Below are 576716 nucleotides of genomic sequence, written 5' to 3'. Positions count from 1 at the left end.
ACACATAGTGGAAGAGAGTGGTTGAGGAGCATGACTTCAACAAGGCTGAATGTTATTAACAACAACTAGAAGTAAATAGTTTATTTTCTTATTCTGTCTCCTATTTGTAGGCGATACACCAGCGCTACACAGGGACAGATTTGGATAGGAGGAAGGGATATTTAGAAATTCAACTCTATCCCTTTCTGTCCTCTCTCACAGCCTTGTTGTTTCTGTGAGTGGCTAAATCCACAGCAGTCTTTTGTTGTCTCCCTTCAAAACTAATTCTGCCCTCAACCACAGTAGTTTTATCCATAAAGCAGGCGGCTTGCCTGTTTTTGGAGATTAGACGTGCTTTGGTTTTAACCAAATCAGAATCACAGTTGGCATTTGCCCTACATTTTGTGGTATCATGTTCATAGAGTAAGGGCACTTCCCTGTTAACTCACCCTTTCGGCCCCCCATTGTTCGTAAATTATCGCTTCAAAAGCCCTCATGGTGCCAGTCCTGGCACCTTTGGCGCCAGGCTCATACACCATGAAAAACAATGTGCTTGGGAACTACTTTATTGTATTGTCTGCCAACATGGAGGCATCCACATAGCTTGGTTCATTAGAACCAAGCTATGCGGTCTAGTGTTTTGGGTGTGGTAGCCTAGGGACTACTTTACCTGGACTATTTTATTGGGGCTATTTAAACCAAACCCGAGCAAGACAACACGCTTCGAGTTACTTTGCACCTTGCAATGTGACCCTCACCACGTCCAGCTATTCCCTCGAACCTCAGAGAAGCAGAACCTGTAAGGAGACAAAAGGAACATCATTAGCAGCAGCATCTTACCTGCAGTCTTCATCTTTAAACACTCGCACCTACTGAGAACAGCTTCCTCAAATCTGCACACCTCCCGGACAGAAAGACCAGAAAGAGGAAGATAGAGGCAACATTAAAGAAAGCAGTAGAGACATTTACAAATTAGCAACTGCTCAAAAGGCTTACCTGGGTGGTCGCCTCTCGGCTGGCACCACTCCAGACATTCCACTCGTGCTGAAGAACACTGCGACCTACAAGGAAGGAAAACACAGGTTAGCAAAGGCAAGACTTTGCAGCGCTGCGCACAGCGCTTACTTACCGCATCATAGCGCTCTTAATGCACCATCATTTACCAGCGGGGCTCAACCAAGCCAGCTCGCCGCGCTGAAGCTCTGCATACCTAAGGGAGAAAAAAGAGACATTTTAAACAAAGAAAGGCATGCAGGATACCAACAAAACTAAAGAACAGCAATAAGACCTACCTGAACAATATCAAACGGGCCGACATCAGTGAAGTAACTGGACCGCACTCGCTCATGAAAGACAACGCGCCACTGCAAAGAAGGCGGGATGGAGAGCACGCCTAATTCTATCACAAGGTGAGGAGATGGCGCCAGAGGGACTGAAATCATACGGGGGTGGAGGGAGGATACTTACCCCAGTCGGTCAGTCTTGAACACAGTCCTCCTGTATTTTCAGGCAGAACCTTCCCCGCAGACCACATCAGGGAAAAGCTGAGAAGCATACCAGCGAGTAACATGGCTGGGTGGCGTCCCTCTGGATACCAGGTGAGCGTAACAGAAGGAGAGTGTGGAGTCCAAGATGACCCCGAGGTTTTTAGCCTCACAGGTGGGAGCAGGAAGAGGGCCAAGAGAGGCCGACCAGAGAGTGACAGGAAAAGAGGGAGCAGGTGTGCCGATGAGGGGAATCTCGGTCTTACTGGCATTAAGGCAGAGATCATTGGCGGCACACCACTCCTGGATAGCAGACAGACAGTCAGAGATGAGAGAAGAAGAGGTGGTGGAAGGGAGCCTGAAAATGAGTTGATTGTCATGCGCATAGCACTGAAAGTTGGGGCAGAGAGCGGCGATGCGGTGGGCAAGAAGTGCCAGGTATTGGTTGCACAGCCAGGGAGAGAGGTTAGACCCCTGGGGAAGACCACAGGTAGAGATAGAGGAGAGAAAGGACCTACGTTGGACCTGCGAGGGTCGATCAGAGAGGAAAGAAGTCAGCCAAGCCAGGGTCGATCTGTGATATCCAGGTTATTGCACAGACGGTTGAGCAAGATGGCATGGTTAACCATGTGAAAGGCACAGGGGGTGTTGAATGAATCAAGATTGGATGTTCAGGAGAGCACTTTCTGTGCTTCTGGCAGCTCTGAAGCCAGGCTGATGGTCATGGAGACAACCAACAGATACAGTGTGAAGATTAAGCTGGGAGATGGCCAGCTTTTCCAGGAGTTTGCCCAGGAAAAGAGTGATGGAGATTGGGCAATAGTTAGCCAGGCAGGAAAGGTCGGCGTCTGGTCATGTTCCCGTAAGGAGTCAATTCTGGGATGCATGTTGTCACTGTTTGATGCAACTATCTCCCCACTGCTCCCTACTCCACAGCCCAGGGCTCTTTCTATGCAGAGCTGGCTTCCGCTGTATATGGGAATTTGGGGGGCACGGGCAGTCATCACTTAGGGCCTCCCCGTTGCCCCTCTTCCTTATGTCTATTCCCAAATCTCTCGTTTGTTCGGGAGTCAGTAATGGTGGGAGCGAGTTTTCTACATGGCCGGTGTCGCAATGTTTTTGCTTTTCCCCATTTTTCCTTTTGTCCTGGGGTATATGATCCCCCGGGTTTCTTGTGTTTTGTGTTTCGTGTCCTTCTTTGGAAATACTCATTCCTGAGGTGTCTAGGTCGGCTTCCACGTCCTGCCCACTGATCTCAAAAGTAGTTATTGGCGTTGTATGGCTCACCTGTTGTGTCATGTGTACATGGGATTTGGTGGTCACTATACACGCAGATCTTTTCAGGGGTACCCATTTCAATTTGGTTTGTAGCGGGTCCTTAGGGAGATGGAGCACTCGCTTCTCCAGAGGTGCTATCTTTTTCACAGTTTTTCCCGGAGTTCGGTCTCAGTACTGTAGGACCGTGCTCCCCTGTGTTGATCTTCCCTTCTGCGATTTGCAGTGACTCTGGGCAGTCAGTGCCAGAGTGATCTCCGACTCCATTTCTCCTCCGTCAGAGGAAGCGCTCGGGCCCTGCCCACCTCTCTCCGCAGGTGCCCAAGGGGTCAGTTCAGCCACAATCACCACATCTGTCAACTCTGCTGACGCCTTCGGCAGACGTGTCTCAGGAGGCGCCAGACCGCCGTTTGCGGTAAGTTCATTTACCATTTAAAAAAAAAAAATGTTTTAATCTTCACTCTGAAGCCCCTTTAAGGTCGCTTCAGTGTCAGTGTAGATCAGCGTATCAGTCTGTAGCAGTCTATGGCAGTCTATGGGCACTGTATTACGGTAGGCTGGAGCACTGAATAGTGCTGAGTGAGGCTGTTTCCAAGCGACCCAAGTGACCCACAAGCTGCAATGTCAGCCCCACTCTATTGTTACACTCTGGGGCCGCCTGTGATTTCTTGTAGCCACTCCCCCGCTACTCCCTGCACCACCTAGGGCTGGGGGTGGTGCTATGAACTCATAAACGCTGAGCCGGGGCTGGGCACGGGGGGCAGACACACTCTGGCAAGGTTTCGGTGAGACAGAAATAGAGCAGAAAAGGCTTTGATCACCTCCGCTACATCCTCTAGAGGTGGTTTCTGAAAGCCACTGTAAGGGCCACTGAACGCCACTCTAAGAGATGCCAGGCTACTCCCCCCGAGGAGGTTTGGGTCTCACCTCACCTCGCCTCACCTCACCTCGCCTCACCTCTCACCTCTCACCTCTCACAGCACCACTGCTGTCCGGGCTGCTACCGTGCCTCCAGGTGAAATTCAGGAAATTCGGGTTAAGTTTGGAGATGGCACCCGCGATTCCACCAGCAGTTCACCTCTGTTCGCCTCACCTCGGCGCTCGGTCCTCCTCGCCGCCTTTCCCGTCTCCCATCTCCTCCCCCTCAGGGAGTTAGAGGAAAGGACCAAACAGAGCGTAACAGGACTTCAAATAGTATACATTTGGTTCCCTGAAGCTGATATGTGCAGCTGGTCAGGAAAACGGTGTAATGCCATGTGTTAGTCACAATGTCACTGGGAAATCTCCCACAAATATATACACCATAAATGAGATGTAAAATATCAGTTCACTAATCAATAGAGCCCACTTGTCGCTCTGCTTTAAAATGCAAACATAGATATTGAATATCTGGCTAAAAACACAACTGGAGTTGGGTGGTATTTTTAAGATATCTTGAGCAAAGCTGAGAAGAGTGAAGCAAAGGATCTTCGGGCTGAATTGTAAGCAGATAAGATTTTGAGTCACTAACAGTTCAGGTCCAGCATTAAGATGCTCCCTCACAGAAAGTGTTGTGCTTCTGAAGCCTCCGACAGATTAATTAGCAGTCCTTTGCATGGATGTAGTCTCAGAATTGTGTGCTTGAGGCTTTGTCCCTCAGTAAATGCTTAAAACACTTAATTGCATAGACGATTTGTCTTTAAAGGATGTGGATTTTAAATAGCGATGGATATAATTATTTTCTTGGTAGGGTAGACAAGAAAGACTTTGTACTTTAATATCAGACACATTGAGTGCAAACAGGTATTTCTTAGTGCTAGGTGTTTCATGTATGGACACACACTATGTTAATTAGCAGAAAATGCAATTACCGTTTTAATAGCTAATACTGCGTAAAGTTGTTTCCTTGTTTATTTTTCTACAAAATAGAATGTTCACACTGGTTTACTCAACTGTACGTGTGCTAGAACGTGTACATTGATAATTCTGCAATATTTTCTTTCTCATTTGCGATGTAAAACATATCCTACATCTCACCAGATGTCATAATCGTTCCTTTAGGTTATCATTTCAACATTCTACTACATTATGTCAGGTCATAGGTAATGCGAGTGAAAAGTTTTTACTTTCTTTTTGGTTACAGTTTGTAGTCTGTTGGATGAGAACATACATAAATACATAAATCTTCTCTAAAAAAATACCCATAGGTTTAAAATAGGTATAAATATTTTTATTATTTTAGTTTCTATGAGTAGCACCAGCATAAAGAAAGTAAAACACTCCCCTTTCAGTTTGTTGGTGGATCAGTTGTAGACACACATAGAATAGTGAGCATAGGGAAGTACTAGTGTACACTCATTGTTCTTTTTTTAGATTACTCCATTTTGAAAATATCCAGGAAAAGTAAGTTCTTTCTCTGAAGAAAACTGTTAATTTGTTTTTAAATTTAGTGGCACATATATATTGCAATGCATTATATAAACATTATGCTTTTGTATGCTTCTCTGGAATTTAGTAGTATGCAACTGTAGAAAAAGAAAAGTCTGACAAATTGATAATGAAATTGATAACAAAAACTAATACAAGTGCCTGGGTTTTACCTTTGTAGAGTTGGGGAAAAGAAACATAAATGTTTTTGTTTTATCATTAATATGATGGGCCGGAACTAAAAAGCAAATACTTTTTTCACTTTCTAGGATTAGATTTTCTATTCTATTAACCAGGTTCCCTTTAGATTTGTATACTAGCTTGACATGAATATTATCTTAATCATACACAAACAAGAACATATCACATGCCCTGAATAAGGTAAGGCAATTACTTTTTTATTGAAACTATGACCAAAGCTTGATTTGTGTGCATGCACATTTCCAGTTTTTGTTTTTAAAATTAAAATATTCTCAAAATAGGAGTTGAAGAATTGTAAACATCAGTATCTCCAAACAACCTACTCTGTAGCTTATTAATATCATGAACGATTAATAGGAACAATCATTAAACATATCTTACAAGATATAGAGTAGTACTCCAGATGATAAGTTATACACCTTAACAAAAATCTTTATATTCAGCAAGAACACAGTTAAGATGAACGAGTTCAAGGAAACAAAACCCTCAAAATAGAGGGAAGCAACTTCAACAGATGCAAAAGTAAGGTTGTAGTTTAATGCAACAAGTCACCTGAAATCTGGCAGCAGTGAAAGCTACATCACCTTCATTCTGAGTCCTTCCCATTTTACACTCTAGGAACACAATGATGATATGATAGATTACTTCATATATGATATCAGTTATGACAGAATCAATAATATCACTGATAGAGTGGATCAACTTTGACAGTGGGACAGATGTGATATTTAAAAAATAGTGTTACTGCACCTAGAAATAGTTAAGTGCAATGTTTGTTTCAACTTCACAGCTAAAAATACTGTCACTTTTCAAGCTTGATGTTCTAATAGGCATGTGCCACACATTATTGAATGAGTATTTACAATCAAAATGTATTTTACTATGTTGAGAGGTAGTGTCTAAGAATGCAGTGACTTGTTAAAAGGTTCCCATTATAACCTTCAGAGCAAGGTGAAGAACTTTATGTACATTTTGGGTGGTGTAACTATGACCTTTCAGCAGTACAGAGAAGGATAGACACATACATGATTAAATATAAAAGAATGCATTTATTTTTAATATCAGAAGGAACTGTTAGTTCAACCAAGGAGAAACTAGGCTCAACCATGTGAAAAGTTAATGCCTATGTTAGGTTACCTGAAAAAAAAAGAATCTCAAGGAAATACCGTTAAAGTGACATGTTTTGAGGACACAGGCTGCTAATACAAGGGAACATAATGTGCACTAGAGCCTAAAGTTGTCTTTCTGCTGCGTAGGAAACTGTTGAAGGACTGGAGCATGTACTACTTCCTAAAGGGTATTCCAGAAAACACACTCAGGCTCAGTGTCTGACCGCTCTCTGCAGCCTGTGCAGGAAGACAAGTAGTTTGAAAGTGAAATAGCAACTTTTAGTGCCTATAGTGATTTGTGCACAGAGCTCTCAAGTTGTCCCTTTGTATGTTCTGACAGTGGAGCTTAGCTTGCCAAGCCCCTCTATTGAACACCTAGATGTGCTACAGACATTCTTTGGTTTGCGAGATGCAAGCTATTCACTTACACCCAGAAATGCTTACATTTGGCACCTTGCATTCTTCTTCCTGAGGAGGGTGGTCTTGTCTGACTCAGTGAGAGTGTGAGCATTCCAAATCTTCTTTGGGACACAGAGCTACTTATCTCTTTTCCCACAACAGATTCCTGTCCAGGCTGCTACTCTCCTCTCAATCTCACGATCTTGCTTCTTTGACTCACAGTCAACATAATCCTTACTGGTGCCCGCCCAGAATCTGTTTGCACTCAAACACCCAAGTGCTGTGGGGGAGAGCCTGCTTGCTATGGAGACAATACCATTTGCACACCAGCCTTCAGTGACTTATCCCTTCTCTGGCTTCACCAGCCTTCTGGGATGCCCCACTTCTATGGTTTCACCCCCTAGTATCGATTTACTGTTCTTTGGGATTTACCATCAATGTAGTGCTCAGATGTAGTAAAGTAAAAGTACAGTGCATCATCTCACTGTTTAATTTTAGTCTTTTAGCATGCTGTTGCTCAATAATATGGGCTGCTCTAAAAGTGCTTGTTTTTGGCCTATTGTTACTCCCACTGGATCATTTGCATTGCATCAGAGGTTGACTTGGGCTGGTTGCTTGATAATTAATTTAATTTAAATTTATTTTTATTCATTGGTCTCTTCCTTATGTGAAGGGTGCTTGCTCTTGTCTTTCTCATGTGCTTATACATGCACAATCTGCTTCTTCAAGCACAAATTAAATTGCAGACTGAATTCATCGTTTAGATCTTGATTTATGTTTCTTAACTGAAACCTGGTTTACACTTGATACAACCATTTACTTTCATGAATGATTGCCTGATGGATATACGATATTACATAATGACAGATTAAATAAAAAAAAAGGTGGTGGGTGTGATGTATTAAATTTGTTTTCTTTTTACTTTTCGTTTTAATTATGTGGCTTTTTCAGTTTCTTTTTTTTATCTCTTTATTTAAATTTTTTTGAAAGGTAACACCAAACAGATAAACAACACACAAGTAACATATGCAATTCAGCAGAATAAAACCATCTTTATAAGTAAATAACAATCAGAATAAAAAGCAATAGCACATTTGAAGCAAAAAATGAATCCAAATCACTAACATCTAACAATGGCTTTCCAAATAACTGAGGAAAAAAACAAAAAGAAACCCACATGGGACGTGACCAGACACATATACACAATACAAACAACCACCCTACCAGATGACATCAAGCAAATTCTCATACACTCTGTCTAATCTTCAGTCATAAAATTCATTAAAGGGTCCCCACTGTTCCACATAGACATCCTCTCTATGCTGCTTTTTCTATTTCTATAAGTTTGTGACCGTTTGTTTTTTTATTGTCCACCTATGTATTGTTACCTATTCCTAGAACAATTGTCCAACCTTTTAACTCTCGTCTATACTGATTTCAAACGTAATGGCAAGATACCTAATACAGCAACTTAGTCTAGGTTTCTGCAACATTTTGGTATCTATTATCTACTATTGCTTTCACTCAGCTAGTACATATTACTACTTAGGTTAAAGGTAATATTTGACATTGTATTCATTACAAGTTGCTGTTAATTCCAGTTGGATTTGAACAATCACTTCCTTTTACTTTCATTGTTTGTTCTGCAGTTAGAGGTGGGAGGAGAAACCATTTCTCAATATCCAATCTCATTGTTAGAAGATAGGTTTCTTCCAGGTGCTACCTCACTGTCTGATGCATCCGATGTTAATCTTGGGTTTACTAATTAACAATTTTTGGTTTCTTCCCTAAGTGATCAATGTTATCATTTAGTTTAAAAAATATGAAGAGGACTCCAGCTGTTGCTTGGTATTCTCACAATTTGTGTCTACATAAACTTCTGCAGATTCAAAAATAATTGGAGGCGTCATCGCAGAGACTCCACTTTTGTTAATATAAATCTTGCTGACCATCAATATAAGGATTTAGAAGCTAAATCTATGTATTATGCATAAACAATTCCCACTGCCACTGTCTAGGCAAAAGCTGTTTGCGAAGTTATATGTCACTGTGTTCACCCATCTCCCCATATTTCTAATATTTCTTTTGCAGAAAAATGCAGTGCCAGTGGTTCATATTTTAGTGACAAGAAGAAGACTGCTGGAATAGGCTGATGCTTACACTTTGATGCAGCTTGATGGCAACGTAATAGCACTGATGCGTTCTTCCCTCTAACCTTCAACACAACGCCCGATGTGCGTGACAGCTCCTCTTGTAACCCGCTCAGTCAAGACGTCCTTGTCTTCCTTGCCTCCTGAGGATATGAGGTTTAAAGGAAGGCATTTGGAGGTTTTTGGAGACCTCATGGAGTTCCTGTCGGTCTGTTAAGTAGCGCAAGAGGGGCAAGATACAGTAAGGTGCTGTAAGGAGGAACAAGGAGGAATGAGATGATGATCAATTGCACTTTACACATTGCTTGCACTTCAAACGTTTTACTGGCATCTTTGGCACTTTTGGCAGTCTGGACTAATTCATTTATTAATTATTTAAATTTCTTTAATTTTCTCAAATCTTTTTTAGATGTCTATCCTTTTAAAGTGGTTTCTCAGTTGATGTGTACTGTCCTTTCTTCTTCCCCTTGTCACATTGTTGCACTTTCGTCTTAGTGCTTTGTCCTTCTTTGTTGTCTCAGAGGGATTGAGGTCCAGCCTCAAGTTTCAGGTCCCGGTCTCAGGGAGTCAGCTGTTAGGTATCACTTTAGGGCTCCTTAGGGCTCTTGTACTGATGCCCACTACTGATGTTGATATTGTTGATAATGTTCATTGACAGGGACATAAACAGAGACGCAGACCTCATATAGACCTATATATTAAAGGTGCTACTGATATTCAGATACTTTATTTGCCCGGCCCTTGTGTATATAAATTGCATCTGAACACTATTTATTATTATTGACCACCTAGCTTTACTGTTTATTAAATCACTTTCAATAAAATAGTTGTGTCCGGGAACTATGCAGAGGAAAATCACATCACAGACCCCTGCATCTCCCTCACTCAAAAGACAAAAGACTGGAGCAAAAAACCTCCACCATTCGATCAAAACCAAAACCAAGGTATTCTGTGAACTTGGGGTGACCACAAGGCCCATGGCACTAACAGGATAGAAGGGGTACTTACCCCCAAGATGTTTAGATCAGGTCTATACCCTGTAATTGCAGGGAATGCACTTGGGGATCCTCCTGAGAGATCACATATCATCAGACACCTGTGGGAGAGCAATGTTCTGAAGCCCTGAATGCGGATGGCAGAAATGCACAGGGCAATGCAGACTCCACTAATTATAAAGGAGCAGGGGTTATGTCTGCCTATATCCTGAACCGTGGTAAATTCAGTAGTGTGGGGATTTATTTATTTATTGTATTCTTTGATTGTTAGGCGCCCATACAACAAGTAAAACTGTTTCATACCATTGAGTACATTGAAAATCTTGGTAAATTGCCATTGGAAGTCCATCAGAAGGCTCCAGACTGCAGCTGAAACATATCCACATCATCAAGCCAATCGGCACTGGTTGCCCCGACCTTTTGCAACCTGACAACATTCAAAGTTTGTTTCCCTTCAGTGGTGATCTAACTAATCAAAGAATGGGCCAAAAGCAGTCCAATCAAAGCATCTTGACATCATTGTCCCTCGTGGGTCATAAAATATGAACTGAAGAATGAAAGATCATGGACTGCAAAATTATGATTGCCTTGTCCAACAGATGTTCTCCCCTTAACTATGTGAAATGAAGCAACATATAAGTCACTCCATCAAAACCCACCATTGATACTAGTCTGGTTTTATCTCCAATCAAACAACTTGGCCTATTGTAATAAATGCCTGCCCTTGATTGATTCAGCTGCTTTAAATGCTGTCAACTCATCAACCCCTGTTATTCAAACTCCCATTGGTTCTTCAGGAACTTGTACCTCAATTTATGTAAACCAAGCAGCAGACCTAGGCCTGATCGATCTATCCTGGGAGAGTTGGAATCTTTGTGCACAACAGCTAACATTCATGCGTGCCATCATCAACTTGTTAAATCAATCATTGGATGTTTTCCATGGAGATATTAGCACCTCAGGAAAGAGCTGACAGACCTCAGAAAGAATGTGTGCTACAGTAGGAGTCCATCATTGTGGCTATGACTACAACAGGAAATACAGCATGGAGTCGGAGTACCTATGGTGTAAAGCCTGCAACAACTCAACCAATCACAGGGTGCTAGAGGAGCTGACAAAAATCCTGCAAAGACTAAGAGAGGACTCTCTATCAATCAAGCTAGGGAGCGACCCCAGTTCCAGTGGTGGCAGTTACCGCAATCAGCCTAATAACAGGACTGTGCCAATTGTGTTCTTTGACAAGGTTCCACCTTTAGATTGAGATGATACTAATAGATTGCTGATACCACCGACAATTTTATGGGAGTCCAAGGAAACACTAATTAATAAATTAACGCATTGGTTCTGGAAGAAGAGGGGTTGTAATCGATTAAACCTGCATACATTGTTGGCATTGTTAGAGTGGGGGGAAGGAACGGGTAATGCATCTGATGGTCTGGGATTAGACTGACCAGTGTGGGACCAGTAGAAGGCCTCTTTCAGATCAAACAGAGATGTCTTTCATTATCCGCCCTCGACATCAGTATCACATCTTCTCCTCCAGAGGCGGTTGAGCCATGCCCTTTATGCTCTGGATCTAACAATACCAACCTGCAAGGTAGATGGGGTTTTCAGCCCACTCTATGTATCTGGATACCTTCCTTTGTCCCAAAACACTTTTGACAAGCAAAATGCGAGTCGTGGCCCAAGTGCCACCACAATCTGAGTTTGAAGCCATTGATTGACCGTTGCCTTCTTGCTCCACCATATGTTTGGTTTTGCAAGATGTTGTTTTGCAGGCCCAAAGCCAATGATAACTTCCTCTAATGTGCTTATCATCAATTGGAACGTTGCTGGCCTGAAGATCAAATTTGGGGACACAAATGGCACTCCTATTCTAGCCAAGGAGATTCTATAGACCTCCAAGAAACTTGGGCCATCAAGCCCTACCGTACGGAAGATTACCTTACATTTTGTTTTCCTGCTGTACCAATACAAATGGGCAGACCTAGGAGCGGATTGCTTGTTTGGGTGTCCAGTTAGCTAAAGAAAGATGTTGCACAATATATATTCCTGGTACCTTCCCATTCTGTTACTAACTATGAAGGGTCTGGGAGGCCCTTCATCAGTAATATCGTTTGTGAATATATATAACTCTCTCTACTAGTCTGTTGTCCTAGTCTGCAGCTCACCTCAATTGTGAATGCCATTTGCCCCATGTCTTTATTTACAATGAGGGAGGGCACCTTGTTTCTGGGAACTTAAACAGTGTAATGTCAGTGACCCCGAGGGGGCTGGACCCAACCCGGGAAAAATGGATCGCATAACTAAACTTAGCTGTGACAGACGTGCAATGGGCTGCAATGTGTAAAAGTACTACAGAGGTGTCCATGAACATGCTTGCTACACCAGACGCCCCTTAAACTTAAAAGAAGATACCCAGATTGTAATAGGCAATGCCTTAGGTGTGGGATGCCAAATGCAGGTACTCAACATATGTTATCGAACTGCCCAGTTTGGTACAATATTGGGAGTCAATTTACAATGCACTACCTCGTATTACTGGTAGGCCGATACATGCATCTCCAATGTCTGCTATGTTTGGACTAGGGCAGGATATACCAGAAAAATGCTGAGAGCCTTGCTAAATATTGGTTGTTTGGTAGCAAAAAGATGTATATTGAAGAAATGGCATTTAGTGAGTGACTCAAAGAGTTAACATGGATCAGTGATTGTGAAGAACTGTATATATTGAAATTGCAGTACGTGTCCAGACCAGAAGATACCTGGGGTGAATTTAGAGCTCACCTGTCTAAAGAGTAACATTGTAAAATGTATTGCTGCTTTAGACCAGAAAACGGGATGGCAAAATGCTGATTGTGCACTCTGTAAATTTACTTACCAGTTGGCTGTATGTTATACTGCTATGTCATGCTGAACTTAACTAAAAGGTTTTTAAAAACATCCTTGAATTCATTGCAAATATCATCTTAGACTAGTACAGGTTCTCAGGTGTTTTCCAGGTCTCATATGATATTTAAATATCTTTGGTGTTTTACAGCTGAGAAAGGATTCTTCTTTTTCAGCCACATACAATTTACCCCACATGCAATCTAAGTACTTTCATTTATTTGATTTATGTATTGTGCATTATTTCTTAGGTGCTTATACAACAAGTGAATTGTGTTTCAAAGTGAAGTTACTTCCCTTCTGGGTCCAGCTTACTTCTACACATCTTTTGTAAGTGACCACGTTTATTGCATCTACCACACGTTGCGTTGTTAGCTGTGTGATCACTCCCTCCACATGCAAAACACACGCCCATGTTCCTAACCCACTGGGGTCTGCCATTCACACCAGCAGAAGGTCCTTCTGCTCTACTCCACTGGGTTCTGTTGTTAACATTTCCCTGAGAACTCTCTGTTCTATTCAATTGATTGCCTTCGAAATTTAGAGTTTTTGTTACTAACACCATTGACTTGCTTCTTAGAAGCGTTTGCAGTGTATGGGAATATGCCGCATATTGTTCTGACATCTTTGCCATTGCTGTAGTTTGTTTAAAGGTAAGTTCTTTAATCACTAACAATGTTTCTTGTAATCTCTTGTCAGTTGAGCATCTTACTATCTGATCATGCATTGAGCTATCTGCAAGGGATCCAAAATCACAATTATTTGCTAAACCACGTGCAGATGCTATCTATACATTTACTTTCCCATTAACTTCTTGGGCTCTAGAGAAGAACAAGTGGTGTTTCCATTGCTACATTCATGTTAGGACCACAATGCTCTGTGAAAGTAGGTTATGTTGCCTGGTATATGCCATGGGCATCTCCTGCTTTCTCCCCAAATGGTACCATTGGGAAGGTTTCAACAATTCTCTGCCCTTCAACTGCTAAGATGTTCAACACAATCACGTGTTTCCTTTCTGGGTCAGAATTCTTCCCTCAATTGAAATGAGATAAGTGTCCAATATTTTCTTCCAGTGTATTTTATTTTTTATTTATTTATTTTTTGATTTATATAACGCAAAACCACTGACCCTAAGGCTTAATGGTGCTGACATACTCAGAAACAAATGGCTTAAAAAAGCCACAAGAGAGAAGTGATGAAGGAGGAAGGCTAGTGGTAAGGGCCATAACATTGTTTAATTAAACAAGTAAGTCTTCAGGCCTTTTCTAAAAACTCTGTTAGAGTTTTCATCTCTCAACTTGATGGGGAGATTATTCCAGGCAATAGGTGAACCAATGCAGTCCCTGGTTTTGCTTGTGGTAGGCTGGAAAGCAGGTGGAGGTTGGCTGGTGGCTTCCATGTTGAACAATTCAACAAACAAATACAAAATACTAATACAATAAATTCAAGTAAAAAGACAAATGAACAAGCTAAAGTAATGAGTTAAAATAATGACTCACTGCTGTGTAGCAGGTGGTTTTTCAGCACGGTTCTCCTCGTTTTCTTTTTTTTTATTATTGGGGGCCAATGCTAATGTCTTTTTTCGGCTATCATAGCTGCAGGACAGTTGACAACCCTTGCAATCTTGCATGTCTCCAAAACACTGTTCTGTTCAGCGGCTTCGAGTCTTCAAAGGATCTACGTGATCCGACCGCAGCTGATTTCCCCACAGCCGAAATGTTCGCATGTGAAATGTATGAACCACAAAAGGTTTGTACATTTCCCATGCGAACACACGTTCAAAACCCCTACACACCCACAGCGACAACCCACCCACGACACCCCCCACACCATCAACACACCCCCACCCACACCCCCAACATAAACAAACCCTACTTACCTTTTCTTCAGGCTGTGTCCCTACGGTGCCAGTTCCCTTTCACTTCCGTGATCGGGATCCGGCGCCGCAGGGTACTTTGCTTTTTCTTTTTTTTTCTTTTTTCGGGAGCTGCAGGGGTTTCCCCCGCATACCCTGCTCACTATACTCTAAAGTGTAGTGAGCGGGGTGTTGCGGGGGACACCCCTGCAGCCCCCGTTTTTTTTTCCGGATGTGCTGCAGCGGTGTCCCGCGCAACACCCCGCTCACTATACCACACAGTATAGTGAGCGGGTTGTTATGGGGGACATCCCCGGAGCCCCCGCAGTCTTTCTTTTAATACTTACCTACAATGCTACCACCAACGGTTCAGACTTTTGGTGTTCGAACCTTGGGTGGTAGCATTTGTTGGACTTTTTGTACGGTCAGACCTTTTGTTTTCGGACCGATCGTACAATGAATTCATGTGATAGTTCAACAAGCCGGTAATTCCAGCACCAGCCAACATTAATAGAATTCCCCTTTCTGCCTCACACTTTATTGTGTTAATTGAGATATCCTGTGTGACCAGCTGAGGGCGCGGTTGCTCTTCCAAGGCTCCAATAGGCGTCTTGTGGGCGCATGCCGCTTTTGGCACAGGTCGCTTTTGGAGCAGGTCGTTTTTATGGGAGGGCAAAAGGGGCACGTGCCCTGGGCACCCACCCTGGAGGATGCCCCCTCATGGTTGCCCGATTGAAATCAGTCAGTGCCCGTTTGTTTTACAAAACTAAAATAACCCATATCATGTATGGTGCGCTGCTGAGGTGCCAAACGTACAGCCAGGCCGTTGCTGACCAGTACATTTGGTCAATCAATTAATCCTAGTACAGTTTGTCCAGCCATTATAGCACAACTCCTGTAGTATTCTCACCCTTCTGTGGGTTATATATAGATAATGTACCATACCGAAAGTTGAAATGCATATTGATATATTTCAGTTCCATGATTGCTCAGAAGATAGCTCAATTTGTTAGGTACTGGTTACAGAGATTTGTGTTCATATTCCAAATCATAGTACTACATTCCAGCAGGGCCGACTCAGCCTTTCCTATGTCTGAGGTTGATAAACGTGCATGTATGTATACTTTTGTGATAGTAACACTTAACGTGTGCTACACAGCAATCTAATTGCGCCAGTTAGCACCAGCTTTCAAAAGTGACATATCATCCATCTGGTGCAGGTCTAGAGCTTTGTTCCTCCAAATGAGATTTGTTAAAATCGCACTTCCCAATGAGGAAGTAGGGCAAGGTGATTAGGTTGTCAAATTTGAGACACTGGAAAAGTGTTGAGGCTCATATCCCAGCTTTTCCAGAGGAAGATACATTGATCCTGGACAAATCATCTTATGCCACTGTATTGTAATGTGCTGTCTCCTGTGAAAAGGGTTGCCTTCTCACTTACGGGTTGTGTTGTTTAGCCTAGTGATTCTTTTCATGTAGGTCATTTGAGTACAAGGGGTTCTAGACAGAAGCAAGCCAACCGAATTTCACAGACCTCTGGCAAACATATTTTCTAGTCTGCTCATTTGGCAAAACACAGTGGCCCTCATTACGACCCTGGCGGATTTCGCGGTGCTAAATGCACCGCGAAGCACGGCGGAAAGCCGTCGATAGCGCCATGGGGGTTGGCGGATTTACCACCCCATGCCGACCTTGGCGGAGCGGTAAATCCCCAATCCCCATTTTACCCTTCCCCATTCCCATTCTTTCCCCATAGGGTATAATGGGAGTGGGGAAGGAGTTAATTACGCCGCCGTAAAGTACGGCGGCGTAATTAACAACGAGGTCCCTTAGCGCCATGGTTTTCTCCGCCCGGTAAAACCAGGCGGAGAAAACCTCCATGGCGCTAAGGGAACTCGTAGTACGGCGGACGGGTCCGCCGCGATTACCGCTGGCGGAAACCCACTCCGCCAGGGTCCTAATGAGGGCCAGTCTGCTTTATTATACAATTTGAAAGGTACTTCTGCACATACTAAATAACAGTCTTCAATTCTGTCTTTCGGGTGCATGTAAAGCTTTAATATACAATTGAAAATCCAAGAAAATCCCAGATGAAGCCGTTAAAGCTCACATCAATTAATTGTGGTGCTAATATACTTGCCTTTGTGATAGTGAAATTGAAGCTAGAATCATTGTTCTTTCGCATAAAATACTTCATATTGAGTTATTATGTGAATTGCATACTTTCCAAGTCAGTTCTTTATACAATAAGGCATTATTTTAGTTAATGAAAGTGAAATACTCACCAATAGTTGCACCTTGCTCTATGATAAGAACTGGGAAACAATGTGCTCAAGTACAGAAATTGCACATTCAGTTCAAATCTCAGCTTCACCTCCTAACCAACATGTGTGATCCTGGGCAACTCATTTAAACTTGTTTTGCCTAACATGTCCACATTTCCAGTCTGTAAACTGTTGACATTTCTCAGGGCTCGATTCTGTTCAAGGCGCACTGAGCGTGGTAAACACCATGCTTTGTTGTGCCTTTTCATGATGCCCAGGTACTGTCCTCATTCTCAGAGGGTCCTAGGCGTCAGCACCTTGGACGATACTGCTGTGTCACAAACTATCTGTATTTCGCCTGTTCTTTTAATTAATGGGCAGATTGCACGTTTTCCACAGCAGTTTCGTATAATTGCACAACATTTACAATTTAACAAAAGCGCTGCCCAAAACACCCCTTTTTGCATTCTGTTTATTTTTAAGTTTTCCATAACACTGTGGAACAAGCCTCACCAACCCATCCCTCCAACACCCCACAAATCAATAATACAGTCTTTATAAGAACGGTGCAGAGTTATTTTCAGTTATGTGGAAAATATCTACTTAAGCCAGCACAATTAGGATCAGGTGTTGTTGAGAAGCACTTAATCTGTTGGTTTTCCCCCATGCAAAGGCACATATCTAGTTAGATGTGTAAGGTAGGTTGTGAATGGGAGGGGGGTGGTTGACCTTGCCTCTGTTCTCTGGTCACACTCCTGCACAATAGTGAAAGTGCAATAAGCACACCACCACCAAAGGAGGTAGGGTGTGTGCCTGACACTTTTACACTGTCACTAATGTGGAGCAGTAACACCATAATCCGCATGCAAACAACCTGTTTACGGAACTGGTGATTGCAAGGGTGGTTTCCAGGCAATGCTGGCAACAGGCACAAAGGTTCCTGAACTGGTGCATTGTGTGCTCCATCAGAGAAATCCGAGACCCTCAGAATAGGTGTTAATTATCCAACATGTCGGTGAAACATAATCCGACATTTTCGGCAATATACACCTAGCCGAGAATCGGGCATTCCGTCTCTAAGAGCCATTTTGTTCTAAGGGTATGATCTTCAAAAGAAGTCTCACTCATGTGTTGAATTGCATATAATAATCGTGACGATTGATTTATTGCACACCACAAAGTCATTTGTTCTTTGCAGACTAATAGCAAAACTTCTTGAAAATCATAGCTTTTAATTTATGTCCACAATCTATGCAACCTGTCTACATGGCTGGGCACATTTACTTTTAATGATACTGCCAACCTGAGGCATCTCTCTCTGCTGGGGTATGTGTGCCTTTTTGGCCCTGCATTTGAACTACACCTTCCTCGTGGCTGCAATTTCTAAAAAGTGTTCCTGTACCTATGCTTGAACACAACTAATCTTGTCCTGGACTGAAAATGTTGCCCTTCAAATGCTGCTTGTTTATTGTTCCGAATCCAGCTAGTCTGAAGAGGGTAAGGAAGTCTGGTAGGGAGCCCCATGCATATTTTCATTGCTGCAGGACAAAATATCAAGCTGGGGGTTTTGATCACGATGTGGGGGCGGCGACTAGGGATTTTGTATCCTGTAATTTCTTTGGTTCAGAGGGGGGGCCCAAAGGAGTCTGTGCCTCGGGCCCCAAGATTGCTTAAGGTGGCCCTCAGCAGGTGCCCTATAGGTGCGCCCTGCTGTCCTCGGACAGTAGGGTGCAGGAACATGCATGCCAACATATTTATGTATTCTAATATATTATCACCCAAAGCACGGGAAAATGCAGTGCTTTGGTTGACAGTATATTTAAGCAAACAGTAGCAACTATGTACATGGAGCTGCGCTGTGAGCACACATTCCATGCAGAAATAGCTTTCTGTGTCCTGCAAACAATACCATGCGGGAGACAGAAACCTATTTATGCACGGAGCGTGCACACACAGGACCTCACAGATCCATTACGTGCCCCTGTTTCCCACCAAGCTGAAAGTGAGGCACAAGGGCAAGTTTTTATTCTTCAATGCACTGGAAGACGCTATGGACTGGATGCAACAACTTGGATTGTATATTAGGAAGCAGGAAGAATCAGAGGGAAGCAACGCAGGAGAGAACTGGAGACAAGAGTGGAGGAACAGACCGTTTGGTAGGGATTGGCTGAGAAAGGGGGAAGAGCACAGAGATGGTAGAGGGGCTACATACTGGATTGAGTGGCTGGGACCCTGAAGAACTGGGCGAGGGAATAGACAGTCACGATTGACAGTAGAAAAGAGATTCTGAGAATGCCCACAGGGGGAGGGGAATACGCCCTGGTGCAGCCCCCGGCACCAACTTATATCTGATATATGAATGCCAGCTGACAAAGCATCCATTAAATGAAGCACAATGTGGATGCAGTACCTATTTAAATCTGGGTCTCCCTTTAGCCCAATGGCAGTCCTAGGCTTGTGGATGTGCCACGCCTCACATCTACATCATGTTATGTTATGTTATGTTATTTTGCACTTATATAGCGCCTTATATACCATTGGTATGGTCTGAAGGCGCTGGTAGGTTGAACGCCCTTGGGAACCGAAGTTCTAGTCAGTAGAGGGAGGAGAGAGGGTCCAATAGGTGCGAGTGCGCATCTGGTATGTGTGCAGCTGGTGCGAAATTACCTGTGGAAGCTGCTTCATAGCGGTAGGTGTGGTGGCTGAGAGGTCAGGAGTATATGTTCGAATCTGGCAGGAATTATCCAGACCGAGAGTGGCAGCGTAAGGCCTGAGGAGAACGCCTGGCTGGGGGTGCGAGACCAGCAGTGATTACATAGAGTGATGTGGAGTGAGCGGCGTCAGATGTTGATATGAGAACATTTATACCGAATGGTGTCATAGTATCTCTGTGTTCTAGTTGGGTGGTGGTGTAAGGAGAGAGTAAGCGTGGGGTGTGATATGAGGTATGATCTTTTAAAGGATCCATGCATTCTAGGTATAATATGGACTTCATGCAGTTAAGCGATTCGTCCGTTCTGCACATTCGTCGGCCCTCCACCCGTCTTCTCGCAACACACGTCCTCTCGCTACACATGTCGTTTCGCCACACACGTCCTCACGCCACACACGTCCTCTCACCACAACACGTCCTCTCGCCACAACACGTCCTTTTGCCACCACATGTCCTTTTGCCACCCACGTCCTCTCGCCACCCACGTCCTCTCGCCACCCACGTCCTCTCGCCACCCCCGTCCTCTCGCCACACATGTCTTCTCGCTACACACGTCCTCTTGTCACAACGCGTCCTCTCGCCACAACACGTCCTCTCGCCACACACGTCTTCTCTCCACACACGTCTTCTCTCCACACACGTCTTCTCTCCACACACGTCTTCTCTCCACACATGTCTTCACTCACTACACCCGGCCGCCCTCCACACCAGGCCGCCCTCCACACCTGGCCGCCCTCCACACCCGGCCGCCCTCCACACCCGGCCGCCCTCCACACCCGGCCGCTCTCCACATCCGGCCGCCCTCCACACTCATGGGCCCTCAACACTCATGGGCCCTCAACACTCATGGGCCCTCAACACTCATGGGCCCTCAACACTCGTCCGCCCTCAACACTCGTCCGCCCTCAACACTCGTCCGCCCTCAGCACTCGTCCGCTCTCAACACTCATCCGCTCTCAACACTCATCCGCTCTCAACACTCATCCGCTCTCGACACTCATCCGCCCTCGACACTCATCCGCCCTCGACACTCATCCGCCCTCGACATTATACTTCTTGGTTGGATGGTGTCTGGGGTAACAGGACTCTGTATACTGTACCTGACATGCAAGGGGGAGATTCTTAGCCGAGGGCCTATTTGGCGGCTTTTACAATTGAGAACTGTGTTATTTTTTTTAAGGTTTTAACGATTGGGGTGTATTTGGTTGGGTGGTTTTTAAGGGGGGAGATGGTAAGATGTTGGCGTCTTGTAGGCAGTATAATTTACTATTTTCGAAAGACTTAGCAGAATAGGGACTGTTTGATGGGTCGAAATGGATAAAGGGAAGGGTAAACTGTAGGCCCATTGGGATGGAAGAGGGACTGGGGAAAGTACTCTGCAATGACAGGGAATCTTAGATGTATAACATGTAATGTGCGTGGTATGATTGCTTGTGTTGAAAGATGCAGGGTACAGGACTATCTGAGATGATTGAAGATTGACATAGCCTTTATGCAGGAGATGCACCTAACACCCGGATAAACTGCAGCACTGTTAAAGAAATGGGGGGAAAGGGATTTGGGTCTTCCAATTCGGCTTACACAAGAGGTCTACTGGTCTGGATAGCAAGCACTGTTCCGTTCTCTGTGAAGGTAATAAAGATGGATGCAGAGGGATGGTAGGTGAGGTTGGTGAGGAAGGATAGCTCTGGGGCAATGTATTTGTCTTGGAAGCAAGACAACGCAGCGCAACGGGTTCGAATTCCGACCCCGTGCTTAGAAACCATTCGCTGGTATTAAGCACGTTATAAAAGAACAATTATAATTATAGTTATAAAGGGCCCTCTCCTAGACATTGCTACGCAATTATAATTATAATTATGGTATATTTTCATGGTGGGATCCATGGAGCGTAGAAATATGATGTTAACTCGTACGCACCCAATGTAGACACTGGAGACATCTTTGCCATGCTGTTGGGTAAGGGTGGAGACGGTGAACGGGCATTTGGATATGGGGCGCTACTCTAATGGTACATTAGACCCAGAATTAGATAGCTTGGTTGCAACCATGGCTAGATACCAAGTGCCAAGGGCACTCAGAGAAAGTCTGAACACTGTGGGGTTGATTGACATATGGAGAGCGTAGCATCCAGAGGAAAGACACTACCCCTACTATTTAAACCCTCATGATGGATATACAGAATCTGTCACTTTTTCACTAATAAGGAACACTTACACATGTGTGGGGACATTTCCTCTCTGGGGAGAACACTATCGGACCATGCGCTGTCTTGCAGTCTTTACAGATACAGAGCGAACCGCCTATGTTGCTGTTATGGAGATTGTGGGCAGAAGGACTATGAGGTGGAGCATACAAGGACATGTTGGACTTATAAATGGATAAATACTTTGTGACTTATGAGGGAACGACAGGTTGCAAAGGTTGGAATGGGAGGCATTTAAAGTGATGATACAGTGGGTGTGCTTAACAACTACATGTAGAGTGAGAGCTGATTTGAAGGCAACGCTTGAAAACACTGAAAAGGCCATACGTGAGATGGAATGTCGAGAGGGAGGCCATGTATGAAGGAGAAGGCACTTCGAGCCGCATTACAACGTGGCCGATGTGTAATTAATGTGCCGTATTACTGTATACCGGCATGTTTCTGCACCAGCAAATTACAAGTTTCCTTGTGCAGTGGAAATTCTGCCACCCTACTGGCAAAAAAGCTGGTATTACTGGCACTGACATTATCAGTGCCAGTTAATACCAGCAAATGCCCCATGGAGTCCTACAGGACATTGTTACTGGCACTCATAATCTGGCAGTAATTCCACAGGACTGAGTACTGATAACAGTATTACCATTTGCTGGTGTTCTTGCAGAATTACCACCAGGATACCGTCGAAATGAGGCCCTCAGAGCCTACAGGATGAAATGCGTGGAAGAAGGAGTAGCTTTCGGGAATCATAATTATGGAATATATGTAAGTAACCTACAAAGGGAGGCTGATAAATCGCAGAGCCTCCTGGCGTGGATTCTTAGGAATAAACGCCAGCAGATGCTGATCACCTCGATATGTGATCGGAGTGGGGGCTTATACAGAGAGGATTCTCTCAGCAGTAGGAAAGAGGTGGTGGTGATGCTTCGCCTGATAGATTTGCACTATCTTAGCCCGGCTGAAGCAGAGGAGCTGGATGAGCCTATTACGCTCAGAGGCATAGACAGGTTAGCGCCTGAGTGGGCTAGGCCCACCCAAAATCTGCAAATGCCCATTCAGCAGACCTGTGTGGGCATTTACAGAAGTTAATATCACTGCGGTGGGCCTAACTACATTGGCTTTAAACACCACTTGTTAAACAATGCTGGCTACGCCTCTGAATATGCTACTAGAGGTGGCAGAGCTCATACAGAGCCTCCTCCTGGGGAAGACCCCAGGTCCAAATGGTCTACCTTTCGAATGTTCTAAGTCTTTTGGGGGGCACTTGGTGGAGAGTTAATGGAGGTCTTCCAACACATGTATGAAACTGGTCTTCCACCACAATCAAGGCAGGAGGCATTGAAAGTCCCTGTCCATAAAAACGATAAAGACCCTTGAGATATGGGCTTTTACCTTTAGGGGTCAAGTTCTAAAAATAGAAGTGGGGGGACTCATCAACAAACGCAATGGGATGTCTCGTCACCAGAAATTAGCATATCAAGGTGAAATATGCACATTTAATTATATTGGCTTTGCATAACCACCCAAATTGCACAACAAATGGCATTTGATTTCATAAAATCACCACACACACACACACAATCAAGAGAGGATATTGTCTTCTAATAGTGTTTTTGAAAATGTTAAAAGGTGTGCATGTTTTCAACTTCGAAGAACCAATACAAATGTTTTCCCGAATATGGAGAACCGAAACGAGATATTTCACCTTTAGTTGTTTGCTATTTTTGATCAGGTCATATAGTGCAGTGGTGAAGTGTCTGGCCTGCAAACCTGGTGACTGCGGTTCGATGAGCTTTATTTCATAAATTCAAAGAAGACTTTCAGTGTTCCTCATTTTAGATTGGGGGGACTGAGTCCACCCTCTGAAAAAAGTGGGTGGAATTTGTCCACCCGCGTGTACCCTCGATTTGAGCCCTGCATACCGTCCTCTCTCAATGCTGAACACAGATGGGAAGATCCTGAGCGCCTTGATAATGGTAAGGCCACAAAGGGTGGTGACAAGTCTGGTTCATTCGGATCAGGCAGGTTGTATGACTGGTAGGAACACTTCGAATAATTTGAGACGCTTACACCATGTGATTACAAATACATGAGACAACCCTCTCCCCTATGCGGTTGTGTTGCTGGATGCCGAACAGGTGTTCAACTCCGTAAACTGGGAGTGGATTTGGGCTGTATCAAACAGGTTCCATTTGGAACCCTCTAGACTATGATGGATAACAATGCTTTATAACTCAGTCATGGCAAGAGTGAAGATGGTGAGGATGGTCTCAGATAGTTGGAAAGTGGGGAAAAGAAAAGGCAGTGGTGCCCACTCTCACCCCTCCTATTTGCATTGGATTCAGAGCCATTGGCTTGCATGCTTTGACAGGACATTGCGGAAGCAGGGCTATCAGTGGACGGAGCTGCCCACTCTTCTTCTGGTGTGGGAGGGAGACATGTTTACATTTCGGGGGTCAGAATATGGAGGGATTTTAAGGACACTCATTACCAAAACACCTTGAGGGCTGTTGAGGGGATAAACAAATAGACAGATTTCTGGAACAGACTACCTAACTCATAGGTATGGTAGCATTGATAAAAATGTGGTGCTCCCACGACTACTGATTTATTTTGCCAATGTACTGTTTGACGTACCGAAGAACACCTTCGCTCAATGGGACAACATATTTAGAGATGTATTCTGGGTGCAAGGCTGGTGGAGGGTGCCCCTCAGCACCCTTCGGAAATCTCAGCAGAGGGCAGGACTTTAGTTGCCAAACTTGGAGGCACATTACTCAGCGAATCAGTAGCAATATGTAACTCAGTGGCCTGCAGACGAAGAGACCTATGAATGGAGACTGTTGGCTGGTTCAGTGAGACCATACAACCTGAACAAATTATATGGAGGTATGGTATATAAGAAGGAGAGCCATCTTTGATACAATAGGGTAGACATATATGGCAAAGGGTTTGTAAATGGACATGGAGTGTGAACCTTCATTCTTCACATATTCCACTGAGTATGAACACTGATCAGTTGTGCAAAATGGGAAGAAACCATCTCAACAAACGGGGAATGGTAGGTCTGGCCACATGGGAAGACATGCTTGAAGGCAGGATATCTTTGGGAATAAAAAGGGGGCATTTTATGTTTTAGGCAGGAATGACAAGTAGCACACCTAAGATATGGCTGGGACTACCAGATGAGCCATAATCATGCCCACTACTGGGAGGCATGTATGTATGCCCTAGGAGATGATGGCCAAATGATATCCATAACGCATAAGATTTTAATGGAGACCAGAGAAAGAAATTGACGACGCCCAATTCATGGATATGATTTGGCAATGGCAAGGGCTTAGGGACTTTTGGAAGGGAGTGCTGGCCGGATAACGTAAAAGCAGGGCAACATGGATATTATGTTTATTGGGGCAGTTTCCCAGGAGGAAATCAATGAAGTCACTTAACAAAATGGTAGACCTGGCCTTAGTCCTAGTAAAGAAGAGAATAGCTATGACATGTTACAGCTCAAAGGGACCTAGGATAATAGATTGGTTCAGGGATATGATCAAGTAGACGAAGGCCGAACTCACAACTCTGATAAGGATAGAACGGATGTATGTAGAAGTATCACTAGCAAACAGAACAAAGTGGGGGGTCACTCCTGGGTGGTTTGCTCTACTCCTCGGAGGACAGACACCCTTGAAGAGATAATAGGGGTTGAACTTCAAACTAGAATTTATTTGTGAGGAAAGGCCAAAACCAGAGCAAACTGCGGCCCACCGCCGCTTCTTGTGTTAACCTGATCATCCCTAACATCAACTGTATGTCTCCAAGTGTTAAGCCTTGCTATGGTAGCCTGAATATGCCACATTTGCAATTCCAAAACCCATCCCTCACCTTTGCCACTCACACATTGTTGCCCATTATGCTAGCGCCACAACTGCATTGTTCTGAGCTTCCCCGCTCGATGTGCTCGAATACCGATCTGAGCCCTAGCCAACCCTGGATGCCTGCCGCCTCTACTCTAGGACCTTCCTCCCAACAGCCACTGCCCTTCTGCACGATCATCCCACCCAGACTCAGCTATTTAGTTATCTATAACCCAACCAGAGCGACTGCTAACATAGACACTATGTCTCCCCTCTTGCTTCCTCCCTTGCCCGCTCGCTCCTCTATGTTACTGATGATACCAGCGGTGCACCTTCACAGGGTTGATGTCCCCCGGGTTCCCAATAAGACCACCAGCAACCCTGCTTCTGAAATCCTGAGCCCCAGGCACAATTACCTGACAACCCGTACCCCGGACAACCATCCTGTCTCCCCCCACCTGAGACCTATTAAATCAAGCACACTACCATCCATGATAGGAGCTCCATGCTCGTTCACCTTCAATCTTTTATAAGCCCAGCTCCTCCTCGTCTCAATAAGCGTCTGCACCATCCACTTACCTTAATGAACAAGCCCTTGCGACACTCACACCCGATGGCAGCCCATCCCACTATGGAACCCTCCACTCAAGGCACCCCCTCTGCAACCATAGCCAAGCTACCCCACTGTCTTCAAACAAACTGCTGCCACAACACGCAGCCCCCGAAGCTCCCTTCCACAACCAACACACCCAGCACAAGACACATTACTCAGCCAACCAACCCACACGCCCCCCTCAGACCTCACCTGCACACGCCCACATCCATCATCAGGAGAAACAGAACACTGTGCTGCCAATCCACCTATGCCTCCACTATAGCCACCTTAGCATTGAAAAACTCTAGGTTAGGACAAGGATCTGCCCCCTTCAGACTTAAGCAGCCATAGGTTACCCCAAGACTTTCAAATGCCCTACCTCTCTGCCTCCTACACATCAGGACTACAGGCAACATTTTCTCCTCAATACTGCTACCACACCCAAGCACACCCTGAACACGTCCTCGTTCACAGCTACAGATGCCACCCAATGCAGCCAAGGAGGCGTCATTCACCCTAAATCATGTAAATCTCCCTTACGTGGGGCCCTTATTCATGCTACATCTATCCCTGTCCATGCCCTACGTATATCTGACATCAAAACAAAACTTAATCTTATTTTCCTAGCAAGCACAGAAACCTGGTCACATGCTGCATCAGGCCCAGCCCTTACCCTAGCCATCACTCCAGGATATACTATACTCAGGAATGTCAGGCAAGATACCAGGGGAGGAGGAACAGCAATAATTTGCACAGCATCCTTAGCATTTAGGCAACTTGACAGCACCATTATTGATAACTGTAACCTACTCTCCATCAAACTGCCTTACTCACCTGCTGAATCTCTGTCCCTCCACATTGTGTATCACCCGCTGGGACCCCTGGGCACTTTTGAAGAATACCTCATAAGTTCCCTTGGGAACAACATAAAACCCACCTCCAGGTCCATTATCCTAGGGGACATCAACTTAGGCCTTCAAGACCCTTCAGACCAGAATGCAGGCTCATGGCAAATTCTCTTACTGCACTAGGCTTCACCCATTGCATCAGTGCCCATACTCATATACAAGGTTGCACACTGGAGTGGATAGCGGACCTTAATTGCCAAGTGGACATCAGCGCCATCTCCCCATGCCCATGATCTGACCACAATACTGTGACATTCACCATCCCCCCCACTTTCAACCACTTTACATGCCCACCCACCCCTTCCTGCTACCTGGGCACGTAGATCCTGCAAACTCACAAAAGAGAACATTGCACCACCACTCTATCCACTCACACAGCTCACTGCCCCACTGCAGGAACACCTGCACCACCACTCCAGTGGTTCCTGTGCACTGGCTGACGGATACCTAAAGACCCTGACAACTTCGGTTGACACAGTGGCCCCACTCGAACTGTGTAAACCCAATCCCTCTGGCCACATTAATCTGTGGTACACTACTGACCTGCAAGAACTCAGAACTAAAAAACGCCTAGCCAATGCTAATGCAAAGGTCAAACACTAAAGAGCTCTTCACCACACTCAAGGGGCTAGAAGCAGCAGCCACCCCACCACCTACTCTCACCAAAGACAAAGAATGGTGTTTGAATATCCAAAAGGCCATGCTGAACAAAATTATTTCCTTACAAAAGAAAATCGCTGACAAACAAGTTCTAATTAAACACCCAGATAGGCCCACCCTCCTCCCCACGTACACATACCTTCCAGAGTTTTGCTTTCGGATTGTCTCTGAAACAGAGGTCGCAGACATCGTCAAGAGCTTAAAACCAGCTAGGTGCAAAGGTGATATCTGCCCAGGCAGCATTATCAAGGATTGCGCTGAACCACTCATCCCTTCCCTCACATGCTTCATCAATGCCTCCTTTTCCACCAGCACAGTCCCATGAAGGAAGCCTGGGTCCTCCCTCTCATTAAAAACCGCACACTGGACCCCTCAGCACCTAACAACTACTGCCCCATCACAACAGTACCCTTCCTCCTAAAAATCCTTGACAGGGCGGACTACATCCAAATTCAGCTCCTCCTCGAGGACAATCACATCCTAGGTATGCCCCAATCAGGATTCTGACCAGGCCATGGAACACAATCAGCCCTTCTAGACCTTAAAAATCGACTCAAAACCTTCAGAGTTCAAGGAGAGGCAGCCCTTCTCCTGCCTCTGGGCCTCTCAGCCGCATTTGATCTGGTCGATGAAATATGTAGATAGAGGCTGACGCTCGATATTGAGGTTGACTAGGATTTATATTGATAACATATATATAATAATGGAAGGTGAGAATGAGATTATGGGAGCCCCACCGGACTCGGATCAATCAACAGTTTTCCTTCAATCTCACCTCACATTTCTGTTCACGTAACAGGCACTCATGAGCACACGAGCCACAGGGTTCCAACTTGAAAGATGATGACATAAGCAAGGCTGGAATGCTACAGTCGACGATCAAATACTATGCCATCATTTAATGTCTGCCGCCCACTTCTCTCAAGAGGCCACTATGTGGGTAGCCTCCTTTCTCACAGACAGGACATGCAGAGTCTTCTACGAAACAACTTGTGCCCCACCTACCCCCATTTTATGTGGAGTGCCCCAAGGCTCCTGTGTCTCCCGAACTCTCTACAATACAGTCACTATTCCCCTCTCTGACCTCCTGGACTCCATCAGCATCTCATACACCAATTATGTCGATGATGCCCAAGTTCTCCTACCCCTCTCCAGCAAACACTCTGTAGACCCTATCGCATTAAATACTTTCCAACCTACCGTCCAAGCCTGGATGGCTACCAATGTTCTCTGTCTAAATGATGAGAACACAGAGTTTCTGATGGTAAGGCCACCAGCTGTAAATCAAGAAACTGAAGCACTTTTATTCCACCTTCATCATTGACGGTCTCCAGATCCCAGTATCCACCACGATAAAGACCCTGGGTGTCTACTTCGATGCAGCACTCTCCATAACTCGCCAGGTGAATCTTATAGCCTCCTCCACAGCTTACACCACTAAGCTAATGAATGCCGCCAGGCCCTTCCTATCCCCGAAAAACAACACTCCCCATTGCCAGAGCTCTTGTCAGGTTCAAGCTCGCTTACTGCAATGCAATATTTGCAGGAAGCTCGGCACACAACATATGCAAAATGCAGGTGATCCTAAACAATGCCATCCGTGCTGCACTCAACATCCCAAAACAGGATCATATCTCAAAAGCCAGGCGTGATGCCCACTTATTGCCAGTCCATGAAAGAATCACCTTCAAAACATTATCCATCACTCACAAATGCCTCTCCAACTCTGCGCCTCCATATCGCACAGAGAGAGTCAGTAAAGCCCACACCTCTAGGCCTGTAAGACGGGCCTACACTCACCGTCTCACCCTACCAAGATTCCACCGAATGCAAGAGGGTGGCTCAAGCTTCCCAAAGGTGGCAGCCAGGCAATGGAACACGCTACCTCCTTGCTTAAGAGCTGAACTGTCCTACTGGCCATTCTGAAAAACCCTAAAAACTTGGCTGTTCAACTAATTGAACATCTGGATATCTTGACTTTTATTTTCATGTAATTGGTTTGTAACATTGCCTCGATGCCAGAGCATTTTTTGCGCGCTTTTTAAATGTAAAAAATGAATAAATACATAAATAAAATGATAGAAGTCAAGCTGTAATTGCTCACATCAATTCAATAAGGTTATTATGAGCTCTGGTACTGAAGGCTGAAGAATGATGAAACGGGAACAGTAAAGTTGCTTTACCTCTGTGTGCTGCCTGCAGAATATTACCCACATTCAGAGAAGAGCTACCTCAGTACTATGGCCTGGCCTGAATCTTGATTGCATTTTGTCTAGAATGTTGAATATGTCAACACGGTTGTGCAACTGCTGGGCAGTGAAGGGTTCCAAGGTTTTAGAATCTAGCGGTAAGGTGTCTATAGGTCTACAGTTGATATGCATCTGTAGGGTTAAGGCTGGTTTCTTGATGAGGAGGCAGAACATGGTGTGCTGTTAGCAAGAAAACAAGGACCCTCCTGAAAGCAAAAGTTGAAGATATTTAGAAGTAAAGGACCAAACATTCCTGTCGGGTCTCTGACTACTGCGGATGGAATAGGGCCTAGCAGGGAGGTTGAGGGTTTTCATTTGGCAATAACACAGGATGCCCTGTCCATGTTTAGAAACTGTAATGTGAATCTGGGAGCGCTAGCTAGTAATGTATCAACGATTTTAGGAAAGCAAGCCTGTCTCTCTGTTAGAGTGAGAACAGCCCTCATGTTGAGGATGTTATACAAACATTTGTAGAACTTTTAATGAAGAGGTCCTGCGAAAATATGGAAGCATTGCTAGATAAATGGGGCGAGGTACGTTTCTTGGTTTTTAAGATTGTGCTTGGCATTGATTTAGTTACTAAAGAGTAATATTTTTAGAGAAACATATATTTGTGACATGGTCTGAGGTTAGTTCTGTATGCAATTTTGTTTCTGGAGCTTTTGTTTTGATTTTGTGGTTTGTTTCTTTGTCTGTGAACGAGGGAGAGTTGGAGTGTTTCCTTTTTCAGTTATGATTTGGGAGTCTATCATACATGGCGGCCATGTTTGCATTGTATGCATTGCCCGGTGAGTCTCATGAGACCAGTTGGTCGTGATGGGGGTGCAGGTGCAAGGAGATAATGCTGTTCCTTGTGATCCTGTAAGTAAACACAACACGGGGCACCCAGAGAAGCAGGGGATGGTGGGTCAGTAGTATTTGATGAGAATGTCAAAACAAAACAATAGATGATCCTTCCACAGAAGTGGGAAAGTGCAAAGGTCGGTGGGAAGCAGATCTATGATCAAGACTTTGTTGATTGTAGTACTCGTCAGTAGTTCTGCACATCTGTTCTCTGTCTCTACTGCCAATGGGAGACATTTTATTGAAATGTACCCACCCCATCTATTGTTCAAACTGGTAAAAGATGTTTAATCTTCATATTCCTACTTGATAGTCTAAAATGTTAGATGTAGGGCAAAATTACTTATCTCTGTTTACACATTCATAAGTTATCTTAACAGCTGGGAAATTAAGTAACTGAACACGTGCACATGGTGCAAAACAACTTCAATCTCAACCAGGCCTATGATGTGTGACCCAGTGGGGTCAGTTTCTGATTGTCCCTCTATGCAACCTATGGCTCTCGAGATCCTTTAGTCTCCGACTCCCATGATCACATTGACTAGGCTGCCTAGGCATTATATAAATTATAGTTTCTAACATTTGGAGAAACAATGGTTGAAGTCTCCTGCTTTATATCTTACTGGACAAGTACTTTAAATAAGGCCACAGAGTATGGCTTAATCTGTGCTGTTCACAGCTCTGAGTCATGATATGTAATAATGGTCCATCAGCCAATCAGAAACTTATTGACAGGGTCTGCTGCTGTTGCCTGGTCACTACAGAGGACTCATTATGCTGTCACAGCATACTGCCTATATATCACCATTACATAGCTAGTACATTAGTACAGATGCTGAGAGACAGGCAGCAGAGGAGGTGCAGTGTGAGTCTGGGAGCCCTCTAAAAGGAAGACTTCCGGAGCCGGAGCTGGATTCTGAAGCGGTCGATGTACAGCTATGCGATATGCGTCCAGACTACTTGGGTACAGAGAAGGAGTTGAGGTAATCTGAATCTGGGACAGAACAATATTCCAATTCAGATATCGGCTGAGAGGGGCTTCGCAAACCAAATCATGAGCCTTCCCTTTGATAATCTTGTGACAGCACTGACTGCATTAATTGAGTCAATCAATAACTCACTGGACCTGTTACAACAGCCGAATGAAGTGATGCGGCTTTGTTCCCATTTGTCTGATAGCGTACAGAATTCTGGATGTGTGAAAGGTCCATGTTTGCATGGATGTAGCGTGGTCACTCAAACTGAGAATCCTACCACCAGAAATAGAGCCACACAAACAAGCTGCCATGAGATGGAACAGAATCAAATGGGTATCAGACCAGAAGAGACGGATGATCTCTCCGAGGATCCACGCTTTATACAATCTTTTGAGCGTTCTCAGAAAGTCTTGGAGGCCAACAATGTTCCTACTTCTGTGACAGCGTTTTGCGTGGAAGAGGTTCCCTCTAAACCCCTTCCGCCTTCACGTGCAGCGGCGTGCTTGGACACTGACCTTCCCACTACAAAATCAGGAGAAAAAAGTGAAACAAAATACCCTGACTTCAAGGAGATGTTAAAGAGATTTCTGCACCCACTCTGCACACTTTTTAAGAAAAACACCAAAATAGAAACACGGCTGAAATGCACATCAAAAGAAAGTGGTGACAGCAATAAACCTATTGAAAAATTGGAAAAAGATGGCACTGAATATAGCAAACAAGGGAACAGTAGAGATTGCGCTCAAAGTGAGGAAGAAAATGAGATCAGGTCAGAAACCAAGCCGGCGCAGAGCAGAGAAAAAGAAAATGTGGAAAAGGCAAGAGAGATTGGCAAGTCCCGTGTCATAAAGGAAAGACATGAAGGGTTAAAGCAAGACAATACACAGATTAAGTCTGACAAATATTGGGCTGACCAATTGAAAGATGAATACATTTTGGATGATCATGTTCTGTACTTTTGCAACATGGCTGGCAATTCATTCCCTTACGTATTTTTAAACAGACAAACAATCTTGAGCTATCTGCGGTGTATCCACGGCCTGACAGGGATGCCTTCCGAAGATATCGAACGGGTGCAATTTGTTGATCATCCTTATAGAGAAACTGAACTGGCCAAAGTCCTGTTTGTATCACGATTCACAAGGCGTTTTGTGTATGCACACGCTGACCTATTTAGGAGCAAAGGGATTGATGTGTTTGCATCTCTACCTACAAAAGAATTCCCCAATAAGGACAATCTGGATAACGGATTGAGTGACACCAGTGTAGAGGAAGATGGCACTGAGTCAGATGAGCCAGGATTGGCAGAGGTGGGCGGGGGGATTGTGGCTTTGGATGCTAATTAGACACTTGTCGACATGACACACACACAGACATTTTGGATGGTGTCATGATCCTCTGCCTCGCATGGAAAAATGTAGGATGGGAGGGTTTGTGAGGGGACATAAACTGTCTGGAATCTATGAATTCTTTTCATGTATTGTGTTTCTAGGAAAAATTAGCAATGGCACTGTTAGTATTTAATGTGTTCATTACCTGTGATAAAAAAGCTACCCTAATGAAGAGTGGTAGGACCTCCTGGGTCTTGCTCTGTGTATACAAATGTAATTATAATGTAGGCCCGTTATATATTATTTAATAAACCAGGCTGATTTTCAGACCTTTATGTTGAATTACATAATGCTGTTCTTGAAAAAAGTAAATGCATAACTGGATTTGAATAAAAATCATTCCAAGGCCTTTAATGTGAGATACTTTGGAGAACTAATGATGTATTTGGATCTGGGGGGATAGATAGCTCAGGTGCACCACACTTGTCTTGGTTCAAAACCCAGTCTTACGCATATAGGCTGGACTCTGGCATGAAATGCATTCCAAAAAAAAACTATTTCATAATTTTTTTTAATGCAATATTTGCTAGTTACCAAACAATTATTATTACAGATTTGAATGTAAATATCACAGCAACCAGCACAGGTAATGCTAGTGTATCAAGAAAATCTAGTGTATGGGGTAATTTGGGGAAACATTTGCCTATTTAGTCTTCAATGTCAATGTTGCATATGATTACCTGGCTAAATGTATTTATTTATTTATTTTTTCGCATTTGTATAGCGCACTTGCAGCCCATGGACATCGAGGCGCTGTTACAAGTAAGTGTTGGATTCTTAATTCAGCAGATATGCATGAGACCAGAGGTCTTATGGATACACAATTACAGGCATAGTTGCAGGTGAGGCATGATATTCGTAATACAGTAACAGAATGCAGTCAGGTACATTTCATACAAAGAGCTTGGTTTTAACAGCTTTGCGGAAGGCTTGGTGGGATTCAATCATTCTGATGTGAGGTGGCAGTGCGTTCCAGTGGGTGGCGGCCCGAGTGGGAAAGCTGGCACCACCGGCGCGCACCTTGCGTGATTTGGGCGTGACAATCGTGTTGGAATAGCACATTCTTAATGGTCTGGTGGCAGAGTGCTTGGTGATTCTTTGGGTCAAGTAGGGTGGAGCAAGTTAATGGAGGCATTTGTGGGTGAGGGCGAGTGTTTTGAAAACAATCCTCTCTTTCACCGGAAGCCAGTGTGCATTACTTTAAAATAATACATTACAATATTCGATTAGTTTGTCCTGCATTACGAAGCTTTGTCATGGCTAAAATAAGTTTCTAGTTTGTATGGAGGCAAAAGGGGTTAAAACCCTCTGGTGTATTTCGTGTGATATGCAAATCAATGTAACACTGGCATAGACAAATATATCTCATTGTTATAGTATGCCTTCTATTTAGGATTGTTCGACCCACAACTCTGGGTTCTGACAGATCTGGATTGCCTGGAGCACAGGGTCACTGCCCCAAATAAAGCAGGGGCAAATGTCAATTTATCCAACCAATTTAAATGGTATCCAGTGATAATGTCCCCTGGGAAAAGGTCATTTCCCCAAACTTGCACTCCCAGGAAAATCAAGCAGTTTCCCCAAATATTCTAGGACTGGAGTTAGAATAGAACATTTTACATGTCCCAGAATATGTGGGGGAAGGCTTTTAGGGGTGTAGAGAAAAAAGTCACCTACATGGGAACTTTTTCACAGGGGACATTATCACATGGAACGAGGTGTCTCAGGTTTGCAGACTAACACATTTGTCTTGTGCGGGAACATATCTGGTGCCCCGATTACTCACACAAAACCCTTTAACCAGTCTGACGTGTAAAGGGATATCAAGAGTACAGTGAACGGTATCAGGTAATATTTTCGTCAGGAAAAATATCGCCGAACATATGGTCGTCGGGAACGGCCATAGGCGATATTTTTGCTGGCGAAAATATTAGGTGCGGCGGTTGTGGGGGTGTTATTTTTGCCGCATAAATATGGAGATATTTTTGCATCGCAATATTTTTGCAGCAAAAATATCACATGGAACCCAGTGAATGTGCTCTTGATCCCAGTGGGGCATAAGCCAATGTTAAAAGGTCAATTGCAGTGAGAAAAGAAAAAAAAGGGAACGAGATGGAAAGCACGAGGATAGAGGAGTCCTCTTTCCATGTTTAATAGATGAAGAAAGTGCTGTGCTAGAGAAACACTCATCCCAGCTGGGCTTAAGGGATGGCGTAGAATGCGTAATGGGGTCGAAACGAGGGAACATAGGGGGAGGGATGCCCCGTCCTACGTTCTCATTCTGGTAGTTGATTGAGTAGTCCCCTGCAGGGGAACTAGGTGTGGAGTCGGATGTTTCAAGCAAAATAGGGCTGGGGGAGTGCTGGGGAGATATGACAGGAGTGGTTGTTGGGTCTGAGAATGTCACAAATAGCCTATGAATAACTTTTGACTGCTATTATTTCCTGCATTGCAATGATCCAGATTAGATAATAATGGGTCAGCACTTCTTAGTAGAGAATACATTGCATAACCTTTATGATATAAGTGAATATCCTTCATTCACTGAAGAGGTCATTTGCACTTGATGTGTATAAAGCAGCTTCAATTAATGAAAATTGCTAAATGGAAATGACGCAATGTTTTGTTACAGTGAATGAGATCAACACATTTTCTAAAGCAACGCATATCAAGAGGAGCCCGCTTGGAAAATCTGAGGATGTTGGTATGTGCTTCACTGCCTTTCATACATAAAAATAATAGCGAATTTTGAAAACTTGCAATAAGAAAGTACAAGTCAATACATGTTGAAGGTGAGAGTATAACCTCAGTATCAGAGCGAGTGACATTTCTGGAGGCTCATTATGGCCTTAATGTATCCAGTGCAAGTTCAATCGAAAGCAAAGATAGGTCTCAATGAGTGTCAGTGACATTGTTTAGAATTGTCCAGAGAGTGCATTTTTTATATTCCATCTGGGGGAGTGTCTGCCCTATTCTCAGGCCATCAGCCATTTGAGTAGTATGAATGAATGGCGGTGACCCAAAGCATAATGTTTTCATTGTCTAAGAACTGACCATGTAAGGCACCAGAATCATGTCTGATGCCCTTGTTACTGTATATTATATGTTAGGGTGAACTCAAATCATGCACTCTGTACAGCGATCCCTTCCCCTTCTCACTCCTACCACGATAGTCAAGGAAAACCTTGCATGGTGAAAAGCCCCGTCATATTCCCATGACCCCAAGGCCCTGCATATCACAGGCACGGTACAAAGACCAAGTCTGCTCTATGGTGTTGTTTTTATTCCCAGACATCTTTCAGTTTAATGAAAGATAATAGGTCAATCAGTGTTTGATGAAGAATCGTACAGATTCTACAGAACATTTGTCTAGGCTGTGCTCTTCTGTTGCGGTCCTAAAGGCTATTAAATAAGATTCTTTAACAAACTGACGAACAGTCCCAAAACACAAATGTCCTCCTTGGAATGGTCAGGATAGCTTATCTTCCCTATTCTGCTAGAATCTGACAATAAACAGATATCTCTCTTTAGTGTAAGCCTCTGCAGCCACAATGTTGTGGTTCATCAAAACTAATTAACACCCTCAATGTCCCCTTCATGAAGTTTGTAAGGCTGTAGAGTACGCCCCTGACACTCAAGAGTCTTCTAGGTACTCTCTGTGGGTTTCCTTCTGATTGCCATTACTTGAAACTGGGATTTGGCCTCCACAGGTCCTCCCCTGTATCACCTTGCACTCTTGGGGTCCTGATTTCATCCATCTCAGCAACCTCTTGGCCCCTGTTGTCCTGCTCCTTCTTGACTCAAAGCCATGTGCATGTTCCTCCTCCTAGCATGGATTGAAACCCTTCTTGATTGGTCTATCACCCCTTCCTCACAACATGGGCTAAACAGGTCCTCTTGTTTCTTCCTGCTCTTGGTAGCTACCGTAATGCGGACCTCACCTAGCAACTCTGAATGACTACCACCAACCAACTCTGAATATCTTTCACCTGCTCCCCCATGATGACTTCCACCCACAACCTCCTGATGACTTGGACCTACCATTTTCTGATAACTCTTCGCTCCCGCTTGTCTACAGACTAATTCAGTCTTCTTTGTCTCTATATAATCTCCCTGCTCAGCCTCCTTCCTGAATCGCCAACCTGCTCCAAACTCTTGCTGCATCCTGTTCCCCAAACACATGTACTTTCCCTTCCTGTTGAGGCCCCTAGTATACTCCACCACTGACGCGTGTCTGAGTGTAAGTGTCTGTACCTTTGTGATATTATTAGGATTGGCGTTTGATTAAATATTGTGGTATTAGTTTCCTCCCTTAGCTGCAATATAAGGCTTACCACAATATCCAGGCTAAGGTTGTACTGTGGATTTAAAAGGATGGTCCACCAACTTGAATACCTTTTTTTCTGTCAGTCTAAATGCACGCCAGCATCCACTGAGCCCAACAGAGCTGGGACTGCAGAGGGACCCATACCAAGTGTTAAAGGTTTATCTGAGTTATCAACATTTCAGAGACTTTGGGGCATTATATTTCATTGAGTCCGAGGACCGTGTGTAGTTCTCTTCACCAAGTTTCGGGCCCTTGGCCATGTCACAAAGGGCTAATAGTGTAATTGGCCAATATGTGACTCTCCCCTGCCCAGTGACGGATGCTAAGTGAGGGTGAACAGAATATCCACTGCATGCCACCCCTGGGGCAATCATCAATTAGTTCAGGGAGGTTCCTGGCCTCCTTGGTGACCCCACTAGATGTCCACACAGCAAGGCAGCAGACTTCCCCACAGCCTGCACCATTCCCTTCCCACAAAATGCCTCGAAAAAAGAGAATTACAAACAGTATGCTGATACAGGATCACACACTTGCTTTATTTAATCAAAGGTGTAAGCTCATAATATATTCCAATTCATGCATCCAGTATTAAATGACACACATTATGTATTCTTTGCTGATCTAGTCCTTTTGATGAATACTTTCAAAGGTGGTTGCGGGCCCCGGGACATATGAGTCTCAACAAACGTGGACTTTCAGCCGGTGCTTCAGCAGTGGGTCACTGGCGTGTGCATTCTCTTCCGAAACATTATGTTGAATTGCAAAATATCTCTTGTCCGTGAACATCATGTTCTCAAAGTCCTCACCAGTCTCAATCCACACATAGGCACACACACACGACCCACAAGTATTTTACATTTGGGAAGAATACTTCTCTCCAAATGATGGGGATGGCCATGGGTACTCAAACGGCTCCACAGTATGCAGACCTTTGAGATATACTGGTGCTACTGATTTGGACTGCGGGGAAACCACAGAAGATTTAATGAATTTCACTCAACCATCATCCCCAAACCCTCCTACTCTCGTGAAAAAAGTAACTGTCCCTGACAGCACCATAACAATACAAGATGGCCAACTAAAGACCACAGTATATTGCAAACCAACTGACTCTGCCAGCTACTTAAAAAGTGACAGCTCCCACCCAGTGCACACACACCATGGCATAATATTCAGCCAAGCATTACGATGCAATCGAATATGCTCAGACACAAGGAACCGGGGTAAAAACATGCAAACTTTGAGATCAAATGTCACAACCATGGCTACAACCACAGAATAGTGGGCGGACAGATTCTCAGGGCAACGCATATCTCTCGGAGCACCCTCTTTGAATACAGAGCAAAGACACGCAAACCTGGGTTCCACTGGTAGTCACTCAGGTTCCAGAGTTGGAAGCCCTGTGCAAAATTGCTAAGGATCTCCAACTATCCAACCCATGAACGTGTGAGAGAAGTGTTCCCTGAGATGCCCCTCCTTGCTTTCAGACAACCAGCCAATCTGAAGGGAATAATGGTCAGAAGCAAACTACATACAACTAGCAAAGATTATGGAACCATGCTTGGCAGAAACCAAAAAAATGCCTAACCTGCCCACATATCAACATTTCAGACGCCATTAAAATACCCCACATGGTGCAAGACTACAAAATCATGGGGATTTTAACATGTGCATCTAGTTATATTGTTTACTTGATTAAGTGCATGAAACTTCCCAGGAACAGCTACTATTTTGGGACAACCAGCCAACCTCTACAAAAATGCATGAACCTCCATAATCAGAGTTTCAAGCAATGCACAAATAAAAGTGCAGTTGGTGAGCATTTTTCAAAAGCTAATCGTACTGTTGATGATCTCAAAATTGCTGTACTCTGGGGTAATTACAGGACTGATAACCTCAGAAAGACCTAGGAATTCAAATGCATGCACAATTTCAATACACTAGCAGGGGACTTGAACAGACATTGCGGTTTCATGAGTCACTATCCCACTATCAACAAACTAACAGACTTTCACTTTTTCCACCCATAGAGATACAGGATAATGAGGAAGGGGTGGGGATTGACTAGACACAGGGACCCTGACAAGTCTCTGGGAAGCTTTCAGCTGGGGAATTTTGAGGGCAGAGGGCGCTGGGTTGAAGGTAGTCCGTCAACAATTCATTGCCATAGAGAGGCTGCTGGGGCTGGTACAGTGTCAGTTGATGAATGGCTTTCAAAAAAATGATGAAAGCGTCAGGTCAGAAAGATGATTAAAGGTCTGTACTGTTTGTCTTCTGAGGCTTGTGGATCTGCTTAGAATCACATTCCTTGTGAGTCGTTCATAGTCTGTGTGTCCACACAGTAATGTTGAGTGAATGTGTGAACAGAGCTTCATGTTGCTGCCCTACAGATTGCTTCTAAGGGCACATTTGCCATGAGGGCTAATGTGGCACTGGACTACTTTTTCTTGTGTATCATGACAAAATGCTCTGACACTGATAAAGCTTGCAGCTCACTTACCCTTCTAACAGAGGTGATAGCTATAAGAAAAGAGGCTTTGTGAGACCTTTGAGGCTTGATTTGCGCATTTTTTCAAAGGGGGACCCATCAATTTACTTAAGACAATGTTTGAATCACACCCTGGAGGTGGATTTGCAATGGAGGTAAGCATTCTTTTAACCCCTTCCAGAAAGGCTTTCACGACCGGAATCGTCCGCCATGAAACCTTGATCTGTGATGTCATATATGCAGGGACAGCAGCTAAATTGACTTTTTTAGGGAATTGAACACTTGGCCCGAGTCCAACAGGTGCAGTCGATAGTGCACTATGTTAGAAGGTGAACAGTCAATGGGATTAACATTAGAGTTTCTATACCATATAACAAATATTTTCCAATTGTTAAAGTAGCAGTTTCTAGTGTTAGGCTTACATACTTCTTTTAATATGTCCATGCACCTGTCAGGTAAGTTAAGATGTCAGAACTCTCACTTTAGATGCCAAACTGCTAAATTGGTTGTCTGCGGGTGTGGATGAAGGGTTCACCCTTGGTTCTGAGACAACATGTCAACAGGGCTGGTCAGTCTCATTGGTGAGCAAACGGACATGAGTAGGTGGGAGTACCATGTCTGACGTGCCCATACTGGAGCAATCAGGATCATTGTTAAGTTTTCCAGGTGCATCCTGTGGATTACTCTGTTGAGGAGAGGAGTCAGAGTAAAAGCACACACAAAAATCTCTGCCCCGCTGATCCACTGTGCGTTCCCCTTGGATTTCCTGTGGGGGCACCTGGAGGCGCAGGCGTGGCATTTTGTGTTTTCTCTTGTGGCAGAGATCTCAAGATGCTCCTCTGGAGGCTCCATCACCAGATCTTCTGTGCTATCGACAGATTTAGGGAATGTGCCCCTGCTTGTTGATGTAAATTATGGCGGTTGTGCAGTCTGTGCGAACAAGTACAGTCTTGCTTGCAAAGCCTGCAAAGCCTGCACAGCAAAGGGTGTGGGGTTGTTGTGAGCCAAATGCAGGACTCCTGGAGGCAGCTACGGGGCTTTGTCTTTCATTTTGCCACACCCCAACATATAAATAATTCACCCAACACCCTTGCTGGCAAAGCCTGTGCAGCATAGGGTGTGCAGCTGTTGTGACCCGCTGGCAGGACTCCTGAAGGCAGCTACAGGGCTTTGTGTTTCATTCTGACACGTCCCCAACACATACATAATTTGCCCAAAACCCTTGACGGCGAATCCTGTGCAGCTGCTGTGAGCCGTAGGCTGTTTGGAGTCCGGAGACTGCGTTGGGATCCATGCCATCGAAGGTCTATGGCAGTTTAGCAAGTAAGCCCCCACCTCCTGTTTCTTTGTTTCTTCTGTATCTGTCAGTTCGGAGCTGCGACAAATTACATCCTGCTTCTTCCCAAACTGTGATTTCCTTTTCTTATTGGCCTGCGCAGCTTTCCCATCTACCGATTAGCAGCAGACAAACATTTTTATACCTGCGTGGGTCTCTTTGAGGTTTTCGAGGATCCTGAGGTTCAACATTGTAAAGGACTTTGCAGTTTCCTTACATCTGCGAGCTAAAGCCAGAGGCACTCTGTGCTGGAGTAAGGGTGGAAGTCCAACAGAAATTGCATGGATGAACTAACAGACTGTAGTGTTGCACCACGGGTGGTGGGAGGACAGACTTTGGCGGCACATTAAGCTGTCGCGACGTGCCACACACTGAGCAACTTTACTTAGGATCTTCACTGTACATTGCACAACTGGTTACCCTTCTTACCCCGGAGTTGCTGGTCAGTGCTGACTGTTTGACGACTTGGAAAAAACTTGAAGCTACTCATTCATATGGTCGTTTTATATTTAGTTCTATTAAGGAAGGTACCTTTATTTATTACTAAGACATTATTGCATTGGATGGTTTTACGTTTTTTAAAGTGATCATTATATTATTTTTGTGAACCCCATCTGTGGAACCTGGTGGGTCTGAGAAGGACCCGATAGGACTGGCAGGTTTTTTTCTACTGATTGCACTTGAAGCACTTACTAAGGGACTATTCAACCACATGTTGCGAGTACAGTAGGCAGATTCTGCACACAGCAGACATAGCACTAAGCACCAATAACTTTATTTTAGAACTTACTTTATTTCTTGCACTGTCAATAGAGAAACACCTTGTAAGTGTTGGGTGATTATTCCCAATTTTGGAAGCATTAATCTGTGTGTTAAGGACTTAACAATTAAGCAGTGGTCACTGTATAGTGTCTATCTTCATTATAATATACCGCTGTACATTGTTGGTAATTAGGCAGAGGGCCACGAAATAATTTGAAAAATGACTATTTTATTTATTTAGTTCATTTATTTTAATTCTTATAACGCGCCGCAAGCCCGTGGGCCTCAGGGCACACAAAAGACAAGGACAAGACAAGACAACAAAGAAGCCAGAAGGAGCTGAGAGGGGGTCATAAAAGATGACTCCATGTTAAAAGGTGAGTTTTTATGGCTTTTTTTAAAAGGAGGTAGTTTGGGATCTGTCGTAGCCCAGCCGGGAGGGCGTTCCAGAGTAGAGGACCCTGAACGTCAAGAGTGGTGCCACCAAATTTAGCATTATGGTTAAAAGGAAGGCAGGGGCACTTGTAACAAGGCATACCTTTCCCATGGTGCCAATCTCAAATAGATAGGACTCTCTAATATAGGTTCTTCTCAAAAGGATATGGGGAGTGGGGCTATTAAAGAGGGGAATAGGAAAAAGAGGTGTTTACACTCTGGTGTAAAGAGGACAAACAGAAAACCTATTGAAAAAATAAAGGATACCACAATAGTCTTTGGTTGCCAAACTGACCAACCCCTCAATATCCAAGAGGTACAGCATCGAGAAGTATGTTCAGTGAGTGCCCTTCAGTAACCATGACCAATGTCCCACGTTTGCTTAACAATTCATATGATAATGATGCCCTAATAAATAAATGTTCACAGTGGCCTAGATATACAAGGGATGCCTCTCGATAATTAGGGAAGACATTACTACATGTATCAAGGCCCGACTCCAAATTCTTAATTGGACCATATTCGGGTGTTTCTGAGATCCTGGGATTTGGTGGACAGGCTTTTGGGCATTGATTTTAGGACTTATCCTCCCAAGAATCTTAAAAGAAAGTTCTGTAATCAGCAAGGAATCGGTTGAGATTATATCGCCCCTTAGGCCCAACATCACTAAAAGCGGGAAATGAAGGTGTCTGGGGGACAGAGAGTAGGGCTTTTGAAACATCTGGCACAGGAGGGGGTATGGTCAGGTGCCCAGCGACCTTGAAGGGGTTGATTGACTGGACCTTGAAAATGAAATTCCCCACTAGCCAAATAATATAAGCTTTTATAATGGAACATTGCAGGGTTGAAAAGGGTTATAGATGACCCAGAATGGAATTCTTTTATCAGAGGCTACCAGGTAATAATACTTCAGGAGATGTGGGCCATAGCAAAGACCCACTTGCAGGGCTATCAACTATTCGATTTCCTGGCGGTTAAGGCCCCTAGAGGTAGGCCACGTGGGGACCTCTACGTATGGATTGCTCTTAATTTAGGGTGTGAAGTGGCAGAACATCAGACAAATATACCTGACCTCCAGTATTTGTCTATCCTTTCAAGCAAAGGAGAGGCTTTCTCCCTCTACAATCTCTACAATAGGTCTGTTGGAAGTGGTGGGCTGTGGACTGTGGATAAATTACACACATTGATACATACTCAGGATACAAAAAAACTCACCAAACTATACTCTAGTTGCGGGTGATGTCAACCTCCAGTTCGAGCCAATATCAGAACTGGAAGGTTTATGTGAAGAGCAATATCTGGTCTGGGATATACCCTCCCTGACCGCCCGGTCGCCCAAAGGAGTCCATCGCCAGGCAATTGACATGGACCGCACATTTTATAATTTAAATCTAAGAGCCTGCAATGGTCGCTTAAAAGATAGGCGGGGGCCGAGGTTCACCTTTAATGGTTCTTGCAGGTCATCTAATATTGATCATATATTGGGTCATTTTGAGATTGTGGTGAGGTCAGAAAGGGATCATAATCCACTAACCCTCACAGTTTTAGGGTTCTTGGTATCTGAAATTGGGGATCTGACTAAGCCGAACCTACAGATAATCTTGATTTCTGGTCATGCACATTAGACTTTTAAGTGGGCCAAAATAATGGAAAATACAGCAAAATTTGCTATCTATGGTGCCATCCAATAGAATCTATGTGTTATCTGTGGAGAGGGGATGCCCGCCTCAGATATCGTGCCTGAATTTGAAAGTTTGAACCTGAACTTGGTCCCATTAATTTCAACTGATATGGGTAAAATATAGAAAAGGTCTTTGCAAAAAGGCTGCTGGTATGATTGTGCCGGTAGAGAAGCCAAACGGAAAATAGAGGCGTGTGCGAGATATCACTGTAGGATGGATAAAGTAATCCTGAGAAAAGGGAGGGCAGACTATACAAAGCTTACAGTAATTTAAAATAGAGAATATGCTCTAAACCAGTGGCTAACTCTCTCTAAAGCTTTGGAGGATAGGGATACTGTATTATTCTGGCAATTGATGGCAATGATGGCAGATCCTGAATTGAATGTTGATCAGACATTATATAGTGAATCTTGGTGGGCCAATTTTTCTGAATTATATAATGGAATTGAACAGGATATAACAATTGTTACCAAGGTTTTGCGAGCACAGGGCAGTAGGAATTTAATCTTTACTATGAACGAGGTGGAGATAGCAACATGGTCACAAAAAAGTGGGAAGACAGCTGGGACAGATCTGGTCCCTGACGATTTATATAAGGATGAAGAAGGTGTGTGGGTCCCTGTGCTATGCACAATTTTCAATGCTATAGCTATAGCACAGTGAGAGATAATGCCAAAAGATTGGCAAAGAGCCGTAATCACCCCGATAAACAAAAAAGGTGGAAGGGACCTACCAGCTAACTACCACCCTATATCATTACTGGACAGCACTTGCAAGGTCTTTGGGAAAGTTGTTCTAAACCGCCTCCAAAACTGGGTTGACTCTAACACTATTATTAGTGATCTCCATGCTGGCTTCGGGAAGAATAGGGGGATAGTTGACCAATGTTTTATGCTTTTCCTATTGGTTCAGAAATACATAGCATTAAAGAAAGTGAAGTTGTATGCAGTCTTTCTGGACCGTAGGACGGCTTTTGATGGGAGTATCGAGAGACATTTTAAGCATCTTTTATTGTCATGTGAAGGGGTGTGTGGACAGTCCAAGGATGGGAGGTAGTAAATACCCAGCCATATTCTAAGCAGATGATGCAGTGATCCTGGATAGTTCACCACAAGGCCTGACGGCCTCCCTGAGTGTCTTCCTGAATAAATGTAAAGATCTGAGGTTAAAACTAAATACAGAGAAGACAAAGGTGATGGTCATTAGGCCACGTTATGCTGTTCACTCCCCCAACAAATCATAGCCAATGACATGACTCTAGAGCAAGTGACATTTCTTTATTATTTGGGCGTTAGATGGGGGATGGTCTGCCCAAATCAGAAAGGCGAGCCTTACATTGGGGAAATATAGTGGAGCTACTAAGTCCTTTTTTTCCAGGCATAGCAGCAGTGCTGTCTCCCCAGCATTAGACCTACACAGAAAACAGGCTCTCCCAGCATCAATTTACGGTGTGGAAATCTGGGGTTGTGACAGTACCGGTGCCTTTAATATTTTGGAAAACAAGTTCCTAAAAATACTCCCACACTGTTCCCCTAGTATTTTAGTCCATCTTGAACTTGGTATGCTCCCTCTTTGTAAGTTAGTGGCTATGAAACCAGTTTATGTTTGGAACAGATTATGGTGCACAGAGGGCCTGGAAGCATATTGTGGGGCTCTGTCACACCTCCTGAACCTGGCGGGCAGTAGAAGTCTTGGATATGATATGGCATTTATAACGTGCCTATACACAAGTGTTTAACGGCGCGACGAGGCAAGGGAGGGGGAACAGAAGGAAGACAGCGATCTTACTAGGCCAGGTGACATTGAGATCGTGCAAGTTCAAGGGAGGGGGAAGGGCAAAACTGCAGGGGGAAGAGGGGGCACTGCAGTACATAGGATAAACAGTAAAATAAAAAAAAACAATAAATAAAAAGTGCAGCCAGCTGGTGGCAAGTGCAAGGGTAAGTGCAGACATCAGGTGTCAAGTGCTGGTAGGGGGCTGCAGAGATACAGAAACAGTCCCTGAGTGCAATGGTTGCCAGGGGGGGCAGTGCAGGTGTGCAACTGGTGGGTAGAGGACCTAGGCCTGAGATCAGAGGCTAGCTAGGTAACCCGTTCAGTTTCAGTTTCAGCCAGGAGATCAGCAGGGGAGAGGAGGAGAGAAAGCAGAAGCAAAGGGGAAGGTCTTGAGGTGCTTCTGGAACCGGAGATGGTTCTCCTTAAGTTTCGGAGAGGCAGGGAGGCTGTTCCAGGGGGATACCCCAGCAGAAGAAAGAGATCTACTACCAACTTGTTGCTTGTAGAAGTGACTGGCCCTGAGGGAGTTGGAGGCTGATGAGCGAAGAGCTCGAGAAGGAAGATATTTAGGAAGAGAGCGATGAAGATATTGAGGCCCCAAGCCGCAGAAGGCCTTATGGACAATGCAGAGGGTTTTGAACTTAATCCTTGTTGCCACTGGGAGCCAGTGCACAGATTTCAGTCCTGGAGAAAAACGATCCCTGGGCTTGAGGCCAAGGAAAAGTCTCTCAGTCCTGTTTTGGATGATTTGCAGAGGGCGGAGAATAGTGGCAGGCAGATTTAGAAAGAGGCTGTTTCAGTAGTCCAGCCTAGAGAGAAACAGAGCTCTGGAGACAGTGAACTTCTGGGGTAAGGAGAGGAAAGGAAGAATACCTCTGAGGAGGTGCAGCTGGTAGTGTGTCTTAGAGACCTCAGATTTGTGAGGAGAGAAGAGAGTGTGGAGTCGAAGATGACCCTGAGGTTTTTAGCCTCACAGGTGGGAGCAGGAAGAGGGCCAAGAGAGGCCGACCACAGAGTGACAGTAAAGGAGGGAGCAGGTGTGCCGATGAGGGAAATCTGAGTCTTACTGGCATTAATACAAAAATCATTGGTGGCACACCACTCCTGGATAGCAGACAGACAGTCAGAGATGAGAGAAGGAGAAGAGGTGGTGGAAGGGAGCCTGAAAATGAGTTGAGGGTCATCCGCATAGCATTGAAAGTTGGGGCAGAGAGCGCTGATGCAGTGGGCAAAAAGTGCCAGGTATTGGTTGCACAGCCAGGGAGAAAGGCTAGACCCCTGGGGAAGACCACAGGTAGAAATAGAGGTGAGAAAGGACCTAAGTTGGACCTGCGAGGGTCGATCAGAGAGGAAAGAAGTCAGCCAAGACAGAGCCTGATTGGTGATACCCAGGTTATCAAAGAGACGGTTGAGCAGGATGGCATGGTTAACCATGTCAAAGGCAGAAGAGAGATCTGGTAGGATGAGGACACAGGAGGTGTTGGAATCAAGGTTGGCAAGCAGGTCTTCATGGATGTTCAGGAGAGCAGTTTCCGTGCTTCTGGCTGCTCTGAAGCCAGACTGATGGTCATGGAGACAACCAACAGATACAGTGTGAAGATTAAGCTGGGAGATGGCCAGCTTTTCCAGGGGTTTGCCCATGAGAGGAGTGATGGAGATTGGGCGATAGTTAGCCGGGCAGGAAAGGTCGGCAGAGGCTTTCTTAAGAAGAAGGTTCACAAGTGAGTGCTTCAGGGGGGAAGGGAAAACATCAGTGGTGAAGGAGTGGTTGCAGATGTCAGCCAGAGCAGGAGCTAGGGTGTCAATATGGTCTTTGATGGTTTTGGAGGAACAGGGGTGAACCTGTTTTGACGAGACTTTCATAGATCGGACTTGTCTGGGCAGAACAGGGGAAAGCCAGAGAAGGATGGAGGAGAGGTGGCTGAAGAAGGGCCAGAGGAAGAGCAGGGAGTAGAGGAAGGAGGGGGAGAGGAAGAGAGAGAGGACAGGGTGTTCTGAGTTTGAGAGAAGAAATGAGAAGCCATGGCCGTGCAGAAGGCCTGGGAGGGGACAGGAGATGTAGAGACTGCAGCAGGATTGGCCAGCGCCTTGCAGATTTTAAAGAGTTCTGCTGAGCTGTTAGATGATTTGAATGTGGGCTCTCTTCTTGGTGAGGACCGAGAGCTGGTTTTGCCTTTGGAGCAGGCGGCAGGCCAGTTTGTCAGAGGATGTACTGGAAGCACGCCATTTCCTCTCAGCCACCCTGCACTTGCATTTAAGGGTGACGAGGTCTGAGTCATACCAAGAGTTGCACTTGTCTTTGGGCTTCAAGCGGATCCTCATGACAGGGGCAAGAACATCGAGAGTATCAGATATAGCTGAGAGTGTGCCCTGCAGAGTGAGTTTGGCCAGAGGGGAGAATAGAGAGTGAGAGAGAATCACAGAGGTCATGAAAGAGTCCAGAGCAAGGACAGGAAACATACAGGTGGATGATAAAGTCTCCAAGATGGAGGAGTTGAGTGGTCGAGACCAAGAGGGGAGAGAGAGAGAGAGAGAGAGAGCCTGCAGACGAGGCATTCAAAAGATGAGTAGGCCTGCATAGGAATGACAGAGGCAGGAATCCACTCGGGGAAGGTCAGGGCTACAGCCCCTCCGTTGTGGTTGGATTTGGGCATGGAGAGGATCTAGTAGCCATCAGGGAGGAGAGTGTCAAATCTCATGATAGAGCTGGCCGTGAACCATGTCTCAGTGAGACCGAGGACATTGAGTCTCATTGGAAGAACACATTATTTGCTCTTGGTGCAGGTGGATATTGGGAGAATCCATCTCACTTGGATTGCCAGGCTCTTCTTGAGATAAAAAAAAAAGGTCGGCATACCTTCAAATGAATTGCTGGCAGGGAAGGCATCCAGGTTGAAACTAGGCCTCTGTCATGAAATGAGATTTGCCTTTGCAAAATAACTGTTATGACTATAAACAAAACTTTACTGAATCTCATTCAGAGAGAGCCCGTGTGAGGATTACATAGAAACAAAAAGGTCTCTCACCTGGGAAATGGAACAAGGGATGATGAGGTTCGATGACAAATAGAATTCCCCCCGAGAAACTCCCAGTGGACCGGCACAAAGGCCAGGGCAGAGGAAGGTTCCCAGGGAAACCCTCTTGGGGAATAAAACCCTGTGGAGCTGCTAGAGAACGTAGACTCCTTGAGAAGTCCCGTGGAGTAGGTGAAGCTATCCCGGGAGTTTCGGAGATGACTGGTCGTGTCTTTAGAAGATCGGGGCCAGAGCAACAATGCCAGGCCGGCTGATGAAAGATAGAGAGACAGAATGATTAGTCTTAAAGTTGCCTAGACATTAGATAGATTACCCCTGAAGCAGGAATCTTACCAAAGGATCCGTTGGTAACACGGCCTTGAAATGTGAATAGTAGATGACCAGGGATGGAACAAGAGACTGGGCACGCTAGACAAAGCAGAGCAAGGCACAAGGATGGTAAATACACAAACGAAAGGAAAACTCGGAGCCACCTGTAATCAAGGATAAGACCTGAAGGCAATCTTACCGAGAATGACCAGAAACCCTCTCCATATTTAGAGGTAACAGATGTCCAGAAGGAATGAAGTCAAAAGGTGGTGGATCTGAGTTATAAACAAAAACTAAACTAAGAATCCACAGGTGAAGAGACCAAAACCCCTCTTAATGCTCCAAACTAAACAAGTGCCTACCACTAGGGAACCAAGCCGGTAGGAGACGGTGGCAGGAAACAACTTCTTCAACGATTAGTAGCTGAGAACTCACGAGACTGAAAGGCACCGAGACGTCCTAAACCACAAACACACATCAAAAACAAAGGTCTGTAAAGATCAAAAAGGAGCACAGTCGTAATTATTAGAAGCTAACAAAGGCAAGGCTGAAGAGAGGGAGTAAGAGATTCCCTAACACGAACTCACGTAGCGTTCGCCAGCTCCTTGGAGAGTAGCAACGCGTCCTCGTTCGGGATGAGCAGGTTGATAAGCCGTCGGCATTCCGTCCCGGAGACATCGCAAAGCATGATGGGGCGCAACGACTAGACCGCTACACACACTGTAGCGGTCCGCGAGGTCCGCCATGTTGGAATCAGGCATGTCCGTGCAACCCGCCATGTCGAAGTCAGGCATCGCACTGTGGGCAACGCGATTAGCCGTGACAATAACCCGATAATATAGAAACACCTTTTGAAATGTCATTGTTTGTTCACCTTAGGGTGGGGACTTTGCCTGTGGGTTCCTTTATCAGATCATGGAGCTCCAGAGGGATGGGTAACTATTCCTTGTGTACGGCTGAAAGCCAAACAGTGATTCTTTTCCTCCTGATATGTCCTGCGACTACCAAATTGAGAAGATCTTATTTGAGACCAATTATCTGGACTGCCGGGGTGCGTGCCGAACGAGAGGTAATGAATTTTCTTATTTATTCATTGGCACCGAATGTCGTTTTTGCAACCTCACGCTATTTACACAGAGCATGGATGGTAAGAAATAGAGCTATAGAGTCAGTCTGCCCCTAAAGGTCCAGAAAATGGTGTTATAGAATAACATGTTCTGTGGTTCTCCAGCTTGTCACTTTCCTATGAAATATTGGTAACCTCTGTTTCTTTTGTCATAGTGCGAAACTGCGTGATATCTCTCTTCTCACAATTGTAGGGATTTAGCACATCTCTGATGCCGTTTTATATTGACTTTTTATCCATTGCTGATGAATGTTATATTTATTATGTCATTTTTCTTTTTTTTTTTAGGAAATGTTGGGTGCACATTTTATATTTAGGCACAATGCTCAACTTTTTCTTCTTATCCGAATGTGGTATTCTTGCTGGAATTTGTAATACATTGTTTTCTTTTTCTTTCCATTTTTTTGTCGCATACCGAATAAAAGGTGTTTGAATGACCTTGCTAAGTGATGCTGGAAAGCGTGTAGAGCTTTGTACACTGCAAGCAACTCCAGGACATTAATATGTTTCTTTGTCAGCAGCTGTGTCCACATGCCGTGTATTGTCTGGTGGAGGAAGTGAGCTAACCAAGCTGAGAGCGATCCTTGTGCTTGAGACCATTGTTTCAATAGCCAGTCTTGTATTGGACACATGTGGAACAATGAAAATGCATGATGCCATCATACCAAGAAGACACATCACCTTCCTGACTGTTATCTGGAGACTGGCTGTTTAACAAGGGATTTGATACAACATGTTTTCCGCAATCTCGTTGGAGGTAAGGAGTCTTCTGTTCAAATTATTGTTTGACCTGGTTGGGGAATAAGCTTGACCTTTTCTTGTTAATGGAAAGTCCTAGTTGAAACAGAAGGTTTGTTGTCTACTTTATGTGCTGCCAACACATTAGTGGTGTGTCTCCTGTTATTTATTTAGTCAAGGAGCTCTTTTTCGGAAAGGGAAGTTATCCACAACTCTTTGAGGGAGGAAGGGACCACCCCTTCCGTGAAAGAGAGATTGACCATCCTGGTGATCCATGGATTTAGGAAAGACATGGATTCCTTGAGGATACTGGCTGGACAAATATCACCCCTGCATGGAGTGGGTTTAAGATTATTCACTATCCTGAGAGTTTCTGACTCTGAGCACTGTTTAAGATTGAACTCAAATCTCTGTGAGCCAATAAAAGGGGTATCTGATGCAGCACTGTTTTGTAGGGGGAGACAGTTGGATAGTGTTTTTGTGACCAATAATTTTGTTGAATCAATTGACACCAAGAAGAGTCTTGTTTGACGGCATGGGTAATGGTACTTTTCCCTTCCACTTCTTTCAGCACTTTGAATAGTTCACGGGATCTTTATCTGGTCTAACAGATTTTTGTATTGAAATATTTGGATTTCTCTTCAGCAATCACTTCTTTATAGTTGTTACCTGCAACTTCTATATTTGGAAAGGGCTTCAGGGGTTTAATTTGTGCATCATTCTCTTTCATGTGATCTTTTTTCTAGTCTGGATATAAGCATTGTTTCGTTGAACCAGGCATTTTTCTTCAATGTCTCGGTTTTAATGATTGCAGATAAATGAGCAACCAAGGTAGTAACATTCCCGAACGAGTCAGGAAGAGGTCTTTTTGGTTTAATCAGTTCTATAAATTTAGATGCTGAGACATCCCTAAAATTCAAGGATTTATTGGCGATCTCAGTCAATTTATCTAGATGGATAGGTGCCTCAGGGAGGCAAATTGTGAAACAGACCAACAGATGATCAGACCATGAACACAATGAACAGACCAGATTGAGAACCCCCAGCAGATGCGTGATGACTGTGAGAAAACAGAAGGTGTCTCACCCGCTAGTTCCCGGGGATCTCTCATCCAGGTGGCCAGGACATGGCCATCGCTTTTGGTTCCAGTTCCTTGGGGTGGACCAGAACGCGAGGATCACCTGAATGGGGGGCCCTCAGGGAGTGAGGCACCAGATGGTGAGACGCAGTATGCCCTTCCCGGTAATCCTTTTTTCCCATCCTACCAGGTAGGATAATTAGGAACTAAACCCTCCACCCCCATTCCGACACCGTCACTTTCTCATGGACAGCTCACTGTGAGAGAAAACAGACTAACCCCCGAGCCATATACCTGACATGTTCCAACACAAGGGTCAAAAAGAGTCAGGAATTACTGATAATTGCACACACCTGACTTCCATCACACTTCCCCACACGGATAAAAGGCGGAGCATGAAAGCAAACATTGAGCAAGGTAAAACACACTAGGAAGCAGCAGTCCCGAGGTGGCAGTTTAATACAATGAGAAATACGGTGAGACCATAGAGGGTTGCAAGGAAGGAAGTGCCCTTGACCTTCTCTGAGGAAAACCGCTACTTTCACGAGCCCTCGAGAATAAGAAACATAAGACCCACAATTAAAGCTGAAGAAAGGTGCATTGTGTGTCAGAGGTACCCGGGGTTCTCCCACGTCAATAGCCAAAGCGAGGAGGAGCGATTGCTACAGTGGTACTGTGCTTGGCTCCTAAAACAGAACAGAGCTAGTAAAGTCAGCACACCCGGTGAGTCGGGGAGACTGATAGCAGACTGGTTTGTGTTAGAACCCAGGTTGCAAGCAGCAACATTGTATAAAGCAAAATGAAGAAACCGTGTGTGAAGTGTATGTGGTGAGCAAAGCAGATATAATTGGACATCCAAGGAATGACTGAACCTTTGAAGCCAGGATAGATACCATTAACAGAGTGGTCCGGCACCACGTAGGTGGTCATTCGAAGGTCTCTGTTAGGTATCCAACTGAGAGGTGACAAATGTGAAATGTGAATCGAAGTGGTCCTGCAGCGGGTCAAGCTAAATCCTGTGCACATTCAAAAGTCCTCGATAGCTAATACCAACTACAATTAGTCAGAGCCCGGCAGAGGGAGACTGGTGGTATAAGAGGAAGGATATGAGCCCAGCTGAGGGGGATCTGGGATGAACCGTGAGTCACCCGAGAAAGCATATTCTCTGAATTTTGGAGCAGGGCATCTGAGCCTGGCTGAGGGTCATTCAGGGTGAAGAGGGGATCACCTAACTTGAGTGCTTGTAAAAGGAAAGGAACTTTGCGTTTGTTTTTGTACATCAGTCCCTCTGCATCAAGAGACTTTGATAACTTAAGAGACTTGGGCACAGAAGGCCCTGATGCTGGTAATGGAACAATGTCCTTGTGCAGAAGAACATCAAGAGTGTGCTATGCTCGAGTGAACCGCCTTGTCCCAGTTGAAAACGGGCAGAAGGGAGGCCAACGGCCTGAACATCCTGACATAACATTTTGTGAACTTGTCTTTCTTTTTCACGATTGGTACCCTACACTATTTGTATTTAGCTATAAGGATTGGCAATAGTTTTTTTTTTTTAGTATAGGCACTTTTTATTTTGACGAGACTCCACTAGGGCTGCATTATTGCATTATTATTATTTGATGGTTGTGGCTTGCTCCCATTTGTAGATTTAGGACTAGCTAGGCATTCATCACACCCTTGTTAAAGTTCAATAAGCATCCCTTGAACTACTGTCACTTGTGTCTGTCTTACTATTCATGCCATGCCTTCCTTACATGAACCAGTCAATAATATGGCCTTCCTTATGTGCAGGTTCATTAATCCACTGGATATAATCAATGGTATCCAGTGCTGTAAGAAAAGATTTTGCGGGTTTGTGTTGTTCGTCCTCTGCCCAGTAGTTGAAATCGCAGAGGGTGACAATGGTGGATTTAGGTTTCGTACCACTATTGATGAGAGCCAGAAACTGCTCCATACCTAGAGACTTGTCCTTTGAGAGTGTATACATGATCAAGATAGCAACAGAAGTGTTGGAGCTAGTTTATATTTTAGCAAGCAGACTCTCGTAACCTTCTATACCAGGTTGTGCAACTATATGGCAGTCAAGAGGTTTCCTGGTGAGAAGTGCATCTCCACCCCCCATCCCGTTTGATCCAAGCGATCAGTCTGTTGGATGTTGAACGTCTGTGGGGCGGAGGTGGATGCTGCCATATTGGCCATATCATTCAACCAGGTCTCCGTGATACCCATTACATCAAAATCAGAACTGTTGATGTAGTCCTCTACCTCCACCCCGTGTTTGACAAGGGAACGGGTGTTTAGAACAGCTATTTCTAGATAGGGCGTGGTAGGGCAAATGGGGGACACAGGGAAAGCTGATTCTCAACGTGATTAGATGATATCTGCAATTTATCAGGCATTGCTGAGGATGGCTGCAAAGGCAAACATATGGTGGGATAGCAGGCATCAGCATTACACAGAGGCTGAGGAACAGCGTGTGTGAAGTTATCCTCACAGAGGTTGTTTTTATCTGTAGTGCTTTGCGACAGGCAGGGTATTGCCAAAAGAGTTGACTCAGGGACTATGCCTACTACAGGTTGTGTCCTGCCAGAGGCGGTCTCGTTGGTTTCATCATTTAGCCCAGCACTAAGTACCCAGGTAGTCATTTCTAAGATACCGTACCATAATGCTTTGTTTCTTGTAGTGAAAGCAGTCAGCGTTATGGTGGTTGTAGGGGCGAGAAGCACAAATTGAGTCAAGCAGGTCATTGAGGTGAGCCATGGTGGACAGTGGTAGTGTTGACGCAGAAAAAAGCAAACACAAATTCAGCAATAGGATCAAGCGAGCAATGAGATGCCATCTTTGATACAATTGGGTAGACTTATATGGCAAAGGGTGTGTAAATGGACAGGGAGTGTGAACCTTTATTCTTCACATATTCCGCTGAGTATGAACTCTTATCAGTTGAGCAAAATGGGAAGAAACCGTCTCAACGAATGGGGAATGCTGGGTCTGGTCACATGGCGAGACACATGGGGAGACATGCTTGAGGGCAGGATATCTTTTGGAATTTATATTTTAAGCAGGAATAACAAGCAGCGCACCTAAGATATGGCCGGAACTACCGGATGAGCCATAATCCTGCCCACTACTGTGAGGCATGTATGTATGCCCTAGGAGATGATGGCCGGACGATATCCACAACTTATTCGATTTTAAAGGAAAACAGACAAAGAAAGGGGAAGGAGGTGAAAATATAGGAGAAGTGATAGAACTCTGGGAAGCTTGTCTTAAGAGGAGCAATGGCAAAAGGTCTGTAAATATATTAAAGGTCCGATTCACAGAAGCAGTTTGTAATGGCGCAATCCCTTAGGAAAACGCTCTGTGAACCAGGCCCTAAGTCGGGTCACAAAATGCCCAACTAAGGCTAGTAAAATTCAATATCCTACAAAGGGCATATCTGATGCTGAGATGCATCCATAAGATGAATCCACTAAGAAGTGCCCAATGTCCTCACTGTGGGATTAACAATGCCCAATTATGATAGTTTATTTATATAACGCCTATACACAATGTGTTTCAATGCGCTTCAAGGCAAGGAAGGGAACAAGGGAACATACAAAGGCATTCTTACAGGCCATGAACAGTAAGGATGTGAAATTAACTATCATACTCGGCCAGACGACATATCAGATAGTGCAAGAGCTAAGACATAGATAAGGAAGGGAGGGGAAGAGTGGGAAGGAAATGCAAATAGACAGGTGACTACCGTACTAGGCCTGACAACATTTCTCATAGAGCCGGAGGAAAACAAAAGGTGAGGGAGAGGGTTGCAGAAAGGGAGGGGAGGAACAAAACAAGCGACTATCGTACTAGTCATGACATTCTAGACAGTACTGGAGGGGGGCGGCCAATTGGGAGGGAGGAGGAGACAGACAAAGTTGCTATCATACTAGGTCCAGGGACAATTCTGATAGAGTAAGGGCATAGAAGAAAGTAAGGGGACTAGGGGAGGAGATAGGAAAAGGGAAAAAGGGAGAGGAGGAGAGAACAGAAAGTAAGCAGTCAGACTTATCTCAAGAGTAACGTGAGCAATATCAGAAGTTACACAAAGGACAGCAATTGCTATGGTTGAAACAAACACTGGCTCAAGGTTTCTGAGTAAAAGAATATACATTTATATACACATTAATTTGTCAAACAGTTCACTAAGTAAAGCAGCAGAAAAATCACAATCTTAATATACTACACAACACGCAATCAATTCTGGACAAGTTAAGCTCAAAATGAAGTGTGAGCAAAATGGCACTCAAGCAATTTACAAAGGGAGGGAAAGACAAGGTTATACAAAATCAAACAGCACCAACAAGTAAGTAGGCAGGGCAATCTAGAAAAAGCTTACTACAATGAGGATTCAAATCAATAGGCCTGGGCCAATGTTAATGGTTCAGTGTCTTTGCATAGGAGCACACAGTTCGGAGTAGTTCGCAGTTAAGTCTTTGCCAAGAGTTTGAAACGAAGTTGGTCGAAGGAAAAGTTATTTAAAAGAGTAGAGAAGGACAAGCCCTCGGATTGGTGAAAGATTTCAAACACTGTCACCGCGGTCTGAGTCAACGAACAACCAGGTTTGAACAGTACCTTACAAGAAGAAGAATGCTGTAGCTGAGGCAGAAGTTCCTGGCAGATCCTGCAGGTTCACGGTTCCTGAAGCGACTGTTGGACTGACACGTAGGAGGAAGACTGGACGGTCCTGCACTGTCCGTGGAAGATACCAGCAGCAGAGCAAAGCAACAAATAAAAGGTGCGCTTCTTAATACCCAAACGGGGTCCGGTCCTCCTGGCTATCTGGTTCACTACAGTGATGCACAGCAAATTCGACCAGGGGAGGGAGGCCTTGCTTGGTGTTTGGCGAACTAGTTGGCCCCACCAGCTCAAGGGAAGAAGGTTCCTTGCAGATCTTCTCTGTCGTCAAAGTGTAGGAGATTCGGACCCGCAGCAGCGCTTCACCGGGAGGTTCAGTAGTTGCAGCAGTCCTCTTCCTTCAGCTTCTCTTCAGTTCTCTTGATCCAGTGGCGACTCTGCCTTCCAAGTCCCAGGGACCTGCTTTTTATGCAGTTTTTCCCCCATTCACACAGCCTGGCTGTCAATCACACAGCAGGGTGGCTGTCCTGGCAGGACAGTCACCTAGCCAATCAAACAAGAGTGCGACTTGGGTCTCCAAGGAGACCCTGTGCAGGGGTCCCTCCCTCACACCCTGTCTACCTAGACACTCAGGTGCCTAAGGAGGGCTTCTGTGCAGAGGCCCGCCAAAGGACAGCGAACACAGGAACCAAACCTGGTTTGGCACACAAAGAAAAACACGAGAAAGACCTTTACAAAAAGAAATGGCAAATAAACCCAGCCAGAACTAAATAAAAGTAAATGGGGTCCAGCAGATTAAATTCGAGGCTACTAACATAGCCTAAAACAGCACCACCGCGATTTTCATAGACCACAGTAGGAAAAATATGGTAGATACCACTGCAACCAGCCAAATCTTCAAGAAAGGGGCACAAAAAAATGTTCCATGGGAGACAGACAAAAAGGTATAATTATTAACCCTTTCCAGTACTCTATGGAAGATAGTTTGTACTGGTCTGTGAATTTAAAAAGACTAATAAAGTCAATGGCAACTTTACATGTTCTGGGAGACAGTAGTCAGTCCCAGAAAATGGAGTTTAAAATGGGAAGTCTGAAAAAGACAACCCTGTGTCACTGCACTAAAGGTGCTGTGTGACACACAGTAAAAAGATGATGCCTATGGAGTAGGTGAGGCTCCATAGTCTATGAACACACAGCAAAACACATGTAAGAGTGGGAAAAAAGGCTCACACTCTTACTAGGTGAAAAAAAAATCCTAGAAATCCAGCAAAGCTGCTGAGGGACTCAGTAGGTAAGGGAAATTAGCCATTCTGGAGAATTCTCCCTAACAATTACCTGACAACCTCTACCTCGGACACCCAGCCTGTCTTCACCCACCTGAGACCCACTAAATCAAGCAACTACCCTCCATGATAGGAGCTCCATGCTCCTTCACCTTCATTCCTTGTATAAGCCCAGCTCCTCCTCGTCTCAATAAGCGACTGCACCATCTACTTACCTTAATGAACAAGCCCTTCCCCCACTCACACATGATGCCAGCCTATCCCACTATGGCACCCTCCACTCAAGGCACACCTCTCTGCAACCATAGCCAAGTTACCCCACTGTCTTCAAACAAACTGCTGCCACACCATGTGCCCCGAAGCTCCCTTTCACAACCAACACACCTAGCACAAGACACATTACACGGCCAACTAACCCGCACTCCCCCCCCATTAAACTTACCAAAAACAACACACAGGATGCAGCCTCAGACCTCAAATGCACACGCCCACATCCATCATCAGGAGAAACAGAACACTGCTCTGCCAATTCACCTATTCCTCCACTATACCCACCTCAGAGTTGAGAAACTCTAGGTTAGGACAAAGACCTGCCCCCTTCAGACTTAAGCAGCCCATAGGTTACCCCAAGCCGTTCAAATGCCCTACTTCTCTGCCTCTTACACATCAGGACTACAGACAACACTCTCTCCTCAATACTGCTACCATACCGATGCACACCCTGCCCACTTCCTCATTCACAACTACAGATGCCACCAAGGACAGCCAAGGAGTCATCACTCCACCTAAAGCATGTAGATCTCCCTTACGCTGGGCCCTAATTAATGCTAGATGCACCCCAGCCCTAGATATATCTGTCCTCATCACAAATCTCAATCTTGACTTCCTAGTTAGCACAGAAACCCGGTTACATGCTGCCTCAGGCCCAGCCCTTACCCTAGCTATCCATCCATGATATACTATACTCAGGAATGAAAGGCAAGAGACCAGGGGAGGAGGAGCAGCACTAATTTACAAAGCGTCCTTAGCATTTAGGCAACTTGACAGCACCATTATTGACAACTGTAACCTACTCTCCATCAAACTGCCTTACTCACCTACTGAATCTGTGTCCCTACACATTGTATTTCGCCCGCCGGGCCCCTTTGGAACTTTTGAAGAATGCCTCATACATTCCCTTGGGAACAACATAAAACCCACCTCTAGATCCATTATCCTAGGGGACTTCAACTTGGGCCTTAATGACCCTTCGAACCAGAATGCAACCTTCATGGCGAATTCTCTTACTGCACTAGGCTTCACCCATTGCATCAGTGCCCCAACCCATATAAAAGGTTGCACGCTGGACTGGATAGCGGACCTTAATTGCCAAGTGGACATCAGTGCCATCTCCCCATGCCCATGGTCTGACCACCATACTGTGACCTTCACCATCCCCCTACTTTCAGCCACTTTACACGCCCACCCACCCCTTCCTGCTTCCTGGGCACGTAGATCCTGCAAACTCACAAAAGAGAACATTGCACCACTTCTCTATCCACTCACACAGCTCATTGCCCTACTGCAGGAACACCTGCACCACCTCTCCAGTGATCCCTGTGCACTGTGAACGCTGGCATTCCCCACAATTATAATAAAATAACCAAATAAAAAACACTAGAGGACACACTCCAGTAGGGGATGAGACCAGCACCAAGTTCAGGTGAGGTAAAAGAAAAGTCTTTATATAAAGTGATATGGGGCACGCAGAGGACTCTGCTTACTCCGAGAGTGCTCCGCCCAACATCAAAAAATACATTACATTACAAAAACACGTCTTCTATGACTTGTGCTATAGGGGATACATAGAATTGTGGTCATTGGACGAAGGGGACAGGACAGTATCCAAGCTTTAGGGTTGGTGCTCCCGGTTTGGCTGGTGTTGAACTAGTTACTTTGTGGAGCATGCGTGTCAGCTGGGCTGATCTGGAAGGGGTGCAGGGTCAGGAGATGTCCAAGTTGCGATGATGTAGATTATCTGACATTTGCCATTATGACCACACATACCTTGAACATTATTTATACGTTTTGACATGTAAGAATTATATTACAAGACGTTTGACCTGGAGGATAAAAGTGAGAATACATGGGTCCAGGTGCCTAATCTATTCACAATATTTAATTGACACGTTCATCAAATATTCCCTTAGATCTCATGAGAGAATGGTTTATTGTTTGTTAGTATGAAAAGAATATATTGCCACACATGGGATTAGTACTAGGGGGTGAACTGGGGTGGCACACAGGCGACGGGCATGCAACTGTTACATCAAAAGTCTTTGGGGTGAGGGGGCTTGCAGTCTATATTTCTTTGAACAGGGTCTGTGGGTGCAAGGCAGGGTTGTGGAGATTTTTTTTTTTTCAGGACCAGCCTGCGGCCCGGTCATTCACAGGGCAGTGATGTAAAAGGGAAGGTAAGAGATATGGTGTTTAGTTTGATACTTCTCACGCCCAGGCTTCTGTGAGAACAGGACAGCCGCGGAGAAGGCAGAGTCGAGGAGGAGGGGGGTTGGCTTGCTGACTGTGTGCGAACACTGAAGGGGAGAGATGCAGGCTGGCTTCTAACGTTTTAAATGTGGCCTAATATAAAATGGAGTTAGTAACTAAACAAAATGGAGTCTTGTGGCCTACAGGACATACACAGTTATGTGTCATTCAATGGGTACCGCACACATTGGCCAGAGGTGCGTTGTCCGGCGGAATGAGCATATCAAGTGTGTTCACATGGGAATGAAGGGGGGAACGTGCACTCACTCAGCTTGATAATATCACTACACCTGATATTATCAAGCTGAGTGAGTGCACGTTCCAGCCTGCCTGTGATGTCACCTTTGGAATGTTGAGGGGCAATCTGATGCTGGGGATTTGAAGGGTGAAAGTTGGGGCCAGCTTGCCACCGGGGCTGGTGGATGTTTCTTATTTTCTTGCACTTGACTTATTAATAATCTTGTTCTTAATGAATAAAGTACTTGAGAACACTACAGTCAGCCTCTGATCAACCCTTATACATAGACCCTTCCTCCCTTACACTCCGCCCTTTCGTTACAACTGGCTGACCTATACCTAAAGGCCATGACAACTGCGGTTGACACAGTGGCCCCACTCACACTGCGTTAGCCCAATCCCTCCGGCCATATTAATTTGCGATACACTAATGACCTGCAAGAAGTAAAAATGCATGGCCAAGGCCAATTGGAAAAAATCCCTACTGACCTCAAAAGAAAAATATTTAAAACTATCTCCCAGCAATACAAACAATTGATCATTCTCACTAAATCAACCACTTGATATTATATGATATGATATGTTATTTGTAACGTGCCTATACACAAGTGTTACAACCTTAGAATTGCTATTGCAAAGTCAAACACTAAAGAGCTCTTCACCATACTCAGGGAGCTAGAAGCAGCATCCATCCTGCCACCTACTCTCACCAAAGACGAAGCATGCAGAACAAAATGATTTCCTTACAAAGAAAATGGCTGACAAACAAGTTCTACTTAAAAACCCACCTATGCCCACCCTCTTCCCCACTTGCACATCCCTTACACTGTTTTTCTTCCAGACTGTCTCTGAAACAGAGGTCGCAGACATCCTCAAGAGCTTAAAACCATCTACATGGAAAGGTGATATCTGCCCAGCTAGCATTATCAAGGATTGCGCTGAACCGCTCATCTCTTTCCTCACTTGCTTTATCAATGCCTCCTTTTCCAGAAAGCCTGTGTCTTCCCCCTCATTTAAAAAACCCACACTGGACCCCTTAGCCCCTAACAACTATTGCCCCATCACAACAGTACCATTCCTCATAAAAATCCTTGACAGGGCAGCCTACATCCAAATTCAGCACTTCCTCGAGGACAACCACATCCTAGGTATGCCCCAATTAGAATTCTGACCAGGCCATGGAGCAGAATCAGCCTGTTGTGATGTAAGTCTTGTATTGTCACTGGCCAGATGTGCATGCTATTGGAATGTTTATGTATGCATGATAGGCGGCTCAGGAGGATGTTGAGTGGGTCTGTGAGTGAGTGTTCCATGAATGTCAGTTGGGGGCATGAGCTGGGTGTGTAAGGATGGCCGGTGGGTTTCTGTCCCTGTAATTTCCTGTCAATGTACCTGTGATGTCCACTGTGATTACCAGTAATGGTACTGAACATATTAAGAGAAACTGGATCCTGTATAGAAGTAAATATGTATAATAAAGCCTACCTGGACAAAACTATATGACTCCACAGCTGGTCTGTGTATGTGACGTTCAGAGCCCAACATCTATACATAACATAGCCTTTCTAGACCTTAAAAATCAACTCGACACCTTCAGAGATCAGGGAAAGGCAGCCCTTCTCCTGCTTCTGGACCTCTCAGCCACATTTGATCTGGTCGACCATTAAATACTATGCCATCATTGAATGTCTGCTGCCCACTTCTCTCAAGAGACCACTATGTGGGTAGCCTCCTTTCTAACAGACAGGACATGCAGAATCTTCTATGAAACAACTTGTGCCCCACCAACCCCCATCTTATGTAGAGTGCCCCAAAGCTCCTGTGTCTCCCCTACTCGCTACAATATATTCACTAAACCCCTCTTTGACCTCCTGAACTCCATCGACATCTCATACACCAATTATGCCGATGACACCCAAATTCTCCTACCCCTCTCCGGTAAACACTCTGTAGACTCTATCACAAAAAATACTATCTAACCTACCATCCAAGGCTGGATGGCCACCAATGGTCTCTGTCTAAAGGATGAGAAGACAGAGCTTCTGATGTTAGGGCCCCCAGCTGTAATCAGGAAACTGAACCACTCTTATTCCACCTTCATCATTGACGACCTCCAGATCCCAGTATCTGCCGCGGTAAAGACCTTCTGCATCTACCTCGATGCAACACTCTCCATGACTCACCAGGTGAATGCTATAGCCTCCTCCAAAGCTTATACCACTAAGCTAATCAATGCCGCCAGGCCCTTCCTATCCCCGAAAAATGCCCTCACCATTGCCAGAGCTCTCAATGGGTCCAAGCTCCATAACTGCAATGCGCTATTTGCAGGAACTTAGGCACACCCCATATGCAAATTGCAGGTGATCCAAAACAATGCCATCCGTGCTACACTCAACATCCCAAAACAGGATAATTTCTCAAAAGCCAAATGTGATGCCCACTGGTTGCCAGTGCATGAAAGAATCATCTTCAAAACATTATCCATCACTCACAAATGCCTCTCCAACTCTGTGCCTCTGTGGGAAGTTCACAAAAGCCCAGACCTCTGAGCCAGTAAGAGGGGTCAACACTCACCAAATCACTCTACCAAGGTTCCACTGAATGCAAGGGGGCGGCTCGAACTTCCCAAAAGTGGCAGCCAGATAATGGAACACGCTACCACCTTGCTTAAGAGCTGAACTATCCTACTGGGCATTCAGAAAAGCCCTAACAACGTGACTGTTCAACTAATTGAGCATCTGTATATCTTGATGTTTATGTGTATGTAACTGGTTTGTAACATCGCCTCAACGACAGAGCGTTTTTTGCATGCTTTTGAAATGTAAAAAATAAATAAATACATAAATAAAACCATAGAATCCGAGCTGTAATTACTCACATCAATTCAATAAGGTTATTATGAGCTCTGGTACTGAAGGCTGAAGAGCGATGAAGCGGGAACAGTAAAGTTGCTTTACCGCTGTGTGCTGTCTGCAGAATATCACCCACATTCAGAGAAGAGCTACCTTAGTACCGTGGCTTGGCCTGAATCTTGATTGAATTTTGTCTAGAATTGCGAATTTGACAACACGTTTGTGCAACTGCTGGCAAGTGAAGGAATCTGAGGTTTGGGAATCTTGCAGTAGGGTATATATAGGTCTACAGTTGATATGCACCAGTGGGGTTAAGGGTGGTTTCTTGATGAGGGGCACAATATGGTGTTCTTTTAGCAAGAAAACAAGGACCCTACTCTTTAGAAGTAAAGGACCAAACAGTCCTGTCGGGTCTCTGACTACTGCAGATGGAATAGGGCCTCCCGTTGAGATTGAGGGTTTTAATTTGGCAATAACACAGGATACCATGTCCACGTTAAAAAACTTTAACGTGAATCTGGGATCGCTAGCTAGTGATGCATCAATGATTTTAGGTAAGCAAGCCTGTCTCTCTGCTATCCTCATGTTAAGGATGTTATCCAAATCAATTTTAGAACTTTTAGTGAAGAGGTCCTGCGAAAATATGGAAGCTTTGCTGGATAAATGGAGCAAGGTACGTTTCTTGGTTTTTAAAAGGTTTTTATGATTGTGCTTGGCATTGATTCTGTTACTAAAGAGTTATTTTTTTTGAGGTACGTATAATTTGTGACATCGTCAGAGGCTAGTTCTGTGTGAAGCTGTCTAGGCTGACATTATTTTTATGCAATCTTGTTTCTTGAGCTCTTGTTTTGATTTTGCGTTTTGTTTCTTTGTGAACGAGGGAGAGTTGGAGTGTTTCTTTTTTCAGGTATGATTTGGGAGTCTATCATACATGGCTGCCATGTTTGCATTGTATGCATTGCCCGGTGAGTCTCATGAGACCACTGTTGGCTGTGATGGGGGTGCAAGTGCAAGGAGATAATGCTGTTCCTTTTGATCCTGTAAGTGAACAGAACACAGGGCACTCAGAGATGCAGGGATAGTGTGTCAGTTGTATTTGGTGAGAATCTCAAAAGATGATGCTACCACAGAAGTGGGAAAGTGCAAAGGTCGGTGGGAAGCAGATCTATGATCAAGACACATTCTAACGTATGGACTTTGATGATTCTAGCACCCGTCAGTAGTTCTGCACATCTGTACTCTGTCTCTACTGCTAATGGAAGACATTTTATTAAAATGTACCTCCTCTCTCCCCATGAATTGTTCAAACTGGTAAAAGATTTGTAATCTTCACATTCCTACTTGATAGTCTAAAATGTGAGACTTAGGGCAAAATGTTATCTTAACAGCTGGGAAATTAAGTAACTGAACATGTGCACATGTTCAATCTCAACCGGGCCTTCGATGTGTGATCCGGTGGGGTCCGTTTCTGATGGTCCCTCTGTATCAGGGGTCTGCAACCTATGGCTCTCGAGATCCTTTAGACTCTGACTCCATAATCCTACACCATTGACTGGCCTGGCTAGGAATTATATACATTTTAGTTCATAACATCTGGAGAAACAATGGTTGAAGTCTCCTGCTTTATATCTTACTGGACAAGTACTTTAAATAAGGCCACCGAATAGGCCTTAATCTGTGCTGTTCACAGCTCTGAGTCATGATATGTAATAATGGTCCATCAGCCAATCAGAAACTGACTGTCAGGTTCTGCTGCTGTTGCCTGGTCACTTCAGAGGACTTATTATGATGTCACGCCATACTGCCTATATATCACCATTACGTAGCTAGTACATTAGTACAGATGCTGAGAGACAGGCAGCAGAGGAGGTGCAGTGTGAGTCTGGGAGCCCTTTACAAGGAATATTCCGGAGCCGCAGCTGGATTCTGAAGCGGCCTATGTACAGCTATGCGATTTGCATCTAGACTACTTGGGTGCAGCGATTGAGTTGAGGTAACCTGAATCTGGGACAGAACAATAGTCCAATTCAGAAATCGGCTGAGAGGGGCTTTTCCTATCACAAACAAAATCATGAGCCTTCCCTTTGATAATCTTGTGACAGCACTGACCGCATTAATTGAGTCAATCAATAACTCACTGGACCTGTTAAAACAGCAGAATGAAGAGTTGCAGCTTCTTCCCCATTTGTCTGATAGCGTAGAGAATTCTGGGTGTGTGAAATGTCAATTTTTGCATGGATGTAGCGTGGTCACTCAAACTGAGAAACCTACTAGCAGAAATAGAGCCACACAAACAAACTCCCATGAGATGGAACAGAATAATATGGTTATGAGACCAGAAGAGACGGACGATCTCTCCGAGGATCCACGCTTTATAGGATCTTTGCAGCGTTCTCATAAAGTCTTGGAGGCCAACAATGTTCCTACTTCTGTGACAGCGTTTTGCGTGGAAGAGGTTCCCTCTAAATCCCTTCTGCCTTCATGTGCAACAGCGTGCCTGGACACTGACCCTCCCACCACAAAATCAGGAGAAAAAAGAGAAACAAAATACCATGACTTCAAGGAGATGTTAAAAAGATTTGTGCGCCCACTCTGCACACTTTTTAAGAAAAACACCAAAATAGAAACACGGCTGAAATGCACATCAACAGAAAGTGGTGACAGCAATAAACCTATTGAAAAATTGGAAAAAGATGGCACTGAATATAGCAAACAAGGGAACAGTAGAGATTGCACTCAAAGTGAGAAGAAAATGAGATCAGGTCAGAAACCAAGCCGACAGAACAGTGAAAAAGAAAATGTGGAAAAGGGAAGAGAGATTGGCAAGTCCCATGTTATAAAGGGAAGACATGAAGGGTTAAAGCAAGACAATACGCAGATTAAGTCTGACGAATATTGGGCTGACCAATTGAAAGATGAATACATTTTGGATGATCATGTTCTGTACTTTTGCAACATGGCTGGCCAGGGCGGCGTCAATTCATTCCCTTACGTATTTTTAAACGGACAAACAATCTTGAGTTATCTGCGGTGTATCCACGGTCTGACAGGGATGCCTTCCGAAGATATTGAACGGGTGCAATTTGTTCATCATCCTTATAGAGAAACTGAACTGGCCAAAGTCCTGTTTGTGTCACGATTCACAAGGCGTTTTGTGTATGCACACGGTGACCTATTTAGGAGCAAAGGGATCGATGTGTTTGCATCTCTACTTACGAAAGAATTCCCCAATAAGGACAATCTGGATAATGGATTGAGTGACACCAGTGTAGAGGAAGATGGCACTGAGTCAGAGGAGCCAGGATTGGCAGAGGTGGGCGGGGGGATTGTGGCTTTGGATGCTAATTAGAATCTTGTGGACATGACACTCACACACAGAAATTTTGGATGGTGTCATGATCCTCTACCTCGCATGAAAATTGTAGGATGGGAGGGTTTGTGAGGGGACATAAACTGTCTGGAATCTTTGAATTCTTTTCAGGTATTGTGTTTCTAGGAAACATGAGCAATGGCGCTGTTAGTATTCAATTTGTTCATTACCTGTGATAAAAAGCTACCCTAACGAAGAGTGGTAGGACCTCTGGGGTCTTGCTCTGTATATACAAATGTAATTATAATGTAGGCCCGTTATATATTATTTAATGAACCAGGCTGATTTTCAGACCTTTATGTTGAATTACATAATGCTGTTCTTGAAAAAAGTAAATGCATAACTGGATTTGAATAAAAATCATTCCAAGGCCTTTAATGTGAGATACTTTGGAGAACTAATGATGTATTTGGACATGGGGGGATAGCTCAGTTGCACCACACTTGTCTTGGTTCAAAACCCGGTCTTACACGTATAGGCTGGACTCTGGCATGAAGTGCATTCCAAAAAAAGCTATTTCATAATTTGTTTTAAAGCAATATTTGCTAGTTGCCCAACAATTATTATGATAGATTTTAATGTAAATATCACAGCAACCAGCACAGGTAATGCTAGTGTATCAAGAAAATCTAGTGTATGGGGTAGTTTGGGGAAGCATTTGCTTATTTAGTCTTCAATGCCAATGTTGCCTATGATTACCTGGATAAATGTGCATTCCTTTAAAATAATACATCACAATATTTGATTAGTTTGTCCTGCATTACGAAGCTTTGTCATGGCTAAAAGAAGTTTTTAGTTTGTATGGATGCAAAAGGGGTTAAAACCCTCTGGTGTACTTCGTGTGATTGGAAAATCAATGTAACACTGGCATAGACAAATATATCACATTGTTATAGTATGCCTTCTATTTAGGATTGTTCAAATCACAACTCTGGGTTCTGACAGATCTGGTTTGCCTGGAGAACAGGGTCATGGCCCCAAATAAAGCAGGGGCAAATGGAAAGTTATCCAGCCAATTTAAATGGTATCTAGTGATAATGTCCCCTGGGAAAAGGTCACCAGTGGGTGACATTTCCCCAAACTTGCACTCCCACGAAAATCAAGCAGTTCCCCCAAATATTCTAGGACTGGAGTTATAATAGAACATTTTACATGTTCCAGAATATGTGGGGGAAGGCTTTTAGGGGTGCAGAGAAAAAAGTCGCCTACATGGGAACTTTTTCACAGGGGACATTATCACATGGAACCAGGTGTCTCAGGTTTGCAGACTAACACATTTGTCTTGTGCGGGAACATATCTGGTGCCCCGATCGCTCACACCAAACCCTTCAACTAGTCCGAAGTGTAAAGGGATGTCAGAGTACAGGGGAAGGCCCCTTATGTTCAATACAGGAAAAGTGCTCATGATACCAGTGGGGCATAAGCCAATGTTAAAAGGTCAATTGCAGGGAGAAAAAAGAAAAAAGGGAACGAGATGGAAAGCACGAGGGTAGAGGAGTCCTCTTACGATGTTCAATAGAGGAAGAAGCTGCTGTGCTAGAGAAACACTCATAACAGCGGGGCTAAAGGGATGGCGGAGAATGCGCAGTGGGGTCAAAACGAGGGAACATAGGGGGAGGGATGCCCCGTCCTACGTTCTCATTCTGGTAGTTGATTGAGTAGTCCCCTGCAGGGGGACTAGGTGTGGGGTCGGATGTTTCAAGCAAAATAGGGCTGGGGGAGTGCTGGGGAGATATGACAGGAGTGGTTGTTGGGTCTGAGAATGTCATAAATAGCCTATGAATAACTATTGACTGCTATTATTTCCTGCATTGCAATGATCCGGATTAGATTATAATGGGTCAGCACTTCTTAGTAGTGTATACAGTGCATAACCTTTATGATGTAAGTGAATATTCCTCATTCACTGAAGAGCTTATTTGCACTCGATGTGTATAAAGCAGCTTCAATTAATGATAATTGCTAAATGGAAATTACGCAATGTTGTGTTACAGTGAATGAAATCAAAACGTTCTCTAAAGCAACGCATATCAAGAATAGACCGCTTGGAAAATATGAGGATGTTGATATGTGCTTCACTGCCTTTCATACATAAAAACAATAGTGAATTTTGGAAACTTGTAATCAGGGAGTACAAGACAATACATGTTGAAGGTGAGAGTTTAACCTCAGTATCAGAGCGAGTGACATTTCTGCTTGCTCATTATGGCCATAATGTATCCAGTGCAAGTTCAATCGAAAGGAAAGGTAGGCCTTAATAAGTGTCAGTGACATTGTTTAGAATTGTCCAGAGAGTGCATTTTGTATATTCCATCTGGGGGAGTGTCTGCCCTATTCTCAGGCCATCAGCCATTTAAGTAGTATGAATGAATAGCGGTGACCCAGAGCATAATGTTTTCATTGTCTAAGAACGGACCATGTAAGGCACCAGAATTATGTTGTCTGATGTCCTTGTTACTATATATTATATGTTAGGGTGACCTCAACTCATGCACTCTGTACAGCTATCCCTTCCCTTTCTCACTCCTACCACGATGGTCAAGGAAAAGCTTGCATGGTAAAAAGCCCTGTCATATTCCCATGATCCCCCTGGCCCCGCATATCAAAGGCACGGTACAAAGACCAAGCCTGCTCTATGGTTTTGTTTTTATTCCCAGACATCTTTCAGTTTAACGAAAGATAATAGGTCAATCAGTGCTTGATGAAGAATCTTAACCAAAATGTCCCGACAGAACATTTGCCTAGGCTGTGCTCTCCTGTTGCTGTCCTAAAGGCTATTAAATAAGATTCTTCAACAAACCGACGAACAGTCCCAAAACACAAATGTCCTCCTTGGAATGGTCAGGATAACTTATCTTCCCTATTCTGCTCGAATCTGACAATAAACAGATATCTCTCTTTAGTGTAAGCCTCTGCAGCCACGATGTTGTGGTTCATCAAAACTAATTAACACCCTCAATGTCCCCTTCATGAAGTTTGTAAGGCTGTAGAGTACGCCCCTGACACCCTAGAGTCTTGTCGGTACTCTCTGCGGGTTTCCTTCTGATTGCCTTTACTTGAAACTGGGATTTGTCCACCACAGGTCCTCCCCTGTATCACCTTCCACTCTTGGGGTCCATATTTCATCCATCTCGGCAACCTCTTGGCCCCTGTTGTCCTGCTCCTTCTTGACTCAAAGCCATGTGCATGTTCCTCCTCCTAGCATGGATTGAAACCCTTCTTGATTGGTCTATCACCCCTTCCTCACAACATGGGCTAAACAGGTCCTCTTGTTTCTTCCTGCTCTTGCTACCGTTATGCGGACCTCACCTAGCACCTCTGAATGACTACCACCAACCAACTCTGAATATCTTCCACCTACTACGCCATGATGACTTCCACCCACAACCTCCTGATGACTTGAACCTACCATTTTCTGATAACGCTCCCTCTTGTCTAAAGACTAATTCAGTCTTCTTTGTCTCTATCTAATCTCCCAGCTCAGCCTCCTTCCTGAATCGCTAACCTGCTCCAAACTCTTGCTGCATCCTGTTCCCCAAACACATGCACCTTCCCTTCCTGTTGAGGCCCCTTGTATACTCCACCACTGACGCGTGTCTGAGTGTAAGTGACTGTATCTTTGTGATATTATTAGGATTGGTGTTTGATTAAATATTGTGGTATTAGTTTCCTCCCTTAGCTGTCATATAAGGCTTAGCACAATATCCTGGCTAAGGTTGTACTGTGGATTTTAAAGGAGGGTCCACCAACTTGAATACCTTTTTTCTGTCAGTCGGAATGCACGCCAGCATCCACTGAGCCCAACAGAGCTGGGACTGCAGAGGGACCCGTAAGAAGTGTTAAAGGTTTATCTGAGTTATCAACATTTCAGAGAAGATGGGTCATTACATTTCGTACGTTCCATTATATTTGGAACGTGACATGAGGAAGATGTTCCTCTGGAGGTGTCATAAAGCACCAAAGTATTGACTGAAAAGGATACGGTACTCAAAAGGATACAGATGGTAGGGTCTTCCGGATCCCTGTTCACACGATTTGATAGTTGTGAAGTCAATTTTAGACCTTCCAAATGATACGACTCTCTGACTGATGAAACAGGCAGAGAGATGGATCACTGGAAAGGGCGTGGGTAAAGTACAGGAAGTCAGCCTAGAACAAAATAAAGTATCATAAGAAACTGCCCCAAATCGACTCTTTATGATAGAACAGTATTTGGCATTAACTCACACACTGACCTTATGACTAGTGTAGAAGAATCCAGCAGAAGTCTCTTGAGTAAAATCCGGAATTAGAACAAATGACAAGGAAGGGAAGATTAGTAAGGGAGACTTATCCCGAACGGCACAAGGCTCACGCTAGATACCGGGTTGCTGCACCACAGGATAGCGTCCAAAGTACAGTTCACTGTCACCTTCCAACAGTCCTTGAAAAACTCCTTCCCACGTAGAGAAAAGTATAGAAATGAATAAATCCACCTGTTAATATCACAGATGCAGGAGTCGGAAATAGCGCCCTTTTGTGGAATAAACAAAGTACACGCGGTACTGAACAGCCGCAAAGAAAATAGAGTGCGCGTGTGGAATTACACGCGAACAGGATTCACGCAGTCCAGGCCAGCCGCGCTTGAAGACAACTTGTGCGTGTGGAATTACACGCAAACAGGATTCACGCAGTCCAGGCCAACCGCGCTTGAAGACAGCGTGCGCTTGAGGAATTGCACGCGAACAGGAGTCACGCAGTCCAGGCCAGCCGCGCTTGAAGACAACGTGTGCGTGTGGAATTACACGTGAACAGGATTCATGCAGTCCAGGCCAGCCGCGCTTGAAGACAGCGTGCGCTTGAGGAATTGCACGCAAACAGGATTCACGCAGTCCAGGCCAGCCGCGCTTGAAGACAGCGTGCGCTTGAGGAATTGCACGCGAACAGGATTCACGCAGTCCAGGCCAGCCGCGCTTGAAGACAGCGTGTGCGTGTGGAATTACACGCGAACAGGATTCACGCAGTCCAGGCCAGCCGCGCTTGAAGACAACGTGTGCGTGTGGAATTACACGCGAACAGGATTCACGCAGTCCAGGCCAGCCGCGCTTGAGGACAGCGTGCGCGTGTGGATTTGCACGCGAACAGGATACACGCAGCCAAGGTCTGCCACGCTTGAAGACAACGTGCGCTTGTGGATTTGCACGCTGACAGGATACACGCAGCCCAGGACAGCCGCGTTTGAAGACAACGTGCGCGTGTGGAATTACACGCGAACAACCAGCTCCAGGAATCAGCGTGTGGCGGAAAACACACTATAGAAGGCCCAAGAAGCAGCTGAGGAAAAATGCAAGGAACGCAGATCCAGAGGTTCAGCTGCACAACGCCAAATGATTCGATCAGAAGCAGCGAGTGAAGTTTCCATGCTACTTATATACGTAATGCCGTAGCTCATGTGACGAAGTAGAATTCACGTGAATTTAGCAACGTGAAAAGTGCAGACGTCGCTTTCCCGGCAATGAATCGAACAACCGCCATTTGGAATAGAACGGTCTAGCTGTTCTATGAGCGTAAGAGGTAGAACCACGTCCAGCATGCATGACAGTGCCATCCCCCAAAGGGGCAACCTCTCCCCTTTTCGAGTGAAAATGCTTCAATAAAGCAGGAGCATGTATATTAGAAAGAGGTTCCCAGGACCTATCTTCGGGACCGTAGCCCTTCCAATCCACCAGATAATACGGCCTACCAGAACGTAGCCTCATATCCAATATGTCCTGTACCTCGTACTCATCTGAACCTCTCACAGAAATAGCAACAGGCCGTACAGGCAATCTGGTAACTTCAGAACACGGCTTAATGAGTGACACGTGGAATACGGGATGCACTCGCCATCGTTGTGGCAAAGCCAGACGGACAGCAGCCGGATTAATTACTTGGAGTAGTGCATACGGCCCAATGTATTTAGGCAACAATTTCTTTTTTCCTGGTATCCTCAGGTTCTTAGTGGATAACCATACTTTCATACCAGCCTTGTAGATAGGTGCAGGTACTCTATGAGCATCGGCATAGAGCTTGTCGTGTCTTTTAGCATGTTCCAATTGTTGCTTCACTTTCCTTTGTAGATTCTTAAGATCACGAACAGTATGGCCTGCGGCAGGAGTATCCAAAGACAAACTGGAATCGAAGGTATTGATCGGGGGTGTTGTCCATAGAGAGCATAGAAAGGTGAAGTGCCTATGGCACTATGATAGGAGTTGTTGTAGGCAAATTCTGCTGCCGGCAGGACCTTGAGCCAGTCTGATTGAAACTGCAGACACAAACACCGCAGATACTGTTCCATAGTGCTATTGACTCTTTCGGTCTGTCCATCAGTTTGAGGGTGATAAGCACTGGACATTCTGCCATCAATCAGTAATGCTGTAGTTAGTGCTCTCCAAAAGCGTGACGCAAATTGTGAGCCCCTGTCCGTAATGATTACTGACGGTAGACCAAAGAAACGGAATACATGTCGAATGAACAGGTCAGCCAAAACAGCAGCTGTTGGTAAACCAATACAGGGAATATAAAGAGCCAATTCAGTGAAGTAATCCACTACAACCCATATGGTATCGTATTCCTGGTTTTGTGGGAGTTCCACCACAAAATCCATAGATATCATGTCCCATGGTTTGTTAGGGACAGGTAGGGACTGGAGTAAGCCCACTGGTTTACCAGGAGTGTTTTTGCATTGGATGCATACAGAACATGTTGATACATGATTTATGACATCTTTTGTCATGGATGGCCACCAACACCATCTTTTAAGCAGCTCTAGTGTTTTCTTCTGTCCAGGATGGGCTGCGATCAAGGAATCATGATTCCACTTGAGGGCCTTATTCCGCGTTGAAAACGTTGGTAAATAGAGCACTCCTTGTGTGAAAGGCAAACCGTTATGTACGTCCAGCTTCATATCCTGGATCACTTGGGGATGATTTTTCACCCACTCCTGTACTTCGCTTTTTAAAGATGGTTGAACAGAACAACTACATATTACATGGTCTGCCAACAACTGATTGCGCACCTGTGTTTCATCCTTTGCCTCCTCACCAATGCAAGACAAAGCGTCTGACTTAACGTTTTCTCTGGCAGGACGATATGTGACCTGGAAATCGTATTGAGCAAAAAAGACATGCCATCTGGCCTGTCGAGCCGTAAGACATTTCATAGATTTGAATGCTTGAAGATTTCTATGGTCTGAGTACACCAACACTTGATATTTGGCCCCAAGAAGTTGATGTCGCCATTCTCGGAAAGCATCCTTGATTGCCAGTAATTCCCGCTCAGTGACGGTGTAATTACGTTCATATGGGGTAAGCTTGCGAGAGAAGAAAGCCACTGGGTGCTCCTCCTTGGTTTCTGTGCAAACTTGTGAGAGCACCGCTCCAGTAGCGACACTGGATGCATCCGCTTCAACGATAAACTGGCGATCTGGATCTGGATGCTGAAGCACGGGTGCGGTGGTAAATGCTTCCTTTAACATCTCGAATGATGCCTGGGCATTCTGGTTCCAACAGAAAGGAACTTTGGAACTAGTTAAAGCCGTCAAAGGAGCCACTGTTTTGGAGAAGGAACGAATAAACCTGCGGTAAAAATTCGCAAAAGCCTAGGAAAGACTGTAATGACTTGACATTGTGCGGAACAGGCCAATTCAATATGGCCTTCACTTTGGAACGGCTCATTCGAGCACCTAGATTGGTAATGTCGTAACCCAGGAATTCCACTTCCTGTGAATGAAAGACACATTTCTCGGCTTTCACAAAAAGAAGGTTCTCCCTGAGTCTTTGTAGGACTGTAGAAACGTGTTTGACGTGTTCTGAAAAAGATGATGAATAAATCAGAATATCATCCAAATAAATCACCATGAATTGGTCCATTATATCCCTGAAAATATCGTTCATGAAGAACTGAAAAGTAGCGGGAGCGTTGCACAGACCAAAAGGCATCACCAAATATTCGTAAAGGCCATACCGCGTCTTGAAAGCGGTCTTCCATTCATCGCCCTCCCGAATGCGGACTAAATTGTATGCTCCTCGCAAGTCCAATTTAGTGAAGTACCTGGAAGTACCTAATTGATCCAATAGAACGTTTATCAGCGGTAAAGGATACTGATTTTTTATGGTGATGTCGTTAAGTGCCCTGTAATCAATGCAAGGCCTTAGATCTCCCTCTTTCTTCGGAACGAAGAATAGAGGAGACGCAGCAGGCGATTGCGATGGCCGTATGAATCCCATCGCTAGAGCTTTATCGATGTATTCTTTCAACACAACGTCTTCTTTTGGAGTCAATGAATATACACGACCTGTAGGAATTTTAGCTCCAGGAATCAGTTCAATCGGACAGTCATACTGTCGATGTGGAGGCAGTTGTTCTGCCTGGCCTTTATCAAAAACATCAGCGTACTCAGTGTATTCGCGTGGTATGGTTGTATCGCTTTGATGTACCACACTAATAGTTGAAGCTCCCCCCATAGAGGCCAATATATGTGAATTGTTTGACACCTCCTGACTGGTAAAGCAATGTTCATTGCAATAAATTGAAGGATACTGGAGCAATCCCGAAACCCAGTCAATAGCGGGATTATGAAGGGTCAACCAGGCAAGACCAAGTATTATTGTGTACTGCGGAGCAGCTATGACATCGAAGATGATTACTTCCGAATGACTATTAGATAATGTCATCTAAACAGGTACCGTCTCCTGGGTTACCATACCAGAAGTCAAAACAGATCCGTCCACTGTATTAACCGTTTCAGGTTTGTTCTTGTTTACAAGGGGTAAGGAACAATTCCTGGCATATGTGATGTCTATGTAATTGTTAGTGGCTCCGGAATCAATCATGGCCTTGGAAACCAATTCTTGGTCATCACAACGTAACGTCACCTCGACAGCTATAGGTGCGTGATTAGGAATGGTACTGGAGTCCGATAAAACACTCGACACAGGGACTCCTGCTACTGTCGAGTTTTGGCGTTTCCCGAACGCTTGACTGGTTTTTTAGGACATGTCGCTAATAAATGCTCAGATGAACTGCAATACATACATAAATTGTTCTTTCTTCGGTTCTCTCTTTCTGCATTGGACAACCGGCCTCTCACAGCGCCGATCTGCATTGGTTCGGGGTCGTTCGAGGGAACTGCTGGTGCCTCCGAACGAACCAATGCTGGTAAGAATGGTTTTTTCTCACCTTTCCGAGCATTTCTTCGGGCATCGATTTGTAGAACCAAATCGAGCAACTCTGTGAATCCCGTAGGAACCACCAGAACCATGGATAAGGCATCTTTCAGTTCTTCTGAATGACCCTTGTAGAAAACAGCCGTTTTCTTGCCTTCAGGCCATTGGGTTTCGGCTGTTAGTTGATTGAATCGGGCAATGTAAGGCAAAAGATGTTGACTGCCTTGTTGTAGATTAAGCAACTCCAGATCCATAGCTTGAGTAGCATAACGCATGTCAAAGACTTTACTCATAGCAGCCAAAAGATCATCACAGTCGTATAACAAAGGGCTATTTGATTCCAACAAAGGGTTAGCCCAAGCAGCAGCTGTACCCCCTAAATGGGAAAGCACAAATGCTGCTTTTGTGGTTAGGTCAGGGAACGATGTAGGACGGCAAAGAAAATGGAGTCGGCATTGATTAACGAAGGTTCTATAGGTTTTGGGGTCACCTGTGAACCGTTCCGGAGGAGCCAAGGGAAACTGAGTGGGCATAACCACGTTAATAGTTTCCTGTGGGGGTGTCATAGTCCCAGATCCAGATGCAGTAGCCATCGGAATCTGTGCTCCCTGAGGACTAGCGTGCATGGCGTCTTGCATAACGTCCATACGGTGCCGTAACATGTCCTGTGCCGTAACCATTTCATTTCTCAAATCGCTGATCAACTGAGTCAAAACAGTTAAAGGATCCGTACCCTCCATGGCTTCTGATTCTGTCATAAAGCACCAAAGTATTGACTGAAAAGGATACGGTACTCAAAAGGATACAGATGGTAGGGTCTTCCGGATCCCTGTTCACACGATTTGATAGTTGTGAAGTCAATTTTAGACCTTCCAAATGATACGACTCTCTGACTGATGAAACAGGCAGAGAGATGGATCACTGGAAAGGGCGTGGGTAAAGTACAGGAAGTCAGCCTAGAACAAAATAAAGTATCAAAAGAAACTGCCCCAAATCGACTCTCTATGATAGAACAGTATTTGGCATTAACTCACACACTGACCTTATGACTAGTGTAGAAGAATCCAGCAGAAGTCTCTTGAGTAAAATCCGGAATTAGAACAAACGACAAGGAAGGGAAGATTAGTAAGGGAGACTTATCCCGAACGGCACGAGGCTCACGCTAGATACCGGGTTGCTGCACCACAGGATAGCGTCCAAAGTACAGTTCACTGTCACCTTCCAACAGTCCTTGAAAAGCTCCTTCCCACGTAGAGAAAAGTATAGAAATGAATAAATCCACCTGTTAATATCACAGATGCAGGAGTCGGAAATAGCGCCCTTTTGTGGAATAAACAAAGTACACGCGGTACTGAACAGCCGCGAAGAAAATAGAGTGCGCGTGTGGAATTACACGCGAACAGGATTCACGCAGTCCAGGCCAGCCGCGCTTGAAGACAACTTGTGCGTGTGGAATTACACGCGAACAGGATTCACGCAGTCCCGGCCAGCCGCGCTTGAAGACAGCGTGCGCTTGAGGAATTGCACGCGAACAGGATTCACGCAGTCCAGGCCAGCCGCGCTTGAAGACAACGTGTGCGTGTGGAATTACACGCGAACAGGATTCACGCAGTCCAGGCCAGCCGCGCTTGAAGACAGCGTGCGCTTGAAGAATTGCACGCGAACAGGATTCACGCAGTCCAGGCCAGCAGCGCTTGAAGACAGCGTGCGCTTGAGGAATTGCACGCGAACAGAATTCATGCAGTCCAGACCAGCCGCGCTTGAAGACAACGTGTGCGTGTGGAATTACACGCGAACAGGATTCACGCAGTCCAGGCAAGCCGCGCTTGAGGACAGCGTGCGCATGTGGATTTGCACGCGAACAGGATACACGCAGTCCAGGCCAGCCGCGCTTGAGGACAGCGTGCGCGTGTGGATTTGCACGCGAACAGGATTCACGCAGCCCAGGTCAGCCACACTTGAAGACAACGTGCGCTTGTGGATTTGCACGCTGACAGGATACACGCAGCCCAGGACAGCCGCGTTTGAAGACAACGTGCGCGTGTGGAATTACACGCGAACAACCAGCTCCAGGAATCAGCGTGTGGCGGAAAACACACTATAGAAGGCCCAAGAAGCAGCTGAGGAAAAATGCAAGGAACGCAGATCCAGAGGTTCAGCTGCACAACGCCAAATGATTCGATCAGAAGCAGCGAGTGAAGTTTCCACGCTACTTATATACGTAATGCCGTAGCTCACGTGACGAAGTAGAATTCACATGAATTTAGCGACGTGAAAAGTGCAGACGTCGCTTTCCCGGCAATGAATCGAACAACCGCCATTTGGAATAGAACGGTCTAGCTGTTCTATGAGCGTAAGAGGTAGAACCACGTCCAGCATGCATGACAGGAGGCTCCATCTCGATATCTTCTGTGCTATCGACCGATTTAGGGAAAGTGTGCCTGCTTGTTGATGTAAAACATGGCGTTTATGCGGTCTGTGCGAACAAGTGCAGTCTTGCCTGCAAAGCCTGCACAGCAAAGGGTGTGGGGCTGTTGTGACCCAAATGCAGGACTCCTGGAGGCAGCTACGGGGCTTTGTCTTTCATTTTGCCACACCCCAACATATAAATAATTCACCCAATATCCTTGCTGGCAAAGCCTGTGCAGCTAAGGGTGTGCAGCTTTTGTGACCCGCTGGCAGGACTCCTGAAGGCAGCTACAGGGCTTTGTGTTTCATTCTGACATGTCCCCAACATATAAATAATTCGCCCAACACCCTTGCCGGCGAATCCTGTGCAGCTGCTGTGAGCTGTAGGCTGTTTGGAGTCCGGAGACTGCGTTGGGATCCATGGCATCGAAGGTCTATGGCAGTTTAGCAAGTAAGCCCCCACCTCCTGTTTCTTTGTATCTTCTGTATCTGTCAGTTTGGAGCTGCGACAAATTACATCCTGCTTCTTCCCAAACTGTGATTTCCTATTCTTATTGGCCTGCGCAGCTTGCCCATCTACCGATTAGCAGCAGACACACATTTTTATACCTGCGTGGGTCGCTTTGAGGTTTTCAAGGATCCTGATGTTCACCATTGTAAAAGACTTTGCAGTTTCCCTACATCTGCAAGCTAAAGCCAGAGGCACTCTGTGCTGGAGTAAGGGTGGAAGTCCAACGGAATTTGCATGGATGAACTAACAGACTGTAGTGTTGCACCACGGGTGGTGTGAGGACAGACTTTGGCGGCACATTAAGCTGTCGCGGCGTGCCTCACACTGAGCAACTTTACTTAGGATCTTCATTGTACATTGCACAAATGGTTACCCTTCTTACCCCGGAGTTGCTGGTCAGTGCTGACTGTTTGACGACTTGGAAAAAACTTGAAGCTACTCATTCATATGGTCGTTTTATATTTAGTTCTATTAAGGAAGGTACCTTAATTTATTACTAAGACATTATTGCATTGGATGGTTTTAAGTTTTTTAAAGTGAACATTATATTATTTTTGTGAACCTCATCTGTGGAACCTGGAGGGTCTGAGAAGGACCCGATAGGACTGGCAGTTTTTTTGTACTGATTGCACTAGAAGCACTTACTAAGGGACTACTCAACCACATGTTGCCGAGTACATTAGGCAGATTCTGCACACAGCAGACATAGCACATAGCACTAAGCACCAATAACTTTATTTTAGAACTTTCTTTTTTTCTTACACTGTCAATAGCAAAACACCTTGTAAGTGTTGGGTGATTATTCCCAATTTTCGAAGCATTAATCTGTGTGTTAAGGATTTACCAAATTAAGCAGTGATCACTGTATAGTGTCTTTGTTCATTATAATATACCGCTGTACATTGCTGGTAATTAGGCAGAGGGGCACCACATCATTTAAAAACTGACTATGGCTAAAAGGAAGGCAGGGGCACTTGTAACAAGGCAGACCGTTCCTATGGTGCCAATCTCAAATAGATAGGACTCTCTCATATGGGTTCTGCTCAAAAGGATATGGGGAGTGGGGCTATTAAATAGGGGAATAGGAAAAAGAGATGTGTACACTCTGGTGTGAAGAGGACAAACAGAAAACCTATTAAAAAAATAAAGGATACCAAAAGAGTCTTTGGTTGCCAAACTGACCAACCCCTCAATATCCAAGAGATACAGCATCGAGAAGTCTGTTAATTGAGTGCAAAGGTGGAAGTTATCCTTTCTGAAATTGAAGACTTATACCCGGGAAACTGGAGAACCGACTAAATGAGTACGCTGATGAAATAAGGTTATTTAAGGAAAAGGAGGTAATAAGTGACCAATAACTGACCATCATAAACTGAAGCAGAGAAAAATAATGGTCAATAGTGCCCAAGTTCATTGTAATATGGTGGAACCATGAAAGGCTCCATTAAGGTTGGGACCAAGTGGTGAGGAGAATTCCGTAACAAGACCACCTAAGTGTCTCAATATGCCAGAGTGTCAGCCTCTAACCAGGTCCGTTATGCCATTAACGGGCTCAAACCTAATGCCTTTGAGAATTATTACACCTGGCAATCCGAATTTGGGCCCCATAAGCGGGATCACGCCCCTTAGAGCAGACGAGGATGTCCTTCAGTAACCATGACCAATGTGCTACATTTGCTTAACAATTCATATGATGATGCACTAATAAATAAATGTTCACATTGGCTTAGATATACAAGGTATGCCTCTCGATAATTAGGGAAGACTGCAAATTCTTAATCGGACCATATTCAGGTGTTTCTGAGATCCTGGGATTTGGTGGACTGGCTTTTGGGCATTGATCTTAAGACTTATCCTCCCAAGAATCTTAAAAGAAAGTTCTGTAATCAGCAAGGAATCGGTTGAGACTATCTCGCCCCTTAGGCCCAACATCAGTAAAAGCGGGAAATGAAGGTGTTTGGGGGACAGAGAGTAGGGCTTTTGAAACATCTGGCACAGGGAAGGTGTACGGTCAGGTGCCCAGCGACCTTGAAGAGGTCGATTAACTGGACCTTGAAAATGAAAGTCCCCACTAGCCAGAGTGATATAAGCTTTTATCATGGAACATTGCTGGGTTGCAAAGGGTTATAGATGACCCAGAATGGAATTCTTTTATCAGTGGCTACCAGGTAATAATGCTTCATGAGATGTGGGCCATAGCAAGACCCACTTGCAGGGTTATCAACTATTCAATATCCTGACGGTTAAGGGCCCTAGAGGTAGTCCAAGTGGGGACCTATACGTATGGATTGCTCTTAATTTAGGGTGGGAAGTGGCAGAACATCAGATAAATATACCTGACCTCCTGTATTTGTCTATCCTTTCAAGCAAAGGAGAGGCTTTCACCCTCTACAATCTCTACAATAGATCTGTTGGCAGTGGTGGGCTGCGGACATTGGAAAAATTACAGGAATTGATACATACCCAGGATTAAAAAAAAACTCAACAAACAAACTATACTCTAGTTGGGGGTGATGTCAACCTCCAGTTCAAGCCAATATCAGGACTGGAAGGTTTATGGGAAGAGCAAGATCTGGTCTGGGATATACCCTCCCTGATAGGCCCGGTCGCCCAAAAGAGTCCAGCGCCAGGCAATTGACATGGCGCGCACATTTTATAATTTAAATCTAAGAGCCTGCAATGGTCACTTAAAAGATCGGCGGGGGCCGAGGTTCACCTTTAATAGTTCTTGTGGTGCATCTCATATTGATTATATATTGATTAGGTTAAAGATTGGGCAAGAGTGGGTCCTTTTGAGGTTGTGGTGAGGTCAGAAAGGGATCATATTAATCCACTAACCCTCACAGTTTTAGGGTTCTCGGTATCTGGAATGGGGGGTCTGACTAAGCCGAACCTACAGATAATCTTGATTTCGGGTCATGCACATAAGACTTTTAAGTGGGCCAAAATAATTAAAAATACAGCAAAATCTGCTATCTATGGCGCCATCCAAAAGAATCTAAGTGTTATCTGTGGAGAGCGGATGCCCGCCTCAGATATCGTGCCAGAATTTGAAAGTTTGAACCCAAACTTGGTCCCATTTATTTCAACTGATATGGATAAAATAAAGAAAAGGTCTTTGCAAAAAGGCTGCTGGTATGATGGTGCCGGTAGAGAAGCCAAACGGAAAATAGAGGCGTGTGCGAGATATCACTCTAGGATGGATAAAGTAATTCTGAGAAAAGTGAGGGCAGACTATAAAAAGCTCACAGTAAATTTAAAATAGAGATTATGCTCTAAACCAGTGGTCAACTCTCTCTAAAGCTTTGGAGGATAGGGATACTGTATTATTCTGGCAATTGATGGCAATGATGGCAGATCCTGAATTGAATGGTGATCAGACATTACATAGCAGTATCCCAAGTGAATCTTGTTGGGCCAATTTTTCTGAATTATATAATTTGATTGAACAGGATATATCAATTGTTACCAAGGTTTTGCCAGCTCAGGTCAGGAGGAATGTAATCTTTACTATGAAAGATCTGTAGATAGCAAAATGACAAAAAAGTGGGAAGGCAGCTGGGCCAGATCTGGTCCCTGTCGATTTATATAAGGATGAAGAGGGTGTGTGGGTTCCCGTGCTATGCACAATTTTCAATGCTATAGCACAGTCAGGGATAATGCCAAAAGCTTGGTAAAGAGCCGTAATCACCCCGATATACAAACAAGGTGTAAGGGACCTACCAGCTAACTACCATCCCATATCATTACTGGACAGCACTGGCAAGGTATTTTGGAAAGTTGTTCTAAAGAGCCTCCAAAACTGGGTTGACTCTAACACTATTATTAGTGATATCCATGCTGGCTTCAGGAAGAATAGGGGGATAGTTGACCAATGTTTTATGCTTTTCCTATTGGTTCAGAAATACATAGCATTAAAAAAAAGTGAAGTTGTATGCAGTCTTTCTGGACCTTAGGATGACTTTTGATGGAGCATCGAGAGACATTTTAAGCATCTTTTATTGTCATGGAATGCTCCCCCGGAGCTGGTCTGGATTATACAACTGCTCTATTCCAAGAATCAGGCAGCGATTCGGTTTGAGTTAGGAGGAGAAACAACACTACCATTTAAAGTCAATATTGGCATGAGGCAGGGCTGTGTGTTGGCCCACCTGTTATTCAGCATATGTTCAGGAGGTCATTGATGGATTAGTGAAGGGGTGTATGGACAGTCCAAGGATGGGAGGTAGTAAATACCCAGTCCTATTCTACGCAGATGATGCAGTGATCCTGGATACTTCACCACAAGGCCTGGCGGCCTCCCTGAGTGTCTTCCTGAATAAATGTAAAGATCTGAGGTTAAAACTAAATACGGAGAAGACAAAGGTGATGGTCATTAGGCCACGTTATGCCATTCACTCCCCCAACAAATCATAGCCAATGACATGACTCTAGAGCAAGTGAAATGTTTGTATTATTTGGGCGTTTGATTCCAGGAGAATGGGGGATGGTCTGCCCAAATCAGAAAGGCGAGCCTTACATTGGGGAAATATAGTGGAGCTACTAAGTCCTTTTTTCCAAGCATGGCAGTGGTGCTATCTCCCCAGCATTAGACCTATACAGAGAACAGGCTTTCCCAGCATCAATTCACAGTGTGGAAATCTGGGGTTGTGACAGTACTGGTGCCTTTGATATTTTGGAAAACAAGTAAGTTGGTGGCTATGAAACCAGTCTATGTTTGGAACAGATTATGGTGCACAGATGGACTGGAAGCATATTGTGGGGCTCACCCTGGAGGGCAGTAGAAGTCTAGAATATGATATGGCATTTAAAATGTGCCTATACACAAGTGTTTCAAGGCGCGACGAGGCAAGGGAGGGGGAACAGAGGGAAGACACAGACAGCAATCTTACTAGGCCATGTGACATTGAGATCGCGCAAGTTCAGGGGAGCGGGAAGGGGAAAAGTGCAGGGGGAAGAGGGGGCAGGGCAGTACATAGGATAAACAGTAAAATAAATAGACAATAAATAAAAAGTGCAGCCATCTGGTGGCAAGTGCAAGGGTAAGTGCGGACATCAGGTGCCAAGTGCTGGTAGGGGGGTGTAGAGATACAGAAACAGTCCCTGAGTGCAATGGTTGGCAGGGGGCAGTGCAGGTGTGCGACTGGTGGGGAGGGGACCTAGGCCTGAGATCAGAGGGTAGCCAGGTAACCAGTGCAATTTCAGTTTCAGCCAGGAGATCAGCAGGGGAGAGCAGGAGAGAAAGCAGAAGCAAAGAGGAAGGTCTTGAGGTGCTTCCGGAACCGGAGATGGTTCTCCTCAAGTTTCAGAGTGGCAGGGAGGCTGTTCCAGTGGGATGCCCCAGCAGAAGAAAGAGATCTACCACCAACTTGTTGCTTGTAGAAGTGACTGACCCTGAGAGAGATGAAGGTATTGAGGCCCCGGGCTGCAGAAGGCCTTATGGATAATGCAGAGTGTTTTGAACTTAATCCTTTTTGCCACTGGGAGCCAGTGCAGAGATATCAGTCCTGGAGAGATACGATCCCTGGGCTTGAGGTCAAGGACAAGTCTCACAGTCCTGTTTTGGATGAGTTGCAGAGGGCGGAGAGTAGAGGCAGGCAGATTTAGAAAGAGGCTGTTGCAGTAGTCCAGCCTGGAGAGAACCAGAGCTCTGGAGACAGTGAACTTCTGGGGTAAGGAGAGGAAAGGAAGAATAACTCTGAGGAGGTGCAGCTGGTAGTGTGTCTTAGAGACGCCAGAATTGTAAGGAGAGGAGGTGTCACGACCCTCGCCCAAAACCCCCTCTGGCAAACCCATTGGCCAGGTGGAGTCAGGACTCAGGCCTCTAGAGCCTGGCATCCTCTTCAAAAGAGCAACTGAGACTCTGATTTGGTTAAAACCAAAGCACGTCTGATCTCCAAAAACAGGCAAGCCGTCTGCTTTATGGATAAAACTAATGTGGTTGCGGGCAGAATTAGTTTTGAAGGGAGACAGCAAAAGACTGCTGTGGATTTAGCCACTCGCAGAAACAACAAGGCTGTGAGAGAGGACAGAAAGGGATAGAGTTTTCGGCTCCGGGCTGTTCTGTCATCTCGCTCCCCGCATTGCTTTACAATTGTTTTATAATTCTGAGACTAAAAAGACCAGGACATAGAGATAGGGCGCTTACTAACCCCAGCTCACTTTTGCCAGTTCAGGACTCCACCTCTGACCACCAAGGACACAAATTACCGTAGGAATCTTTTCCACATGAGCCCAGATGAAAACACTGTGTCAAGTCAACTGTAACAATCAGGTTAGTGACCCTTAATGGTCGCCAACGCGATATGATGTATATATATATATGTTGTATATACAAGGGCTCTGTTGAATAACACACTGCTAATGGCATGCATAGACTACAAAATAACACCTGCAGGTGAAAATATGCAAAGCGGGGATCCCCTTTGGGAAAATAGTAAATGGAACATAGACTAACACCAGATTGCGAATTATGATAAAAGGCAAGAATCAATAATATCTTGTGTTGTGTATTTATAGTTTGAATAGTACTAATAGAACTGCTCATTCAAAAGCCATGATTGGCAGTTATTAACCAAACGGTGATGTGTACATATTGTTGTTTTTGTTACACAGGGTCACCCGTCTGTCCCAGCCAAAAGACACACTAAGGAGGTGGTAAAGTAACTCTCCCACCTTCATTCTTTGCTTGAAATCCAACTATTGGTATGTACTAATTAGACCTACCTCCTAGTTGAAAACCATAAGACTGTCCTGAAGAAAGCGACCACATCACACACGCTGTCGCTGAAACCGGTAGACAGTAATTGCTACAGTCTATAGATACGAATGCAATTTTCTATATATGAGCAATTTTTTACCTCACTCCATTATATGCAGTAAGAATAACATCTAGGGAAACTCATATTGAAGTGAGGATCATCTTTATGTTGGTTTAAAAACACAATTTGTGAGTTTTTATACGTTGTGTTTGTATTTGTGTTTCTTCTTTTTAAACTTCGATGTGTGTGGTTGTTACACAATCCCGGGGTCATTAAAGATTTTATAACCCAGTGGATGTGTACACACCCAACCACTACACTACCGAGTGTAAACCTGGCTATTTGTCTCTTCCAATACAGACACATAGTGGAAGAGAGTGGTTGAGGAGCATGACTTCAACAAGGCTGAATGTTATTAATAACAACTAGAAGTAAATAGTTTATTTTCTTATTCTGTCTCCTATTTGTAGGCGATACACCAGCGCTACACAGGGACAGATTTGGGTAGGAGGAAGGGATATTTAGAAATTCAACTCTATCCCTTTCTGTCCTCTCTCACAGCCTTGTTGTTTCTGCGAGTGGCTAAATCCACAGCAGTCTTTTGTTGTCTCCCTTCAAAACTAATTCTGCCCTCAACCACAGTAGTTTTATCCATAAAGCAGGCGGCTTGCCTGTTTTTGGAGATCAGACGTGCTTTGGTTTTAACCAAATCAGAATCACAGTTGGCATTTGCCCTACATTTTGTGGTATTGTCGAAATCGAAATAATATTATACCTCCTATCGCATTGTTTGAATGTATGTTGGCCTACGCCAAGTAATCTAAAAACATTGTGTAAATAGATTACGCGGCAAGGTCTTGACCTTAATGTATTGTGTAAATCGCCATCTTGGATTTAGCCGCCATTTTAGGTTCTCTTGTAGTGTGGAAGTCACCCTGAACATCAAAATGGAGGCCGAATGACATTTCGAGTGGGATTCTGGCCGTTGTGACCTCCGCACACATGAATAAGTAATATGCCTGCAGGCCACTTTTTGGGGTCGCGAACTGAGACCTTGTCCTATCCCTGACCTATGTGTAAATGAACAACTGTATCAGCGAAACTGATCGAAATGCATACATTATGGGATTGACCTGGCAACGAACTCTAGGCCTGGTTCTAAGAATGGTTAACCCGCGAGGGGGTTGGCCAGAGCTGGATAAAAAGTATAAAAACCTGAGTATCCCAATGTACGGTCTCTCACACTAACACGGCAAACTACCGTTGATAGTTCGTTCTGTTACTCTGAGGGCCGAATAGCTATCCGTTTGTCAATTGACTTTTGGTAATTGTTGTATCTTTTGAATAAAGCGCTTTGTATGTTCTTTGTAACCTGTGTTGGTGTGTTTCCTTTGGGCTTCCCGGCCTCATATCAATTTTTCTGTTTCCACAGTTGGCGCCCGAATAGGGACCCCCAAGATTGATGCCGGATCATTGAAGGTTGACGCAGACTATCGAACCGGGATCGGACGGTGTGATTCTGCGGGCCCGACCGATCGAGACGCGATACCTCGGCAGCGCTGCACGATCCGATCCTTGGACGATAGTCGTGTGGTCTGACACGGCATCTTGACGAGGGTCCAATTTTGAGGCGGGCAGATTTGCCGAAACCACCAAACACAAGGTAAAATACGTTAGGTAAGTTCTTTGGTAAACCGTGCGGTCCTCCTTAGGTTTGGTCAGGTGTAGTCGTGACCCGGCTCTTAATTTAACCCTGACAATTTGAATTTGGCGTATTGTATCTGCAGACACAATTATTGAACCAGGTAACACCAATTTTTTGTGAAATGCCTGGGAAATTGTCTAGCTGCTTTAGGGCTCTGTTCCGCAGCAATCGACAATCCTTGGAATTTAGCCGCCCGGCACCACAGGAGGGGTCGCCGGCGTGTACTATGTACTGTAAGTATGGCATTGGAAGTATAGTATTTAATGATATTTGGCACAGACAGACCAGACATGCCTCCGAATTTCAGTGGCCAATCAACGGTAGTTTTGAGATCCCCCGTATTGAATACTTAGAATCGATCTTGTTAAAGAAAAAGGCTAGACCAGCAGCCTTTGACGTGTTACAGAATTGGAAGAAAGAAGCATGACAGCAGCTTAAAAGTAGGGATAAACATGCACGTCGCCATAAAACAAACGCTGAAAAAGCATTATTATATGATAAAGAAAAGCGGTCAGAATCAGTTAAAAATATGGGTAGAGCCTTTTCACTCGGGATCCAGAAAATTTACCCCTCTAAAGACTTTCATGTTTCTGAGGAATTTATTGAGAAGTTATTAAATGAACGCAGGCCCGATGCTTCAGCGCCACCTCCGTATGCTCCTATTTTGGGCGCTCTGCCTATTCCTGTTGTCGCGCCTGTTGTTACTCCTGTTCCCCCTATACAACCTATTGTTCCTAGTCCTTTGGTTGTTGTTCCTCCGCCTATCGCACCGCCCCTTCCCTCTGCACCGATAGTTGCACCTTTGTTAAATTTACCTATACCTCCGCTCCCGAGTGGCCCCGTATTGACCGAAGTCGATCCAGGTGCAGGATCAAAGATTGTGACTCGTAGTACTGTTTCTGCAGATAAGAAACAGGAATTGTTTGCATGGGCTAAGCATTGCATGGAGAAAGGTGATCAAGTTAATGTTTTTTCCACATTATCTAATTTGAATAGTTTTCCTGAGAAAAATGTTTTTATCGAAGGACTGGGGACTCATTTGTGTGTGATGTGGGGTAGATTACAAAATTCGGATCTTCCACAAGGGGTGAGAGATCTGAATGCTTTGGCACTTTCGAGGGACACGGAGCAGAAAGTATATGGGCATGTTGAAAAATTGTTTGAGTTTAGGAAAGACTTTGAAAAGTCGCGAGATGAGGACGACGAAGATGATAGAATATATGTACAGACACGGTTCCTTCCGTGCCGTAGATCGGCACCTGAGGAAGTATGAATTTGTACCAAAGATGCGGTTCGATGGATCTCGGATTCATCGATACCGCCAGACGAAGTGTATGACACGTATAGTCAGTATACAGTAGAAATGCAAAGAAAGGTAATTCAGGTGATGGTACAGCACCTGCAAGAGGAATGTGTAAGGAAGAGGGTTAGTTGCCCCATAGAATTATTGGGGATTTGTAGAAGGGCTTTTTCGCCCGACACTTCTACAGCTGCCTTAGCGCTCGACCTAGCTCTATTGCTTAGTAAGCGGCCGGAGGTACCTATATCTCAGTTGCCTATGAGAGAGGTTCCTCCGACCTTTGTCCCAAAAGTTGAGATCCCCGCCAACGCTGGGACTGGTGCCCCCGCTGTGGATATCCCTGCACATTATGTATCGCAATTTGTTCACGTCCCGTTTTCACGACAGGAAGTGAACACAATAAAACAATCAGTTCCCGATATTGGGAAAAACCCGACGGGGTTTTACAAAGAAATAGAGTCCGTTTTACAGTCCTCTGTGTTCACCTTGAGTGACATTGACTTGTTATTCCCTGTACTCCTACCCGTAGATGTATGGAAACAGGTTCGGACAATAGACAATGTGCCGGGGTTGGGAGATACGTGGGCTAATATGATTAGAATTGATGGAGAAAGGCCAGCTGGTGAGAAACCACCACAGGTAATACTTACTTTGCCTGATAGAATTGTTGCAAAACTAAAAACTATAATTCCAGAGAAGAGGATTATTTGGGACAAGCTTACGGCCTGTGTCCAAGGAAAAACTGAAGGCGCCACCGAATTTTTTAATAGATTCGAGCAGGTATTTTCTGACATCAGTGGACAGGATTTAGGTACAGAGTCGGGGAAGAGGTTGTTCGTGGACAAATTTGTACGTGGATTGTTACCTGACATCCAGTCACAAATTATGTCCTCTGAGAGCGCTTGGCAGGCAAAATCTCAATCTGAGGTTTTGCACATGGCTCAGTATTATGAGAACCGTGTTAATAATGAGAAGGAAAAAATTGAAAAAGAGAAAGGGAGATTTGAAAACCAAAGTATTATTACAACAAATTGTTAGAAACCCCAGAGGAGGTACGACACAGACTAGAGGTCAGTACGTCCCAAAAGGAAATAGTCCTTTGAGTCCTGTGAATATTAATCAATGTGCTTATTGCCGCCAGGAAGGTCATTGGCGAGCACAGTGCCCTGTCCTTCGCCAGAGGTCAAACAGTGCGTTTGGGGGTATGGGTAGACAACCTAGGGGCCACCCTGGAGCAGGGGGCCCTGACAGAGGTCAGCTTTTACAAGATTCTCAGCAACCTTTTTCACGGGAAAATCAGACCTCGAGTATGGACTCGAGAAACATATTTGATCACCCTTCTGCTGCCTACCTTTCTGAAGAGCTTCCTTTTGACGAGGCTCTGTTTCATTAGGATTGCCCGAAGCAGGGTTTGGAACCTTCACCTATTCCCGTTAATCAGAAAGGCCCACCAGAATAGGAAACACCAGTTTTTGATTGACACTGGAGCACAGAAGTGCTCCATTGATCATTCTCGGGTTCCAAACATCCCACTGTCAGGGCAAACAAATGTTTCCGTAGGGTTTTCTGGTATACCAACTGTCTGTCCGGTTTCTGCGCCGGTATCCGTTTCTTTGGGTCCCTTTACGGACCATTGACCTTTTCTTCTCACTTCGAACTGTGGAGAGAATTTGCTGGGGTTGAATTTGTTAAAGAAATTGAACGCAGTAATTCATTGTTCTTCGGATGGAGTACGGCTAACGGTTTCACCACAGCAACTCCCTAATTCTCAGTTCTTGATTCGACCTTTACCTCCCGAGTTCAGCATTGTCCCGGAATGTTTGTGGGCGGTGGACGACAATGATGTCGGAGTGTTACAGATTGAGCCCGTTAAAATAGTCCTGAAACATGGGGTGAAACTGCCACGCATTCCGCAGTATAAAATATCAGTCAAAGGCGAACGTGCTTTGAAATGCATTGTCTCCGATTTTGTACATCGTGGGGTGATCGAGGAGATTACAGGTAGTTTGTGTAACAGTCCGATCTTGCCTGTATATAAGAAAGGCTACAATGCAATTCCATACCGGTTCATAATTGATCTTCGTGCTATTAACCGAGTGGTCGCCCCACAATTTCCAATTGTGCCTGATGTGACGACGATATTAACAATGATCCCTGCTACGGCTACGCACTTCAGCGTTGTGGATTTAAAAAACGCTTTCTTTAGTATCCCTATACATAAAGAAAGCAGATATCTGTTCGCGTCCACCTTGGGGGGGACGCTCATTTACATTTACAAGGGCACCTCAAGGGTATACTGAAAGTCCCAGTATTTATAGTAGAGCTTTGAAAGAGCAGCTTGACACCCTTGATTGCCACCTACTTGCACGCTGCTTCAATATGTTGACGATTTGCTTTTGGCTGCAGACTCTGAGAGTGCCTATAAAGAAGGCCCTGTACTGTTGCTTGTTCATCTAGCTAAAAATGGTCACAAAGCTTCACTTAAAAAATTTCAATATTGTTGTCAGGAGGTTGCCTATCTAGGCTACCTCCTGTCAAAGGAGGGGAGAAGATTGACACCTGAAAGAATAAAACACATTTCTGTCTGTTCCAAATACACAGAAGGAAGTCAGAGCCCTGATAGGTATGGCTTCTTACTGTAGGTTGTGGATCCCGAATTTCTCACTAGTGATAAAACCGATGTTGGCTTTGACGAAGAAGGGCATTTCTCTGCCACTGCCATGGGATTCGGAACATCAACGATCATTTGAGCTTCTCAAAACCGCGCTATGTTCGGCACCGGTTCTGGGTACTCCAAATTATGACAAGGCTTTTGTGTTGTTTGTGCATGAATGTGATGGATGTGCTTTGGCTGTGTTAACACAGGAACACGGAGGGAAGAATAGGCCTTGCGGCTACTACTCCTCCGCCCTTGATCCTGTCGCATGCGCTTTGCCAAGATGTTTGCGCGCTGTCGCTGCTGCTGCCGCGTCTGTAAAACAGAGTGAGGGAATGGTCCTAGGCCATGATTTGATTTTGATGGTACCTCACTCTGTTGATATTCTTTTGAACAAAACCCAAACGCAACACCTCACCTCTGCGTGGTTAACAAGGTATGAACTAATTTTGTTTGCCCCTCATATCCAAATTAAGAGGTGTTGTGTTCTTAATCCGGCTGAACTCTTACCTTTCCCGCAAAACACTGTTTGCGGTGGCGAAGAATTACACGACTGCCTGTATACCACTGAACAAGAAACGAAGGACAGGATAGATCTCATAGATACTCCTTTGGATAATGCAGAAGGGGAGCTGTTTTGCGATGGCTCCTGCTTCAAACTTTCGGATGGTACATCTACAGCTGCTTATGCAGTTACTACATTGAGTAAAGTTGTCGAAACTAAGAGAATTTCGCATAACTCTGCGCAGGCCGCAGAGATTATAGCGTTGACCCGAGCTTGTGAACTTCCCCAAGGGCATAGAGTAAATATATATACTGATAGTCAGTACGCATTTGGGGTGGCTCACAACTTTGGAAAGCTTTGGTCAGAAAGAGGGTTCCTGACCTCACATGGGACCAAGATCCAGCATGGCCCCTTGATAGTGCAATTACTTTCGGCACTCTCACTCCCTAAACAGTTAGCGATCATGAAATGTGCAGCACATCGCAAGGTCGTAGATGATGTGGGCAAAGGGAACGCTTTTGCAGACTTGATAGCCAGACAAACGGCCACAGACCTTAGCACAGACATGTATGCCTCGAGGGAAATGAGAGATGCTTGCATAATGGATGAAGGTATTGGGTCTGTGCGAGATATTCAAACTGATGCCACAATGGAAGAATCTAAAAAGTGGGCTGAAGGAATGGGGAAACTGGATGACGAAGGGTGTTGGGTGGATACATCCGAAGGGAAATGGTTGCTTCCTGATTCTTATGTATTGGCAATGGTTACGATGGCACACGGTCCTACGCATGTGTGTGCCCAGCAGATCACGAAAATGTTAGAACAGGTTTGGGTAAATGACAAGATTCTGGAAACTGCAAAGAGGCACGTCCAGAACTGTATGATCTGCCTACAGCACAATGTGGGTAAGGGGAGAGTGACTCCAAGGGGAAGCTTTGGGCCCCCTTCTGTCCCCTTTGAGGTTATTCACTTTGATTTTTTTGAAATGGAGCGATGTAATAATCTAAAATATGTTCTTGTAATTATTTGTGCCTTCAGTAAATGGGTCGCGGCCTTCCCCGTCAAAGATGCTACCGCCGTGACCACTGCAAAGATTATGGTAAAATAATTCTTTCCTCGATTTGGGCTCCCGAGGATAATCTGGTCGGATAATGGTCCTCACTTTATCGCAGCAGTAATTTTGCAAATATGTGCAGCCCTATGTATTGAGAAACGATTTAATTCAGCTAGACATCCTCAAAGCGCTGGGTTGGTGGAAAGACACAACGATATTTTAAAGAATAAACTTGCAAAAACATGTGCTGATACCAAACTAAAATGGCCAGATGCTTTGCCTATTGTGTTATTAGCTATGCGTACCACACCTCAGACTAGAACTGGGCTTTCTCCATTTGAAGTAGTGATGGGGAGACCTGCTAACATTTGGGATCTCCCGAAACCTAAAGCCCTGAGAGAGGTGGAAAATGTATTGCTTGTAGACTACTGTAACCAGTTAACTAAAAACCTGTATTTCATTTATCACCAGATTTACTCAGCTTTACCTGTACGGTTCACGGGCCCAGGACACGACATACAGCCCGGAAGTTGGGTCTTAGTAAAGGCCTACGAGAGGTCTTCCTGTCTCGCGCCTCGCTGGCGGGGACCCCATCAGGTGTTGTTGGTCACCAGGACAGCAGTGCGGGTGGCTGGAAAGAAGAACTGGATTCACGCGACGCACGTCAAGAAACTTCCTCACCCGACGCCACATGCTACAGAAGAGGCAGAACCCCTCGCTGACGCTACAGTCTCTGATCTTGGAGTAGCAAACAGCGCTGTGAGTGCATCGGAGAAGTTCTCTGAGCCTAAGGAGCTTGGGGAACAGTCCATTTCGTCTCCGCACTCTCTTGAAAAATCACTTCCGGAAAACACTGTTTCGAGCTCTGCGACTTCCGTCGCCACCGACACGTCGCTTCCCTCAGGAAGTGACGATACTTTGCTTCCGGACCAGACAATTTTGGGTACCATCAGGTACAACCTTCGACCAAGGAAATAGAACTACGGCACGAGCTTCGTGCATCTGGAAAAAGGAAGTGATTGGAAAATTGTCTTGTTATAAGAAAGCTTTGTTGACCAAAAAAGGGATTCTGCTGGCTAGGGTTGGGAAGGACTAAGAAATCACGTGACCGTAGTGTCACCAGCAACGAACATTGGGGCCGTCGATTGAGAAACTACGATGCCTGCCACCTTCACCGCTGCTCCCCGCACTGGACTTGTAAATAAGGGGGTGACCAAATCGAACAATGAACAATGTGCCTGGGCCCCGAAAACGTACTGTTGTGTTTTGATAATGATTATTGTTATTTTTGCAACTGCTGCTGTAGGACTTTGGTATTTTGAAGAAATCTATCCTTTGAAACCTTTATTACCGACCGAGATCGTACCAACTGTTTTGACTCCTTCTGTACACCTTCACACTCTGTCCCCTAGAGACTCCCAACATAGACAAAAGTATCATAATAACACTCTGATGATAGTAATGAATGCTACTCATGCCATTTTTAATAAGAGTAATTGTTGGATTTGTACTCATTTACCGCAACATGGGAACAAGGGACTGGGATGGTATATACATCCTCTACCCTTAACGACTGCTTGCTATGCCTCTCTTAGAGCACTATTCTTTGGCCGAAGGAATGATAGCATCTCAGGGAACTTTGCTGGAACTAATTTAAATGATTTCGAGAAACGTGAATTGACTCCCCTGGGATGCTCGCTTTTCGCAAATAGAAGTAAACCTAACGTCGCTTCTATTAGGCCGTCTGACAAACTATCTCTTCCTTTTCAAACTCTGATTTCCTTTAAAATGGCTCCGATAGGCAATAAGGACGCTGTACCTCCTTCTTATTCTATAAATCATAGTCCTGACTTGGTTCCCTTCTGTGTACAGAGAAATGGCACTAGGCCAATGGGAGATTTTGAAGCTTGTAAAAACATTGTAAATTTGACTGGGGAAAACAGGCCTCTGTATGTAGGGGGGCCTGTTTATTTTGTTTGTGGTAGTTTAGCATTTCCCTGGTTGCCCAAGGATTGGCAGGGAACCTGTTATTTAGGGATATTGTTACCCGGGGTATTTGTAGCAAGTACATTAGAGATTTCTAAGGCTCGCCCGCGGCGAGACGACAACGGAGATACCCTTGGGCAAGTATTGGGGGACATAGCGAAATCAGTTGTGCCCTTTTGGGGACAAATAGCAAACTCAGAGAACATTAGGGGATTAGCAAGGGTACTGGAGAGAATGATCAACCGGACCACGGACATACTCTACAAAATGACCTTAGAGCAAAAAGCAATAAGATTGGTAGCACTTCAAAATCGGATGGCATTAGATGTCATTTTGGCAGCACGAGGTGGATTATGCAAATTTATGTGGTCCGCTTGTTGTGTTTTCGTACCAGACTCCTCACCAACATTTTTTAAAGCATTTCAGAACTTGCATACTCTCAGTTCTGATGTACATATCCCTGTAGGAGACTGGAACCTTAGTACTTGGTTCTGGGATTCTTTGCGATCTTGGGGATGGAAGGTGCTTTCCGTTATTCTGGTTATTTTAGGGATTCTGTTATTCCTTTGTTGCTGTTTTCAATGCCTCCCAAGTATCTGTGGAATGATAGGGGGGTTTGTGCTCAAGCAGTGAGCGCAATAGGGCATAAAATATATACCCCAGATACAGCATCTAAAGAATTCATGTTACAAGAGGTTTTTATGAACAACCTTATGGCTATAGACATAACAGACAATGATGCGGAATCTATGGATGATAACACATGGAGTTATTTTCAAAAGTATTAGGAATGATGTTTAGCACTTGGCATAGGCCAAAAGGAGGGTCTGTCGAAATGGAAATAATACTATACCTCCTATCGCATTGTTTGAATGTATGTTGGCCTACACCAAGTAGTCTAAAAACATTGTGTAAATAGATTCCGCGGCAAGGTCTTGACCTTAATGTATTGTGTAAATCGCCATCTTGGATTTAGCCGCCATTTTAGGTTCTCTTGTAGTGTGGAAGTCACCCTGAACATCAAAATGGAGGCCGAATGACATTTCGAGTGGGATTCTGGCCGTTGTGACCTCCACACACATGAATAAGTAATATGCCTGCAGGCCACTTGTTGGGGTCGCGAACTGAGACCTTGTCCTATCCCTGACCTATGTGTAAATGAACAACTGTATCAGCGAAACTGATCGAAATGCATACATTATGGGATTGACCTTGCAACGAACTCTAGGCCTGGTTCTAAGAATGGTTAACCCGCGAGGGGGTTGGCCAGAGCTGGATAAAAAGTATAAAAACCTGAGTATGCCAATGTACGGTCTCTCACACTAACACGGCGAACTACCGTTGATAGTTCGTTCTGTTACTCTGAGGGCCGAATAGCTATCCGTGTGTCAATTGACTTTTGGTAATTGTTGTATCTTTTGAATAAAGCGCTTTGTATGTTCTTTGTAACCTGTGTTGGTGTGTTTCCTTTGGGCTTCCCGGCCTCATATCAATTTTTCTGTTTCCACAGTATCATGTTCATAGAGTAAAGACACTTCCCTGTTAACTCACCCTTTCGGCCCTCCCATTGGTTGTAAATTATCCTCTTCAAAAGCCCTCATGGTGCCAGTCCTGGCACCTTTGGTGCCAGGCTCATACACCATGAAAAACAATGTGCTTGGGAACTACTTTATTGTATTGTCAGCCAACATGGAGGCATCCACAAAGCTTGGTTCCTAAGAACCAAGATATGCGGTCTAGTGTTTTGGGTGTGGTAGCCTAGGGACTACTTTACCTGGACTATTTTGTTGGGGCTATTTAAACCACACCCGAGCAAGACAACACGCTTCGTGTTACTTTGCAGCTTGCAACGTGACGTTCACCGTGTCCAGCTATTGCCTCGAACCTCGGAGAAGCAGAACCTGCAAGGAGACAAAAGGAACAACATTAGCAGCAGCATCTTACCTGCAGTCTTCATCTTTAAACACTCGCACCTACTGAGAACAGCTTCCTCGAATCTGCACGCCTCTCGGACAGAACGACCAGAAAGAGGAAGATAGAGGCAACATTAAAGAAAGCAGTAGAGACATTTACAAATTACGAACTGCTCAAAAGGCTTACCTGGCTGGTTGCCTCTCGGCTGGCACCACTCCGGACATTCCACTCGCGCTGAAGAACACCGCGACCTACAAGGAAGGAAAAACAGGTCAGCAAAGGCAAGACTTTGCAGCGCTGCGCATAGCGCTTACTTACCGCATCATAGTGCTCTTAATGCGCCATAATTTACCAGCGGGGCCCAACCAAGCCAGTTCGCCGCGCTGAAGCTCCGCATACCTAAGGGCGAAAAAAGAGACATTTTAAGCAAAGAAAGGCATGCAGGATAGCAACAAAACTAAAGAACAGCAATAAGACCTACCTGAACAATATCAAACGGGCCGGCGTAGGTGAAGTAACTGAACCGCACTCGCCCATGAAAAACAACGCGCCCCTGCAAAGAAGGCAGGACAGAGAGCGCGCCTAATTCTACCACAAGGTGAGGAGAGGGCGCCAGAGGGACTGAAATCATACGGGGTGGAGGGAGGATACTTACCCCAGTCGGTAAGCCTGTATTTTCAGGCAGAACCTTCCCCGCAGACCACATCAGGGCAAAGCTGAGAAGCATACTAGCGAGTAACCCGGCTGGGTGGCGTCCCTGTGGATACCAGGTGAGTGTAACAGAACACAAAGCCTACCATAACAAATTCACCTGGGCTCCATGGAGACATCAGAAATGGACCAATTGGCCCAATTACTAGGAGAGCTTCGTGCTGAGGTTCATTCTGCCCAAAAAGAGACTAATGTCCTCCGGAGAGACCTAATAGTGACCAAAGAACGCACTGAAGAGATTAGCAGGCAATACTTGCAATCACAGGCAGGACTAACGCCTCTACCTGGAAGCAATCCAACGATGCAAAACCCCGCCATACCACCTACTCCGGTACAGATCAAGTTACCTGGAACAGTGCCACTGGCACCACCAAAAAGGTTCTCAGGCGACCCACGGAAGTATGCAGCATTCATCAATCAGTGCCGCCTTCATTTTCTTTGTAGGCCTGGAGCATTTCCAAACGACCAAGCTCGGGTAGCTTTTGTTTTATCATACCTGAGTGGAAGTGCAGCAGATTGGTCCGTGCCGTTGGTAACCCATGACGATCCTCTATTACATGACTTTGGGGGGTTCCAGAGAGAAATGGAAACACTTTTTGCTCGCCATACCCAGGAACAAGCAGTAGATAATGAACTCATGTCCCTCCGACAGGGAAATCAGGACTTGTTAACGTTCATTGCTACCTTCAACAGACTGGTTGCCGAAGCTAGGTGGCCAGAAAACAAAAGAACCACGTTATTCCATCAAGGCTTACGAGGCAAATTAAAGGATGTCTTAGCCCAGGTGGTTGATCCACCCAGAGACTGTGCAGAATTCATAAATCTGGTCGTGCAGCTAGACCACCGGTTGCAGGACCGAAAGGTAGACCGGTCTAAGACGGACCCTCTGACCGTGTATTTTCGACCAAGGGAAAACACACCCCGTGTACCTGAAAATGCTGTAGAACACATGCAGATTGGAGGGATACGGCCTCCTTTAACAAAACAAGAGCGGGACAAAAGAAGACAACAGCAGCTTTGTTTGTATTGTGGGAAACCAGGACATTTCTGCACCACGAACAAAGGAATTGGAAAGACCTACTATGGATAGCCGAATATGCATATAACAATTCTTTGCATTCAAGCACGGGACAAACGCCCTCCTATACCCTTTATGGCAGACATCCACGTACCTCTGAACTAGACCTTCAAGCCAGCTTGGAAATGCCAGCGGTAAAGACTCTACACACAACCATTACTCAGGCTTTCAAAAGGGCAAAGGAACACCTTATTCATGCCAAAGAAAAACAAAAGCGATTCGCCGACCAACACCGGAAAAAGGCCCCTGATTATCAATTAGGAGACAAAGTTTGGATAGCCGCTAAATTCTTACCCATCAAGGGAACCCGGACCTTTCATCCCAGATTCTTAGGACCCTATACCATTAAGGAAATTATCAACCCAGCCGCCGTGAAACTGGATTTACCACCTAATCTACACATCCACCCGGTATTCCATGTGTCCATCCTGAAACCAATGCAACCCGGCACACGGATTGGGACACCACCTAAGCCGATACATGTTGACGGAGAACCAGAATTCGAAGTCAAAGATATCTTGGATTCTAAATACTCTAGGACCAATCTATATTATCTTGTCGATTAGAAAGGATTTGGACCACAAGATAGATCCTGGGAGCCCAGTGTGAATATCCACGCACCAAGTCTAATCAGGAAATTCCATCGGAACTTCCCAACCAAACCTGGGCCAGACAGAAGGAAAACCATGGGAGGGGCCTTAGGGGGGAGTGCTGTCACAACCTCGCCCAAAACCCCCTCTGGCAAACCCATTGGCCAGGTGGAGTCAGGACTCAGGCCTCTAGAGCCTGGCATCCTATTCAAAAGCTCTCATGGTGCCAGTCCTGGCGCCTTTGGCACCAGGCTCATACACAATGAAAAACAATGTGCTTGGGAACTACTTTATTCTATTGTCAGCCAACATGGAGGCTTCCACATAGCTTGGTTCCTAAGAACCAAGCTATGCAGTCTAGTGTTTTGGGTGTGGTAGCCTAGGGACTACTTTACCTGGACTATTTTGTTGGGGCTATTTAAACCACACCCGAGCAAGACACCACGCTTCGAGTTACTTTGCAGCTTGCAACGTGACCCTCACCGTGTCCAGCTATTCCCTCGAACCTCGGAGAAGCAAAACCTGTAAGGAGACAAAAGGAACATCATTAGCAGCAGCATCTTACCTGCAGTCTTCATCTTTAAACACTCGCACCTACTGAGAACAGCTTCCTCAAATCTGCACGCCTCCCGGACTGAACGACCAGAAAGAGGAAGATAGAGGCAACATTAAAGAAAGCAGTAGAGACATTTACAAATTAGGAACTGCTCAAAAGGCTTACCTGGTTGGTCGCCTCTCGGCTGGCACCACTTCGGAAATTCAACTCGTGCTGAAGAACACCGCGAACTACAAGGAAGGAAAACACAGGTTAGCAAAGGCAAGACTTTGCAGCGCTGCGCATAGCGCTTACTTACCGCATCATAGCGCTCTTAATGCACCATCATATACCAGCAGGGCTCAACCAAGCCAGTTCGCCGCGCTGAAGCTCTGCATACCTAAGGGAGAAAAAATAGACATTTGAAACAAAGAAAGGCATGCAGGATAGCAACAAAACTAAAGAACAGCAATAAGACCTACTTGAACAATATCAAACGGGCCGACGTCACTGAAGTAACTGGACCGCACTCGCCCATGAAAGACAACACGCCCCTGCAAAGAAGGCAGGACGGAGAGCACGCATAATTCTACCACAAGGTGAGGACAGGGCGCCAGAGGGACTGAAATCATACGGGGGTGGAGGGAGGATACTTATCCCAGTCGGTCAGTTTTGAACACAGTCCTCATGTATTTTCAGGCAGAACCTTCCCCGCAGACCACATCAGGGCAAAGCTGAGAAGCATACCAGCAAGTAACCCAGCTGGGTGGCGTCCCTGTGGATACCAGGTGAGCGTAACAGAAGGAGAGTGTGTAGTCCAAGATGACCCTGAGGTTTTTAGCCTCACAGGTGGGAGCAGGAAGAGGGCCAAGAGAGGCCGACCAGAGAGTGACAGGAAAAGAGGGAGCAGGTGTGCCGATGAGGGGAATCTCAGTCTTACTGCAATAAGGCAGAGATCATTGGCGGCACACCACTCCTGGATAGCAGACAGACAGTCAGAGATGAGAGAAGGAGAAGAGGTGGTGGAAGGGAGCCTGAAAATGAGTTGAGTCCTCATCTGCATAGCACTGAAAGTTAGTGCAGAGAGCGGCGATGCGGTGGACAAGAAGTGCCAGGTATTGGTTGCACAGCCTAGGAGAGAGGTTAGACCCCTGGGGAAGACCACAGGTAGAGATAGAGGAGAGAAAGGACCTACGTTGGACCTGCGAGGGTCGATCAGAGAGGAAAGAAGTCAGCCAAGCCAGGGCCTGATCTGTGATACCCAGGTTATTACACAGACGGTTGAGAAAATGAGGACACAGGGGGTGTTGGAATCAAGATTGGATGTTCAGGAGAGCAGTTTCTGTGCTTCTGCCAGCTCTGAAGCCAGACTGATGGTCATGGAAACAACCAACAGATACAGTGTGAAGATTAAGCTGGGAGATGGCCAGCTTTTCCAGGAGTTTGCCCAGGAAAAGAGTGATGGAGATTGGGCGATAGCTCGCCGGGCAGGAAAGGTCGGAGTCTGGTCATGTTCCCGAAAGTAGTCAATTCTGGGATGCGTGTTGTCACTGTTGATGCAACTATCTCCCCCACTGCTCCCTACTCCACAGCCCAGGGCTCTCTCTATGCAGAGCTGGCTCCTGCTGTATAGGAGAATTTGGGGGGCCTGGGCAGTCACCACTTAGGGCCTCCCCGTTGCCCCTGTTCCTTATGTCTATTCCCAAATCTCTCGTTTGTTCGGGAGTCAGTAATGGTGGGAGCGAGTTTTCTACATGGCTGGTGTCGCAATGTTTTTTTCTTTTCCCCATTTTTCCTTTTGTCCTGGGGTATATGATCCCCCGGGTTTCTTGTGTTTTGTGTTTCGTGTCCTGCCCACCTCTCTCCGCAGGTGCCCGAGGGGTTGGTCCAGCCACAATCACCACATCTGTCAGCTCTGCTGACACCCTCGGCAGACGTGTCTCAGAAGGCGCCGGACCGCTGTTTGCGGTAAGTTCATTTACCATTTTAAAAAAAATGTTTTAATCTTCACTCTGAAGCCCCTTTAAGGTCGCTTCAGTGTCAGTGTAGATCAGTGTATCAGTCTGTAGCAGTCTATGGAAGTCCATGGGCACTGTATTAGGGCAGGCTGGAGCACTGAATAGTGCTGAGTGAGGCTGTTTCCAAGCGACCCAAGTGACCCACGAGCCGCAACGTCAGCCCCGCTCTATTGTTACACTCTGCGGCCGCCTGTGATTTCTTGTAGCCACTCCCCCGCCGCTCCCTGCACCACCTAGGGATGGGGCTGGTGCTATGAGCTCATAAACGCTGAGCCGGGGCTGGGCAGGCGGGCACAGACACACTCTGGCAAGGATTCAGTGTGGACAGACAGGAACAGAGCGGAAAAGACTTTGATCACCTCCGCTACATCCTCTACCCTAGCAGAGGTTCAGAGGTGGTTTCTGAGAGCCACTCTAAGGCCCACTGTAAGGGAACACCACTCTAAGAGATGCCAGGCTACTCCCCCCGAGGAGGTTTGGGTCTCACCTCACCTCGCCTCACCTCACCTCCCCTCGCCTCACCTCTCACCTCTCACAGCACCACTGCTGTCAGGGCTGCTACAGTGCCTCCAGGTGAAATTCAGGAAATTCGGGTAAAGTTCAGAGATGGCACCCACGATTCCACCAGCAGTTCACCTCTTTTCGCCTCACCTCGGCGCTCGGTCCTCCTCACCTCCTCTCCCGTCTCCTTCGCCTCAGGGAGTTAGAGGAAAGGACCAAACGGAGCGTAACAGGACGTCAAATAGTACATTTGGTTCCCTGAGGCTGATATGTGCAGCTGGTCAGGAAAACGGTGTAATGCCATGTGTTAGTCACAATGTCACTGGGAAATCACCCACAAATATATACACCATAAATGAGATGTAAAATATCAGTTCACTAATCAATAGAGCCCACTTGTCGCTCTGCTTTAAAATGCAAACATAGATATTCAATATCTGGCTAAAAACACAACTGGAGTTGGGTGATATTTTTAAGATATCTTGAGCAAAGCTGAAAAGAGTGAAGCAAAGGATCTTCGGGCTGAATTGTAAGCAGATAAGATTTTGAGTCACTAACAGTTCAGGTCCAGTATAAAGATGCTCCCTCGCAGAAAGTGTTGTGCTTCTGAAGCCTCAGACAGATTAATTGGCAGTCCTTTGCATGGATGTAGTCTCAGAATTGTGTGCTTGAGGCTTGGTCCCTCAGTAAGTGCTTAAAACACTTAATTGCATAGACGATTTGTCTTTAAAGGATGTGGATTTTGAATAGCGATGGATATAATTATTTTCTTGGTAGGCTAGACAAGAAAGACTTAGAATTTAATATCAGACAAATTGAGTGCAAACAGGTATTTCATAGTGCGTAGGTGTTCCATGTATGGACACACACACTATGTTAATTAGCAGAAAATGTAATTACCGTTTTGATAGCTAATACTGCGTAAAGTTGTTTTCTTGTTTATTTATTTAGAATGCTCACAATGGTTTACTCAACTGTACGTGTGCTAAAACGTGTACATTGATAATTCTGCAATATTTTCTTTCTCATTTGTGATGTAAAACATATCCTACAACATATCCTACATCTCACCAGATGTCATAATCGTTCCTTTAGGTTATAATTTCAACATTCTACTACATTATGTCAGGTCATAGGTAATGCCAGTGAAAAGTTTTTACTTTCTTTTTGGTTACAGTTTGTAGTCTGTTGGATGAGAACATACATAAATACATACATCTTCTCTAAAAAAATACCCATAGGTTTAAAATAGGTATAAATATTTTTATTATTTTAGTTTCTATGAGTAGCACCAGCATAAAGAAAGTAAAACACCTCCCTTTCAGTTTGTTGGTGGATCAGTTGTAGACACACATTCGTTTAGAATAGTGAGCATAGGGAAGTACTAGTGTACACTCATTGTTCTTTTTTTTAGATTGCTCCATTTTGAAAATATCCAGGAAAAGTAAGTTCTTTCTGTGAAGAAAACTGTTAATTTGTTTTTTAAAATTTAGTGGCACATATATATTGCAATGCATTATATAAACATTATGCTTTTGCATGCTACTCTGGAATTTAGTAGTATGCAACTGTAGAAAAGTCTGACAAATTAATAATGAAATTGATAACAGAAACTAATACAAGTGCCTGGGTTTTACCTTTGTAGAGTTGGGTAAAAGAAATATAAATGTTTTTGTTTTAGCATTAATATGATGGGCCGGAACTAAAAAGCAAATACTTTTTTCACTTTCTAGAATTAGATTTTCTATTCTAAAAAATTATGTTATTAACCAGGTTCCCTTTAGATTTCTATACTAGCTTCACATGAATATTATCTTAATCATACACAAACAAGAACATATAACATGTCCTGAATAAAGTAAGGCAATTACTTTTTTTATTGAAACTATGACGAAAGCTTGATTTGTGTGAATGCACATTTCCAGTTTTTGTTTTGAAAATTAAAATATTCTCAAAATAGGATTTGAAGAATTGTAAACATCAGTATCTCCAAACAACCTACTCTCTAGCTTATTAATATCATGAAAGATTAATAGGAACAATCATTAAACATATCTTACAATATATAGAGTAGTACTCCAGATGATAAATTATACAGCTTAACAAAAATCTTTATATTCAGCAAGAACACAGTTAAGATGAACCCGTTGAAGGCAACAAAACCCTCAAAACAGATGCAATGTAAGGTTGAAGTTTAATGCAACGAGACACCTGAAATCTGGCAGCAGGGAAAGCTACATCACCTTCATTCTGAGTCCTTCCCATTTTACACTCTAGGAACACAATGATGATACGACAGATGACTTCATATATGATATCAGTTATGACAGAATCATTAATATCACTGATAGAGTGGATCAACTTTGACAATGGGACAGATGTGATATTTAAAAAATAGTGTTACTGCACCTAAAAATAGTTAAGTGCAATGTTTGTTTCAACTTCACAGCTAGAAATACTGTCACTTTTCAAGCATGATGTTCTAATAGGCATGTGCCACACATTATTGAATGAGTATTTACAATCAAAATGTATTTTAGTATGTTTGTTTGTTTGTTTTTATTATTTATAATGCGCAAGCGTACCCAGAGGTATCAGGGCGCAGCATTTACAGGAATTTTCGAAACTTAGTTGCAATCATCATAACATATACATAAGGACAATAAAGTAAACTAGTGTTATATACAAAGAGATGAGGTAGACAGGCATTATATACATGTAAACAGGTAGGCACACGTGGTTACAGTGTGTGCGGGTAGCGCAGCATTTAGTTGTCCTAGTGGGCCTCTGTTTGCAGCCATGAAACTACCTTGGAGCGGAAGTTCTAGTAGGGCAGGTCCATTCTGAGATTTGGAGGCAAGGAGTTCCACAGCTTGGCTGCTTTTACCGGGAAGCTGTTTCCTCCTATGGTGGCGCGTTTGTAGTTGGGACAGATAGGCAGTCTTTATATGCAGTTCTTACGGGTCGTAAAGAGGAGTGTCTGTGAAATCTATTGACCAGGTAGATTGGGGCAGCATTATTGAGAGCTTTGTGGGTCAGTGATGCCGTTTTTAAGAGTATTTTATCATTAGTGGAGAATCAGTTGTTCTGTTGGCTGAATCCTGTTATGTGTTCTCTTCTAGAGATGCCCAGAGATGCTCTGAGAGCGTTGTTCTGGAGGGTTTGTATCTTGCTGGTGGTGGCCTTGGACGATCCCAAGTAGAGGGCGTTGCAATAGTCGAGGCGGGACAGTATGAGGGCTCTGGCAAGTGTAAGGCAGCTAGTGTCCGAAATAAATGGTTTGGCTGCGCGGATTAATTTGCATGGGTATGCCGTAGAAGATGCTAGGGAGCTCACTTGTCTTTTGAAGGAAAAAATAGAATCCAAGTAGAATCCCAATGATTTGACCTCTTGTCCGACTGTGATGTTATTCCCATCAATCATGAAGGAATTGTAGGCCCGGGCTCAGTTTCTTTAGGCTGGAGGTGGTACCTAGGATGATGATCTCTTTTTTATCATCATTCAGGCATAGTCCATGGGCCTCATTACAACCCAGGCGGTAAGTTCCCTACTTTACCACCATGGTGTAAACTCTGTTTACACCATGGTGGATGGCAGATTTACCGCCCCATTCCAAGGTGAGTGGGGCGGTAAATCCCCATTCCCCATTTACCCTTCCCCATTCCCATTTTTGCCCCATAGGGCATAATGGGAGTGGGGAAGGCGCTAATTACGGCACCGTAAATTACGGTGCCGTAATTAGCACCAAGCCGGGTTAGCGCCTTGCATTTTAACGCCTGCTAAAAGCAGGCGTTAAAATGGTAATCAGGCGTTAAGGGTTAATGGCGCCGACGGCGCCGTTAAACCCTTAACCCCTGGGTTGTAATGAGGCCCCATGAGTGGCCATCCATGCCTGGATGATGATGTATACCCTATTTATCAAGGCCAAATCCTTTCCATAATCTCCAGAAAGCGGAAGGAGGATCTGGGTATCATCTGCATAGTTAGTGTAGGTGATACCGAGATGATCCAAATCATCGAAAAGGGGCTTGGTAAATATATTATACAGAGTAGGGGAGACGCAGGAGCCCTGTGGTACACCACAGGTGATGGGTACAGGGTCTGCTGCAGCAGTGGGAGAGAAGACCCTCATGCATGGTTCTGCCATTAAGGAATGATGTGATTCAGGTGATGGCCTCAGTAGAGAAGTGCGCTGAAGAGTGGAGGTGTGAGCATGGGACAGAATGATCGACCAGGTCGAAAGCTGCAGATAAGTTGAGGAGGAGGAGTAGGGCAGCTTGTCCATTGTCTCTGAGCGTGTCGATCTGAGCTTTTAAGTCAATGAGTGCGGTTTCAGTCCCGTGTTGAGGGCGGAACCCTGATTGTCTGGATCCTAATAGGTGGTGATCTTCCAGGTTCTTCTGTATTTGTACATATGCGACCTTGTCCAGAATTTTCAGTAAGAAGGGGACGGTTGTTATGGGTTGGTAGTTAGTGGGTGTGGCTGGGTCAAGTGTAGGTTTTTTTAGTAATGGCCGTACCCAAGATTGTTTTAAATTGGTGGGAATGGAGCCGGTGGCGAAGGAGGTGTTGATCAGTTTCGTAATGAAAGGGGAGAGTTCGCAGGCAGAGTCTTTGATAAGCTGTGCTGGGCACAGATCTCCCTGGCAGTTGGATGGTTTCAAGGATAAGATGATTTTTTCAACTTCAAGTGTATTGACTTTTGGAGAACTTGAAGAGGGTGATATCTGTGGGCGTGAGTTCGTCTGGGTTTTTTGGTGGGAGAGTGACATTAAGGGAAGATTTTTTGCTGGTGATTTTGCTTTGTAGGGTCGCAATCTTATTCGCTAGGGCGCTCTGAATTTCTGAACACCAGTTTTTATCTTTGGTACAGGTGTCAGGGGGTAGTATGGGGGTTTCTATTTCTTTAAGGATAGAGAAGAGTTCTTTCATGTTGGATTTTGCTTGTGATATGCGAGAGTCAAAGGAGGTTCGTTTAGCCAAATTAATTTCTTTTTTGTAAAGTGCGGCTAGTTTGGAAAGTTTGAGTTTGTTTGCGGCTGAAGGGGATTTTTTCCAGGTGGTCTCGCAGTTTCTTTTCTGCTGCCTAAGGTTTTTGAGGAATGGTGTGTACCATTTGTTGAGGTGTGTTTTTGGTTTGCTTGGTCTGAGTTTGAGGGGGGCGATGAGGCCCAGCGAGGTGGCCATAATCTTGTTGTATTCTTCGACCAAGGTGTCCGGGTCAAGGTTGTCAGAAAGTGTATTGAGTGTGGGAAGTAGGTTCGGGATGAGTCTTTCTACTGTCATATTCTTCTTGTTTCTAGTGAGAGCTGGTGAGGCCCTAATGGTAGGCGGAGGGGGGGTTCTGTCAGTAGAAAGCATGAACGATACTAGATGGTGGTTGGTCCAGGCTAAGGGTAAAATATTTGTGATATTCGCTTGGCAGTTATAATCGGCTACCCAGTCAAGTGTTCCACCTTTTGAGTGAGTGGGTGCTATGCATCTTTGCGTGAAACCTAGTTCAGTAAGAGTGTTTGATATAGTAGTGGCGATGTGGTCTGCAAATTAAAGTCTCCGAGGGTGAGAACTTGAGTGGAGCTTTTAAGATTGCTGGATAGAATAGAGTTAAGGTCTTCATCAAAGGTGCCAATGGGGCCTGGCGGACGGTAGATCAGGTAGATATTGAGAGTTTGGGTATTGGTAAATGGAACTTTGATTGATAGTGTTTCGCAGGAGAGGATATTGGAAGGAGTTGCTGGTCTCATGGTAAGGCTGCACTTATGGATAATGGCGACACCCCCTCCTCTGGAGTTGGGGCGATCTTGTCTCAGGATAGAGTAGTTATCTGGGACTGCCAGCATGAGCATGGGGCCTGCTGCTGGGTGGAGCCAGGTCTCAGTAATAGCGAGGAAGTCAAGGTCTTCTATAAGGATTAGGTCTGCTATTTCTGTGGCATGAGCTACTAACAATCTAGCGTTGATCAGGGCTCCCTTGATTTTCGGGCTATCTGTGTTTTTAGGAGTAGTAGTATGACGCTTGCCCTGTGTTGATTCAGGAGTGCTGTAAATGAAGGAGTTGTGAGGTGGTGTAGAGTTGCGGTTTTGGGGTGAATTGGGGGTTTTTGTTGAAGGGTTGGGTCTAGGCGGCGGCGCTCTAGGGTTCCGTATAGTGGGCAGTGAGCGGGCAAGGGGCTCATAAATTTTGGCTAGTCTAGCTCTGAGTCCTAGGTTCCTGTCTGTAGTGACACAAGGGAGACTAATGGGTGGCAGTGGTTGAAGGATGTTTGTGTCTAAGTTTGGTTCATGGTTGTTAAGTCCAGTTAGGGATGGCGTGTTAGGTAAAAATGGAGCCATCTTGAGCTGTGCTGCAGTGTTTAAGAGGATCAAGAAGCATGCAAGCAGGTTGGTGGTGGATGGGCACATATTAGGTAGAGATGGCGAAAGTGTTGGGAGGCCGGATATTGGGCTTGGTTGGCACCAGTTAGACAGTGTGCTTTGGTATAATGGGCCTGTGTTGCGTAACACCTAGTTAGGGGTAAGGCAAAATGGCTAAAGTACATATAGCAGCAGCTAGATCCAAGTATAGCAATTAGGCTAAAATGCATTGAATAACAACCAGATTATACCTATCCATCTAAATACAAGTGGGTAAAGTGGCTAAAGTACATGTAGCAACAGCTAGATTCAAGTATAGCAATTAGGCTAAAATGCATTGAATAGCAACCAGATTATACATATACATCTAAGTACAAGTGGGCAAAGTGGCTAAAGTACATGTTGCAGCAGCTAGATCAAGTATAGCAATTAGGCTAAAATGCATTGAATAACAACCAGATTATACTTATACCTCTAAATACAAGTGGGTAAAGTGGCTAAAGTGCGTGTAGCATCAACTAGATTCAAGTATAGCAATTAGGCTAAAATGCATTGAGTAGCAACCAGATTATACCTATACATCTGAGTACAAGTGGGCAAAGTGGCTAAAGTACATGTAGCGGCAGCTAGATTCAAGTATAGCAATTAGGCTAAAATGCATTGAATAGCAACCAAAGTATACCTATACATCTAAGTACAAGTGGGAAAAGTGGCTATGTTGAGAGGTAGTGTCTAAGAATGCAGTGACTTGTTAAAAGGTTCCCATTATAACCTTCAGAGCAAGGTGAAGAATTTTATGTACATTTTGGGTGGTGTACCTATGACCTTTCAGCAGTACAGAGAAGGATAGACACATACATGATTAAACATAAAAGAATGCATTTATTTTTAATATCACAAGAAACTGTTAGTTCAACCAAGGAGAAACTAGGCTCAACCATGTGAAAAGTTAATGCCTATGTTAGGTTACCTGAAAAAAAAATAATCTCAAGGAAATACCGTTACAGTGACATGTTTAGAGGACAAAGGCTGCTAATACAAGGGAAGATAATGGGCACTAGAGCCTAAAGTTGTATTTCTGCTGCGTAGGAAACTGTTGAAGAACTGGAGCATGTACTACTTCCTAAAGGGTATTCCAGAAAACACACTCAGGCTCAGTGTCTGACCGCTCAGCCCCCATCTCTGCAGCCTGTGCAGGAAGACAAGTAGTTTGAAAGTGAAAAAGCAACTTTTAGTGCCTATAGTGATTTGTGCACAGAGCTCTCAAGTTGTCCCTTTGTATGTTCTGTCAGTGGAGCTTAGCTTGCCAAGCCCCTCTATTGAACACCTAGATGTGCTACAGACATTCTTTGGTTTAAGAGATGCAAGCTATTCACTTACACCCAGAAATGCTTACATTTGGCACCTTGCTTTCTTCTTTCTGAGGAGGGTGGTCTTGTCTGACTCAGTGAGAGTGTGAGCATTCCAAATCTTCTTTGGGACACAGAGCTACTTATCTCTTTTCCCACAACAGATTCCTGTCCAGGCTGCTACTCTCCTCTCAATCTTGCTTCTTTGACTCCCAGTCAACATAATCCTTACTGGTGCCCCACCAGAATCTGTTTGCACTCAAACACCCGAGTGCTGTGGGGGAGAGCCTGCTTGCTATGGAGACAATACCATTTGCACACCAGCCTTCAGTGACTTATCCCTTCTCTGGCTTCACCAGCCTTCTGGGATGCCCCACTTCTATGGTTTCTAACCCTAGTGTCGATTTACTGTTCTTTGGGATTTACCATCAATGTAGTGCTCAGATGTAGTAAAGTAAAAGTACAGTGCATCATCTCACTGTTTAATTTTAGTCTTTTAGCATGCTGTTGCTCAATAATATGGGCTGCTCTAAAAGTGCTTGTTTTAGGCCTATTGTTTCTCCCACTAGATCATTTGCATTGCATCAGAGGTTGACGCGGGTTGGTTGCTTGATAATGAATTTAATTTAAATGTATTTTTATTCATTGGTCTCTTCCATATGTGAAGGGTGCTTGCTCTTGTCTTTCTCCTGTGCTTATACATGCACAATCTGCTTCTTCAAGCACAAATTAAATTGCAGACTGAATTCATCGTTTAGATCTTGATTTATGTTTCTTAACTGAAACCTGGTTTACACTTGATACAACCATTTATTTGCAGGAATGATTGCCCGATGGATATACGATATTACATAATGACAGATTAAATAAAATGAAGGTGGTGGATTTGATGTATTAAATCAGTTTTCTTCTTACTTTTCCTTTAAACTATGTGGCTTTTTCTGTTTCTTTTTTTTATCTCTTTATTTAAATTTTTTTGAAAGGTAACACCAAACAAATAAACAACACACAAGTAACATATGCAATTCAGCAGAATTAAAGCATCTTTATAAGTAAATAACAATCAGAATAAAAAGCAATAGCACGTTTGAAGCAAAAAATGAATCCAAATCACTAACATCTAACAATGGCTTCCCAAATAACAGAGGAAAAAAAACAAAAAAAAACACACATGGGACGTGACCAGACACATATACACAATACAAACAACCACCCTACCAGACGACATCAAGCAAATTGTCATACACTCTGTCTAATCTTCAGTCATAAAATTCATTAAAGGGTCTGCACTGTTCCACATAGACATCCTCTCTATGCTGTTTTTTCTATTTCTATAAGTTTGTGACCGTTTGTTTTTTTATTGTCCACCTATGTGTTGTTACCTATTCCTAGAACAATTGTCCAACCTTTCCACTCTCGTCTATACTGATTTCAAAAGTAATGGCAAGATACCTAATACAGCAACTTACTCTAGGTTTCTGCAACATTTTGGTATCTATTATCTACTATTGCTTTCACTCAGCTAGTACATATTACTACTTAGGTTAAAGGTAATATTTGACATTGTATTCATTACAAGTTGCTGTTAATTCCAGTTGGATTTGAACAATCACTTCCTTTTACTTTCATTGTTTGTTCTGCAGTAAGAGGTGGGAGGAGAAACCATTTCTCAATATCCAATCTCATTGTTAGAAGATAGGTTTCTTCCAGGTGCTACCTCACTGGCTGATGCATCCGATGCTAATCTTGGGTTTGCTAATTAACAATTTTCGGTTTCTTCCCTAAGTGATCAATTTTATCATTTAGTTTAAAAAATATGAAGATGACTCCAGCTGTTGCTTGGTATTCTCACAATTTGTGTCTACATAAACTTCGTGAGATTCGAAAATAATTGGAGGCGTCATCCCAGAGACTCCACTTTTGTTAATATAAATCTTGCTGACCATCAATATAAGGATTTAGAAGCTAAATCTATGTATTATGCATAAACAATTACCACTGCCACTGTCTAGGCAAAAGCTGTTTTCAAAGTTATATGTCACTGTGTTCACCCATCTCCCTATATTTCTAATATTTCTTTTGCAGAAAAATGCAGTGCCAGTGGTTCATATTTTAGTGACAAGAAGGAGACTGTTGGAAAAGGCTGATGCTTACACTTTGATGCAGCTTGATGGTAACGTAATAGCACTGATGCGTTCTTCCCTCTAACCTTCAACACAACGCCTGATGTGCGTGACAGCTCCCCTTGTAACACGGCCAGTCAAGACGTCCTTGTCTTCCTTGCCTCCTGAGGATATGAGGTTTAAAGGAAGGCGTTTGGAGGTTTTTGGAGACCTCATTGAGTTCCTGTCGGTCTGTTAAGTAGCGCAAGAGGGGCAAGATACAGTAAGGTGCTGTAAGGAGGAACAAGGAGGAATGAGATGATGATCAATTGCACTTTACACATTGCTTGCACTTCAAACGTTTTACTGGCATCTTTGGCACTTTTGGCAGTCTGGACTAATTCATTTATTAATTATTTAAATTTCTTTAATTTTCTTAAATCTTTTTTAGATGTCTATCTTTTTAAAGTGGTTTCTCAGTTGATGTGTACTGTCGTTTCTTCTTCCCCTTTTCACATTGTTGCACTTTCGTCTTAGTGTTTTGTCCTTCTTTGTTGTCTCAGAGGGATTGAGGTCCAGCCTCAAGTTTCAGGTCCCGGTCTCAGGGGGTCAGCTGTTAGGTATCACTTAAGGGCTCCTTAGGGCTCTTGTACTGATGTCCACTACTGATGTTGATATTGTTGATAATGTTCATTGACAGGGACATAAACAGGGACGCAGACCTCATAAAGACCTATATATTAAAGGTGCTACTGATATTCAGATACTTTATTTGCCCGGCCCTTGTGTATATAAATTGCATCTGAACACTATTGATTATTATTGACCACCTAGCTATACTGTTTATTAAATCACTTTCAATAAAATAGTTGTGTCCGGGAACTATGCAGAGGAAAATCACATCACAGACCCCTGCATCTCCCGTGGTAAATTCAGTAGTGTGGGGATTTATTTATTTATTGTATTCTTTGATTGTTAGGCGCCCATACAACAAGTAAAACTGTTTCATACCATTGAGTATATTGAAAATCTTGGTAAATTGCCATTGGAAGTCCCTCAGAAGGCTCCAGACTGCAGCTGAAACATATCCACATCATCAAGCCAATCGGCACTGGTTGCCCTGACCTTTTGCAACCTGACAACGTTCAAAGTTTTTTTTCCCTTCAGTGGTGATCTAACTAATCAAAGAATGGGCCAAAAGCAGTCCAATCAAAGCATCTCGACATCTTTGTCCCTCGGGGGTCATAAAATATGAACTGAAGAAAGAAAGATCATGGACTGCAAAATTATGACAGATGTTCTCCCCTTAACTATGTGAAATGAAGCAACATATAAGTCACTCCATCAAAACCCACCATTGATACTAGTCTGGTTTTATCTCCAATCAAACAACTTGGCCTATTGTAAAAAGGGCCTGCCCTTGATTGATTCAGCTGCTTTAAATGCTGTCAACTCATCAACCCCTGTTATTCAAACTCCCATTGGTTCTTCAGGAACTTGTACCTCAATTTATGTAAACCAAGCGGCAGACCTAGACCTGAATGATCTATCCTGGGAGAGTTGGAATCTTTGTGCACAACAGCTAACATTCATGCGTGCCATCATCAACTTGTTAAATCAATCATTGGATGTTTTCCATGGAGATATTAGCACCTCAGGAAAGAGCTGACAGACCTCAGAAAGAATTGGTGCTACAGTAGGAGTCCATCATTGTGGCTATGACTACAACAGGAAATACAGCATGGAGTCGGAGTACCCATGGTGTAAAGCCTGCAACAACTCAACCAATCACAGGGTGCTAGAGGAGCTGACAAAAATCCTGCAAACACTAAGAGAGGACTCTCTATCAATCAAGCTAGGGAGCGACCCCAGTTCCAGTGGTGGCAGTTACCGCAATCAGCCTAATAACAGGACTGTGCCAATTGTGTTCTTTGACAAGGTTCCACCTTTAGATTGAGATGATACTAATAGATTGCTGATACCACCCACAATTTTATGGGAGTCCAAGGAAACACTAATTAATAAAGTAACGCATTGGTTCTGGAAGAAGAGGGGTTGTAATCGATTAAACCTGCATACATTGTTGGCATTGTTAGAGTGGGGCGAAGGAACGGATAATGCATCTGATTATCTGGGATTAGACTGACCAGTGTGGGACCAGTAGAAGGCCTCTTTCAGATTAAACAGAGATGTCTTTCATTATCCGCCCTCGACATCAGTATCACATCCTCTCCTCCAGAGGAGGTTGAGCCATGCCCTTAATGCTCTGGCTCTAACAATACCAACCTGCAAGGTAGGTGGGGTTTTCAGCCCACTCTATGTATCTGGATACCTTCCTTTGTCCCAAAACACTTTCGACAAGCAAAATGCGAGTCGTGGCCCAAGTGCCACCACAATCTGAGTTTGAAGTCATTGATTGACCATTGCCTTCCTGCTCCACCATATGTTTGGTTTTGCAAGATGTTGTTTTGCAGGCCCAAAGCCAATGATGACTTCCTCTAATGTGCTTATCATCAATTGGAACGTTGCTGGCCTGAAGATCAAATTTGGGGACACAAATGGCACTCCTATTCTGGCCAAGGAGATTCTATAGACCTCCAAGAAACTTGGGCCATCAAGCCCTACCATACGGAAGATTACCTTACATTTTGTTTTCCTGCTGTACCAATACAAATGGGCAGACCTAGGAGCGGATTGCTTGTTTGGGTGTCCAGTTAGCTAAAGAAAGATATTGCACAATATATATTCCTGGTACCTTCCCATTCTGTTACTAACTATGAAGGGTCTGGGAGGCCCTTCATCAGTAATATCGTTTGTGAATATATATAACTCTCTCTACTAGTCTGTTGTCCTAGTCTGCAACTCACCTCAATTGTGAATGCCATTAGCCCCATGTCTTTATTTACAATGAGGGAGGGCACCTTGTTTCTAGGGACTTAAACAGTGTAATGTCAGTGACCCCGAGGGGGCTGGACCCAACCCGGGAAAAATGGATCGCATAACTAAACTTAGCTGTGACAGACGTGCAATGGGCTGCAAAGTGTAAAAGTACTACAGATGTGTCCATGAACATGCTTGCTACACCATACGCCCCTTAAACTTAAAAGAAGATACCCAGATTGTAACGGGCAATGCCTTAGGTGTGGGATGCCAAACGCAGGTACTCAACATATGTTATCGAACTGCCCAGTTTGGTACAATATTGGGAGTCAATTTACAATGCACTACCTAGTATTACTGGTAGGCCGATACATGAATCTCCAATGTCTGCTATGTTTGGACTAGGGCAGGATATACCAGAAAAATGCTGAGAGCCTTGCTAAATATTTGCTGTTTGGTAGCAAAAAGATGTATATTGAAGAAATGGCATTTAGTGAGTGACTCAAAGAGTTAACATGGATCAGTGATTGTGAAGAACTGTATATATTGAATTTGCAGTACGTGGCCAGACCAGAAGATACCTGGGGTGAATTTAGAGCTCACCTGTCTAAAGAGTAACATTGTAAAATGTATTGCTGCTTTAGACCAGAAAACGGGATGGCAAAATGCTGATTGTGCACTCTGTAAATTTACTTACCAGTTGGCTGTATGTTATACTGCTATGTCATGCTGAACTTAACTAAAAAAAATTAAAAAACATGCTTGAATTCATTGCAAATATCATGTTAGACTAGTACAGGTTCTCAGGTGTTTTCCAGGTCTCATATGATCTTTAAATCTTTTTTGTGTTTTACAGCTGAGAAAGGATTCTTCTTTTTCAGCCACATACAATTTACCCCGCATGCAATCTAAGTACTTTCATTTATTTGATGTATTTATTGTGCATTTCTTAGGCGCTTATACAACAAGTGAATTGTGTTTCAAAGTGAAGTTACTTCCCTTCTGGGTCCGGCTTACTTCTACATATTTTTCGTAAGTGACCACGTTTATTGCATTTACCACACGTTGCGTTGTTAGCTGTTTGATCACGCCCTTCACATGCAAAACACACGTCCATGTTCCTAACCCACTGGGGTCTGGCATTCACTCCAGCAGAAGGTCCTTCTGCTCTACTCCACTGGGTTCTGTTGTTAACATTTCCCTGAGAACTCTCTATTCTATTCAATTGATTGCCTTCGAAATGTTGAGCTTTTGTTACTAAGACTATTGACTTGCCTTTTAGAAGATTGTTCTGACATCTTTGCCATTGCTGTAGTTTGTTCAAAGGTAAGTTCTTTCATCACTAACAGTCTTTTTTGTAATCTCTTGTCAGTTGTGCATCTTACTATCTGATCACGCATTGATCTATCTGCAAGGGATCCAAAATCACAATTATTTGCTAAACCACGTGCAGATGCTACATATACATTTACTTTCCCATTAACTTCTTGGGCTCTAGAGAAGAACAAATGGCGTTTCCATTACTACATTTATGTTAGGACCACAATGTTCTGTGAAAGTAGGTTCTGTTGCCTGGTATATGCCACGGGCATCTCCTGCTTTCTCCCAAAGTGGTACCATTGGGAAGGTTTCAACAATTCTCTGCCCTTCAACTCCTAAGATGTTCAACACAATCACGTGTTTCCTTTCTGGGTCAGAATTCTTCCCTCAATTGAAATGAGTTAAGTGTCCAATATTTTCTTCCAGTGTATTTTATTTTTTATTTATTTATTTTTTGATTTATATAACGCAAAACCACTGACCCTAAGGCTTAATGGTGCTGACATACTCAGAAACAAATGGCTTAAAAAAGCCACAAGAGAGAAGTGATGAAGGAGGAAGGCTGGCGGTAAGGGCCATAACAATGTTTAATTAAACAAGTAAGTCTTCAGGCCTTTTCTAAAAACTCTGTTAGAGTTTTCATCTCTCATCTTGATGGGGAGATTATTCCAGGCAATAGGTGTACAAATAAAATCCCTGGTTTTGCTTGTGGTGGGCTGGAAAGCAGGTGGAGGTTGGCTGGTGGCTTCCATGTTGAATAATTCAATAAACAAATACAAAATACTAATACAATAATTTCAAGTAAAAAGACAAATGAACAAGCTAAAGTAATGAGTTAAAATAATGACTCGCTGCTGTGTAGCAGGGGGTTTTTCAGCACGGTTCTCCTCGTTTTCTTTTTTTTATTATTGGGGGCCAATGCTAATGTCTTTTCTCGGCTATCATAGCTGCAGGACAGTTGACAGCCCTTGCAATCTTGCATGTCTCAAAAACACTGTTCTGTTCAGCGGCTTCGAGTCTTCAAAGGATCTACGTGATCCGACCGCAGCTGATTTTCCCGCAGCCAAAATGTTTGCATGTGAAATGTACAAACCACAAAAGGTTTGTACATTTCCCATGCGAACACACGTTCAAAACCCCTACAAACCCACAGCGATAACCCACCCACGACACCCCCCACACCCACACCCTTAACACACTCCCACCCACACCCCCAACATAAACAAACCCTACTTACCTTTTCTTCAGGCTGTGTCCCTACGGTGCCAGTTCCCTTTCACTTCCGTGATCGGGAACCGGCGCCGCAGGGTACTTTTCTTTTTCTTTTGTTTTCTTTTTTCGGGAGCTGCAGGGTTTTCCCCTCGCATACCCCGCTCATTATACTCTAAAGTGTAGTGAGTGGGGTGTTGCGGGGGACACCCCTGCAGCCCCCGTTTTTTTTTCGGATGTGCTGCAGTGGTGTCCCCCGCAACACCCCGCTCACTATACCACACAATATAGTGAGCGGGTTGTTATGGGGGACATCCCCGGAGCCCCCGCTGTCTTTTTTTAATACTTACCTACAATGCTACGACCTGCGGTTCGGACTTTTGGTGTTCGAACCTTGGGTGGTAGCATTTTTTGGACTTTTTGTACGGTCAGACCTTTTGTTTTCGGAACGATCATACAATTCATTCATGTGATAGTTCAACAAGCCGGTAATTCCAGCACCAGCCAACATTAATAGAATTCCCCTTTCTGCCTCAAACTTTAGCTTTTCGGGAGGAAGATACATTCATTCTGGACAAATCATCTTATGCCACTGTATTGTGCTGTGCTGTCTCCTGTGAAAAGGGTTGCCTTCTCACTTACGGGTTGCGTTGTTTAGCCTAGTGATTCTTTTCATGTAGGTCATTTGAGTGCAAGGGGTTCTAGACAGAAGCAAGCCAACCAAATTTCACAGACCTCTGGCAAACATATTTTCTAGTCTGCTCATTTGGCAAAGCACAGTCTGCTTTATTATACAATTTAAAAGGTACTTCTGCACATACTAAATAACAGTCTTCAATTCTGTCTTTCGGGTGCATGTAAAGCTTTAAAATACAATTGAAAATCCCAGAAAATCCCAGATGAAGCCGTTAAAGCTCACATCAATTAATTGTGGTGCTATTATACTTGCCTTTGTGATAGTGAAATTGAAGCTAGACTCATTGTTCTTTCGCATAAAATACTTCATATTGAGTTATTATGTGAATTGCATACTTTCCAAGTCAGTTCTTTATACAATAAGGCATTATTTTAGTTCATGAAGGTGAAACACTCGCCAGTAGTTGCACCTTGCTCTATGATAAGAACTGGGAAACAATGTGCTCAAGTACAGAAATTGCACATTCAGTTCAAATCTCAGCTTCACCTACTAACCAACATGTGTGATCCTGGGCAACTCATTTAAACTTGTTTTGCCTAACATGTCCAGATTTCCAGTTTGTAAACTGTTGACATTTCTCAGGGCTCGATTCTGTTCAAGGCGCACTGAGCGTGGTAAACACCATGCTTTGTTGTGCCTTTTCATGATGCCCAGGTACTGTCCTCATTCTCAGAGGGTCCTAGGCGTCAACGCCTTGGACGATACTGCTGTGTCACAAACAATCTGTATTTCGCCTATTTTTTAATTAAATGGGCAGATTGCACGTTTTCCACAGCAGTTTCGTATAATTGCACAACATTTGCAATTTAACAAAAGCGCTGCCCAAAACACCCCTTTTTTCATTCTGTTTATTTTTAAGTTTTCCATAGCACTGTGGAACAAGCCTCACCAACCCATCCCTCCAACACCCCACAAAACAATAATACAGTCTTTATAAGAACGGTGCAGAGTTATTTTCAGTTATGTGGAAAATATCTACTTAAACCAGCACAATTAGGATCAGGTGTTGTTGAGAAGCACTTAATCTGTTGGTTTTCCCCCATGCAAAGGCACATATCTAGTTAGATGTGTAAGGTAGGTTGTGAATGGGAGGGGGGTGGTTGACCTTGCCTCTGTTCTCTGGTCACACTCCTGCACAATAGTGAAAGTGCAATAAGCACACCACCACCAAAGGAGGTAGGGTGTGTGCCTGACACTTTTACACTGTCACTAATGTGGAGCAGTAACACCATAATCCGCATGCAAACAACCTGTTTACGGAACTGGTGATTGCAAGGGTGGTTTCCAGGCAATGCTGGCAACAGGCACAAAGGTTCCTGAACTGGTGCATTGTGTGCTCCATCAGAGAAATCCGAGACCCTCAGAATAGGTGTTAATTATCCAACATGTCGGTGAAACATAATCCGACATTTTCGGCAATATACACCTAGCCGAGAATCGGGCATTCCGTCTCTAAGAGCCATTTTGTTCTAAGGGTATGATCTTCAAAAGAAGTCTCACTCATGTGTTGAATTGCATATAATAATCGTGACGATTGATTTATTGCACACCACAAAGTCATTTGTTCTTTGCAGACTAATAGCAAAATTTCTTGAAAATCATAGCTTTTAATTTATGTCCACAATCTATGCAACCTGTCTACATGGCTGGGCACATTTACTTTTAATAATACTGCCAACCTGAGGCATCTCTCTCTGCTGGGGTATGTGTGCCTTTTTGGCCCTGCATTTGAACTACACCTTCCTCGTGGCTGCTATTTCTAAAAAGTGTTCCTGTACCTATGATTGAACACAACTAATCTTGTCCTGGACTGAAAATGTTGCCCTTCAAATGCTGCTTGTTTATTGTTCCGAATCCAGCTAGTCTGAAGAGGGTAAGGAAGACTGGTAGGGAGCCCCATGCATATTTTCATTGCTGCAGGACAAAATATCAAGCTGGGGGTTTTGATCACGATGTGGGGGCGGCGACTAGGGATTTTGTATCCTGTAATTTCTTTGGTTCAGAGGGGGGGCCCAAAGGAGTCTGTGCCTCGGGCCTCAAGATTGCTTAAGGTGGCCCTCAGCAGGTGCCCTATAGGTGCGCCCTGCTGTCCTCGGACAGTAGGGTGCAGGAACATGCATGCCAACATATTTATGTATTCTAATATATTATCACCCAAAGCACGGGAAAATGCAGTGCTTTGGTTGACAGTATATTTAAGCAAACAGTAGCAACTATGTACATGGAGCTGCGCTGTGAGCACACATTCCATGCAGAAATAGCTTTCTGTGTCCTGCAAACAATACCATGCGGGAGACAGAAACCTATTTATGCACGGAGCGTGCACACACAGGACCTCACAGATCCATTACGTGCCCCTGTTTCCCACCAAGCTGAAAGTGAGGCACAAGGGCAAGTTTTTATTCTTCAATGCACTGGAAGACGCTATGGACTGGATGCAACAACTTGGATTGTATATTAGGAAGCAGGAAGACTCAGAGGGAAGCAACGCAGGAGAGAACTGGAGACAAGAGTGGAGGAACAGACCGTTTGGTAGGGATTGGCTGAGAAAGGGGGAAGAGCACAGAGATGGTAGAGGGGCTACATACTGGATTGAGTGGCTGGGACCCTGAAGAACTGGGCGAGGGAATAGACAGTCACGATTGACAGCAGAAAAGAGATTCTGAGAATGCCCACAGGGGGAGGGGAATACGCCCTGGTGCAGCCCCCGGCACCAACTTATATCTGATATATGAATGCCAGCTGACAAAGCATCCATTAAATGAAGCACAATGTGGATGCAGTACCTATTTAAATCTGGGTCTCCCTTTAGCCCAATGGCAGTCCTAGGCTTGTGGATGTGCCACGCCTCACATCTACATTATGTTATGTTATGTTATGTTATTTTGCACTTATATAGCGCCTTATATACCATTGGTATGGTCTGAAGGCGCTGGTAGGTTGAACGCCCTTGGGAACCGAAGTTCTAGTCAGTAGAGGGAGGAGAGAGGGTCCAATAGGTGCGAGTGCGCATCTGGTATGTGTGCAGCTGGTGCGAAATTACCTGTGGAAGCTGCTTCATAGCGGTAGGTGTGGTGGCTGAGAGGTCAGGAGTATGTGTTCGAATCTGGCAGGAATTATCCAGACCGAGAGTGGCAGCGTAAGGCCTGAGGAGAACGCCTGGCTGGGGGTGCGAGACCAGCAGTGATTACATAGAGTGATGTGGAGTGAGCGGCGTCAGATGTTGATATGAGAACAGTTATACCGAATGGTGTCATATTATCTCTGTGTTCTAGTTGGGTGGTGGTGTAAGGAGAGAGTAAGCGTGGGGTGTGATATGAGGTATGATCTTTTAAAGGATCCATGCATTCTAGGTATAATATGGACTTCATGCAGTTAAGCGATTCGTCCGTTCTGCACATTCGTCGGCCCTCCACCCGTCTTCTCGCAACACACGTCCTCTCGCTAAACATGTCGTTTCGCCACACACGTCCTCACGCCACACACGTCCTCTCGCCACAACACGTCCTCTCGCCACAACACGTCCTTTTGCCACCACATGTCCTTTTGCCACCCACTTCCTCTCGCCACCCACGTCCTCTCACCACCCACGTCCTCTCGCCACCCCCGTCCTCTCGCCACACATGTCTTCTCGCTACACACGTCCTCTTGTCACAACGCGTCCTCTCGCCACAACACGTCCTCTCGTCACACACGTCTTCTCTCCACACACGTCTTCTCTCCACACACGTCTTCTCTCCACACACGTCTTCTCTCCACACATGTCTTCACTCACTACACCCGGCCGCCCTCCACACCAGGCCGCCCTCCACACCTGGCCGCCCTCCACACCCGGCCGCCCTCCACACCCGGCCGCCCTCCACACCCGGCCGCTCTCCACATCCGGCCGCCCTCCACACTCATGGGCCCTCAACACTCATGGGCCCTCAACACTCATGGGCCCTCAACACTCATGGGCCCTCAACACTCGTCCGCCCTCAACACTCGTCCGCCCTCAACACTCGTCCGCCCTCAGCACTCGTCCGCTCTCAACACTCATCCGCTCTCAACACTCATCCGCTCTCAACACTCATCCGCTCTCAACACTCATCCGCTCTCGACACTCATCCGCCCTCGACACTCATCCGCCCTCGACACTCATCCGCCCTCGACATTATACTTCTTGGTTGGATGGTGTCTGGGGTAACAGGACTCTGTATACTGTACCTGACATGCAAGGGGGAGATTCTTAGCCGAGGGCCTATTTGGCGGCTTTTACAATTGAGAACTATGTTATTTTTTTTAAGGTTTTAACGATTGGGGTGTATTTGGTTGGGTGGTTTTTAAGGGGGGAGATGGTAAGATGTTGGCGTCTTGTAGGCAGTATAATTTACTGTTTTCAAAAGACTTGGCAGAATAGGGACTGTTTGATGGGTCGAAATGGATAAAGGGAAGGGTAAACTGTAGGCCCATTGGGATGGAAGAGGGACTGGGGAAAGTACTCTGCAATGACAGGGAATCTTAGATGTATAACATGTAATGTGCGTGGTATGATTGCTTGTGTTGAAAGATGCAGGGTACAGGACTATCTGAGATGATTGAAGATTGACATAGCCTTTATGCAGGAGATGCACCTAACACCCGGATAAACTGCAGCACTGTTAAAGAAATGGGGGGAAAGGGATTTGGGTCTTCCAATTCGGCTTACACAAGAGGTCTACTGGTCTGGATAGCAAGCACTGTTCCGTTCTCTGTGAAGGTAATAAAGATGGATGCAGAGGGATGGTAGGTGAGGTTGGTGAGGAAGGATAGCTCTGGGGCAATGTATTTGTCTTGGAAGCAAGACAACGCAGCGCAACGGGTTCGAATTCCGACCCCGTGCTTAGAAACCATTCGCTGGTATTAAGCACGTTATAAAAGAACAATTATAATTATAGTTATAAAGGGCCCTCTCCTAGACATTGCTACGCAATTATAATTATAATTATGGTATATTTTCATGGTGGGATCCATGGAGCGTAGAAATATGATGTTAACTCGTACGCACCCAATGTAGACACTGGAGACATCTTTGCCATGCTGTTGGGTAAGGGTGGAGACGGTGAACGGGCATTTGGATATGGGGCGCTACTCTAATGGTACATTAGACCCAGAATTAGATAGCTTGGTTGCAACCATGGCTAGATACCAAGTGCCAAGGGCACTCAGAGAAAGTCTGAACACTGTGGGGTTGATTGACATATGGAGAGCGTAGCATCCAGAGGAAAGACACTACCCCTACTATTTAAACCCTCATGATGGATATACAGAATCTGTCACTTTTTCACTAATAAGGAACACTTACACATGTGTGGGGACATTTCCTCTCTGGGGAGAACACTATCGGACCATGCGCTGTCTTGCAGTCTTTACAGATACAGAGCGAACCGCCTATGTTGCTGTTATGGAGATTGTGGGCAGAAGGACTATGAGGTGGAGCATACAAGGACATGTTGGACTTATAAATGGATAAATACTTTGTGACTTATGAGGGAACGACAGGTTGCAAAGGTTGGAATGGGAGGCATTTAAAGTGATGATACAGTGGGTGTGCTTAACAACTACATGTAGAGTGAGAGCTGATTTGAAGGCAACGCTTGAAAACACTGAAAAGGCCATACGTGAGATGGAATGTCGAGAGGGAGGCCCTGTATGAAGGAGAAGGCACTTCGAGCCGCATTACAACGTGGCCGATGTGTAATTAATGTGCCGTATTACTGTATACCGGCATGTTTCTGCACTAGCAAATTACAAGTTTCCTTGTGCAGTGGAAATTCTGCCACCCTACTGGCAAAAAAGCTGGTATTACTGGCACTGACATTATCAGTGCCAGTTAATACCAGCAAATGCCCCATGGAGTCCTACAGGACATTGTTACTGGCACTCATAATCTGGCAGTAATTCCACAGGACTGAGTACTGATAACAGTATTACCATTTGCTGGTGTTCTTGCAGAATTACCGCCAGGATACCGTCGAAATGAGGCCCTCAGAGCCTACAGGATGAAATGCGTGGAAGAAGGAGTAGCTTTCGGGAATCATAATTATGGAATATATGTAAGTAACCTACAAAGGGAGGCTGATAAATCGCAGAGCCTCCTGGCGTGGATTCTTAGGAATAAACGCCAGCAGATGCTGATCACCTCGATATGTGATCGGAGTGGGGGCTTATACAGAGAGGATTCTCTCAGCAGTAGGAAAGAGGTGGTGGTGATGCTTCGCCTGATAGATTTGCACTATCTTAGCCCGGCTGAAGCAGAGGAGCTGGATGAGCCTATTACGCTCAGAGGCGTAGACAGGTTAGCGCCTGAGTGGGCTAGGCCCACCCAAAATCTGCAAATGCCCATTCAGCAGACCTGTGTGGGCATTTACAGAAGTTAATATCACTGCGGTGGGCCTAACTACATTGGCTTTAAACACCACTTGTTAAACAATGCTGGCTACGCCTCTGAATATGCTACTAGAGGTGGCAGAGCTCATACAGAGCCTCCTCCTGGGGAAGACCCCAGGTCCAAATGGTCTACCTTTCGAATGTTCTAAGTCTTTTGGGGGGCACTTGGTGGAGAGTTAATGGAGGTCTTCCAACACATGTATGAAACTGGTCTTCCACCACAATCAAGGCAGGAGGCATTGAAAGTCCCTGTCCATAAAAACGATAAAGACCCTTGAGATATGGGCTTTTACCTTTAGGGGTCAAGTTCTAAAAATAGAAGTGGGGGGACTCATCAACAAACGCAATGGGATGTCTCGTCACCAGAAATTAGCATATCAAGGTGAAATATGCACATTTAATTATATTGGCTTTGCATAACCACCCAAATTGCACAACAAATGGCATTTGATTTCATAAAATCACCACACACACACACACAATCAAGAGAGGATATTGTCTTCTAATAGTGTTTTTGAAAATGTTAAAAGGTGTGCATGTTTTCAAATTCGAAGAACCAATACAAATGTTTTCCCGAATATGGAGAACCGAAACGAGATATTTCACCTTTAGTTGTTTGCTATTTTTGATCAGGTCATATAGTGCAGTGGTGAAGTGTCTGGCCTGCAAACCTGGTGACTGCGGTTCGATGAGCTTTATTTCATAAATTCAAAGAAGACTTTCAGTGTTCCTCATTTTAGATTGGGGGGACTGAGTCCACCCTCTGAAAAAAGTGGGTGGAATTTGTCCACCCGCGTGTACCCTCGATTTGAGCCCTGCATACCGTCCTCTCTCAATGCTGAACACAGATGGGAAGATCCTGAGCGCCTTGATAATGGTAAGGCCACAAAGGGTGGTGACAAGTCTGGTTCATTCGGATCAGGCAGGTTGTATGACTGGTAGGAACACTTCGAATAATTTGAGACGCTTACACCATGTGATTACAAATACATGAGACAACCCTCTCCCCTATGCGGTTGTGTTGCTGGATGCCGAACAGGTGTTCAACTCCGTAAACTGGGAGTGGATTTGGGCTGTATCAAACAGGTTCCATTTGGAACCCTCTAGACTATGAAGGATAACAATGCTTTATAACTCAGTCATGGCAAGAGTGAAGATGGTGAGGATGGTCTCAGATAGTTGGAAAGTGGGGAAAAGAAAAGGCAGTGGTGCCCACTCTCACCCCTCCTATTTGCATTGGATTCAGAGCCATTGGCTTGCATGCTTTGACAGGACATTGCGGAAGCAGGGCTATCAGTGGACGGAGCTGCCCACTCTTCTTCTGGTGTGGGAGGGAGACATGTTTACATATCGGGGGTCAGAATATGGAGGGATTTTAAGGACACTCATTACCAAAACACCTTGAGGGCTGTTGAGGGGATAAACAAATAGACAGATTTCTGGAACAGACTACCTAACTCATAGGTATGGTAGCATTGATAAAAATGTGGTGCTCCCACGACTACTGATTTATTTTGCTAATGTACTGTTTGACGTACCGAAGAACACCTTCGCTCAATGGGACAACATATTTAGAGATGTATTCTGGGTGCAAGGCTGGTGGAGGGTGCCCCTCAGCACCCTTCGGAAATCTCAGCAGAGGGCAGGACTTTAGTTGCCAAACTTGGAGGCACATTACTCAGCGAATCAGTAGCAATATGTAACTCAGTGGCCTGCAGACGAAGAGACCTATGAATGGAGACTGTTGGCTGGTTCAGTGAGACCATACAACCTGAACAAATTATATGGAGGTATGGTATATAAGAAGGAGAGCCATCTTTGATACAATAGGGTAGACATATATGGCAAAGGGTTTGTAAATGGACATGGAGTGTGAACCTTCATTCTTCACATATTCCACTGAGTATGAACACTGATCAGTTGTGCAAAATGGGAAGAAACCATCTCAACAAACGGGGAATGGTAGGTCTGGCCACATGGGAAGACATGCTTGAAGGCAGGATATCTTTGGGAATAAAAAGGGGGCATTTTATGTTTTAGGCAGGAATGACAAGTAGCACACCTAAGATATGGCTGGGACTACCAGATGAGCCATAATCATGCCCACTACTGGGAGGCATGTATGTATGCCCTAGGAGATGATGGCCAAATGATATCCATAACGCATAAGATTTTAATGGAGACCAGAGAAAGAAATTGACGACGCCCAATTCATGGATATGATTTGGCAATGGCAAGGGCTTAGGGACTTTTGGAAGGGAGTGCTGGCCGGATAACGTAAAAGCAGGGCAACATGGATATTATGTTTATTGGGGCAGTTTCCCAGGAGGAAATCAATGAAGTCACTTAACAAAATGGTAGACCTGGCCTTAGTCCTAGCAAAGAAGAGAATAGCTATGACATGTTACAGCTCAAAGGGACCTAGGATAATAGATTGGTTCAGGGATATGATCAAGTAGACGAAGGCCGAACTCACAACTCTGATAAGGATAGAACGGATGTATGTAGAAGTATCAACAGCAAACAGAACAAAGTGGGGGGTCACTCCTGGGTGGTTTGCTCTACTCCTCGGAGGACAGACACCCTTGAAGAGATAATAGGGGTTGAACTTCAAACTAGAATTTATTTGTGAGGAAAGGCCAAAACCAGAGCAAACTGCGGCCCACCGCCGCTTCTTGTGTTAACCTGATCATCCCTAACATCAACTGTATGTCTCCAAGTGTTAAGCCTTGCTATGGTAGCCTGAATATGCCACATTTGCAATTCCAAAACCCATCCCTCACCTTTGCCACTCACACATTGTTGCCCATTATGCTAGCGCCACAACTGCATTGTTCTGAGCTTCCCCGCTCGATGTGCTCGAATACCGATCTGAGCACTAGCCAACCCTGGATGCCTGCCGCCTCTACTCTAGGACCTTCCTCCCAACAGCCACTGCCCTTCTGCACGATCATCCCACCCAGACTCAGCTATTTAGTTATCTATAACCCAACCAGAGCGACTGCTAACATAGACACTATGTCTCCCCTCTTGCTTCCTCCCTTGCCCGCTCGCTCCTCTATGTTACTGATGATACCAGCGGTGCACCTTCACAGGGTTGATGTCCCCCGGGTTCCCAATAAGACCACCAGCAACCCTGCTTCTGAAATCCTGAGCCCCAGGCACAATTACCTGACAACCCGTACCCCGGACAACCATCCTGTCTCCCCCCACCTGAGACCTATTAAATCAAGCACACTACCATCCATGATAGGAGCTCCATGCTCGTTCACCTTCAATCTTTTATAAGCCCAGCTCCTCCTCGTCTCAATAAGCGTCTGCACCATCCACTTACCTTAATGAACAAGCCCTTGCGACACTCACACCCGATGGCAGCCCATCCCACTATGGAACCCTCCACTCAAGGCACCCCCTCTGCAACCATAGCCAAGCTACCCCACTGTCTTCAAACAAACTGCTGCCACAACACGCAGCCCCCGAAGCTCCCTTCCACAACCAACACACCCAGCACAAGACACATTACTCAGCCAACCAACCCACACGCCCCCCTCAGACCTCACCTGCACACGCCCACATCCATCATCAGGAGAAACAGAACACTGTGCTGCCAATCCACCTATGCCTCCACTATAGCCACCTTAGCATTGAAAAACTCTAGGTTAGGACAAGGATCTGCCCCCTTCAGACTTAAGCAGCCATAGGTTACCCCAAGACTTTCAAATGCCCTACCTCTCTGCCTCCTACACATCAGGACTACAGGCAACATTTTCTCCTCAATACTGCTACCACACCCAAGCACACCCTGAACACGTCCTCGTTCACAGCTACAGATGCCACCCAATGCAGCCAAGGAGGCGTCATTCACCCTAAATCATGTAAATCTCCCTTACGTGGGGCCCTTATTCATGCTACATCTATCCCTGTCCATGCCCTACGTATATCTGACATCAAAACAAAACTTAATCTTATTTTCCTAGCAAGCACAGAAACCTGGTCACATGCTGCATCAGGCCCAGCCCTTACCCTAGCCATCACTCCAGGATATACTATACTCAGGAATGTCAGGCAAGATACCAGGGGAGGAGGAACAGCAATAATTTGCACAGCATCCTTAGCATTTAGGCAACTTGACAGCACCATTATTGATAACTGTAACCTACTCTCCATCAAACTGCCTTACTCACCTACTGAATCTCTGTCCCTCCACATTGTGTATCACCCGCTGGGACCCCTGGGCACTTTTGAAGAATACCTCATAAGTTCCCTTGGGAACAACATAAAACCCACCTCCAGGTCCATTATCCTAGGGGACATCAACTTAGGCCTTCAAGACCCTTCAGACCAGAATGCAGGCTCATGGCAAATTCTCTTACTGCACTAGGCTTCACCCATTGCATCAGTGCCCATACTCATATACAAGGTTGCACACTGGAGTGGATAGCGGACCTTAATTGCCAAGTGGACATCAGCGCCATCTCCCCATGCCCATGATCTGACCACAATACTGTGACATTCACCATCCCCCCCACTTTCAACCACTTTACATGCCCACCCACCCCTTCCTGCTACCTGGGCACGTAGATCCTGCAAACTCACAAAAGAGAACATTGCACCACCACTCTATCCACTCACACAGCTCACTGCCCCACTGCAGGAACACCTGCACCACCACTCCAGTGGTTCCTGTGCACTGGCTGACGGATACCTAAAGACCCTGACAACTTCGGTTGACACAGTGGCCCCACTCGAACTGTGTAAACCCAATCCCTCTGGCCACATTAATTTGTGGTACACTACTGACCTGCAAGAACTCAGAACTAAAAAACGCCTAGCCAATGCTAATGCAAAGGTCAAACACTAAAGAGCTCTTCACCACACTCAAGGGGCTAGAAGCAGCAGCCACCCCACCACCTACTCTCACCAAAGACAAAGAATGGTGTTTGAATATCCAAAAGGCCATGCTGAACAAAATTATTTCCTTACAAAAGAAAATCGCTGACAAACAAGTTCTAATTAAACACCCAGATAGGCCCACCCTCCTCCCCACGTACACATACCTTCCAGAGTTTTGCTTTCGGATTGTCTCTGAAACAGAGGTCGCAGACATCGTCAAGAGCTTAAAACCAGCTAGGTGCAAAGGTGATATCTGCCCAGGCAGCATTATCAAGGATTGCGCTGAACCACTCATCCCTTTCCTCACATGCTTCATCAATGCCTCCTTTTCCACCAGCACAGTCCCATGAAGGAAGCCTGGATCCTCCCTCTCATTAAAAACCGCACACTGGACCCCTCAGCACCTAACAACTACTGCCCCATCACAACAGTACCCTTCCTCCTAAAAATCCTTGACAGGGCGGACTACATCCAAATTCAGCTCCTCCTCGAGGACAATCACATCCTAGGTATGCCCCAATCAGGATTCTGACCAGGCCATGGAACACAATCAGCCCTTCTAGACCTTAAAAATCGACTCAAAACCTTCAGAGTTCAAGGAGAGGCAGCCCTTCTCCTGCCTCTGGGCCTCTCAGCCGCATTTGATCTGGTCGATGAAATATGTAGATAGAGGCTGACGCTCGATATTGAGGTTGACTAGGATTTATATTGATAACATATATATAATAATGGAAGGTGAGAATGAGATTATGGGAGCCCCACCGGACTCGGATCAGTCAACAGTTTTCCTTCAATCTCACCTCACATTTCTGTTCACGTAACAGGCACTCATGAGCACACGAGCCACAGGGTTCCAACTTGAAAGATGATGACATAAGCAAGGCTGGAATGCTACAGTCGACGATCAAATACTATGCCATCATTTAATGTCTGCCGCCCACTTCTCTCAAGAGGCCACTATGTGGGTAGCCTCCTTTCTCACAGACAGGACATGCAGAGTCTTCTACGAAACAACTTGTGCCCCACCTACCCCCATTTTATGTGGAGTGCCCCAAGGCTCCTGTGTCTCCCGAACTCTCTACAATACAGTCACTATTCCCCTCTCTGACCTCCTGGACTCCATCAGCATCTCATACACCAATTATGTCGATGATGCCCAAGTTCTCCTACCCCTCTCCAGCAAACACTCTGTAGACCCTATCGCATTAAATACTTTCCAACCTACCGTCCAAGCCTGGATGGCTACCAATGTTCTCTGTCTAAATGATGAGAACACAGAGTTTCTGATGGTAAGGCCACCAGCTGTAAATCAAGAAACTGAAGCACTCTTATTCCACCTTCATCATTGACGGTCTCCAGATCCCAGTATCCACCACGATAAAGACCCTGGGTGTCTACTTCGATGCAGCACTCTCCATAACTCGCCAGGTGAATCTTATAGCCTCCTCCACAGCTTACACCACTAAGCTAATGAATGCCGGCAGGCCCTTCCTATCCCCGAAAAACAACACTCCCCATTGCCAGAGCTCTTGTCAGGTTCAAGCTCGCTTACTGCAATGCAATATTTGCAGGAACCTCGGCACACAACATATGCAAAATGCAGGTGATCCTAAACAATGCCATCCGTGCTGCACTCAACATCCCAAAACAGGATCATATCTCAAAAGCCAGGCGTGATGCCCACTTATTGCCAGTCCATGAAAGAATCACCTTCAAAACATTATCCATCACTCACAAATGCCTCTCCAACTCTGCTCCTCCATATCGCACAGAGAGAGTCAGTAAAGCCCACACCTCTAGGCCTGTAAGACGGGCCTACACTCACCGTCTCACCCTACCAAGATTCCACCGAATGCAAGAGGGCGGCTCAAGCTTCCCAAAGGTGGCAGCCAGGCAATGGAACACGCTACCTCCTTGCTTAAGAGCTGAACTGTCCTACTGGCCATTCTGAAAAACCCTAAAAACTTGGCTGTTCAACTAATTGAACATCTGGATATCTTGACTTTTATTTTCATGTAATTGGTTTGTAACATTGCCTCGATGCCAGAGCATTTTTTGCGCGCTTTTTAAATGTAAAAAATGAATAAATACATAAATAAAATGATAGAAGTCAAGCTGTAATTGCTCACATCAATTCAATAAGGTTATTATGAGCTCTGGTACTGAAGGCTGAAGAATGATGAAACGGGAACAGTAAAGTTGCTTTACCTCTGTGTGCTGCCTGCAGAATATTACCCACATTCAGAGAAGAGCTACCTCAGTACTATGGCCTGGCCTGAATCTTGATTGCATTTTGTCTAGAATGTTGAATATGTCAACACGGTTGTGCAACTGCTGAGCAGTGAAGGGTTCCAAGGTTTTAGAATCTAGCGGTAAGGTGTCTATAGGTCTACAGTTGATATGCATCTGTAGGGTTAAGGCTGGTTTCTTGATGAGGAGGCAGAACATGGTGTGCTGTTAGCAAGAAAACAAGGACCCTCCTGAAAGCAAAAGTTGAAGATATTTAGAAGTAAAGGACCAAACATTCCTGTCGGGTCTCTGACTACTGCGGATGGAATAGGGCCTAGCAGGGAGGTTGAGGGTTTTCATTTGGCAATAACACAGGATGCCCTGTCCATGTTTAGAAACTGTAATGTGAATCTGGGAGCGCTAGCTAGTAATGTATCAACGATTTTAGGAAAGCAAGCCTGTCTCTCTGTTAGAGTGAGAACAGCCCTCATGTTGAGGATGTTATACAAACATTTGTAGAACTTTTAATGAAGAGGTCCTGCGAAAATATGGAAGCATTGCTAGATAAATGGGGCGAGGTACGTTTCTTGGTTTTTAAGATTGTGCTTGGCATTGATTTAGTTACTAAAGAGTAATATTTTTAGAGAAACATATATTTGTGACATGGTCTGAGGCTAGTTCTGTATGCAATTTTGTTTCTGGAGCTTTTGTTTTGATTTTGTGGTTTGTTTCTTTGTCTGTGAACGAGGGACAGTTGGAGTGTTTCCTTTTTCAGTTATGATTTGGGAGTCTATCATACATGGCGGCCATGTTTGCATTGTATGCATTGCCCGGTGAGTCTCATGAGACCAGTTGGTCGTGATGGGGGTGCAGGTGCAAGGAGATAATGCTGTTCCTTGTGATCCTGTAAGTAAACACAACACGGGGCACCCAGAGAAGCAGGGGATGGTGGGTCAGTAGTATTTGATGAGAATGTCAAAACAAAACAATAGATGATCCTTCCACAGAAGTGGGAAAGTGCAAAGGTCGGTGGGAAGCAGTTCTATGATCAAGACTTTGTTGATTGTAGTACTCGTCAGTAGTTCTGCACATCTGTTCTCTGTCTCTACTGCCAATGGGAGACATTTTATTGAAATGTACCCACCCCATCTATTGTTCAAACTGGTAAAAGATGTTTAATCTTCATATTCCTACTTGATAGTCTAAAATGTTAGATGTAGGGCAAAATTACTTATCTCTGTTTACACATTCATAAGTTATCTTAACAGCTGGGAAATTAAGTAACTGAACACGTGCACATGGTGCAAAACAACTTCAATCTCAACCAGGCCTATGATGTGTGACCCAGTGGGGTCAGTTTCTGATTGTCCCTCTATGCAACCTATGGCTCTCGAGATCCTTTAGTCTCCGACTCCCATGATCACATTGACTAGGCTGCCTAGGCATTATATAAATTATAGTTTCTAACATTTGGAGAAACAATGGTTGAAGTCTCCTGCTTTATATCTTACTGGACAAGTACTTTAAATAAGGCCACAGAGTATGGCTTAATCTGTGCTGTTCACAGCTCTGAGTCATGATATGTAATAATGGTCCATCAGCCAATCAGAAACTTATTGACAGGGTCTGCTGCTGTTGCCTGGTCACTACAGAGGACTCATTATGCTGTCACAGCATACTGCCTATATATCACCATTACATAGCTAGTACATTAGTACAGATGCTGAGAGACAGGCAGCAGAGGAGGTGCAGTGTGAGTCTGGGAGCCCTCTAAAAGGAAGACTTCCGGAGCCGGAGCTGGATTCTGAAGCGGTCGATGTACAGCTATGCGATATGCGTCCAGACTACTTGGGTACAGAGAAGGAGTTGAGGTAATCTGAATCTGGGACAGAACAATATTCCAATTCAGATATCGGCTGAGAGGGGCTTCGCAAACCAAATCATGAGCCTTCCCTTTGATAATCTTGTGACAGCACTGACTGCATTAATTGAGTCAATCAATAACTCACTGGACCTGTTACAACAGCCGAATAAAGTGATGCGGCTTTGTTCCCATTTGTCTGATAGCGTACAGAATTCTGGATGTGTGAAAGGTCCATGTTTGCATGGATGTAGCGTGGTCACTCAAACTGAGAATCCTACCACCAGAAATAGAGCCACACAAACAAGCTGCCATGAGATGGAACAGAATCAAATGGGTATCAGACCAGAAGAGACGGATGATCTCTCCGAGGATCCACGCTTTATACAATCTTTTGAGCGTTCTCAGAAAGTCTTGGAGGCCAACAATGTTCCTACTTCTGTGACAGCGTTTTGCGTGGAAGAGGTTCCCTCTAAACCCCTTCCGCCTTCACGTGCAGCAGCGTGCTTGGACACTGACCTTCCCACTACAAAATCAGGAGAAAAAAGTGAAACAAAATACCATGACTTCAAGGAGATGTTAAAGAGATTTCTGCACCCACTCTGCACACTTTTTAAGAAAAACACCAAAATAGAAACACGGCTGAAATGCACATCAAAAGAAAGTGGTGACAGCAATAAACCTATTGAAAAATTGGAAAAAGATGGCACTGAATATAGCAAACAAGGGAACAGTAGAGATTGCGCTCAAAGTGAGGAAGAAAATGAGATCAGGTCAGAAACCAAGCCGGCGCAGAGCAGAGAAAAAGAAAATGTGGAAAAGGCAAGAGAGATTGGCAAGTCCCGTGTCATAAAGGAAAGACATGAAGGGTTAAAGCAAGACAATACACAGATTAAGTCTGACAAATATTGGGCTGACCAATTGAAAGATGAATACATTTTGGATGATCATGTTCTGTACTTTTGCAACATGGCTGGCAATTCATTCCCTTACGTATTTTTAAACAGACAAACAATCTTGAGCTATCTGCGGTGTATCCACGGCCTGACAGGGATGCCTTCCGAAGATATCGAACGGGTGCAATTTGTTGATCATCCTTATAGAGAAACTGAACTGGCCAAAGTCCTGTTTGTATCACGATTCACAAGGCGTTTTGTGTATGCACACGCTGACCTATTTAGGAGCAAAGGGATCGATGTGTTTGCATCTCTACCTACAAAAGAATTCCCCAATAAGGACAATCTGGATAACGGATTGAGTGACACCAGTGTAGAGGAAGATGGCACTGAGTCAGGTGAGCCAGGATTGGCAGAGGTGGGCGGGGGGATTGTGGCTTTGGATGCTAATTAGACACTTGTCGACATGACACACACACAGACATTTTGGATGGTGTCATGATCCTCTGCCTCGCATGGAAAAATGTAGGATGGGAGGGTTTGTGAGGGGACATAAACTGTCTGGAATCTATGAATTCTTTTCATGTATTGTGTTTCTAGGAAAAATTAGCAATGGCACTGATAGTATTTAATGTGTTCATTACCTGTGATAAAAAAAAGCTACCCTAATGAAGAGTGGTAGGACCTCCTGGGTCTTGCTCTGTGTATACAAATGTAATTATAATGTAGGCCCGTTATATATTATTTAATAAACCAGGCTGATTTTCAGACCTTTATGTTGAATTATATAATGCTGTTCTTGAAAAAAGTAAATGCATAACTGGATTTGAATAAAAATCATTCCAAGGCCTTTAATGTGAGATACTTTGGAGAACTAATGATGTATTTGGATCTGGGGGGATAGATAGCTCAGGTGCACCACACTTGTCTTGGTTCAAAACCCAGTCTTACGCATATAGGCTGGACTCTGGCATGAAATGCATTCCAAAAAAAAACTATTTCATAATTTTTTTTAATGCAATATTTGCTAGTTACCAAACAATTATTATTACAGATTTGAATGTAAATATCACAGCAACCAGCACAGGTAATGCTAGTGTATCAAGAAAATCTAGTGTATGGGGTAATTTGGGGAAACATTTGCCTATTTAGTCTTCAATGTCAATGTTGCATATGATTACCTGGCTAAATGTATTTATTTATTTATTTTTTCGCATTTGTATAGCGCACTTGCAGCCCATGGACATCGAGGCGCTGTTACAAGTAAGTGTTGGATTCTTAATTCAGCAGATATGCATGAGACCAGAGGTTTTATGGATACACAATTACAGGCATAGTTGCAGGTGAGGCATGATATTCGTAATACAGTAACAGAATGCAGTCAGGTACATTTCATACAAAGAGCTTGGTTTTAACAGCTTTGCGGAAGGCTTGGTGGGATTCAATCATTCTGATGTGAGGTGGCAGTGCGTTCCAGTGGGTGGCGGCCCGAGTGGGAAAGCTGGCACCACCGGCGCGCACCTTGCGTGATTTGGGCGTGACAATCGTGTTGGAATAGCACATTCTTAATGGTCTGGTGGCAGAGTGCTTGGTGATTCTTTGGGTCAAGTAGGGTGGAGCAAGTTCATGGAGGCATTTGTGGGTGAGGGCGAGTGTTTTGAAAACAATCCTCTCTTTCACCGGAAGCCAGTGTGCATTACTTTAAAATAATACATTACAATATTCGATTAGTTTGTCCTGCATTACGAAGCTTTGTCATGGCTAAAATAAGTTTCTAGTTTGTATGGAGGCAAAAGGGGTTAAAACCCTCTGGTGTATTTCGTGTGATATGCAAATCAATGTAACACTGGCATAGACAAATATATCTCATTGTTATAGTATGCCTTCTATTTAGGATTGTTCGACCCACAACTCTGGGTTCTGACAGATCTGGATTGCCTGGAGCACAGGGTCACTGCCCCAAATAAAGCAGGGGCAAATGTCAATTTATCCAACCAATTTAAATGGTATCCAGTGATAATGTCCCCTGGGAAAAGGTCATTTCCCCAAACTTGCACTCCCAGGAAAATCAAGCAGTTTCCCCAAATATTCTAGGACTGGAGTTAGAATAGAACATTTTACATGTCCCAGAATATGTGGGGGAAGGCTTTTAGGGGTGTAGAGAAAAAAGTCACCTACATGGGAACTTTTTCACAGGGGACATTATCACATGGAACGAGGTGTCTCAGGTTTGCAGACTAACACATTTGTCTTGTGCGGGAACATATCTGGTGCCCCGATTACTCACACAAAACCCTTTAACCAGTCTGACGTGTAAAGGGATATCAAGAGTACAGTGAACGGTATCAGGTAATATTTTCGTCAGGAAAAATATCGCCGAACATATGGTCGTCGGGAACGGCCATAGGCGATATTTTTGCTGGCGAAAATATTAGGTGGGGCGGTTGTGGGGGTGTTATTTTTGCCGCATAAATATGGAGATATTTTTGCATCGCAATATTTTTGCAACAAAAATATCACATGGAACCCAGTGAATGTGCTCTTGATCCCAGTGGGGCATAAGCCAATGTTAAAAGGTCAATTGCAGTGAGAAAAGAAAAAAAAGGGAACGAGATGGAAAGCACGAGGATAGAGGAGTCCTCTTTCCATGTTTAATAGAGGAAGAAAGTGCTGTGCTAGAGAAACACTCATCCCAGCTGGGCTTAAGGGATGGCGTAGAATGCGTAATGGGGTCGAAACGAGGGAACATAGGGGGAGGGATGCCCCGTCCTACGTTCTCATTCTGGTAGTTGATTGAGTAGTCCCCTGCAGGGGAACTAGGTCTGGAGTCGGATGTTTCAAGCAAAATAGGGCTGGGGGAGTGCTGGGGAGATGTGACAGGAGTGGTTGTTGGGTCTGAGAATGTCACAAATAGCCTATGAATAACTTTTGACTGCTATTATTTCCTGCATTGCAATGATCCAGATTAGATAATAATGGGTCAGCACTTCTTAGTAGAGAATACATTGCATAACCTTTATGATATAAGTGAATATCCTTCATTCACTGAAGAGGTAATTTGCACTTGATGTGTATAAAGCAGCTTCAATTAATGAAAATTGCTAAATGGAAATGACGCAATGTTTTGTTACAGTGAATGAGATCAACACATTTTCTAAAGCAACGCATATCAAGAGGAGCCCGCTTGGAAAATCTGAGGATGTTGGTATGTGCTTCACTGCCTTTCATACATAAAAATAATAGCGAATTTTGAAAACTTGCAATAAGAAAGTACAAGTCAATACATGTTGAAGGTGAGAGTATAACCTCAGTATCAGAGCGAGTGACATTTCTGGAGGCTCATTATGGCCTTAATGTATCCAGTGCAAGTTCAATCGAAAGCAAAGATAGGTCTCAATGAGTGTCAGTGACATTGTTTAGAATTGTCCAGAGAGTGCATTTTTTATATTCCATCTGGGGGAGTGTCTGCCCTATTCTCAGGCCATCAGCCATTTGAGTAGTATGAATGAATGGCGGTGACCCAAAGCATAATGTTTTCATTGTCTAAGAACTGACCATGTAAGGCACCAGAATCATGTCTGATGCCCTTGTTACTGTATATTATATGTTAGGGTGAACTCAAATCATGCACTCTGTACAGCGATCCCTTCCCCTTCTCACTCCTACCACGATAGTCAAGGAAAACCTTGCATGGTGAAAAGCCCCGTCATATTCCCATGACCCCAAGGCCCTGCATATCACAGGCACGGTACAAAGACCAAGTCTGCTCTATGGTGTTGTTTTTATTCCCAGACATCTTTCAGTTTAATGAAAGATAATAGGTCAATCAGTGTTTGATGAAGAATCGTACAGATTCTACAGAACATTTGTCTAGGCTGTGCTCTTCTGTTGCGGTCCTAAAGGCTATTAAATAAGATTCTTTAACAAACTGACGAACAGTCCCAAAACACAAATGTCCTCCTTGGAATGGTCAGGATAGCTTATCTTCCCTATTCTGCTAGAATCTGACAATAAACAGATATCTCTCTTTAGTGTAAGCCTCTGCAGCCACAATGTTGTGGTTCATCAAAACTAATTAACACCCTCAATGTCCCCTTCATGAAGTTTGTAAGGCTGTAGAGTACGCCCCTGACACTCAAGAGTCTTCTAGGTACTCTCTGTGGGTTTCCTTCTGATTGCCATTACTTGAAACTGGGATTTGGCCTCCACAGGTCCTCCCCTGTATCACCTTGCACTCTTGGGGTCCTGATTTCATCCATCTCAGCAACCTCTTGGCCCCTGTTGTCCTGCTCCTTCTTGACTCAAAGCCATGTGCATGTTCCTCCTCCTAGCATGGATTGAAACCCTTCTTGATTGGTCTATCACCCCTTCCTCACAACATGGGCTAAACAGGTCCTCTTGTTTCTTCCTGCTCTTGGTAGCTACCGTAATGCGGACCTCACCTAGCAACTCTGAATGACTACCACCAACCAACTCTGAATATCTTTCACCTGCTCCCCCATGATGACTTCCACCCACAACCTCCTGATGACTTGGACCTACCATTTTCTGATAACTCTTCGCTCCCGCTTGTCTACAGACTAATTCAGTCTTCTTTGTCGCTATATAATCTCCCTGCTCAGCCTCCTTCCTGAATCGCCAACCTGCTCCAAACTCTTGCTGCATCCTGTTCCCCAAACACATGTACTTTCCCTTCCTGTTGAGGCCCCTAGTATACTCCACCACTGACGCGTGTCTGAGTGTAAGTGTCTGTACCTTTGTGATATTATTAGGATTGGCGTTTGATTAAATATTGTGGTATTAGTTTCCTCCCTTAGCTGCAATATAAGGCTTACCACAATATCCAGGTTTAGGTTGTACTGTGGATTTAAAAGGATGGTCCACCAACTTGAATACCTTTTTTTCTGTCAGTCTAAATGCACGCCAGCATCCACTGAGCCCAACAGAGCTGGGACTGCAGAGGGACCCATACCAAGTGTTAAAGGTTTATCTGAGTTATCAACATTTCAGAGACTTTGGGGCATTATATTTCATTGAGTCCGAGGACCGTGTGTAGTTCTCTTCACCAAGTTTCGGGCCCTTGGCCATGTCACAAAGGGCTAATAGTGTAATTGGCCAATATGTGACTCTCCCCTGCCCAGTGACGGATGCTAAGTGAGTGTGAACAGAATATCCACGGCATGCCACCCCTTGGTCAATCATCAATTAGTTCAGGGAGGTTCCTGGCCTCCTTGGTGACCCCACTAGATGTCCACACAGCAAGGCAGCAGACTTCCCCACAGCCTGCACCATTCCCTTCCCACAAAATGCCTCGAAAAAAGAGAATTACAAACAGTATGCTGATACAGGATCACACACTTGCTTTATTTAATCAAAGGTGTAAGCTCATAATATATTCCAATTCATGCATCCAGTATTAAATGACACACATTATGTATTCTTTGCTGATGATCTAGTCCTTTTGATGAATACTTTCAAAGGTGGTTGCGGGCCCCGGGACATATGAGTCTCACCAAACGTGGACTTTCAGCCGGTGCTTCAGCAGTGGGTCACTGGCGTGTGCATTCTCTTCCGAAACATTATGTTGAATTGCAAAATATCTCTTGTCCGTGAACATCATGTTCTCAAAGTCCTCACCAGTCTCAATCCACACATAGGCACACACACACGACCCACAAGTATTTTACATTTGGGAAGAATACTTCTCTCCAAATGATGGGGATGGCCATGGGTACTCAAATGGCTCCACAGTATGCAGACCTTTGAGATATACTGGTGCTACTGATTTGGACTGCGGGGAAACCACAGAAGATTTAATGAATTTCACTCAACCATCATCCCCAAACCCTCCTACTCTCGTGAAAAAAGTAACTGTCCCTGACAGCACCATAACAATACAAGATGGCCAACTAAAGACCACAGTATATTGCAAACCAACTGACTCTGCCAGCTACTTAAAAAGTGACAGCTCCCACCCAGTGCACACACACCATGGCATAATATTCAGCCAAGCATTACGATGCAATCGAATATGCTCAGACACAAGGAACCGGGGTAAAAACATGCAAACTTTGAGATCAAATGTCACAACCATGGCTACAACCACAGAATAGTGGGCGGACAGATTCTCAGGGCAACGCATATCTCTCGGAGCACCCTCTTTGAATACAGAGCAAAGACACGCAAACCTGGGTTCCACTGGTAGTCACTCAGGTTCCAGAGTTGGAAGCCCTGTGCAAAATTGCTAAGGATCTCCAACTATCCAACCCATGAACGTGTGAGAGAAGTGTTCCCTGAGATGCCCCTCCTTGCTTTCAGACAACCAGCCAATCTGAAGGGAATAATGGTCAGAAGCAAACTACATACAACTAGCAAAGATTATGGAACCATGCTTGGCAGAAACCAAAAAAATGCCTAACCTGCCCACATATCAACATTTCAGACGCCATTAAAATACCCCACATGGTGCAAGACTACAAAATCATGGGGATTTTAACATGTGCATCTAGTTATATTGTTTACTTGATTAAGTGCATGAAACTTCCCAGGAACAGCTACTATTTTGGGACAACCAGCCAACCTCTACAAAAATGCATGAACCTCCATAATCAGAGTTTCAAGCAATGCACAAATAAAAGTGCAGTTGGTGAGCATTTTTCAAAAGCTAATCGTACTGTTGATGATCTCAAAATTGCTGTACTCTGGGGTAATTACAGGACTGATAACCTCAGAAAGACCTAGGAATTCAAATGCATGCACAATTTCAATACACTAGCAGGGGACTTGAACAGACATTGCGGTTTCATGAGTCACTATCCCACTATCAACAAACTAACAGACTTTCACTTTTTCCACCCATAGAGATACAGGATAATGAGGAAGGGGTGGGGATTGACTAGACACAGGGACCCTGACAAGTCTCTGGGAAGCTTTCAGCTGGGGAATTTTGAGGGCAGAGGGCGCTGGGTTGAAGGTAGTCCGTCAACAATTCATTGCCATAGAGAGGCTGCTGGGGCTGGTACAGTGTCAGTTGATGAATGGCTTTCAAAAAAATGATGAAAGCGTCAGGTCAGAAAGATGATTAAAGGTCTGTACTGTTTGTCTTCTGAGGCTTGTGGATCTGCTTAGAATCACATTCCTTGTGAGTCGTTCATAGTCTGTGTGTCCACACAGTAATGTTGAGTGAATGTGTGAACAGAGCTACATGTTGCTGCCCTACAGATTGCTTCTAAGGGCACATTTGCCATGAGGGCTAATGTGGCACTGGACTACTTTTTCTTGTGTATCATGACAAAACGCTCTGACACTGATAAAGCTTGCAGCTCACTTACCCTTCTAACAGAGGTGATAGCTATAAGAAAAGAGGCTTTGTGAGACCTTTGAGGCTTGATTTGTGCATTTTTTCAAAGGGGGACCCATCAATTTACTTAAGACAATGTTTGAATCACACCCTGGAGGTGGATTTGCAATGGAGGTAAGCATTCTTTTAACCCCTTCCAGAAAGGCTTTCACGACCGGAATCGTCCGCCATGAAACCTTGATCTGTGATGTCATATATGCAGGGACAGCAGCTAAATTGACTTTTTTAGGGAATTGAACACTTGGCCCGAGTCCAACAGGTGCAGTCGATAGTGCACTATGTTAGAAGGTGAACAGTCAATGGGATTAACATTAGAGTTTCTATACCATATAACAAATATTTTCCAATTGTTAAAGTAGCAGTTTCTAGTGTTAGGCTTACATACTTCTTTTAATATGTCCATGCACCTGTCAGGTAAGTTAAGATGTCAGAACTCTCACTTTAGATGCCAAACTGCTAAATTGGTTGTCTGCGGGTGTGGATGAAGGGTTCACCCTTGGTTCTGAGACAACATGTCAACAGGGCTGGTCAGTCTCATTGGTGAGCAAACGGACATGAGTAGGTGGGAGTACCATGTCTGACGTGCCCATACTGGAGCAATCAGGATCATTGTTAAGTGTTCCAGGTGCATCCTGTGGATTACTCTGTTGAGGAGAGGAGTCAGAGTAAAAGCACACACAAAAATCTCTGCCCCGCTGATCCACTGTGCGTTCCCCTTGGATTTCCTGTGGGGGCACCTGGAGGCGCAGGCGTGGCATTTTGTGTTTTCTCTTGTGGCAGAGATCTCAAGATGCTCCTCTGTAGGCTCCATCACCAGATCTTCTGTGCTATCGACAGATTTAGGGAATGTGCCCCTGCTTGTTGATGTAAATTATGGCGGTTGTGCAGTCTGTGCGAACAAGTACAGTCTTGCTTGCAAAGCCTGCAAAGCCTGCACAGCAAAGGGTGTGGGGTTGTTGTGAGCCAAATGCAGGACTCCTGGAGGCAGCTACGGGGCTTTGTCTTTCATTTTGCCACACCCCAACATATAAATAATTCACCCAACACCCTTGCTGGCAAAGCCTGTGCAGCATAGGGTGTGCAGCTGTTGTGACCCGCTGGCAGGACTCCTGAAGGCAGCTACAGGGCTTTGTGTTTCATTCTGACACGTCCCCAACACATACATAATTTGCCCAAAACCCTTGACGGCGAATCCTGTGCAGCTGCTGTGAGCCGTAGGCTGTTTGGAGTCCGGAGACTGCGTTGGGATCCATGCCATCGAAGGTCTATGGCAGTTTAGCAAGTAAGCCCCCACCTCCTGTTTCTTTGTTTCTTCTGTATCTGTCAGTTCGGAGCTGCGACAAATTACATCCTGCTTCTTCCCAAACTGTGATTTCCTTTTCTTATTGGCCTGCGCAGCTTTCCCATCTACCGATTAGCAGCAGACAAACATTTTTATACCTCCGTGGGTCTCTTTGAGGTTTTCGAGGATCCTGAGGTTCACCATTGTAAAGGACTTTGCAGTTTCCTTACATCTGCGAGCTAAAGCCAGAGGCACTCTGTGCTGGAGTAAGGGTGGAAGTCCAACAGAAATTGCATGGATGAACTAACAGACTGTAGTGTTGCACCACGGGTGGTGGGAGGACAGACTTTGGCGGCACATTAAGCTGTCGCGACGTGCCACACACTGAGCAACTTTACTTAAGATCTTCACTGTACATTGCACAACTGGTTACCCTTCTTACCCCGGAGTTGCTGGTCAGTGCTGACTGTTTGACGACTTGGAAAAAACTTGAAGCTACTCATTCATATGGTCGTTTTATATTTAGTTCTATTAAGGAAGGTACCTTTATTTAGTACTAAGACATTATTGCATTGGATGGTTTTAAGTTTTTTAAAGTGATCATTATATTATTTTTGTGAACCCCATTTGTGGAACCTGGTGGGTCTGAGAAGGACCCGATAGGACTGGCAGGTTTTTTTCTACTGATTGCACTTGAAGCACTTACTAAGGGACTATTCAACCACATGTTGCGAGTACATTAGGCAGATTCTGCACACAGCAGACATAGCACTAAGCACCAGTAACTTTATTTTAGAACTTACTTTATTTCTTGCACTGTCAATAGAGAAACACCTTGTAATTGTTGGGTGATTATTCCCAATTTTGGAAGCATTAATCTGTGTGTTAAGGACTTAACAATTAAGCAGTGGTCACTGTATAGTGTCTATCTTCATTATAATATACCGCTGTACATTGTTGGTAATTAGGCAGGGGGACACCAAATAATTTGAAAAATGACTATTTTATTTATTTAGTTTATTTATTTTAATTCTTATAACGCGCCGCAAGCCCGTGGGCCTCAGGGCACACAAAAGACAAGGACAAGACAAGACAACAAAGAAGCCAGAAGGAGCTGAGAGGGGGTCATAAAAGATGACTCCATGTTAAAAGGTGAGTTTTTATGGCTTTTTTTAAAAGGAGGTAGTTTGGGATCTGTCGTAGCCCAGCCGGGAGGGCGTTCCAGAGTAGAGGACCCTGAACGTCAAGAGTGGTGCCACCAAATTTAGCATTATGGTTAAAAGGAAGGCAGGGGCACTTGTAACAAGGCATACCTTTCCCATGGTGCCAATCTCAAATAGATAGGACTCTCTAATATAGGTTCTTCTCAAAAGGATATGGGGAGTGGGGCTATTAAAGAGGGGAATAGGAAAAAGAGGTGTTTACACTCTGGTGTAAAGAGGACAAACAGAAAACCTATTGAAAAAATAAAGGATACCACAATAGTCTTTGGTTGCCAAACTGACCAACCCCTCAATATCCAAGAGGTACAGCATCGAGAAGTATGTTCAGTGAGTGCCCTTCAGTAACCATGACCAATGTCCCACGTTTGCTTAACAATTCATATGATAATGATGCCCTAATAAATAAATGTTCACAGTGGCCTAGATATACAAGGGATGCCTCTCGATAATTAGGGAAGACATTACTACATGTATCAAGGCCCGACTCCAAATTCTTAATTGGACCATATTCGGGTGTTTCTGAGATCCTGGGATTTGGTGGACAGGCTTTTGGGCATTGATTTTAGGACTTATCCTCCCAAGAATCTTAAAAGAAAGTTCTGTAATCAGCAAGGAATCGGTTGAGATTATATCGCCCCTTAGGCCCAACATCACTAAAAGCGGGAAATGAAGGTGTCTGGGGGACAGAGAGTAGGGCTTTTGAAACATCTGGCACAGGAGGGGGTATGGTCAGGTGCCCAGCGACCTTGAAGGGGTTGATTGACTGGACCTTGAAAATGAAATTCCCCACTAGCCAAATAATATAAGCTTTTATAATGGAACATTGCAGGGTTGAAAAGGGTTATAGATGACCCAGAATGGAATTCTTTTATCAGAGGCTACCAGGTAATAATACTTCAGGAGATGTGGGCCATAGCAAAGACCCACTTGCAGGGCTATCAACTATTCGATTTCCTGGCGGTTAAGGCCCCTAGAGGTAGGCCACGTGGGGACCTCTACGTATGGATTGCTCTTAATTTAGGGTGTGAAGTGGCAGAACATCAGACAAATATACCTGACCTCCAGTATTTGTCTATCCTTTCAAGCAAAGGAGAGGCTTTCTCCCTCTACAATCTCTACAATAGGTCTGTTGGAAGTGGTGGGCTGTGGACTGTGGATAAATTACACACATTGATACATACTCAGGATACAAAAAAACTCACCAAACTATACTCTAGTTGCGGGTGATGTCAACCTCCAGTTCGAGCCAATATCAGAACTGGAAGGTTTATATGAAGAGCAATATCTGGTCTGGGATATACCCTCCCTGACCGCCCGGTCGCCCAAAGGAGTCCATCGCCAGGCAACTGACATGGACCGCACATTTTATAATTTAAATCTAAGAGCCTGCAATGGTCGCTTAAAAGATAGGCGGGGGCCGAGGTTCACCTTTAATGGTTCTTGCAGGTCATCTAATATTGATCATATATTGGGTCATTTTGAGATTGTGGTGAGGTCAGAAAGGGATCATAATCCACTGACCCTCACAGTTTTAGGGTTCTTGGTATCTGAAATTGGGGATCTGACTAAGCCGAACCTACAGATAATCTTGATTTCTGGTCATGCACATTAGACTTTTAAGTGGGCCAGAATAATGGAAAATACAGCAAAATTTGCTATCTATGGTGCCATCCAATAGAATCTATGTGTTATCTGTGGAGAGGGGATGCCCGCCTCAGATATCGTGCCTGAATTTGAAAGTTTGAACCTGAACTTGGTCCCATTAATTTCAACTGATATGGGTAAAATATAGAAAAGGTCTTTGCAAAAAGGCTGCTGGTATGATTGTGCCGGTAGAGAAGCCAAACGGAAAATAGAGGCGTGTGCGAGATATCACTGTAGGATGGATAAAGTAATCCTGAGAAAAGGGAGGGCAGACTATACAAAGCTTACAGTAATTTAAAATAGAGAATATGCTCTAAACCAGTGGCTAACTCTCTCTAAAGCTTTGGAGGATAGGGATACTGTATTATTCTGGCAATTGATGGCAATGATGGCAGATCCTGAATTGAATGTTGATCAGACATTATATAGTGAATCTTGGTGGGCTAATTTTTCTGAATTATATAATGGAATTGAACAGGATATAACAATTGTTACCAAGGTTTTGCGAGCACAGGGCAGTAGGAATTTAATCTTTACTATGAACGAGGTGGAGATAGCAACATGGTCACAAAAAAGTGGGAAGACAGCTGGGACAGATCTGGTCCCTGACGATTTATATAAGGATGAAGAAGGTGTGTGGGTCCCTGTGCTATGCACAATTTTCAATGCTATAGCTATAGCACAGTGAGAGATAATGCCAAAAGATTGGCAAAGAGCCGTAATCACCCCGATAAACAAAAAAGGTGGAAGGGACCTACCAGCTAACTACCACCCCATATCATTACTGGACAGCACTTGCAAGGTCTTTGGGAAAGTTGTTCTAAACCGCCTCCAAAACTGGGTTGACTCTAACACTATTATTAGTGATCTCCATGCTGGCTTCGGGAAGAATAGGGGGATAGTTGACCAATGTTTTATGCTTTTCCTATTGGTTCAGAAATACATAGCATTAAAGAAAGTGAAGTTGTATGCAGTCTTTCTGGACCGTAGGACGGCTTTTGATGGGAGTATCGAGAGACATTTTAAGCATCTTTTATTGTCATGTGAAGGGGTGTGTGGACAGTCCAAGGATGGGAGGTAGTAAATACCCAGCCATATTCTACGCAGATGATGCAGTGATCCTGGATAGTTCACCACAAGGCCTGACGGCCTCCCTGAGTGTCTTCCTGAATAAATGTAAAGATCTGAGGTTAAAACTAAATACAGAGAAGACAAAGGTGATGGTCATTAGGCCACGTTATGCTGTTCACTCCCCCAACAAATCATAGCCAATGACATGACTCTAGAGCAAGTGACATTTTTTTATTATTTGGGCGTTAGATGGGGGATGGTCTGCCCAAATCAGAAAGGCGAGCCTTACATTGGGGAAATATAGTGGAGCTACTAAGCCCTTTTTTTCCAGGCATAGCAGCAGTGCTGTCTCCCCAGCATTAGACCTACACAGAAAACAGGCTCTCCCAGCATCAATTTACGGTGTGGAAATCTGGGGTTGTGACAGTACCGGTGCCTTTAATATTTTGGAAAACAAGTTCCTAAAAATACTCCCACACTGTTCCCCTAGTATTTTAGTCCATCTTGAACTTGGTATGCTCCCTCTTTGTAAGTTAGTGGCTATGAAACCAGTTTATGTTTGGAACAGATTATGGTGCACAGAGGGCCTGGAAGCATATTGTGGGGCTCTGTCACACCTCCTGAACCTGGCGGGCAGTAGAAGTCTTGGATATGATATGGCAATTATAACGTGCCTATACACAAGTGTTTAACGGCGCGACGAGGCAAGGGAGGGGGAACAGAAGGAAGACAGCGATCTTACTAGGCCAGGTGACATTGAGATCGTGCAAGTTCAAGGGAGGGGGAAGGGCAAAACTGCAGGGGGAAGAGGGGGCACTGCAGTACATAGGATAAACAGTAAAATAAAAAAAAACAATAAATAAAAAGTGCAGCCAGCTGGTGGCAAGTGCAAGGGTAAGTGCAGACATCAGGTGTCAAGTGCTGGTAGGGGGCTGCAGAGATACAGAAACAGTCCCTGAGTGCAATGGTTGCCAGGGGGGGCAGTGCAGGTGTGCAACTGGTGGGTAGAGGACCTAGGCCTGAGATCAGAGGCTAGCTAGGTAACCCGTTCAGTTTCAGTTTCAGCCAGGAGATCAGCAGGGGAGAGGAGGAGAGAAAGCAGAAGCAAAGGGGAAGGTCTTGAGGTGCTTCTGGAACCAGAGATGGTTCTCCTTAAGTTTCGGAGAGGCAGGGAAGCTGTTCCAGGGGGATACCCCAGCAGAAGAAAGAGATCTACTACCAACTTGTTGCTTGTAGAAGTGACTGGCCCTGAGGGAGTTGGAGGCTGATGAGCGAAGAGCTCGAGAAGGAAGATATTTAGGAAGAGAGCGATGAAGATATTGAGGCCCCAAGCCGCAGAAGGCCTTATGGACAATGCAGAGGGTTTTGAACTTAATCCTTGTTGCCACTGGGAGCCAGTGCACAGATTTCAGTCCTGGAGAAAAACGATCCCTGGGCTTGAGGCCAAGGAAAAGTCTCTCAGTCCTGTTTTGGATGATTTGCAGAGGGCGGAGAATAGTGGCAGGCAGATTTAGAAAGAGGCTGTTTCAGTAGTCCAGCCTAGAGAGAAACAGAGCTCTGGAGACAGTGAACTTCTGGGGTAAGGAGAGGAAAGGAAGAATACCTCTGAGGAGGTGCAGCTGGTAGTGTGTCTTAGAGACCTCAGATTTGTGAGGAGAGAAGAGAGTGTGGAGTCGAAGATGACCCTGAGGTTTTTAGCCTCACAGGTGGGAGCAGGAAGAGGGCCAAGAGAGGCCGACCACAGAGTGACAGGAAAGGAGGGAGCAGGTGTGCCGATGAGGGAAATCTGAGTCTTACTGGCATTAATACAAAAATCATTGGTGGCACACCACTCCTGGATAGCAGACAGACAGTCAGAGATGAGAGAAGGAGAAGAGGTGGTGGAAGGGAGCCTGAAAATGAGTTGAGGGTCATCCGCATAGCATTGAAAGTTGGGGCAGAGAGCGCTGATGCAGTGGGCAAAAAGTGCCAGGTATTGGTTGCACAGCCAGGGAGAAAGGCTAGACCCCTGGGGAAGACCACAGGTAAAAATAGAGGTGAGAAAGGACCTAAGTTGGACCTGCGAGGGTCGATCAGAGAGGAAAGAAGTCAGCCAAGACAGAGCCTGATTGGTGATACCCAGGTTATCAAAGAGACGGTTGAGCAGGATGGCATGGTTAACCATGTCAAAGGCAGAAGAGAGATCTGGTAGGATGAGGACACAGGAGGTGTTGGAATCAAGGTTGGCAAGCAGGTCTTCATGGATGTTCAGGAGAGCAGTTTCCGTGCTTCTGGTTGCTCTGAAGCCAGACTGATGGTCATGGAGACAACCAACAGATACAGTGTGAAGATTAAGCTGGGAGATGGCCAGCTTTTCCAGGGGTTTGCCCATGAGAGGAGTGATGGAGATTGGGCGATAGTTAGCCGGGCAGGAAAGGTCGGCAGAGGCTTTCTTAAGAAGAAGGTTCACAAGTGAGTGCTTCAGGGGGGAAGGGAAAACATCAGTGGTGAAGGAGTGGTTGCAGATGTCAGCCAGAGCAGGAGCTAGGGTGTCAATGTGGTCTTTGATGGTTTTGGAGGAACAGGGGTGAACCTGTTTTGACGAGACTTTCATAGATCGGACTTGTCTGGGCAGAACAGGGGAAAGCCAGAGAAGGATGGAGGAGAGGTGGCTGAAGAAGGGCCAGAGGAAGAGCAGGGAGTAGAGGAAGGAGGGGGAGAGGAAGAGAGAGAGGACAGGGTGTTCTGAGTTTGAGAGAAGAAATGAGAAGCCATGGCCGTGCAGAAGGCCTGGGAGGGGACAGGAGATGTAGAGACTGCAGCAGGATTGGCCAGCGCCTTGCAGATTTTAAAGAGTTCTGCTGAGCTGTTAGATGATTTGAATGTGGGCTCTCTTCTTGGTGAGGACCGAGAGCTGGTTTTGCCTTTGGAGCAGGCGGCAGGCCAGTTTGTCAGAGGATGTACTGGAAGCATGCCATTTCCTCTCAGCCACCCTGCACTTGCATTTAAGGGTGACGAGGTCTGAGTCATACCAAGAGTTGCACTTGTCTTTGGGCTTCAAGCGGATCCTCATGACAGGGGCAAGAACATCGAGAGTATCAGATATAGCTGAGAGTGTGCCCTGCAGAGTGAGTTTGGCCAGAGGGGAGAATAGAGAGTGAGAGAGAATCACAGAGGTCATGAAAGAGTCCAGAGCAAGGACAGGAAACATACAGGTGGATGATAAAGTCTCCAAGATGGAGGAGTTGAGTGGTCGAGACCAAGAGGGGAGAGAGAGAGAGAGAGAGCCTGCAGACGAGGCATTCAAAAGATGAGTAGGCCTGCATAGGAATGACAGAGGCAGGAATCCACTCGGGGAAGGTCAGGGCTACAGCCCCTCCGTTGTGGTTGGATTTGGGCATGGAGAGGATCTAGTAGCCATCAGGGAGGAGAGTGTCAAATCTCATGATAGAGCTGGCCGTGAACCATGTCTCAGTGAGACCGAGGACATTGAGTCTCATTGGAAGAACACATTATTTGCTCTTGGTGCAGGTGGATATTGGGAGAATCCATCTCACTTGGATTGCCAGGCTCTTCTTGAGATAAAAAAAAAGGTCGGCATACCTTCAAATGAATTGCTGGCAGGGAAGGCATCCAGGTTGAAACTAGGCCTCTGTCATGAAATGAGATTTGCCTTTGCAAAATAACTGTTATGACTATAAACAAAACTTTACTGAATCTCATTCAGAGAGAGCCCGTGTGAGGATTACATAGAAACAAAAAGGTCTCTCACCTGGGAAATGGAACAAGGGATGATGAGGTTCGATGACAAATAGAATTCCCCCCGAGAAACTCCCAGTGGACCGGCACAAAGGCCAGGGCAGAGGAAGGTTCCCAGGGAAACCCTCTTGGGGAATAAAACCCTGTGGAGCTGCTAGAGAACGTAGACTCCTTGAGAAGTCCCGTGGAGTAGGTGAAGCTATCCCGGGAGTTTCGGAGATGACTGGTCGTGTCTTTAGAAGATCGGGGCCAGAGCAACAATGCCAGGCCGGCTGATGAAAGATAGAGAGACAGAATGATTAGTCTTAAAGTTGCCTAGACATTAGATAGATTACCCCTGAAGCAGGAATCTTACCAAAGGATCCGTTGGTAACACGGCCTTGAAATGTGAATAGTAGATGACCAGGGATGGAACAAGAGACTGGGCACGCTAGACAAAGCAGAGCAAGGCACAAGGATGGTAAATACACAAACGAAAGGAAAACTCGGAGCCACCTGTAATCAAGGATAAGACCTGAAGGCAATCTTACCGAGAATGACCAGAAACCCTCTCCATATTTAGAGGTAACAGATGTCCAGAAGGAATGAAGTCAAAAGGTGGTGGATCTGAGTTATAAACAAAAACTAAACTAAGAATCCACAGGTGAAGAGACCAAAACCCCTCTTAATGCTCCAAACTAAACAAGTGCCTACCACTAGGGAACCAAGCCGGTAGGAGACGGTGGCAGGAAACAACTTCTTCAACGATTAGTAGCTGAGAACTCACGAGACTGAAAGGCACCGAGACGTCCTAAACCACAAACACACATCAAAAACAAAGGTCTGTAAAGATCAAAAAGGAGCACAGTCGTAATTATTAGAAGCTAACAAAGGCAAGGCTGAAGAGAGGGAGTAAGAGATTCCCTAACACGAACTCACGTAGCGTTCGCCAGCTCCTTGGAGAGTAGCAACGCGTCCTCGTTCGGGATGAGCAGGTTGATAAGCCGTCGGCATTCCGTCCCGGAGACATCGCAAAGCATGATGGGGCGCAACGACTAGACCGCTACACACACTGTATCGGTCCGCGAGGTCCGCCATGTTGGAATCAGGCATGTCCGTGCAACCCGCCATGTCGAAGACAGGCATCGCACTGTGGGCAACGCGATTAGCCCTGACAATAACCCGATAATATAGAAACACCTTTTGAAATGTCATTGTTTGTTCACCTTAGGGTGGGGACTTTGCCTGTGGGTTCCTTTATCAGATCATGGAGCTCCAGAGGGGTGGGTAACTATTCCTTGTGTACGGCTGAAAGCCAAACAGTGATTCTTTTCCTCCTGATATGTCCTGCGACTACCAAATTGAGAAGATCTTATTTGAGACCAATTATCTGGACTGCCGGGGTGCGTGCCGAACGAGAGGTAATGAATTTTCTTATTTATTCATTGGCACCGAATGTCGTTTTTGCAACCTCACGCTACTTACACAGAGCATGGATGGTAAGAAATAGAGCTATAGAGTCGGTCTGCCCCTAAAGGTCCAGAAAATGGTGTTATAGAATAACATGTTCTGTGGTTCTACAGCTTGTCACTTTCCTATGAAATATTGGTAACCTCTGTTTCTTTTGTCATAGTGCGAAACTGCGTGATATCTCTCTTCTCACAATTGTAGGGATTTAGCACATCTCTGATGCCGTTTCATATTGACTTTTTATCCATTGCCGATGAATGTTATATTTATTATGTCATTTTTCTTTTTTTTTTTAGGAAATGTTGGGTGCACATTTTATATTTAGGCACAATGCTCAACTTTTTCTTCTTATCCGAATGTGGTATTCTTGCTGGAATTTGTAATACATTGTTTTCTTTTTCTTTCCATTTTTTTGTCGCATACCAAATAAAAGGTGTTTGACTGACCTTGCTAAGTGATGCTGGAAAGCGTGTAGAGCTTTGTACACTGCAAGCAACTCCAGGACATTAATATGTTTCTTTGTCAGCAGCTGTGTCCACATGCCGTGTATTGTCTGGTGGAGGAAGTGAGCTAACCAAGCTGAGAGCGATCCGTCTGTTGTTATTGTGGCTTGTGTTTGTGGAGTGCCTAAAGGTTTTCCCTTCTGTAAATTGTCTTTTGTCCACCACTGAAGTGCTGACACCACAGTCTGTGAAACTACCAGTAGATTTCCCCGCTCTCCTTGTGCTTGAGACCATTGTTTCAATAGCCAGTCTTGTATTGGACACATGTGGAACAATGAAAATGCATGATGCCATCATACCAAGAAGACACATCACCTTCCTGACTGTTATCTGGAGACTGGCTGTTTAACAAGGGATTTGATACAACATGTTTTCCGCAATCTCGTTGGAGGTAAGGAGTCTTCTGTTCAAATTATTGTTTGACCTGGTTGGGGAATAAGCTTGACCTTTTCTTGTTAATGGAAAGTCCTAGTTGAAACAGAAGGTTTGTTGTCTACTTTATGTGCTGCCAACACATTAGTGGTGTGTCTCCTGTTATTTATTTAGTCAAGGAGCTCTTTTTCGGAAAGGGAAGTTATCCACAACTCTTTGAGGGAGGAAGGGACCACCCCTTCCGTGAAAGAGAGATTGACCATCCTGGTGATCCATGGATTTAGGAAAGACATGGATTCCTTGAGGATACTGGCTGGACAAATATCACCCCTGCATGGAGTGGGTTTAAGATTATTCACTATCCTGAGAATTTCTGACTCTGAGCACTGTTTAAGATTGAACTCAAATCTCTGTGAGCCAATAAAAGGGGTATCTGATGCAGCACTGTTTTGTAGGGGGAGACAGTTGGATAGTGTTTTTGTGACCAATAATTTTGTTGAATCAATTGACACCAAGAAGAGTCTTGTTTGACGGCATGGGTAATGGTACTTTTCCCTTCCACTTCTTTCAGCACTTTGAATAGTTCACGGGATCTTTATCTGGTCTAACAGATTTTTGTATTGAAATATTTGGATTTCTCTTCAGCAATCACTTCTTTATAGTTGTTACCTGCAACTTCTATATTTGGAAAGGGCTTCAGGGGTTTAATTTGTGCATCATTCTCTTTCATGTGATCTTTTTTCTAGTCTGGATATAAGCATTGTTTCGTTGAACCAGGCATTTTTCTTCAATGTCTCGGTTTTAATGATTGCAGATAAATGAGCAACCAAGGTAGTAACATTCCCGAACGAGTCAGGAAGAGGTCTTTTTGGTTTAATCAGTTCTATAAATTTAGATGCTGAGACATCCCTAAAATTCAAGGATTTATTGGCGATCTCAGTCAATTTATCTAGATGGATAGGTGCCTCAGGGAGGCAAATTGTGAAACAGACCAACAGATGATCAGACCATGAACACAATGAACAGACCAGATTGAGAACCCCCAGCAGATGCGTGATGACTGTGAGAAAACAGAAGGTGTCTCACCCGCTAGTTCCCGGGGATCTCTCATCCAGGTGCCCAGGACATGGCCATCGCTTTTGGTTCCAGTTCCTTGGGGTGGACCAGAACGCGAGGATCACCTGAATGGGGGGCCCTCAGGGAGTGAGGCACCAGATGGTGAGACGCAGTATGCCCTTCCCGGTAATCCTTTTTTCCCATCCTACCAGGTAGGATAATTAGGAACTAAACCCTCCACCCCCATTCCGACACCGTCACTTTCTCATGGACAGCTCACTGTGAGAGAAAACAGACTAACCCCCGAGCCATATACCTGACATGTTCCAACACAAGGGTCAAAAAGAGTCAGGAATTACTGATAATTGCACACACCTGACTTCCATCACACTTCCTCACACGGATAAAAGGCGGAGCATGAAAGCAAACATTGAGCAAGGTAAAACACACTAGGAAGCAGCAGTCCCGAGGTGGCAGTTTAATACAATGAGAAATACGGTGAGACCATAGAGGGTTGCAAGGAAGGAAGTGCCCTTGACCTTCTCTGAGGAAAACCGCTACTTTCACGAGCCCTCGAGAATAAGAAACATAAGACCCACAATTAAAGCTGAAGAAAGGTGCATTGTGTGTCAGAGGTACCCGGGGTTCTCCCACGTCAATAGCCAAAGCGAGGAGGAGCGATTGCTACAGTGGTACTGTGCTTGGCTCCTAAAACAGAACAGAGCTAGTAAAGTCAGCACACCCGGTGAGTCGGGGAGACTGATAGCAGACTGGTTTGTGTTAGAACCCAGGTTGCAAGCAGCAACATTGTATAAAGCAAAATGAAGAAACCGTGTGTGAAGTGTATGTGGTGAGCAAAGCAGATATAATTGGACATCCAAGGAATGACTGAACCTTTGAAGCCAGGATAGATACCATTAACAGAGTGGTCCGGCACCACGTAGGTGGTCATTCGAAGGTCTCTGTTAGGTATCCAACTGAGAGGTGACAAATGTGAAATGTGAATCGAAGTGGTCCTGCAGCGGGTCAAGCTAAATGCTGTGCACATTCAAAAGTCCTCGATAGCTAATACCAACTACAATTAGTCAGAGCCCGGCAGAGGGAGACTGGTGGTATAAGAGGAAGGATATGAGCCCAGCTGAGGGGGATCTGGGATGAACCGTGAGTCACCCGAGAAAGCATATTCTCTGAATTTTGGAGCAGGGCATCTGAGCCTGGCTGAGGGTCATTCAGGGTGAAGAGGGGATCACCTAACTTGAGTGCTTGTAAAAGGAAAGGAACTTTGCGTTTGATTTTGTACATCAGTCCCTCTGCATCAAGAGACTTTGATAACTTAAGAGACTTGGGCACAGAAGGCCCTGATGCTGGTAATGGAACAATGTCCTTGTGCAGAAGAACATCAAGAGTGTGCTATGCTCGAGTGAACCGCCTTGTCCCAGTTGAAAACGGGCAGAAGGGAGGCCAACGGCCTGAACATCCTGACATAACATTTTGTGAACTTGTCTTTCTTTTTCACGATTGGTACCCTACACTATTTGTATTTAGCTATAAGGATTGGCAATAGTTTTTTTTTTTTTAGTATAGGCACTTTTTATTTTGACGAGACTCCACTAGGGCTGCATTATTGCATTATTATTATTTGATGGTTGTGGCTTGCTCCCATTTGTAGATTTAGGACTAGCTAGGCATTCATCACACCCTTGTTAAAGTTCAATAAGCATCCCTTGAACTACTGTCACTTGTGTCTGTCTTACTATTCATGCCATGCCTTCCTTACATGAACCAGTCAATAATATGGCCTTCCTTATGTGCAGGTTCATTAATCCACTGGATATAATCAATGGTATCCAGTGCTGTAAGAAAAGATTTTGCGGGTTTGTGTTGTTCGTCCTCTGCCCAGTAGTTGAAATCGCAGAGGGTGACAATGGTGGATTTAGGTTTCGTACCACTATTGATGAGAGACAGAAACTGCTCCATACCTAGAGACTTGTCCTTTGAGAGTGTATACATGATCAAGATAGCAACAGAAGTGTTGGAGCTAGTTTATATTTTAGCAAGCAGACTCTCGTAACCTTCTATACCAGGTTGTGCAACTATATGGCAGTCAAGAGGTTTCCTGGTGAGAAGTGCATCTCCACCCCCCATCCCGTTTGATCCAAGCGATCAGTCTGTTGGATGTTGAACGTCTGTGGGGCGGAGGTGGATGCTGCCATATTGGCCATATCATTCAACCAGGTCTCCGTGATACCCATTACATCAAAATCAGAACTGTTGATGTAGTCCTCTACCTCCACCCCGTGTTTGACAAGGGAACGGGTGTTTAGAACAGCTATTTCTAGATAGGGCGTGGTAGGGCAAATGGGGGACACAGGGAAAGCTGATTCTCAACGTGATTAGATGATATCTGCAATTTATCAGGCATTTGCTGAGGATGGCTGCAAAGGCAAACATATGGTGGGATAGCAGGCATCAGCATTACACAGAGGCTGAGGAACAGCGTGTGTGAAGTTATCCTCACAGAGGTTGTTTTTATCTGTAGTGCTTTGCGACAGGCAGGGGATTGCCAAAAGAGTTGACTCAGGGACTATGCCTACTACAGGTTGTGTCCTGCCAGAGGCGGTCTCGTTGGTTTCATCATTTAGCCCAGCACTAAGTACCCAGGTAGTCATTTCTAAGATACCGTACCATAATGCTTTGTTTCTTGTAGTGAAAGCAGTCAGCGTTATGGTGGTTGTAGGGGCGAGAAGCACAAATTGAGTCAAGCAGGTCATTGAGGTGAGCCATGGTGGACAGTGGTAGTGTTGACGCAGAAAAAAGCAAACACAAATTCAGCAATAGGATCAAGCGAGCAATGAGATGCCATCTTTGATACAATTGGGTAGACTTATATGGCAAAGGGTGTGTAAATGGACAGGGAGTGTGAACCTTTATTCTTCACATATTCCGCTGAGTATGAACTCTTATCAGTTGAGCGAAATGGGAAGAAACCGTCTCAACGAATGGGGAATGCTGGGTCTGGTCACATGGCGAGACACATGGGGAGACATGCTTGAGGGCAGGATATCTTTTGGAATTTATATTTTAAGCAGGAATAACAAGCAGCGCACCTAAGATATGGCCGGAACTACCGGATGAGCCATAATCCTGCCCACTACTGTGAGGCATGTATGTATGCCCTAGGAGATGATGGCCGGACGATATCCACAACTTATTCGATTTTAAAGGAAAACAGACAAAGAAAGGGGAAGGAGGTGAAAATATAGGAGAAGTGAGAGAACTCTGGGAAGCTTGTCTTAAGAGGAGCAATGGCAAAAGGTCTGTAAATATATTAAAGGTCCGATTCACAGAAGCAGTTTGTAATGGCGCAATCCCTTAGGAAAACGCTCTGTGAACCAGGCCCTAAGTCGGGTCACAAAATGCCCAACTAAGGCTAGTAAAATTCAATATCCTACAAAGGGCATATCTGATGCTGAGATGCATCCATAAGATGAATCCACTAAGAAGTGCCCAATGTCCTCACTGTGGGATTAACAATGCCCAATTATGATAGTTTATTTATATAACGCCTATACACAATGTGTTTCAATGCGCTTCAAGGCAAGGAAGGGAACAAGGGAACATACAAAGGCATTCTTACAGGCCATGAACAGTAAGGATGTGAAATTAACTATCATACTCGGCCAGACGACATATCAGATAGCGCAAGAGCTAAGACATAGATAAGGAAGGGAGGGGAAGAGTGGGAAGGAAATGCAAATAGACAGGTGACTACCGTACTAGGCCTGACAACATTTCTCATAGAGCCGGAGGAAAACAAAAGGTGAGGGAGAGGGTTGCAGAAAGGGAGGGGAGGAACAAAACAAGCGACTATCGTACTAGTCATGACATTCTAGACAGTACTGGAGGGGGGCGGCCAATTGGGAGGGAGGAGGAGACAGACAAAGTTGCTATCATACTAGGTCCAGGGACAATTCTGATAGAGTAAGGGCATAGAAGAAAGTAAGGGGACTAGGGGAGGAGATAGGAAAAGGGAAAAAGGGAGAGGAGGAGAGAACAGAAAGTAAGCAGTCAAAAAGAGTGGCGAAGCAAGAGGGGAGAGCGAATACAATTGCAGAAGTCAGTAGTGACACATAATGTTGCAAGCCAGGATACAAGGTGAAGATGGGAACAGCATAATTCAGGGCCACCATGAGTACAAGATGCAAAGGAAGCCCAGCATAAGAGTTGAGAAAGGTTGACATACCGTGAATCAATGAAGTCCATAAACGTCAAATCCAGCATTGGCCACAAGATGGATGGATGGATGGATGAATTCATGCATATGATTTGGCAATGGCAGGGGCTTGGGGACTTTTGGAAGGGGATGCTGGCCAGATTACGTAGAAGCGGAGCAACATGGATAGTAGACTCTCACTATTATGTTTACTAGAGCAGTTTCCCAGGAGGAAATCAATAAAATAACTTAACAAAATGGGAGACCTGGCCTTAGTCCTAGCAAAGAGGAGAATAGCTATGACATGTTGCAGCTCAAATGGATTTAGGATAATAGAGGATAGGGGATGTGATCAAGTTGGCGAAGGCCGAACTAGCAACTCTGATCACGATAGAACTTATGATAGGATGTATGTGGAAGTATCACCAGCAAACAGAACAGAGTGGGGGTCATTCCTGGGTGGTTTACTCTACTCCTCGGAGGACAGACCCCCCCCCATGAAGAGATAATAGGGGATGAATTTCAAACTAGAACAATTGAGATAGGATACCAGGGAAGAGGCATGGAGGAATGCTCATCAGTATGATATGGATTACTCTGAGGTGTAGCATGAAGCCTACATGGGTTTGGGGGGGAAGGGAAGGGGGATTGAAAGGCGGTGGGTGGGATAACTGGGTGTTTGATTGAATTGATATTTCTTTTAACTTAAAGAGTGTGACATGAGCGTTGTATTTCACTTGTTGAAAAAAAACAATAAAAAGATTTTTTTTTAAAGGAGTGGTAAAAGAGGATTGACTTGTGGAACCACACAAGTGAATTTCGAGTCGGTTTAGAGACCAGCCCAAGTTCGATATGATATGATATTTTATTTGTATCGCACTCATACACAAGTGTTTCAGAGCGCGATGCTGCAATTTATTTGTGAGGAAGGACCAAAACCAGAGAAAACTGCGGGCCACTGCCGCTTCTTGTGTTAACTTATTCGTCCCTAACATGAACTGTATGTCTCCAAATGTTATGACTTGCTATGGTAGCCAGGATTTGCCACATTTGCAATTCCATAACCCATCTCTCTCCTTTGCCGCTCCCACATTGTCACCCGTTATGCTAGCGCCACAACTGCATTGCTCTGAGTCGCCCCGCTCCATGTGTGCAAATACCGATCTGAGCCCTAGCCAGCCCTATATGCCTGCCGCCTCTAGTCTAGGACCTTCCTCCCAACAACCACAGCCCTGCCGCACGATCGCGCTGCCCAGACTCAGCTATTCCGTTAGCTCTGATCCACCCACAGTGCCTGCTAACATAGACATTGTGGCTCCCCTCTTGCTTCCTCCCTTGCCCGCTCGCTCCTCTACCAGTGGTGCACCCTCACGGGGTTGACATCCCCCTGGCTCCCAATAAGACACCAGCGACCCTGCGGCTGAAATCCTGATCCCCAGGCGTGATTAATGTTAGGCAGAATCATATGCAGTACCCTTTGGGAACACCACACACAATTAAGACTACAAGTGACAGTACAAATTCACCTTTGGTACAAGCCTGTAATACACAATAAAGTGGTAGCGATGGCTGAGCAGCCAGACTTATCTCAAGAGTAACGTGAGCAATATCAGAAGTTACACAAAGGACAGCAATTGCTATGGTTGAAACAAACACTGGCTCAAGGTTTCTGAGTAAAAGAATATACATTTATATACACATTAATTTGTCAAACAGTTCACTAAGTAAAGCAGCAGAAAAATCACAATCTTAATATACTACACAACACGCAATCAATTCTGGACAAGTTAAGCTCAAAATGAAGTGTGAGCAAAATGGCACTCAAGCAATTTACAAAGGGAGGGAAAGACAAGGTTATACAAAATCAAACAGCACCAACAAGTAAGTAGGCAGGGCAATCTAGAAAAAGCTTACTACAATGAGGATTCAAATCAATAGGCCTGGGCCAATGTTAATGGTTCAGTGTCTTTGCATAGGAGCACACAGTTCGGAGTAGTTCGCAGTTAAGTCTTTGCCAAGAGTTTGAAACGAAGTTGGTCGAAGGAAAAGTTATTTAAAAGAGTAGAGAAGGACAAGCCCTCGGATTGGTGAAAGATTTCAAACACTGTCACCGCGGTCTGAGTCAACGAACAACCAGGTTTGAACAGTACCTTACAAGAAGAAGAATGCTGTAGCTGAGGCAGAAGTTCCTGGCAGATCCTGCAGGTTCACGGTTCCTGAAGCGACTGTTGGACTGACACGTAGGAGGAAGACTGGACGGTCCTGCACTGTCCGTGGAAGATACCAGCAGCAGAGCAAAGCAACAAATAAAAGGTGCGCTTCTTAATACCCAAACGGGGTCCGGTCCTCCTGGCTATCTGGTTCACTACAGTGATGCACAGCAAATTCGACCAGGGGAGGGAGGCCTTGCTTGGTGTTTGGCGAACTAGTTGGCCCCACCAGCTCAAGGGAAGAAGGTTCCTTGCAGATCTTCTCTGTCGTCAAAGTGTAGGAGATTCGGACCCGCAGCAGCGCTTCACCGGGAGGTTCAGTAGTTGCAGCAGTCCTCTTCCTTCAGCTTCCCTTCGGTTCTCTTGATCCAGTGGCGACTCTGCCTTCCAAGTCCCAGAGACCTGCTTTTTATGCAGTTTTTCCCCCATTCACACAGCCTGGCTGTCAATCACACAGCAGGGTGGCTGTCCTGGCAGGACAGTCACCTAGCCAATCAAACAAGAGTGCGACTTGGGTCTCCAAGGAGACCCTGTGCAGGGGTCCCTCCCTCACACCCTGTCTACCTAGACACTCAGGTGCCTAAGGAGGGCTTCTGTGCAGAGGCCCGCCAAAGGACAGCGAACACAGGAACCAAACCTGGTTTGGCACACAAAGAAAAACACGAGAAAGACCTTTACAAAAAGAAATGGCAAATAAACCCAGCCAGAACTAAATAAAAGTAAATGGGGTCCAGCAGATTAAAATTCGAGGATACTAACATAGCCTAAAACAGCACCACCGCGATTTTCATAGACCACAGTAGGAAAAATATGGTAGATACCACTGCAACCAGCCAAATCTTCAAGAAAGGGGCACAACAAAATGTTCCATGGGAGACAGACAAAAAGGTATAATTATTAACCCTTTCCAGTACTCTATGGAAGATAGTTTGTACTGGTCTGTGAATTTAAAAAGACTAATAAAGTCAATGGCAACTTTACATGTTCTGGGAGACAGTAGTCAGTCCCAGAAAATGGAGTTTAAAATGGGAAGTCTGAAAAAGACAACCCTGTGTCACTGCACTAAAGGTGCTGTGTGACACACAGTAAAAAGATGATGCCTATGGAGTAGGTGAGGCTCCATAGTCTATGAACACACAGCAAAACACATGTAAGAGTGGGAAAAAAGGCTCACACTCTTACCAGGTGAAAAAAAAATCCTAGAAATCCAGCAAAGCTGCTGAGGGACTCAGTAGGTAAGGGAAATTAGCCATTCTGGAGAATTCTCCCTAACAATTACCTGACAACCTCTACCTAGGACACCCAGCCTGTCTTCACCCACCTGAGACCCACTAAATCAAGCAACTACCCTCCATGATAGGAGCTCCATGCTCCTTCACCTTCATTCCTTGTATAAGCCCAGCTCCTCCTCGTCTCAATAAGCGACTTCACCATCTACTTACCTTAATGAACAAGCCCTTCCCCCACTCACACATGATGCCAGCCTATCCCACTATGGCACCCTCCACTCAAGGCACACCTCTCTGCAACCATAGCCAAGTTACCCCACTGTCTTCAAACAAACTGCTGCCACACCATGTGCCCCGAAGCTCCCTTTCACAACCAACACACCTAGCACAAGACACATTACACGGCCAACTAACCCGCACTCCCCCCCCATTAAACTTACCAAAAACAACACACAGGATGCAGCCTCAGACCTCAAATGCACACGCCCACATCCATCATCAGGAGAAACAGAACACTGCTCTGCCAATTCACCTATTCCTCCACTATACCCACCTCAGAGTTGAGAAACTCTAGGTTAGGACAAAGACCTGCCCCCTTCAGACTTAAGCAGCCCATAGGTTACCCCAAGCCGTTCAAATGCCCTACTTTTCTGCCTCTTACACATCAGGACTACAGACAACACTCTCTCCTCAATACTGCTACCATACCGATGCACACCCTGCCCACTTCCTCATTCACAACTACAGATGCCACCAAGGACAGCCAAGGAGTCATCACTCCACCTAAAGCATGTAGATCTCCCTTACGCTGGGCCCTAATTAATGCTAGATGCACCCCAGCCCTAGATATATCTGTCCTCATCACAAATCTCAATCTTGACTTCCTAGTTAGCACAGAAACCCGGTTACATGCTGCCTCAGGCCCAGCCCTTACCCTAGCTATCCATCCATGATATACTATACTCAGGAATGAAAGGCAAGAGACCAGGGGAGGAGGAGCAGCACTAATTTACAAAGCGTCCTTAGCATTTAGGCAACTTGACAGCACCATTATTGACAACTGTAACCTACTCTCCATCAAACTGCCTTACTCACCTACTGAATCTGTGTCCCTACACATTGTATTTCGCCCGCCGGGCCCCTTTGGAACTTTTGAAGAATGCCTCATACATTCCCTTGGGAACAACATAAAACCCACCTCTAGATCCATTATCCTAGGGGACTTCAACTTGGGCCTTAATGACCCTTCGAACCAGAATGCAACCTTCATGGCGAATTCTCTTACTGCACTAGGCTTCACCCATTGCATCAGTGCCCCTACCCATATAAAAGGTTGCACGCTGGACTGGATAGCGGACCTTAATTGCCAAGTGGACATCAGCGCCATCTCCCCATGCCCATGGTCTGACCACCATACTGTGACCTTCACCATCCCCCTACTTTCAGCCACTTTACACGCCCACCCACCCCTTCCTGCTTCCTGGGCACGTAGATCCTGCAAACTCACAAAAGAGAACATTGCACCACTTCTCTATCCACTCACACAGCTCACTGCCCTACTGCAGGAACACCTGCACCACCTCTCCAGTGATCCCTGTGCACTGTGAACGCTGGCATTCCCCACAATTATAATAAAATAACCAAATAAAAAACACTAGAGGACACACTCCAGTAGGGGATGAGACCAGCACCAAGTTCAGGTGAGGTAAAAGAAAAGTCTTTATATAAAGTAATATGGGGCACGCAGAGGACTCTGCTTACTCCGAGAGTGCTCCGCCCAACATCAAAAAATACATTACATTACAAAAACACCTCTTCTATGACTTGTGCTATAGGGGATACATAGAATTGTGGTCATTGGACGAAGGGGACAGGACAGTATCCAAGCTTTAGGGTTGGTGCTCCCGGTTTGGCTGGTGTTGAACTAGTTACTTTGTGGAGCATGCGTGTCAGCTGGGCTGATCTGGAAGGGGTGCAGGGTCAGGAGATGTCCAAGCTGCGATGATGTAGATTATCTGACATTTGCCATTATGACCACACATACCTTGAACATTATTTATACGTTTTGACATGTAAGAATTATATTACAAGACGTTTGACCTGGAGGATAAAAGTGAGAATACATGGGTCCAGGTGCCTAATCTATTCACAATATTTAATTGACACGTTCATCAAATATTCCCTTAGATCTCATGAGAGAATGGTTTAGTGTTTGTTAGTATGAAAAGAATATATTGCCACACATGGGATTAGTACTAGGGGGTGAACTGGGGTGGCACACAGGCGACGGGCATGCAACTGTTACATCAAAAGTCTTTGGGGTGAGGGGGCTTGCAGTCTATATTTCTTTGAACAGGGTCTGTGGGTGCAAGGCAGGGTTGTGGAGATTTTTTTTTTTTCAGGACCAGCCTGCGGCCCGGTCATTCACAGGGCAGTGATGTAAAAGGGAAGGTAAGAGATATGGTGTTTAGTTTGATACTTCTCACGCCCAGGCTTCTGTGAGAACAGGACAGCCGCGGAGAAGGCAGAGTCGAGGAGGAGGGGGGTTGGCTTGCTGACTGTGTGCGAACACTGAAGGGGAGAGATGCAGGCTGGCTTCTAACGTTTTAAATGTGGCCTAATATAAAATGGAGTTAGTAACTAAACAAAATGGAGTCTTGTGGCCTACAGGGCATACACAGTTATGTGTCATTCAATGGGTACCGCACACATTGGCCAGAGGTGCGTTGTCCGGCGGAATGAGCATATCAAGTGTGTTCACATGGGAATGAAGGGGGGTGTAGTGATATTATCAAGCTGAGTGAGTGCACGTTCCAGCCTGCCTGTGATGTCACCTTTGGAATGTTGAGGGGCAATCTGATGCTGGGGATTTGAAGGGTGAAAGTTGGGGACAGCTTGCCACCGGGGCTGGTGGATGTTTCTTATTTTCTTGCACTTGACTTATTAATAATCTTGTTCTTAATGAATAAAGTACTTGAGAACACTACAGTCAGCCTCTGATCAACCCTTATACATAGACCCTTCCTCCCTTACACTCCGCCCTTTCGTTACAACTGGCTGACCTATACCTAAAGGCCATGACAACTGCGGTTGACACAGTGGCCCCACTCACACTGCGTTAGCCCAATCCCTCCGGCCATATTAATTTGCGATACACTAATGACCTACAAGAAGTAAAAATGCATGGCCAAGGCCATTTGGAAAAAATCCCTACTGACCTCAAAAGAAAAATATTTAAAACTGTCTCCCAGCAATACAAACAATTGATCATTCTCACTAAATCAACCACTTGATATTATATGATATGATATGTTATTTGTAACGTGCCTATACACAAGTGTTACAACCTTAGAATTGCTATTGCAAAGTCAAACACTAAAGAGCTCTTCACCATACTCAGGGAGCTAGAAGCAGCATCCATCCTGCCACCTACTCTCACCAAAGACGAAGCATGCAGAACAAAATGATTTCCTTACAAAGAAAATGGCTGACAAACAAGTTCTACTTAAAAACCCACCTATGCCCACCCTCTTCCCCACTTGCACATCCCTTACACTGTTTTTCTTCCAGACTGTCTCTGAAACAGAGGTCGCAGACATCCTCAAGAGCTTAAAACCATCTACATGGAAAGGTGATATCTGCCCAGCTAGCATTATCAAGGATTGCGCTGAACCGCTCATCTCTTTCCTCACTTGCTTTATCAATGCCTCCTTTTCCAGAAAGCCTGTGTCTTCCCCCTCATTTAAAAAACCCACACTGGACCCCTTAGCCCCTAACAACTACTGCCCCATCACAACAGTACCATTCCTCATAAAAATCCTTGACAGGGCAGCCTACATCCAAATTCAGCACTTCCTCGAGGACAACCACATCCTAGGTATGCCCCAATTAGAATTCTGACCAGGCCATGGAGCAGAATCAGCCTGTTGTGATGTAAGTCTTGTATTGTCACTGGCCAGATGTGCATGCTATTGGAATGTTTATGTATGCATGATAGGCGGCTCAGGAGGATGTTGAGTGGGTCTGTGAGTGAGTGTTCCATGAATGTCAGTTGGGGGCATGAGCTGGGTGTGTAAGGATGGCCGGTGGGTTTCTGTCCCTGTAATTTCCTGTCAATGTACCTGTGATGTCCACTGTGATTACCAGTAATGGTACTGAACATATTAAGAGAAACTGGATCCGGTATAGAAGTAAATATGTATAATAAAGCCTACCTGGACAAAACTATATGACTCCACAGCTGGTCTGTGTATGTGACGTTCAGAGCCCAACATCTATACATAACATAGCCTTTCTAGACCTTAAAAATCAACTCGACACCTTCAGAGATCAGGGAAAGGCAGCCCTTCTCCTGCTTCTGGACCTCTCAGCCACATTTGATCTGGTCGACCATTAAATACTATGTCATCATTGAATGTCTGCTGCCCACTTCTCTCAAGAGACCACTATGTGGGTAGCCTCCTTTCTAACAGACAGGACATGCAGAATCTTCTATGAAACAACTTGTGCCCCACCAACCCCCATCTTATGTAGAGTGCCCCAAAGCTCCTGTGTCTCCCCTACTCGCTACAATATATTCACTAAACCCCTCTTTGACCTCCTGAACTCCATCGACATCTCATACACCAATTATGCCGATGACACCCAAATTCTCCTACCCCTCTCCGGTAAACACTCTGTAGACTCTATCACAAAAAATACTATCTAACCTACCATCTAAGGCTGGATGGCCACCAATGGTCTCTGTCTAAAGGATGAGAAGACAGAGCTTCTGATGTTAGGGCCCCCAGCTGTAATCAGGAAACTGAACCACTCTTATTCCACCTTCATCATTGACGACCTCCAGATCCCAGTATCTGCCGCGGTAAAGACCTTCTGCATCTACCTCGATGCAACACTCTCCATGACTCACCAGGTGAATGCTATAGCCTCCTCCAAAGCTTATACCACTAAGCTAATCAATGCCGCCAGGCCCTTCCTATCCCCGAAAAATGCCCTCACCATTGCCAGAGCTCTCAATGGGTCCAAGCTCCATAACTGCAATGCGCTATTTGCAGGAACTTAGGCACACCCCATATGCAAATTGCAGGTGATCCAAAACAATGCCATCCGTGCTACACTCAACATCCCAAAACAGGATAATTTCTCAAAAGCCAAATGTGATGCCCACTGGTTGCCAGTGCATGAAAGAATCATCTTCAAAACATTATCCATCACTCACAAATGCCTCTCCAACTCTGTGCCTCTGTGGGAAGTTCACAAAAGCCCAGACCTCTGAGCCAGTAAGAGGGGCCAACACTCACCAAATCACTCTACCAAGGTTCCACTCAATGCAAGGGGGCGGCTCGAACTTCCCAAAAGTGGCAGCCAGATAATGGAACACGCTACCACCTTGCTTAAGAGCTGAACTATCCTACTGGGCATTCAGAAAAGCCCTAACAACGTGACTGTTCAACTAATTGAGCATCTGTATATCTTGATGTTTATGTGTATGTAACTGGTTTGTAACATCGCCTCAACGACAGAGCGTTTTTTGCATGCTTTTGAAATGTAAAAAATAAATAAATACATAAATAAAACCATAGAATCCGATCTGTAATTACTCACATCAATTCAATAAGGTTATTATGAGCTCTGGTACTGAAGGCTGAAGAGCGATGAAGCGGGAACAGTAAAGTTGCTTTACCGCTGTGTGCTGTCTGCAGAATATCACCCACATTCAGAGAAGAGCTACCTTAGTACTGTGGCTTGGCCTGAATCTTGATTGAATTTTGTCTAGAATTGCAAATTTGACAACACGTTTGTGCAACTGCTGGCAAGTGAAGGAATCTGAGGTTTGGGAATCTTGCAGTAGGGTATATATAGGTCTACAGTTGATATGCACCAGTGGGGTTAAGGGTGGTTTCTTGATGAGGGGCACAATATGGTGTTCTTTTAGCAAGAAAACAAGGACCCTACTCTTTAGAAGTAAAGGACCAAACAGTCCTGTCGGGTCTCTGACTACTGCAGATGGAATAGGGCCTCCCGTTGAGATTGAGGGTTTTAATTTGGCAATAACACAGGATACCATGTCCACGTTAAAAAACTGTAACGTGAATCTGGGATCGCTAGCTAGTGATGCATCAATGATTTTAGGTAAGCAAGCCTGTCTCTCTGCTATCCTCATGTTAAGGATGTTATCCAAATCAATTTTAGAACTTTTAGTGAAGAGGTCCTGCGAAAATATGGAAGCTTTGCTGGATAAATGGAGCAAGGTACGTTTCTTGGTTTTTAAAAGGTTTTTATGATTGTGCTTGGCATTGATTCTGTTACTAAAGAGTTATTTTTTTTGAGGTACGTATAATTTGTGACATCGTCAGAGGCTAGTTCTGTGTGAAGCTGTCTAGGCTGACATTATTTTTATGCAATCTTGTTTCTTGAGCTCTTGTTTTGATTTTGCGTTTTGTTTCTTTGTGAACGAGGGAGAGTTGGAGTGTTTCTTTTTTCAGGTATGATTTGGGAGTCTATCATACATGGCTGCCATGTTTGCATTGTATGCATTGCCCGGTGAGTCTCATGAGACCACTGTTGGCTGTGATGGGGGTGCAAGTGCAAGGAGATAATGCTGTTCCTTTTGATCCTGTAAGTGAACAGAACACAGGGCACTCAGAGATGCAGGGATAGTGTGTCAGTTGTATTTGGTGAGAATCTCAAAAGATGATGCTACCACAGAAGTGGGAAAGTGCAAAGGTCGGTGGGAAGCAGATCTATGATCAAGACACATTCTAACGTATGGACTTTGATGATTCTAGCACCCGTCAGTAGTTCTGCACATCTGTACTCTGTCTCTACTGCTAATGGAAGACATTTTATTAAAATGTACCTCCTCTCTCCCCATGAATTGTTCAAACTGGTAAAAGATTTGTAATCTTCACATTCCTACTTGATAGTCTAAAATGTGAGACTTAGGGCAAAATGTTATCTTAACAGCTGGGAAATTAAGTAACTGAACATGTGCACATGTTCAATCTCAACCGGGCCTTCGATGTGTGATCCGGTGGGGTCCGTTTCTGATGGTCCCTCTGTATCAGGGGTCTGCAACCTATGGCTCTCGAGATCCTTTAGACTCTGACTCCATAATCCTACACCATTGACTGGCCTGGCTAGGAATTATATACATTTTAGTTCATAACATCTGGAGAAACAATGGTTGAAGTCTCCTGCTTTATATCTTACTGGACAAGTACTTTAAATAAGGCCACCGAATAGGGCTTAATCTGTGCTGTTCACAGCTCTGAGTCATGATATGTAATAATGGTCCATCAGCCAATCAGAAACTGACTGTCAGGTTCTGCTGCTGTTGCTTGGCCACTTCAGAGGACTTATTATGATGTCACGCCATACTGCCTATATATCACCATTACGTAGCTAGTACATTAGTACAGATGCTGAGAGACAGGCAGCAGAGGAGGTGCAGTGTGAGTCTGGGAGCCCTTTACAAGGAATATTCCGGAGCCGCAGCTGGATTCTGAAGCGGCCTATGTACAGCTATGCGATTTGCATCTAGACTACTTGGGTGCAGCGATTGAGTTGAGGTAACCTGAATCTGGGACAGAACAATAGTCCAATTCAGAAATCGGCTGAGAGGGGCTTTTCCTATCACAAACAAAATCATGAGCCTTCCCTTTGATAATCTTGTGACAGCACTGACCGCATTAATTGAGTCAATCAATAACTCACTGGACCTGTTAAAACAGAAGAATGAAGAGTTGCAGCTTCTTCCCCATTTGTCTGATAGCGTAGAGAATTCTGGGTGTGTGAAATGTCAATTTTTGCATGGATGTAGCGTGGTCACTCAAACTGAGAAACCCACTAGCAGAAATAGAGCCACACAAACAAACTCCCATGAGATGGAACAGAATAATATGGTTATGAGACCAGAAGAGACGGACGATCTCTCCGAGGATCCACGCTTTATAGGATCTTTGCAGCGTTCTCATAAAGTCTTGGAGGCCAACAATGTTCCTACTTCTGTGACAGCGTTTTGCGTGGAAGAGGTTCCCTCTAAATCCCTTCTGCCTTCATGTGCAACAGCGTGCCTGGACACTGACCCTCCCACCACAAAATCAGGAGAAAAAAGAGAAACAAAATACCATGACTTCAAGGAGATGTTAAAAAGATTTGTGCGCCCACTCTGCACACTTTTTAAGAAAAACACCAAAATAGAAACACGGCTGAAATGCACATCAACAGAAAGTGGTGACAGCAATAAACCTATTGAAAAATTGGAAAAAGATGGCACTGAATATAGCAAACAAGGGAACAGTAGAGATTGCACTCAAAGTGAGAAGAAAATGAGATCAGGTCAGAAACCAAGCCGACAGAACAGTGAAAAAGAAAATGTGGAAAAGGGAAGAGAGATTGGCAAGTCCCATGTTATAAAGGGAAGACATGAAGGGTTAAAGCAAGACAATACGCAGATTAAGTCTGACGAATATTGGGCTGACCAATTGAAAGATGAATACATTTTGGATGATCATGTTCTGTACTTTTGCAACATGGCTGGCCAGGGCGGCGTCAATTCATTCCCTTACGTATTTTTAAACAGACAAACAATCTTGAGTTATCTGCGGTGTATCCACGGTCTGACAGGGATGCCTTCCGAAGATATTGAACGGGTGCAATTTGTTCATCATCCTTATAGAGAAACTGAACTGGCCAAAGTCCTGTTTGTGTCACGATTCACAAGGCGTTTTGTGTATGCACACGGTGACCTATTTAGGAGCAAAGGGATCGATGTGTTTGCATCTCTACTTACGAAAGAATTCCCCAATAAGGACAATCTGGATAATGGATTGAGTGACACCAGTGTAGAGGAAGATGGCACTGAGTCAGAGGAGCCAGGATTGGCAGAGGTGGGCGGGGGGATTGTGGCTTTGGATGCTAATTAGAATCTTGTGGACATGACACTCACACACAGAAATTTTGGATGGTGTCATGATCCTCTGCCTCGCATGAAAATTGTAGGATGGGAGGGTTTGTGAGGGGACATAAACTGTCTGGAATCTTTGAATTCTTTTCAGGTATTGTGTTTCTAGGAAACATGAGCAATGGCGCTGTTAGTATTCAATTTGTTCATTACCTGTGATAAAAAGCTACCCTAACGAAGAGTGGTAGGACCTCTGGGGTCTCGCTCTGTATATACAAATGTAATTATAATGTAGGCCCGTTATATATTATTTAATGAACCAGGCTGATTTTCAGACCTTTATGTTGAATTACATAATGCTGTTCTTGAAAAAAGTAAATGCATAACTGGATTTGAATAAAAATCATTCCAAGGCCTTTAATGTGAGATACTTTGGAGAACTAATGATGTATTTGGACATGGGGGGATAGCTCAGTTGCACCACACTTGTCTTGGTTCAAAACCCGGTCTTACACGTATAGGCTGGACTCTGGCATGAAGTGCATTCCAAAAAAAGCTATTTCATAATTTGTTTTAAAGCAATATTTGCTAGTTGCCCAACAATTATTATGATAGATTTTAATGTAAATATCACAGCAACCAGCACAGGTAATGCTAGTGTATCAAGAAAATCTAGTGTATGGGGTAGTTTGGGGAAGCATTTGCTTATTTAGTCTTCAATGCCAATGTTGCCTATGATTACCTGGATAAATGTGCATTCCTTTAAAATAATACATCACAATATTTGATTAGTTTGTCCTGCATTACGAAGCTTTGTCATGGCTAAAAGAAGTTTTTAGTTTGTATGGATGCAAAAGGGGTTAAAACCCTCTGGTGTACTTCGTGTGATTGGAAAATCAATGTAACACTGGCATAGACAAATATATCACATTGTTATAGTATGCCTTCTATTTAGGATTGTTCAAATCACAACTCTGGCTTCTGACAGATCTGGTTTGCCTGGAGAACAGGGTCATGGCCCCAAATAAAGCAGGGGCAAATGGAAAGTTATCCAGCCAATTTAAATGGTATCTAGTGATAATGTCCCCTGGGAAAAGGTCACCAGTGGGTGACATTTCCCCAAACTTGCACTCCCACGAAAATCAAGCAGTTCCCCCAAATATTCTAGGACTGGAGTTATAATAGAACATTTTACATGTTCCAGAATATGTGGGGGAAGGCTTTTAGGGGTGCAGAGAAAAAAGTCGCCTACATGGGAACTTTTTCACAGGGGACATTATCACATGGAACCAGGTGTCTCAGGTTTGCAGACTAACACATTTGTCTTGTGCGGGAACATATCTGGTGCCCCGATCGCTCACACCAAACCCTTCAACTAGTCCGAAGTGTAAAGGGATGTCAGAGTACAGGGGAAGGCCCCTTATGTTCAATACAGGAAAAGTGCTCATGATACCAGTGGGGCATAAGCCAATGTTAAAAGGTCAATTGCAGGGAGAAAAAAGAAAAAAGGGAACGAGATGGAAAGCACGAGGGTAGAGGAGTCCTCTTACGATGTTCAATAGAGGAAGAAGCTGCTGTGCTAGAGAAACACTCATAACAGCGGGGCTAAAGGGATGGCGGAGAATGCGCAGTGGGGTCAAAACGAGGGAACATAGGGGGAGGGATGCCCCGTCCTACGTTCTCATTCTGGTAGTTGATTGAGTAGTCCCCTGCAGGGGGACTAGGTGTGGGGTCGGATGTTTCAAGCAAAATAGGGCTGGGGGAGTGCTGGGGAGATATGACAGGAGTGGTTGTTGGGTCTGAGAATGTCATAAATAGCCTATGAATAACTATTGACTGCTATTATTTCCTGCATTGCAATGATCCGGATTAGATTATAATGGGTCAGCACTTCTTAGTAGTGTATACAGTGCATAACCTTTATGATGTAAGTGAATATTCCTCATTCACTGAAGAGCTTATTTGCACTCGATGTGTATAAAGCAGCTTCAATTAATGATAATTGCTAAATGGAAATGACGCAATGTTGTGTTACAGTGAATGAAATCAAAACGTTCTCTAAAGCAACGCATATCAAGAATAGACCGCTTGGAAAATATGAGGATGTTGATATGTGCTTCACTGCCTTTCATACATAAAAACAATAGTGAATTTTGGAAACTTGTAATCAGGGAGTACAAGACAATACATGTTGAAGGTGAGAGTATAACCTCAGTATCAGAGCGAGTGACATTTCTGCTGGCTCATTATGGCCATAATGTATCCAGTGCAAGTTCAATCGAAAGGAAAGGTAGGCCTTAATAAGTGTCAGTGACATTGTTTAGAATTGTCCAGAGAGTGCATTTTGTATATTCCATCTGGGGGAGTGTCTGCCCTATTCTCAGGCCATCAGCCATTTAAGTAGTATGAATGAATAGCGGTGACCCAGAGCATAATGTTTTCATTGTCTAAGAACGGACCATGTAAGGCACCAGAATTATGTTGTCTGATGTCCTTGTTACTATATATTATATGTTAGGGTGACCTCAACTCATGCACTCTGTACAGCTATCCCTTCCCTTTCTCACTCCTACCACGATGGTCAAGGAAAAGCTTGCATGGTAAAAAGCCCTGTCATATTCCCATGATCCCCCTGGCCCCGCATATCAAAGGCACGGTACAAAGACCAAGCCTGCTCTATGGTTTTGTTTTTATTCCCAGACATCTTTCAGTTTAACGAAAGATAATAGGTCATTCAGTGCTTGATGAAGAATCTTAACCAAAATGTCCCGACAGAACATTTGCCTAGGCTGTGCTCTCCTGTTGCTGTCCTAAAGGCTATTAAATAAGATTCTTCAACAAACCGACGAACAGTCCCAAAACACAAATGTCCTCCTTGGAATGGTCAGGATAACTTATCTTCCCTATTCTGCTCGAATCTGACAATAAACAGATATCTCTCTTTAGTGTAAGCCTCTGCAGCCACGATGTTGTGGTTCATCAAAACTAATTAACACCCTCAATGTCCCCTTCATGAAGTTTGTAAGGCTGTAGAGTACGCCCCTGACACCCTAGAGTCTTGTCGGTACTCTCTGCGGGTTTCCTTCTGATTGCCTTTACTTGAAACTGGGATTTGTCCACCACAGGTCCTCCCGTGTATCACCTTCCACTCTTGGGGTCCATATTTCATCCATCTCGGCAACCTCTTGGCCCCTGTTGTCCTGCTCCTTCTTGACTCAAAGCCATGTGCATGTTCCTCCTCCTAGCATGGATTGAAACCCTTCTTGATTGGTCTATCACCCCTTCCTCACAACATGGGCTAAACAGGTCCTCTTGTTTCTTCCTGCTCTTGCTACCGTTATGCGGACCTCACCTAGCACCTCTGAATGACTACCACCAACCAACTCTGAATATCTTCCACCTACTACGCCATGATGACTTCCACCCACAACCTCCTGATGACTTGAACCTACCATTTTCTGATAACGCTCCCTCTTGTCTAAAGACTAATTCAGTCTTCTTTGTCTCTATCTAATCTCCCAGCTCAGCCTCCTTCCTGAATCGCTAACCTGCTCCAAACTCTTGCTGCATCCTGTTCCCCAAACACATGCACCTTCCCTTCCTGTTGAGGCCCCTTGTATACTCCACCACTGACGCGTGTCTGAGTGTAAGTGACTGTATCTTTGTGATATTATTAGGATTGGTGTTTGATTAAATATTGTGGTATTAGTTTCCTCCCTTAGCTGTCATATAAGGCTTAGCACAATATCCTGGCTAAGGTTGTACTGTGGATTTTAAAGGAGGGTCCACCAACTTGAATACCTTTTTTCTGTCAGTCGGAATGCACGCCAGCATCCACTGAGCCCAACAGAGCTGGGACTGCAGAGGGACCCGTAAGAAGTGTTAAAGGTTTATCTGAGTTATCAACATTTCAGAGAAGATGGGTCATTACATTTCGTACGTTCCATTATATTTGGAACGTGACATGAGGAAGATGTTCCTCTGGAGGTGTCATAAAGCACCAAAGTATTGACTGAAAAGGATACGGTACTCAAAAGGATACAGATGGTAGGGTCTTCCGGATCCCTGTTCACACGATTTGATAGTTGTGAAGTCAATTTTAGACCTTCCAAATGATACGACTCTCTGACTGATGAAACAGGCAGAGAGATGGATCACTGGAAAGGGCGTGGGTAAAGTACAGGAAGTCAGCCTAGAACAAAATAAAGTATCATAAGAAACTGCCCCAAATCGACTCTTTATGATAGAACAGTATTTGGCATTAACTCACACACTGACCTTATGACTAGTGTAGAAGAATCCAGCAGAAGTCTCTTGAGTAAAATCCGGAATTAGAACAAATGACAAGGAAGGGAAGATTAGTAAGGGAGACTTATCCCGAACGGCACAAGGCTCACGCTAGATACCGGGTTGCTGCACCACAGGATAGCGTCCAAAGTACAGTTCACTGTCACCTTCCAACAGTCCTTGAAAAACTCCTTCCCACGTAGAGAAAAGTATAGAAATGAATAAATCCACCTGTTAATATCACAGATGCAGGAGTCGGAAATAGCGCCCTTTTGTGGAATACACAAAGTACACGCGGTACTGAACAGCCGCAAAGAAAATAGAGTGCGCGTGTGGAATTACAGGATTCACGCAGTCCAGGCCAGCCGCGCTTGAAGACAACTTGTGCGTGTGGAATTACACGCAAACAGGATTCACGCAGTCCAGGCCAGCCGCGCTTGAAGACAGCGTGCGCTTGAGGAATTGCACGCGAACAGGAGTCACGCAGTCCAGGCCAGCCGCGCTTGAAGACAACGTGTGCGTGTGGAATTACACGTGAACAGGATTCATGCAGTCCAGGCCAGCCGCGCTTGAAGACAGCGTGCGCTTGAGGAATTGCACGCAAACAAGATTCACGCAGTCCAGGCCAGCCGCGCTTGAAGACAGCGTGCGCTTGAGGAATTGCACGCGAACAGGATTCACGCAGTCCAGGCCAGCCGCGCTTGAAGACAACGTGTGCGTGTGGAATTACACGCGAACAGGATTCACGCAGTCCAGGCCAGCCGCGCTTGAGGACAGCGTGCGCGTGTGGATTTGCACGCGAACAGGATACACGCAGCTCAGGTCCGCCACGCTTGAAGACAACGTGCGCTTGTGGATTTGCACGCTGACAGGATACACGCAGCCCAGGACAGCCGCGTTTGAAGACAACGTGCGCGTGTGGAATTACACGCGAACAACCAGCTCCAGGAATCAGCGTGTGGCGGAAAACACACTATAGAAGGCCCAAGAAGCAGCTGAGGAAAAATGCAAGGAACGCAGATCCAGAGGTTCAGCTGCACAGCGCCAAATGATTCGATCAGAAGCAGCGAGTGAAGTTTCCATGCTACTTATATACGTAATGCCGTAGCTCATGTGACGAAGTAGAATTCACGTGAATTTAGCGACGTGAAAAGTGCAGACGTCGCTTTCCCGGCAATGAATCGAACAACCGCCATTTGGAATAGAACGGTCTAGCTGTTCTATGAGCGTAAGAGGTAGAACCACGTCCAGCATGCATGACAGTGCCATCCCCCAAAGGGGCAACCTCTCCCCTTTTCGAGTGAAAATGCTTCAATAAAGCAGGAGCATGTATATTAGAAAGAGGTTCCCAGGACCTATCTTCGGGACCGTAGCCCTTCCAATCCACCAGATAATACGGCCTACCAGAACGTAGCCTCATATCCAATATGTCCTGTACCTCGTACTCATCTGAACCTCTCACAGAAATAGCAACAGGCCGTACAGGCAATCTGGTAACTTCAGAACACGGCTTAATGAGTGACACGTGGAATACGGGATGCACTCGCCATCGTTGTGGCAAAGCCAGACGGACAGCAGCCGGATTAATTACTTGGAGTAGTGCATACGGCCCAATGTATTTAGGCAACAATTTCTTTTTTCCTGGTATCCTCAGGTTCTTAGTGGATAACCATACTTTCATACCAGCCTTGTAGATAGGTGCAGGTACTCTATGAGCATCGGCATAGAGCTTGTCGTGTCTTTTAGCATGTTCCAATTGTTGCTTCACTTTCCTTTGTAGATTCTTAAGATCACGAACAGTATGGCCTGCGGCAGGAGTATCCAAAGACAAACTGGAATCGAAGGTATTGATCGGGGGTGTTGTCCATAGAGAGCATAGAAAGGTGAAGTGCCTATGGCACTATGATAGGAGTTGTTGTAGGCAAATTCTGCTGCCGGCAGGACCTTGAGCCAGTCTGATTGAAACTGCAGACACAAACACCGCAGATACTGTTCCATAGTGCTATTGACTCTTTCGGTCTGTCCATCAGTTTGAGGGTGATAAGCACTGGACATTCTGCCATCAATCAGTAATGCTGTAGTTAGTGCTCTCCAAAAGCGTGACGCAAATTGTGAGCCCCTGTCCGTAATGATTACTGACGGTAGACCAAAGAAACGGAATACATGTCGAATGAACAGGTCAGCCAAAACAGCAGCTGTTGGTAAACCAATACAGGGAATATAAAGAGCCAATTCAGTGAAGTAATCCACTACAACCCATATGGTATCGTATTCCTGGTTTTGTGGGAGTTCCACCACAAAATCCATAGATATCATGTCCCATGGTTTGTTAGGGACAGGTAGGGACTGGAGTAAGCCCACTGGTTTACCAGGAGTGTTTTTGCATTGGATGCATACAGAACATGTTGATACATGATTTATGACATCTTTTGTCATGGATGGCCACCAACACCATCTTTTAAGCAGCTCTAGTGTTTTCTTCTGTCCAGGATGGGCTGCGATCAAGGAATCATGATTCCACTTGAGGGCCTTATTCCGCGTTGAAAACGTTGGTAAATAGAGCACTCCTTGTGTGAAAGGCAAACCGTTATGTACGTCCAGCTTCATATCCTGGATCACTTGGGGATGATTTTTCACCCACTCCTGTACTTCGCTTTTTAAAGATGGTTGAACAGAACAACTACATATTACATGGTCTGCCAACAACTGATTGCGCACCTGTGTTTCATCCTTTGCCTCCTCACCAATGCGAGACAAAGCGTCTGACTTAACGTTTTCTCTGGCAGGACGATATGTGACCTGGAAATCGTATTGAGCAAAAAAGACATGCCATCTGGCCTGTCGAGCCGTAAGACATTTCATAGATTTGAATGCTTGAAGATTTCTATGGTCTGAGTACACCAACACTTGATATTTGGCCCCAAGAAGTTGATGTCGCCATTCTCGGAAAGCATCCTTGATTGCCAGTAATTCCCGCTCAGTGACGGTGTAATTACGTTCATATGGGGTAAGCTTGCGAGAGAAGAAAGCCACTGGGTGCTCCTCCTTGGTTTCTGTGCAAACTTGTGAGAGCACCGCTCCAGTAGCGACACTGGATGCATCCGCTTCAACGATAAACTGGCGATCTGGATCTGGATGCTGAAGCACGGGTGCGGTGGTAAATGCTTCCTTTAACATCTCGAATGATGCCTGGGCGTTCTGGTTCCAACAGAAAGGAACTTTGGAACTAGTTAAAGCCGTCAAAGGAGCCACTGTTTTGGAGAAGGAACGAATAAACCTGCGGTAAAAATTCGCAAAAGCCTAGGAAAGACTGTAATGACTTGACATTGTGCGGAACAGGCCAATTCAATATGGCCTTCACTTTGGAACGGCTCATTCGAGCACCTAGATTGGTAATGTCGTAACCCAGGAATTCCACTTCCTGTGAATGAAAGACACATTTCTCGGCTTTCACAAAAAGAAGGTTCTCCCTGAGTCTTTGTAGGACTGTAGAAACGTGTTTGACGTGTTCTGAAAAAGATGATGAATAAATCAGAATATCATCCAAATAAATCACCATGAATTGGTCCATTATATCCCTGAAAATATCGTTCATGAAGAACTGAAAAGTAGCGGGAGCGTTGCACAGACCAAAAGGCATCACCAAATATTCGTAAAGGCCATACCGCGTCTTGAAAGCGGTCTTCCATTCATCGCCCTCCCGAATGCGGACTAAATTGTATGCTCCTCGCAAGTCCAATTTAGTGAAGTACCTGGAAGTACCTAATTGATCCAATAGAACGTTTATCAGCGGTAAAGGATACTGATTTTTTATGGTGATGTCGTTAAGTGCCCTGTAATCAATGCAAGGCCTTAGATCTCCCTCTTTCTTCGGAACGAAGAATAGAGGAGACGCAGCAGGCGATTGCGATGGCCGTATGAATCCCATCGCTAGAGCTTTATCGATGTATTCTTTCAACACAACGTCTTCTTTTGGAGTCAATGAATATACACGACCTGTAGGAATTTTAGCTCCAGGAATCAGTTCAATCGGACAGTCATACTGTCGATGTGGAGGCAGTTGTTCTGCCTGGCCTTTATCAAAAACATCAGCGTACTCAGTGTATTCGCGTGGTATGGTTGTATCGCTTTGATGTATCACACTAATAGTTGAAGCTCCCCCCATAGAGGCCAATATATGTGAATTGTTTGACACCTCCTGACTGGTAAAGCAATGTTCATTGCAATAAATTGAAGGATACTGGAGCAATCCCGAAACCCAGTCAATAGCGGGATTATGAAGGGTCAACCAGGCAAGACCAAGTATTATTGTGTACTGCGGAGCAGCTATGACATCGAAGATGATTACTTCCGAATGACTATTAGATAATGTCATCTAAACAGGTACCGTCTCCTGGGTTACCATACCAGAAGTCAAAACAGATCCGTCCACTGTATTAACCGTTTCAGGTTTGTTCTTGTTTACAAGGGGTAAGGAACAATTCCTGGCATATGTGATGTCTATGTAATTGTTAGTGGCTCCGGAATCAATCATGGCCTTGGAAACCAATTCTTGGTCATCACAACGTAACGTCACCTCGACAGCTATAGGTGCGTGATTAGGAATGGTACTGGAGTCCGATAAAACACTCGACACAGGGACTCCTGCTACTGTCGAGTTTTGGCGTTTCCCGAACGCTTGACTGGTTTTTTAGGACATGTCGCTAATAAATGCTCAGATGAACTGCAATACATACATACATTGTTCTTTCTTCGGTTCTCTCTTTCTGCATTGGACAACCGGCCTCTCACAGCGCCGATCTGCATTGGTTCGGGGTCGTTCGAGGGAACTGCTGGTGCCTCCGAACGAACCAATGCTGGTAAGAATGTTTTTTTCTCACCTTTCCGAGCATTTCTTCGGGCATCGATTTGTAGAACCAAATCGAGCAACTCTGCGAATCCCGTAGGAACCACCAGAACCATGGATAAGGCATCTTTCAGTTCTTCTGAAAGACCCTTGTAGAAAACAGCCGTTTTCTTGCCTTCAGGCCATTGGGTTTCGGCTGTTAGTTGATTGAATCGGGCAATGTAAGGCAAAAGATGTTGACTGCCTTGTTGTAGATTAAGCAACTCCAGATCCATAGCTTGAGTAGCATAACGCATGTCAAAGACTTTACTCATAGCAGCCAAAAGATCATCACAGTCGTATAACAAAGGGCTATTTGATTCCAACAAAGGGTTAGCCCAAGCAGCAGCTGTACCCCCTAAATGGGAAAGCACAAATGCTGCTTTTGTGGTTAGGTCAGGGAACGATGTAGGACGGCAAAGAAAATGGAGTCGGCATTGATTAACGAAGGTTCTATAGGTTTTGGGGTCACCTGTGAACCGTTCCGGAGGAGCCAAGGGAAACTGAGTGGGCATAACCACATTAATAGTTTCCTGTGGGGGTGTCATAGTCCCAGATCCAGATGCAGTAGCCATCGGAATCTGTGCTCCCTGAGGACTAGCGTGCATGGCGTCTTGCATAACGTCCATACGGTGCCGTAACATGTCCTGTGCCGTAACCATTTCATTTCTCAAATCGCTGATCAACTGAGTCAAAACAGTTAAAGGATCCGTACCCTCCATGGCTTCTGATTCTGTCATAAAGCACCAAAGTATTGACTGAAAAGGATACGGTACTCAAAAGGATACAGATGGTAGGGTCTTCCGGATCCCTGTTCACACGATTTGATAGTTGTGAAGTCAATTTTAGACCTTCCAAATGATACGACTCTCTGACTGATGAAACAGGCAGAGAGATGGATCACTGGAAAGGGCGTGGGTAAAGTACAGGAAGTCAGCCTAGAACAAAATAAAGTATCAAAAGAAACTGCCCCAAATCGACTCTCTATGATAGAACAGTATTTGGCATTAACTCACACACTGACCTTATGACTAGTGTAGAAGAATCCAGCAGAAGTCTCTTGAGTAAAATCCGGAATTAGAACAAACGACAAGGAAGGGAAGATTAGTAAGGGAGACTTATCCTGAACGGCACGAGGCTCACGCTAGATACCGGGTTGCTGCACCACAGGATAGCGTCCAAAGTACAGTTCACTGTCACCTTCCAACAGTCCTTGAAAAGCTCCTTCCCACGTAGAGAAAAGTATAGAAATGAATAAATCCACCTGTTAATATCACAGATGCAGGAGTCGGAAATAGCGCCCTTTTGTGGAATAAACAAAGTACACGCGGTACTGAACAGCCGCGAAGAAAATAGAGTGCGCGTGTGGAATTACACGCGAACAGGATTCACGCAGTCCAGGCCAGCCGCGCTTGAAGACAACTTGTGCGTGTGGAATTACACGCGAACAGGATTCACGCAGTCCAGGCCAGCCGCGCTTGAAGACAGCGTGCGCTTGAGGAATTGCACGCGAACAGGATTCACGCAGTCCAGGCCAGCCGCGCTTGAAGACAACGTGTGCGTGTGGAATTACACGCGAACAGGATTCACGCAGTCCAGGCCAGCCGCGCTTGAAGACAGCGTGCGCTTGAAGAATTGCACGCGAACAGGATTCACGCAGTCCAGGCCAGCCGCGCTTGAAGACAGCGTGCTCTTGAGGAATTGCACGCGAACAGAATTCACGCAGTCCAGGCCAGCCGCGCTTGAAGACAAAGTGTGCGTGTGGAATTACACGCGAACAGGATTCACGCAGTCCAGGCAAGCCGCGCTTGAGGACAGCGTGCGCATGTGGATTTGCACGCGAACAGGATACACGCAGTCCAGGCCAGCCGCGCTTGAGGACAGCGTGCGCGTGTGGATTTGCACGCGAACAGGATTCACGCAGCCCAGGTCAGCCACGCTTGAAGACAACGTGCGCTTGTGGATTTGCACGCTGACAGGATACACGCAGCCCAGGGTAGCCGCGTTTGAAGACAACGTGCGCGTGTGGAATTACACGCGAACAACCAGCTCCAGGAATCAGCGTGTGGCGGAAAACACACTATAGAAGGCCCAAGAAGCAGCTGAGGAAAAATGCAAGGAACACAGATCCAGAGGTTCAGCTGCACAACGCCAAATGATTCGATCAGAAGCAGCGAGTGAAGTTTCCACGCTACTTATATACGTAATGCCGTAGCTCACGTGACGAAGTAGAATTCACATGAATTTAGCGACGTGAAAAGTGCAGACGTCGCTTTCCCGGCAATGAATCGAACAACCGCCATTTGGAATAGAACGGTCTAGCTGTTCTATGAGCGTAAGAGGTAGAACCACGTCCAGCATGCATGACAGGAGGCTCCATCTCGATATCTTCTGTGCTATCGACCGATTTAGGGAAAGTGTGCCTGCTTGTTGATGTAAAACATGGCGTTTATGCGGTCTGTGCGAACAAGTGCAGTCTTGCCTGCAAAGCCTGCACAGCAAAGGGTGTGGGGCTGTTGTGACCCAAATGCAGGACTCCTGGAGGCAGCTACGGGGCTTTGTCTTTCATTTTGCCACACCCCAACATATAAATAATTCACCCAATATCCTTGCTGGCAAAGCCTGTGCAGCTAAGGGTGTGCAGCTTTTGTGACCCGTTGGCAGGACTCCTGAAGGCAGCTACAGGGCTTTGTGTTTCATTCTGACATGTCCCCAACATATAAATAATTCGCCCAACACCCTTGCCGGCGAATCCTGTGTAGCTGCTGTGAGCTGTAGGCTGTTTGGAGTCCGGAGACTGCGTTGGGATCCATGGCATCGAAGGTCTATGGCAGTTTAGCAAGTAAGCCCCCACCTCCTGTTTCTTTGTATCTTCTGTATCTGTCAGTTTGGAGCTGCGACAAATTACATCCTGCTTCTTCCCAAACTGTGATTTCCTATTCTTATTGGCCTGCGCAGCTTGCCCATCTACCGATTAGCAGCAGACACACATTTTTATACCTGCGTGGGTCGCTTTGAGGTTTTCGAGGATCCTGATGTTCACCATTGTAAAAGACTTTGCAGTTTCCCTACATCTGCAAGCTAAAGCCAGAGGCACTCTGTGCTGGAGTAAGGGTGGAAGTCCAACGGAATTTGCATGGATGAACTAACAGACTGTAGTGTTGCACCACGGGTGGTGTGAGGACAGACTTTGGCGGCACATTAAGCTGTCGCGGCGTGCCTCACACCGAGCAACTTTACTTAGGATCTTCATTGTACATTGCACAAATGGTTACCCTTCTTACCCCGGAGTTGCTGGTCAGTGCTGACTGTTTGACGACTTGGAAAAAACTTGAAGCTACTCATTCATATGGTCGTTTTATATTTAGTTCTACTAAGGAAGGTACCTTAATTTATTACTAAGACATTATTGCATTGGATGGTTTTAAGTTTTTTAAAGTGAACATTATATTATTTTTGTGAACCTCATCTGTGGAACCTGGAGGGTCTGAGAAGGACCCGATAGGACTGGCAGTTTTTTTGTACTGATTGCACTAGAAGCACTTACTAAGGGACTACTCAACCACATGTTGCCGAGTACATTAGGCAGATTCTGCACACAGCAGACATAGCACATAGCACTAAGCACCAATAACTTTATTTTAGAACTTTCTTTTTTTCTTACACTGTCAATAGCGAAACACCTTGTAAGTGTTGGGTGATTATTCCCAATTTTCGAAGCATTAATCTGTGTGTTAAGGATTTACCAAATTAAGCAGTGATCACTGTATAGTGTCTTTGTTCATTATAATATACCGCTGTACATTGCTGGTAATTAGGCAGAGGGGCACCACATCATTTAAAAACTGACTATGGCTAAAAGGAAGGCAGGGGCACTTGTAACAAGGCAGACCGTTCCTATGGTGCCAATCTCAAATAGATAGGACTCTCTCATATGGGTTCTGCTCAAAAGGATATGGGGAGTGGGGCTATTAAATAGGGGAATAGGAAAAAGAGATGTGTACACTCTGGTGTGAAGAGGACAAACAGAAAACCTATTAAAAAAATAAAGGATACCAAAAGAGTCTTTGGTTGCCAAACTGACCAGCCCCTCAATATCCAAGAGATACAGCATCGAGAAGTCTGTTAATTGAGTGCAAAGGTGGAAGTTATCCTTTCTGAAATTGAAGACTTATACCCGGGAAACTGGAGAACCGACTAAATGAGTACGCTGATGAAATAAGGTTATTTAAGGAAAAGGAGGTAATAAGTGACCAATAACTGACCATCATAAACTGAAGCAGAGAAAAATAATGGTCAATAGTGCCCAAGTTCATTGTAATATGGTGGAACCATGAAAGGCTCCATTAAGGTTGGGACCAAGTGGTGAGGAGAATTCCGTAACAAGACCACCTAAGTGTCTCAATATGCCAGAGTGTCAGCCTCTAACCAGGTCCGTTATGCCATTAACGGGCTCAAACCTAATGCCTTTGAGAATTATTACACCTGGCAATCCGAATTTGGGCCCCATAAGCGGGATCACGCCCCTTAGAGCAGACGAGGATGTCCTTCAGTAACCATGACCAATGTGCTACATTTGCTTAACAATTCATATGATGATGCACTAATAAATAAATGTTCACATTGGCTTAGATATACAAGGTATGCCTCTCGATAATTAGGGAAGACTGCAAATTCTTAATCGGACCATATTCAGGTGTTTCTGAGATCCTGGGATTTGGTGGACTGGCTTTTGGGCATTGATCTTAAGACTTATCCTCCCAAGAATCTTAAAAGAAAGTTCTGTAATCAGCAAGGAATCGGTTGAGACTATCTCGCCCCTTAGGCCCAACATCAGTAAAAGCGGGAAATGAAGGTGTTTGGGGGACAGAGAGTAGGGCTTTTGAAACATCTGGCACAGGGAAGGTGTACGGTCAGGTGCCCAGCGACCTTGAAGAGGTCGATTAACTGGACCTTGAAAATGAAAGTCCCCACTAGCCAGAGTGATATAAGCTTTTATCATGGAACATTGCTGGGTTGCAAAGGGTTATAGATGACCCAGAATGGAATTCTTTTATCAGTGGCTACCAGGTAATAATGCTTCATGAGATGTGGGCCATAGCAAAGACCCACTTGCAGGGTTATCAACTATTCGATATCCTGACGGTTTAGGGCCCTAGAGGTAGTCCAAGTGGGGACCTATACGTATGGATTGCTCTTAATTTAGGGTGGGAAGTGGCAGAACATCAGATAAATATACCTGACCTCCTGTATTTGTCTATCCTTTCAAGCAAAGGAGAGGCTTTCACCCTCTACAATCTCTACAATAGATCTGTTGGCAGTGGTGGGCTGCGGACATTGGAAAAATTACAGGAATTGATACATACCCAGGATTAAAAAAAAACTCAACAAACAAACTATACTCTAGTTGGGGGTGATGTCAACCTCCAGTTCAAGCCAATATCAGAACTGGAAGGTTTATGGGAAGAGCAAGATCTGGTCTGGGATATACCCTCCCTGATAGGCCCGGTCGCCCAAAAGAGTCCAGCGCCAGGCAATTGACATGGCGCGCACATTTTATAATTTAAATCTAAGAGCCTGCAATGGTCACTTAAAAGATCGGCGGGGGCCGAGGTTCACCTTTAATAGTTCTTGTGGTGCATCTCATATTGATTATATATTGATTAGGTTAAAGATTGGGCAAGAGTGGGTCCTTTTGAGGTTGTGGTGAGGTCAGAAAGGGATCATATTAATCCACTAACCCTCACAGTTTTAGGGTTCTCGGTATCTGGAATGGGGGGTCTGACTAAGCCGAACCTACAGATAATCTTGATTTCGGGTCATGCACATAAGACTTTTAAGTGGGCCAAAATAATTAAAAATACAGCAAAATCTGCTATCTATGGCGCCATCCAAAAGAATCTAAGTGTTATCTGTGGAGAGCGGATGCCCGCCTCAGATATCGTGCCAGAATTTGAAAGTTTGAACCCAAACTTGGTCCCATTTATTTCAACTGATATGGATAAAATAAAGAAAAGGTCTTTGCAAAAAGGCTGCTGGTATGATGGTGCCGGTAGAGAAGCCAAACGGAAAATAGAGGCGTGTGCGAGATATCACTCTAGGATGGATAAAGTAATTCTGAGAAAAGTGAGGGCAGACTATAAAAAGCTCACAGTAAATTTTAAATAGAGATTATGCTCTAAACCAGTGGTCAACTCTCTCTAAAGCTTTGGAGGATAGGGATACTGTATTATTCTGGCAATTGATGGCAATGATGGCAGATCCTGAATTGAATGGTGATCAGACATTACATAGCAGTATCCCAAGTGAATCTTGTTGGGCCAATTTTTCTGAATTATATAATTTGATTGAACAGGATATATCAATTGTTACCAAGGTTTTGCCAGCTCAGGTCAGGAGGAATGTAATCTTTACTATGAAAGATCTGTAGATAGCAAAATCACAAAAAAGTGGGAAGGCAGCTGGGCCAGATCTGGTCCCTGTCGATTTATATAAGGATGAAGAGGGTGTGTGGGTTCCCGTGCTATGCACAATTTTCAATGCTATAGCACAGTCAGGGATAATGCCAAAAGCTTGGTAAAGAGCCGTAATCACCCCGATATACAAACAAGGTGTAAGGGACCTACCAGCTAACTACCATCCCATATCATTACTGGACAGCACTGGCAAGGTATTTTGGAAAGTTGTTCTAAAGAGCCTCCAAAACTGGGTTGACTCTAACACTATTATTAGTGATATCCATGCTGGCTTCAGGAAGAATAGGGGGATAGTTGACCAATGTTTTATGCTTTTCCTATTGGTTCAGAAATACATAGCATTAAAAAAAAGTGAAGTTGTATGCAGTCTTTCTGGACCTTAGGATGACTTTTGATGGAGCATCGAGAGACATTTTAAGCATCTTTTATTGTCATGGAATGCTCCCCCGGAGCTGGTCTGGATTATACAACTGCTCTATTCCAAGAATCAGGCAGCGATTCGGTTTGAGTTAGGAGGAGAAACAACACTACCATTTAAAGTCAATATTGGCATGAGGCAGGGCTGTGTGTTGGCCCACCTGTTATTCAGCATATGTTCAGGAGGTCATTGATGGATTAGTGAAGGGGTGTATGGACAGTCCAAGGATGGGAGGTAGTAAATACCCAGCCCTATTCTACGCAGATGATGCAGTGATCCTGGATACTTCACCACAAGGCCTGGCGGCCTCCCTGAGTGTCTTCCTGAATAAATGTAAAGATCTGAGGTTAAAACTAAATACGGAGAAGACAAAGGTGATGGTCATTAGGCCACGTTATGCCATTCACTCCCCCAACAAATCATAGCCAATGACATGACTCTAGAGCAAGTGAAATGTTTGTATTATTTGGGCGTTAGATTCCAGGAGAATGGGGGATGGTCTGCCCAAATCAGAAAGGCGAGCCTTACATTGGGGAAATATAGTGGAGCTACTAAGTCCTTTTTTCCAAGCATGGCAGTGGTGCTATCTCCCCAGCATTAGACCTATACAGAGAACAGGCTTTCCCAGCATCAATTCACAGTGTGGAAATCTGGGGTTGTGACAGTACTGGTGCCTTTGATATTTTGGAAAACAAGTAAGTTGGTGGCTATGAAACCAGTCTATGTTTGGAACAGATTATGGTGCACAGATGGACTGGAAGCATATTGTGGGGCTCACCCTGGAGGGCAGTAGAAGTCTAGAATATGATATGGCATTTAAAATGTGCCTATACACAAGTGTTTCAAGGCGCGACGAGGCAAGGGAGGGGGAACAGAGGGAAGACACAGACAGCGATCTTACTAGGCCATGTGACATTGAGATCGCGCAAGTTCAGGGGAGCGGGAAGGGGAAAAGTGCAGGGGGAAGAGGGGGCAGGGCAGTACATAGGATAAACAGTAAAATAAATAGACAATAAATAAAAAGTGCAGCCATCTGGTGGCAAGTGCAAGGGTAAGTGCGGACATCAGGTGCCAAGTGTTGGTAGGGGGGTGTAGAGATACAGAAACAGTCCCTGAGTGCAATGGTTGGCAGGGGGCAGTGCAGGTGTGCGACTGGTGGGGAGGGGACCTAGGCCTGAGATCAGAGGGTAGCCAGGTAACCAGTGCAATTTCAGTTTCAGCCAGGAGATCAGCAGGGGAGAGCAGGAGAGAAAGCAGAAGCAAAGAGGAAGGTCTTGAGGTGCTTCCGGAACCGGAGATGGTTCGCCTCAAGTTTCAGAGTGGCAGGGAGGCTGTTCCAGTGGGATGCCCCAGCAGAAGAAAGAGATCTACCACCAACTTGTTGCTTGTAGAAGTGACTGACCCTGAGAGAGATGAAGGTATTGAGGCCCCGGGCTGCAGAAGGCCTTATGGATAATGCAGAGTGTTTTGAACTTAATCCTTTTTGCCACTGGGAGCCAGTGCAGAGATATCAGTCCTGGAGAGATACGATCCCTGGGCTTGAGGTCAAGGACAAGTCTCACAGTCCTGTTTTGGATGAGTTGCAGAGGGCGGAGAGTAGAGGCAGGCAGATTTAGAAAGAGGCTGTTGCAGTAGTCCAGCCTGGAGAGAACCAGAGCTCTGGAGACAGTGAACTTCTGGGGTAAGGAGAGGAAAGGAAGAATAACTCTGAGGAGGTGCAGCTGGTAGTGTGTCTTAGAGACGCCAGAATTGTAAGGAGAGGAGGTGTCACGACCCTCGCCCAAAACCCCCTCTGGCAAACCCATTGGCCAGGTGGAGTCAGGACTCAGGCCTCTAGAGCCTGGCATCCTCTTCAAAAGAGCAACTGAGACTCTGATTTGGTTAAAACCAAAGCACGTCTGATCTCCAAAAACAGGCAAGCCGTCTGCTTTATGGATAAAACTAATGTGGTTGCGGGCAGAATTAGTTTTGAAGGGAGACAGCAAAAGACTGCTGTGGATTTAGCCACTCGCAGAAACAACAAGGCTGTGAGAGAGGACAGAAAGGGATAGAGTTTTCGGCTCCGGGCTGTTCTGTCATCTCGCTCCCCGCATTGCTTTACAATTGTTTTATAATTCTGAGACTAAAAAGACCAGGACATAGAGATAGGGCGCTTACTAACCCCAGCTCACTTTTGCCAGTTCAGGACTCCACCTCTGACCACCAAGGACACAAATTACCGTAGGAATCTTTTCCACATGAGCCCAGATGAAAACACTGTGTCAAGTCAACTGTAACAATCAGGTTAGTGACCCTTAATGGTCGCCAACGCGATATGATGTATATATATATATGTTATAGATGTTGTATATACAAGGGCTCTGTTGAATAACACACTGCTAATGGCATGCATAGACTACAAAATAACACCTGCAGGTGAAAATATGCAAAGCGGGGATCCCCTTTGGGAAAATAGTAAATGGAACATAGACTAACACCAGATTGCGAATTATGATAAAAGGCAAGAATCAATAATATCTTGTGTTGTGTATTTATAGTTTGAATAGTACTAATAGAACTGCTCATTCAAAAGCCATGATTGGCAGTTATTAACCAAACGGTGATGTGTACATATTGTTGTTTTTGTTACACAGGGTCACCCGTCTGTCCCAGCCAAAAGACACACTAAGGAGGTGGTAAAGTAACTCTCCCACCTTCATTCTTTGCTTGAAATCCAACTATTGGTATGTACTAATTAGACCTACCTCCTAGTTGAAAACCATAAGACTGTCCTGAAGAAAGCGACCACATCACACACGCTGTCGCTGAAACCGGTAGACAGTAATTGCTACAGTCTATAGATACGAATGCAATTTTCTATATATGAGCAATTTTTTACCTCACTCCATTATATGCAGTAAGAATAACATCTAGGGAAACTCATATTGAAGTGAGGATCATCTTTATGTTGGTTTAAAAACACAATTTGTGAGTTTTTATACGTTGTGTTTGTATTTGTGTTTCTTCTTTTTAAACTTCGATGTGTGTGGTTGTTACACAATCCCGGGGTCATTAAAGATTTTATAACCCAGTGGATGTGTACACACCCAACCACTACACTACCGAGTGTAAACCTGGCTATTTGTCTCTTCCAATACAGACACATAGTGGAAGAGAGTGGTTGAGGAGCATGACTTCAACAAGGCTGAATGTTATTAATAACAACTAGAAGTAAATAGTTTATTTTCTTATTCTGTCTCCTATTTGTAGGCGATACACCAGCGCTACACAGGGACAGATTTGGGTAGGAGGAAGGGATATTTAGAAATTCAACTCTATCCCTTTCTGTCCTCTCTCACAGCCTTGTTGTTTCTGCGAGTGGCTAAATCCACAGCAGTCTTTTGTTGTCTCCCTTCAAAACTAATTCTGCCCTCAACCACAGTAGTTTTATCCATAAAGCAGGCGGCTTGCCTGTTTTTGGAGATCAGACGTGCTTTGGTTTTAACCAAATCAGAATCACAGTTGGCATTTGCCCTACATTTTGTGGTATTGTCGAAATCGAAATAATATTATACCTCCTATCGCATTGTTTGAATGTATGTTGGCCTACGCCAAGTAATCTAAAAACATTGTGTAAATATATTACGCGGCAAGGTCTTGACCTTAATGTATTGTGTAAATCGCCATCTTGGATTTAGCCGCCATTTTAGGTTCTCTTGTAGTGTGGAAGTCACCCTGAACATCAAAATGGAGGCCGAATGACATTTCGAGTGGGATTCTGGCCGTTGGGACCTCCGCACACATGAATAAGTAATATGCCTGCAGGCCACTTTTTGGGGTCGCGAACTGAGACCTTGTCCTATCCCTGACCTATGTGTAAATGAACAACTGTATCAGCGAAACTGATCGAAATGCATACATTATGGGATTGACCTTGCAACGAACTCTAGGCCTGGTTCTAAGAATGGTTTACCCGCGAGGGGGTTGGCCAGAGCTGGATAAAAAGTATAAAAACCTGAGTATCCCAATGTACGGTCTCTCACACTAACACGGCAAACTACCGTTGATAGTTCGTTCTGTTACTCTGAGGGCCGAATAGCTATCCGTTTGTCAATTGACTTTTGGTAATTGTTGTATCTTTTGAATAAAGCGCTTTGTATGTTCTTTGTAACCTGTGTTGGTGTGTTTCCTTTGGGCTTCCCGGCCTCATATCAATTTTTCTGTTTCCACAGTTGCCGCCCGAATAGGGACCCTCAAGATTGATGCCGGATCATTGAAGGTTGACGCAGACTATCGAACCGGGATCGGACGGTGTGATTCTGCGGGCCCGACCGATCGAGACGCGATACCTCGGCAGCGCTGCACGATCCGATCCTTGGACGATAGTCGTGTGGTCTGACACGGCATCTTGACGAGGGTCCAATTTTGAGGCGGGCAGATTTGCCGAAACCACCAAACACAAGGTAAAATACGTTAGGTAAGTTCTTTGGTAAACCGTGCGGTCCTCCTTAGGTTTGGTCAGGTGTAGTCGTGACCCGGCTCTTAATTTAACCCTGACAATTTGAATTTGGCGTATTGTATCTGCAGACACAATTATTGAACCAGGTAACACCAATTTTTTGTGAAATGCCTGGGAAATTGTCTAGCTGCTTTAGGGCTCTGTTCCGCAACAATCGACAATCCTTGGAATTTAGCCGCCCGGCACCACAGGAGGGGTCGCCGGCGTGTACTATGTACTGTAAGTATGGCATTGGAAGTATAGTATTTAATGATATTTGGCACAGACAGACCAGACATGCCTCCGAATTTCAGTGGCCAATCAACGGTAGTTTTGAGATCCCCCGTATTGAATACTTAGAATCGATCTTGTTAAAGAAAAAGGCTAGACCAGCAGCCTTTGACGTGTTACAGAATTGGAAGAAAGAAGCATTACAGCAGCTTAAAAGTAGGGATAAACATGCACGTCGCCATAAAACAAACGCTGAAAAAGCATTATTATATGATAAAGAAAAGCGGTCAGAATCAGTTAAAAATATGGGTAGAGCCTTTTCACTCGGGATCCAGAAAATTTACCCCTCTAAAGACTTTCATGTTTCTGAGGAATTTATTGAGAAGTTATTAAATGAACGCAGGCCCGATGCTTCAGCGCCACCTCCGTATGCTCCTATTTTGGGCGCTCTGCCTATTCCTGTTGTCGCGCCTGTTGTTACTCCTGTTCCCCCTATACAACCTATTGTTCCTAGTCCTTTGGTTGTTGTTCCTCCGCCTATCGCACCGCCCCTTCCCTCTGCACCGATAGTTGCACCTTTGTTAAATTTACCTATACCTCCGCTCCCGAGTGGCCCCGTATTGACCGAAGTCGATCCAGGTGCAGGATCAAAGATTGTGACTCGTAGTACTGTTTCTGCAGATAAGAAACAGGAATTGTTTGCATGGGCTAAGCATTGCATGGAGAAAGGTGATCAAGTTAATGTTTTTTCCACATTATCTAATTTGAATAGTTTTCCTGAGAAAAATGTTTTTATCGAAGGACTGGGGACTCATTTGTGTGTGATGTGGGGTAGATTACAAAATTCGGATCTTCCACAAGGGGTGAGAGATCTGAATGCTTTGGCACTTTCGAGGGACACGGAGCAGAAAGTATATGGGCATGTTGAAAAATTGTTTGAGTTTAGGAAAGACTTTGAAAAGTCGCGAGATGAGGACGACGAAGATGATAGAATATATGTACAGACACGGTTCCTTCCGTGCCGTAGATCGGCACCTGAGGAAGTATGAATTTGTACCAAAGATGCGGTTCGATGGATCTCGGATTCATCGATACCGCCAGACGAAGTGTATGACACGTATAGTCAGTATACAGTAGAAATGCAAAGAAAGGTAATTCAGGTGATGGTACAGCACCTGCAAGAGGAATGTGTAAGGAAGAGGGTTAGTTGCCCCATAGAATTATTGGGGATTTGTAGAAGGGCTTTTTCGCCCGACACTTCTACAGCTGCCTTAGCGCTCGACCTGGCTCTATTGCTTAGTAAGCAGCCGGAGGTACCTATATCTCAGTTGCCTATGAGAGAGGTTCCTCCGACCTTTGTCCCAAAAGTTGAGATCCCCGCCAACGCTGGGACTGGTGCCCCCGCTGTGGATATCCCTGCACATTATGTATCGCAATTTGTTCACGTCCCGTTTTCACGACAGGAAGTGAACACAATAAAACAATCAGTTCCCGATATTAGGAAAAACCCGACGGGGTTTTACAAAGAAATAGAGTCCGTTTTACAGTCCTCTGTGTTCACCTTGAGTGACATTGACTTGTTATTCCCTGTACTCCTACCCGTAGATGTATGGAAACAGGTTCGGACAATAGACAATGTGCCGGGGTTGGGAGATACGTGGGCTAATATGATTAGAATTGATGGAGAAAGGCCAGCTGGTGAGAAACCACCACAGGTAATACTTACTTGGCCTGATAGAATTGTTGCAAAACTAAAAACTATAATTCCAGAGAAGAGGATTATTTGGGACAAGCTTACGGCCTGTGTCCAAGGAAAAACTGAAGGCGCCACCAAATTTTTTAATAGATTCGAGCAGGTATTTTCTGACATCAGTGGACAGGATTTAGGTACAGAGTCGGGGAAGAGGTTGTTCGTGGACAAATTTGTACGTGGATTGTTACCTGACATCCAGTCACAAATTATGTCCTCTGAGAGCGCTTGGCAGGCAAAATCTCAATCTGAGGTTTTGCACATGGCTCAGTATTATGAGAACCGTGTTAATAATGAGAAGGAAAAAATTGAAAAAGAGAAAGGGAGATTTGAAAACCAAAGTATTATTACAACAAATTGTTAGAAACCCCAGAGGAGGTACGACACAGACTAGAGGTCAGTACGTCCCAAAAGGAAATAGTCCTTTGAGTCCTGTGAATATTAATCAATGTGCTTATTGCCGCCAGGAAGGTAATTGGCGAGCACAGTGCCCTGTCCTTCGCCAGAGGTCAAACAGTGCGTTTGGGGGTATGGGTAGACAACCTAGGGGCCACCCTGAAGCAGGGGGCCCTGACAGAGGTCAGCTTTTACAAGATTCTCAGCAACCTTTTTCACGGGAAAATCAGACCTCGAGTATGGACTCGAGAAACATATTTGATCACCCTTCTGCTGCCTACCTTTCTGAAGAGCTTCCTTTTGACGAGGCTCTGTTTCATTAGGATTGCCCGAAGCAGGGTTTGGAACCTTCACCTATTCCCGTTAATCAGAAAGGCCCACCAGAATAGGAAACACCAGTTTTTGATTGACACTGGAGCACAGAAGTGCTCCATTGATCATTCTCGGGTTCCAAACATCCCACTGTCAGGGCAAACAAATGTTTCCGTAGGGTTTTCTGGTATACCAACTGTCTGTCCGGTTTCTGCGCCGGTATCCGTTTCTTTGGGTCCCTTTACGGACCATTGACCTTTTCTTCTCACTTCGAACTGTGGAGAGAATTTGCTGGGGTTGAATTTGTTAAAGAAATTGAACGCAGTAATTCATTGTTCTTCGGATGGAGTACGGCTAACGGTTTCACCACAGCAACTCCCTAATTCTCAGTTCTTGATTCGACCTTTACCTCCCGAGTTCAGCATTGTCCCGGAATGTTTGTGGGCGGTGGACGACAATGATGTCGGAGTGTTACAGATTGAGCCCGTTAAAATAGTCCTGAAACATGGGGTGAAACTGCCACGCATTCCGCAGTATAAAATATCAGTCAAAGGCGAACGTGCTTTGAAATGCATTGTCTCCGATTTTGTACATCGTGGGGTGATCGAGGAGATTACAGGTAGTTTGTGTAACAGTCCGATCTTGCCTGTATATAAGAAAGGCTACAATGCAATTCCATACCGGTTCATAATTGATCTTCGTGCTATTAACCGAGTGGTCGCCCCACAATTTCCAATTGTGCCTGATGTTACGACGATATTAACAATGATCCCTGCTACGGCTACGCACTTCAGCGTTGTGGATTTAAAAAACGCTTTCTTTAGTATCCCTATACATTAAGAAAGCAGATATCTGTTCGCGTCCACCTTGGGGGGGACGCTCATTTACATTTACAAGGGCACCTCAAGGGTATACTGAAAGTCCCAGTATTTATAGTAGAGCTTTGAAAGAGCAGCTTGACACCCTTGATTGCCACCTACTTGCACGCTGCTTCAATATGTTGACGATTTGCTTTTGGCTGCAGACTCTGAGAGTGCCTGTAAAGAAGGCCCTGTACTGTTGCTTGTTCATCTAGCTAAAAATGGTCACAAAGCTTCACTTAAAAAATTTCAATATTGTTGTCAGGAGGTTGCCTATCTAGGCTACCTCCTGTCAAAGGAGGGGAGAAGATTGACACCTGAAGAATAAAACACATTTCTGGCATGTCTGTTCCAAATACACAGAAGGAAGTCAGAGCCCTGATAGGTATGGCTTCTTACTGTAGGTTGTGGATCCCGAATTTCTCACTAGTGATAAAACCGATGTTGGCTTTGACGAAGAAGGGCATTTCTCTGCCACTGCCATGGGAATCGGAACATCAACGATCATTTGAGCTTCTCAAAACCGCGCTATGTTCGGCACCGGTTCTGGGTACTCCAAATTATGACAAGGCTTTTGTGTTGTTTGTGCATGAATGTGATGGATGTGCTTTGGCTGTGTTAACACAGGAACACGGAGGGAAGAATAGGCCATGCGGCTACTACTCCTCCGCCCTTGATCCTGTCGCATGCGCTTTGCCAAGATGTTTGCGCGCTGTCGCTGCTGCTGCCGCGTCTGTAAAACAGAGTGAGGGAATGGTCCTAGGCCATGATTTGATTTTGATGGTACCTCACTCTGTTGATATTCTATTGAACAAAACCCAAACGCAACACCTCACCTCTGCGTGGTTAACAAGGTATGAACTAATTTTGTTTGCCCCTCATATCCAAATTAAGAGGTGTTGTGTTCTTAATCCGGCTGAACTCTTACCTTTCCCGCAAAACACTGTTTGCGGTGGCGAAGAATTACACGACTGCCTGTATACCACTGAACAAGAAACGAAGGACAGGATAGATCTCATAGATACTCCTTTGGATAATGCAGAAGGGGAGCTGTTTTGCGATGGCTCCTGCTTCAAACTATCGGATGGTACATCTACAGCTGCTTATGCAGTTACTACATTGAGTAAAGTTGTCGAAACTAAGAGAATTTCGCATAACTCTGCGCAGGCCGCAGAGATTATAGCGTTGACCCGAGCTTGTGAACTTCCCCAAGGGCATAGAGTAAATATATATACTGATAGTCAGTACGCATTTGGGGTGGCTCACAACTTTGGAAAGCTTTGGTCAGAAAGAGGGTTCCTGACCTCACATGGGACCAAGATCCAGCATGGCCCCTTGATAGTGCAATTACTTTCGGCACTCTCACTCCCTAAACAGTTAGCGATCATGAAATGTGCAGCACATCGCAAGGTCGTAGATGATGTGGGCAAAGGGAACGCTTTTGCAGACTTGATAGCCAGACAAACGGCCACAGACCTTAGCACGGACATGTATGCCTCGAGGGAAATGAGAGATGCTTGCATAATGGATGAAGGTATTGGGTCTGTGCGAGATATTCAAACTGATGCCACAATGGAAGAATCTAAAAAGTGGGCTGAAGGAATGGGGAAACTGGATGACGAAGGGTGTTGGGTGGATACATCCGAAGGGAAATGGTTGCTTCCTGATTCTTATGTATTGGCAATGGTTACGATGGCACACGGTCCTACGCATGTGTGTGCCCAGCAGATCACGAAAATGTTAGAACAGGTTTGGGTAAATGACAAGATTCTGGAAACTGCAAAGAGGCACGTCCAGAACTGTATGATCTGCCTACAGCACAATGTGGGTAAGGGGAGAGTGACTCCAAGGGGAAGCTTTGGGCCCCCTTCTGTCCCCTTTGAGGTTATTCACTTTGATTTTTTTGAAATGGAGCGATGTAATAATCTAAAATATGTTCTTGTAATTATTTGTGCCTTCAGTAAATGGGTCGCGGCCTTCCCCGTCAAAGATGCTACCGCCGTGACCACTGCAAAGATTATGGTAAAATAATTATTTCCTCGATTTGGGCTCCCGAGGATAATCTGGTCGGATAATGGTCCTCACTTTATCGCAGCAGTAATTTTGCAAATATGTGCAGCCCTATGTATTGAGAAACGATTTAATTCAGCTAGACATCCTCAAAGCGCTGGGTTGGTGGAAAGACACAACGATATTTTAAAGAATAAACTTGCAAAAACATGTGCTGATACCAAACTAAAATGGCCAGATGCTTTGCCTATTGTGTTATTAGCTATGCGTACCACACCTCAGACTAGAACTGGGCTTTCTCCATTTGAAGTAGTGATGGGGAGACCTGCTAACATTTGGGATCTCCCGAAACCTAAAGCCCTGAGAGAGGTGGAAAATGTATTGCTTGTAGACTACTGTAACCAGTTAACTAAAAACCTGTATTTCATTTATCACCAGATTTACTCAGCTTTACCTGTACGGTTCACGGGCCCAGGACACGACATACAGCCCGGAAGTTGGGTCTTAGTAAAGGCCTACGAGAGGTCTTCCTGTCTCGCGCCTCGCTGGCGGGGACCCCATCAGGTGTTGTTGGTCACCAGGACAGCAGTGCGGGTGGCTGGAAAGAAGAACTGGATTCACGCGACGCACGTCAAGAAACTTCCTCACCCGACGCCACATGCTACAGAAGAGGCAGAACCCCTCGCTGACGCTACAGTCTCTGATCTTGGAGTAGCAAACAGCGCTGTGAGTGCATCGGAGAAGTTCTCTGAGCCTAAGGAGCTTGGGGAACAGTCCATTTCGTCTCCGCACTCTCTTGAAAAATCACTTCCGGAAAACACTGTTTCGAGCTCTGCGACTTCCGTCGCCACCGACACGTCGCTTCCCTCAGGAAGTGACGATACTTTGCTTCCGGACCAGACAATTTTGGGTACCATCAGGTACAACCTTCGACCAAGGAAATAGAACTACGGCACGAGCTTCGTGCATCTGGAAAAAGGAAGTGATTGGAAAATTGTCTTGTTATAAGAAAGCTTTGTTGACCAAAAAAGGGATTCTGCTGGCTAGGGTTGGGAAGGACTAAGAAATCACGGGACCGTAGTGTCACCAGCAACGAACATTGGGGCCGTCGATTGAGAAACTACGATGCCTGCCACCTTCACCGCTGCTCCCCGCACTGGACTTGTAAATAAGGGGGTGACCAAATCGAACAATGAACAATGTGCCTGGGCCCCGAAAACGTACTGTTGTGTTTTGATAATGATTATTGTTATTTTTGCAACTGCTGCTGTAGGACTTTGGTATTTTGAAGAAATCTATCCTTTGAAACCTTTATTACCGACCGAGATCGTACCAACTGTTTTGACTCCTTCTGTACACCTTCACACTCTGTCCCCTAGAGACTCCCAACATAGACAAAAGTATCATAATAACACTCTGATGATAGTAATGAATGCTACTCATGCCATTTTTAATAAGAGTAATTGTTGGATTTGTACTCATTTACCGCAACATGGGAACAAGGGACTGGGATGGTATATACATCCTCTACCCTTAACGACTGCTTGCTATGCCTCTCTTAGAGCACTATTCTTTGGCCGAAGGAATGATAGCATCTCAGGGAACTTTGCTGGAACTAATTTAAATGATTTCGAGAAACGTGAATTGACTCCCCTGGGATGCTCGCTTTTCGCAAATAGAAGTAAACCTAACGTCGCTTCTATTAGGCCGTCTGACAAACTATCTCTTCCTTTTCAAACTCTGATTTCCTTTAAAATGGCTCCGATAGGCAATAAGGACGCTGTACCTCCTTCTTATTCTATAAATCATAGTCCTGACTCGGTTCCCTTCTGTGTACAGAGAAATGGCACTAGGCCAATGGGAGATTTTGAAGCTTGTAAAAACATTGTAAATTTGACTGGGGAAAACAGGCCTCTGTATGTAGGGGGGCCTGTTTATTTTGTTTGTGGTAGTTTAGCATTTCCCTGGTTGCCCAAGGATTGGCAGGGAACCTGTTATTTAGGGATATTGTTACCCGGGGTATTTGTAGCAAGTACATTAGAGATTTCTAAGGCTCGCCCGCGGCGAGACGACAACGGAGATACCCTTGGGCAAGTATTGGGGGACATAGCGAAATCAGTTGTGCCCTTTTGGGGACAAATAGCAAACTCAGAGAACATTAGGGGATTAGCAAGGGTACTGGAGAGAATGATCAACCGGACCACGGACATACTCTACAAAATGACCTTAGAGCAAAAAGCAATAAGATTGGTAGCACTTCAAAATCGGATGGCATTAGATGTCATTTTGGCAGCACGAGGTGGATTATGCAAATTTATGTGGTCCGCTTGTTGTGTTTTCGTACCAGACTCCTCACCAACAATTTTTAAAGCATTTCAGAACTTGCATACTCTCAGTTCTGATGTACATATCCCTGTAGGAGACTGGAACCTTAGTACTTGGTTCTGGGATTCTTTGCGATCTTGGGGATGGAAGGTGCTTTCCGTTATTCTGGTTATTTTAGGGATTCTGTTATTCCTTTGTTGCTGTTTTCAATGCCTCCCAAGTATCTGTGGAATGATAGGGGGGTTTGTGCTCAAGCAGTGAGCGCAATAGGGCATAAAATATATACCCCAGATACAGCATCTAAAGAATTCATGTTACAAGAGGTTTTTATGAACAACCTTATGGCTATAGACATAACAGACAATGATGCGGAATCTATGGATGATAACACATGGAGTTATTTTCAAAAGTATTAGGAATGATGTTTAGCACTTGGCATAGGCCAAAAGGAGGGTCTGTCGAAATGGAAATAATACTATACCTCCTATCGCATTGTTTGAATGTATGTTGGCCTACACCAAGTAGTCTAAAAACATTGTGTAAATAGATTCCGCGGCAAGGTCTTGACCTTAATGTATTGTGTAAATCGCCATCTTGGATTTAGCCGCCATTTTAGGTTCTCTTGTAGTGTGGAAGTCACCCTGAACATCAAAATGGAGGCCGAATGACATTTCGAGTGGGATTCTGGCCGTTGTGACCTCCACACACATGAATAAGTAATATGCCTGCAGGCCACTTGTTGGGGTCGCGAACTGAGACCTTGTCCTATCCCTGACCTATGTGTAAATGAACAACTGTATCAGCGAAACTGATCGAAATGCATACATTATGGGATTGACCTGGCAACGAACTCTAGGCCTGGTTCTAAGAATGCTTAACCCGCGAGGGGGTTGGCCAGAGCTGGATAAAAAGTATAAAAACCTGAGTATGCCAATGTACGGTCTCTCACACTAACACGGCGAACTACCGTTGATAGTTCGTTCTGTTACTCTGAGGGCCGAATAGCTATCCGTGTGTCAATTGACTTTTGGTAATTGTTGTATCTTTTGAATAAAGCGCTTTGTATGTTCTTTGTAACCTGTGTTGGTGTGTTTCCTTTGGGCTTCCCGGCCTCATATCAATTTTTCTGTTTCCACAGTATCATGTTCATAGAGTAAAGACACTTCCCTGTTAACTCACCCTTTCGGCCCTCCCATTGGTTGTAAATTATCCTCTTCAAAAGCCCTCATGGTGCCAGTCCTGGCACCTTTGGTGCCAGGCTCATACACCATGAAAAACAATGTGCTTGGGAACTACTTTATTGTATTGTCAGCCAACATGGAGGCATCCACAAAGCTTGGTTCCTAAGAACCAAGATATGCGGTCTAGTGTTTTGGGTGTGGTAGCCTAGGGACTACTTTACCTGGACTATTTTGTTGGGGCTATTTAAACCACACCCGAGCAAGACAACACGCTTCGTGTTACTTTGCAGCTTGCAACGTGACGTTCACCGTGTCCAGCTATTCCCTCGAACCTCGGAGAAGCAGAACCTGCAAGGAGACAAAAGGAACATCATTAGCAGCAGCATCTTACCTGCAGTCTTCATCTTTAAACACTCGCACCTACTGAGAACAGCTTCCTCGAATCTGCACGCCTCCCGGACAGAACGACCAGAAAGAGGAAGATAGAGGCAACATTAAAGAAAGCAGTAGAGACATTTACAAATTACGAACTGCTCAAAAGGCTTACCTGGCTGGTTGCCTCTCGGCTGGCACCACTCCGGACATTCCACTCGCGCTGAAGAACACCGCGACCTACAAGGAAGGAAAAACAGGTCAGCAAAGGCAAGACTTTGCAGCGCTGCGCATAGCGCTTACTTACCGCATCATAGTGCTCTTAATGCGCCATCATTTACCAGCGGGGCCCAACCAAGCCAGTTCGCCGCGCTGAAGCTCTGCATACCTAAGGGCGAAAAAAGAGACATTTTAAGCAAAGAAAGGCATGCAGGATAGCAACAAAACTAAAGAACAGCAATAAGACCTACCTGAACAATATCAAACGGGCCGGCGTAGGTGAAGTAACTGGACCGCACTCGCCCATGAAAAACAACGCGCCCCTGCAAAGAAGGCAGGACAGAGAGCGCGCCTAATTCTACCACAAGGTGAGGAGAGGGCGCCAGAGGGACTGAAATCATACGGGGTGGAGGGAGGATACTTACCCCAGTCGGTAAGCCTGTATTTTCAGGCAGAACCTTCCCCGCAGACCACATCAGGGCAAAGCTGAGAAGCATACTAGCGAGTAACCCGGCTGGGTGGCGTCCCTGTGGATACCAGGTGAGTGTAACAGAACACAAAGCCTACCATAACAAATTCACCTGGGCTCCATGGAGACATCAGAAATGGACCAATTGGCCCAATTACTAGGAGAGCTTCGTGCTGAGGTTCATTCTGCCCAAAAAGAGACTAATGTCCTCCGGAGAGACCTAATAGTGACCAAAGAACGCACTGAAGAGATTAGCAGGCAATACTTGCAATCACAGGCAGGACTAACGCCTCTACCTGGAAGCAATCCAACGATGCAAAACCCCGCCATACCACCTACTCCGGTACAGATCAAGTTACCTGGAACAGTGCCACTGGCACCACCAAAAAGGTTCTCAGGCGACCCACGGAAGTATGCAGCATTCATCAATCAGTGCCGCCTTCATTTTCTTTGTAGGCCTGGAGCATTTCCAAACGACCAAGCTCGGGTAGCTTTTGTTTTATCATACCTGAGTGGTAGTGCAGCAGATTGGTCGGTGCCGTTGGTAACCCATGACGATCCTCTATTACATGACTTTGGGGGGTTCCAGAGAGAAATGGAAACACTTTTTGCTCGCCATACCCAGGAACAAGCAGTAGATAATGAACTCATGTCCCTCCGACAGGGAAATCAGGACTTGTTAACGTTCATTGCTACCTTCAACAGACTGGTTGCCGAAGCTAGGTGGCCAGAAAACAAAAGAACCACGTTATTCCATCAAGGCTTACGAGGCGAATTAAAGGATGTCTTAGCCCAGGTGGTTGATCCACCCAGAGACTGTGCAGAATTCATAAATCTGGTCGTGCAGCTAGACCACCGGTTGCAGGACCGAAAGGCAGACCGGTCTAAGACGGACCCTCTGACCGTGTATTTTCGACCAAGGGAAAACACACCCCGTGTACCTGAAAATGCTGTTGAACACATGCAGATTGGAGGGATACGGCCTCCTTTAACAAAACAAGAGCGGGACAAAAGAAGACAACAGCAGCTTTGTTTGTATTGTGGGAAACCAGGACATTTCTGCACCACGAACAAAGGAATTGGAAAGACCTACTATGGATAGCCGAATATGCATATAACAATTCTTTGCATTCAAGCACGGGACAAACGCCCTCCTATACCCTTTATGGCAGACATCCACGTACCTCTGAACTAGACCTTCAAGCCAGCTTGGAAATGCCAGCGGTAAAGACTCTACACACAACCATTACTCAGGCTTTCAAAAGGGCAAAGGAACACCTTATTCATGCCAAAGAAAAACAAAAGCGATTCTCCGACCAACACCGGAAAAAGGCCCCTGATTATCAATTAGGAGACAAAGTTTGGATAGCCGCTAAATTCTTACCCATCAAGGGAACCCGGACCTTTCATCCCAGATTCTTAGGACCCTATACCATTAAGGAAATTATCAACCCAGCCGCCGTGAAACTGGATTTACCACCTAATCTACACATCCACCCGGTATTCCATGTGTCCATCCTGAAACCAATGCAACCCGGCACACGGATTGGGACACCACCTAAGCCGATACATGTTGACGGAGAACCAGAATTCGAAGTCAAAGATATCTTGGATTCTAAATACTCTAGGACCAATCTATATTATCTTGTCGATTAGAAAGGATTTGGACCACAAGATAGATCCTGGGAGCCCAGTGTGAATATCCACGCACCAAGTCTAATCAGGAAATTCCATCGGAACTTCCCAACCAAACCTGGGCCAGACAGAAGGAAAACCATGGGAGGGGCCTTCGGGGGGAGTGCTGTCACAACCTCGCCCAAAACCCCCTCTGGCAAACCCATTGGCCAGGTGGAGTCAGGACTCAGGCCTCTAGAGCCTTGCATCCTCTTCAAAAGCTCTCATGGTGCCAGTCCTGGCGCCTTTGGCACCAGGCTCATACACAATGAAAAACAATGTGCTTGGGAACTACTTCATTCTATTGTCAGCCAACATGGAGGCTTCCACATAGCTTGGTTCCTAAGAACCAAGCTATGCAGTCTAGTGTTTTGGGTGTGGTAGCCTAGGGACTACTTTACCTGGACTATTTTGTTGGGGCTATTTAAACCACACCCGAGCAAGACACCACGCTTCGAGTTACTTTGCAGCTTGCAACGTGACCCTCACCGTGTCCAGCTATTCCCTCGAACCTCGGAGAAGCAAAACCTGTAAGGAGACAAAAGGAACATCATTAGCAGCAGCATCTTACCTGCAGTCTTCATCTTTAAACACTCGCACCTACTGAGAACAGCTTCCTCAAATCTGCACGCCTCCCGGACTGAACGACCAGAAAGAGGAAGATAGAGGCAACATTAAAGAAAGCAGTAGAGACATTTACAAATTAGGAACTGCTCAAAAGGCTTACCTGGTTGGTCGCCTCTCGGCTGGCACCACTTCGGAAATTCAACTCGTGCTGAAGAACACCGCGAACTACAAGGAAGGAAAACACAAGTTAGCAAAGGCAAGACTTTGCAGCGCTGCGCATAGCGCTTACTTACCGCATCATAGCGCTCTTAATGCACCATCATATACCAGCAGGGCTCAACCAAGCCAGTTCGCCGCGCTGAAGCTCTGCATACCTAAGGGAGAAAAAATAGACATTTTAAACAAAGAAAGGCATGCAGGATAGCAACAAAACTAAAGAACAGCAATAAGACCTACTTGAACAATATCAAACGGGCCGACGTCACTGAAGTAACTGAACCGCACTCGCCCATGAAAGACAACGCGCCCCTGCAAAGAAGGCAGGACGGAGAGCACGCATAATTCTACCACAAGGTGAGGACAGGGCGCCAGAGGGACTGAAATCATACGGGGGTGGAGGGAGGATACTTATCCCAGTCGGTCAGTTTTGAACACAGTCCTCATGTATTTTCAGGCAGAACCTTCCCCGCAGACCACATCAGGGCAAAGCTGAGAAGCATATCAGCAAGTAACCCAGCTGGGTGGCGTCCCTGTGGATACCAGGTGAGCGTAACAGAAGGAGAGTGTGTAGTCCAAGATGACCCTGAGGTTTTTAGCCTCACAGGTGGGAGCAGGAAGAGGGCCAAGAGAGGCCGACCAGAGAGTGACAGGAAAAGAGGGAGCAGGTGTGCCGATGAGGGGAATCTCAGTCTTACTGCAATAAGGCAGAGATCATTGGCGGCACACCACTCCTGGATAGCAGACAGACAGTCAGAGATGAGAGAAGGAGAAGAGGTGGTGGAAGGGAGCCTGAAAATGAGTTGAGTCCTCATCTGCATAGCACTGAAAGTTAGTGCAGAGAGCGGCGATGCGGTGGACAAGAAGTGCCAGGTATTGGTTGCACAGCCTAGGAGAGAGGTTAGACCCCTGGGGAAGACCACAGGTAGAGATAGAGGAGAGAAAGGACCTACGTTGGACCTGCGAGGGTCGATCAGAGAGGAAAGAAGTCAGCCAAGCCAGGGCCTGATCTGTGATACCCAGGTTATTACACAGACGGTTGAGAAAATGAGGACACAGGGGGTGTTGGAATCAAGATTGGATGTTCAGGAGAGCAGTTTCTGTGCTTCTGCCAGCTCTGAAGCCAGACTGATGGTCATGGAAACAACCAACAGATACAGTGTGAAGATTAAGCTGGGAGATGGCCAGCTTTTCCAGGAGTTTGCCCAGGAAAAGAGTGATGGAGATTGGGCGATAGCTAGCCGGGCAGGAAAGGTCGGAGTCTGGTCATGTTCCCGAAAGTAGTCAATTCTGGGATGCGTGTTGTCACTGTTGATGCAACTATCTCCCCCACTGCTCCCTACTCCACAGCCCAGGGCTCTCTCTATGCAGAGCTGGCTCCTGCTGTATAGGGGAATTTGGGGGGCCTGGGCAGTCACCACTTAGGGCCTCCCCGTTGCCCCTGTTCCTTATGTCTATTCCCAAATCTCTCGTTTGTTCGGGAGTCAGTAATGGTGGGAGCGAGTTTTCTACATGGCTGGTGTCGCAATGTTTTTTTCTTTTCCCCATTTTTCCTTTTGTCCTGGGGTATATGATCCCCCGGGTTTCTTGTGTTTTGTGTTTCGTGTCCTGCCCACCTCTCTCCGCAGGTGCCCGAGGGGTTGGTCCAGCCACAATCACCACATCTGTCAGCTCTGCTGACGCCCTCGGCAGACGTGTCTCAGAAGGCGCCAGACCGCTGTTTGCGGTAAGTTCATTTACCATTTAAAAAAAAATGTTTTAATCTTCACTCTGAAGCCCCTTTAAGGTCGCTTCAGTGTCAGTGTAGATCAGTGTATCAGTCTGTAGCAGTCTATGGAAGTCCATGGGCACTGTATTAGGGCAGGCTGGAGCACTGAATAGTGCTGAGTGAGGCTGTTTCCAAGCGACCCAAGTGACCCACGAGCCGCAACGTCAGCCCCGCTCTATTGTTACACTCTGCGGCCGCCTGTGATTTCTTGTAGCCACTCCCCCGCCGCTCCCTGCACCACCTAGGGATGGGGCTGGTGCTATGAGCTCATAAACGCTGAGCCGGGGCTGGGCAGGCGGGCACAGACACACTCTGGCAAGGATTCAGTGTGGACAGACAGGAACAGAGCGGAAAAGACTTTGATCACCTCCGCTACATCCTCTACCCTAGCAGAGGTTCAGAGGTGGTTTCTGAGAGCCACTCTAAGGCCCACTGTAAGGGAACACCACTCTAAGAGATGCCAGGCTACTCCCCCCGAGGAGGTTTGGGTCTCACCTCACCTCGCCTCACCTCACCTCCCCTCGCCTCACCTCTCACCTCTCACAGCACCACTGCTGTCAGGGCTGCTACAGTGCCTCCAGATGAAATTCAGGAAATTCGGGTAAAGTTCAGAGATGGCACCCACGATTCCACCAGCAGTTCACCTCTTTTCGCCTCACCTCGGCGCTCGGTCCTCCTCACCTCCTCTCCCGTCTCCCGTCTCCTTCGCCTCAGGGAGTTAGAGGAAAGGACCAAACAGAGCGTAACAGGACGTCAAATAGTACATTTGGTTCCCTGAGGCTGATATGTGCAGCTGGTCAGGAAAACGGTGTAATGCCATGTGTTAGTCACAATGTCACTGGGAAATCACCCACAAATATATACACCATAAATGAGATGTAAAATATCAGTTCTCTAATCAATAGAGCCCACTTGTCGCTCTGCTTTAAAATGCAAACATAGATATTCAATATCTGGCTAAAAACACAACTGGAGTTGGGTGATATTTTTAAGATATCTTGAGCAAAGCTGAAAAGAGTGAAGCAAAGGATCTTCGGGCTGAATTGTAAGCAGATAAGATTTTGAGTCACTAACAGTTCAGGTCCAGTATTAAGATGCTCCCTCGCAGAAAGTGTTGTACTTCTGAAGCCTCCGACAGATTAATTAGCAGTCCTTTGCATGGATGTAGTCTCAGAATTGTGTGCTTGAGGCTTGGTCCCTCAGTAAGTGCTTAAAACACTTAATTGCATAGACGATTTGTCTTTAAAGGATGTGGATTTTGAATAGCGATGGATATAATTATTTTCTTGGTAGGCTAGACAAGAAAGACTTAGAATTTAATATCAGACAAATTGAGTGCAAACAGGTATTTCATAGTGCGTAGGTGTTCCATGTATGGACACACACACTATGTTAATTAGCAGAAAATGTAATTACCGTTTTGATAGCTAATACTGCGTAAAGTTGTTTTCTTGTTTATTTTTCTACAAAATAGAATGCTCACAATGGTTTACTCAACTGTACGTGTGCTAAAACGTGTACATTGATAATTCTGCAATATTTTCTTTCTCATTTGTGATGTAAAACATATCCTACATCTCACCAGATGTCATAATCGTTCCTTTAGGTTATAATTTCAACATTCTACTACATTATGTCAGGTCATAGGTAATGCCAGTGAAAAGTTTTTACTTTCTTTTTGGTTACAGTTTGTAGTCTGTTGGATGAGAACATACATAAATACATACATCTTCTCTAAAAAAATACCCATAGGTTTAAAATAGGTATAAATATTTTTATTATTTTAGTTTCTATGAGTAGCACCAGCATAAAGAAAGTAAAACACCTCCCTTTCAGTTTGTTGGTGGATCAGTTGTAGACACACATTCGTTTAGAATAGTGAGCATAGGGAAGTACTAGTGTACACTCATTGTTCTTTTTTTTAGATTGCTCCATTTTGAAAATATCCAGGAAAAGTAAGTTCTTTCTGTGAAGAAAACTGTTAATTTGTTTTTTTAAATTTAGTGGCACATATATATTGCAATGCATTATATAAACATTATGCTTTTGCATGCTACTCTGGAATTTAGTAGTATGCAACTGTAGAAAAGTCTGACAAATTAATAATGAAATTGATAACAGAAACTAATACAAGTGCCTGGGTTTTACCTTTGTAGAGTTGGGTAAAAGAAATATAAATGTTTTTGTTTTAGCATTAATATGATGGGCCGGAACTAAAAAGCAAATACTTTTTTCACTTTCTAGAATTAGATTTTCTATTCTAAAAAATTATGTTATTAACCAGGTTCCCTTTAGATTTCTATACTAGCTTCACATGAATATTATCTTAATCATACACAAACAAGAACATATAACATGTCCTGAATAAAGTAAGGCAATTACTTTTTTTATTGAAACTATGACGAAAGCTTGATTTGTGTGAATGCACATTTCCAGTTTTTGTTTTGAAAATTAAAATATTCTCAAAATAGGAGTTGAAGAATTGTAAACATCAGTATCTCCAAACAACCTACTCTCTAGCTTATTAATATCATGAACGATTAATAGGAACAATCATTAAACATATCTTACAATATATAGAGTAGTACTCCAGATGATAAATTATACAGCTTAACAAAAATCTTTATATTCAGCAAGAACACAGTTAAGATGAACCCGTTGAAGGCAACAAAACCCTCAAAATAGAGGGAAGCAACTTCAACAGATGCAATGTAAGGTTGAAGTTTAATGCAACGAGACACCTGAAATCTGGCAGCAGGGAAAGCTACATCACCTTCATTCTGAGTCCTTCCCATTTTACACTCTAGGAACACAATGATGATACGACAGATGACTTCATATATGATATCAGTTATGACAGAATCATTAATATCACTGATAGAGTGGATCAACTTTGACAATGGGACAGATGTGATATTTAAAAAATAGTGTTACTGCACCTAAAAATAGTTAAGTGCAATGTTTGTTTCAACTTCACAGCTAAAAATACTGTCACTTTTCAAGCATGATGTTCTAATAGGCATGTGCCACACATTATTGAATGAGTATTTACAATCAAAATGTATTTTAGTATGTTTGTTTGTTTGTTTTTATTATTTATAATGCGCAAGCGTACCCAGAGGTATCAGGGCGCAGCATTTACAGGAATTTTCGAAACTTAGTTGCAATCATCATAACATATACATAAGGACAATAAAGTAAACTAGTGTTATATACAAAGAGATGAGGTAGACAGGCATTATATACATGTAAACAGGTAGGCACACGTGGTTACAGTGTGTGCGGGTAGCGCAGCATTTAGTTGTCCTAGTGGGCCTCTGTTTGCAGCCATGAAACTACCTTGGAGCGGAAGTTCTAGTAGGGCAGGTCCATTCTGAGATTTGGAGGCAAGGAGTTCCACAGCTTGGCTGCTTTTACCGGGAAGCTGTTTCCTCCTATGGTGGCGCGTTTGTAGTTGGGACAGATAGGCAGTCTTTATATGCAGTTCTTACGGGTCGTAAAGAGGAGTGTCTGTGAAATCTATTGACCAGGTAGATTGGGGCAGCATTATTGAGAGCTTTGTGGGTCAGTGATGCCGTTTTTAAGAGTATTTTATCATTAGTGGAGAATCAGTTGTTCTGTTGGCTGAATCCTGTTATGTGTTCTCTTCTAGAGATGCCCAGAGATGCTCTGAGAGCGTTGTTCTGGAGGGTTTGTATCTTGCTGGTGGTGGCCTTGGACGATCCCAAGTAGAGGGCGTTGCAATAGTCGAGGCGGGACAGTATGAGGGCTCTGGCAAGTGTAAGGCAGCTAGTGTCCGAAATAAATGGTTTGGCTGCGCGGATTAATTTGCATGGGTATGCCGTAGAAGATGCTAGGGAGCTCACTTGTCTTTTGAAGGAAAAAATAGAATCCAAGTAGAATCCCAATGATTTGACCTCTTGTCCGACTGTGATGTTATTCCCATCAATCATGAAGGAATTGTAGGCCCGGGCTCAGTTTCTTTTGGCTGGAGGTGGTACCTAGGATGATGATCTCTTTTTTATCATCATTCAGGCATAGTCCATGGGCCTCATTACAACCCAGGCGGTAAGTTCCCTACTTTACCACCATGGTGTAAACTCCGTTTACACCATGGTGGATGGCAGATTTACCGCCCCATTCCAAGGTGAGTGGGGCGGTAAATCCCCATTCCCCATTTACCCTTCCCCATTCCCATTTTTGCCCCATAGGGCATAATGGGAGTGGGGAAGGCGCTAATTACGGCACCGTAAATTACGGTGCCGTAATTAGCACCAAGGCGGGTTAGCGCCTTGCATTTTAACGCCTGCTAAAAGCAGGCGTTAAAATGGTAATCAGGCGTTAAGGGTTAACGGCGCCAACGGCGCCGTTAAACCCTTAACACCTGGGTTGTAATGAGGCCCCATGAGTGGCCATCCATGCCTGGATGATGATGTATACCCTATTTATCAAGGCCAAATCCTTTCCATAATCTCCAGAAAGCGGAAGGAGGATCTGGGTATCATCTGCATAGTTAGTGTAGGTGATACCGAGATGATCCAAATCATCGAAAAGGGGCTTGGTAAATATATTATACAGAGTAGGGGAGACGCAGGAGCCCTGTGGTACACCACAGGTGATGGGTACAGGGTCTGCTGCAGCAGTGGGAGAGAAGACCCTCATGCATGGTTCTGCCATTAAGGAATGATGTGATTCAGGTGATGGCCTCAGTAGAGAAGTGCGCTGAAGAGTGGAGGTGTGAGCATGGGACAGAATGATCGACCAGGTCGAAAGCTGCAGATAAGTTGAGGAGGAGGAGTAGGGCAGCTTGTCCATTGTCTCTGAGCGTGTCGATCTGAGCTTTTAAGTCAATGAGTGCGGTTTCAGTCCCGTGTTGAGGGCGGAACCCTGATTGTCTGGATCCTAATAGGTGGTGATCTTCCAGGTTCTTCTGTATTTGTACATATGCGACCTTGTCCAGAATTTTCAGTAAGAAGGGGACGGTTGTTATGGGTTGGTAGTTAGTGGGTGTGGCTGGGTCAAGTGTAGGTTTTTTTAGTAATGGCCGTACCCAAGATTGTTTTAAATTGGTGGGAATGGAGCCGGTGGCGAAGGAGGTGTTGATCAGTTTCGTAATGAAAGGGGAGAGTTCGCAGGCAGAGTCTTTGATAAGCTGTGCTGGGCACAGATCTCCCTGGCAGTTGGATGGTTTCAAGGATAAGATGATTTTTTCAACTTCAAGTGTATTGACTTTTGGAGAACTTGAAGAGGGTGATATCTGTGGGCGTGAGTTCGTCTGGGTTTTTTGGTGGGAGAGTGACATTAAGGGAAGATTTTTTGCTGGTGATTTTGCTTTGTAGGGTCGCAATCTTATTCGCTAGGGCGCTCTGAATTTCTGAACACCAGTTTTTATCTTTGGTACAGGTGTCAGGGGGTAGTATGGGGGTTTCTATTTCTTTAAGGATAGAGAAGAGTTCTTTCATGTTGGATTTTGCTTGTGATATACGAGAGTCAAAGGAGGTTCGTTTAGCCAAATTAATTTCTTTTTTGTAAAGTGCGGCTAGTTTGGAAAGTTTGAGTTTGTTTGCGGCTGAAGGGGATTTTTTCCAGGTGGTCTCGCAGTTTCTTTTCTGCTGCCTAAGGTTTTTGAGGAATGGTGTGTACCATTTGTTGAGGTGTGTTTTTGGTTTGCTTGGTCTGAGTTTGAGGGGGGCGATGAGGCCCAGCGAGGTGGCCATAATCTTGTTGTATTCTTCGACCAAGGTGTCCGGGTCAAGGTTGTCAGAAAGTGTATTGAGTGTGGGAAGTAGGTTCGGGATGAGTCTTTCTACTGTCATATTCTTCTTGTTTCTAGTGAGAGCTGGTGAGGCCCTAATGGTAGGCGGAGGGGGGGTTCTGTCAGTAGAAAGCATGAACGATACTAGATGGTGGTTGGTCCAGGCTAAGGGTAAAATATTTGTGATATTCGCTTGGCAGTTATAATCGGCTACCCAGTCAAGTGTTCCACCTTTTGAGTGAGTGGGTGCTATGCATCTTTGCGTGAAACCTAGTTCAGTAAGAGTGTTTGATATAGTAGTGGCGATGTGGTCTGCAAATTAAAGTCTCCGAGGGTGAGAACTTGAGTGGAGCTTTTAAGATTGCTGGATAGAATAGAGTTAAGGTCTTCATTAAAGGTGCCAATGGGGCCTGGCGGACGGTAGATCAGGTAGATATTGAGAGTTTGGGTATTGGTAAATGGAACTTTGATTGATAGTGTTTCGCAGGAGAGGATATTGGAAGGAGTTGCTGGTCTCATGGTAAGGCTGCACTTATGGATAATGGCGACACCCCCTCCTCTGGAGTTGGGGCGATCTTGTCTCAGGATAGAGTAGTTATCTGGGACTGCCAGCATGAGCATGGGGCCTGCTGCTGGGTGGAGCCAGGTCTCAGTAATAGCGAGGAAGTCAAGGTCTTCTATAAGGATTAGGTCTGCTATTTCTGTGGCATGAGCTACTAACAATCTAGCGTTGATCAGGGCTCCCTTGATTTTCGGGCTATCTGTGTTTTTAGGAGTAGTAGTATGACGCTTGCCCTGTGTTGATTCAGGAGTGCTGTAAATGAAGGAGTTGTGAGGTGGTGTAGAGTTGCGGTTTTGGGGTGAATTGGGGGTTTTTGTTGAAGGGTTGGGTCTAGGCGGCGGCGCTCTAGGGTTCCGTATAGTGGGCAGTGAGCGGGCAAGGGGCTCATAAATTTTGGCTAGTCTAGCTCTGAGTCCTAGGTTCCTGTCTGTAGTGACACAAGGGAGACTAATGGGTGGCAGTGGTTGAAGGATGTTTGTGTCTAAGTTTGGTTCATGGTTGTTAAGTCCAGTTAGGGATGGCGTGTTGGGTAAAAATGGAGCCATCTTGAGCTGTGCTGCAGTGTTTAAGAGGATCAAGAAGCATGCAAGCAGGTTGGTGGTGGGTGGGCACATATTAGGTAGAGATGGCGAAAGTGTTGGGAGGCCGGATATTGGGCTTGGTTGGCACCAGTTAGACAGTGTGCTTTGGTATAATGGGCCTGTGTTTAGTAACACCTAGTTAGGGGTAAGGCAAAATGGCTAAAGTACATATAGCAGCAGCTAGATCCAAGTATAGCAATTAGGCTAAAATGCATTGAATAACAACCAGATTATACCTATCCATCTAAATACAAGTGGGTAAAGTGGCTAAAGTACATGTAGCAACAGCTAGATTCAAGTATAGCAATTAGGCTAAAATGCATTGAATAGCAACCAGATTATACATATACATCTAAGTACAAGTGGGCAAAGTGGCTAAAGTACATGTTGCAGCAGCTAGATCAAGCATAGCAATTAGGCTAAAATGCATTGAATAACAACCAGATTATACTTATACCTCTAAATACAAGTGGGTAAAGTGGCTAAAGTGCGTGTAGCATCAACTAGATTCAAGTATAGCAATTAGGCTAAAATGCATTGAGTAGTTACCAGATTATACCCATACATCTGAGTACAAGTGGGCAAAGTGGCTAAAGTACATGTAGCGGCAGCTAGATTCAAGTATAGCAATTAGGCTAAAATGCATTGAATAGCAACCAAAGTATACCTATACATCTAAGTACAAGTGGGCAAAGTGGCTATGTTGAGAGGTAGTGTCTAAGAATGCAGTGACTTGTTAAAAGGTTCCCATTATAACCTTCAGAGCAAGGTGAAGAATTTTATGTACATTTTGGGTGGTGTAACTATGACCTTTCAGCAGTACAGAGAAGGATAGACACATACATGATTAAACATAAAAGAATGCATTTATTTTTAATATCACAAGAAACTGTTAGTTCAACCAAGGAGAAACTAGGCTCAACCATGTGAAAAGTTAATGCCTATGTTAGGTTACCTGAAAAAAAAAGAATCTCAAGGAAATACCGTTACATTGACATGTTTAGAGGACAAAGGCTGCTAATACAAGGGAAGATAATGGGCACTAGAGCCTAAAGTTGTATTTCTGCTGCGTAGGAAACTGTTGAAGAACTGGAGCATTTACTACTTCCTAAAGGGTATTCCAGAAAACACACTCAGGCTCAGTGTCTGACCGCTCAGCCCCCATCTCTGCAGCCTGTGCAGGAAGACAAGTAGTTTGAAAGTGAAAAAGCAACTTTTAGTGCCTATAGTGATTTGTGCACAGAGCTCTCAAGTTGTCCCTTTGTATGTTCTGTCAGTGGAGCTTAGCTTGCCAAGCCCCTCTATTGAACACCTAGATGTGCTACAGACATTCTTTGGTTTAAGAGATGCAAGCTATTCACTTACACCCAGAAATGCTTACATTTGGCACCTTGCTTTCTTCTTCTTTAGGAGGGTGGTCTTGTCTGACTCAGTGAGAGTGTGAGCATTCCAAATCTTCTTTGGGACACAGAGCTACTTATCTCTTTTCCCACAACAGATTCCTGTCCAGGCTGCTACTCTCCTCTCAATCTTGCTTCTTTGACTCCCAGTCAACATAATCCTTACTGGTGCCCCACCAGAATCTGTTTGCACTCAAACACCTGAGTGCTGTGGGGGAGAGCCTGCTTGCTATGGAGACAATACCATTTGCACACCAGCCTTCAGTGACTTATCCCTTCTCTGGCTTCACCAGCCTTCTGGGATGCCCCACTTCTATGGTTTCTAACCCTAGTGTCGATTTACTGTTCTTTGGGATTTACCATCAATGTAGTGCTCAGATGTAGTAAAGTAAAAGTACAGTGCATCATCTCACTGTTTAATTTTAGTATTTTAGCATGCTGTTGCTCAATAATATGGGCTGCTCTAAAAGTGCTTGTTTTAGGCCTATTGTTTCTCCCACTAGATCATTTGTATTGCATCAGAGGTTGACGCGGGCTGGTTGCTTGATAATGAATTTAATTTAAATGTATTTTTATTCATTGGTCTCTTCCTTATGTGAAGGGTACTTGCTTTTGTCTTTCTCATGTGCTTATATATGCACAATCTGCTTCTTCAAGCACAAATTAAATTGCAGACTGAATTCATCGTTTAGATCTTGATTTATGTTTCTTATCTGAAACCTGGTTTACACTTGATACAACCATTTATTTGCAGGAATGATTGCCCGATGGATATACGATATTACATAATGACAGATTAAATAAAATGAAGGTGGTGGATTTGATGTATTAAATCTGTTTTCTTCTTACTTTTCGTTTAAACTATGTGGCTTTTTCTGTTTCTTTTTTTAATCTCTTTATTTAAATTTTTTTGAAAGGTAACACCAAACAAATAAACAACACACAAGTAACATATGCAATTCAGCAGAATTAAAGCATCTTTATAAGTAAATAACAATCAGAATAAAAAGCAATAGCACCTTTGAAGCAAAAAATGAAACCAAATCACTAACATCTAACAATGGCTTCCCAAATAACAGAGGAAAAAAACAAAAAGAAACCCACATGGGACGTGACCAGACACATATACACAATACAAACAACCACCCTACCAGATGACATCAAGCAAATTCTCATACACTCTGTCTAATCTTCAGTCATAAAATTCATTAAAGGGTCCCCACTGTTCCACATAGACATCCTCTCTATGCTGTTTTTTCTATTTCTATAAGTTTGTGACCGTTTGTTTTTTTACTGTCCACCTATGTATTGTTACCTATTCCTAGAACAATTGTCCAACCTTTTAACTCTCGTCTATACTGATTTCAAACGTAATGGCAAGATACCTAATACAGCAACTTAGTCTAGGTTTCTGCAACATTTTGGTATCTATTATCTACTATTGCTTTCACTCAGCTAGTACATATTACTACTTAGGTTAAAGGTAATATTTGACATTGTATTCATTACAAGTTGCTGTTAATTCCAGTTGGATTTGAACAATCACTTCCTTTTACTTTCATTGTTTGTTCTGCAGTAAGAGGTGGGAGGAGAAACCATTTCTCAATATCCAATCTCATTGTTAGAAGATAGGTTTCTTCCAGGTGCTACCTCACTGGCTGATGCATCCGATGCTAATCTTGGGTTTACTAATTAACAATTTTCGGTTTCTTCCCTAAGTGATCAATGTTATCATTTAGTTTAAAAAATATGAAGAGGACTCCAGCTGTTGCTTGGTATTCTCACAATGTGTGTCTACATAAACTTCTGGATTTCGAAAATAATTGGAGGCGTCATCCCAGAGACTCCACTTTTGTTAATATAAATCTTGCTGACCATCAATATAAGGATTTAGAAGCTAAATCTATGTATTATGCATAAACAATTCCCACTGCCACTGTCTAGGCAAAAGTTGTTTTCAAAGTTATATGTCACTGTGTTTACCCATCTCCCTATATTTCTAATATTCCTTTTGCAGAAAAATGCAGTGCCAGTGGTTCATATTTTAGTGACAAGAAGAAGACTGTTGGAATAGGCTGATGCTTACACTTTGATGCAGCTTGATGGCAACGTAATAGCACTGATGCGTTCTTCCCTCTAACCTTCAACACAACGCCCGATGTGCGTGACAGCTCCCCTTGTAACCCGGCCAGTCAAGACGTCCTTGTCTTCCTTGCCTCCTGAGGATATGAGGTTTAAAGGAAGGCGTTTGGAGGTTTTTGAAGACCTCATGGAGTTCCTGTCGGTCTGTTAAGTAGCGCAAGAGGGGCAAGATACAGTAAGGTGCTGTAAGGAGGAACAAGGAGGAATGAGATGATGATCAATTGCACTTTACACATTGCTTGCACTTCAAACGTTTTACTGGCATCTTTGGCACTTTTGGCAGTCTGGACTAATTAATTTATTAATTATTTAAATTTCTTTAATTTTCTTAAATCTTTTTTAGATGTCTATCTTTTTAAAGTGGTTTCTCAGTTGATGTGTACTGTCGTTTCTTCTTCCCCTTTTCACATTGTTGCACTTTCGTCTTAGTGTTTTGTCCTTCTTTGTTGTCTCAGAGGGATTGAGGTCCAGCCTCAAGTTTCAGGTCCCGGTCTCAGGGGTCAGCTGTTAGGTATCACTTTAGGGCTCCTTAGGGCTCTTGTACTGATGTCCACTACTGATGTTGATATTGTTGATAATGTTCATTGACAGGGACATAAACAGGGACGCAGACCTCATATAGACCTATATATTAAAGGTGCTACTGATATTCAGATACTTTATTTGCCCGGCCCTTGTGTATATAAATTGCATCTGAACACTATTGATTATTATTGACCACCTAGCTATACTGTTTATTAAATCACTTTCAATAAAATAGTTGTGTCCGGGAACTATGCAGAAGAAAATTACATCACAGACCCCTGCATCTCCCTCACTCAAAAGACAAAAGACCGGAGCAAAAAACCTCTACCATTCGATCAAAACTGAAACCAAGGTATTCTGTGAACTTGGGGTGACCACAAGGCCCATGGCACTAACAGGGTAGAAGGGGTACTTACCCCCAAGATGTTTACATCAGGTCTATACCCTGTAATTGCAGGGAATGCACTTGGGGATCCTCCTGAGAGATCACATAGTGTCAGACACCTGTGATAGAGCAATGTTCTGAAGCCCTGAATGCGGATGGCAGAATTGCACAGGGCAATGCAGACTCCACTAATTATAAAGGAGCAGGGGTTATGTCTGCCTATATCCTGAACCGTGGTAAATTCAGTAGTGTGGGGATTTATTTATTTATTGTATTCTTTGATTGTTAGGCGCCTATACAACAAGTAAAACTGTTTCATACCATTGAGTATATTGAAAATCTTGGTAAATTGCCATTGGAAGTCCATCAGAAGGCTCCAGACTGCAGCTGAAACATATCCACATCATCAAGCCAATCGGCACTGGTTGCCCTGACATTTTGCAACCTGACAACGTTCAAAGTTTTTTTCCCTTCAGTGGTGATCTAACTAATCAAAGAATGGGCCAAAAGCAGTCCAATCAAAGCATCTCGACATCTTTGTCCCTCGGGGGTCATAAAATATGAACTGAACAAAGAAAGATCATGGACTGCAAATTATGATTGCCTTGTCCAACAGATGTTCTCCCCTTAACTATGTGAAATGAAGCAACATATAAGTCACTCCATCAAAACCCACCATTGATACTAGTCTGGTTTTATCTCCAATCAAACAACTTGGCCTATTGTAATAAGGGCCTGCCCTTGATTGATTCAGCTGCTTTAAATGCTGTCAACTCATCAACCCCTGTTATTCAAACTCCCATTGGTTCTTCAGGAACTTGTACCTCAATTTATGTAAACCAAGCGGCAGACCTAGGCCTGATCGATCTATCCTGGGAGAGTTGGAATCTTTGTGCACAACAGCTAACATTCATGCGTGCCATCATCAACTTGTTAAATCAATCATTGGATGTTTTCCATGGAGTTATTAGCACCTCAGGAAAGAGCTGACAGACCTCAGAAAGAATTTGTGCTACAGTAGGAGTCCATCATTGTGGCTATGACTACAACAGGAAATACAGCATGCAGTCGGAGTACCTATGGTGTAAAGCCTGCAACAACTCAACCAATCACAGGGTGCTAGAGGAGCTGACAAAAATCCTGCAAAGACTAAGAGAGGACTCTCTATCAATCAAGCTGGGGAGCAACCCCAGTTCCAGTGGTGGCAGTTACCGCAATCAGCCTAATAACAGGACTGTGCCAATTGTGTTCTTTGACAAGGTTCCACCTTTAAATTGAGATGATACTAATAGATTGCTGATACCACCCACAATTTTATGGGAGTCCAAAGAAACACTAATTAATAAAGTAACGCATTGGTTCTGGAAGAAGAGGGGTTGTAATCGATTAAACCTGCATACATTGTTGGCATTGTTAGAGTGGGGGGAAGGAACGGATAATGAATATGATTGTCTGGGATTAGACTGACCAGTGTGGGACCAGTAGAAGGCCTCTTTCAGATTAAACAGAGATGTCTTTCATTATCCGCCCTCGACATCAGTATCACATCCTCTCCTCCAGAGGAGGTTGAGCCATGCCCTTAATGCTCTGGCTCTAACAATACCAACCTGCAAGGTAGATGGGGTTTTCAGCCCACTCTATGTATCTGGATACCTTCCTTTGTCCCAAAACACTTTCGACAAGCAAAATGCGAGTCGTAGCCCAAGTGCCACCACAATCTGAGTTTGAAGCCATTGATTGACCGTTGCCTTCCTGCTCCACCATATGTTTGGTTTTGCAAGATGTTGTTTTGCAGGCCCAAAGCCAATGATGACTTCCTCTAATGTGCTTATCATCAATTGGAACGTTGCTGGCCTGAAGATCAAATTTGGGGACACAAATGGCACTCATATTCTGGCCAAGGAGATTCTATAGACCTCCAAGAAACTGGGGCCATCAAGCCCTACCATACGGAAGATTACCTTACATTTTGTTTTCCTGCTGTACCAATTCAAATGGGCAGACCTAGGAGCGGATTGCTTGTTTGGGTGTCCAGTTAGCTAAAGAAAGATATTGCACAATATATATTCCTGGCACCTTCCCATTCTGTTACTAACTATGAAGGGTCTGGGAGGCCCTTCATCAGTAATATCGTTTGTGAATATATATAACTCTCTCTACTAGTCTGTTGTCCTAGTCTGCAACTCACCTCAATTGTGAATGCCATTAGCCCCATGTCTTTATTTACAATGAGGGAGGGCACCTTGTTGCTGGGAACTTAAACAGTGTAATGTCAGCGACCCCGAGGGGGCTGGGCCCAACCCGGGAAAAATGGATCGCATAACTAAACTTAGCTGTGACAGACGTGCAATGGGCTGCAATGTGTAAAAGTACTACAGAGGTGTCCATGAACATGCTTGCTACACCATACGCCCCTTAAACTTAAAAGAAGATACCCAGATTGTAACAGGCAATGCCTTAGGTGTGGGATGCCAAATGCAGGTACTCAACATATGTTATCGAACTACCCAGTTTGGTACAATATTGGGAGTCAATTTACAATGCACTACCTCGTATTACTGGTAGGCCGATACATGAATCTCCAATGTCTGCTATGTTTGGACTAGGGCAGGATATACCAGAAAAATGCTGAGAGCCTTGCTAAATATTTGCTGTTTGGTAGCAAAAAGATGCATATTGAAGAAATGGCATTTAGTGAGTGACTCAAAGAGTTAACATGGATCAGTGATTGTGAAGAACTGTATATATTGAAATTGCAGTACGTGTCCAGACCAGAAGATACCTGGGGTGAATTTAAAGCTCACCTGTCTAAAGAGTAACATTGTAAAATGTATTGCTGCTTTAGACCAGAAAACGGGATGGCAAAATGCTGATTGTGCACTCTGTAAATTTACTTACCAGTTGGCTGTATGTTATACTGCTACGCAATTATAATTATAATTATGGTACATTTTCATGGTGGGATCCATGGAGCGTAGAGATATGATGTTAACTCGTACGCACCTAATGTAGACACTGCAGACATCTTTGCCATGCTGTTGGGTAAGGGTGGAGACAGTGAACGGGGCATTTGGATATGGGGAGCTACTCTAATGGTACATTAGACCCAGAATTAGATAGCTTGGTTGCAACCATGGCTAGATACCAAGTGCCAAGGGCACTCAGAGAAAGTCTGAACGCTGTGGGGTTGATTGACATATGGAGAGCGTAGCATCCAGAGGAAAGACACTACCCCTACTATTTAAACCCTGATGATGGATATAAAGAATCTGTCACTTTTTCACTAATAAGGAACACTTACACATGTGTGGGGACATTTCCTTTCTGGGGAGAACACTAACGGACCATGCGCCGTCTTGCAGTCGTTACAGATACAGAGCGAACCGCCTATGTTGCTGTTATGGAGATTGTGGGCAGAAGGACTATGGGGTGGAGCATACAAGGACATGTTGGACTTATAAATGGATAAATACTTTGAGACTTATGAGGGAACGGCAGGTAGCAAAGGTTGGAATGGGAGGCATTTAAAGTGATGATACAGTGGGTGTGCTTATCAACTACATGTAGAGTGAGAGCTGATTTGAAGGCAACGCTTGAAAACACTGAAAAGGCCATACCTGAGATGGAATGTCGAGAGGGAGGCCCTGTATGAAGGAGAAGGCACTTCGAGCCGCATTACAACGTGGCCGATGTGTAATTAATGTCCCGTATTACTGTATACCGGCATGTTTCTGCACTAGCAAATTACAAGTTTTCTTGTGCAGTGGAAATTCTGCCACCCTACTGGCAAAAAAGCTGGTATTACTGGCACTGACATTATCAGTGCCAGTTAATACCAGCAAATGCCCCATGGAGTCCTACAGGACATTCTTACTGGCACTCATAATCTGGCGGTAATTCCACAGGACTGAGTACTGATAACAGTATTACCATTTGCTGGTGTTCTTGCAGAATTACCGCCAGGATACAGGTCAAAATGAGGCCCTCAGAGCTTTCAGGATGAAATGCGTGGAAGAAGGCGTAGCTTTGGGGAATCATAATTATGGAATATATGTAAGTAACCTACAAAGGGAGGCTGATAAATCGCAGAGCCTCCTGGCGTGGATTCTTAGGAATAAACGCCAGCAGATGCTGATCACCTCGATATGTGATCGGAGTGGGGGCTTATACAGAGAGGATTCTCTCAGCAGTAGGAAAGAGGTGGTGGTGATGCTTCGCCTGATAGATTTGCACCATCTTAGCCCGGCTGATGCAGAGGAGCTGGATGAGCTTATTACGCTCAGAGGCGTAGACAGGTTAGCGCCTGAGTGGGCTAGGCCCACCCAAAATCTGTAAATGCCCATTCAGCAGACCTGTGTGGGCATTTACAGAAGTTAATATCACTGCGGTGGGCCTAACTACATTGGCTTTAAACACCACTTGTTAAACAATGCTGGCTACGCCTCTGATTATGCTACTAGAGGTGGCAGAGCTCATACAGAGCCTCCTCCTGGGGAAGACCCCAGGTCCAAATGGTCTACCTTTCGAATGTTCTAAGTCTTTTGGGGGGCACTTGGTGGAGAGTTAATGGAGGTCTTCCAACACATGTATGAAACTGGTCTTCCACCACAATCAAGGCAGGAGGCATTGAAAGTCCCTGTCCATAAAAACGATAAAGACCCTTGAGATATGGGCTTTTACCTTTAGGGGTCAAGTTCTAAAAATAGAAGTGGGGGGACTCATTAACAAACGCAATGGGATGTCTCGTCACCAGAAATTAGCATATCAAGGTGAAATATGCACATTTAATTATATTGGCTTTGCATAACCACCCAAATTGCACAATACAAATGGCATTTGATTTCATAAAATCACCACACACACACACACAATCAAGAGAGGATATTGTCTTCTAATAGTGTTTTTGAAAATGTTAAAAGGTGTGCATGTTTTAAAATTCGAAGAACCAATACGAATGTTTTCCCGAATATGCATAACCGAAACGAGATATTTCACCTTTAGTTGTTTGCTATTTTTGATCAGGTCATATAGTGCAGTGGTGAAGTGTCTGGCCTGCAAACCTGGTGACTGCGGTTCGATGAGCTTTATTTCATAAATTCAAAGAAGACTTTCAGTGTTCCTCATTTTAGATTGGGGGGACTGAGTCCACCCTCTGAAAAAAGTGGGTGGAATTTGTCCACCCGCGTGTACCCTCGATTTGAGCCCTGCATACCGTCCTCTCTCAATGCTGAACACAGATGGGAAGATCCTGAGCGCCTTGATAATGGTAAGGCCACAAAGGGTGGTGACAAGTCTGGTTCATTCGGATCAGGCAGGTTGTATGACTGGTAGGAACACTTCGAATAATTTGAGACGCTTACACCATGTGATTACAAATACATGAGACAACCCTCTCCCCTATGCGATTGTGTTGCTGGATGCCGAACAGGTGTTCAACTCCGTAAACTGGGAGTGGATTTGGGCTGTATCAAACAGGTTCCATTTGGAACCCTCTAGACTATGATGGATATCAATGCTTTATAACTCAGTCATGGCAAGAGTGAAGATGGTGAGGATGGTCTCAGATAGTTGGAAAGTGGGGAAAAGAAAAGGCAGTGGTGCCCACTCTCACCCCTCCTATTTGCATTGGATTCAGAGCCATTGGCTTGCATGCTTTGACAGGACATTGCGGAAGCAGGGCTATCAGTGGACGGAGCTGCCCACTCTTCTTCTGGTGTGGGAGGGAGACATGTTTACATATCGGGGGTCAGAATATGGAGGGATTTTAAGGACACTCATTACCAAAACACCTTGAGGGCTGTTGAGGGGATAAAGAAATAGACGGATTTCTGGAACAGACTACCTAACTCATAGGTATGGTAGCATTGATAAAAATGTGGTGCTCCCACGACTACTGATTTATTTTGCTAATGTACTGTATGACGTACCGAAGAACACCTTCGCTCAATGGGACAACATATTTAGAGATGTATTCTGGGTGCAAGGCTGGTGGAGGGTGCCCCTCAGCACCCTTCGGAAATCTCATGTTCTCCTGGACATGTGTTCCTGTTGCACTATGTGGGCACGTGGTACTTCACATGATTGGACATTGTGGTTTTGGCATTGTTTTGTTTGGGACACCTACCTGAATCTTCGGATGTCTGCACTCCTTTCTCCATCCCTCCGACTCCCTCTATGCTCTCCATTCCAATGGTGGAGGCACAGATTTCTTCCCAGGGGGTCAACTTGATGGGTGATTCCGATCCTCCCCCGGTAGCTGTGGCAATGTTGCGGTTGGCAGAAAGTATGCTACGGACGCGTATCCGCAGGTCGTCCCATCGCTTTTTGCATTGCTGTGGGTTGCGGGGTGCGGTCCCCACCGCACTTACACGCTGTGCCACCAGGGCCCATATGGCCTTCTTGTTCGCAAGTGCCATCCTGGTCATTTGCGTGGAGAAGACGACGGCAGCATTCTCCTGGAGGGTCTCCATGAGCACCGTGAGTTCCTCACGGGAGAAGAGGACCTGCCGCTTGCGGTCGCACGCTTTCTTCGCTACTTTTCCCATTTTTCTTGGTTTCACTCTCATTCACTAGGGTGGATGACGGGTTGGGATGTGTCTCAGGGTAGTATTTTTTATGGTTGTGTGGATTTTGTGGTTTTATAGGTGTACGGCGTGATGTTTCCCGTTCCGGGACCATGCTTTTACTTCCGTTTCCGTATATTTACGGTCACCGTACTTTCCGGTTGGCGCTCACTGCGGTGTCCGCTGTGATGGGTGGTGGTATTGCACCTAGGGCGCCGTACGGCGGCGGTGTGGGCCGTTTTGGGGTCATTTCCGCCATCGCGGACTTTGCACTTCCGCCATGGCGTGGTGCTCGTGCCCGATGGGTCGGAATGAGCCGCACTTTGCTCCATCGTGCAATGGCGGAAACGCTATTTACACTATGGCGGTCCGGTCGGTTGATTTCCGCAAGGGTCGTAATGAGGGCCTATGTCTCCCCTCTTGCTTCCTCCCTTGCCCGCTCGCTCCTCTATGTTACTGATGATACCAGCGGTGCACCTTCACAGGGTTGATGTCCCCCGGGTTCCCAATAAGACTACCAGCAACCCTGCTTCTGAAATCCTGAGCCCCAGGCACGATTACCTGACAACCCGTACCCCGGACAACCATCCTGTCTCCCCCACCTGAGACCTATTAAATCAAGCACACTACCATCCATGATAGGAGCTCCATGCTCGTTCACCTTCAATCTTTTATAAGCCCAGCTCCTCCTCGTCTCAATAAGCGTCTGCACCATCCACTTACCTTAATGAACAAGCCCTTGCGACACTCACACCCGATGGCAGCCCATCCCACTATGGAACCCTCCACTCAAGGCACCCCCTCTGCAACCATAGCCAAGCTACCCCACTGTCTTCAAACAAACTGCTGCCACAACACGCAGCCCCCGAAGCTCCCTTCCACAACCAACACACCCAGCACAAGACACATTACTCAGCCAACCAACCCACACTCCCCCCTCAGACCTCACCTGCACACGCCCACATCCATCATCAGGAGAAACAGAACACTGTGCTGCCAATCCACCTATGCCTCCACTATAGCCACCTTAGCATTGAAAAACTCTAGGTTAGGACAAGGATCTGCCCCCTTCAGACTTAAGCAGCCATAGGTTACCCCAAGACTTTCAAATGCCCTACCTCTCTGCCTCCTACACATCAGGACTACAGGCAACATTTTCTCCTCAATACTGCTACCACACCCAAGCACACCCTGCACATGTCCTCGTTCACAGCTGCAGATGCCACCCAATGCAGCCAAGGAGGCGTCATTCACCCTAAATCATGTAAATCTCCCTTACGTGGGGCCCTTATTCATGCTACATCTATCCCTGTCCATGCCCTACGTATATCTGACATCAAAACAAAACTTAATCCTATTTACCTAGCAAGCACAGAAACCTGGTCACATGCTGCATCAGGCCCAGCCCTTACCCTAGCCATCACTCCAGGATATACTATACTCAGGAATGTCAGGCAAGATACCAGGGGAGGAGGAACAGCAATAATTTGCACAGCATCCTTAGCATTTAGGCAACTTGACAGCACCATTATTGATAACTGTAACCTACTCTCCATCAAACTGCCTTACTCACCTACTGAATCTCTGTCCCTCCACATTGTGTATCACCCGCTGGGACCCCTGGGCACTTTTGAAGAATACCTCATAAGTTCCCTTGGGAACAACATAAAACCCACCTCCAGGTCCATTATCCTAGGGGACATCAACTTAGGCCTTCAAGACCCTTCAGACCAGAATGCAGGCTCATGGCAAATTCTCTTACTGCACTAGGCTTCACCCATTGCATCAGTGCCCATACTCATATACAAGGTTGCACACTGGAGTGGATAGCGGACCTTAATTGCCAAGTGGACATCAGCGCCATCTCCCCATGCCCATGATCTGACCACAATACAGTGACATTCACCATCCCCCCCACTTTCAACCACTTTACATGCCCACCCACCCCTTCCTGCTACCTGGGCACGTAGATCCTGCAAACTCACAAAAGAGAACATTGAACCACCACTCTATCCACTCACACAGCTCACTGCCCCACTGCAGGAACACCTGCACCACCACTCCAGTGGTTCCTGTGCACTGGCTGACGGATACCTAAAGACCCTGACAACTTCGGTTGACACAGTGGCCCCACTCGCACTGTGTAAGCCCAATCCCTCTGGCCACATTAATTTGTGGTACACTACTGACCTGCAAGAACTCAGAACTAAAAAACGCCTAGCCAATGCTAATGCAAAGGTCAAACACTAAAGAGCTCTTCACCACACTCAAGGGGCTAGAAGCAGCAAGCACCCCACCACCTACTCTCACCAAAGACAAAGAATGGTGTTTGAATATCCAAAAGGCCATGCTGAACAAAATTATTTCCTTACAAAAGAAAATCGCTGACAAACAAGTTCTAATTAAACACCCAGATAGACCCACCCTCCTCCCCACTTACACATACCTTCCAGAGTTTTGCTTTCAGATTGTCTCTGAAACAGAGGTCGCAGACATCGTCAAGAGCTTAAAACCATCTAGGTGCAAAGGTGATATCTGCCCAGGCAGCATTATCAAGGATTGCGCTGAACCACTCATCCCTTTCCTCACATGCTTCATCAATGCCTCCTTTTCCACCAGCACAGTCCCATGAAGGAAGCCTGGGTCCTCCCTCTCATTAAAAACTGCACAATGGACCTCTCAGCACCTAACAACTACTGCCCCATCACAACAGTACCCTTCCTCCTAAAAATCCTTGACAGGGCGGACTACATCCAAATTCAGCGCCTCCTCGAGGACAATCACATCCTAGGTATGCCCCAATCAGGATTCTGACCAGGCCATGGAACACAATCAGCCCTTCTAGACCTTAAAAATCGACTCAAAACCTTCAGAGTTCAGGGAAAGGTAGCCCTTCTCCTGCCTCTGGACCTCTCAGCCACATTTGATCTGGTCGATGAAATATGTAGATAGAGGCTGACGCTCGATATTGAGGTTGACTAGGATTTATATTGATAACATATATATAATAATGGAAGGTGAGAATGAGATTATGGGAGCCCCACCGGACTCGGATCAGTCAACAGTTTTCCTTCAATCTCACCTCACATTTCTGTTCACGTAACAGGCACTCATGAGCACACGAGCCACAGGGTTCCAACTTGAAAGATGATGACATAAGCAAGGCTGGAATGCTACAGTCGACGATCAAATACTATGCCATCATTTAATGTCTGCCGCCCACTTCTCTCAAGAGGCCACTATGTGGGTAGCCTCCTTTCTCACAGACAGGACATGCAGAGTCTTCTACGAAACAACTTGTGCCCCAACTACCCCCATTTTATGTGGAGTGCCCCAAGGCTCCTGTGTCTCCCGAACTCTCTACAATACAGTCACTATTCCCCTCTCTGACCTCCTGGACTCCATCAGCATCTCATACACCAATTATGTCGATGACGCCCAAATTCTCCTACCCCTCTCCAGCAAACACTCTGTAGACCCTATCGCATTAAATACTTTCCAACCTACCGTCCAAGCCTGGATGGCTACCAATGTTCTCTGTCTAAATGATGAGAACACAGAGTTTCTGATGGTAAGGCCACCAGCTGTAAATCAAGAAACTGAAGCACTCTTATTCCACCTTCATCATTGACGGTCTCCAGGTCCCAGTATCCACCACGATAAAGACCCTGGGCGTCTACTTCGATGCAGCACTCTCCATAACTCGCCAGGTGAATGCTATAGCCTCCTCCACAGCTTACACCACCAAGCTAATGAATGCTGCCAGGCCCTTCCTATCCCCGAAAAACAACACTCACCATTGCCAGAGCTCTTGTCAGGTTCAAGCTCGCTTACTGCAATGCAATATTTGCAGGAACCTCGGCACACAACATATGCAAAATGCAGGTGATCCAAAACAATGCCATCCGTGCTGCACCCAACATCCCAAAACAGGATCATATCTCAAAAGCCAGACTTGATGCCCACTTATTGCCAGTCCATGAAAGAATCACCTTCAAAACATTATCCATCACTCACAAATGCCTCTCCAACTCTGCGCCTCCATATCGCACAGAGAGAGTCAGTAAAGCCCACACCTCTAGGCCTGTAAGACGGGCCTACACTCACCGTCTCACCCTACCAAGGTTCCACCGAATGCAAGAGGGCGGCTCAAGCTTCCCAAAGGTGGCAGCCAGACAATGGAACACGCTACCTCCTTGCTTAAGAGCTGAACTGTCCTAATGGGCATTCTGAAAAACCCTAAAAACTTGGCTGTTCAACTAATTGAACATCTGGATATCTTGACTTTTATTTTCATGTAATTGGTTTGTAACATTGCCTCGATGCCAGAGCATTTTTTGTGCGCTTTTTAAATGTAAAGAATGAATAAATACATAAATAAAACGATAGAAGTCGAGCTGTAATTGCTCAAATCAATTCAATAAGGTTATTATGAGCTCTGGTACTGAAGGCTGAAGAATGATGAAACGGGAACAGTAAAGTTGCTTTATCTCTGTGTGCTGCCTGCAGAATATCACCCACATTCAGAGAAGAGCTACCTCAGTACTATGGCCTGGCCTGAATCTTGATTGCATTTTGTCTAGAATGTTGAATATGTAAGGTGTCTATAGGTCTACAGTTGATATGCATCTGTAGGGTTAAGGATGGTTTCTTGATGAGGAGGCAGAACATGGTGTGCTGTTAGCAATAAAACAAGGACCCTCCTGAAAGCAAAAGTTGAAGATATTTAGAAGTAAAGGACCAAACAGTCCTGTCGGGTCTCTGACTACTGCAGATGGAATAGGGCCTAGCAGGGAGGTTCAGGGTTTTCATTTGGCAATAACACAGGATGCCAGGCCATGTTAAGAAACTGTAATGTGAATCTGGGAGCGCTAGCTAGTGATGTATCAACGATTTTAGGAAAGTAAGCCTGTCTCTCTGTTAGAGTGAGAACAGCCCTCATGTTGAGGATGTTATACAAACATTTGTAGAACTTTTAATGAAGAGGTCCTGCGAAAATATGGAAGCATTGCTGGATAAATGGGGCGAGGTACGTTTCTTGGTTTTTTATGATTGTGCTTGGCATTGATTTAGTTACTAAAGAGTAATATTTTTAGAGAAACATATATTTGTGACATGGTCTGAGGCTAGTTCTGTATGAAGCTGTCTACGCCAAAATTATTTTTATGCAATTTTGTTTCTGAAGCTTTTGTTTTGATTTTGTGGTTTGTTTCTTTGTCTGTGAACGAGGGAGAGTTGGAGTGTTTCCTTTTTCAGTTATGATTTGGGAGTCTATCATACATGGTGGCCATGTTTGCATTGTATGCATTGCCCGGTGAGTCTCATGAGACCAGTTGGTCGTGATGGGGGTGCAGGTGCAAGGAGATAATGCTGTTCCTTGTGATCCTGTAAGTGAACACAACACGGGGCACCCAGAGAAGCAGGGGATGGTGGGTCAGTAGTATTTGATGAGAATGTCAAAACAAAACAATAGATGATCCTTCCACAGAAGTGGGAAAGTGCAAAGGTCGGTGGGAAGCAGATCTATGATCAAGACAATTTCTAAAGTATGGACTTTGTTGATTGTAGTACTCGCCAGTAGTTCTGCACATCTGTTCTCTGTCTCTACTGCCAATGGGAGACATTTTATTGAAATGTACCCACCCCATCTATTGTTCAAACTGGTAAAAGATGTTTAATCTTCATATTCCTACTTGATAGTCTAAAATGTTAGATGTAGGGCAAAATTACTTATCTCTGTTTACACATCTTAACAGCTGGGAAATTAAGTAACTGAACACGTGCACATGGTGCAAAACAACCTCAATCTCAACCAGGCCTATGATGTGTGACCCAGTGGGGTCAGTTTCTGATTGTCCCTCTATGCAACCTATGGCTCTCGAGATCCTTTAGTCTCCGACTCCCATGATCCCACACCATTGACTAGGCTGCCTAGGCATTATATAAATTATAGTTCCTAACATTTGGAGAAACAATGGTTGAAGTCTCCTGCTTTATATCTTACTGGACAAGTACTTTAAATAAGGCCACAGAGTATGGCTTAATCTGTGCTGTTCACAGCTCTGAGTCATGATATGTAATAATGGTCCATCAGCCAATCAGAAACTTACTGACAGGGTCTGCTGCTGTTGCCTGGTCACTACAGAGGACTCATTATGCTGTCACAGCATACTGCCTATATATCACCATTACATAGCTAGTACATTAGTACAGATGCTGAGAGACAGGCAGCAGAGGAGGTGCAGTGTGAGTCTGGGAGCCCTCTAAAAGGAAGACTTCCGGAGCCGGAGCTGGATTCTGAAGCGGCCGATGTACAGCTATGCGATCTGCCTCCAGACTACTTGGGTACAGAGAAGGAGTTGAGGTAATCTGAATCTGGGACAGAACAATATTCCAATTCAGATATCGGCTGAGAGGGGCTTCGCAAACCAAATCATGAGCCTTCCCTTTGATAATCTCGTGACAGCACTGACTGCATTAATTGAGTCAATCAATAACTCACTGGACCTGTTACAACAGCCGAATGAAGTGATGCAGCTTCGTTCCCATTTGTCTGATAGCGTACAGAATTCTGGATGTGTGAAAGGTCCATGTTTGCATGGATGTAGCGTGGTCACTCAAACTGAGAATCCTACCACCAGAAATAGAGCCACACAAACAAGCTGCCATGAGATGGAACAGAATCAAATTGGTATCAGACCAGAAGAGACGGATGATCTCTCCGAGGATCCACGCTTTATACAATCTTTTGAGCGTTCTCAGAAAGTCTTGGAGGCCAACAATGTTCCTACTTCTGTGACAGCGTTTTGCGTGGAAGAGGTTCCCTCTAAACCCCTTCCGCCTTCACGTGCAGCGGCGTGCTTGGACACTGACCTTCCCACCACAAAATCAGGAGAAAAAAGCGAAACAAAATACCATGACTTCAAGGAGATGTTAAAGAGATTTCTGCACCCACTCTGCACACTTTTTAAGAAAAACACCAAAATAGAAACACGGCTGAAATGCACATCAAAAGAAAGTGGTGACAGCAATAAACCTATTGAAAAATTGGAAAAAGATGGCACTGAATATAGCAAACAAGGGAACAGTAGAGATTGCGCTCAAAGTGAGGAAGAAAATGAGATCAGGTCAGAAACCAAGCCGGCGCAGAGCAGAGAAAAAGAAAATGTGGAAAAGGCAAGAGAGATTGGCAAGTCCCGTGTCATAAAGGAAAGACATGAAGGGTTAAAGCAAGACAATACACAGATTAAGTCTGACAAATATTGGACTGACCAATTGAAAGATGAATACATTTTGGATGATCATGTTCTGTACTTTTGCAACATGGCTGGCCAGGGCGGCGTCAATTCATTCCCTTACGTATTTTTAAACAGACAAACAATCTTGAGCTATCTGCGGTGTATCCACGGCCTGACAGGGATGCCTTCCGAAGATATCGAACGGGTGCAATTTGTTGATCATCCTTATAGAGAAACTGAACTGGCCAAAGTCCTGTTTGTATCACGATTCACAAGGCGTTTTGTGTATGCACACGCTGACCTATTTAGGAGCAAAGGGATCGATGTGTTTGCATCTCTACCTACAAAAGAATTCCCCAATAAGGACAATCTGGATAACGGATTGAGTGACACCAGTGTAGAGGAAGATGGCACTGAGTCAGATGAGCCAGGATTGGCAGAGGTGGGCGGGGGGATTGTGGCTTTGGATGCTAATTAGACACTTGTCGACATGACACTCACACACAGACATTTTGGATGGTGTCATGATCCTCTGCCTCGCATGGAAAATTGTAGGATGGGAGGGTTTGTGAGGGGACATAAACTGTCTGGAATCTATGAATTCTTTTCATGTATTGTGTTTCTAGGAAAAATTAGCAATGGCACTGTTAGTATTTAATGTGTTCATTACCTGTGATAAAAAAAGCTACCCTAATGAAGAGTGGTAGGACCTCCTGGGTCTTGCTCTGTGTATACAAATGTAATTATAATGTAGGCCCGTTATATATTATTTAATAAACCAGGCTGATTTTCAGACCTTTATGTTGAATTACATAATGCTGTTCTTGAAAAAAGTAAATGCATAACTGGATTTGAATAAAAATCATTCCAAGGCCTTTAATGTGAGATACTTTGGAGAACTAATGATGTATTTGGATCTGGGGGGATAGCTCAGGTGCACCACACTTGTCTTGGTTCAAAACCCAGTCTTACGCATATAGGCTGGACTCTGGCATGAAATGCATTCCAAAAAAAACTATTTCATAATTTTTTTTAATGCAATATTTGCTAGTTACCAAACAATTATTATTGCAGATTTGAATGTAAATATCACAGCAACCAGCACAGGTAATGCTAGTGTATCAAGAAAATCTAGTGTATGGGGTAATTTGGGGAAGCATTTGCCTGTTTAGTCTTCAATGTCAATGTTGCATATGATTACCTGGCTAAATGTATTTATTTATTTATTTATTTATTCGCATTTGTATAGCGCACTTGCAGCCCATGGACATCGAGGCGCTGTTACAAGTAAGTGTTGGATTCTTAATTCAGCAGATATGCATGAGACCAGAGGTCTTATGGATACACAATTACAGGCATAGTTGCAGGTGAGGCATGATATTCGTAATACAGTAACAGAATGCAGTCAGGTACATTTCATACAAAGAGCTTGGTTTTAACAGCTTTGCGGAAGGCTTGGTGGGATTCAATCATTCTGATGTGAGGTGGCAGTGCGTTCCAGTGGGTGGCGGCCCGAGTGGGAAAGCTGGCACCACCGGCGCGCACCTTGCATGATTTGGGCGTGACAATCGTGTTGGAATAGCACATTTTTAATGGTCTGGTGGCAGAGTGCTTGGTGATTCTTTGGGTCAAGTAGGGTGGAGCAAGTTCATGGAGGCATTTGTGGGTGAGGGCGAGTGTTTTGAAAACAATCCTCTCTTTCACCGGAAGCCAGTGTGCATTACTTTAAAATAATACATTACAATATTCGATTAGTTTGTCCTGCATTACGAAGCTTTGTCATGGCTAAAAGAAGTTTCTAGTTTGTATGGAGGCAAAAGGGGTTAAAACCCTCTGGTGTATTTCGTGTGATATGCAAATCAATGTAACACTGGCATAGACAAATATATCTCATTGTTATAGTATGCTTTCTATTTAGGATTGTTCGACCCACAACTCTGGGTTCTGACAGATCTGGATTGCCTGGAGCACAGGGTCACTGCCCCAAATAAAGCAGGGGCAAATGTCAATTTATCCAACCAATTTAAATGGTATCCAGTGATAATGTCCCCTGGGAAAAGGTCATTTCCCCAAACTTGCACTCCCAGGAAAATCAAGCAGTTTCCCCAAATATTCTAGGACTGGAGTTAGAATAGAACATTTTACATGTCCCAGAATATGTGGGGGAAGGCTTTTAGGGGTGTAGAGAAAAAAGTCACCTACATGGGAACTTTTTCACAGGGGACATTATCACATGGAACGAGGTGTCTCAGGTTTGCAGACTAACACATTTGTCTTGTGCGGGAACATATCTGGTGCCCCGATTACTCACACAAAACCCTTTAACCAGTCTGACGTGTAAAGGGATATCAAGAGTACAGTGAACGGTATCAGGTAATATTTTCGTCAGGAAAAATATCGCCGAACATATGGTCGTCGGGAACGGCCATAGGCGATATTTTTGCTGGCGAAAATATTAGGTGCGGCGGTTGTGGGGGTGTTATTTTTGCCGCATAAATATGGAGATATTTTTGCATCGCAATATTTTTGCAGCAAAAATATCACATGGAACCCAGTGAATGTGCTCTTGATCCCAGTGGGGCATAAGCCAATGTTAAAAGGTCAATTGCAGTGAGAAAAGAAAAAAAAGGGAACGAGATGGAAAGCACGAGGATAGAGGAGTCCTCTTTCCATGTTTAATAGATGAAGAAAGTGCTGTGCTAGAGAAACACTCATCCCAGCTGGGCTTAAGGGATGGCGTAGAATGCGTAATGGGGTCGAAACGAGGGAACATAGGGGGAGGGATGCCCCGTCCTACGTTCTCATTCTGGTAGTTGATTGAGTAGTCCCCTGCAGGGGAACTAGGTGTGGAGTCGGATGTTTCAAGCAAAATAGGGCTGGGGGAGTGCTGGGGAGATATGACAGGAGTGGTTGTTGGGTCTGAGAATGTCACAAATAGCCTATGAATAACTTTTGACTGCTATTATTTCCTGCATTGCAATGATCCAGATTAGATAATAATGGGTCAGCACTTCTTAGTAGAGAATACATTGCATAACCTTTATGATATAAGTGAATATCCTTCATTCACTGAAGAGGTAATTTGCACTTGATGTGTATAAAGCAGCTTCAATTAATGAAAATTGCTAAATGGAAATGACGCAATGTTTTGTTACAGTGAATGAGATCAACACATTTTCTAAAGCAAAGCATATCAAGAGGAGCCCGCTTGGAAAATCTGAGGATGTTGGTATGTGCTTCACTGCCTTTCATACATAAAAATAATAGCGAATTTTGAAAACTTGCAATAAGAAAGTACAAGTCAATACATGTTGAAGGTGAGAGTATAACCTCAGTATCAGAGCGAGTGACATTTCTGGAGGCTCATTATGGCCTTAATGTATCCAGTGCAAGTTCAATCGAAAGCAAAGATAGGTCTCAATGAGTGTCAGTGACATTGTTTAGAATTGTCCAGAGAGTGCATTTTTTATATTCCATCTGGGGGAGTGTCTGCCCTATTCTCAGGCCATCAGCCATTTGAGTAGTATGAATGAATGGCGGTGACCCAAAGCATAATGTTTTCATTGTCTAAGAACTGACCATGTAAGGCACCAGAATCATGTCTGATGCCCTTGTTACTGTATATTATATGTTAGGGTGAACTCAAATCATGCACTCTGTACAGCGATCCCTTCCCCTTCTCACTCCTACCACGATAGTCAAGGAAAACCTTGCATGGTGAAAAGCCCCGTCATATTCCCATGACCCCAAGGCCCTGCATATCACAGGCACGGTACAAAGACCAAGTCTGCTCTATGGTGTTGTTTTTATTCCCAGACATCTTTCAGTTTAATGAAAGATAATAGGTCAATCAGTGTTTGATGAAGAATCGTACAGATTCTACAGAACATTTGTCTAGGCTGTGCTCTTCTGTTGCGGTCCTAAAGGCTATTAAATAAGATTCTTTAACAAACTGACGAACAGTCCCAAAACACAAATGTCCTCCTTGGAATGGTCAGGAAAGCTTATCTTCCCTATTCTGCTAGAATCTGACAATAAACAGATATCTCTCTTTAGTGTAAGCCTCTGCAGCCACAATGTTGTGGTTCATCAAAACTAATTAACACCCTCAATGTCCCCTTCATGAAGTTTGTAAGGCTGTAGAGTACGCCCCTGACACTCAAGAGTCTTCTAGGTACTCTCTGTGGGTTTCCTTCTGATTGCCATTACTTGAAACTGGGATTTGGCCTCCACAGGTCCTCCCCTGTATCACCTTGCACTCTTGGGGTCCTGATTTCATCCATCTCAGCAACCTCTTGGCCCCTGTTGTCCTGCTCCTTCTTGACTCAAAGCCATGTGCATGTTCCTCCTCCTAGCATGGATTGAAACCCTTCTTGATTGGTCTATCACCCCTTCCTCACAACATGGGCTAAACAGGTCCTCTTGTTTCTTCCTGCTCTTGGTAGCTACCGTAATGCGGACCTCACCTAGCAACTCTGAATGACTACCACCAACCAACTCTGAATATCTTTCACCTGCTCCCCCATGATGACTTCCACCCACAACCTCCTGATGACTTGGACCTACCATTTTCTGATAACTCTTCGCTCCCGCTTGTCTACAGACTAATTCAGTCTTCTTTGTCTCTATATAATCTCCCTGCTCAGCCTCCTTCCTGAATCGCCAACCTGCTCCAAACTCTTGCTGCATCCTGTTCCCCAAACACATGTACTTTCCCTTCCTGTTGAGGCCCCTAGTATACTCCACCACTGACGCGTGTCTGAGTGTAAGTGTCTGTACCTTTGTGATATTATTAGGATTGGCGTTTGATTAAATATTGTGGTATTAGTTTCCTCCCTTAGCTGCAATATAAGGCTTACCACAATATCCAGGCTAAGGTTGTACTGTGGATTTAAAAGGATGGTCCACCAACTTGAGTACCTTTTTTTCTGTCAGTCTAAATGCACGCCAGCATCCACTGAGCCCAACAGAGCTGGGACTGCAGAGGGACCCATACCAAGTGTTAAAGGTTTATCTGAGTTATCAACATTTCAGAGACTTTGGGGCATTATATTTCATTGAGTCCGAGGACCGTGTGTAGTTCTCTTCACCAAGTTTCGGGCCCTTGGCCATGTCACAAAGGGCTAATAGTGTAATTGGCCAATATGTGACTCTCCCCTGCCCAGTGACGGATGCTAAGTGAGGGTGAACAGAATATCCACTGCATGCCACCCCTGGGGCAATCATCAATTAGTTCAGGGAGGTTCCTGGCCTCCTTGGTGACCCCACTAGATGTCCACACAGCAAGGCAGCAGACTTCCCCACAGCCTGCACCATTCCCTTCCCACAAAATGCCTCGAAAAAAGAGAATTACAAACAGTATGCTGATACAGGATCACACACTTGCTTTATTTAATCAAAGGTGTAAGCTCATAATATATTCCAATTCATGCATCCAGTATTAAATGACACACATTATGTATTCTTTGCTGATCTAGTCCTTTTGATGAATACTTTCAAAGGTGGTTGCGGGCCCCGGGACATATGAGTCTCACCAAACGTGGACTTTCAGCCGGTGCTTCAGCAGTGGGTCACTGGCGTGTGCATTCTCTTCAGAAACATTATGTTGAATTGCAAAATATCTCTTGTCCGTGAACATCATGTTCTCAAAGTCCTCACCAGTCTCAATCCACACATAGGCACACACACACGACCCACAAGTATTTTACATTTGGGAAGAATACTTCTCTCCAAATGATGGGGATGGCCATGGGTACTCAAACGGCTCCACAGTATGCAGACCTTTGAGATATACTGGTGCTACTGATTTGGACTGCGGGGAAACCACAGAAGATTTAATGAATTTCACTCAACCATCATCCCCAAACCCTCCTACTCTCGTGAAAAAAGTAACTGTCCCTGACAGCACCATAACAATACAAGATGGCCAACTAAAGACCACAGTATATTGCAAACCAACTGACTCTGCCAGCTACTTAAAAAGTGACAGCTCCCACCCAGTGCACACACACCATGGCATAATATTCAGCCAAGCATTACGATGCAATCGAATATGCTCAGACACAAGGAACCGGGGTAAAAACATGCAAACTTTGAGATCAAATGTCACAACCATGGCTACAACCACAGAATAGTGGGCGGACAGATTCTCAGGGCAACGCATATCTCTCGGAGCACCCTCTTTGAATACAGAGCAAAGACACGCAAACCTGGGTTCCACTGGTAGTCACTCAGGTTCCAGAGTTGGAAGCCCTGTTCAAAATTGCTAAGGATCTCCAACTATCCAACCCATGAACGTGTGAGAGAAGTGTTCCCTGAGATGCCCCTCCTTGCTTTCAGACAACCAGCCAATCTGAAGGGAATAATGGTCAGAAGCAAACTACATACAACTAGCAAAGATTATGGAACCATGCTTGGCAGAAACCAAAAAAATGCCTAACCTGCCCACATATCAACATTTCAGACGCCATTAAAATACCCCACATGGTGCAAGACTACAAAATCATGGGGATTTTAACATGTGCATCTAGTTATATTGTTTACTTGATTAAGTGCATGAAACTTCCCAGGAACAGCTACTATTTTGGGACAACCAGCCAACCTCTACAAAAATGCATGAACCTCCATAATCAGAGTTTCAAGCAATGCACAAATAAAAGTGCAGTTGGTGAGCATTTTTCAAAAGCTAATCGTACTGTTGATGATCTCAAAATTGCTGTACTCTGGGGTAATTACAGGACTGATAACCTCAGAAAGACCTAGGAATTCAAATGCATGCACAATTTCAATACACTAGCAGGGGACTTGAACAGACATTGCGGTTTCATGAGTCACTATCCCACTATCAACAAACTAACAGACTTTCACTTTTTCCACCCATAGAGATACAGGATAATGAGGAAGGGGTGGGGATTGACTAGACACAGGGACCCTGACAAGTCTCTGGGAAGCTTTCAGCTGGGGAATTTTGAGGGCAGAGGGCGCTGGGTTGAAGGTAGTCCGTCAACAATTCATTGCCATAGAGAGGCTGCTGGGGCTGGTACAGTGTCAGTTGATGAATGGCTTTCAAAAAAATGATGAAAGCGTCAGGTCAGAAAGATGATTAAAGGTCTGTACTGTTTGTCTTCTGAGGCTTGTGGATCTGCTTAGAATCACATTCCTTGTGAGTCGTTCATAGTCTGTGTGTCCACACAGTAATGTTGAGTGAATGTGTGAACAGAGCTTCATGTTGCTGCCCTACAGATTGCTTCTAAGGGCACATTTGCCATGAGGGCTAATGTGGCACTGGACTACTTTTTCTTGTGTATCATGACAAAATGCTCTGACACTGATAAAGCTTGCAGCTCACTTACCCTTCTAACAGAGGTGATAGCTATAAGAAAAGAGGCTTTGTGAGACCTTTGAGGCTTGATTTGTGCATTTTTTCAAAGGGGGACCCATCAATTTACTTAAGACAATGTTTGAATCACACCCTGGAGGTGGATTTGCAATGGAGGTAAGCATTCTTTTAACCCCTTCCAGAAAGGCTTTCACGACCGGAATCGTCCGCCATGAAACCTTGATCTGTGATGTCATATATGCAGGGACAGCAGCTAAATTGACTTTTTTAGGGAATTGAACACTTGGCCCGAGTCCAACAGGTGCAGTCGATAGTGCACTATGTTAGAAGGTGAACAGTCAATGGGATTAACATTAGAGTTTCTATACCATATAACAAATATTTTCCAATTGTTAAAGTAGCAGTTTCTAGTGTTAGGCTTACATACTTCTTTTAATATGTCCATGCACCTGTCAGGTAAGTTAAGATGTCAGAACTCTCACTTTAGATGCCAAACTGCTAAATTGGTTGTCTGCGGGTGTGGATGAAGGGTTCACCCTTGGTTCTGAGACAACATGTCAACAGGGCTGGTCAGTCTCATTGGTGAGCAAACGGACATGAGTAGGTGGGAGTACCATGTCTGACGTGCCCATACTGGAGCAATCAGGATCATTGTTAAGTGTTCCAGGTGCATCCTGTGGATTACTCTGTTGAGGAGAGGAGTCAGAGTAAAAGCACACACAAAAATCTCTGCCCCGCTGATCCACTGTGCGTTCCCCTTGGATTTCCTGTGGGGGCACCTGGAGGCGCAGGCGTGGCATTTTGTGTTTTCTCTTGTGGCAGAGATCTCAAGATGCTCCTCTGGAGGCTCCATCACCAGATCTTCTGTGCTATCGACAGATTTAGGGAATGTGCCCCTGCTTGTTGATGTAAATTATGGCGGTTGTGCAGTCTGTGCGAACAAGTACAGTCTTGCTTGCAAAGCCTGCAAAGCCTGCACAGCAAAGGGTGTGGGGTTGTTGTGAGCCAAATGCAGGACTCCTGGAGGCAGCTACGGGGCTTTGTCTTTCATTTTGCCACACCCCAACATATAAATAATTCACCCAACACCCTTGCTGGCAAAGCCTGTGCAGCATAGGGTGTGCAGCTGTTGTGACCCGCTGGCAGGACTCCTGAAGGCAGCTACAGGGCTTTGTGTTTCATTCTGACACGTCCCCAACACATACATAATTTGCCCAAAACCCTTGACGGCGAATCCTGTGCAGCTGCTGTGAGCCGTAGGCTGTTTGGAGTCCGGAGACTGCGTTGGGATCCATGCCATCGAAGGTCTATGGCAGTTTAGCAAGTAAGCCCCCACCTCCTGTTTCTTTGTTTCTTCTGTATCTGTCAGTTCGGAGCTGCGACAAATTACATCCTGCTTCTTCCCAAACTGTGATTTCCTTTTCTTATTGGCCTGCGCAGCTTTCCCATCTACCGATTAGCAGCAGACAAACATTTTTATACCTGCGTGGGTCTCTTTGAGGTTTTCGAGGATCCTGAGGTTCAACATTGTAAAGGACTTTGCAGTTTCCTTACATCTGCGAGCTAAAGCCAGAGGCACTCTGTGCTGGAGTAAGGGTGGAAGTCCAACAGAAATTGCATGGATGAACTAACAGACTGTAGTGTTGCACCACGGGTGGTGGGAGGACAGACTTTGGCGGCACATTAAGCTGTCGCGACGTGCCACACACTGAGCAACTTTACTTAGGATCTTCACTGTACATTGCACAACTGGTTACCCTTCTTACCCCGGAGTTGCTGGTCAGTGCTGACTGTTTGACGACTTGGAAAAAACTTGAAGCTACTCATTCATATGGTCGTTTTATATTTAGTTCTATTAAGGAAGGTACCTTTATTTATTACTAAGACATTATTGCATTGGATGGTTTTAAGTTTTTTAAAGTGATCATTATATTATTTTTGTGAACCCCATCTGTGGAACCTGGTGGGTCTGAGAAGGACCCGATAGGACTGGCAGGTTTTTTTCTACTGATTGCACTTGAAGCACTTACTAAGGGACTATTCAACCACATGTTGCGAGTACATTAGGCAGATTCTGCACACAGCAGACATAGCACTAAGCACCAGTAACTTTATTTTAGAACTTACTTTATTTCTTGCACTGTCAATAGAGAAACACCTTGTAATTGTTGGGTGATTATTCCCAATTTTGGAAGCATTAATCTGTGTGTTAAGGACTTAACAATTAAGCAGTGGTCACTGTATAGTGTCTATCTTCATTATAATATACCGCTGTACATTGTTGGTAATTAGGCAGGGGGACACCAAATAATTTGAAAAATGACTATTTTATTTATTTAGTTCATTTATTTTAATTCTTATAACGCGCCGCAAGCCCGTGGGCCTCAGGGCACACAAATGACAAGGACAAGACAAGACAACAAAGAAGCCAGAAGGAGCTGAGAGGGGGTCATAAAAGATGACTCCATGTTAAAAGGTGAGTTTTTATGGCTTTTTTTAAAAGGAGGTAGTTTGGGATCTGTCGTAGCCCAGCCGGGAGGGCGTTCCAGAGTAGAGGACCCTGAACGTCAAGAGTGGTGCCACCAAATTTAGCATTATGGCTAAAAGGAAGGCAGGGGCACTTGTAACAAGGCATACCTTTCCCATGGTGCCAATCTCAAATAGATAGGACTCTCTAATATAGGTTCTTCTCAAAAGGATATGGGGAGTGGGGCTATTAAAGAGGGGAATAGGAAAAAGAGGTGTTTACACTCTGGTGTAAAGAGGACAAACAGAAAACCTATTGAAAAAATAAAGGATACCACAATAGTCTTTGGTTGCCAAACTGACCAACCCCTCAATATCCAAGAGGTACAGCATCGAGAAGTATGTTCAGTGAGTGCCCTTCAGTAACCATGACCAATGTCCCACGTTTGCTTAACAATTCATATGATAATGATGCCCTAATAAATAAATGTTCACAGTGGCCTAGATATACAAGGGATGCCTCTCGATAATTAGGGAAGACATTACTACATGTATCAAGGCCCGACTCCAAATTCTTAATTGGACCATATTCGGGTGTTTCTGAGATCCTGGGATTTGGTGGACAGGCTTTTGGGCATTGATTTTAGGACTTATCCTCCCAAGAATCTTAAAAGAAAGTTCTGTAATCAGCAAGGAATCGGTTGAGATTATATCGCCCCTTAGGCCCAACATCACTAAAAGCGGGAAATGAAGGTGTCTGGGGGACAGAGAGTAGGGCTTTTGAAACATCTGGCACAGGAGGGGGTATGGTCAGGTGCCCAGCGACCTTGAAGGGGTTGATTGACTGGACCTTGAAAATGAAATTCCCCACTAGCCAAATAATATAAGCTTTTATAATGGAACATTGCAGGGTTGAAAAGGGTTATAGATGACCCAGAATGGAATTCTTTTATCAGAGGCTACCAGGTAATAATACTTCAGGAGATGTGGGCCATAGCAAAGACCCACTTGCAGGGCTATCAACTATTCGATTTCCTGGCGGTTAAGGCCCCTAGAGGTAGGCCACGTGGGGACCTCTACGTATGGATTGCTCTTAATTTAGGGTGTGAAGTGGCAGAACATCAGACAAATATACCTGACCTCCAGTATTTGTCTATCCTTTCAAGCAAAGGAGAGGCTTTCTCCCTCTACAATCTCTACAATAGGTCTGTTGGAAGTGGTGGGCTGTGGACTGTGGATAAATTACACACATTGATACATACTCAGGATACAAAAAAACTCACCAAACTATACTCTAGTTGCGGGTGATGTCAACCTCCAGTTCGAGCCAATATCAGAACTGGAAGGTTTATGTGAAGAGCAATATCTGGTCTGGGATATACCCTCCCTGACCGCCCGGTCGCCCAAAGGAGTCCATCGCCAGGCAATTGACATGGACCGCACATTTTATAATTTAAATCTAAGAGCCTGCAATGGTCGCTTAAAAGATAGGCGGGGGCCGAGGTTCACCTTTAATGGTTCTTGCAGGTCATCTAATATTGATCATATATTGGGTCATTTTGAGATTGTGGTGAGGTCAGAAAGGGATCATAATCCACTAACCCTCACAGTTTTAGGGTTCTTGGTATCTGAAATTGGGGATCTGACTAAGCCGAACCTACAGATAATCTTGATTTCTGGTCATGCACATTAGACTTTTAAGTGGGCCAAAATAATGGAAAATACAGCAAAATTTGCTATCTATGGTGCCATCCAATAGAATCTATGTGTTATCTGTGGAGAGGGGATGCCCGCCTCAGATATCGTGCCTGAATTTGAAAGTTTGAACCTGAACTTGGTCCCATTAATTTCAACTGATATGGGTAAAATATAGAAAAGGTCTTTGCAAAAAGGCTGATGGTATGATTGTGCCGGTAGAGAAGCCAAACGGAAAATAGAGGCGTGTGCGAGATATCACTGTAGGATGGATAAAGTAATCCTGAGAAAAGGGAGGGCAGACTATACAAAGCTTACAGTAATTTAAAATAGAGAATATGCTCTAAACCAGTGGCTAACTCTCTCTAAAGCTTTGGAGGATAGGGATACTGTATTATTCTGGCAATTGATGGCAATGATGGCAGATCCTGAATTGAATGTTGATCAGACATTATATAGTGAATCTTGGTGGGCCAATTTTTCTGAATTATATAATGGAATTGAACAGGATATAACAATTGTTACCAAGGTTTTGCGAGCACAGGGCAGTAGGAATTTAATCTTTACTATGAACGAGGTGGAGATAGCAACATGGTCACAAAAAAGTGGGAAGACAGCTGGAACAGATCTGGTCCCTGACGATTTATATAAGGATGAAGAAGGTGTGTGGGTCCCTGTGCTATGCACAATTTTCAATGCTATAGCTATAGCACAGTGAGAGATAATGCCAAAAGATTGGCAAAGAGCCGTAATCACCCCGATAAACAAAAAAGGTGGAAGGGACCTACCAGCTAACTACCACCCTATATCATTACTGGACAGCACTTGCAAGGTCTTTGGGAAAGTTGTTCTAAACCGCCTCCAAAACTGGGTTGACTCTAACACTATTATTAGTGATCTCCATGCTGGCTTCGGGAAGAATAGGGGGATAGTTGACCAATGTTTTATGCTTTTCCTATTGGTTCAGAAATACATAGCATTAAAGAAAGTGAAGTTGTATGCAGTCTTTCTGGACCGTAGGACGGCTTTTGATGGGAGTATCGAGAGACATTTTAAGCATCTTTTATTGTCATGTGAAGGGGTGTGTGGACAGTCCAAGGATGGGAGGTAGTAAATACCCAGCCATATTCTAAGCAGATGATGCAGTGATCCTGGATAGTTCACCACAAGGCCTGACGGCCTCCCTGAGTGTCTTCCTGAATAAATGTAAAGATCTGAGGTTAAAACTAAATACAGAGAAGACAAAGGTGATGGTCATTAGGCCACGTTATGCTGTTCACTCCCCCAACAAATCATAGCCAATGACATGACTCTAGAGCAAGTGACATTTTTTTATTATTTGGGCGTTAGATGGGGGATGGTCTGCCCAAATCAGAAAGGCGAGCCTTACATTGGGGAAATATAGTGGAGCTACTAAGTCCTTTTTTTCCAGGCATAGCAGCAGTGCTGTCTCCCCAGCATTAGACCTACACAGAAAACAGGCTCTCCCAGCATCAATTTACGGTGTGGAAATCTGGGGTTGTGACAGTACCGGTGCCTTTAATATTTTGGAAAACAAGTTCCTAAAAATACTCCCACACTGTTCCCCTAGTATTTTAGTCCATCTTGAACTTGGTATGCTCCCTCTTTGTAAGTTAGTGGCTATGAAACCAGTTTATGTTTGGAACAGATTATGGTGCACAGAGGGCCTGGAAGCATATTGTGGGGCTCTGTCACACCTCCTGAACCTGGCGGGCAGTAGAAGTCTTGGATATGATATGGCATTTATAACGTGCCTATACACAAGTGTTTAACGGCGCGACGAGGCAAGGGAGGGGGAACAGAAGGAAGACAGCGATCTTACTAGGCCAGGTGACATTGAGATCGTGCAAGTTCAAGGGAGGGGGAAGGGCAAAACTGCAGGGGGAAGAGGGGGCACTGCAGTACATAGGATAAACAGTAAAATAAAAAAAAACAATAAATAAAAAGTGCAGCCAGCTGGTGGCAAGTGCAAGGGTAAGTGCAGACATCAGGTGTCAAGTGCTGGTAGGGGGCTGCAGAGATACAGAAACAGTCCCTGAGTGCAATGGTTGCCAGGGGGGGCAGTGCAGGTGTGCAACTGGTGGGTAGAGGACCTAGGCCTGAGATCAGAGGCTAGCTAGGTAACCCGTTCAGTTTCAGTTTCAGCCAGGAGATCAGCAGGGGAGAGGAGGAGAGAAAGCAGAAGCAAAGGGGAAGGTCTTGAGGTGCTTCTGGAACCGGAGATGGTTCTCCTTAAGTTTCGGAGAGGCAGGGAGGCTGTTCCAGGGGGATACCCCAGCAGAAGAAAGAGATCTACTACCAACTTGTTGCTTGTAGAAGTGACTGGCCCTGAGGGAGTTGGAGGCTGATGAGCGAAGAGCTCGAGAAGGAAGATATTTAGGAAGAGAGCGATGAAGATATTGAGGCCCCAAGCCGCAGAAGGCCTTATGGACAATGCAGAGGGTTTTGAACTTAATCCTTGTTGCCACTGGGAGCCAGTGCACAGATTTCAGTCCTGGAGAAAAACGATCCCTGGGCTTGAGGCCAAGGAAAAGTCTCTCAGTCCTGTTTTGGATGATTTGCAGAGGGCGGAGAATAGTGGCAGGCAGATTTAGAAAGAGGCTGTTTCAGTAGTCCAGCCTAGAGAGAAACAGAGCTCTGGAGACAGTGAACTTCTGGGGTAAGGAGAGGAAAGGAAGAATACCTCTGAGGAGGTGCAGCTGGTAGTGTGTCTTAGAGACCTCAGATTTGTGAGGAGAGAAGAGAGTGTGGAGTCGAAGATGACCCTGAGGTTTTTAGCCTCACAGGTGGGAGCAGGAAGAGGGCCAAGAGAGGCCGACCACAGAGTGACAGGAAAGGAGGGAGCAGGTGTGCCGATGAGGGAAATCTGAGTCTTAGTGGCATTAATACAAAAATCATTGGTGGCACACCACTCCTGGATAGCAGACAGACAGTCAGAGATGAGAGAAGGAGAAGAGGTGGTGGAAGGGAGCCTGAAAATGAGTTGAGGGTCATCCGCATAGCATTGAAAGTTGGGGCAGAGAGCGCTGATGCAGTGGGCAAAAAGTGCCAGGTATTGGTTGCACAGCCAGGGAGAAAGGCTAGACCCCTGGGGAAGACCACAGGTAGAAATAGAGGTGAGAAAGGACCTAAGTTGGACCTGCGAGGGTCGATCAGAGAGGAAAGAAGTCAGCCAAGACAGAGCCTGATTGGTGATACCCAGGTTATCAAAGAGACGGTTGAGCAGGATGGCATGGTTAACCATGTCAAAGGCAGAAGAGAGATCTGGTAGGATGAGGACACAGGAGGTGTTGGAATCAAGGTTGGCAAGCAGGTCTTCATGGATGTTCAGGAGAGCAGTTTCCGTGCTTCTGGCTGCTCTGAAGCCAGACTGATGGTCATGGAGACAACCAACAGATACAGTGTGAAGATTAAGCTGGGAGATGGCCAGCTTTTCCAGGGGTTTGCCCATGAGAGGAGTGATGGAGATTGGGCGATAGTTAGCCGGGCAGGAAAGGTCGGCAGAGGCTTTCTTAAGAAGAAGGTTCACAAGTGAGTGCTTCAGGGGGGAAGGGAAAACATCAGTGGTGAAGGAGTGGTTGCAGATGTCAGCCAGAGCAGGAGCTAGGGTGTCAATATGGTCTTTGATGGTTTTGGAGGAACAGGGGTGAACCTGTTTTGACGAGACTTTCATAGATCGGACTTGTCTGGGCAGAACAGGGGAAAGCCAGAGAAGGATGGAGGAGAGGTGGCTGAAGAAGGGCCAGAGGAAGAGCAGGGAGTAGAGGAAGGAGGGGGAGAGGAAGAGAGAGAGGACAGGGTGTTCTGAGTTTGAGAGAAGAAATGAGAAGCCATGGCCGTGCAGAAGGCCTGGGAGGGGACAGGAGATGTAGAGACTGCAGCAGGATTGGCCAGCGCCTTGCAGATTTTAAAGAGTTCTGCTGAGCTGTTAGATGATTTGAATGTGGGCTCTCTTCTTGGTGAGGACCGAGAGCTGGTTTTGCCTTTGGAGCAGGCGGCAGGCCAGTTTGTCAGAGGATGTACTGGAAGCACGCCATTTCCTCTCAGCCACCCTGCACTTGCATTTAAGGGTGACGAGGTCTGAGTCATACCAAGAGTTGCACTTGTCTTTGGGCTTCAAGCGGATCCTCATGACAGGGGCAAGAACATCGAGAGTATCAGATATAGCTGAGAGTGTGCCCTGCAGAGTGAGTTTGGCCAGAGGGGAGAATAGAGAGTGAGAGAGAATCACAGAGGTCATGAAAGAGTCCAGAGCAAGGACAGGAAACATACAGGTGGATGATAAAGTCTCCAAGATGGAGGAGTTGAGTGGTCGAGACCAAGAGGGGAGAGAGAGAGAGAGAGAGCCTGCAGACGAGGCATTCAAAAGATGAGTAGGCCTGCATAGGAATGACAGAGGCAGGAATCCACTCGGGGAAGGTCAGGGCTACAGCCCCTCCGTTGTGGTTGGATTTGGGCATGGAGAGGATCTAGTAGCCATCAGGGAGGAGAGTGTCAAATCTCATGATAGAGCTGGCCGTGAACCATGTCTCAGTGAGACCGAGGACATTGAGTCTCATTGGAAGAACACATTATTTGCTCTTGGTGCAGGTGGATATTGGGAGAATCCATCTCACTTGGATTGCCAGGCTCTTCTTGAGATAAAAAAAAAAGGTTGGCATACCTTCAAATGAATTGCTGGCAGGGAAGGCATCCAGGTTGAAACTAGGCCTCTGTCATGAAATGAGATTTGCCTTTGCAAAATAACTGTTATGACTATAAACAAAACTTTACTGAATCTCATTCAGAGAGAGCCCGTGTGAGGATTACATAGAAACAAAAAGGTCTCTCACCTGGGAAATGGAACAAGGGATGATGAGGTTCGATGACAAATAGAATTCCCCCCGAGAAACTCCCAGTGGACCGGCACAAAGGCCAGGGCAGAGGAAGGTTCCCAGGGAAACCCTCTTGGGGAATAAAACCCTGTGGAGCTGCTAGAGAACGTAGACTCCTTGAGAAGTCCCGTGGAGTAGGTGAAGCTATCCCGGGAGTTTCGGAGATGACTGGTCGTGTCTTTAGAAGATCGGGGCCAGAGCAACAATGCCAGGCCGGCTGATGAAAGATAGAGAGACAGAATGATTAGTCTTAAAGTTGCCTAGACATTAGATAGATTACCCCTGAAGCAGGAATCTTACCAAAGGATCCGTTGGTAACACGGCCTTGAAATGTGAATAGTAGATGACCAGGGATGGAACAAGAGACTGGGCACGCTAGACAAAGCAGAGCAAGGCACAAGGATGGTAAATACACAAACGAAAGGAAAACTCGGAGCCACCTGTAATCAAGGATAAGACCTGAAGGCAATCTTACCGAGAATGACCAGAAACCCTCTCCATATTTAGAGGTAACAGATGTCCAGAAGGAATGAAGTCAAAAGGTGGTGGATCTGAGTTATAAACAAAAACTAAACTAAGAATCCACAGGTGAAGAGACCAAAACCCCTCTTAATGCTCCAAACTAAACAAGTGCCTACCACTAGGGAACCAAGCCGGTAGGAGACGGTGGCAGGAAACAACTTCTTCAACGATTAGTAGCTGAGAACTCACGAGACTGAAAGGCACCGAGACGTCCTAAACCACAAACACACATCAAAAACAAAGGTCTGTAAAGATCAAAAAGGAGCACAGTCGTAATTATTAGAAGCTAACAAAGGCAAGGCTGAAGAGAGGGAGTAAGAGATTCCCTAACACGAACTCACGTAGCGTTCGCCAGCTCCTTGGAGAGTAGCAACGCGTCCTCGTTCGGGATGAGCAGGTTGATAAGCCGTCGGCATTCCGTCCCGGAGACATCGCAAAGCATGATGGGGCGCAACGACTAGACCGCTACACACACTGTAGCGGTCCGCGAGGTCCGCCATGTTGGAATCAGGCATGTCCGTGCAACCCGCCATGTCGAAGTCAGGCATCGCACTGTGGGCAACGCGATTAGCCGTGACAATAACCCGATAATATAGAAACACCTTTTGAAATGTCATTGTTTGTTCACCTTAGGGTGGGGACTTTGCCTGTGGGTTCCTTTATCAGATCATGGAGCTCCAGAGGGATGGGTAACTATTCCTTGTGTACGGCTGAAAGCCAAACAGTGATTCTTTTCCTCCTGATATGTCCTGCGACTACCAAATTGAGAAGATCTTATTTGAGACCAATTATCTGGACTGCCGGGGTGCGTGCCGAACGAGAGGTAATGAATTTTCTTATTTATTCATTGGCACCGAATGTCGTTTTTGCAACCTCACGCTATTTACACAGAGCATGGATGGTAAGAAATAGAGCTATAGAGTCGGTCTGCCCCTAAAGGTCCAGAAAATGGTGTTATAGAATAACATGTTCTGTGGTTCTCCAGCTTGTCACTTTCCTATGAAATATTGGTAACCTCTGTTTCTTTTGTCATAGTGCGAAACTGCGTGATATCTCTCTTCTCACAATTGTAGGGATTTAGCACATCTCTGATGCCGTTTTATATTGACTTTTTATCCATTGCTGATGAATGTTATATTTATTATGTCATTTTTCTTTTTTTTTTTAGGAAATGTTGGGTGCACATTTTATATTTAGGCACAATGCTCAACTTTTTCTTCTTATCCGAATGTGGTATTCTTGCTGGAATTTGTAATACATTGTTTTCTTTTTCTTTCCATTTTTTTGTCGCATACCGAATAAAAGGTGTTTGAATGACCTTGCTAAGTGATGCTGGAAAGCGTGTAGAGCTTTGTACACTGCAAGCAACTCCAGGACATTAATATGTTTCTTTGTCAGCAGCTGTGTCCACATGCCGTGTATTGTCTGGTGGAGGAAGTGAGCTAACCAAGCTGAGAGCGATCCGTCTGTTGTTATTGTGGCTTGTGTTTGTGGAGTGCCTAAAGGTTTTCCCTTCTGTAAATTGTCTTTTGTCCACCACTGAAGTGCTGACACCACAGTCTGTGAAACTACCAGTAGATTTCCCCGCTCTCCTTGTGCTTGAGACCATTGTTTCAATAGCCAGTCTTGTATTGGACACATGTGGAACAATGAAAATGCATGATGCCATCATACCAAGAAGACACATCACCTTCCTGACTGTTATCTGGAGACTGGCTGTTTAACAAGGGATTTGATACAACATGTTTTCCGCAATCTCGTTGGAGGTAAGGAGTCTTCTGTTCAAATTATTGTTTGACCTGGTTGGGGAATAAGCTTGACCTTTTCTTGTTAATGGAAAGTCCTAGTTGAAACAGAAGGTTTGTTGTCTACTTTATGTGCTGCCAACACATTAGTGGTGTGTCTCCTGTTATTTATTTAGTCAAGGAGCTCTTTTTCGGAAAGGGAAGTTATCCACAACTCTTTGAGGGAGGAAGGGACCACCCCTTCCGTGAAAGAGAGATTGACCATCCTGGTGATCCATGGATTTAGGAAAGACATGGATTCCTTGAGGATACTGGCTGGACAAATATCACCCCTGCATGGAGTGGGTTTAAGATTATTCACTATCCTGAGAATTTCTGACTCTGAGCACTGTTTAAGATTGAACTCAAATCTCTGTGAGCCAATAAAAGGGGTATCTGATGCAGCACTGTTTTGTAGGGGGAGACAGTTGGATAGTGTTTTTGTGACCAATAATTTTGTTGAATCAATTGACACCAAGAAGAGTCTTGTTTGACGGCATGGGTAATGGTACTTTTCCCTTCCACTTCTTTCAGCACTTTGAATAGTTCACGGGATCTTTATCTGGTCTAACAGATTTTTGTATTGAAATATTTGGATTTCTCTTCAGCAATCACTTCTTTATAGTTGTTACCTGCAACTTCTATATTTGGAAAGGGCTTCAGGGGTTTAATTTGTGCATCATTCTCTTTCATGTGATCTTTTTTCTAGTCTGGATATAAGCATTGTTTCGTTGAACCAGGCATTTTTCTTCAATGTCTCGGTTTTAATGATTGCAGATAAATGAGCAACCAAGGTAGTAATATTCCCGAACGAGTCAGGAAGAGGTCTTTTTGGTTTAATCAGTTCTATAAATTTAGATGCTGAGACATCCCTAAAATTCAAGGATTTATTGGCGATCTCAGTCAATTTATCTAGATGGATAGGTGCCTCAGGGAGGCAAATTGTGAAACAGACCAACAGATGATCAGACCATGAACACAATGAACAGACCAGATTGAGAACCCCCAGCAGATGCGTGATGACTGTGAGAAAACAGAAGGTGTCTCACCCGCTAGTTCCCGGGGATCTCTCATCCAGGTGGCCAGGACATGGCCATCGCTTTTGGTTCCAGTTCCTTGGGGTGGACCAGAACGCGAGGATCACCTGAATGGGGGGCCCTCAGGGAGTGAGGCACCAGATGGTGAGACGCAGTATGCCCTTCCAGGTAATCCTTTTTTCCCATCCTACCAGGTAGGATAATTAGGAACTAAACCCTCCACCCCCATTCCGACACCGTCACTTTCTCATGGACAGCTCACTGTGAGAGAAAACAGACTAACCCCCGAGCCATATACCTGACATGTTCCAACACAAGGGTCAAAAAGAGTCAGGAATTACTGATAATTGCACACACCTGACTTCCATCACACTTCCCCACACGGATAAAAGGCGGAGCATGAAAGCAAACATTGAGCAAGGTAAAACACACTAGGAAGCAGCAGTCCCGAGGTGGCAGTTTAATACAATGAGAAATACGGTGAGACCATAGAGGGTTGCAAGGAAGGAAGTGCCCTTGACCTTCTCTGAGGAAAACCGCTACTTTCACGAGCCCTCGAGAATAAGAAACATAAGACCCACAATTAAAGCTGAAGAAAGGTGCATTGTGTGTCAGAGGTACCCGGGGTTCTCCCACGTCAATAGCCAAAGCGAGGAGGAGCGATTGCTACAGTGGTACTGTGCTTGGCTCCTAAAACAGAACAGAGCTAGTAAAGTCAGCACACCCGGTGAGTCGGGGAGACTGATAGCAGACTGGTTTGTGTTAGAACCCAGGTTGCAAGCAGCAACATTGTATAAAGCAAAATGAAGAAACCGTGTGTGAAGTGTATGTGGTGAGCAAAGCAGATATAATTGGACATCCAAGGAATGACTGAACCTTTGAAGCCAGGATAGATACCATTAACAGAGTGGTCCGGCACCACGTAGGTGGTCATTCGAAGGTCTCTGTTAGGTATCCAACTGAGAGGTGACAAATGTGAAATGTGAATCGAAGTGGTCCTGCAGCGGGTCAAGCTAAATCCTGTGCACATTCAAAAGTCCTCGATAGCTAATACCAACTACAATTAGTCAGAGCCCGGCAGAGGGAGACTGGTGGTATAAGAGGAAGGATATGAGCCCAGCTGAGGGGGATCTGGGATGAACCGTGAGTCACCCGAGAAAGCATATTCTCTGAATTTTGGAGCAGGGCATCTGAGCCTGGCTGAGGGTCATTCAGGGTGAAGAGGGGATCACCTAACTTGAGTGCTTGTAAAAGGAAAGGAACTTTGCGTTTGTTTTTGTACATCAGTCCCTCTGCATCAAGAGACTTTGATAACTTAAGAGACTTGGGCACAGAAGGCCCTGATGCTGGTAATGGAACAATGTCCTTGTGCAGAAGAACATCAAGAGTGTGCTATGCTCGAGTGAACCGCCTTGTCCCAGTTGAAAACGGGCAGAAGGGAGGCCAACGGCCTGAACATCCTGACATAACATTTTGTGAACTTGTCTTTCTTTTTCACGATTGGTACCCTACACTATTTGTATTTAGCTATAAGGATTGGCAATAGTTTTTTTTTTTTAGTATAGGCACTTTTTATTTTGACGAGACTCCACTAGGGCTGCATTATTGCATTATTATTATTTGATGGTTGTGGCTTGCTCCCATTTGTAGATTTAGGACTAGCTAGGCATTCATCACACCCTTGTTAAAGTTCAATAAGCATCCCTTGAACTACTGTCACTTGTGTCTGTCTTACTATTCATGCCATGCCTTCCTTACATGAACCAGTCAATAATATGGCCTTCCTTATGTGCAGGTTCATTAATCCACTGGATATAATCAATGGTATCCAGTGCTGTAAGAAAAGATTTTGCGGGTTTGTGTTGTTCGTCCTCTGCCCAGTAGTTGAAATCGCAGAGGGTGACAATGGTGGATTTAGGTTTCGTACCACTATTGATGAGAGCCAGAAACTGCTCCATACCTAGAGACTTGTCCTTTGAGAGTGTATACATGATCAAGATAGCAACAGAAGTGTTGGAGCTAGTTTATATTTTAGCAAGCAGACTCTCGTAACCTTCTATACCAGGTTGTGCAACTATATGGCAGTCAAGAGGTTTCCTGGTGAGAAGTGCATCTCCACCCCCCATCCCGTTTGATCCAAGCGATCAGTCTGTTGGATGTTGAACGTCTGTGGGGCGGAGGTGGATGCTGCCATATTGGCCATATCATTCAACCAGGTCTCCGTGATACCCATTACATCAAAATCAGAACTGTTGATGTAGTCCTCTACCTCCACCCCGTGTTTGACAAGGGAACGGGTGTTTAGAACAGCTATTTCTAGATAGGGCGTGGTAGGGCAAATGGGGGACACAGGGAAAGCTGATTCTCAACGTGATTAGATGATATCTGCAATTTATCAGGCATTGCTGAGGATGGCTGCAAAGGCAAACATATGGTGGGATAGCAGGCATCAGCATTACACAGAGGCTGAGGAACAGCGTGTGTGAAGTTATCCTCACAGAGGTTGTTTTTATCTGTAGTGCTTTGCGACAGGCAGGGTATTGCCAAAAGAGTTGACTCAGGGACTATGCCTACTACAGGTTGTGTCCTGCCAGAGGCGGTCTCGTTGGTTTCATCATTTAGCCCAGCACTAAGTACCCAGGTAGTCATTTCTAAGATACCGTACCATAATGCTTTGTTTCTTGTAGTGAAAGCAGTCAGCGTTATGGTGGTTGTAGGGGCGAGAAGCACAAATTGAGTCAAGCAGGTCATTGAGGTGAGCCATGGTGGACAGTGGTAGTGTTGACGCAGAAAAAAGCAAACACAAATTCAGCAATAGGATCAAGCGAGCAATGAGATGCCATCTTTGATACAATTGGGTAGACTTATATGGCAAAGGGTGTGTAAATGGACAGGGAGTGTGAACCTTTATTCTTCACATATTCCGCTGAGTATGAACTCTTATCAGTTGAGCAAAATGGGAAGAAACCGTCTCAACGAATGGGGAATGCTGGGTCTGGTCACATGGCGAGACACATGGGGAGACATGCTTGAGGGCAGGATATCTTTTGGAATTTATATTTTAAGCAGGAATAACAAGCAGCGCACCTAAGATATGGCCGGAACTACCGGATGAGCCATAATCCTGCCCACTACTGTGAGGCATGTATGTATGCCCTAGGAGATGATGGCCGGACGATATCCACAACTTATTCGATTTTAAAGGAAAACAGACAAAGAAAGGGGAAGGAGGTGAAAATATAGGAGAAGTGATAGAACTCTGGGAAGCTTGTCTTAAGAGGAGCAATGGCAAAAGGTCTGTAAATATATTAAAGGTCCGATTCACAGAAGCAGTTTGTAATGGCGCAATCCCTTAGGAAAACGCTCTGTGAACCAGGCCCTAAGTCGGGTCACAAAATGCCCAACTAAGGCTAGTAAAATTCAATATCCTACAAAGGGCATATCTGATGCTGAGATGCATCCATAAGATGAATCCACTAAGAAGTGCCCAATGTCCTCACTGTGGGATTAACAATGCCCAATTATGATAGTTTATTTATATAACGCCTATACACAATGTGTTTCAATGCGCTTCAAGGCAAGGAAGGGAACAAGGGAACATACAAAGGCATTCTTACAGGCCATGAACAGTAAGGATGTGAAATTAACTATCATACTCGGCCAGACGACATATCAGATAGTGCAAGAGCTAAGACATAGATAAGGAAGGGAGGGGAAGAGTGGGAAGGAAATGCAAATAGACAGGTGACTACCGTACTAGGCCTGACAACATTTCTCATAGAGCCGGAGGAAAACAAAAGGTGAGGGAGAGGGTTGCAGAAAGGGAGGGGAGGAACAAAACAAGCGACTATCGTACTAGTCATGACATTCTAGACAGTACTGGAGGGGGGCGGCCAATTGGGAGGGAGGAGGAGACAGACAAAGTTGCTATCATACTAGGTCCAGGGACAATTCTGATAGAGTAAGGGCATAGAAGAAAGTAAGGGGACTAGGGGAGGAGATAGGAAAAGGGAAAAAGGGAGAGGAGGAGAGAACAGAAAGTAAGCAGTCAGACTTATCTCAAGAGTAACGTGAGCAATATCAGAAGTTACACAAAGGACAGCAATTGCTATGGTTGAAACAAACACTGGCTCAAGGTTTCTGAGTAAAAGAATATACATTTATATACACATTAATTTGTCAAACAGTTCACTAAGTAAAGCAGCAGAAAAATCACAATCTTAATATACTACACAACACGCAATCAATTCTGGACAAGTTAAGCTCAAAATGAAGTGTGAGCAAAATGGCACTCAAGCAATTTACAAAGGGAGGGAAAGACAAGGTTATACAAAATCAAACAGCACCAACAAGTAAGTAGGCAGGGCAATCTAGAAAAAGCTTACTACAATGAGGATTCAAATCAATAGGCCTGGGCCAATGTTAATGGTTCAGTGTCTTTGCATAGGAGCACACAGTTCGGAGTAGTTCGCAGTTAAGTCTTTGCCAAGAGTTTGAAACGAAGTTGGTCGAAGGAAAAGTTATTTAAAAGAGTAGAGAAGGACAAGCCCTCGGATTGGTGAAAGATTTCAAACACTGTCACCGCGGTCTGAGTCAACGAACAACCAGGTTTGAACAGTACCTTACAAGAAGAAGAATGCTGTAGCTGAGGCAGAAGTTCCTGGCAGATCCTGCAGGTTCACGGTTCCTGAAGCGACTGTTGGACTGACACGTAGGAGGAAGACTGGACGGTCCTGCACTGTCCGTGGAAGATACCAGCAGCAGAGCAAAGCAACAAATAAAAGGTGCGCTTCTTAATACCCAAACGGGGTCCGGTCCTCCTGGCTATCTGGTTCACTACAGTGATGCACAGCAAATTCGACCAGGGGAGGGAGGCCTTGCTTGGTGTTTGGCGAACTAGTTGGCCCCACCAGCTCAAGGGAAGAAGGTTCCTTGCAGATCTTCTCTGTCGTCAAAGTGTAGGAGATTCGGACCCGCAGCAGCGCTTCACCGGGAGGTTCAGTAGTTGCAGCAGTCCTCTTCCTTCAGCTTCTCTTCAGTTCTCTTGATCCAGTGGCGACTCTGCCTTCCAAGTCCCAGGGACCTGCTTTTTATGCAGTTTTTCCCCCATTCACACAGCCTGGCTGTCAATCACACAGCAGGGTGGCTGTCCTGGCAGGACAGTCACCTAGCCAATCAAACAAGAGTGCGACTTGGGTCTCCAAGGAGACCCTGTGCAGGGGTCCCTCCCTCACACCCTGTCTACCTAGACACTCAGGTGCCTAAGGAGGGCTTCTGTGCAGAGGCCCGCCAAAGGACAGCGAACACAGGAACCAAACCTGGTTTGGCACACAAAGAAAAACACGAGAAAGACCTTTACAAAAAGAAATGGCAAATAAACCCAGCCAGAACTAAATAAAAGTAAATGGGGTCCAGCAGATTAAATTCGAGGCTACTAACATAGCCTAAAACAGCACCACCGCGATTTTCATAGACCACAGTAGGAAAAATATGGTAGATACCACTGCAACCAGCCAAATCTTCAAGAAAGGGGCACAAAAAAATGTTCCATGGGAGACAGACAAAAAGGTATAATTATTAACCCTTTCCAGTACTCTATGGAAGATAGTTTGTACTGGTCTGTGAATTTAAAAAGACTAATAAAGTCAATGGCAACTTTACATGTTCTGGGAGACAGTAGTCAGTCCCAGAAAATGGAGTTTAAAATGGGAAGTCTGAAAAAGACAACCCTGTGTCACTGCACTAAAGGTGCTGTGTGACACACAGTAAAAAGATGATGCCTATGGAGTAGGTGAGGCTCCATAGTCTATGAACACACAGCAAAACACATGTAAGAGTGGGAAAAAAGGCTCACACTCTTACTAGGTGAAAAAAAAATCCTAGAAATCCAGCAAAGCTGCTGAGGGACTCAGTAGGTAAGGGAAATTAGCCATTCTGGAGAATTCTCCCTAACAATTACCTGACAACCTCTACCTCGGACACCCAGCCTGTCTTCACCCACCTGAGACCCACTAAATCAAGCAACTACCCTCCATGATAGGAGCTCCATGCTCCTTCACCTTCATTCCTTGTATAAGCCCAGCTCCTCCTCGTCTCAATAAGCGACTGCACCATCTACTTACCTTAATGAACAAGCCCTTCCCCCACTCACACATGATGCCAGCCTATCCCACTATGGCACCCTCCACTCAAGGCACACCTCTCTGCAACCATAGCCAAGTTACCCCACTGTCTTCAAACAAACTGCTGCCACACCATGTGCCCCGAAGCTCCCTTTCACAACCAACACACCTAGCACAAGACACATTACACGGCCAACTAACCCGCACTCCCCCCCCATTAAACTTACCAAAAACAACACACAGGATGCAGCCTCAGACCTCAAATGCACACGCCCACATCCATCATCAGGAGAAACAGAACACTGCTCTGCCAATTCACCTATTCCTCCACTATACCCACCTCAGAGTTGAGAAACTCTAGGTTAGGACAAAGACCTGCCCCCTTCAGACTTAAGCAGCCCATAGGTTACCCCAAGCCGTTCAAATGCCCTACTTCTCTGCCTCTTACACATCAGGACTACAGACAACACTCTCTCCTCAATACTGCTACCATACCGATGCACACCCTGCCCACTTCCTCATTCACAACTACAGATGCCACCAAGGACAGCCAAGGAGTCATCACTCCACCTAAAGCATGTAGATCTCCCTTACGCTGGGCCCTAATTAATGCTAGATGCACCCCAGCCCTAGATATATCTGTCCTCATCACAAATCTCAATCTTGACTTCCTAGTTAGCACAGAAACCCGGTTACATGCTGCCTCAGGCCCAGCCCTTACCCTAGCTATCCATCCATGATATACTATACTCAGGAATGAAAGGCAAGAGACCAGGGGAGGAGGAGCAGCACTAATTTACAAAGCGTCCTTAGCATTTAGGCAACTTGACAGCACCATTATTGACAACTGTAACCTACTCTCCATCAAACTGCCTTACTCACCTACTGAATCTGTGTCCCTACACATTGTATTTCGCCCGCCGGGCCCCTTTGGAACTTTTGAAGAATGCCTCATACATTCCCTTGGGAACAACATAAAACCCACCTCTAGATCCATTATCCTAGGGGACTTCAACTTGGGCCTTAATGACCCTTCGAACCAGAATGCAACCTTCATGGCGAATTCTCTTACTGCACTAGGCTTCACCCATTGCATCAGTGCCCCAACCCATATAAAAGGTTGCACGCTGGACTGGATAGCGGACCTTAATTGCCAAGTGGACATCAGTGCCATCTCCCCATGCCCATGGTCTGACCACCATACTGTGACCTTCACCATCCCCCTACTTTCAGCCACTTTACACGCCCACCCACCCCTTCCTGCTTCCTGGGCACGTAGATCCTGCAAACTCACAAAAGAGAACATTGCACCACTTCTCTATCCACTCACACAGCTCATTGCCCTACTGCAGGAACACCTGCACCACCTCTCCAGTGATCCCTGTGCACTGTGAACGCTGGCATTCCCCACAATTATAATAAAATAACCAAATAAAAAACACTAGAGGACACACTCCAGTAGGGGATGAGACCAGCACCAAGTTCAGGTGAGGTAAAAGAAAAGTCTTTATATAAAGTAATATGGGGCACGCAGAGGACTCTGCTTACTCCGAGAGTGCTCCGCCCAACATCAAAAAATACATTACATTACAAAAACACGTCTTCTATGACTTGTGCTATAGGGGATACATAGAATTGTGGTCATTGGACGAAGGGGACAGGACAGTATCCAAGCTTTAGGGTTGGTGCTCCCGGTTTGGCTGGTGTTGAACTAGTTACTTTGTGGAGCATGCGTGTCAGCTGGGCTGATCTGGAAGGGGTGCAGGGTCAGGAGATGTCCAAGTTGCGATGATGTAGATTATCTGACATTTGCCATTATGACCACACATACCTTGAACATTACTTATACGTTTTGACATGTAAGAATTATATTACAAGACGTTTGACCTGGAGGATAAAAGTGAGAATACATGGGTCCAGGTGCCTAATCTATTACAATATTTAATTGACACGTTCATCAAATATTCCCTTAGATCTCATGAGAGAATGGTTTATTGTTTGTTAGTATGAAAAGAATATATTGCCACACATGGGATTAGTACTAGGGGGTGAACTGGGGTGGCACACAGGCGACGGGCATGCAACTGTTACATCAAAAGTCTTTGGGGTGAGGGGGCTTGCAGTCTATATTTCTTTGAACAGGGTCTGTGGGTGCAAGGCAGGGTTGTGGAGATTTTTTTTTTTTCAGGACCAGCCTGCGGCCCGGTCATTCACAGGGCAGTGATGTAAAAGGGAAGGTAAGAGATATGGTGTTTAGTTTGATACTTCTCACGCCCAGGCTTCTGTGAGAACAGGACAGCCGCGGAGAAGGCAGAGTCGAGGAGGAGGGGGGTTGGCTTGCTGACTGTGTGCGAACACTGAAGGGGAGAGATGCAGGCTGGCTTCTAACGTTTTAAATGTGGCCTAATATAAAATGGAGTTAGTAACTAAACAAAATGGAGTCTTGTGGCCTACAGGACATACACAGTTATGTGTCATTCAATGGGTACCGCACACATTGGCCAGAGGTGCGTTGTCCGGCGGAATGAGCATATCAAGTGTGTTCACATGGGAATGAAGGGGGGAACGTGCACTCACTCAGCTTGATAATATCACTACACCTGATATTATCAAGCTGAGTGAGTGCACGTTCCAGCCTGCCTGTGATGTCACCTTTGGAATGTTGAGGGGCAATCTGATGCTGGGGATTTGAAGGGTGAAAGTTGGGGCCAGCTTGCCACCGGGGCTGGTGGATGTTTCTTATTTTCTTGCACTTGACTTATTAATAATCTTGTTCTTAATGAATAAAGTACTTGAGAACACTACAGTCAGCCTCTGATCAACCCTTATACATAGACCCTTCCTCCCTTACACTCCGCCCTTTCGTTACAACTGGCTGACCTATACCTAAAGGCCATGACAACTGCGGTTGACACAGTGGCCCCACTCACACTGCGTTAGCCCAATCCCTCCGGCCATATTAATTTGCGATACACTAATGACCTGCAAGAAGTAAAAATGCATGGCCAAGGCCAATTGGAAAAAATCCCTACTGACCTCAAAAGAAAAATATTTAAAACTATCTCCCAGCAATACAAACAATTGATCATTCTCACTAAATCAACCACTTGATATTATATGATATGATATGTTATTTGTAACGTGCCTATACACAAGTGTTACAACCTTAGAATTGCTATTGCAAAGTCAAACACTAAAGAGCTCTTCACCATACTCAGGGAGCTAGAAGCAGCATCCATCCTGCCACCTACTCTCACCAAAGACGAAGCATGCAGAACAAAATGATTTCCTTACAAAGAAAATGGCTGACAAACAAGTTCTACTTAAAAACCCACCTATGCCCACCCTCTTCCCCACTTGCACATCCCTTACACTGTTTTTCTTCCAGACTGTCTCTGAAACAGAGGTCGCAGACATCCTCAAGAGCTTAAAACCATCTACATGGAAAGGTGATATCTGCCCAGCTAGCATTATCAAGGATTGCGCTGAACCGCTCATCTCTTTCCTCACTTGCTTTATCAATGCCTCCTTTTCCAGAAAGCCTGTGTCTTCCCCCTCATTTAAAAAACCCACACTGGACCCCTTAGCCCCTAACAACTATTGCCCCATCACAACAGTACCATTCCTCATAAAAATCCTTGACAGGGCAGCCTACATCCAAATTCAGCACTTCCTCGAGGACAACCACATCCTAGGTATGCCCCAATTAGAATTCTGACCAGGCCATGGAGCAGAATCAGCCTGTTGTGATGTAAGTCTTGTATTGTCACTGGCCAGATGTGCATGCTATTGGAATGTTTATGTATGCATGATAGGCGGCTCAGGAGGATGTTGAGTGGGTCTGTGAGTGAGTGTTCCATGAATGTCAGTTGGGGGCATGAGCTGGGTGTGTAAGGATGGCCGGTGGGTTTCTGTCCCTGTAATTTCCTGTCAATGTACCTGTGATGTCCACTGTGATTACCAGTAATGGTACTGAACATATTAAGAGAAACTGGATCCTGTATAGAAGTAAATATGTATAATAAAGCCTACCTGGACAAAACTATATGACTCCACAGCTGGTCTGTGTATGTGACGTTCAGAGCCCAACATCTATACATAACATAGCCTTTCTAGACCTTAAAAATCAACTCGACACCTTCAGAGATCAGGGAAAGGCAGCCCTTCTCCTGCTTCTGGACCTCTCAGCCACATTTGATCTGGTCGACCATTAAATACTATGCCATCATTGAATGTCTGCTGCCCACTTCTGTCAAGAGACCACTATGTGGGTAGCCTCCTTTCTAACAGACAGGACATGCAGAATCTTCTATGAAACAACTTGTGCCCCACCAACCCCCATCTTATGTAGAGTGCCCCAAAGCTCCTGTGTCTCCCCTACTCGCTACAATATATTCACTAAACCCCTCTTTGACCTCCTGAACTCCATCGACATCTCATACACCAATTATGCCGATGACACCCAAATTCTCCTACCCCTCTCCGGTAAACACTCTGTAGACTCTATCACAAAAAATACTATCTAACCTACCATCCAAGGCTGGATGGCCACCAATGGTCTCTGTCTAAAGGATGAGAAGACAGAGCTTCTGATGTTAGGGCCCCCAGCTGTAATCAGGAAACTGAACCACTCTTATTCCACCTTCATCATTGACGACCTCCAGATCCCAGTATCTGCCGCGGTAAAGACCTTCTGCATCTACCTCGATGCAACACTCTCCATGACTCACCAGGTGAATGCTATAGCCTCCTCCAAAGCTTATACCACTAAGCTAATCAATGCCGCCAGGCCCTTCCTATCCCCGAAAAATGCCCTCACCATTGCCAGAGCTCTCAATGGGTCCAAGCTCCATAACTGCAATGCGCTATTTGCAGGAACTTAGGCACACCCCATATGCAAATTGCAGGTGATCCAAAACAATGCCATCCGTGCTACACTCAACATCCCAAAACAGGATAATTTCTCAAAAGCCAAATGTGATGCCCACTGGTTGCCAGTGCATGAAAGAATCATCTTCAAAACATTATCCATCACTCACAAATGCCTCTCCAACTCTGTGCCTCTGTGGGAAGTTCACAAAAGCCCAGACCTCTGAGCCAGTAAGAGGGGTCAACACTCACCAAATCACTCTACCAAGGTTCCACTGAATGCAAGGGGGCGGCTCGAACTTCCCAAAAGTGGCAGCCAGATAATGGAACACGCTACCACCTTGCTTAAGAGCTGAACTATCCTACTGGGCATTCAGAAAAGCCCTAACAACGTGACTGTTCAACTAATTGAGCATCTGTATATCTTGATGTTTATGTGTATGTAACTGGTTTGTAACATCGCCTCAACGACAGAGCGTTTTTTGCATGCTTTTGAAATGTAAAAAATAAATAAATACATAAATAAAACCATAGAATCCGAGCTGTAATTACTCACATCAATTCAATAAGGTTATTATGAGCTCTGGTACTGAAGGCTGAAGAGCGATGAAGCGGGAACAGTAAAGTTGCTTTACCGCTGTGTGCTGTCTGCAGAATATCACCCACATTCAGAGAAGAGCTACCTTAGTACCGTGGCTTGGCCTGAATCTTGATTGAATTTTGTCTAGAATTGCGAATTTGACAACACGTTTGTGCAACTGCTGGCAAGTGAAGGAATCTGAGGTTTGGGAATCTTGCAGTAGGGTATATATAGGTCTACAGTTGATATGCACCAGTGGGGTTAAGGGTGGTTTCTTGATGAGGGGCACAATATGGTGTTCTTTTAGCAAGAAAACAAGGACCCTACTCTTTAGAAGTAAAGGACCAAACAGTCCTGTCGGGTCTCTGACTACTGCAGATGGAATAGGGCCTCCCGTTGAGATTGAGGGTTTTAATTTGGCAATAACACAGGATACCATGTCCACGTTAAAAAACTTTAACGTGAATCTGGGATCGCTAGCTAGTGATGCATCAATGATTTTAGGTAAGCAAGCCTGTCTCTCTGCTATCCTCATGTTAAGGATGTTATCCAAATCAATTTTAGAACTTTTAGTGAAGAGGTCCTGCGAAAATATGGAAGCTTTGCTGGATAAATGGAGCAAGGTACGTTTCTTGGTTTTTAAAAGGTTTTTATGATTGTGCTTGGCATTGATTCTGTTACTAAAGAGTTATTTTTTTTGAGGTACGTATAATTTGTGACATCGTCAGAGGCTAGTTCTGTGTGAAGCTGTCTAGGCTGACATTATTTTTATGCAATCTTGTTTCTTGAGCTCTTGTTTTGATTTTGCGTTTTGTTTCTTTGTGAACGAGGGAGAGTTGGAGTGTTTCTTTTTTCAGGTATGATTTGGGAGTCTATCATACATGGCTGCCATGTTTGCATTGTATGCATTGCCCGGTGAGTCTCATGAGACCACTGTTGGCTGTGATGGGGGTGCAAGTGCAAGGAGATAATGCTGTTCCTTTTGATCCTGTAAGTGAACAGAACACAGGGCACTCAGAGATGCAGGGATAGTGTGTCAGTTGTATTTGGTGAGAATCTCAAAAGATGATGCTATCACAGAAGTGGGAAAGTGCAAAGGTCGGTGGGAAGCAGATCTATGATCAAGACACATTCTAACGTATGGACTTTGATGATTCTAGCACCCGTCAGTAGTTCTGCACATCTGTACTCTGTCTCTACTGCTAATGGAAGACATTTTATTAAAATGTACCTCCTCTCTCCCCATGAATTGTTCAAACTGGTAAAAGATTTGTAATCTTCACATTCCTACTTGATAGTCTAAAATGTGAGACTTAGGGCAAAATGTTATCTTAACAGCTGGGAAATTAAGTAACTGAACATGTGCACATGTTCAATCTCAACCGGGCCTTCGATGTGTGATCCGGTGGGGTCCGTTTCTGATGGTCCCTATGTATCAGGGGTCTGCAACCTATGGCTCTCGAGATCCTTTAGACTCTGACTCCATAATCCTACACCATTGACTGGCCTGGCTAGGAATTATATACATTTTAGTTCATAACATCTGGAGAAACAATGGTTGAAGTCTCCTGCTTTATATCTTACTGGACAAGTACTTTAAATAAGGCCACCGAATAGGGCTTAATCTGTGCTGTTCACAGCTCTGAGTCATGATATGTAATAATGGTCCATCAGCCAATCAGAAACTGACTGTCAGGTTCTGCTGCTGTTGCCTGGTCACTTCAGAGGACTTATTATGATGTCACGCCATACTGCCTATATATCACCATTACGTAGCTAGTACATTAGTACAGATGCTGAGAGACAGGCAGCAGAGGAGGTGCAGTGTGAGTCTGGGAGCCCTTTACAAGGAATATTCCGGAGCCGCAGCTGGATTCTGAAGCGGCCTATGTACAGCTATGCGATTTGCATCTAGACTACTTGGGTGCAGCGATTGAGTTGAGGTAACCTGAATCTGGGACAGAACAATAGTCCAATTCAGAAATCGGCTGAGAGGGGCTTTTCCTATCACAAACAAAATCATGAGCCTTCCCTTTGATAATCTTGTGACAGCACTGACCGCATTAATTGAGTCAATCAATAACTCACTGGACCTGTTAAAACAGCAGAATGAAGAGTTTCAGCTTCTTCCCCATTTGTCTGATAGCGTAGAGAATTCTGGGTGTGTGAAATGTCAATTTTTGCATGGATGTAGCGTGGTCACTCAAACTGAGAAACCTACTAGCAGAAATAGAGCCACACAAACAAACTCCCATGAGATGGAACAGAATAATATGGTTATGAGACCAGAAGAGACGGACGATCTCTCCGAGGATCCACGCTTTATAGGATCTTTGCAGCGTTCTCATAAAGTCTTGGAGGCCAACAATGTTCCTACTTCTGTGACAGCGTTTTGCGTGGAAGAGGTTCCCTCTAAATCCCTTCTGCCTTCATGTGCAATAGCGTGCCTGGACACTGACCCTCCCACCACAAAATCAGGAGAAAAAAGAGAAACAAAATACCATGACTTCAAGGAGATGTTAAAAAGATTTGTGCGCCCACTCTGCACACTTTTTAAGAAAAACACCAAAATAGAAACACGGCTGAAATGCACATCAACAGAAAGTGGTGACAGCAATAAACCTATTGAAAAATTGGAAAAAGATGGCACTGAATATAGCAAACAAGGGAACAGTAGAGATTGCACTCAAAGTGAGAAGAAAATGAGATCAGGTCAGAAACCAAGCCGACAGAACAGTGAAAAAGAAAATGTGGAAAAGGGAAGAGAGATTGGCAAGTCCCATGTTATAAAGGGAAGACATGAAGGGTTAAAGCAAGACAATACGCAGATTAAGTCTGACGAATATTGGGCTGACCAATTGAAAGATGAATACATTTTGGATGATCATGTTCTGTACTTTTGCAACATGGCTGGCCAGGGCGGCGTCAATTCATTCCCTTACGTATTTTTAAACGGACAAACAATCTTGAGTTATCTGCGGTGTATCCACGGTCTGACAGGGATGCCTTCCGAAGATATTGAACGGGTGCAATTTGTTCATCATCCTTATAGAGAAACTGAACTGGCCAAAGTCCTGTTTGTGTCACGATTCACAAGGCGTTTTGTGTATGCACACGGTGACCTATTTAGGAGCAAAGGGATCGATGTGTTTGCATCTCTACTTACGAAAGAATTCCCCAATAAGGACAATCTGGATAATGGATTGAGTGACACCAGTGTAGAGGAAGATGGCACTGAGTCAGAGGAGCCAGGATTGGCAGAGGTGGGCGGGGGGATTGTGGCTTTGGATGCTAATTAGAATCTTGTGGACATGACACTCACACACAGAAATTTTGGATGGTGTCATGATCCTCTACCTCGCATGAAAATTGTAGGATGGGAGGGTTTGTGAGGGGACATAAACTGTCTGGAATCTTTGAATTCTTTTCAGGTATTGTGTTTCTAGGAAACATGAGCAATGGCGCTGTTAGTATTCAATTTGTTCATTACCTGTGATAAAAAGCTACCCTAAAGAAGAGTGGTAGGACCTCTGGGGTCTTACTCTGTATATACAAATGTAATTATAATGTAGGCCCGTTATATATTATTTAATGAACCAGGCTGATTTTCAGACCTTTATGTTGAATTACATAATGCTGTTCTTGAAAAAAGTAAATGCATAACTGGATTTGAATAAAAATCATTCCAAGGCCTTTAATGTGAGATACTTTGGAGAACTAATGATGTATTTGGACATGGGGGATAGCTCAGTTGCACCACACTTGTCTTGGTTCAAAACCCGGTCTTACACGTATAGGCTGGACTCTGGCATGAAGTGCATTCCAAAAAAAGCTATTTCATAATTTGTTTTAAAGCAATATTTGCTAGTTGCCCAACAATTATTATGATAGATTTTAATGTAAATATCACAGCAACCAGCACAGGTAATGCTAGTGTATCAAGAAAATCTAGTGTATGGGGTAGTTTGGGGAAGCATTTGCTTATTTAGTCTTCAATGCCAATGTTGCCTATGATTACCTGGATAAATGTGCATTCCTTTAAAATAATACATCACAATATTTGATTAGTTTGTCCTGCATTACGAAGCTTTGTCATGGCTAAAAGAAGTTTTTAGTTTGTATGGATGCAAAAGGGGTTAAAACCCTCTGGTGTACTTCGTGTGATTGGAAAATCAATGTAACACTGGCATAGACAAATATATCACATTGTTATAGTATGCCTTCTATTTAGGATTGTTCAAATCACAACTCTGGGTTCTGACAGATCTGGTTTGCCTGGAGAACAGGGTCATGGCCCCAAATAAAGCAGGGGCAAATGGAAAGTTATCCAGCCAATTTAAATGGTATCTAGTGATAATGTCCCCTGGGAAAAGGTCACCAGTGGGTGACATTTCCCCAAACTTGCACTCCCACGAAAATCAAGCAGTTCCCCCAAATATTCTAGGACTGGAGTTATAATAGAACATTTTACATGTTCCAGAATATGTGGGGGAAGGCTTTTAGGGGTGCAGAGAAAAAAGTCGCCTACATGGGAACTTTTTCACAGGGGACATTATCACATGGAACCAGGTGTCTCAGGTTTGCAGACTAACACATTTGTCTTGTGCGGGAACATATCTGGTGCCCCGATCGCTCACACCAAACCCTTCAACTAGTCCGAAGTGTAAAGGGATGTCAGAGTACAGGGGAAGGCCCCTTATGTTCAATACAGGAAAAGTGCTCATGATACCAGTGGGGCATAAGCCAATGTTAAAAGGTCAATTGCAGGGAGAAAAAAGAAAAAAGGGAACGAGATGGAAAGCACGAGGGTAGAGGAGTCCTCTTACGATGTTCAATAGAGGAAGAAGCTGCTGTGCTAGAGAAACACTCATAACAGCGGGGCTAAAGGGATGGCGGAGAATGCGCAGTGGGGTCAAAACGAGGGAACATAGGGGGAGGGATGCCCCGTCCTACGTTCTCATTCTGGTAGTTGATTGAGTAGTCCCCTGCAGGGGGACTAGGTGTGGGGTCGGATGTTTCAAGCAAAATAGGGCTGGGGGAGTGCTGGGGAGATATGACAGGAGTGGTTGTTGGGTCTGAGAATGTCATAAATAGCCTATGAATAACTATTGACTGCTATTATTTCCTGCATTGCAATGATCCGGATTAGATTATAATGGGTCAGCACTTCTTAGTAGTGTATACAGTGCATAACCTTTATGATGTAAGTGAATATTCCTCATTCACTGAAGAGCTTATTTGCACTCGATGTGTATAAAGCAGCTTCAATTAATGATAATTGCTAAATGGAAATGACGCAATGTTGTGTTACAGTGAATGAAATCAAAACGTTCTCTAAAGCAACGCATATCAAGAATAGACCGCTTGGAAAATATGAGGATGTTGATATGTGCTTCACTGCCTTTCATACATAAAAACAATAGTGAATTTTGGAAACTTGTAATCAGGGAGTACAAGACAATACATGTTGAAGGTGAGAGTTTAACCTCAGTATCAGAGCGAGTGACATTTCTGCTGGCTCATTATGGCCATAATGTATCCAGTGCAAGTTCAATCGAAAGGAAAGGTAGGCCTTAATAAGTGTCAGTGACATTGTTTAGAATTGTCCAGAGAGTGCATTTTGTATATTCCATCTGGGGGAGTGTCTGCCCTATTCTCAGGCCATCAGCCATTTAAGTAGTATGAATGAATAGCGGTGACCCAGAGCATAATGTTTTCATTGTCTAAGAACGGACCATGTAAGGCACCAGAATTATGTTGTCTGATGTCCTTGTTACTATATATTATATGTTAGGGTGACCTCAACTCATGCACTCTGTACAGCTATCCCTTCCCTTTCTCACTCCTACCACGATGGTCAAGGAAAAGCTTGCATGGTAAAAAGCCCTGTCATATTCCCATGATCCCCCTGGCCCCGCATATCAAAGGCACGGTACAAAGACCAAGCCTGCTCTATGGTTTTGTTTTTATTCCCAGACATCTTTCAGTTTAACGAAAGATAATAGGTCAATCAGTGCTTGATGAAGAATCTTAACCAAAATGTCCCGACAGAACATTTGCCTAGGCTGTGCTCTCCTGTTGCTGTCCTAAAGGCTATTAAATAAGATTCTTCAACAAACCGACGAACAGTCCCAAAACACAAATGTCCTCCTTGGAATGGTCAGGATAACTTATCTTCCCTATTCTGCTCGAATCTGACAATAAACAGATATCTCTCTTTAGTGTAAGCCTCTGCAGCCACGATGTTGTGGTTCATCAAAACTAATTAACACCCTCAATGTCCCCTTCATGAAGTTTGTAAGGCTGTAGAGTACGCCCCTGACACCCTAGAGTCTTGTCGGTACTCTCTGCGGGTTTCCTTCTGATTGCCTTTACTTGAAACTGGGATTTGTCCACCACAGGTCCTCCCCTGTATCACCTTCCACTCTTGGGGTCCATATTTCATCCATCTCGGCAACCTCTTGGCCCCTGTTGTCCTGCTCCTTCTTGACTCAAAGCCATGTGCATGTTCCTCCTCCTAGCATGGATTGAAACCCTTCTTGATTGGTCTATCACCCCTTCCTCACAACATGGGCTAAACAGGTCCTCTTGTTTCTTCCTGCTCTTGCTACCGTTATGCGGACCTCACCTAGCACCTCTGAATGACTACCACCAACCAACTCTGAATATCTTCCACCTACTACGCCATGATGACTTCCACCCACAACCTCCTGATGACTTGAACCTACCATTTTCTGATAACGCTCCCTCTTGTCTAAAGACTAATTCAGTCTTCTTTGTCTCTATCTAATCTCCCAGCTCAGCCTCCTTCCTGAATCGCTAACCTGCTCCAAACTCTTGCTGCATCCTGTTCCCCAAACACATGCACCTTCCCTTCCTGTTGAGGCCCCTTGTATACTCCACCACTGACGCGTGTCTGAGTGTAAGTGACTGTATCTTTGTGATATTATTAGGATTGGTGTTTGATTAAATATTGTGGTATTAGTTTCCTCCCTTAGCTGTCATATAAGGCTTAGCACAATATCCTGGCTAAGGTTGTACTGTGGATTTTAAAGGAGGGTCCACCAACTTGAATACCTTTTTTCTGTCAGTCGGAATGCACGCCAGCATCCACTGAGCCCAACAGAGCTGGGACTGCAGAGGGACCCGTAAGAAGTGTTAAAGGTTTATCTGAGTTATCAACATTTCAGAGAAGATGGGTCATTACATTTCGTACGTTCCATTATATTTGGAACGTGACATGAGGAAGATGTTCCTCTGGAGGTGTCATAAAGCACCAAAGTATTGACTGAAAAGGATACGGTACTCAAAAGGATACAGATGGTAGGGTCTTCCGGATCCCTGTTCACACGATTTGATAGTTGTGAAGTCAATTTTAGACCTTCCAAATGATACGACTCTCTGACTGATGAAACAGGCAGAGAGATGGATCACTGGAAAGGGCGTGGGTAAAGTACAGGAAGTCAGCCTAGAACAAAATAAAGTATCATAAGAAACTGCCCCAAATCGACTCTTTATGATAGAACAGTATTTGGCATTAACTCACACACTGACCTTATGACTAGTGTAGAAGAATCCAGCAGAAGTCTCTTGAGTAAAATCCGGAATTAGAACAAATGACAAGGAAGGGAAGATTAGTAAGGGAGACTTATCCCGAACGGCACAAGGCTCACGCTAGATACCGGGTTGCTGCACCACAGGATAGCGTCCAAAGTACAGTTCACTGTCACCTTCCAACAGTCCTTGAAAAACTCCTTCCCACGTAGAGAAAAGTATAGAAATGAATAAATCCACCTGTTAATATCACAGATGCAGGAGTCGGAAATAGCGCCCTTTTGTGGAATAAACAAAGTACACGCGGTACTGAACAGCCGCAAAGAAAATAGAGTGCGCGTGTGGAATTACACGCGAACAGGATTCACGCAGTCCAGGCCAGCCGCGCTTGAAGACAACTTGTGCGTGTGGAATTACACGCAAACAGGATTCACGCAGTCCAGGCCAACCGCGCTTGAAGACAGCGTGCGCTTGAGGAATTGCACGCGAACAGGAGTCACGCAGTCCAGGCCAGCCGCGCTTGAAGACAACGTGTGCGTGTGGAATTACACGTGAACAGGATTCATGCAGTCCAGGCCAGCCGCGCTTGAAGACAGCGTGCGCTTGAGGAATTGCACGCAAACAGGATTCACGCAGTCCAGGCCAGCCGCGCTTGAAGACAGCGTGCGCTTGAGGAATTGCACGCGAACAGGATTCACGCAGTCCAGGCCAGCCGCGCTTGAAGACAGCGTGTGCGTGTGGAATTACACGCGAACAGGATTCACGCAGTCCAGGCCAGCCGCGCTTGAAGACAACGTGTGCGTGTGGAATTACACGCGAACAGGATTCACGCAGTCCAGGCCAGCCGCGCTTGAGGACAGCGTGCGCGTGTGGATTTGCACGCGAACAGGATACACGCAGCCAAGGTCCGCCACGCTTGAAGACAACGTGCGCTTGTGGATTTGCACGCTGACAGGATACACGCAGCCCAGGACAGCCGCGTTTGAAGACAACGTGCGCGTGTGGAATTACACGCGAACAACCAGCTCCAGGAATCAGCGTGTGGCGGAAAACACACTATGGAAGGCCCAAGAAGCAGCTGAGGAAAAATGCAAGGAACGCAGATCCAGAGGTTCAGCTGCACAACGCCAAATGATTCGATCAGAAGCAGCGAGTGAAGTTTCCATGCTACTTATATACGTAATGCCGTAGCTCATGTGACGAAGTAGAATTCACGTGAATTTAGCAACGTGAAAAGTGCAGACGTCGCTTTCCCGGCAATGAATCGAACAACCGCCATTTGGAATAGAACGGTCTAGCTGTTCTATGAGCGTAAGAGGTAGAACCACGTCCAGCATGCATGACAGTGCCATCCCCCAAAGGGGCAACCTCTCCCCTTTTCGAGTGAAAATGCTTCAATAAAGCAGGAGCATGTATATTAGAAAGAGGTTCCCAGGACCTATCTTCGGGACCGTAGCCCTTCCAATCCACCAGATAATACGGCCTACCAGAACGTAGCCTCATATCCAATATGTCCTGTACCTCGTACTCATCTGAACCTCTCACAGAAATAGCAACAGGCCGTACAGGCAATCTGGTAACTTCAGAACACGGCTTAATGAGTGACACGTGGAATACGGGATGCACTCGCCATCGTTGTGGCAAAGCCAGACGGACAGCAGCCGGATTAATTACTTGGAGTAGTGCATACGGCCCAATGTATTTAGGCAACAATTTCTTTTTTCCTGGTATCCTCAGGTTCTTAGTGGATAACCATACTTTCATACCAGCCTTGTAGATAGGTGCAGGTACTCTATGAGCATCGGCATAGAGCTTGTCGTGTCTTTTAGCATGTTCCAATTGTTGCTTCACTTTCCTTTGTAGATTCTTAAGATCACGAACAGTATGGCCTGCGGCAGGAGTATCCAAAGACAAACTGGAATCGAAGGTATTGATCGGGGGTGTTGTCCATAGAGAGCATAGAAAGGTGAAGTGCCTATGGCACTATGATAGGAGTTGTTGTAGGCAAATTCTGCTGCCGGCAGGACCTTGAGCCAGTCTGATTGAAACTGCAGACACAAACACCGCAGATACTGTTCCATAGTGCTATTGACTCTTTCGGTCTGTCCATCAGTTTGAGGGTGATAAGCACTGGACATTCTGCCATCAATCAGTAATGCTGTAGTTAGTGCTCTCCAAAAGCGTGACGCAAATTGTGAGCCCCTGTCCGTAATGATTACTGACGGTAGACCAAAGAAACGGAATACATGTCGAATGAACAGGTCAGCCAAAACAGCAGCTGTTGGTAAACCAATACAGGGAATATAAAGAGCCAATTCAGTGAAGTAATCCACTACAACCCATATGGTATCGTATTCCTGGTTTTGTGGGAGTTCCACCACAAAATCCATAGATATCATGTCCCATGGTTTGTTAGGGACAGGTAGGGACTGGAGTAAGCCCACTGGTTTACCAGGAGTGTTTTTGCATTGGATGCATACAGAACATGTTGATACATGATTTATGACATCTTTTGTCATGGATGGCCACCAACACCATCTTTTAAGCAGCTCTAGTGATTTCTTCTGTCCAGGATGGGCTGCGATCAAGGAATCATGATTCCACTTGAGGGCCTTATTCCGCGTTGAAAACGTTGGTAAATAGAGCACTCCTTGTGTGAAAGGCAAACCGTTATGTACGTCCAGCTTCATATCCTGGATCACTTGGGGATGATTTTTCACCCACTCCTGTACTTCGCTTTTTAAAGATGGTTGAACAGAACAACTACATATTACATGGTCTGCCAACAACTGATTGCGCACCTGTGTTTCATCCTTTGCCTCCTCACCAATGCGAGACAAAGCGTCTGACTTAACGTTTTCTCTGGCAGGACGATATGTGACCTGGAAATCGTATTGAGCAAAAAAGACATGCCATCTGGCCTGTCGAGCCGTAAGACATTTCATAGATTTGAATGCTTGAAGATTTCTATGGTCTGAGTACACCAACACTTGATATTTGGCCCCAAGAAGTTGATGTCGCCATTCTCGGAAAGCATCCTTGATTGCCAGTAATTCCCGCTCAGTGATGGTGTAATTACGTTCATATGGGGTAAGCTTGCGAGAGAAGAAAGCCACTGGGTGCTCCTCCTTGGTTTCTGTGCAAACTTGTGAGAGCACCGCTCCAGTGGCGACACTGGATGCATCCGCTTCAACGATAAACTGGCGATCTGGATCTGGATGCTGAAGCACGGGTGCGGTGGTAAATGCTTCCTTTAACATCTCGAATGATGCCTGGGCATTCTGGTTCCAACAGAAAGGAACTTTGGAACTAGTTAAAGCCGTCAAAGGAGCCACTGTTTTGGAGAAGGAACGAATAAACCTGCGGTAAAAATTCGCAAAAGCCTAGGAAAGACTGTAATGACTTGACATTGTGCGGAACAGGCCAATTCAATATGGCCTTCACTTTGGAACGGCTCATTCGAGCACCTAGATTGGTAATGTCGTAACCCAGGAATTCCACTTCCTGTGAATGAAAGACACATTTCTCGGCTTTCACAAAAAGAAGGTTCTCCCTGAGTCTTTGTAGGACTGTAGAAACGTGTTTGACGTGTTCTGAAAAAGATGATGAATAAATCAGAATATCATCCAAATAAATCACCATGAATTGGTCCATTATATCCCTGAAAATATCGTTCATGAAGAACTGAAAAGTAGCGGGAGCGTTGCACAGACCAAAAGGCATCACCAAATATTCGTAAAGGCCATAACGCGTCTTGAAAGCGGTCTTCCATTCATCGCCCTCCCGAATGCGGACTAAATTGTATGCTCCTCGCAAGTCCAATTTAGTGAAGTACCTGGAAGTACCTAATTGATCCAATAGAACGTTTATCAGCGGTAAAGGATACTGATTTTTTATGGTGATGTCGTTAAGTGCCCTGTAATCAATGCAAGGCCTTAGATCTCCCTCTTTCTTCGGAACGAAGAATAGAGGAGACGCAGCAGGCGATTGCGATGGCCGTATGAATCCCATCGCTAGAGCTTTATCGATGTATTCTTTCAACACAACGTCTTCTTTTGGAGTCAATGAATATACACGACCTGTAGGAATTTTAGCTCCAGGAATCAGTTCAATCGGACAGTCATACTGTCGATGTGGAGGCAGTTGTTCTGCCTGGCCTTTATCAAAAACATCAGCGTACTCAGTGTATTCGCGTGGTATGGTTGTATCGCTTTGATGTACCACACTAATAGTTGAAGCTCCCCCCATAGAGGCCAATATATGTGAATTGTTTGACACCTCCTGACTGGTAAAGCAATGTTCATTGCAATAAATTGAAGGATACTGGAGCAATCCCGAAACCCAGTCAATAGCGGGATTATGAAGGGTCAACCAGGCAAGACCAAGTATTATTGTGTACTGCGGAGCAGCTATGACATCGAAGATGATTACTTCCGAATGACTATTAGATAATGTCATCTAAACAGGTACCGTCTCCTGGGTTACCATACCAGAAGTCAAAACAGATCCGTCCACTGTATTAACCGTTTCAGGTTTGTTCTTGTTTACAAGGGGTAAGGAACAATTCCTGGCATATGTGATGTCTATGTAATTGTTAGTGGCTCCGGAATCAATCATGGCCTTGGAAACCAATTCTTGGTCATCACAACGTAACGTCACCTCGACAGCTATAGGTGCGTGATTAGGAATGGTACTGGAGTCCGATAAAACACTCGACACAGGGACTCCTGCTACTGTCGAGTTTTGGCGTTTCCCGAACGCTTGACTGGTTTTTTAGGACATGTCGCTAATAAATGCTCAGATGAACTGCAATACATACATAAATTGTTCTTTCTTCGGTTCTCTCTTTCTGCATTGGACAACCGGCCTCTCACAGCGCCGATCTGCATTGGTTCGGGGTCGTTCGAGGGAACTGCTGGTGCCTCCGAACGAACCAATGCTGGTAAGAATGGTTTTTTCTCACCTTTCCGAGCATTTCTTCGGGCATCGATTTGTAGAACCAAATCGAGCAACTCTGTGAATCCCGTAGGAACCACCAGAACCATGGATAAGGCATCTTTCAGTTCTTCTGAAAGACCCTTGTAGAAAACAGCCGTTTTCTTGCCTTCAGGCCATTGGGTTTCGGCTGTTAGTTGATTGAATCGGGCAATGTAAGGCAAAAGATGTTGACTGCCTTGTTGTAGATTAAGCAACTCCAGATCCATAGCTTGAGTAGCATAACGCATGTCAAAGACTTTACTCATAGCAGCCAAAAGATCATCACAGTCGTATAACAAAGGGCTATTTGATTCCAACAAAGGGTTAGCCCAAGCAGCAGCTGTACCCCCTAAATGGGAAAGCACAAATGCTGCTTTTGTGGTTAGGTCAGGGAACGATGTAGGACGGCAAAGAAAATGGAGTCGGCATTGATTAACGAAGGTTCTATAGGTTTTGGGGTCACCTGTGAACCGTTCCGGAGGAGCCAAGGGAAACTGAGTGGGCATAACCACGTTAATAGTTTCCTGTGGGGGTGTCATAGTCCCAGATCCAGATGCAGTAGCCATCGGAATCTGTGCTCCCTGAGGACTAGCGTGCATGGCGTCTTGCATAACGTCCATACGGTGTCGTAACATGTCCTGTGCCGTAACCATTTCATTTCTCAAATCGCTGATCAACTGAGTCAAAACAGTTAAAGGATCCGTACCCTCCATGGCTTCTGATTCTGTCATAAAGCACCAAAGTATTGACTGAAAAGGATACGGTACTCAAAAGGATACAGATGGTAGGGTCTTCCGGATCCCTGTTCACACGATTTGATAGTTGTGAAGTCAATTTTAGACCTTCCAAATGATACGACTCTCTGACTGATGAAACAGGCAGAGAGATGGATCACTGGAAAGGGCGTGGGTAAAGTACAGGAAGTCAGCCTAGAACAAAATAAAGTATCAAAAGAAACTGCCCCAAATCGACTCTCTATGATAGAACAGTATTTGGCATTAACTCACACACTGACCTTATGACTAGTGTAGAAGAATCCAGCAGAAGTCTCTTGAGTAAAATCCGGAATTAGAACAAACGACAAGGAAGGGAAGATTAGTAAGGGAGACTTATCCCGAACGGCACGAGGCTCACGCTAGATACCGGGTTGCTGCACCACAGGATAGCGTCCAAAGTACAGTTCACTGTCACCTTCCAACAGTCCTTGAAAAGCTCCTTCCCACGTAGAGAAAAGTATAGAAATGAATAAATCCACCTGTTAATATCACAGATGCAGGAGTCGGAAATAGCGCCCTTTTGTGGAATAAACAAAGTACACGCGGTACTGAACAGCCGCGAAGAAAATAGAGTGCGCGTGTGGAATTACACGCGAACAGGATTCACGCAGTCCAGGCCAGCCGCGCTTGAAGACAACTTGTGCGTGTGGAATTACACGCGAACAGGATTCACGCAGTCCAGGCCAGCCGCGCTTGAAGACAGCGTGCGCTTGAGGAATTGCACGCGAACAGGATTCACGCAGTCCAGGCCAGCCGCGCTTGAAGACAACGTGTGCGTGTGGAATTACACGCGAACAGGATTCACGCAGTCCAGGCCAGCCGCGCTTGAAGACAGCGTGCGCTTGAAGAATTGCACGCGAACAGGATTCACGCAGTCCAGGCCAGCAGCACTTGAAGACAGCGTGCGCTTGAGGAATTGCACGCGAACAGAATTCATGCAGTCCAGACCAGCCGCGCTTGAAGACAACGTGTGCGTGTGGAATTACACGCGAACAGGATTCACGCAGTCCAGGCAAGCCGCGCTTGAGGACAGCGTGCGCATGTGGATTTGCACGCGAACAGGATACACGCAGTCCAGGCCAGCCGCGCTTGAGGACAGCGTGCGCGTGTGGATTTGCACGCGAACAGGATTCACGCAGCCCAGGTCAGCCACACTTGAAGACAACGTGCGCTTGTGGATTTGCACGCTGACAGGATACACGCAGCCCAGGACAGCCGCGTTTGAAGACAACGTGCGCGTGTGGAATTACACGCGAACAACCAGCTCCAGGAATCAGCGTGTGGCGGAAAACACACTATAGAAGGCCCAAGAAGCAGCTGAGGAAAAATGCAAGGAACGCAGATCCAGAGGTTCAGCTGCACAACGCCAAATGATTCGATCAGAAGCAGCGAGTGAAGTTTCCACGCTACTTATATACGTAATGCCGTAGCTCACGTGACGAAGTAGAATTCACATGAATTTAGCGACGTGAAAAGTGCAGACGTCGCTTTCCCGGCAATGAATCGAACAACCGCCATTTGGAATAGAACGGTCTAGCTGTTCTATGAGCGTAAGAGGTAGAACCACGTCCAGCATGCATGACAGGAGGCTCCATCTCGATATCTTCTGTGCTATCGACCGATTTAGGGAAAGTGTGCCTGCTTGTTGATGTAAAACATGGCGTTTATGCGGTCTGTGCGAACAAGTGCAGTCTTGCCTGCAAAGCCTGCACAGCAAAGGGTGTGGGGCTGTTGTGACCCAAATGCAGGACTCCTGGAGGCAGCTACGGGGCTTTGTCTTTCATTTTGCCACACCCCAACATATAAATAATTCACCCAATATCCTTGCTGGCAAAGCCTGTGCAGCTAAGGGTGTGCAGCTTTTGTGACCCGCTGGCAGGACTCCTGAAGGCAGCTACAGGGCTTTGTGTTTCATTCTGACATGTCCCCAACATATAAATAATTCGCCCAACACCCTTGCCGGCGAATCCTGTGCAGCTGCTGTGAGCTGTAGGCTGTTTGGAGTCCGGAGACTGCGTTGGGATCCATGGCATCGAAGGTCTATGGCAGTTTAGCAAGTAAGCCCCCACCTCCTGTTTCTTTGTATCTTCTGTATCTGTCAGTTTGGAGCTGCGACAAATTACATCCTGCTTCTTCCCAAACTGTGATTTCCTATTCTTATTGGCCTGCGCAGCTTGCCCATCTACCGATTAGCAGCAGACACACATTTTTATACCTGCGTGGGTCGCTTTGAGGTTTTCAAGGATCCTGATGTTCACCATTGTAAAAGACTTTGCAGTTTCCCTACATCTGCAAGCTAAAGCCAGAGGCACTCTGTGCTGGAGTAAGGGTGGAAGTCCAACGGAATTTGCATGGATGAACTAACAGACTGTAGTGTTGCACCACGGGTGGTGTGAGGACAGACTTTGGCGGCACATTAAGCTGTCGCGGCGTGCCTCACACTGAGCAACTTTACTTAGGATCTTCATTGTACATTGCACAAATGGTTACCCTTCTTACCCCGGAGTTGCTGGTCAGTGCTGACTGTTTGACGACTTGGAAAAAACTTGAAGCTACTCATTCATATGGTCGTTTTATATTTAGTTCTATTAAGGAAGGTACCTTAATTTATTACTAAGACATTATTGCATTGGATGGTTTTAAGTTTTTTAAAGTGAACATTATATTATTTTTGTGAACCTCATCTGTGGAACCTGGAGGGTCTGAGAAGGACCCGATAGGACTGGCAGTTTTTTTGTACTGATTGCACTAGAAGCACTTACTAAGGGACTACTCAACCACATGTTGCCGAGTACATTAGGCAGATTCTGCACACAGCAGACATAGCACATAGCACTAAGCACCAATAACTTTATTTTAGAACTTTCTTTTTTTCTTACACTGTCAATAGCAAAACACCTTGTAAGTGTTGGGTGATTATTCCCAATTTTCGAAGCATTAATCTGTGTGTTAAGGATTTACCAAATTAAGCAGTGATCACTGTATAGTGTCTTTGTTCATTATAATATACCGCTGTACATTGCTGGTAATTAGGCAGAGGGGCACCACATCATTTAAAAACTGACTATGGCTAAAAGGAAGGCAGGGGCACTTGTAACAAGGCAGACCGTTCCTATGGTGCCAATCTCAAATAGATAGGACTCTCTCATATGGGTTCTGCTCAAAAGGATATGGGGAGTGGGGCTATTAAATAGGGGAATAGGAAAAAGAGATGTGTACACTCTGGTGTGAAGAGGACAAACAGAAAACCTATTAAAAAAATAAAGGATACCAAAAGAGTCTTTGGTTGCCAAACTGACCAACCCCTCAATATCCAAGAGATACAGCATCGAGAAGTCTGTTAATTGAGTGCAAAGGTGGAAGTTATCCTTTCTGAAATTGAAGACTTATACCCGGGAAACTGGAGAACCGACTAAATGAGTACGCTGATGAAATAAGGTTATTTAAGGAAAAGGAGGTAATAAGTGACCAATAACTGACCATCATAAACTGAAGCAGAGAAAAATAATGGTCAATAGTGCCCAAGTTCATTGTAATATGGTGGAACCATGAAAGGCTCCATTAAGGTTGGGACCAAGTGGTGAGGAGAATTCCGTAACAAGACCACCTAAGTGTCTCAATATGCCAGAGTGTCAGCCTCTAACCAGGTCCGTTATGCCATTAACGGGCTCAAACCTAATGCCTTTGAGAATTATTACACCTGGCAATCCGAATTTGGGCCCCATAAGCGGGATCACGCCCCTTAGAGCAGACGAGGATGTCCTTCAGTAACCATGACCAATGTGCTACATTTGCTTAACAATTCATATGATGATGCACTAATAAATAAATGTTCACATTGGCTTAGATGTACAAGGTATGCCTCTCGATAATTAGGGAAGACTGCAAATTCTTAATCGGACCATATTCAGGTGTTTCTGAGATCCTGGGATTTGGTGGACTGGCTTTTGGGCATTGATCTTAAGACTTATCCTCCCAAGAATCTTAAAAGAAAGTTCTGTAATCAGCAAGGAATCGGTTGAGACTATCTCGCCCCTTAGGCCCAACATCAGTAAAAGCGGGAAATGAAGGTGTTTGGGGGACAGAGAGTAGGGCTTTTGAAACATCTGGCACAGGGAAGGTGTACGGTCAGGTGCCCAGCGACCTTGAAGAGGTCGATTAACTGGACCTTGAAAATGAAAGTCCCCACTAGCCAGAGTGATATAAGCTTTTATCATGGAACATTGCTGGGTTGCAAAGGGTTATAGATGACCCAGAATGGAATTCTTTTATCAGTGGCTACCAGGTAATAATGCTTCATGAGATGTGGGCCATAGCAAGACCCACTTGCAGGGTTATCAACTATTCAATATCCTGACGGTTAAGGGCCCTAGAGGTAGTCCAAGTGGGGACCTATACGTATGGATTGCTCCTAATTTAGGGTGGGAAGTGGCAGAACATCAGATAAATATACCTGACCTCCTGTATTTGTCTATCCTTTCAAGCAAAGGAGAGGCTTTCACCCTCTACAATCTCTACAATAGATCTGTTGGCAGTGGTGGGCTGCGGACATTGGAAAAATTACAGGAATTGATACATACCCAGGATTAAAAAAAAACTCAACAAACAAACTATACTCTAGTTGGGGGTGATGTCAACCTCCAGTTCAAGCCAATATCAGGACTGGAAGGTTTATGGGAAGAGCAAGATCTGGTCTGGGATATACCCTCCCTGATAGGCCCGGTCGCCCAAAAGAGTCCAGCGCCAGGCAATTGACATGGCGCGCACATTTTATAATTTAAATCTAAGAGCCTGCAATGGTCACTTAAAAGATCGGCGGGGGCCGAGGTTCACCTTTAATAGTTCTTGTGGTGCATCTCATATTGATTATATATTGATTAGGTTAAAGATTGGGCAAGAGTGGGTCCTTTTGAGGTTGTGGTGAGGTCAGAAAGGGATCATATTAATCCACTAACCCTCACAGTTTTAGGGTTCTCGGTATCTGGAATGGGGGGTCTGACTAAGCCGAACCTACAGATAATCTTGATTTCGGGTCATGCACATAAGACTTTTAAGTGGGCCAAAATAATTAAAAATACAGCAAAATCTGCTATCTATGGCGCCATCCAAAAGAATCTAAGTGTTGTCTGTGGAGAGCGGATGCCCGCCTCAGATATCGTGCCAGAATTTGAAAGTTTGAACCCAAACTTGGTCCCATTTATTTCAACTGATATGGATAAAATAAAGAAAAGGTCTTTGCAAAAAGGCTGCTGGTATGATGGTGCCGGTAGAGAAGCCAAACGGAAAATAGAGGCGTGTGCGAGATATCACTCTAGGATGGATAAAGTAATTCTGAGAAAAGTGAGGGCAGACTATAAAAAGCTCACAGTAAATTTAAAATAGAGATTATGCTCTAAACCAGTGGTCAACTCTCTCTAAAGCTTTGGAGGATAGGGATACTGTATTATTCTGGCAATTGATGGCAATGATGGCAGATCCTGAATTGAATGGTGATCAGACATTACATAGCAGTATCCCAAGTGAATCTTGTTGGGCCAATTTTTCTGAATTATATAATTTGATTGAACAGGATATATCAATTGTTACCAAGGTTTTGCCAGCTCAGGTCAGGAGGAATGTAATCTTTACTATGAAAGATCTGTAGATAGCAAAATCACAAAAAAGTGGGAAGGCAGCTGGGCCAGATCTGGTCCCTGTCGATTTATATAAGGATGAAGAGGGTGTGTGGGTTCCCGTGCTATGCACAATTTTCAATGCTATAGCACAGTCAGGGATAATGCCAAAAGCTTGGTAAAGAGCCGTAATCACCCCGATATACAAACAAGGTGTAAGGGACCTACCAGCTAACTACCATCCCATATCATTACTGGACAGCACTGGCAAGGTATTTTGGAAAGTTGTTCTAAAGAGCCTCCAAAACTGGGTTGACTCTAACACTATTATTAGTGATATCCATGCTGGCTTCAGGAAGAATAGGGGGATAGTTGACCAATGTTTTATGCTTTTCCTATTGGTTCAGAAATACATAGCATTAAAAAAAAGTGAAGTTGTATGCAGTCTTTCTGGACCTTAGGATGACTTTTGATGGAGCATCGAGAGACATTTTAAGCATCTTTTATTGTCATGGAATGCTCCCCCGGAGCTGGTCTGGATTATACAACTGCTCTATTCCAAGAATCAGGCAGCGATTCGGTTTGAGTTAGGAGGAGAAACAACACTACCATTTAAAGTCAATATTGGCATGAGGCAGGGCTGTGTGTTGGCCCACCTGTTATTCAGCATATGTTCAGGAGGTCATTGATGGATTAGTGAAGGGGTGTATGGACAGTCCAAGGATGGGAGGTAGTAAATACCCAGCCCTATTCTACGCAGATGATGCAGTGATCCTGGATACTTCACCACAAGGCCTGGCGGCCTCCCTGAGTGTCTTCCTGAATAAATGTAAAGATCTGAGGTTAAAACTAAATACGGAGAAGACAAAGGTGATGGTCATTAGGCCACGTTATGCCATTCACTCCCCCAACAAATCATAGCCAATGACATGACTCTAGAGCAAGTGAAATGTTTGTATTATTTGGGCGTTTGATTCCAGGAGAATGGGGGATGGTCTGCCCAAATCAGAAAGGCGAGCCTTACATTGGGGAAATATAGTGGAGCTACTAAGTCCTTTTTTCCAAGCATGGCAGTGGTGCTATCTCCCCAGCATTAGACCTATACAGAGAACAGGCTTTCCCAGCATCAATTCACAGTGTGGAAATCTGGGGTTGTGACAGTACTGGTGCCTTTGATATTTTGGAAAACAAGTAAGTTGGTGGCTATGAAACCAGTCTATGTTTGGAACAGATTATGGTGCACAGATGGACTGGAAGCATATTGTGGGGCTCACCCTGGAGGGCAGTAGAAGTCTAGAATATGATATGGCATTTAAAATGTGCCTATACACAAGTGTTTCAAGGCGCGACGAGGCAAGGGAGGGGGAACAGAGGGAAGACACAGACAGCAATCTTACTAGGCCATGTGACATTGAGATCGCGCAAGTTCAGGGGAGCGGGAAGGGGAAAAGTGCAGGGGGAAGAGGGGGCAGGGCAGTACATAGGATAAACAGTAAAATAAATAGACAATAAATAAAAAGTGCAGCCATCTGGTGGCAAGTGCAAGGGTAAGTGCGGACATCAGGTGCCAAGTGTTGGTAGGGGGGTGTAGAGATACAGAAACAGTCCCTGAGTGCAATGGTTGGCAGGGGGCAGTGCAGGTGTGCGACTGGTGGGGAGGGGACCTAGGCCTGAGATCAGAGGGTAGCCAGGTAACCAGTGCAATTTCAGTTTCAGCCAGGAGATCAGCAGGGGAGAGCAGGAGAGAAAGCAGAAGCAAAGAGGAAGGTCTTGAGGTGCTTCCGGAACCGGAGATGGTTCGCCTCAAGTTTCAGAGTGGCAGGGAGGCTGTTCCAGTGGGATGCCCCAGCAGAAGAAAGAGATCTACCACCAACTTGTTGCTTGTAGAAGTGACTGACCCTGAGAGAGATGAAGGTATTGAGGCCCCGGGCTGCAGAAGGCCTTATGGATAATGCAGAGTGTTTTGAACTTAATCCTTTTTGCCACTGGGAGCCAGTGCAGAGATATCAGTCCTGGAGAGATACGATCCCTGGGCTTGAGGTCAAGGACAAGTCTCACAGTCCTGTTTTGGATGAGTTGCAGAGGGCGGAGAGTAGAGGCAGGCAGATTTAGAAAGAGGCTGTTGCAGTAGTCCAGCCTGGAGAGAACCAGAGCTCTGGAGACAGTGAACTTCTGGGGTAAGGAGAGGAAAGGAAGAATAACTCTGAGGAGGTGCAGCTGGTAGTGTGTCTTAGAGACGCCAGAATTGTAAGGAGAGGAGGTGTCACGACCCTCGCCCAAAACCCCCTCTGGCAAACCCATTGGCCAGGTGGAGTCAGGACTCAGGCCTCTAGAGCCTGGCATCCTCTTCAAAAGAGCAACTGAGACTCTGATTTGGTTAAAACCAAAGCACGTCTGATCTCCAAAAACAGGCAAGCCGTCTGCTTTATGGATAAAACTAATGTGGTTGCGGGCAGAATTAGTTTTGAAGGGAGACAGCAAAAGACTGCTGTGGATTTAGCCACTCGCAGAAACAACAAGGCTGTGAGAGAGGACAGAAAGGGATAGAGTTTTCGGCTCCGGGCTGTTCTGTCATCTCGCTCCCCGCATTGCTTTACAATTGTTTTATAATTCTGAGACTAAAAAGACCAGGACATAGAGATAGGGCGCTTACTAACCCCAGCTCACTTTTGCCAGTTCAGGACTCCACCTCTGACCACCAAGGACACAAATTACCGTAGGAATCTTTTCCACATGAGCCCAGATGAAAACACTGTGTCAAGTCAACTGTAACAATCAGGTTAGTGACCCTTAATGGTCGCCAACGCGATATGATGTATATATATATATGTTGTATATACAAGGGCTCTGTTGAATAACACACTGCTAATGGCATGCATAGACTACAAAATAACACCTGCAGGTGAAAATATGCAAAGCGGGGATCCCCTTTGGGAAAATAGTAAATGGAACATAGACTAACACCAGATTGCGAATTATGATAAAAGGCAAGAATCAATAATATCTTGTGTTGTGTATTTATAGTTTGAATAGTACTAATAGAACTGCTCATTCAAAAGCCATGATTGGCAGTTATTAACCAAACGGTGATGTGTACATATTGTTGTTTTTGTTACACAGGGTCACCCGTCTGTCCCAGCCAAAAGACACACTAAGGAGGTGGTAAAATAACTCTCCCACCTTCATTCTTTGCTTGAAATCCAACTATTGGTATGTACTAATTAGACCTACCTCCTAGTTGAAAACCATAAGACTGTCCTGAAGAAAGCGACCACATCACACACGCTGTCGCTGAAACCGGTAGACAGTAATTGCTACAGTCTATAGATACGAATGCAATTTTCTATATATGAGCAATTTTTTACCTCACTCCATTATATGCAGTAAGAATAACATCTAGGGAAACTCATATTGAAGTGAGGATCATCTTTATGTTGGTTTAAAAACACAATTTGTGAGTTTTTATACGTTGTGTTTGTATTTGTGTTTCTTCTTTTTAAACTTCGATGTGCGTGGTTGTTACACAATCCCGGGGTCATTAAAGATTTTATAACCCAGTGGATGTGTACACACCCAACCACTACACTACCGAGTGTAAACCTGGCTATTTGTCTCTTCCAATACAGACACATAGTGGAAGAGAGTGGTTGAGGAGCATGACTTCAACAAGGCTGAATGTTATTAATAACAACTAGAAGTAAATAGTTTATTTTCTTATTCTGTCTCCTATTTGTAGGCGATACACCAGCGCTACACAGGGACAGATTTGGGTAGGAGGAAGGGATATTTAGAAATTCAACTCTATCCCTTTCTGTCCTCTCTCACAGCCTTGTTGTTTCTGCGAGTGGCTAAATCCACAGCAGTCTTTTGTTGTCTCCCTTCAAAACTAATTCTGCCCTCAACCACAGTAGTTTTATCCATAAAGCAGGCGGCTTGCCTGTTTTTGGAGATCAGACGTGCTTTGGTTTTAACCAAATCAGAATCACAGTTGGCATTTGCCCTACATTTTGTGGTATTGTCGAAATCGAAATAATATTATACCTCCTATCGCATTGTTTGAATGTATGTTGGCCTACGCCAAGTAATCTAAAAACATTGTGTAAATAGATTACGCGGCAAGGTCTTGACCTTAATGTATTGTGTAAATCGCCATCTTGGATTTAGCCGCCATTTTAGGTTCTCTTGTAGTGTGGAAGTCACCCTGAACATCAAAATGGAGGCCGAATGACATTTCGAGTGGGATTCTGGCCGTTGTGACCTCCGCACACATGAATAAGTAATATGCCTGCAGGCCACTTTTTGGGGTCGCGAACTGAGACCTTGTCCTATCCCTGACCTATGTGTAAATGAACAACTGTATCAGCGAAACTGATCGAAATGCATACATTATGGGATTGACCTGGCAACGAACTCTAGGCCTGGTTCTAAGAATGGTTAACCCGCGAGGGGGTTGGCCAGAGCTGGATAAAAAGTATAAAAACCTGAGTATCCCAATGTACGGTCTCTCACACTAACACGGCAAACTACCGTTGATAGTTCGTTCTGTTACTCTGAGGGCCGAATAGCTATCCGTTTGTCAATTGACTTTTGGTAATTGTTGTATCTTTTGAATAAAGCGCTTTGTATGTTCTTTGTAACCTGTGTTGGTGTGTTTCCTTTGGGCTTCCCGGCCTCATATCAATTTTTCTGTTTCCACAGTTGGCGCCCGAATAGGGACCCTCAAGATTGATGCCGGATCATTGAAGGTTGACGCAGACTATCGAACCGGGATCGGACGGTGTGATTCTGCGGGCCCGACCGATCGAGACGCGATACCTCGGCAGCGCTGCACGATCCGATCCTTGGACGATAGTCGTGTGGTCTGACACGGCATCTTGACGAGGGTCCAATTTTGAGGCGGGCAGATTTGCCGAAACCACCAAACACAAGGTAAAATACGTTAGGTAAGTTCTTTGGTAAACCGTGCGGTCCTCCTTAGGTTTGGTCAGGTGTAGTCGTGACCCGGCTCTTAATTTAACCCTGACAATTTGAATTTGGCGTATTGTATCTGCAGACACAATTATTGAACCAGGTAACACCAATTTTTTGTGAAATGCCTGGGAAATTGTCTAGCTGCTTTAGGGCTCTGTTCCGCAGCAATCGACAATCCTTGGAATTTAGCCGCCCGGCACCACAGGAGGGGTCGCCGGCGTGTACTATGTACTGTAAGTATGGCATTGGAAGTATAGTATTTAATGATATTTGGCACAGACAGACCAGACATGCCTCCGAATTTCAGTGGCCAATCAACGGTAGTTTTGAGATCCCCCGTATTGAATACTTAGAATCGATCTTGTTAAAGAAAAAGGCTAGACCAGCAGCCTTTGACGTGTTACAGAATTGGAAGAAAGAAGCATGACAGCAGCTTAAAAGTAGGGATAAACATAAACGTCGCCATAAAACAAACGCTGAAAAAGCATTATTATATGATAAAGAAAAGCGGTCAGAATCAGTTAAAAATATGGGTAGAGCCTTTTCACTCGGGATCCAGAAAATTTACCCCTCTAAAGACTTTCATGTTTCTGAGGAATTTATTGAGAAGTTATTAAATGAACGCAGGCCCGATGCTTCAGCGCCACCTCCGTATGCTCCTATTTTGGGCGCTCTGCCTATTCCTGTTGTCGCGCCTGTTGTTACTCCTGTTCCCCCTATACAACCTATTGTTCCTAGTCCTTTGGTTGTTGTTCCTCCGCCTATCGCACCGCCCCTTCCCTCTGCACCGATAGTTGCACCTTTGTTAAATTTACCTATACCTCCGCTCCCGAGTGGCCCCGTATTGACCGAAGTCGATCCAGGTGCAGGATCAAAGATTGTGACTCGTAGTACTGTTTCTGCAGATAAGAAACAGGAATTGTTTGCATGGGCTAAGCATTGCATGGAGAAAGGTGATCAAGTTAATGTTTTTTCCACATTATCTAATTTGAATAGTTTTCCTGAGAAAAATGTTTTTATCGAAGGACTGGGGACTCATTTGTGTGTGATGTGGGGTAGATTACAAAATTCGGATCTTCCACAAGGGGTGAGAGATCTGAATGCTTTGGCACTTTCGAGGGACACGGAGCAGAAAGTATATGGGCATGTTGAAAAATTGTTTGAGTTTAGGAAAGACTTTGAAAAGTCGCGAGATGAGGACGACGAAGATGATAGAATATATGTACAGACACGGTTCCTTCCGTGCCGTAGATCGGCACCTGAGGAAGTATGAATTTGTACCAAAGATGCGGTTCGATGGATCTCGGATTCATCGATACCGCCAGACGAAGTGTATGACACGTATAGTCAGTATACAGTAGAAATGCAAAGAAAGGTAATTCAGGTGATGGTACAGCACCTGCAAGAGGAATGTGTAAGGAAGAGGGTTAGTTGCCCCATAGAATTATTGGGGATTTGTAGAAGGGCTTTTTCGCCCGACACTTCTACAGCTGCCTTAGCGCTCGACCTAGCTCTATTGCTTAGTAAGCGGCCGGAGGTACCTATATCTCAGTTGCCTATGAGAGAGGTTCCTCCGACCTTTGTCCCAAAAGTTGAGATCCCCGCCAACGCTGGGACTGGTGCCCCCGCTGTGGATATCCCTGCACATTATGTATCGCAATTTGTTCACGTCCCGTTTTCACGACAGGAAGTGAACACAATAAAACAATCAGTTCCCGATATTAGGAAAAACCCGACGGGGTTTTACAAAGAAATAGAGTCCGTTTTACAGTCCTCTGTGTTCACCTTGAGTGACATTGACTTGTTATTCCCTGTACTCCTACCCGTAGATGTATGGAAACAGGTTCGGACAATAGACAATGTGCCGGGGTTGGGAGATACGTGGGCTAATATGATTAGAATTGATGGAGAAAGGCCAGCTGGTGAGAAACCACCACAGGTAATACTTACTTTGCCTGATAGAATTGTTGCAAAACTAAAAACTATAATTCAAGAGAAGAGGATTATTTGGGACAAGCTTACGGCCTGTGTCCAAGGAAAAACTGAAGGCGCCACCGAATTTTTTAATAGATTCGAGCAGGTATTTTCTGACATCAGTGGACAGGATTTAGGTACAGAGTCGGGGAAGAGGTTGTTCGTGGACAAATTTGTACGTGGATTGTTACCTGACATCCAGTCACAAATTATGTCCTCTGAGAGCGCTTGGCAGGCAAAATCTCAATCTGAGGTTTTGCACATGGCTCAGTATTATGAGAACCGTGTTAATAATGAGAAGGAAAAAATTGAAAAAGAGAAAGGGAGATTTGAAAACCAAAGTATTATTACAACAAATTGTTAGAAACCCCAGAGGAGGTACGACACAGACTAGAGGTCAGTACGTCCCAAAAGGAAATAGTCCTTTGAGTCCTGTGAATATTAATCAATGTGCTTATTGCCGCCAGGAAGGTCATTGGCGAGCACAGTGCCCTGTCCTTCGCCAGAGGTCAAACAGTGCGTTTGGGGGTATGGGTAGACAACCTAGGGGCCACCCTGGAGCAGGGGGCCCTGACAGAGGTCAGCTTTTACAAGATTCTCAGCAACCTTTTTCACGGGAAAATCAGACCTCGAGTATGGACTCGAGAAACATATTTGATCACCCTTCTGCTGCCTACCTTTCTGAAGAGCTTCCTTTTGACGAGGCTCTGTTTCATTAGGATTGCCCGAAGCAGGGTTTGGAACCTTCACCTATTCCCGTTAATCAGAAAGGCCCACCAGAATAGGAAACACCAGTTTTTGATTGACACTGGAGCACAGAAGTGCTCCATTGATCATTCTCGGGTTCCAAACATCCCACTGTCAGGGCAAACAAATGTTTCCGTAGGGTTTTCTGGTATACCAACTGTCTGTCCGGTTTCTGCGCCGGTATCCGTTTCTTTGGGTCCCTTTACGGACCATTGACCTTTTCTTCTCACTTCGAACTGTGGAGAGAATTTGCTGGGGTTGAATTTGTTAAAGAAATTGAACGCAGTAATTCATTGTTCTTCGGATGGAGTACGGCTAACGGTTTCACCACAGCAACTCCCTAATTCTCAGTTCTTGATTCGACCTTTACCTCCCGAGTTCAGCATTGTCCCGGAATGTTTGTGGGCGGTGGACGACAATGATGTCGGAGTGTTACAGATTGAGCCCGTTAAAATAGTCCTGAAACATGGGGTGAAACTGCCACGCATTCCGCAGTATAAAATATCAGTCAAAGGCGAACGTGCTTTGAAATGCATTGTCTCCGATTTTGTACATCGTGGGGTGATCGAGGAGATTACAGGTAGTTTGTGTAACAGTCCGATCTTGCCTGTATATAAGAAAGGCTACAATGCAATTCCATACCGGTTCATAATTGATCTTCGTGCTATTAACCGAGTGGTCGCCCCACAATTTCCAATTGTGCCTGATGTGACGACGATATTAACAATGATCCCTGCTACGGCTACGCACTTCAGCGTTGTGGATTTAAAAAACGCTTTCTTTAGTATCCCTATACATAAAGAAAGCAGATATCTGTTCGCGTCCACCTTGGGGGGGACGCTCATTTACATTTACAAGGGCACCTCAAGGGTATACTGAAAGTCCCAGTATTTATAGTAGAGCTTTGAAAGAGCAGCTTGACACCCTTGATTGCCACCTACTTGCACGCTGCTTCAATATGTTGACGATTTGCTTTTGGCTGCAGACTCTGAGAGTGCCTATAAAGAAGGCCCGTACTGTTGCTTGTTCATCTAGCTAAAAATGGTCACAAAGCTTCACTTAAAAAATTTCAATATTGTTGTCAGGAGGTTGCCTATCTAGGCTACCTCCTGTCAAAGGAGGGGAGAAGATTGACACCTGAAAGAATAAAACACATTTCTGTCTGTTCCAAATACACAGAAGGAAGTCAGAGCCCTGATAGGTATGGCTTCTTACTGTAGGTTGTGGATCCCGAATTTCTCACTAGTGATAAAACCGATGTTGGCTTTGACGAAGAAGGGCATTTCTCTGCCACTGCCATGGGATTCGGAACATCAACGATCATTTGAGCTTCTCAAAACCGCGCTATGTTCGGCACCGGTTCTGGGTACTCCAAATTATGACAAGGCTTTTGTGTTGTTTGTGCATGAATGTGATGGATGTGCTTTGGCTGTGTTAACACAGGAACACGGAGGGAAGAATAGGCCTTGCGGCTACTACTCCTCCGCCCTTGATCCTGTCGCATGCGCTTTGCCAAGATGTTTGCGCGCTGTCGCTGCTGCTGCCGCGTCTGTAAAACAGAGTGAGGGAATGGTCCTAGGCCATGATTTGATTTTGATGGTACCTCACTCTGTTGATATTCTTTTGAACAAAACCCAAACGCAACACCTCACCTCTGCGTGGTTAACAAGGTATGAACTAATTTTGTTTGCCCCTCATATCCAAATTAAGAGGTGTTGTGTTCTTAATCCGGCTGAACTCTTACCTTTCCCGCAAAACACTGTTTGCGGTGGCGAAGAATTACACGACTGCCTGTATACCACTGAACAAGAAACGAAGGACAGGATAGATCTCATAGATACTCCTTTGGATAATGCAGAAGGGGAGCTGTTTTGCGATGGCTCCTGCTTCAAACTTTCGGATGGTACATCTACAGCTGCTTATGCAGTTACTACATTGAGTAAAGTTGTCGAAACTAAGAGAATTTCGCATAACTCTGCGCAGGCCGCAGAGATTATAGCGTTGACCCGAGCTTGTGAACTTCCCCAAGGGCATAGAGTAAATATATATACTGATAGTCAGTACGCATTTGGGGTGGCTCACAACTTTGGAAAGCTTTGGTCAGAAAGAGGGTTCCTGACCTCACATGGGACCAAGATCCAGCATGGCCCCTTGATAGTGCAATTACTTTCGGCACTCTCACTCCCTAAACAGTTAGCGATCATGAAATGTGCAGCACATCGCAAGGTCGTAGATGATGTGGGCAAAGGGAACGCTTTTGCAGACTTGATAGCCAGACAAACGGCCACAGACCTTAGCACAGACATGTATGCCTCGAGGGAAATGAGAGATGCTTGCATAATGGATGAAGGTATTGGGTCTGTGCGAGATATTCAAACTGATGCCACAATGGAAGAATCTAAAAAGTGGGCTGAAGGAATGGGGAAACTGGATGACGAAGGGTGTTGGGTGGATACATCCGAAGGGAAATGGTTGCTTCCTGATTCTTATGTATTGGCAATGGTTACGATGGCACACGGTCCTACGCATGTGTGTGCCCAGCAGATCACGAAAATGTTAGAACAGGTTTGGGTAAATGACAAGATTCTGGAAACTGCAAAGAGGCACGTCCAGAACTGTATGATCTGCCTACAGCACAATGTGGGTAAGGGGAGAGTGACTCCAAGGGGAAGCTTTGGGCCCCCTTCTGTCCCCTTTGAGGTTATTCACTTTGATTTTTTTGAAATGGAGCGATGTAATAATCTAAAATATGTTCTTGTAATTATTTGTGCCTTCAGTAAATGGGTCGCGGCCTTCCCCGTCAAAGATGCTACCGCCGTGACCACTGCAAAGATTATGGTAAAATAATTCTTTCCTCGATTTGGGCTCCCGAGGATAATCTGGTCGGATAATGGTCCTCACTTTATCGCAGCAGTAATTTTGCAAATATGTGCAGCCCTATGTATTGAGAAACGATTTAATTCAGCTAGACATCCTCAAAGCGCTGGGTTGGTGGAAAGACACAACGATATTTTAAAGAATAAACTTGCAAAAACATGTGCTGATACCAAACTAAAATGGCCAGATGCTTTGCCTATTGTGTTATTAGCTATGCGTACCACACCTCAGACTAGAACTGGGCTTTCTCCATTTGAAGTAGTGATGGGGAGACCTGCTAACATTTGGGATCTCCCGAAACCTAAAGCCCTGAGAGAGGTGGAAAATGTATTGCTTGTAGACTACTGTAACCAGTTAACTAAAAACCTGTATTTCATTTATCACCAGATTTACTCAGCTTTACCTGTACGGTTCACGGGCCCAGGACACGACATACAGCCCGGAAGTTGGGTCTTAGTAAAGGCCTACGAGAGGTCTTCCTGTCTCGCGCCTCGCTGGCGGGGACCCCATCAGGTGTTGTTGGTCACCAGGACAGCAGTGCGGGTGGCTGGAAAGAAGAACTGGATTCACGCGACGCACGTCAAGAAACTTCCTCACCCGACGCCACATGCTACAGAAGAGGCAGAACCCCTCGCTGACGCTACAGTCTCTGATCTTGGAGTAGCAAACAGCGCTGTGAGTGCATCGGAGAAGTTCTCTGAGCCTAAGGAGCTTGGGGAACAGTCCATTTCGTCTCCGCACTCTCTTGAAAAATCACTTCCGGAAAACACTGTTTCGAGCTCTGCGACTTCCGTCGCCACCGACACGTCGCTTCCCTCAGGAAGTGACGATACTTTGCTTCCGGACCAGACAATTTTGGGTACCATCAGGTACAACCTTCGACCAAGGAAATAGAACTACGGCACGAGCTTCGTGCATCTGGAAAAAGGAAGTGATTGGAAAATTGTCTTGTTATAAGAAAGCTTTGTTGACCAAAAAAGGGATTCTGCTGGCTAGGGTTGGGAAGGACTAAGAAATCACGTGACCGTAGTGTCACCAGCAACGAACATTGGGGCCGTCGATTGAGAAACTACGATGCCTGCCACCTTCACCGCTGCTCCCCGCACTGGACTTGTAAATAAGGGGGTGACCAAATCGAACAATGAACAATGTGCCTGGGCCCCGAAAACGTACTGTTGTGTTTTGATAATGATTATTGTTATTTTTGCAACTGCTGCTGTAGGACTTTGGTATTTTGAAGAAATCTATCCTTTGAAACCTGTATTACCGACCGAGATCGTACCAACTGTTTTGACTCCTTCTGTACACCTTCACACTCTGTCCCCTAGAGACTCCCAACATAGACAAAAGTATCATAATAACACTCTGATGATAGTAATGAATGCTACTCATGCCATTTTTAATAAGAGTAATTGTTGGATTTGTACTCATTTACCGCAACATGGGAACAAGGGACTGGGATGGTATATACATCCTCTACCCTTAACGACTGCTTGCTATGCCTCTCTTAGAGCACTATTCTTTGGCCGAAGGAATGATAGCATCTCAGGGAACTTTGATGGAACTAATTTAAATGATTTCGAGAAACGTGAATTGACTCCCCTGGGATGCTCGCTTTTCGCAAATAGAAGTAAACCTAACGTCGCTTCTATTAGGCCGTCTGACAAACTATCTCTTCCTTTTCAAACTCTGATTTCCTTTAAAATGGCTCCGATAGGCAATAAGGACGCTGTACCTCCTTCTTATTCTATAAATCATAGTCCTGACTCGGTTCCCTTCTGTGTACAGAGAAATGGCACTAGGCCAATGGGAGATTTTGAAGCTTGTAAAAACATTGTAAATTTGACTGGGGAAAACAGGCCTCTGTATGTAGGGGGGCCTGTTTATTTTGTTTGTGGTAGTTTAGCATTTCCCTGGTTGCCCAAGGATTGGCAGGGAACCTGTTATTTAGGGATATTGTTACCCGGGGTATTTGTAGCAAGTACATTAGAGATTTCTAAGGCTCGCCCGCGGCGAGACGACAACGGAGATACCCTTGGGCAAGTATTGGGGGACATAGCGAAATCAGTTGTGCCCTTTTGGGGACAAATAGCAAACTCAGAGAACATTAGGGGATTAGCAAGGGTACTGGAGAGAATGATCAACCGGACCACGGACATACTCTACAAAATGACCTTAGAGCAAAAAGCAATAAGATTGGTAGCACTTCAAAATCGGATGGCATTAGATGTCATTTTGGCAGCACGAGGTGGATTATGCAAATTTATGTGGTCCGCTTGTTGTGTTTTCGTACCAGACTCCTCACCAACATTTTTTAAAGCATTTCAGAACTTGCATACTCTCAGTTCTGATGTACATATCCCTGTAGGAGACTGGAACCTTAGTACTTGGTTCTGGGATTCTTTGCGATCTTGGGGATGGAAGGTGCTTTCCGTTATTCTGGTTATTTTAGGGATTCTGTTATTCCTTTGTTGCTGTTTTCAATGCCTCCCAAGTATCTGTGGAATGATAGGGGGGTTTGTGCTCAAGCAGTGAGCGCAATAGGGCATAAAATATATACCCCAGATACAGCATCTAAAGAATTCATGTTACAAGAGGTTTTTATGAACAACCTTATGGCTATAGACATAACAGACAATGATGCGGAATCTATGGATGATAACACATGGAGTTATTTTCAAAAGTATTAGGAATGATGTTTAGCACTTGGCATAGGCCAAAAGGAGGGTCTGTCGAAATGGAAATAATACTATACCTCCTATCGCATTGTTTGAATGTATGTTGGCCTACACCAAGTAGTCTAAAAACATTGTGTAAATAGATTCCGCGGCAAGGTCTTGACCTTAATGTATTGTGTAAATCGCCATCTTGGATTTAGCCGCCATTTTAGGTTCTCTTGTAGTGTGGAAGTCACCCTGAACATCAAAATGGAGGCCGAATGACATTTCGAGTGGGATTCTGGCCGTTGTGACCTCCACACACATGAATAAGTAATATGCCTGCAGGCCACTTGTTGGGGTCGCGAACTGAGACCTTGTCCTATCCCTGACCTATGTGTAAATGAACAACTGTATCAGCGAAACTGATCGAAATGCATACATTATGGGATTGACCTGGCAACGAACTCTAGGCCTGGTTCTAAGAATGGTTAACCCGCGAGGGGGTTGGCCAGAGCTGGATAAAAAGTATAAAAACCTGAGTATGCCAATGTACGGTCTCTCACACTAACACGGCGAACTACCGTTGATAGTTCGTTCTGTTACTCTGAGGGCCGAATAGCTATCCGTGTGTCAATTGACTTTTGGTAATTGTTGTATCTTTTGAATAAAGCGATTTGTATGTTCTTAGTAACCTGTGTTGGTGTGTTTCCTTTGGGCTTCCCGGCCTCATATCAATTTTTCTGTTTCCACAGTATCATGTTCATAGAGTAAAGACACTTCCCTGTTAACTCACCCTTTCGGCCCTCCCATTGGTTGTAAATTATCCTCTTCAAAAGCCCTCATGGTGCCAGTCCTGGCACCTTTGGTGCCAGGCTCATACACCATGAAAAACAATGTGCTTGGGAACTACTTTATTGTATTGTCAGCCAACATGGAGGCATCCACAAAGCTTGGTTCCTAAGAACCAAGATATGCGGTCTAGTGTTTTGGGTGTGGTAGCCTAGGGACTACTTTACCTGGACTATTTTGTTGGGGCTATTTAAACCACACCCGAGCAAGACAACACGCTTCGTGTTACTTTGCAGCTTGCAACGTGACGTTCACCGTGTCCAGCTATTGCCTCGAACCTCGGAGAAGCAGAACCTGCAAGGAGACAAAAGGAACAACATTAGCAGCAGCATCTTACCTGCAGTCTTCATCTTTAAACACTCGCACCTACTGAGAACAGCTTCCTCGAATCTGCACGCCTCCCGGACAGAACGACCAGAAAGAGGAAGATAGAGGCAACATTAAAGAAAGCAGTAGAGACATTTACAAATTACGAACTGCTCAAAAGGCTTACCTGGCTGGTTGCCTCTCGGCTGGCACCACTCCGGACATTCCACTCGCGCTGAAGAACACCGCGACCTACAAGGAAGGAAAAACAGGTCAGCAAAGGCAAGACTTTGCAGCGCTGCGCATAGCGCTTACTTACCGCATCATAGTGCTCTTAATGCGCCATAATTTACCAGCGGGGCCCAACCAAGCCAGTTCGCCGCGCTGAAGCTCCGCATACCTAAGGGCGAAAAAAGAGACATTTTAAGCAAAGAAAGGCATGCAGGATAGCAACAAAACTAAAGAACAGCAATAAGACCTACCTGAACAATATCAAACGGGCCGGCGTAGGTGAAGTAACTGGACCGCACTCGCCCATGAAAAACAACGCGCCCCTGTAAAGAAGGCAGGACAGAGAGCGCGCCTAATTCTACCACAAGGTGAGGAGAGGGCGCCAGAGGGACTGAAATCATACGGGGTGGAGGGAGGATACTTACCCCAGTCGGTAAGCCTGTATTTTCAGGCAGAACCTTCCCCGCAGACCACATCAGGGCAAAGCTGAGAAGCATACTAGCGAGTAACCCGGCTGGGTGGCGTCCCTGTGGATACCAGGTGAGTGTAACAGAACACAAAGCCTACCATAACAAATTCACCTGGGCTCCATGGAGACATCAGAAATGGACCAATTGGCCCAATTACTAGGAGAGCTTCGTGCTGAGGTTCATTCTGCCCAAAAAGAGACTAATGTCCTCCGGAGAGACCTAATAGTGACCAAAGAACGCACTGAAGAGATTAGCAGGCAATACTTGCAATCACAGGCAGGACTAACGCCTCTACCTGGAAGCAATCCAACGATGCAAAACCCCGCCATACCACCTACTCCGGTACAGATCAAGTTACCTGGAACAGTGCCACTGGCACCACCAAAAAGGTTCTCAGGCGACCCACGGAAGTATGCAGCATTCATCAATCAGTGCCGCCTTCATTTTCTTTGTAGGCCTGGAGCATTTCCAAACGACCAAGCTCGGGTAGCTTTTGTTTTATCATACCCGAGTGGTAGTGCAGCAGATTGGTCGGTGCCGTTGGTAACCCATGACGATCCTCTATTACATGACTTTGGGGGGTTCCAGAGAGAAATGGAAACACTTTTTGCTCGCCATACCCAGGAACAAGCAGTAGATAATGAACTCATGTCCCTCCGACAGGGAAATCAGGACTTGTTAACGTTCATTGCTACCTTCAACAGACTGGTTGCCGAAGCTAGGTGGCCAGAAAACAAAAGAACCACGTTATTCCATCAAGGCTTACGAGGCAAATTAAAGGATGTCTTAGCCCAGGTGGTTGATCCACCCAGAGACTGTGCAGAATTCATAAATCTGGTCGTGCAGCTAGACCACCGGTTGCAGGACCGAAAGGTAGACCGGTCTAAGACGGACCCTCTGACCGTGTATTTTCGACCAAGGGAAAACACACCCCGTGTACCTGAAAATGCTGTAGAACACATGCAGATTGGAGGGATACGGCCTCCTTTAACAAAACAAGAGCGGGACAAAAGAAGACAACAGCAGCTTTGTTTGTATTGTGGGAAACCAGGACATTTCTGCACCACGAACAAAGGAATTGGAAAGACCTACTATGGATAGCCGAATATGCATATAACAATTCTTTGCATTCAAGCACGGGACAAACGCCCTCCTATACCCTTTATGGCAGACATCCACGTACCTCTGAACTAGACCTTCAAGCCAGCTTGGAAATGCCAGCGGTAAAGACTCTACACACAACCATTACTCAGGCTTTCAAAAGGGCAAAGGAACACCTTATTCATGCCAAAGAAAAACAAAAGCGATTCGCCGACCAACACCGGAAAAAGGCCCCTGATTATCAATTAGGAGACAAAGTTTGGATAGCCGCTAAATTCTTACCCATCAAGGGAACCCGGACCTTTCATCCCAGATTCTTAGGACCCTATACCATTAAGGAAATTATCAACCCAGCCGCCGTGAAACTGGATTTACCACCTAATCTACACATCCACCCGGTATTCCATGTGTCCATCCTGAAACCAATGCAACCCGGCACACGGATTGGGACACCACCTAAGCCGATACATGTTGACGGAGAACCAGAATTCGAAGTCAAAGATATCTTGGATTCTAAATACTCTAGGACCAATCTATATTATCTTGTCGATTAGAAAGGATTTGGACCACAAGATAGATCCTGGGAGCCCAGTGTGAATATCCACGCACCAAGTCTAATCAGGAAATTCCATCGGAACTTCCCAACCAAACCTGGGCCAGACAGAAGGAAAACCATGGGAGGGGCCTTAGGGGGGAGTGCTGTCACAACCTCGCCCAAAACCCCCTCTGGCAAACCCATTGGCCAGGTGGAGTCAGGACTCAGGCCTCTAGAGCCTGGCATCCTCTTCAAAAGCTCTCATGGTGCCAGTCCTGGCGCCTTTGGCACCAGGCTCATACACAATGAAAAACAATGTGCTTGGGAACTACTTTATTCTATTGTCAGCCAACATGGAGGCTTCCACATAGCTTGGTTCCTAAGAACCAAGCTATGCAGTCTAGTGTTTTGGGTGTGGTAGCCTAGGGACTACTTTACCTGGACTATTTTGTTGGGGCTATTTAAACCACACCCGAGCAAGACACCACGCTTCGAGTTACTTTGCAGCTTGCAACGTGACCCTCACCGTGTCCAGCTATTCCCTCGAACCTCGGAGAAGCAAAACCTGTAAGGAGACAAAAGGAACATCATTAGCAGCAGCATCTTACCTGCAGTCTTCATCTTTAAACACTCGCACCTACTGAGAACAGCTTCCTCAAATCTGCACGCCTCCCGGACTGAACGACCAGAAAGAGGAAGATAGAGGCAACATTAAAGAAAGCAGTAGAGACATTTACAAATTAGGAACTGCTCAAAAGGCTTACCTGGTTGGTCGCCTCTCGGCTGGCACCACTTCGGAAATTCAACTCGTGCTGAAGAACACCGCGAACTACAAGGAAGGAAAACACAGGTTAGCAAAGGCAAGACTTTGCAGCGCTGCGCATAGCGCTTACTTACCGCATCATAGCGCTCTTAATGCACCATCATATACCAGCAGGGCTCAACCAAGCCAGTTCGCCGCGCTGAAGCTCTGCATACCTAAGGGAGAAAAAATAGACATTTGAAACAAAGAAAGGCATGCAGGATAGCAACAAAACTAAAGAACAGCAATAAGACCTACTTGAACAATATCAAACGGGCCGACGTCACTGAAGTAACTGGACCGCACTCGCCCATGAAAGACAACGCGCCCCTGCAAAGAAGGCAGGACGGAGAGCACGCATAATTCTACCACAAGGTGAGGACAGGGCGGTCAGTTTTGAACACAGTCCTCATGTATTTTCAGGCAGAACCTTCCCCGCAGACCACATCAGGGCAAAGCTGAGAAGCATACCAGCAAGTAACCCAGCTGGGTGGCGTCCCTGTGGATACCAGGTGAGCGTAACAGAAGGAGAGTGTGTAGTCCAAGATGACCCTGAGGTTTTTAGCCTCACAGGTGGGAGCAGGAAGAGGGCCAAGAGAGGCCGACCAGAGAGTGACAGGAAAAGAGGGAGCAGGTGTGCCGATGAGGGGAATCTCAGTCTTACTGCAATAAGGCAGAGATCATTGGCGGCACACCACTCCTGGATAGCAGACAGACAGTCAGAGATGAGAGAAGGAGAAGAGGTGGTGGAAGGGAGCCTGAAAATGAGTTGAGTCCTCATCTGCATAGCACTGAAAGTTAGTGCAGAGAGCGGCGATGCGGTGGACAAGAAGTGCCAGGTATTGGTTGCACAGCCTAGGAGAGAGGTTAGACCCCTGGGGAAGACCACAGGTAGAGATAGAGGAGAGAAAGGACCTACGTTGGACCTGCGAGGGTCGATCAGAGAGGAAAGAAGTCAGCCAAGCCAGGGCCTGATCTGTGATACCCAGGTTATTACACAGACGGTTGAGAAAATGAGGACACAGTGGGTGTTGGAATCAAGATTGGATGTTCAGGAGAGCAGTTTCTGTGCTTCTGCCAGCTCTGAAGCCAGACTGATGGTCATGGAAACAACCAACAGATACAGTGTGAAGATTAAGCTGGGAGATGGCCAGCTTTTCCAGGAGTTTGCCCAGGAAAAGAGTGATGGAGATTGGGCGATAGCTAGCCGGGCAGGAAAGGTCGGAGTCTGGTCATGTTCCCGAAAGTAGTCAATTCTGGGATGCGTGTTGTCACTGTTGATGCAACTATCTCCCCCACTGCTCCCTACTCCACAGCCCAGGGCTCTCTCTATGCAGAGCTGGCTCCTGCTGTATAGGGGAATTTGGGGGGCCTGGGCAGTCACCACTTAGGGCCTCCCCGTTGCCCCTGTTCCTTATGTCTATTCCCAAATCTCTCGTTTGTTCGGGAGTCAGTAATGGTGGGAGCGAGTTTTCTACATGGCTGGTGTCGCAATGTTTTTTTCTTTTCCCCATTTTTCCTTTTGTCCTGGGGTATATGATCCCCCGGGTTTCTTGTGTTTTGTGTTTCGTGTCCTGCCCACCTCTCTCCGCAGGTGCCCGAGGGGTTGGTCCAGCCACAATCACCACATCTGTCAGCTCTGCTGACACCCTCGGCAGACGTGTCTCAGAAGGCGCCGGACCGCTGTTTGCGGTAAGTTCATTTACCATTTTAAAAAAAATGTTTTAATCTTCACTCTGAAGCCCCTTTAAGGTCGCTTCAGTGTCAGTGTAGATCAGTGTATCAGTCTGTAGCAGTCTATGGAAGTCCATGGGCACTGTATTAGGGCAGGCTGGAGCACTGAATAGTGCTGAGTGAGGCTGTTTCCAAGCGACCCAAGTGACCCACGAGCCGCAACGTCAGCCCCGCTCTATTGTTACACTCTGCGGCCGCCTGTGATTTCTTGTAGCCACTCCCCCGCCGCTCCCTGCACCACCTAGGGATGGGGCTGGTGCTATGAGCTCATAAACGCTGAGCCGGGGCTGGGCAGGCGGGCACAGACACACTCTGGCAAGGATTCAGTGTGGACAGACAGGAACAGAGCGGAAAAGACTTTGATCACCTCCGCTACATCCTCTACCCTAGCAGAGGTTCAGAGGTGGTTTCTGAGAGCCACTCTAAGGCCCACTGTAAGGGAACACCACTCTAAGAGATGCCAGGCTACTCCCCCCGAGGAGGTTTGGGTCTCACCTCACCTCGCCTCACCTCACCTCCCCTCGCCTCACCTCTCACCTCTCACAGCACCACTGCTGTCAGGGCTGCTACAGTGCCTCCAGGTGAAATTCAGGAAATTCGGGTAAAGTTCAGAGATGGCACCCACGATTCCACCAGCAGTTCACCTCTTTTCGCCTCACCTCGGCGCTCGGTCCTCCTCACCTCCTCTCCCGTCTCCTTCGCCTCAGGGAGTTAGAGGAAAGGACCAAACGGAGCGTAACAGGACGTCAAATAGTACATTTGGTTCCCTGAGGCTGATATGTGCAGCTGGTCAGGAAAACGGTGTAATGCCATGTGTTAGTCACAATGTCACTGGGAAATCACCCACAAATATATACACCATAAATGAGATGTAAAATATCAGTTCACTAATCAATAGAGCCCACTTGTCGCTCTGCTTTAAAATGCAAACATAGATATTCAATATCTGGCTAAAAACACAACTGGAGTTGGGTGATATTTTTAAGATATCTTGAGCAAAGCTGAAAAGAGTGAAGCAAAGGATCTTCGGGCTGAATTGTAAGCAGATAAGATTTTGAGTCACTAACAGTTCAGGTCCAGTATTAAGATGCTCCCTCGCAGAAAGTGTTGTGCTTCTGAAGCCTCCGACAGATTAATTGGCAGTCCTTTGCATGGATGTAGTCTCAGAATTGTGTGCTTGAGGCTTGGTCCCTCAGTAAGTGCTTAAAACACTTAATTGCATAGACGATTTGTCTTTAAAGGATGTGGATTTTGAATAGCGATGGATATAATTATTTTCTTGGTAGGCTAGACAAGAAAGACTTAGAATTTAATATCAGACAAATTGAGTGCAAACAGGTATTTCATAGTGCGTAGGTGTTCCATGTATGGACACACACACTATGTTAATTAGCAGAAAATGTAATTACCGTTTTGATAGCTAATACTGCGTAAAGTTGTTTTCTTGTTTATTTATTTAGAATGCTCACAATGGTTTACTCAACTGTACGTGTGCTAAAACGTGTACATTGATAATTCTGCAATATTTTCTTTCTCATTTGTGATGTAAAACATATCCTACAACATATCCTACATCTCACCAGATGTCATAATCGTTCCTTTAGGTTATAATTTCAACATTCTACTACATTATGTCAGGTCATAGGTAATGCCAGTGAAAAGTTTTTACTTTCTTTTTGGTTACAGTTTGTAGTCTGTTGGATGAGAACATACATAAATACATACATCTTCTCTAAAAAAATACCCATAGGTTTAAAATAGGTATAAATATTTTTATTATTTTAGTTTCTATGAGTAGCACCAGCATAAAGAAAGTAAAACACCTCCCTTTCAGTTTGTTGGTGGATCAGTTGTAGACACACATTCGTTTAGAATAGTGAGCATAGGGAAGTACTAGTGTACACTCATTGTTCTTTTTTTTAGATTGCTCCATTTTGAAAATATCCAGGAAAAGTAAGTTCTTTCTGTGAAGAAAACTGTTAATTTGTTTTTTAAAATTTAGTGGCACATATATATTGCAATGCATTATATAAACATTATGCTTTTGCATGCTACTCTGGAATTTAGTAGTATGCAACTGTAGAAAAGTCTGACAAATTAATAATGAAATTGATAACAGAAACTAATACAAGTGCCTGGGTTTTACCTTTGTAGAGTTGGGTAAAAGAAATATAAATGTTTTTGTTTTAGCATTAATATGATGGGCCGGAACTAAAAAGCAAATACTTTTTTCACTTTCTAGAATTAGATTTTCTATTCTAAAAAATTATGTTATTAACCAGGTTCCCTTTAGATTTCTATACTAGCTTCACATGAATATTATCTTAATCATACACAAACAAGAACATATAACATGTCCTGAATAAAGTAAGGCAATTACTTTTTTTATTGAAACTATGACGAAAGCTTGATTTGTGTGAATGCACATTTCCAGTTTTTGTTTTGAAAATTAAAATATTCTCAAAATAGGAGTTGAAGAATTGTAAACATCAGTATCTCCAAACAACCTACTCTCTAGCTTATTAATATCATGAAAGATTAATAGGAACAATCATTAAACATATCTTACAATATATAGAGTAGTACTCCAGATGATAAATTATACAGCTTAACAAAAATCTTTATATTCAGCAAGAACACAGTTAAGATGAACCCGTTGAAGGCAACAAAACCCTCAAAACAGATGCAATGTAAGGTTGAAGTTTAATGCAACGAGACACCTGAAATCTGGCAGCAGGGAAAGCTACATCACCTTCATTCTGAGTCCTTCCCATTTTACACTCTAGGAACACAATGATGATACGACAGATGACTTCATATATGATATCAGTTATGACAGAATCATTAATATCACTGATAGAGTGGATCAACTTTGACAATGGGACAGATGTGATATTTAAAAAATAGTGTTACTGCACCTAAAAATAGTTAAGTGCAATGTTTGTTTCAACTTCACAGCTAGAAATACTGTCACTTTTCAAGCATGATGTTCTAATAGGCATGTGCCACACATTATTGAATGAGTATTTACAATCAAAATGTATTTTAGTATGTTTGTTTGTTTGTTTTTATTATTTATAATGCGCAAGCGTACCCAGAGGTATCAGGGCGCAGCATTTACAGGAATTTTCGAAACTTAGTTGCAATCATCATAACATATACATAAGGACAATAAAGTAAACTAGTGTTATATACAAAGAGATGAGGTAGACAGGCATTATATACATGTAAACAGGTAGGCACACGTGGTTACAGTGTGTGCGGGTAGCGCAGCATTTAGTTGTCCTAGTGGGCCTCTGTTTGCAGCCATGAAACTACCTTGGAGCGGAAGTTCTAGTAGGGCAGGTCCATTCTGAGATTTGGAGGCAAGGAGTTCCACAGCTTGGCTGCTTTTACCGGGAAGCTGTTTCCTCCTATGGTGGCGCGTTTGTAGTTGGGACAGATAGGCAGTCTTTATATGCAGTTCTTACGGGTCGTAAAGAGGAGTGTCTGTGAAATCTATTGACCAGGTAGATTGGGGCAGCATTATTGAGAGCTTTGTGGGTCAGTGATGCCGTTTTTAAGAGTATTTTATCATTAGTGGAGAATCAGTTGTTCTGTTGGCTGAATCCTGTTATGTGTTCTCTTCTAGAGATGCCCAGAGATGCTCTGAGAGCGTTGTTCTGGAGGGTTTGTATCTTGCTGGTGGTGGCCTTGGACGATCCCAAGTAGAGGGCGTTGCAATAGTCGAGGCGGGACAGTATGAGGGCTCTGGCAAGTGTAAGGCAGCTAGTGTCCGAAATAAATGGTTTGGCTGCGCGGATTAATTTGCATGGGTATGCCGTAGAAGATGCTAGGGAGCTCACTTGTCTTTTGAAGGAAAAAATAGAATCCAAGTAGAATCCCAATGATTTGACCTCTTGTCCGACTGTGATGTTATTCCCATCAATCATGAAGGAATTGTAGGCCCGGGCTCAGTTTCTTTAGGCTGGAGGTGGTACCTAGGATGATGATCTCTTTTTTATCATCATTCAGGCATAGTCCATGGGCCTCATTACAACCCAGGCGGTAAGTTCCCTACTTTACCACCATGGTGTAAACTCTGTTTACACCATGGTGGATGGCAGATTTACCGCCCCATTCCAAGGTGAGTGGGGCGGTAAATCCCCATTCCCCATTTACCCTTCCCCATTCCCATTTTTGCCCCATAGGGCATAATGGGAGTGGGGAAGGCGCTAATTAAGGCACCGTAAATTACGGTGCCGTAATTAGCACCAAGGCGGGTTAGCGCCTTGCATTTTAACGCCTGCTAAAAGCAGGCGTTAAAATGGTAATCAGGCGTTAAGGGTTAATGGCGCCGACGGCGCCGTTAAACCCTTAACCCCTGGGTTGTAATGAGGCCCCATGAGTGGCCATCCATGCCTGGATGATGATGTATACCCTATTTATCAAGGCCAAATCCTTTCCATAATCTCCAGAAAGCGGAAGGAGGATCTGGGTATCATCTGCATAGTTAGTGTAGGTGATACCGAGATGATCCAAATCATCGAAAAGGGGCTTGGTAAATATATTATACAGAGTAGGGGAGACGCAGGAGCCCTGTGGTACACCACAGGTGATGGGTACAGGGTCTGCTGCAGCAGTGGGAGAGAAGACCCTCATGCATGGTTCTGCCATTAAGGAATGATGTGATTCAGGTGATGGCCTCAGTAGAGAAGTGCGCTGAAGAGTGGAGGTGTGAGCATGGGACAGAATGATCGACCAGGTCGAAAGCTGCAGATAAGTTGAGGAGGAGGAGTAGGGCAGCTTGTCCATTGTCTCTGAGCGTGTCGATCTGAGCTTTTAAGTCAATGAGTGCGGTTTCAGTCCCGTGTTGAGGGCGGAACCCTGATTGTCTGGATCCTAATAGGTGGTGATCTTCCAGGTTCTTCTGTATTTGTACATATGCGACCTTGTCCAGAATTTTCAGTAAGAAGGGGACGGTTGTTATGGGTTGGTAGTTAGTGGGTGTGGCTGGGTCAAGTGTAGGTTTTTTTAGTAATGGCCGTACCCAAGATTGTTTTAAATTGGTGGGAATGGAGCCGGTGGCGAAGGAGGTGTTGATCAGTTTCGTAATGAAAGGGGAGAGTTCGCAGGCAGAGTCTTTGATAAGCTGTGCTGGGCACAGATCTCCCTGGCAGTTGGATGGTTTCAAGGATAAGATGATTTTATCAACTTCAAGTGTATTGACTTTTGGAGAACTTGAAGAGGGTGATATCTGTGGGCGTGAGTTCGTCTGGGTTTTTTGGTGGGAGAGTGACATTAAGGGAAGATTTTTTGTTGGTGATTTTGCTTTGTAGGGTCGCAATCTTATTCGCTAGGGCGCTCTGAATTTCTGAACACCAGTTTTTATCTTTGGTACAGGTGTCAGGGGGTAGTATGGGGGTTTCTATTTCTTTAAGGATAGAGAAGAGTTCTTTCATGTTGGATTTTGCTTGTGATATGCGAGAGTCAAAGGAGGTTCGTTTAGCCAAATTAATTTCTTTTTTGTAAAGTGCGGCTAGTTTGGAAAGTTTGAGTTTGTTTGCGGCTGAAGGGGATTTTTTCCAGGTGGTCTCGCAGTTTCTTTTCTGCTGCCTAAGGTTTTTGAGGAATGGTGTGTACCATTTGTTGAGGTGTGTTTTTGGTTTGCTTGGTCTGAGTTTGAGGGGGGCGATGAGGCCCAGCGAGGTGGCCATAATCTTGTTGTATTCTTCGACCAAGGTGTCCGGGTCAAGGTTGTCAGAAAGTGTATTGAGTGTGGGAAGTAGGTTCGGGATGAGTCTTTCTACTGTCATATTCTTCTTGTTTCTAGTGAGAGCTGGTGAGGCCCTAATGGTAGGCGGAGGGGGGGTTCTGTCAGTAGAAAGCATGAACGATACTAGATGGTGGTTGGTCCAGGCTAAGGGTAAAATATTTGTGATATTCGCTTGGCAGTTATAATCGGCTACCCAGTCAAGTGTTCCACCTTTTGAGTGAGTGGGTGCTATGCATCTTTGCGTGAAACCTAGTTCAGTAAGAGTGTTTGATATAGTAGTGGCGATGTGGTCTGCAAATTAAAGTCTCCGAGGGTGAGAACTTGAGTGGAGCTTTTAAGATTGCTGGATAGAATAGAGTTAAGGTCTTCATCAAAGGTGCCAATGGGGCCTGGCGGACGGTAGATCAGGTAGATATTGAGAGTTTGGGTATTGGTAAATGGAACTTTGATTGATAGTGTTTCGCAGGAGAGGATATTGGAAGGAGTTGCTGGTCTCATGGTAAGGCTGCACTTATGGATAATGGCGACACCCCCTCCTCTGGAGTTGGGGCGATCTTGTCTCAGGATAGAGTAGTTATCTGGGACTGCCAGCATGAGCATGGGGCCTGCTGCTGGGTGGAGCCAGGTCTCAGTAATAGCGAGGAAGTCAAGGTCTTCTATAAGGATTAGGTCTGCTATTTCTGTGGCATGAGCTACTAACAATCTAGCGTTGATCAGGGCTCCCTTGATTTTCGGGCTATCTGTGTTTTTAGGAGTAGTAGTATGACGCTTGCCCTGTGTTGATTCAGGAGTGCTGTAAATAAAGGAGTTGTGAGGTGGTGTAGAGTTGCGGTTTTGGGGTGAATTGGGGGTTTTTGTTGAAGGGTTGGGTCTAGGCGGCGGCGCTCTAGGGTTCCGTATAGTGGGCAGTGAGCGGGCAAGGGGCTCATAAATTTTGGCTAGTCTAGCTCTGAGTCCTAGGTTCCTGTCTGTAGTGACACAAGGGAGACTAATGGGTGGCAGTGGTTGAAGGATGTTTGTGTCTAAGTTTGGTTCATGGTTGTTAAGTCCAGTTAGGGATGGCGTGTTAGGTAAAAATGGAGCCATCTTGAGCTGTGCTGCAGTGTTTAAGAGGATCAAGAAGCATGCAAGCAGGTTGGTGGTGGGTGGGCACATATTAGGTAGAGATGGCGAAAGTGTTGGGAGGCCGGATATTGGGCTTGGTTGGCACCAGTTAGACAGTGTGCTTTGGTATAATGGGCCTGTGTTGCGTAACACCTAGTTAGGGGTAAGGCAAAATGGCTAAAGTACATATAGCAGCAGCTAGATCCAAGTATAGCAATTAGGCTAAAATGCATTGAATAACAACCAGATTATACCTATCCATCTAAATACAAGTGGGTAAAGTGGCTAAAGTACATGTAGCAACAGCTAGATTCAAGTATAGCAATTAGGCTAAAATGCATTGAATAGCAACCAGATTATACATATACATCTAAGTACAAGTGGGCAAAGTGGCTAAAGTACATGTTGCAGCAGCTAGATCAAGTATAGCAATTAGGCTAAAATGCATTGAATAACAACCAGATTATACTTATACCTCTAAATACAAGTGGGTAAAGTGGCTAAAGTGCGTGTAGCATCAACTAGATTCAAGTATAGCAATTAGGCTAAAATGCATTGAGTAGCAACCAGATTATACCTATACATCTGAGTACAAGTGGGCAAAGTGGCTAAAGTACATGTAGCGGCAGCTAGATTCAAGTATAGCAATTAGGCTAAAATGCATTGAATAGCAACCAAAGTATACCTATACATCTAAGTACAAGTGGGAAAAGTGGCTATGTTGAGAGGTAGTGTCTAAGAATGCAGTGACTTGTTAAAAGGTTCCCATTATAACCTTCAGAGCAAGGTGAAGAATTTTATGTACATTTTGGGTGGTGTACCTATGACCTTTCAGCAGTACAGAGAAGGATAGACACATACATGATTAAACATAAAAGAATGCATTTATTTTTAATATCACAAGAAACTGTTAGTTCAACCAAGGAGAAACTAGGCTCAACCATGTGAAAAGTTAATGCCTATGTTAGGTTACCTGAAAAAAAAATAATCTCAAGGAAATACCGTTACAGTGACATGTTTAGAGGACAAAGGCTGCTAATACAAGGGAAGATAATGGGCACTAGAGCCTAAAGTTGTATTTCTGCTGCGTAGGAAACTGTTGAAGAACTGGAGCATGTACTACTTCCTAAAGGGTATTCCAGAAAACACACTCAGGCTCAGTGTCTGACCGCTCAGCCCCCATCTCTGCAGCCTGTGCAGGAAGACAAGTAGTTTGAAAGTGAAAAAGCAACTTTTAGTGCCTATAGTGATTTGTGCACAGAGCTCTCAAGTTGTCCCTTTGTATGTTCTGTCAGTGGAGCTTAGCTTGCCAAGCCCCTCTATTGAACACCTAGATGTGCTACAGACATTCTTTGGTTTAAGAGATGCAAGCTATTCACTTACACCCAGAAATGCTTACATTTGGCACCTTGCTTTCTTCTTTCTGAGGAGGGTGGTCTTGTCTGACTCAGTGAGAGTGTGAGCATTCCAAATCTTCTTTGGGACACAGAGCTACTTATCTCTTTTCCCACAACAGATTCCTGTCCAGGCTGCTACTCTCCTCTCAATCTTGCTTCTTTGACTCCCAGTCAACATAATCCTTACTGGTGCCCCACCAGAATCTGTTTGCACTCAAACACCCGAGTGCTGTGGGGGAGAGCCTGCTTGCTATGGAGACAATACCATTTGCACACCAGCCTTCAGTGACTTATCCCTTCTCTGGCTTCACCAGCCTTCTGGGATGCCCCACTTCTATGGTTTCTAACCCTAGTGTCGATTTACTGTTCTTTGGGATTTACCATCAATGTAGTGCTCAGATGTAGTAAAGTAAAAGTACAGTGCATCATCTCACTGTTTAATTTTAGTCTTTTAGCATGCTGTTGCTCAATAATATGGGCTGCTCTAAAAGTGCTTGTTTTAGGCCTATTGTTTCTCCCACTAGATCATTTGCATTGCATCAGAGGTTGACGCGGGTTGGTTGCTTGATAATGAATTTAATTTAAATGTATTTTTATTCATTGGTCTCTTCCATATGTGAAGGGTGCTTGCTCTTGTCTTTCTCCTGTGCTTATACATGCACAATCTGCTTCTTCAAGCACAAATTAAATTGCAGACTGAATTCATCGTTTAGATCTTGATTTATGTTTCTTAACTGAAACCTGGTTTACACTTGATACAACCATTTATTTGCAGGAATGATTGCCCGATGGATATACGATATTACATAATGACAGATTAAATAAAATGAAGGTGGTGGATTTGATGTATTAAATCAGTTTTCTTCTTACTTTTCCTTTAAACTATGTGGCTTTTTCTGTTTCTTTTTTTTATCTCTTTATTTAAATGTTTTTGAAAGGTAACACCAAACAAATAAACAACACACAAGTAACATATGCAATTCAGCAGAATTAAAGCATCTTTATAAGTAAATAACAATCAGAATAAAAAGCAATAGCACGTTTGAAGCAAAAAATGAATCCAAATCACTAACATCTAACAATGGCTTCCCAAATAACAGAGGAAAAAAAACAAAAAAAAACACACATGGGACGTGACCAGACACATATACACAATACAAACAACCACCCTACCAGACGACATCAAGCAAATTGTCATACACTCTGTCTAATCTTCAGTCATAAAATTCATTAAAGGGTCTGCACTGTTCCACATAGACATCCTCTCTATGCTGCTTTTTCTATTTCTATAAGTTTGTGACCGTTTGTTTTTTTATTGTCCACCTATGTGTTGTTACCTATTCCTAGAACAATTGTCCAACCTTTTAACTCTCGTCTATACTGATTTCAAAAGTAATGGCAAGATACCTAATACAGCAACTTAGTCTAGGTTTCTGCAACATTTTGGTATCTATTATCTACTATTGCTTTCACTCAGCTAGTACATATTACTACTTAGGTTAAAGGTAATATTTGACATTGTATTCATTACAAGTTGCTGTTAATTCCAGTTGGATTTGAACAATCACTTCCTTTTACTTTCATTGTTTGTTCTGCAGTAAGAGGTGGGAGGAGAAACCATTTCTCAATATCCAATCTCATTGTTAGAAGATAGGTTTCTTCCAGGTGCTACCTCACTGGCTGATGCATCCGATGCTAATCTTGGGTTTGCTAATTAACAATTTTCGGTTTCTTCCCTAAGTGATCAATTTTATCATTTAGTTTAAAAAATATGAAGATGACTCCAGCTGTTGCTTGGTATTCTCACAATTTGTGTCTACATAAACTTCGTGAGATTCGAAAATAATTGGAGGCGTCATCCCAGAGACTCCACTTTTGTTAATATAAATCTTGCTGACCATCAATATAAGGATTTAGAAGCTAAATCTATGTATTATGCATAAACAATTACCACTGCCACTGTCTAGGCAAAAGCTGTTTTCAAAGTTATATGTCACTGTGTTCACCCATCTCCCTATATTTCTAATATTTCTTTTGCAGAAAAATGCAGTGCCAGTGGTTCATATTTTAGTGACAAGAAGGAGACTGTTGGAAAAGGCTGATGCTTACACTTTGATGCAGCTTGATGGTAACGTAATAGCACTGATGCGTTCTTCCCTCTAACCTTCAACACAACGCCCGATGTGCGTGACAGCTCCCCTTGTAACACGGCCAGTCAAGACGTCCTTGTCTTCCTTGCCTCCTGAGGATATGAGGTTTAAAGGAAGGCGTTTGGAGGTTTTTGGAGACCTCATTGAGTTCCTGTCGGTCTGTTAAGTAGCGCAAGAGGGGCAAGATACAGTAAGGTGCTGTAAGGAGGAACAAGGAGGAATGAGATGATGATCAATTGCACTTTACACATTGCTTGCACTTCAAACGTTTTACTGGCATCTTTGGCACTTTTGGCAGTCTGGACTAATTCATTTATTAATTATTTAAATTTCTTTAATTTTCTTAAATCTTTTTTAGATGTCTATCTTTTTAAAGTGGTTTCTCAGTTGATGTGTACTGTCGTTTCTTCTTCCCCTTTTCACATTGTTGCACTTTCGTCTTAGTGTTTTGTCCTTCTTTGTTGTCTCAGAGGGATTGAGGTCCAGCCTCAAGTTTCAGGTCCCCGTCTCAGGGGGTCAGCTGTTAGGTATCACTTAAGGGCTCCTTAGGGCTCTTGTACTGATGTCCACTACTGATGTTGATATTGTTGATAATGTTCATTGACAGGGACATAAACAGGGACGCAGACCTCATAAAGACCTATATATTAAAGGTGCTACTGATATTCAGATACTTTATTTGCCCGGCCCTTGTGTATATAAATTGCATCTGAACACTATTGATTATTATTGACCACCTAGCTATACTGTTTATTAAATCACTTTCAATAAAATAGTTGTGTCCGGGAACTATGCAGAGGAAAATCACATCACAGACCCCTGCATCTCCCGTGGTAAATTCAGTAGTGTGGGGATTTATTTATTTATTGTATTCTTTGATTGTTAGGCGCCCATACAACAAGTAAAACTGTTTCATACCATTGAGTATATTGAAAATCTTGGTAAATTGCCATTGGAAGTCCCTCAGAAGGCTCCAGACTGCAGCTGAAACATATCCACATCATCAAGCCAATCGGCACTGGTTGCCCTGACCTTTTGCAACCTGACAACGTTCAAAGTTTTTTTTCCCTTCAGTGGTGATCTAACTAATCAAAGAATGGGCCAAAAGCAGTCCAATCAAAGCATCTCGACATCTTTGTCCCTCGGGGGTCATAAAATATGAACTGAAGAAAGAAAGATCATGGACTGCAAAATTATGACAGATGTTCTCCCCTTAACTATGTGAAATGAAGCAACATATAAGTCACTCCATCAAAACCCACCATTGATACTAGTCTGGTTTTATCTCCAATCAAACAACTTGGCCTATTGTAAAAAGGGCCTGCCCTTGATTGATTCAGCTGCTTTAAATGCTGTCAACTCATCAACCCCTGTTATTCAAACTCCCATTGGTTCTTCAGGAACTTGTACCTCAATTTATGTAAACCAAGCGGCAGACCTAGACCTGAATGATCTATCCTGGGAGAGTTGGAATCTTTGTGCACAACAGCTAACATTCATGCGTGCCATCATCAACTTGTTAAATCAATCATTGGATGTTTTCCATGGAGATATTAGCACCTCAGGAAAGAGCTGACAGACCTCAGAAAGAATTGGTGCTACAGTAGGAGTCCATCATTGTGGCTATGACTACAACAGGAAATACAGCATGGAGTCGGAGTACCCATGGTGTAAAGCCTGCAACAACTCAACCAATCACAGGGTGCTAGAGGAGCTGACAAAAATCCTGCAAACACTAAGAGAGGACTCTCTATCAATCAAGCTAGGGAGCGACCCCAGTTCCAGTGGTGGCAGTTACCGCAATCAGCCTAATAACAGGACTGTGCCAATTGTGTTCTTTGACAAGGTTCCACCTTTAGATTGAGATGATACTAATAGATTGCTGATACCACCCACAATTTTATGGGAGTCCAAGGAAACACTAATTAATAAAGTAACGCATTGGTTCTGGAAGAAGAGGGGTTGTAATCGATTAAACCTGCATACATTGTTGGCATTGTTAGAGTGGGGCGAAGGAACGGATAATGCATCTGATTATCTGGGATTAGACTGACCAGTGTGGGACCAGTAGAAGGCCTCTTTCAGATTAAACAGAGATGTCTTTCATTATCCGCCCTCGACATCAGTATCACATCCTCTCCTCCAGAGGAGGTTGAGCCATGCCCTTAATGCTCTGGCTCTAACAATACCAACCTGCAAGGTAGGTGGGGTTTTCAGCCCACTCTATGTATCTGGATACCTTCCTTTGTCCCAAAACACTTTCGACAAGCAAAATGCGAGTCGTGGCCCAAGTGCCACCACAATCTGAGTTTGAAGTCATTGATTGACCATTGCCTTCCTGCTCCACCATATGTTTGGTTTTGCAAGATGTTGTTTTGCAGGCCCAAAGCCAATGATGACTTCCTCTAATGTGCTTATCATCAATTGGAACGTTGCTGGCCTGAAGATCAAATTTGGGGACACAAATGGCACTCCTATTCTGGCCAAGGAGATTCTATAGACCTCCAAGAAACTTGGGCCATCAAGCCCTACCATACGGAAGATTACCTTACATTTTGTTTTCCTGCTGTACCAATACAAATGGGCAGACCTAGGAGCGGATTGCTTGTTTGGGTGTCCAGTTAGCTAAAGAAAGATATTGCACAATATATATTCCTGGTACCTTCCCATTCTGTTACTAACTATGAAGGGTCTGGGAGGCCCTTCATCAGTAATATCGTTTGTGAATATATATAACTCTCTCTACTAGTCTGTTGTCCTAGTCTGCAACTCACCTCAATTGTGAATGCCATTAGCCCCATGTCTTTATTTACAATGAGGGAGGGCACCTTGTTTCTGGGGACTTAAACAGTGTAATGTCAGTGACCCCGAGGGGGCTGGACCCAACCCGGGAAAAATGGATCGCATAACTAAACTTAGCTGTGACAGACGTGCAATGGGCTGCAAAGTGTAAAAGTACTACAGATGTGTCCATGAACATGCTTGCTACACCATACGCCCCTTAAACTTAAAAGAAGATACCCAGATTGTAACGGGCAATGCCTTAGGTGTGGGATGCCAAACGCAGGTACTCAACATATGTTATCGAACTGCCCAGTTTGGTACAATATTGGGAGTCAATTTACAATGCACTACCTAGTATTACTGGTAGGCCGATACATGAATCTCCAATGTGTGCTATGTTTGGACTAGGGCAGGATATACCAGAAAAATGCTGAGAGCCTTGCTAAATATTTGCTGTTTGGTAGCAAAAAGATGTATATTGAAGAAATGGCATTTAGTGAGTGACTCAAAGAGTTAACATGGATCAGTGATTGTGAAGAACTGTATATATTGAATTTGCAGTACGTGGCCAGACCAGAAGATACCTGGGGTGAATTTAGAGCTCACCTGTCTAAAGAGTAACATTGTAAAATGTATTGCTGCTTTAGACCAGAAAACGGGATGGCAAAATGCTGATTGTGCACTCTGTAAATTTACTTACCAGTTGGCTGTATGTTATACTGCTATGTCATGCTGAACTTAACTAAAAAAAATTAAAAAACATGCTTGAATTCATTGCAAATATCATGTTAGACTAGTACAGGTTCTCAGGTGTTTTCCAGGTCTCATATGATCTTTAAATCTTTTTTGTGTTTTACAGCTGAGAAAGGATTCTTCTTTTTCAGCCACATACAATTTACCCCGCATGCAATCTAAGTACTTTCATTTATTTGATGTATTTATTGTGCATTTCTTAGGCGCTTATACAACAAGTGAATTGTGTTTCAAAGTGAAGTTACTTCCCTTCTGGGTCCGGCTTACTTCTACATATTTTTCGTAAGTGACCACGTTTATTGCATTTACCACACGTTGCGTTGTTAGCTGTTTGATCACGCCCTTCACATGCAAAACACACGTCCATGTTCCTAACCCACTGGGGTCTGGCATTCACTCCAGCAGAAGGTCCTTCTGCTCTACTCCACTGGGTTCTGTTGTTAACATTTCCCTGAGAACTCTCTATTCTATTCAATTGATTGCCTTCGAAATGTTGAGCTTTTGTTACTAAGACTATTGACTTGCCTTTTAGAAGATTGTTCTGACATCTTTGCCATTGCTGTAGTTTGTTCAAAGGTAAGTTCTTTCATCACTAACAGTCTTTTTTGTAATCTCTTGTCAGTTGTGCATCTTACTATCTGATCACGCATTGATCTATCTGCAAGGGATCCAAAATCACAATTATTTGCTAAACCACGTGCAGATGCTACATATACATTTACTTTCCCATTAACTTCTTGGGCTCTAGAGAAGAACAAATGGCGTTTCCATTACTACATTTATGTTAGGACCACAATGTTCTGTGAAAGTAGGTTCTGTTGCCTGGTATATGCCACGGGCATCTCCTGCTTTCTCCCAAAGTGGTACCATTGGGAAGGTTTCAACAATTCTCTGCCCTTCAACTCCTAAGATGTTCAACACAATCACGTGTTTCCTTTCTGGGTCAGAATTCTTCCCTCAATTGAAATGAGTTAAGTGTCCAATATTTTCTTCCAGTGTATTTTATTTTTTATTTATTTATTTTTTGATTTATATAACGCAAAACCACTGACCCTAAGGCTTAATGGTGCTGACATACTCAGAAACAAATGGCTTAAAAAAGCCACAAGAGAGAAGTGATGAAGGAGGAAGGCTGGCGGTAAGGGCCATAACAATGTTTAATTAAACAAGTAAGTCTTCAGGCCTTTTCTAAAAACTCTGTTAGAGTTTTCATCTCTCATCTTGATGGGGAGATTATTCCAGGCAATAGGTGTACAAATAAAATCCCTGGTTTTGCTTGTGGTGGGCTGGAAAGCAGGTGGAGGTTGGCTGGTGGCTTCCATGTTGAATAATTCAACAAACAAATACAAAATACTAATACAATAATTTCAAGTAAAAAGACAAATGAACAAGCTAAAGTAATGAGTTAAAATAATGACTCGCTGCTGTGTAGCAGGGGGTTTTTCAGCACGGTTCTCCTCGTTTTCTTTTTTTTATTATTGGGGGCCAATGCTAATGTCTTTTCTCGGCTATCATAGCTGCAGGACAGTTGACAGTCCTTGCAATCTTGCATGTCTCAAAAACACTGTTCTGTTCAGCGGCTTCGAGTCTTCAAAGGATCTACGTGATCCGACCGCAGCTGATTTTCCCGCAGCCAAAATGTTTGCATGTGAAATGTACAAACCACAAAAGGTTTGTACATTTCCCATGCGAACACACGTTCAAAACCCCTACAAACCCACAGCGATAACCCACCCACAACACCCCCCACACCCACACCCTTAACACACTCCCACCCACACCCCCAACATAAACAAACCCTACTTACCTTTTCTTCAGGCTGTGTCCCTACGGTGCCAGTTCCCTTTCACTTCCGTGATCGGGAACCGGCGCCGCAGGGTACTTTTCTTTTTCTTTTGTTTTCTTTTTTCGGGAGCTGCAGGGTTTTCCCCTCGCATACCCCGCTCATTATACTCTAAAGTGTAGTGAGTGGGGTGTTGCGGGGGACACCCCTGCAGCCCCCGTTTTTTTTTCGGATGTGCTGCAGTGGTGTCCCCCGCAACACCCCGCTCACTATACCACACAATATAGTGAGCGGGTTGTTATGGGGGACATCCCCGGAGCCCCCGCTGTCTTTTTTTAATACTTACCTACAATGCTACCACCTGCGGTTCGGACTTTTGGTGTTCGAACCTTGGGTGGTAGCATTTTTTGGACTTTTTGTACGGTCAGACCTTTTGTTTTCGGAACGATCATACAATTCATTCATGTGATAGTTCAACAAGCCGGTAATTCCAGCACCAGCCAACATTAATAGAATTCCCCTTTCTGCCTCAAACTTTAGCTTTTCGGGAGGAAGATACATTCATTCTGGACAAATCATCTTATGCCACTGTATTGTGCTGTGCTGTCTCCTGTGAAAAGGGTTGCCTTCTCACTTACGGGTTGCGTTGTTTAGCCTAGTGATTCTTTTCATGTAGGTCATTTGAGTGCAAGGGGTTCTAGACAGAAGCAAGCCAACCAAATTTCACAGACCTCTGGCAAACATATTTTCTAGTCTGCTCATTTGGCAAAGCACAGTCTGCTTTATTATACAATTTAAAAGGTACTTCTGCACATACTAAATAACAGTCTTCAATTCTGTCTTTCGGGTGCATGTAAAGCTTTAAAATACAATTGAAAATCCCAGAAAATCCCAGATGAAGCCGTTAAAGCTCACATCAATTAATTGTGGTGCTATTATACTTGCCTTTGTGATAGTGAAATTGAAGCTAGAATCATTGTTCTTTCGCATAAAATACTTCATATTGAGTTATTATGTGAATTGCATACTTTCCAAGTCAGTTCTTTATACAATAAGGCATTATTTTAGTTCATGAAGGTGAAACACTCGCCAGTAGTTGCACCTTGCTCTATGATAAGAACTGGGAAACAATGTGCTCAAGTACAGAAATTGCACATTCAGTTCAAATCTCAGCTTCACCTACTAACCAGCATGTGTGATCCTGGGCAACTCATTTAAACTTGTTTTGCCTAACATGTCCAGATTTCCAGTTTGTAAACTGTTGACATTTCTCAGGGCTCGATTCTGTTCAAGGCGCACTGAGCGTGGTAAACACCATGCTTTGTTGTGCCTTTTCATGATGCCCAGGTACTGTCCTCATTCTCAGAGGGTCCTAGGCGTCAACGCCTTGGACGATACTGCTGTGTCACAAACAATCTGTATTTCGCCTATTTTTTAATTAAATGGGCAGATTGCACGTTTTCCACAGCAGTTTCGTATAATTGCACAACATTTGCAATTTAACAAAAGCGCTGCCCAAAACACCCCTTTTTTCATTCTGTTTATTTTTAAGTTTTCCATAGCACTGTGGAACAAGCCTCACCAACCCATCCCTCCAACACCCCACAAAACAATAATACAGTCTTTATAAGAACGGTGCAGAGTTATTTTCAGTTATGTGGAAAATATCTACTTAAGCCAGCACAATTAGGATCAGGTGTTGTTGAGAAGCACTTAATCTGTTGGTTTTCCCCCATGCAAAGGCACATGTCTAGTTAGATGTGTAAGGTAGGTTGTGACTGGGAGGGGGGTGGCTGACCTTGCCTCTGTTCTCTGGTCACACTCCTGCACAATAGCGAAAGTGCAATAAGCACACCACCACCAAAGGAGGTAGGGTGTGTGCCTGACACTTTTACACTGTCACTAATGTGGAGCAGTAACACCATAATCCGCATGCAAACAACCTGTTTACGGAACTGGTGATTGCAAGGGTGGTTTCCAGGCAATGCTGGCAACAGGCACAAAGGTTCCTGAACTGGTGCATTGTGTGCTCCATCAGAGAAATCCGAGACCCTCAGAATAGGTGTTAATTATCCAACATGTCGGTGAAACATAATCCGACATTTTCGGCAATATACACCTAGCCGAGAATCGGGCATTCCGTCTCTAAGAGCCATTTTGTTCTAAGGGTATGATCTTCAAAAGAAGTCTCACTCATGTGTTGAATTGCATATAATAATCGTGACGATTGATTTATTGCACACCACAAAGTCATTTGTTCTTTGCAGACTAATAGCAAAACTTCTTGAAAATCATAGCTTTTAATTTATGTCCACAATCTATGCAACCTGTCTACATGGCTGGGCACATTTACTTTTAATAATACTGCCAACCTGAGGCATCTCTCTCTGCTGGGGTATGTGTGCCTTTTTGGCCCTGCATTTGAACTACACCTTCCTCGTGGCTGCTATTTCTAAAAAGTGTTCCTGTACCTATGATTGAACACAACTAATCTTGTCCTGGACTGAAAATGTTGCCCTTCAAATGCTGCTTGTTTATTGTTCCGAATCCAGCTAGTCTGAAGAGGGTAAGGAAGACTGGTAGGGAGCCCCATGCATATTTTCATTGCTGCAGGACAAAATATCAAGCTGGGGGTTTTGATCACGATGTGGGGGCGGCGACTAGGGATTTTGTATCCTGTAATTTCTTTGGTTCAGAGGGGGGGCCCAAAGGAGTCTGTGCCTCGGGCCTCAAGATTGCTTAAGGTGGCCCTCAGCAGGTGCCCTATAGGTGCGCCCTGCTGTCCTCGGACAGTAGGGTGCAGGAACATGCATGCCAACATATTTATGTTTTCTAATATATTATCACCCAAAGCACGGGAAAATGCAGTGCTTTGGTTGACAGTATATTTAAGCAAACAGTAGCAACTATGTACATGGAGCTGCGCTGTGAGCACACATTCCATGCAGAAATAGCTTTCTGTGTCCTGCAAACAATACCATGCGGGAGACAGAAACCTATTTATGCACGGAGCGTGCACACACAGGACCTCACAGATCCATTACGTGCCCCTGTTTCCCACCAAGCTGAAAGTGAGGCACAAGGGCAAGTTTTTATTCTTCAATGCACTGGAAGACGCTATGGACTGGATGCAACAACTTGGATTGTATATTAGGAAGCAGGAAGACTCAGAGGGAAGCAACGCAGGAGAGAACTGGAGACAAGAGTGGAGGAACAGACCGTTTGGTAGGGATTGGCTGAGAAAGGGGGAAGAGCACAGAGATGGTAGAGGGGCTACATACTGGATTGAGTGGCTGGGACCCTGAAGAACTGGGCGAGGGAATAGACAGTCACGATTGACAGCAGAAAAGAGATTCTGAGAATGCCCACAGGGGGAGGGGAATACGCCCTGGTGCAGCCCCCGGCACCAACTTATATCTGATATATGAATGCCAGCTGACAAAGCATCCATTAAATGAAGCACAATGTGGATGCAGTACCTATTTAAATCTGGGTCTCCCTTTAGCCCAATGGCAGTCCTAGGCTTGTGGATGTGCCACGCCTCACATCTACATTATGTTATGTTATGTTATGTTATTTTGCACTTATATAGCGCCTTATATACCATTGGTATGGTCTGAAGGCGCTGGTAGGTTGAACGCCCTTGGGAACCGAAGTTCTAGTCAGTAGAGGGAGGAGAGAGGGTCCAATAGGTGCGAGTGCGCATCTGGTATGTGTGCAGCTGGTGCGAAATTACCTGTGGAAGCTGCTTCATAGCGGTAGGTGTGGTGGCTGAGAGGTCAGGAGTATGTGTTCGAATCTGGCAGGAATTATCCAGACCGAGAGTGGCAGCGTAAGGCCTGAGGAGAACGCCTGGCTGGGGGTGCGAGACCAGCAGTGATTACATAGAGTGATGTGGAGTGAGCGGCGTCAGATGTTGATATGAGAACAGTTATACCGAATGGTGTCATATTATCTCTGTGTTCTAGTTGGGTGGTGGTGTAAGGAGAGAGTAAGCGTGGGGTGTGATATGAGGTATGATCTTTTAAAGGATCCATGCATTCTAGGTATAATATGGACTTCATGCAGTTAAGCGATTCGTCCGTTCTGCACATTCGTCGGCCCTCCACCCGTCTTCTCGCAACACACGTCCTCTCGCTAAACATGTCGTTTCGCCACACACGTCCTCACGCCACACACGTCCTCTCGCCACAACACGTCCTCTCGCCACAACACGTCCTTTTGCCACCACATGTCCTTTTGCCACCCACTTCCTCTCGCCACCCATGTCCTCTCACCACCCACGTCCTCTCGCCACCCCCGTCCTCTCGCCACACATGTCTTCTCGCTACACACGTCCTCTTGTCACAACGCGTCCTCTCGCCACAACACGTCCTCTCGCCACACACGTCTTCTCTCCACACACGTCTTCTCTCCACACACGTCTTCTCTCCACACACGTCTTCTCTCCACACATGTCTTCACTCACTACACCCGGCCGCCCTCCACACCAGGCCGCCCTCCACACCTGGCCGCCCTCCACACCCGGCCGCCCTCCACACCCGGCCGCCCTCCACACCCGGCCGCTCTCCACATCCGGCCGCCCTCCACACTCATGGGCCCTCAACACTCATGGGCCCTCAACACTCATGGGCCCTCAACACTCATGGGCCCTCAACACTCGTCCGCCCTCAACACTCGTCCGCCCTCAACACTCGTCCGCCCTCAGCACTCGTCCGCTCTCAACACTCATCCGCTCTCAACACTCATCCGCTCTCAACACTCATCCGCTCTCAACACTCATCCGCTCTCGACACTCATCCGCCCTCGACACTCATCCGCCCTCGACACTCATCCGCCCTCGACATTATACTTCTTGGTTGGATGGTGTCTGGGGTAACAGGACTCTGTATACTGTACCTGACATGCAAGGGGGAGATTCTTAGCCGAGGGCCTATTTGGCGGCTTTTACAATTGAGAACTATGTTATTTTTTTTAAGGTTTTAACGATTGGGGTGTATTTGGTTGGGTGGTTTTTAAGGGGGGAGATGGTAAGATGTTGGCGTCTTGTAGGCAGTATAATTTACTGTTTTCAAAAGACTTGGCAGAATAGGGACTGTTTGATGGGTCGAAATGGATAAAGGGAAGGGTAAACTGTAGGCCCATTGGGATGGAAGAGGGACTGGGGAAAGTACTCTGCAATGACAGGGAATCTTAGATGTATAACATGTAATGTGCGTGGTATGATTGCTTGTGTTGAAAGATGCAGGGTACAGGACTATCTGAGATGATTGAAGATTGACATAGCCTTTATGCAGGAGATGCACCTAACACCCGGATAAACTGCAGCACTGTTAAAGAAATGGGGGGAAAGGGATTTGGGTCTTCCAATTCGGCTTACACAAGAGGTCTACTGGTCTGGATAGCAAGCACTGTTCCGTTCTCTGTGAAGGTAATAAAGATGGATGCAGAGGGATGGTAGGTGAGGTTGGTGAGGAAGGATAGCTCTGGGGCAATGTATTTGTCTTGGAAGCAAGACAACGCAGCGCAACGGGTTCGAATTCCGACCCCGTGCTTAGAAACCATTCGCTGGTATTAAGCACGTTATAAAAGAACAATTATAATTATAGTTATAAAGGGCCCTCTCCTAGACATTGCTACGCAATTATAATTATAATTATGGTATATTTTCATGGTGGGATCCATGGAGCGTAGAAATATGATGTTAACTCGTACGCACCCAATGTAGACACTGGAGACATCTTTGCCATGCTGTTGGGTAAGGGTGGAGACGGTGAACGGGCATTTGGATATGGGGCGCTACTCTAATGGTACATTAGACCCAGAATTAGATAGCTTGGTTGCAACCATGGCTAGATACCAAGTGCCAAGGGCACTCAGAGAAAGTCTGAACACTGTGGGGTTGATTGACATATGGAGAGCGTAGCATCCAGAGGAAAGACACTACCCCTACTATTTAAACCCTCATGATGGATATACAGAATCTGTCACTTTTTCACTAATAAGGAACACTTACACATGTGTGGGGACATTTCCTCTCTGGGGAGAACACTATCGGACCATGCGCTGTCTTGCAGTCTTTACAGATACAGAGCGAACCGCCTATGTTGCTGTTATGGAGATTGTGGGCAGAAGGACTATGAGGTGGAGCATACAAGGACATGTTGGACTTATAAATGGATAAATACTTTGTGACTTATGAGGGAACGACAGGTTGCAAAGGTTGGAATGGGAGGCATTTAAAGTGATGATACAGTGGGTGTGCTTAACAACTACATGTAGAGTGAGAGCTGATTTGAAGGCAACGCTTGAAAACACTGAAAAGGCCATACGTGAGATGGAATGTCGAGAGGGAGGCCCTGTATGAAGGAGAAGGCACTTCGAGCCGCATTACAACGTGGCCGATGTGTAATTAATGTGCCGTATTACTGTATACCGGCATGTTTCTGCACCAGCAAATTACAAGTTTCCTTGTGCAGTGGAAATTCTGCCACCCTACTGGCAAAAAAGCTGGTATTACTGGCACTGACATTATCAGTGCCAGTTAATACCAGCAAATGCCCCATGGAGTCCTACAGGACATTGTTACTGGCACTCATAATCTGGCAGTAATTCCACAGGACTGAGTACTGATAACAGTATTACCATTTGCTGGTGCTCTTGCAGAATTACCGCCAGGATACCGTCGAAATGAGGCCCTCAGAGCCTACAGGATGAAATGCGTGGAAGAAGGAGTAGCTTTCGGGAATCATAATTATGGAATATATGTAAGTAACCTACAAAGGGAGGCTGATAAATCGCAGAGCCTCCTGGCGTGGATTCTTAGGAATAAACGCCAGCAGATGCTGATCACCTCGATATGTGATCGGAGTGGGGGCTTATACAGAGAGGATTCTCTCAGCAGTAGGAAAGAGGTGGTGGTGATGCTTCGCCTGATAGATTTGCACTATCTTAGCCCGGCTGAAGCAGAGGAGCTGGATGAGCCTATTACGCTCAGAGGCGTAGACAGGTTAGCGCCTGAGTGGGCTAGGCCCACCCAAAATCTGCAAATGCCCATTCAGCAGACCTGTGTGGGCATTTACAGAAGTTAATATCACTGCGGTGGGCCTAACTACATTGGCTTTAAACACCACTTGTTAAACAATGCTGGCTACGCCTCTGAATATGCTACTAGAGGTGGCAGAGCTCATACAGAGCCTCCTCCTGGGGAAGACCCCAGGTCCAAATGGTCTACCTTTCGAATGTTCTAAGTCTTTTGGGGGGCACTTGGTGGAGAGTTAATGGAGGTCTTCCAACACATGTATGAAACTGGTCTTCCACCACAATCAAGGCAGGAGGCATTGAAAGTCCCTGTCCATAAAAACGATAAAGACCCTTGAGATATGGGCTTTTACCTTTAGGGGTCAAGTTCTAAAAATAGAAGTGGGGGGACTCATCAACAAACGCAATGGGATGTCTCGTCACCAGAAATTAGCATATCAAGGTGAAATATGCACATTTAATTATATTGGCTTTGCATAACCACCCAAATTGCACAACAAATGGCATTTGATTTCATAAAATCACCACACACACACACACAATCAAGAGAGGATATTGTCTTCTAATAGTGTTTTTGAAAATGTTAAAAGGTGTGCATGTTTTCAAATTCGAAGAACCAATACAAATGTTTTCCCGAATATGGAGAACCGAAACGAGATATTTCACCTTTAGTTGTTTGCTATTTTTGATCAGGTCATATAGTGCAGTGGTGAAGTGTCTGGCCTGCAAACCTGGTGACTGCGGTTCGATGAGCTTTATTTCATAAATTCAAAGAAGACTTTCAGTGTTCCTCATTTTAGATTGGGGGGACTGAGTCCACCCTCTGAAAAAAGTGGGTGGAATTTGTCCACCCGCGTGTACCCTCGATTTGAGCCCTGCATACCGTCCTCTCTCAATGCTGAACACAGATGGGAAGATCCTGAGCGCCTTGATAATGGTAAGGCCACAAAGGGTGGTGACAAGTCTGGTTCATTCGGATCAGGCAGGTTGTATGACTGGTAGGAACACTTCGAATAATTTGAGACGCTTATACCATGTGATTACAAATACATGAGACAACCCTCTCCCCTATGCGGTTGTGTTGCTGGATGCCGAACAGGTGTTCAACTCCGTAAACTGGGAGTGGATTTGGGCTGTATCAAACAGGTTCCATTTGGAACCCTCTAGACTATGAAGGATAACAATGCTTTATAACTCAGTCATGGCAAGAGTGAAGATGGTGAGGATGGTCTCAGATAGTTGGAAAGTGGGGAAAAGAAAAGGCAGTGGTGCCCACTCTCACCCCTCCTATTTGCATTGGATTCAGAGCCATTGGCTTGCATGCTTTGACAGGACATTGCGGAAGCAGGGCTATCAGTGGACGGAGCTGCCCACTCTTCTTCTGGTGTGGGAGGGAGACATGTTTACATATCGGGGGTCAGAATATGGAGGGATTTTAAAGACACTCATTACCAAAACACCTTGAGGGCTGTTGAGGGGATAAACAAATAGACAGATTTCTGGAACAGACTACCTAACTCATAGGTATGGTAGCATTGATAAAAATGTGGTGCTCCCACGACTACTGATTTATTTTGCTAATGTACTGTTTGACGTACCGAAGAACACCTTCGCTCAATGGGACAACATATTTAGAGATGTATTCTGGGTGCAAGGCTGGTGGAGGGTGCCCCTCAGCACCCTTCGGAAATCTCAGCAGAGGGCAGGACTTTAGTTGCCAAACTTGGAGGCACATTACTCAGCGAATCAGTAGCAATATGTAACTCAGTGGCCTGCAGACGAAGAGACCTATGAATGGAGACTGTTGGCTGGTTCAGTGAGACCATACAACCTGAACAAATTATATGGAGGTATGGTATATAAGAAGGAGAGCCATCTTTGATACAATAGGGTAGACATATATGGCAAAGGGTTTGTAAATGGACATGGAGTGTGAACCTTCATTCTTCACATATTCCACTGAGTATGAACACTGATCAGTTGTGCAAAATGGGAAGAAACCATCTCAACAAACGGGGAATGGTAGGTCTGGCCACATGGGAAGACATGCTTGAAGGCAGGATATCTTTGGGAATAAAAAGGGGGCATTTTATGTTTTAGGCAGGAATGACAAGTAGCACACCTAAGATATGGCTGGGACTACCAGATGAGCCATAATCATGCCCACTACTGGGAGGCATGTATGTATGCCCTAGGAGATGATGGCCAAATGATATCCATAACGCATAAGATTTTAATGGAGACCAGAGAAAGAAATTGACGACGCCCAATTCATGGATATGATTTGGCAATGGCAAGGGCTTAGGGACTTTTGGAAGGGAGTGCTGGCTGGATAACGTAAAAGCAGGGCAACATGGATATTATGTTTATTGGGGCAGTTTCCCAGGAGGAAATCAATGAAGTCACTTAACAAAATGGTAGACCTGGCCTTAGTCCTAGCAAAGAAGAGAATAGCTATGACATGTTACAGCTCAAAGGGACCTAGGATAATAGATTGGTTCAGGGATATGATCAAGTAGACGAAGGCCGAACTCACAACTCTGATAAGGATAGAACGGATGTATGTAGAAGTATCAACAGCAAACAGAACAAAGTGGGGGGTCACTCCTGGGTGGTTTGCTCTACTCCTCGGAGGACAGACACCCTTGAAGAGATAATAGGGGTTGAACTTCAAACTAGAATTTATTTGTGAGGAAAGGCCAAAACCAGAGCAAACTGCGGCCCACCGCCGCTTCTTGTGTTAACCTGATCATCCCTAACATCAACTGTATGTCTCCAAGTGTTAAGCCTTGCTATGGTAGCCTGAATATGCCACATTTGCAATTCCAAAACCCATCCCTCACCTTTGCCACTCACACATTGTTGCCCATTATGCTAGCGCCACAACTGCATTGTTCTGAGCTTCCCCGCTCGATGTGCTCGAATACCGATCTGAGCACTAGCCAACCCTGGATGCCTGCCGCCTCTACTCTAGGACCTTCCTCCCAACAGCCACTGCCCTTCTGCACGATCATCCCACCCAGACTCAGCTATTTAGTTATCTATAACCCAACCAGAGCGACTGCTAACATAGACACTATGTCTCCCCTCTTGCTTCCTCCCTTGCCCGCTCGCTCCTCTATGTTACTGATGATACCAGCGGTGCACCTTCACAGGGTTGATGTCCCCCGGGTTCCCAATAAGACCACCAGCAACCCTGCTTCTGAAATCCTGAGCCCCAGGCACAATTACCTGACAACCCGTACCCCGGACAACCATCCTGTCTCCCCCCACCTGAGACCTATTAAATCAAGCACACTACCATCCATGATAGGAGCTCCATGCTCGTTCACCTTCAATCTTTTATAAGCCCAGCTCCTCCTCGTCTCAATAAGCGTCTGCACCATCCACTTACCTTAATGAACAAGCCCTTGCGACACTCACACCCGATGGCAGCCCATCCCACTATGGAACCCTCCACTCAAGGCACCCCCTCTGCAACCATAGCCAAGCTACCCCACTGTCTTCAAACAAACTGCTGCCACAACACGCAGCCCCCGAAGCTCCCTTTCACAACCAACACACCCAGCACAAGACACATTACTCAGCCAACCAACCCACACGCCCCCCTCAGACCTCACCTGCACACGCCCACATCCATCATCAGGAGAAACAGAACACTGTGCTGCCAATCCACCTATGCCTCCACTATAGCCACCTTAGCATTGAAAAACTCTAGGTTAGGACAAGGATCTGCCCCCTTCAGACTTAAGCAGCCATAGGTTACCCCAAGACTTTCAAATGCCCTACCTCTCTGCCTCCTACACATCAGGACTACAGGCAACATTTTCTCCTCAATACTGCTACCACACCCAAGCACACCCTGAACACGTCCTCGTTCACAGCTACAGATGCCACCCAATGCAGCCAAGGAGGCGTCATTCACCCTAAATCATGTAAATCTCCCTTACGTGGGGCCCTTATTCATGCTACATCTATCCCTGTCCATGCCCTACGTATATCTGACATCAAAACAAAACTTAATCTTATTTTCCTAGCAAGCACAGAAACCTGGTCACATGCTGCATCAGGCCCAGCCCTTACCCTAGCCATCACTCCAGGATATACTATACTCAGGAATGTCAGGCAAGATACCAGGGGAGGAGGAACAGCAATAATTTGCACAGCATCCTTAGCATTTAGGCAACTTGACAGCACCATTATTGATAACTGTAACCTACTCTCCATCAAACTGCCTTACTCACCTACTGAATCTCTGTCCCTCCACATTGTGTATCACCCGCTGGGACCCCTGGGCACTTTTGAAGAATACCTCATAAGTTCCCTTGGGAACAACATAAAACCCACCTCCAGGTCCATTATCCTAGGGGACATCAACTTAGGCCTTCAAGACCCTTCAGACCAGAATGCAGGCTCATGGCAAATTCTCTTACTGCACTAGGCTTCACCCATTGCATCAGTGCCCATACTCATATACAAGGTTGCACACTGGAGTGGATAGCGGACCTTAATTGCCAAGTGGACATCAGCGCCATCTCCCCATGCCCATGATCTGACCACAATACTGTGACATTCACCATCCCCCCCACTTTCAACCACTTTACATGCCCACCCACCCCTTCCTGCTACCTGGGCACGTAGATCCTGCAAACTCACAAAAGAGAACATTGCACCACCACTCTATCCACTCACACAGCTCACTGCCCCACTGCAGGAACACCTGCACCACCACTCCAGTGGTTCCTGTGCACTGGCTGACGGATACCTAAAGACCCTGACAACTTCGGTTGACACAGTGGCCCCACTCGAACTGTGTAAACCCAATCCCTCTGGCCACATTAATTTGTGGTACACTACTGACCTGCAAGAACTCAGAACTAAAAAACGCCTAGCCAATGCTAATGCAAAGGTCAAACACTAAAGAGCTCTTCACCACACTCAAGGGGCTAGAAGCAGCAGCCACCCCACCACCTACTCTCACCAAAGACAAAGAATGGTGTTTGAATATCCAAAAGGCCATGCTGAACAAAATTATTTCCTTACAAAAGAAAATCGCTGACAAACAAGTTCTAATTAAACACCCAGATAGGCCCACCCTCCTCCCCACGTACACATACCTTCCAGAGTTTTGCTTTCGGATTGTCTCTGAAACAGAGGTCGCAGACATCGTCAAGAGCTTAAAACCAGCTAGGTGCAAAGGTGATATCTGCCCAGGCAGCATTATCAAGGATTGCGCTGAACCACTCATCCCTTTCCTCACATGCTTCATCAATGCCTCCTTTTCCACCAGCACAGTCCCATGAAGGAAGCCTGGGTCCTCCCTCTCATTAAAAACCGCACACTGGACCCCTCAGCACCTAACAACTACTGCCCCATCACAACAGTACCCTTCCTCCTAAAAATCCTTGACAGGGCGGACTACATCCAAATTCAGCTCCTCCTCGAGGACAATCACATCCTAGGTATGCCCCAATCAGGATTCTGACCAGGCCATGGAACACAATCAGCCCTTCTAGACCTTAAAAATCGACTCAAAACCTTCAGAGTTCAAGGAGAGGCAGCCCTTCTCCTGCCTCTGGGCCTCTCAGCCGCATTTGATCTGGTCGATGAAATATGTAGATAGAGGCTGACGCTCGATATTGAGGTTGACTAGGATTTATATTGATAACATATATATAATAATGGAAGGTGAGAATGAGATTATGGGAGCCCCACCGGACTCGGATCAGTCAACAGTTTTCCTTCAATCTCACCTCACATTTCTGTTCACGTAACAGGCACTCATGAGCACACGAGCCACAGGGTTCCAACTTGAAAGATGATGACATAAGCAAGGCTGGAATGCTACAGTCGACGATCAAATACTATGCCATCATTTAATGTCTGCCGCCCACTTCTCTCAAGAGGCCACTATGTGGGTAGCCTCCTTTCTCACAGACAGGACATGCAGAGTCTTCTACGAAACAACTTGTGCCCCACCTACCCCCATTTTATGTGGAGTGCCCCAAGGCTCCTGTGTCTCCCGAACTCTCTACAATACAGTCACTATTCCCCTCTCTGACCTCCTGGACTCCATCAGCATCTCATACACCAATTATGTCGATGATGCCCAAGTTCTCCTACCCCTCTCCAGCAAACACTCTGTAGACCCTATCGCATTAAATACTTTCCAACCTACCGTCCAAGCCTGGATGGCTACCAATGTTCTCTGTCTAAATGATGAGAACACAGAGTTTCTGATGGTAAGGCCACCAGCTGTAAATCAAGAAACTGAAGCACTCTTATTCCACCTTCATCATTGACGGTCTCCAGATCCCAGTATCCACCACGATAAAGACCCTGGGTGTCTACTTCGATGCAGCACTCTCCATAACTCGCCAGGTGAATCTTATAGCCTCCTCCACAGCTTACACCACTAAGCTAATGAATGCCGGCAGGCCCTTCCTATCCCCGAAAAACAACACTCCCCATTGCCAGAGCTCTTGTCAGGTTCAAGCTCGCTTACTGCAATGCAATATTTGCAGGAACCTCGGCACACAACATATGCAAAATGCAGGTGATCCTAAACAATGCCATCCGTGCTGCACTCAACATCCCAAAACAGGATCATATCTCAAAAGCCAGGCGTGATGCCCACTTATTGCCAGTCCATGAAAGAATCACCTTCAAAACATTATCCATCACTCACAAATGCCTCTCCAACTCTGCTCCTCCATATCGCACAGAGAGAGTCAGTAAAGCCCACACCTCTAGGCCTGTAAGACGGGCCTACACTCACCGTCTCACCCTACCAAGATTCCACCGAATGCAAGAGGGCGGCTCAAGCTTCCCAAAGGTGGCAGCCAGGCAATGGAACACGCTACCTCCTTGCTTAAGAGCTGAACTGTCCTACTGGCCATTCTGAAAAACCCTAAAAACTTGGCTGTTCAACTAATTGAACATCTGGATATCTTGACTTTTATTTTCATGTAATTGGTTTGTAACATTGCCTCGATGCCAGAGCATTTTTTGCGCGCTTTTTAAATGTAAAAAATGAATAAATACATAAATAAAATGATAGAAGTCAAGCTGTAATTGCTCACATCAATTCAATAAGGTTATTATGAGCTCTGGTACTGAAGGCTGAAGAATGATGAAACGGGAACAGTAAAGTTGCTTTACCTCTGTGTGCTGCCTGCAGAATATTACCCACATTCAGAGAAGAGCTACCTCAGTACTATGGCCTGGCCTGAATCTTGATTGCATTTTGTCTAGAATGTTGAATATGTCAACACGGTTGTGCAACTGCTGAGCAGTGAAGGGTTCCAAGGTTTTAGAATCTAGCGGTAAGGTGTCTATAGGTCTACAGTTGATATGCATCTGTAGGGTTAAGGCTGGTTTCTTGATGAGGAGGCAGAACATGGTGTGCTGTTAGCAAGAAAACAAGGACCCTCCTGAAAGCAAAAGTTGAAGATATTTAGAAGTAAAGGACCAAACATTCCTGTCGGGTCTCTGACTACTTCGGATGGAATAGGGCCTAGCAGGGAGGTTGAGGGTTTTCATTTGGCAATAACACAGGATGCCCTGTCCATGTTTAGAAACTGTAATGTGAATCTGGGAGCGCTAGCTAGTAATGTATCAACGATTTTAGGAAAGCAAGCCTGTCTCTCTGTTAGAGTGAGAACAGCCCTCATGTTGAGGATGTTATACAAACATTTGTAGAACTTTTAATGAAGAGGTCCTGCGAAAATATGGAAGCATTGCTAGATAAATGGGGCGAGGTACGTTTCTTGGTTTTTAAGATTGTGCTTGGCATTGATTTAGTTACTAAAGAGTAATATTTTTAGAGAAACATATATTTGTGACATGGTCTGAGGCTAGTTCTGTATGCAATTTTGTTTCTGGAGCTTTTGTTTTGATTTTGTGGTTTGTTTCTTTGTCTGTGAACGAGGGAGAGTTGGAGTGTTTCCTTTTTCAGTTATGATTTGGGAGTCTATCATACATGGCGGCCATGTTTGCATTGTATGCATTGCCCGGTGAGTCTCATGAGACCAGTTGGTCGTGATGGGGGTGCAGGTGCAAGGAGATAATGCTGTTCCTTGTGATCCTGTAAGTAAACACAACACGGGGCACCCAGAGAAGCAGGGGATGGTGGGTCAGTAGTATTTGATGAGAATGTCAAAACAAAACAATAGATGATCCTTCCACAGAAGTGGGAAAGTGCAAAGGTCGGTGGGAAGCAGATCTATGATCAAGACTTTGTTGATTGTAGTACTCGTCAGTAGTTCTGCACATCTGTTCTCTGTCTCTACTGCCAATGGGAGACATTTTATTGAAATGTACCCACCCCATCTATTGTTCAAACTGGTAAAAGATGTTTAATCTTCATATTACTACTTGATAGTCTAAAATGGTAGATGTAGGGCAAAATTACTTATCTCTGTTTACACATTCATAAGTTATCTTAACAGCTGGGAAATTAAGTAACTGAACACGTGCACATGGTGCAAAACAACTTCAATCTCAACCAGGCCTATGATGTGTGACCCAGTGGGGTCAGTTTCTGATTGTCCCTCTATGCAACCTATGGCTCTCGAGATCCTTTAGTCTCCGACTCCCATGATCACATTGACTAGGCTGCCTAGGCATTATATAAATTATAGTTTCTAACATTTGGAGAAACAATGGTTGAAGTCTCCTGCTTTATATCTTACTGGACAAGTACTTTAAATAAGGCCACAGAGTATGGCTTAATCTGTGCTGTTCACAGCTCTGAGTCATGATATGTAATAATGGTCCATCAGCCAATCAGAAACTTATTGACAGGGTCTGCTGCTGTTGCCTGGTCACTACAGAGGACTCATTATGCTGTCACAGCATACTGCCTATATATCACCATTACATAGCTAGTACATTAGTACAGATGCTGAGAGACAGGCAGCAGAGGAGGTGCAGTGTGAGTCTGGGAGCCCTCTAAAAGGAAGACTTCCGGAGCCGGAGCTGGATTCTGAAGCGGTCGATGTACAGCTATGCGATATGCGTCCAGACTACTTGGGTACAGAGAAGGAGTTGAGGTAATCTGAATCTGGGACAGAACAATATTCCAATTCAGATATCGGCTGAGAGGGGCTTCGCAAACCAAATCATGAGCCTTCCCTTTGATAATCTTGTGACAGCACTGACTGCATTAATTGAGTCAATCAATAACTCACTGGACCTGTTACAACAGCCGAATGAAGTGATGCGGCTTTGTTCCCATTTGTCTGATAGCGTACAGAATTCTGGATGTGTGAAAGGTCCATGTTTGCATGGATGTAGCGTGGTCACTCAAACTGAGAATCCTACCACCAGAAATAGAGCCACACAAACAAGCTGCCATGAGATGGAACAGAATCAAATGGGTATCAGACCAGAAGAGACGGATGATCTCTCCGAGGATCCACGCTTTATACAATCTTTTGAGCGTTCTCAGAAAGTCTTGGAGGCCAACAATGTTCCTACTTCTGTGACAGCGTTTTGCGTGGAAGAGGTTCCCTCTAAACCCCTTCCGCCTTCACGTGCAGCGGCGTGCTTGGACACTGACCTTCCCACTACAAAATCAGGAGAAAAAAGTGAAACAAAATACCATGACTTCAAGGAGATGTTAAAGAGATTTCTGCACCCACTCTGCACACTTTTTAAGAAAAACACCAAAATAGAAACACGGCTGAAATGCACATCAAAAGAAAGTGGTGACAGCAATAAACCTATTGAAAAATTGGAAAAAGATGGCACTGAATATAGCAAACAAGGGAACAGTAGAGATTGCGCTCAAAGTGAGGAAGAAAATGAGATCAGGTCAGAAACCAAGCCGGCGCAGAGCAGAGAAAAAGAAAATGTGGAAAAGGCAAGAGAGATTGGCAAGTCCCGTGTCATAAAGGAAAGACATGAAGGGTTAAAGCAAGACAATACACAGATTAAGTCTGACAAATATTGGGCTGACCAATTGAAAGATGAATACATTTTGGATGATCATGTTCTGTACTTTTGCAACATGGCTGGCAATTCATTCCCTTACGTATTTTTAAACAGACAAACAATCTTGAGCTATCTGCGGTGTATCCACGGCCTGACAGGGATGCCTTCCGAAGATATCGAACGGGTGCAATTTGTTGATCATCCTTATAGAGAAACTGAACTGGCCAAAGTCCTGTTTGTATCACGATTCACAAGGCGTTTTGTGTATGCACACGCTGACCTATTTAGGAGCAAAGGGATCGATGTGTTTGCATCTCTACCTACAAAAGAATTCCCCAATAAGGACAATCTGGATAACGGATTGAGTGACACCAGTGTAGAGGAAGATGGCACTGAGTCAGATGAGCCAGGATTGGCAGAGGTGGGCGGGGGGATTGTGGCTTTGGATGCTAATTAGACACTTGTCGACATGACACACACACAGACATTTTGGATGGTGTCATGATCCTCTGCCTCGCATGGAAAAATGTAGGATGGGAGGGTTTGTGAGGGGACATAAACTGTCTGGAATCTATGAATTCTTTTCATGTATTGTGTTTCTAGGAAAAATTAGCAATGGCACTGTTAGTATTTAATGTGTTCATTACCTGTGATAAAAAAAAGCTACCCTAATGAAGAGTGGTAGGACCTCCTGGGTCTTGCTCTGTGTATACAAATGTAATTATAATGTAGGCCCGTTATATATTATTTAATAAACCAGGCTGATTTTCAGACCTTTATGTTGAATTATATAATGCTGTTCTTGAAAAAAGTAAATGCATAACTGGATTTGAATAAAAATCATTCCAAGGCCTTTAATGTGAGATACTTTGGAGAACTAATGATGTATTTGGATCTGGGGGGATAGATAGCTCAGGTGCACCACACTTGTCTTGGTTCAAAACCCAGTCTTACGCATATAGGCTGGACTCTGGCATGAAATGCATTCCAAAAAAAAACTATTTCATAATTTTTTTTAATGCAATATTTGCTAGTTACCAAACAATTATTATTACAGATTTGAATGTAAATATCACAGCAACCAGCACAGGTAATGCTAGTGTATCAAGAAAATCTAGTGTATGGGGTAATTTGGGGAAACATTTGCCTATTTAGTCTTCAATGTCAATGTTGCATATGATTACCTGGCTAAATGTATTTATTTATTTATTTTTTCGCATTTGTATAGCGCACTTGCAGCCCATGGACATCGAGGCGCTGTTACAAGTAAGTGTTGGATTCTTAATTCAGCAGATATGCATGAGACCAGAGGTTTTATGGATACACAATTACAGGCATAGTTGCAGGTGAGGCATGATATTCGTAATACAGTAACAGAATGCAGTCAGGTACATTTCATACAAAGAGCTTGGTTTTAACAGCTTTGCGGAAGGCTTGGTGGGATTCAATCATTCTGATGTGAGGTGGCAGTGCGTTCCAGTGGGTGGCGGCCCGAGTGGGAAAGCTGGCACCACCGGCGCGCACCTTGCGTGATTTGGGCGTGACAATCGTGTTGGAATAGCACATTCTTAATGGTCTGGTGGCAGAGTGCTTGGTGATTCTTTGGGTCAAGTAGGGTGGAGCAAGTTCATGGAGGCATTTGTGGGTGAGGGCGAGTGTTTTGAAAACAATCCTCTCTTTCACCGGAAGCCAGTGTGCATTACTTTAAAATAATACATTACAATATTCGATTAGTTTGTCCTGCATTACGAAGCTTTGTCATGGCTAAAATAAGTTTCTAGTTTGTATGGAGGCAAAAGGGGTTAAAACCCTCTGGTGTATTTCGTGTGATATGCAAATCAATGTAACACTGGCATAGACAAATATATCTCATTGTTATAGTATGCCTTCTATTTAGGATTGTTCGACCCACAACTCTGGGTTCTGACAGATCTGGATTGCCTGGAGCACAGGGTCACTGCCCCAAATAAAGCAGGGGCAAATGTCAATTTATCCAACCAATTTAAATGGTATCCAGTGATAATGTCCCCTGGGAAAAGGTCATTTCCCCAAACTTGCACTCCCAGGAAAATCAAGCAGTTTCCCCAAATATTCTAGGACTGGAGTTAGAATAGAACATTTTACATGTCCCAGAATATGTGGGGGAAGGCTTTTAGGGGTGTAGAGAAAAAAGTCACCTACATGGGAACTTTTTCACAGGGGACATTATCACATGGAACGAGGTGTCTCAGGTTTGCAGACTAACACATTTGTCTTGTGCGGGAACATATCTGGTGCCCCGATTACTCACACAAAACCCTTTAACCAGTCTGACATGTAAAGGGATATCAAGAGTACAGTGAACGGTATCAGGTAATATTTTCGTCAGGAAAAATATCGCCGAACATATGGTCGTCGGGAACGGCCATAGGCGATATTTTTGCTGGCGAAAATATTAGGTGCGGCGGTTGTGGGGGTGTTATTTTTGCCGCATAAATATGGAGATATTTTTGCATCGCAATATTTTTGCAGCAAAAATATCACATGGAACCCAGTGAATGTGCTCTTGATCCCAGTGGGGCATAAGCCAATGTTAAAAGGTCAATTGCAGTGAGAAAAGAAAAAAAAGGGAACGAGATGGAAAGCACGAGGATAGAGGAGTCCTCTTTCCATGTTTAATAGAGGAAGAAAGTGCTGTGCTAGAGAAACACTCATCCCAGCTGGGCTTAAGGGATGGCGTAGAATGCGTAATGGGGTCGAAACGAGGGAACATAGGGGGAGGGATGCCCCGTCCTACGTTCTCATTCTGGTAGTTGATTGAGTAGTCCCCTGCAGGGGAACTAGGTGTGGAGTCGGATGTTTCAAGCAAAATAGGGCTGGGGGAGTGCTGGGGAGATATGACAGGAGTGGTTGTTGGGTCTGAGAATGTCACAAATAGCCTATGAATAACTTTTGACTGCTATTATTTCCTGCATTGCAATGATCCAGATTAGATAATAATGGGTCAGCACTTCTTAGTAGAGAATACATTGCATAACCTTTATGATATAAGTGAATATCCTTCATTCACTGAAGAGGTAATTTGCACTTGATGTGTATAAAGCAGCTTCAATTAATGAAAATTGCTAAATGGAAATGACGCAATGTTTTGTTACAGTGAATGAGATCAACACATTTTCTAAAGCAACGCATATCAAGAGGAGCCCGCTTGGAAAATCTGAGGATGTTGGTATGTGCTTCACTGCCTTTCATACATAAAAATAATAGCGAATTTTGAAAACTTGCAATAAGAAAGTACAAGTCAATACATGTTGAAGGTGAGAGTATAACCTCAGTATCAGAGCGAGTGACATTTCTGGAGGCTCATTATGGCCTTAATGTATCCAGTGCAAGTTCAATCGAAAGCAAAGATAGGTCTCAATGAGTGTCAGTGACATTGTTTAGAATTGTCCAGAGAGTGCATTTTTTATATTCCATCTGGGGGAGTGTCTGCCCTATTCTCAGGCCATCAGCCATTTGAGTAGTATGAATGAATGGCGGTGACCCAAAGCATAATGTTTTCATTGTCTAAGAACTGACCATGTAAGGCACCAGAATCATGTCTGATGCCCTTGTTACTGTATATTATATGTTAGGGTGAACTCAAATCATGCACTCTGTACAGCGATCCCTTCCCCTTCTCACTCCTACCACGATAGTCAAGGAAAACCTTGCATGGTGAAAAGCCCCGTCATATTCCCATGACCCCAAGGCCCTGCATATCACAGGCACGGTACAAAGACCAAGTCTGCTCTATGGTGTTGTTTTTATTCCCAGACATCTTTCAGTTTAACGAAAGATAATAGGTCAATCAGTGTTTGATGAAGAATCGTACAGATTCTACAGAACATTTGTCTAGGCTGTGCTCTTCTGTTGCGGTCCTAAAGGCTATTAAATAAGATTCTTTAACAAACTGACGAACAGTCCCAAAACACAAATGTCCTCCTTGGAATGGTCAGGATAGCTTATCTTCCCTATTCTGCTAGAATCTGACAATAAACAGATATCTCTCTTTAGTGTAAGCCTCTGCAGCCACAATGTTGTGGTTCATCAAAACTAATTAACACCCTCAATGTCCCCTTCATGAAGTTTGTAAGGCTGTAGAGTACGCCCCTGACACTCAAGAGTCTTCTAGGTACTCTCTGTGGGTTTCCTTCTGATTGCCATTACTTGAAACTGGGATTTGGCCTCCACAGGTCCTCCCCTGTATCACCTTGCACTCTTGGGGTCCTGATTTCATCCATCTCAGCAACCTCTTGGCCCCTGTTGTCCTGCTCCTTCTTGACTCAAAGCCATGTGCATGTTCCTCCTCCTAGCATGGATTGAAACCCTTCTTGATTGGTCTATCACCCCTTCCTCACAACATGGGCTAAACAGGTCCTCTTGTTTCTTCCTGCTCTTGGTAGCTACCGTAATGCGGACCTCACCTAGCAACTCTGAATGACTACCACCAACCAACTCTGAATATCTTTCACCTGCTCCCCCATGATGACTTCCACCCACAACCTCCTGATGACTTGGACCTACCATTTTCTGATAACTCTTCGCTCCCTCTTGTCTACAGACTAATTCAGTCTTCTTTGTCTCTATATAATCTCCCTGCTCAGCCTCCTTCCTGAATCGCCAACCTGCTCCAAACTCTTGCTGCATCCTGTTCCCCAAACACATGTACTTTCCCTTCCTGTTGAGGCCCCTAGTATACTCCACCACTGACGCGTGTCTGAGTGTAAGTGTCTGTACCTTTGTGATATTATTAGGATTGGCGTTTGATTAAATATTGTGGTATTAGTTTCCTCCCTTAGCTGCAATATAAGGCTTACCACAATATCCAGGCTAAGGTTGTACTGTGGATTTAAAAGGATGGTCCACCAACTTGAATACCTTTTTTTCTGTCAGTCTAAATGCACGCCAGCATCCACTGAGCCCAACAGAGCTGGGACTGCAGAGGGACCCATACCAAGTGTTAAAGGTTTATCTGAGTTATCAACATTTCAGAGACTTTGGGGCATTATATTTCATTGAGTCCGAGGACCGTGTGTAGTTCTCTTCACCAAGTTTCGGGCCCTTGGCCATGTCACAAAGGGCTAATAGTGTAATTGGCCAATATGTGACTCTCCCCTGCCCAGTGACGGATGCTAAGTGAGGGTGAACAGAATATCCACTGCATGCCACCCCTTGGTCAATCATCAATTAGTTCAGGGAGGTTCCTGGCCTCCTTGGTGACCCCACTAGATGTCCACACAGCAAGGCAGCAGACTTCCCCACAGCCTGCACCATTCCCTTCCCACAAAATGCCTCGAAAAAAGAGAATTACAAACAGTATGCTGATACAGGATCACACACTTGCTTTATTTAATCAAAGGTGTAAGCTCATAATATATTCCAATTCATGCATCCAGTATTAAATGACACACATTATGTATTCTTTGCTGATCTAGTCCTTTTGATGAATACTTTCAAAGGTGGTTGCGGGCCCCGGGACATATGAGTCTCACCAAACGTGGACTTTCAGCCGGTGCTTCAGCAGTGGGTCACTGGCGTGTGCATTCTCTTCCGAAACATTATGTTGAATTGCAAAATATCTCTTGTCCGTGAACATCATGTTCTCAAAGTCCTCACCAGTCTCAATCCACACATAGGCACACACACACGACCCACAAGTATTTTACATTTGGGAAGAATACTTCTCTCCAAATGATGGGGATGGCCATGGGTACTCAAACGGCTCCACAGTATGCAGACCTTTGAGATATACTGGTGCTACTGATTTGGACTGCGGGGAAACCACAGAAGATTTAATGAATTTCACTCAACCATCATCCCCAAACCCTCCTACTCTCGTGAAAAAAGTAACTGTCCCTGACAGCACCATAACAATACAAGATGGCCAACTAAAGACCACAGTATATTGCAAACCAACTGACTCTGCCAGCTACTTAAAAAGTGACAGCTCCCACCCAGTGCACCCACACCATGGCATAATATTCAGCCAAGCATTACGATGCAATCGAATATGCTCAGACACAAGGAACCGGGGTAAAAACATGCAAACTTTGAGATCAAATGTCACAACCATGGCTACAACCACAGAATAGTGGGCGGACAGATTCTCAGGGCAACGCATATCTCTCGGAGCACCCTCTTTGAATACAGAGCAAAGACACGCAAACCTGGGTTCCACTGGTAGTCACTCAGGTTCCAGAGTTGGAAGCCCTGTGCAAAATTGCTAAGGATCTCCAACTATCCAACCCATGAACGTGTGAGAGAAGTGTTCCCTGAGATGCCCCTCCTTGCTTTCAGACAACCAGCCAATCTGAAGGGAATAATGGTCAGAAGCAAACTACATACAACTAGCAAAGATTATGGAACCATGCTTGGCAGAAACCAAAAAAATGCCTAACCTGCCCACATATCAACATTTCAGACGCCATTAAAATACCCCACATGGTGCAAGACTACAAAATCATGGGGATTTTAACATGTGCATCTAGTTATATTGTTTACTTGATTAAGTGCATGAAACTTCCCAGGAACAGCTACTATTTTGGGACAACCAGCCAACCTCTACAAAAATGCATGAACCTCCATAATCAGAGTTTCAAGCAATGCACAAATAAAAGTGCAGTTGGTGAGCATTTTTCAAAAGCTAATCGTACTGTTGATGATCTCAAAATTGCTGTACTCTGGGGTAATTACAGGACTGATAACCTCAGAAAGACCTAGGAATTCAAATGCATGCACAATTTCAATACACTAGCAGGGGACTTGAACAGACATTGCAGTTTCATGAGTCACTATCCCACTATCAACAAACTAACAGACTTTCACTTTTTCCACCCATAGAGATACAGGATAATGAGGAAGGGGTGGGGATTGACTAGACACAGGGACCCTGACAAGTCTCTGGGAAGCTTTCAGCTGGGGAATTTTGAGGGCAGAGGGCGCTGGGTTGAAGGTAGTCCGGCAACAATTCATTGCCATAGAGAGGCTGCTGGGGCTGGTACAGTGTCAGTTGATGAATGGCTTTCAAAAAAATGATGAAAGCGTCAGGTCAGAAAGATGATTAAAGGTCTGTACTGTTTGTCTTCTGAGGCTTGTGGATCTGCTTAGAATCACATTCCTTGTGAGTCGTTCATAGTCTGTGTGTCCACACAGTAATGTTGAGTGAATGTGTGAACAGAGCTACATGTTGCTGCCCTACAGATTGCTTCTAAGGGCACATTTGCCATGAGGGCTAATGTGGCACTGGACTACTTTTTCTTGTGTATCATGACAAAATGCTCTGACACTGATAAAGCTTGCAGCTCACTTACCCTTCTAACAGAGGTGATAGCTATAAGAAAAGAGGCTTTGTGAGACCTTTGAGGCTTGATTTGTGCATTTTTTCAAAGGGGGACCCATCAATTTACTTAAGACAATGTTTGAATCACACCCTGGAGGTGGATTTGCAATGGAGGTAAGCATTCTTTTAACCCCTTCCAGAAAGGCTTTCACGACCGGAATCGTCCGCCATGAAACCTTGATCTGTGATGTCATATATGCAGGGACAGCAGCTAAATTGACTTTTTTAGGGAATTGAACACTTGGCCCGAGTCCAACAGGTGCAGTCGATAGTGCACTATGTTAGAAGGTGAACAGTCAATGGGATTAACATTAGAGTTTCTATACCATATAACAAATATTTTCCAATTGTTAAAGTAGCAGTTTCTAGTGTTAGGCTTACATACTTCTTTTAATATGTCCATGCACCTGTCAGGTAAGTTAAGATGTCAGAACTCTCACTTTAGATGCCAAACTGCTAAATTGGTTGTCTGCGGGTGTGGATGAAGGGTTCACCCTTGGTTCTGAGACAACATGTCAACAGGGCTGGTCAGTCTCATTGGTGAGCAAACGGACATGAGTAGGTGGGAGTACCATGTCTGACATGCCCATACTGGAGCAATCAGGATCATTGTTAAGTGTTCCAGGTGCATCCTGTGGATTACTCTGTTGAGGAGAGGAGTCAGAGTAAAAGCACACACAAAAATCTCTGCCCCGCTGATCCACTGTGCGTTCCCCTTGGATTTCCTGTGGGGGCACCTGGAGGCGCAGGCGTGGCATTTTGTGTTTTCTCTTGTGGCAGAGATCTCAAGATGCTCCTCTGGAGGCTCCATCACCAGATCTTCTGTGCTATCGACAGATTTAGGGAATGTGCCCCTGCTTGTTGATGTAAATTATGGCGGTTGTGCAGTCTGTGCGAACAAGTACAGTCTTGCTTGCAAAGCCTGCAAAGCCTGCACAGCAAAGGGTGTGGGGTTGTTGTGAGCCAAATGCAGGACTCCTGGAGGCAGCTACGGGGCTTTGTCTTTCATTTTGCCACACCCCAACATATAAATAATTCACCCAACACCCTTGCTGGCAAAGCCTGTGCAGCATAGGGTGTGCAGCTGTTGTGACCCGCTGGCAGGACTCCTGAAGGCAGCTACAGGGCTTTGTGTTTCATTCTGACACGTCCCCAACACATACATAATTTGCCCAAAACCCTTGACGGCGAATCCTGTGCAGCTGCTGTGAGCCGTAGGCTGTTTGGAGTCCGGAGACTGCGTTGGGATCCATGCCATCGAAGGTCTATGGCAGTTTAGCAAGTAAGCCCCCACCTCCTGTTTCTTTGTTTCTTCTGTATCTGTCAGTTCGGAGCTGCGACAAATTACATCCTGCTTCTTCCCAAACTGTGATTTCCTTTTCTTATTGGCCTGCGCAGCTTTCCCATCTACCGATTAGCAGCAGACAAACATTTTTATACCTGCGTGGGTCTCTTTGAGGTTTTCGAGGATCCTGAGGTTCACCATTGTAAAGGACTTTGCAGTTTCCTTACATCTGCGAGCTAAAGCCAGAGGCACTCTGTGCTGGAGTAAGGGTGGAAGTCCAACAGAAATTGCATGGATGAACTAACAGACTGTAGTGTTGCACCACGGGTGGTGGGAGGACAGACTTTGGCGGCACATTAAGCTGTCGCGACGTGCCACACACTGAGCAACTTTACTTAGGATCTTCACTGTACATTGCACAACTGGTTACCCTTCTTACCCCGGAGTTGCTGGTCAGTGCTGACTGTTTGACGACTTGGAAAAAACTTGAAGCTACTCATTCATATGGTCGTTTTATATTTAGTTCTATTAAGGAAGGTACCTTTATTTATTACTAAGACATTATTGCATTGGATGGTTTTAAGTTTTTTAAAGTGATCATTATATTATTTTTGTGAACCCCATCTGTGGAACCTGGTGGGTCTGAGAAGGACCCGATAGGACTGGCAGGTTTTTTTCTACTGATTGCACTTGAAGCACTTACTAAGGGACTATTCAACCACATGTTGCGAGTACATTAGGCAGATTCTGCACACAGCAGACATAGCACTAAGCACCAGTAACTTTATTTTAGAACTTACTTTATTTCTTGCACTGTCAATAGAGAAACACCTTGTAATTGTTGGGTGATTATTCCCAATTTTGGAAGCATTAATCTGTGTGTTAAGGACTTAACAGTTAAGCAGTGATCACTGTATAGTGTCTATCTTCATTATAATATACCGCTGTACATTGTTGGTAATTAGGCAGGGGGACACCAAATAATTTGAAAAATGACTATTTTATTTATTTAGTTTATTTATTTTAATTCTTATAACGCGCCGCAAGCCCGTGGGCCTCAGGGCACACAAAAGACAAGGACAAGACAAGACAACAAAGAAGCCAGAAGGAGCTGAGAGGGGGTCATAAAAGATGACTCCATGTTAAAAGGTGAGTTTTTATGGCTTTTTTTAAAAGGAGGTAGTTTGGGATCTGTCGTAGCCCAGCCGGGAGGGCGTTCCAGAGTAGAGGACCCTGAACGTCAAGAGTGGTGCCACCAAATTTAGCATTATGGCTAAAAGGAAGGCAGGGGCACTTGTAACAAGGCATACCTTTCCCATGGTGCCAATCTCAAATAGATAGGACTCTCTAATATAGGTTCTTCTCAAAAGGATATGGGGAGTGGGGCTATTAAAGAGGGGAATAGGAAAAAGAGGTGTTTACACTCTGGTGTAAAGAGGACAAACAGAAAACCTATTGAAAAAATAAAGGATACCACAATAGTCTTTGGTTGCCAAACTGACCAACCCCTCAATATCCAAGAGGTACAGCATCGAGAAGTATGTTCAGTGAGTGCCCTTCAGTAACCATGACCAATGTCCCACGTTTGCTTAACAATTCATATGATAATGATGCCCTAATAAATAAATGTTCACAGTGGCCTAGATATACAAGGGATGCCTCTCGATAATTAGGGAAGACATTACTACATGTATCAAGGCCCGACTCCAAATTCTTAATTGGACCATATTCGGGTGTTTCTGAGATCCTGGGATTTGGTGGACAGGCTTTTGGGCATTGATTTTAGGACTTATCCTCCCAAGAATCTTAAAAGAAAGTTCTGTAATCAGCAAGGAATCGGTTGAGATTATATCGCCCCTTAGGCCCAACATCACTAAAAGCGGGAAATGAAGGTGTCTGGGGGACAGAGAGTAGGGCTTTTGAAACATCTGGCACAGGAGGGGGTATGGTCAGGTGCCCAGCGACCTTGAAGGGGTTGATTGACTGGACCTTGAAAATGAAATTCCCCACTAGCCAAATAATATAAGCTTTTATAATGGAACATTGCAGGGTTGAAAAGGGTTATAGATGACCCAGAATGGAATTCTTTTATCAGAGGCTACCAGGTAATAATACTTCAGGAGATGTGGGCCATAGCAAAGACCCACTTGCAGGGCTATCAACTATTCGATTTCCTGGCGGTTAAGGCCCCTAGAGGTAGGCCACCTGGGGACCTCTACGTATGGATTGCTCTTAATTTAGGGTGTGAAGTGGCAGAACATCAGACAAATATACCTGACCTCCAGTATTTGTCTATCCTTTCAAGCAAAGGAGAGGCTTTCTCCCTCTACAATCTCGACAATAGGTCTGTTGGAAGTGGTGGGCTGTGGACTGTGGATAAATTACACACATTGATACATACTCAGGATACAAAAAAACTCACCAAACTATACTCTAGTTGCGGGTGATGTCAACCTCCAGTTCGAGCCAATATCAGAACTGGAAGGTTTATGTGAAGAGCAATATCTGGTCTGGGATATACCCTCCCTGACCGCCCGGTCGCCCAAAGGAGTCCATCGCCAGGCAATTGACATGGACCGCACATTTTATAATTTAAATCTAAGAGCCTGCAATGGTCGCTTAAAAGATAGGCGGGGGCCGAGGTTCACCTTTAATGGTTCTTGCAGGTCATCTAATATTGATCATATATTGGGTCATTTTGAGATTGTGGTGAGGTCAGAAAGGGATCATAATCCACTGACCCTGACAGTTTTAGGGTTCTCGGTATCTGGAATGGGGGGTCTGACTAAGCCGAACCTACAGATAATCTTGATTTCTGGTCATGCACATTAGACTTTTAAGTGGGCCAAAATAATGGAAAATACAGCAATATTTGCTATCTATGGCGCCATCCAATAGAATCTATGTGTTATCTGTGGAGAGGGGATGCCCGCCTCAGATATCGTGCCTGAATTTGAAAGTTTGAACCTGAACTTGGTCCCATTAATTTCAACTGATATGGGTAAAATATAGAAAAGGTCTTTGCAAAAAGGCTGCTGGTATGATTGTGCCGGTAGAGAAGCCAAACGGAAAATAGAGGCGTGTGCGAGATATCACTGTAGGATGGATAAAGTAATCCTGAGAAAAGGGAGGGCAGACTATACAAAGCTTACAGCAATTTAAAATAGAGAATATGCTCTAAACCAGTGGCTAACTCTCTCTAAAGCTTTGGAGGATAGGGATACTGTATTATTCTGGCAATTGATGGCAATGATGGCAGATCCTGAATTGAATGTTGATCAGACATTATATAGTGAATCTTGGTGGGCCAATTTTTCTGAATTATATAATGGAATTGAACAGGATATAACAATTGTTACCAAGGTTTTGCGAGCACAGGGCAGTAGGAATTTAATCTTTACTATGAACGAGGTGGAGATAGCAACATGGTCACAAAAAAGTGGGAAGACAGCTGGGACAGATCTGGTCCCTGACGATTTATATAAGGATGAAGAAGGTGTGTGGGTCCCTGTGCTATGCACAATTTTCAATGCTATAGCTATAGAACAGTGAGAGATAATGCCAAAAGATTGGCAAAGAGCCGTAATCACCCCGATAAACAAAAAAGGTGGAAGGGACCTACCAGCTAACTACCACCCTATATCATTACTGGACAGCACTTGCAAGGTCTTTGGGAAAGTTGTTCTAAACCGCCTCCAAAACTGGGTTGACTCTAACACTATTATTAGTGATCTCCATGCTGGCTTCGGGAAGAATAGGGGGATAGTTGACCAATGTTTTATGCTTTTCCTATTGGTTCAGAAATACATAGCATTAAAGAAAGTGAAGTTGTATGCAGTCTTTCTGGACCGTAGGACGGCTTTTGATGGGAGTATCGAGAGACATTTTAAGCATCTTTTATTGTCATGTGAAGGGGTGTGTGGACAGTCCAAGGATGGGAGGTAGTAAATACCCAGCCATATTCTAAGCAGATGATGCAGTGATCCTGGATAGTTCACCACAAGGCCTGACGGCCTCCCTGAGTGTCTTCCTGAATAAATGTAAAGATCTGAGGTTAAAACTAAATACAGAGAAGACAAAGGTGATGGTCATTAGGCCACGTTATGCTGTTCACTCCCCCAACAAATCATAGCCAATGACATGACTCTAGAGCAAGTGACATTTTTTTATTATTTGGGCGTTAGATGGGGGATGGTCTGCCCAAATCAGAAAGGCGAGCCTTACATTGGGGAAATATAGTGGAGCTACTAAGTCCTTTTTTTCCAGGCATAGCAGCAGTGCTGTCTCCCCAGCATTAGACCTACACAGAAAACAGGCTCTCCCAGCATCAATTTACGGTGTGGAAATCTGGGGTTGTGACAGTACCGGTGCCTTTAATATTTTGGAAAACAAGTTCCTAAAAATACTCCCACACTGTTCCCCTAGTATTTTAGTCCATCTTGAACTTGGTATGCTCCCTCTTTGTAAGTTAGTGGCTATGAAACCAGTTTATGTTTGGAACAGATTATGGTGCACAGAGGGCCTGGAAGCATATTGTGGGGCTCTGTCACACCTCCTGAACCTGGCGGGCAGTAGAAGTCTTGGATATGATATGGCATTTATAACGTGCCTATACACAAGTGTTTAACGGCGCGACGAGGCAAGGGAGGGGGAACAGAAGGAAGACAGCGATCTTACTAGGCCAGGTGACATTGAGATCGTGCAAGTTCAAGGGAGGGGGAAGGGCAAAACTGCAGGGGGAAGAGGGGGCACTGCAGTACATAGGATAAACAGTAAAATAAAAAAAAACAATAAATAAAAAGTGCAGCCAGCTGGTGCCAAGTGCAAGGGTAAGTGCAGACATCAGGTGTCAAGTGCTGGTAGGGGGCTGCAGAGATACAGAAACAGTCCCTGAGTGCAATGGTTGCCAGGGGGGGCAGTGCAGGTGTGCAACTGGTGGGTAGAGGACCTAGGCCTGAGATCAGAGGCTAGCTAGGTAACCCGTTCAGTTTCAGTTTCAGCCAGGAGATCAGCAGGGGAGAGGAGGAGAGAAAGCAGAAGCAAAGGGGAAGGTCTTGAGGTGCTTCTGGAACCGGAGATGGTTCTCCTTAAGTTTCGGAGAGGCAGGGAGGCTGTTCCAGGGGGATACCCCAGCAGAAGAAAGAGATCTACTACCAACTTGTTGCTTGTAGAAGTGACTGGCCCTGAGGGAGTTGGAGGCTGATGAGCGAAGAGCTCGAGAAGGAAGATATTTAGGAAGAGAGCGATGAAGATATTGAGGCCCCAAGCCGCAGAAGGCCTTATGGACAATGCAGAGGGTTTTGAACTTAATCCTTGTTGCCACTGGGAGCCAGTGCACAGATTTCAGTCCTGGAGAAAAACGATCCCTGGGCTTGAGGCCAAGGAAAAGTCTCTCAGTCCTGTTTTGGATGATTTGCAGAGGGCGGAGAATAGTGGCAGGCAGATTTAGAAAGAGGCTGTTTCAGTAGTCCAGCCTAGAGAGAAACAGAGCTCTGGAGACAGTGAACTTCTGGGGTAAGGAGAGGAAAGGAAGAATACCTCTGAGGAGGTGCAGCTGGTAGTGTGTCTTAGAGACCTCAGATTTGTGAGGAGAGAAGAGAGTGTGGAGTCGAAGATGACCCTGAGGTTTTTAGCCTCACAGGTGGGAGCAGGAAGAGGGCCAAGAGAGGCCGACCACAGAGTGACAGGAAAGGAGGGAGCAGGTGTGCCGATGAGGGAAATCTGAGTCTTACTGGCATTAATACAAAAATCATTGGTGGCACACCACTCCTGGATAGCAGACAGACAGTCAGAGATGAGAGAAGGAGAAGAGGTGGTGGAAGGGAGCCTGAAAATGAGTTGAGGGTCATCCGCATAGCATTGAAAGTTGGGGCAGAGAGCGCTGATGCAGTGGGCAAAAAGTGCCAGGTATTGGTTGCACAGCCAGGGAGAAAGGCTAGACCCCTGGGGAAGACCACAGGTAGAAATAGAGGTGAGAAAGGACCTAAGTTGGACCTGCGAGGGTCGATCAGAGAGGAAAGAAGTCAGCCAAGACAGAGCCTGATTGGTGATACCCAGGTTATCAAAGAGACGGTTGAGCAGGATGGCATGGTTAACCATGTCAAAGGCAGAAGAGAGATCTGGTAGGATGAGGACACAGGAGGTGTTGGAATCAAGGTTGGCAAGCAGGTCTTCATGGATGTTCAGGAGAGCAGTTTCCGTGCTTCTGGCTGCTCTGAAGCCAGACTGATGGTCATGGAGACAACCAACAGATACAGTGTGAAGATTAAGCTGGGAGATGGCCAGCTTTTCCAGGGGTTTGCCCATGAGAGGAGTGATGGAGATTGGGCGATAGTTAGCCGGGCAGGAAAGGTCGGCAGAGGCTTTCTTAAGAAGAAGGTTAACAAGTGAGTGCTTCAGGGGGGAAGGGAAAACATCAGTGGTGAAGGAGTGGTTGCAGATGTCAGCCAGAGCAGGAGCTAGGGTGTCAATGTGGTCTTTGATGGTTTTGGAGGAACAGGGGTGAACCTGTTTTGACGAGACTTTCATAGATCGGACTTGTCTGGGCAGAACAGGGGAAAGCCAGAGAAGGATGGAGGAGAGGTGGCTGAAGAAGGGCCAGAGGAAGAGCAGGGAGTAGAGGAAGGAGGGGGAGAGGAAGAGAGAGAGGACAGGGTGTTCTGAGTTTGAGAGAAGAAATGAGAAGCCATGGCCGTGCAGAAGGCCTGGGAGGGGACAGGAGATGTAGAGACTGCAGCAGGATTGGCCAGCGCCTTGCAGATTTTAAAGAGTTCTGCTGAGCTGTTAGATGATTTGAATGTGGGCTCTCTTCTTGGTGAGGACCGAGAGCTGGTTTTGCCTTTGGAGCAGGCGGCAGGCCAGTTTGTCAGAGGATGTACTGGAAGCACGCCATTTCCTCTCAGCCACCCTACACTTGCATTTAAGGGTGACGAGGTCTGAGTCATACCAAGAGTTGCACTTGTCTTTGGGCTTCAAGCGGATCCTCATGACAGGGGCAAGAACATCGAGAGTATCAGATATAGCTGAGAGTGTGCCCTGCAGAGTGAGTTTGGCCAGAGGGGAGAATAGAGAGTGAGAGAGAATCACAGAGGTCATGAAAGAGTCCAGAGCAAGGACAGGAAACATACAGGTGGATGATAAAGTCTCCAAGATGGAGGAGTTGAGTGGTCGAGACCAAGAGGGGAGAGAGAGAGAGAGAGAGCCTGCAGACGAGGCATTCAAAAGATGAGTAGGCCTGCATAGGAATGACAGAGGCAGGAATCCACTCGGGGAAGGTCAGGGCTACAGCCCCTCCGTTGTGGTTGGATTTGGGCATGGAGAGGATCTAGTAGCCATCAGGGAGGAGAGTGTCAAATCTCATGATAGAGCTGGCCGTGAACCATGTCTCAGTGAGACCGAGGACATTGAGTCTCATTGGAAGAACACATTATTTGCTCTTGGTGCAGGTGGATATTGGGAGAATCCATCTCACTTGGATTGCCAGGCTCTTCTTGAGATAAAAAAAAAAGGTCGGCATACCTTCAAATGAATTGCTGGCAGGGAAGGCATCCAGGTTGAAACTAGGCCTCTGTCATGAAATGAGATTTGCCTTTGCAAAATAACTGTTATGACTATAAACAAAACTTTACTGAATCTCATTCAGAGAGAGCCCGTGTGAGGATTACATAGAAACAAAAAGGTCTCTCACCTGGGAAATGGAACAAGGGATGATGAGGTTCGATGACAAATAGAATTCCCCCCGAGAAACTCCCAGTGGACCGGCACAAAGGCCAGGGCAGAGGAAGGTTCCCAGGGAAACCCTCTTGGGGAATAAAACCCTGTGGAGCTGCTAGAGAACGTAGACTCCTTGAGAAGTCCCGTGGAGTAGGTGAAGCTATCCCGGGAGTTTCGGAGATGACTGGTCGTGTCTTTAGAAGATCGGGGCCAGAGCAACAATGCCAGGCCGGCTGATGAAAGATAGAGAGACAGAATGATTAGTCTTAAAGTTGCCTAGACATTAGATAGATTACCCCTGAAGCAGGAATCTTACCAAAGGATCCGTTGGTAACACGGCCTTGAAATGTGAATAGTAGATGACCAGGGATGGAACAAGAGACTGGGCACGCTAGACAAAGCAGAGCAAGGCACAAGGATGGTAAATACACAAACGAAAGGAAAACTCGGAGCCACCTGTAATCAAGGATAAGACCTGAAGGCAATCTTACCGAGAATGACCAGAAACCCTCTCCATATTTAGAGGTAACAGATGTCCAGAAGGAATGAAGTCAAAAGGTGGTGGATCTGAGTTATAAACAAAAACTAAACTAAGAATCCACAGGTGAAGAGACCAAAACCCCTCTTAATGCTCCAAACTAAACAAGTGCCTACCACTAGGGAACCAAGCCGGTAGGAGACGGTGGCAGGAAACAACTTCTTCAACGATTAGTAGCTGAGAACTCACGAGACTGAAAGGCACCGAGACGTCCTAAACCACAAACACACATCAAAAACAAAGGTCTGTAAAGATCAAAAAGGAGCACAGTCGTAATTATTAGAAGCTAACAAAGGCAAGGCTGAAGAGAGGGAGTAAGAGATTCCCTAACACGAACTCACGTAGCGTTCGCCAGCTCCTTGGAGAGTAGCAACGCGTCCTCGTTCGGGATGAGCAGGTTGATAAGCCGTCGGCATTCCGTCCCGGAGACATCGCAAAGCATGATGGGGCGCAACGACTAGACCGCTACACACACTGTAGCGGTCCGCGAGGTCCGCCATGTTGGAATCAGGCATGTCCGTGCAACCCGCCATGTCGAAGTCAGGCATCGCACTGTGGGCAACGCGATTAGCCGTGACAATAACCCGATAATATAGAAACACCTTTTGAAATGTCATTGTTTGTTCACCTTAGGGTGGGGACTTTGCCTGTGGGTTCCTTTATCAGATCATGGAGCTCCAGAGGGATGGGTAACTATTCCTTGTGTACGGCTGAAAGCCAAACAGTGATTCTTTTCCTCCTGATATGTCCTGCGACTACCAAATTGAGAAGATCTTATTTGAGACCAATTATCTGGACTGCCGGGGTGCGTGCCGAACGAGAGGTAATGAATTTTCTTATTTATTCATTGGCACCGAATGTCGTTTTTGCAACCTCACGTATTTACACAGAGCATGGATGGTAAGAAATAGAGCTATAGAGTCGGTCTGCCCCTAAAGGTCCAGAAAATGGTGTTATAGAATAACATGTTCTGTGGTTCTCCAGCTTGTCACTTTCCTATGAAATATTGGTAACCTCTGTTTCTTTTGTCATAGTGCGAAACTGCGTGATATCTCTCTTCTCACAATTGTAGGGATTTAGCACATCTCTGATGCCGTTTTATATTGACTTTTTATCCATTGCTGATGAATGTTATATTTATTATGTCATTTTTCTTTTTTTTTTTAAGAAATGTTGGGTGCACATTTTATATTTAGGCACAATGCTCAACTTTTTCTTCTTATCCGAATGTGGTATTCTTGCTGGAATTTGTAATACATTGTTTTCTTTTTCTTTCCATTTTTTTGTCGCATACCGAATAAAAGGTGTTTGACTGACCTTGCTAAGTGATGCTGGAAAGCGTGTAGAGCTTTGTACACTGCAAGCAACTCCAGGACATTAATATGTTTCTTTGTCAGCAGCTGTGTCCACATGCCGTGTATTGTCTGGTGGAGGAAGTGAGCTAACCAAGCTGAGAGCGATCCGTCTGTTGTTATTGTGGCTTGTGTTTGTGGAGTGCCTAAAGGTTTTCCCTTCTGTAAATTGTCTTTTGTCCACCACTGAAGTGCTGACACCACAGTCTGTGAAACTACCAGTAGATTTCCCCGCTCTCCTTGTGCTTGAGACCATTGTTTCAATAGCCAGTCTTGTATTGGACACATGTGGAACAATGAAAATGCATGATGCCATCATACCAAGAAGACACATCACCTTCCTGACTGTTATCTGGAGACTGGCTGTTTAACAAGGGATTTGATACAACATGTTTTCCGCAATCTCGTTGGAGGTAAGGAGTCTTCTGTTCAAATTATTGTTTGACCTGGTTGGGGAATAAGCTTGACCTTTTCTTGTTAATGGAAAGTCCTAGTTGAAACAGAAGGTTTGTTGTCTACTTTATGTGCTGCCAACACATTAGTGGTGTGTCTCCTGTTATTTATTTAGTCAAGGAGCTCTTTTTCGGAAAGGGAAGTTATCCACAACTCTTTGAGGGAGGAAGGGACCACCCCTTCCGTGAAAGAGAGATTGACCATCCTGGTGATCCATGGATTTAGGAAAGACATGGATTCCTTGAGGATACTGGCTGGACAAATATCACCCCTGCATGGAGTGGGTTTAAGATTATTCACTATCCTGAGAATTTCTGACTCTGAGCACTGTTTAAGATTGAACTCAAATCTCTGTGAGCCAATAAAAGGGGTATCTGATGCAGCACTGTTTTGTAGGGGGAGACAGTTGGATAGTGTTTTTGTGACCAATAATTTTGTTGAATCAATTGACACCAAGAAGAGTCTTGTTTGACGGCATGGGTAATGGTACTTTTCCCTTCCACTTCTTTCAGCACTTTGAATAGTTCACGGGATCTTTATCTGGTCTAACAGATTTTTGTATTGAAATATTTGGATTTCTCTTCAGCAATCACTTCTTTATAGTTGTTACCTGCAACTTCTATATTTGGAAAGGGCTTCAGGGGTTTAATTTGTGCATCATTCTCTTTCATGTGATCTTTTTTCTAGTCTGGATATAAGCATTGTTTCGTTGAACCAGGCATTTTTCTTCAATGTCTCGGTTTTAATGATTGCAGATAAATGAGCAACCAAGGTAGTAACATTCCCGAACGAGTCAGGAAGAGGTCTTTTTGGTTTAATCAGTTCTATAAATTTAGATGCTGAGACATCCCTAAAATTCAAGGATTTATTGGCGATCTCAGTCAATTTATCTAGATGGATAGGTGCCTCAGGGAGGCAAATTGTGAAACAGACCAACAGATGATCAGACCATGAACACAATGAACAGACCAGATTGAGAACCCCCAGCAGATGCGTGATGACTGTGAGAAAACAGAAGGTGTCTCACCCGCTAGTTCCCGGGGATCTCTCATCCAGGTGGCCAGGACATGGCCATCGCTTTTGGTTCCAGTTCCTTGGGGTGGACCAGAACGCGAGGATCACCTGAATGGGGGGCCCTCAGGGAGTGAGGCACCAGATGGTGAGACGCAGTATGCCCTTCCCGGTAATCCTTTTTTCCCATCCTACCAGGTAGGATAATTAGGAACTAAACCCTCCACCCCCATTCCGACACCGTCACTTTCTCATGGACAGCTCACTGTGAGAGAAAACAGACTAACCCCCGAGCCATATACCTGACATGTTCCAACACAAGGGTCAAAAAGAGTCAGGAATTACTGATAATTGCACACACCTGACTTCCATCACACTTCCCCACACGGATAAAAGGCGGAGCATGAAAGCAAACATTGAGCAAGGTAAAACACACTAGGAAGCAGCAGTCCCGAGGTGGCAGTTTAATACAATGAGAAATACGGTGAGACCATAGAGGGTTGCAAGGAAGGAAGTGCCCTTGACCTTCTCTGAGGAAAACCGCTACTTTCACGAGCCCTCGAGAATAAGAAACATAAGACCCACAATTAAAGCTGAAGAAAGGTGCATTGTGTGTCAGAGGTACCCGGGGTTCTCCCACGTCAATAGCCAAAACGAGGAGGAGCGATTGCTACAGTGGTACTGTGCTTGGCTCCTAAAACAGAACAGAGCTAGTAAAGTCAGCACACCCGGTGAGTCGGGGAGACTGATAGCAGACTGGTTTGTGTTAGAACCCAGGTTGCAAGCAGCAACATTGTATAAAGCAAAATGAAGAAACCGTGTGTGAAGTGTATGTGGTGAGCAAAGCAGATATAATTGGACATCCAAGGAATGACTGAACCTTTGAAGCCAGGATAGATACCATTAACAGAGTGGTCCGGCACCACGTAGGTGGTCATTCGAAGGTCTCTGTTAGGTATCCAACTGAGAGGTGACAAATGTGAAATGTGAATCGAAGTGGTCCTGCAGCGGGTCAAGCTAAATCCTGTGCACATTCAAAAGTCCTCGATAGCTAATACCAACTACAATTAGTCAGAGCCCGGCAGAGGGAGACTGGTGGTATAAGAGGAAGGATATGAGCCCAGCTGAGGGGGATCTGGGATGAACCGTGAGTCACCCGAGAAAGCATATTCTCTGAATTTTGGAGCAGGGCATCTGAGCCTGGCTGAGGGTCATTCAGGGTGAAGAGGGGATCACCTAACTTGAGTGCTTGTAAAAGGAAAGGAACTTTGCGTTTGTTTTTGTACATCAGTCCCTCTGCATCAAGAGACTTTGATAACTTAAGAGACTTGGGCACAGAAGGCCCTGATGCTGGTAATGGAACAATGTCCTTGTGCAGAAGAACATCAAGAGTGTGCTATGCTCGAGTGAACCGCCTTGTCCCAGTTGAAAACGGGCAGAAGGGAGGCCAACGGCCTGAACATCCTGACATAACATTTTGTGAACTTGTCTTTCTTTTTCACGATTGGTACCCTACACTATTTGTATTTAGCTATAAGGATTGGCAATAGTTTTTTTTTTTTTAGTATAGGCACTTTTTATTTTGACGAGACTCCACTAGGGCTGCATTATTGCATTATTATTATTTGATGGTTGTGGCTTGCTCCCATTTGTAGATTTAGGACTAGCTAGGCATTCATCACACCCTTGTTAAAGTTCAATAAGCATCCCTTGAACTACTGTCACTTGTGTCTGTCTTACTATTCATGCCATGCCTTCCTTACATGAACCAGTCAATAATATGGCCTTCCTTATGTGCAGGTTCATTAATTCACTGGATATAATCAATGGTATCCAGTGCTGTAAGAAAAGATTTTGCGGGTTTGTGTTGTTCGTCCTCTGCCCAGTAGTTGAAATCGCAGAGGGTGACAATGGTGGATTTAGGTTTCGTACCACTATTGATGAGAGCCAGAAACTGCTCCATACCTAGAGACTTGTCCTTTGAGAGTGTATACATGATCAAGATAGCAACAGAAGTGTTGGAGCTAGTTTATATTTTAGCAAGCAGACTCTCGTAACCTTCTATACCAGGTTGTGCAACTATATGGCAGTCAAGAGGTTTCCTGGTGAGAAGTGCATCTCCACCCCCCATCCCGTTTGATCCAAGCGATCAGTCTGTTGGATGTTGAACGTCTGTGGGGCGGAGGTGGATGCTGCCATATTGGCCATATCATTCAACCAGGTCTCCGTGATACCCATTACATCAAAATCAGAACTGTTGATGTAGTCCTCTACCTCCACCCCGTGTTTGACAAGGGAACGGGTGTTTAGAACAGCTATTTCTAGATAGGGCGTGGTAGGGCAAATGGGGGACACAGGGAAAGCTGATTCTCAACGTGATTAGATGATATCTGCAATTTATCAGGCATTGCTGAGGATGGCTGCAAAGGCAAACATATGGTGGGATAGCAGGCATCAGCATTACACAGAGGCTGAGGAACAGCGTGTGTGAAGTTATCCTCACAGAGGTTGTTTTTATCTGTAGTGCTTTGCGACAGGCAGGGTATTGCCAAAAGAGTTGACTCAGGGACTATGCCTACTACAGGTTGTGTCCTGCCAGAGGCGGTCTCGTTGGTTTCATCATTTAGCCCAGCACTAAGTACCCAGGTAGTCATTTCTAAGATACCGTACCATAATGCTTTGTTTCTTGTAGTGAAAGCAGTCAGCGTTATGGTGGTTGTAGGGGCGAGAAGCACAAATTGAGTCAAGCAGGTCATTGAGGTGAGCCATGGTGGACAGTGGTAGTGTTGACGCAGAAAAAAGCAAACACAAATTCAGCAATAGGATCAAGCGAGCAATGAGATGCCATCTTTGATACAATTGGGTAGACTTATATGGCAAAGGGTGTGTAAATGGACAGGGAGTGTGAACCTTTATTCTTCACATATTCCGCTGAGTATGAACTCTTATCAGTTGAGCAAAATGGGAAGAAACCGTCTCAACGAATGGGGAATGCTGGGTCTGGTCACATGGCGAGACACATGGGGAGACATGCTTGAGGGCAGGATATCTTTTGGAATTTATATTTTAAGCAGGAATAACAAGCAGCGCACCTAAGATATGGCCGGAACTACCGGATGAGCCATAATCCTGCCCACTACTGTGAGGCATGTATGTATGCCCTAGGAGATGATGGCCGGACGATATCCACAACTTATTCGATTTTAAAGGAAAACAGACAAAGAAAGGGGAAGGAGGTGAAAATATAGGAGAAGTGATAGAACTCTGGGAAGCTTGTCTTAAGAGGAGCAATGGCAAAAGGTCTGTAAATATATTAAAGGTCCGATTCACAGAAGCAGTTTGTAATGGCGCAATCCCTTAGGAAAACGCTCTGTGAACCAGGCCCTAAGTCGGGTCACAAAATGCCCAACTAAGGCTAGTAAAATTCAATATCCTACAAAGGGCATATCTGATGCTGAGATGCATCCATAAGATGAATCCACTAAGAAGTGCCCAATGTCCTCACTGTGGGATTAACAATGCCCAATTATGATAGTTTATTTATATAACGCCTATACACAATGTGTTTCAATGCGCTTCAAGGCAAGGAAGGGAACAAGGGAACATACAAAGGCATTCTTACAGGCCATGAACAGTAAGGATGTGAAATTAACTATCATACTCGGCCAGACGACATATCAGATAGTGCAAGAGCTAAGACATAGATAAGGAAGGGAGGGGAAGAGTGGGAAGGAAATGCAAATAGACAGGTGACTACCGTACTAGGCCTGACAACATTTCTCATAGAGCCGGAGGAAAACAAAAGGTGAGGGAGAGGGTTGCAGAAAGGGAGGGGAGGAACAAAACAAGCGACTATCGTACTAGTCATGACATTCTAGACAGTACTGGAGGGGGGCGGCCAATTGGGAGGGAGGAGGAGACAGACAAAGTTGCTATCATACTAGGTCCAGGGACAATTCTGATAGAGTAAGGGCATAGAAGAAAGTAAGGGGACTAGGGGAGGAGATAGGAAAAGGGAAAAAGGGAGAGGAGGAGAGAACAGAAAGTAAGCAGTCAAAAAGAGTGGCGAAGCAAGAGGGGAGAGCGAATACAATTGCAGAAGTCAGTAGTGACACATAATGTTGCAAGCCAGGATACAAGGTGAAGATGGGAACAGCATAATTCAGGGCCACCATGAGTACAAGATGCAAAGGAAGCCCAGCATAAGAGTTGAGAAAGGTTGACATACCGTGAATCAATGAAGTCCATAAACGTCAAATCCAGCATTGGCCACAAGATGGATGGATGGATGGATGAATTCATGCATATGATTTGGCAATGGCAGGGGCTTGGGGACTTTTGGAAGGGGATGCTGGCCAGATTACGTAGAAGCGGAGCAACATGGATAGTAGACTCTCACTATTATGTTTACTAGAGCAGTTTCCCAGGAGGAAATCAATAAAATAACTTAACAAAATGGGAGACCTGGCCTTAGTCCTAGCAAAGAGGAGAATAGCTATGACATGTTGCAGCTCAAATGGATTTAGGATAATAGAGGATAGGGGATGTGATCAAGTTGGCGAAGGCCGAACTAGCAACTCTGATCACGATAGAACTTAAGATAGGATGTATGTGGAAGTATCACCAGCAAACAGAACAGAGTGGGGGTCATTCCTGGGTGGTTTACTCTACTCCTCGGAGGACAGACCCCCCCCCATGAAGAGATAATAGGGGATGAATTTCAAACTAGAACAATTGAGATAGGATACCAGGGAAGAGGCATGGAGGAATGCTCATCAGTATGATATGGATTACTCTGAGGTGTAGCATGAAGCCTACATGGGTTTGGGGGGGAAGGGAAGGGGGATTGAAAGGCGGTGGGTGGGATAACTGGGTGTTTGATTGAATTGATATTTCTTTTAACTTAAAGAGTGTGACATGAGCGTTGTATTTCACTTGTTGAAAAAAAACAATAAAAAGATTTTTTTTTAAAGGAGTGGTAAAAGAGGATTGACTTGTGGAACCACACAAGTGAATTTCGAGTCGGTTTAGAGACCAGCCCAAGTTCGATATGATATGATATTTTATTTGTATCGCACTCATACACAAGTGTTTCAGAGCGCGATGCTGCAATTTATTTGTGAGGAAGGACCAAAACCAGAGAAAACTGAGGGCCACTGCCGCTTCTTGTGTTAACTTATTCGTCCCTAACATGAACTGTATGTCTCCAAATGTTATGACTTGCTATGGTAGCCAGGATTTGCCACATTTGCAATTCCATAACCCATCTCTCTCCTTTGCCGCTCCCACATTGTCACCCGTTATGCTAGCGCCACAACTGCATTGCTCTGAGTCGCCCCGCTCCATGTGTGCAAATACCGATCTGAGCCCTAGCCAGCCCTATATGCCTGCCGCCTCTAGTCTAGGACCTTCCTCCCAACAACCACAGCCCTGCCGCACGATCGCGCTGCCCAGACTCAGCTATTCCGTTAGCTCTGATCCACCCACAGTGCCTGCTAACATAGACATTGTGTCTCCCCTCTTGCTTCCTCCCTTGCCCGCTCGCTCCTCTACCAGTGGTGCACCCTCACGGGGTTGACATCCCCCTGGCTCCCAATAAGACACCAGCGACCCTGCGGCTGAAATCCTGATCCCCAGGCGTGATTAATGTTAGGCAGAATCATATGCAGTACCCTTTGGGAACACCACACACAATTAAGACTACAAGTGACAGTACAAATTCACCTTTGGTACAAGCCTGTAATACACAATAAAGTGGTAGCGATGGCTGAGCAGCCAGACTTATCTCAAGAGTAACGTGAGCAATATCAGAAGTTACACAAAGGACAGCAATTGCTATGGTTGAAACAAACACTGGCTCAAGGTTTCTGAGTAAAAGAATATACATTTATATACACATTAATTTGTCAAACAGTTCACTAAGTAAAGCAGCAGAAAAATCACAATCTTAATATACTACACAACACGCAATCAATTCTGGACAAGTTAAGCTCAAAATGAAGTGTGAGCAAAATGGCACTCAAGCAATTTACAAAGGGAGGGAAAGACAAGGTTATACAAAATCAAACAGCACCAACAAGTAAGTAGGCAGGGCAATCTAGAAAAAGCTTACTACAATGAGGATTCAAATCAATAGGCCTGGGCCAATGTTAATGGTTCAGTGTCTTTGCATAGGAGCACACAGTTCGGAGTAGTTCGCAGTTAAGTCTTTGCCAAGAGTTTGAAACGAAGTTGGTCGAAGGAAAAGTTATTTAAAAGAGTAGAGAAGGACAAGCCCTCGGATTGGTGAAAGATTTCAAACACTGTCACCGCGGTCTGAGTCAACGAACAACCAGGTTTGAACAGTACCTTACAAGAAGAAGAATGCTGTAGCTGAGGCAGAAGTTCCTGGCAGATCCTGCAGGTTCACGGTTCCTGAAGCGACTGTTGGACTGACACGTAGGAGGAAGACTGGACGGTCCTGCACTGTCCGTGGAAGATACCAGCAGCAGAGCAAAGCAACAAATAAAAGGTGCGCTTCTTAATACCCAAACGGGGTCCGGTCCTCCTGGCTATCTGGTTCACTACAGTGATGCACAGCAAATTCGACCAGGGGAGGGAGGCCTTGCTTGGTGTTTGGCGAACTAGTTGGCCCCACCAGCTCAAGGGAAGAAGGTTCCTTGCAGATCTTCTCTGTCGTCAAAGTGTAGGAGATTCGGACCCGCAGCAGCGCTTCACCGGGAGGTTCAGTAGTTGCAGCAGTCCTCTTCCTTCAGCTTCTCTTCAGTTCTCTTGATCCAGTGGCGACTCTGCCTTCCAAGTCCCAGGGACCTGCTTTTTATGCAGTTTTTCCCCCATTCACACAGCCTGGCTGTCAATCACACAGCAGGGTGGCTGTCCTGGCAGGACAGTCACCTAGCCAATCAAACAAGAGTGCGACTTGGGTCTCCAAGGAGACCCTGTGCAGGGGTCCCTCCCTCACACCCTGTCTACCTAGACACTCAGGTGCCTAAGGAGGGCTTCTGTGCAGAGGCCCGCCAAAGGACAGCGAACACAGGAACCAAACCTGGTTTGGCACACAAAGAAAAACACGAGAAAGACCTTTACAAAAAGAAATGGCAAATAAACCCAGCCAGAACTAAATAAAAGTAAATGGGGTCCAGCAGATTAAAATTCGAGGCTACTAACATAGCCTAAAACAGCACCACCGCGATTTTCATAGACCACAGTAGGAAAAATATGGTAGATACCACTGCAACCAGCCAAATCTTCAAGAAAGGGGCACAAAAAAATGTTCCATGGGAGACAGACAAAAAGGTATAATTATTAACCCTTTCCAGTACTCTATGGAAGATAGTTTGCACTGGGTCTGTGGTTTTAAAAAGACTAATAAAGTCAATGGCAACTTTACATGTTCTGGGAGACAGTAGTCAGTCCCAGAAAATGGAGTTTAAAATGGGAAGTCTGAAAAAGACAACCCTGTGTCACTGCACTAAAGGTGCTGTGTGACACACAGTAAAAAGATGATGCCTATGGAGTAGGTGAGGCTCCATAGTCTATGAACACACAGCAAAACACATGTAAGAGTGGGAAAAAAGGCTCACACTCTTACCAGGTGAAAAAAAAATCCTAGAAATCCAGCAAAGCTGCTGAGGGACTCAGTAGGTAAGGGAAATTAGCCATTCTGGAGAATTCTCCCTAACAATTACCTGACAACCTCTACCTCGGACACCCAGCCTGTCTTCACCCACCTGAGACCCACTAAATCAAGCAACTACCCTCCATGATAGGAGCTCCATGCTCCTTCACCTTCATTCCTTGTATAAGCCCAGCTCCTCCTAGTCTCAATAAGCGACTGCACCATCTACTTACCTTAATGAACAAGCCCTTCCCCCACTCACACATGATGCCAGCCTATCCCACTATGGCACCCTCCACTCAAGGCACACCTCTCTGCAACCATAGCCAAGTTACCCCACTGTCTTCAAACAAACTGCTGCCACACCATGTGCCCCGAAGCTCCCTTTCACAACCAACACACCTAGCACAAGACACATTACACGGCCAACTAACCCGCACTCCCCCCCCATTAAACTTACCAAAAACAACACACAGGATGCAGCCTCAGACCTCAAATGCACACGCCCACATCCATCATCAGGAGAAACAGAACACTGCTCTGCCAATTCACCTATTCCTCCACTATACCCACCTCAGAGTTGAGAAACTCTAGGTTAGGACAAAGACCTGCCCCCTTCAGACTTAAGCAGCCCATAGGTTACCCCAAGCCGTTCAAATGCCCTACTTCTCTGCCTCTTACACATCAGGACTACAGACAACACTCTCTCCTCAATACTGCTACCATACCGATGCACACCCTGCCCACTTCCTCATTCACAACTACAGATGCCACCAAGGACAGCCAAGGAGTCATCACTCCACCTAAAGCATGTAGATCTCCCTTACGCTGGGCCCTAATTAATGCTAGATGCACCCCAGCCCTAGATATATCTGTCCTCATCACAAATCTCAATCTTGACTTCCTAGTTAGCACAGAAACCCGGTTACATGCTGCCTCAGGCCCAGCCCTTACCCTAGCTATCCATCCATGATATACTATACTCAGGAATGAAAGGCAAGAGACCAGGGGAGGAGGAGCAGCACTAATTTACAAAGCGTCCTTAGCATTTAGGCAACTTGACAGCACCATTATTGACAACTGTAACCTACTCTCCATCAAACTGCCTTACTCACCTACTGAATCTGTGTCCCTACACATTGTATTTCGCCCGCCGGGCCCCTTTGGAACTTTTGAAGAATGCCTCATACATTCCCTTGGGAACAACATAAAACCCACCTCTAGATCCATTATCCTAGGGGACTTCAACTTGGGCCTTAATGACCCTTCGAACCAGAATGCAACCTTCATGGCGAATTCTCTTACTGCACTAGGCTTCACCCATTGCATCAGTGCCCCAACCCATATAAAAGGTTGCACGTTGGACTGGATAGCGGACCTTAATTGCCAAGTGGACATCAGCGCCATCTCCCCATGCCCATGGTCTGACCACCATACTGTGACCTTCACCATCCCCCTACTTTCAGCCACTTTACACGCCCACCCACCCCTTCCTGCTTCCTGGGCACGTAGATCCTGCAAACTCACAAAAGAGAACATTGCACCACTTCTCTATCCACTCACACAGCTCACTGCCCTACTGCAGGAACACCTGCACCACCTCTCCAGTGATCCCTGTGCACTGTGAACGCTGGCATTCCCCACAATTATAATAAAATAACCAAATAAAAAACACTAGAGGACACACTCCAGTAGGGGATGAGACCAGCACCAAGTTCAGGTGAGGTAAAAGAAAAGTCTTTATATAAAGTAATATGGGGCACGCAGAGGACTCTGCTTACTCCGAGAGTGCTCCGCCCAACATCAAAAAATACATTACATTACAAAAACACGTCTTCTATGACTTGTGCTATAGGGGATACATAGAATTGTGGTCATTGGACGAAGGGGACAGGACAGTATCCAAGCTTTAGGGTTGGTGCTCCCGGTTTGGCTGGTGTTGAACTAGTTACTTTGTGGAGCATGCATGTCAGCTGGGCTGATCTGGAAGGGGTGCAGGGTCAGGAGATGTCCAAGTTGCGATGATGTAGATTATCTGACATTTGCCATTATGACCACACATACCTTGAACATTATTTATACGTTTTGACATGTAAGAATTATATTACAAGACGTTTGACCTGGAGAATAAAAGTTAGAATACATGGGTCCAGGTGCCTAATCTATTCACAATATTTCATTGACACATTCATCAAATATTCCCTTAGATCTCATGAGAGAATGGTTTATTGTTTGTTAGTATGAAAAGAATATATTGCCACACATCAGATTAGTACTAAGGGGTGAACTGGGGTAGCACACAGGCGACGGACATGCAACTGTTACATCAAAAGTCTTTGGGGTGAGGGGGCTTGCAGTCTATATTTCTTTGAACAGGGTCTGTGGGTGCAAGGCAGGGTTGTGGAGATTTTTTTTTTTCAGGACCAGCCTCCGGCCCGGTCATTCACAGGGCAGTGATGTAAAAGGGAAGGCAAGAGATATGGTGTTTAGTTTGATACTTCTCACGCCCAGGCTTCTGTGAGAACAGGACAGCCGCGGAGAAGGCAGAGTCGAGGAGGAGGGGGGTTGGCTTGCTGACTGTGTGCGAACACTGAAGGGGAGAGATGCAGGCTGGCTTCTAACGTTTTAAATGTGGCCTAATATAAAATGGAGTTAGTAACTAAACAAAATGGAGTCTTGTGGCCTACAGGACATACACAGTTATGTGTCATTCAATGGGTACCGCACACATTGGCCAGAGGTGCGTTGTCCGGCGGAATGAGCATATCAAGTGTGTTCACATGGGAATGAAGGGGGGAACGTGCACTCACTCAGCTTGATAATATCACTACACCTGATATTATCAAGCTGAGTGAGTGCACGTTCCAGCCTGCCTGTGATGTCACCTTTGGAATGTTGAGGGGCAATCTGATGCTGGGGATTTGAAGGGTGAAAGTTGGGGCCAGCTTGCCACCGGGGCTGGTGGATGTTTCTTATTTTCTTGCACTTGACTTATTAATAATCTTGTTCTTAATGAATAAAGTACTTGAGAACACTACAGTCAGCCTCTGATCAACCCTTATACATAGACCCTTCCTCCCTTACACTCCGCCCTTTCGTTACAACTGGCTGACCTATACCTAAAGGCCATGACAACTGCGGTTGACACAGTGGCCCCACTCACACTGCGTTAGCCCAATCCCTCCGGCCATATTAATTTGCGATACACTAATGACCTGCAAGAAGTAAAAATGCATGGCCAAGGCCAATTGGAAAAAATCCCTACTGACCTCAAAAGAAAAATATTTAAAACTGTCTCCCAGCAATACAAACAATTGATCATTCTCACTAAATCAACCACTTGATATTATATGATATGATATGTTATTTGTAACGTGCCTATACACAAGTGTTACAACCTTAGAATTGCTATTGCAAAGTCAAACACTAAAGAGCTCTTCACCATACTCAGGGAGCTAGAAGCAGCATCCATCCTGCCACCTACTCTCACCAAAGACGAAGCATGCAGAACAAAATGATTTCCTTACAAAGAAAATGGCTGACAAACAAGTTCTACTTAAAAACCCACCTATGCCCACCCTCTTCCCCACTTGCACATCCCTTACACTGTTTTTCTTCCAGACTGTCTCTGAAACAGAGGTCGCAGACATCCTCAAGAGCTTAAAACCATCTACATGGAAAGGTGATATCTGCCCAGCTAGCATTATCAAGGATTGCGCTGAACCGCTCATCTCTTTCCTCACTTGCTTTATCAATGCCTCCTTTTCCAGAAAGCCTGTGTCTTCCCCCTCATTTAAAAAACCCACACTGGACCCCTTAGCCCCTAACAACTATTGCCCCATCACAACAGTACCATTCCTCATAAAAATCCTTGACAGGGCAGCCTACATCCAAATTCAGCACTTCCTCGAGGACAACCACATCCTAGGTATGCCCCAATTAGAATTCTGACCAGGCCATGGAGCAGAATCAGCCTGTTGTGATGTAAGTCTTGTATTGTCACTGGCCAGATGTGCATGCTATTGGAATGTTTATGTATGCATGATAGGCGGCTCAGGAGGATGTTGAGTGGGTCTGTGAGTGAGTGTTCCATGAATGTCAGTTGGGGGCATGAGCTGGGTGTGTAAGGATGGCCGGTGGGTTTCTGTCCCTGTAATTTCCTGTCAATGTACCTGTGATGTCCACTGTGATTACCAGTAATGGTACTGAACATATTAAGAGAAACTGGATCCTGTATAGAAGTAAATATGTATAATAAAGCCTACCTGGACAAAACTATATGACTCCACAGCTGGTCTGTGTATGTGACGTTCAGAGCCCAACATCTATACATAACATAGCCTTTCTAGACCTTAAAAATCAACTCGACACCTTCAGAGATCAGGGAAAGGCAGCCCTTCTCCTGCTTCTGGACCTCTCAGCCACATTTGATCTGGTCGACCATTAAATACTATGCCATCATTGAATGTCTGCTGCCCACTTCTCTCAAGAGACCACTATGTGGGTAGCCTCCTTTCTAACAGACAGGACATGCAGAATCTTCTATGAAACAACTTGTGCCCCACCAACACCCATCTTATGTAGAGTGCCCCAAAGCTCCTGTGTCTCCCCTACTCGCTACAATATATTCACTAAACCCCTCTTTGACCTCCTGAACTCCATCGACATCTCATACACCAATTATGCCGATGACACCCAAATTCTCCTACCCCTCTCCGGTAAACACTCTGTAGACTCTTTCACAAAAAATACTATCTAACCTACCATCCAAGGCTGGATGGCCACCAATGGTCTCTGTCTAAAGGATGAGAAGACAGAGCTTCTGATGTTAGGGCCCCCAGCTGTAATCAGGAAACTGAACCACTCTTATTCCACCTTCATCATTGACGACCTCCAGATCCCAGTATCTGCCGCGGTAAAGACCTTCTGCATCTACCTCGATGCAACACTCTCCATGACTCACCAGGTGAATGCTATAGCCTCCTCCAAAGCTTATACCACTAAGCTAATCAATGCCGCCAGGCCCTTCCTATCCCCGAAAAATGCCCTCACCATTGCCAGAGCTCTCAATGGGTCCAAGCTCCATAACTGCAATGCGCTATTTGCAGGAACTTAGGCACACCCCATATGCAAATTGCAGGTGATCCAAAACAATGCCATCCGTGCTACACTCAACATCCCAAAACAGGATAATTTCTCAAAAGCCAAATGTGATGCCCACTGGTTGCCAGTGCATGAAAGAATCATCTTCAAAACATTATCCATCACTCACAAATGCCTCTCCAACTCTGTGCCTCTGTGGGAAGTTCACAAAAGCCCAGACCTCTGAGCCAGTAAGAGGGGTCAACACTCACCAAATCACTCTACCAAGGTTCCACTGAATGCAAGGGGGCGGCTCGAACTTCCCAAAAGTGGCAGCCAGATAATGGAACACGCTACCACCTTGCTTAAGAGCTGAACTATCCTACTGGGCATTCAGAAAAGCCCTAACAACGTGACTGTTCAACTAATTGAGCATCTGTATATCTTGATGTTTATGTGTATGTAACTGGTTTGTAACATCGCCTCAACGACAGAGCGTTTTTTGCATGCTTTTGAAATGTAAAAAATAAATAAATACATAAATAAAACCATATAATCCGAGCTGTAATTACTCACATCAATTCAATAAGGTTATTATGAGCTCTGGTACTGAAGGCTGAAGAGCGATGAAGCGGGAACAGTAAAGTTGCTTTACCGCTGTGTGCTGTCTGCAGAATATCACCCACATTCAGAGAAGAGCTACCTCAGTACTGTGGCTTGGCCTGAATCTTGATTGAATTTTGTCTAGAATTGCGAATTTGACAACACGTTTGTGCAACTGCTGGCAAGTGAAGGAATCTGAGGTTTGGGAATCTTGCAGTAGGGTATATATAGGTCTACAGTTGATATGCACCAGTGGGGTTAAGGGTGGTTTCTTGATGAGGGGCACAATATGGTGTTCTTTTAGCAAGAAAACAAGGACCCTACTCTTTAGAAGTAAAGGACCAAACAGTCCTGTCGGGTCTCTGACTACTGCAGATGGAATAGGGCCTCCCGTTGAGATTGAGGGTTTTAATTTGGCAATAACACAGGATACCATGTCCACGTTAAAAAACTTTAACGTGAATCTGGGATCGCTAGCTAGTGATGCATCAATGATTTTAGGTAAGCAAGCCTGTCTCTCTGCTATCCTCATGTTAAGGATGTTATCCAAATCAATTTTAGAACTTTTAGTGAAGAGGTCCTGCGAAAATATGGAAGCTTTGCTGGATAAATGGAGCAAGGTACGTTTCTTGGTTTTTAAAAGGTTTTTATGATTGTGCTTGGCATTGATTCTGTTACTAAAGAGTTATTTTTTTTGAGGTACTTATAATTTGTGACATCGTCAGAGGCTAGTTCTGTGTGAAGCTGTCTAGGCTGACATTATTTTTATGCAATCTTGTTTCTTGAGCTCTTGTTTTGATTTTGCGTTTTGTTTCTTTGTGAACGAGGGAGAGTTGGAGTGTTTCTTTTTTCAGGTATGATTTGGGAGTCTATCATACATGGCTGCCATGTTTGCATTGTATGCATTGCCCGGTGAGTCTCATGAGACCACTGTTGGCTGTGATGGGGGTGCAAGTGCAAGGAGATAATGCTGTTCCTTTTGATCCTGTAAGTGAACAGAACACAGGGCACTCAGAGATGCAGGGATAGTGTGTCAGTTGTATTTGGTGAGAATCTCAAAAGATGATGCTACCACAGAAGTGGGAAAGTGCAAAGGTCGGTGGGAAGCAGATCTATGATCAAGACACATTCTAACGTATGGACTTTGATGATTCTAGCACCCGTCAGTAGTTCTGCACATCTGTACTCTGTCTCTACTGCTAATGGAAGACATTTTATTAAAATGTACCTCCTCTCTCCCCATGAATTGTTCAAACTGGTAAAAGATTTGTAATCTTCACATTCCTACTTGATAGTCTAAAATGTGAGACTTAGGGCAAAATGTTATCTTAACAGCTGGGAAATTAAGTAACTGAACATGTGCACATGTTCAATCTCAACCGGGCCTTCGATGTGTGATCCGGTGGGGTCCGTTTCTGATGGTCCCTCTGTATCAGGGGTCTGCAACCTATGGCTCTCGAGATCCTTTAGACTCTGACTCCATAATCCTACACCATTGACTGGCCTGGCTAGGAATTATATACATTTTAGTTCATAACATCTGGAGAAACAATGGTTGAAGTCTCCTGCTTTATATCTTACTGGACAAGTACTTTAAATAAGGCCACCGAATAGGGCTTAATCTGTGCTGTTCACAGCTCTGAGTCATGATATGTAATAATGGTCCATCAGCCAATCAGAAACTGACTGTCAGGTTCTGCTGCTGTTGCCTGGTCACTTCAGAGGACTTATTATGATGTCACGCCATACTGCCTATATATCACCATTACGTAGCTAGTACATTAGTACAGATGCTGAGAGACAGGCAGCAGAGGAGGTGCAGTGTGAGTCTGGGAGCCCTTTACAAGGAATATTCCGGAGCCGCAGCTGGATTCTGAAGCGGCCTATGTACAGCTATGCGATTTGCATCTAGACTACTTGGGTGCAGCGATTGAGTTGAGGTAACCTGAATCTGGGACAGAACAATAGTCCAATTCAGAAATCGGCTGAGAGGGGCTTTTCCTATCACATACAAAATCATGAGCCTTCCCTTTGATAATCTTGTGACAGCACTGACCGCATTAATTGAGTCAATCAATAACTCACTGGACCTGTTAAAACAGCAGAATGAAGAGTTGCAGCTTCTTCCCCATTTGTCTGATAGCGTAGAGAATTCTGGGTGTGTGAAATGTCAATTTTTGCATGGATGTAGCGTGGTCACTCAAACTGAGAAACCTACTAGCAGAAATAGAGCCACACAAACAAACTCCCATGAGATGGAACAGAATAATATGGTTATGAGACCAGAAGAGACGGACGATCTCTCCGAGGATCCACGCTTTATAGGATCTTTGCAGCGTTCTCATAAAGTCTTGGAGGCCAACAATGTTCCTACTTCTGTGACAGCGTTTTGCGTGGAAGAGGTTCCCTCTAAATCCCTTCTGCCTTCATGTGCAACAGCGTGCCTGGACACTGACCCTCCCACCACAAAATCAGGAGAAAAAAGAGAAACAAAATACCATGACTTCAAGGAGATGTTAAAAAGATTTGTGCGCCCACTCTGCACACTTTTTAAGAAAAACACCAAAATAGAAACACGGCTGAAATGCACATCAACAGAAAGTGGTGACAGCAATAAACCTATTGAAAAATTGGAAAAAGATGGCACTGAATATAGCAAACAAGGGAACAGTAGAGATTGCACTCAAAGTGAGAAGAAAATGAGATCAGGTCAGAAACCAAGCCGACAGAACAGTGAAAAAGAAAATGTGGAAAAGGGAAGAGAGATTGGCAAGTCCCATGTTATAAAGGGAAGACATGAAGGGTTAAAGCAAGACAATACGCAGATTAAGTCTGACGAATATTGGGCTGACCAATTGAAAGATGAATACATTTTGGATGATCATGTTCTGTACTTTTGCAACATGGCTGGCCAGGGCGGCGTCAATTCATTCCCTTACGTATTTTTAAACAGACAAACAATCTTGAGTTATCTGCGGTGTATCCACGGTCTGACAGGGATGCCTTCCGAAGATATTGAACGGGTGCAATTTGTTCATCATCCTTATAGAGAAACTGAACTGGCCAAAGTCCTGTTTGTGTCACGATTCACAAGGCGTTTTGTGTATGCACACGGTGACCTATTTAGGAGCAAAGGGATCGATGTGTTTGCATCTCTACTTACGAAAGAATTCCCCAATAAGGACAATCTGGATAATGGATTGAGTGACACCAGTGTAGAGGAAGATGGCACTGAGTCAGAGGAGCCAGGATTGGCAGAGGTGGGCGGGGGGATTGTGGCTTTGGATGCTAATTAGAATCTTGTGGACATGACACTCACACACAGAAATTTTGGATGGTGTCATGATCCTCTACCTCGCATGAAAATTGTAGGATGGGAGGGTTTGTGAGGGGACATAAACTGTCTGGAATCTTTGAATTCTTTTCAGGTATTGTGTTTCTAGGAAACATGAGCAATGGCGCTGTTAGTATTCAATTTGTTCATTACCTGTGATAAAAAGCTACCCTAACGAAGAGTGGTAGGACCTCTGGGGTCTTGCTCTGTATATACAAATGTAATTATAATGTAGGCCCGTTATATATTATTTAATGAACCAGGCTGATTTTCAGACCTTTATGTTGAATTACATAATGCTGTTCTTGAAAAAAGTAAATGCATAACTGGATTTGAATAAAAATCATTCCAAGGCCTTTAATGTGAGATACTTTGGAGAACTAATGATGTATTTGGACATGGGGGGATAGCTCAGTTGCACCACACTTGTCTTGGTTCAAAACCCGGTCTTACACGTATAGGCTGGACTCTGGCATGAAGTCCATTCCAAAAAAAGCTATTTCATAATTTGTTTTAAAGCAATATTTGCTAGTTGCCCAACAATTATTATGATAGATTTTAATGTAAATATCACAGCAACCAGCACAGGTAATGCTAGTGTATCAAGAAAATCTAGTGTATGGGGTAGTTTGGGGAAGCATTTGCTTATTTAGTCTTCAATGCCAATGTTGCCTATGATTACCTGGATAAATGTGCATTCCTTTAAAATAATACATCACAATATTTGATTAGTTTGTCCTGCATTACGAAGCTTTGTCATGGCTAAAAGAAGTTTTTAGTTTGTATGGATGCAAAAGGGGTTAAAACCCTCTGGTGTACTTCGTGTGATTGGAAAATCAATGTAACACTGGCATAGACAAATATATCACATTGTTATAGTATGCCTTCTATTTAGGATTGTTCAAATCACAACTCTGGGTTCTGACAGATCTGGTTTGCCTGGAGAACAGGGTCATGGCCCCAAATAAAGCAGGGGCAAATGGAAAGTTATCCAGCCAATTTAAATGGTATCTAGTGATAATGTCCCCTGGGAAAAGGTCACCAGTGGGTGACATTTCCCCAAACTTGCACTCCCACGAAAATCAAGCAGTTCCCCCAAATATTCTAGGACTGGAGTTATAATAGAACATTTTACATGTTCCAGAATATGTGGGGGAAGGCTTTTAGGGGTGCAGAGAAAAAAGTCGCCTACATGGGAACTTTTTCACAGGGGACATTATCACATGGAACCAGGTGTCTCAGGTTTGCAGACTAACACATTTGTCTTGTGCGGGAACATATCTGGTGCCCCGATCGCTCACACCAAACCCTTCAACTAGTCCGAAGTGTAAAGGGATGTCAGAGTACAGGGGAAGGCCCCTTATGTTCAATACAGGAAAAGTGCTCATGATACCAGTGGGGCATAAGCCAATGTTAAAAGGTCAATTGCAGGGAGAAAAAAGAAAAAAGGGAACGAGATGGAAAGCACGAGGGTAGAGGAGTCCTCTTACGATGTTCAATAGAGGAAGAAGCTGCTGTGCTAGAGAAACACTCATAACAGCGGGGCTAAAGGGATGGCGGAGAATGCGCAGTGGGGTCAAAACGAGGGAACATAGGGGGAGGGATGCCCCGTCCTACGTTCTCATTCTGGTAGTTGATTGAGTAGTCCCCTGCAGGGGGACTAGGTGTGGGGTCGGATGTTTCAAGCAAAATAGGGCTGGGGGAGTGCTGGGGAGATATGACAGGAGTGGTTGTTGGGTCTGAGAATGTCATAAATAGCCTATGAATAACTATTGACTGCTATTATTTCCTGCATTGCAATGATCCGGATTAGATTATAATGGGTCAGCACTTCTTAGTAGTGTATACAGTGCATAACCTTTATGATGTAAGTGAATATTCCACATTCACTGAAGAGCTTATTTGCACTCGATGTGTATAAAGCAGCTTCAATTAATGATAATTGCTAAATGGAAATGACGCAATGTTGTGTTACAGTGAATGAAATCAAAACGTTCTCTAAAGCAACGCATATCAAGAATAGACCGCTTGGAAAATATGAGGATGTTGATATGTGCTTCACTGCCTGTCATACATAAAAACAATAGTGAATTTTGGAAACTTGTAATAAGGGAGTACAAGACAATACATGTTGAAGGTGAGAGTTTAACCTCAGTATCAGAGCGAGTGACATTTCTGCTGGCTCATTATGGCCATAATGTATCCAGTGCAAGTTCAATCGAAAGGAAAGGTAGGCCTTAATAAGTGTCAGTGACATTGTTTAGAATTGTCCAGAGAGTGCATTTTGTATATTCCATCTGGGGGAGTGTCTGCCCTATTCTCAGGCCATCAGCCATTTAAGTAGTATGAATGAATAGCGGTGACCCAGAGCATAATGTTTTCATTGTCTAAGAACGGACCATGTAAGGCACCAGAATTATGTTGTCTGATGTCCTTGTTACTATATATTATATGTTAGGGTGACCTCAACTCATGCACTCTGTACAGCTATCCCTTCCCTTTCTCACTCCTACCACGATGGTCAAGGAAAAGCTTGCATGGTAAAAAGCCCTGTCATATTCCCATGATCCCCCTGGCCCCGCATATCAAAGGCACGGTACAAAGACCAAGCCTGTTCTATGGTTTTGTTTTTATTCCCAGACATCTTTCAGTTTAACGAAAGATAATAGGTCAATCAGTGCTTGATGAAGAATCTTAACCAAAATGTCCCGACAGAACATTTGCCTAGGCTGTGCTCTCCTGTTGCTGTCCTAAAGGCTATTAAATAAGATTCTTCAACAAACCGACGAACAGTCCCAAAACACAAATGTCCTCCTTGGAATGGTCAGGATAACTTATCTTCCCTATTCTGCTCGAATCTGACAATAAACAGATATCTCTCTTTAGTGTAAGCCTCTGCAGCCACGATGTTGTGGTTCATCAAAACTAATTAACACCCTCAATGTCCCCTTCATGAAGTTTGTAAGGCTGTAGAGTACGCCCCTGACACCCTAGAGTCTTGTCGGTACTCTCTGCGGGTTTCCTTCTGATTGCCTTTACTTGAAACTGGGATTTGTCCACCACAGGTCCTCCCCTGTATCACCTTCCACTCTTGGGGTCCATATTTCATCCATCTCGGCAACCTCTTGGCCCCTGTTGTCCTGCTCCTTCTTGACTCAAAGCCATGTGCATGTTCCTCCTCCTAGCATGGATTGAAACCCTTCTTGATTGGTCTATCACCCCTTCCTCACAACATGGGCTAAACAGGTCCTCTTGTTTCTTCCTGCTCTTGCTACCGTTATGCGGACCTCACCTAGCACCTCTGAATGACTACCACCAACCAACTCTGAATATCTTCCACCTACTACGCCATGATGACTTCCACCCACAACCTCCTGATGACTTGAACCTACCATTTTCTGATAACGCTCCCTCTTGTCTAAAGACTAATTCAGTCTTCTTTGTCTCTATCTAATCTCCCAGCTCAGCCTCCTTCCTGAATCGCTAACCTGCTCCAAACTCTTGCTGCATCCTGTTCCCCAAACACATGCACCTTCCCTTCCTGTTGAGGCCCCTTGTATACTCCACCACTGACGCGTGTCTGAGTGTAAGTGACTGTATCTTTGTGATATTATTAGGATTGGTGTTTGATTAAATATTGTGGTATTAGTTTCCTCCCTTAGCTGTCATATAAGGCTTAGCACAATATCCTGGCTAAGGTTGTACTGTGGATTTTAAAGGAGGGTCCACCAACTTGAATACCTTTTTTCTGTCAGTCGGAATGCACGCCAGCATCCACTGAGCCCAACAGAGCTGGGACTGCAGAGGGACCCGTAAGAAGTGTTAAAGGTTTATCTGAGTTATCAACATTTCAGAGAAGATGGGTCATTACATTTCGTACGTTCCATTATATTTGGAACGTGACATGAGGAAGATGTTCCTCTGGAGGTGTCATAAAGCACCAAAGTATTGACTGAAAAGGATACAGTACTCAAAAGGATACAGATGGTAGGGTCTTCCGGATCCCTGTTCACACGATTTGATAGTTGTGAAGTCAATTTTAGACCTTCCAAATGATACGACTCTCTGACTGATGAAACAGGCAGAGAGATGGATCACTGGAAAGGGCGTGGGTAAAGTACAGGAAGTCAGCCTAGAACAAAATAAAGTATCATAAGAAACTGCCCCAAATCGACTCTTTATGATAGAACAGTATTTGGCATTAACTCACACACTGACCTTATGACTAGTGTAGAAGAATCCAGCAGAAGTCTCTTGAGTAAAATCCGGAATTAGAACAAATGACAAGGAAGGGAAGATTAGTAAGGGAGACTTATCCCGAACGGCACAAGGCTCACGCTAGATACCGGGTTGCTGCACCACAGGATAGCGTCCAAAGTACAGTTCACTGTCACCTTCCAACAGTCCTTGAAAAACTCCTTCCCACGTAGAGAAAAGTATAGAAATGAATAAATCCACCTGTTAATATCACAGATGCAGGAGTCGGAAATAGCGCCCTTTTGTGGAATAAACAAAGTACACGCGGTACTGAACAGCCGCAAAGAAAATAGAGTGCGCGTGTGGAATTACACGCGAACAGGATTCACGCAGTCCAGGCCAGCCGCGCTTGAAGACAACTTGTGCGTGTGGAATTACACGCAAACAGGATTCACGCAGTCCAGGCCAGCCGCGCTTGAAGACAGCGTGCGCTTGAGGAATTGCACGTGAACAGGAGTCACGCAGTCCAGGCCAGCCGCGCTTGAAGACAACGTGTGCGTGTGGAATTACACGTGAACAGGATTCATGCAGTCCAGGCCAGCCGCGCTTGAAGACAGCGTGCGCTTGAGGAATTGCACGCAAACAGGATTCACGCAGTCCAGGCCAGCCGCGCTTGAAGACAGCGTGCGCTTGAGGAATTGCACGCGAACAGGATTCACGCAGTCCAGGCCAGCCGCGCTTGAAGACAGCGTGTGCGTGTGGAATTACACGTGAACAGGATTCACGCAGTCCAGGCCAGCCGCGCTTGAAGACAACGTGTGCGTGTGGAATTACACGCGAACAGGATTCACGCAGTCCAGGCCAGCCGCGCTTGAGGACAGCGTGCGCGTGTGGATTTGCACGCGAACAGGATACACGCAGCCCAGGTCCGCCACGCTTGAAGACAACGTGCGCTTGTGGATTTGCACGCTGACAGGATACACGCAGCCCAGGACAGCCGCGTTTGAAGACAACGTGCGCGTGTGGAATTACACGCGAACAACCAGCTCCAGGAATCAGCGTGTGGCGGAAAACACACTATAGAAGGCCCAAGAAGCAGCTGAGGAAAAATGCAAGGAACGCAGATCCAGAGGTTCAGCTGCACAACGCCAAATGATTCGATCAGAAGCAGCGAGTGAAGTTTCCATGCTACTTATATACGTAATGCCGTAGCTCATGTGACGAAGTAGAATTCACGTGAATTTAGCGACGTGAAAAGTGCAGACGTCGCTTTCCCGGCAATGAATCGAACAACCACCATTTGGAATAGAACGGTCTAGCTGTTCTATGAGCGTAAGAGGTAGAACCACGTCCAGCATGCATGACAGTGCCATCCCCCAAAGGGGCAACCTCTCCCCTTTTCGAGTGAAAATGCTTCAATAAAGCAGGAGCATGTATATTAGAAAGAGGTTCCCAGGACCTATCTTCGGGACCGTAGCCCTTCCAATCCACCAGATAATACGGCCTACCAGAACGTAGCCTCATATCCAATATGTCCTGTACCTCGTACTCATCTGAACCTCTCACAGAAATAGCAACAGGCCGTACAGGCAATCTGGTAACTTCAGAACACGGCTTAATGAGTGACACGTGGAATACGGGATGCACTCGCCATCGTTGTGGCAAAGCCAGACGGACAGCAGCCGGATTAATTACTTGGAGTAGTGCATACGGCCCAATGTATTTAGGCAACAATTTCTTTTTTCCTGGTATCCTCAGGTTCTTAGTGGATAACCATACTTTCATACCAGCCTTGTAGATAGGTGCAGGTACTCTATGAGCATCGGCATAGAGCTTGTCGTGTCTTTTAGCATGTTCCAATTGTTGCTTCACTTTCCTTTGTAGATTCTTAAGATCACGAACAGTATGGCCTGCGGCAGGAGTATCCAAAGACAAACTGGAATCGAAGGTATTGATCGGGGGTGTTGTCCATAGAGAGCATAGAAAGGTGAAGTGCCTATGGCACTATGATAGGAGTTGTTGTAGGCAAATTCTGCTGCCGGCAGGACCTTGAGCCAGTCTGATTGAAACTGCAGACACAAACACCGCAGATACTGTTCCATAGTGCTATTGACTCTTTCGGTCTGTCCATCAGTTTGAGGGTGATAAGCACTGGACATTCTGCCATCAATCAGTAATGCTGTAGTTAGTGCTCTCCAAAAGCGTGACGCAAATTGTGAGCCCCTGTCCGTAATGATTACTGACGGTAGACCAAAGAAACGGAATACATGTCGAATGAACAGGTCAGCCAAAACAGCAGCTGTTGGTAAACCAATACAGGGAATATAAAGAGCCAATTCAGTGAAGTAATCCACTACAACCCATATGGTATCGTATTCCTGGTTTTGTGGGAGTTCCACCACAAAATCCATAGATATCATGTCCCATGGTTTGTTAGGGACAGGTAGGGACTGGAGTAAGCCCACTGGTTTACCAGGAGTGTTTTTGCATTGGATGCATACAGAACATGTTGATACATGATTTATGACATCTTTTGTCATGGATGGCCACCAACACCATCTTTTAAGCAGCTCTAGTGTTTTCTTCTGTCCAGGATGGGCTGCGATCAAGGAATCATGATTCCACTTGAGGGCCTTATTCCGCGTTGAAAACGTTGGTAAATAGAGCACTCCTTGTGTGAAAGGCAAACCGTTATGTACGTCCAGCTTCATATCCTGGATCACTTGGGGATGATTTTTCACCCAGTCCTGTACTTCGCTTTTTAAAGATGGTTGAACAGAACAACTACATATTACATGGTCTGCCAACAACTGATTGCGCACCTGTGTTTCATCCTTTGCCTCCTCACCAATGCGAGACAAAGCGTCTGACTTAACGTTTTCTCTGGCAGGACGATATGTGACCTGGAAATCGTATTGAGCAAAAAAGACATGCCATCTGGCCTGTCGAGCCGTAAGACATTTCATAGATTTGAATGCTTGAAGATTTCTATGGTCTGAGTACACCAACACTTGATATTTGTCCCCAAGAAGTTGATGTCGCCATTCTCGGAAAGCATCCTTGATTGCCAGTAATTCCCGCTCAGTGACGGTGTAATTACGTTCATATGGGGTAAGCTTGCGAGAGAAGAAAGCCACTGGGTGCTCCTCCTTGGTTTCTGTGCAAACTTGTGAGAGCACCGCTCCAGTAGCGACACTGGATGCATCCGCTTCAACGATAAACTGGCGATCTGGATCTGGATGCTGAAGCATGGGTGCGGTGGTAAATGCTTCCTTTAACATCTCGAATGATGCCTGGGCATTCTGGTTCCAACAGAAAGGAACTTTGGAACTAGTTAAAGCCGTCAAAGGAGCCACTGTTTTGGAGAAGGAACGAATAAACCTGCGGTAAAAATTCGCAAAAGCCTAGGAAAGACTGTAATGACTTGACATTGTGCGGAACAGGCCAATTCAATATGGCCTTCACTTTGGAACGGCTCATTCGAGCACCTAGATTGGTAATGTCGTAACCCAGGAATTCCACTTCCTGTGAATGAAAGACACATTTCTCGGCTTTCACAAAAAGAAGGTTCTCCCTGAGTCTTTGTAGGACTGTAGAAACGTGTTTGACGTGTTCTGAAAAAGATGATGAATAAATCAGAATATCATCCAAATAAATCACCATGAATTGGTCCATTATATCCCTGAAAATATCGTTCATGAAGAACTGAAAAGTAGCGGGAGCGTTGCACAGACCAAAAGGCATCACCAAATATTCGTAAAGGCCATACCGCGTCTTGAAAGCGGTCTTCCATTCATCGCCCTCCCGAATGCGGACTAAATTGTATGCTCCTCGCAAGTCCAATTTAGTGAAGTACCTGGAAGTACCTAATTGATCCAATAGAACGTTTATCAGCGGTAAAGGATACTGATTTTTTATGGTGATGTCGTTAAGTGCCCTGTAATCAATGCAAGGCCTTAGATCTCCCTCTTTCTTCGGAACGAAGAATAGAGGAGACGCAGCAGGCGATTGCGATGGCCGTATGAATCCCATCGCTAGAGCTTTATCGATGTATTCTTTCAACACAACGTCTTCTTTTGGAGTCAATGAATATACACGACCTGTAGGAATTTTAGCTCCAGGAATCAGTTCAATCGGACAGTCATACTGTCGATGTGGAGGCAGTTGTTCTGCCTGGCCTTTATCAAAAACATCAGCGTACTCAGTGTATTCGCGTGGTATGGTTGTATCGCTTTGATGTACCACACTAATAGTTGAAGCTCCCCCCATAGAGGCCAATATATGTGAATTTTTTGACACCTCCTGACTGGTAAAGCAATGTTCATTGCAATAAATTGAAGGATACTGGAGCAATCCCGAAACCCAGTCAATAGCGGGATTATGAAGGGTCAACCAGGCAAGACCAAGTATTATTGTGTACTGCGGAGCAGCTATGACATCGAAGATGATTACTTCCGAATGACTATTAGATAATGTCATCTAAACAGGTACCGTCTCCTGGGTTACCATACCAGAAGTCAAAACAGATCCGTCCACTGTATTAACCGTTTCAGGTTTGTTCTTGTTTACAAGGGGTAAGGAACAATTCCTGGCATATGTGATGTCTATGTAATTGTTAGTGGCTCCGGAATCAATCATGGCCTTGGAAACCAATTCTTGGTCATCACAACGTAACGTCACCTCGACAGCTATAGGTGCGTGATTAGGAATGGTACTGGAGTCCGATAAAACACTCGACACAGGGACTCCTGCTACTGTCGAGTTTTGGCGTTTCCCGAACGCTTGACTGGTTTTTTAGGACATGTCGCTAATAAATGCTCAGATGAACTGCAATACATACATAAATTGTTCTTTCTTCGGTTCTCTCTTTCTGCATTGGACAACCGGCCTCTCACAGCGCCGATCTGCATTGGTTCGGGGTCGTTCGAGGGAACTGCTGGTGCCTCCGAACGAACCAATGCTGGTAAGAATGGTTTTTTCTCACCTTTCCGAGCATTTCTTCGGGCATCGATTTGTAGAACCAAATCGAGCAACTATGTGAATCCCGTAGGAACCACCAGAACCATGGATAAGGCATCTTTCAGTTCTTCTGAAAGACCCTTGTAGAAAACAGCCGTTTTCTTGCCTTCAGGCCATTGGGTTTCGGCTGTTAGTTGATTGAATCGGGCAAAGTAAGGCAAAAGATGTTGACTGCCTTGTTGTAGATTAAGCAACTCCAGATCCATAGCTTGAGTAGCATAACGCATGTCAAAGACTTTACTCATAGCAGCCAAAAGATCATCACAGTCGTATAACAAAGGGCTATTTGATTCCAACAAAGGGTTAGCCCAAGCAGCAGCTGTACCCCCTAAATGGGAAAGCACAAATGCTGCTTTTGTGGTTAGGTCAGGGAACGATGTAGGACGGCAAAGAAAATGGAGTCAGCATTGATTAACGAAGGTTCTATAGGTTTTGGGGTCACCTGTGAACCGTTCCGGAGGAGCCAAGGGAAACTGAGTGGGCATAACCACGTTAATAGTTTCCTGTGGGGGTGTCATAGTCCCAGATCCAGATGCAGTAGCCATCGGAATCTGTGCTCCCTGAGGACTAGCGTGCATGGCATCTTGCATAACGTCCATACGGTGCCGTAACATGTCCTGTGCCGTAACCATTTCATTTCTCAAATCGCTGATCAACTGAGTCAAAACAGTTAAAGGATCCGTACCCTCCATGGCTTCTGATTCTGTCATAAAGCACCAAAGTATTGACTGAAAAGGATACGGTACTCAAAAGGATACAGATGGTAGGGTCTTCCGGATCCCTGTTCACACGATTTGATAGTTGTGAAGTCAATTTTAGACCTTCCAAATGATACGACTCTCTGACTGATGAAACAGGCAGAGAGATGGATCACTGGAAAGGGCGTGGGTAAAGTACAGGAAGTCAGCCTAGAACAAAATAAAGTATCAAAAGAAACTGCCCCAAATCGACTCTCTATGATAGAACAGTATTTGGCATTAACTCACACACTGACCTTATGACTAGTGTAGAAGAATCCAGCAGAAGTCTCTTGAGTAAAATCCGGAATTAGAACAAACGACAAGGAAGGGAAGATTAGTAAGGGAGACTTATCCCGAACGGCACGAGGCTCACGCTAGATACCGGGTTGCTGCACCACAGGATAGCGTCCAAAGTACAGTTCACTGTCACCTTCCAACAGTCCTTGAAAAGCTCCTTCCCACGTAGAGAAAAGTATAGAAATGAATAAATCCACCTGTTAATATCACAGATGCAGGAGTCGGAAATAGCGCCCTTTTGTGGAATAAACAAAGTACACGCGGTACTGAACAGCCGCGAAGAAAATAGAGTGCGCGTGTGGAATTACACGCGAACAGGATTCACGCAGTCCAGGCCAGCCGCGCTTGAAGACAACTTGTGCGTGTGGAATTACACGCGAACAGGATTCACGCAGTCCAGGCCAGCCGCGCTTGAAGACAGCGTGCGCTTGAGGAATTGCACGCGAACAGGATTCACGCAGTCCAGGCCAGCCGCGCTTGAAGACAACGTGTGCGTGTGGAATTACACGCGAACAGGATTCACGCAGTCCAGGCCAGCCGCGCTTGAAGACAGCGTGCGCTTGAAGAATTGCACGCGAACAGGATTCACGCAGTCCAGGCCAGCCGCGCTTGAAGACAGCGTGCGCTTGAGGAATTGCACGCGAACAGAATTCACGCAGTCCAGGCCAGCCGCGCTTGAAGACAACGTGTGCGTGTGGAATTACACGCGAACAGGATTCACGCAGTCCAGGCAAGCCGCGCTTGAGGACAGCGTGCGCATGTGGATTTGCACGCGAACAGGATACACGCAGTCCAGGCCAGCCGCGCTTGAGGACAGCGTGCGCGTGTGGATTTGCACGCGAACAGGATTCACGCAGCCCAGGTCAGCCACGCTTGAAGACAACGTGCGCTTGTGGATTTGCACGCTGACAGGATACACGCAGCCCAGGACAGCCGCGTTTGAAGACAACGTGCGCGTGTGGAATTACACGCGAACAACCAGCTCCAGGAATCAGCGTGTGGCGGAAAACACACTATAGAAGGCCCAAGAAGCAGCTGAGGAAAAATGCAAGGAACGCAGATCCAGAGGTTCAGCTGCACAACGCCAAATGATTCGATCAGAAGCAGCGAGTGAAGTTTCCACGCTACTTATATACGTAATGCCGTAGCTCACGTGACGAAGTAGAATTCACATGAATTTAGCGACGTGAAAAGTGCAGACGTCGCTTTCCCGGCAATGAATCGAACAACCGCCATTTGGAATAGAACGGTCTAGCTGTTCTATGAGCGTAAGAGGTAGAACCACGTCCAGCATGCATGACAGGAGGCTCCATCTCGATATCTTCTGTGCTATCGACCGATTTAGGGAAAGTGTGCCTGCTTGTTGATGTAAAACATGGCGTTTATGCGGTCTGTGCGAACAAGTGCAGTCTTGCCTGCAAAGCCTGCACAGCAAAGGGTGTGGGGCTGTTGTGACCCAAATGCAGGACTCCTGGAGGCAGCTACGGGGCTTTGTCTTTCATTTTGCCACACCCCAACATATAAATAATTCACCCAATATCCTTGCTGGCAAAGCCTGTGCAGCTAAGGGTGTGCAGCTTTTGTGACCCGCTGGCAGGACTCCTGAAGGCAGCTACAGGGCTTTGTGTTTCATTCTGACATGTCCCCAACATATAAATAATTCGCCCAACACCCTTGCTGGCGAATCCTGTGCAGCTGCTGTGAGCTGTAGGCTGTTTGGAGTCCGGAGACTGCGTTGGGATCCATGGCATCGAAGGTCTATGGCAGTTTAGCAAGTAAGCCCCCACCTCCTGTTTCTTTGTATCTTCTGTATCTGTCAGTTTGGAGCTGCGACAAATTACATCCTGCTTCTTCCCAAACTGTGATTTCCTATTCTTATTGGCCTGCGCAGCTTGCCCATCTACCGATTAGCAGCAGACACACATTTGTATACCTGCGTGGGTCGCTTTGAGGTTTTCAAGGATCCTGATGTTCACCATTGTAAAAGACTTTGCAGTTTCCCTACATCTGCAAGCTAAAGCCAGAGGCACTCTGTGCTGGAGTAAGGGTGGAAGTCCAACGGAATTTGCATGGATGAACTAACAGACTGTAGTGTTGCACCACGGGTGGTGTGAGGACAGACTTTGGCGGCACATTAAGCTGTCGCGGCGTGCCTCACACTGAGCAACTTTACTTAGGATCTTCATTGTACATTGCACAAATGGTTACCCTTCTTACCCCGGAGTTGCTGGTCAGTGCTGACTGTTTGACGACTTGGAAAAAACTTGAAGCTACTCATTCATATGGTCGTTTTATATTTAGTTCTATTAAGGAAGGTACCTTAATTTATTACTAAGACATTATTGCATTGGATGGTTTTAAGTTTTTTAAAGTGAACATTATATTATTTTTGTGAACCTCATCTGTGGAACCTGGAGGGTCTGAGAAGGACCCGATAGGACTGGCAGTTTTTTTGTACTGATTGCACTAGAAGCACTTACTAAGTGACTACTCAACCACATGTTGCCGAGTACATTAGGCAGATTCTGCACACAGCAGACATAGCACATAGCACTAAGCACCAATAACTTTATTTTAGAACTTTCTTTTTTTCTTACACTGTCAATAGCGAAACACCTTGTAAGTGTTGGGTGATTATTCCCAATTTTCGAAGCATTAATCTGTGTGTTAAGGATTTACCAAATTAAGCAGTGATCACTGTATAGTGTCTTTGTTCATTATAATATACCGCTGTACATTGCTGGTAATTAGGCAGAGGGGCACCACATCATTTAAAAACTGACTATGGCTAAAAGGAAGGCAGGGGCACTTGTAACAAGGCAGACCGTTCCTATGGTGCCAATCTCAAATAGATAGGACTCTCTCATATGGGTTCTGCTCAAAAGGATATGGGGAGTGGGGCTATTAAATAGGGGAATAGGAACAAGAGATGTGTACACTCTGGTGTGAAGAGGACAAACAGAAAACCTATTAAAAAAATAAAGGATACCAAAAGAGTCTTTGGTTGCCAAACTGACCAACCCCTCAATATCCAAGAGATACAGCATCGAGAAGTCTGTTAATTGAGTGCAAAGGTGGAAGTTATCCTTTCTGAAATTGAAGACTTATACCCGGGAAACTGGAGAACCGACTAAATGAGTACGCTGATGAAATAAGGTTATTTAAGGAAAAGGAGGTAATAAGTGACCAATAACTGACCATCATAAACTGAAGCAGAGAAAAATAATGGTCAATAGTGCCCAAGTTCATTGTAATATGGTGGAACCATGAAAGGCTCCATTAAGGTTGGGACCAAGTGGTGAGGAGAATTCCGTAACAGGACCACCTAAGTGTCTCAATATGCCAGAGTGTCAGCCTCTAACCAGGTCCGTTATGCCATTAACGGGCTCAAACCTAATGCCTTTGAGAATTATTACACCTGGCAATCCGAATTTGGGCCCCATAAGCGGGATCACGCCCCTTAGAGCAGACGAGGATGTCCTTCAGTAACCATGACCAATGTGCTACATTTGCTTAACAATTCATATGATGATGCACTAATAAATAAATGTTCACATTGGCTTAGATATACAAGGTATGCCTCTCGATAATTAGGGAAGACTGCAAATTCTTAATCGGACCATATTCAGGTGTTTCTGAGATCCTGGGATTTGGTGGACTGGCTTTTGGGCATTGATCTTAAGACGTATCCTCCCAAGAATCTTAAAAGAAAGTTCTGTAATCAGCAAGGAATCGGTTGAGACTATCTCGCCCCTTAGGCCCAACATCAGTAAAAGCGGGAAATGAAGGTGTTTGGGGGACAGAGAGTAGGGCTTTTGAAACATCTGGCACAGGGAAGGTGTACGGTCAGGTGCCCAGCGACCTTGAAGAGGTCGATTAACTGGACCTTGAAAATGAAAGTCCCCACTAGCCAGAGTGATATAAGCTTTTATCATGGAACATTGCTGGGTTGCAAAGGGTTATAGATGACCCAGAATGGAATTCTTTTATCAGTGGCTACCAGGTAATAATGCTTCATGAGATGTGGGCCATAGCAAGACCCACTTGCAGGGTTATCAACTATTCAATATCCTGACGGTTAAGGGCCCTAGAGGTAGTCCAAGTGGGGACCTATACGTATGGATTGCTCTTAATTTAGGGTGGGAAGTGGCAGAACATCAGATAAATATACCTGACCTCCTGTATTTGTCTATCCTTTCAAGCAAAGGAGAGGCTTTCACCCTCTACAATCTCTACAATAGATCTGTTGGCAGTGGTGGGCTGCGGACATTGGAAAAATTACAGGAATTGATACATACCCAGGATTAAAAAAAAACTCAACAAACAAACTATACTCTAGTTGGGGGTGATGTCAACCTCCAGTTCAAGCCAATATCAGAACTGGAAGGTTTATGGGAAGAGCAAGATCTGGTCTGGGATATACCCTCCCTGATAGGCCCGGTCGCCCAAAAGAGTCCAGCGCCAGGCAATTGACATGGCGCGCACATTTTATAATTTAAATCTAAGAGCCTGCAATGGTCACTTAAAAGATCGGCGGGGGCCGAGGTTCACCTTTAATAGTTCTTGTGGTGCATCTCATATTGATTATATATTGATTAGGTTAAAGATTGGGCAAGAGTGGGTCCTTTTGAGGTTGTGGTGAGGTCAGAAAGGGATCATATTAATCCACTAACCCTCACAGTTTTAGGGTTCTCGGTATCTGGAATGGGGGGTCTGACTAAGCCGAACCTACAGATAATCTTGATTTCGGGTCATGCACATAAGACTTTTAAGTGGGCCAAAATAATTAAAAATACAGCAAAATCTGCTATCTATGGCGCCATCCAAAAGAATCTAAGTGTTATCTGTGGAGAGCGGATGCCCGCCTCAGATATCGTGCCAGAATTTGAAAGTTTGAACCCAAACTTGGTCCCATTTATTTCAACTGATATGGATAAAATAAAGAAAAGGTCTTTGCAAAAAGGCTGCTGGTATGATGGTGCCGGTAGAGAAGCCAAACGGAAAATAGAGGCGTGTGCGAGATATCACTCTAGGATGGATAAAGTAATTCTGAGAAAAGTGAGGGCAGACTATAAAAAGCTCACAGTAAATTTAAAATAGAGATTATGCTCTAAACCAGTGGTCAACTCTCTCTAAAGCTTTGGAGGATAGGGATACTGTATTATTCTGGCAATTGATGGCAATGATGGCAGATCCTGAATTGAATGGTGATCAGACATTACATAGCAGTATCCCAAGTGAATCTTGTTGGGCCAATTTTTCTGAATTATATAATTTGATTGAACAGGATATATCAATTGTTACCAAGGTTTTGCCAGCTCAGGTCAGGAGGAATGTAATCTTTACTATGAAAGATCTGTAGATAGCAAAATCACAAAAAAGTGGGAAGGCAGCTGGGCCAGATCTGGTCCCTGTCGATTTATATAAGGATGAAGAGGGTGTGTGGGTTCCCGTGCTATGCACAATTTTCAATGCTATAGCACAGTCAGGGATAATGCCAAAAGCTTGGTAAAGAGCCGTAATCACCCCGATATACAAACAAGGTGTAAGGGACCTACCAGCTAACTACCATCCCATATCATTACTGGACAGCACTGGCAAGGTATTTTGGAAAGTTGTTCTAAAGAGCCTCCAAAACTGGGTTGACTCTAACACTATTATTAGTGATATCCATGCTGGCTTCAGGAAGAATAGGGGGATAGTTGACCAATGTTTTATGCTTTTCCTATTGGTTCAGAAATACATAGCATTAAAAAAAAGTGAAGTTGTATGCAGTCTTTCTGGACCTTAGGATGACTTTTGATGGAGCATCGAGAGACATTTTAAGCATCTTTTATTGTCATGGAATGCTCCCCCGGAGCTGGTCTGGATTATACAACTGCTCTATTCCAAGAATCAGGCAGCGATTCGGTTTGAGTTAGGAGGAGAAACAACACTACCATTTAAAGTCAATATTGGCATGAGGCAGGGCTGTGTGTTGGCCCACCTGTTATTCAGCATATGTTCAGGAGGTCATTGATGGATTAGTGAAGGGGTGTATGGACAGTCCAAGGATGGGAGGTAGTAAATACCCAGCCCTATTCTACGCAGATGATGCAGTGATCCTGGATACTTCACCACAAGGCCTGGCGGCCTCCCTGAGTGTCTTCCTGAATAAATGTAAAGATCTGAGGTTAAAACTAAATACGGAGAAGACAAAGGTGATGGTCATTAGGCCACATTATGCCATTCACTCCCCCAACAAATCATAGCCAATGACATGACTCTAGAGCAAGTGAAATGTTTGTATTATTTGGGCGTTAGATTCCAGGAGAATGGGGGATGGTCTGCCCAAATCAGAAAGGCGAGCCTTACATTGGGGAAATATAGTGGAGCTACTAAGTCCTTTTTTCCAAGCATGGCAGTGGTGCTATCTCCCCAGCATTAGACCTATACAGAGAACAGGCTTTCCCAGCATCAATTCACAGTGTGGAAATCTGGGGTTGTGACAGTACTGGTGCCTTTGATATTTTGGAAAACAAGTAAGTTGGTGGCTATGAAACCAGTCTATGTTTGGAACAGATTATGGTGCACAGATGGACTGGAAGCATATTGTGGGGCTCACCCTGGAGGGCAGTAGAAGTCTAGAATATGATATGGCATTTAAAATGTGCCTATACACAAGTGTTTCAAGGCGCGACGAGGCAAGGGAGGGGGAACAGAGGGAAGACACAGACAGCAATCTTACTAGGCCATGTGACATTGAGATCGCGCAAGTTCAGGGGAGCGGGAAGGGGAAAAGTGCAGGGGGAAGAGGGGGCAGGGCAGTACATAGGATAAACAGTAAAATAAATAGACAATGCCAAGTGCTGGTAGGGGGGTGTAGAGATACAGAAACAGTCCCTGAGTGCAATGGTTGGCAGGGGGCAGTGCAGGTGTGCGACTGGTGGGGAGGGGACCTAGGCCTGAGATCAGAGGGTAGCCAGGTAACCAGTGCAATTTCAGTTTCAGCCAGGAGATCAGCAGGGGAGAGCAGGAGAGAAAGCAGAAGCAAAGAGGAAGGTCTTGAGGTGCTTCCGGAACCGGAGATGGTTCTCCTCAAGTTTCAGAGTGGCAGGGAGGCTGTTCCAGTGGGATGCCCCAGCAGAAGAAAGAGATCTACCACCAACTTGTTGCTTGTAGAAGTGACTGACCCTGAGAGAGATGAAGGTATTGAGGCCCCGGGCTGCAGAAGGCCTTATGGATAATGCAGAGTGTTTTGAACTTAATCCTTTTTGCCACTGGGAGCCAGTGCAGAGATATCAGTCCTGGAGAGATACGATCCCTGGGCTTGAGGTCAAGGACAAGTCTCACAGTCCTGTTTTGGATGAGTTGCAGAGGGCGGAGAGTAGAGGCAGGCAGATTTAGAAAGAGGCTGTTGCAGTAGTCCAGCCTGGAGAGAACCAGAAAAAAACAGGCAAGCCGTCTGCTTTATGGATAAAACTAATGTGGTTGCGGGCAGAATTAGTTTTGAAGGGAGACAGCAAAAGACTGCTGTGGATTTAGCCACTCGCAGAAACAACAAGGCTGTGAGAGAGGACAGAAAGGGATAGAGTTTTCGGCTCCGGGCTGTTCTGTCATCTCGCTCCCCGCATTGCTTTACAATTGTTTTATAATTCTGAGACTAAAAAGACCAGGACATAGAGATAGGGCGCTTACTAACCCCAGCTCACTTTTGCCAGTTCAGGACTCCACCTCTGACCACCAAGGACACAAATTACCGTAGGAATCTTTTCCACATGAGCCCAGATGAAAACACTGTGTCAAGTCAACTGTAACAATCAGGTTAGTGACCCTTAATGGTCGCCAACGCGATATGATGTATATATATATATGTTGTATATACAAGGGCTCTGTTGAATAACACACTGCTAATGGCATGCATAGACTACAAAATAACACCTGCAGGTGAAAATATGCAAAGCGGGGATCCCCTTTGGGAAAATAGTAAATGGAACATAGACTAACACCAGATTGCGAATTATGATAAAAGGCAAGAATCAATAATATCTTGTGTTGTGTATTTATAGTTTGAATAGTACTAATAGAACTGCTCATTCAAAAGCCATGATTGGCAGTTATTAACCAAACGGTGATGTGTACATATTGTTGTTTTTGTTACACAGGGTCACCCGTCTGTCCCAGCCAAAAGACACACTAAGGAGGTGGTAAAGTAACTCTCCCACCTTCATTCTTTGCTTGAAATCCAACTATTGGTATGTACTAATTAGACCTACCTCCTAGTTGAAAACCATAAGACTGTCCTGAAGAAAGCGACCACATCACACACGCTGTCGCTGAAACCGGTAGACAGTAATTGCTACAGTCTATAGATACGAATGCAATTTTCTATATATGAGCAATTTTTTACCTCACTCCATTATATGCAGTAAGAATAACATCTAGGGAAACTCATATTGAAGTGAGGATCATCTTTATGTTGGTTTAAAAACACAATTTGTGAGTTTTTATACGTTGTGTTTGTATTTGTGTTTCTTCTTTTTAAACTTCGATGTGTGTGGTTGTTACACAATCCCGGGGTCATTAAAGATTTTATAACCCAGTGGATGTGTACACACCCAACCACTACACTACCGAGTGTAAACCTGGCTATTTGTCTCTTCCAATACAGACACATAGTGGAAGAGAGTGGTTGAGGAGCATGACTTCAACAAGGCTGAATGTTATTAATAACAACTAGAAGTAAATAGTTTATTTTCTTATTCTGTCTCCTATTTGTAGGCGATACACCAGCGCTACACAGGGACAGATTTGGGTAGGAGGAAGGGATATTTAGAAATTCAACTCTATCCCTTTCTGTCCTCTCTCACAGCCTTGTTGTTTCTGCGAGTGGCTAAATCCACAGCAGTCTTTTGTTGTCTCCCTTCAAAACTAATTCTGCCCTCAACCACAGTAGTTTTATCCATAAAGCAGGCGGCTTGCCTGTTTTTGGAGATCAGACGTGCTTTGGTTTTAACCAAATCAGAATCACAGTTGGCATTTGCCCTACATTTTGTGGTATTGTCGAAATCGAAATAATATTATACCTCCTATCGCATTGTTTGAATGTATGTTGGCCTACGCCAAGTAATCTAAAAACATTGTGTAAATAGATTACGCGGCAAGGTCTTGACCTTAATGTATTGTGTAAATCGCCATCTTGGATTTAGCCGCCATTTTAGGTTCTCTTGTAGTGTGGAAGTCACCCTGAACATCAAAATGGAGGCCGAATGACATTTCGAGTGGGATTCTGGCCGTTGTGACCTCCGCACACATGAATAAGTAATATGCCTGCAGGCCACTTTTTGGGGTCGCGAACTGAGACCTTGTCCTATCCCTGACCTATGTGTAAATGAACAACTGTATCAGCGAAACTGATCGAAATGCATACATTATGGGATTGACCTGGCAACGAACTCTAGGCCTGGTTCTAAGAATGGTTAACCCGCGAGGGGGTTGGCCAGAGCTGGATAAAAAGTATAAAAACCTGAGTATCCCAATGTACGGTCTCTCACACTAACACGGCAAACTACCGTTGATAGTTCGTTCTGTTACTCTGAGGGCCGAATAGCTATCCGTTTGTCAATTGACTTTTGGTAATTGTTGTATCTTTTGAATAAAGCGCTTTGTATGTTCTTTGTAACCTGTGTTGGTGTGTTTCCTTTGGGCTTCCCGGCCTCATATCAATTTTTCTGTTTCCACAGTTGGCGCCCGAATAGGGACCCTCAAGATTGATGCCGGATCATTGAAGGTTGACGCAGACTATCGAACCAGGATCGGACGGTGTGATTCTGCGGGCCCGACCGATCGAGACGCGATACCTCGGCAGCGCTGCACGATCCGATCCTTGGACGATAGTCGTGTGGTCTGACACGGCATCTTGACGAGGGTCCAATTTTGAGGCGGGCAGATTTGCCGAAACCACCAAACACAAGGTAAAATACGTTAGGTAAGTTCTTTGGTAAACCGTGCGGTCCTCCTTAGGTTTGGTCAGGTGTAGTCGTGACCCGGCTCTTAATTTAACCCTGACAATTTGAATTTGGCGTATTGTATCTGCAGACACAATTATTGAACCAGGTAACACCAATTTTTTGTGAAATGCCTGGGAAATTGTCTAGCTGCTTTAGGGCTCTGTTCCGCAGCAATCGACAATCCTTGGAATTTAGCCGCCCGGCACCACAGGAGGGGTCGCCGGCGTGTACTATGTACTGTAAGTATGGCATTGGAAGTATAGTATTTAATGATATTTGGCACAGACAGACCAGACATGCCTCCGAATTTCAGTGGCCAATCAACGGTAGTTTTGAGATCCCCCGTATTGAATACTTAGAATCGATCTTGTTAAAGAAAAAGGCTAGACCAGCAGCCTTTGACGTGTTACAGAATTGGAAGAAAGAAGCATTACAGCAGCTTAAAAGTAGGGATAAACATGCACGTCGCCATAAAACAAACGCTGAAAAAGCATTATTATATGATAAAGAAAAGCGGTCAGAATCAGTTAAAAATATGGGTAGAGCCTTTTCACTCGGGATCCAGAAAATTTACCCCTCTAAAGACTTTCATGTTTCTGAGGAATTTATTGAGAAGTTATTAAATGAACGCAGGCCCGATGCTTCAGCGCCACCTCCGTATGCTCCTATTTTGGGCGCTCTGCCTATTCCTGTTGTCGCGCCTGTTGTTACTCCTGTTCCCCCTATACAACCTATTGTTCCTAGTCCTTTGGTTGTTGTTCCTCCGCCTATCGCACCGCCCCTTCCCTCTGCACCGATAGTTGCACCTTTGTTAAATTTACCTATACCTCCGCTCCCGAGTGGCCCCGTATTGACCGAAGTCGATCCAGGTGCAGGATCAAAGATTGTGACTCGTAGTACTGTTTCTGCAGATAAGAAACAGGAATTGTTTGCATGGGCTAAGCATTGCATGGAGAAAGGTGATCAAGTTAATGTTTTTTCCACATTATCTAATTTGAATAGTTTTCCTGAGAAAAATGTTTTTATCGAAGGACTGGGGACTCATTTGTGTGTGATGTGGGGTAGATTACAAAATTCGGATCTTCCACAAGGGGTGAGAGATCTGAATGCTTTGGCACTTTCGAGGGACACGGAGCAGAAAGTATATGGGCATGTTGAAAAATTGTTTGAGTTTAGGAAAGACTTTGAAAAGTCGCGAGATGAGGACGACGAAGATGATAGAATATATGTACAGACACGGTTCCTTCCGTGCCGTAGATCGGCACCTGAGGAAGTATGAATTTGTACCAAAGATGCGGTTCGATGGATCTCGGATTCATCGATACCGCCAGACGAAGTGTATGACACGTATAGTCAGTATACAGTAGAAATGCAAAGAAAGGTAATTCAGGTGATGGTACAGCACCTGCAAGAGGAATGTGTAAGGAAGAGGGTTAGTTGCCCCATAGAATTATTGGGGATTTGTAGAAGGGCTTTTTCGCCCGACACTTCTACAGCTGCCTTAGCGCTCGACCTGGCTCTATTGCTTAGTAAGCGGCCGGAGGTACCTATATCTCAGTTGCCTATGAGAGAGGTTCCTCCGACCTTTGTCCCAAAAGTTGAGATCCCCTCCAACGCTGGGACTGGTGCCCCCGCTGTGGATATCCCTGCACATTATGTATCGCAATTTGTTCACGTCCCGTTTTCACGACAGGAAGTGAACACAATAAAACAATCAGTTCCCGATATTAGGAAAAACCCGACGGGGTTTTACAAAGAAATAGAGTCCGTTTTACAGTCCTCTGTGTTCACCTTGAGTGACATTGACTTGTTATTCCCTGTACTCCTACCCGTAGATGTATGGAAACAGGTTCGGACAATAGACAATGTGCCGGGGTTGGGAGATACGTGGGCTAATATGATTAGAATTGATGGAGAAAGGCCAGCTGGTGAGAAACCACCACAGGTAATACTTACTTTGCCTGATAGAATTGTTGCAAAACTAAAAACTATAATTCCAGAGAAGAGGATTATTTGGGACAAGCTTACGGCCTGTGTCCAAGGAAAAACTGAAGGCGCCACCGAATTTTTTAATAGATTCGAGCAGGTATTTTCTGACATCAGTGGACAGGATTTAGGTACAGAGTCGGGGAAGAGGTTGTTCGTGGACAAATTTGTACGTGGATTGTTACCTGACATCCAGTCACAAATTATGTCCTCTGAGAGCGCTTGGCAGGCAAAATCTCAATCTGAGGTTTTGCACATGGCTCAGTATTATGAGAACCGTGTTAATAATGAGAAGGAAAAAATTGAAAAAGAGAAAGGGAGATTTGAAAACCAAAGTATTATTACAACAAATTGTTAGAAACCCCAGAGGAGGTACGACACAGACTAGAGGTCAGTACGTCCCAAAAGGAAATAGTCCTTTGAGTCCTGTGAATATTAATCAATGTGCTTATTGCCGCCAGGAAGGTCATTGGCGAGCACAGTGCCCTGTCCTTCGCCAGAGGTCAAACAGTGCGTTTGGGGGTATGGGTAGACAACCTAGGGGCCACCCTGGAGCAGGGGGCCCTGACAGAGGTCAGCTTTTACAAGATTCTCAGCAACCTTTTTCACGGGAAAATCAGACCTCGAGTATGGACTCGAGAAACATATTTGATCACCCTTCTGCTGCCTACCTTTCTGAAGAGCTTCCTTTTGACGAGGCTCTGTTTCATTAGGATTGCCCGAAGCAGGGTTTGGAACCTTCACCTATTCCCGTTAATCAGAAAGGCCCACCAGAATAGGAAACACCAGTTTTTGATTGACACTGGAGCACAGAAGTGCTCCATTGATCATTCTCGGGTTCCAAACATCCCACTGTCAGGGCAAACAAATGTTTCCGTAGGGTTTTCTGGTATACCAACTGTCTGTCCGGTTTCTGCGCCGGTATCCGTTTCTTTGGGTCCCTTTACGGACCATTGACCTTTTCTTCTCACTTCGAACTGTGGAGAGAATTTGCTGGGGTTGAATTTGTTAAAGAAATTGAACGCAGTAATTCATTGTTCTTCGGATGGAGTACGGCTAACGGTTTCACCACAGCAACTCCCTAATTCTCAGTTCTTGATTCGACCTTTACCTCCCGAGTTCAGCATTGTCCCGGAATGTTTGTGGGCGGTGGACGACAATGATGTCGGAGTGTTACAGATTGAGCCCGTTAAAATAGTCCTGAAACATGGGGTGAAACTGCCACACATTCCGCAGTATAAAATATCAGTCAAAGGCGAACGTGCTTTGAAATGCATTGTCTCCGATTTTGTACATCGTGGGGTGATCGAGGAGATTACAGGTAGTTTGTGTAACAGTCCGATCTTGCCTGTATATAAGAAAGGCTACAATGCAATTCCATACCGGTTCATAATTGATCTTCGTGCTATTAACCGAGTGGTCGCCCCACAATTTCCAATTGTGCCTGATGTGACGACGATATTAACAATGATCCCTGCTACGGCTACGCACTTCAGCGTTGTGGATTTAAAAAACGCTTTCTTTAGTATCCCTATACATAAAGAAAGCAGATATCTGTTCGCGTCCACCTTGGGGGGGACGCTCATTTACATTTACAAGGGCACCTCAAGGGTATACTGAAAGTCCCAGTATTTATAGTAGAGCTTTGAAAGAGCAGCTTGACACCCTTGATTGCCACCTACTTGCACGCTGCTTCAATATGTTGACGATTTGCTTTTGGCTGCAGACTCTGAGAGTGCCTGTAAAGAAGGCCCTGTACTGTTGCTTGTTCATCTAGCTAAAAATGGTCACAAAGCTTCACTTAAAAAATTTCAATATTGTTGTCAGGAGGTTGCCTATCTAGGCTACCTCCTGTCAAAGGAGGGGAGAAGATTGACACCTGAAAGAATAAAACACATTTCTGGCATGTCTGTTCCAAATACACAGAAGGAAGTCAGAGCCCTGATAGGTATGGCTTCTTACTGTAGGTTGTGGATCCCGAATTTCTCACTAGTGATAAAACCGATGTTGGCTTTGACGAAGAAGGGCATTTCTCTGCCACTGCCATGGGATTCGGAACATCAACGATCATTTGAGCTTCTCAAAACCGCGCTATGTTCGGCACCGGTTCTGGGTACTCCAAATTATGACAAGGCTTTTGTGTTGTTTGTGCATGAATGTGATGGATGTGCTTTGGCTGTGTTAACACAGGAACACGGAGGGAAGAATAGGCCGTGCGGCTACTACTCCTCCGCCCTTGATCCTGTCGCATGCGCTTTGCCAAGATGTTTGCGCGCTGTCGCTGCTGCTGCCGCGTCTGTAAAACAGAGTGAGGGAATGGTCCTAGGCCATGATTTGATTTTGATGGTACCTCACTCTGTTGATATTCTATTGAACAAAACCCAAACGCAACACCTCACCTCTGCGTGGTTAACAAGGTATGAACTAATTTTGTTTGCCCCTCATATCCAAATTAAGAGGTGTTGTTTTCTTAATCCGGCTGAACTCTTACCTTTCCCGCAAAACACTGTTTGCGGTGGCGAAGAATTACACGACTGCCTGTATACCACTGAACAAGAAACGAAGGACAGGATAGATCTCATAGATACTCCTTTGGATAATGCAGAAGGGGAGCTGTTTTGCGATGGCTCCTGCTTCAAACTTTCGGATGGTACATCTACAGCTGCTTATGCAGTTACTACATTGAGTAAAGTTGTCGAAACTAAGAGAATTTCGCATAACTCTGCGCAGGCTGCAGAGATTATAGCGTTGACCCGAGCTTGTGAACTTCCCCAAGGGCATAGAGTAAATATATATACTGATAGTCAGTACGCATTTGGGGTGGCTCACAACTTTGGAAAGCTTTGGTCAGAAAGAGGGTTCCTGACCTCACATGGGACCAAGATCCAGCATGGCCCCTTGATAGTGCAATTACTTTCGGCACTCTCACTCCCTAAACAGTTAGCGATCATGAAATGTGCAGCACATCGCAAGGTCGTAGATGATGTGGGCAAAGGGAACGCTTTTGCAGACTTGATAGCCAGACAAACGGCCACAGACCTTAGCACGGACATGTATGCCTCGAGGGAAATGAGAGATGCTTGCATAATGGATGAAGGTATTGGGTCTGTGCGAGATATTCAAACTGATGCCACAATGGAAGAATCTAAAAAGTGGGCTGAAGGAATGGGGAAACTGGATGACGAAGGGTGTTGGGTGGATACATCCGAAGGGAAATGGTTGCTTCCTGATTCTTATGTATTGGCAATGGTTACGATGGCACACGGTCCTACGCATGTGTGTGCCCAGCAGATCACGAAAATGTTAGAACAGGTTTGGGTAAATGACAAGATTCTGGAAACTGCAAAGAGGCACGTCCAGAACTGTATGATCTGCCTACAGCACAATGTGGGTAAGGGGAGAGTGACTCCAAGGGGAAGCTTTGGGCCCCCTTCTGTCCCCTTTGAGGTTATTCACTTTGATTTTTTTGAAATGGAGCGATGTAATAATCTAAAATATGTTCTTGTAATTATTTGTGCCTTCAGTAAATGGGTCGCGGCCTTCCCCGTCAAAGATGCTACCGCCGTGACCACTGCAAAGATTATGGTAAAATAATTCTTTCCTCGATTTGGGCTCCCGAGGATAATCTGGTCGGATAATGGTCCTCACTTTATCGCAGCAGTAATTTTGCAAATATGTGCAGCCCTATGTATTGAGAAACGATTTAATTCAGCTAGACATCCTCAAAGCGCTGGGTTGGTGGAAAGACACAACGATATTTTAAAGAATAAACTTGCAAAAACATGTGCTGATACCAAACTAAAATGGCCAGATGCTTTGCCTATTGTGTTATTAGCTATGCGTACCACACCTCAGACTAGAACTGGGCTTTCTCCATTTGAAGTAGTGATGGGGAGACCTGCTAACATTTGGGATCTCCCGAAACCTAAAGCCCTGAGAGAGGTGGAAAATGTATTGCTTGTAGACTACTGTAACCAGTTAACTAAAAACCTGTATTTCATTTATCACCAGATTTACTCAGCTTTACCTGTACGGTTCACGGGCCCAGGACACGACATACAGCCCGGAAGTTGGGTCTTAGTAAAGGCCTACGAGAGGTCTTCCTGTCTCGCGCCTCGCTGGCGGGGACCCCATCAGGTGTTGTTGGTCACCAGGACAGCAGTGCGGGTGGCTGGAAAGAAGAACTGGATTCACGCGACGCACGTCAAGAAACTTCCTCACCCGACGCCACATGCTACAGAAGAGGCAGAACCCCTCGCTGACGCTACAGTCTCTGATCTTGGAGTAGCAAACAGCGCTGTGAGTGCATCGGAGAAGTTCTCTGAGCCTAAGGAGCTTGGGGAACAGTCCATTTCGTCTCCGCACTCTCTTGAAAAATCACTTCCGGAAAACACTGTTTCGAGCTCTGCGACTTCCGTCGCCACCGACACGTCGCTTCCCTCAGGAAGTGACGATACTTTGCTTCCGGACCAGACAATTTTGGGTACCATCAGGTACAACCTTCGACCAAGGAAATAGAACTACGGCACGAGCTTCGTGCATCTGGAAAAAGGAAGTGATTGGAAAATTGTCTTGTTATAAGAAAGCTTTGTTGACCAAAAAAGGGATTCTGCTGGCTAGGGTTGGGAAGGACTAAGAAATCACGTGACCGTAGTGTCACCAGCAACGAACATTGGGGCCGTCGATTGAGAAACTACGATGCCTGCCACCTTCACCGCTGCTCCCCGCACTGGACTTGTAAATAAGGGGGTGACCAAATCGAACAATGAACAATGTGCCTGGGCCCCGAAAACGTACTGTTGTGTTTTGATAATGATTATTGTTATTTTTGCAACTGCTGCTGTAGGACTTTGGTATTTTGAAGAAATCTATCCTTTGAAACCTTTATTACCGACCGAGATCGTACCAACTGTTTTGACTCCTTCTGTACACCTTCACACTCTGTCCCCTAGAGACTCCCAACATAGACAAAAGTATCATAATAACACTCTGATGATAGTAATGAATGCTACTCATGCCATTTTTAATAAGAGTAATTGTTGGATTTGTACTCATTTACCGCAACATGGGAACAAGGGACTGGGATGGTATATACATCCTCTACCCTTAACGACTGCTTGCTATGCCTCTCTTAGAGCACTATTCTTTGGCCGAAGGAATGATAGCATCTCAGGGAACTTTGATGGAACTAATTTAAATGATTTCGAGAAACGTGAATTGACTCCCCTGGGATGCTCGCTTTTCGCAAATAGAAGTAAACCTAACGTCGCTTCTATTAGGCCGTCTGACAAACTATCTCTTCCTTTTCAAACTCTGATTTCCTTTAAAATGGCTCTGATAGGCAATAAGGACGCTGTACCTCCTTCTTATTCTATAAATCATAGTCCTGACTCGGTTCCCTTCTGTGTACAGAGAAATGGCACTAGGCCAATGGGAGATTTTGAAGCTTGTAAAAACATTGTAAATTTGACTGGGGAAAACAGGCCTCTGTATGTAGGGGGGCCTGTTTATTTTGTTTGTGGTAGTTTAGCATTTCCCTGGTTGCCCAAGGATTGGCAGGGAACCTGTTATTTAGGGATATTGTTACCCGGGGTATTTGTAGCAAGTACATTAGAGATTTCTAAGGCTCGCCTGCGGCGAGACGACAACGGAGATACCCTTGGGCAAGTATTGGGGGACATAGCGAAATCAGTTGTGCCCTTTTGGGGACAAATAGCAAACTCAGAGAACATTAGGGGATTAGCAAGGGTACTGGAGAGAATGATCAACCGGACCACGGACATACTCTACAAAATGACCTTAGAGCAAAAAGCAATAAGATTGGTAGCACTTCAAAATCGGATGGCATTAGATGTCATTTTGGCAGCACGAGGTGGATTATGCAAATTTATGTGGTCCGCTTGTTGTGTTTTCGTACCAGACTCCTCACCAACATTTTTTAAAGCATTTCAGAACTTGCATACTCTCAGTTCTGATGTACATATCCCTGTAGGAGACTGGAACCTTAGTACTTGGTTCTGGGATTCTTTGCGATCTTGGGGATGGAAGGTGCTTTCCGTTATTCTGGTTATTTTAGGGATTCTGTTATTCCTTTGTTGCTGTTTTCAATGCCTCCCAAGTATCTGTGGAATGATAGGGGGGTTTGTGCTCAAGCAGTGAGCGCAATAGGGCATAAAATATATACCCCAGATACAGCATCTAAAGAATTCATGTTACAAGAGGTTTTTATGAACAACCTTATGGCTATAGACATAACAGACAATGATGCGGAATCTATGGATGATAACACATGGAGTTATTTTCAAAAGTATTAGGAATGATGTTTAGCACTTGGCATAGGCCAAAAGGAGGGTCTGTCGAAATGGAAATAATACTATACCTCCTATCGCATTGTTTGAATGTATGTTGGCCTACACCAAGTAGTCTAAAAACATTGTGTAAATAGATTCCGCGGTGAGGTCTTGACCTTAATGTATTGTGTAAATCGCCATCTTGGATTTAGCCGCCATTTTAGGTTCTCTTGTAGTGTGGAAGTCACCCTGAACATCAAAATGGAGGCCGAATGACATTTCGAGTGGGATTCTGGCCGTTGTGACCTCCACACACATGAATAAGTAATATGCCTGCAGGCCACTTGTTGGGGTCGCGAACTGAGACCTTGTCCTATCCCTGACCTATGTGTAAATGAACAACTGTATCAGCGAAACTGATCGAAATGCATACATTATGGGATTGACCTGGCAACGAACTCTAGGCCTGGTTCTAAGAATGGTTAACCCGCGAGGGGGTTGGCCAGAGCTGGATAAAAAGTATAAAAACCTGAGTATGCCAATGTACGGTCTCTTACACTAACACGGCGAACTACCGTTGATAGTTCGTTCTGTTACTCTGAGGGCCGAATAGCTATCCGTGTGTCAATTGACTTTTGGTAATTGTTGTATCTTTTGAATAAAGCGCTTTGTATGTTCTTTGTAACCTGTGTTGGTGTGTTTCCTTTGGGCTTCCCGGCCTCATATCAATTTTTCTGTTTCCACAGTATCATGTTCATAGAGTAAAGACACTTCCCTGTTAACTCACCCTTTCGGCCCTCCCATTGGTTGTAAATTATCCTCTTCAAAAGCCCTCATGGTGCCAGTCCTGGCACCTTTGGTGCCAGGCTCATACACCATGAAAAACAATGTGCTTGGGAACTACTTTATTGTATTGTCAGCCAACATGGAGGCATCCACAAAGCTTGGTTCCTAAGAACCAAGATATGCGGTCTAGTGTTTTGGGTGTGGTAGCCTAGGGACTACTTTACCTGGACTATTTTGTTGGGGCTATTTAAACCACACCCGAGCAAGACAACACGCTTCGTGTTACTTTGCAGCTTGCAACGTGACGTTCACCGTGTCCAGCTATTCCCTCGAACCTCGGAGAAGCAGAACCTGCAAGGAGACAAAAGGAACAACATTAGCAGCAGCATCTTACCTGCAGTCTTCATCTTTAAACACTCGCACCTACTGAGAACAGCTTCCTCGAATCTGCACGCCTCCCGGACAGAACGACCAGAAAGAGGAAGATAGAGGCAACATTAAAGAAAGCAGTAGAGACATTTACAAATTACGAACTGCTCAAAAGGCTTACCTGGCTGGTTGCCTCTCGGCTGGCACCACTCCGGACATTCCACTCGGGCTGAAGAACACCGCGACCTACAAGGAAGGAAAAACAGGTCAGCAAAGGCAAGACTTTGCAGCGCTGCGCATAGCGCTTACTTACCGCATCATAGTGCTCTTAATGCGCCATCATTTACCAGCGGGGCCCAACCAAGCCAGTTCGCCGCGCTGAAGCTCCGCATACCTAAGGGCGAAAAAAGAGACATTTTAAGCAAAGAAAGGCATGCAGGATAGCAACAAAACTAAAGAACAGCAATAAGACCTACCTGAACAATATCAAACGGGCCGGCGTAGGTGAAGTAACTGGACCGCACTCGCCCATGAAAAACAACGCGCCCCTGCAAAGAAGGCAGGACAGAGAGCGCGCCTAATTCTACCACAAGGTGAGGAGAGGGCGCCAGAGGGACTGAAATCATACGGGGTGGAGGGAGGATACTTACCCCAGTCGGTAAGCCTGTATTTTCAGGCAGAACCTTCCCCGCAGACCACATCAGGGCAAAGCTGAGAAGCATACTAGCGAGTAACCCGGCTGGGTGGCGTCCCTGTGGATACCAGGTGAGTGTAACAGAACACAAAGCCTACCATAACAAATTCACCTGGGCTCCATGGAGACATCAGAAATGGACCAATTGGCCCAATTACTAGGAGAGCTTCGTGCTGAGGTTCATTCTGCCCAAAAAGAGACTAATGTCCTCCGGAGAGACCTAATAGTGACCAAAGAACGCACTGAAGAGATTAGCAGGCAATACTTGCAATCACAGGCAGGACTAACGCCTCTACCTGGAAGCAATCCAACGATGCAAAACCCTGCCATACCACCTACTCCGGTACAGATCAAGTTACCTGGAACAGTGCCACTGGCACCACCAAAAAGGTTCTCAGGCGACCCACGGAAGTATGCAGCATTCATCAATCAGTGCCGCCTTCATTTTCTTTGTAGGCCTGGAGCATTTCCAAACGACCAAGCTCGGGTAGCTTTTGTTTTATCATACCTGAGTGGTAGTGCAGCAGATTGGTCGGTGCCGTTGGTAACCCATGACGATCCTCTATTACATGACTTTGGGGGGTTCCAGAGAGAAATGGAAACACTTTTTGCTCGCCATACCCAGGAACAAGCAGTAGATAATGAACTCATGTCCCTCCGACAGGGAAATCAGGACTTGTTAACGTTCATTGCTACCTTCAACAGACTGGTTGCCGAAGCTAGGTGGCCAGAAAACAAAAGAACCACGTTATTCCATCAAGGCTTACGAGGCGAATTAAAGGATGTCTTAGCCCAGGTGGTTGATCCACCCAGAGACTGTGCAGAATTCATAAATCTGGTCGTGCAGCTAGACCACCGGTTGCAGGACCGAAAGGTAGACCGGTCTAAGACGGACCCTCTGACCGTGTATTTTCGACCAAGGGAAAACACACCCCGTGTACCTGAAAATGCTGTAGAACACATGCAGATTGGAGGGATACGGCCTCCTTTAACAAAACAAGAGCGGGACAAAAGAAGACAACAGCAGCTTTGTTTGTATTGTGGGAAACCAGGACATTTCTGCACCACGAACAAAGGAATCGGAAAGACCTACTATGGATAGCCGAATATGCATATAACAATTCTTTGCATTCAAGCACGGGACAAACGCCCTCCTATACCCTTTATGGCAGACATCCACGTACCTCTGAACTAGACCTTCAAGCCAGCTTGGAAATGCCAGCGGTAAAGACTCTACACACAACCATTACTCAGGCTTTCAAAAGGGCAAAGGAACACCTTATTCATGCCAAAGAAAAACAAAAGCGATTCGCCGACCAACACCGGAAAAAGGCCCCTGATTATCAATTAGGAGACAAAGTTTGGATAGCCGCTAAATTCTTACCCATCAAGGGAACCCGGACCTTTCATCCCAGATTCTTAGGACCCTATACCATTAAGGAAATTATCAACCCAGCCGCCGTGAAACTGGATTTACCACCTAATCTACACATCCACCCGGTATTCCATGTGTCCATCCTGAAACCAATGCAACCCGGCACACGGATTGGGACACCACCTAAGCCGATACATGTTGACGGAGAACCAGAATTCGAAGTCAAAGATATCTTGGATTCTAAATACTCTAGGACCAATCTATATTATCTTGTCGATTAGAAAGGATTTGGACCACAAGATAGATCCTGGGAGCCCAGTGTGAATATCCACGCACCAAGTCTAATCAGGAAATTCCATCGGAACTTCCCAACCAAACCTGGGCCAGACAGAAGGAAAACCATGGGAGGGGCCTTAGGGGGGAGTGCTGTCACAACCTCGCCCAAAACCCCCTCTGGCAAACCCATTGGCCAGGTGGAGTCAGGACTCAGGCCTCTAGAGCCTGGCATCCTCTTCAAAAGCTCTCATGGTGCCAGTCCTGGCGCCTTTGGCACCAGGCTCATACACAATGAAAAACAATGTGCTTGGGAACTACTTTATTCTATTGTCAGCCAACATGGAGGCTTCCACATAGCTTGGTTCCTAAGAACCAAGCTATGCAGTCTAGTGTTTTGGGTGTGGTAGCCTAGGGACTACTTTACCTGGACTATTTTGTTGGGGCTATTTAAACCACACCCGAGCAAGACACCACGCTTCGAGTTACTTTGCAGCTTGCAACGTGACCCTCACCGTGTCCAGCTATTCCCTCGAACCTCGGAGAAGCAAAACCTGTAAGGAGACAAAAGGAACATCATTAGCAGCAGCATCTTACCTGCAGTCTTCATCTTTAAACACTCGCACCTACTGAGAACAGCTTCCTCAAATCTGCACGCCTCCCGGACTGAACGACCAGAAAGAGGAAGATAGAGGCAACATTAAAGAAAGCAGTAGAGACATTTACAAATTAGGAACTGCTCAAAAGGCTTACCTGGTTGGTCGCCTCTCGGCTGGCACCACTTCGGAAATTCAACTCGTGCTGAAGAACACCGCGAACTACAAGGAAGGAAAACACAGGTTAGCAAAGGCAAGACTTTGCAGCGCTGCGCATAGCGCTTACTTACCGCATCATAGCGCTCTTAATGCACCATCATATACCAGCAGGGCTCAACCAAGCCAGTTCGCCGCGCTGAAGCTCTGCATACCTAAGGGAGAAAAAATAGACATTTTAAACAAAGAAAGGCATGCAGGATAGCAACAAAACTAAAGAACAGCAATAAGACCTACTTGAACAATATCAAACGGGCCGACGTCACTGAAGTAACTGGACCGCACTCGCCCATGAAAGACAACGCGCCCCTGCAAAGAAGGCAGGACGGAGAGCACGCATAATTCTACCACAAGGTGAGGACAGGGCGCCAGAGGGACTGAAATCATACGGGGGTGGAGGGAGGATACTTATCCCAGTCGGTCAGTTTTGAACACAGTCCTCATGTATTTTCAGGCAGAACCTTCCCCGCAGACCACATCAGGGCAAAGCTGAGAAGCATACCAGCAAGTAACCCAGCTGGGTGGCGTCCCTGTGGATACCAGGTGAGCGTAACAGAAGGAGAGTGTGTAGTCCAAGATGACCCTGAGGTTTTTAGCCTCACAGGTGGGAGCAGGAAGAGGGCCAAGAGAGGCCGACCAGAGAGTGACAGGAAAAGAGGGAGCAGGTGTGCCGATGAGGGGAATCTCAGTCTTACTGCAACAAGGCAGAGATCATTGGCGGCACACCACTCCTGGATAGCAGACAGACAGTCAGAGATGAGAGAAGGAGAAGAGGTGGTGGAAGGGAGCCTGAAAATGAGTTGAGTCCTCATCTGCATAGCACTGAAAGTTAGTGCAGAGAGCGGCGATGCGGTGGACAAGAAGTGCCAGGTATTGGTTGCACAGCCTAGGAGAGAGGTTAGACCCCTGGGGAAGACCTCAGGTAGAGATAGAGGAGAGAAAGGACCTACGTTGGACCTGCGAGGGTCGATCAGAGAGGAAAGAAGTCAGCCAAGCCAGGGCCTGATCTGTGATACCCAGGTTATTACACAGACGGTTGAGAAAATGAGGACACAGGGGGTGTTGGAATCAAGATTGGATGTTCAGGAGAGCAGTTTCTGTGCTTCTGCCAGCTCTGAAGCCAGACTGATGGTCATGGAAACAACCAACAGATACAGTGTGAAGATTAAGCTGGGAGATGGCCAGCTTTTCCAGGAGTTTGCCCAGGAAAAGAGTGATGGAGATTGGGCGATAGCTAGCCGGGCAGGAAAGGTCGGAGTCTGGTCATGTTCCCGAAAGTAGTCAATTCTGGGATGCGTGTTGTCACTGTTGATGCAACTATCTCCCCCACTGCTCCCTACTCCACAGCCCAGGGCTCTCTCTATGCAGAGCTGGCTCCTGCTGTATAGGGGAATTTGGGGGGCCTGGGCAGTCACCACTTAGGGCCTCCCCGTTGCCCCTGTTCCTTATGTCTATTCCCAAATCTCTCGTTTGTTCGGGAGTCAGTAATGGTGGGAGCGAGTTTTCTACATGGCTGGTGTCGCAATGTTTTTTTCTTTTCCCCATTTTTCCTTTTGTCCTGGGGTATATGATCCCCCGGGTTTCTTGTGTTTTGTGTTTCGTGTCCTGCCCACCTCTCTCCGCAGGTGCCCGAGGGGTTGGTCCAGCCACAATCACCACATCTGTCAGCTCTGCTGACGCCCTCGGCAGACGTGTCTCAGAAGGCGCCGGACCGCTGTTTGCGGTAAGTTCATTTACCATTTTAAAAAAAATGTTTTAATCTTCACTCTGAAGCCCCTTTAAGGTCGCTTCAGTGTCAGTGTAGATCAGTGTATCAGTCTGTAGCAGTCTATGGAAGTCCATGGGCACTGTATTAGGGCAGGCTGGAGCACTGAATAGTGCTGAGTGAGGCTGTTTCCAAGCGACCCAAGTGACCCACGAGCCGCAACGTCAGCCCCGCTCTATTGTTACACTCTGCGGCCGCCTGTGATTTCTTGTAGCCACTCCCCCGCCGCTCCCTGCACCACCTAGGGATGGGGCTGGTGCTATGAGCTCATAAACGCTGAGCCGGGGCTGGGCAGGCGGGCACAGACACACTCTGGCAAGGATTCAGTGTGGACAGACAGGAACAGAGCGGAAAAGACTTTGATCACCTCCGCTACATCCTCTACCCTAGCAGAGGTTCAGAGGTGGTTTCTGAGAGCCACTCTAAGGCCCACTGTAAGGGAACACCACTCTAAGAGATGCCAGGCTACTCCCCCCGAGGAGGTTTGGGTCTCACCTCACCTCGCCTCACCTCACCTCCCCTCGCCTCACCTCTCACCTCTCACAGCACCACTGCTGTCAGGGCTGCTACAGTGCCTCCAGGTGAAATTCAGGAAATTCGGGTAAAGTTCAGAGATGGCACCCACGATTCCACCAGCAGTTCACCTCTTTTCGCCTCACCTCGGCGCTCGGTCCTCCTCACCTCCTCTCCCGTCTCCTTCGCCTCAGGGAGTTAGAGGAAAGGACCAAACTAAGCGTAACAGGACGTCAAATAGTACATTTGGTTCCCTGAGGCTGATATGTGCAGCTGGTCAGGAAAACGGTGTAATGCCATGTGTTAGTCACAATGTCACTGGGAAATCACCCACAAATATATACACCATAAATGAGATGTAAAATATCAGTTCACTAATCAATAGAGCCCACTTGTCGCTCTGCTTTAAAATGCAAACATAGATATTCAATATCTGGCTAAAAACACAACTGGAGTTGGGTGATATTTTTAAGATATCTTGAGCAAAGCTGAAAAGAGTGAAGCAAAGGATCTTCGGGCTGAATTGTAAGCAGATAAGATTTTGAGTCACTAACAGTTCAGGTCCAGTATTAAGATGCTCCCTCGCAGAAAGTGTTGTGCTTCTGAAGCCTCCGACAGATTAATTGGCAGTCCTTTGCATGGATGTAGTCTCAGAATTGTGTGCTTGAGGCTTGGTCCCTCAGTAAGTGCTTAAAACACTTAATTGCATAGACGATTTGTCTTTAAAGGATGTGGATTTTGAATAGCGATGGATATAATTATTTTCTTGGTAGGCTAGACAAGAAAGACTTAGAATTTAATATCAGACAAATTGAGTGCAAACAGGTATTTCATAGTGCGTAGGTGTTCCATGTATGGACACACACACTATGTTAATTAGCAGAAAATGTAATTACCGTTTTGATAGCTAATACTGCGTAAAGTTGTTTTCTTGTTTATTTATTTAGAATGCTCACAATGGTTTACTCAACTGTACGTGTGCTAAAACGTGTACATTGATAATTCTGCAATATGTTCTTTCTCATTTGTGATGTAAAACATATCCTACAACATATCCTACATCTCACCAGATGTCATAATCGTTCCTTTAGGTTATAATTTCAACATTCTACTACATTATGTCAGGTCATAGGTAATGCCAGTGAAAAGTTTTTACTTTCTTTTTGGTTACAGTTTGTAGTCTGTTGGATGAGAACATACATAAATACATACATCTTCTCTAAAAAAATACCCATAGGTTTAAAATAGGTATAAATATTTTTATTATTTTAGTTTCTATGAGTAGCACCAGCATAAAGAAAGTAAAACACCTCCCTTTCAGTTTGTTGGTGGATCAGTTGTAGGCACACATTCGTTTAGAATAGTGAGCATAGGGAAGTACTAGTGTACACTCATTGTTCTTTTTTTTAGATTGCTCCATTTTGAAAATATCCAGGAAAAGTAAGTTCTTTCTGTGAAGAAAACTGTTAATTTGTTTTTTTAAATTTAGTGGCACATATATATTGCAATGCATTATATAAACATTATGCTTTTGCATGCTACTCTGGAATTTAGTAGTATGCAACTGTAGAAAAGTCTGACAAATTAATAATGAAATTGATAACAGAAACTAATACAAGTGCCTGGGTTTTACCTTTGTAGAGTTGGGTAAAAGAAATATAAATGTTTTTGTTTTAGCATTAATATGATGGGCCGGAACTAAAAAGCAAATACTTTTTTCACTTTCTAGAATTAGATTTTCTATTCTAAAAAATTATGTTATTAACCAGGTTCCCTTTAGATTTCTATACTAGCTTCACATGAATATTATCTTAATCATACACAAACAAGAACATATAACATGTCCTGAATAAAGTAAGGCAATTACTTTTTTTATTGAAACTATGACGAAAGCTTGATTTGTGTGAATGCACATTTCCAGTTTTTGTTTTGAAAATTAAAATATTCTCAAAATAGGAGTTGAAGAATGGTAAACATCAGTATCTCCAAACAACCTACTCTCTAGCTTATTAATATCATGAAAGATTAATAGGAACAATCATTAAACATATCTTACAATATATAGAGTAGTACTCCAGATGATAAATTATACAGCTTAACAAAAATCTTTATATTCAGCAAGAACACAGTTAAGATGAACCCGTTGAAGGCAACAAAACCCTCAAAACAGATGCAATGTAAGGTTGAAGTTTAATGCAACGAGACACCTGAAATCTGGCAGCAGGGAAAGCTACATCACCTTCATTCTGAGTCCTTCCCATTTTACACTCTAGGAACACAATGATGATACGACAGATGACTTCATATATGATATCAGTTATGACAGAATCATTAATATCACTGATAGAGTGGATCAACTTTGACAATGGGACAGATGTGATATTTAAAAAATAGTGTTACTTCACCTAAAAATAGTTAAGTGCAATGTTTGTTTCAACTTCACAGCTAAAAATACTGTCACTTTTCAAGCATGATGTTCTAATAGGCATGTGCCACACATTATTGAATGAGTATTTACAATCAAAACGTATTTTAGTATGTTTGTTTGTTTGTTTTTATTATTTATAATGCGCAAGCGTACCCAGAGGTATCAGGGCGCAGCATTTACAGGAATTTTCGAAACTTAGTTGCAATCATCATAACATATACATAAGGACAATAAAGTAAACTAGTGTTATATACAAAGAGATGAGGTAGACAGGCATTATATACATGTAAACAGGTAGGCACACGTGGTTACAGTGTGTGCGGGTAGCGCAGCATTTAGTTGTCCTAGTGGGCCTCTGTTTGCAGCCATGAAACTACCTTGGAGCGGAAGTTCTAGTAGGGCAGGTCCATTCTGAGATTTGGAGGCAAGGAGTTCCACAGCTTGGCTGCTTTTACCGGGAAGCTGTTTCCTCCTATGGTGGCGCGTTTGTAGTTAGGACAGATAGGCAGTCTTTATATGCAGTTCTTACGGGTCGTAAAGAGGAGTGTCTGTGAAATCTATTGACCAGGTAGATTGGGGCAGCATTATTGAGAGCTTTGTGGGTCAGTGATGCCGTTTTTAAGAGTATTTTATCATTAGTGGAGAATCAGTTGTTCTGTTGGCTGAATCCTGTTATGTGTTCTCTTCTAGAGATGCCCAGAGATGCTCTGAGAGCGTTGTTCTGGAGGGTTTGTATCTTGCTGGTGGTGGCCTTGGACGATCCCAAGTAGAGGGCGTTGCAATAGTCGAGGCGGGACAGTATGAGGGCTCTGGCAAGTGTAAGGCAGCTAGTGTCCGAAATAAATGGTTTGGCTGCGCGGATTAATTTGCATGGGTATGCCGTAGAAGATGCTAGGGAGCTCACTTGTCTTTTGAAGGAAAAAATAGAATCCAAGTAGAATCCCAATGATTTGACCTCTTGTCCGACTGTGATGTTATTCCCATCAATCATGAAGGAATTGTAGGCCCGGGCTCAGTTTCTTTAGGCTGGAGGTGGTACCTAGGATGATGATCTCTTTTTTATCATCATTCAGGCATAGTCCATGGGCCTCATTACAACCCAGGCGGTAAGTTCCCTACTTTACCACCATGGTGTAAACTCCGTTTACACCATGGTGGATGGCAGATTTACCGCCCCATTCCAAGGTGAGTGGGGCGGTAAATCCCCATTCCCCATTTACCCTTCCCCATTCCCATTTTTGCCCCATAGGGCATAATGGGAGTGGGGAAGGCGCTAATTACGGCACCGTAAATTACGGTGCCGTAATTAGCACCAAGGCGGGTTAGCGCCTTGCATTTTAACGCCTGCTAAAAGCAGGCGTTAAAATGGTAATCAGGCGTTAAGGGTTAATGGCGCCGACGGCGCCGTTAAACCCTTAACACCTGGGTTGTAATGAGGCCCCATGAGTGGCCATCCATGCCTGGATGATGATGTATACCCTATTTATCAAGGCCAAATCCTTTCCATAATCTCCAGAAAGCGGAAGGAGGATCTGGGTATCATCTGCATAGTTAGTGTAGGTGATACCGAGATGATCCAAATCATCGAAAAGGGGCTTGGTAAATATATTATACAGAGTAGGGGAGACGCAGGAGCCCTGTGGTACACCACAGGTGATGGGTACAGGGTCTGCTGCAGCAGTGGGAGAGAAGACCCTCATGCATGGTTCTGCCATTAAGGAATGATGTGATTCAGGTGATGGCCTCAGTAGAGAAGTGCGCTGAAGAGTGGAGGTGTGAGCATGGGACAGAATGATCGACCAGGTCGAAAGCTGCAGATAAGTTGAGGAGGAGGAGTAGGGCAGCTTGTCCATTGTCTCTGAGCGTGTCGATCTGAGCTTTTAAGTCAATGAGTGCGGTTTCAGTCCTGTGTTGAGGGCGGAACCCTGATTGTCTGGATCCTAATAGGTGGTGATCTTCCAGGTTCTTCTGTATTTGTACATATGCGACCTTGTCCAGAATTTTCAGTAAGAAGGGGACGGTTGTTATGGGTTGGTAGTTAGTGGGTGTGGCTGGGTCAAGTGTAGGTTTTTTTAGTAATGGCCGTACCCAAGATTGTTTTAAATTGGTGGGAATGGAGCCGGTGGCGAAGGAGGTGTTGATCAGTTTCGTAATGAAAGGGGAGAGTTCGCAGGCAGAGTCTTTGATAAGCTGTGCTGGGCACAGATCTCCCTGGCAGTTGGATGGTTTCAAGGATAAGATGATTTTTTCAACTTCAAGTGTATTGACTTTTGGAGAACTTGAAGAGGGTGATATCTGTGGGCGTGAGTTCGTCTGGGTTTTTTGGTGGGAGAGTGACATTAAGGGAAGATTTTTTGCTGGTGATTTTGCTTTGTAGGGTCGCAATCTTATTCGCTAGGGCGCTCTGAATTTCTGAACACCAGTTTTTATCTTTGGTACAGGTGTCAGGGGGTAGTATGGGAGTTTCTATTTCTTTAAGGATAGAGAAGAGTTCTTTCATGTTGGATTTTGCTTGTGATATGCGAGAGTCAAAGGAGGTTCGTTTAGCCAAATTAATTTCTTTTTTGTAAAGTGCGGCTAGTTTGGAAAGTTTGAGTTTGTTTGCGGTTGAAGGGGATTTTTTCCAGGTGGTCTCGCAGTTTCTTTTCTGCTGCCTAAGGTTTTTGAGGAATGGTGTGTACCATTTGTTGAGGTGTGTTTTTGGTTTGCTTGGTCTGAGTTTGAGGGGGGCGATGAGGCCCAGCGAGGTGGCCATAATCTTGTTGTATTCTTCGACCAAGGTGTCCGGGTCAAGGTTGTCAGAAAGTGTATTGAGTGTGGGAAGTAGGTTCGGGATGAGTCTTTCTACTGTCATATTCTTCTTGTTTCTAGTGAGAGCTGGTGAGGCCCTAATGGTAGGCGGAGGGGGGGTTCTGTCAGTAGAAAGCATGAACGATACTAGATGGTGGTTGGTCCAGGCTAAGGGTAAAATATTTGTGATATTCGCTTGGCAGTTATAATCGGCTACCCAGTCAAGTGTTCCACCTTTTGAGTGAGTGGGTGCTATGCATCTTTGCGTGAAACCTAGTTCAGTAAGAGTGTTTGATATAGTAGTGGCGATGTGGTCTGCAAATTAAAGTCTCCGAGGGTGAGAACTTGAGTGGAGCTTTTAAGATTGCTGGATAGAATAGAGTTAAGGTCTTCATCAAAGGTGCCAATGGGGCCTGGCGGACGGTAGATCAGGTAGATATTGAGAGTTTGGGTATTGGTAAATGGAACTTTGATTGATAGTGTTTCGCAGGAGAGGATATTGGAAGGAGTTGCTGGTCTCATGGTAAGGCTGCACTTATGGATAATGGCGACACCCCCTCCTCTGGAGTTGGGGCGATCTTGTCTCAGGATAGAGTAGTTATCTGGGACTGCCAGCATGAGCATGGGGCCTGCTGCTGGGTGGAGCCAGGTCTCAGTAATAGCGAGGAAGTCAAGGTCTTCTATAAGGATTAGGTCTGCTATTTCTGTGGCATGAGCTACTAACAATCTAGCGTTGATCAGGGCTCCCTTGATTTTCGGGCTATCTGTGTTTTTAGGAGTAGTAGTATGACGCTTGCCCTGTGTTGATTCAGGAGTGCTGTAAATGAAGGAGTTGTGAGGTGGTGTAGAGTTGCGGTTTTGGGGTGAATTGGGGGTTTTTGTTGAAGGGTTGGGTCTAGGCGGCGGCGCTCTAGGGTTCCGTATAGTGGGCAGTGAGCGGGCAAGGGGCTCATAAATTTTGGCTAGTCTAGCTCTGAGTCCTAGGTTCCTGTCTGTAGTGACATAAGGGAGACTAATGGGTGGCAGTGGTTGAAGGATGTTTGTGTCTAAGTTTGGTTCATGGTTGTTAAGTCCAGTTAGGGATGGCGTGTTGGGTAAAAATGGAGCCATCTTGAGCTGTGCTGCAGTGTTTAAGAGGATCAAGAAGCATGCAAGCAGGTTGGTGGTGGGTGGGCACATATTAGGTAGAGATGGCGAAAGTGTTGGGAGGCCGGATATTGGGCTTGGTTGGCACCAGTTAGACAGTGTGCTTTGGTATAATGGGCCTGTGTTGCGTAACACCTAGTTAGGGGTAAGGCAAAATGGCTAAAGTACATATAGCAGCAGCTAGATCCAAGTATAGCAATTAGGCTAAAATGCATTGAATAACAACCAGATTATACCTATCCATCTAAATACAAGTGGGTAAAGTGGCTAAAGTACATGTAGCAACAGCTAGATTCAAGTATAGCAATTAGGCTAAAATGCATTGAATAGCAACCAGATTATACATATACATCTAAGTACAAGTGGGCAAAGTGGCTAAAGTACATGTTGCAGCAGCTAGATCAAGTATAGCAATTAGGCTAAAATGCATTGAATAACAACCAGATTATACTTATACCTCTAAATACAAGTGGGTAAAGTGGCTAAAGTGCGTGTAGCATCAACTAGATTCAAGTATAGCAATTAGGCTAAAATGCATTGAGTAGCAACCAGATTATACCTATACATCTGAGTACAAGTGGGCAAAGTGGCTAAAGTACATGTAGCGGCAGCTAGATTCAAGTATAGCAATTAGGCTAAAATGCATTGAATAGCAACCAAAGTATACCTATACATCTAAGTACAAGTGGGAAAAGTGGCTATGTTGAGAGGTAGTGTCTAAGAATGCAGTGACTTGTTAAAAGGTTCCCATTATAACCTTCAGAGCAAGGTGAAGAATTTTATGTACATTTTGGGTGGTGTACCTATGACCTTTCAGCAGTACAGAGAAGGATAGACACATACATGATTAAACATAAAAGAATGCATTTATTTTTAATATCACAAGAAACTGTTAGTTCAACCAAGGAGAAACTAGGCTCAACCATGTGAAAAGTTAATGCCTATGTTAGGTTACCTGAAAAAAAAATAATCTCAAGGAAATACCGTTACAGTGACATGTTTAGAGGACAAAGGCTGCTAATACAAGGGAAGATAATGGGCACTAGAGCCTAAAGTTGTATTTCTGCTGCGTAGGAAACTGTTGAAGAACTGGAGCATGTACTACTTCCTAAAGGGTATTCCAGAAAACACACTCAGGCTCAGTGTCTGACCGCTCAGCCCCCATCTCTGCAGCCTGTGCAGGAAGACAAGTAGTTTGAAAGTGAAAAAGCAACTTTTAGTGCCTATAATGATTTGTGCACAGAGCTCTCAAGTTGTCCCTTTGTATGTTCTGTCAGTGGAGCTTAGCTTGCCAAGCCCCTCTATTGAACACCTAGATGTGCTACAGACATTCTTTGGTTTAAGAGATGCAAGCTATTCACTTACACCCAGAAATGCTTACATTTGGCACCTTGCTTTCTTCTTTCTGAGGAGGGTGGTCTTGTCTGACTCAGTGAGAGTGTGAGCATTCCAAATCTTCTTTGGGACACAGAGCTACTTATCTCTTTTCCCACAACAGATTCCTGTCCAGGCTGCTACTCTCCTCTCAATCTTGCTTCTTTGACTCCCAGTCAACATAATCCTTACTGGTGCCCCACCAGAATCTGTTTGGACTCAAACACCCGAGTGCTGTGGGGGAGAGCCTGCTTGCTATGGAGACAATACCATGTGCACACCAGCCTTCAGTGACTTATCCCTTCTCTGGCTTCACCAGCCTTCTGGGATGCCCCACTTCTATGGTTTCTAACCCTAGTGTCGATTTACTGTTCTTTGGGATTTACCATCAATGTAGTGCTCAGATGTAGTAAAGTAAAAGTACAGTGCATCATCTCACTGTTTAATTTTAGTCTTTTAGCATGCTGTTGCTCAATAATATGGGCTGCTCTAAAAGTGCTTGTTTTAGGCCTATTGTTTCTCCCACTAGATCATTTGCATTGCATCAGAGGTTGACGCGGGTTGGTTGCTTGATAATGAATTTAATTTAAATGTATTTTTATTCATTGGTCTCTTCCATATGTGAAGGGTGCTTGCTCTTGTCTTTCTCCTGTGCTTATACATGCACAATCTGCTTCTTCAAGCACAAATTAAATTGCAGACTGAATTCATCGTTTAGATCTTGATTTATGTTTCTTAACTGAAACCTAGTTTACACTTGATACAACCATTTATTTGCAGGAATGATTGCCCGATGGATATACGATATTACATAATGACAGATTAAATAAAATGAAGGTGGTGGATTTGATGTATTAAATCAGTTTTCTTCTAACTTTTCCTTTAAACTATGTGGCTTTTTCTGTTTCTTTTTTTTATCTCTTTATTTAAATTTTTTTGAAAGGTAACACCAAACAAATAAACAACACACAAGTAACATATGCAATTCAGCAGAATTAAAGCATCTTTATAAGTAAATAACAATCAGAATAAAAAGCAATAGCACGTTTGAAGCAAAAAATGAAACCAAATCACTAACATCTAACAATGGCTTTCCAAATAACAGAGGAAAAAAAACAAAAAAAAACACACATGGGACGTGACCAGACACATATACACAATACAAACAACCACCATACCAGACGACATCAAGCAAATTGTCATACACTCTGTCTAATCTTCAGTCATAAAATTCATTAAAGGGTCCCCACTGTTCCACATAGACATCCTCTCTATGCTGTTTTTTCTATTTCTATAAGTTTGTGACCGTTTGTTTTTTTATTGTCCACCTATGTGTTGTTACCTATTCTTAGAACAATTGTCCAACCTTTTCACTCTCGTCTATACTGATTTCAAAAGTAATGGCAAGATACCTAATACAGCAACTTAGTCTAGGTTTCTGCAACATTTTGGTATCTATTATCTACTATTGCTTTCACTCAGCTAGTACATATTACTACTTAGGTTAAAGGTAATATTTGACATTGTATTCATTACAAGTTGCTGTTAATTCCAGTTGGATTTGAACAATCACTTCCTTTTACTTTCATTGTTTGTTCTGCAGTAAGAGGTGGGAGGAGAAACCATTTCTCAATATCCAATCTCATTGTTAGAAGATAGGTTTCTTCCAGGTGCTACCTCACTGGCTGATGCATCCGATGCTAATCTTGGGTTTGCTAATTAACAATTTTCGGTTTCTTCCCTAAGTGATCAATTTTATCATTTAGTTTAAAAAATATGAAGATGACTCCAGCTGTTGCTTGGTATTCTCACAATTTGTGTCTACATAAACTTCGTGAGATTCGAAAATAATTGGAGGCGTCATCCCAGAGACTCCACTTTTGTTAATATAAATCTTGCTGACCATCAATATAAGGATTTAGAAGCTAAATCTATGTATTATGCATAAACAATTACCACTGCCACTGTCTAGGCAAAAGCTGTTTTCAAAGTTATATGTCACTGTGTTTACCCATCTCCCTATATTTCTAATATTTCTTTTGCAGAAAAATGCAGTGCCAGTGGTTCATATTTTAGTGACAAGAAGGAGACTGTTGGAAAAGGCTGATGCTTACACTTTGATGCAGCTTGATGGTAACGTAATAGCACTGATGCGTTCTTCCCTCTAACCTTCAACACAACGCCCGATGTGCGTGACAGCTCCCCTTGTAACACGGCCAGTCAAGACGTCCTTGTCTTCCTTGCCTCCTGAGGATATGAGGTTTAAAGGAAGGCGTTTGGAGGTTTTTGGAGACCTCATTGAGTTCCTGTCGGTCTGTTAAGTAGCGCAAGAGGGGCAAGATACAGTAAGGTGCTGTAAGGAGGAACAAGGAGGAATGAGATGATGATCAATTGCACTTTACACATTGCTTGCACTTCAAACGTTTTACTGGCATCTTTGGCACTTTTGGCAGTCTGGACTAATTCATTTATTAATTATTTAAATTTCTTTAATTTTCTTAAATCTTTTTTAGATGTCTATCTTTTTAAAGTGGTTTCTCAGTTGATGTGTACTGTCATTTCTTCTTCCCCTTTTCACATTGTTGCACTTTCGTCTTAGTGTTTTGTCCTTCTTTGTTGTCTCAGAGGGATTGAGGTCCAGCCTCAAGTTTCAGGTCCCGGTCTCAGGGGGTCAGCTGTTAGGTATCACTTAAGGGCTCCTTAGGGCTCTTGTACTGATGTCCACTACTGATGTTGATATTGTTGATAATGTTCATTGACAGGGACATAAACAGGGACGCAGACCTCATAAAGACCTATATATTAAAGGTGCTACTGATATTCAGATACTTTATTTGCCCGGCCCTTGTGTATATAAATTGCATCTGAACACTATTGATTATTATTGACCACCTAGCTATACTGTTTATTAAATCACTTTCAATAAAATAGTTGTGTCCGGGAACTATGCAGAGGAAAATCACATCACAGACCCCTGCATCTCCCGTGGTAAATTCAGTAGTGTGGGGATTTATTTATTTATTGTATTCTTTGATTGTTAGGCGCCCATACAACAAGTAAAACTGTTTCATACCATTGAGTATATTGAAAATCTTGGTAAATTGCCATTGGAAGTCCCTCAGAAGGCTCCAGACTGCAGCTGAAACATATCCACATCATCAAGCCAATCGGCACTGGTTGCCCTGACCTTTTGCAACCTGACAACGTTCAAAGTTTTTTTTCCCTTCAGTGGTGATCTAACTAATCAAAGAATGGGCCAAAAGCAGTCCAATCAAAGCATCTCGACATCTTTGTCCCTCGGGGGTCATAAAATATGAACTGAAGAAAGAAAGATCATGGACTGCAAAATTATGACAGATGTTCTCCCCTTAACTATGTGAAATGAAGCAACATATAAGTCACTCCATCAAAACCCACCATTGATACTAGTCTGGTTTTATCTCCAATCAAACAACTTGGCCTATTGTAATAAGGGCCTGCCCTTTATTGATTCAGCTGCTTTAAATGCTGTCAACTCATCAACCCCTGTTATTCAAACTCCCATTGGTTCTTCAGGAACTTGTACCTCAATTTATGTAAACCAAGCGGCAGACCTAGACCTGAATGATCTATCCTGGGAGAGTTGGAATCTTTGTGCACAACAGCTAACATTCATGCGTGCCATCATCAACTTGTTAAATCAATCATTGGATGTTTTCCATGGAGATATTAGCACCTCAGGAAAGAGCTGACAGACCTCAGAAAGAATTGGTGCTACAGTAGGAGTCCATCATTGTGGCTATGACTACAACAGGAAATACAGCATGGAGTCGGAGTACCCATGGTGTAAAGCCTGCAACAACTCAACCAATCACAGGGTGCTAGAGGAGCTGACAAAAATCCTGCAAACACTAAGAGAGGACTCTCTATCAATCAAGCTAGGGAGCGACCCCAGTTCCAGTGGTGGCAGTTACCGCAATCAGCCTAATAACAGGACTGTGCCAATTGTGTTCTTTGACAAGGTTCCACCTTTAGATTGAGATGATACTAATAGATTGCTGATACCACCCACAATTTTATGGGAGTCCAAGGAAACACTAATTAATAAAGTAACGCATTGGTTCTGGAAGAAGAGGGGTTGTAATCGATTAAACCTGCATACATTGTTGGCATTGTTAGAGTGGGGCGAAGGAACGGATAATGCATCTGATTATCTGGGATTAGACTGACCAGTGTGGGACCAGTAGAAGGCCTCTTTCAGATTAAACAGAGATGTCTTTCATTATCCGCCCTCGACATCAGTATCACATCCTCTCCTCCAGAGGAGGTTGAGCCATGCCCTTAATGCTCTGGCTCTAACAATACCAACCTGCAAGGTAGGTGGGGTTTTCAGCCCACTCTATGTATCTGGATACCTTCCTTTGTCCCAAAACACTTTCGACAAGCAAAATGCGAGTCGTGGCCCAAGTGCCACCACAATCTGAGTTTGAAGCCATTGATTGACCATTGCCTTCCTGCTCCACCATATGTTTGGTTTTGCAAGATGTTGTTTTGCAGGCCCAAAGCCAATGATGACTTCCTCTAATGTGCTTATCATCAATTGGAACGTTGCTGGCCTGAAGATCAAATTTGGGGACACAAATGGCACTCCTATTCTGGCCAAGGAGATTCTATAGACCTCCAAGAAACTTGGGCCATCAAGCCCTACCATACGGAAGATTACCTTACATTTTGTTTTCCTGCTGTACCAATACAAATGGGCAGACCTAGGAGCGGATTGCTTGTTTGGGTGTCCAGTTAGCTAAAGAAAGATATTGCACAATATATATTCCTGGTACCTTCCCATTCTGTTACTAACTATGAAGGGTCTGGGAGGCCCTTCATCAGTAATATCGTTTGTGAATATATATAACTCTCTCTACTAGTCTGTTGTCCTAGTCTGCAACTCACCTCAATTGTGAATGCCATTAGCCCCATGTCTTTATTTACAATGAGGGAGGGCACCTTGTTTCTGGGGACTTAAACAGTGTAATGTCAGTGACCCCGAGGGGGCTGGACCCAACCCGGGAAAAATGGATCGCATAACTAAACTTAGCTGTGACAGACGTGCAATGGGCTGCAAAGTGTAAAAGTACTACAGATGTGTCCATGAACATGCTTGCTACACCATACGCCCCTTAAACTTAAAAGAAGATACCCAGATTGTAACGGGCAATGCCTTAGGTGTGGGATGCCAAACGCAGGTACTCAACATATGTTATCGAACTGCCCAGTTTGGTACAATATATGGAGTCAATTTACAATGCACTACCTAGTATTACTGGTAGGCCGATACATGAATCTACAATGTCTGCTATGTTTGGACTAGGGCAGGATATACCAGAAAAATGCTGAGAGCCTTGCTAAATATTTGCTGTTTGGTAGCAAAAAGATGTATATTGAAGAAATGGCATTTAGTGAGTGACTCAAAGAGTTAACATGGATCAGTGATTGTGAAGAACTGTATATATTGAATTTGCAGTACGTGGCCAGACCAGAAGATACGAAGATACCTGGGGTGAATTTAGAGCTCACCTGTCTAAAGAGTAACATTGTAAAATGTATTGCTGCTTTAGACCAGAAAACGGGATGGCAAAATGCTGATTGTGCACTATGTAAATTTACTTACCAGTTGGCTGTATGTTATACTGCTATGTCATGCTGAACTTAACTAAAAAAAATTAAAAAACATGCTTGAATTCATTGCAAATATCATGTTAGACTAGTACAGGTTCTCAGGCGTTTTCCAGGTCTCATATGATCTTTAAATCTTTTTTGTGTTTTACAGCTGAGAAAGGATTCTTCTTTTTCAGCCACATACAATTTACCCCGCATGCAATCTAAGTACTTTCATTTATTTGATGTATTTATTGTCCATTTCTTAGGTGCTTACACAACAAGTGAATTGTGTTTCTAAGTGAACTTACTTCCCTTCTGGGTCCGGCTTACTTCTACATATTTTTCGTAAGTGACCACGTTTATTGCATTTACCACACGTTGCGTTGTTAGCTGTTTGATCACGCCCTTCACATGCAAAACACACGTCCATGTTCCTAACCCACTGGGGTCTGGCATTCACTCCAGCAGAAGGTCCTTCTGCTCTACTCCACTGGGTTCTGTTGTTAACATTTCCCTGAGAACTCTCTATTCTATTCAATTGATTGCCTTCGAAATGTTGAGCTTTTGTTACTAAGACTATTGACTTGCCTTTTAGAAGATTGTTCTGACATCTTTGCCATTGCTGTAGTTTGTTCAAAGGTACGTTCTTTCATCACTAACAGTCTTTTTTGTAATCTCTTTTCAGTTGTGCATCTTACTATCTGATCATGCATTGAGCTATCTGCAAGGGATCCAAAATCACAATTATTTGCTAAACCACGTGCAGATGCTACATATACATTTACTTTCCCATTAACTTCTTGGGCTCTAGAGAAGAACAAATGGCGTTTCCATTACTACATTTATGTTAGGACCACAATGTTCTGTGAAAGTAGGTTCTGTTGCCTGGTATATGCCACGGGCATCTCCTGCTTTCTCCCAAAGTGGTACCATTGGGAAGGTTTCAACAATTCTCTGCCCTTCAACTGCTAAGATGTTCAACACAATCACGTGTTTCCTTTCTGGGTCAGAATTCTTCCCTCAATTGAAATGAGATAAGTGTCCAATATTTTCTTCCAGTGTATTTTATTTTTTATTTATTTATTTTTTGATTTATATAACGCAAAACCACTGACCCTAAGGCTTAATGGTGCTGACATACTCAGAAACAAATGGCTTAAAAAAGCCACAAGAGAGAAGTAAGGAGGAAGGCTAGTGGTAAGGGCCATAACATTGTTTAATTAAACAAGTAAGTCTTCAGGCCTTTTCTAAAAACTCTGTTAGAGTTTTCATCTCTCATCTTGATGGGGAGATTATTCCAGGCAATAGGTGTACAAATAAAATCCCTGGTTTTGCTTGTGGTGGGCTGGAAAGCAGGTGGAGGTTGGCTGGTGGCTTCCATGTTGAATAATTCAACAAACAAATACAAAATACTAATACAATAATTTCAAGTAAAAAGACAAATGAACAAGCTAAAGTAATGAGTTAAAATAATGACTCGCTGCTGTGTAGCAGGGGGTTTTTCAGCACGGTTCTCCTCGTTTTCTTTTTTTTATTATTGGGGGCCAATGCTAATGTCTTTTCTCGGCTATCATAGCTGCAGGACAGTTGACAGCCCTTGCAATCTTGCATGTCTCAAAAACACTGTTCTGTTCAGCGGCTTCGAGTCTTCAAAGGATCTACGTGATCCGACCGCAGCTGATTTTCCCGCAGCCAAAATGTTTGCATGTGAAATGTACAAACCACAAAAGGTTTGTACATTTCCCATGCGAACACACGTTAAAAACCCCTACAAACCCACAGCGATAACCCACCCACGACACCCCCCACACCCACACCCTTAACACACTCCCACCCACACCCCCAACATAAACAAACCCTACTTACCTTTTCTTCAGGCTGTGTCCCTACGGTGCCAGTTCCCTTTCACTTCCGTGATCGGGAACCGGCGCCGCAGGGTACTTTTCTTTTTCTTTTGTTTTCTTTTTTCGGGAGCTGCAGGGTTTTCCCCTCGCATACCCCGCTCATTATACTCTAAAGTGTAGTGAGTGGGGTGTTGCGGGGGACACCCCTGCAGCCCCCGTTTTTTTTTCGGATGTGCTGCAGTGGTGTCCCCCGCAACACCCCGCTCACTATACCACACAATATAGTGAGCGGGTTGTTATGGGGGACATCCCCGGAGCCCCCGCTGTCTTTTTTTAATACTTACCTACAATGCTACCACCTGCGGTTCGGACTTTTGGTGTTCGAACCTTGGGTGGTAGCATTTTTTGGACTTTTTGTACGGTCAGACCTTTTGTTTTCGGAACGATCATACAATTCATTCATGTGATAGTTCAACAAGCCGGTAATTCCAGCACCAGCCAACATTAATAGAATTCCCCTTTCTGCCTCAAACTTTAGCTTTTCGGGAGGAAGATACATTCATTCTGGACAAATCATCTTATGCCACTGTATTGTGCTGTGCTGTCTCCTGTGAAAAGGGTTGCCTTCTCACTTACGGGTTGCGTTGTTTAGCCTAGTGATTCTTTTCATGTAGGTCATTTGAGTGCAAGGGGTTCTAGACAGAAGCAAGCCAACCAAATTTCACAGACCTCTGGCAAACATATTTTCTAGTCTGCTCATTTGGCAAAGCACAGTCTGCTTTATTATACAATTTAAAAGGTACTTCTGCACATACTAAATAACAGTCTTCAATTCTGTCTTTCGGGTGCATGTAAAGCTTTAAAATACAATTGAAAATCCCAGAAAATCCCAGATGAAGCCGTTAAAGCTCACATCAATTAATTGTGGTGCTATTATACTTGCCTTTGTGATAGTGAAATTGAAGCTAGAATCATTGTTCTTTCGCATAAAATACTTCATATTGAGTTATTATGTGAATTGCATACTTTCCAAGTCAGTTCTTTATACAATAAGGCATTATTTTAGTTCATGAAGGTGAAACACTCGCCAGTAGTTGCACCTTGCTCTATGATAAGAACTGGGAAACAATGTGCTCAAGTACAGAAATTGCACATTCAGTTCAAATCTCAGCTTCACCTACTAACCAGCATGTGTGATCCTGGGCAACTCATTTAAACTTGTTTTGCCTAACATGTCCACATTTCCAGTCTGTAAACTGTTGACATTTCTCAGGGCTCGATTCTGTTCAAGGCGCACTGAGCGTGGTAAACACCATGCTTTGTTGTGCCTTTTCATGATGCCCAGGTACTGTCCTCATTCTCAGAGGGTCCTAGGCGTCAACGCCTTGGACGATACTGCTGTGTCACAAACAATCTGTATTTCGCCTGTTCTTTTAATTAATGGGCAGATTGCACGTTTTCCACAGCAGTTTCGTATAATTGCACAACATTTACAATTTAACAAAAGCGCTGCCCAAAACACCCCTTTTTGCATTCTGTTTATTTTTAAGCTTTCCGTAGCACTGTGGAACAAGCCTCACCCACCCATCCCTCCAACACCCCACAAAACAATAATACAGTCTTTATAAGAACGGTGCAGAGTTATTTTCAGTTATGTGGAAAATATCTACTTAAGCCAGCACAATTAGGATCAGGTGTTGTTGAGAAGCACTTAATCTGTTGGTTTTCCCCCATGCAAAGGCACATATCTAGTTAGATGTGTAAGGTAGGTTGTGACTGGGAGGGGCGTGGCTGACCTTGCCTCTGTTCTCTGGTCACACTCCTGCACAATAGCGAAAGTGCAATAAGCACACCACCACCAAAGGAGGTAGGGTGTGTGCCTGACACTTTTACACTGTCACTAATGTGGAGCAGTAACACCATAATCCGCATGCAAACAACCTGTTTACGGAACTGGTGATTGCAAGGGTGGTTTCCAGGCAATGCTGGCAACAGGCACAAAGGTTCCTGAACTGGTGCATTGTGTGCTCCATCAGAGAAATCCGAGACCCTCAGAATAGGTGTTAATTATCCAACATGTCGGTGAAACATAATCCGACATTTTCGGCAATATACACCTAGCCGAGAATCGGGCATTCCGTCTCTAAGAGCCATTTTGTTCTAAGGGTATGATCTTCAAAAGAAGTCTCACTCATGTGTTGAATTGCATATAATAATCGTGACGATTGATTTATTGCACACCACAAAGTCATTTGTTCTTTGCAGACTAATAGCAAAATTTCTTGAAAATCATAGCTTTTATTTTATGTCCACAATCTATGCAACCTGTCTACATGGCTGGGCACATTTACTTTTAATGATACTGCCAACCTGAGGCATCTCTCTCTGCTGGGGTATGTGTGCCTTTGTGGCCCTGCATTTGAACTACACCTTCCTCGTGGCTGCTATTTCTAAAACGTGTTCCTGTACCTATGCTTGAACACAACTAACCTTGTCCTGGACTGAAAAAGTTGCCCTTCAAATGCTGCTTGTTTATTATTCCGATTCCAGCTAGTCTGAAGAGGGTAAGGAAGACTGGTAGGGAGCCCCATGCATATTTTCTTTGCTGCAGGACAAAATATCAAGCTGGGGGTTTTGATCGCGATGTGGGGGTGGCGACTAGGGATTTTATATCCTGTAATTTCTTTGGTTCAGAGGGGGGCCAAGGAGGAGTCTGTGCCCCGGGCCCCAAGGTTGCTTAAGATGGCCCTCAGCAGGTGCCCTATAGGTGCGCCCTGCTGTCCTCGGCCAGTAGGGCGCAGGAACCTGCATGCCAAGATATTTATGTTTTCTAATATATTATCACCCAAAGCACGGGAAAATGCAGTGCTTTGGTTGACAGTATATTTAAGCAAACAGTGGCAACTATGTACATGGAGCTGCGCTGTGAGCACACATTCCATGCAGAAATAGCTTTCGGTGTCCTTCAAACAATACCATGCGGGAGACAGAACCAATTTATGCACGGAGCGTGCACACACAGGACCTCACAGATCCATTACATGCTCCTGTTTCCCACCAAGCTGAAAGTGAGGCACAAGGGCAAGTTTTTATGCTGCAATGCACTGGAAGACGCTGTGGACTGGATGCAACAACTTGGATTGTATATTAGGAAGCAGGAAGACTCAGAGGGAAGCAACGCAGGAGAGAACTGGAGACAAGAGTGGAGGAACAGACCGTTTGGTGGGGATTGGCTGAGAAAGGGGAAAGAGCACAGAGATGGTAGAGGGGCTACATACTGGATTGAGTGGCTGGGACCCTGAAGAACTGGGCGAGGGAATAGACAGTCACGATTGACAGCAGAAAAGAGATTCTGAGAATGCCCATAGGGGGAGGGGGATACGCCCTGGTGCAGCCTCTGGCACCAACTTATATCTGATATATGAATGCCAGCTGACAAAGCATCCATTAAACGAAGCACAATGTGGAAGCAGTACCCATTTAAATCTGGGTCTCCCTTTAGCCCGATGGCATTCCTATGCTTGTGGATGTGCCACGCCTCACATCTACATCATAACTCTTGGTTGGATGGTGTCTGGGGTAACTGGACTCTGTATACTGTACCTGACATGCAAGGGGGAGATTCTTAGCCCAGGGCCTCTTTGGTGGCTTTATACCATTGAGAACTATGTTCTTTTTTTAAAGGTTTTAAAGTTTGGGGTGTATTTGGTTGGGTGGTTTTTGAGGGGGGAGATGGTAAGATGTTGGCATCTTGTAGGCAGTATAATTTACTGTTTTCAAAAGACTTGGCAGAATAGGGACTGTTTGATGGGTCGAAATGGATAAAGGGAAGGGTAAACTGTAGGCCCATTGGGATGGAAGAGGGGCTGGGGAAAGTACTCTGCAATGACAGGGAATCTTAGATGTATAACATGTAATCTGCGTGGTATGATTGCTTGTGTTGAAAGATGCAGGGTACAGGACTATCTGAGATGATTGAAGATTGACATAGCCTTTATGCAGGAGATGCACCTAACACCCAGATAAACTGCAGCACTGTTAAAGAAATGGGGGGGACAGGGATTTGGGTCTTCCAATTCAGCGTACACAAGAGGTCTACTGGTCTGGATAGCAAGCGCTGTTCCGTTCTCTGTGAAGGTAATAAAGAGGGATGCAGAGGGATGGTAGGTGAGGTTGGTGAGGAAGGATAGCTCTGGGGCAATGTATTTGTCTTGGAAGCAAAACAACGCAGCGCAACGGGTTCGAATTCCGATCCCGTGCTTAGAAACCATTCGCTGGTATTAAGCACTTTATAAAAGAACAATTATAATTATAGTTATAAAGGGCCCTCTCCTAGACATTGCTATGCAATTATAATTATAATTATGGTATATTTTGATGGTGGGATCCATGGAGGGTAGAGATATGATGTTAACTCGTACGCACCCAATGTAGACACTGCAGACATCTTTGCCATGCTGTTGGGTAAGGGTGGAGACGGTGAACGGGGCATTTGGATATGGGGAGCTACTCTAATTGTACATTAGACCCAGAATTAGATAGCTTGGTTGCAACCATGGCTAGATACCAAGTGCCAAGGGCACTCAGAGAAAGTCTGAATGCTGTGGGGTTGATTGACATATGGAGAGCGTAGCATCCAGAGGAAAGACACTACCCCTACTATTTAAACCCTCATGATGGATATACAGAATCTGTCACTTTTTCACTAATAAGGAACACTTACACTTGTGTGGGGACATTTCCTTTCTGGGGAGAACACTATCGGACCACGTGCCGTGTTGCAGTCGTTACAGATACAGAGCGAACCGCCTGTGGTGCTGTTATGGAGATTGTGGGCAGAAGGACTATGGGGTGGAGCATACAAGGACATGTTGGACTTATAAATGGATAAATACTTTGAGACTTATGAGGGAACGGCAGGTAGCAATGGTTGGAATGGGAGGCATTGAAGGTGATGATACAGTGGGTGTGCTTATCAACTACATGTAGAGTGAGAGCTGATTTGAAGGCAACGCTTGAAAACACTGAACAGGCCATACGTGAGATGGAATGTCGAGAGGGAGGCCCTGTATGAAGGAGAAGGCACTTCGAGCCGCATTACAACATGGCCGATGTGTAATTAACGTGCCGTATTACTGTATACCGGCATGTTTCTGCACCAGCAAATTACAAGTTTCCTTGTGCAGTGGAAATTCTGCCACCCTACTGGCAAACAAGCTGGTATTACTGGCACTGACATTATCAGTGCCAGTTAATACCAGCAAATGCCCCATGGTGTCCTACAGGACATTGTTACTGGCACCCATAATCTGGCGGTAATTCCACAGGACTGAGTACTGATAACAGTATTACCCTTTGCTGGTGTTCTTGCAGAATTACCGCCAGGATATCGGCAAATTGAGGCCCTCAGAGCCCTCAGGATGAAATGCGTGGAAGAAGGCGTAGCTTTGGGGAATCATAATTATGGAATATATGTAAGTAACCTACAAAGGGAGGCTGATAAATCGCAGAGCCTCCTGGCGTGGATTCTTAGGAATAAACGGCAGCAGATGCTGATCACCTCGATATGTGATCGGCACTTCGTGGAGAGTTAATGGAGGTCTTACAACACATGTATGAAACTGGTGTTCTACCACAATCAAGGCAGGAGGCATTGAAAGTCCCTGTCTATAAAAACGATAAAGACCCTTGAGATATGGGCTCTTACCTTTAGGGGTCAAGTTCTAAAAATAGAAGTGGGGGGACTCATCAACAAACGTAATGGGATGTGTCGTCACCAGAAATTAGCATGTCAATGTGAAATATGCACATTTAATTATATTGCATAACCACCCAAATTGCACAATACAAATGGCATTTGATTTCATAAAATCAACACACACAATCAAGAGAGGATATTGTCTTCTAATAGTGTTTTTGAAAATGTTTAAAGGTGTGCATGTTTTAAAATTTGAAGAACCAATACAAATGTTTTCCCAAACATGCAGAACCGAAATTAGACATTTCACCTTTAGTTGTTTGCTATTTTTGATCAGGTCATATAGTGCAGTGGTGAAGTGTCTGGCCGGCAAACCTGGTGACTGCGGTTCAATGAGCTTTATTTCATAAATTCAAAGAAGACTTTCAGTGTTACTCATTTTAGATTGGGGGGACTGAGTCCACCCTCTGAAAAAAGTGTCCACCCGCGTGTACCCTCGATTTGAGCCCTGCATACCGTCCTCTCTCAATGCTGAACACAGATGGGAAGATACTGAGTGCCTTGATAATGGTAAGGCCACAAAGGGTGGTGACAAGTCTGGTTCATTCGGATCAGGCAGGTTGTATGACTGGTAGGACTGGTAGGAACACTTCAAATAATTTGAGACGCTTACACCATGTGATTACAAATACATGAGACAACCCTCTCCCCTATGCGGTTGTATTGCTGGATGCCGAACAGGTGTTCGACTCCGTAAACTGGGAGTGGATTTGGGCTGTATCAAAGAGGTTCCATTTGGAACCCTCTAGACTATGATGGATAACAATGCTTTATAACTCAGTCATGGCAAGAGTGAAGATGGTGAGGATGGTCTCAGATAGTTGGAAAGTGGGGAAAAAAAGGCAGTGGTGCCCACTCTCACCCCTCCTATTTGCATTGGATTCAGAGCCATTGGCTTGCATGCTTTGCAGGACATTGCGTAAGCAGGGCTATCAGTGGACGGGGAGACACATGTAGTTTCCACATATGCCAATGATATGCTCCGGTATGTACAAAACCCAGTGATAAATATTTCTCTGCTGATGGAATTATTTGACAACTTCAGCACCCTATCAGGGATCAAGATAAATAACAGCAAGTCCTGCATTTTCCCGTTGGGATCCATGGTCTCTCTCTTGGTTTTCAGAGCTGCCCACTCTTCTGCTGGTGTGGGAGGGAGACATGTTTACATATCGGGGGTCAGAATATGGAGGGATTTTAAGGACTCTCAATACCAAAACACCTTGAGGGCTGTTGAGGGGATAAAGAAATCGACGGATTTCTGGAACAGACTACCTAACTCATAAGTGTGGTAGCATTGATAAAAATGTGGTGCTCCCACGACTACTGATTTATTTTGCTAATGTACTGTATGATGTACTGAAGAACACCTTCGCTCAATGGGACAACATATTCAGAGATATATTTCGCTGCTTCTTGTGTTAACCTGATCATCCCTAACATCAACTGTATGTCTCCAAGTGTTAAGCCTTGCTATGGTAGCCTGGATATGCCACATTTGCAATTCCAAAACCCATCCCTCACCTTTGCCGCTCACACATTGTTGCCCATTATGCTAGCGCCACAACTGCATTGTTCTGAGCTTCCCCGCTCGATGTGCTCGAATACCGATCTGAGCCCTAGCCAACCCTGGATGCCTGCCGCCTCTACTCTAGGACCTTCCTCCCAACAGCCACCGACCTTCTGCACGATCATCCCACCCAGACTCAGCTATTTCGTTATCTCTAACCCACCCAGAGCGACTGCTAACATAGACACTATGTCTTCCCTCTTGCTTCCTCCCTTGCCCGCTCGTTCCTCTATGTTACTGATGATACCAGCGGTGCACCTTCACGGGTTTGATGTCACCCGGGTTCCCAATAAGACCACCAGCAACCCTGCTTCTGAAATCCTGAACCCCAGGCACGATTACCTGACAACCACTACCCCGGACAACCGTCCTTTCTCCCCCCACCTGAGACCTGTTAAATCAAGCACACTACCATCCATGATAGGAGCTCCATGCTCCTTCACCTTCAATCTTTTATAAGCCCAGCTCCTCCTCATCTCAATAAGTGTCTACACCATCCACTTACCTTAATGAACAAACCCTTGCGACACTCACACACGATGGCAGCCCATACCACTATGGAACCCTCCACTCAAGGCACCCCCTCTGCAACCATAGCCAAGTTACCCCACTGTCTTCAAACAAACTGCTGCCACAACACGCGGCCCCCGAAGATCCCTTCCACAACCATCACACCCAGCACAAGACACATTACTCAGCCAACCAACCCACACTCCCCCCTCAGACCTCACCTGCACACGCCCACATCCATCATCAGGAGAAACAGAACACTGTGCTTCCAATCCACCTATGCCTCCACTATAGCCACCTTAACATTGAAAAACTCTAGGTTAGGACAAGGATCTGCCCCCTTCAGACTTAAGCAGCCACAGGTTACCCCAAGACTTTCAAATGCCCTACCTCTCTGCCTCCTACACATCAGGACTACAGGCAACATTTTCTCCTCAATACTGCTACCACACCCAAGCACACCCTGCACACTTCCTCGTTCACAGCTACAGATGCCACCCAGGGCAGCCAAGGAGGCGTCATTCACCCTAAAGCATGTAAATCTCCCTTACGTGGGGCCCTTATTTATGCTACATCTATCCCTGTCCATGCCCTAGGTATATCTGACATCAAAACAAAACTTAATCTTATTTTCCTAGCAAGCACAGAAACCTGGTCACATGCTGCATCAGGCCCAGCCCTTACCCTAGCATTCACTCCAGGATATACTATACTCAGGAATGTCAAGCAAGATACCAGGGGAGGAGGAACAGCAATAATTTACACAGCATCCTTAGCATTTAGGCAACTTGACAGCACCATTATTGATAACTGTAACCTACTCTCCATCAAACTGCCTTACTCACCTACTGAATCTCTGTCCCTCCACATTGTGTATCACCCGCTGGGACCTCTGGGCACTTTTGAAGAATACCTCATACATTCCCTTGGGAACAACATAAAACCCACCTCCAGATCCATTATCCTAGGGAACATCAACTTAGGCCTTCAAGACCCTTCAGACCAGAATGCAGGCTCATGGCAAATTCTCTTACTGCACTAGGCTTCACCCATTGCATCAGTGCCCATACTCATATACAAGGTTGCACACTGGAGTGGATAGCGGACCTTAAGTGCCAAGTGGACATCAGTGCCATCTCCCCATGCCCATGGTCTGACCACAATACTGTGACATTCACCATCCCCCTACTTTCAACCACTTCACATGCCCACCCATCCCTTCCTGCTACCTGGGCACGTAGATCCTGCAAACTCACAAAAGAGAACTTTGAACCACCACTCTATCCACTCACACAGCTCACTGCCCCACTGCAGGAACACCTGCACCACCACTCCAGTGGTTCCTGTGCACTGGCTGACGGATACCTAAAGACCCTGACAACTTCGGTTGACACAGTGGCCCCACTCGCACTGTGTAAGCCCAATCCCTCTGGCCACATTAATTTGTGGTACAATACTGACCTGCAAGAACTCAGAACTAAAAATGCCTAGCCAAGGCCAATTGGAAAAATTCCCTCCATCTGTCTCGCTAAATCAACCACTTACAACCTTAGGATTGCTAATGCAAAGGTCAAACACTAAAGAGCTCTTCACCATACTCAAGGAGCTAGAAGCAGCAGCCACCCCACCACCTACTCTCACCAAAGACAAACAATGGTGTTTGAATATCCAAAAGGCCATGCTGAACAAAATTCTTTTCTTACAAAAGAAAATCGCTGACAAACAAGTTCTAATTAAACACCCAGATAGACCCACCCTCCTCCCCACTGCAACATACCTTCCAGAGTTTTGCTTTCAGATTGTCTCTGAAACAGAGGTCGCAGACATCGTCAAGAGCTTAAAACCATCTAGGTGCAAAGGTGATATCTGCCCAGGCAGCATTATCAAGGATTGCGCTGAACCACTCATTCCTTTCCTCACATGCTTCATCAATGCCTCCTTTTCCACCAGCACAGTCCCATGAAGGAAGTCTGGGTGCTCCCTCTCATTAAAAACCGCACACTGGACCCCTCAGCACCTAACAACTACTGCCCCATCACAACAGTACCCTTCCTCCTAAAAATCCTTGACAGGGCGGACTACATCCAAATTCAGCGCCTCCTCGAGGACAATCACATCCTAGGTATGCCCCAATCAGGATTCTGACCAGGCCATGGAACACAATCAGCCCTTCTAGACCTTAAAAATCGACTCAACACCTTCAGAGATCAGGGAAAGGCAGCCCTTCTCCTGCTTCTGGACCTCTCAGCCGCATTTGATCTGGTCGATGAAATATGTAGATAGAGGCTGACGCTCGATATTGAGGTTGATTAGGATTTATATTGATAACATATATATAATAACGGAAGGTGAGAATGAGATTATGGGAGCCCCACCGGACTCGGATCAGTCAACAGTTTTCCTTCAATATCACCTCACATTTCTGTTCACGTAACAGGCACTCATGAGCACACGAGCCACAGGGTTCCAACTTGAAAGATGATGACATAAGCAAGGCTGGAATGCTACAGTCGACCATCAAATACTATGCCTTCATTTAATGTCTGCCGCCCACTTCTCTCAAGAGGCCACTATGTGGGTAGCCTCCTTTCTCACAGACAGGACATGCAGAGTCTTCTACGAAACAACTTGTGCCCCACCTACCTCCATTTTATGTGGAGTGCCCCAAGGCTCCTGTGTCTCCCGAACTCTCTACAATATAGTCACTAAACCCCTCTCTGACCTCCTGGACTCCATCAGCATCTCATACACCAATTATGTCGATGACGCCCAAATTCTCCTACCCCTCTCCAGCAAACACTCTGTAGACCCTATTGCATTAAATACTTTCCAACCTACCGTCCAAGCCTGGATGGCTACCAATGTTCTCTGTCTAAATGATGAGAACGCAGAGTTTCTGATGGTAAGGCCACCAGCTGTAAATCAAGAAACTGAAGCACTCTTATTCCACCTTCATCATTGACGGCCTCCAGATCCCAGTATCCGCCACGATAAAGACCCTGGGCGTCTACTTCGATGCAGCACTCTCCATAACTCGCCAGGTGAATGCTATAGCCTCCTCCACAGCTTACACCACTAAGCTAATCAATGCCGCCAGGCCCTTCCTATTCCCGAAAAACAACACTCACCATTGCCAGAGCTCTTGTCAGGTTCAAGCTCGCTTACTGCAATGCACTATTTGCAGGAACCTCAGCACACAACATATGCAAATTGCAGGTGATCCTAAACAATGCCATCCGTGCTGCACTCAACATCCCAAAACAGGATCATATCTCAAAAGCCAGACGTGATACCCACTTATTGCCAGTCCATGAAAGAATCACCTTCAAAACATTATCCATCACTCACAAATGCCTCTCCAACTCTGCGCCTCCATATCGCACAGAGAGAATCAGAAAAGCCCACACCTCTAGGCCTGTAAGACGGGCCTACACTCACCGTCTCACCCTACCAACGTTCCACCGAATGCAAGAGGGTGGCTCAAGCTTCCCAAAGCTGCTAGCCAGACAATGGAACACGCTATCTCCTTGCTTAAGAGCTGAACTGTCCTACTGGGCATTCTGAAAAACCCTAAAAACTTGGCTGTTCAACTAATTGAACATCTGGATATCTTGACTTTTATTTTTATGTAATTGGTTTGTAACATCGCCTCGATGCAAGAGCATTTTTTGCATGCTTTTTAAATGTAAAAAATGAATAAATACATAAATAAAATGATAGAAGTCGAGCTGTAATTGCTCACATCAATTCAATAAGGTTATTATGAGCTCTGGTACTGAAGGCTGAAGAACGATGAAACGGGAACAGTAAAGTTGCTTTACCTCTGTGTGCTGCCTGCAGAATATCACCCACATTCAGAGAAGAGCTACCTCAGTAATGTGGCCTGGCCTGAATCTTGATTGCATTTTGTCTAGAATGTTGAATATGTCAACACGGTTGTGCAACTGCTGGGCAGTGAAGGGTTCTGAGGTTTTGGAATCTTGCGGTAAGGTGTCTATAGGTCTACAGTTGATATGCATCTGTAGGGTTAAGGATGGTTTCTTGATGAGGGGGCAGAACATGGTGTGCTGTTAGCAATAAAACAAGGACCCTCCTGAAAGCAAAAGTTGAAGATATTTAGAAGTAAAGGACCAAACAGTCCTGTCTGGTCTCTGACTACTGCAGATGGAATAGGGCCTAGCAGGGAGGTTCAGGGTTTTCATTTGGGAATAACACAGGATGCCCTGTCCATGTTAAGAAACTGTAATGTGAATCTGGGAGCGCTAGCTAGTGATGTATCAACGATTTTAGGAAAGCAAGCCTATCTCTCTGTTAGAGTGAGAACAGCCCTCATGTTGAGGATGTTATACAAACATTTGTAGAACTTTTAATGAAGAGGTCCTGCGAAAATATGGAAGCATTGCTGGATAAATGGGGCGAGGTACGTTTCTTGGTTTTTATGATTGTGCTTGGCATTGATTTTGTTACTAAAGAGTAATATTTTTAGAGAAACGTATATTTGTGACATGGTCTGAGGCTAGTTCTGTATGAAGCTGTCTATGCCAAAATTATTTTTATGCAATTTTGTTTCTGGAGCTTTTGTTTTGATTTAGTGGTTTGTTTCTTTGTCTGTGAACGAGGGAGAGTTGGAGTGTTTCCTTTTTCAGTTATGATTTGGGAGTCTATCATACATGGCTGCCATGTTTGCATTGTATGCATTGCCCGGTGAGTCTCATGAGACCAGTTGGTCGTGATGGGGGTGCAGGTGCAAGGAGATAATGCTGTTCCTTGTGATCCTGTAAGTGAACACAACACGAGCACCCAGAGAAGCAGGGGATGGTGGGTCAGTAGTATTTGATGAGAATGTCAAAACAGAACAATAGAGATCCTTCCACAGAAGTGGGAAAGTGCAAAGGTCGGTGGGAAGCAGATCTATGATCAAGACAATTTCTAAAGTATGGACTTTGTTGATTGTAGTACTCGTCAGTAGTTCTGCACATCTGTACTCTGTCTCTACTGCTAATGGGAGATATTTTATTGAAATGTACCCACCACATCTATTGTTCAAACTGGTAAAAGATGTTTAATCTTCATATTCCTACTTGATAGTCTAAAATGTTAGACGTAGGGCAAAATTACTTATCTCTGTTTACACATTCATAAGTTATCTTAACAGCTGGGAAATTAAGTAACCGAACATGTGCACATGGTGCAAAACAACCTCAATCTCAACCAAGCCCATGATGTGTGACCCAGTGGGGTCAGTTTCTGATGGTCCCCCTATATCAGGGGTCTGCAACCTTTGGCTCTCGAGATCCTTTAGTCTCCGACTCCCATGATCCCACACCATTGACTTGGCTGCCTAGGCATTATATAAATTATAGTTCATAACATCTGGAGAAACAATGGTTGAAGTCTCCTGCTTTATATCTTACTGGACAAGTACTTTAAATAAGGCCACAGAGTATGGCTTAATCTGTGCTGTTCACAGCTCTCAGTCATGATATGTAATAATGGTCCATCAGCCAATCAGAAAGTGACTGACAGGGTCTGCTGCTGTTGCCTGGTCACTACAGAGGACTCATTATGATGTCACACCATACTGCCTATATATCACCATTACGTAGCTAGTACATTAGTACAGATGCTGAGAGACAGGCAGCAGAGGAGGTGCAGTGTGAGTCTGGGAGCCCTCTACAAGGAAGACTTCCGGAGCCGGAGCTGGATTCTGAAGCGGCCGATGTACAGCTATGCGATCTGCATCCAGACTACTTGGGTACAGAGAAGGAGTTGAGGTAATCTGAATCTGGGACAGAACAATATTCCAATTCAGATATCGGCTGAGAGGGGCTTCGCAAACCAAATCATGAGCCTTCCCTTTGATAATCTCGTGACAGCACTGACTGCATTAATTGAGTCAATCAATAACTCACTGGACCTGTTAAAACAGCCGAATGAAGTGATGCGGCTTCGTTCCCATTTGTCTGATAGCGTACAGAATTCTGGATGTGTGAAAGGTCCATGTTTGCATGGATGTAGCGTGGTCACTCAAACTGAGAATCCTACCATCAGAAATAGAGCCACACAAACAAGCTGCCATGAGATGGAACAGAATCATATGGGTATGAGACCTGAAGAGACGGATGATCTCTCCGAGGATCCACGCTTTATACGATCTTTTGAGCGTTCTCAGAAAGTCTTGGAGGCCAACAATATTCCTACTTCTGTGACAGCGTTTTGCATGGAAGAGGTTCCCTCTAAACCCCTTCTGCCTTCATGTGCAGCGGCGTGCCTGGACACTGACCTTCCCACCACAAAATCAGGAGAAAAAAGAGGAACAAAATACCATGACTTCAAGGAGATGTTAAAGAGATTTCTGCACCCACTCTGCGCACTTTTTAAGAAAAACACCAAAATAGGAACACGGCTGAAATGCACATCAAAAGAAAGTGGTGACAGTAATAAACCTATTGAAAAATTGGAAAAAGGTTGCACTGAATATAGCAAACAAGGGAACAGTAGAGATTGCGCTCAAAGTGAGGAAGAAAATGAGATCAAGTCAGAAACCAAGCCGGCGCAGAGCAGAGAAAAAGAAAATGTGGAAAAGGCAAGAGAGATTGGCAAGTCCCGTGTCATAAAGGAAAGACATGAAGGGTTAAAGCAAGTCAATACATAGATTAAGTCTGACAAATATTGGGCTGACCAATTGAAAGATGAATACATTTTAGATGATCATGTTCTGTACTTTTGCAACATGGCTGGCCAGGGTGGCGTCAATTCATTCCCTTACGTATTTTTAAATAGACAAACAATCTTGAGCTATCTGCAGGGTATCCACGGCCTGACAGGGATGCCTTCCGAAGATATCGAACGGGTGCAATTTGTTGATCATCCTTATAGAGAAACTGAACTGGCCAAAGTCCTGTTTGTGTCACGATTCACAAGGCGTTTTGTGTATGCACACGCTGACCTATTTAGGAGCAAAGGGATCGATGTGTTTGCATCTCTACCTACAAAAGAATTCCCCAATAAGGACAATCTGGATAATGGATTGAGTGACACCAGTGTAGAGGAAGATGGCACTGAGTCAGATGAGCCAGGATTGGCAGAGGTGGGCGGGGGGATTGTGGCTTTGGATGCTAATTAGACTCTTGTCGACATGACACTCACACACAGACATTTTGGATGGTGTCATGATCCGCTGCCTCTCCTGGAAAATTGTAGGATGGGAGGGTTTGTGAGGGGACATAAACTGTCTGGAATCTATGAATTCTTGTCATGTATTGTGTTTCTAGGAAAAATTAGCAATGGCACTGTTAGTATTGAATGTGTTCATTACCTGTGATAAAAAAGCTACCCTAACGAAGAGTGGTAGGACCTCCTGGGTCTTGCTCTGTGTATACAAATGTAATTATAATGTAGGCCCGTTATATATTATTAAATAAACCAGTCTGATTTTCAGACCTTTATGTTGAATTACATAATGCTGTTCTTGAAAAAAGTAAATGCATAACTGGATTTGAATAAAAATCATTCCAAGGCCTTTAATGTGAGATACTTTGGAGAACTAATGATGTATTTGGACCTGGGGGGATAGCTCAGATGCACCACACTTGTCTTGGTTCAAAGCACAGTCTTAGGCATATAGGCTGGACTCTGCCATGAAATGCATTCCAAAAAAAGCTATTGCATATTTTTTTTTAACGCAATATTTGCTAGTTACCAAACAATTATTATGACAGATTTGAATGTAAATATGACAGCAACCAACACAGGTAATGCTAGTGTATCAAGAAAATCTAGTGTATGGGGTAATTTGGGGAAGCATTTGCCTATTTAGTCTTCAATGTCAATGTTGCATATGATTACCTGGCTAAATGTGCATTACTTTAAAATAATACATTACAATATTCGATTAGTTTGTCCTGCATTACGAAGCTTTGTCATGGCTAAAAGAAGTTTCTAGTTTGTATGGAGGCAAAAGGGGTTAAAACCCTCTGGTGTACTTCGTGTGATTGGCAAATCAATGAAACACTGGCATAGACAAATATATCTCATTGTTATAGCTTGCCTTCTATTTAGGATTGATCGACCCACAACTGGGAGGACCCTGACAGATCTGGATTGCCTGGAGCACAGGGTCACGGCCCCAAATAAAGCAGAGGCAAATGTAAATTTATCCAGCCATTTTACATGGTATCCAGTTATAATGTCCCCTGGGAAAAGGTCACGAGCGGGTGACATGTCCCCAAATGTGCACTCCCAGGAAAATCAAGCAGTTTCCCCAAATATTCTAGGACTGGAGTTAGAATAGAACATTTTACATGTCCCAAAATATGTGGGGGAAGGCTTTTAGGGGTGCAGAGAAAAAAGTCACCTATACATACATGGGAACTTTTTCACAGCGGACATTATCACATTGAACCAGGTGTCTCAGGTTTGCAGACTAACACATTTGTCTTGTGCGGGAACATATCTGGTGCCCCGATCACTCACACAAAACCCTTCAACCAGTCTGACGTGTAAAGGGATATCAAGAGTACAGTGAACGGTATCAGGTATTATTTTCTCCAGCAAAAATATCGCCGAACATATGGTCGTCGGGAACGGCCAAAGGCGATATTTTTGCTGGAGTGTCCCCCGCGGGGGTGTCCCCCGCAGATAAAAAAATGATGAGGGGGTTTCAAGGGTGTCCCCCGCAGGGTCCATGTTTTTGCATCGCGATATTTTTGCGGCGAAAATATCAAATGGAACCGAGTGAACGTGCTCTTGATCCCAGTGGGGCATAAGCCAATGTTAAAAGGTCAATTGCAGGGAGAAAAGAAAAAAAAGGGAACGCGATGGAAAGCACGAGGATAGAGGAGTCCTCTCTCGATGTTCAAAAGAGGAAGAAAGTGCTGTGCTAGAGAAACACTATCCCAGCTGTGCTTAAGGGATGGCGTAGAATGCGTAGTGGGGTCGAAACGAGGGAACATAGGGAGAGGGATGCCCCGTCCTACGTTCTCATTCTGGTAGTTGATTGAGTAGTCCCCTGCAGGGGGTCTAGGTGTGGGGTCGGATGTTTCAAGCAAAATAGGGCTGGGGTAGTGCTGGGGAGATATGACAGGATTGGTTGTTGGGTCTGAGAATGTCACAAATAGCCTATGAATAACTTTTGACTGCTATTATTTCCTGCATTGCAATGATCCAGATTAGATAATAATGGGTCAGCACTTCTTAGTAGAGAATACATTGCATAACCTTTATGATATAAGTGAATATCCTTCATTCACTGAAGAGGTAATTTGCACTTGATGTGTATAAAGCAGCTTCAATTAATGAAAATTGCTAAATGGAAATGACGCAATGTTTTGTTACAGTGAATGAGATCAACACATTTTCTAAAGCAACGCATATCAAGAGGAGCCCGCTTGGAAAATCTGAGGATGTTGGTATGTGCTTCACTGCCTTTCATACATAAAAATAATAGCGAATTTAATTTTGAAAACTTGTAATAAGAAAGTACAAGTCAATACATGTTGAAGGTGAGAGTATAACCTCAGTATCAGAGCGAGTGACATTTCTGGAGGCTCATTATGGCCTTAATGCATCCAGTGCAAGTTCAATCGAAAGCAAAGATAGGTCTTAATGAGTGTCAGTGACATTGTTTAGAATTGTCCAGAGAGTGCATTTTTTATATTCCATCTGGGGGAGTGTCTGCCCTATTCTCAGGCCATCAGCCATTTGAGTAGTATGAATGAATGGCGGTGACCCAGAGCATAATGTTTTCATTGTCTAAGAACGGACCATGTAAGGCACCATAATCATGTCTGATGCCCTTGTTACTGTATATTATGTGTTAGGGTGAACTCAAATCATGCACTCTGTACAGCGATCCCTTCCCCTTCTCGCTTCTACCACGATAGTCAAGGAAAACCTTGCATGGTGAAAAGCCCTGTCATATTCCCATGACCCCCTGGCCCTGCATATCACAGGCACGGTACAAATACCAAACCTGCTCTATGGTGTTGTTTTTATTCCCAGACATCTTTCAGCTTAATGAAAGATAATAGGTCAATCAGTGTTTGATGAAGCATCTTAACCAAAATGTCCCTACAGAACATTTGTCTAGGCTGTGCTCTCCTGTTGCGGTCCTAAAGGCTATTAAATAAGATTCTTTAACAAACTGACGAACAGTCCCAAAACTCAAGTGTCCTCCTTGGAATGGTCAGGATAGCTTATCTCCCCTATTCTGCTAGAATCTAACAATACACAGATATCTCTCTTTAGTGTAAGCCTCTGCAGCCACAATGTTGTGGTTCATCAAAACTAATTAACACCCTCAATGTCCGCTTCATGAAGTTTGTAAGGCTGTAGAGTACGCCCCTGACACTCAAGAGTCTTCTAGGTACTCTCTGTGGGTTTCCTTCTGATTGCCATTACTTGAAACTGGGATTTGGCCACCACAGGTCCTCCCCTGTATCACCTTGCACTCTTGGGGTCCTGATTTCATCCATCTCGGCAACCTCTTGGCCCCTGTTGTCCTGCACCTTCTTGACTCAAAGCCATGTGCATGTTCCTCCTCCTAGCATGGATTGAAACTCTTATTGATTGGTCTATCACCCCTTCCTCACAACATGGGCTAAACAGGTCCTCTCGTTTCTTCCTGCTCTTGGTAGCTACCGTAATGCAAACCTCACCTAGCAACTCTGAATGACTACCACCAACCAACTCTGAATATCTTTCACCTGCTCCCCCAGGATGACTTCCACCCACAACCTCCTGATGACTTGAACCTACCATTTTCTGATAACTCTTCGCTCCCGCTTGTCTACAGACTAATTCATTCTTCTTTGTCTCTATCTAATCTCCCTGATAAGCCTCCTTCCTGATTCGCCAGCCTGCTCCAAACTCTTGCTGCATCCTGTTCCCCAAACACATGTACTTTCCCTTCCTGTTAAGGCCCCTTGTATACTCCACTACTGACGCGTGTCTGAGTGTAAGTGGCTGTACCTTTGTGATATTATTAAGATTGGCGTGTGATTAAATATTGTGGTATTAGTTTCCTCCCTTAGCTGCAATATAAGGCTTACCACAATATCCAGGCTAAGGTTGTACTGTGGATTTAAGTGGATGGTCCACCAACTTGAATACCTTTTTTCTGTCAGTCTGAATGCACGCCAGCATCCACTGAGCCCAACAGAGCTGGGACTGCAGGGGGACCCGTACCAAGTGTTAAAGGTTTATCTGAGTTATTAACATTTCAGAGAAGTTGGGGCATTATATTTCATTGAGTCCTAGGACCGTGTGAAGTTCTCTTCACAAAGTTTCGGGCCCTTGGCCATGTCACAAAGGGCTAGTAGTGTATTTGGCCAACATGTGACTCTCCCCTGCCCAGTGATGGATACTAAGTGAGGGTGAACAGAATATCCACTGCATGCCACCCCTGGGGCAATCATCAATTAGTTCAGGGAGGTTCCTGGCCTCCTTGGTGACCCCACTAGATGTCCACACAGCAAGGCAGCAGACTTCCCCACAGCCTGCACATTCCCTTCCCACAAAAGGCCTCGAAAAGAGAGAATTACAAACAGTATGCTGATACAGGATCACACACTTGCTTTATTTAATCAATGGTGTAGGCCCAAAAAATATTCCAATTCATGCATCCAGTATTACATGACACACATTATGTATTCTTTGCTGATCTACTCCTTTTGATGAATACTTTCAAAGGTGGTTGTGGGCCCCGGGACATATGAGTCTCACCAAACGTGGACTTTCAGCCGGTGCTTCCGCAGTGGGTCACTGGCGTGTGCATTCTCTTACGAAACATTATGTTGAATTGCTCTGGTGCAAAAAATCTCTTGTCCGTGAACATCATGTTCTCAAAGTCCTCACCAGTCTCAATCCACACGTACGTACGCACACACACACGACCCACAAGTATTTTACATTTGGGAAGAATACTTCTCTCCAAATGATGGGGATGGCCATGGGTACTCGAACGGCTCCACAGTATGCAGACCTCTGAGATATACTGGTGCTACTGATTTGGACTGCGGGGAAACCACAGAAGATTTAATGAATTTAACTCAACCATCATCCCCAAACCCTCCTACTCTCGTGAAAAAAGTAACTGTCCCTGACAGCACCATAACAATAAAAGATGGCCAACTAAAGACCACAGTATATTGCAAACCAACTGACTCTGCCAGCTACTTAAAAAGTGACAGCTCCCACCCAGTGCACACACACCATGGCATAATATTCAGCCAAGCATTAGGATGCAATCGAATATGCTCAGACACAAGGAACCGGGGTAAAAACATGCAAACTTTGAGATCAAATGTCATAAACCATGGATACAACCACAGAATAGTGGGCAGACAGATTCACAGGGCAACGCATATCTCTTGGAGCACCCTCTTTGAATACAGAGCAAAGACACGCAAACCTGGGTTCCACTCGTAGTCACTCACGTTCCAGAGTTGGAAGCCCTGTGCAAAATTGCTAAGGATCTCCAACTATCCAACCCATGAACGTGTGAGAGAAGTGTTCCCTGAGATGCCCCTCCTTGCTTTCAGACAACCAGCCAATCTGAAGGGAATAATGGTCAGAAGCAAACTACACACAACTAGCAAAGATTATGGAACCGTGCTTGGCAGAAACCAAAAACATGCCTAACTTGCCCACATATCAACATTTCAGACGCCATTAAAATACCCCACATGGTGCAGGACTACAAAATCATGGGGATTTTAACATGTGCATCTAGTTATATTGTTTACTTGATTAAGTGCATGAAACTTCCCAGGAACGGCTACTATTTTGGGACAACCAGCCAACCTCTACAAAAATGCATGAACCTCCATAATCAGAGTTTCAAGCAATGCACAAATAAAAGTGCAGTTGGTGAGCATTTTTCAAAAGCTAATCGTACTGTTGATGATCTCAAAATTGCTGTACTCTGGGGTAATTTCAGGACTGATAACCTCAAATGCATGCACAATTTCAATACACCAGCAGGGGACTTGAACAGACATTGCGGTTTCATGAGTCACTATCCCACTATCAACAAACTAACAGACTTTCACTTTTTCCACCCATAGAGATACAGGATAATGAGGAAGGGGTGGGGATTGACTAGACACAGGTTCCCTGACAAGTCTCTGGGAAGCTTTCAGCTGGGGAATTTTGAGGGCAGAGGGCGCTGGGTTGAAGGTAGTCCGGCAACAATTCATTGCCATAGAGAGGCTGCTGGGGCTGGTACAGTGTCAGTTGATGAATGGCTTTCGAAAAATGATGAAAGCGTCAGGTCAGAAAGATGATTAAAGGTCTGTACTGTTTGTCTTCTGAGGCTTGTGGATCTGTTTAGAATCACATGCCTTGTGAGTCGTTCATAGTCTGTGTGTCCACACAGTAATGTTGAGTGAATGTGTGAACAGAGCTTCATGTTGCTGCCCTACAGATTGCTTCTAAGGGCACATTTGCCATGAGGGCTAATGTGGCACTGGGCTACTTTTTCTTGTGTATCATGACAAAATGCTCTGACACTGATAAAGCTTGCAGCTCACTTACCCTTCTAACAGAGGTGATAGCTATAAGAAAAGAGGCTTAGTGGGACCTTTGAGGCTTGATTTGTGCATTTTTTCAAAGGGGGACCCATCAATTTACTTAAGACAATGTTTGAATCACACCCTGGAGGTGGATTTGCAATGGAGGTAAGCATTCTTTTAACCCCTTCCATAAAGGCTTTCACAACGGGAATCGTCTGCCATGAAACCTTGATCTGTGATGTCATATATGCAGGGACAGCAGCTAAATTGACTTTTTTAGGGAATTGAACACTTGGCTCGAGTCCAACAGGTGCAGTCGATAGTGCACTATGTTAGAAGGTGAACAGTCAATGGGATTAACATTAGAGTTTCTATACCATATAACAAATATTTTCCAATTGTTAAAGTAGCAGTTTCTAGTGTTAGGCTTACATACTTCTTTTAATATGTCCATGCACCTGTCAGGTAAGTTAAGATGTCAGAACTCTCACTTTAGATGCCAAACTGCTAAATTGGTTGTCTGTGGGTGTGGATGAAGGGTTCACCCTTGGTTCTGAGACAACATGTCAAAAGGGCTGGTCAGTCTCATTGGTGAGCAAACGGACATGAGTAGGTGGGAGTACCATGTCTGACGTGCCCATACTGGAGCAATCAGGATCATTGTTAAGTGTTCCAGGTGCATCCTGTGGGATTACTCTGTTGAGGAGTGGAGTCAGAGTAAAAGCACACACAAAAATCTCTGCCCCGCTGATCCACTGTGCGTTCCCCTTGGATTTCCTGTGGGGGCACCTGGAGGCGCAGGTGTGGCATTTTGTGTTTTCTCTTGTGGCAGAGATCTCAAGATGCTCCTCTGGAGGCTCCATCACCAGATCTTCTGTGCTATCGACAGATTTAGGGAATGTGCCCCTGCTTGTTGATGTAAATTATGGCGGTTGTGCAGTCTGTGCGAACAAGTACAGTCTTGCTTGCAAAGCCTGCAAAGCCTGCACAGCAAAGGGTGTGGGGTTATTGTGAGCCAAATGCAGGACTCCTGGAGGCAGCTAAGGGGCTTTGTCTTTCATTTTGCCACACCCCAACATATAAATAATTCACCCAACACCCTTGCTGGCAAAGCCTGTGCAGCATAGGGTGTGCAGCTGTTGTGACCCGCTGGCAGGACTCCTGAAGGCAGCTACAAGGCTTTGTGTTTCATTCTGACACATCCCCAACACATACATAATTTGCCCAAAACCCTTGACGGCGAATCCTGTGCAGCTGCTGTGAGCCGTAGGCTGTTTGGAGTCCGGAGACTGCGTTGGGATCCATGCCATCGAAGGTCTATGGCAGTTTAGCAAGTAGGCCCCCACCTCCTGTTTCTTTGTTTCTTCTGTATCTGTCAGTTCGGAGCTGCGACAAATTACATTCTGTATCTTCCCATACTGTGATTTTCTTTTCTTATTGGCCTGCGCACCTCTCCCATCTACCGATTAGCAGCCGACACACATTTTTATACCTGCGTGGGTCTCTTTGAGGTTTTCGAGGATCCTGAGGTTCACCATTGTAAAGGACTTTGCAGTTTCCTTACATCTGCGAGCTAAAACCAGAGGCACTCTGTGCTGGAGTAAGGGTGGAAGTCCAGCGGAATTTGCATGGATGAACTAACAGACTGTAGTGTTGCACCACGGGTGGTGGGAGGACAGACTTTGGCGGCACATTAAGCTGTCGTGACGTGCCACACACTGAGCATTTTACTTAGGATCTTCACTGTACATTGCACAACTGGTTACCCTTCTTACCCCGGAGTTGCTGGTCAGTGCTGACTGTTTGACGACTTGGAAAAAACTTGAAGCTACTCATTCATATGGTCGTTTTATATTTAGTTCTATTAAGGAAGGTACCTTTATTTATTACTAAGACATTATTGCGTGGGTCTCTTTGAGGTTTTCGAGGATCCTGAGGTTCACCATTGTAAAGGACTTTGCAGTTTCCTTACATCTGCGAGCTAAAGCCAGAGGCACTCTGTGCTGGAGTAAGGGTGGAAGTCCAGCGGAATTTGCATGGATGAACTAACAGACTGTAGTGTTGCACCACGGGTGGTGGGAGGACAGACTTTGGCGGCACATTAAGCTGTCGTGACGTGCCACACACTGAGCATTTTACTTAGGATCTTCACTGTACATTGCACAACTGGTTACCCTTCTTACCCCGGAGTTGCTGGTCAGTGCTGACTGTTTGACGACTTGGAAAAAACTTGAACCTACTCATTCATATGGTCGTTTTATATTTAGTTCTATTAAGGAAGGTACCTTTATTTATTACTAAGACATTATTGCATTGGATGGTTTTAAGTTTTTTAAAGTGATAATTATATCATTGTTGTGAACCCCATCTGTGGAAACCTGGTGGGTCTGAGAAGGACCAGATAGGACTGGCAGGTTTTTTTCTACTGATTGCACTAGAAGCACTTACTAACGGACTACTCAACCACATGTTGCGAGTACAGTAGGCAGATTCTGCACACAGCAGACAATGCACATAGCACTAAGCACCAATAACTTTATTTTAGAACTTACTTTATTTCTTGCACTGTCAATAGAGAAACACCTTGTAAGTGTTGGGTGATTATTCCCAATTTTGGAAGCATTAATCTGTGTGTTAAGGACGTAACAGTTAAGCAGTGGTCACTGTATAGTGTCTATCTTCATTATAATATACCACTGTACATTGTTGGTAATTAGGCAGAGGGACATCAAATAATTTGAAAAATGACTATTTTATTTATTTAGTTTATTTATTTTAATTCTTATAACGCGCCGCATGCCCGTGGGCCTCAGGGCACACAAAAGACAAGGACAAGACAACAAAGAAGCCAGAAGGAGCTGAGAGGGGGTCATAAAAGACTACTCCATGTTAAAAGGTGAGTTTTTATGGCTTTTTTTAAAAGGAGGTAGTTTGGGATCTGTCGTAGCCCAGCCGAGAGGGCATTCCAGAGTAGTGGACCCTGAACGTCAAGAGTGGTGCCACCAAATTTAGCATTATGGCTAAAAGGAAGGCAGGGGCACTTGTAACAAGGCATACCTTTCCCATGGTGCCAATCTCAAATAGATAGGACTCTCTAATATAGGTTCTTCTCAAAAGGATATGGGGAGTGGGGCTATTAAACAGGGGAATAGGAAAAAGAGGTGTTTACACTCTGGTGTAAAGAGGACAAACAGAAAACCTATTGAAAAAATAAAGGATACCACAAGAGTCTTTGGTTGCCAAACTGACCAACCCCTCAATATTCAAGAGGTACAGCATCGAGAAGTATGTTCAGTGAGTGCCCTTCAGTAACCATGACCAATGTCCCACGTTTGCTTAACAATTCATATGATAATGATGCCCTAATAAATAAATGTTCACAGTGGCCTAGATATACAAGGGATGCCTCTCGATAATTAGGGAAGACATTACTACATGTATCAAGGCCCGACTCCAAATTCTTAATTGGACCATATTCGGGTGTTTCTGAGATCCTGGGATTTGGTGGACTGGCTTTTGGGCATTGATTTTAGGACTTATCCTCCCAAGAATCTTAAAAGAAAGTTCTGTAATCAGCAAGGAATCGGTTGAGATTATATCGCGCCTTAGGCCCAACATCACTAAAAGCAGGAAATGAAGGTGTCTGGGGGACAGAGAGTAGGGCTTTTGAAACATCTGGCACAGGAGGGGGTATGGTCAGGTGCCCAGCGACCTTGAAGGGGTTGATTGACTGGACCTTAAAAATGAAAGTCCCCACTAGCCAAATAATATAAGCTTTTATAATGGAACATTGCGGGGTTGAAAAGGGTTATAGATGACCCAGAATGGAATTCTTTTATCAGAGGCTACCAGGTAATAACACTTCAGGAGATGTGGGCCATAGCAAAGACCCACTTGCAGGGCTATCAACTATTCGATATCCTGGCGGTTAAGGCCCCTAGAGGTAGGCCACGTGGGGACCTCTACGTATGGATTGCTCTTAATTTAGGGTGTGAAGTGGCAGAACATCAGACAAATATACCTGACCTCCAGTATTTGTCTATCCTTTCAAGCAAAGGAGAGGCTTTCTCCCTCTACAATCTTTACAATAGGTCTGTTGGAAGTGGTGGGCTGTGGACTGTGGATAAATTACACAAATTGATACATACTCAGGATACAAAAAAACTCACCAAACAAACTATACTCTAGTTGCGGGTGATGTCAACCTCCAGTTCGAGCCAATATCAGAACTGGAAGGTTTATATGAAGAGCAATATCTGGTCTGGGATATACCCTCCCTGACCGCCCGGTCGCCCAAAGGAGTCCATCGCCAGGCAACTGACATGGACCGCATATTTTATAATTTAAATCTAAGAGCCTGCAATGGTCGCTTAAAAGATAGGCGGGGGCCGAGGTTCACCTTTAATGGTTCTTGCAGGTCATCTAATATTGATTATATATTGGGTCATTTTGAGATTGTGGTGAGGTCAGAAAGGGATCATAATCCACTGACCCTCACAGTTTTAGGGTTCTTGGTATCTGAAATTGGGGATCTGACTAAGCCGAACCTACAGATAATCTTGATTTCGGGTCATGCACATTAGACTTTTAAGTGGGCCAAAATAATGGAAAATACAGCAAAATTTGCTATCTATGGTGCCATCCAATAGAATCTATGTGTTATCTGTGGAGAGGGGATGCCCGCCTCAGATATCGTGTCTGAATTTGAAAGTTTGAACCTGAACTTGGTCCCATTAATTTCAACTGATATGGGTAAAATATAGAAAAGGTCTTTGCAAAAAGGCTGCTGGTATGATTGTGCCGTTAGAGAAGCCAAACGGAAAATAGAGGCGTGTGCGAGATATCACTCTAGGATGGATAAAGTAATTCTGAGAAAAGGGAGGGCAGACTATACAATGCTTACAGTAATTTAAAATAGAGAATATGCTCTAAACCAGTGGCTAACTCTCTCTAAAGCTTTGGAGGATAGGGATACTGTATTATTCTGGCAATTGATGGCAATGATGGCAGATCCTGAATTGAAGGTTGACATTATATAGTGAATCTTGGTGGGCCAATTTTTCTGAATTATATAATGGAATTGAACAGGATATAACAATTGTTACCAAGGTTTTGCGAGCACAGGGCAGTAGGAATTTAATCTTTACTATGAACGAGGTGGAGATAGCAACATGGTCACAAAAAAGTGGGAAGACAGCTGGGACAGATCTGGTCCCTGGCGATTTATAAAAGGATGAAGAAGGTGTGCGGGTCCCTGTGCTATGCACAATTTTCAATGCTATAGCTATAGCACAGTCAGAGATAATGCCAAAAGCTTGGCAAAGAGCCGTAATCACCCCGATAAACAAAAAAGGTGGAAGGGACCTACCAGCTAACTACCACCCTATATCATTACTGGACAGCACTTGCAAGGCCTTTGGGAAAGTTGTTCTAAACCGCCTCCAAAAGTGGGTTGACTCTAACACTATTATTAGTGATCTCCATGCTGGCTTCAGGAAGAATATGGGGATAGTTGACCAATGTTTTATGCTTTTCCTATTGGTTCAGAAATACATAGCATTAAAGAAAGTGAAGTTGTATGCAGTCTTTCTGGACCGTAGGACGGCTTTTGATGGAGTATCGAGAGACATTTTAAGCATCTTTTATTGTCATGTGAAGGGGTGTGTGGACAGTCCAAGGATGGGAGGTAGTAAATACCCAGCCATATTCTACGCAGATGATGCAGTGATCCTGGATAGTTCACCACAAGGCCTGACGGCCTCCCTGAGTGTCTTCCTGAATAAATGTAAAGATCTGAGGTTAAAACTAAATACAGAGAAGACAAAGGTGATGGTCATTAGGCCACGTTATGCTGTTCACTCCCCCAACAAATCATAGCCAATGACATGACTCTAGAGCAAGTGACATTTTTTTATTATTTGGGCGTTAGATGGGGGATGGTCTGCCCAAATCAGAAAGGCGAGCCTTACATTAGGGAAATATAGTGGAGCTACTAAGCCCTTTTTTTCCAGGCATAGCAGCAGTGCTGTCTCCCCAGCATTAGACCTACACAGAAAACAGGCTCTCCCAGCATCAATTTACGGTGTGGAAATCTGGGGTTGTGACAGTACCGGTGCCTTTAATATTTCGGAAAACAAGTTCCTAAAAATACTCCCACACTGTTCCCCTATTATTTTAGTCCATCTTGAACTTGGTATGCTCCCTCTTTGTAAGTTAGTGGCTATGAAACCAGTTTATGTTTGTAACAGATTATGGTGCACAGAGGGCCTGGAAGCATATTGTGGGGCTCTGTCACACCTCCTGAACCTGGCGGGAGGTAGAAGTCTTGGATATGATATGGCATTTATAACGTGCCTATACACAAGTGTTTAACGGCGCGACGAGGCAAGGGAGGGGGGACAGAAGGAAGACAGTGATCTTACTAGGCCAGGTGACATTGAGATCATGCAAGTTCAAGGGAGGGGGGAGGGCAAAACTGCAGGGGGAAAAGGGGGCACTGCAGTACATAGGATAAACAGTAAAATAAATAAAAACAATAAATAAAAAGTGCAGACATCAGGTGTCAAGTGCTGGTAGGGGGCTGCAGAGATACAGAAACAGTCCCTGAGTGCAATGGTTGCCAGGGGGGGCAGTGCAGGTGTGCAACTGGTTGGTAGAGGACCTAGGCCTGAGATCAGAGGCTAGCTAGGTAACCGGTTCAGTTTCAGTTTCAGCCAGGAGATCAGCAGGGGAGAGGAGGAGAGAAAGCAGAAGCAAAGGGGAAGGTCTTGAGGTGCTTCTGGAACCAGAGATGGTTCTCCTTAAGTTTCGGAGAGGCAGGGAGGCTGTTCCAGGGGGATACCCCAGCAGAAGAAAGAGATCTACTACCAACTTGTTGCTTGTAGAAGTGACTGACCTTGAGGGAGTTGGAGGCTGATGAGCGAAGAGCTCGAGAAGGAAGATATTTAGGAAGAGAGAGATGAAGATATTGAGGCCCCAAGCCGCAGAAGGCCTTATGGACAATGCAGAGGGTTTTGAACTTAATCCTTGTTGCCACTGGGAGCCAGTGCACAGATTTCAGTCCTGGGGAAAAACGATCCCTGGGCTTGAGGCCAAGGACAAGTCTCTCAGTCCTGTTTTGGATGATTTGCAGAGGGCGGAGAATAGTGGCAGGCAGATTTAGAAAGAGGCTGTTTCAGTAGTCCAGCCCAGAGAGAAACAAAGCTCTGGAGACAGTGAACTTCTGGGGTAAGGAGAGGAAAGGAAGAATACCTCTGAGGAGGTGCAGCTGGTAGTGTGTCTTAGAGACCTCAGATTTGTGAGGAGAGAAGAGAGTGTGGAGTCGAAGATGACCCTGAGGTTTTTAGCCTCACAGGTGGGAGCAGGAAGAGGGCCAAGAGAGGCCGACCACAGAGTGACAGGAAAGGAGGGAGCAGGTGTGCCGATGAGGGGAATCTGAGTCTTACTGGCATTAAGACAGAAATCATTGGTGGCACACCACTCCTGGATAGCAGACAGACAGTCAGAGATGAGAGAAGGAGAAGAGGTGGTGGAAGGGAGCCTGAAAATGAGTTGAGGGCCATCCGCATAGCATTGAAAGTTGGGGCAGAGAGCGCTGATGAAGTGGGCAAGAAGTGCCAGGTATTGGTTGCACAGCCAGGGAGAAAGGTTAGACCCCTGGGGAAGACCACAGGTAGAAATAGAGGTGAGAAAGGACCTAAGTTGGACCTGCGAGGGTCGATCAGAGAGGAAAGAAGTCAGCCAAGACAGAGCCTGATCGGTGATACCCAGGTTATCAAAGAGACGGTTGAGCAGGATGGCATGGTTAACCATGTCAAAGGCAGAAGAGAGATCTGGTAGGATGAGGACACAGGAGGTGTTGGAATCAAGGTTGGCGAGCAGGTCTTCATGGATGTTCAGGAGAGCAGTTTCCGTGCTTCTGGCTGCTCTGAAGCCAGACTGATGGCCATGGAGACAACCAACAGATACAGTGTGAAGATTAAGCTGGGAGATGGCCAGCTTTTCCAGGGGTTTGCCCATGAAAGGAGTGATGGAGATTGGGCGATAGTTAGCCGGGCAGGAAAGGTCGGCAGAGGCTTTCTTAAGAAGAAGGTTCACAAGGGAGTGCTTCAGGGGGGAAGGGAAAACATCAGTGGTGAAGGAGTGGTTGCAGAAGTCAGCCAGAGCAGGGGCTAGGGTGTCAATGTGGTCTTTGATGGTTTTGGAGGAACAGGGGTGAACCTGTTTTGACGAGACTTTCATAGATCGGACTTGTCTGGGCAGAACAGGGGAAAGCCAGAGAAGGATGGAGGAGAGGTGGCAGAAGAAGGGCCAGAGGAAGAGCAGGGAGTAGAGGAAGGAGGGGGAGAGGAAGAGAGAGAGGACAGGGTGTTCTGAGTTTGAGAGAAGAAATGAGAAGCCATGGCCGTGCAGAAGGCCTGGGAGGGGACAGGAGATGTAGAGACTGCAGCAGGATTGGCCAGCGCCTTGCAGATTTTAAAGAGTTCTGCTGAGCTGTTAGATGATTTGGATGTGGGCTCTCTTCTTGGTGAGGACCGAGAGCTGGTTTTGCCTTTGGAGCAGGTGGCAGGCCAGTTTGTCAGAGGATGTACTGGAAGCACGCCATTTCCTCTCAGCCACCCTGCACTTGCATTTAAGGGTGACGAGGTCTGAGTCGTACCAAGAGTTGCACTTGTCTTTGGGCTTCAAGCGGATCCTCATGACAGGGGCAAGAACATCGAGAGTATCAGATATAGCTGAGAGTGTGCCCTGCAGAGTGAGTTTGGCCAGAGGGGAGAATAGAGAGTGAGAGAGAATCACAGAGGTCATGAAAGAGTCCAGAGCAAGGACAGGAAACATACAGGTGGATGATAAAGTCTCCAAGATGGAGGAGTTGAGTGGTCGAGACCAAGAGGGGAGAGAGAGAGAGAGAGAGCCTGCAGACGAGGCATTCGAAAGATGAGTAGGCCTGCATATGAATGACAGAGGCAGGAATCTACTCGGGGAAGGTCAGGGCTACAGCCCATCCGTTGTGGTTGAATTTGGGCATGGAGAGGATCTAGTAGCCATCAGGGAGGAGAGTGTCAAATCTCATGATAGAGCGGGCCGTGAACCATGTCTCAGTGAGACTGAGGACATTGAGTCTCATTGGAAGAACACATTATTTGCTCTTGGTGCAGGTGGATGTTGGGAGAATCCATCTCACTTGGATTGCCAGGCTCTTCTTGAGATAAAAAAAAAGGTCGGCATACCTTCAAATGAATTGCTGGCAGGGAAGGCATCCAGGTTGAAACTAGGACTCTGTCATGAAATGAGATTTGCCTTTGCAAAATAACCCGATAATATAGAAACACCTTTTGAAATGTCATTGTTTGTTCACCTTAGGGTGGGGACTTTGCCTGTGGGTTCCTTTATCAGATCATGGAGCTCCAGAGGGATGGGTAACTATCCCTTGTGTACGGCTGAAAGCCAAACAGTGATTCTTTTCCTCCTGATATGTCCTGCGACTACCAAATTGAGAAGATCTTATTTGAGACCAATTAACTGGACTGCCGGGGTGCGTGCCACACGAGAGGTAATGAATTTTCTAATTTATTCATTGGCACCGAATGTCGTTTTTGCAACCTCACACTATTTACACAGAGCATGGATGGTAAGAAATAGAGCTATACAGTCGGTCTGCCCCTAAAGGTCCAAAAAATGGTGTTATAGAATAACATGTTCTGTGGTTCTCCAGCTTGTCACTTTCCTATGAAATATTGGTAACCTCTGATTCTTTTGTCATAGTGTGAACCTGCGTGATATCTCTCTTCTCACAATTGTAGGGATATAGCACATCTCTGATGCCGTTTTATATTGAATTTGTATCCATTGCCGATGAATGTTATATTTATTATGTCATTTTTCTTTTTTTTTTTAGGAAATGTTGGGTGCACATTTTATATTTAGGCACAATGCTCAACTTTTTCTTCTTATCCGAATGTGGTATTCTTGCTGGAATTTGTAATACATTGTTTTCTTTTTCTTTCCATTTTTTTGTCGCATACCGAATAAAAGGTGTTTGACTGACCTTGCTAAGTGATGCTGGAAAGCGTGTAGAGCTTTGTACACTGCAAGCAACTCCAGGACATTAATATGTTTCTTTGTCAGCAGCTGTGTCCACATGCCGTGTGTTGTCTGGTGGAGGAAGTGAGCTAACCAAGCTGAGAGCGATCCGTCTGTTGTTATTGTGGCTTTTGTTTGTGGAGTGCCTAAAGGTTTTCCATTCTGTAAATTGTCTTTTGTCCACCACTGAAGTGCTGACACCACAGTCTGTGAAACTACCAGTAGATTTCCCTGCTCTCCTTGTGCTTGAGACCATTGTTTCAATAGCCAGTCTTGTATTGGACATAGGTGTAGCCTTGCATGTGGAACAATGAAAATGCATGATGCCATCATACCAAGAAGACACATCACCTTCCTGACTGTTATCTGGAAACTGGCTGTTTAACAAGGGATTTGATTCAACATGTTTTCCGCAATCTCGTTGGAGGTAAGGAGTCTTCTGTTCAAATTATTGTTTGACCTGGTTGGGGAATAAGCTTGACCTTTTCTTGTTAATGGAAAGTCCTAGTTGAAACAGAAGGTTTGTTGTCTACTTTGTGTGCTGCCAACACATTAGTGGTGTGTCTCCTGTTATTTATTTAGTCAATGAGCTCTTTTTCGGAAAGGGAAGTTATCCACAACTCTTTGAGGGAGGAAGGGACCACCCCTTCCGTGAAAGAGAGATTGACCATCCTGGTGATCCATGGATTTAGGAAAGACATGGATTCCATGAGGATACTGGCTGGACAAATATCACCCCTGCATGGAGTGGGTTTAAGATTATTCACTATCCTGAGAATCTCTGACTCTGAGCACTGTTTAAGATTGAACTCAAATCTCTGTGAGCCAATAAAAGGGGTATCTGATGCAGCACTGTTTTGTAGGGGGAGACAGTTGGATAGTGTTTTTGTGACCAATAATTTTGTTGAATCAATTAACACCAAGAAGAGTCTTGTTTGACGGCAGGGGTAATGGTACTTTTCCCTTCCACTTCTTTCAGCACTTTGAATAGTTCACGGGATCTTTATCTAGTGTAACAGATTCTTGTATTGAAATAATTGGATTGTTCTTCAGCAATCACTTCTTCATAGTTGTTACCTGCAACTTCTAAATTTGGAAAGGGCTTCAGGGTTTTAATTTGTGCATCATTCTCTTTCATGTGATCTTTTTTATAGTCTGGATGCAAGCATTGTTTCGTTGAACCAGGCATTTTTCTTCAATGTCTTGGTTTTAATGACTGCAGATAAATGAGCAACCAAGGTAGTAACATTCCCGAATGAGTCAGGAAGAGGTCTTTTTGGTTTAATCAGTTCTATAAATTTAGATGCTGAGGCATCCCTAAAATTTAAGGATTTATTGGCGATCTCAGTCAATTTATCTAGATGGATAGGTGCCTCAGGGAGGCAAATTGTGAAACAGACCAACAGATGATCAGACCATGGACACAATGAACAGACCAGATTGAGAACCTCTAGCAGATGCGTGATGACTGTGAGAAAACAGAAGGTGTTTCACCCGCTAGTTCCCGGGGATCTCTCATCCAGGTGGCCAGGACATGGCCATCGCTTTTGGTTCCAGTTCCTTGGGGTGGACCAGAACGCGAGGATCACCTGAATAGGGGGCCCTCAGGGAGTGAGACACCAGATGGTGAGACGCAGTATGCCCTTCCCGGTAATCCTTTTTTCCCATCCTACCAGGTAGGATACTTAGGAACTAAACCCCCCACCCCTATTCCGACACCGTCACTTTCTCATGGACAGCTCACTGTGAGAGAAAACAGACTAACCCCCGAGCCATATACCTGACATGTTCCAACACAAGGGTCAAAAAGAGTCAGGAATTACTGATAATTGCACACACCTGACTTCCATCACACTTCCCCACACGGATAAAAGGCGGAGCATGAAAGCAAACATTGAGCAAGGTAAAACACACTAGGAAGCAGCAGTCCCGAGGTGGCAGTTTAATACAATGAGAAATACGGTGAGACCATAGAGGGTTGCAAGGAGGGAAGTGCCCTTGACCTTCTCGGAGGAAAACCGCTACTTTCACGAGCCCTCGAGAATAAGAAACATAAGACCCACAATTAAAGCTGAAGAAAGGTGCATTGTGTGTCAGAGGTACCCGGGGTTCTCCCACGTCAATAGCCAAGGTGGGGAGGAGCGATTGCTGCAGTGGTACTGTGCTTCGCTCCTAACACAGAACAGAGCTAGTAAAGTCAGCACACCCGGTGAGTCGGGGAGACTGATAGCAGACTGGTTTGTGTTAGAACCCAGGTTGCAAGCAGCAACATTGTATAAAGCAAAATGAAGAAACCGTGTGTGAAGTGTATGTGGTGAGCAAAGCAGATATAATTGGACATCCAAGGAATGACTGAACCTTTGAAGCCAGGATAGATACCATTAACAGAGTGGTCCGGCACCACGTAGGTGGTCATTCGAAGGTCTCTGTTAGGTATCCAACTGAGAGGTGACAAATGTGAAATGTGAATCAAAGTGGTCCTGCAGCGGGTCAAGCTAAATCCTGTGCACATTCAAAAGTCCTCGATAGCTAATACCAACTACAATTAGTCAGAGCCCGGCAGAGGGAGACTGGTGGTATATGAGGAAGGATATGAGCTCAGCTGAGGGGGATCTGGGATGAACCGTGAGTCACCCGAGAAAGCATATTCTCTGAATTTTGGAGTAGGGCATCTGGCTGAGGGTCATTCAGGGTGAAGAGGGGATCACCTAACTTGAGTGCTTGTAAAAGGAAAGGAACTTTGTGTTTGTTTTTGTACATCAGTCCCTCTGCATCAAGAGACTTTGATAACTTAAGAGACTTGGGCACAGAAGGCCCTGATGCTGGTAATGGAACAATGTCCTTGTGCCGAAGAACATCAAGAGTGTGCTATGCTTGAGTGAACCGCCTTGTCCCAGTTGAAAACGGGCAGAAGGGAGGCCAACGGCCTGAACATCCTGACATAACATTTTGTGAACTTGTCTTTCTTTTTCACGATTGCTACCCTACACTATTTGTATTTAGCTATAAGGATTGGCAATAGTTTTTTTTTTTTAGTATAGGCCCTTTTTATTTTGACGAGACTCCACTAGGGCTGCATTATTGCATTATTATTATTTGATGGTTGTAGCTTGCTCCCATTTGTAGATTTATACTAGCCAGGCATTCCTCACACCCATGTTAAAGTTCAATAAACACCCTTGAACTACTGTCACTTGTGTCTGTCTTACTATTCATGCCATGCCTTCCTTACATGAACCAGTCAATAATATGGCCTTCCTTATGTGCAGGTTCATTAATCCACTGGATATAATCAATGGTATCCAGTGCTGTAAGAAAAGATTTTGCGGGTTTGTGTTGTTCGTTCTCTGCCCAGTAGTTGAAATCGCAGAGGGTGACAATGGTGGATTTAGGTTTCGTACCACTATTGATGAGAGCCAGAAACTGCTCCATACCTAGAGACTTGTCCTTTGGGAGTGTATACATGATCAAGATAGCAACAGAAGTGTTGGAGCTAGTTTATATTTTAGCAAGCAGACTCTCGTAACCTTCTATACCAGGTTGTGCAACTATATGGCAGTCAATAGGTTTCCTGGTGAGAAGTGCATCTCCACCCCCCATCCGTTTGATCCAAGCGATCAGTCTGTTGGATGTTGAACGTCTGTGGGGCGGAAGTGGATGCTGCCATATTGGCCATATCATTCAACCAGGTCTCTGTGATACCCATTACATCAAAATCGGAACTGTTGATGTAGTCCTCTACCTCTACCCCGTGTTTGACAAGGGAACGGGTGTTTAGAACAGCTATTTTTAGATGGGGCGTGGTAGGGCAAATGGGGGACACAGGGAAAGCTGATTCTCAACGTGATTAGATGATATCTGCAATTTATCAGGCATTGCTGAGGATGGCTGCAAAGGCAAACATATGGTGGGATAGCAGGCATCAGCATTACACAGAGGCTCAGGAACAGCGTGTGTGAAGTTATCCTCACAGAGGTTGTTTATATCTGTAGTGCTTTGCGACAGGCAGGGGATTGCCAAAACAGTTGACTCAGGGACTATGCCTACTACAGGTTGTGTCCTGCCAGAGGCGGTCTCGTTGGTTTCATCATTTAGCCCAGCACTAAGTACCCAGCCAGTCATTTCTAAGATACCGTACCATAATGCTTTGTTTCTTGTAGTGAAAGCAGTCAGCGTTATGGTGGTTGTAGGGGCGAGAAGCACAAATTGAGTCAAGCAGGTCATTGAGGTGAGCCATGGTGGACAGTGGTAGTGTTGACGCAGAAAAAAGCAAACACAAATTCAGCAATTGGATCAAGCGAGCAATGAGATGCCATCTTTGATACAATTGGGTAGACTTATATGGCAAAGGGTGTGTAAATGGACAGGGAGTGTGAACCTTTATTCTTCACATATTCCGCTGAGTATGAACTCTTATCAGTTGAGCAAAATGGGAAGAAACTGTCTCAACGAATGGGGAATGCTGGGTCTGGTCACATGGCGAGACACATGGGGAGACATGCTTGAGGGCAGGATATCTTTTGGAATTTATATTTTAAGCAGGAATAACAAGCAGCGCACCTAAAATATGGCCGGAACTACCGGATGAGCCACAATCCGGCCCACTACTGTGAGGCATGTATGTATGCCCTAGGAGATGATGGCCGGACGATATCCACAATTTATTAGATTTTAAAGGAAAACAGACAAAGAAAGGGGAAGGAGGTGAAAATATAGGAGAAGTGAGAGAGCTCTGGGAAGCTTGTCTTAAGAGGAGCAATGGCAAAAGGTCTGTAAATATATTAAAGGTCCGATTCACAGAAGCAGTTTGTAATGGCGCAATCCCTTAGGAAAATGCTCTGTGAACCAGGCCCTAAGTCGGGTCACAAAATGCCCAACTAAGGCTAGTAAAATTCAATATCCTACAAAGGGCATATCTGATGCTGAGATGCATCCATAAGATGAATCCACTAAGAAGTGCCCAACGTCCTCACTGTGGGATTGACAATGCCCAATTATGATAGTTTATTTATATAACGCCTATACACAATGTGTTTCAATGCACTTCAAGGCAAGGAAGGGAACAAGGGAAAATACAAAGGCATTCTTACAGGCCATGAACAGTAAGGATGTGAAATTAACTAACAAACTCGGCCAGACAACATTTAAGATAGTGCAAGAGCTAAGACATAGATAAGGAAGGGAGGGGAAGAGTGGGAAGGAAATGCAAATAGACAGGTGACTACCATACCAGGCCTGACAACATTTCTCATAGAGCCGGAGGAAAACAAAAGGCGAGGGAGAGGGGTGCAGAAAGGGAGCGGAGGAACAAAAGAAGCGACTGTCGTGCTAGTCATGACATTTCAGACAGTACTGGAGGGGGGCGGCCAATTGGGAGGGAGGAGGAGACAGACAAAGTTGCTATCACACTAGGTCCAGGGACAATTCTGATAGAGTAAGGGCATAGAAGAAAGTAAGGGCACTAGGGGAGGAGATATGAAAAGGGAGAAAGGGAGAGGAGGAGAGAACAGAGAGTAAGCAGTCAAAAAGAGTGGCGAAGCAAGAGGGGAGAGCGAATACAATTGCAGAAGTCAGTAGTGACACATAATGTTGCAAGCCAGGATACAAGGTGAAGATGGGAACAGCATAATTCAGGGCCACCATGAGTACAAGATGCAAAGGAAGCCCAGCATGAGAGTTGAGAAAGGGTGACACACCGTGAATCAATGAAGTCCATAAATGTCAAATCCAGCATTGGCCACAAGATGGATGGATGGATGGATGAATTCATGCATGTGATTTGGCAATGGCAGGGGCTTGGGGACTTTTGGAAGGGGATGCTGGCCGGATTACGTAGAAGTGGAGCAACATGGATAGTAGACTCTCACTATTATGTTTACTAGAGAAGTGTCCCAGGAGGAAATCAGTGAAATCACTTAACAAAATGGGAGACCTGGCCTTAGTCCTAGCAAAGAGGAGAATAGCTATGACATGTTGCAGCTCAAATGGATCTAGGATAATAGAGGATAGGGGGTATGATTAAGTTGGCGAAGGCCGAATTAGCAACTCTGATCAGGATAGAATGTATGATAGGATGTATGTGGAAGTATCACCAGCAAACAGAACAGAGTGGGGGTCCCTCCTAGGTGGTTTACTCTACTCCTCGGAGGACAGACCCCCATGAAGAGATAATAGGGGATGAACTTCAAACTAGAACAATTGAGATAGGATTCCAGGGAAGAGGCATGGAGGAATGCTCATCAGTATGATAAGGATTACTCTGAGGTGTAGCGTGAAGCCTACATGGGTTTGGGGGGGGAAGGGAAGGGGGATTGAAAGGCAGTGGGTGGGTGTTTGATTGAATTGATATTTCTTTTAACTTAAAGAGTGTGACATGAGCGTTGTATTTCACTTGTTGAAAAAAACAATAAAAAGATTTTTTTTAAAGGAGTGGTAAAAGAGGATTGACTTGTGGAACCACACAAGTGAATTTCGAGTCCGTTTAGAGACCAGCCTAAGTTCGATATGATATGATATTTTATTTGTATCGCACTCATACACAAGTGTTTCAGAGCGCGATGCTGCAATTTATTTGTGAGGAAGGACCGAAACCAGAGAAAACTGCAGGCCACTGCCGCTTCTTGTGTTAACTCATTCGTCCCTAACATGAACTGTATGTCTGCAAATGTTAAGACTTGTTATGGTAGCCAGGATATGCCACATTTGCAATTCCATAATCCATCTCTCTCCTTTGCCGCTTCCACATTGTCGCCCGTTATGCTAGCGCCACAACTGCATTGCTCTGAGTCGCCCCGCTCCATGTGCGCAAATACCGATCTGAGCCCTAGCCAGCCCTACATGCCTGCTGCCTCTACTCTAGCACCTTCCTCCCAACAACCACAGCCCTGCCACACGATCGCGCTGCCCAGACTCAGCTATTCCGTTAGCTCTGATCCACCCACAGTGCCTGCTAACATAGACATTGTGTCTCCCCTCTTGCTTCCTCCCTTGCCTGCTCGCTCCTCTATGTTACTGACGATACCAGTGGTGCACCCTCACGGGGTTGACATCCCCCTGGCTCCCAATAAGACCACCAGCGACCCTGCGTCTTAAATCCTGATCCCCAGGCGTGATTACTGTTAGGCAGAATCATATGCAGTACCCTTTGGGAACACCACACACAATTAAGACTACAAGTGACATTACAAATTCAACTTTGGTACAAGCCTGTAATACACAATAAAGTGGTAGCGATGGCTGAGCAGCCAGACTTATCTCAAGAGTAATGTGAGCAGTATCAGAAGTTACACAAAGGACAGCAATTGCTATGGTTGAAACAAACACTGGCTCAAGGTTTCTGAGTAAAAGAATATACATTTATTTACACATTCATTTGTCAAACAGTTCACTAAGTAAAGTAGCAGAAAAATTACAATCTTAATATACTACACAACACGCAATCAATTCTGGACAAGTTAAGCTCAAAATGAAGTGTGAGAAAAATGGCACTCCAGCAATTTAAAAAGGGAGGGAAAGACAAGGTTATACAGAATCAAACAGAACCAACAAGTAAGTAGGCAGGGCAATCTAGAAAAAGCTTACTACAATGAGGATTCAAATCAATAGGCCTGGGCCAATGTTAATGGTTCAGTGTCTTTGCAGAGGAGCACACATTTCGGAGTAGTTCACGGTTAAGTGTTTGCCAAGAGTTTGAAACGAAGTTGGTCGAAGGAAAAGTTATTTAAAAGAATAGAGAAGGACAAGCCCTCGGATTGGCGAAAGATTTAAAACACTTTCACCTCGGTCCGAGGGAATTAACAACCGGGTTTGAACAGTACCTTAGAAGAAGAAGAATGCTGTAGCTGAGGCAGAAGTTCCTGGCAGATCCTGCAGGCTCACGGTTCCTGAAGCGACTGTTGGACTGACACAAAGGAGGAAGACTGGAGGGTCCTGCACTGTCCAGGGAAGATACCAGCAGCAGAGCAAAGCAACAAATAAAAGGAAACTTGCACTCATGCTTTTGGTCAGATGTCAGATTAAAAGAGAGATTAACTCCTTCTATCTTCTCATCTAAAGGTTGGCATCTGAGTAGGTCAGGTAGAGGTTCACTCTCCTCTGCCTCTGTCACAAGTCTCTCCCCTTCTCACCTGCTTTTGTTGTTTGCTTGCAACCTTCTGTGATGTCTTCTTTCTCATGGTCCGGGATTTGTACAAACCCGAACGCTGGTCCTCGGATTCCAGCGTGAGGTTCGCTATCCAACTTCCAGGAGCGTTCAGAAGTCCAGGGTGGATAGCAGGAAGGAATGAAGTTTGTACTCAAGGCACGGAACGCCGTGACCCGAGCGCGGAAGAAAATCCGGGAAGATCAGAGGTAAGGTAGAGGAATGGGAGGAAGGATGGGGGATTCAAGGAACTGGGAACCATTAATCAAAAGAGAGCCCCGAGCGAACTCCGGCAACACACGTCCGACTACAGCAAGTTGTAGCTTTGAAATGCGCAGAGCCGCGGGGGCGTGTCTGTTTTGTAGAGCGTGCAGCGTGGAGCATAGAGACTGGCCAGGAGCATTCCGTTTCGAGCGGCCATGTTGGAAGGATCACTGTATTCAATCCCCTATGGGTCAGGGACAAGGAAGTCCAGAAGGGATGCAGACGATGGTTCATGACAGTATGCCTCCTCTGAAACCCAGCTCCTCGGGCTTTCCCGGATTGATAAAATGGAATCTTCGAACCAGCCTGGGGGCATTCATCTTTGACATGGGTTCCCAGGTGCGCTCACTGGGAGGGTATCCCTTCCATTAGACCAAATATTGTAGTTGACCACGTCGGTACCTAGAGTCACAGATTCTGGAAACCTTGTATTCGAGTTGGTCATTTACAATCACTGGGGTAGATTTAGGAGCTGTTCAAGATGACTGAAGATATGGTTTTAACAGTGAGGTGTGGAAGACTGGATGGATCCTTTTCCAGGATTCTGGTAGTCGGAGTCGAAAGGCCACTGGATCGACGATTTCTTGTATAGAAAAGGGTCCGTAATACCTGGGAGCCAATTAATTTGGGCGCAGATGTCGAGGAAGGAGCTTCGAGGATAACCAGACTTTATTGCCTACTGAGTAGGAAGGTCCAGGTCTTCCTTTGGAGTCAGCATAATGTTTAACGTCTCTTCCGGCTTTGTGTTCCTTTGCTTCTTTGTGTATGGTAATAAGGGTTTCAATCCAGGAATCTACCGCAGGAAGTGGGGTAGGGTGTGGGAGAACGGAGGGTAGAACTAAAGGATGAAATCCTTGACTACAGAAGAAGTGACTGGTTTTGATATCTGAATGATCCGCATTGTTATAAGCGAATTCGGCCACAGGTATTAAGAGTGACCAATCATCTTGAACCTTGGTAGCAAAGCAACAAAGTTATTGTTCCAGAGTTTGGTTTACACGTTCAGTGATTCCATTTGTCTGTGGGTGATAGCCTGAAGACAAGGCACGTTGGATTCCCAGTTTACAACATAATTGCTTCCAGAACTGAGCTATGTACTGGGGTCCTCAGTCAGAAATGATCTTGGAGGGTAGCCCATGAAGCCGGAATATGTGTTCTAGGAAGATTCCGGCAAGGTCAGATGAGGATGGCAGTTTGTATAAAGGTGTAAAATGAGCCATATGAGTAAACAAATCAATAGTAACCATGATAGTTGTGTAGCCCCTGGAGGATAGTAGTTCCACGATAAAATCTGTGGCGATGATTTCCCAGGGTCTTGTTGGTATTGCTCGTTGAAGCAGTAGACCTGCCGGTTTCTTATTATCATGTTTGTTCTGATTGCAGACTGCACATTTCTGGATATGGATCCTGATATCATCCTTCATCTTCGGCCACCAAAACTGTCTTTGTATTAGATGGAGGGTGTTGGTGATGCCACGGTGTCCTGAATGAAAGGTATCATGACATAGGCTTGTGATCTTTTGTCTCAGTCCAGGAGTGGGAATGACCAACCGATTGTCCTTGAATAGATACCTGTCCTTTGTTTTGAGATTCCATCTATTGTTTCTCTTAAACTCCTTACAGGCTTTGGAGGATTGAGTTTGAATTTGAATATTCTCCAGGAGGGTGATTGCTTGAGCAACAAATATTGTGTGGGGAAACATCTTTGGGAAGGTGCGATCTTCAAGGGTTTCATAATCAGGACGTCTGGATAGGGCATCGGCTATAATTATGGATGTGGAACTGGTATTGAGCAAAATCGAAAGCCCAACCGGCTTGACGACTGTTTCTACATTCTAGAGATTGTAGGACTTGAAGATTCCAATGGTCTGTGCAAACTTGTACTGGGTGTTTAGCTCCCAGGAGGAGATGACGCCAGTCAGTGATAGCTTGACGGATGGCTAGTAATTCCTTTTCCAAAACTGACTAATGGGTTTCACTGGGAGTCAAGGTCCGAGAAAGATAGGCGATGGGGTGTTCTAACATGTCATCCAACTCTTGCTTTGGGACTGCCTCAATGGCGTAGTTGGAAGCATCAGTTTCAACAAGAAAAGGTCGATCAATGTCAGGTTGAGCTAGGATGGGGGCTTGTGTGAACTCCGACTTCAACCGTTGGAACGCCGTATCTTGGGCTGAGGTCCACAGGAAGGGGGAGTCCTTCTTTAACAATGTAACGATAGGATGCACAATCTCTGAAAAGGTTGGTATAAATTTCCGATAGAAGTTAGCAAGCCCCAGGAAGGATTGAATTTGTTTCACAGTAGTTGGAACGGGCCAGGACAAAATGGAGTCTACCTTCGAGGAGTCCATTCCAATTCCCTTTCGGCTGAGAACGAATCCGAGGTAGTGAACAGTTGATACATGGAAAAGGCAGTTCTCGGTCTTGGCCAGGAGCTTATGTTCACGTAGACGTTGTAAGACTGCCTTTACGTGCTCTTCATATTTTAGATGGTCCTTGGAGTATATCAATATATCGTCCAGATATATAATGACGAAGATGAACAGCATATCAGAGAACACTCGATCCATAAAAAGTTGGAATAACGTTGGAGCATTAGCAAGTCCAAAGGGCAGAACCAGGTATTCAAAATGGCCAAAGGGGGTTCTAAAGGCTGTTTTCCATTTGTCACCTTCCTTTATACGAATAAGATGGTAGGCACCCCTTAGGTCTAGTTTTGTGAAGACCACTGCACCTCTGACTGCTTCTAGGATATCCGAGATTAGAGGCAATGGGTAGCGGTCCTTGAGAGTGGACAGGTTAAGGCCGCGGTAGTCTAGACATGGTCTGAGCTCCTTGGTGTTTTTCTTGGGAACAAAGAACAATGAAGTACCAGCTGGGGATTTAAATGGTCGTATGGTGCCATTTTTCAGGTTAGTATCCAGGTATTCCCAAAGGGCCCTTTTTTCAGGTTCTGATAAAATAAACATCCTTCCAAAAGGAATCACTGCTGAAGGTACAGTATCAATGGCTCAATCCTCTGGTCTGTGAGGAGGGAGAGATTGAACTATAGCGGTCGAAAATACATCAGAAAAGGCTTGGTAGGCCCTGGAAATCTGGATGATGTTAGAGACGGTGACTGGATTTTGCTGACTCTCTTGCAAGTCTTCAGAAGACTGTGGTAAGGAATCTAGGGATAAGCAGTGAGACATACAGTGTTCAGATCCAAGGAACAGGGAGCCTGCTGCCCAATTGATGTAGGGGTTATGTCTTTGTAACCAGGGCATTCCTAGAACCATCGGATAATGGGCTGATTTAATAATGTCAAATTTGCTCCTCTCTCGATGGTGGTTTATGGAGAGTAGACTCTCCTTAGTCTGAAGGGTTATGGGTCTTGAAGACAGAGGTCTCCCATCAATAGCCTCTACAGCTTGCATTGTTCCTGGAATTTCATGTGGAATGTTGTGAGCAGTGACCCAATCATGATCTAGGAATACACCCATGGCTCTGCAATCTAGTAATGCCAGGATGGGGTAGGATTCTTTCTTGAAAGGCGATAGAAAGGCCTGTAGAACCACAAGATTATTTTGCCCAGGAGAGTTCAAGGATGGAATTGGTGTGGAGCAAACATTTCTCTCCCGAAACGGTGCCCCTTCTAGGATTGGGAGCTGTAGTTTCCCGAACGCCGCGGAGGAGCAATAGGGCATTCTCTCACAAGGTGTTTATCGGAGGCGAAATACATGCACAGACCAGTGTGAATCCGTCGCATCCTCTCTTGTGGGGTAATGGGTCCACAGAAGGCCCCCAGTTGCATGGGTTCTGGGTCCGGGTTTGGAGAAACTGTGGGCTCAGATCTAGACGAATGTTCTGTGGTGGCCTTTTGGAAAGTCGATTTAGACTTCTTTTTCTCCGCTTTTATTTCTTGGATTCGAAAGTTTATTTGCAAGGAAAGGTCCATGAGGGCCTGGAAGGAGCTTGGGCGAGCTACCCTAGCTAACTCATCCTTTATTTCTTCATTCAGACCTTTTCGGAAGAGAGTGAAGCTGGCTTCTTGAGACCAATCTGCTTCCTTCACGAGTTGTTTAAAACGGGCCACATAAGTGAGCATGTCCTGGGATCCTTGTTGAAATTTGAGCAGTCTTTCTTGGGCACTGTACACCTGTTCTGGGCGATCAAACATGGCCTTTAGAGCATCCACAAACCCATCATAATCATCCAGGAGGGCGTCTCCTGAATTGACTAGGGGGGTTGCCCAGGTCAAGGCATTTCCAGTGAGGTGTGAGATCATAAAGCCCACCTTTGCTCTAGGAGTGGAGAAGTAGTAGGGCTTGAAGGTGAAGTGCACTAAACATGAATCAAGGAAAGCACAGAGAGTCTTAGAAGAACCATCATACTTGTCCACTACTCCTCCCAATAACACGCTTTCTTTAGTTGCAGAGTCACGTGACAAAACTAGCTGTTTTAATGCAGTATTCTCCGCCTTAAGGTTCTGTTACCTCTGTGGTTAGTTCCTGCATGCCTCGCATGAGGTCTTGAACAACGGCTTCCATCTCTGTATCTGTATCGTGTTTTAGGCATCTCAATCTGTCACAAGTCTCTCCCCTTCTCACCTGCTTTTGTTGTTTGCTTGCGACCTTCTGTGATGTCTTCTTTCTCACGGGCTGGGATTTGTACAAACCCGAACGCTTGTCCTCGGATTCCAGCGTGAGGTTTGCTATCCAACTTCTGGAAGTGTTCAGAAGTCCAGGGTGGATACCAGGAAGGAATGAAGTTTGCACTCGGAGGCACAGAACGCCGTGACCCGAGCGCGGAAGAAAATCCAGGAAGATCAGAGGTAAGGTAGAGGAATGGGAGGAAGGATGGGGGATTCAAGGAACTGGGAACCAGGAATCAAAAGAGAGCCCCGAGCGAACTTCGGCAACACACGTCCGACTACAGCAAGCGGTAGCGTTGAGACGCGCAGAGCCGCGGGGCGTGTCTGTTTTGTAGAGCGTGCAGCGTGGAGCATAGAGACTGGCCAGTAGCATTCCGTTTCGAGCAGCCATGTTGGAAGCATCACTGTATTCAATCCCCTATGGGTCAGGGACCAGGAAGTCCAGAAGGGACGCAGACGACGGTTCATGACAGCCTCTTGAGCTGAAGCCAGAAGCAAAGCTCCCACTTCTGGTCTCAAGACATATGCCTTTAAACGGTTGGTGTGAAAGACTCAGAGAGCCTCCATAGGTCTGCCTAAATCCACCAGATAGTTCACCTCTCCAAGTTTGCCCACAACCTTTAAAGGTCCTATCCATTTGTCCTGCAAGGCCCTGTGCCTTGTTGGCACCATAACTAGCACAAGCAGGTCTTGAGAAAACTCAACCATGTTGGCCTTCTGGTCATGCCAATGTTTGACCAGAGCCTGACCTGCTTTCAAGTTATCACTTGCTTCTGCCATCATGTGTGATATTCTCCTCCGGATACCTATCACATAGTCAGTCACTCTGACTGGCTTGGGGGAAGGAGCACTCTCCAACCCCTCCTTAATCAGGGCCAATGGACCTCTGACTGGATGGCCATAAAGAAGTTCAAAGGGACTGTATCCAACTCCCTCCTGAGGGACTTCCCTATAAGCAAAGAGAAGGAATGGCAGTAGAAGGTACCACTTTCTCTTAAGGGGTTCCTCTAAAGCACCTATCATGCTCTTCATAGTACGGTTAAAGCTCTCTACCAGTCCATTTGTCTGTGGATGGTAGGCTGTAGAGAACTTGTAAGTGACACCACAGTTTTTCGACATGGCTTGCATGTAGTGGGACATAAAATTGGATCCCCTGTCAGATATCACTTCCTTAGGAAACCCTACTCTGGTAAAAATATCAAGTAGAGCCTTAGCCACAGCCTGAGCCATAACAGTCCTCGTAGGTATTGCTTCAGGATATCTAGTAGCATGGTCTACTACAGCCATGATACACCTGTTTCCTGAAGACGTGGGAGGGTTAAGGGGACCAACAATGTCGATGCCCACCCTCTCAAAAGGAACTCCCACCACTGGGAGAGGCACCAAGAGTGCCACATTCTTGGCTCCACTCTTGCCAGAGGTTTGGCAAGTGTGACAGCTCTTACAGAATTTTTCAACTTCTGAACCCATTTTAGGCCAGTAGATGTATAAAGAGAGCCTTTCCTTGGTCTTGTTGAAACTCAAATGACCAGCCAACGATATCTCATGGTACAACTGTAGGAACTGGAGTCTGTTTTATAGGGGCACTACAAGTCTTTTGCAGTTCCCAGGTGTTAGGAAAGATTTCTTAATTGTGGGTAATTTTCCTTCCATGTGGCAACCCCTAAACTTTTTGCTGTTGTTTTCACCATTATCTAGACTTTGCCAGAGAAGTGCAGCCTTCTGCCGCACTCCTCTGGGCTTTCGCTCCATTCTTACAGGGAAACTGACATGCCCTTAAGACAGTCAGTACCGGGAAACGTTGTTTTCCCTAGTTCTTTTATCATGTTGCAGCTTTCGCGCAACATGGCACAAGAGGGCACCGTAAGCTAAGTTACTGCTCTCTTGGGTCTCTAGTCTTCTACAGGCCCTATATACTCTCTTTGGATTGTTAATGAACGGTGCAAGTGAATCACGGACGGGACTGGTGGCAGGGATCTTTTCTTTGTGTTTTTGAGCTCCTTTTGGCGTTTAAGCGCTTTTCTCGTGCTTAGCCCAAAATGGTGGCCTGGCTCCCAAAATGGCCAGACCACGAGGCTCTTTGTCCTGTCCGCTGACCGTCTTGCCCCCTTCACCTTCCCCAGGTCGAGCCGAGCCGGGGCCTTCCTTATTTGGTCATGTACTTTTCCGGAAAACACAGATGCTTTCGCGGGATTCTACAGGCCTTGTGTGTGCCTCCAGGATGTGGGCTGGGATGTCTGGTCCCAATACACATCCTGGGTGCCAGAGAGTCTAGTGTGTCGTGAATGCCTGGGACCACCGTGGTCCGTGATAGGTCCACGTATGGTGTGAGTGTTTTGTGAGCAGATCTCCCATTGGGTCCCCTCCGTTTTGGTACAAAGGGAACCGTGGATAAGAGGGGGCTGGAAACACCACTACCATGTCAATCCCCTGAGTTCTCACAAACAAAAGGAATACAGGAGCCAAGTATCCTGCAACTACGAGGCTGAACCGAGGAATCGCTGGTGACCCGCTGAAGGACTGATCCTCTGCACTGCTGTCGCTTTGTGAAACCCTTTCTACCTCTGATCGAAGGAGAAGGCCTGTACTGGTACTTCGACCCTTTGGAATAGTGGGAAACAACTATTCTCGGCATCTTCACCATCTCCTGCACGTAAGCCTTCGGAAGTGTCTCTGGGCCATCCAGTGGACTGACCAGCCTACCTAGGAGTCTTGCTCTGCAACCGTCGTCAGGCTGTGTTGTATTACGAGTCCCTGCCACTCTCACACGATTCGTACACTTGGCATTCCCAGGTCTGAAGTGAGCAGTGTACATTGGGCTGAAATACACACGGCCGCTCCGTCGCCCTGCTGTGGTGACAAACTGTGCGAGTTCACTGAGTTTGGGACATCCTCAACTCTACTTCTGCTGCTGCGGAATCTACGCAACGCTGAGATGGCCCCTGCTCGTATCTGAACCTGCCAGCACTGAAACTGACACGATGAAGCCTGGGTCTGCCTGCATCAGGGACCGGTGAGTAGCATCGCTAGGAACTGGTCGCCCTCCTGCAGTAGCCCATAGCTTTTCCCCGCTGTGTCTAACAGCAGGCCTTTCCGTACTCGCGCTCTGCTTCTGCCCACAGTGGAGGCTGCGCTTGAGTTGCGGAGCTCTGTTCATCTTCATTTGTTCATCGAACTAAACTGCCTGATTCCCTCGAAGAGACTCCCCTTTGCCCGTTGACACCAGCGTGTGCAGGTACTTTTGAGCACAAGGCTCCACTCTTCGTAGGGCTCAGACTTCCTTTTAGTTAGGTGCCTCTGAAGGCGGACTGGGTCTAACTATTATTCACACTGCCTGTTTTCCTCCCCATCTAGGTGGGCTACACATTTTGTGCGTCTAACTCTTTAGACTCGTTGGTAATTGTATATATATTGTATTTGATTGTGATGTGTTGGTTTACTTGAGTTTTATTGTGATTTCTCGCTACGGTCGATGTTACAAAGACCTTGTAATAAATGTGTCTATATTTTTAATGTAACACCTGCTTGGAGTAATTTGTAAGTGTCCTTGCTTTGTGTGCTCATTGCAGGCTTTCAGTCACCCTCACCCCTCTTGAGACCTAGTCTTGACCACTGCGATCGCTACCTTGATTGGTCTGGCTTGTCCAGAGGTTACCCTGTTCCAAGAAACTAGGCTGGCCTTCTGAACCTCTGCCCCTCCAGGACAGAGTTCAGAAATCCATCTTAACACCAGGGATAGACTCAGTCGGTTCACTGTTGAAGAGGCCATCTTCCCAGTGCAACCTATGCTTCCCAGCTTCTTGCCCATCAAGCTGAGAAGCTGCCTGTTGTCGAAGACCTTCAAGAGTAGGACACTCTCTTTGTCCTCTGCTGAAGTATGCCCTGTTGGGTCCACCTTCTGCCAGTAAAGACTGCAGCTCAAGATGTTCAATAGGATCCAGATCTCCAACTAGAGTTGTCTCTTCTTCCAGATCTGACTCTTCAGAAGCTGGCTGAACCACACAGGGTTGTACCTTTCACTCAGCCTCAGCAGGTGGAGGAGTCCCAGGCCTGACTTTGGACAATCTAGGGGATGTCCTTGTTTGTAGCACATGGGTGCTATCTGCTTTCTTCTTGGGTTTCCCCTTTGCCTCTTTCTTTCCTGAAATAGCAGTGAGCAATTCCTGTGGCCTGGGGGTGATAGCTTTCTCTATCAATTCCCCTGCCTGCAGGCCTAGTGAGCTCCTGTTTCCTTTTACTGAGATGCCTGGGGTTACTAGACACAACTCCAAGAGTGTTCAGGTTATTACCCAGCAGGACTCTCCCAGGGACTTCACTCTGCACACTAACAGGTATGTTTACAGTCATGTCATTGCACTGTATGAGAGCTGGTAACTGGGGAGGCATTTGCACAGGGCCTCCAGCTAACTTGGTTAGGTGTTTGGGTGCCTTAGCAACATCCTCCACCTTGAAAAATGACTCATCAACCTCCAGTGTCTCTGATGGCAGGAGTCTCCTGGCCATTCACAAGAACACTATCTTTATAATACTCCTTTGTATTACATGGGATGGAATGATAGACATCTAAATTATGTTGTTCCAGCAAACCCAGGGATACTAAAGAAACACTAGCTGAGACTCTCATGGGTTCATCAGCCAGTAGGTGAAAGTTTCCACTTGCCATGGGTACTTCTTCCTCTGGGGAGAAGGCTAAGGAGACTGTGTGGACCCATGAAGGTTTACCCTTACATCTGGGAGCCCTTTCACATGATGCTTTTGTTCAGTTTGAGCATTAATACGTTTGAATTCCAATTCAAGCCTAATCTTTTCTAGAGCAATGAATTCAGGACTGAGTGTAGGACCTGATGGGGTCCCAGTGGACAAAGGTTGAGGTTGCTGAGCAGGTAGAGGAGCATTAAGGCCTATATTGTGAGACACATCTGCCTCATCTAACTCATCCATAATAACTGATACATTATCATCCTCATCATTTTCCCTATTTGCTGGAGGGTCAGGTATTTCACACCCACTCTCCACACTTTGTTTCTCTAACAACCTTTCAATTAATTCTGACTTTTTGCCTTTAACAGAGAGATTCCTTTCTCTACACAGATTATTCAGATAATCTACAGTGCAACCAAGGAGAGTCTCCTGACTGTAGCTTTCCATATCAGACATGATTAAAATTGCTTTTTAGTGATGTTTAGCTTTGTGGTTAGTTGATCCAAGGTAAAAGCAGCACTCTAAGTGTAATCACTATACTTGATCCTCACCGATGTACACCAGTGTTAGGCAGAATCATGTGGAATACCCTTTAGGAACACCACACACAATTAAGACAAGTGACAGTACAAATTCACCTTTGGTACAAGCCTGTACTACACAGTAAAGTGGTAGCGATGGCTGAGCAGCCAGACTTATCTCAAGAGTGAAGTGAGCAGTATCAGAAGTTACACAAAGGATAGCAATTGCTATGGTTCAAACAAACACTGACTCAAGGTTTCAAAGTAAAAGAATATACATTTATTTACACATTCATTTGTCAAACAGTTCACTAAGTAAAGCAGCAGAAAAATCACAATCTTAATATACTACAGAACACCCATTCAATTCTGGACAAGATAAACTCAAAATGAAGTGTGAGCAAAATGGCACTCCTGCAATTTAAAAAGGAAGGGAAAGACAAAGTTATACAAAATCAAACAGCACCAACAAGTATGTAGGCAGTGCAATCTAGAAAATGCTTACTACAATGAGGATTCAAATCAATAGGCCTGGGCCAATGTTAATGGTTCAGAGTCTTTGCAGAGGATCACACAGTTCAGAGTAGTTTGCGGTTAATCTTTGCCAAGAGTTCGAAATGAAGTTGGTCGAAGGAAAAGTTATTTAAAAGAGTAGAGAAGGACAAGCCCTCGGATTGGCGAAAGATTTAAAACACTTTCATCGCGGTCGGATGGAACGAACAACCGGGTTTGAACAGTACCTTAGAAGAAGAATGCTGTAGCTGAGGCAGAAGTTCCTGGCAGATCCTGCTGGATCACAGTTCCTGAAGCGACTGTCGGACTGACACGAAGGAGGAAGACTGGAGGGTCCTGCACTGTCCAGGGAAGAAACCAGCAGCAGAGCAGATCAACAAATAAAAGGTGCTCTCCTTAAAACCCAAACAGGGTCCTGTCCTCCTGGCTATCCGGTTCACTGCAGCGATGCACAGCAAATTTGACCAGGGGAGGGAGGCCTTGCTTGGTGTTTGGTGAACTGGTTGGACCCACCAGCTCAAGGGAAGAAGATTCCTTGCAGAACTTCTCTGTCGTCGATGTGTAGGAGATTCGGACCTGCAGCAGGGCTTCACCGGGAGGTTCAGTATTTGCAGCAGTCCTCTTCCTTCAGCTTCCCTTCGGTTCTCTTGATCCAGTGGCGACTCTGCCTTCCAAGTCCCAGAGACCTACTTTTTATGCAGTTTTCCACCATTCACACAGCCTGGCTGTCAATCACACAGCAGGGTGGCTGTCCTGGCAGGACAGTCACCTAGCCAATCAAACAAGAGTGCGACTTGGGTCGCCAAGGAGACCATATATAGGGGTCCTAAAACCCCTCCCTCACATTCTGTCTACCTAGACTCTCAGGCGCCTAAATAGGGCTTCTGTGCAGAAGCCCGCCAAAGGATGACTAACACAGGAACCAAACCAGGTTTGGCGTGCAGAGTAAAACACAAGAAAGACCTTTACAAAAAGAAATGGCGAATAAACCCAGCCAGAATCTAAAAAAAGTAAATGGGGTCCAGGGGATTACAGTTTGAGGCTACTAACATAGCCTAAAACAGTACAAAGGCTATTTTCATAGACCGCAGTAGGAAAAATATGGTAGATACCACTGCCACCAGCCAAATCTTAAAGAAAGGGGAACAAAATAATGTTCCAGGAGAGACAGACAAAAGGGATAACTATTAACCCTTTCTAGTACTCTATGGAAGATAGTTTGTACTGGGTCTGTGAATTTAAAAAGACTGATAAAGTCAAAGGCAACTTGACATGTTCTGGGAGAAAGTAGTTAGTCTCAGAAAATGGAGTTTAAAGTGGGAAGTCTGAAAAAGACAACCCTGTTTCACTGCACTAAAGGTGCTGTGTGACACACAGTAAAAAGATGATGCCTAGGGAGTAGTTGAGGCTCCACAGTGTATGAACACACAGCAAAACACATGTAAAAGTGGGAAAAAAGGCTCAGACTCTTACCAGGAGAAAAAAAAATCCTAGAAATCTAGCAAAGCTGCTGAGGGACTCAGTAGGTAAGGGAAATTAGCCACTCTGGAGAATTGTCCCTAACAATTACATGACAACCTCTACCCCGGACACCCGGCCTGTCTTCACCCACCTGAGACCCACTAAATCAAGCAACTACCCTCCATGATAGGAGCTCCATGCTCCTTCACCTTCATTCCTTGTATAGGCCCAGCTCCTCCTTGTCTCAATAAGCAACTGGACCATCTACTTACCTTAATGAACAAGCCCTTGCCCCACTCACACATGATGCCAGCCTATCCCACTATGGCACCCTTCACTCAAGGCACACCTCTATGCATTCATAGCCAGGTTACCCCACTGTCTTCAATCAAACTGCTGCCACACCACGTGCCCCGAAGCTCCCTTTCACAACCAACACACCCAGCACAAGACACATTACTCGGCCAACTAACCTGCACCCCCCCCATTAAACTCACCACAAAAAACACACAGGATACAGCTTCAGACCTCACCTGCACACACCCACACCCATAATCAGGAGAAACAGAACACTGCTCTGCCAATTCACCTATTCCTCCACTATACCCACCTCAGAGTTGAGAAACTCTAGGTTAGGACAAAGATCTGCCCCCTTCAGACTTAAGCAGCTCATAGGTTACCCCAAGCCGTTCAAATGCCCTACCTCTCTGGCTCTTACACATCAGGACTACAGACAACACTCTCTGCTCAATACTGCTACCACACCGATGCACACCCTGCCCACTTCCTCATTCACAACTACAGATGCCACCAAGGACAGCCAAGGAGTCATCACTCCACCTAAAGCATGTAGATCTCCCGTGCGCTGGGCCCTAATTAATGCTAGATGTACCCCAGCCAGAGATATATCTGTCCTCATCACAAATCTCAATCTTGACTTCCTAGCTAGCACAGAAACCTGGTTACATCATGCCTCAGGCCCAGCCCTTACCCTAGCTATCCCTCCAGGATATACTATATTCAGGAATGAAAGGCAAGAGACCAGGGGAGGAGGAGCAGCACTAATTTACAATGTGTCCTTAGCATTTAGGCAACTTGACAGCACCATGATTGACAACTGTAACCTACTCTCCATCAAACTGCCTTACTCACCTACTGAATCTCGGTCCCTACACATTGTATTTCGCCCGCCGGGCCCCTTTGCAACTTTTGAAGAATGCCTCATACATTCCCTTGGGGACAACATAAAACCCACCTCTAGATCCATTATCCTAGGGGATTTCACCTTGGGCCTTAATGACCCTTCGAACCAGAACGCAGCCTCCATGGCCCAATTCTCTTACTGCACTAGGCTTCACCCATTGCATCAATGCCCCTACCCATATAAAAGGTTGCACGCTGGACTGGATAGCGGACCTTCATTGCCAAGTGGACATCAGCGCCATCTCCCCATGCCCATGGTCTGACCACCATACCGTGACCTTCACCATCCTCCCACTTTCAGCCACTTTACATGCCCACCCACCCCTTCCTGGTACCTGGGCACGTAGATCCTGCAAACTCACAAAAGAGAACATTGCACCACTCCTCTATCCACTCACACAGCTCACTGCCCCATTGCAGGAACACCTGCACCACCTCTCCAGTGACACCTGTGCACTGTGAAAGCTGGCATTCCCCACAATTATAATAAAATAACCAAATAAAAAACACTAGAGGACACACTCCAGTAGGGGATGAGACCAGCACCAAGTGCAGGTGAGGTAAAAGACAAGTCTTTATATAAAGTAAAATGGGGCACGCAGAGATCTCTGCTTACTCTGAGTGTGCTCCGGCCAACATCAAAAAATACATTACATTACAAAAACACGTCTTCTATGACGTGTGCTATAGGGGATACATAGAATTGTGGTCATTGGACGAAGGGGACAGGACAGTATCCAAGCTTTAGGTTTGGTGCTCCCGGTATGGCTGGTGTTGAACTAGTTACTTTGTGGAGCATGTGTGTCAGCTGGGCTGATCTGGGAGGGGTGCAGGGTCAAGAGATGTCCAAGTTGCGATGATGTAGACTATCTGACATTTGCCATTATTACCAGACATACCTTGAACATTATTTATACATTTTGACATGTAAATATTATATTACAAGACGTTTGACCTGGAGAATAAAAGTGAGAATACATTGGTCCAGGTGCCTAATCTATTCACAATATTTCATTGACACATTCATCAAATATTCCCTTAGATCTCATGAGAGAATGGTTTATTGTTTGTTAGTATGAAAAGAATATATTGCCACAGATGGGATTCGTACTAGGGGGTGAACTGGGGTGGCACACAGGCGACGGGCATGAAACTGTTACATCAAAAGTCTTTGGGGTGAGGGGGCTTGCAGTCTATATTTCTTTGAACAGGGTCTTTGGGTGCAAGGCAGGATTGTGGAGAATTTTGTTTTTCAGGACCAGCCTACGGCCCGGTCATTCACAGGGCAGTGATGTAAAAGGGAAGGCAAGAGATATGGTGTTTAGTTTGATACTTCTCGCGCCCAGGCTTCCGTGAGAACAGGACAGCCGCGGAGAAGGCAGGTTCGAGGAGGAGAGGGGTTGGCTTGCTGACTGTGTGCGAACACTGAAGGGGAGAGATGCAGGCTGGCTTCTAACGTTTTAAATGTGGCCTAATATAAAATGGAGTTAGTAACTAAACAAAATGGGGTCTTGTGGCCTACAGGCCATACACAGTTATGTGTCATTCAATGGGTACCGCACACCTTGGCCAGAGGTGCGTTGTCCGGCGGAATGAGCATATCAAGTGTGTTCACATGGGAATGAAGGGGGGTGTAGTGATATTATCAAGCTGAGTGAGTGCACGTTCCAGCCTGCCTGTGATGTCACCTTTGGAATGTTGAGGGGCAATGTGATGCTGGGGATTTGAAGGGTGAAAGTTGGGGCCAGCTTGCCACCGCGGCTAGTGGATGTTTCTTATTCACTTGCACTTGACTTATTAATAATCTTGTTCTTAATGAATAAAGTACATGAACCTCTTATCAACCCTTATACATAGACCCTTCCTCCCTTACACTCCCCCCTTTTGTTACAACTGGCTGACCTATACCTAAAGGCCAGGACAACTGCGGTGGACACAGTGGCCCCACTCACACTGTGTTAGCCGAATCCCTCCGGCCGTATTAATTTGCGATACACTAATGACCTGCAAGAACTCAGAAGTAAAAATGCATGGCCAAGGCCAATTGGAAAAAATCCCTTCTGACCTCAAAAGAAAAATATTTAAAACTATCTCCCAGCAATACAAACAATTGATCATTCTCACTAAATCAACCACTTGATATGTGTCCTCCCTCTCATTAAAAAACCCACACTGGACCCCTTAGCCCCTAACAACTACTGCCCCATCACAACAGTACCATTCCTCCTAAAAATCCTTGACAGGGCAGCCTACATCCAAATTCAGCACTTCCTCGAGGACAACCACATCCTAGGTATGCCCCAATTAGAATTCTGACCAGGCCATGGAGCAGAATCAGCCTGTTGTGATGTAAGTCTTGTATTGTCACTGGCCAGATGTGCATGCTATTGGAATGTTGATGTATGCATGATAGGCAGCTCAGGAGGATGTTGAGTGGGTCTGTGAGTGAGTGTTCCATCAATGTCAGTTGGGGGCATGAGCTCGGTGTGTAAGGATGGCCGGTGGGTTTCTGTCCCTTTACTTTCCTGTCAATGTACCTGTGATGTCCACTGTGATTACCAGTAATGGTACTGAACATATTAAGAGAAACTGGATCCTGTATAGAAGTAAATATGTACAATAAAGCCTACCTATATGACTCCACAGCTTGTCTGTGTATGTGACGTTCAGAGCCCAACATCTATACATAACATAGCCTTTCTAGACCTTAAAAATCAACTCGACACCTTCAGAGATCAGGGAAAGGCAGCCCTTCTCCTGCTTCTGGACCTCTCAGCCAAATTTGATCTGGTCGACCATTAAATACTATGCCATCATTGAATGTCTGCTGCCCACTTCTCTCAAGAGACCACTATGTGGGTAGCCTCCTTTCTAACAGACAGGGCATGCAGAATCTTCTATGAACCAACTTGTGCCCCACCATCCCCCATCTTATGTAGAGTGCTCAAAGCTCCTGTGTCTCCCCTACTTGCTACAATATATTCACTAAACCCCTCTTTGACCTCCTGAACTCCATCTACATCTCATACACCAATTATGCCGATGACACGCAAATTCTCCTACCCCTCTCTGGCAAACACTCTGTAGACTCTATCACACAAAATACTATCTAACCTACCATCCAAGCCTGGATGGCCACCAATGGTCTCTTATCCCACCTTCATCATTGACGACCTCCAGATCCCAGTATCTGCAGCGGTAAAGACCTTCTGCATCTACCTCGATGCAACACTCTCCATGACTCACCAGGTGAATGCTATAGCCTCCTCCAAAGCTTACACCACTAAGCTAATCAATGCCGCCAGGCCCTTCCTATCCCCGAAAAATGCCCTCACCATTGCCAGAGCTCTCAACGGATCCAAGCTCCATAACTTCAATGCTCTATTTGCAGTAACCTCGGCACACCCCATATGCAAATTGAAGGTGATCCAAAACAATGCCATCCGTGCTACACTCAACATCCCAAAACAGGATCATATCTCAAAAGCCAAATGTGATGCCCACTGGTTGCCAGTGCATGAAAAAATCATCTTCAAAACATTATACATAACTCACAAATGCCTCTCCAACTCTGTGCCTCAATACCTCTCAGAGAACTTCACAAAAGCCCAGACCTCTGAGCCAGTAAGAGGGGCCTACACTCACCGAATCACTCTACCAAGGTTCCACTGAATGCAAGGGGGCGGCTCGAGCTTCCCAACAGTGGCAGCCAGATAATGGAACACGCTACCACTTTGCTTAAGAGCTGAACTATCCTACTGGGCGTTCAGAAAAGCACTAACAACGTGACTGTTCAACTAATTGAGCATCTGTGTATCTTGACGTTTATGTGTATGCAACTGGTTTGTAACATCGCCTCAATGACAGAGCGTTTTTTGCATGCTTTTTAAATGTAAAAAATAAATAAATACATAAATAAAACCACAGAATCCGAGCTGTAATTACTCACATCAATTCAATAAGGTTATTATGAGCTCTGGTACTGAAGGCTGAAGAACGATGAAACGGGAACAGTAAAGTTGCTTTACCGCTGTGTGCTGTCTGCAGAATATCACCCACATTCAGAGAAGAGCTACCTCAGTACTGTGGCTTGGCCTGAATCTTGATTGAATTTTGTCTAGAATTTCGAATTTGACAACACGGTTGTGCAACTGCTGGCAAGTGAAGGGTTCTGAGGTTTGGGAATCTTGCAGTAAGGTGTATATAGGTCTACAGTTGATATGCACCAGTGGGGTTAAGGGTGGTTTCTTGATGAGGGGCACAATATGGTGTTCTTTTAGCAAGAAAACAAGGACCCTACTATTTAGAAGTAAAGGACCAAACAGTCCTGTCGGGTCTCTGACTACTGCAGATGGAATAGGGCCTCCCGTTGAGATTGAGGGTTTTAATTTGGCAATAACACAGGATACCATGTCCATTTTAAAAAACTGTAACGTGAATCTGGGATCGCTAGCTAGTGATGCATCAATGATTTTAGGTAAGCAAGCCTGTCTCTCTGCTATCCTCATGTTAAGGATGTTATCCAAATCAATTTTAAAACTTTTAATGAAGAGGTCCTGCAAAAATATGGAAACATTGCTGGATAAATGGAGCAAGGTACGTTTCTTGGTTTTTAAAAGGTTTTTATGATTGTGCTTGGCATTGATTCTGTTACTAAAGAGTTATTTTTTTAGGGGAACGTGTAATTTGTGACATCATCAGAGGCTAGTTCTGTGTGAAGCTGTCTACGCTGACATTATTTTTCTGCAATATTGTTTCTTGAGCTCTTGTTTTGATTTTGCGTTTTGTTTCTTTGTGAACAAGGGAGAGTTGGAGTGTTTCTTTTTTCAGGTATGATTTGGGAGTCTATCATACATGGCTGCCATGTTTGCATTGTATGCATTGCGCGGTGAGTCTCATGAGACCACTGTTGGCTGTGATGGGGGTGCAGGTGCAAGGAGATAATGCTGTTCCTTTTGATCCTGTAAGTGAACAGAACACAGGGCACTCAGAGATGCAGGGATAGTGTGTCAGTTCTATTTGGTAAGAATCTCAAAAGATGATGCTACCACAGAAGCGGGAAAGTGCAAAGGTCAGTGGGAAGCAGATCTATGATCAAGACACATTCTAACGTATGGACTTTGATGATTGTAGCACCCGTCAGTAGTTCTGCACATCTGTACTCTGTCTCTACTACTAATGGAAGACATTTTATTAAAATGTACCTCCTCTCTTCCATGAATTGTTCAAACTGGTAAAAGATTTGTAATCTTCACATTCCTACTTGATAGTCTAAAATGTGAGACTTAGAGCAAAATGTTATCTTAACATCTGGGAAATTAAGTAACTGAACATGTGCACATTGTGCAAAAAAAACTCAATCTCAACCGGGCCTTCGATGTGTGACTTGGTGGGGTCCGTTTCTGATGGTCCCTCTGTATCAGAGGTCTGCAACCTATGGCTCTTGAGATCCTTTAGACTCTGACTCCCAATATCCCACACCATTGACTGGGCTGGCTAGGCATTATATACATTTTAGTTCATAACATCTGGAGAAACAAGGGTTGAAGACTCCTGCTTTATATCTTACTGCGCAAGTACTTTAAATAAGGCCACCGAATAGGGCTTAATCTGTGCTGTTCACAGCTCTGAGTCATGATATGTAATAATGGTCCATCAGCCAATCAGAAACTGACTGACAGGTTCTGCTGCTGTTGCCTGGTCACTTCAGAGGACTTATTATGATGTCACGCCATACTGCCTATATATCACCATCACGTAGCTAGTACATTAGTACAGATGCTGAGAGACAGGCAGCAGAGGAGGTGCAGAGTGAGTCTGGGAGCCCTTTACAAGGAAGACTTCCGGAGCCGGACCTGGATTCTGAAGCGGCCTATGTACAGCTATGCTATTTGCATCCAGACTACTTGGGTGCAGCGAATGAGTTGAGGTAACCTGAATCTGGGACAGAACAATAGTCCAATTCAGAAATCGGCTGAGAGGGGCTTTTCCTATCGCATACAAAATCATGAGCCTTCCCTTTGATAATCTTGTGACAGCACTGACCGCATTAATTGAGTCAATCAATAACTCACTGGACCTGTTAAAACAGCAGAATGAAGAGTTGCAGCTTCTTCCCCATTTGTCTGATAGCGTAGAGAATTCTGGATGTGTGAAATGTCCATTTTTGCATGGATGTAGCGTGGTCACTCAAACTGAGAAACCTACTAGCAGAAATAGAGCCACACAAACAAGCTCCCATGAGATGGAACAGAATAATATGGTTATGAGACTAGAAGAGACGGACGATCTCTCCGAGGATCCACGCTTTATAGGATCTTTGCAGCGTTCTCAGAAAGTCTTGGAGGCCAACAATGTTCCTACTTCTGTTACAGCGTTTTGCATGGAAGAGGTTCCCTCTAAATCCCTTCTGCCTTCATGTGCAACGGCGTGCCTGGACACTGACCCTCCCACCACAAAATCAGGAGAAAAAAGAGAAACAAACTACCATGACTTCAAGGAGATGTTAAAAAGATTTGTGCGCCCACTCTGCACACTTTTTAAGAAAAACACCAAAATAGAAACACGGCTGAAATGCACATCAATAGAAAGTGGTGACAGCAATAAACCTATTGAAAAATTGGAAAAAGATGGCACTGAATATAGCAAACAAGGGAACAGTAGAGATTGCACTCAAAGTGAGGAAGAAAATGAGATCAGGTCAGAAACCACGCCGACGCAGAATAGTGAAAAAGAAAATGTGAAAAAGGGAAGAGAGATTGGCAAGTCCCATGTTATAAAGGGAAGACATGAAGGGTTAAAGCAAGACAATACGCAGATTAAGTCTGACGAATATTGGGCTGACCAATTGAAAGATGAATACATTTTGGATGATCATGTTCTGTACTTTTGCAACATGGCTGGCCAGGGTGGCGTCAATTCATTCCCTTACGTATTTTTAAACAGACAAACAATCTTGAGTTATCTGCGGTGTATCCACGGTCTGACAGGGATGCCTTCCGAACATATTGAACGGGTGCAATTTGTTCATCATCCTTATAGAGAAACTGAACTGGCCAAAGTCCTGTTTGTGTCACGATTCACAAGGCGTTTTGTGTATGCACATGCTAACCTATTTAGGAGCAAAGGGATCGATGTGTTTGCATCTCTATCTACGAAAGAATTCCCCAATAAGGACAATCTGGATAATGGATTGAGTGACACCAGTGTAGAGGAAGATGGCACTGAGTCAGAGGAGCCAGGATTGGCAGAGCGGGGGGATTGTGGCTTTGGATGCTAATTAGAATCTTGTGGACATGACACTCACACACAGAAATTTTGGATGGTGTCATGATCCTCTGCCTCGCATGGAAAATTGTAGGATGGGAGGGTTTGTGAGGGGACATAAACTGTCTGGAATCTATGAATTCTTTTCATGTATTGTGTTTCTAGGAAACATGAGCAATGGCGCTGTAAGTATTCAATGTGTTCATTACCTGTGATAAAAAGCTACCCTAATGAAGAGTGGTAGGACCTCTGGGGTCTTGCTCTGTATATACAAATGTAATTATAATGTAGGGTTGTTATATATTATTTAATGAACCATTCTGATTTTCAGACCTTTATGTTGAATTACATAATGCTGTTCTTGAAAAAAGTAAATGCATAACTGGATTTGAATAAAAATCATTCCAAGGCCTTTAATGTGAGATACTTTGGAGAACTAATGATGTATTTGGACATGGGGGGATAGCTCAGGTGCACCACACTTGTCTTGGTTCAAAACCCGGTCTTACGCTTATAGGCTGGACTCTGGCATGAAGTGCATTCCAAAAAAAGCTATTTCATAATTTGTTTTAAAGCAATATTTGCTAGTTGCCCAACAATTATTATGATAGATTTTAATGTCAATATCTCAGCAACCAGCACAGGTAATGCTAGTGTATAAAGAAAATATAGTGTATGGGGTAGTTTGGGAAAGCATTTGCCTATTTAGTCTTCAATGTCAATGTTGCCTATGATTACCTGGATAAATGTGCATTCCTTTAAAATAATACATTACAATATTTGATTAGTTTGTCCTGCATTACGAATTTTTGTCATGGCTAAAAGAAGTTTTTAGTTTGTATGGATGCAAAAGGGGTTAAAACCCTCTGATGGGACATTATCACATGGAACCAGGTGTCTCAGGTTTGCAGACCAACACATTTTTCTTGTGCGGGAACATATCTGGTGCCCCGATCGCTCACACAACACCCTTCAACTAGTCTGATGTGTAAAGGGATGTCAGAGTACAGGGGAAGCGAAGGCCCCTTCTGTTCAATACAGGAAAAGTGCTCATGATCCCAGTGGGGCATAAGCCAATGTTAAAAGGTCAATTGCAGGGAGAAAAAAGAACAAAGGGAACGAGATGGAAAGCACGAGGGTAGAGGAGTCCTCTTTCGAAGTTCAACAGAGGAAGAAAGTGCTGTGCTAGAGAAACACTCATAACAGCGGGGCTAAAGGGATGGCAGAGAATGCGTAGTGGGTTCCAAACAAGGGAACATAGGGGGAGGGATGCCCCGTCCTACGTTCTCATTCTGTTAGTTCTTAGTCACTTCTTAGTAGGGTATACAGTGCATAAACTTTATGATATAAGTGAATATTCCTCATTCACTGAAGAGCTTATTTGCACTCGATGTGTATAAAGCAGCTTCAATTAATGATAATCGCTAAATGGAAATGACGCAATGTTGTGTTACAGTGAATGAGATCAAAACGTTCTCTGAAGCAATCTCAAATAGATAGGACTCTCTAATATGGGTTCTGCTCAAAAGGATATGGGGAGTGGAGCTATTAAATAGGGGAATAGGAAAAAGAGATGTATGCACTCTGGTGTGGAGAGGACAAACAGAAAACCTATTGAAAAAATAAAGGATACCAAAAGAGTCTTTGGTTGCCAAACTGACCAACCCCTCAATATCCAAGAGGTACAGCATCGAGAAGTCTGTTCATTGAGTGCAAAGGTGGAAGTTATTCTTTCTGATTTTGAAGACTGATACCCGGGAAACTGGAGAACCGACTAAATGAGTACGCTGATGAAATAAGGTTATTTAAGGAAAAGGAGGTAATAAGTGACCAATAACTGACCATCATAAACTGAAGCACAGAAAAATAATGGTTAAAAGTGCCCAAGTTCATTGTAATATGGTGGAACCGTGAAAGGCTCCATTAAGGTTGGGATCAAGTGGTGAGGGGAATTCCGTAACAACACCTAAGTGTTTCAATATGCCAGAGTTGCAGCCTCTAACCAGGTCCGTTATGCCATTAACGGGCTCAAACCTAATGCCATTGAGAATTATTATACCTGGCAATCCGAATTTGGGCCCCATAAGCAGGATCACGCCCCCTAGAGCAGACGAGGATGCCCTTCAGTAACCATGACCAATGTGCTACATTTGCTTACCAATTCATATGATGATGCACTAATAAATAAATGTTGTAGGGGAGGACTGGCCGCTAGGCCCTCCTCACCTGCAGCCTTCTCCCCAGGTGAGGACCATGACTCGGTGGGCGTCCCCTCATGCCACCCGGGCCCAGGTGGAGGAGGGCTCACCCGCCGACGACATTGCCCACACGTATCCGTTCCCTGCATATACCAAAAATCAGTTAGGCCTAGAAGCCATCTTGTCTAGCAAACATGGCGTGAGTTCAGCACACTGTAACGAGGCCCCCACCTTTGGAGGGCCTTTCATGCATCTCTGCCGCCGCAATAGCCCTGGTAGATCCGCTGCGAGCGCGTTCCCATGAGAAAGTCGGGTATGAGCTAACCCGAGATGCTAACACTGTAACATTTTATCGTTCACAATGTAATATTGCACCCCGCATGACCTGGTCCGCGAGGCCGGGGTGACGGGAAAAAAGCTGAAGCATCACTATCTGAAGAAAGTAGAAAATAATTCAAGTATTGGTATTAACGAACTACCTCTGTTTAAACAGATCCTGTAAACTGTGAATAAACCATAAAGATGTAACGTTACATGATACCACCCCAGGTCTGGACTAGTGCTGCTATAACCACAGAGAAAGATGTCGACCAAATGTATAGCCTTTATCTGTATAAGTGTTCTTACAATTTTATGTAGAAACCTGAACTCATATACGTTTTCTTAATCACCTAAAGCAGCGAGCATCAATTTCTGTAGGCCATAACCTAGAACTACCTCGTGTAACGTCTAATGTACATAAAATAATCACACCATGTAGTAAATATAATGTTAGGTAATGAAAAGGTACTCGGACCGACTGTATTAAAGAAATGTGTAACGAAATTGAAATATATATGTGTGTTTAAATAACATCAAAATAAGGCGGAACATTATAAAAGTTCTGCATTCAAAAGTTAGCAACGCACGAGGAAAAAACCTTTGTGAATATATGCAAGGCCATTCTCCCTCCCACCCTACTAAGCCTGCCAGATAAAGAAGCTAAGGCCTGTGCCGCGCTCCCTCACCTCCCCCAACCAAGCTGGAGCCGCTTCAGAGAGTCAGAGGCCCCGGTACCGCACCCAAGGCCACAGCCCGCCACCTGTGTTATTTACAGCACGGTAATAAACCCACGTTTGAATCCACTGATCTACCAGCACCCTCTCGTAAATTCCACAACCCCCCCCTAGACCACCCCAAGAATCATGACCCCGTGCAAAGACGACCCCCATCACTGGGACAAGACACAGAGACCCATTTATATAATAACTTCTAACGCGGCAGACAGACATGTATCATTCGGCTCAGGCCCCAGAGCCCAGCCCCTCGACCTAAAATACCGGTCAATAGAACACAGGTAAATCTCACCCCAACCAACAACCACCGGACCTCTCACGAGGTGCATTCCTCATGTGTTGCGTTTATTTTATAAGACAAACTGCTGAGCGATTTATTGATGAACTTAGATGTCGTTTCTTGAATAACTGCAGTGTGCATGGCCTAGGGCAAACGAGTCAGGAAAGGTATTCATCTTTGTCACAGGCTGCCCCAGCATACCAACACCGCTCGGATGACCTCAAGCTGGCCTGCCAGGCCCAACCCAACCCACGAGGCTGACCAGTGACGTCCTCACGCCAAGACCAACCACGCTGCAGCAACACCTATAGTTAGTCGACGCCACCCAATCCCAATTAACTTGTGCCCCCTATAGTGTGTAGGTTCTGATGACGTTTTTTGTATTAGAAATACGCCTGTCTTTGCTATTGTCAGACAGAGCGCTCTCGGAGGTTGCAGAGTTCTTTGCATGCCCTATTCTTTGGATAAACTCCCACTTACGCTCACCCGCACTCTGTCTTGGTCTTATTCCCACTACGGGAGAGTCCCTTATTGTCTCTCATTGCGGGGAGGATCGTGCTGAAATTGGGGGCGCTTCCTTTCAGTGGTGACCCCGATAGCGTGATATCTCCAAATTATTTTTCCTAACTCCTTTTTAACGACCCCCTTGTGGCACGAGAATCTCCGGTCGAGAAGGGATACGCACGGTGAGCCGGCTCCGGGAAGCTGCCCGCCAACGGCGACCGGCACAATAAGAAGTGCGCACTCAATGAGAAAGGGTACGGGATCCCGATTGGAAAAAAATCCCCTTTGAGTGCCGCTCGCCGGAGCCAGGGGCTGACCGTTGAGTTACCGGTGACACTGCCTGGACGGACCCAGTTTCGGAGACTATCGGTTCAAGACGGGCACGTGAGTACTGAGTGCGAGCGATCGTAAAGGGGAAGGGAGGGGAAATTATAGCAGGAGAACGGGGACAGGTAGAGGAGAAGAATAACGGGGGTCTACTAAAGACGGGTCTTGAAATTTTCTTTATCTTTTCTTTGCATATGGCCATTAGGAGTAAGAAATAAGTGAAGTGGTAGAAGTGACGGAAACCTAGCTCCGAAAGGGGGTGGAAGGCGGCGCCGCATAGTGCTATCTAAACTAGTACTGGGAATATATGAAGAAGTAAGAAATAAGTTATTGGTGTCTGGCAAAGGGAGACACCGGGAATATTTTTTAGTGATTGCTACTCTCTCTATTTCTTTTTCCACTCCACGGGGTAGGGGGAGAAAGCGAAAAGGGTATAAGGTAAATATACTTGTAGAAGAACTATAAAATAGGGAGCACATTTGTAGGAGTGGGGATTAAGTAGTGGCACGTACAGACGTGAACATAGTAACCTTAGCAGAAAAACAGGGACAGCTGGCCAGGGAGGAAAGGGAGGGAAAAAAAAAAAAAAAGGACGAGGTGTGAGTGGAAAAGCATTGTGAAGGGTGCGCGCACCGTGTGAGTGTTGGAGACGACCGGTTGACCGCGAGGTGGCGCCAGAGAGTGTTGACCATAACTAGTACTTGATCAGTTGCAAGTGAAATCACATGAGAGTGTATGGGAATGGGAAGGAGATGAGCTATGGTGAGTGAGAAAGGATTTGCGCAGTGAATAAAATCGGGTGATAATTTTTGAGACGTCCGCTCTTGTCTGTGCCATAAAGGTATACATACACATATCTACACCTAACTAAAAGTAAAGAAGGTGGATACGGCTGTGTTAGTGATTTAGAGGATGGGGGCCGAAACTCCCTTGTCACATATTTGTAAGAGCTTACCGGGATACGCTGAACGAATAAATAAATATCACGATCAATGGGTAACAGAATTGAAAGGGGAGGGTCTGCCCCAGATTTGGCCCGAGGGAGGGTCTTTTGACAAAAGCGTTCTTGATATGGTACGAGCATGCATTAGCCTCAAGTATAAGGGGAAACAATGGCAAAATAGGAAGGAGATATTAGACCTCTGGAGATTGTTTGAGGAAGTACCCCCACCCAAAGCTCCGGCACCAAATATTGATCTACCTTCCACCACAGATAATCCACTGATGATTCCAAGAGAAGAAAAGGAACAGCTAAGTACAGAACAACCTGCGGAGGTGATTAGTTTGTACCCGATATTACCTAAACCAGCCCCCGCAGCAGGATATAGCGACCCTACTTATGTGCCTCCCCCCACAACTGGTACACCACAAAGACCAACAGCCCCCCCCGCCATACGAAAGCACCAGAGAGCGCGCCCAGGGAAGCACACAGAGGGTGGATATAGAGAAGCTAACGAGTGACTTAGAGTCGAGGCTTACTGTGGCAAGGGATGAACTCTCAAGAATAAAAGACATATGTGAGCGCACAGCGTGCGCCCCTACACAATCAGGACGCACGTATAGAGCGTCGAGCGAAAGTAGACAAATTGAGGAAGGATGGAAAAAGGGGGAAATACTGTTCAGAATTGAGGAAGAGCCGACACGAATAATAGAGGTAGGAGCAGTAGAAGGGAGCATTGGTGATGTATCACGAGAGAGAGGGATCAGAGAGGACTTGTTATGTGATGTCAGAGGAGGGTTGGATGAGAGTGATAGGTTAAGTATGGCAGTAGGAGGGGAAAGCGAGGAGGTGGACGGTGCATGTTCGCTAGGGACTATAGACGACGAATGGATGGGACGACTAAGAAATAGGGTGGGGAAGATGGCGTCATTGGAGTCAGCAGCGACTAAGGAAAGGGAGGGTGCAACCGCAAAAGGGAAGTTACAACTTCCATTGATACACAGAGGGGGGGGGAGACCAAACTATATACCATGGGCTCAGATGGATAAGGCTAATTTAATGAAATTATTGCCCCAGCTGTCAGGAGGGGCGAGCAAGTGGATATATGCATTTGAGAAACATACCGCCGGCATACCGTTGGCAGTAGGCGATGTGAAAAGCCTACTAGTAACCGCAGTAGGAGATCAAGCGGACAGAGTATGGGCTAAGGCTGGTTTCCCGGCCGTGACGTTGGACTGTGATCGCCATGATGGGGCTACCTTTAATACAGTACGAGCAAGGGTGTGGGACGCACTGCGGGAGACATTCCCAGATACCCCTGATTTACAGTCAGTAATGCAATGTACAATGAATGACGGGGAGGATGCTATGGATTACATTCTCCGGGTGCAGGAGATGTGGAGAGCGGAAACGGGCACGCCCTGGCACCAATCCACATCTCTATTTTATTTTATCATTAAGAGAGGGCTCCCAAAAGAGGTGCAGAAGGCACTCGATAAAATAGCGGGCGTTGAGGCAAAGGGGTGGCCAGAGATCCAAAGTATAATAGTGCACCATTGCAAAAGGATCAAAGAGAGAGAGAGGGAAGTAGCACAGAAAAGGTTGGCAGACGAGGCAAAGTTGGTACAATCAAAACTGGTGAAGGTTGCAGCAGCGGTAGCAGGGCTCCCACTCATGAGGGAGGGAGACGAAGGAGAGGAGGGGCAAATAGCAATACAAGGAAGAATAGCAGCAAATTGGACAGGACAAGGACAACGACAGTGGACGGAGCAGGAGCAGAACGGAGGTCCAACGTGGCAAGAGTGGGCCCCAAGAGGGGGAAGAGGTGGGTACAGGGGCCGAAGAGGAGGACAAGGGTATGGAGGAATGGGAGGAAATGGGTGGCAGGGTCCCAGAGGTCCACAGGGGAGCTGCTGGAATTGTGGGAGATGGGGGCACTACTCAAGAGAGTGTAGGAGCAGACAAAACAACGGGTTCCAGGAGACAGAACAGTACGGTCACCCCCACCCAGGAAGCCCCTACGGCCTCCCCATGGGACAATACCAACAACCAGAAAATGTAGGACAAAGAAGTAACGCACAACTACACGGACATCAGTACAGAACACAAAACCACCCACAGAATAATGACAATATGCAATACACGCCAGGTAACACTTTCGCCACAGTAGCTAACGGAGCGCCTGCTCCCGCACCTTACAGCGGGGTGTCAGTAGTTTCGGGGAACATTTTTGATCAAGGGGGGGCAATGAGACACCCCGCATAGGACAGCCCACAGAGAGCACTTGCGTGTCCAGTACTATCTACGACCCACAATGCATCAGAGGAACCATTGATAGGAGCGCAGATAGGAGACAAGCAGTTCATATTCATGGTGGATTCGGGAGCGGAGAAATCATGCATTAGAGAGGGCCGGTTCCCGTTATCTAATAGAACGTTAGAGACGCAGGGGTTCTCTGGGGCTGTAATTGAAGTTCCTTACACAGAGGCATTGGATGTGACAGTGGGGGGTAAAACAGTGAAAGCACCCTTACTGTACTATGAACACTCTCCCATTAATTTGCTGGGGAGAGATCTCTTAAGCAAACTAAACATGACAATATCATTCACAGGGAGCGGTATCGTATGTTCGACGCCAGGCATATGCCCCCTCCGCATATTAGCAGTAATACACGGCCACTCAATCATGCAAGAGATCAGAGGGTTACCAAGAAACAAGGAGATGTTTGTTGAGGGCATGAGAACATTGGCTCTCATAGTACCAGAACTAAAAAGGATGGATTGGAGGATTCCAGCCGAATTCCTCTTCCGCCCCATAGCAAGCCCCGACACTGCTCCCGGGTCAGTGCTATCGTTGGATTTACACGCAGTACACGTGTCAGCAAACAGAATATGTGTGATTGGCGTTGACATGGAAGGATGTGAGTGGCGGACAGTACTGTGTACAAATGCAAATATCCCACTGAGGGAGCTCTCGGACGAGGAGCTATTTTCTGACACTGAGACAGATGGCGAAATAGTGATGGAACTAGCAATGCCGTGCGACATTGTAGTTACAGCCAGAAAAACTCAAGTTGAATTAATGGCAGTAGTAGGAGCACCACATGCATTTTTTGATGACGACATGAGGTTAGTACCCACTAACATATGGACAAATGGCCCCCATGATGTGGGGTTATTACATGGGGTTCAGCCTGTGGTAATAAAACTGAAACCGGGAGCAATTCTACCCCGGGTAAAACAATATCCATTGTCACGCGAAGCAGAAGAAGGGATCAGAGAGACACTAGATGCACTGCTAGCACAAGGAATAATAGTGCCCTCAAACTCCCCATGCAACACATGCATTTACCCGATTAAAAAGGCGAAGGGAGGTTCATGGAGGATGATACAAGATTTACGCCCACTCAATGATGTGATTCAGAAGGAGTTCCCTTTAGTCCCGAACCCGGCGACAATACTGTGCAACATTCCGAAAACGGCATCCCACTTCACAGTTATTGACTTAAAAAATGCATTTTTCTCGATTCCCTTAGCAGAAGAGAGCAGGTACTTAACAGCGTTTACACTAGGGGGGAGGAGGTTCGAACACTGCAGACTACCACAAGGATATTGCGAGAGCCCAAGCATATTCAACAGGGTACTACATGAAGATCTGGGGAATTTGTCTGTAGAAAGCACAGTGATTCAGTACGTTGATGATTTATTGGTTTGTGCACAAACTGAGGAAGAGTGTAGAAAGGACTCAATAACACTCCTGACATTATTGGCCAATAAAGGGTACAAGGTGGACAAGGGGAAGTTACAATACTGTCTGACAGAGGTCCTATACTTGGGACAGCTGATATCAAAGGATGGCAAGCGGATCGTACCAGACAGGGCACAGGCGATTAGAACAGTTGGGGAGCCCAAAACAGTAAAAGAGATGCAGAAATTTCTGGGTATGTGCAACTATTGCCGAGCATGGATATTGGATTATGCAGCATACACAAGGCCCTTGTTACAGGCACTAAAAGAGGCACAGCAGGAAAACAAACACATAGAATGGACAGAAGAGATGAACACAGCATTTAACTCACTAAAAGAGCTGATATCAAGCGCTCCAGTACTGGCAAATCCAGATTATGGGCGCGAATTCTTCTTATTTTCACACTGCAAAGGAACACTGATGACAGCAGTACTGACACAAAAGACATTGTTAGGGCACAAACCACTGGCTTACTATAGTGGCACCCTAGACGCAGTAATGCAAGGTCATTTCGCGTGCGAGCAATCCCTAGCTGCAGCCGCGTTCGCGATTGAGAAAAGTGCCACGATAGTGATGGGCTGTCCTGTGACACTGTTTGTGGAACACTCACTCTTTGCAATATTAGAGCGATCAAAGAGCACATTGACGACACAACGCGCCACAGCATATGAAATAATACTGTCCAGCGCAAACATCCACATAGTAAGATGTAAAACAGTGAACCCGGCCACATTCATCACAGAGGCGTGCACCGTAGAGGACATGGAGAACCACAACTGCGCTACATACACAGGTGACGAAGGTCAGGATCAAGTGATTTTTGAGAATGCCCTGAACGAGGGAGAGGTGTATTTCGTGGACGGGTCAGCATCAATAGACATGGAGACAGGAGAGAAACATGTGGGTATGGCAGTTGTACGATTAGAGGAAGATGAATACGAGACACTAGTGCAACACCGCCTCCCATCACACTATTCAGCCCAAGCAGCAGAACTAATAGCGCTAATAGAAGCATTGCATGCCGCCAAGGGGTGCGCAGTAACAATATATACCGACTCAGCATACATGACAACAACAGTACACGGCGGGTTGGCACGGTGGGGGCGGAGAGGGTTTCGACGAGCAGATGGAACACCGGTTCAGCATGCAGAATTATTGAAAGAACTGATTGAGGCCCTGCAAGACCCCACGGCAGTGGCCATCGTAAAATGCCAAGCCCACACCACAAATACAGATTTTATATCTTTGGGGAACGCGGCAGCAGACGCCGCTGCCAAAGAAGCTTCGTATTTACAGAAAGGTGAAGTAGGAGAGTACATGTTGCACCACACAGTAAGCCAAGAGGTCCCCACAGGATACAACATGATGCCCACACAGGAAATAATAGAGCTGCAAGAGGGAGCTAGTGCAGAAGAAAAATTGCTGTGGACTAAGAGGGGATGCAGCAAATCGCCGACTGATTTATTGTGGCGACAAAAAAGTTCAGGAAAAGCGGTAATGCCAGTTACATTGTTAGAAATAGCATTTCAACAACTACACTTTCCCGCACATAACGCAAAGCAACACATAATGGCGGACATACAAGAAGATTGGTTTGCACCTTGCCTCCATGAACACATCACAAGGCTGGCTTTAGAATGCACGACATGTCAGATTTACAACTCAGGTATGACATTGCGCACACTGAGAGGAACAATACCAAAACCAAATGGCCCATTCAGAGAGCTCCACATTGATTATGTAGACATGGGAGAAAGATGTAACGGGGCTCGCTACATGATTGTGGTTGTATGTCCATTTTCGAGGTGGGTGGAGGCAGGCCCCTGTGCGCGCCCTGATGCGAAGGGCGCCGCGAAGTTCCTAGTGCGGGAAGTATTCCCGCGCTGGGGGATTTGCGACGTTATTCGCTCAGACAACGGCACGCATTTTGTTAATGAACTATTCAAGGAAGTGACTATGCTATTGGGAATAAAGCACAAATTATGTTCGATTTATCATCCTCAAAGTAATGGCGTAGTGGAAAAGATGAACGGTCTGTTAAAAAGCAGATTGTCAAAACTGTGTTTTTCCCTTAAAAAGACCTGGATGTACTGCCTGCCTTTGGCCCTGTTTGAGTTACGAAATCAGCCAAGTAAAGACCACCATTTGTCCCCGCATGAGATCGTCACGGGAAGGAGAATGCACACAGTGCATTCGCCTCTCCGTGAACGTTCTGATGCACACAGAAGTGCAGCGATATTGGGAGAGGAGTTCACAGAGTACTTGAAAAAACTGACACGGGCAGCGCGCGTAATTGCGAAGCAACTAGCCCCCCCCTCTACAAGAGAGGAGGGGAACACAACAGAAACAGAGAGACTGCCTGAAAAACCATTACAACTAATGCCTGGTGACCTTATATATGTCAGAAGTTTTGTGCGAAGGTGGAATGCGCCACGTTTCCATGGCCCTTATGAGGTAGTGTTTTGCACACCCACAGCAGTAAAGGTGAAGGGCCTACGATACTGGGTGCATTTGACAGACGTACGCAGAGCCTATAGCACCGTGGAAGGTGAGGTGCAGGACGAGGCACAGGCAACTGCGGACAATGAAGTTGTGCAGAATGAATGATGGGAATTTTGTGTGCATTAAGTGATGAACATTGAACAACTTTTGAAGGTTTTTGTGTTTTTTTTTTTGGTTTTGGAGAAGTTTTTTTTTTCTCTCGACTTTCCTCTTTATATATGAAATAATGTACGGATAGTAATGATTGTAAAGTTACCTTGTCTGTGGACACACCCCCTCCCTCACCCACTCCCATACTTTGTCGAAAAAATGTCACAACGTTATAAATGTTTACATGCTTGTACTTAATGCACTTTTATGTTTCAAACAGGATTTACTATGGCATCGAATGGGCAGCCTGCAACTAATAGATTTGTTAGATTTAGAGAAATGTTAGTAGATAGATTGACATATTCATACGAATGTGGTTTATCAATGTGTGTTATTGTGTTCTTCATCTCAATATTTTGCCTGGTGACATATTGGGTCATAGCGTTCATCTCTACCGAGATGAACGAGGGGGGAGGGGGGAGTAACACCACCCTTGCCCCTGGCACGAATTCAATTACAAGTATGAATATTAAAGAAGGTGATTTTTTGGTCTGGGATGGATCACACCTTGTATGGGGTTACTATACTGCACCACCCACTGCTGCCCCGTCACAATCAAGAGATAAAGATATGGAAAATGACACAATGTCCCTACCTGAAATATATAACAGCCCCACTACCCTTCCCGCCCCGATACAAAACAGCGATTTGTTGTTTATTGAGGAAAATGGAAAAGTAATTACGATGACAGAGCACAAGTTCCTATATGAGGAATTGGAAAAGGGGGGTGGGAATGAGAAAGGGGGGCCTATTCTTTCACCTATCGAAACTAAAAGGTATAGGAGGAGGGAGAGAAGTAGGCGAAGAAGAGAGACAAGCAGGAGGGGGTATGATGAGTATTATGGGTTAGGATTAGACAAGATGGAAGACCCACGGCACCCCCACCAAGCAAATAAATGGTATGCAGATATGAGTACAACAGCTAAACAGACAACCAATGAAAGCTGCTATGTCTGTTCGCTCATCCCCCATGCATCAGGTACACCCAAAGTGTTGTTGCCAAGAGAATTGCCCATTGTGGATGCCCAATGTCTCCTTCATCTCACACTGTGTAGAATAAAGAACACCTTCCAAGCACACGATGTCTCTTTCAAAATGATACAGGACAACAAAACGTGCTATTCAAAAGCGTCTGGAGTGGTCTGTCTTAAAGAACCTTTCTTTGCAATACAAGGGACGCTGTTTTCCGAAAACAAATGGAAAGATGAAGAAGTACTGTGCAAAGCGGAAGCACTGAGAGGTGTCCAACCAGACAAGCTGCGGTGGATGGAAAAAACGTGCTTACCAATATGGAAAGAACACATCTCTAAACTAACATGGGTAACAGCGATGGAGAAACCCTTCAAGCTACAAAGTGAAATACAAAACGAACTATGTTTCAAGGGAGAAGGAAAAGTGGCAATGGGAACGAATAAAAACTGTAACAAAACTCTCACCATCCCAGACATGAAAAAAGGAACAGCAGCACTAATGGACACATACTGGGTATGCGGGAATCAGGCTTACTTGCACCTTCCCCAGGCATGGAGTGGCAGCTGCTCAATGGCCACTTTGCATTCGGCCCTAATGGTGATTCCAGAAAGTCACGTCGACGAAAATAAAAGGACGCAAGGAAACGTGAACAAGGATGCGACGTCTCCCACTGCAGAAGCGCACCTCTATGTCCTGTCCTCCGGAGGGAAAGAAGAGGAGCTATCACGGAACAAGCGAGCATCAAACTACATATCACAAGCATCATCCGATTTATTGGCACAGATCCCAGACAGATATCGCCTGTTCAGCTCCGTGGAAACATTTTTTGCCTCACTAGTTTCAAGTGTCCAAGCAAGAGCAAATGCAAAATGGCTCCAGATCACACGGTGGGAACTGATTCAGCTGGCCAATGACACTGAAGAAGGGTTCAACATAATAAAGGTGGAACTACGAGCTCTGCGACTAATGACCATGCAGAACAGGTATGTTCTGGACCTGCTAACAGCGATCGATGGAGGTGTTTGCCGAAAAATAGGAAGTGCGTGCTGCACGTTCGTACCTTCTGAAGACGCAGAAAATGGGTCCCTGTCCCACGTCATTGAAGCAGTACATAACCTGGGAGAGAAGATGAAGCTGGAAGGTGGGGCTAAAGATAGCTCATGGTTCGACAATATCTTCTCCTGGGTTCCCTCATGGCTTGGAATGGCGATGAAGTTCTTGATACCAGTTGTGGTGGTCCTCCTCGTGGTGTTCTGCCTGTGCCAGGTGGGCCTCCGATGTTGTGCTAACGCAGTCCCTAACGGTGCAATGATGATGGTGACAATGGGCAACTCTGGTGGTACAATTAAGGCGACACAAGAAGTACATGTACAGACAGGAACAGATAACACTCCCAGATACCAGTTAGTGCCTATGTGCCGTGATAAGTACATAGTAGATAAACTATGGCACACCACTATCAAAGAACCCCGAGACGTGGAACTGGAATGGTATGAGGAGGTCTGGGTAGACTTGGAAGAAACTGGTGACTGTATATATTTAACATGTACACCAGATGAGTATGCTAGAAGAGGTGAGAGCTTGAGGGGGGTATGCAGAGCCTGGATGCCTAGAAAAGGAACACCTGCATGGGATGACGCAGTGATAGAGGAGCAAGAATGTAGAAGATTAGAAGAGCTAAAGAATTCGTTACTTTAGTAACGAAAGGGGGGAAATGTAGGGGAGGACTGGCCGCGAGGCCCTCCTCACCTGCAGCCTTCTCCCCAGGTGAGGACCATGACTCGGTGGGCGTCCCCTCATGCCACCCGGGCCCAGGTGGAGGAGGGCTCACCCGCCGACGACATTGCCCACACGTATCCGTTCCCTGCATATACCAAAAATCAGTTAGGCCTAGAAGCCATCTTGTCTAGCAAACATGGCGTGAGTTCAGCACACTGTAACGAGGCCCCCACCTTTGGAGGGCCTTTCATGCATCTCTGCCGCCGCAATAGCCCTGGTAGATCCGCTGCGAGCGCGTTCCCATGAGAAAGTCGGGTATGAGCTAACCCGAGATGCTAACACTGTAACATTTTATCGTTCACAATGTAATATTGCACCCCGCATGACCTGGTCCGCGAGGCCGGGGTGACGGGAAAAAAGCTGAAGCATCACTATCTGAAGAAAGTAGAAAATAATTCAAGTATTGGTATTAACGAACTACCTCTGTTTAAACAGATCCTGTAAACTGTGAATAAACCATAAAGATGTAACGTTACATGATACCACCCCAGGTCTGGACTAGTGCTGCTATAACCACAGAGAAAGATGTCGACCAAATGTATAGCCTTTATCTGTATAAGTGTTCTTACAATTTTATGTAGAAACCTGAACTCATATACGTTTTCTTAATCACCTAAAGCAGCGAGCATCAATTTCTGTAGGCCATAACCTAGAACTACCTCGTGTAACGTCTAATGTACATAAAATAATCACACCATGTAGTAAATATAATGTTAGGTAATGAAAAGGTACTCGGACCGACTGTATTAAAGAAATGTGTAACGAAATTGAAATATATATGTGTGTTTAAATAACATCAAAATAAGGCGGAACATTATAAAAGTTCTGCATTCAAAAGTTAGCAACGCACGAGGAAAAAACCTTTGTGAATATATGCAAGGCCATTCTCCCTCCCACCCTACCAAGCCTGCCAGATAAAGAAGCTAAGGCCTGTGCCGCGCTCCCTCACCTCCCCCAACCAAGCTGGAGCCGCTTCAGAGAGTCAGAGGCCCCGGTACCGCACCCAAGGCCACAGCCCGCCACCTGTGTTATTTACAGCACGGTAATAAACCCACGTTTGAATCCACTGATCTACCAGCACCCTCTCGTAAATTCCACAACCCCCCCCTAGACCACCCCAAGAATCATGACCCCGTGCAAAGACGACCCCCATCACTGGGACAAGACACAGAGACCCATTTATATAATAACTTCTAACGCGGCAGACAGACATGTATCATTCGGCTCAGGCCCCAGAGCCCAGCCCCTCGACCTAAAATACCGGTCAATAGAACACAGGTAAATCTCACCCCAACCAACAACCACCGGACCTCTCACGAGGTGCATTCCTCATGTGTTGCGTTTATTTTATAAGACAAACTGCTGAGCGATTTATTGATGAACTTAGATGTCGTTTCTTGAATAACTGCAGTGTGCATGGCCTAGGGCAAACGAGTCAGGAAAGGTATTCATCTTTGTCACAGGCTGCCCCAGCATACCAACACCGCTCGGATGACCTCAAGCTGGCCTGCCAGGCCCAACCCAACCCACGAGGCTGACCAGTGACGTCCTCACGCCAAGACCAACCACGCTGCAGCAACACCTATAGTTAGTCGACGCCACCCAATCCCAATTAACTTGTGCCCCCTATAGTGTGTAGGTTCTGATGACGTTTTTTGTATTAGAAATACGCCTGTCTTTGCTATTGTCAGACAGAGCGCTCTCGGAGGTTGCAGAGTTCTTTGCATGCCCTATTCTTTGGATAAACTCCCACTTACGCTCACCCGCACTCTGTCTTGGTCTTATTCCCACTACGGGAGAGTCCCTTATTGTCTCTCATTGCGGGGAGGATCGTGCTGAAATTGGGGGCGGATCGTGCTGAAATTGGGGGCGCTTCCTTTCAATGTTCACATTAGATATACAAGGGATGCCTCTCGATAACTAGGAAAGACTGCAAATTCTTAATCGTACCATATTCAGGTGTTTCTGAGATCCTGGGATTTGGTGGACTGGCTTTTGGGCATTGATTTTAGGACTTATCCTCCCAAGAATCTTAAAAGAAAGTTCTATAATCAGCAAGGAATCGGTTGAGATTATCTCGCCCCTTAGGCCCAACATCAGTAAAAGCGGGAAATGAAGGTGTTTGGGGGACAGAGCGTAGGGCTTTTGAAACATCTGGCACGGGGAAGGTGTTACGGTCAGGTGCCCAGCGACCTTGAAGAGGTCGATTGACTTGACCTTGAAAATGAAAGTCCCCACTAGCCAGAGTCATATAAGCTTTTATCATGGAACATTGCTGGGTTGCAAAGGGTTATAGATGACGCAGAATGGAATTCTTTTATTAGAGGCTACCAGGTAATAATGCAGATTTATCAACTATTCGATATCCTGACGGTTAAGGGCTCTAGAGGTAGGCCAAGTGGGAACCTGTACGTATGGATTGCTCTTAATTTAGGGTGGGAAGTGGCAGAACATCAGATAAATATACCTGACCTCCTGTATTTGTCTATCCTTTCAAGCAAAGGAGAGGCTTTCACCCTCTACAATCTCTACAATAGATCTGTTGGAAGTGGTGGGCTGCGGACATTGGAAAAATTACAGGAATTGATACATACCCAGGATTAAAAAAAAACTCAACAAACAAACTATACTCTAGTTGCGGGTGATGTCAACCTCCAGTTCAAGCCAATATCAGAACTGGAAGGTTTATCGGAAGAGCAAGATCTGGTCTGGGATATACCCTCCCTGACAGCCCGGTCGCCCAAAAGAGTCCAGCGCCAGGCAATTGACATGGCCCGCACATTTTATAATTTAAATCTAACAGCTTGCAAAGGTCACTTAAAAGATAGGCGGGGGCCGAGGTTCACCTTTAACGGTTCTTGCAGTGCATCTAATATTGATTATATATTGATTAGGTTAAAGATTGGGCAAGAGTGGGTCCTTTTGAGGTTGTGGTGAGGTCAGAAAGGGATCATAATAATCCATTGACCCTCACAGTCTTAGGGGTTTCCGTATCTGAAATGGGGGGGTCTGACTAAGCCGAACCTACAGATAATCTTGAGTTTGGGTCATGCACATAAGACTTTTAAGTGGGCCAAAATAATGGAAAATACAGCAAAATCTGCTATCCATGGCGCCATCCAAAAGAATCTAAGTGTTATCTGTGGAGAGCGGATGCCTGCCTCAGATATCGTGCCAGAATCTGAAAGTTTGAACCGAACTTGGTCCCATTTATTTCAACTGATATGGATGAAATAAAGAAAAGGTCTTTGCAAAAAGGCTGCTGGTATGATGGTGCTGGTAGAGAAGCCAAACGGAAAACAGAGGCGTGTGCGAGATATCACTCTAGGATGGATAAAGTAATCCTGACAAAAGTGAGGGCACACTATAAAAAGTTCACAGTAATTTAAAATAGAGAATATGCTCTAAACCAGTGGCCAACTCTCTCTAAAGCTTTGGAGGATAGGGATACTGTATTATTCTGGCAATTGATTGCAGATCCTGAATTGAATGGTGATCAGACATTATATAGCAGTATCCCAAGTGAATCTTGTTGCGCCAATTTTTCTGAATTATGTAATTTGATTGAACAGGATATATCAATTGTTACCAAGGTTTTGCCAGCTCAGGGCAGGAAGAATGTAATATTTACTATGAAAGAGGTGGAGATAGCAAAATCACAAAAAAGTGGGAAGGCAGCTGGGCCAGATTTGGTCCCTGTCGATTTATATAAGGATGAAGAGTGTGTGTGGGTTCCCGTGCTATGCACAATTTTCAATGCTATAGCACAGTCAGGGATAATGCCAAAAGCTTGGCCGTAATCACCCCGATATACATATTGACTCTAACACTATTATTAGTGATATCCATGCTGGCTTCAGGAAGAATAGGGGGATAGTTGACAAATGTTTTATGCTTTTCCTATTGGTTCAGAAATACATAGCATTAAAGAAAGTGAAGTTGTATGCAGTCTTTCTGGACCTTAGGATGACTTTTGATGGAGCATCGAGAGACATTTTAAGCATCTTTCATTGTCATGGAATGCTCCCCCGGAGCTGGTCTGGATTATACAACTGCTCTATTCCAAGAATCAGGCAGCGATTCGGTTTGGGTTAGGAGGAGAAACAACACTACCATTTAAAGTCAATATTGGCATGAGGCAGGGCTGCGTGTTGGCCCGCCTGTTATTCAGCATATGTTCAGGAGGTCATTGATGGATTAGTGAAGGGATGTATGGATAGTCCAAGGATGGGAGGTAGTAAATACCCAGCCCTATTCTACGCAGATGATGCAGTGATCCTGGATACTTCACCACAAGGCCTGGCGGCCTCCCTGAGTGTCTTCCTGAATAAATGTAAAGATCTGAGGTTAAAACTAAATACGGAGAAGACAAAGGTGATGGTCATTAGGCCACGTTATGCCACTCACTCCCCCAACAAATCATAGCCAATGACATGACTCTGGAGCAAGTGACATTTTTGTATTATTTGGGCGTTAGATTCCAGGAGAATGGGGGATGGTCTGCCCAAATCAGAAAGACGAGTCTTACATTGGGGAAATAAAGTGGAGCTACTAAGTCCTTTTTTCCGAGCATGGCAGTGGTGCTATCTCCCCAGCATTAGACCTATACAGAGAACAGGCTTTCGCAGCATCAATTCACAGTGTGGAAATCTGGGGTTGTGACAGTACCGGTGCCTTTGATATTTTGGAAAACAAGTAAGTTAGTGGCTATGAAACCAGTCTATGTTTGGAACAGATTATGGTGCACAGATGGACTGGAAGCATATTGTGGGGCTCTGTCACCCTGGAGGGCAGTAGAAGTCAAGAATATGGTGTGGCATTTAAAATGCGCCTATACACAAGTGTTTCAAGGCGCGACGAGGCAAGGGAGGGGGAACAGAGGGAAGGCACGGACAGCGATCTTACTAGGCCATGTGACATTGGATAAATAATAAAATAAATAGACAATAAATAAAAAGTGCAGCCAGCTGGTGGCAAGTGCAAGGGTAAGTGCGGACATCAGGTGCCAAGTGCTGGAAGGGGGGTCTAGAGATACAGAAACAGTCCCTGAGTGCAATGGTTGGCAGGGGGCAGTGCAGGTGTGCAACTGGTGGGGAGGGGACTAGGCCTGGGATCAGAGGGTAGTCAGGTAACCAGTGCAGTTTCAGTTTCAGCCAGGAGATCAGCAGGGCAGAGGAGGAGAGAAAGCAGAAGCAAAGAGGAAGGTCTTGAGGTGGTTCCGGAGATCTATCATCTCGCTCCCCGCACTGCTTTACAATTGTTTTATAATTCTGAGACTAAAAAGACCAGGACATAGAGATAGGGCGCTTACTAACCCCAGCTCACTTTTGCCAGTTCAGGACTCCACCTCTAACCACCGAGGACACAATTTACTGTAGGAATCTTTTCCACATGAGCCCAGATGAAAACACCATGTCAAGTCAACTGTAACAATCAGGTTAGTGACCCTTAATGGTCGCCAACGCGATATGATGTATATATATATGTTATAGATATTGTATATACCAGGGCTCTCTTGAATAGCGCACTGCTAATGGCATGCATAGACTACAAAATAACACCAGCAGGTGAAAATAAATCTTTGGGAAAATAGTAAATGGAACATAGACTAACACCAGATTGCGAATTATGATAAAAGGCAAGAATCAATCATATCTTGTGTTGTGTATTTATAGTTTGAATAGTACTAATAGAACTGTTCATTCGAAAGCCATGATTGGCAGTTATTAACCAAACGGCGACGTGTACATATTGTTGTTTTTGTTACACAGGGTCACCCGTCTGTCCCAGGCAAAAGACACCCTAAGGAGGTGGTAAAGTAACTCTCCCGCCTTCTTTCTTTGCTTGAAATCCAACTATTGGTATGTACTAATTAGACCTACCTCCTAGTTGAAAACCATAAGACTGTCCTGAAGAAAGCGACCACATCACACACGCTGTCGCTGAAACCGCTAGACAGTAATTGTAACAGTCTATAGATACAAATGCAATTTTCTATATATGAGCAATTTTTTCACTCCATTATATGCAGTAAGAATAACATCTAGGGAAACTCATATTGAAGTGAGGATCGTCTTTATGTTGGTTTAAAAACACAATTTGTGAGTTTTTATACGTTGTGTTTGTATTTGTGTTTCTTCTTTTTAAACTTCAATGTGTGTGGTTGTTACACAATCCCGGGGTCATTAAAGATTTTATAACCCAGTGGATGTGTACACACCCAACCCCTACACTACCGAGTGTAAACCTGGCTATTTGTCTCTTCCAATACAGACACATAGTGGAAGAGAGTGGTTGAGGAGCATGACTTCAACAAGGCTGAATGTTATTAACAACAACTAGAAGTAAATAGTTTATTTTCTTATTCTGTCTCCTATTTGTAGGCGATACACCAGCGCTACACAGGGACAGATTTGGATAAGAGGAAGGGATATTTAGAAATTCAACTCTATCCCTTTCTGCCCTCTCTCACAGCCTTGTTGTTTCTGTGAGTGGCTAAATCCACAGCAGTCTTTTGTTGTCTCCCTTCAAAACTAATTCTGCCCTCAACCACAGTAGTTTTATCCATAAAGCAGGCGGCTTGCCTGTTTTTGGAGATTAGACGTGCTTTGGTTTTAACCAAATCAGAATCACAGTTGGCATTTGCCCTACATTTTGTGGTATCATGTTCATAGAGTAAGGGCACTTCCCTGTTAACTCACCCTTTCGGCCCCCCATTGTTCGTAAATTATCGCTTCAAAAGCCCTCATGGTGCCAGTCCTGGCACCTTTGGCGCCAGGCTCATACACCATGAAAAACAATGTGCTTGGGAACTACTTTATTGTATTGTCTGCCAACATGGAGGCATCCACATAGCTTGGTTCCTTAGAACCAAGCTATGCGGTCTAGTGTTTTGGGTGTGGTAGCCTAGGGACTACTTTACCTGGACTATTTTATTGGGGCTATTTAAACCACACCCGAGCAAGACAACACGCTTCGAGTTACTTTGCAGCTTGCAATGTGACCCTCACCACGTCCAGCTATTCCCTCGAACCTCGGAGAAGCAGAACCTGTAAGGAGACAAAAGGATCATCATTAGCAGCAGCATCTTACCTGCAGTCTTCATCTTTAAACACTCGCACCTACTGAGAACAGCTTCCTCAAATCTGCACACCTCCCGGACAGAAAGACCAGAAAGAGGAAGATAGAGGCAACATTAAAGAAAGCAGTAGAGACATTTACAAATTAGGAACTGCTCAAAAGGCTTACCTGGGTGGTCGCCTCTCGGCTGGCACCACTCCGGACATTCCACTCGTGCTGAAGAACACTGCGACCTACAAGGAAGGAAAACACAGGTTAGCAAAGGCAAGACTTTGCAGCGCTGCGCACAGCGCTTACTTACCGCATCATAGCGCTCTTAATGCACCATCATTTACCAGCGGGGCTCAACCAAGCCAGTTCGCCGCGCTGAAGCTCTGCATACCTAAGGGAGAAAAAAGAGAAATTTTAAACAAAGAAAGGCATGCAGGATAGCAACAAAACTAAAGAACAGCAATAAGACCTACCTGAACAATATCAAACGGGCCGACATCAGTGAAGTAACTGGACCGCACTCGCCCATGAAAGACAACGCGCCCCTGCAAAGAAGGCAGGATGGAGAGCACGCCTAATTCTACCACAAGGTGAGGAGATGGCGCCAGAGGGACTGAAATCATACGGGGGTGGAGGGAGGATACTTACCCCAGTCGGTCAGTCTTGAACACAGTCCTCCTGTATTTTCAGGCAGAACCTTCCCCGCAGACCACATCAGGGAAAAGCTGAGAAGAATACCAGCGAGTACCCTGGCTGGGTGGCGTCCCTGTGGATACCAGGTGAGCGTAACAGAAGGAGAGTGTGGAGTCCAAGACGACCCCGAGGTTTTTAGCCTCACAGGTGGGAGCAGGAAGAGGGCCAAGAGAGGCCGACCAGAGAGTGACAGGAAAAGAGGGAGCAGGTGTGCCGATGAGGGGAATCTCGGTCTTACTGGCATTAAGGCAGAGATCATTGGCGGCACACCACTCCTGGATAGCAGACAGACAGTCAGAGATGAGAGAAGAAGAGGTGGTGGAAGGGAGCCTGAAAATGAGTTGATTGTCAGGCGCATAGCACTGAAAGTTGGGGCAGAGAGCGGCGATGCGGTGGGCAAGAAGTGCCAGGTATTGGTTGCACAGCCAGGGAGAGAGGTTAGACCCCTGGGGAAGACCACAGGTAGAGATAGAGGAGAGAAAGGACCTATGTTGGACCTGCGAGGGTCGATCAGAGAGGAAAGAAGTCAGCCAAGCCAGGGTCGATCTGTGATACCCAGGTTATTACACAGACGGTTGAGCAAGATGGCATGGTTAACCATGTGAAAGGCACAGGGGGTGTTGAATGAATCAAGATTGGATGTTCAGGAGAGCAGTTTCTGTGCTTCTGGCAGCTCTGAAGCCAGACTGATGGTCATGGAGACAACCAACAGATACAGTGTGAAGATTAAGCTGGGAGATGGCCAGCTTTTCCAGGAGTTTTCCCAGGAAAAGAGTGATGGAGATTGGGCAATAGTTAGCCAGGCAGGAAAGGTCGGCGTCTGGTCATGTTCCCGTAAGGAGTCAATTCTGGGATGCATGTTGTCACTGTTGATGCAACTATCTCCCCACTGCTCCCTACTTCACAGCCCAGGGCTCTTTCTATGCAGAGCTGGCTTCCGCTGTATATGGGAATTTGGGGGGCACGGGCAGTCATCACTTAGGGCCTCCCCGTTGCCCCTCTTCCTTATGTCTATTCCCAAATCTCTCGTTTGTTCGGGAGTCAGTAATGGTGGGAGCGAGTTTTCTACATGGCCGGTGTCGCAATGTTTTTGCTTTTCCCCATTTTTCCTTTTGTCCTGGGGTATATGATCCCCCGGGTTTCTTGTGTTTTGTGTTTCGTGTCCTTCTTTGGAAATACTCATTCCTGAGGTGTCTAGGTCGGCTTCCACGTCCTGCCCACTGATCTCAAAAGTAGTTATTGGCGTTGTATGGCTCACCTGTTGTGTCATGTGTACATGAGATTTGGTGGTCACTATACGCGTAGATCTTTTCAGGGGTACCCATTTCAATTTGGTTTGTAGCGGGTCCTTAGGGGGATGGAGCACTCGCTTCTCCAGAGCTGCTATCTTTTTCACAGTTTTTCCCGGAGTTCGGTCTCAGTACTGTAGGACCGTGCTCCCCTGTGTTGATCTTCCCTTCTGCGATTTGCAGTGACTCTGGGCAGTCAGTGCCAGAGTGATCTCCGACTCCATTTCTCCTCCGTCAGAGGAAGCGCTCGGGCCCTGCCCACCTCTCTCCGCAGGTGCCCAAGGGGTCAGTTCAGCCACAATCACCACATCTGTCAACTCTGCTGACGCCCTCGGCAGACGTGTCTCAGGAGGCGCCAGACCGCCGTTTGCGGTAAGTTCATTTACCATTTTAAAAAAAAATATGTTTTAATCTTCACTCTGAAGCCCCTTTAAGGTCGCTTCAGTGTCAGTGTAGATCAGTGTATCAGTCTGTAGCACTCTATGGCAGTCTATGGGCACTGTATTAGGGTAGGCTGGAGCACTGAATAGTGCTGAGTGAGGCTGTTTCCAAGCGACCCAAGTGACCCACAAGCTGCAATGTCAGCCCCACTCTATTGTTACACTCTGGGGCCGCCTGTGATTTCTTGTAGCCACTCCCCCGCTACTCCCTGCACCACCTAGGGCTGGGGCTGGTGCTATGAACTCATAAACGCTGAGCCGGGGATGGGCACGGGGGGCAGACACACTCTGGCAAGGATTCGGTGAGACAGAAATAGAGCAGAAAAGACTTTGATCACCTCCGCTACATCCTCTAGAGGTGGTTTCTGAGAGCCACTGTAAGGGCCACTGAACACCACTCTAAGAGATGCCAGGTTACTCCCCCGAGGAGGTTTGGGTCTCACCTCACCTCGCCTCACCTCACCTTGCCTCACCTCTCACCTCTCACAGCACCACTGCTGTCCGGGCTGCTACCGTGCCTCCAGGTGAAATTCAGGAAATTCAGGTTAAGTTCGGAGATGGCACCCGCGATTCCACCAGCAGTTCACCTCTGTTCGCCTCACCTCGGCGCTCGGTCCTCCTCGTCGCCTTTCCCGTCTCCCATCTCCTCCGCCTCAGGGAGTTAGAGGAAAGGACCAAACAGAGCGTAACAGGACGTCAAATAGTATACATTTGGTTCCCTGAGGCTGATATGTGCAGCTGGTCAGGAAAACGGTGTAATGCCATGTGTTAGTCACAATGTCACTGGGAAATCTCCCACAAATATATACACCATAAATGAGATGTAAAATATCATTTCACTAATCAATAGAGCCCACTTGTCGCTCTGCTTTAAAATGCAAACATAGATATTGAATATCTGGCTAAAAACACAACTGGAGTTGGGTGGTATTTTTAAGATATCTTGAGCAAAGCTGAGAAGAGTGAAGCAAAGGATCTTCGGGCTGAATTGTAAGCAGATAAGATTTTGAGTCACTAACAGTTCAGGTCCAGCATTAAGATGCTCCCTCGCAGAAAGTGTTGTGCTTCTGAAGCCTCCGACAGATTAATTAGCAGTCCTTTGCATGGATGTAATCTCAGAATTGTGTGCTTGAGGCTTTGTCCCTCAGTAAGTGCTTAAAACACTTAATTGCATAGACGATTTGTCTTTAAAGGATGTGGATTTTAAATAGCGATGGATATAATTATTTTCTTGGTAGGGTAGACAAGAAAGACTTTGTACTTTAATATCAGACAAATTGAGTGCAAACAGGTATTTCTTAGTGCTAGGTGTTTCATGTATGGACACACACTATGTTAATTAGCAGAAAATGCAATTACCGTTTTAAAAGCTAATACTGCGTAAAGTTGTTTTCTTGTTTATTTTTCTACAAAATAGAATGTTCACACTGGTTTACTCAACTGTACGTGTGCTAGAACGTGTACATTGATAATTCTGCAATATTTTCTTTCTCATTTGCGATGTAAAACATATCCTACATCTCACCAGATGTCATAATCGTTCCTTTAGGTTATCATTTCAACATTCTACTACATTATGTCAGGTCATCGGTAATGCCAGTGAAAAGTTTTTACTTTCTTTTTGGTTACAGTTTGTAGTCTGTTGGATGAGAACATACATAAATACATAAATCTTCTCTAAAAAAATACCCATAGGTTTAAAATAGGTATAAATATTTTTATTATTTTAGTTTCTATGAGTAGCACCAGCATAAAGAAAGTAAAACACCTCCCTTTCAGTTTGTTGGTGGATCAGTTGTAGACACACATTCGTTTAGAATAGTGAGCATAGGGAAGTACTAGTGTACACTCATTGTTCTTTTTTTAGATTACTCCATTTTGAAAATATCCAGGAAAAGTAAGTTCTTTCTCTGAAGAAAACTGTTAATTTGTTTTTAAATTTAGTGGCACATATATATTGCAATGCATTATATAAACATTATGCTTTTGCATGCTTCTCTGGAATTTAGTAGTATGCAACTGTAGAAAAAGAAAAGTCTGACAAATTGATAATGAAATTGATAACAGAAACTAATACAAGTGCCTGGGTTTTACCTTTGTAGAGTTGGGTAAAAGAAACATAAATGTTTTTGTTTTATCATTAATATGATGGGCCGGAACTAAAAAGCAAATACTTTTTTCACTTTCTAGGATTAGATTTTCTATTCTAATAAATTACGTTATTAACCAGGTTCCCTTTAGATTTGTATACTAGCTTGACATGAATATTATCTTAATCATACACAAACAAGAACATATCACATGCCCTGAATAAGGTAAGGCAATTACTTTTTTATTGAAACTATGACCAAAGCTTGATTTGTGTGCATGCACATTTCCAGTTTTTGTTTTGAAAATTAAAATATTCTCAAAATAGGAGTTGAAGAATTGTAAACATCAGTATCTCCAAACAACCTACTCTGTAGCTTATTAATATCATGAATGATTAATAGGAACAATCATTAAACATATCTTACAAGATATAGAGTAGTACTCCATATGATAAGTTATACAGCTTAACAAAAATCTTTATATTCAGCAAGAACATAGTTAAGATGAACGAGTTCAAGGCAACAAAACCCTCAAAATAGAGGGAAGCAACTTCAACAGATGCAAATGTAAGGTTGTAGTTTAATGCAACAAGTCACCTGAAATCTGGCAGCAGTGAAAGCTACATCACCTTCATTCTGAGTCCTTCCCATTTTACACTCTAGCAACACAATGATGATATGACAGATGACTTCATATATGATATCAATTATGACAGAATCAATAATATCACTGATAGAGTGGATCAACTTTGACAGTGGGACAGATGTGATATTTAAAAAATAGTGTTACTGCACCTAAAAATAGTTAAGTGCAATGTTTGTTTCAACTTCACAGCTAAAAATACTGTCACTTTTCAAGCATGATGTTCTAATAGGCATGTGCCACACATTATTGAATGAGTATTTACAATCAAAATGTATTTTAGTATGTTGAGAGGTAGTGTCTAAGAATGCAGTGACTTGTTAAAAGGTTCCCATTATAATCTTCAGAGCAAGGTGAAGAACTTTATGTACATTTCGGGTGGTGTAACTATGACCTTTCAGCAGTACAGAGAAGGATAGACACATACATGATTAAATATAAAAGAATGCATTTATTTTTAATATCACAAGGAACTGTTAGTTCAACCAAGGAGAAACTAGGCTCAACCATGTGAAAAGTTAATGCCTATGTTAGGTTACCTGAAAAAAAAAGAATCTCAAGGAAATACCGTTAAAGTGACATGTTTTGAGGACAAAGGCTGCTAATACAAGGGAACATAATGTGCACTAGAGCCTAAAGTTGTCTTTCTGCTGCGTAGGAAACTGTTGAAGGACTGGAGCATGTACTACTTCCTAAAGGGTATTCCAGAAAACACACTCAGGCTCAGTGTCTGACCGCTCAGCCCCCATCTCTGCAGCCTGTGCAGGAAGACAAGTAGTTTGAAAGTGAAATAGCAACTTTTAGTGCCTATAGTGATTTGTGCACAGAGCTCTCAAGTTGTCCCTTTGTATGTTCTGACAGTGGAGCTTAGCTTACCAAGCCCCTCTATTGAACACCTAGATGTGCTACAGACATTCTTTGGTTTGGGAGATGCAAGCTATTCACTTACACCCAGAAATGCTTACATTTGGCACCTTGCATTCTTCTTCCTGAAGAGGGTGGTCTTGTCTGACTCAGTGAGAGTGTGAGCATTCCAAATCTTCTTTGGGACACAGAGCTACTTATCTCTTTTCCCACAACAGATTCCTGTCCAGGCTGCTAGTCTCCTCTCAATCTCACGATCTTGCTTCTTTGACTCACAGTCAACATAATCCTTACTGGTGTCCCACCAGAATCTGTTTGCACTCAAACACCCAAGTGCTGTGGGGGAGAGCCTGCTTGCTATGGAGACAATACCATTTGCACACCAGCCTTCAGTGACTTATCCCTTCCCTGGCTTCACCAGCCTTCTGGGATGCCCCACTTCTATGGTGTCACCCCCTAGTATCGATTTACTGTACTTTGGGATTTACCATCAATGTAGTGCTCAGATGTAGTAAAGTAAAAGTACAGTGCATCATCTCACTGTTTCATTTTAGTCTTTTGGCATGCTGTTGCTCAATAATATGGGCTGCTCTAAAAGTGCTTGTTTTTGGCCTATTGTTACTCCCACTGGATCATTTGCATTGCATCAGAGGTTGACTTGGGCTGGTTGCTTGATAATTAATTTAATTTAAATTTATTTTTATTCATTGGTCTCTTTCTTATGTGAAGGGTGCTTGCTCTTGTCTTTCTCATGTGCTTATACATGCACAATCTGCTTCTTCAAGCACAAATTAAATTGCAGACTGAATTCATCGTTTAGATCTTGATTTATGTTTCTTAACTGAAAGCTGGTTTACACTTGATACAACCATTTACTTTCATAAATGACTGATGGATATACGATATTACATAATTACAGTTTTTATTAAAAAAAAGGTGGTGGGTTTGATGTATTAAATTTGTTTTCTTCTTACTTTTCCTTTTAATTATGTGGCTTTTTCAGTTTCTTTTTTTTATCTCTTTATTTACATTTTTTTGAAAGGTAACACCAAACAGATAAACAACACACAAGTAACATATGCAATTCAGCAGAATAAAACCATCTTTATAAGTAAATAACAATCAGAATAAAAAGCAATAGCACATTTGAAGCAAAAAATGAATCCAAATCACTAACGTCTAACAATGGCTTTCCAAATAACAGTGGAAAAAAAACAAAAAAAACCCACATGGGACGTGACCAGACACATATACACAATACAAACAACCACCCTACCAGACGACATCAAGCAAATTCTCATACACTATGTCTAATCTTCAGACATAAAATTAATTAAAGGGTCCCCACTGTTCCACATAGACATCCTCTCTATGCTGCTTTTTCTATTTCTATAAGTTTGTGACCGTTTGTTTTTTTATTGTCCACCTATGTGTTGTTACCTATTCCTAGAACAATTGTCCAACCTTTTAACTCTCGTCTATACTGATTTCAAAAGTAATGGCAAGATACCCAATACAGCAACTTAGTCTAGGTTTCTGCAACATTTTGGTATCTATTATCTACTATTGCTTTCACTCAGCTAGTACATATTACTACTTAGGTTAAAGGTAATATTTGACATTGTATTCATTACAAGTTACTGTTAATTCCAGTTGGATTTGAACAATCACTTCCTTTTACTTTCATTGTTTGTTCTGCAGTTAGAGGTGGGAGGAGAAACCATTTCTCAATATCCAATCTCATTGTTAGAAGATAGGTTTCTTCCAGGTGCTACCTCACTGGCTGATGCATCCAATGCTAATCTTGGGTTTACTAATTAACAATTTTCGGTTTCTTCCCTAATTGATCAATTTTATCATTTAGTTTAAAAAATATGAAGAGGACTCCAGCTGTTGCTTGGTATTCTCACAATGTGTGTCTACATAAACTTCTGGAGTTTCGAAAATAATTGGAGGCGTCATCCCAGAGACTCCACTTTTGTTAATATAAATCTTGCTGACCATCAATATAAGGCTTTAGAAGCTAAATCTATGTATTATGCATAAACAATTCCCACTGCCACTGTCTAGGCAAAAGCTGTTTGCAAAGTTATATGTCACTGTGTTCACCCATCTCCCCATATTTCTAATATTTCTTTTGCAGAAAAATGCAGTGCCAGTGGTTCATATTTTAGTGACAAGAAGAAGACTGTTGGAATAGGCTGATGCTTACACTTTGAGGCAGCTTGATGGCAACGTAATAGCACTGATGCGTTCTTCCCTCTAACCTTCAACACAACGCCCGATGTGCGTGACAGCTCCCCTTGTAACCCGGCCAGTCAAGACGTCCTTGTCTTCCTTGCCTCCTGAGGATATGAGGTTTAAAGGAAGGCATTTGGAGGTTTTTGGAGACCTCATGGAGTTCCTGTCGGTCTGTTAAGTAGCGCAAGAGGGGCAAGATACAGTAAGGTGCTGTAAGGAGGAACAAGGAGGAATGAGATGATGATCAATTGCACTTTACACATTGCTTGCACTTCAAACGTTTTACTGGCATCTTTGGCACTTTTGGCAGTCTTGACTAATTCATTTATTAATTATTTAAATTTCTTTAATTTTCTCAAATCTTTTTTAGATGTCCATCCTTTTAAAGTGGTTTCTCAGTTGATGTGTACTGTCCTTTCTTCTTCCCCTTGTCACATTGTTGCACTTTCGTCTTAGTGCTTTGTCCTTCTTTGTTGTCTCAGAGGGATTGAGGTCCAGCCTCAAGTTTCAGGTCCCGGTCTCAGGGAGTCAGCTGTTAGGTATCACTTTAGGGCTCCTTAGGGCTCTTGTACTGATGTCCACTACTGATGTTGATATTGTTGATAATGTTCATTGACAGGGACATAAACAGGGACGCAGACCTCATATAGACCTATATATTAAAGGTGCTACTGATATTCAAATACTTTATTTGCCCGGCCCTTGTGTATATAAATTGCATCTGAACACTATTTATTATTATTGACCACCCAGCTTTACTGTTTATTAAATCACTTTCAATAAAATAGTTGAGTCCGGGAACTATGCAGAGGAAAATCACATCACAGACCCCTGCATCTCCCTCACTCAAAAGACAAAAGACTGGAGCAAAAAACCTCCACCATTCGATCAAAACCAAAACCAAGGTATTCTGTGAACTTGGGGTGACCACAAGGCCCATGGCACTAACAGGGTAGAAGGGGTACTTACCCCCAAGATGTTTAGATCAGGTCTATACCCTGTAATTGCAGGGAATGCACTTGGGGATCCTCCTGAGAGATCACATATCATCAGATACCTGTGAGAGAGCAATGTTCTGAAGCCCTGAATGCGGATGGCAGAAATGCACAGGGCAATGCAGACTCCACTAATTATAAAGGAGCAGGGGTTATGTCTGCCTATATCCTGAACCGTGGTAAATTCAGTAGTGTGGGGATTTATTTATTTATTGTATTCTTTCATTGTTAGGCGCCTATACAACAAGTAAAACTGTTTCATACTATTGAGTACATTGAAAATCTTGGTAAATTGCCATTGGAAGTCCATCAGAAGGCTCCAGACCGCAGCTGAAACATATCCACATCATCAAGCCAATCGGCACTGGTTGACCCGACCTTTTGCAACCTGACAACATTCAAAGTTTTTTTCCCTTCAGTGATGATCTAACTAATCAAAGAATGGGCCAAAAGCAGTCCAATCAAAGCATCTTGACATCATTGTCCCTCGTGGGTCATAAAATATGAACTGAAGAATGAAAGATCATGGACTGCAAAATTATGATTGCCTTGTCCAACAGATGTTCTCCCCTTAACTATGTGAAATGAAGCAACATATAAGTCACTCCATCAAAACCCACCATTGATACTAGTCTGGTTTTATCTCCAATCAAACAACTTGGCCTATTGTAATAAGGGCCTGCCCTTGATTGATTCAGCTGCTTTAAATGCTGTCAACTCATCAACCCCTGTTATTCAAACTCCCATTGGTTCTTCAGGAACTTGTACCTCAATTTATGTAAACCAAGCGGCAGACCTAGGCCTGATCGATCTATCCTGGGAGAGTTGGAATCTTTGTGCACAACAGCTAACATTCGTGCGTGCCATCATCAACTTGTTAAATCAATCATTGGATGTTTTCCATGGAGATATTAGCACCTCAGGAAAGAGCTGACAGACCTCAGAAAGAATCTGTGCTACAGTAGGAGTCCATCATTGTGGCTATGACTACAACAGGAAATATAGCATGGAGTCGGAGTACCTATGGTGTAAAGCCTGCAACAACTCAACCAATCACAGGGTGCTAGAGGAGCTGACAAAAATCCTGCAAAGACTAAGAGAGGACTCTCTATCAATCAAGCTAGGCAGCGACCCCAGTTCCAGTGGTGGCAGTTACCCCAATCAGCCTAATAACAGGACTGTGCCAATTGTGTTCTTTGACAAGGTTCCACCTTTAGATTGAGATGATACTAATAGATTGCTGATACCACCCACAATTTTATGGGAGTCCAAGGAAACACTAATTAATAAGGTAACGCATTGGTTCTGGAAGAAGAGGGGTTGTGATCGATTAAACCTGCATACATCGTTGGCATTGTTAGAGTGGGGGGAAGGAACGGATAATGCATCTGATTGTCTGGGATTAGACTGACCAGTGTGGGACCAGTAGAAGGCCTCTTTCAGATTAAACAGAGATGTCTTCCATTATCCGTCCTCGACATCAGTATCACATTCTCTCCTCCAGAGGAGGTCGAGCCATGCCCTTAATGCTCTGACTCTAACAATACCAACCTGCAAGGTAGATGGGGTTTTCAGCCCACTCTGTGTATCTGGATACCCTCCTTTGTCCCAAAACACTTTCGACAAGCAAAATGCGAGTCGTGGCCCAAGCGCCACCATAATCTGAGTTTGAAGCCATTGATTGACTGTTGCCTTCCTGCTCCACCATATGTTTGGTTTTGCAAGATGTTGTTTTGCAGGCCCAAAGCCAATGATGACTTCCTCTAATGTGCTTATCATCAATTGGAATGTTGCCGGCCTGAAGATCAAATTTGGGGACATAAATGGCACTCCTATTCTGGCCAAGGAGATTCTATAGACCGCCAAGAAACTTGGGCCATCAAGCCCTACCATACGGAAGATTACCTTATATTTTGTTTTCCTGCTGTACCAATATAAATGGGCAGACCTAGGAGAGGATTGCTTGTTTGGGTGTCCAGTTAGCTAAAGAAAGATGTTGCACAATATATATTCCTGGTACCTTCCCATTCTGTTACTAACTATGAAGGGTCTGGGAGGCCCTTCATCAGTAATATCGTTTGTGAATATATATAACTCTCTCTACTAGTCTGTTGTCCTAGTCTGCAGCTCACCTCAATTGTGAATGCCATTAGCCCCATGTCTTTATTTACAATAAGGGACGACACCTTGTTTATGGGAACTTAAACAGTGTAATGTCAGTGACCCCGAGGGGGCTGGACCCAACCCGGGAAAAATGGATCGCATAACTAAACTTAGCTGTGACAGACGTGCAATGGGCTGCAATGTGTAAAAGTACTACAGAGGTGTCCATGAACATGCTTGCTACACCATGCGCCCCTTAAACTTAAAAGAAGATACCCAGATTGTAATAGGCAATGCCTTAGGTGTGGGATGCCAAATGCAGGTACTCAACATATGTTATCGAACTGCCCAGTTTGGTACAATATTGGGAGTCAATTCACAATGCACTACCTCGTATTACTGGTAGGCCGATACATGCATCTCCAATGTCTGCTATGTTTGGACTAGGGCAGGATATACCAGAAAAATGCTGAGAGCCTTGCTAAATATTGGTTGTTTGGTAGCAAAAAGATGTATATTGAAGAAATGGCATTTAGTGAGTGACTCAAAGAGTTAACATGGATCAGTGATTGTGAAGAACTGTATATATTGAAATTGCAGTACGTGTCCAGAGCAGAAGATACCTGGGGTGAATTTAGAGCTCACCTGTCTAAAGAGTAACATTGTAAAATGTATTGCTGCTTTAGACCAGAAAACGGGATGGCAAAATGCTGATTGTGCACTCTGTAAATTTACTTACCAGTTGGCTGTATGTTATATTGCTATGTCATGCTGAACTTAACTAAAAGGTCTTTAAAAAACATCCTTGAATTCATTGCAAATATCATCTTAGACCAGTACAGGTTCTCAGGTGTTTTCCAGGTCTCATATGATATTTAAATATTTTTGGTGTTTTACAGCTGAGAAAGGATTCTTCTTTTTCAGCCGCATACAATTTACCCCACATGCAATCTAAGTACTTTCATTTATTTGATTTATGTAATGTGCATTATTTCTTAGGCGCTTATACAACAAGTGAATTGCGTTTCCAAGTGAAGTTACTTCCCTTCTGGGTCCGGCTTACTTCTACACATCTTTTGTAAGTGACCACGTTTATTGCATCTACCACACGTTGCGTAGTTAGCTGTGTGATCACTCCCTCCACATGCAAAACACACGCCCATGTTCCTAACCCACTGGGGTCTGCCAGTCACAACAGCAGAAGGTCCTTCTGCTCTACTCCACTGGGTTATGTTGTTAACATTTCCCTGAAAACTCTCTGTTCTATTCAATTGATTGCCTTCGAAATTTAGAGTTTTTGTTACTAACACCATTGACTTGCTTCTTAGAAGCGTATGGCAGTGTATGGGAATATGCCACAGATTGTTCTGACATCTTTGCCATTGCTGTAGTTTGTTTAAAGGTAAGTTCTTTAATCACTAACAATTTTTCTTATAATCTCTTGTCAGTTGAGCATCTTACTATCTGATCATGCATTGAGCTATCTGCAAGGGATCCAAAATCACAATTATTTGCTAAACCACGTGCAGATGCTATATATACATTTACTTTCCCATGAACTTCTTGGGCTCTCGGGCTCTAGAGAAGACCAAGTGGTGTTTCCATTACTACATTCATGTTAGGACCACAATGTTCTGTGAAAGTAGGTTATGTTGCCTGGTATATGCCATGGGCATCTCCTGCTTTCTCCCCAAATGGTACCATTGGGAAGGTTTCAACAATTCTCTGCCCTTCAACTCCTAAGATGTTCAACACAATCACGTGTTTCCTTTCTGGGTCAGAATTCTTCCCTCAATTGAAATGAGTTAAGTGTCCAATATTTTCTTCCAGTGTATTTTATTATTTGTTTATTTATTTTTTGATTTATATAACGCAAAACCACTGACCCTAAGGCTTAATGGTGCTGACATACTCAGAAACAAATGGCTTAAAAAAGCCACAAGAGAGAAGTGATGAAGGAGGAAGGCTAGTGGTAAGGGCCATAACATTGTTTAATTAAACAAGTAAGTCTTCAGGCCTTTTCTAAAAACTCTGTTAGAGATTTCATCTCTCAACTTGATGGGGAGATTATTCCAGGCAATAGGTGTACCAATGCAGTCCCTGGTTTTGCTTGTGGTGGGCTGGAAAGCAGGTGGAGGTTGGCTGGTGGCTTCCATGTTGAATAATTCAACAAACAAATACAAAATACTAATACAATAAATTCAAGTAAAAAGACAAATGAACAAGCTAAAGTAATGAGTTAAAATAATGACTCACTGCTGTGTAGCAGGTGGTTTTTCAGCACGGTTCTCCTCGTTTTCTTTTTTTTTTATTATTGGGGGCCAATGCTAATGTCTTTTTTCGGCTATCATAGCTGCAGGACAGTTGACAACCCTTGCAATCTTGCATGTCTCCAAAACACTGTTCCATTCAGCAGCTTCGAGTCTTCAAAGGATCTACGTGATCCGACCGCGGCCGATTTTCCCGCAGCCGAAATGTTTGCATGTGAAATGTACAAACCACAAAAGGTTTGTACATTTCCCATGCGAACACACGTTCAAAACCCCTACACACCCACAGCGACAACCCACCCACGACACCCCCCACACCCACACCATCAACACACCCCCACCCACACCCCCAACATAAACAAACCCTACTTACCTTTTATTCAGGCTGTGTCCCTGCGGTGCCAGTTCCCTTTCACTTCCGTAATCGGGAACCGGCGCCGCAGGGTACTTTGCTTTTTCTTTTTTTTTTCTTTTTTCGGGAGCTGCAGGGGTTTCCCCCGCATACCCTGCTCACTATACTCTAAAGTGTAGTGAGCGGGGTGTTGCGGAGGACACCCTTTGAAGCCCCCGTTTTTTTAATCCGGATGTGCTGCAGCGGTGTCCCCCGCAACACCCCGCTCACTATACCACACAGTATAGTGAGCGGGTTGTTATGGGGGACATCCCCGGAGCCCCCGCAGTCTTTCTTTTAATACTTACCTACAATGCTACCACAAACGGTTCAGACTTTTGGTGTTCGAACCTTGGGTGGTAGCATTTGTTGGACTTTTTGTACAGTCAGACCTTTTGTTTTCGGACCGATCGTACAATGAATTCATGTGATAGTTCAACAAGCCAGTAATTCCAGCACCAGCCAACATTAATAGAATTCCCCTTTCTGCCTCACACTTTATTGTGTTAATTGAGATATCCTGTGTGACCAGCTGAGGGCGCGGTTGCTCTTCCAAGGCTCCAATAGGCGTCTTGTGGGCGCATGCCGCTTTTGGCACAGGTCGCTTTTGGAGCAGGTCGTTTTTATGGGAGGGCAAAAGGGGCACGTGCCCTGGGCACCCACCCTGAAGGATGCCCCCACATGGTTGCCCGATTGAAATCAGTCAGTGCCTGTTTGTTTTACAAAACTAAAATAACCCATATCATGTATGGTGCGCTGCTGAGGTGCCAAACGTACAGCCAGGCCGTTGCTGACCAGTACATTTGGTCGTTCAATTAATCCTAGTACAGTTTGTCCAGCCATTATAGCACAACTCCTGTAGTATTCTCACCCTTCTGTGGGTTATATATAGATAATGTGCCATACCAAAAGCTGAAATGCATATTGATATATTTCAGTTCCATGATTGCTCAGAAGATAGCTCAGTTTGTTAGGTACTGGTTACAGAGATTTGTGTTCATATTCCAAATCATAGTACTACATTCCAGCAGGGCCGACTCAGCCTTTCCTATGTCTGAGGTTGATAAACGTGCATGTATGTATACTTTTGTGATAGTAACACTTAACGTGTGCTACACAGCAATCTAATTGCGCCAGTTAGCACCAGCTTTCAAAAGTGACATATCATCCATCTGGTGCAGGTCTAGAGCTTTGTTCCTCCAAATGAGATTTGTTAAAATCGCACTTCCCAATGAGGAAGTAGGGCAAGGTGATTAGGTTGTCAAATTCGAGACAAGTGTTGAGGCTCATATCCCAGCTTTTCCAGAGGAAGATACATTGATCCTGGACAAATCATCTTATGCCACTGTGTTGTGCTGTGCTGTCTCCCATGAAAAGGTTTGCCTTCTCACTTTCGGGTTGTGTTGTTTAGCCTAGTGATTCTTTTCATGTAGGTCATTTGAGTACAAGGGGTTCTAGACAGAAGCAAGCCAACCAAATTTCACAGACCTCTGGCAAACATATTTTCTAGTCTGCTCATTTGGCAAAACACAGTCTGCTTTATTATACAATTTGAAAGGTACTTCTGCACATACTAAATAACAGTCTTCAATTCTGTCTTTCGGGTGCATGTAAAGCTTTAAAATACAATTGAAAATCCAAGAAAATCCCAGATGAAGCCGTTAAAGCTCACATCAATTAATTGTGGTGCTAATATACTTGCCTTTGTGATAGTGAAATTGAAGCTAGAATCATTGTTCTTTCGCATAAAATACTTCATATTGAGTTATTATGTGAATTGCATACTTTCCAAGTCAGTTCTTTATACAATAAGGCATTATTTTAGTTCATGAAAGTGAAATACTCACCAATAGTTGCACCGTGCTCTATGATAAGAACTGGGAAACAATGTGCTCAAGTACAGAAATTGCACATTCAGTTCAAATCTCAGCTTCACCTCCTAACCAACATGTGTGATCCTGCGCAACTCATTTAAACTTGTTTTGCCTAACATGTCCACATTTCCAGTCTGTAAACTGTTGACATTTCTCAGCGCTCGATTCTGTTCAAGGCGCACTGAGCGTGGTAAACACCATGCTTTGTTGTGCCTTTTCATGATGCCCAGGTACTGTCCTCATTCTCAGAGGGTCCTAGGCGTCAGCGCCTTGGACGATACTGCTGTGTCACAAACGATCTGTATTTCGCTTGTTTTTTTAATTAATGGGCAGATTGCACGTTTTCCACAGCAGTTTCGTATAATTGCACAACATTTACAATTTAACAAAAGCGCTGCCCAAAACACCCCTTTTTGCATTCTGTTTATTTTTAAGTTTTCCATAACACTGTGGAACAAGCCTCACCAACCCATCCCTCCAAAACCCCACAAAACAATAATACAGTCTTTATAAGAACGGTGCAGAGTTATTTTCAGTTATGTGGAAAATATCTACTTAAGCCAGCACAATTAGGATCAGGTGTTGTTGAGAAGCACTTAATCTGTTGGTTTTCCCCCATGCAAAGGCACATATCTAGTTAGATGTGTAAGGTAGGTTGTGAATGGGAGGGGGGTGGTTGACCTTGCCTCTGTTCTCTGGTCACACTCCTGCACAATAGTGAAAGTGCAATAAGCACACCACCACCAAAGGAGGTAGGGTGTGTGCCTGACACTTTTACACTGTCACTAATGTGGAGCAGTAACACCATAATCCGCATGCAAACAACCTGTTTACGGAACTGGTGATTGCAAGGGTGGTTTCCAGGCAATGCTGGCAACAGGCACAAAGGTTCCTGAACTGGTGCATTGTGTGCTCCATCAGAGAAATCCGAGACCCTCAGAATAGGTGTTAATTATCCAACATGTCGGTGAAACATAATCCGACATTTTCGGCAATATACACCTAGCCGAGAATCGGGCATTCAGTCTCTAAGAGCCATTTAGTTCTAAGGGTATGATCTTTAAAAGAAGTCTCACTCATGTTTTACTGGCTACAGTGTTGAATTGCATATAATAATCGTGACGATTGATTTATTGCACACCACAAAGTCATTTGTTCTTTGCAGACTAATAGCAAAATTTCTTGAAAATCATAGCTTTTATTTTATGTCCACAATCTATGCAACCTGTCTACATGGCTGGGCACATTTACTTTTAATGATACTGCCAACCTGAGGCATCTCTCTCTGCTGGGGTATGTGTGCCTTTTTGGCCCTGCATTTGAACTACACCTTCCTCGTGGCTGCTATTTCTAAAAATTGTTCCTGTGCCTATGCTTGAACACAACTAACCTTGTCCTGGACTGAAAAAGTTGCCCTTCAAATGCTGCTTGTTTATTATTCCGATTCCAGCTAGTCTGAAGAGGGTAAGGAAGACTGGTAGGGAGCCCCATGCATATTTTCATTGCTGCAGGACAAAATATCAAGCTGGGGGTTTTGATCGCGATGTCGGGGCGGTGACTAGGGATTTTGTATCCTGTAATTTCTTTGGTTCAGAGGGGGGGGCCAAATGAGTCTGTGCCCCGGGCCCCAAGATTGCTTAAGATGGCCCTCAGCAGGTGCCCTATAGGTGCCCCCTGCTGTCCTCGGCCAGTAGGGCGCAGGAACCTGCATGCCACGATATTTATGTTTTCTAATATATTATCACCCAAAGCACATGAAAATGCAGTGCTTTGGTTAACAGTATATTTAAGCAAACAGTAGCAACTATGTACATGGAGCTGCGCTGTGAGCACACATTCCATGCAGAAATAGCTTTCTGTGTCCTGCAAACAATACCATGCGGGAGACAGAAACCTATTTATGCACGGAGCGTGCACACACAGGACCTCACAGATCCATTACATGCTCCTGTTTCCCACCAAGCTGAAAGTGAGGCACAAGGGCAAGTTTTTATTCTTCAATGCACTGGAAGACGCTATGGACTGGATGCAACAACTTGGATTGTATATTAGGAAGCAGGAAGACTCATAGGGAAGCAACACAGGAGAGAACTGGAGACAAGAGTGGAGGAACAGACCATTTGGTGGGGACCGGAGAACAGAGATTGGCTGAGAAAGGGGAAAGAGCACAGAGATGGTAGAGGGGCTACATACTGGATTGAGTGGCTGGGACCCTGAAGAACTGGGCGAGGGAATAGACAGTCACGATTGACAGCAGAAAAGAGATTCTGAGAATGCCCATAGGGGGAGGGGGATACGCCCTGGTGCAGCCTCCGGCACCAACTTATATCTGATATATGAATGCCAGCTGACAAAGCATCCATTAAACGAAGCACAATGTGGATGCAGTACCTATTTAAATCTGGGTCTCCCTTTAGCCCGATGGCAGTCCTATGCTTGTGGATGTGCCACGCCTCACATCTACATCATAACTCTTGGTTGGATGGTGTCTGGGGTAACTGGACTCTGTATACTGTACCTGACATGCAAGGGGGAGATTCTTAGCCCAGGGCCTCTTTGGTGGCTTTATACCATTGAGAACTATGTTCTTTTTTTAAAGGTTTTAAAGTTTGGGGTGTATTTGGTTGGGTGGTTTTTGAGGGGGGAGATGGTAAGATGTTGGCGTCTTGTAGGCAGTATAATTTACTGTTTTCAAAAGACTTGGCAGAATAGGGACTGTTTGATGGGTCAAAATGGATAAAGGGAAGGGTAAACTGTAGGGCCATTGGGATGGAAGAGGGGCTGGGAAAGTACTCTGCAATGACAGGGAATCTTAGATGTATAAAATGTAATGTGCGTGGTATGATTGCTTGTGTTAAAAGATGCAGGGTACAGGACTATCTGAGATGATTGAAGATTGACATAGCCTTTATGCAGGAGATGCACCTAACACCCGGATAAACTGCAGCACTGTTAAAGAAATGGGGGGAGAGGGATTTGGGTCTTCCAATTCAGCATACACAAGAGGTCTACTGGTCTGGATAGCAAGCACTGTTCCGTTCTCTGTGAAGGTAATAAAGAGGGATGCAGAGGGATGGTAGGTGAGGTTGGTGAGGAAGGATAGCTCTGGGGCAATGTATTTGTCTTGGAAGCAAAACAACGCAGCGCAACGGGTTCGAATTCCGATCCCGTGCTTAGAAACCATTCGCTGGTATTAAGCACTTTATAAAAGAACAATTATAATTATAGTTATAAAGGGCCCTCTCCTAGACATTGCTATGCAATTATAATTATAATTATGGTATATTTTGATGGTGGGATCCATGGAGGGTAGAGATATGATGTTAACTCGTACGCACCCAATGTAGACACTGCAGACATCTTTGCCATGCTGTTGGGTAAGGGTGGAGACGGTGAACGGGGCATTTGGATATGGGGAGCTACTCTAATTGTACATTAGACCCAGAATTAGATAGCTTGGTTGCAACCATGGCTAGATACCAAGTGCCAAGGGCACTCAGAGAAAGTCTGAATGCTGTGGGGTTGATTGACATATGGAGAGCGTAGCATCCAGAGGAAAGACACTACCCCTACTATTTAAACCCTCATGATGGATATACAGAATCTGTCACTTTTTCACTAATAAGGAACACTTACACTTGTGTGGGGACATTTCCTTTCTGGGGAGAACACTATCGGACCACGTGCCGTGTTGCAGTCGTTACAGATACAGAGCGAACCGCCTGTGGTGCTGTTATGGAGATTGTGGGCAGAAGGACTATGGGGTGGAGCATACAAGGACATGTTGGACTTATAAATGGATAAATACTTTGAGACTTATGAGGGAACGGCAGGTAGCAATGGTTGGAATGGGAGGCATTGAAGGTGATGATACAGTGGGTGTGCTTATCAACTACATGTAGAGTGAGAGCTGATTTGAAGGCAACGCTTGAAAACACTGAACAGGCCATACGTGAGATGGAATGTCGAGAGGGAGGCCCTGTATGAAGGAGAAGGCACTTCGAGCCGCATTACAACGTGGCCGATGTGTAATTAACGTGCTGTATTACTGTATACCGGCATGTTTCTGCACCAGCAAATTACAAGTTTCCTTGTGCAGTGGAAATTCTGCCACCCTACTGGCAAACAAGCTGGTATTACTGGCACTGACATTATCAGTGCCAGTTAATACCAGCAAATGCCCCATGGAGTCCTACAGGACATTGTTACTGGCACTCATAATCTGGCGGTAATTCCACAGGACTGAGTACTGATAACAGTATTACCCTTTGCTGGTGTTCTTGCAGAATTACCGCCAGGATACAGGCAAAATGAGGCCCTCAGAGCCTTCAGGATGAAATGCGTGGAAGAAGGCATAGCTTTGGGGAATCATAATTATGGAATATATGTAAGTAACCTACAAAGGGAGGCTGATAAATCGCAGAGCCTCCTGGCGTGGATTCTTAGGAATAAACGGCAGCAGATGCCTCGATATGTGATCGACACTTGGTGGAGAGTTAATGGAGGTCTTACAACACATGTATGAAACTGGTGCTCTACCACAATCAAGGCAGGAGTCATTGAAAGTCCCTGTCCATAAAAACGATAAAGACCCTTGAGATATGGGCTCTTACGTTTAGGGGTCAAGTTCTAAAAATAGAAGTGGGGGGACTCATCAACAAACGTAATGGGATGTGTCGTCACCAGAAATTAGCATATCAATGTGAAATATGCACATTTAATTATATTGCATAACCACCCAAATTGCACAATACAAATGGCATTTGATTTCATAAAATCAACACACACAATCAAGAGAGGATATTGTCTTCTAATAGTGTTTTTGAAAATGTTTAAAGGTGTGCATGTTTTAAAATTTGAAGAACCAATACAAATGTTTTCCCGAAATGAGACATTTCACCTTTAGTTGTTTGCTATTTTTGATCAGGTCATATAGTGCAGTGGTGAAGTGTCTGGCCGGCAAACCTGGTGACTGCGGTTCGATGAGCTTTATTTCATAAATTCAAAGAAGACTTTCAGTGTTCCTCATTTTAGATTGGGTGGACTGAGTCCACCCTTTGAAAAAAGTGTCCACCCGCGGGTACCCTCGATTTGAGCCCTGCATACCGTCCTCTCTCAATGTGGAACACAGATGGGAAGATACTGAGTGCCTTGATAATGGTAAGGCCACAAAGGGTGGTGACAAGTCTGGTTCATTCGGATCAGGCAGGTTGTATGACTGGTAGGACTGGTAGGAACACTTCGAATAATTTGAGACGCTTACACCATGTGATTACAAATACATGAGACAACCCTCTCCCCTATGCGGTTGTATTGCTGGATGCCGAACAGGAGTTCGACTCCGTAAACTGGGAGTGGATTTGGGCTGTATCAAAGAGGTTCCATTTGGAACCCTCTAGACTATGATGGATAACAATGCTTTATAACTAAGTCATGGCAAGAGTGAAGATGGTGAGGATGGTCTCAGATAGTTGGAAAGTGGGGAAAAAAAAGGCAGTGGTGCCCACTCTCACCCCTCCTATTTGCATTGGATTCAGAGTCATTGGCTTGCATGCTTTGCAGGACATTGCGTAAGCAGGGCTATCAGTGGACGGGGAGACACATGTAGTTTCCACATATGCCAATGATATGCTCCGGTATGTACAAAACCCAGTGATAAATATTTCTCTGCTGATGGAATTATTTGACAACTTCAGCACCCTATCAGGGATCAAGATAAATAACAGCAAGTCCTGCATTTTCCCGTTGGGATCCATGGTCTCTCTCTCTTGGTTTTCAGAGCTGCCCACTCTTCTGCTGGTGTGGGAGGGAGACATGTTTACATATCGGGGGTCAGAATATGGAGGGATTTTAAGGACTCTCAATACCAAAACACCTTGAGGGCTGTTGAGGGGATAAAGAAATCGACGGATTTCTGGAACAGACTACCTAACTCATAAGTGTGGTAGCATTGATAAAAATGTGGTGCTCCCACGACTACTGTTTTATTTTGCTAATGTACTGTATGATGTACTGAAGAACACCTTCGCTCAATGGTACAACATATTCAGAGATATATTTCGCTGCTTCTTGTGTTAACCTGATCATCCCTAACATCAACTGTATGTCTCCAAGTGTTAAGCCTTGCTATGGTAGCCTGGATATGCCACATTTGCAATTCCAAAACCCATCCCTCACCTTTGCCGCTCACACATTGTTGCCCATTATGCTAGCGCCACAACTGCATTGTTCTGAGCTTCCCCGCTCGATGTGCTCGAATACCGATCTGAGCCCTAGCCAACCCTGGATGCCTGCCGCCTCTACTCTAGGACCTTCCTCCCAACAGCCACCGACCTTCTGCACGATCATCCCACCCAGACTCAGCTATTTTGTTATCTCTAACCCACCCAGAGCGACTGCTAACATAGACACTATGTCTTCCCTCTTGCTTCCTCCCTTGCCCGCTCGTTCCTCTATGTTACTGATGATACCAGCGGTGCACCTTCACGGGTTTGATGTCCCCCGGGTTCCCAATAAGACCACCAGCAACCCTGCTTCTGAAATCCTGAACCCCAGGCACGATTACCTGACAACCACTACCCCGGACAACCGTCCTTTCTCCCCCCACCTGAGACCTGTTAAATCAAGCACACTACCATCCATGATAGGAGCTCCATGCTCCTTCACCTTCAATCTTTTATAAGCCCAGCTCCTCCTCATCTCAATAAGCGTCTACACCATCCACTTACCTTAATGAACAAACCCTTGCGACACTCACACACGATGGCAGCCCATACCACTATGGAACCCTCCACTCAAGGCACCCCCTCTGCAACCATAGCCAAGCTACCCCACTGTCTTCAAACAAACTGCTGCCACAACACGCGGCCCCCGAAGCTCCCTTCCACAACCATCACACCCAGCACAAGACACATTACTCAGCCAACCAACCCACACTCCCCCCTCAGACCTCACCTGTACACGCCCACATCCATCATCAGGAGAAACAGAACACTGTGCTGCCAATCCACCTATGCCTCCACTATAGCCACCTTAACATTGAAAAACTCTAGGTTAGGACAAGGATCTGCCCCCTTCAGACTTAAGCAGCCACAGGTTACCCCAAGCCTTTCAAATGCCCTACCTCTCTGCCTCCTACACATCAGGACTACAGGCAACATTTTCTCCTCAGCACTGCTACCACACCCAAGCACACCCTGCACACTTCCTCGTTCACAGCTACAGATGCCACCCAGGGCAGCCAAGGAGGCGTCATTCACCCTAAAGCATGTAAATCTCCCTTACGTGGGGCCCTTATTCATGCTACATCTATCCCTGCCCATGCCCTAGGTATATCTGACATCAAAACAAAACTTAATCTTATTTTCCTAGCAAGCACAGAAACCTGGTCACATGCTGCATCAGGCCCAGCCCTTACCCTAGCATTCACTCCAGGATATACTATACTCAGGAATGTCAAGCAAGATACCAGGGGAGGAGGAACAGCAATAATTTACACAGCATCCTTAGCATTTAGGCAACTTGACAGCACCATTATTGATAACTGTAACCTACTCTCCATCAAACTGCCTTACTCACCTACTGAATCTCTGTCCCTCCACATTGTGTATCACCCGCTGGGACCTCTGGGCACTTTTGAAGAATACCTCATACATTCCCTTGGGAACAACATAAAACCCACCTGCAGATCCATTATCCTAGGGAACATCAACTTAGGCCTTCAAGACCCTTCAGACCAGAATGCAGGCTCATGGCAAATTCTCTTACTGCACTAGGCTTCACCCATTGCATCAGTGCCCATACTCATATACAAGGTTGCACACTGGAGTGGATAGCGGACCTTAATTGCCAAGTGGACATCAGCGCCATCTCCCCATGCCCATGATCTGACCACAATACTGTGACATTCACCATCCCCCTACTTTCAACCACTTTACATGCCCACCCATCCCTTCCTGCTACCTGGGCACGTAGATCCTGCAAACTCACAAAAGAGAACTTTGAACCACCACTCTATCCACTCACACAGCTCACTGCCCCACTGCAGGAACACCTGCACCACCACTCCAGTGGTTCCTGTGCACTGGCTGACGGATACCTAAAGACCCTGACAACTTCGGTTGACACAGTGGCCCCACTCGCACTGTGTAATCCCAATCCCTCTGGCCACATTAATTTGTGGTACAATACTGACCTTCAAGAACTCAGAACTAAAAATGCCTAGCCAAGGCCAATTGGAAAAATTCCCTCCATCTGTCTCGCTAAATCAACCACTTACAACCTTAGGATTGCTAATGCAAAGGTCAAACACTAAAGAGCTATTCACCATACTCAAGGAGCTAGAAGCAGCAGCCACCCCACCACCTACTCTCACCAAAGACAAAGAATGGTGTTTGAATATCCAAAAGGCCATGCTGAACAAAATTCTTTTCTTACAAAAGAAAATCGCTGACAAACAAGTTCTAATTAAACACCCAGATAGACCCACCCTCCTCCCCACTGCAACATACCTTCCAGAGTTTTGCTTTCAGATTGTCTCTGAAACAGAAGTCGCAGACATCGTCAAGAGCTTAAAACCATCTAGGTGCAAAGGTGATATCTGCCCAGGCAGCATTATCAAGGATTGCGCTGAACCACTCATTCCTTTCCTCACATGCTTCATCAATGCCTCCTTTTCCACCAGCACAGTCCCATGAAGGAAGGCTGGGTGCTCCCTCTCATTAAAAACCGCACACTGGACCCCTCAGCACCTAACAACTACTGCCCCATCACAACAGTACCCTTCCTCCTAAAAATCCTTGACAGGGCGGACTACATCCAAATTCAGCGCCTCCTCGAGGACAATCACATCCTAGGTATGCCCCAATCAGGATTCTGACCAGGCCATGGAACACAATCAGCCCTTCTAGACCTTAAAAATCGACTCAACACCTTCAGAGATCAGGGAAAGGCAGCCCTTCTCCTGCTTCTGGACCTCTCAGCCGCATTTGATCTGGTCGATGAAATATGTAGATAGAGGCTGACGCTCGATATTGAGGTTGATTAGGATTTATATTGATAACATATATATAATAACGGAAGGTGAGAATGAGATTATGGGAGCCCCACCGGACTCGGATCAGTCAACAGTTTTCCTTCAATATCACCTCACATTTCTGTTCACGTAACAGGCACTCATGAGCACACGAGCCACAGGGTTCCAACTTGAAAGATGATGACATAAGCAAGGCTGGAATGCTACAGTCGACCATCAAATACTATGCCTTCATTTAATGTCTGCCGCCCACTTCTCTCAAGAGGCCACTATGTGGGTAGCCTCCTTTCTCACAGACAGGACATGCAGAGTCTTCTACGAAACAACTTGTGCCCCACCTACCCCCATTTTATGTGGAGTGCCCCAAGGCTCCTGTGTCTCCCGAACTCTCTACAATATAGTCACTAAACCCCTCTCTGACCTCCTGGACTCCATCAGCATCTCCTACACCAATTATGTCGATGACGCCCAAATTCTCCTACCCCTCTCCAGCAAACACTCTGTAGACCCTATTGCATTAAATACTTTCCAACCTACCGTCCAAGCCTGGATGGCTACCAATGTTCTCTGTCTAAATGATGAGAACGCAGAGTTTCTGATGGTAAGGCCACCAGCTGTAAATCAAGAAAATGAAGCACTCTTATTCCACCTTCATCATTGACGGCCTCCAGATCCCAGTATCCGCCACGATAAAGACCCTGGGCGTCTACTTCGATGCAGCACTCTCCATAACTCGCCAGGTGAATGCTATAGCCTCCTCCACAGCTTACACCACTAAGCTAATCAATGCCGCCAGGCCCTTCCTATCCCCGAAAAACAACACTCACCATTGCCAGAGCTCTTGTCAGGTTCAAGCTCGCTTACTGCAATGCACTATTTGCAGGAACCTCAGCACACAACATATGCAAATTGCAGGTGATCCTAAACAATGCCATCCGTGCTGCACTCAACATCCCAAAACAGGATCATATCTCAAAAGCCAGACGTGATACCCACTTATTGCCAGTCCATGAAAGAATCACCTTCAAAACATTATCCATCACTCACAAATGCCTCTCCAACTCTGCGCCTCCATATCGCACAGAGAGAATCAGAAAAGCCCACACCTCTAGGCCTGTAAGACGGGCCTACACTCACCGTCTCACCCTACCAACGTTCCACCGAATGCAAGAGGGTGGCTCAAGCTTCCCAAAGCTGCTAGCCAGACAATGGAACACGCTATATCCTTGCTTAAGAGCTGAACTGTCCTACTGGGCATTCTGAAAAACCCTAAAAACTTGGCTGTTCAACTAATTGAACATCTGGATATCTTGACTTTTATTTTTATGTAATTGGTTTGTAACATCGCCTCGATGAAAGAGCATTTTTTGCATGCTTTTTAAATGTAAAAAATGAATAAATACATAAATAAAATGATAGAAGTCGAGCTGTAATTGCTCACATCAATTCAATAAGGTTATTATGAGCTCTGGTACTGAAGGCTGAAGAACGATGAAACGGGAACAGTAAAGTTGCTTTACCTCTGTGTGCTGCCTGCAGAATATCACCCACATTCAGAGAAGTGCTACCTCAGTAATGTGGCCTGGCCTGAATCTTGATTGCATTTTGTCTAGAATGTTGAATATCTCAACACGGTTGTGCAACTGCTGGGCAGTGAAGGGTTCTGAGGTTTTGGAATCTTGCGGTAAGGTGTCTATAGGTCTACAGTTGATATGCATCTGTAGGGTTAAGGATGGTTTCTTGATGAGGGGGCAGAACATGGTGTGCTGTTAGCAATAAAACAAGGACCCTCCTGAAAGCAAAAGTTGAAGATATTTAGAAGTAAAGGACCAAACAGTCCTGTCTGGTCTCTGACTACTGCAGATGGAATAGGGCCTAGCAGGGAGGTTCAGGGTTTTCATTTGGCAATAACACAGGATGCCCTGTCCATGTTAAGAAACTGTAATGTGAATCTGGGAGCGCTAGCTAGTGATGTATCAACGATTTTAGGAAAGCAAGCCTATCTCTCTGTTAGAGTGAGAACAGCCCTCATGTTGAGGATGTTATACAAACATTTGTAGAACTTTTAATGAAGAGGTCCTGCGAAAATATGGAAGCATTGCTGGATAAATGGGGCGAGGTACGTTTTCTTGGTTTTTATGATTGTGCTTGGCATTGATTTTGTTACTAAAGAGTAATATTTTTAGAGAAACGTATATTTGTGACATGGTCTGAGGCTAGTTCTGTATGAAGCTGTCTATGCCAAAATTATTTTTATGCAATTTTGTTTCTGGAGCTTTTGTTTTGATTTAGTGGTTTGTTTCTTTGTCTGTGAACGAGGGAGAGTTGGAGTGTTTCCTTTTTCAGTTTTGATTTGGGAGTCTATCATACATGGCTGCCATGTTTCCATTGTATGCATTGCCCGGTGAGTCTCATGAGACCAGTTGGTCGTGATGGGGGTGCAGGTGCAAGGAGATAATGCTGTTCCTTGTGATCCTGTAAGTGAACACAACACGAGCACCCAGAGAAGCAGGGGATGGTGGGTCAGTAGTATTTGATGAGAATGTCAAAACAGAACAATAGAGATCCTTCCACAGAAGTGGGAAAGTGCAAAGGTCGGTGGGAAGCAGATCTATGATCAAGACAATTTCTAAAGTATGGACTTTGTTGATTGTAGTACTCGTCAGTAGTTCTGCACATCTGTACTATGTCTCTACTGCTAATGGGAGATATTTTATTGAAATGTACCCACCACATCTATTGTTCAAATTGGTAAAAGATGTTTAATCTTCATATTCCTACTTGATAGTCTCAAATGTTAGACGTAGGGCAAAATTACTTATCTCTGTTTACACATTCATAAGTTATCTTAACAGCTGGGAAATTAAGTAACCGAACATGTGCACATGGTGCAAAACAACCTCAATCTCAACCAGGCCCATGATGTGTGACCCAGTGGGGTGAGTTTCTGATGGTCCCCCTATATCAGGGGTCTGCAACCTTTGGCTCTCGAGATCCTTTAGTCTCCGACTCCCATGATCCCACACCATTGACTTGGCTGCCTAGGCATTATATAAATTATAGTTCATAACATCTGGAGAAACAATGGTTGAAGTCTCCTGCTTTATATCTTACTGGACAAGTACTTTAAATAAGGCCACAGAGTATGGCTTAATCTGTGCTGTTCACAGCTCTCAGTCATGATATGTAATAATGGTCCATCAGCCAATCAGAAAGTGACTGACAGGGTCTGCTGCTGTTGCCTGGTCACTACAGAGGACTCATTATGATGTCACACCATACTGCCTATATATCACCATTACGTAGCTAGTACATTAGTACAGATGCTGAGAGACAGGCAGCAGAGGAGGTGCAGTGTGAGTCTGGGAGCCCTCTACAAGGAAGACTTCCGGAGCCGGAGCTGGATTCTGAAGCGGCCGATGTACAGCTATGCGATCTGCATCCAGACTACTTGGGTACAGAGAAGGAGTTGAGGTAATCTGAATCTGGGACAGAACAATATTCCAATTCAGATATCGGCTGAGAGGGGCTTCGCAAACCAAATCATGAGCCTTCCCTTTGATAATCTCGTGACAGCACTGACTGCATTAATTGAGTCAATCAATAACTCACTGGACCTGTTAAAACAGCCGAATGAAGTGATGCGGCTTCGTTCCCATTTGTCTGATAGCGTACAGAATTCTGGATGTGTGAAAGGTCCATGTTTGCATGGATGTAGCGTGGTCACTCAAACTGAGAATCCTACCATCAGAAATAGAGCCACACAAACAAGCTGCCATGAGATGGAACAGAATCATATGGGTATCAGACCTGAAGAGACGGATGATCTCTCCGAGGATCCACGCTTTATACAATCTTTTGAGCGTTCTCAGAAAGTCTTGGAGGCCAACAATATTCCTACTTCTGTGACAGCGTTTTGCATGGAAGAGGTTCCCTCTAAACCCCTTCTGCCTTCATGTGCAGCGGCGTGCCTGGACACTGACCTTCCCACCACAAAATCAGGAGAAAAAAGAGGAACAAAATACCATGACTTCAAGGAGATGTTAAAGAGATTTCTGCACCCACTCTGCACACTTTTTAAGAAAAACACCAAAATAGGAACACGGCTGAAATGCACATCAAAAGAAAGTGGCGACAGCAATAAACCTATTGAAAAATTGGAAAAAGATGGCACTGAATATAGCAAACAAGGGAACAGTAGAGATTGCGCTCAAAGTGAGGAAGAAAATGAGATCAGGTCAGAAACCAAGCCGGCGCAGAGCAGAGAAAAAGAAAATGTGGAAAAGGCAAGAGAGATTGGCAAGTCCCGTGTCATAAAGGAAAGACATGAAGGGTTAAAGCAAGTCAATACACAGATTAAGTCTGACAAATATTGGGCTGACCAATTGAAAGATGAATACATTTTAGATGATCATGTTCTGTACTTTTGCAACATGGCTGGCCAGGGTGGCGTCAATTCATTCCCTTACGTATTTTTAAATAGACAAACAATCTTGAGCTATCTGCAGGGTATCCACGGCCTGACAGGGATGCCTTCCGAAGATATCGAACGGGTGCAATTTGTTGATCATCCTTATAGAGAAACTGAACTGGCCAAAGTCCTGTTTGTGTCACGATTCACAAGGCGTTTTGTGTATGCACACGCTGACCTATTTAGGAGCAAAGGGATCGATGTGTTTGCATCTCTACCTACAAAAGAATTCCCCAATAAGGACAATCTGGATAATGGATTGAGTGACACCAGTGTAGAGGAAGATGGCACTGAGTCAGATGAGCCAGGATTGGCAGAGGTGGGCGGGGGGATTGTGGCTTTGGATGCTAATTAGACTCTTGTCGACATGACACTCACACACAGACATTTTGGATGGTGTCATGATCCGCTGCCTCTCCTGGAAAATTGTAGGATGGGAGGGTTTGTGAGGGGACATAAACTGTCTGGAATCTATGAATTCTTGTCATGTATTGTGTTTCTAGGAAAAATTAGCAATGGCACTGTTAGTATTGAATCAGTTCATTACCTGTGATAAAAAAGCTACCCTAACGAAGAGTGGTAGGACCTCCTGGGTCTTGCTCTGTGTATACAAATGTAATTATAATGTAGGCCTGTTATATATTATTAAATAAACCAGGCTGATTTTCAGACCTTTATGTTGAATTACATAATGCTGTTCTTGAAAAAAGTAAATGCATAACTGGATTTGAATAAAAATCATTCCAAGGCCTTTAATGTGAGATACTTTGGAGAACTAATGATGTATTTGGACCTGGGGGGATAGCTCAGATGCACCACACTTGTCTTGGTTCAAAGCACAGTCTTAGGCATATAGGCTGGACTCTGGCATGAAATGCATTCCAAAAAAAGCTATTGCATATTTTTTTTTAACGCAATATTTGCTAGTTACCAAACAATTATTATGACAGATTTGAATGTAAATATGACAGCAACCAACACAGGTAATGCTAGTGTATCAAGAAAATCTAGTGTATGGGGTAATTTGGGGAAGCATTTGCCTATTTAGTCTTCAATGTCAATGTTGCATATGATTACCTGGCTAAATGTGCATTACTTTAAAATAATACATTACAATATTCGATTAGTTTGTCCTGCATTACGAAGCTTTGTCATGGCTAAAAGAAGTTTCTAGTTTGTATGGAGGCAAAAGGGGTTAAAACCCTCTGGTGTACTTCGTGTGATTGGCAAATCAATGAAACACTGGCATAGACAAATATATCTCATTGTTATAGCTTGCCTTCTATTTAGGATTGATCGACCCACAACTGGGTCCTGACAGATCTGGATTGCCTGGAGCACAGGGTCACGGCCCCAAATAAAGCAGAGGCAAATGTAAATTTATCCAGCCATTTTACATGGTATCCAGTTATAATGTCCCCTGGGAAAAGGTCACGAGCGGGTGACATGTCCCCAAATGTGCACTCCCAGGAAAATCAAGCAGTTTCCCCAAATATTCTAGGACTGGAGTTAGAATAGAACATTTTACATGTCCCAAAATATGTGGGGGAAGGCTTTTAGGGGTGCAGAGAAAAAAGTCACCTATACATACATGGGAACTTTTTCACAGCGGACATTATCACATTGAACCAGGTGTCTCAGGTTTGCAGACTAACACATTTGTCTTGTGCGGGAACATATCTGGTGCCCCGATCACTCACACAAAACCCTTCAACCAGTCTGACGTGTAAAGGGATATCAAGAGTACAGTGAACGGTATCAGGTAATATTTTCTCCAGCAAAAATATCGCCGAACATATGGTCGTCGGGAACGGCCAAAGGCGATATTTTTGCTGGCGAAAATATTAGGTGCAGGGGTTGCGGGGGTGTCCCCCGCAGATAAAAAAATGATGAGGGGGTTTCAAGGGTGTCCCCCGCAGGGTCCATGTTTTTGCATCACGATATTTTTGCGGCGAAAATATCAAATGGAACCGAGTGAACGTGCTCTTGATCCCAGTGGGGCATAAGCCAATGTTAAAAGGTCAATTGCAGGGAGAAAAGAAAAAAAAGGGAACGCGATGGAAAGCACGAGGATAGAGGAGTCCTCTCTCGATGTTCAAAAGAGGAAGAAAGTGCTGTGCTAGAGAAACACTTTCCCAGCTGTGCTTAAGGGATGGCGTAGAATGCGTAGTGGGGTCGAAACGAGGGAACATAGGGAGAGGGATGCCCCGTCCTACGTTCTCATTCTGGTAGTTGATTGAGTAGTCCCCTGCAGGGGGTCTAGGCGTGGGGTCGGATGTTTCAAGCAAAATAGGGCTGGGGTAGTGCTGGGGAGATATGACAGGATTGGTTGTTGGGTCTGAGAATGTCACAAATAGCCTATGAATAACTTTTGACTGCTATTATTTCCTGCATTGCAATGATCCAGATTAGATAATAATGGGTCAGCACTTCTTAGTAGAGAATACATTGCATAACCTTTATGATATAAGTGAATATCCTTCATTCACTGAAGAGGTAATTTGCACTTGATGTGTACAAAGCAGCTTCAATTAATGAAAATTGCTAAATGGAAATGACGCAATGTTTTGTTACAGTGAATGAGATCAACACATTTTCTAAAGCAACGCATATCAAGAGGAGCCCGCTTGGAAAATCTGAGGATGTTGGTATGTGCTTCACTGCCTTTCATACATAAAAATAATAGCGAATTTAATTTTGAAAACTTGTAATAAGAAAGTACAAGTCAATACATGTTGAAGGTGGGAGTATAACCTCAGTATCAGAGCGAGTGACATTTCTGGAGGCTCATTATGGCCTTAATGTATCCAGTGCAAGTTCAATCGAAAGCAAAGATAGGTCTTAATGAGTGTCAGTGACATTGTTTAGAATTGTCCAGAGAGTGCATTTTTTATATTCCATCTGGGGGAGTGTCTGCCCTATTCTCAGGCCATCAGCCATTTGAGTAGTATGAATGAATGGCGGTGACCCAGAGCATAATGTTTTCATTGTCTAAGAACGGACCATGTAAGGCACCATAATCATGTCTGATGCCCTTGTTACTGTATATTATGTGTTAGCGTGAACTCAAATCATGCACTCTGTACAGCGATCCCTTCCCCTTCTCGCTTCTACCACGATAGTCAAGGAAAACCTTGCATGGTGAAAAGCCCTGTCATATTCCCATGACCCCCCTGGACCTGCATATCACAGGCACGGTACAAATACCAAGCCTGCTCTATGGTGTTGTTTTTATTCCCAGACATCTTTCAGTTTAATGAAAGATAATAGGTCAATCAGTGCTTGATGAAGCATCTTAACCAAAATGTCCCTACAGAACATTTGTCTAGGCTGTGCTCTCCTGTTGCGGTCCTAAAGGCTATTAAATAAGATTGTTTAACAAACTGATGAACAGTCCCAAAACTCAAATGTCCTCCTTGGAATGGTCAGGATAGCTTATCTCCCCTATTCTGCTAGAATCTAACAATACACAGATATCTCTCTTTAGTGTAAGCCTCTGCAGCCACAATATTGTGGTTCATCAAAACTAATTAACACCCTCAATGTCCGCTTCATGAAGTTTGTAAGGCTGTAGAGTACGCCCCTGACACTCAAGAGTCTTCTAGGTACTCTCTGTGGGTTTCCTTCTGATTGCCATTACTTGAAACTGGGATTTGGCCACCACAGGTCCTCCCCTGTATCACCTTGCACTCTTGGGGTCCTGATTTCATCCATCTCGGCAACCTCTTGGCCCCTGTTGTCCTGCACCTTCTTGACTCAAAGCCATGTGCATGTTCCTCCTCCTAGCATGGATTGAAACTCTTCTTGATTGGTCTATCACCCCTTCCTCACAACATCGGCTAAACAGGTCCTCTTGTTTCTTCCTGCTCTTGGTAGCTACCGTAATGCAGACCTCACCTAGCAACTCTGAATGACTACCACCAACCAACTCTGAATATCTTTCACCTGCTCCCCCAGGATGACTTCCACCCACAACCTCCTGATGACTTGAACCTACCATTTTCTGATAACTCTTCGCTCCCGCTTGTCTACAGACTAATTCATTCTTCTTTGTCTCTATCTAATCTCCCTGCTAAGCCTCCTTCCTGATTCGCCAGCCTGCTCCAAACTCTTGCTGCATCCTGTTCCCCAAACACATGTACTTTTCCTTCCTGTTAAGGCCCCTTGTATACTCCACTACTGACGCGTGTCTGAGTGTAAGTGGCTGTCCCTTTGTGATATTATTAAGATTGGCGTGTGATTAAATATTGTGGTATTAGTTTCCTCCTTTAGCTGCAATATAAGGCTTACCACAATATCCAGGCTAAGGTTGTACTGTGGATTTAAGTGGATGGTCCACCAACTTGAATACCTTTTTTCTGTCAGTCTGAATGCACGCCAGCATCCACTGAGCCCAACAGAGCTGGGACTGCAGAGGGACCCGTACCAAGTGTTAAAGGTTTATCTGAGTTATTAACATTTCAGAGAAGTTGGGGCATTATATTTCATTGAGTCCTAGGACCGTGTGAAGTTCTCTTCACAAAGTTTCGGGCCCTTGGCCATGTCACAAAGGGCTAGTAGTGTATTTGGCCAACATGTGACTCTCCCCTGCCCAGTGATGGATACTAAGTGAGGGTGAACAGAATATCCACTGCATGCCACCCCTGGGGCAATCATCAATTAGTTCAGGGAGGTTCCTGGCCTCCTTGGTGACCCCACTAGATGTCCACACAGCAAGGCAGCAGACTTCCCCACAGCCTGCACATTCCCTTCCCACAAAAGGCCTCGAAAAGAGAGAATTACAAACAGTATGCTGATACAGGATCACACACTTGCTTTATTTAATCAATGGTGTAGGCCCAAAAAATATTCCAATTCATGCATCCAGTATTACATGACACACATTATGTATTCTTTGCTGATCTACTCCTTTTGATGAATACTTTCAAAGGTGGTTGTGGGCCCCGGGACATATGAGTCTCACCAAACGTGGACTTTCAGCCGGTGCTTCCGCAGTGGGTCACTGGCGTGTGCATTCTCTTACGAAACATTATGTTGAATTGCTCTGGTGCAAAAAATCTCTTGTCCGTGAACATCATGTTCTCAAAGTCCTCACCAGTCTCAATCCACACGTACGTACGCACACACACACGACCCACAAGTATTTTACATTTGGGAAGAATACTTCTCTCCAAATGATGGGGATGGCCATGGGTACTCGAACGGCTCCACAGTATGCAGACCTCTGAGATATACTGGTGCTACTGATTTGGACTGCGGGGAAACCACAGAAGATTTAATGAATTTAACTCAACCATCATCCCCAAACCCTCCTACTCTCGTGAAAAAAGTAACTGTCCCTGACAGCACCATAACAATAAAAGATGGCCAACTAAAGACCACAGTATATTGCAAACCAACTGACTCTGCCAGCTACTTAAAAAGTGACAGCTCCCACCCAGTGCACACACACCATGGCATAATATTCAGCCAAGCATTAGGATGCAATCGAATATGCTCAGACACAAGGAACCGGGGTAAAAACATGCAAACTTTGAGATCAAATGTCATAAACCATGGATACAACCACAGAATAGTGGGCAGACAGATTCACAGGGCAAGGCATATCTCTTGGAGCACCCTCTTTGAATACAGAGCAAAGACACGCAAACCTGGGTTCCACTCGTAGTCACTCACGTTCCAGAGTTGGAAGCCCTGTGCAAAATTGCTAAGGATCTCCAACTATCCAACCCATGAACGTGTGAGAGAAGTGTTCCCTGAGATGCCCCTCCTTGCTTTCAGACAACCAGTCAATCTGAAGGGAATAATGGTCAGAAGCAAACTACACACAACTAGCAAAGATTATAGAACCGTGCTTGGCAGAAACCAAAAACATGCCTAACTTGCCCACATATCAACATTTCAGACACCATTAAAATACCCCACATGGTGCAGGACTACAAAATCATGGGGATTTTAACATGTGCATCTAGTTATATTGTTTACTTGATTAAGTGCATGAAACTTCCCAGGAACGGCTACTATTTTGGGACAACCAGCCAACCTCTACAAAAATGCATGAACCTTCATAATCAGAGTTTCAAGCAATGCACAAATAAAAGTGCAGTTGGTGAGCATTTTTCAAAAGCTAATCGTACTGTTGATGATCTCAAAATTGCTGTACTCTGGGGTAATTTCAGGACTGATAACCTCAAATGCATGCACAATTTCAATACACCAGCAGGGGACTTGAACAGACATTGCGGTTTCATGAGTCACTATCCCACTATCAACAAACTAACAGACTTTCACTTTTTCCACCCATAGAGATACAGGATAATGAGGAAGGGGTGGGGATTGACTAGACACAGGTTCCCTGACAAGTCTCTGGGAAGCTTTCAGCTGGGGAATTTTGAGGGCAGAGGGCGCTGGGTTGAAGGTAGTCCGGCAACAATTCATTGCCATAGAGAGGCTGCTGGGGCTGGTACAGTGTCAGTTGATGAATGGCTTTCGAAAAATGATGACAGCGTCAGGTCAGAAAGATGATTAAAGGTCTGTACTGTTTGTCTTCTGAGGCTTGTGGATCTGTTTAGAATCACATGCCTTGTGAGTCGTTCATAGTCTGTGTGTCCACACAGTAATGTTGAGTGAATGTGTGAACAGAGCTTCATGTTGCTGCCCTACAGATTGCTTCTAAGGGCACATTTGCCATGAGGGCTAATGTGGCACTGGACTACTTTTTCTTGTGTATCATGACAAAATGCTCTGACACTGATAAAGCTTGCAGCTCACTTACCCTTCTAACAGAGGTGATAGCTATAAGAAAAGAGGCTTAGTGGGACCTTTGAGGCTTGATTTGTGCATTTTTTCAAAGGGGGACCCATCAATTTACTTAAGACAATGTTTGAATCACACCCTGGAGGTGGATTTGCAATGGAGGTAAGCATTCTTTTAACCCCTTCCATAAAGGCTTTCACAACGGGAATCGTCCGCCATGAAACCTTGATCTGTGATGTCATATATGCAGGGACAGCAGCTAAATTGACTTTTTTAGGGAATTGAACACTTGGCCTGAGTCCAAAAGGTGCAGTCGATAGTGCACTATGTTAGAAGGTGAACAGTCAATGGGATTAACATTAGAGTTTCTATACCATATAACAAATATTTTCCAATTGTTAAAGTAGCAGTTTCTAGTGTTAGGCTTACATACTTCTTTTAATATGTCCATGCACCTGTCAGGTAAGTTAAGATGTCAGAACTCTCACTTTAGATGCCAAACTGCTAAATTGGTTGTCTGTGGGTGTGGATGAAGGGTTCACCCTTGGTTCTGAGACAACATGTCAAAAGGGCTGGTCAGTCTCATTGGTGAGCAAACGGACATGAGTAGGTGGGAGTACCATGTCTGACGTGCCCATACTGGAGCAATCAGGATCATTGTTAAGTGTTCCAGGTGCATCCTGTGGGATTACTCTGTTGAGGAGTGGAGTCAGAGTAAAAGCAAACACAAAAATCTCTGCCCCGCTGATCCACTTTGCGTTCCCTTTGGATTTCCTGTGGGGGCACCTGGAGGCGCAGGTGTGGCATTTTGTGTTTTCTCTTGTGGCAGAGATCTCAAGATGCTCCCCTGGAGGCTCCATCACCAGATCTTCTGTGCTATCGACAGATTTAGGGAATGTGCCCCTGCTTGTTGATGTAAATTATGGCGGTTGTGCAGTCTGTGCGAACAAGTACAGTCTTGCTTGCAAAGCCTGCACAGCAAAGGGTGTGGGGTTGTTGTGAGCCAAATGCAGGAGTCCTGGAGGCAGCTACGGGGCTTTGTCTTTCATTTTGCCATACCCCAACATATAAATAATTCACCCAACACCCTTGCTGGCAAAGCCTGTGCAGCATAGGGTGTGCAGCTGTTGTGACCCGCTGGCAGGACTCCTGAAGGCAGCTACAAGGCTTTGTGTTTCATTCTGACACATCCCCAACACATACATAATTTGCCCAAAACCCTTGACGGCGAATCCTGTGCAGCTGCTGTGAGCCGTAGGCTGTTTGGAGTCCGGAGACTGCGTTGGGATCCATGCCATCGAAGGTCTATGGCAGTTTAGCAAGTAAGCCCCCACCTCCTGTTTCTTTGTTTCTTCTGTATCTGTCAGTTCGGAGCTGCGACAAATTACATCCTGCATCTTCCCATACTGTGATTTCCTTTTCTTATTGGCCTGCGCAGCTCTCCCATCTACCGATTAGCAGCCGACACACATTTTTATACCTGCGTGGGTCTCTTTGAGGTTTTCGAGGATCCTGAGGTTCACCATTGTAAAAAACTTTGCAGTTTCCTTACATCTGCGAGCTAAAGCCAGAGGCACTCTGTGCTGGAGTAAGGGTGGAAGTCCAACGGAATTTGCATGGATGAACTAACAGACTGTAGTGTTGCACCACGGGTGGTGGGAGGACAGACTTTGGCGGCACATTAAGCTGTCGTGACGTACCACACACTAAGCAATTTTACTTAGGATCTTCACTGTACATTGCACAACTGGTTACCCTTCTTACCCCGGAGTTGCTGGTCAGTGCTGACTGTTTGACGACTTGGAAAAAACTTGAAGCTACTCATTCATATGGTCGTTTTATATTTAGCTCTATTAAGGAAGGTACCTTTATTTATTACTAAGACATTATTGCATTGGATGGTTTTAAGTTTTTTAAAGTGATAATTATATCATTTTTGTGAACCCCATCTGTGGAACCTGGTGGGTCTGAGAAGGACCAGATAGGACTGGCAGGTTTTTTTCTACTGATTGCACTAGAAACACTTACTAAGGGACTACTCAACCACATGTTGCGAGTACATTAGGCAGATTCTGCACACAGCAGACAATGCACATAGCACTAAGCACCAATAACTTTATTTTAGAACTTACTTTATTTCTTGCACTGTCAATAAAGAAACACCTTGTATGTGTTGGGTGATTATTCCCAATTTTGGAAGCATTAATCTGTGTGTTAAGGACTTAACAATTAAGCAGTGGTCACTGTATAGTGTCTATCTTCATTATAATATACCGCTGTACATTGTTGGTAATTAGGCAGGGGGACACCAAATAATTTGAAAAATGACTATTTTATTTATTTAGTTTATTTATTTTAATTCTTATAACGCGCCGCATGCCCGTGGGCCTCAGGGCACACAAAAGACAAGGACAAGACAAGACAACAAAGAAGCCAGAAGGAGCTGAGAGGGGGTCATAAAAGATTACTCCATGTTAAAAGGTGAGTTGTATGGCTTTTTTTAAAAGGAGGTAGTTTGGGATCTGTCGTAGCCCAGCCGAGAGGGCGTTCCAGAGTAGAGGACCCTGAACGTCAAGAGTGGTGCCACCAAATTTAGCATTATGGCTAAAAGGAAGGCAGGGGCACTTGTAACAAGGCATACCTTTCCCATGGTGCCAATCTCAAATAGATAGGACTCTCTAATATAGGTTCTTCTCAAAAGGATATGGGGAGTGGGGCTATTAAACAGGGGAATAGGAAAAAGAGGTGTTTACACTCTGGTGTAAAGAGGACAAACAGAAAACCTATTGAAAAAATAAAGGATACCACAAGAGTCTTTGGTTGCCAAACTGACCAACCCCTCAATATCCAAGAGGTACAGCATCGAGAAGTATGTTCATTGAGTGCCCTTCAGTAACCATGACCAATGTCCCACGTTTGCTTAACAATTCATATGATAATGATGCCCTAATAAATAAATGTTCACAGTGGCCTAGATATACAAGGGATGCCTCTCGATAATTAGGGAATACATTACTATATGTATTAAGGCCCGACTCCAAATTCTTAATTGGACCATATTCGGGTGTTTCTGAGATCCTGGGATTTGGTGGACAGGCTTTTGGGCATTGATTTTAGGACTTATCCTCCCAAGAATCTTAAAAGAAAGTTCTGTAATCAGCAAGGAATCGGTTGAGATTATATCGCGCCTTAGGCCCAACATCACTAAAAGCAGGAAATGAAGGTGTCTGGGGGACAGAGAGTAGGGCTTTTGAAACATCTGGCACAGGAGGGGGTATGGTCAGGTGCCCAGCGACCTTGAAGGGGTTGATTGACTGGACCTTGAAAATGAAATTCCCCACTAGCCAAATAATATAAGCTTTTTATAATGGAACATTGCGGGTTGAAAAGGGTTATAGATGACCCAGAATGGAATTCTTTTATCAGAGGCTACCAGGTAATAACACTTCAGGAGATGTGGGCCATAGCAAAGACCCACTTGCAGGGCTATCAACTATTCGATATCCTGGCGGTTAAGGCCCCTAGAGGTAGGCCACGTGGGGACCTCTACGTATGGATTGCTCTTAATTTAGGGTGTGAAGTGGCAGAACATCAGACAAATATACCTGACCTCCAGTATTTGTCTATCCTTTCAAGCAAAGGAGAGGCTTTCTCCCTCTACAATCTTTACAATAGGTCTGTTGGAAGTGGTGGGCTGTGGACTGTGGATAAATTACACAAATTGATACATACTCAGGATACAAAAAAACTCACCAAACTATACTCTAGTTGTGGGTGATGTCAACCTCCAGTTCGAGCCAAGATCAGAACTGGAAGGTTTATATGAAGAGCAATATCTGGTCTGGGATATATCCTCCCTGACCGCCCGGTCGCCCAAAGGAGTCCATCGCCAGGCAACTGACATGGACCGCATATTTTATAATTTAAATCTAAGAGCCTGCAATGGTCGCTTAAAAGATAGGCGGGGGCCGAGGTTCACCTTTAATGGTTCTTGCAGGTAATCTAATATTGATCATATATTGGGTCATTTTGAGATTGTGGTGAGGTCAGAAAGGGATCATAATCCACTGACCCTCACAGTTTTAGGGTTCTTGGTATTTGAAATTGGGGATCTGACTAAGCCGAACCTACAGATAATCTTGATTTCGGGTCATGCACATTAGATTTTAAGTGGGCCAAAATAATGGAAAATACAGCAAAATTTGCATTCTATGGTACCATCCAATAGAATCTATGTGTTATCTGTGGAGAGGGGATGCCCGCCTCAGATATCGTGTCTGAATTTGAAAGTTTGAACCTGAACTTGGTCCCATTAATTTCAACTGATATGGGTAAAATATAGAAAAGGTCTTTGCTAAAAGGCTGCTGGTATGATTGTGCCGGTAGAGAAGCCAAACGGAAAATAGAGGCGTGTGCGAGATATCACTGTAGGATGGATAAAGTAATCCTGAGAAAAGGGAGGGCAGACTATACAAAGCTTACAGTAATTTAAAATAGAGAATATGCTCTAAACCAGTGGCTAACTCTCTCTAAAGCTTTGGAGGATAGGGATACTGTATTATTCTGGCAATTGATGGCAATGATGGCAGATCCTGAATTGAATGTTGACATTATATAGTGAATCTTGGTGGGCCAATTTTTCTGAATTATATAATGGAATTGAACAGGATATAACAATTGTTACCAAGGTTTTACGAGCACAGGGCAGTAGGAATTTAATCTTTACTATGAACGAGGTGGAGATAGCAACATGGTCACAAAAAAGTGGGAAGACAGCTGGGACAGATCTGGTCCCTGACGATTTATATAAGGATGAAGAAGGTGTGTGGGTCCCTGTGCTATGCACAATTTTCAATGCTATAGCTATAGCACAGTCAGAGATGATGCCAAAAGCTTGGCAAAGAGCCGTAATCACCCCGATAAACAAAAAAGGTGGAAGGGACCTACCAGCTAACTACCACCCTATATCATTACTGGAGAGCACTTGCAAGGTCTTTGGGAAAGTTGTTCTAAACCGCCTCCAAAACTGGGTTGACTCTAACACTATTATTAGTGATCTCCATGCTGGCTTCGGGAAGAATATGGGGATAGTTGACCAATGTTTTATGCTTTTCCTATTGGTTCAGAAATACATAGCATTAAAGAAAGTGAAGTTGTATGCAGTCTTTCTGGACCGTAGGACGGCTTTTGATGGAGTATCGAGAGACATTTTAAGCATCTTTTATTGTCATGTGAAGGGCTGTGTGGACAGTCCAAGGATGGGAGGTAGTAAATACCCAGCCATATTCTACGCAGATGATGCAGTGATCCTGGATAGTTCACCACAAGGCCTGACGGCCTCCCTGAGTGTCTTCCTGAATAAATGTAAAGATCTGAGGTTAAAACTAAATACAGAGAAGACAAAGGTGATGGTCATTAGGCCACGTTATGCTGTTCACTCCCCCAACAAATCATAGCCAATGACATGACTCTAGAGCAAGTGACATTTTTTTATTATTTGGGCGTTAGATGGGGGATGGTCTGCCCAAATCAGAAAGGCGAGCCTTACATTAGGGAAATATAGTGGAGCTACTAAGCCCTTTTTGTTCCAGGCATAGCAGCAGTGCTGTCTCCCCAGCATTAGACCTACACAGAAAACAGGGTCTCCCAGCATCAATTTACGGTGTGGAAATCTGGGGTTGTGACAGTACCGGTGCCTTTAATATTTCGGAAAACAAGTTCCTAAAAATACTCCCACACTGTTCCCCTAGTATTTTAGTCCATCTTGAACTTGGTATGCTCCCTCTTTGTAAGTTAGTGGCTATGAAACCAGTTTATGTTTGGAACAGATTATGGTGCACAGAGGGCCTGGATGCATATTGTGGGGCTCTGTCACACCTCCTGAACCTGGCGGGCAGTAGAAGTCTTGGATATGATATGGCATTTATAACGTGCCTATACACAAGTGTTTAACGGCGCGACGAGGCAAGGGAGGGGGAACAGAAGGAAGACAGCGATCTTACTAGGCCAGGTGACATTGAGATTGTGCAATTTCAAGGGAGGGGGAAGGGCAAAACTGCAGGGGGGAAAGGGGGCACTGCAGTACATAGGATAAACAGTAAAATAAATAAAAACAATAAATAAAAAGTGCAGACATCAGGTGTCAAGTGCTTGTAGGGGGCTGCAGAGATACAGAAACAGTCCCTGAGTGCAATGGTTGCCAGGGGGGGCAGTGCAGGTGTGCAACTGGTTGGTAGAGGACCTAGGCCTGAGATCAGAGGCTAGCTAGGTAAACGGTTCAGTTTCAGTTTCAGCCAGGAGATCAGCAGGGGAGAGGAGGAGAGAAAGCAGAAGCAAAGGGGAAGGTCTTGAGGTGCTTCTGGAACCAGAGATGGTTCTCCTTACGTTTCGGAGAGGCAGGGAGGCTGTTCCAGGGGGATACCCCAGCAGAAGAAAGAGATCTACTACCAACTTGTTGCTTGTAGAAGTGACTGACCCTGAGGGAGTTGGAGGCTGATGAGCGAAGAGCTCGAGAAGGAAGATATTTAGGAAGAGAGAGATGAAGATATTGAGGCCCCAAGCCGCAGAAGGCCTTATGGACAATGCAGAGGGTTTTGAACTTAATCCTTGTTGCCACTGGGAGCCAGTGCACAGATTTCAGTCCTGGAGAAAAACGATCCCTGGGCTTGAGGCCAAGGACAAGTCTCTCAGTCCTGTTTTGGATGATTTGCAGAGGGCGGAGAATAGTGGCCGGCAGATTTAGAAAGAGGCTGTTTCAGTAGTCCAGCCCAGAGAGAAACAGAGCTCTGGAGACAGTGAACTTCTGGGGTAAGGAGAGGAAAGGAAGAATACCTCTGAGGAGGTGCAGCTGGTAGTGTGTCTTAGAGACCTCAGATTTGTGAGGAGAGAAGAGAGTGTGGAGTCGAAGATGACCCTGAGGTTTTTAGCCTCACAGGTGGGAGCAGGAAGAGGGCCAAGAGAGGCCGACCACAGAGTGACAGGAAAGGAGGGAGCAGGTGTGCCGATGAGGGGAATCTGAGTCTTACTGGCATTAAGACAGAAATCATTGGTGGCACACCACTCCTGGATAGCAGACAGACAGTCAGAGATGAGAGAAGGAGAAGAGGTGGTGGAAGGGAGCCTGAAAATGAGTTGAGGGTCATCCGCATAGCATTGAAAGTTGGGGCAGAGAGCGCTGATGCAGTGGGCAAAAAGTGCCAGGTATTGGTTGCACAGCCAGGGAGAAAGGTTAGACCCCTGGGGAAGACCACAGGTAGAAATAGAGGTGAGAAAGGACCTAAGTTGGACCTGCGAGGGTCGATCAGAGAGGAAAGAAGTCAGCCAAGACAGAGCCTGATCGGTGATACCCAGGTTATCAAAGAGACGGTTGAGCAGGATGGCATGGTTAACCATGTCAAAGGCAGAAGAGAGATCTGGTAGGATGAGGACACAGGAGGTGTTGGAATCAAGGTTGGCGAGCAGGTCTTCATGGATGTTCAGGAGAGCAGTTTCCGTGCTTCTGGCTGCTCTGAAGCCACACTGATGGTCATGGAGACAACCAACAGATACAGTGTGAAGATTAAGCTGGGAGATGGCCAGCTTTTCCAGGGGTTTGCCCATGAAAGGAGTGATGGAGATTGGGCGATAGCCGGGCAGGAAAGGTCGGCAGAGGCTTTCTTAAGAAGAAGGTTCACAAGGGAGTGCTTCAGGGGGGAAGGGAAAACATCAGTGGTGAAGGAGTGGTTGCAGAAGTCAGCCAGAGCAGGAGCTAGGGTGTCAATGGGGTCTTTGATGGTTTTGGAGGAACAGGGGTGAACCTGTTTTGACGAGACTTTCATAGATCGGACTTGTCTGGGCAGAACAGGGGAAAGCCAGAGAAGGATGGAGGAGAGGTGGCTGAAGAATGGCCAGAGGAAGAGCAGGGAGTAGAGGATGGAGGGGGAGAGGAAGAGAGAGAGGACAGGGTGTTCTGAGTTTGAGAGAAGAAATGAGAAGCCATGGCCGTGCAGAAGGCCTGGGAGGGGACAGGAGATGTAGAGACTGCAGCAGGATTGGCCAGCGCCTTGCAGATTTTAAAGAGTTCTGCTGAGCTGTTAGATGATTTGGATGTGGGCTCTCTTCTTGGTGAGGACCGAGAGCTGGTTTTGCCTTTGGAGCAGGCGGCAGGCCAGTTTGTCAGAGGATGTACTGGAAGAACGCCATTTCCTCTCAGCCACCCTGCACTTGCATTTAAGGGTGACGAGGTCTGAGTCGTACCAAGAGTTGCACTTGTCTTTGGGCTTCAAGCGGATCCTCATGACAGGGGCAAGAACATCGAGAGTATCAGATATAGCTGAGAGTGTGCCCTGCAGAGTGAGTTTGGCCAGAGGGGAGAATAGAGAGTGAGAGAGAATCACAGAGGTCATGAAAGAGTCCAGAGCAAGGACAGGAAACATACAGGTGGATGATAAAGTCTCCAAGATGGAGGAGTTGAGTGGTCGAGACCAAGAGGGGAGAGAGAGAGAGAGAGAGCCTGCACACGAGGCATTCGAAAGATGAGTAGGCCTGCATATGAATGACAGAGGCAGGAATCCACTTGGGGAAGGTCAGGGCTACAGCCCATCCGTTGTGGTTGAATTTGGGCATGGATAGGATCTAGTAGCCATCAGGGAGGAGAGTGTCAAATCTCATGCTAGAGCGGGCCGTGAACCATGTCTCAGTGAGACCGAGGACATTGAGTCTCATTGGAAGAACACATTATTTGCTCTTGGTGCAGGTGGATATTGGGAGAATCCATCTCACTTGGATTGCCAGGCTCTTCTTGAGATAAAAAAAAAGGTCGGCATACCTTCAAATGAATTGCTGGCAGGGAAGGCATCCAGGTTGAAACTAGGCCTCTGTCATGAAATGAGATTTGCCTTTGCAAAATAACCCGATAATATAGAAACACCTTTTGAAATGTCATTGTTTGTTCACCTTAGGGTGGGGACTTTGCCTGTGGGTTCCTTTATCAGATCATGGAGCTCCAGAGGGATGGGTAACTATCCCTTGTGTACGGCTGAAAGCCAAACAGTGATTCTTTTCCTCCTTATATGTCCTGCGACTACCAAATTGAGAAGATCTTATTTGAGACCAATTATCTGGACTGCCGGGGTGCGTGCCGCACGAGAGGTAATGAATTTTCTTATTTATTCATTGGCACCGAATGTCGTTTTTGCAACCTCACGCTATTTACACAGAGCATGGATGGTAAGAAATAGAGCTATACAGTCGGTCTGCCCCTAAAGGTCCAGAAAATGGTGTTATAGAATAACATGTTCTGTGGTTCTCCAGCTTGTCACTTTCCTATGAAATATTGGTAACCTCTGTTTCTTTTGTCATAGTGCGAAACTGCGTGATATCTCTCTTCTCACAATTGTAGGGATATAGCACATCTCTGATGCCGTTTTATATTGAATTTGTATCCATTGCCGATGAATGTTATATTTATTATGTCATTTTTCTTCTTTTTTTTTAGGAAATGTTGGGTGCACATTTTATATTTAGGCACAATGCTCAACTTTTTCTTCTTATCCGAATGTGGTATTCTTGCTGGAATGTGTAATACATTGTTTTCTTTTTCTTTCCATTTTTTTGTCGCATACCGAATAAAAGGTGTTTGACTGACCTTGCTAAGTGATGCTGGAAAGCGTGTAGAGCTTTGTACACTGCAAGCAACTCCAGGACATTAATATGTTTCTTTGTCAGCAGCTGTGTCCACATGCCGTGTGTTGTCTGGTGGAGGAAGTGAGCTAACCAAGCTGAGAGCGATCCGTCTGTTGTTATTGTGGCTTGTGTTTGTGGAGTGCCTAAAGGTTTTCCCTTCTGTAAATTGTCTTTTGTCCAGACACCACAGTCTGTGAAACTACCAGTAGATTTCCCTGCTCTCCTTGTGCTTGAGACCATTGTTTCAATAGCCAGTCTTGTATTGGACACAAGTGTAGCCTTGCATGTGGAACAATGAAAATGCATGATGCCATCATACCAAGAAGACACATCACCTTCCTGACTGTTATCTGGAAACTGGCTGTTTAACAAGGGATTTGATACAACATTTTTTCCGCAATCTCGTTGGAGGTAAGGAGTCTTCTGTTAAAATTATTGTTTGACCTGGTTGGGGAATAAGCTTGACCTTTTCTTGTTAATGGAAAGTCCTAGTTGAAACAGAAGGTTTGTTGTCTACTTTGTGTGCTGCCAACACATTAGTGGTGTGTCTCCTGTTATTTATTTAGTCAAGGAGCTCTTTTTCGGAAAGGGAAGTTATCCACAACTCTTTGAGGGAGGAAGGGACCACCCCTTCCGTGAAAGAGAGATTGACCATCCTGGTGATCCATGGATTTAGGAAAGACATGGATTCCTTGAGGATACTGGCTGGACAAATATCACCCCTGCATGGAGTGGGTTTAAGATTATTCACTATCCTGAGAATCTCTGACTCTGAGCACTGTTTAAGATTGAACTCAAATCTCTCTGAGCCAATAAAAGGGGTATCTGATGCAGCACTGTTTTGTAGGGGGAGACAGTTGGATAGTGTTTTTGTGACCAATAATTTTGTTGAATCAATTGACACCAAGAAGAGTCTTGTTTGACGGCATGGGTAATGGTACTTTTCCCTTCCACTTCTTTCAGCACTTTGAATAGTTCACTGGATCTTTATCTGGTGTAACAGATTCTTGTATTGAAATAATTGGATTTTTCTTCAGCAATCACTTCTTCATAGTTGTTACCTGCAACTTCTATATTTGGAAAGGGCTTCAGGGTTTTAATTTGTGCATCATTCTCTTTCATGTGATCTTTTTTCTAGTCTGCATGCAAGCATTGTTTCGTTGAACCAGGCATTTTTCTTCAATGTCTCGGTTTTAATGACTGCAGATAAATGAGCAACCAAGGTAGTAACATTCCCGAATGAGTCAGGAAGAGGTCTTTTTGGTTTAATCAGTTCTATAAATTTAGATGCTGAGACATCCCTAAAATTCAAGGATTTATTGGCGATCTCAGTCAATTTATCTAGATGGATAGGTGCCTCAGGGAGGCAAATTGTGAAACAGACCAACAGATGATCAGACCTTGGACACAATGAACAGACCAGATTGAGAACCTCCAGCAGATGCGTGATGACTGTGAGAAAACAGAAGGTGTTTCACCCGCTAGTTCCCGGGGATCTCTCATCCAGGTGGCCAGGACATGGCCATCGCTTTTGGTTCCAGTTCCTTGGGGTGGACCAGAACGCGAGGATCACCTGAATGGGGGGCCCTCAGGGAGTGAGACACCAGATGGTGAGACGCAGTATGCCCTTCCCGGTAATCCTTTTTTCCCATACTACCAGGTAGGATACTTAGGAACTAAACCCCCCACCCCCATTCCGACACCGTCACTTTCTCATGGACAGCTCACTGTGAGAGAAAACAGACTAACCCCCGAGCCATATACCTGACATGTTCCAACACAAGGGTCAAAAAGAGTCAGGAATTACTGATAATTGCACACACCTGACTTCCATCACACTTCCCCACACGGATAAAAGGCGGAGCATGAAAGCCAACATTGAGCAAGGTAAAACACACTAGGAAGCAGCAGTCCCGAGGTGGCAGTTTAATACAATGAGAAATACGGTGAGACCATAGAGGGTTGCAAGGAGGGAAGTGGCCTTGAGCTTCTCGGAGGAAAACCGCTACTTTCACGAGCCCTCGAGAATAAGAAACATAAGACCCACAATTAAAGCTGAAGAAAGGTGCATTGTGGGTCAGAGGTACCCGGGGTTCTCCCACGTCAATAGCCAAGGCGGGGAGGAGCGATTGCTGCAGTGGTACTGTGCTTGGCTCCTAAAACAGAACAGAGCTATTAAAGTCAGCACACCCGGTGAGTCGGCGAGACTGACAGCAGACTGGTTTGTGTTAGAACCCAGGTTGCAAGCAGCAATATTGTATAAAGCAAAATGAAGAAACCGTGTGTGAAGTGTATGTGGTGAGCAAAGCAGATATAATTGGACATCCAAGGAATGACTGAACCTTTGAAGCCAGGATAGATACCATTAACAGAGTGGTCCGGCACCACGTAGGTGGTCATTCGAAGGTCTCTGTTAGGTATCCAACTGAGAGGTGACAAATGTGAAATGTGAATCGAAGTGGTCCTGCAGCGGGTCAAGCTAAATCCTGTGCACATTCAAAAGTCCTCGATAGCTAATACCAACTACAATTAGTCAGAGCCCGGCAGAGGGAGACTGGTGGTATAAGAGGAAGGATATGAGCCCAGCTGAGGGGGATCTGGGATGAACCGTGAGTCACCCGAGAAAGCATATTCTCTGAATTTTGGAGCAGGGCATCTGAGCCTGGCTGAGGGTCATTCAGGGTGAAGAGGGGATCACCTAACTTGAGTGCTTGTAAAAGGAAAGGAACTTTGTGTTTGTTTTTGTACCTCAGTCCCTCTGCATCAAGAGACTTTGATAACTTAAGAGACTTGGGCACAGAAGGCCCTGATGCTGGTAATGGAACAATGTCCTTGTGCCGAAGAACATCAAGAGTGTGCTATGCTCGAGTGAACCGCCTTGTCCCAGTTGAAAACGGGCAGAAGGGAGGCCAACGGCCTGAACATCCTGACATAACATTTTGTGAACTTGTCTTTCTTTTTCACGATTGCTACCCTACACTATTTGTATTTAGCTATAAGGATTGGCAATAGTTATTTTTTTTAGTATAGGCCCTTTTTATTTTGACGAGACTCCACTAGGGCTGCATTATTGCATTATTATTATTTGATGGTTGTAGCTTGCTCCCATTTGTAGATTTAGGACTAGCCAGGCATTCATCACACCCTTGTTAAAGTTCAATAAACACCCTTGAACTACTGTCACTTGTGTCTGTCTTACTATTCATGCCATGCCTTCCTTACATGAACCAGGCAATAATATGGCCTTCCTTATGTGCAGGTTCATTAATCCACTGGATATAATCAATGGTATCCAGTGCTGTAAGAAAAGATTTTGCGGGTTTGTGTTGTTCGTCCTCTGCCCAGTAGTTGAAATCGCAGAGGGTGACAATGGTGGATTTAGGTTTCGTACCACTATTGATGAGAGCCAGAAACTGCTCCATACCTAGAGACTTGTCCTTTGGGAGTGTATACATGATCAAGATAGCAACAGAAGTGTTGGAGCTAGTTTATATTTTAGCAAGCAGACTCTCGTAACCTTCTATACCAGGTTGTGCAACTATATGGCAGTCAAGAGGTTTCCTGGTGACAAGTGCATCTCCACCCCCCATCCGTTTGATCCAAGCATCAGTCTGTTGGATGTTGAACGTCTGTGGGGCGGAAGTGGATGCTGCCATATTGGCCATATCATTCAACCAGGTCTCCGTGATACCCATTACATCAAAATCAGAACTGTTGATGTAGTCCTCTACCTCCACCCCGTGTTTGACAAGGGAACGGGTGTTTAGAACAGCTATTTTTAGATGGGGCGTGGTAGGGCAAATGGGGGACACAGGGAAAGCTGATTCTCAACGTGATTAGATGATATCTGCAATTTATCAGGCATTGCTGAGGATGGCTGCAAAGGCAAACATATGGTGGGATAGCAGGCATCAGCATTACACAGAGGCTCAGGAACAGCGTGTGTGAAGTTATCCTCACAGAGGTTGTTTATATCTGTAGTGCTTTGCGACAGGCAGGGGATTGCCAAAAGAGTTGACTCAGGGACTATGCCTACTACAGGTTGTGTCCTGCCAGAGGCGGTCTCGTTGGTTTCATCATTTAGCCCAGCACTAAGTACCCAGCCAGTCATTTCTAAGATACCGTACCATAATGCTTTGTTTCTTGTAGTGAAAGCAGTCAGCGTTATGGTGGTTGTAGGGGCGAGAAGCACAAATTGAGTCAAGCAGGTCATTGAGGTGAGCCATGGTGGACAGTGGTAGTGTTGACGCAGAAAAAAGCAAACACAAATTCAGCAATAGGATCAAGCGAGCAATGAGATGCCATCTTTGATACAATTGGGTAGACTTATATGGCAAAGGGTGTGTAAATGGACAGGGAGTGTGAACCTTTATTCTTCACATATTCCGCTGAGTATGAACTCTTATCAGTTGAGCAAAATGGGAAGAGACCGTCTCAACAAATGGGGAATGCTGGGTCTGGTCACATGGCGAGACACATGGGGAGACATGCTTGAGGGCAGGATATCTTTTGGAATTTATATTTTAAGCAGGAATAACAAGCAGCGCACCTAAGATATGGCCGGAACTACCGGATGAGCCATAATCCTGCCCACTACTGTGAGGCATGTATGTATGCCCTAGGAGATGATGGCCGGACGATATCCACAACTTATTAGATTTTAAAGGAAAACAGACAAAGAAAGGGGAAGGAGGTGAAAATATAGGAGAAGTGAGAGAGCTCTGGGAAGCTTGTCTTAAGAGGAGCAATGGCAAAAGGTCTGTAAATATATTAAAGGTCCGATTCACAGAAGCAGTTTGTAATGGCGCAATCCCTTAGGAAAACGCTCTGTGAACCAGGCCCTAAGTCGGGTCACAAAATGCCCAACTAAGGCTAGTAAAATTCAATATCCTACAAAGGGCATATCTGATGCTGAGATGCATCCATAAGATGAATCCACTAAGAAGTGCCCAATGTCCTCACTGTGGGATTAACAATGCCCAATTATGATAGTTTATTTATATAACGCCTATACACAATGTGTTTCAATGCCCTTCAAGGCAAGGAAGGGAACAAGGGAAAATACAAAGGCATTCTTACATGCCATGAACAGTAAGGATGTGAAATTAACTATCATACTCGGCCAGACGACATATCAGATAGAGCAAGAGCTAAGACATAGATAAGGAAGGGAGGGGAAGAGTGGGAAGGAAATGCAAATAGACAGGTGACTACCGTACTAGGCCTGACAACATTTCTCATAGAGCCGGAGGAAAACAAAAGGTGAGGGAGAGGAAAGGGAGGGGAGGAACAAAACAAGCGACTATCGTACTAGTCATGACATTTTAGGCAGTACTGGAGGGGGGCGGCCAATTGGGAGGGAGGAGGAGACAGACAAAGTTGCTATCATACTAGGTCCAGGGACAATTCTGATAGAGTAAGGGCATAGAAGAAAGTAAGGGGACTAGGGGAGGAGATAGGAAAAGGGAAAAAGGGAGAGGAGGAGAGAACAGAGAGTAAGCAGTCAAAAAGAGTGGCGAAGCAAGAGGGGAGAGCGAATACAATTGCAGAAGTCAGTAGTGACACATAATGTTGCAAGCCAGGATACAAGGTGAAGATGGGAACAGCATTATTCAGGGCCACCATGAGTACAAGATGCAAAGGAAGCCCATCATAAGAGTTGAGAAAGGGTGACATACCGTGAATCAATGAAGTCCATGAATGTCAAATCCAGCATTGGCCACAAGATGGATTGATGGATGGATGAATTCATGCATATGATTTGGCAATGGCAGGGGCTTGGGGACTTTTGGAAGGGGATGCTGGCTAGATTACGTAGAAGCGGAGCAACATGGATAGTAGACTCTCACTATTATGTTTACTACAGCAGTTTCCCAGGAGGAAATCAATAAAATAACTTAACAAAATGGGAGACCTGGCCTTAGTCCTAGCAAAGAGGAGAATAGCTATGACATGTTGCAGCTCAAACGGATTTAGGATAATAGAGGATAGGGGATATGATCAAGTTGGCGAAGGCCGAACTAGCAACTCTAATCACGATAGAACTTATGATAGGATGTATGTGGAAGTATCACCAGCAAACAGAACAGAGTGGGGGTCATTCCTGGGTGGTTTACTCTACTCCTCGGAGGACAGACCCCCCCCATGAAGAGATAATAGGGGATGAATTTCAAACTAGAACAATTGAGATAGGATACCAGGGAAGAGGCATGGAGGAATGCTCACCAGTATGATATGGATTACTCTGAGGTGTAGCATGAAGCCTACATGGGTTTGGGGGGGAAGGGAAGGGGGATTGAAAGGCAGTGGGTGGGATAACTGGGTGTTTGATTGAATTGATATTTCTTTGAACTTAAAGAGTGTGACATGAGCGTTGTATTTCACTTGTTGAAAAAAAACAATAAAAAGATTTTTTTTTAAAGGAGTGGTGAAAGAGGATTGACTTGTGGAACCACACAAGTGAATTTCGAGTCGGTTTAGAGACCAGCCCAAGTTCGATATGATATGATATTTTATTTGTATCGCACTCATACACAAGTGTTTCAGAGCGCGATGCTGCAATTTATTTGTGAGGAAGGACCAAAACCAGAGAAAACTGCGGGCCACTGCCGCTTCTTGTGTAAACTTATTCGTCCCTAACATGAACTGTATGTCTCCAAATGTTATGACTTGCTATGGTAGCCAGGATATGCCACATTTGCAATTCCATAACCCATCCCTCTCATTTGCCGCTCCCACATTGTCACCCGTTATGCTAGCGCCACAACTGCATTGCTCTGAGAAGCCCCGCTCCATGTGTGCAAATACCGATCTGAGCCCTAGCCAGCCCTATATGCCTGCCGCCTCTAGTCTAGGACCTTCCTCCCAACAACCACAGCCCTGCCGCACGATCGCGCTGCCCAGACTCAGCTATTCCGTTAGCTCTGAACCACCCACAGTGCCTGCTAACATAGACATTGTGTCTCCCCTCTTGCTTCCTCCCTTGCCCGCTCGCTCCTCTACCAGTGGTGCACGCTCACGGGGTTGACATCCCCCTGGCTCCCAATAAGAACCAGCGACCCTGCGGCTGAAATCCTGATCCCCAGGCGTGATTAATGTTAGGCTGAATCATATGCAGTACCCTTTGGGAACAACACACACAATTAAGACTACAAGTGACAGTACAAATTCACCTTTGGTACAAGCCTGTAATACACAATAAAGTGGTAGCGATGGCTGAGCAGCCAGACTTATCTCAAGAGTAACGTGAGCAATATCAGAAGTTACACAAAGAACAGCAATTGCTATGGTTGAAACAAACACTGGCTCAAGGTTTCTGAGTAAAAGAATATACATTTATATACACATTAATTTGTCAAACAGTTCACTAAGTAAAGCAGCAGAAAAATCACAATCTTAATATACTACACAACACGCAATCAATTCTGGACAAGTTAAGCTCAAAATGAAGTGTGAGCAAAATGGCACTCCAGCAATTTAAAAAGGGAGGGAAAGACAAGGGTATACAAAATCAAACAGCACCAACAAGTAAGTAGGCAGGGCAATCTAGAAAAAGCTTACTACAATGAGGATTCAAATCAATAGGCCTGGGCCAATGTTAATGGTTCAGTGTCTTTGCATAGGAGCACACAGTTCGGAGTAGTTTGCAGTAAAGTCTTTGCCAAGATTTTGAAACGATGTTGGTCGAAGGAAAAGTTATTTAAAAGAGTAGAGAAGGACAAGCCCTCGGATTGGTGAAAGATTTCAAACGCTTTCACCGCGGTCTGAGTCAACGAACAACCAGGTTTGAACAGTACCTTAAAAGAAGAAGAATGCTGTAGCTGAGGCAGAAGTTCCTGGCAGATCCTGCAGGTTCACGGTTCCTGAAGCGACTGTTGGACTGACACGTAGGAGGAAGACTGGAGGGTCCTGCACTGTCCAGGGAAGATACCAGCAGCAGAGCAAAGCAACAAATAAAAGGTGCGCTTCTTAATACCCAAACAGGGTCCGGTCCTCCTGGCTATCTGATTCACTACAGTGATGCACAGCAAATTCGACCAGGGGAGGGAGGCCTTGCTTGGTGTTTGGCGAACTAGTTGGCCCCACCAGCTCAAGGGAAGAAGGTTCCTTGCAGATCTTCTCTGTCGTCAAAGTGTAGGAGATTCGGACCCGCAGCAGCGCTTCACCGGGAGGTTCAGTAGTTGCAGCAGTCCTCTTCCTTCAGCTTCTCTTCAGTTCTCTTGATCCAGTGGCGACTCTGCCTTCCAAGTCCCAGAGACCTGCTTTTTATGCAGTTTTTTACCCATTCACACAGCCTGGCTGTCAATCACACAGCAGGGTGGCTGTCCTGGCAGGACAGTCACCTAACCAATCAAACAAGAGTGCGACTTGGGTCTCCAAGGAGACCCTGTGCAGGGGTCCCTCCCTCACACCCTGTCTACCTAGACACTCAGGTGCCTAAGGAGGGCTTCTGTGCAGAGGCCCGCCAAAGGACAGCGAACACAGGAACCAAACCTGGTTTGGCACACAAAGAAAAACACGAGAAAGACCTTTACAAAAAGAAATGGCAAATAAACCCAGCCAGAACTAAATAAAAGTAAATGGGGTCCAGCAGATTAAAATTTGAGGCTACTAACATAGCCTAAAACAGCACCACCGCGATTTTCATAGACCACAGTAGGAAAAATATGTTAGATACCACTGCAACCAGCCAAATCTTCAAGAAAGGGGCACAAAATAATGTTCCATGAGAGACAGACAAAAAGGGATAATTATTAACCCTTTCCAGTACTCTATGGAAGATAGTTTGTACTGGTCCGTGAATTTAAAAATACTAATAAAGTCAATGGCAACTTTACATGTTCTGGAAGACAGTAGTCAGTCCCAGAAAATGGAGTTTAAAATGGGAAGTCTGAAAAAGACAACCCTGTGTCACTGCACTAAAGGTGCTGTGTGACACACAGTAAAAAGATGATGCCTATGGAGTAGGTGAGGCTCAATAGTCTATGAACACACAGCAAAACACATGTAAGAGTGGGAAAAAAGGCTCACACTCTTACCAGGTGAAAAAAAAATCCTAGAAATCCAGCAAAGCTGCTGAGGGACTCAGTAGGTAAGGGAAATTAGCCATTCTGGAGAATTCTCCCTAACAATTACCTGACAACCTCTACCTCGGACACCCAGCCTGTCTTCACCCACCTGAGACCCACTAAATCAAGCAACTACCCTCCATGATAGGAGCTCCATGCTCCTTCACCTTCATTCCTTGTATAAGCCCAGCTCCTCCTCGTCTCAATAAGCGACTGCACCATCTACTTACCTTAATGAACAAGCCCTTCCCCCACTCACACATGATGCCAGCCTATCCCACTATGCCACCCTCCACTCAAGGCACACCTCTCTGCAACCATAGCCAAGTTACCCCACTGTCTTCAAACAAACTGCTGCCACACCATGTGCCCCGAAGCTCCCTTTCACAACCAACACACCCAGCACAAGACACATTACACGGCCAACTAACCTGCACTCCCCCCCCATTAAACTTACCAAAAACAACACACAGGATGCAGCCTCAGACCTCAAATGCACACGCCCACATCCATCATCAGGAGAAACAGAACACTGCTCTGCCAATTCACCTATTCCTCCACTATACCCACCTCAGAGTTGAGAAACTGTAGGTTAGGACAAAGACCTGCCCCCTTCAGACTTAAGCAGCCCATAGGTTACCCCAAGCCGTTCAAATGCCCTACTTCTCTGCCTCTTACACATCAGGACTACAGACAACACTCTCTCCTCAATACTGCTACCACACCGATGCACACCCTGCCCACTTCCTCATTCACAACTACAGATGCCACCAAGGACAGCCAAGGAGTCATCACTCCACCTAAAGCATGTAGATCTCCCTTACGCTGGGCCCTAATTAATGCTAGATGCACCCCAGCCCTAGATATATCTGTCCTCATCACAAATCTCAATCTTGACTTCCTAGTTAGCACAGAAACCTGGTTACATGCTGCCTCAGGCCCAGCCCTTACCCTAGCTATCCATCCATGATATACTATACTCAGGAATGAAAGGCAAGAGACCAGGGGAGGAGGAGCAGCACTAATTTACAAAGCGTCCTTAGCATTTAGGCAACTTGACAGCACCATTATTGACAACTGTAACCTACTCTCCATCAAACTGCCTTACTCACCTACTGAATCTCTGTCCCTACACATTGTATTTCTCCCGCCGGGCCCCTTTGGAACTTTTGAAAAATGCCTCATACATTCCCTTGGGAACAACATAAAACCCACCTCTAGATCCATTATCCTAGGGGACTTCAACTTGGGCCTTAATGACCCTTCGAACCAGAATGCAGCCTTCATGGCGAATTCTCTTACTGTACTAGGCTTCACCCATTGCATCAGTGCCCCTACCCATATAAAAGGTTGCACGCTGGACTGGATAGCCGACCTTAATTGCCAAGTGGACATCAGCGCCATCTCCCCATGCCCATGGTCTGACCACCATACTGTGACCTTCACCATCCCCCTACTTTCAGCCACTTTACACGCCCACCCACCCCTTCCTGCTTCCTGGGCACGTAGATCCTGCAAACTCACAAAAGAGAACATTGCACCACTTCTCTATCCACTCACACAGCTCACTGCCCCACTGCAGGAACACCTGCACCACCTCTCCAGTGATCCCTGTGCACTGTGAACGCTGGCATTCCCCACAATTATAATAAAATAACCAAATAAAAAACACTAGAGGACACACTCCAGTAGGGGATGAGACCAGCACCAAGTTCAGGTGAGGTAAAAGACAAGTCTTTATATAAAGTAATATGGGGCACGCAGAGGACTCTGCTTACTCCGAAAGTGCTCCGCCCAACATCAAAAAATACATTACATTACAAAAACACGTCTTCTATGACTTGTGCTATAGGGGATACATAGAATTGTGGTCATTGGACGAAGGAGACAGGACAGTATCCAAGCTTTAGGGTTGGTGCTCCCGGTTTGGCTCGTGTTGAACTAGTTACTGTGTGGAGCATGCGTGTCAGCTGGGCTGATCTGGGAGGGGTGCAGGGTCAGGAGATGTCCAAGTTGCGATGATGTAGACTATCTGACATTTGCCATTATGACCACACATACCTTGAACATTATTTATACGTTTTGACATGTAAGAATTATATTACAAGACGTTTGACCTGGAGAATAAAAGTGAGAATACATGGGTCCAGGTGCCTAATCTATTCACAATATTTCATTGACACATTCATCAAATATTCCCTTAGATCTCATGAGAGAATGGTTTATTGTTTGTTAGTATGAAAAGAATATATTGCCACACATGGGATTAGTACTAGGGGTGAACTGGGGTGGCACACAGGCGACGGGCATGCAACTGTTACATCAAAAGTCTTTGGGGTGAGGGGGCTTGCAGTCTATATTTCTTTGAACAGGGTCTGTGGGTGCAAGGCAGGGTTGTGGAGATTTTTTTTTTTTCAGGACCAGCCTGCGGCCCGGTCATTCACAGGGCAGTGATGTAAAAGGGAAGGCAAGAGATATGGTGTTTAGTTTGATACTTCTCACGCCCAGGCTTCTGTGAGAACAGGACAGCCGCGGAGAAGGCAGAGTCGAGGAGGAGGGGGGTTGGCTTGCTGACTGTGTGCGAACACTGAAGGGGAGAGATGCAGGCTGGCTTCTAACGTTTTAAATGTGGCCTAATATAAAATGGAGTTAGTAACTAAACAAAATGGGGTCTTGTGGCCTACAGGCCATACACAGTTATGTGTCATTCAATGGGTACCGCACACATTGGCCAGAGGTGCGTTGTCCGGCGGAATGAGCATATCAAGTGTGTTCACATGGGAATGAAGGGGGGTGTAGTGATATTATCAAGCTGAGTGAGTGCACGTTCCAGCCTGCATGTGATGTCACCTTTGGAATGTTGAGGGGCAATCTGATGCTGGGGATTTGAAGGGTGAAAGTTGGGGCCAGCTTGCCACCGCGGCTGGTGGATGTTTCTTATTCACTTGCACTTGACTTATTAATAATCTTGTTCTTAATGAATAAAGTACTTGAACCTCTTATCAACCCTTATACATAGACCCTTCCTCCCTTACACTCCCCCCTTTCGTTACAACTGGCTGACCTATACCTAAAGGCCATGACAACTGCGGTTGACACAGTGGCCCCACTCACACTGCGTTAGCCCAATCCCTCCGGCCATATTAATTTGCGATACACTAATGGCCTGCAAGAACTCAGAACTAAAAATGCATGGCCAAGGCCAATTGGAAAAAATCCCTACTGACCTCAAAAGAAAAATATTTAAAACTATCTCCCAGCAATACAAACAATTGATCATTCTCACTAAATCAACCACTTGATATTATATGATATGATATGTTATTTGTAACGTGCCTATACACAAGTGTTACAACCTTAGAATTGCTATTGCAAAGTCAAACACTAAAGAGCTCTTCACCATACTCAGGGAGCTAGAAGCAGCATCCATCCTGCCACCTACTCTCACCAAAGACGAAGCATGCAGAACAAAATGATTTCCTTACAAAGAAAATGGCTGACAAACAAGTTCTACTTAAAAACCCACCTATGCCCACCCTACTCCCCACTTGCACATCCCTTACAGTGTTTTTCTTCCAGACTGTCTCTGAAACAGAGGTCGCAGACATCCTCAAGAGCTTAAAACCATCTACATGGAAAGGTGATATCTGCCCAGCTAGCATTATCAAGGATTGCGCTGAACCGCTCATCTCTTTCCTCACCTGCTTTATCAATGCCTCCTTTTCCAGAAAGCCTGTGTCTTCCCCCTCATTTAAAAAACCCACACTGGACCCCTTAGCCCCTAACAACTACTGCCCCATCACAACAGTACCATTCCTCATAAAAATCCTTGACAGGGCAGCCTACATCCAAATTCAGCACTTCCTCGAGGGCAACCACATCCTAGGTATGCCCCAATTAGAATTCTGACCAGGCCATGGAGCAGAATCAGCCTGTTGTGATGTAAGTCTTGTATTGTCACTGGCCAGATGTGCATGCTATTGGAATGTTTATGTATGCATGATAGGCGGCTCAGGAGGATGTTGAGTGGGTCTGTGAGTGAGTGTTCCATGAATGTCAGTTGGGGGCATGAGCTGGGTGTGTAAGGATGGCCGGTGGGTTTCTGTCCCTGTAATTTCCTGGCAATGTACCTGTGATGTCCACTGTGATTACCAGTAATGGTACTGAACATATTAAGAGAAACTGGATCCTGTATAGAAGTAAATATGTATAAAAAGCCTACCTGGACAAAACTATATGACTCCACAGCTGGTCTGTGTATGTGACGTTCAGAGCCCAACATCTATACATAACATAGCCTTTCTAGACCTTAAAAATCAACTCGACACCTTCAGAGATCAGGGAAAGGCAGCCCTTCTCCTGCTTCTGGACCTCTCAGCCACATTTGATCTGGTCGACCATTAAATACTATGCCATCATTGAATGTCTGCTGCCCACTTCTCTCAAGAGACCACTATGTGGGTAGCCTCCTTTCTAACAGACAGGACACGCAGAATCTTCTATGAAACAACTTGTGCCCCACCAACCCCCATTTTATGTAGAGTGCCCCAAAGCGCCTGTGTCTCCCCTACTCGCTACAATATATTCACTAAACCCCTCTTTGACCTCCTGAACTCCATCGACATCTCATACACCAATTATGCCGATGACACCCAAATTCTCCTACCTCTCTCCGGCAAACACTCTGTAGACTCTATCACACAAAATACTATCTAACCTACCATCCAAGGCTGGATGGCCACCAATGGTCTCTGTCTAAAGGATGAGAAGACAGAGCTTCTGATGTTAGGGCCCCTAGCTGTAATCAGGAAACTGAACCACTCTTATTCCACCTTCATCATTGACGGCCTCCAGATCCCAGTATCTGCCGCGGCAAAGACCTTCTGCATCTACTTCGATGCAACACTCTCCATGACTCACCAGGTGAATGCTATAGCCTCCTCCAAAGCTTACACCACTAAGCTAATCAATGCCGCCAGGCCCTTCCTATCCCCGAAAAATGCCCTCACCATTGCCAGAGCTCTCAACGGGTCCAAACTCCATAACTGCAATGCGCTATTTGCAGGAACTTCGGCACACCCCATATGCAAATTGCAGGTGATCCAAAACAATGCCATCCGTGCTGCACTCAACATCCCAAAACAGGATAATTTCTCAAAAGCCAAATGTGATGCCCACTGGTTGCCAGTGCATGAAAGAATCATCCTCAAAACATTATCCATCACTCACAAATGCCTCTCCAACTCTGTGCCTCAATACCTCTCAGGGAAGTTCATAAAAGCCCAGACCTCTGAGCCAGTAAGAGGGGCCAACACTCACCAAATCACTCTACCATGGTTCCACTGAATGCAAGGGGGTGGCTCGAGCTTCCCAAAAGTGGCAGCCAGATAATGGAACACGCTACCACCTTGCTTAAGAGCTGAACTATCCTACTGGGCATTCAGAAAAGCACTAACAACGTGACTGTTCAACTAATTGAGCATCTGTATATCTTGACGTTTATGTGTATGTTACTGGTTTGTAACATCGCCTCAATGACAGAGCGTTTTTTGCATGCTTTTGAAATGTAAAAAATAAATAAATACATAAATAAAACCATAGAATCCGAGCTGTAATTACTCACATCAATTCAATAAGGTTATTATGAGCTCTGGTACTGAAGGCTGAAGAGCGATGAAGCGGGAACAGTAAAGTTGCTTTACCGCTGTGTGCTGTCTGCAGAATATCACCCACATTCAGAGAAGAGCTACCTCAGTACTGTGGCTTGGCCTGAATCTTGATTGAATTTTGTCTAGAATTGCGAATTTGACAACACGGTTGTGCAACTGCTGGCAAGTGAAGGAATCTGAGGTTTGGGAATCTTGCAGTAAGGTGTATATAGGTCTACAGTTGATATGCACCAGTGGGGTTAAGGGTGGTTTCTTGATGAGGGGCACAACATGGTGTTCTTTTAGCAAGAAAACAAGGACCCTACTCTTTAGAAGTAAAGGACCAAACAGTCCTGTCGGGTCTCTGACTACTGCAGATGGAATCGGGCCTCCCGGTGAGATTGAGGGTTTTAATTTGGCAATAACACAGGATGCATGTCCACGTTAAAAAACTGTAACGTGAATCTGGGATCTCTAGCTAGTGATGCATCAATGATTTTAGGTAAGCAAGCCTGTCTCTCTGCTATCCTCATGTTAAGGATGCTATCCAAATCAATTTTAGAACTTTTAATGAAGAGGTCCTGCGAAAATATGGAAGCTTTGCTGGATAAATGGAGCAAGGTACGTTTCTTGGTTTTTAAAAGGTTTTTATGATTGTGCTTGGCATTGATTCTGTTACTAAAGAGTTATTTTTTTTGAGGTACGTATAATTTGTGACATCGTCAGAGGCTAGTTCTGTGTGAAGCTGTCTACGCTGACATTATTTTTATGCAATCTTGTTTCTTGAGCTCTTGTTTTGATTTTGTGTTTTTGTTTCTTTGTGAACGAGGGAGAGTTGGAGTGTTTCTTTTTTCAGGTATGATTTGGGAGTCTATCATACATGGCTGCCATGTTTGCATTGTATGCATCCCCGGTGAGTCTCTTGAGACCACTGTTGGCTGTGATGGGGGTGCAGGTGCAAGGAGATAATGCTGTTCCTTTTGATCCTGTAAGTGAACAGAACACAAGGCACTCAGAGATGCAGGGATAGTGTGTCAGTTGTATTTGGTGAGAATCTCAAAAGATGATGCTACCACAGAAGCGGGAAAGTGCAAAGGTCGGTGGGAAGCAGATCTATGATCAAGACACATTCTAACGGATGGACTTTGATGATTCTAGCACCCGTCAGTAGTTCTGCACATCTGTACTCTGTCTCTACTGCTAATGGAAGAGATTTTATTAAAATGTACCTCCTCTCTCCCTATGAATTGTTCAAACTGGTAAAAGATTTGTAATCTTCACATTCCTACTTGATAGTCTAAAATGTGAGACTTAGGGCAAAATGATATCTTAACAGCTGGGAAATTAAGTAACTGAACATGTGCACATGTTCAATCTCAACCGGGACTTCGATGTGTGACCCGGTGGTGTCCGTTTCTGATGGTCCCTCTGTATCAGGGGTCTACAACCTATGGCTCTCGAGATCCTTTAGACTCTGACTCCATAATCCTACACCATTGACTGGCCTGGCTAGGAATTATATACATTTTAGTTCATAACATCTGGAGAAACAATGGTTGAAGTCTCCTGCTTTATATCTTACTGGACAAGTACTTTAAATAAGGCCACCGAATAGGGCTTAATCTGTGCTGTTCACAGCTCTGAGTCATGATATGTAATAATGGTCCATCAGCCAATCAGAAACTGACTGTCAGGTTCTGCTGCTGTTGCCTGGTCACTTCAGAGGACTTATTATGATGTCACTCCATACTGCCTATATATCACCATTAAGTAGCTAGTACATTAGTACAGATGCTGAGAGACAGGCAGCAGAGGAGGTGCAGTGTGAGCCTGGGAGCACTTTACAACGAATATTCCGGAGCCGCAGCTGGATTCTGAAGCGGCCTATGTACAGCTATGCGATTTGCATCTAGACTACTTGGGTGCAGCGATTGAGTTAAGGTAATCTGAATCTGGGACAGAACAATAGTCCAATTCAGAAATCGGCTGAGAGGGGCTTTTCCTATCACAAACAAAATCATGAGCCTTCCCTTTGATAATCTTGTGACAGCACTGACCGCATTAATTGAGTCAATCAATAACTCACTGGACCTGTTAAAACAGCAGAATGAAGAGTTACAGCTTCTTCCCCATTTTTTCTGATAGCATAGAGAATTCTGGGTGTGTGAAATGTCAATTTTTGCATGGATGTAGCGTGGTCACTCAAACTGAGAAACCTACTAGCAGAAATAGAGCCACACAAACAAACTCCCATGAGATGGAACAGAATAATATGGTTATGAGACCAGAAGAGACGGACGATCTCTCCGAGGATCCACGCTTTATAGGATGTTTGCAGCGTTCTCAGAAAGTCTTGGAGGCCAACAATGTTCCTACTTCTGTGACAGCATTTTGCGTGGAAGAGGTTCCCTCTAAATCCCTTCTGCCTTCATGTGCAACGGCGTGCCTGGACACTGACCCTCCCACCACAAAATCAGGAGAAAAAAGAGAAACAAAATACCATGACTTCAAGGAGATGTTAAAAAGATTTGTGCGCCCACTCTGCACACTTTTTAAGAAAAACACCAAAATAGAAACACGGCTGAAATGCACATCAACAGAAAGTGGTGACAGCAATATACCTATTAAAAAATTGGAAAAAGATGGCACTGAATATAGCAAACAAGGGGACAGTAGAGATTGCACTCAAAGTGAAAAGAAAATGAGATCAGGTCAGAAACCAAGCCGACGCAGAACAGTGAAAAAGAAAATGTGGAAAAGGGAAGAGAGATTGGCAAGTTGCATGTTATAAAGAGAAGACATGAAGGGTTAAAGCAAGACAATACGCAGATTAAGTCTGACGAATATTGGGCTGACCAATTGAAAGATGAATACATTTTGGATGATCATGTTCTGTACTTTTGCAACGTGGCTGGCCAGGGCGGCGTCATTTCATTCCCTTACGTATTTTTAAACAGACAAACAATCTTGAGTTATCTGCGGTGTATCCACGGTCTGGCAGGGATGCCTTCCGAAGACATTGAACGGGTGCAATTTTTTCATCATCCTTATAGAGAAACTGAACTGGCCAAAGTCCTGTTTGTGTCACGATTCACAAGGCGTTTTGTGTATGCACACGGTGACCTATTTAGGAGTAAAGGGATCGATGTGTTTGCATCTCTACCTAAGAAAGAATTCCCCAATAAGGACAATCTGGATAATGGATTGAGTGACACCAGTGTAGAGGAAGATGGCACTGAGTCAGAGGAGCCAGGATTGGCAGAGGTGGGCAGGGGGATTGTGGCTTTGGATGCTAATTAGAATCTTGTGGACATGACACTCACACACAGAAATTTTGGATGGTGTCATGATCCTCTGCCTCGCATGAAAATTGTAGGATGGGAGGGTTTGTGAGGGGACATAAACTGTCTGGAATCTTTGAATTCTTTTCAGGTATTATGTTTCTAGGAAACATGAGCAATGGCGCTGTTAGTATTCAATGGCCCTCATTACGACCTTGGCGGAGGACCATGGTGCTATTAGCACCATGGTCCATGGCGCTAAGGGTGCAACTCCGCCATGGTGGTTGGCGGACTTACCGCCCCATTCCGACCTTGGTGGGGCGGTAAGTCCCCAATCCCCATTTTGCCTTTCCCCATTCCCATTCTTGCCCCATAGGGCATAATGGGAGTGGGGAAGGCGTTAATTACGCCACCGTAAATTACGGTGGCGTAATTAACATCAAGGTCCCTTAGCGCCATGGATTTTAACGCCTGCAAAAAGCAGGCGTTAAAATCACCATGGCGCAAAGGGAACTCGTACTCAGGCGGTAAGGGTCGGCGATGTTTACGCTGGCGTAAACCCCTTACCGCCTGGGTCGTAATGAGGGCCAATGTGTTCATTACCTGTGATAAAAAGCTACCCTAACGAAGAGTGGTAGGACCTCTGGGGTCTTGCTCTGTATATACAAATGTAATTATAATGTAGGCCCGTTATATATTATTTAATGAACCAGGCTGATTTTCAGACCTTTATGTTGAATTACATAATGCTGTTCTTGAAAAAAGTAAATGCATAACTGGATTTGAATAAAAATCATTCCAAGGCCTTTAATGTGAGATACTTTGGAGAACTAATGATGTATTTGGACATGGGGGATAGCTCAGTTGCACCACACTTGTCTTGGTTCAAAACCCGGTCTTACACGTATAGGCTGGACTCTGGCATGAAGTGCATTCCAAAAAAAGCTATTTCATAATTTGTTTTAAAGCAATATTTGCTAGTTGCCCAACAATTATTATGATAGATTTTAATGTAAATATCACAGCAACCAGCACAGGTAATGCTAGTGTATCAAGAAAATCTAGTGTATGGGGTAGTTTGGGGAAGCATTTGCTTATTTAGTCTTCAATGCCAATGTTGCCTATGATTACCTGGATAAATGTGCATTCCTTTAAAATAATACATCACAATATTTGATTAGTTTGTCCTGCATTACGAAGCTTTGTCATGGCTAAAAGAAGTTTTTAGTTTGTATGGATGCAAAAGGGGTTAAAACCCTCTGGTGTACTTCGTGTGATTGGAAAATCAATGTAACACTGCATAGACAGATATATCACATGGTTATAGTATGCCTTGTATTTAGGATTGTTCAAATCACAACTCTGGGTTCTGACAGATCTGGTTTGCCTGGAGAACAGGGCCATGGCCCCAAATAAAGCAGGGGCAAATGGAAAGTTATCCAGCCAATTTAAATGGTATCTAGTGATAATGTCCCCTGGGAAAAGGTCACCAGTGGGTGACATTTCCCCAAACTTGCACTCCCACGAAAATCAAGCAGTTTCCCCAAATATTCTAGGACTGGAGTTATAATAGAACATTTTACATGTTCCAGAATATGTGGGGGAAGGCTTTTAGGGGTGCAGAGAAAAAAGTCGTGAACTTTTTCACAGGGGATATTATCACATGGAACCAGGTGTCTCAGGTTTGCAGACCAACACATTTTTCTTGTGCGGGAACATATCTGGTGCCCCTATCGCTCACACCAAACCCTTCAACTAGTCCGAAGTGTAAAGGGATGTCAGAGTACAGGGGAAGCGAAGGCCCCTTATGTTCAATACAGGAAAAGTGCTCATGATACCAGTGGGGCATAAGCCAATGTTAAAAGGTCAATTGCAGGGAGAAAAAAGAAAAAAGGGAACGAGATGGAAAGCAGGAGGGTAGAGGAGTCCTCTTTCGATGTTCAATAAAGGAAGAAACTGCTGTGTTAGAGAAACACTCATAACAGCGGTGCTAAAGGGATGGCAGAGAATGCGTAGTGGGTTCCAAACGAGGGAACATAGGGGGAGGGATGCCCCGTCCTACGTTCTCATTCTGTTAGGTGTGGGGTATGATGTTTCAAGCAAAATAGGGCTGGGGGAGTGCTGGGGAGATACGACAAGAGTGGTTTTTGTGTCTGAGAATGTCATAAATAGCCTATGAATAACTATTGACTGCTATTATTTCCTGCATTGCAATGATCCGGATTAGATTATAATGGGTCAGCACTTCTTAGTAGTGTATACAGTGCATAACCTTTATGATGTAAGGGAATATTCCTCATTCAGTGAAGAGCTTATTTGCACTTGATGTGTATAAAGCAGCTTCAATTTATGATAATTGCTAAATGGAAATGACGCAATGTTGTGTTACAGTGAATGAAATCAAAACGTTCTCTAAAGCAACGCATATCAAGAATAGACCGCTTGGAAAATATGAGGATGTTGATATGTGCTTCACTGCCTTTCATACATAAAAACAATAGTGAATTTTGGAAACTTGTAATCAGGGAGTACAAGACAATACATGTTGAAGGTGAGAGTATAGCCTCAGTATCAGAGCGAGTGACATTTCTGCTGGCTCATTATGGCCATAATGTATCCAGTGCAAGTTCAATCGAAAGGAAAGGTAGGCCTTAATAAGTGTCAGTGACATTGTTTAGAATTGTCCAGAGAGTGCATTTTGTATATTCCATCTGGGGGAGTGTCTGCCCTATTCTCAGGCCATCAGCCATTTGAGTAGTATGAATGAATGGCGGTGACCCAGAGCATAATGTTTTCATTGTCTAAGAACGGACCATGTAAGGCACCAGAATTATGTTGTCTGATGTCCTTGTTTCTGTATATTATATGTTAGGGTGACCTCAACTCATGCACTCTGTACAGCTATCCCTTCCCTTTCTCACTCCTACCACGATGGTCAAGGAAAAGCATGCATGGTAAAAAGCCCTGTCATATTCCCATGATCCCCCTGGCCCCGCATATCAAAGGCACGGTACAAAGACCAAGCCTGCTCTATGGTTTTGTTTTTATTCCCAGACATCTTTCAGTTTAACAAAAGATAATAGGTCAATCAGTGTTTGATGAAGAATCTTAACCAAAATGTCCCGACAGAACATCTGTCTAGGCTGTGCTCTCCTGTTGCTGTCCTAAAGGCTATTAAATAAGATTCTTCAACAAACCGACGAACAGTCCCAAAACACAAATGTCCTCCTTGGAATGGTCAGGATAACTTATCTTCCCTATTCTGCTAGAATCTAACAATACACAGATATCTCTCTTTAGTGTAAGCCTCTGCAGCCACAATGTTGTGGTTCATCAAAACTAATTAACACCCTCAATGTCCGCTTCATGAAGTTTGTAAGGCTGTAGAGTACGCCCCTGACACTCAAGAGTCTTCTAGGTGCTCTCTGCGGGTTTCCTTCTGATTGCCTTTACTTGAAACTGGGATTTGTCCACCACAGGTCCTCCCCTGTATCACCTTGCACTCTTGGGGTCCGTATTTCATCCATCTCGGCAACCTCTTGGCCCCTGTTGTCCTGCTCCTTCTTGACTCAAAGCAATGTGCATGTTCCTCCTACTAGCATGGATTGAAACCCTTCTTGATTGGTCTATCACCCCTTCCTCACAACATGGGCTAAACAGGTCCTCTTGTTTCTTCCTGCTCTTGGTAGCTACCGTTATGCGGACCTCACCTAGCACCTCTGAATGACTACCACCAACCAACTCTGAATATCTTCCACCTACTACGCCATGATGACTTCCACCCACAAGCTCCTGATGACTTGAACCTACCATTTTCTGATAACGCTCCCTCTTGTCTAAAGACTAATTCAGTCTTCTTTGTCTCTATCTAATCTCCCTGCTCAGCCTCCTTCCTGAATCGCTAACCTGCTCCAAACTCTTGCTGCATCCTGTTCCCCAAACACATGCACTTTCCCTTCCTGTTGAGGCCCCTTGTATACTCCACCACTGACGCGTGTCTGAGTGTAAGTGACTGTATCTTTGTGATATTATTAGGATTGGTGTTTGATTAAATATTGTGGTATTAGTTTCCTCCCTTAGCTGTCATATAAGGCTTAGCACAATATCCTGGCTAAGGTTGTACTGTGGATTTTAAAGGAGGGTCCACCAACTTGAATACCTTTTTTCTGTCAGTCTGAATGCACGCCAGCATCCACTGAGCCCAACAGAGCTGGGACTGCAGAGGGACCCGTACGAAGTGTTAAAGGTTTATCTGAGTTATTAACATTTCAGAGAAGATGGGTCATTACATTTCGTACGTTCCATTATATTTGGAACGTGACATGAGGAAGATGTTCCTCTGGAGGCTCCATCTCGATATCTTCTGCGCTATCGACCGATTTAGGGAAAGTGTCCCTGCTTGTTGATGTAAAACATGGCGTTTGTGTGGTCTGTGCGAACAAGTACAGTCTTGCCTGCAAAGCCTGCACAGCAAAGGGTGTGGGGCTGTTGTGACCCAAATGCAGGACTCCTGGAGGCAGCTACGGGGCTTTGTCTTTCATTTTGCCACACCCCAACATATAAATAATTCACCCAATATCCTTGCTGGCAAAGCCTGTGCAGCATAGGGTGTGCAGCTTTTGTGACCCGCTGGCAGGACTCCTGAAGGCAGCTACAGGGCTTTGTGTTTCATTCTGACATGTCCCCAACATATAAATAATTTGCCCAACACCCTTGCCGGCGAATCCTGTGCAGCTGCTGTGAGCCGTAGGCTTTTTGGAGTCCGGAGACTGCGTTGGGATCCATGGCATCGAAGGTCTATGGCAGTTTAGCAAGTAAGCCCCCACCTCCTGTTTCTTTTTATCTTCTGTATCTGTTAGTTTGGAGCTGCGACAAATTACATCCTGCTTCTTCCCAAAATGTGATTTCCTATTCTTATTGTCCTGCGCAGCTTGCCCATCTACCGATTAGCAGCAGACACACATTTTTATACCTGCGTGGGTCGCTTTGAGGTTTTCGAGGATCCTGATGTTCACCATTGTAAAAGACTTTGCAGTTTCCCTACATCTGCAAGCTAAAGCCAGAGGCACTCTGTGCTGGAGTAAGGGTGGAAGTCCAACAGAAATTGCATGGATGAACTAACAGACTGTAGTGTTGCACCACGGGTGGTGGGAGGACAGACTTTGGCGGCACATTAAGCTGTCGTGACGTGCCTCACACTGAGCAACTTTACTTAGGATCTTCATTGTACATTGCACAAATGGTTACCCTTCTTACCCCGGAGTTGCTGGTCAGTGCTGACTGTTTGACGACTTGGAAAAAACTTGAAGCTACTCATTCATATGGTCGTTTTATATATAGTTCTATTAATTAAGTTACCTTTATTTATTACTAAGACATTATTGCATTGGATGGTTTTAAGTTTTTTAAAGTGAACATTATATTATTTTTGTCAACCTCATCTGTGGAACCTGGTGGGTCTGAGAAGGACCCGATAGGACTGGCAGTTTTTTTGTACTGATTGCACTAGAAGCACTTAAGGGACTACTCAACCACGAGTACATTAGGCGGATTCTGCACACAGCAGACATAGCACATAGCACTAAGCACCAATAACTTTATTTTAGAACTTTCTTTTTTTCTTACACTGTCAATAGCGAAACACCTTGTAAGTGTTGGGTGATTATTCCCAATTTTCGAAGCATTAATCTGTGTGTTAAGGATTTAACAAATTAAGCAGTGATCACTGTATAGTGTCTTTGTTCATTATAATATAACGCTGTACATTGCTGGTAATTAGGCAGAGGGGCACCAAATCATTTAAAAACTGACTATGGCTAAAAGGAAGGCAGGGGCACTTGTAACAAGGCAGACCGTTCCTATGGTGCCAATCTCAAATAGATAGGACTCTCTCATATGGGTTCTGCTCAAAAGGATATGGGGAGTGGGGCTATTAAATAGGGGAATAGGAAAAAGAGATGTGTACACTCTGGTGTGAAGAGGACAAACAGAAAACCTATTAAAAAAATAAAGGATACCAAAAGAGTCTTTGGTTGCCAAACTGACCAACCCCTCAATATCCAAGAGATACAGCATCGATAAGTCTGTTAATTGAGTGCAAAGGTGGAAGTTATCCTTTCTGAAATTGAAGACTTATACCCGGGAAACTGGAGAACCGACTAAATGAGTACGCTGATGAAATAAGGTTATTTAAGGAAAAGGAGGTAATAAGTGACCAATAACTGACCACCATAAACTGAAGCAGAGAAAAATAATGGTTAATAGTGCCCAAGTTCATTGTAATATGGTGGAACCATGAAAGGCTCCATTAAGGTTGGGACCACGTGGTGAGGGGAATTCCGTAACAAGACCCCCTGTCAGCCTCTAACCAGGTCCGTTATGCCATTAACGGGCTCAAACCTAATGCCTTTGAGAATTATTACACCTGGCAAACCGAATTTGGGCCCCATAAGCGGGATCACGCCCCTTAGAGCAGACGAGGATGTCCTTCAGTAACCATGACCAATGTGCTACATTTGCTTAACAATTCATATGATGATGCACTAATAAATAAATGTTCACATTGGCTTAGATATACAAGGGATGCCTCTCGATAATTAGGGAAGACTGCAAATTCTTAATCGGACCATATTCAGGTGTTTCTGAGATCCTGGGATTTGGTGGATGGGCTTTTGGGCATTGATTTTAGGACTTATCCTCCCAAGAATCTTAAAAGAAAGTTCTGTAATCAGCAAGGAATCGGTTGAGACTATCTCGCCCCTTAGGCCCAACATCAGTAAAAGCGGGAAATGAAGGTGTTTGGGGGACAGAGAGTAGGGCTTTTGAAACATCTGGCACAGGGAAGGTGTACGGTCAGGTGCCCAGCGGCCTTGAAGAGGTCGATTAACTGGACCTTGAAAATGAAAGTCCCCACTAGCCAGAGTGATATTTATTTTTTCAATAAATAATTAAACAAAAAGAGTATCATTTACTATGGGGGGGTCCCCCCCAACCCCCCTTCACCCAACACCTCCCTGCCACCCCCTCACCACCCTCTCACCCCTCATACTCAACACATTCTAATGATATATTTATTTATTTATTTATTTATTTAATAAATAAATAAACAAAAAGAGTATCATTTGCTATGGGGGGGTGTGGGGGGGGTGGCAGGGGGGTGATAGGGGGGTGTTGGGTGAGGGGGGTTGGGGGGGACCCCCCAGGGGGCCCCCCCATAGTAAATGATACTCTTTTTGTTTATTTATTGAATAAATAAATAAATAAATAAATATATCATTAGAATGTGTTGAGTATGAGGGGTGAGAGGGTGGTGGGGGGGGGTGGCAGGGAGGTGTTGGGTGAGGTGTTGATAGTGCTAATTGACATTTTTTTGTCGACATTTTTTTTTCTAAAAAATGACTTTTTACATTATATGTATAGCATGTCGACATTATTGTTTTCGACATTTTTTTTTCGACATTTTTGTTTGTCGACATTTTTTTTCGACATTATGACCATAAACCAGCTTTTATCATGGAACATTGCTGGGTTGCAAAGGGTTATAGATGACCCAGAATGGAATTCTTTTATCAGTGGCTACCAGGTAATAATGCTTCATGAGATGTGGGCCATAGCAAAGACCCACTTGCAGGGTTATCAACTATTCGATATCCTGACGGTTAAGGGCCCTAGAGGTAGTCCAAGTGGGGACCTATACGTATGGATTGCTCTTAATTTAGGGTGGGAAGTGGCAGAACATCAGATAAATATACCTGACCTCCTGTATTTGTCTATCCTTTCAAGCAAAGGAGAGCAAATCCTTTCACCCTCTACCATCTCTACAATAGATCTGTTGGAAGTGGTGGGCTGCGGACATTGGAAAAATTACAGGAATTGATACATACCCAGGATTAAAAAAAACTCAACAAACAAACTATACTCTAGTTGCGGGTGATGTCAATCTCCAGTTCAAGCCAATATCAGAACTGGAAGGTTTATGGGAAGAGCAAGATCTGGTCTGGGATATACCCTCCCTGATAGGCCCAGTCGCCCAAAAGAGTCCAGCGCCAGGCAATTGACATGGCCCGCACATTTTATAATTTAAATCTAAGAGCCTGCAATGGTCACTTAAAAGATCGGCGGGGGCCGAGGTTCACCTTTAATAGTTCTTGTGGTGCATCTCATATTGATTATATATTGATTAGGTTAAAGATTGGGCAAGAGTGGGACCTTTTGAGGTTGTGGTGAGGTCAGAAAGGGATCATATTAATCCACTGACCCTCACAGTTTTAGGGTTCTCGGTATCTGGAATGGGGGGTCTGACTAAGCCGAACCTACAGATAATCTTGATTTCGGGTCATGCACATAAGACTTTTAAGTGGGCCAAAATAATGGAAAATACAGCAAAATCTGCTATCTATGGCGCCATCCAAAAGAATCTAAGTGTTATCTGTGGAGAGCGGATGCCCGTCTCAGATATCGTGCCAGAATTTGAAAGTTTGAACCCAAACTTGGTCCCATTTATTTCAACTGATATGGATAAAATAAAGAAAAGGTCTTTGCAAAAAGGCTGCTGGTATCATGGTGCCGGTAGAGAAGCCAAACGGAAAATAGAGGCGTGTGCGAGATATCACTCTAGGATGGATAAAGTAATTCTGAGAAAAGTGAGGGCAGACTATAAAAAGCTCACAGTAAATTTAAAATAGAGAATATGCTCTAAACCAGTGGTCAACTCTCTCTAAAGCTTTGGAGGATAGGGATACTGTATTATTCTGGCAATTGATGGCAATGATGGCAGATCCTGAATTGAATGGTGATCAGACATTACATAGCAGTATCCCAAGTGAATCTTGTTGGGCCAATTTTTCTGAATTATATAATTTGATTGAACAGGATATATCAATTGTTACCAAGGTTTTGCCAGCTCAGGTCAGGAGGAATGTAATCTTTACTATGAAAGATCTGTAGATAGCAAAATCACAAAAAAGTGGGAAGGCAGCTGGGCCAGATCTGGTCCCTGTCGATTTATATAAGGATGAGAGGGTGTGTGGGTTCCCGTGCTATGCACAATTTTCAATGCTATGGCACAGTCAGGGATAATGCCAAAAGCTTGGTAAAGAGCCGTAATCACCCCGATATACAAAAAAGGTGTAAGGGACCTACCAGCTAACTACCATCCCATATCATTACTGGACAGCACTGGCAAGGTATTTTGGAAAGTTGTTCTAAAGAGCCTCCAAAACTGGGTTGACTCTAACACTATTATTAGTGATATCCATGCTGGCTTCAGGAAGAATAGGGGGATAGTTGACCAATGTTTTATGCTTTTCCTATTGGTTCAGAAATACATAGCATTAAAGAAAGTGAAGTTGTATGCAGTCTTTCTGGACCTTAGGATGACTTTTGATGGAGCATCGAGAGACATTTTAAGCATCTTTTATTGTCATGGAATGCTCCCCCGGAGCTGGTCTGGATTATACAACTGCTCTATTCCAAGAATCAGGCAGCGATTCGGTTTGAGTTAGGAGGAGAAACAACGCTACCATTTAAAGTCAATATTGGCATGAGGCAGGGCTGTGTGTTGGCCCACCTGTTATTCAGCATATGTTCAGGAGGTCATTGATGGATTAGTGAAGGTGTGTATGGACAGTCCAAGGATGGGAGGTAGTAAATACCCAGCCCTATTCTACGCAGATGATGCAGTGATCCTGGATACTTCACCACAAGGCCTGGCGGCCTCCCTGAGTGTCTTCCTGAATAAATGTAAAGATCTGAGGTTAAAACTAAATACGGAGAAGACAAAGGTGATGGTCATTAGGCCACGTTATGCCATTCACTCCCCCAACAAATCATAGCCAATGACATGACTCTAGAGCAAGTGAAATGTTTGTATTATTTGGGTGTTAGATTCCAGGAGAATGGGGGATGGTCTGCCCAAATCAGAAAGGCGAGCCTTACATTGGGGAAATATAGTGAAGCAACTAAATCCTTTTTTCCAAGCATGGCAGTGGTGCTATCTCCCCAGCATTAAACCTATACAGAGAACAGGCTTTCCCAGCATCAATTCACAGTGTGGAAATCTGGGGTTGTGACAGTACTGGTGCCTTTGATATTTTGGAAAACAAGTAAGTTGGTGGCTATGAAACCAGTCTATGTTTGGAACAGATTATGGTGCACAGATGGACTGGAAGCATATTGTGGGGCTCACCCTGGAGGGCAGTAGAAGTCTAGAATATGATATGGCATTTAAAATGTGCCTATACACAAGTGTTTCAAGGCGCGACGAGGCAAGGGAGGGGGAACAGAGGGAAGACACAGACAGCGATCTTACTAGGCCATGTGACATTGAGATCGCGCAAGTTCAGGGGAGCGGGAAGGGGAAAAGTCCAGGGGGAAGAAGGGGCAGGGCAGTACATAGGATAAACAGTAAAATAAATAGACAATAAATAAAAAGTGCCGCCATCTGGTGGCAAGTGCAAGGGTAAGTGCGGACATCAGGTGCCAAGTGCTGGTAGGGGGCTGCAGAGATACAGAAACAGTCCCTGAGTGCAATGGTTGGCAGGGGGCAGTGCAGGTGTGCGGCTGGTGGGCAGGGGACCTAGGCCTGAGATCAGAGGGTAGCCAGGTAACCAGTGCAATTTCAGTTTCAGCCAGGAGATCAGCAGGGGAGAGCAGGAGAGAAAGCAGAAGCAAAGAGGAAGGTCTTGAGGTGCTTCCGGAACCGGAGATGGTTCTCCTCAAGTTTCAGAGTGGCAGGGAGGCTGTTCCAGCGGGATGCCCCAGCAGAAGAAAGAGATCTACCACCAACATGTTGCTTGTAAAAGTGACTGACCCTGAGAGAGATGAAGGTATTGAGGCCCCAGGCTGCAGAAGGCCTTATGGATAATGCAGAGGGTTTTGAACATAATCCTTTTTGCCACTGGGAGCCAGTGCAGAGATATCAGTCCTGGAGAGATACGATCCCTGGGCTTGAGGTCAAGGACAAGTCTCACAGTCCTGTTTTGGATGAGTTGCAGAGGGCGGAGAGTAGAGGCAGGCAGATTTAGAAAGAGGCTGTTGCAGTAGTCCAGCCTGGAGAGAACCAGAGCTCTGGAGACAGTGAACTT

This window comes from Ambystoma mexicanum, chromosome 4q (assembly GCF_040938575.1).
Source record: "Ambystoma mexicanum isolate Mex_15411 chromosome 4q, UKY_AmexF1_1, whole genome shotgun sequence".
Taxonomy (NCBI): Eukaryota; Metazoa; Chordata; class Amphibia; order Caudata; family Ambystomatidae; genus Ambystoma; species Ambystoma mexicanum.
This window is presented reverse-complemented; position numbering follows the sequence as displayed.